We start from the raw sequence: 488,312 nt of genomic DNA on the forward strand, positions 1-488,312 counted from the left end.
TGGTCATGAGCTTTAATACTTTCACTAGTTTGATCAAGAAGAGGGGAAATTAATACTAAAAAAGACAAGTGTAACACATATCCACTCATTTTGCTATCTTTGCACTCTTTCAGCAGAGTGATTGTTGTACATTTTATCCATAGAAAGGGAATCGAGCCCTTGTTTAATTCCTGTAGTGTTCCAAATATTGCTACTGCAACGATGTCTTACCAAATGTCAGTGGAACAGCTTTGGAGTTGATGTGAACTGTCAGGGGTTTTGGTTTTTACTGTATTGGTGACCAAGTTGTTAAAGCCTAAAGCTAAAGGGAACTTCTGCATGTAGCCACAGAGCCATAGTCAAAATATTTATAGCCAAGAATAATGCAAAAAGAGAGAGAATGAATATACAAGTGGAGTCTTAAATGCTTTTTTTGCTTTGGTTTCTCCCTTTCAGCAGCTGGTACAGCTGTTAGAGTCCTTTTACATTGAAAAGAAGGGAAAGAAAGAAGAGAAGAGCTGGATATTTGGGGGGAAAAATAATAAAATAGAAAACAGAATTGTAGCTCTTGGGACAGTAATTATTCTTTCCAAGCACAGCAATTCAAATGGGTCATAAGTGGGTCAAATAAAGATGAGTGTAAAGAAGTCCAGCATGTGCCTGTTCTGTAATTGTATGCTCTAATCCCACTGCCTGTTCGGGGGAAGTGCCCCAGATGCCGTGGTTACTGCGAGTGACAGCTGTCCTTGGGTGCTGCTTCCCGGAATGGCCGCAGGGGATCAGATGACCAAGCCTGCTGGCCTGCTATTCCCAGTTCCTCCTTGTTCCCTGCTGCCTTTTCCTTCAGCTCAGAGCTTTCCTCTCTGACCAGCAGAGCCCTGTGGCATATAAGGAACACCAGGTATCTTTATCTACCCCGTCTGCCTCCAGTAGAAGGAAAAATGGTAATTCTTCGTGTTTCTTTCATGGCCCATCATAAATCTGTCACTTTGAAAAATAAAAAGACAGACTTAAATTAATTACTGTCATACTGATTCCACTTGGCCAGATTCATTAGGCAATCCTATCCCTGCATAAACCCCCAAATACCGCTCTGGGTAAAACCTAGCAGAGAAATGCATCAGACTCATTTATATTTCATTGTTTTAAGTGGTTTCCTCTGTAAATATTGCAGCGATGATGTATATATTGAGGTGAATAACGAAGCAGAAAACTTAAAAAAACCTTGACTGGAAACTTTCAGGGTTCCTGTTAGGGTAACCTTTCTTAATCAAAAAAGAGCTAACAGCTCTCTCCTAGCACAGGCTGATTGGATTTTTACAAATGGTGAGTAATTACCTAAATACCAACACTTATACAAATATTTGCCATTAACAAACTGCATTAGTTAGTAAATGGTTGCACATGAGACTGTGCTAGGGGCTTACGTGTGCACAAGTCTTATTATTCACATAAGCATCTATTATTTGAAGCAAAATTGAACTCCTATGCCAGGATGTAGAACAGGAGAGGTGGCCATTAATTTCTTCCATGCTTCTAATACTTGACAGCAAAAGCACTAACTTACTATTTATTTATTATTATTACTGTTCCTTTACACTTCAGCTGGTTCAGAGAGACCATTGTGCTCCAAATGTGTAAATTATAGAGAGAATGGAGATGGCTCGATGTAAGTAAAGCCATGGTAGCTCACGGAGTAGTGACCCAGGAAGAGTCTCGTGTGGTAAATGATAGCAAAACTAAACATTAGACTTGTAATCATGCAGGGGCCATAAAAATTAATTGTATTTGAGTTCAAACTGTTGAAAAGCTTAATCTCTTCAGGGGAGGATTTGTGGAAGTGCAGTGTCCTTCAGGGAACCATGCAAATCTGCCATTGCAGTGGCCTTTTTCCTGGGGTTTCCTCAGGGATCACAAAGAATTTATAGGGAGGCTATATTTTTTTTGTAGTCACACTGCCTTTACCAGCTGCACAAATTCTTCCTTGGATGACTGCATTCCACAAAAGCTATTACATAAAATGTTGGGATTCTTATTTTCATTGCCTTTAGTTTTTCTGCAAAGACAACTTCTCTCTGAGAAGTACCCAGAGCATGTAGGTTCCAGCAGGGAGAAGAGCCTGCATGTTTATCCTGTCCACTGAGGGTATTTGGAAAATACTGTTACATCTGCATGCACATTGTATGCAACTGAATGGGAACAGTGTTTGTGATTGCAAAAGAAATATTAAAAAGAGCCTTGATTTGTTGTGCCTGTGTTGTGTGGGACTGGATACCCAAGGCCACATAGACCAGAGATTTAATTCCTGCTCTTATCTCCTCTCATGTTGCTGCCTGGGAATTCATTACCTTTATCAATACAGAAGAATAAGCTCTTTTAAAGCAACAGCACAGTAAAAGAAAGCAAATTGTGATCTCATTTGTTGGTAGCAGTGGTGAGATGAACTGCAGCTCTGACCTATTTCTCCAGAGTTTCAATTATCTGCAGTAATGGTACCATTTTGCTTCTTAAATCCTGGATTATTGTAATTTGAGATTTAGAGAAGTTACTCTCTCTGTTTACAGACCTTGGTCCTTCAAGAGATAGGAGCAAGCCAGCCTCATGAATACACATGAGGGAGCAAAGACAAGGCAGGTGATCGAGCCGGAAGGAATTGGTAATTTTAATTTTAATATTTTATATAGATAATTTAAGAAGATGTCTATGTAATAAATACAATTTTATTTATTTCCATGTACATATAATACATTATTTTAATATTTTTATACATATATACATGAAAATATGTACTTCCCTATCCATATGTGTCCCCACACGGAATGATCTAAACCAGGGTCACGTGGTGAGGGATCTGGGTTTTGTTCACTTGTCTGTAAAACTCCACTTTGCTGAGACATGATCAGGATGTGCACCATGGGAGTGATAAATATAAAAGACTCGAAGAAATCAAGTTCTTAGATATTCAGAACCAAACCCCTTGGCAATAGAAGTTGACACAGCTGCCTTTAAATCAATTTAATACTTGCTTAAATCAGTGGAAGGAAAGTGAATTTCCCTGTCTGAGGATCTCGTATTTATAATCTGATTTCATTTTTTATTTATTAGCAGCGTATACAGCCTTAAGAACAACTTTTTTTCCCCCCGAGTTTTATATTTATCTGTTTCATCAAAATGAACAGAAAATATGTTCATATGTTTTCCTCAAGTCAAATTTCCATGGTAAATTTTCAGCCCTCAGAATATACCATAGATTTAGTGGGCTCTTGGTCATGGTTGTGCTTGGTCAAAGCTGGACTCAATGGTCTTGAAGGTCTTTTCCAGCCCCAGTCATTCCATGATTCCATGGGTTTTGTTGTTTCACCACTCAGGGTGCTGTGAGCAGCATTTACAGCAGCATTGGGTTGGTAACAAACACAGAAATCGTGAGTCAGGTTCTTACCCAGCACAGGACCAGCTCTAAAACCTGAGTTTTCAGAAAAAAAGCCCCAGCAAACCAAACCAACTCGTGTCTCTTTTTCTTTACCCACTGCTTTCTGCCACATCTTCACTTTGCCCCAGCCCATAAACACTGACAAAACACTTAACACCAGGACTCTTCCACAGTTAAATGCCAAATTCTTGAAACTGAATTCCCCATTGTCACCAAGACCATTCAGACCATTGATTTCACAGCAGTTCCACTTACTTTGTTCAATCCTGGTGGTTTTGCCTGCCTTCAGTCGAACAGGAAACCATTCCCTTTTTGGTCACGGATCTACTCTGTAGAAGATGATCACACAAAATGGCTGTTCCAGGCTGGCTTGTCCTCCAGAGCCTTTTGTCTGTGTCAGGGAGATGCCACAAGCACCACCCATGGACTATGTGGATTTTAAAGAGCTCTGTCATGCCTGCAGGAGGCTGAGGTTGAGCAAGGATGAGTAAACTACAACTGCACCTGCTCTTTGTAAGGAGCCTCATTCGTGTTTGGATTCCTGTGCAAAGTCAGAAAGTTCTCCTGATGGGGAATGGTGCTGGCTGAGGTTTTGAGGAAGACATTCATGGCTGACACGTGGGCTCAGCCTCTGCTGCTCTTGGACAGGGTTGCAGGGAGAGCACAAAGGTTTGGTGGAAATCAGGAGATGTTTGGGGTGAGGCAGCTGACAAAGCTGAAAAATTGGTGCTGTTGTTTAAATTACTGTAACAAATTTTAAATCTTTCCCATCCAGGTAGCAAAGAAGGGATTGACACTGACACTGATGGGAAGGAGATACTGCCATGATTTGCCCAAAAATGAGACAGAACATTTTCTTTCCTCCCGAGGGATATGCACTGGAAACAGGCAAAAGGTGGGTGCCTCAAAGTTACAAGAGAGGTTTGCTGTAAAAATGAGAACACACGCTAAAATCTCAAGCACTAACTCTAAGTGTAAATCAAACATTTTCCTCATTCCCTAAACACAACAACTCAGCAAATACATCGGAAAAGGCAGATGAGTAATCAAGCCAGTCTCGCTTCACAGCTGTCCAGGGAATTTCAGGTACTCTTGGAATCTTGTGGCTCCTAACTTAATGTGCATTTCCTAGATAGGTCTTCTTTAGAATTTTCTTGTTTTTGTCTACCTACAATTTTTTTTTTTGTGATAGAAAGGTATGTACATTAAGACACCTTCCACTATATGATCATATTGTTATAGGTATTATCATAATTAATTACTTTAATTCTCCTTAAAATATATAGATAGTTTCAAGGTCAAGAAAATTAATAAATGGCCAATAACTAACAATTACCCAGTATATATTGAAATAAAATTCCTAAGAATATCAAAAGAGATCTTATTAAAGACTGAAAAAGTTGGTTATAAAGATTTCACAATGGATAAGAATCACCAGCCATGCAATAACCTAAAACATAAAGACAAAAACATGTGTCCTTTAGTATAGCTGTAATATAAGTACTAGTTACCTTTTATATGATTCAATGTTTAATATTAAAGTTTCTAGACTTTACATCAAATCCTGGATTACGAAGAGTATCCCATAGACATTTTCAGCTGTTTATCTCCACTTTGCTACAATTGTAATAACAGTAATTTGTTGCTAAGAAAAACAAATACATTTGGTACAATGTAGCTTGTTTAGGTTTTTTATTGTTACTAAAACTTAGAGATTTGCTGTGACATCGCTACATCTTAAAAACAAAAACAGATGAACTTTATAGAGTAGTAAATAGTTGATCAATTTTGAGCCAGATTTAAGAGTAAGGCATTTTGGCCAAGATAGGAGAACTTTTTAAATGCTGATTAAAACCAAATATGTTTAGAATCTGTGTCCAGCTCTGCCCTTTCCTCCCTTTTTCCATGCTACCTCAAATGTTAGTCTAGGAAGAACTGGAAATAAAATTTGTCTTCACCATCTGGTATCTGACATTTGGAAGAAGTCCTTATTTGACTAGTAATGAGAGAATTAGGACCAGTTGGGCTATAAATCATTATCCTCAAATTTACAAATCTGGTACATTTTTAATGGCAAAACAGATAATGCCCTATGTGGAAAGGGCCACATCCCCCAAGAAACAGATGCTCATCCAGGCATTCAAATACCAAACTGATGGAGGAACCTTTCAAGGAAATATACATAAGGGGAAAAAAATGATGAGGAGTACAGGAGGGCCACAGAAATTGTTAATGACCCAGGGATTATCTGTTCCAAAACTACATGGAAGACACAACTAGGAAAAAAAATGTTTATCCTAACACAGACACCCAGTGAGGAAATAGTATACAGCAACATGGGATTATCCCTCAAAAGATGAAATTGGAAAGGATTTCCCATCCTAATTACATCAACTTTATAAAGATCAAGTTTAGACAAAATATCCCAAAGCTGACTTGACAACTTCACAGAGGAAGGAGAAAATCAAAACCAGACCCAGATGTTGCATGTTACGGGCGAATTCATATGAATGAGTCATGCACATTATGTAAGCAAGGGATGGGGAAGGACCATGGGAAGGTCACCCAGGAGCTCCCTGTTGTGCTGGGCACTGGGAAAACATGGAGCACGAGAAGAGCTCAAGCTCTGAGTCAAATCTGGAGAACTGCTGAATGCTGGCTTCAGGAGAAGGGGTTTTGCCATGCAATGGGAGAGCACTGAGAAAGGAAGAGAAGGCTGGGACCATTGCAGAGCTCTGATGAGGAAGGGCTGTGAGAATGGTGAAGCAAGGCAGAAGGGAACAGATGGGGGACAGTGTGCTCATAGGCTTCCCCTGGGGATGTGTGATGATGAGGAAGGAAAGTACTGGCTACCTGGTGGGAATGTTGTGTTAATCCAGTGCTGGTTTTAGGGATTTGTGGTGCTGTGCTATGTCACAAGGTGATGGATAGGCAGATGAAAAGATACGTACTTTTTTTTGGGGCAGAAATAGAGGAGGTAGATCTCGCTGACTGCAGCAGATTGTGCTTTCAACAAACAGGAACAGCCTTCGGGTAAGAAAGCTGTGAATAATTTCTGTGTCTGTTTCTGCATGCTGTGTCAGTTGCTCATAGGAGTTGATTAACATGCCTCAACACTGTCACATCTGAAGGTTATGCTGGGAAGGTCCCCTCCAAATCCCCACTTCCCACACACCTAGGGCACAGGAATTTCTGTGTATGTAGGAGTGCAGCAGGCAGCCTGGCCGTAAGAGGTGTCTGTGTCTGTTACTGTACATGAGATACACTCTGTACCCCATGGAAGTGAAAATGGAAGGTGGTTCTTCTCCAGATATCCAAAGGGAACATTCTGTCTCAGCCATGGCTCTCCTCTTTCCATCCTTCCTATGGATTTTATTTGCTTGCCCACTGGAAAAAAGGATTAGGTAAGAAAAACCTAATTGAGGCAAGATTAATACAGTTCCACTGAGAATAAGGGGAAGATTTATTCTCTCCCTCCCTTCTACACATGTCTTGCTGTGGACTTTGCCTTGCCTAACATGTGTACCTTTATTCATTTACTTCCTGCTGGTCACCTGGGAGAAGCCTTTCTCCTGGAATTTATTGCCTTGGCTGCCTTGTTTCTGTCCATACTCATAGTAAGATGTAGTGAATGCTCATGTATTTGTCTTATTCTCAGATGTGAGTGAAAGGGATTTATCTATGCTGAAAAATATGTACTTTTGGCTTGGTGCAGCCAGGAGTTACCGTAAAGAAAACGTTGAAACTGGAGCCTCTGAGCTGGCAAGAAATGTAAAGCCTTGAAAGTGTAGGACTCAGAGGAGCTGCTGAAATAAAACATCAGGTTCTGTAGGAATGGGCAGCCTTGGGATCCCACTCCATGGTTTTCTTCCTCTGAACCCGCTCTCACCTTGGGCTGACAGCGTTAGCAAGTGATGGAGGAAGGAAATGCTTATTTTAAATACCTGTTTGATGAAAGGCTGTGAGAGGAGAACGTGGGAGCACACTTTAATTAATGTGTTATTGACTCGGCCAAGGGGAAGGACAATGGGCCAAGTCCTTCATGCTGTGTGTTCTTGCTAAACTTGTCCTTGAAACTGGCAGACCAGAAGGTCCTTCACAGCTCTTTCTGGAAAGGACATATTTGAAGGTCACCCTGTGGCATCGCTGTTATATTTTACCCAGAAAAAAAGTATCTTTACCCAATTGTCAGACTCTCAAACCTATCATTGGCATTAATAAGCTCAAAATAGGCCCTGGGCCTTTTCCCCCAACAGCTGCATTTACTGAAATTGTCTATACTTTCCTATATTCAAAATGTCATTTTCATTTTTTTCTTTTCAGTAGAGGAAGGCAGCTGTCCTTTGCTTCTTCATATACAACCCGCCCTTGACATTTTACAACTTCTTGCCCAACACAAAAGTCCTGAAACAAAGTGCCTTTGAGTTGATGTGAGTGATGCTCCTGGTCCTGTTTCCCAAGCTGCTCCAAAGCTGCCACGGGCAGCATGGGGACCAAAGGTATATTTGAAAAGCTGTCAGTGTTTCAGCTCTGTTTGCCAAATAAATCTTTTCATGCCTTTTGTTTCCTGTTCTTTCAAGTGCAAGTTTTCACCTATAGTCACTGCTATCACTTTTTCCTTCTTTTCTTATCCCATGCCTGGGAATGAAGGGAATGCTGTTGAACAGAGCAAGGAAATGAAAACAGCAGTATTTATCTTGCTGCACTGTGGCTTTCATTTCCTTCGAAGCCAGGCTGCTTTTTAACCTGCAGTTCTCTTTTTTTTAGCCCAAGCTTGTGGTTTTGGGGGCATCTACTCAAAGTGTTTTTATTAAGTTCTCAATTGTCACTTCCTGCAGTTTAATTTTATTTCCTCTCACACCTTATGTTCTTTAAAATTGGTTTTGGCTTGTGGAACTGTCTCTTAAACACTAGCTAAAGTATACTGTTATTTAGTGCTGGAAATGGCTTCTTGTGTTTGAGAACTCTTCTGTAATTTATATAAATCCTGAGGCTGTTTCAGCAGTAGAGCTCTGAGGCTACCATCAAACTACAGGTAGTTACTTGTTCCTCCACTTAGTGGTCAAGGATTTCTTGTTGAGGAAACTGAGGGTCAGTTTCTCTTTGTGCTCCAGTTTGTAGGGCTGTGTTAGAGACAGTGAGTGTCCAGTTTGTCATCATCATGATTCCCCCACATTTTTTATACTTACTGATATTGCTTCCCTTTTACCCATTTGCTTCTGGCTCCAAGCAGTGATTTAACATTTAATTTATAAAGAACAAAACCAATCAAACCAACCCCCAGACACCACCAGATGCACGTGCTGGTAGCTCAGATGGACACAGGCTAACCAATATAAAATTCCAGTGATTTTATTTATCTGCTGCAATAGACCTAAATGACATCTTTCCTTTTGTTAATCAGCTCCTTGATGTTTCTCTTGCCATCTTTAGTCCTAAGTTGTTTTTGCCTTCTCTTTCCTGTTTTTACTTTTCCATTCTGTGTTAGTTCAAGGGTCTCCTTACCAGTGTAACCTTGTCTCACCATGGCATGAGAACTATCCCAGATGTCTTAAAACTTTTTACACAGTCAGTGGGGCACTTATGGATTTCCTATTTTCCTGTAGGACAGGGAGGATTTCTATTAGGATCCTGAAGCCAAGCCAGGGAAGCAAATTTGGCTTATGCATCTCTTCACTGCCTTCAGAACTCCCATTAGTCAGTTGATATGTGCAGTGAACAAATTTTCTACCATTTATTTGTTTCCCTCTATGAGCACACTGATCACATTTAATACCTTTTTGGGGAAGGGAAATGAGATGGTAATTTGGGAGTTATTTCTGAATGATGATGTTCATTTTAAATAAGAACACTCTGTTGCTGCAAGGAACTAACAACTGTTTTCATTTCAGGAATATTCAGTAGTATTTGCAAATTATTTCCACTGATCCATCTCCAAATGAAGAAGTGGCATTTCTCCTCTCAATCTGAGATAAATGCAGAGAATTTATCTTAATCTTCCCTGAACCATCCAACCTCCCAGACTAATAGTTGCAATCAAGCAGTGGGCAGGTCACAGATACCAGCCCTGGGGGGTTGTGGTGACTGTGAGTGAGCAATTTCACAGCAATTTTCCTGCAAGACAGGTCACCGAGAGACATTTTAACCTCAGCAATTATTTTTCACAATGCCAGTGACATCATGAAAGGAGCCAGAAACAAATTCCTTTAGACAATTATAAGCAGAGATTGCTCTTGACCCTGATATTTATGGGGTGCCAGCCATCAGGAGAGGTTATATGGGTCTCCAGAGCAACCCTGCCAAAACTTTGGAGAAGTTCTGAAATAGCAGTAATTCATGATTTCATTGTGCATGGCTAATTGTTTTTCCTGAAAGAAAAGCTCATGGTTGGCAGGTTCCTTTACAACAAGAAGATAGCAAAGGTTGTAAATCCCTGGACAGCTATTACTGCACAGTCAGACGTGGTAACTCATGTCTATCTCTCCTGGAAACACAGTAATGCACTGCTAAAGTCAGGGAAAAAATGGGATTTGGGGCCTTTATGAGCTGCGCAGAGAATCCTTAGATTATTCTTAAGAAATGATTTGCTAGGAAATAGAGCAGTGGGATATTGATCACTATGTCACTATGTCAGTGATTGATATATTGATCACATATCAGTGTATGTATGTGCAATATGTATATAGTGGAGTGGTCTGCAAGTTGACAAATGTAAAATACACTATGTAGAATGCTTTTTTTTTTTAACACAATAGGGACAGAAACACAACTGTTTCCCACAGAAACAAATTATTTTTATCACTGTATACAAATGAGCACAGGTAAGAGGAAAAATGTTGATTAATCAAAAATCTGGTATACTCTACACAACTGATGTCCCAGCCCAAACTTTCTTTTCTCTCATGGACAGGGAGGGAGTCTCCTCTTTTGGATAAAACCCCAGTTAAATCTTGGCTGTCTCTGGTTGGATGTCTGAGCATCTAGTTTCCTTATCACTTGGAAACAACTATTTAGAGATGGGCTTGATTTTGTCTTACTCAGATGATGGTTAAATGGGACTTGTGGTGCCAGAATTTGTCACAGTAGATATAGTATTTTTTTTTTATATTTTAAGCAGACATAGAGAAGGTGATGTCCCCCAAATAATAATTATAATCTGATTTAGACATGTAATTTTAAGTAATGCATTGAATTTGGCTTTACCATATTTTAAAAAGCGAAAATCCAATTTGAAAAGCTGCCAGGGGGATGGAACAGCCTGATCTGAACAGCCATTCAAGGATGACAGGGAAAAGAAAAACCTGTCTTCTGATCAGAGCCCGAAACCAACGACTGAGAGAGGATGCAGCTGCACTCTGAACACAGAAATGGTATTAACAGCATTTGGGGACAAGCTTAATGGAAATTAAAGGATAACAGTGGAGCTGAACAAATGGCTCCAAGCTGAAAATGGGCATGTGTGGGCTGGCTACGAAGCAAAGTTTTCTAACTGATAATGTTGTATTGGCTTGGAGTAGAATTTTAATCTGATTAACAGAGGAAGGCGAGAGGGGAAGTTGCCCATATTATAGATGGCTGATGTTGCCCAGAAACATCCTTCAGCTCCTCTATGTTTAATTCCTGTGTGTCTACAACAAAGACAAGGCCTGTGGGCAGGCTGACCTGCAAAGGAATCAAGTGAAAAAATGGAAAAGAAAACCAAGTAGCTCATCTATTCCTTGCTGAGATTTTCTGTTGCCTCAAATGTTGTCATTCACATTGCAGTTTCATAGATTCAACCCTTTCTGTTCCTATCAATCTGTTTAAAAAGAAGTGAACTTGCAAATGCTCAGTTAGGGCACATGTATTTGTAAATTAATTAAAGATGGGACAGCGAGCAAAGACATTTTCTCTGATCCAGGATCTCCTGTGGGAGCCCTTTCATTGCCTATTGCTATTTTCCTGAATAACCTCTTCAGTTTTTATGATATCCAGGTAGCTGCCAAGCTCTCAGGTAACCTGTCCAGAAGGCCTGGGCTGGAAAGCCAGCAATTCATGCCAGGCAGCACTGAGCCCAGGCTCCCCTAAAGCAGCAGCTTCTTGGGGTGAACTCACGAGCTGCTGGCAGCACTGAAATGCTGTCAGGGCTGTCAGAGGCAGAGATTCAGTAGGTGTCTGTGCCTGTTTCCCTGCAAACAGCAGCCCAGCACTCTGCCTGCAGGCACCTCTGAGCTGGGCCAGCACCTGGGGCACGCTGAAAGCACCTCGAGAAGATCAGCTGCTGTGTCTCAGCATTCATTTCCTGAGCAGCTGGCCTCCCGTTCCATCATTATGCAAATGGGGAGATACTTCTACCTTGAATCTCCCCAGTTCCTTGTTATTCCATTCATTTAGCTTAGTGTAAACTAAATTTTCAACTTGAGAAAGATTTCAACTGACAGGCATTATTTATAATGCTCATAACTTCAACTGTGCCATTTGCTTATAAATAATTTGTATAAAAGCATATGTTTTCCTTTTATAGAGACACAGGAGATGATTCCATTACCAGTAGTTCAGTTATTAAGCATACTCATCCACCTTAAAAAAAAAAATTAATCTGAAAGGCAGGGCAAATGTGCCCTACTGAGGAAAAATGTTTGGGACTGATACACAACCCTGCTTGTTAAGAAAAACACACCAGAAACTTTTAATGTTTCTAGGGGTTCCCCAAAATGGGCATAATTGGCAAAACCCCAGTGCATTACTGGTACTTGATGATTTTAATTTTTTTTTTTTTTTTTTTTTTTTTTTTTTTTTTTTTTTTTGAAGAGAAATGAGTAAACCTTGACTGCAGGCAGAACAGAGAACTGCGTAGAACTACTTCACTTTAATCATCTAGAACATACCTTTTCCTCATATCAGAGGCTTCAAGGTCAAGTAGATGTCTTCTTATTTTTCAGCTGAGATTGGGAAGGTGATGAAAGAAACAATACAACCAGAATCCTATCTCCACAAGCTGAAGTAAAGAAGAAATCTTACATCACGGATAAACTCATTTTTTTGCCGATGATGGATGAAGGGTGAGTTTATGCATGAGCTGTTGTTGTTCATACTTCCAGTGATGCTAAATTACAAATGCAGATGAGGGCTATATTTTAACACTTGGGAAACAGCTTTCTGAACCCTTTGGCAGGGCTGTTGAACTAAACACAAAGCTTTTATCTCTCTGAATCTCTCAGGGCATATTAATCCTTCACTTAGAGGTTCGTCAGATGAAAAGCTGCTTGAATGATTTGATATTTTATTAATTGTGTCTGAATTGTATTGGTGCTGGGTACAGATGACATAAAGCCAGATTCAGGAGTCCCAGCAAGCTGCTGTGATGCCTCTGGGATGGGCAGGATAGAGCTGCCCTGCTGCTGCTGGGAGCCAAGGGAGCAGCCCAGCAGCGGGGTCTGGCACACAGAGGAGTTTCCCTGGGGAGGGCAAGCCAGGCCTTCCTGTGCACATGGAGTCACGGGCTGCCTGGGGCTGGAGGGACTGCTCAGCCCGTTCCCACCCCTTGCCACGAGCAGAGACACCTTCCGTGGACCAGGCTGCTCCGAGCCCCATCCAGCCTGCCCTTGGACACTGCCAGGGATCCAGGGGCAGCCACAGCTTCTCTGGGCAGCCTGTGCCATTGCCTCACTGCCCTCACAGGGAACAGTTTCTCCCTCCTTGGCATTTCCTTCTGCTGGAGGGGCCCGTGATTTGACACAGCCCCGTGTTTCTTATGCTCTTAGGCTCGTTGGATCCTACAAATCCTTACTTACCAAGCAATCTTCTCCCATGTAAGTAGCTTTGAGCACTCAGGAAATACAGGAATCTTTATCTGAGCATCAGAGCCACGTTTGCTATGAAACAAAATAGGTCACAGTCATTTTTCTGTAAGGCTTTCACTCAGCAGAGCCACAGCAAGGGTGAGCTGGCTTGTGGGGTTGGAGGGGAAGCCTGCTTTTCTATGCCAAGTCCTTTGCCAGCCATTCTTAAAGCTTATCCTACCCAGTTATTCTACACAGAAAGGACACTCATTTTTTCAGCAAAGTGGGAGAAGAGCAGCCTAATTTAATGCAGTCCCTGCAATGTCTCTTTTGAAGCTCAGACACAATTCAGAGATGTTCAGCCTGTTCCAGTTCTGAATGTCTTACTGGGTTTTGAAAAACTGTTACTCAAATCTTCCTTTGGTTTTAACTTAGTTTTTTCCCCCATTTTTCTATTAGATTTGTCAAAACCAAGGCAATATCTTTGAAAGTGTTTTCAGAGAGAAAACTTGATTGCTGTTTTCTACCTAGTTCTGAAATCAAGCACTCAGAAATACAGTGGGCAGGAATTCAGGCCCTGGAGCAGCATTTAGTTCTGTTCTGGAGGAAGGCAGAAAAGTAATTTTGTGTCACAAGTAAGCTTGGTCTCCTGTACAAACCAAAATGTAGCATTCCCTTAATGGCAATACCATTTTTCCAGCTTGCCACTTGTACCCTTGCACATTCTCACACACTGCAGTATTAAAGAACATACTTCCTTTCAGTGTGAAAGAACAAAAAGTGCTGGAATCTCAAGTCCAATCATTTCTCCTCCACTTTCCCACCAGCAGCCCAAGACTTTCTTCGTGCTGAATCAGCCATAAATGGAAAAGGTGGTGAGACCACCTGGGTTGTGAATAGCACCATCATTTTACATGAGCAGCGTGGGGCTCTTTGTGTATCTTGCAGGTATAAAAATGTGTAAGAAGGGACAAAATACATAATTAGTTTAACTAAAATACTAGTACATTGTCACAATGTGCTAATAAAGAAAAGAAAAATATATATGATTATACTTATACAGAACACTAGAGATTATCTAGGTAAAATCACAGGAAAAAAAGTGTTTACTCTTCATGTTTTTGCATTCCAGTGTTACATTGCTGATAGAATAGTTTGTGGTAGGAGAGAAAAGTGAGAAAATGGATAAGAGGAAGAAATGAAATGACACACCAAAGGAAAACCATGGTTGGGGATTTGGGATTCAATAAGCCCATGAAAAAATGTGCCTGTTCTTTTTCTACTTTAGGTAACCCATGCAGGTGACTCTGGAAATCTCTCTCCTCTTGTTTTTTTTTTTCCCCAGGGAGGAATACAACTGTAGGACAAGTACAGAGGGCTGAAGGACAGCTATGTCAACAAGGAAGCAATGCAGGAACAGAAACCTGAATCAATGTTCAGTCAGACCCTTTAAGTATGCAGCTCATTTTGTAAGTAAATCCTTAATTCTGAAGCAGCTTGTGCCTAGGGGAAAGGAGTGCAAGAGCCTCTGGTATCCCCATAGACAGCCCCTGATGAGAAGCATGATACAGTGAAGAGAGGTAAAACCTTAACCAGTCTAGAAATCAGGAACAGTGGAGGCACCCAAGGAGAAGAGAATATGGACCTCAGGAGAAATTATTTTAGAAACATGTGTAGATATATATAGAGAGATTTGACCCATGTTTTTATCAGATGAGAGGTCCAATATAAAAGGAAGTCACTGTGGTAGAGAATGTAAGGTTGTCATCAGGCCACGGAAAAATCTCTTCACAAATTCTTTATTTCCACATAGGAGTTCAGGAACAGAGGAATGAAAGATCAAACCAGCTCACATGCTGCAACAGATAAAGTAGCCTATTTTAAAAATAGAAATCAGATCTGATCTCTCTTTGGAAGTAAAAAAAAGTATTGTGCAGAAAGTTACAAGAAGTTCTGGATCAGATTATGTGGTCAGCAGCTCAAGTGGCTTAAAATGATCAAAACTCCAGGAAAAAAAATGTCTTTCAAAAGACTGTTAAGATTGCTCTGGGTATTTGTGTTGGAGTGGTCACAGCATGACCAACACCCAGCGCAGAGCAGCTGAAGTGGAGGACCAGGGCAGCCAACCGTGGGGTGAAACATCACTATCACTGGAGAATTAATTACAGCACGTCAGTCAATGAAAGGTAACTCCAAATTACAGACACTGTGCCAAAGAAAAAGACTCCAAGGGGTTCCTGGTTTTGAGCCCACCTTGGTGGGAGCTGTGTCGCTGTCTGGGATGCACACAGGATGTCCACACAGGCTTGAAGGGATGGTTCTTGGGGCTGAACATCCCCTGGGAGTCAGGAAAAGCAGAGAGCAGTGGAAGAGGCAGCAGCCTGGCAGCTAATAAACAGCACGTTACTCTGCATCTCATAAATCTCCACCAAGTTCATTTATTCTCTGAGAATGAATAACTAATGAGAAGCCTCCTCTTGCCAGTTTTTGTAGCATTACACAGAGCGGGTTGGATGTGGAGCTGCTATTAATAGCACTGAACGAGCTGCTAATTGGGCAGTTACGTAATGGCTTTGTTATGAAACCTAGTTTGGGTTTGACACCTTCTGTTTGCTAAAAACAACAGTAAAACCCCCAAACAAATCCAGGGTTAGGAGTGCCGTGACATGAAATAAAGGCTGAATAATTACCAATGTTTCAAAGCACAAATAGAATTAAAAAGGGGGGGAAATCAATTTATTTGTCTGAATTCCAGCAGAAGTGAGCTGGAAGGGAATCATCCCACGAATCTGCTGTTCAAAGGGATACTTCAAAGTAACTTTCTCTAATACCTGCCCTACAAATACTGACAAAGTCCTCCAAGCGACCTGTTTCTGCAACTTGTGAAGCCTCAGAAACTATTTCTTTAATTTAAAAAAGTTGTGCTTTGAGTGAGCACAGACAGAACATATTTTAAGGAGAAAGAAGTACCAGAAAATACCTGTGTGACACACTGTAGTACAAATCATGCACTAGGATGAGGCACGAATCTCTACTCTTTTAAATGACAATAGATAACCTATACAGTTTGACATTTTTAAAGTAACTTATATAAAAAAAGAGAGAGAAACAGGTGGGGATGACATTTTGTTCACTGCTATAAAGAAGGGGAGAAGATTGCAGTGCATTAGGAGGGAAGCTTTTATCCAGGGTGGCCCTTTGGAGTGGCTCTTGTTTCTAGTTACTCTGAAGGCTGGACATTGCTGCTGTAATTTACAGCCCTGGGAGCTGCTGCTCCTGCTGAAACCCAGCTACTGTCCCCTGCTTGTGAGGTGCTTCTCCTCTGGATATACCAAACACAGCAGCATTCAGAGCCTGCAAGAAGGATCTTTACAGAGGTTTGGAGTTTTATATGTGTCATAGTATACATAGGAATGAAAATTCCTGTGAAGTGAAAATCAACACTGTGCCAGCAGTTGTTGTTTGATCAGTGTTATCCATAATCCTTTGGTGCTGGGGGAGATCAAGGCTGTCACTCCAGAAGGAGCCCACAAACGATGCAAAGAACACTTAATTTGTCTGTTTAAAAACATACATCCTCACCTTTGTGCAGAGAAGCACATGGAATTTGCCTCCAGCTGAGTCACCTTACATTTCAGGAAACTGGGCACAGATACTACACTTAGCTCTGCAGAGTTATTTTCCACTGCTTGTCACTTTACATTGTCTAGGTGATGATAAAACCCCTGATTTATCCAGCATGGTGGATTAGGAAGGTTTTATTCCAATAGTTCCTTCATTACTGAAGTGCCCAGAGGAGGCAGCCACAGGGCTCACAGAGGCTGGATGCACAATGTCCCTGCACCACAGTAATTACAGCCAGCATGCCTAAAAAGTTGTGATAATTTAGGGTTCAGCAAGTGTTGAAAGGAATAAGACTGGAAAATGGGTCGTCCAGATGGCTCCCACATGTATCCAGTTAATTATCAAGATCTAGAATCTCTTACCCATTTTATGTGTGTGTGTGTATAAATATCAGCATGCAGAAATACATATAGACACTATTTAGTTCATTAGGATATTTTGGAATTACCATGTGGCAAATAATAGAAGGATCTTCTCCTACAATAACATCAGCAAGCTTGCCTACTCCTACACAAGAGTTGAAAGGAGTTTTCTCCTCAGTGCATGTTTTCACTGGTAGTACAGCTTGTTTGTGTTGTTACTGCTCTTCTGTAGCCTCATGTGTGGGAGCAGGAGGAGGCACTGAGCAGCTCCCCGGAGTGGTAACAGCTCCATACTTCTGTTGTGGTGGTGCTGAAGGGATACCATGGAATACAAACTTGGTCACCCATCTCACTGGAGGACAGAGTTCAAAATTAATCCACAGTCTTATGATTGCTTAATTTTCAGTTATTCTGAATTTATACTGGTATAAATGTGTGCCTTTGCAACACTTCAAAACTTCTAAAACACTTTAAACCCCATATAAATCTTTTAACTGTTGTTTACATTTTAAAACTCCTAAAATACTTTGAAATGTCCTTTAAATTATAATTCAATAAGGGAATAATATTTTCCTATGTCTGATACAATTTTTTTCCTCTGTTGATAGTGTTTTTTGCACCCTTTGCATTACCTGCCTGCAGTGATGGTACATCTACTGCAATTCCCTGTGTATCCTGCTGATCCTTGTTCTTCCCAAGACAAGGCAAGCCAAGCCTTCTTGTTGGTGAGTGCACGTAACTAAGGTGTGTCTGTTGTCTACTAATATCTGTTACCATTTCCAGCTGGATTGATAGTTCATTTCGTGTCCCAACCATGCTTTAATTGATCTCTGGCAAATGGTTCTCTAATGGAGAAACAGAGAAGCTACTTCTCTACAGGAATATTATCCAGGAAATACCATCTTTTTCTTTCCTCTGATTCTACCAGGTGTCTTTTTCTTTTTAATAAATGGAAAGACCTACCTGTAATTCAGAATCAAGAAAATTTCTAGATAGAAATCAGGATGGAAAAGGAGCTTTTGTCAGCTGGAGGAGATGCTGTTTATTTCATTCAGCTGACCCATATATAAACCAGAAGCAAACACTTGGCACTTTCATGGATGTCCAGGGAGGACATAGGCAGAGAACTGATGGGACCCTCTTGAATTTGCTTGATAAACTGAGAATGGTAGAGTTCATTACAGCAGCTCTTGGCACCATGAAAGCAGGGGGGACCAGAGATAGGACAAGAAACAGCTTCAAGTTGCACCAGAGGAGGTTTAGGTTGAATATTAGGAAAATTTTTTCATGGAAAAGGCTGTCCATCCCTGACACATGTTACCCAGGGAAGTGTTGGAGTCACTATCCCTGTAGAAATTTAAAAGACAAGTAGGTGTGGTGATTAGGGACATTGTTTGGAAGTGCATATCCTTATTCTTATGTCTGTTTTATTCTTACCATGAGCACTCCCTGCTGTCTGGGTCATGAAACCAGCTGCTGCACTTCTCTTCTACTTAGGTTTAAAATCTCCACAGTCCAACAACTGTGTTTTTCTTAAAATTCAGCTTCTTTCCAGTCAAAAGTATCTCATATACACTGAGTTCTTTAAGATCTTCCCCTTTTCTGAGCAAATCTTTTGTCTTCAATTCAGTCTGTCCAAACTTTTGTCATTAAAATATTCCCCTTTTCTCACCCCCCGACCATGTTCCCCTACTTCTAAAACCTCAACACTGACTTATTTCCCTTATAAAATTCCAGCCTGCCTCTTTATCAGTTCTGGTTAACTCTGTTACTGCTCCTTCCCCTTGGAAAGCCTTTCCATCTCCTGTGCTAGGAATGCCTGTGGATGGGAAGCAGGGGGTGTTATTATTAATTTCCTTCTTCAACTTCCTTCATTGAAAGGATGCTCCAAATCTAAAACGTGTGGTAGATCAAATTGCTTGGAGTCACCTCTCCCCTTTTTTTTTTTTTAAGGAAATGCCTGGAAATGTTTACAAAGCACTCACCAAAAGCATTCAGAAGGAAGACTCGGCACAATTTCAGTGCTGGCATGCCAATGTGGGCTCCTCTGTTTCCTGCTTCCCTTGCAGCCCTGGCAGCCTCTGTGGAGTTTGTCAGCCAAGATCACACTTAGTTCCTCACCTTGATGATACTGAGGCTGTCACAGCCAGCTTTTCCACATGCATATCTTTCTCTTGGGTTTAGGTGGCAAGGTAATATTAAAACAAGGCCAGAGAAATGCACATATTTACCAGTCTATCACCACTGAACCAGAAGTAACAAACCCCTGGGAACCCTGGAAGGGGAGCCATTCATCCTTTCTGAGTCAGCCAGTCACACAGGGTTCAAGACCAGTACTCAAACTTCCAGAAATCATAGAATCATGGAATCACAGAATGGTTTGGGTTGGAAGGGATCTCAAAACTCATCTCATTCCAAACCCCTGCCATGGGCAGGGACACCTTCCATAGACCAGGTTGCTCCAAGCCCCAGGAAACATTTAATTCACAGCTTGAAATATCTTTTTAGTAATGTTTATATTTCAGATCCATGTCATGAAAGCCAGTGGCAAAAGGTCTTATTCATGGAGTGTTACTGACTCTAATTGCTTGTAAAAAGAACTATGTAAACAATGGGATATTTTGTTTGCTAAGAATTCATTAAAAATTACTCAGCTCAAAATAACCAGAACAAGTGCATTAAAAAGAAATCACTCTCTTCAAAAGCTTTATTTTAAAGGCATATTCTTAATCAAGAATACTTCAAATAAAAAAAAAGAGAAGAAAAATATATTCTTTAAAATTCTGAGACAAAGCTTAAATCCTATCAGAGCATTCCTTGTTTCTTTCCAGTGCCAACAAATGAAAACATCTGTTTTGCTCAAGCCTGTATTTTTGTCCTTGCCCCGCACAGGAAGATAAAAAATAAGGCATTAATTTTTCATTTCTTTCTCCCTGTGGTGCTTCCAGAGGCAGGAGTTAAGTGGCCAGCAATGCCTCCCAGCCTGTCAGGAGTGATGCTTTTTTAGGCCAGAGAGAACCTTTGGTCTCCTGCATAGCAAGAGCGTGACAGAATCACTGAGCTATCAAATCAGTTATTCTGCCAACATCTTTCTGGTTCACTGAGGAGTAAATGAATCCCACCTAAGAGTGCTCCAGCAGCAGAGGCAGAGTGAGCACACACACTGCCCTGCTCGGGCAGCAAGGTGCTTGCCAGGAGTGTCAGTCATGGATAAATAATTCCTTTCCTTTGGGGAACCTTCAAGGATTTACTTCTGCCAGCGCTGATGCACACGTGGTGGGACAGCAGCAGCGAGAGAGCTTCTCCAGGGGGAAGGAACAAGCCCTGGGGCAGGTGCAGCAGCTCCACCGTGGATCTCCACAATCCACCAGAGGCCACGCAAGTCTGGGGCTGGCACCAGCTTCTGCAGCCAGCACTGGTCAGGAGCTGTGGTGAGGGAGCTGCTCCAGCAGCAGGTGTTGGGACAGGCTTTAGGCCACCCTCATCACTTGGAAAAGAGGGAGTGAGTCTCTGGCACGATGTCACCGGTCCTTCTGCCCTCCAGAAGCTTTATTTATCAAAGTCCAGCAGCCCCAGTGAGAAAATAAGAGAGGTGCAACGTGTGGTGCAGCAGGGAATTCCACACTGACCTAAATCTGTGCCTCCAGTTCCAGCTGCTGCAATGAAGTGCCAACCCATGTATTTTCTATGTGATTTCTCCCAGTTGATCCTCTTTTTTTAACCTGTCCTTACATCTTTCCTGGTTTCCACATACATTGTTGATCTTTTCATTGCTTTGCTGCAGTGATGTACCTCTGACTGCTCCAGTGTTGTCCATTGGTTTCCCCAAGTGCTTTGCCCCAGGAATATGTGCAGCCCTGGGGAGGACCAAGATTTCTGTTAAAGACCATCTGCTCATAAACTGAGTATTTATCTAAGGCCCAGATTAGTCAGGTGTTCTGGGCACTTCCTGCCTAGGCCTCTTAAGTGGCTGTTGCACTTGTTCACAAATGAAACATGCATTATTCCTAGCAGCCCTCATGATGAGCAGTACACACAAATGACCTCTTGGAAGCTCTCTTGACTCATGCAAAACATAAGAAAATTGAAAATCTGTATTTGCAAGGTCAGAAATAAAACATCACTTTGGCTGTCTAAAAGTAAAGCCATACAAAGCAAATACCTCACTGAATAGCAAACTCTTAAAATAAATACAATTTCCTTTGCCACAATAAAGGTATCAGTATAAAGTTGAATATGTATTTCATTCGACTTAGCTGTAACATTTAGTTAAACTTCAGGAATTTTAAGTGAACAGCTTCAGTTTCTTACAGGCTTGAACTGCTCTCTTGAAAACCTTCTGGAGAAGAAAAATGTGCCCTGGGATGGCTTTGAAGCATTTTGTTTGGTTCAGTGTTGAGATCTGATGTCCTTCAACAACAGATAAATTGTTTCTGTGGCCTTAATGGAAATCTGAAGCTCTACCCAGCATTTAGAATTTCACCTCATGGACCAGATCTTTGGCTGCCATCCTGCCTGCTTTGGTCTGTTCAGGAGGAATTTGGGGAATGTACCAAATGTTTAAACGGCAGCTACAAATTAAGGTTTTCTTCAGCTCAAGAGGAAACTACAATTAAGACATGATTGTTGTAGGGAGAAAAAACCCTCTCAGCTGAAGTGTTTCCAAGCTACTCATCACTTCCCTAGTGTTTCTCTTAGAGAAATTCATCTAGTCCTGTGATATCAGTCTTGTAAACAAATACTCCTTACTTACCTCCTGTGATAAAATTCATGCTTGATAGTTCTCCAGGAATTCCTTGGCCCCTTCTAGTCTTTTTCAGATAGGGAAATGTGAAACAAAAAAAAAAAGTTAAAAAAAATTCTCAGTTTGGATCACTCATCCTTATAATGACTTCTAAAAAACCACAAAAACATCAACAATAAAGTGAATTGTAATTTAATTTAATGTTTTCCTCTGAATATTTTTTAAATTAAAGAATAACTGTGTGGCATAGCAATAGCAGATACTTGGTCCAAATGCTTCTTCCCAGAATATATCATTAGGGAAAATGTAGTGCCAGGGGAATATGTTTCATTTTCTTATGTCTTTGTACATCTGGATAAGGAACCTGGCAGAAAACTCCCCTTAACTGCAACCATCAGCCCACCCTAGGGGTTCAGCGCTGCTGATTGTGTTCCTTATGCAGATATTATACCAAAGGATGCACAACTTCCATGTTACTTTTTTGTTTGAAGGGATTTGGAAATATGCTGGTGTTCGGAGTGCTTGTAAAGTGCATTCCCTTGGCGGAGGTGGGAACAGATCCGTTCTTGCTGGTCTAAATGGAAACATCCTGCAGTCTCTACTGCCACTGCTGCACAGAGTGTTTCCCTGGAGAGGAACTGATGGAGTAAATGCTTTGTACTTGCTCCCGAGTTCCAAAGTCCCTCTGCTTCCGTCGTTATGTCACGAATTCAGTGTGTTTGTACAAGGCACAGCTGCCTCACCTGGAGGAAAACTACCTTTGTGTAGGTACATTCATGTTCCTTTTGGGAAGGGTTGGCAGGTTTTAACTCTTCTTACGAGACCACAGCTCTGGATGCTGATTCTGGAAGCTCCAGGGGTTTAGTGCAAAGCTTTTTGTGGATGTGTTTTGTGCTTCTTGTCTTCTCACTTAGCAAAATGAGGATGGAGATGCTCAAGGCTGCCTTTTGTAGTGGATCTCTGCTTGTAACCAAGCTGCTGCCTGTGCTCTGTGCAGGTGTGGATTGAGCTCTTCACGTGGCTCACCACCACTTGGTTGATCAGAAAGGAGCAAAAGCAATTCAGGTTTATCAAAAAGGATCAGATGCCTTTTGGGTGGCCCCATTCCATGTTCAAGTGGCCACGGTCCCAAAGCTGCCAGGGCTCAACGAGCATTTGGCATTTGGACAACGCTCTCGGGCACAGGGTGGGATTTTGGAGGGGGTTCTGTGCAGGACTTTTGATAATTCTTGTGGGTCCCTTCCAACTCAAGATATTCTGTAGTTCTGTGGAAGAGAGCGAGGCAGCTGCTTGCTGTGACATTTCCCAGCGCTGTGTTATTCCAGGTCCTGGCGGTCCCGTGCTGCGGGATGAATCCCGGGCTGAGGTCCTTCCCTTCCCTTCCCTTCCCTTCCCTTCCCTTCCCTTCCCTTCCCTTCCCTTCCCTTCCCTTCCCTTCCCTTCCCTTCCCGTCCCTTCCCTTCCCGGGTGGCCGCAGCTGCCCCGCGGCCCCGGTGACGGTCGCGACCCGGCGCACGCGCGGTGCGCCTGTGCCCCCCCCCCGCACGCGGCCGGGGCGGCCGTGACGTCACGAGGTGCCCGGGTTGTGTGTCCCCCCCGCCCTGCCCCGCGCGCGGCCGGAGCCGCTGTGACGTCACGAGGCGCCCGGTGCGGTGCGCCCCTTTCTCTTCCCGCTCCCCTCCCTCCCCGCGCGCGGCGGGGGCCCCCCGCGACGTCACGGCCCCTTGCCCCGCGAGCGCGCCCGCACGCGCTTCCCGCCGCGCGCCCTCCCTCGCGCTCGGGCGAAGCGTGACGTCACAGGCGGCCGCTGAGGAGGGGGGCGCGCGCAGGTGCATCCGCTCCTCTCAGGGCGCCTCCCGCCGCCGTCGCGGGGCAGCGCCCGGGGAGAGCGCGGTGTTCGCTCTCGGCAGCGCGGGGCGCAGGTTCTTCCCGTGCTCCGACCGCCCCTGTGAGTCTCCCGCGGGTGCCGCGCCGTCCCCGACGGCAGGGAGTCGCGGGTCGGGGTCGCTAGGGGGAGGCACGGCACCGGCGGACGGGCTGAGGCGCCGGGGAGCAGGAGGGGAGGGAGCGCCGCGCCCCCCGCCCCGGTTTTGCTTTCCCTTTTGCCGCTCGTTTCCCGTGGCGAGCGCGAGGGAGCGAGCAGGATACGTATTTATTTATTTATTTACTTACTTACTTATTTATTTAAATATTTGTTTGTTTGCTTCCCTAAAGGGTGAGGGGAGGGGAGAGGGAAGACCGGAGGAGGGCGCGGAGGCAACGCCGTCACCAGAGGAGGCGGTGGCGGGGAAGAGGAGGGGAAGGAGCCGGCGCGGAGCCTCGCCTCACCTCGCCTCGCCTCACAGCCCCTCCGCCGTCCTCGCCTCGCCGGCCGCCGGACTCACCGGCGGCCGCCCGTCCTCATGATGGCCTCGACCACCTGCACACGCTTCACCGACGAGTACCAGCTCTTCGAGGAGCTCGGAAAGTAAGGACCGAGCGGAGGGTGAAGGCGCCGAGGGCTGCGGGGGTCGGCGTGTGAGCCTTGGGAGGAGCCGCGCCCGGGGCCCCCTTATTGCCGCGGGAGCGCCCGCGCTCCAGCCATACGACCCCGGGGCGGCCAAGGGGCTGTGTGCGGGTGGCGGGGAGCTGCCCCCAACCCCCCGTGCCGCTATTTGTTGTAATGTATTTTTAATAGTTATTTTTAGCTCTTGGGTAGCCGCGGGGTGGGGGTCTCGGTTCGTGAGGGGTGTCGGAGCGCGGCGGGCGCCCCCCAGCGGCGGGGCGGGGGGCGCAGCCCTGAGCGCCATGTTGGGTGTCGCCCCCAGCCCGTGTCCCGCTGAGGGGGACACGGCCACCGCCGCCCCCTGTCCCCCCGTGTGTGCCGGCATGGACACAGCGGGAACCCGCCCGCCCTCCGCCCCAGCTAGCGGGATTGGTCACACGGCTTCTACCCCGCGGAGTTCGCTGCTCAGATGAATAAAATCAATGCTGACCGTCCCTGTCAAAAATCAGAAAATCCTTTTTTTTTATTTTTTAATTTTGCCGACATCACAGCCCTCCGTGCTGCCCGTTAGCTGGTAATGGCAGTGGAGCGTTTCAGTTGGACTGACACTTTGCCCGGTTTTGGTTTCCAGAGGGGCGTTCTCCGTCGTGAGGAGGTGTATGAAAATCACCACAGGACAAGAGTACGCTGCCAAAATTATCAACACCAAAAAGCTTTCAGCTAGGGGTGGGTATATTTCAATCTGGTGTTTATGGTGCCTCCTCCCTGTTTCTTGTGTTAATGTGCTAAGCATTGGGAAATGATAAAAGTAGCTCAGTATTTTAAAAGATTTTTTAATACTATTTTAATTATTATTTCCTGGGTTGGGATTTTTTCCTTTGATGCCTGATTTTTTTTCTATGTTATACGTCTCATGGATTGACTGCATGGAAGTCAGAGATTGCTGTATGATTTCAAAACAAGATGTTCACAAACTAAAATCTAATATAATGCAGTCTCTTCATTTTTTAATGTAAATAATTTGAGTCAGAAGCATTTTGCAAACTTTTTTTCTGGGAAGATAGTCAATAATAAGTTTCCATTACAGATTTTATTTTAAACATTTACAGCTGCACTGAATTCTGTGTTCCCATTGCATTTCAACATGAACATTAGGGCCTATCTGACTGTGAGTGAATGAGGAAAAATGTACTTTTAACTCAGATTAAACTTTTTTTGTGAGAAGAAAATTATGATGAGGAAGAAAAAAACCGTGGGTTTTGATCTATTGTGGAGCAAGTCTCTGTGATGAAGTGAGGAGTGTTACTGTTGCAAGGCTGTGCACAGCTTGTTTCTGCCTTGCCTCTGATGCGCGTTTCCAGCAGCCTGTCAGCAGCAGCGGTCGGGTTGTTATGATACATTGTGGGTAAATATACACATGGTGTGGGCTGTTGTTGTGGCAAGGGAGTCTTAGCGGTGCCCTGTCAATTGCTCGTTAATTCCCAGCTGGAGTGCCTGTGTCCGGAGTCAGGGATTAGGGATCACTCACCCCTAAGGTTATCTGTGTTTTTATGGGAATTTGTAAAGAACACGGCAGTGAAGAAGTAAACAATGTCAGAGCCTAAAAGTGTTTGTGGCTGGTCTGCTTCTGGCCCAAAGGAATCACGGCAGGTAAACGCAGCTGAAGTCATTAAGTTTAAACATAAGACATTGCACAGGACAATATGGCAATTTCTGATAACATGCTGCTCTCTAATAAAGATCTTTCCATGAGTGTTACTCATGGCTGTTGAAAGTTGTGTGAAAATTTACTTTTCGCTGAATTTAACTCTTTTCACTTTTACTGTGAGATTATTTTTCCTTTATTTTTCAAAGGTTACTTTAATTTTTTTTGTACAGTTACAGGCTTGAAGGTAGGTTAACCAATTTATAATAGTTGAGGTCAATATTTTCACAAGTTTGCTTTAAACAGATTTTTTTATTATTATTTAGCACACTACTGTAATCTGTTCAATTTTGATGGTTAAAATAAAACACCACACTCAATGTGGTTTCATAGATCTGGGTAATTTTCAATGTGAGAAGCCATGACAAGATCATCAGGTTACTGGTAACTGGCGGGAACCCTGTACCAGTAGCCAGGTTACCAATGTGCCATGGGTTGTGTGTGTGATGGGGTAAATCCTGGAATGCTAGGCTAAATGAGGAAAACCTGGGTCTTTCTAACTACTCAACATTTGGATTGTACTGTATTTCAAGCTGTAATTTTTGTACTTTGTTCATGCCAGGACCAAGTTGATCTTTGATGTGCTCTGTTAAGGAGTAGAAGCACATTTGGGAGAATTTTGCTCATAAAATGGAATGAGGCAAATTTCATATAGTTTTTTCTCCATAAGGGAAGGGGTTATGCTTCAAAGCTGAGATGTGGCATATCCTTGCAAATTGGGACATGCATGGTGCCTGTCCATGAATGCAGGGAATGCCTTTCCATCTCTGTTTTCAGACATCCCAAAAATAATTGCAGTTTTTTACTTGCTGGGCTGTTTTTTGTGGAGGTTCTTTTGGGTTTTAGCACTTAGAAATCTACAAAGTAGTTTCTGAAGAGCAAGCTTCTTGGAGAAATCTTTAGATTCTTCTGAGGCAATTTTTCAATTGTGGAGAGGTGCACTTGAATGTCACTTGTGGTGCAAAAAGGCTGAACCTGAAAAAGCCTCAAACTGTGATGCTCTCTCCTGGCTGCTGTTGGGGATGGAGTTTATAATTCAAGTGCTGCTTTTAGATCTAAGTTTTGTTCTATTCCATCTGAACTGCTGTATGTGGAGGTAGGAGTGCACTTATCTCCTGTGTGTCAGACCTACTGAAATAGCCATTCCAGTGTAAATCATTGGGTCAGCTTCATCTCTGAGCAGAGTTAAGAGGAAATGAGTTCCTTGTCTAGGGCTTGCTTCCCTTCGAGTCCTTTAAACAAAATGTCAAATTTGGGCCTTTTGCTTCTCATACAGTGAGAGCAGTTTCAATGTATGATATGGAGGAGTCAAGACTTCCAAGACTAAATCAAACTTCCTAAAAAGTAGTTTTGAAATCAGAAATTATTTAAGTGGCTTCAGTACAGTCAGAGCAGTAGTTGTCTTTCTTCCCCTCTTCATCTCAGCCATAAATGTTATTGGAGATGTATCCAAATTCTTACTTTAGTAGTCTTTGTAATTCTGATTTGGTCACCACCTAGTGCCAGCGAAGGTGTGTTCCCATCAATTTTTTTGTATAGTTACAGGGAAATTTCAGGCAAATTGCCTGTGTTCAAAGGCAAGGGCTTTGGCTGGAATTTGGAGGGGAAAAGGAAGCTGTGCCCCCTGTTCTAGCAGGGGGAACTTTGTTGCTTTTAAGTTGGTGGTCTGTTCCTTACAGAATTCCAATTCCATTATTTTCTGATTTTAGTAGTAGAAGTAATAAGCATTTGTGGCTTGAATCTATTTCAGCGCAGCAAAAATGCTTTTGCTTGTCAGAATTTCATATATTCTCTTTTCCTACTATTCTTAAGGTGTTCTTCATAGTTTTGATCTTAGTGTTTTTTAAGTCAGCTGGAGTCTAAACTACTGGAATATCCACAGCTGGTTTTGTATCAATAGATGATGTTCTTGCTGAGGTGATTATACTGCTGATGGTAGAAAAGGAAAAGCATAAAAAGGTGTGTTACTCTGTAGGTGCACAGTCTGTGGGAACTGGGAGTGGGGCTGGAGCCTCATCCCCAACGGGCTGCAGCTGTGCCAAGCAGGTGAGCAGCATTGAAGGGAACGAGGCAGGGAGTGCCCAGGTGTGACTGACCAGGCACAAAGGGAACAGAGGGCACACAGGTGCCATGTATGAACCATGAGGGTATAAAAAGTTGGGCTGAGGAACAAGAGGAGCAGACACTTGCAGCCTTGTGAAGTAGTCTGGTGTAACTCTGTATGAGCACATGTCTGAAGCCTTCTGATGAAGTATGGTGTTACTGTGTATGGGTTGAAGCCTTCTGATGTTCTGTGGTGATGCTCTGTGTATCGTGGCCCTCTCAACTGCGGCATGTGCATTTACAACATTGCCCTTCTAAAATTAAGTGCAGTGATGAACAGGTATACAGGAAACCACGAATAAAGCGAAGAATGTGTGTTTGCTGGTTCTGGGTTCTGTATGGTTTCATCTGATTAAGCTTTTGGGATTTCCGTACTATTCAGGAAGGGCCTAGGCTTGTCTGTGTTATTTTTCACGTGCAGGAAGTCATACAGATAGAAGTGAACTTCTGTGACTTTACTTTTCCCGTCTCTTCAAAATACCAAATAATGAGCAGATTGTCTGTTTTATTTTGTCATTATCTGTACACGTTCTTCCTTCTCTTTTGGGAATTTTCTAGCTTTGATCCAAATTGATTTCACATAAACAGACCCATTTTCATAGTAGGTTTAGCTCTCATTTTCTGTCTTCCAAAAAAAAAAAAAAATAGGGAAGAGCTTGCATCTCTGATCATACTTGAAAAGGTTAATCACTGATAGGTTCTCATTGGGTGTACGTATTGCCAGTAACTTCCACTGACAGTTTTCGGTGGCCAGAGGCCCCGTGCCTTTGGTGCAACGTGATGGTGTCCGGAGGAGGAGGAGGAGGATGTCCCAGTCCCTTTTCTTTTCTGGGGAGCTTGTGTTAAAAGCTGGGCACGTCTCTGCCAGCCCTTGGGCTGCTGCAGCAGGACTACCAGTGCTTTCTTTATGAGCATATGTGCTACAAGGAATAACCTGAGAGTGTGCTGGAGGTTATTGCTGCTCCCTCTCATGAGCTTTCAGGGACCAGCCGTTCCATTAGCTTCAAGCCTTGGAGGTGCTGCTGGTTGTTTATCTTCCTTCTTAGCAGGAAATGTCCCAAATGTTTTTCAGTATTTCTCCTGTTCTTTCCTGGGAGCTCGTGCCTGCAGGTGCATGGCACAGCTGGAGGGACTGGAGCAGTGGCACTCACCTGAAGCTAGCTCCGATGGGTGCGGAGGCTGCAAACCCCACCCCGTGGGAACAGCATTTTATGCAGTGTTGAGTAATTGGGCTGTGGGAAGAGTGTTTCAGCGACTAAAGCTCTCCAAGTAGGGCACCTCATGATCCCTGAAGTGATTTAAAGTACATTAGGGAGATGAATGAAGTGGGAAGCGTATATAAGGTGGTATTTTTCAGCACAGCTTTTCATGACATAGAGATAAACGTTTTTGATGTGTCACTAGGCTAACATTTCCTTTAGTCAGGTAGCTTGTGTCAGTCCATGCCAGATGTTGTACAGGAAGGCAAGCTCTAATAAGGCTTCCAGTGCTCCATAGGAGGAGAAAATAATTCTTTCAAATTTAGCTCAAGATGTTAATCTCTGAAGCACATATTTACCTGTGCCAGTTTATTACAACACTTGCATTTTAAAAGCTAAATTCTGTTCTTAGGCACACATGACGTTACTCCCACACAGACAGGGCAGTCCTTCAGGGCATTTAGGTGTCAGTGAGGCAGATTGTCTTTGTAAGGACAAGACTTAATATTGGGATTTTAGTGGTTTTCTTCCATGTCTTGCTGTAGTCTTGTTTCTCACATTAATTAATTTGAGTGTTTAAAACTGTTTTTCTCTAGTATGTAAGAAGGCTCACCTGCTAACACGCAGTCACCCTTTTTGATGTTTGTGGTCGATGTTTGTGCTCAGCTTGACATTCTTTTCAGTTTGACATCAGTTGTAACACAGCACATTTATTTGAATGTTTATCTGCAAGTATTTGTTTAATTGCAAATTACTGTAATTGAGCAGGCTACTGGTTCTGTTGAAATTGACTCCATTCAGACAGCTCAGGCTAATAGGGAGAGAAGAGCATTATCAAAAAAAACCAAAAAAAAACCAAAAGGGATTTTTGGTTAGGTGAAGGTTTGGAGCTTCTAATTCTATTTTGGTGTTAGTGGAGACCTGAAGAGCTTTCAAATACCACTGAGAATGAGGACTTTGAAACTCTGTGATGTGTGTTGGTTGGTAGTAATTGATTCTAACAGATAAACTAGATTTGAAATTAAATGTCCTGGCAGTTCATAGTGAAGTTATGCATAACAAATGCTGTGTTGATTTCAAGAATGTCACTTCTGGAGTTTTTTCAAGAGTTATTTACTCTCTCCATTGTGACTACAATTTCTCTTAGAAAAGCATGGAGAGTAAAAAGGTGCTTGCATCATCTGTCAGCTCAGTTTCAGCAAGCTCATTAGGGGGAGAGAGGGAAATGCATCGAAAGGGGATTACTGGGAACTTATTTGGCTAGTGGTCTCCAGCCATTTTCTGTCAGAAGCTACACATTATGGCACTAATTCATGTTCTTGTACTGTGTGTTCTCTTCCTGCAAAGCAGCAACTTAACTGCACACTTGAACAGCTCTGCTTGGGGAATTGCTTCTGTTGGGAGAGAAGGGAGAATTAAGGTGCAGGGGAGAATACAAACAGAATACCTTTCCTGAGCTCCCATATCCTGATACTGAAATAGGGATGTGTGCTGTTCCTCCTGGTCTGAGAGGATGTTTTGCTATGTTCAGACAGTACTTCTGAATGAAAGGTTTGGGTCAAATACAAAAATAAGGAATTTAACACAAGGGTCAACACTTTGCATTTACTGCAGATTGGTTCTGTTTGTTTTCACATAATACCACACCTAGGAAACATTTTTTTTGTGGGAAACCACAGGCCAGCTCAGGTGTTTGTGACTTGGATCTGACCTCACTGACAGCCAATTAGAAATACACTTGTTCCTGGAAGGGCTGAGACACAGACCAACCCCCCAGAAATCCAGTTTCAAAACCTAACTAAACAGTGGAATTGAAATGTGAAAATCCTGCCATAGGCAGGCGTGCATTGATCCAAATGCCAAACATTAATGCACCTTCTCAAGTGGTGATTAGGGGTATGTGAAGTCATCTCTGCTTTGTTTATTCACACGGCTGTTGATTTCACAGTCTGGTTTGGGGGTTGAATCTATTTTTCTTTTTTCATGTTATTGAAGAATGTCTGATCTAAGAGTCTGGAATAAAAGTCAGTGAAATATTTTAATTTGCAAATGTCTTTACTGCCAAAATAGTGCTTTTCATGTCTGTCCTTCATTTGACCTCCTAGGAAATGTAAGCCAGGGTGTTTGATATGTCCAGCCTCCTCCTTCAAGCACATATATTGCACATTTGTCAAATGCTTTGTGAGGATTGTGTGGGGGGTTTGGGAGTTTATGTGAGAAACATAACTACCTCTGTGCTTTGAAAAAGGTTACTAGAGAACAAAACATTAACTTAATGATGTCAGTGCCTCTGTTTAATTTCTTATTAAAAATAATTGTGCTTTGAATTTGAAGAAACATCTGCTGTGTTGTGGAAAGGCATGGGAGTCCAGTCTGTCCAATCCTTGCATGTATTGGGCTTGTGTACATCTTGCCGTGTGTGTTTTTGCAAACTCTCATCCGTTTAATCCTTGTATTATAAGAAATGTCCTGTGCGTGGTATCAGGGAGGGTGGAGAGTTTGTGTGACGTGGAATTGGTGTTTTCTTCCAGGGAGACAGTTGTGCTGTCATCCAGTGTCTTTTTCTAGGTTGTTATCAGCTTGTTCTGAAATTCATTGGAGTTGTTTGAATCACAACTCGCTTTTAAGCTTTGCAGCCCTGATAATTTCTGAGGCATCTGATCAGAAGCTGCTAGGTGTATTCTGCTGTACTGAGGGGTTACTTAATTCTTCTTGACTGTCGTTCTAGATGCCACTGGACAGAAGCTGAAGCTGTCAGAAAAGCCAGGGAGTGGCAACTTTTGCAAATTCGCTTCTTTTCTGATCTGGAGCTTCTTTAGTGGGAATTGAGAAGTGTACATGGTGCTACAGCATATATTTGTTTTTTCTAATTAGGTTTTTAGTCTAGAAAATGATAAGTAATGTGCTGAGCAAACTGTTACAGAGATGTTTGTGCAGTTATTGGTTTAAATGGGTTGTATTTGGTAGAAAATAACTTTGCCTACCTGGTGGTTTGAGGGAGCTTCTGTTACATGAATGCCTGACCTTTTGTCAATTCTTTCTAAGTAATTCACATCAAAACTGGAGAGTAAAACATGCAGGCTTAACTAAATAAAAAAAGAACCAACCCAAACCTCTTAAAAGTAACAAAGTAGACTTTAAAAATTAGAAATGTCATGCTGTGGATATTTACTGGTTGAGATGACACATTTTATCCTGTGAAGAGAGGCTTTTAAAAAAACTTTGACCTGTAACCAATAATTTATCACTGCTAAATGTATAGTTAAAATCCTGGTGATGCTTTCCAAGAGAGCTGTCTGGCATCCATAAAGCCAGAATTAATTTAGATTTGGCAGTCACTTTCAACTTGAAGGTAGAATGTGCTTGTATATGTTCACAACCGGTTGTGGGCCTTCTCTTGCTCAGTTACAGCCAAATCAGTCATTTTGGGCAGTCTCTCCCACAGTCCTACAGTGCTCTGTAGGGAGTTGGGTTTTTTCACTGTGCAGCAGTTCTGACTGTGCCATTGGCACTGCTGTGGAAAGCACAGTTGTGGTCACCTTCCACTGGATGGAGAACTTGACTGAAACCCGTCTTCAGCCAGAGGTTATGATGTACAGAATTAAAAAATTCAGAACCTATATTATAATAATAATTTCTAAAAAGGTCTGAACTGAGTGTTGCTGGCTGGAGCAAGCAGCTGCAGTATTTTGGGCAGATGTGTGTTTGTTGAGGAATGTGCAGCACTGGGGCAGTTAACTGTGGGGTGTGTGTTCTGCAGGCAGGTTTAGCCCTGCTGAACAAGGGGTGAGCCCCGCGGCCTCCAGCTGGCAGTGCCCTCACCTGGGCAGCGGGTACTGGACTGGCCCAGCAGTGCTGGCACTCGCCAGCTCACCTGGCTGCGCCCTGCACTCCAGGGAGCATTAACCAGCCTCGGGGCAGGTGCAAAGGGTAGCACACCTGTGCTGCAAAGTTTGAGCATCTCAGCACGTGAGGGGGAGAGAAAAGGAAACTTGGAGCCTCAGAGCTGATATTTGTGGGCGGCAGTTTATTGCCTGTGTTTTCAGAACTTTGTTCCTGATTTAATTGTAGTTGGGAACTGCTTACTTGTAAGTTTTCTGCAATGTGAATGCAAGTGTTGCAGCAACAGTCACGTTGCATATTCATGTAGCTGTACAAACAGATGGGGTTCCTACATAAAATCCATATTTGACAATCTGATGGGATTTGCCAAGGCTTAGCTTTCATTTAAATGATAACCTCTTGGAGAGATAGGTTCGTGATTTAGTGAGTCAAGAGAGGCCTTCAGGCTATTTGTAGTGCATAGCAGTCTTCAAGCCATTGCTTAGGTGTGATTTTTTGGTTTGGGAGACTTCTGGTAGGAGTGGTTTTAATGGGCTACTGCTCATTAAAATAAGTACTTGCCAAATTCGAGATTTCTCTTGAAACCTTATTCATTTGGGTGATGTTACTCATATCCTGCAGAAAGTGAAGATCTCTATGCAGTTATAACATGGACAGACTGCTGCTGCCTTGCAGGGAGGATTTTGTTCTGTAGGGCAGATGACCTTGCGTTTCCCTCAGGGCAGCTCCAGGTGTTGCTGAACTTTTGTTATTAAAACACACTTGGAGACCTGCTTTACACCTTTTTTTAACAGAAAGATGTCACTAACATCAAATGTCTCCAACATGCAAGTACGGATCCGAGCAGAAACCTTCAAAAACTACTTTTTCCCATTATTTATTGAATGCTGTAGTTATAAAAGTGAAGAGCTCATCTTGGTGCTTTTTATACTCAGTCTGCTGCTTCTAAAATAAGTCCCCCTTGGGTGTAAGGTAGCTTCCTACTCCTTGCATTGCACAGCATGGATAGCTAGGAATTTGTGATTAGGATTGCACTAATAAATGCTAATGGGACTAAATGCCTTGCTGGTCATGGCATAAACCCCTTATTTTTCAGGAATTTTTAGTATCACTGCTCCAAACGGGGGAGGGAAAAGAACAGATTTCCTGTCACGTTTTTGTATCTTTTCATGGTGCTTTAATGATATTCATCATTGATCCTCAGTAAATTTTGGCATGTTGAAAACCTTTGGAGGCTCTCCCTCTTTAAGTCAGAGCCTCCCGGTAGTCTGTTAATGTGGGGGAAGTGTAAGATTTATAGGGAGGTGTGTACTGGTGTGGGATGGAAGAACTCCCAAAGCCCAGTGATGTTTCTTTTTATACCTGTAGCACTCCATGGTCTTTCATGGCTGTTGCATTTTTGGAAGAGGAAAAAGAGGTCACTGGTTCAGTGCTCTGTGTGTGTACATGTGCACGCGTGAGATGCAGAAGATCTGGTGGAGCCTGTGTGTGCCCAGCCAGCTTGTTTGCTGTAGGAAAGTGATTCATGCTAAGCAATCTGTTAACTTAGAGTTGCTTTACTTGTAATGAGGGCAGGAACTGGTGTCTTTGAGTTTTTATTTATTTGAGTTAAACATGATTTATCTCTCTAAATGAAGTAATAAATTGCTTTCATTGCCATGTTAATCAAAACATGTAATGAGATTAATTTTCTCAGAGCAGAAGTTGATTATGTGTGGTCCGTCCCCTGTGCTTGGAGCTGTGTTTGGTGTTACAGCTGTTTCAGAGACCAGATTGGTGACCAGCCCAGACTTGCAGACTCGTGGTGGGGAGCTCAGTATTTCAGGAGATGCTTTGAGAAAACCCAAAAGAAGAGGACAAGGACTCACAAATTGTTTATTTCAAATCTTTAATAGGTGCAGACTTTTTTAAGTTTGAAAGTAATGGAATTTAATGTACTGTCTACAGAATTACATTATTTTTTTCAAAACAGGTATTGTTTGGTCATAGTGTGTTCTTGTAGCTGTGTAAATCTCACAGCTGTTACATCCCAACATTGAGACTCCTGAAAGTGCAAAATGTTTGGACAAAAGTGCTTTTTGTCCTTTGAATAGTACTGATTCACCTCCATCAACTTGATATAGGGTTGACTCCTCTGTTGCAAACTGTCTTCTTGCTTAGATGGTTTTCAGGGATAAGGATTGGTCCTCTACCAAAACTCAAAGGAAAGTCAGGTTCAGAGTCATGTTTTGGTTGTCAGTGGTCTCCTTGTTGTTACATGAAACAGGAAAACCAGGTCTAGTGAAACTCAACCTTTCCACTTCCAAATCACGTTTATCTGCTGTCGGACTTCTCCAGGGTACAAGGACATCTGAGCATTTAGCGCCTGGAGCTGGCCTTCAGTGAAAATTAGGAAATGAAATTCAAGTGTATTCAAGGTAAAGTCAAGTCCTTCAATAGAATAAATAATCTGCTTCAGTAATCAAGCTCTGTCTTAAAAATTAACTGGGCAGGTGAGTGGGTTGGTTATTTTTGGTTTATTGAAGACAGAATTTAGTGCTGCCCTCTTTTATTTCGAAGACTTTTCAGATTTACAGCCCAAATTTAGTCGTGGACAGTGTTTGTTGTCTGTGCCTGGACTGTCCTTCAGAAAAGGCCTCATCTTTCATCAGTGTATTTATCAAGGACAATCTTATTCTCAGCATTTTATGTAAAGCCATATTCCCTTAGCTTCCTGCTGTATGACAGACTTGCCATTATTATGGCCATCCTAATGCATCCTACAAGCTAATTTACATGTTTATATGTGGATATTTGGAATAGGGAATTGGAATTGACCTCTAGGGAAGGTTGTCTGAGCATCTTTAGTATCACTGTTGTCTTTATGGGAGTGTCTTTTCTGGTGAATTCCAGTGTTTATTTAAGATTGATTTGGCTGGTTCTGAGGCTGATACTGAAGGAACACATTTAGTAATTTTGCTTCAGCTTTGCCATTCATCACTATGTTTCCTGTCACCTCTTTTACCAATTGTTGTCTGCCAGTTTCAAAGCTAGTTGGGTAATCTCCATTTTTACTTATCCCCAGATACCCAGTTTCTTTTGTTTCTGCACCCTAAACATTGGAGCCTTGCAGGAGGCTTTGATCCCTGTCTAGAGAAATTCCCTGGCGTGCTGTTTTAGAGGACTCGCTGTACCCAAGCAGTAACTGATATGCAAAGATGTAGGTAGCTGTAGGGTTTTTTTGTGGAGTTTCTCAGATGATGCATATTGAGACCTAAGTCCAAACCCATTTCTTTCCATCACACCGATGTGCACTTCATGACACAGGAGCTTTCTATAGCCTGCTGTTACTGTCGCCTCTGTGCAAGGTCAAGTGGAAACTGCTGTGAAAATAGCTCCATGAAACAAAGCTAAATTAGGAATAGTTTCTCTTGAGTGTTGACTTGTCTCTGCAACCACAGATGCTCATCTAGTCAACAAAATGGCTAAAGAAACAGAAAATTGTACAAGTGCACTAAGAGCAGCCTAGTTCATTGTTCAGAGTTCTATTGATTCACGCCCTGAATAAACTGAAACACTTTCAAAAGGTTACTAATTGTTGTTGACTGGTTCAGTCAATAAGATACAGTGTGGAAAAGTGCCTAACCAGCTTAATGGAGATTTTGAGGGCTTTCCCCACTGCTTTGCATGGCCACTTTTTTTTTTTTTAATTTTTTTTTTTAATCATAGAGGTCCTTTTCCTTCATATTTCTCAGACTGCAGCTTATAGGCAGCTAATATTCCGTAAAGCTGTCATAGTGGACAGCAGAAACTTCCTGAATAGGGAAAATGCAGAGCTTCCAGTGCCCTGAGCTGTGGTGTGTGTTGGTACATTTTTGTGAGGGAACTGTGGCAGGTACCAGTAACTGTGTTGGTTGCGTAAGAGAACTCGAATGCTGCCTGGGCCAGGTTTAAAGTCTTGAATGTGAGGAATGTGTTTTGAGTTTTTTTCAACAAAAGGTTCACTCTCATGATATCAAGTCTACAATCTGACCTTGAAAATGAGGTGATTTTACATAAACCAGTAGTGCTTGGGTATTGAGCAATAACATTAATGTGACAAGTAACATCCTGAGCTATGCCAACAGGTATGAGTACTCATGAGATCAGCATCTGGGTTTGCATCTGTCAGGTTTTTTCCTATGCAGAGAATGGACATTTTTATTAAAAATTACATTAAATAGGTTTTGAATTAAAAGTCTTAATTAATAGTAAACAGAAAAGTTATGCATAAAGGTACATGCTTTGCCTGTTTCGCATAAAATTTTTTTAAAGATTGAGTAGTGTTTTTATAAATATGGAAGATATGTATTTAAATCAGAGGAGGATTAAATTCCTTACTTTTGTAAATATGGAGGTTGATTGATTAATTTAAACTTTTTAAAGGGCAAGCATGTCCCTTGATGTTGATGTTACTGAATCGTAATAATGAGTAATGAAAAACTAATGCTACAGAGACTATAAACCGGAACAACAAAAAAACTCCAGTAAAAAAAAAAAACTTTAGTAAAGTGTTTTGGTTGAGATTCTCCCTGCACCCTGTCTGATTTGGATCATCCTCAGGGAAGAAAGGAAGATGTCCACAAGGAGAGCAGTGTTCCCTTGTAGGACATGTTACAAGAGTTAGTTTTTCAGGAAGGCAAAAAAAAAAAGGTAGCGGCTTATTTGCAGTATTGAAATCCAAACTGGAGGTGTGAAACACGTGTGCTAACTCAGAATTAGCACTGCCTCAGTCAGTAACAGAATTCTGCAATCATACACAGTTAATACTTATATTGTCAGGTTTAAACAGCAAACGTCAGTGGGACCAGATGGATGTTCTTGACATCTCTTTAGTGTTCCTCAGACCATGCAGGTTCTAGATAAAAAATGAGACTATGGGAATGAGAACAGAGCCATATCCTAATGCTGCAATGGCATTCCTCTCAAATCTTAGTAACGTGGTAAATCTCAGATACCTGAGGTTCACCCGCCTGCATCTGTATTTCATAGCACAGAGTTAATGAATAATCTCAAATGTGATTGGAAAAGCATTTTTTAAATTTCCCCTAAATTATATTATGTAAATTTAGTGTCAGAATAACATATAACACTTAGCTGAATTACTTGTAGTGGCTCCAAAATAAGAGGTCAAAACCCAAATAATTGTCTTACTAAGCAGAGATTTTCAGCTCCTTTGGCAATGTTACTACTAATGGTAGCCAGAATTTTTTTATGATACCATAGTATGTAGCTGTATAAAATTATCACTGCGAGTTTTGGGTACTCACAGACTAAATCTGCTTCCGGACTCAGATGAACAGATGACAGGAGTTGGCATTTGATGTTTGTTTTTGAAGGATTTCCCTGCCCCTTCCATGTTTTTAAAAAATGGATTTTTTCTTTGCCCAGAAAAGAGGGTGTGAAGGAGCCATCCAAGAGCTGTGCATATAGACTTGGTTTGAGAGCCTCTGTAGAAGGTGTTTAAGCTCATGTGCTTTGTTTTGCAACACTGAGGAAATGCCACTCATGGGCAGTAATTTTGTTCCACTGCTGTAACCTGATCATGTTTAGTCTGGTATCTGTATCCTTAGCAGCTCCAGGTGGGATAATAGAGATGATGTCCATGTCTGTGCCATTCATGTATCCTTCTCATGTGCACTTAGTCCACCAATTTTGCTGAGCTGTTAAAGCGCTCCTGCTTTGAGAACTGTTGTTCTCAGTCTGATGCTTGAGAAGGTTTATAAAATAGACACCTGAGTGGTGTGTGTAGCTTTGTTTGGTTTGGTTTGGTGGATTTTGTCTGTTTCTCTTTTGCAATTGCTACATCCTGTCTCTGAGATGGGGTCTTCATAACCTCATTACAAGGTAATCTATTTTAAACTCTGTCTCTTTCATGTTGACCTTTTCACTTAAAGCATGCTTGTTTTTCTTTTCTGTGTTACGTGAATACTCAGTGTAGAAAAAGTTCTTGTGGTTAGTTAAAATATTAGAAAATCCTCTTTTAAAATGCATAGTGTTTGGAATTGGTTGTGATTAGGTTTTGGATGTATTCAATTGCAGCATATTTTTTGACCGAAGTATTTTAAGCATTTAAGCAATTTTTGGAGGTCACTAATTTTCATGGTAACATTTATCCACTCCTACCAGAAATCCATGCTGCTTCAGTTTTAGTTCAGCTTTCTGAAATTCAGTTATAACCTATCTATAATAATGTAAAAATAGAATGTGGGATGTCAGCTGGGGTCTCTGGATGTAACAGGGGCTCCTTGTCTGAGCATGGACTCCCTGTCAGGTAGAGAAGAGGAGAAAAAGAAGCATTGAGATGGCAGAGAGAATTTCATGGGTACCAGGAGAGGAAATGACATGATTATTTTAAAGAATGAAAAACTGGAAGGTCAAAAAACCTGATTATCTTATGGGAAAAGTGTGATGGCTTTTTAACCTGGTTTTTGTTGGTAGTTTTGCCTTATCAAGGAATGAAAATATTATCTTGGCATCCTGTTATCCTGTCCCTCTAGCATAAGAGCTGAATAAAAACTGTTTGCTGCTAAGAGAATATTCAGTAGTAAGCTGTGAAGGTGTAGCTTGGTCTTGCATCAAGATATCAAGCAGAATAAGACTTTGCAGTAGTTACCTTCTAATTGCCTATTTACAAGGATACATTCACCTTATGAGTGTGGGAAGATTCTCCATATTTTCATAGGACTTTCTATGAAACAGCTCAATAAAATGCTCTGCCCCTGCTGCAGCCTGCTTCTCATTAAATACATTGATATTCTGTGGGGGATTGTTGAATGACAAGCACCGCAAATGTGCCTGAAGTTTTCCTTAATGACTAAGCTTTATTGCCTAATGTAAAAATGAGCTGCGCAGGAGTGAGCAATGTTGTCAAACCTGTCATCAAGTTCTCAGAGCTGGTTTGAGTGCTTGTAATGTTCTTCCTTTAATTGACTTGGAAATTGGCAAAGGTTGCTTATAAAAGGGGAAAAGCAATTTTTAAAGACGGTGGGAAAGTTTAGCTTTATAGTTAACTGTGCACAGGCCTCAATAATTAGCTGTGGTTGTATTGCCTGCTTTCATCAGCTTGGGTTTTTTATCTTTTATTTTGAGTAGGATGAAATAACTTATTGAAGAATCTGCAGCCTTTTGACAGTGTTGGTAGGTTGAACCAAAAAAAAAAAAAAAAGTTAAAAATAGTCTTTTCATTTGTTGGGTGTGCATCTGTTGTCATTACCTGAATGTCACTGGTTTTCCTATTGTCAAGAAAAGGTAAAAAAACCTACCCTTACTGCTAAAGAGGTCTAAAAATGAAAGTTTTCAGTGTTTTCAGAAATGACATGTCATGGTAACAGTTTGGTGATAACAGATTGAAAATGACAAATCAGAAGCTGTAGTTAGATCTTCCTGTGCTGCAGAGGTGGTCGTTGAAAAGCTGACGAGTGCACAGCTTGGTAAGAACTGCTTTTAATGCCCTCATAATCATCCATAGAAAAACCCTGTGAAGCTTTGGGAGCATGGCAAGATGGGGGTCTGAGAAAAATCCACCATGAACTCTACTTTATCTGATGTTGATATTTTAAGCCTCAGTCTAATCCCCTGTGTCTGTTGGAGCCAAAGGTAGGGCAGTATTTGTGTCCTGTGGTGACAGGTTTCTGCTGCATTTGTCACCAGTGTCATGACCAACGCTTGATACTGCCTTTGTCTTGTACCCTTTTGTGATCAGAATGGGATGTAATTCCTCCTCTGAACTGTGTTTTTCTCATTCATCATCTCAACAGCATTAATTTTAAAAAATAGCTTGGGAAACTGTTGTGTTTGTACAACTGTAGTGCCAAGGACAGATGGGGAGGCAGTGCCATTGGAATGGCAGGTGCCTCTTGTGCCCTCTGCCAGAGAAGTTGCAATAAAAGACCAAGAGTGTCCTTCAGCTTTACATTTCTGTTTTGTTGGGTTTTTTTTTTTTTTTTTAGGAAATAGTATAGGATATTTTTTACTCTTGCACACTTCCGCCATGACTCCCCTTGAAAAACAGGAGTTAAATCAGGAGCCAAAAAATTCCCCTGGGAAAGTAATAAGAATTTATGGTATGGAGGGATGAATTGAGTTGTCTTTTGTCTTTGAAAAAAGGAGCAAATGACTGAAGTGGTGTCAGTAATTTTGTGTAGGTGTTCGTAATGCTGTGGCCTGTGTTAAATCGAGCATAGGATTCTCAGGGTGATCCCTTGACCAGCGTGGCTGAATCCAAGGAGAGTTTAAATTGGTCAGAACACGAGGGTGAGACCTGCACTGTAATTCTGACAGGTGACAGTCTGTAAAATGGCAATTTCCATCCCAGTCGAAAAGCTTGGATGTAGCTGTGAAAATTACCTCTGTGTTTTCTGATGTGGAGAGATTCTACCCAGCAAGTGACCCTGGAAGTAGTGTCAGGGCTTAAGCCCATCAACACCAGAGCCGATAGGAAAATTGCAGGGCATGTCAAACATTTGCTGTCTGTACAGCAATGCTGCCATTCAGCCAGGCAGTGTCAAGCCTGATGGAGGGAGCTGTAACTGTCCTGAGCCTTTGTGCTGATTCTAGCAAGGGCTGTGGGGAGAATTTTCAAACGTTTTTGCCTGGCTGCCGGGGTCGTCCTCGTGCGCTGTGTGAGAGCAGCTGTACGAGTGCTCTTGGCAGAAAGTCGCGTGATTAGCACATCACCTGTGTGACAGCTTTAAAGGAGCACGTACAGTACACTTCCATGATTCAGTAGTTGCCGTGGAGGTTTTGCTTGGACCTTGTATCCACTTCAGTACACATATTTATAAGTCAGTTGGCTTTTACTTGGAGAGAACTTTTTGTCATTGTAAGTTTTCTTTGTGTCAGGGATGTTCTTTGATTAAATCTCAGATGTCTGCTTTTTTAGTATGAATCATGCTGCTCTCTTAGGTGTATGGTTAGTGTTTTGGTTTGGGTTTATGTTTTTATTGTTGAGGTCATGTTGGTAGATTTGAAATGAAAGATCTGATTTATTTTATCTACTAATGCAATTTAAAATAATTTTCCTGAGTGACAGTTCTCCACAAAAATCTGGTTTATATCCAACCAGAAATTACTATACACTTTCTGCTTCTTGAACTACACCGGGGTTTAGTTTTTTGAAGTATGTGCTACCAGGCTATTTGATTAATGAGTTGTGTAGAGCATTCCAATGAGGAATTGTAATTTTGAAGTAAAGAACCAGAGCTAATTTATTCACATCTCTAGAATACTCCTAAGAGGGACATCTGTATCAAATGGGATGCTTGATAGTGGCTTGGGGAGAAGGGTTACTTAAACAAAAGATACACTGTCATTTTACTCCTCCCTTCAGTGGTAGTACTTTTACTGTTAGTGAAATCTGATATTGCATAATGTTAAAAATGAAGTTGAAAGGTGGTGAAACGGCATCATTTAGAAAGCTTTATATCCTGATTCAGCATGGTAATTATGTGACTTGTAGCCTGTGAATAGTCCATGGCACTGGATGTACCTTAAGTCAGCTCATGTTTACATAGTCTGCTAAATGATCATTCCAAATCCATTTCTAACTCAGAACAGGGATCATGCTCCTTTGCTCCGTGATTGCGTGGTTCCACTCAAACCCTTGTGTGCTGGTAGCACAGGTGATTAGCGTATGTCATGGATTCGGCAGATAAAGCCACTTGGTGGCTTGGCTAATCTGAAATGTGACATTTTATGCATCTCTCACTGTCTATAGCACAAGGATCAATTGTTGGGATAGTTTCAAACATCATGGGTGCTATTTTTGTTTACCATAGACATCCAGAAGCACAGAAAGCTAATGTGCAGTTTATTAGATGTAGAACTGAACAGCTGCTATTTTCTACAATAGTATGAAATATAATAGGCCAATGTGGCCCTTAATTGAAAAGCCATGTGAAATGAGGTTTCTGTCCCTGGATTTTAAAAAAGGGCAATTGTCCTTTCTACCTGCTGCAATGTTAACTGTGCAAGCTGCAGACTGGTTACTGGCTTGATTTAATAATTTTCCTTTTAAGCTCCTGTCTCACTTTTTGCCTTGCTGGGATTTAGAGGCAGGGAATTCTTTGCAGGTTACTCTGGGAAGTAGTCTGAGAGATTTGAAACAGTTGTGTAGTGCTTAATGGAATACCAAGCAAGATGTGGATGCTTGGCAGCTTGCTTGTATTCTGCCTGCCTCTTACAGCTTCTGCAGCTTCAGGTATAATCATGTTAAGGGCCTTCTACAGTAATGGAATGAGCAATATTTCTCTTGCTGCTGATATGGCACAAGCAAGACAGTCCCTATAAACTTCACTTCTAAACATTCTAATGTAAAATGCTTCAAAAATTTTAAGGGCTGAGGTCAGAATGTCTTGTTTTGGATTAGCATCGCTGAGTTTGAATGACAGGCAGAAGGGAAATGTAGGCTTCTGCTTTCCTCTAAGGTGCTTCAACCCCAACTGGTTTTAAAGTATTTATATCTTCATAAAATAACTTCTCCTGGTGTCAAATACTGTGGAACCTGCATTACGTATTGGTCTTTATTTTCATATGCCACAATAAAACATTATATAAGCAGAATAATTTTTATGCTGGTAGTTGACTGAAAATAGCTGAGAGCAATATTTGACATCTTAAGACTCAAGATGAAATGCTTTGATCATTATTGAAAACTCTGTGGAAAAGCCTGGAGAAATTGATGCTGGCAATATTAAGGATTTTTTTTTACAGGTGGGAAGGGTGATGAAAGGTGAAAGAATAAAAACCTTAAGAGCCTCATTTGTTTCAGGCATAGTGTATTTAAAATGGCTGTTGGATCCTGTGACTGTAAAGCCTCTCCAGTGTTCTTGAAGCAATATAATTTCTGACAGTTTTTCTTGAGTGGTGGGGAATAATGTACAGCCTAACTGCTGCAAAATACTTGTTGGAGCAAGGAGCTGTCCATGTGCCTGGGATGCTGGCTGCTGTGTGCAGGGGGATGTAGTGAAGGGAGTGTCTTCCAGAGAGGGCCAAATTGAGCTCCTGTTTGTGACTGACACACAGTGCTGCCGTGGCTCCAGTGCTCACAGCTTCTGCTGCATGTGCCTCATGTTCCCTGGGAAACATGGGCCTTGTACTGCCTCTTCGCCTCTTCACCTTTCCTGGTCTCTGTGCGTGTTCCTGAGAGGGATTATCTCTGTCTCATAAGCTCCTTAGCTGCTCTGCACAGGCCTTCTCCTTCACAGCTCTTCCTCTGAGATATTTATAGGTGAGGCATTAACAACACAGACCTTCTTACCGGGCTGAGGTGGACTTCTGTATAGCCCTCTGCAGGCTTGTTTGCTGAGGAAATACATTCAGCTGTTGAGTCTTTATATTGTGAAAGGTGTTAATTTAGAATTCAATTCATAAAGAATATTTGTTTATTGTGAGGAGTGGCCCTCAGGGCTTTTTTTCACCCCTCTTCCTACATTTCTACAGTCTACATGGAACAGAGGTGGCTTGTGAACATGCAGCAGAAGAAAAGAGCAAATGGAGGAGGCGAGGTTGGAAAGAGAGTGTGGTTTTTTTTTACTTAACATGTTGGAAAGCTGTGAAGCCATAATAGCTGTTTCTCTTGCCTTATGATACTTTGCTGTGACACTGTGGAATCAACCTTCAAGAGATGGGAGATGGCCTTGTGCTGCACAGAATTGCTCACAGGAACCCATTCATTCTAGGATGCAGAGTGTAATGTGGAAAGGATGTTTTTCTGCTATAATTACCTGGCATATGTTTATGTGTATCATCTCTTCACAAGAAGCTCTTTGAAAAGAAGACTGTGCCTTCAAATGAAGTTTGGCTTTTCCAGTGGTCAGTAAAAAGCACATGGAAAAGATAACAAGGCTCTCTGAAAAGGGTCCCTAACTGAAAAGCAGAAGTTATCACTTTTCATGGAAAAGTCTCTCTAGCATAGTTTATAGTCATTTCCACATGAAATATTTAGGCTGCTTTTCTTTCCATACTTAAGTGTGCCTGTAAGCTATCATTAGTTACTGCACACTTATGTAAATCTGTGAAGAACATTCTTCAGTTGTTATTTCTGTGCTTAAACTCTTCTTTAAGAACTAGCTAAGTCATTAATATTAGGCTGTGTGAAATAAGTGCTTCCTAACTGCTCTTACCTTTCTGGCAAAACTAGGAAACATGCCTTGTCTTTTTGCCCAAAGCAAAAACATTATTGCTGCTGAAATTGGTTTAAAAGCATTAAAGAAAGAAAGGCTTCAGTGGTGCCACCCAGTAAATCACTTCACGTGCTTTTACACTTGACAGTGTGCAGGTTGTTTATGAAGCTTTTGGCTGTCCAAGAAGCAGCTTTTGTCTCAGTTATTTCTCTTAGAATGACCAAACATCATTGGGTAATAGCATCATTTCTAAGAATGACTCATGAGTTTGGATAAAAAAATTCTGTGTGGTTTATACTTGTAAATTAATGTCTCTGGACAAGTACCTTGCTAACTTCCTAAATTTTGACTTGGTTCAGACAGAAAAGCTTATTTGGGAATAATTAGGTTAAATAGAATCTTTTTCTGAACATGTCAAGATCTGAAGAGATTTGAAGAGTTTTGAAAATTGCAAAGTGCAGTGAAATGTGTTGAGCAAGCTCTTCTCTTGTGGAAGGGGAAGAAAGGGTTTCCCCTTTGCTGGAGGGGAAAAAACCAAACCCAAAATTGCAACCCAAAAATTAAGAGTTCATCTAGAGAAAAAGTGACAGTTGAGGAACTTGCTCAAGGCACTGCAAATGTCTTTTGCCCACATTATGAATCAAAACCTTGGTGAAGTGCTCACAGAGGAAGGTGAGTGGGAAGCACTGTGGTTCTCATGTACCATGGAGGAACTGAAGATACTTCTGAGGAGGAACATTCTTTTCTGTCTGGACAGAATGAGGTCTTGACCCCTTTTAAACTTGCTGCTGTATTTTTGGATTAATACTCTGCTAGATATTAAAGAAGAAATTTTACCTAGCCTGAAGGAACTGCGTAATATTTCTGCCAAGGCTGTCCTTCATTCCAAGCTGGAGATTATCTTCCCTTCCTTCCCCTTGGACAGGTTATGTTTATGGGTCATAAAGAAGTACCAGCTAAATATAAAACAAACTTATTAAGCAAAGCACAGGAGTAATACATTATTCAACATTTATTTTGAAAGGAATGTAAATGCTTCTAATTTTTCAGTGTAAGTATTTAACTGTGTGGTTCTGATATCCAGTTAAGGAGCATTGCCACTTTATTCACTATAGCTGAATGATTGATGTGGCTTTATTTGTAGGCTTTTCCTTTTTTACAGGTTGTCTACCAGAATTTATTTTTTAATTTGAATAAATTAAATTTACAGTTCTGAGGCATTTTTATCCTACTGCTACCACATGCATTCAGTGCTAGCAACTGTTCAACAGCTAGCAACCGGACTGGTGAGATCATAGGATTATTAGAAAATAAGTGAATAACAAAAATCCTTCCAGCTTAGAGGTGGGTTGGGGTTTGGTGGATTTTTTATTTCCTTTTGTGTGTATGTTCATGATGTGCTTTTCTGAGCTAAGCTGTCTTAGCGAGTCCTTCTGGTCTTAATGAGAATGCTTCTCAGCATGTTCCCTCGACTGGCTGCTTACTGATGTGCTAATCTCTGGAGTCATCTGAAGAGCCAAAGAATTTTAACAGGGAGAGAACCTGAGTTAGACACAGCTTTGCTGATCAAAGGTTAACTTGTTCTCTAGGACACTTTTGGTTGGCAACTCTTGGAATGCTTTTTCACTGTGGAAGTCCTTCATGTTTCAACCTGGTCTGAATCCTTGGGTGACATCCAAGATCCAATCCAGTACTTTTATTACTTCAGTTGTCTTCAGTTGAGTCCAGACTTGAAGTATGTGCTTTTGATATTATTCTTCTCCTCTCTCATATCCCTCCCTTGCTCCTTCCCTTTGTGCTTCATCTCCTATTTGGAGAGAGGATGACACTTGTCAACTTTAATGGGCTATCAGAAGGGTTTGTAAAGCCCATGGAGTATAATTTCCAAAAACAGGTCTAGCGGATAGAACATTTGTACAAGGAACTGTCGGGGGGCTTTTGGGCTGCCAAGGCCCAAGTTAGACTTGCCCAGTGCACTGAAAGCCAGATGTGGCCATTCTGTGATCATCCTTTGGAGCCCTCTGATGTGCTGAAGTTCACAAATAACCTGATACTACATGGGCATTTTTATACTACCTGGATGTGTAGTGGTTAATTGCCATCAGAATACAGATTTTATTTTTATCTAATGGAATTCAGATTTTTATTTCATATTTTGGGAATCATTAGAAAAGAGTTAAAGGAGCCCAATTTCATTGTTATTGATCAGTGGACAATTTTGTTCAGTCTGGAATCACTTCTGCATCCCATTAAACCTTTTGAACTGTCTAATTTGATCTATAAGCAGAAATATTGACACATGACCCTTAACTGCAGATATGTTAAAATGAGATATGAGTGGACAATTAAAAATGTATCTTGAAATAGAAGTGTAATCTATATGGTATCCAGCCCCATTAAGCAAACTGTCAGACTGTAGTTTGGAATTCTCTTTGCTGGGAGAAGTTAGAGTTTAAAGTTCCTGAGGTAGTTCAGTAGTGATGAAAATAAAAATGGGGCTTGGGAGGTAGAAGATGGGATTTAAAAAAGATGAGCATTCTTCTATTACACATGTTAATTGCAATAATTTATAAGTGAAGGACTAAACTTAAAATCTTCTGTGGGAAATGGTTGATAAGCTCACATTATTACCCTCTAAACAAATACTTCAAGGGGGAAGAAGAATTGGTTTTGATTTTACACTTGAACCATGAAAGCGTGAATTCACATCACTGAAGTGCTGCACCTGACCGGTGGCTTGGCAGTCCGTCTGCATGCTGAGCTCTGTAGCTCATGCAGGATGTTTCAAAGCTTTGGATAGCCCCCTGACCCTTTTGGGTCCCTTCCAACTCAAGATATCCTTTGAATTCATTGCAGTCTTTTATGAAAATCAAGAGAAAATGTGATGATGAGCTCTGTGGACTGCTGTGTGTTTACTGTTAAGTTGGTGCAATGGATTCCTGTTAAAGCAAACAAGCCCTGCTTCCTGCTTTGCTGCCCTGAGCTCTCCTGGTGTGTTATATATAGAGATGGGGGCTGGGAAGGGATTTCTCCTGTGTGTGCTCTGAGCTTGAGCAATTCACATGGACTCCTGAGGCTTCCCTTTGCACCTGCTGATGGATTCCTGCACTGTAAGAGCTTAGGTTGGTCTGGGGAACCATGTTTCTTCTCTGCTGAAAAACCTGGAGTACAAATGCAGAGGGGAATCTCTTCTAACTGTAGGGTTTTCTTGTTTTCTTAAATTTTGTTTTCCCTATGGGAGTTACCAGAGCTGTCTTTAGTAGAGGCAACAAAGCCTGACATGCCGAGCTTTAAACTATTTAAGGATTTGACCCATTGATCTTGCGTGCTGCTAAGTTAGAATGAACAATTAATTGGTGGTAGAAACCTGATAAACTTCCTGTTGCTTAACAACGTCAAAGCAAACAATACTACCATGTGTTTTCTCTGAGCTTGTTTATATTTAAAATAGCAGTGAACATGTCAAGTAGGAACGTGAATAAAGTGCTGTCAGGATAAATTACTTGCAGAGTTAAATTGATGTGAATTTTAAATGCTCATTTGTTTAATTTGGTGATGTTGCATTGTGCAGAGCTATTAAATTGGGAGTTTTGCAGCTGTTTCACTTAGGCTGGGATCTAAAGGGCAGCTTGTGTTGCTTTGTGGTAGTCTCCTGGTTTTGTGCAGCAAATATGGGGTCCAATGTTGAAAACACTTGCACAGTTCCAGAGGTGCCCAAATTTGTCCGCTTTTGGGACTGTCCTTATAGGTTGGGAATGGTGAAGAGAAGGAATGTTTAACAATGTCTAGTTACATACCTACTTCACAGTCAATTGGCATTGTGTAATCAAACCATGGATCATTTGGCTTCATCAATTAGGAGTATTAATGCTGTAAAAAAGCAAAGATTGATTGGTGCAGTGGGTTTAGTGGGTTACGGACAATGGTTTGGCATGAGGGTTGCCAAATTAACTAAAACCTTGGCATTACTTATTTAAACAAAGGAAAACGTGTCATCATAAAAATAAGTGTAGAGGCTGCATGGCTGAAAGCTTGCATAAGAATATGAATTTCTGTACTGGAGTTGATTCCCTCCCTTATCTCTGAACTGCTGCATGCAAAGATAATGCAGTTCCTGTATTGCAGCTGGATGCTGGCAGGAGCTAGCAGCTTGAACCCAGTTGTGCACAGGAATGAGCTGCAGGCATGTTTTGACATGCAGGCTGCTCCTTAGTGTCCAGTTGTCCTTTTCACTTCCAATAACACTGGTTAGCTGGTTAGCCCTAAAAATGCCTGAAGTTACTACCCCATAAAATAATTGAGGAAAATAATTTTGTGGTCTTGGAAGTCATGTGTTTCAACTCTGCTGTTTAGATGGAGTAATTGAGCCCAGAGGATCAAATGCTGACAAAGAGTATTTAAGACTTTATTTTTAGTGGTGTGTGCACACAAGAGCATTTAAGTGAATAACAGCGTGAGCAAAGATGGGTCAGTTCTGTGGAACTTGGACAGGTTGTAGATGGAAGTTCAGAACTACCTAGAAATGTCCACATGAGCTAAATGGGCTTGAACAGCAGGAGAACTTCAGCTTGAGACCAGTTTATTCTTGGATTCACTACTCTGGACAGAGAAAAGAATAGGAAATTACTCCATTTACCAAGTTCTATACCATTTCTTTCCTTTTGGATCAAGGATTCATTACCTGAAAGCAGACCAGAATATTATTCTGCTAGTGGCCAAATTAGATTTAATCCAAATAACAAATAATTGTTTTTATTTCTCCCATTAGTTCGTGTTAGTGATTGCAATGATTAACTTATCACGTAGCCTGAAAATATCCTGAACAATAATGCCAACAATGCCAAGAGGATTGGTAGTGTTATTTTTTTTTCCTGTAGGAGTTGAAGAAGGCTTTCCAAAGGGAAGGCAGCTCTTGGGCCCTTGGCAGTTAACCCAGCAGCAGCTACATACTTGTCTTCTGTTTAGTGTCCCTTATGCAGATGTTGTTGCTGGATGTCAAACAAAGTTTGCTGGATGTTCTCCTAAGGAATAAAATGAATGCAGATCAGTCAGATTGTGGCTGCTTCAGGCCAAGGATTGAACTGTGCAGTCAGAACAGCAGGTCTTTTATGCAGTGAGAAATGAGAGCTTTTTATGACTCTCTGTGGCTTTTGTGTGGAAAATGTCAGTGTGTTGGACGCTACTTGGCCTAACTCTGGTCAAAATTCCATGTTTCCACTTAGTGCTTTCCATAGGCCTGGTCTGTAGAGGAGGTCAGTGCCAGCATTGCAAAGCACTTGGATCTATCACACTTATTAGCAGAGAAGTTCATTTTTTAACCTGTAGTTGCTTCTCTTTGCAGCTCCTAGGAGTGGTTCTCCCTTGTCCCTGTTTAGCAGTTCATTTTTTTTAGGTTTTTTTGATATAACATTGGATGGCATCAAAGAAAACAGTCTCGTCTTCTGTACCAGTGCTTCCAGGTATAAATAGCAGAGTTGCTGTTGATAATTTTATAGCTGGTAGCTGTGGCAGTTTGCTCTTTTAATCTCTTTATCACACCTCTGATAGATAACTTGTGTCACACTGCCTCTTGTAAGGGAACTTTTTAATAGATGCTATGAATTAACAGTTTTTAGTAGTAGAATTGCTGATGTTTCAAGATGTATCATTCCCAAGGCAATACAGAACAGTTATTTTTCCCTCTCTTTCCTAAGTGAAGTTAATAAATGACTGAAAAAGGTGGTGTTACTTCAGTGAAATGACAGCATACAAGGTGTGCTCAGCAATTCACATGCTGAATTGTCTTGTTTTACATTTCAACTTGAGACCTTCAGGTCACACCTGGCTGTAAATTTGCTGTTGGTGTTAATTTTTTTATCTGAGTAAAAGCTTTGGCGTTGAAAATGTGACACAGGAAGTTTCTGCTTGATGCTAATCTTCTACTGTGCAAGGCAGCTGACAGCTGAGGTGTTCTATACCCCTGGAAGATGTGATGCTGCTGACAGCAGTCTGTCAAGTTAGCTGTTCTGACGCTTGGTGCCGTGGTATTATGAGTCAGTTGTGGAGGATCTGAAGAATGGGTCCTTCCTCTTCCTTGCTGGCAAACAGCTGGGATCATCTTGGTTGTAAATGCTGCAAACCACCTTCTCTTGCTTAGGATGAGGTATGGGAAGAAAGGAAGAGGAGCTGTGCAAAGGCAATGACACCTAGAAGAGTAACATGAGTAAAGAAATCTTTCAGAAGCACTAGCATGATAACTCAGGTGTGACAGCGCCTTTGGAGAGTGTGGTACTTGAAGAATGAATATACTTGAGAATTTAACTGGGTTTCATACCACAGCGTTACAAATTTAATTTACTGTACATTTACTGAAAGGATTCAGGCACCTGATATTGAGCTAATTAAACATCCTGGTGGAGGAATGCTGTCAGGCATTTGGATTAGTCTATAAATAATTGTTGCATTTGATTGCTTAGAGCTGATCATTAATCTCTTAGGAGAACTGTGGGACTTTTTTTGTCAACTGTCTTCTGATCTCACCAGTCATATGAAACTAGGAATGTATTTAGTTGCTAGTTTGTTTTATTAGAAGCAATGTTTTCAGATCAAGTAGAATATGAAGTGTTAAGTGGTTTTCATTTAAGGCCTGACTTCTCAAAATCTTCTCAGTTGCCTCTCCCCTAATATTGAAAGACATTCCTAAATATCTATATGGGTGCTTTTTGAACTCAGTTTTGCAGAATTCTCAGTACCAGAAGTGAGGATCTGTGGGGGTCTCTGCACCTTTGGTTAATATCTGGAAAGCATCGCTGATGTGAGGGAGCCCTGAGATGGTTTTGCTCTGTAGTCTAACACGGAATTTTGGAAATCTGTCTGGTTTTAGAAGTGTTACATAGCCATATGTACCAGCAGGAAAAGGGAGATGTTCAGGAGAGCAGGAAAACCTCTCCCTTGCTTTAGCTATGCAGGACCAGTGGAGCTGCTGGGGTCTGGGCCTTGCATCAGAACTACTGCTCTTGCTTCTTGGAGTTGGGGGGGCAAGCTGGTCTTCCTGCAGTTTTTTGGCCAGACATGCTTTGTCTTACAAGTCTGTGCATTCTTTCACCTTTCTCTGCTTTTTTTCTCATCTGCTTGCCCGTGTTTGTGAAGTAAAGCACCTCCAGGAGAGGAACCACCTCTGCTCCCCTCTGTCTTTGCCACTAGGGTGGGGCCAGAGGAGGTGTGTGAGTCCTGGGGCAGTGCAGGAAGTTTACCCTGCACATGTGTGGAGCAGAGTTCTTGGGAAGGGAAGAGTGGCTGGCTCCGGCAGCTGTGAGGCACACAAGTGGAATGAGGCACAGCCATGTGATGTGTCTGGGTTCCTGGTAATGTTTGATCAGCACTTGTGACCATGCTTGGGACATGGAGCCAGCCAGCCGTGCACTGCTTTGTCTGGGAGGTGCTGCAGGTCCCTGTGCTGACTTAACGTGGTTAGCTGGGTGAGAAGCATTATTTGGTAATTGCAGATAGCTATGAGTGGGTCTGTTTCAAGTGGAGTATTCAGAAGGGGAACTGAAAGAGGTTGCATTTAGAATCATATCTGTGTGGAGCTCATCTCACCTTTCAGTATTTAAAACATGAAAGGATAGCTGTTCTTAGTGGTTCACCACTTAAATTGCTCCAGGGGAAACTAGGGGTTCATAACTCACTCTGAGCACGTCTGAAGTTGGTGAGGGTAATTTTATTAATACTAGTCAGATTTGAATATGGCATGTTAATCAAGAATGCTATTTCAAGGGGCAGTAATGTGTCTCTGATGCTTTTCAGTCCTGCTTTTACTGCAGGGAATTATGTTCAGAATTTCTACTCTGTGATTTCTTATGTGCATCAGCACTGGCCTGATTCCTTCCTTTGTAAGGAGGCAGTTGCACAGAGAGTGTTCTTGGCAGACAGAAATTAAAATTAAGACCCAATTTTGTTTACAGAAGTTTTGTTGTTGGTAGTAATGCAATTTGATTTTTGAGTTCCAGGACAAGATTGCTTTTTGAAAAAATGTTGATTTTGTAATAAAGTCCATGTGGATATAAGGGAATGCAAGTTATTTTGTCCCATTTAAAAAAAAAAAAAACAGTTGCAGAAGCAGGATCAAAATTACAAAATGTGCCTCATCTATGTTAGCATGCTGCCAATTGAATGCTATCCTGGTTATACTCAACACAGATAATTACTGGCTTGAATGCCTCATTTCTGGCATTAAACATTGAATTTCTTTCAGAAGTAGTGGGTGTTAAGTTTCAGAGATGGCTTGCAAAATATCTAAATGGCTTAAAATACTGTGTTCTGGAGTAAAATGGTCAACTTCTAAAACCCAGGAAGGTGTGACAGCTCAGTTACTTCTGAAAGGAGGTTGCAGTGTCACGGGTGCTTTGCCTCCCTGGCCATCACTGGCACTGGTCTCTGCCTGGCCACTGAAAGGCAGCAGTGTTTGCAGCTCAGCAAGGACTGACCATCCATCTCCCCTGAGTCTCTTTCAGTGGCATTCACTTGATTCTTCAAGCTGTGAGTCCTTACAAGTCCTGCTGAAGTATTTCAGTGATTCTATTTCAGCCTTCCAGTGTATTAAAATGTCCCTGTGGGTATATAGTGCAAACACAAGCCTCATTATCACATTTTTGTTTTGCTTTTTGACAAAGTGATTACACATTGAAGAAGTTTGTTACTCACTCCAAGCTGCTAATTTTCATAATCTATCGAAGATACTGAGTTGATAAAAATAAACATGTCTCTTAAATCATAAGCGGGTTGCCAAAACTGCACATGGTGAGTGGCAGCTTCTTAAAACACTTCTTTCTTACACCTGAAGCTGTAAAATAGCACTTTGCAAGAGCTCAGCTTTGGAATTCAGGCTGGTAAATCTCTGGAGTTGGGAAATCTATTTTGTTGCAGAATTGATACATTCCTGAGTACTGCAGTCAGATGCTTTAAGTATGGGAACTCAAGTGTTAAGAGTGGTGTGGTCTAATTTAAAATACATTCTAAAAGTTGCTGCTTAGGGAAAGGCATTTGTTTTATAGTAGAACAATGAAAACTAGGAAAGAGATGACACAGTACTACCAAAACTACATTTACGTCAGCATTGCTAAAAATGCAACATGAATTAATGTATTTTTTAAATAATCACTTAGTGCGATCTTAGTAGTGTATGTTTTAACTTTGCAACTGTTCCTTCTAATTTTAAGTTTGTACTTGAGTTTTTATAGGTTAATTTCCCTGATGGTAAGGTCTTGCTTGTTTAATTTCCTAATGGCAAGACCTTTCCTCAGGTAGGATTGTGTGTTATTATGTGTATTTACTGTGCTGTGAGAAGAGGTGAGTGTGGGGGTACTTACACGTGCATCATGTTAACACTGAAGCCTGACTCCTGAATGGAGTTCAGCACCTTTAGCTGGGACAAGAAGAAACCCCATTTTACTGAAGCTGGAAAACTTGCTGTACCAGATGGTTAAAACAGACTCAGGTTGTTCTTTATTCCAGCTAACTGGATTTGTGGCGTTTGCTATCAGTGAACTCTTTAAGTTGTGGGATGGTTTTAGTAGCAAGTTGTCAGACTGGTGCTAGATCCTGGAGAGTGTCTCACTGCAGGCACTTCGTGTATTTCAGCTGACACGGTGAAAAATCAGTTTCAGTGCATGCAGAGTCTGCAATGCCTGGAAATCCCTGCTTTTTAAGGCTGCTCCAGCCTGAGGTCCACAGATCAAGTGGAAGCTGTTCAGTGGGTGCTGCCTCAGCACTGCAGTCAAGTACTTTTTAGATCTGGTCATATTCCCTGTGCTCTTAACGTGTCTGTGGTTTGCTTTCATCTTTTTGCTTCTGACATTCAAGTTGGTGCTTCACCCTTGCTCAGTCATTTCATATTTGCAAATTCCACATCTCCAGATGCTTCGTACCTGTATCCATGGGATGCACTAAAGCACACTTAAGCAAGAGAGTACTTCCAATGGTAACTTTTTTTTTCAACTTGTATGCGGGACTGCTTACAAATGTAGAGCAAGGACTTCTAAAAATGTGCACAAAAGTGAATGCAGATGGCCAAAGCCTGTAGCTGGGAAAGGAAATTTCTAGGAATGAGATATGTAACTGTAAATCTCTTTCAGCTTGAGAATTAAGAGGAAAATGCAAATCTTATATCTGAAATGTGTCTAGCTTTCCTTTTGGCTATCTATCTCACTGCTGTTAATATGTTAATATTTCTACTTTTTATCTTGAGAACCTGACATCTGATGTCCTTTAGACAGATGTTTTCCTGAACTTTATTTGTAAAGAAGTTATAAATTCTGTGACTCCTTCCTGGTATAGGACATCAGGTTCACACAAGAGCAGAAGGCAAAGCATTTGGTGCAAGTAGCTCATACAGCAAAGTGTTTTGTGGTGAACATACAGGGGAGCTTTCTGGTTTCTGAAACCCCACAGCCTGAAGCTTGAGTTCTGTATACTAAACCTCACTTGCTCTGAAGCTGCACGGGAAATTTTAGTCATCTTTTCAGTAGACTTTGTGCTCTTACTCCCTCAGGACTGCAATTCTCTTGGCCTCTGAAAGCCTGACAGTAGTATTTTTGTTGTTGTTCCATGGCCCTTGCAAAGGTGAAGTCTTAATGTTTTTATTAGCAGTGTCAATACCTAAATATTTCCTCATGCTGGCAGAGTTTCAATACAGCTCACACTGAGGCCATTGAGGCCAGCTTGACTGGGAGCACCAAGGCTTGGGAGTGAGAGCAACTGTGCTCAAAACCTTGAAGGAGATGCAGCAGTGGTTAATGATTTAGAAAAAACTGAAAACATTATTTGGACATGGCAAATGATGAGAAAAGTCTATGTTCCACATGAAAGACTTGCTAGTAATAGAAGAGTTGATTTCCTGCCTCTGTATTTTTAAACATCTAAAGAATAGCAGTTACAATGTAGTAAAATTGAGGTTTTAAGGTGGAGGTTTTTCTTCTTTTAAGTCTTCTGTACTTTGATTACAATATTAGTAAAAGTATTGGTTTAGTTTTTTTATTCTTAATAGGAATATTGGTTTAACTTTTTGTGTATTTCAGTTGATGTTGGATTTTTTTTTTTCCCCAAAGGCCAAGACAATAATAATAAGTACTTTCTTCTTCTTTTTTCATAATTTCTTTGTGGTTAGTGCATGCTTAAGAAACTTCAAGTGTAACTTCCTTTTAGCGGCCGCTTGGTAAAGGCTTTGGTTGTAGTTTGATCCACAAGGTCACATCAAGAGACAAACCCAAGAGATCTTTTTTGCAAGAGAAAAGTGTTCATGTAATACTTCATCTTATTGTTGTGTGATAGTTGCACAGGTCACCAGATCTTCACTGGTATCTTTGGACTATTTTTATAAAGAGAAGTAGCAATAGAGGAAATTCTCCAGAGAGTTACATTAGAAATAAAACTAATAAAGATAAATGAGCTAAACATGGCTTCAGAACATCCAATTGAAAATAAAAGGCAACAGAAGAGTTTGTACAAACCCCATGGGAGGAAAAACTGAAGCAAGCCGTGTCAAATAAATCTTTTCGGCTAGCCTAAATATATAGCAACAGTTACTTTGTTCATATTTGTTTATTTTATACAGTAGCACTGCTTACTTCCGTGGGTTCTTAAAAAAAAATCCAACCAGGCAGCAGCTTAATTTCTGGCTGCCTGTGATTGGGGCCTTTGTGGAGAGAGGCAACAAAATAGATAATTTTCAGTATCTTTTTCATTATTTGGTGTATTTGCTACCTCTTCAGCCAGTTTGTGGTGCTGAATAGTCTTCTGGCTGCAGACAGATACCGATACTGTTATGGTAAAAGCTGGGTTGTGGGATGTTTGAGTGAATTTTAATTAGATGGGAAACAACTCCAGGAGCCAAGTTTTTGCAGCATGAGTCATGATGTGCGTGCTGTGAAGCAGTTCCATCAGTGAGAGTTCTTCCAGAGTAATGACTACAGTGCCTGGCCCTCTGCCAAGGAAGGGTGTGAGTTTCTGGCTTTGTTTACTGAGGTGATTATTAGCTCTTCTCTGAATAAGAGCTCCTCTAAACTCCTAATTGAAAAAAAAAAATCTACTTTTTGACAAGTGTTAAACTCAATGAGCAGGTAACAGTGAACTTTGTGACAGAGGTAATTGTGCTGCTGGTATTTGCAGTGATAACCAAGATCCTGGTGTTCTGTGGTACCTTTGAGAGCTGGTGGGTGCTGTGTGAGGTTGTGCTCACCTTGCAGACCAGGGCCTTATTGGCAGCGTCACACGTGTGGGAGCTGGGTGGGTGAAGCCTTGGAGGTGCCTGTGTTCACACCTGGTGCACAATAACCCTGCACACAGCTCATCAGAAACACAGCTCATGAGTCAGGCTGGAGGAACGTGGAAGTTGGGCCCTTCAGAGCCGTGTTTTGCACAGCAGCGTCACTCCGTTTGGCATAGCATAAGGGAGCATGTGTCGTCATCATGGAGGAGTTTGAGTTGCCTGAGGAGCAAAAAGGGGGCAGATCCCAGAGAAAAATCTGCTCAGCTGTCTTTGTGGTAGGTATCATTACATGCTGTGCTCAGGCAGTGCAGGACTAAGTGCCAGGAACCAACCTCTCTACACCTAGTCTGGGGAATTCAGGGTGTTTCTTCTAGCAGGCTGATCCTGGTGTTTTTGCCAGCAAGTGTCTGTCATGATGGACACCTTCTGTAAGCTAACAGATGGCTTCCTTTCTCTTCCTTCCACCTGGGCAATCACAAACTGGTCTGGTGTGCAAAGGAGCAGAGTGGATGCAGTAAATTGGGATGATTTAATTGGGTTGAGTGGGATAGCTCAGAGTGACAAGTTCATGGCAGATTAGTCAGGGTGCTGCTAATAAAAAAAACATTACCAAAGCAGCAAACTTCGAGTTCTTAACATGGGAAACATCTACTCAGTTGCACAAGTGCAGTCTTGATGTACCAGGAGGTGAGGGCTTTAGGAATGTGTGTGCTCTTTTGAGTTCATGTGGTGGCATGAAACAGGTAATCCTGCTTTGAAAAGGGTATTGGAGAGATTGGTTTAACACCAGTCTAGGCTTTGGAACCCTCTCTGGAAAATGCCTACGACTGCTCAAGGAATGAGGACTGTGCCAATCATTTGAAACACTCGTCCGTGAGTGTTTCAACACACTGAGGCCAAATGTCCGTGACAGTCGGCTGGTGTGGCATATGCAGCATCTGGGATTCCTTCAGGCTGACGGCTCCCCAGAGTCACTCGTGGCTGAGGCTGGAAGGCACCTCTGGAGGCTGCCTGCTCCAGTCCCCCTGCTGCAGCTTGAGGAGCCCAGGAGCATGTCCAGCTGGCTTTGGTACAGCTCCGAGGATGGACACTGCACAGCCTACCTCGCTGGGCAGCCTGTGCCAGTGCTCAGTCGCTCTCAGGGGAAACTGATGAGCTGTACTGGAAAGAAGCTGAGAGTTGCTGCTTTGCAACATTTTTAATCAGTGCTTTCTGTGTCGATTCCTGGATGCTGTAGAAGAGAAGGTGCTGTGGTCCTTTTTTTGTGCTGAACTACAAAGCCTTTCCATCTCCAAGAGCTGTTCCATGCTGGCTCTGAGCTCTTGGAATTAGCTGAAAGGACTGTGGGCAAATGCAGCATATGAGTAATGAAACTTCTGTTTTATAAATCTGGTATAGCAGTGGGACTACTTCCCCAGTGCTTTGCCGGTAATTCAATCAGAAGTGGCAGTTTTAATTAAATAACACAACTGGGGGCTGGTTCTCTCCTCCAGTTCCTTCTCGGTTTTAAAAGAGAAAGGTTGGGGGTTTATCTACAATAGTTTCATTTTCTACAATAGTTTTCAGTTATTCTATATGCTAAGTGAAACGTTGAGCTGTACCAGGGAAACCACATTGAATGTGGTGGTTGAATAATAGTGGTACATAACAGCCATAATTTAAAAGTTATTTATTTCCATTAAATAATTTTTTCAGTTATTCAGAAGATTCCAGGAAAAAAACAACAGTACCAAAGGCTGATTCTTAGAGGGAAGAGGAATTGCACAGAACATTATTTTTAATTTTTTTGTTTTTATATAACCTCTATCTGGTGGAGAGGTTTTTTACTGAGTAAATTGAAATTCTTTCCTCTTACTCTGAATTACATCTAGTTCTTGTGGTTTAGTTGTGGTTTGGGCTCAAGTTTTTTTTTTTTTTTGGAGGGGGGATGGGTTATCATGGGTGTCTGCTGTATTTTGTCAGTGCCCCATGCTGTGATTTTCTCACTTGCATCAGTGATTGGGGTTTGGCAATAGAACATCTCAACCACACAATCTCTAATCAGAATAATAAAATTCCGGCGTGAAAGTGCCTGTGTGGGTACTTAAAAAAATGGTGTTGTTGGAAATATGTTCTTATATACTTATTTCTCTAAATCATCCAGCTAATCAGATTGAATGATTTCCCAATTAATATTGATTACTTTCTTGTTTTCTTTTATAACATCAGTAAAATACTGTGCAATGCTAATATCAATGATACTCCAGTATTTCCCTCTTAGACAGCTAGTATCTGTCACTGTGCCAGAATCTGGAGTCTCTGGAATATTAAAACATCTTCTCAGAGTTCTTTTTTTACGGAAACAAGGGATAAACATTCATTATCTGGAATGGGCTATTGGCTGGGTTTGTCATATCCCTGAGAGTGTGTGGTTTTAAAAGATTGATCCAATCTTCAATGCTCTTTAGCTGGTAGCGGGCATGAACCTGACACCGTGGGAAACTGGAATCCGCCGACTGTTCTTTGACATAGTGGGGTTTTTGGGTGGTTCTTCTATTTTCCTGAGGTACAGAATGATTTGCTTGCCCTGTTTGTTTTGCCAACAGAGAGATAACCCAGTTTCCTACTGTTTCCCAAGAAGCTCAGTGGCTTGGGAAAAGGCCAGCAGCTTGGGAACTAACACTACACATGCAAATAAACAAGTGTTAATTCTCTTAATGTGGGAAAAAGCTTAAATCCCTTTAGACAGGTTTTGTCCATTAAGGAGAATGGCTTTCCTCCTGGGACACCCTGCCTGCAGCACTAGATGATGGCTTAATCCTCTACAGGAATTCTGTATACCTACACTTCCCTTGGTTATCTTCTATATCCTTTTGATTGTCTTACATACACTGATTATATTCTTTATCTTCTGAGCATAAAACATGGCACACAGTGCAGAATGCAAGGCAAACACACATTTAAAGGAGTTTGTTTATGCAATAAATCCCCCAAATTTGTCAAAAGCTGAAGTTTCACCACCTGTTAATGCTTGCTTGAACTTTTATTTGTGGCTGTTTATAAAAATCCTGTTTATTTTCTCCTCGCATTAATTAAAAGAAGAAAAAAAGCCCTCAGACTTTCTTGTTTGGGAGCATCTTTATTCACTGTTTGTAGAACAAGTGGAGTAATGCAGCTGTTGATTAAGCCAAGTTATTTAGGCATGTCTTACTGAAATAAGACAAATTAGGAATTTCATAGAATCCTAGAATGATTAGGGTTGGAAGGTGCCTTGAAAATCATCTCATCTCATTCCCCACCCCCCCCGCCACAGACACCTTTCACTCTCCCAGGCTGCTCCAAGCCCTGTCCAACCTGGCCCTGAACACTTTTAGGGATTCAGGGGCAGCCTCAGCTTCTCTGGGCAGCCTGTGCCAGGGCCTCCCCAGCCTCACAGGAAGGATTTCGTCCTTGGATCTAGTCTTAGCTTTTGTTAGTTTGAAGCGCTTCCCCCTTGTCCTGTCACTCAAGGCTCTTGTCCCAAGTCCTTCTCCAGCTCTCCTGTGGCCTTCAGGCACGGGGGGAGCTCTCAGGTCTCCCCAAAGCCTCCTCTTCTCCACACTGAACACCCCGAGCTCTCCCAGCCTGGCTCCAGAGCAGAGGCACCCCATCCGTCTGAGCATCTTCATGACCTCCTCAACTCACTCCAGCATGGCCCCATCTTATCTTGGGGCCCCCAGGCCTGGACACAGCACTGCCAGTGGAAGAGTTGCCTCACATAACCTGCTGGCCACACTTCTTTGGATGCACAATATGGTTGTCTCTCTGGGCTACATGTGCACCTTGCCAGGTCATGTTCAGCGTGCATTTGGCCTTGTTGAGCCTTGCTGAGGCTCCCACTGGGCCACCTCCCCAGCCTGCCACGGTCCCCCTAGGTGCCATCCTTTCTATCCAGCTTGTCTAACGCAGCGCTTGGCTCCCTGCTGCCGGCAAACCTGCTGGGCGTGCGCCCACTGCCATTGTCCACCTCACTGACAAAGATGTTCAAGAGCACCGATTCCAACGCTTGCCCCAAGGAATGCCACTTGTCTTTGGCTTCCACTTGCACATTGGCTCTCCTCTGTGATTTGTTTTTTAATGAAAACGGCCCTTTTGGGGACTCTATTTTACAAGAATGTGTTTGCAAGGCTAGTATTTATTTTTTTAATGATTGGCTTTACAAACCAAGTGAATCGCAATTCTCTCTTTCTCTGCAAGAAAATTATTCTAAAAATAATGTCAAGATAATCCTCTTGCAAAAGACCATACTCATGTAGCTTGGAGGTTATGGCATCAGTGTCCTGGTATCAAAGGTTGCTGTAATGTAAAGCTTCAGATGGTTAACTGCTATTCATGCACATGGTATTTGAGGAGGAGATTTGTTTTTATTATGAGCAAAGGCTTAGCAACTTAGCAGAAAAAAATTAATACAGTGGGTTAGTCATAATCCACTTATTTGTTTTAAAGCAACTTAACGGATGGAAGACAATCAGGTTACAACTTAAGGTGGAATTCCTTTTTGAGTTTATTATTTCTGTTGTTATAGCTTTTTATGGGCCATGTAGAAATAGTGACTTTACCTGTGGCTACTGTTTACTAGAGACTGAGCTTTAGGCATCAGGATATTGTTATTAATGCAATCATCTCTTTAGTCCTATAATACTAGTGCAGCCTACTGTTATTTTTGATGAAATAGTCCTGTAGGCATGTGCTTATGTATTCCTGGTGTTTCTTCTTGTTATGAAAAGCTTTGGCTTTGATGTGCTGCTTAAATTTCCTCTGAGTCATAATGGTAGCTGCCAAACCATTGTTTTTGTTCAATTTGGACTTGATTCTAGTTCTACAGTTGTTTCCTCCTAGGGAGTTAAAGTCCATGAGCTTTTATTAAGATAAATGTCAGTGATTCTGAGTGTATTTGCATAAAAGAAGCCCTTAGTCTCTGGTAGGATAAGTCATGTGTAATGTTCAGTTTTAAAGTAACAGTGACTACAGGAAATATCGTAAATAAAAGTTGTTGATCTTTTCTGCACAATGGAATTTCCCTTTCTATTGAATATGGAGCACTCTCTCATCCATAAGCTGTCAGTGAACTGAACATCCTCACTGGTCATCCTCTGTTTAAAGAAAATTGAAGTTTCTCCCTCACAAACAATTAATGCAATGTCTTGTAGAAATTACATCTACAAGGCAAAAGATGCTGACCATTGGTAGGATTTCTAAAAATAAGGGTTGCCAAAGTGAAAACCTAAAATCAGAGTTCAGAATTTGCTCTTTGCAGCAGCTTCAAAATGAGTAACTTGTGCATGTCCGAGCCAAATAGCTGACCCAGACATGTCATGCTACAGTGTCATGACTTGACACCAGTCTTACATGTAACAACTACTCATTTATATTAACAAAGCTGGCGTCAGTCAGAAGCTCACATTTATTTCAAATTGACAGTCTGCTGCTTACATGTTGCAGTAGTATGACAGTGTGTTTGCAGTATGACTGCTGCTTACATATTGCAGTAGCTGACAGTGTGTTTTGACTATATAGTAAACTGCATTTTTTTTTTTATTAGACAATATTGTTTGAATAACATTAAGGAAAATGAGTATTTCTCGTGCATGTCTTGCTGCATCACTTGAGAATTTGAGGATGCCTTCAAAAATGTAGTCATCAGAAGTCTGCTCAGAGTTTACAGCGTTGTTAATGGATTTAATGTGTTTAAGATGGGCTCTGTAGGACTTGAGTTTAGCAAGGCAGTCAAGTATATCCTGCAGCCCATCCCTCTCCAGTGAGCTATTTGAGTGCAAACAGATGCTTTAGTGTTCATTAGACTGATAAGTCAACACCTCAAGTTCCATGCATCACTTACATGTTTATTTTTTTGAACTTAATTTCGATTCCGAAAAAAGAAACATCTTTTTTCCAAATATTGTTTCCTGAAAATTGCAACTTTCTGCAGGAAAGGAGCCAAGAGAACTGAGAAGCCTAAAAAAGTTTAAACAGCTCAGGAGAAAATAGAAGCTAAAAAAATTAGGAATACTGAATGCACTCACATATTTATCAGCAGAATTTAAACAAGAAGAGGGCAGGCAGTTGTAAGTTGAGAACCAAAAATGGAAGGGCAGTGAAATAAGGGAAGAGCTCCCAGCATGCAAAATGAAGGACATGCAGTTATGGAGAAATGGAAGGGGAATGGCTGAGGAGGACTTGGCTGATCATCAGCTCTAGGAATTGGCAGGTTTGAGTCACAAAGGAGAATACACTGCTGTAGGGACCAGGAGGAGGCAGCAAGGGCAAGATTGAGGATGTAAGGTGCATTCAGGTTTTCCTGTTGTGGCAAATGTAAGCCTTGCATGAAGATGGATCAGGGAGGTGCTACAAGGCTCAGCACTGGATGGAGCAGATCAAAAGAAGTGACAGGTATAAGATGGAACACAGGGTGCAGAGAGTTAAGTGTCAGGGGCAGATTGGTGGCAAACAGATGGAGGTGACCAGGTGATCACACTCACACTTCTGGCTCTCAGGCCCTTTCTGTTTACTTTGGCACTGAAAAGTTTACAGTTCTTCATTCTGCTTCAGTAGATGTGCTGTTTATATAACAAAATAATAGATATAGAACTACTATATGTAATTGTGCATGTACCTTTTATAGAAAACAATAATTAATGTATGTATCTATCAGCAGTTCTAGACTGCCACAAATATTTTTTTTGTTTTTCTGAGTCAGAAGAGTGAAGTGAGTGAATTGACAGCTGGCTGTTTCAGCCATAGCAAATGAGGGTTATAAAAAGGTGAAAAAAAATAGGATTTCTTAGCTTCAGCTCAGTAGTGTGTGAATGTGTGCTCTTAGGAACTGTTTAAAGGTTCCCAACAGTTGGGATAAGCCCAGTTTGCATTCATACCATTCTGTTGATCTCTTCTCTGTTCATTATGAGCATGGTTAAACACAAATGATGGAAATAAGTGAAATCATGTGGGCTCAGTGTTTTGCTATTAATGTCACATGTTGTCTTCACTCCTTTTGCCAGCTCACTTGAAGTCAGGTATTCTTCAGTTTTAGCAGCAGTGCTAGAAACAGCACAAATGCAGGAATACTCTGTACCTTTTGGTCGTAGCAGGTGTCATAGAAATCAGGGATAAAGTGTCTGTTAAAGTGCCCTAAAGACACTTGCAATGCCTCTGCCTTTGTAATGTGCTTTGTAGATGGGAATCAGGTCTCTGTGTCCATTTATCAATTTCTCGCACACTGTGAAGGGTAAAATATTAACACAGAAAGCGGGTGGGAAGGGGAAGAAAGCCTTGCAGGAACATCAGTCAGCTGAGAACTGTTATTGTTGGAGGCCTTTGCAGCTGAGTACAAATGTGCCTTTTGTTTTCGTAATGCTGTGGGGCAGAATTTGAAGCTCTACAGGTGTGGGGTTTGTTCATTATTTTACAAAGCATCTTGAATTAATATCTTTCGCTTTTCCTTGATATTCAGCAGCTTGGTGAAGAGAAGCCTGTCTGGGAACACAGCCACAGAAATAACTGGAGGCACACTCAGTGCCCTGATTTCTGCTCTGTTGATGCTTTTGACCAATGGCCTAATAGAAGAATTGGCTGTGCTATTGTTGTTGCATGTTCCTACCCATTACGGAGCGGGGTATCCATGGAGAAGATGCCTTTATAACAATGAACACCTGGCGCGTGATTCTGCTTGGGAAACATTAGGAGGGTGGGTCAGATGAGCACTCACAGTGTCTGGAATTGTTTATTCGAAGAATGTCCCACTTTCCGAGCTATAAATACTAGGAAGAGAGGAATAAGTAAAGACTGTTCAAATATCTCCCCAGGAGCAGGTACTGAATGCTGGAGCATTCATTGTGAGAAAGTGCATTTGGGAATTGAAGGACTCCATTGCTTAGCACTTACTTCTTTAAGAATAGCAGGGGAGGTAACTGAGGTTTATCTGTGAGCACTGCTGTAGCACAAACTCAGTAATGGGAAATTCAAAGAGCTGTGTGATGGACTGTTACATGAATAAATGTGGTTCTTGTTTTATCTTACCAGCTGAAAATGAATGCTTGCAAACTGCTAAAGGTCTGTAAATTGCCTTTCATAAGAACCTGCTCAGGCAGGGGCTTAATAATGCTATTGGTCCCTACTGTCATGGTTTGACCCAACAGGCAGCTAAACAGCACACAGCCTCACTCCCTCCCTGCTTGCACACCCTGCAGGAGGACTGGGGAGACAGAAGAAATCAAATTAAGATTTGTGGGTTGAGTTAAAGGTAGTTCACTAAGACAGAAAAGGGAGAATAATAATAAGTAATAGGCAGAGGATGATGACAGAGAATTAAAACATACAAAACAAGTGATGCATGATGCAAATGCTCATGGGCCTGTGCCTACTCGGTTCCCGAGCAGCAGCCCCCAGCCAGCTTCCCCTCAATTTTATCAGAGTGTTTGGGGTTGGAAAGGACCTCTGGAAATCCTCTAATCCAGTCCCCTGCTAAGGTGGGTTCAGCTGGAGCAGGTTGCACAGGATGATGTCCAGGTGAATGTTGAGGATTTCCAGAGAAGGAAACTCTACAGCCTCTCGGAGCAGCCTGTTTGCAGTACTCAGTCACCCGTACAATAAAGATATTTTGGCTCTTCCCGTGTTCTAGTTTGTGCCTGTTGCCCCTTTTCCTGTCACTGGGCACCACAGGAAAAAGTCTGGCCTCATCCTCCTGGCAGCCACTCTTAGGGAATTTGCCTGTGTTGGTCATATTCCTCTCAGTCATTTATTTCTCTGGCTAAAGAGGCCCAGTTCCCAGCCTTTGCTCATGAGAGACGTGCTCCAGTCCCCTCATCATCTTTGTAGCCTCTGCTGAACCCTCCCCAGCCCTTCCTTGTCTGTCTTGAGCTGGAGAGCTCAGATCTGGAGGCAGTAGTGCACATTTAGCCCCAAGGGGGAGAGCAGAGGGGGAGGATCACCTCTCATCCTGCTGGCCACACTCCTCTCATTCACCCTGGGATTCCATTGGCATCCTTGGCCCCCAGGGCACTGCTGCCTCTTGGACTCCGTGTTGTCCACGCAGACCCACAGGTCTGTCTCTGCAGAGCTGCTCTCCAGCAGGTCAGCCCCAACCTGTGGGTGCTGTGAGAAGCTGCCTTAGTGCAAGCACTGCTAAAACATTGCTGTGGGATCACCATGATTCTCATCCTAAATGCACAACTTAGCACTGTACCAGCCTCTAGGAAGGGAATTATCCTAGCAGAAACCAGGACACCCACTAGTGGATTCAACTTACAGAAGTGGTCAGCTCTAAGAAATAGAACTGGGCTGTTTCCAGAGCCTTAAGGCTTCATCAGAGGGCTTTTAGAAACTGCATTTGATGCAGTTATATTGTGTATAAACCACAGTCCTGGGCTTAAAGCAAGTGTCTTTTACAGCACTATTCCTATGCATACCATGCCCTTAAATCACAAATATTTAGTTGTCAACCAAGTTGAGAAAGTGAGGGTAGTGGGAGGGGAGGTTGTTGCTCTGTTAACCTGTGCATTCTGTTGTCAGAATTTCTGCAGTTATTTTCTGGTTTCCATGGCAGAATTTAACAGCATCAGGCTGCTGTGGGTTGCAGCGCAGTCTGAAGAACCCCTTCCATGTTAGTGCTCTTTGTTTTCTCTTCATTTAGCTGTGTAAAGAAAAACATGGGAAATACAGGTGTTTAGCTGTATTGCACAGAGTAGGAGGCAGGTTCAAGAGACCATCCTCAAAAAGATAAGCAAGACATGTGCCAAAACATGCATCACTTCATACTGGATCATAATCTATCCAGTCAGTCCTGGGGGAAAAATAAGAAATGGACAAGACAATGCAAGGGACATGGGGAAAATGCTTTTATATTGTTCGCTGTGGACTGCAAGCTCTGATAATAAAATAACAAAAAGCAACTACAGAAGTTACTTCAGGTTCTTGTTAGGAAGATTCTTTGCTTTGGAGACATTTGCATTTTAGATACCTGTGTTGATAGGTGGCCCTGGTGCTAAGCTCCGTTTGGGTGGTCATGCAAGATCAGCACTTTGGGTGAAAATTCATGGTACTTTAGTAGAAGAGATAAATGCTGAAGACATTAATTGTATATTTTCATATATTAAGACATACAATACATAATTAAATGTATAGAGTATATATCTTTAATTATGATGTTATGATGCAATCCCAGAAATGTGTGTAGTCTACATATAGGTAAGCTTTGTAAGAAAGCAAACATTGTTACTACTGAAACAATTAGTTATTTTATTTGCCTACGTAGTAGAAACTCAGTGCAGGCAGTCTAATTTTTTGAAGCAGGTGTCATAAATTATAATATTAGCTTTGGGTCTATTAGAACATCATCATGTGAATGAGGACTAGTTCCAGATTTTAAGCTTAAACAGTCTATAAGTACCCCCAATTTTACAGCTATATTCTGTCTGTTTCATGTTTCACAGAATTTCATTAGTTATTGTAAAGGCTGAGATTTTCATGGTTCAGTGCATTAAATCTTGTTGTTTTCTTTTTTCTTGACTCCATGTCTGATTATACTTATTTGTAGGTGGCTGCAAGGTTTTTTTCATTAATAAACTGGCATTATTCTCATTGCTGCTTTCTTTCCAATGGTATCAATGGTTGACAGGCAGTGATCTTTTTCCAGTCTTGGCAATGGGCTATTGCTGTGGTAGAGGCCATTTTTCACTAATGGAGACTTGCTTTCATAAAATAATCTAGAATTTGTAGAGCATTCCTTCTTTTGCATTTGCTTTGCTGCTTTTTGAGTTTGTATTTTTCAATTAATTACAGTTTCTTAAGCAGACAATGTAGGAGACCTGTTTGTAACTGAGTCTAGGTAATCAAAATAAAGTAAAGGAAACAAGTATATAAACGTACTTGTGTGTTCCCTTTTTATTATCTGTGCAGCTTTCAAGTTTGGCTTCCTGCTCCTGATAATAATTTTTCCTGTTTCATGTTTACCTGGCAGGTAAATGCAGTTTTATCTGGTGAATTATAGGCTGTCAAAATTGAGAGGCATTAACTCTTTGATTTCAATAAGTGACCTCTTATTGCATTTATTTTTTATGCAACGTTTCTTGTGCTGTTACTGTTGTAGCATAAACATTTGACACCAGATGCTATCCCAAACTTTCCCAGGGTTTGGGGGAGTTTGTGCCTGCTAGGTAGTTTCTCTGGCTGTGTGGCAGGACTCTTGTTTCCCAGTGGACTCTGCAGTGGCACACCTTACCCTTCAGATGTTTGGGAGCTGAGTGCTCAAAGTATTTCGGTGTGCCCTGCCCTCTGACATTCACCTTTAGCTCCCTGGCACTTGAGCCCTGGCAAGAGGCAGGGTAACACAAATAGCTATGAGTGGCACAGCAGTTGCAAGTACTTGTAAATAAACCCAGTGGACAGAGGAAGGAACAGGATTTCCTAAAACTCATAAAACAAGCATGCAGATTTTAGAGGAGAGTAGTTTTCTTGGATATGGCATGAAGGTGAATTTGTGTTTGGATCCATCCCCAAACACTTAGATATTGCAGATTTACTCCTCTGACAACACCAAGGAATACTTTCTTTGGAAATGCTGCTGTCATCTTCTGGGCCTTAATGTCCACTTTAATCCCTGGCTAAGGAAGTATTTAATGCTCTTTCTGCTGCCTCAGTGCAGTGTGCAGGCTGTGAGGTACTTCCAGTCACCCAGCAGGTGTGATAGCAAATCCTGTGACACAAACAACTGAAGGAGTTAAATGAAGAGAGCTCATTGTTCTAATTACATGACAGCAGAAAACACCTGGTTGGTGTCCATCAATATACTGGTTCAATTTGGAGTAAATTCCTGGGAATATATAATGCAGTCGATAATAATGACGTTTATGATAGTGTAGATATTACCTTTGTATGTTGCGGTGCATTCAGCAGCATCTCTAAGACATTTTTACTGTGATTTGGACAATATCAGGTATGCTTCTTTTAATCATTAGAGTTATAATCAATAAATTATATTAATCACATCTAGTGTCAGTTCAGGAGTTGTGATAGAGTGGTTGATAGCAAAGAAACTTCAAATGTTTGTACTTCATACTCAACTTCGGAGATGAAGTTCTTTATTATAGCTGTGTTATTCCTGAAGAGTCGACACAGGATGTTTTTAGCACTTGATAGAAGACTGTCAGACACCTTCCAGGTTTCTGGCTGTGCTGGCTGATCTGTAAATATAGCTGGAGGTGGTACAGAACAGCCTTTGAAACTAGAGCTGGAAGTGCACCAGAGACACAGCTCCTACACAAAATGTCCGATAGCCCCTGGATTGTTTCTTCGCTTTTGAGGCAGTGTTCACATTTTCATCTCTGTTCTCACCCCAGCTTAGTTCAGTTTGCCTTGCAGATCATCTCTCTGCTTGCTCTGGGTCATGTGCCAAAGTGCTCAGCCCAGGATTAAGTTACAGCCAGAGCTGCTGGACACGAAGGTACTGTAACTGTAGATGTCTGTGCTTATGTTTCAGCCTTGCTGCAGCTGAACTCAAAAATCTTAATGGGAAACCTCAGTGGTGGAGTTTAACTTAAAAAAAAAAAAAAAGAGCTTTAACCTTATGTTGCAGATTTATAATTCTTTTTAATACTTTTAACTTCTGGGGTTTTTTTTGTAAACATTAAGGTAAAGAGGGTTAAGCTGACAAATTTTCTCATTCAGGTGGTGGAGGTTCTTAGGCCTCAGAAAGTATGATGGGTCAGTTGATGAGTAGTTACTAGCTCAAGAACTATCCCAGTTCTTAAAAGCATATGAAAATAATCTGAACTGTTAACATATGTAAAATTGTTTCAGTTGTTACAGTTGGCTGCGAATATTAAGAAGTACAAACTGCAGAAAAATTAAACAAGTTTTCCTTCTTGTTCTTTCCTCCAGATTTAAAACATGCTGTCAGAAACTTGAAGTGCTAAATATTTTAAAGGTGGTGTTTGCTTTCTCTATTTTATTTGAAATTTATTGTTATAATTCCTTTGACGTACATATAGTTTTTTGGCCTAACTGGACACTTTGCAGTAAGGATTGAACTTCTTAATTCTAACATCTCATGCTAAATTTTTGAATCTTCAGAGTTACCATCCAAAGTAACTTGTTCTAAACTTGTTCACTTCTTAATATTTTCAAGGTTCAAAGCATATTTTTTACACTTCAAGCAGTTCAATTTTCCAGAGTTGGTATTTTGGAATATTTGTGTTGTCTATTGCAGAAAGTAGAACTTGACACAAGCAGTAGTATTTTATCTCCAGAAAAAATTGTTAGGGCTCAGTGATGTACAAGTCCAAAGCTCCAGCCTCCTGCTCTTCCCAAAGGTTAAAAAAAAATAAATATTACAGTTCGGGTGAAAATCTTAGTGAATCTAAATAAAGGAGATGTTTTTTAAAGATCCCATCAGATTATGATCATGTGATGGTTGTGTAAAGCAGATACACTAAACTGTGTTAATATTCATGCTAACAGCAACTGTTTTGCTTTCTTTTGATGCAGATCACCAGAAACTGGAGAGAGAAGCTAGAATCTGTCGCCTCCTGAAGCATCCTAATATTGGTAGGAACATTTCATTGCTTCATACAGTATTTATCAGTTTAGAAAATTTAGGGGAAACGGAAATTAACAAAGAGCAGCTCAGAAATCAAGTGCAAATATCTTCAGGTAAGACTTTCTTTATGACATGGTGCTCCTTACAGATTCTGCTGTGGGATGCAATAATCTGATGGATCACCTGCAGCAGTGTGCAGTGTTCTCACCTTTGAGCCATTGCTCTGCCATCAGTGAGCTTTCTGTGCCAGGTGTTGAGGGGGTGTTAAACAGTGTGCAGGAGGGGCTGTTTCCAGGATTGTTCATGATTCTGCAGGGCATCTGCAGAAGAATTTCAGCTGACAGTGTTTGTTGCACAATGAGACTGACCAATGTCAATAATTAGTGCTGGTTTTAGTGAGATGCTTATTTTATACTGTATTTTGTGTTTGAGAGTCCATCCTTCCAAGTTGAAGAAAGCTCTGCTCTTTTTATTTTCAGAGTTTGTGTGTTCTAACCGTGTAAAGCAAAAAATAAAGTTATTTTGGAGGGTGGGGTGTGTCTGTCTCCTTGCTTTAGAAACAGTGTAGAGAGGTAAGTACCTTGATCTTAAGGGAACTGTAGCTGTGTTTTTCCATTTGTTATACACTGAATTATATGCCAAGGGTATCTCTCACAAGAATATTTGCTGTACCCGAGACTTCTCCAGAATTCTCCAGAAGGGTGGGAATTTGCTGTTTCTTACAGCATTTTTAGACTAATAAAATTGTTTGGTGCCTGTGATGCCTGAAGTTTTAGCTTTCATATTTTTCAGATTCTGTAGCGCTTTGGTGTTTAAGTCTGAACTTCATATAAAGTGTTAGCAAGTTCTCCTCACGGTTCAGTCACACAAAACAATCTTTTTCCAGCCCAAGAGCGAAGGAGACTATTGTAGCTTCAGGCCCAAAGAAGTGTATACAACAGCAAATCAAGGAGAGCAGTCTGGGAGGATGGGCATTCATAACCTGAAACTGTAATTGGACACTTGACCCCAATATGGAAATGGGCCAAAACTTAGAAAAGTCTGAAAACTCGTGACCCATCGTCCATCTTGTGTCCATTTTGGGGTCATCTTGGGCAGAGCCACAGCCAGGCTCTTGTATTGCCAAGGTGTTGTATTGCCTTTGAAGGCCTTTGAATAAATACCTAATTTTCATTTAACTCTGTCCAGTCTCTTCCAGGTAGCCTCTTTAGGCATCACTTTGGGATTAAATCAGCTCCTTTTTAATTTTAAAGTGTACCATGGCTCAAAATTACATGTCAAATTTCTGCAACATCTCTCTTAAGCTTACAGGTTTGACCTAGAAATTTTATTAAGGAGGAAGAGGAGTGTTTTCTGTGCTATTTTAGCTCACCAAAGGTTTTGATTTGTAAAATAGTGAGAGATAAGCAAATGTACAAGTCCTTTTAGGGCAAAGGTACAACCCTTCTGCAGCTGTGGTTACACTTACGGTTTAGTCAGATTCCAGAGCCATTCACCTGGGCCTTACTGGAATCAGAACATAATGGTAAGTTTCCACAAGTTGGGAAAAATGAACACAAGACAAGAGTGAACTGATGCAGGGGAAGGGCTGAAATGCACAGAACTCAGTTGAAACAAAAGTCTAAATTGGTTCCATGTGGTCATAAGTCTTCAGCTTGTTGAGCAGTGTAGGATGGAGTTCAGCTCCTTTATGGTAGGCTAGCTGTTCTGCATGCACTGTTTGGATCTGTGAGGTTTGGCTTGGAGTGCAAACAGCTTTGGTGACTGGCAGACAGGGCTCTACAAGTCTGCACAAACTGTGCATAATCACCTGCACCAAGGTGTGCAGTTCAAGGGGGTATGGACCAGTTGTTCTGCTCCTGTTTCAGAAAAACTGCTGTGTTCTAGATCTGTCTGAGAGAAGATTTTTCATGACCTGGAATTACCATGCCAGGGTTTGGCAGCAGGCATCGTGTTCTGTCATATTCCTTCTCCTGCAGCAATGCCTTCAGCCACCTAAATTATGACCCTAAAATCATTCCAAGTGCTGCCAGCACCCCACCGGAGCTCTTATGCTTGTGTCACTATGACATCTCCTTTTAACTTGTCATCTCTGATGAGTAATGGAGCTGCATCACATGAGGAAGCACTAAGAGTGAAAAAGGAAATGTGCCGGAGGAAGGGAGCTCAGCTCTAACAATAAGTGTGTGTAAGTTAAGAATAATAAGAATAAAAGGGTAACTATTTTTTTCAGGGTCATTTCTGTAGAAAAGCAGAGGTCTGGTTTAATTGATGGGTGATTTCTCAAAGATGACTGTGTACAGGCAGTTATTTTTGGAAAGCTAAATAGGCTGAATAATAAATGATTCTGTTTCTGTGCAGTCCTTACTGTCCATGTTCATAGCCAAGAAATGTCACGGAAATCTGCCTTGAAGAAGTTGGTTCACTTCTACAAGCAGGGCTCCAGTGCATCTCTGAAATCTGAGCTTTTTTGTGCAGACACTGCTTTGCACATAACTAATTCAGTTCATTTTTCAGCATTTTCTTTTTTTCATCCTTTTAATAAATCTATGATTTCTTCTCTGTCCAGCCTTGTATTTATGATGCCTAATGAATGGTGTAGGAAAAATAAGGAAAGTGAACTACAAATAGTAGTTCACTTAAGTAATGTATATGTGAAAGTTGGTTTAGAACTCACAGAATTTCCTCATCCTTTCCACTTACAGCTACTCCTCACCAATACTCACTGTTGTGATTTCTACCTGGGCTGCAGGAGTTTGTGCATTGGTGAGATTTTCAGTATTGCTTTGTTTCTCAGGTTCTTACTGTGACGTGGCTGTACTTAGTGTGTAGGGGGATCCTTTTTCCAGAGTTTAAAATGGATGGAAATGTAGGTTGAGCTTTGCTGTTCAGAGAACCTAATGATTTTTCTTTGTGGGATTGCACATCAAGTTACATTAAAAGCTTACTTCATTTGCTGAGCATGTACCTGCACAGGATTTGTTATCTTGGGTAACTATTACTTTTCCAGCAGTTCCATGTGTACTAATGCTCCCTTTTTTTAAATTTAGAAGTTTGAAAAGAAAACTGATGAGTAACCATCTCTTCATCCATTGTAATTTTCCTGATTTTTCTTCTTTATCTTCTTCTGGTAAACTTTGATTTCATGGTCCTCTTTTAACTTGAGGTGAACTTAGTTTTTAACACTCTGATTTCTCGTCTTGCAATTGACATTTTTTGTGGTGTAACACTGTTGCACCATCCTGTTATGACATTTGGCATTTACAGCTGCTTTGCTAATTTTGGTTTATGAGATCCCAAATAATGATAAAATCTGCATTAGTCTGATGCAAGCTCCAACCCATTCTGGAAAATCGCTGATTCAAGCTTGGTAAAGCCATGGAGTTTTTTCCCCAAGTGGAGTTTGCTCTTGCAGGATTTGTGCTGTGTTTGGGTAATATTTTCCTAATGGGAGTTACACAGTCAAGGTCTCTCCGTAAGGACTGGAGGGGCTTCTGCTGGTTTTTCATTCCCATTTCCTTACAGCCCATAATTCCTGCCTCTGCCACCTCCTCCCAGACCTTACAGACAGTGTACAAGCTATGGCAGTCAGGCAGGGTCCATTAGCCAGCAACATCAGGCTCGAGTCTGACTCTGATCAATCTTCATCCCTTCCCCAAAGGCAGCAGCAGATTTTACTGACATGTGGCAGCCCTTCAGGTGATAAATGAAGTCCTTTTGGCACAAGTCCAGGCTGTCCCTGAATACTCTGTAAGTCAGGCTACTTGCAGGCAAGTAGGACTGCCAGGCTGGGACTTGGCTCTGCTAGGCCTGAGCCTGTTCCTGTGGATCTGCTGGTCTGGCCTCAGCCAGGCTGGGCTGAGGCACCGCCACAAGCACGCTATGGCAGCAGGAGGCCTCTGCTCCATCAACAGCTGGAGCTGCACCAGCACGTGGGAACATGGGCTAGGCTGGCCTTGCAGCAGGCCAAGAGGTGGCCTAGATGCAGAACAGACTCGGGACACAGGGAAAAAGACAAATCCCTTATCTGGTTTCAGGAGTGTGTTGGTGTCCGTTTGGAGTCTGCTCATTTCCATGCTTTGAGCTGGGAACTTCTCATCAATGGCTGAGGCAATTGATAGCACCCAAACTTGGCACTGCTCCTCACCACACTCTGTGCTGGTGTATAGCTTACTGAGTCCTTTTGCCACACAAAAAGGAGGAAAAGCCTGCATTTTGGAGTTACTTCCTCTCCCCACCATAGCACAAAACATGAGCGCTGAAGTTGTCAAGTTCCTCATGTGGGGAAAAATAATAAACTGTGTATTGCCTTGTCCTTTTTGAACAGAGAGTAATTAAAGCTATGTGGGGAGGTTGTGTCCTTTATGCCCAACAATATGTCCTTTATATTTATATTCAACAAGTATGTGCATGACACTTCATGAAGTCCCAAGATATCAAGAGAAACACTATTAATGTGTAGAAAATGTGGATGCAGTAACTCTGAATTTTGTCTGTCTTACTGTGGCACAGTTGTAAATAGCTCAGCTGGTGTTAGTTAAGTTACTCTATAACCCAAACACAAGGTAAAAATCAGGCCTGTTCAGGTTGAGAGGATGTAGTTCTCCAGCACAATTTTTTTCCTGAACTTAATTTAAGGTTTTAATGTATGTCAAAAATATGTCGTTCTTTCCTGATGCAGTGGAAATCAAACCAATCCCCAGCTATATAAATTTATGCTCAATAAATATGGTCCTCAGGGATGTATTGTCTGTGGCTATGCAAATAAATAAATAAAACTTTTTATATAAATATAAAGCTCAAGTTTGCATGGGACTGATGCATTAGAGAATCTCACTTCCTTTAATTATTTTTATTGCTTAGATGAGCTGATCACTTCAACAATTTTAAATCTCATCCATTCCATTGAATTAATTAAATTTGCAATTGCTATGATTAATAAGGTAAACCATAGTCCTTGAGAGAATTAAAATAAAATATCAAGAAACTAAATAAACCAGTGATATTATATTATTTCACATTTAATGTAAGAGCCAATTTAGTAGTGAGTATTATAACACAACAGATTGAATGTTTAAAGTCAGCTGTGGCTACAGCAAGTAACTGACGAGTGAAGTGCAACAACAAAATACAGAAGCTGGTTTTGCAGTTGCTCTTTGTGAAATTAAATGTACTGGAACAAGACTGCACCAGGCAAGAGCACACAGGGGGGCATAGTGGGGCTTGTTGCAGCTTTTCTGCAGCTTTCTCCTTCTCAGCAGTTTCTGTTACTGCTTGTGCATCTGATTCCTTTTAGTTGGTGAAGTCCTTGTGAATGTATGTTGATGTTTAAGAGGAAAAGCCCGAAAGTTTTGACTTCTGTTGTAAGGGCTTGGTGTGGAAGGGCTTTCTGTAGAGCTGTTGGTGGCCCTGAAGTGAGTGGAGTATCAGAACCCCCCAGCAGTTAAAAGACTAAAGTTATGTAGTGCTAATCAATGTGTCAGTGATTTTCAGTATGAGCCATATGAAGCATCAGATAATGTGGTTTGAGTGTGTCGGCAATGGAGGGGGAAGGCAGCTTTATTTGGTGTTACAGCTTTTGTCTCTTTTGTTTGCAGCAGAATCCTTTTATTCTGCTAAGTGGCATTGCATCTTTAAGTTTCTCTCTTCTGGGTTACTGTGGAGCATAAAAATGTCTTTGATTGCAGACAATGACACCACTCTTTGCCATGCTACATTAATTCTCTTTCCTTTTAATGGAGCACAAGGTTATTTTAGCTCAAGTGAAGCATTGCTGGCTGTAATATCCCTGATAACTGTAGCAGTATCCATAACAGACTGAGGAAATGTTTCACTAAGGTTTGCCACGATTTTGTAATTTTTTGCCTCAGAAAGTACATGCCTAATTTGCACCAAAATAGGTAATGATTCAGTATAAATCAAGTGTGAACCAGATCTTGAAGCATTTTCTATCCCTGCTTAAGCCTCTCGTATGTTTCCTTAAATGCATCAGTTCTTTTCCTACTGTGTCCAGATTCTCCTAAATATTTTTTCTTTCCCTGAAGTCCACTCCACTTTTGCAGCCAGTTATTTAAAATGTAAAATAGAGAAATCCACAGAAAAGGGAAGTGGAATTTGACCACCTCTCTTGAGGATCCTGCTGTGGGAGGTGAGGGCTGGGGTAGCTGCCACACTTTGCACTTGTGTTTTCATCTATACTTTCTATATGTGTTTCCTGGAATGAAGAGTTTCATAATTGGCTGCATTGCTGACTTCAAGAGCTGTGGGAATAAGCTCGACTGAAATGAATTGCTCGCTCTCTCTGCACACAAAATGGATCTTTCAGAACTTACATTTTTTTTGTTGTTTGAAAGCTTTGTTTGTTATGAATCTGCGACCACGTGCTATGCATACGGATAGACATCATGACTCCCAGCTAAACCACAAATATGTAATTTTCCTCTGGATTCTTTCCTCCAAAAACAGAGATCTCTCTACTGCTTCAGCTAAACTAAGCTTTTTCTTTCAGTAAAGCTAGAAGAGACATTTTTAGAGCATTTTTAGGGGGTATTCAAAGTTCTGTTCCCTTTGCTGTTACAGACAACCTTGCTGATGGTCTAATAGGTGAATTCTGCACTGATATTTGGATTGATACCCAAATATTGGGAACCTTTACTTGATCTGAGGGTGAGGAAAAACCAACCCCCAACCAAGAACAGGTTGCAGTATATTAGGTGATGTGGATGGGCTTCACTGGATGGCATTAGAGCAGCTTCTGCAGATATGGTAAAACTTGTCATGTGTTTTCTGTGATAATCCTGCCAGTCTTGGCATTTGTGGCTCTGAGCTGAACCCACTCTGTGGGACACTTTTGTCTTGGCCCTTTCCATAGAGAAAATAAGGAATTCATTCAGGCTGCATTTCTTTCCCAGGCACCCTAAATCTGCCCATTTAGAGTGTTTAACATTCTAACCCATGGTGGCTTACTGTCACCCTGCTTCTGGAAAAAGTACCTCCAAGGAGAAAGTGTTGGACGGTCTGTGCCACCTGAGAGGGCAATTTGGAATTGCATTTTATAGGCTGAACTTGTCTGTGCCATGTCACATGCATAAGCCAAATCTGCTTGTGATTTCTATTTTATATTCATCTTCTGCATCTTTATTAATGGAATGCACACTCAGGAAGAGATTTTATATCATCTTAGATACATATTGGAAACAGCACATGGAAAATTAGGGCTCGGCCTGCCTGCTTAGCCCAGCGTGTCGGTAGCTCTGCAGGGATGTCACTCTTGCCTGTCCTTGTGCATAGTAGGGGTGTGAGAGTCTGGTGCCAGCCTGACTCATCTTCCCCTGGGGCCAGGGGACAGCACCGATGAGTTCCAGGCAGACAGACATACCCCTGATCACCCCTGGCTTGTTGCAAGTGTTTCGAACATCCTTTAGATTTTTCCTCACTCCTTCAAACTTGAGCTTTTAAAAAGTTATTTTTCATCCTGATTTAGTTGCACTGCTGTTGGGAGTATCTGTCAAATGGCATTCCAAAGGATGCAAGCTGGTCTGCTCCCCGGCTTTCTGCTGCATCCTGGCACAGAGTGCATGCTCTGACCCTGCAAATAACACCAACCTCCATTGCTGGCAGTGGATGAATAGGTCCTAATTGCTCAGTTCAGGCTGGGCTTTTTCAGATTTCGACACTGGAGACTTTCCTACTCCTACAAGACTGCTGATCCAGGCATTTTTTTCAGTTGATAGGGGTTTAATGATACCTCTCTCCTCCTAGTCACCTTCCAAATTTGGAAGTTCTTTTTATAGTGGTTTCACCAGAGTGTTAGTATTCTCATGGACTGCCCATGGGAATGTGCTTCTAATTTTAGTTTGTCCTCTACATGTCTGTCTCCTTTAAATGCATCCAGCTTCTCATTCCAGCCACAGTGGGCCAGGCATGACACTCCTGATACTTGTGCATTGAAGATGTTCTGGTGTTGCATTGTAATAAAATCCATAGCTCCTGCCCTTGTGCTGCACAGCAGTGAGTAGCACTGGTGTCTCAGTGATTGTACCACCCAAGTGGTGCTGTTTAATTAATAGATTTATTTACTAGGTGACCTTGAGAGTTATTTAATTGTGTTTCAGCGATTTATACTTGGTCTGATGTTGATGGTGTTAGTGCTGGGTTGTGTTGAATTTGACTGTGTGGTCTTGCCAGGAAGGACTTGATGGATGATCTAAAACCATAATTGCAACTGACTGGCTTGCAGCTATCTTTTGTAGCATATATGTATTTTGGGAGTTACTGGATGTGCTAAATGAGAGGAATATTTAGAAAGAGATTTCAACTGCAGCTAGTAGTCTGGGTTTGTGAATACAGACTGACTTCTGCTATCCCCTGCAGCATTTCCATCCAAGTTTATGTGGGTTGTCACTGAGCTAATTACAATCTTACAAATGGTCCCACAGGACAGGACAAGCTCTCTGATTTTCATTTATTGTGAGACTGTGATTAAAAGACAATGGCAGTTTCTCATTATAAGCCTCAAGTTTGTCATCTGTTAAGTCAATATGCATTCCCTGCTTTTTGTAAAACAAACACTTGGAATCATTTGGGATAAGCATTCACTGGTGAAGCTGCACGTTAGGGAAATGACAGTAATTTATAGTTGTCTCCAGCTGTGGTAGCATCACTCACTGTGATAGTTAATTGACAGAGGGGGAAGGCACGTTCACTCAGAAAACAATACAGATGGTTTTGAGCCCAGCCCAGTGGATAGAGATGGAGTGGGATTATTATGGAAACGCTCTGTCTGGGCATCGTACTTGGAGTCGCTCAGTTGTACGCTCTGTTAACTTCCTGAGAGCTCCTGCAGCTTCAGTGTTGTCCTGGCTGGTTGTAGAGGTTTTTGCTTCTCCAAGTTACAGCAAGGTTTTGTTCACCGCCTTTGATGGATGCATGTCTGCAGCACCACACAGATGGAAACAGGAGACAGTTACCTACCTGACTTTTTTCTGCTTTGGCACTTTTCACACTGGGCTTTTTCACATTTGCTGTGAGTGTAAGAAACAGTCTCAGTCCCTGCATTTCCCCTCTTGCTACCATAAAGAAATGAAGAGGGATAAACTGCAGTGGTATGGATGGAGCTGGTCTCTGGGATGCTCCTGTTGCTCTCATTCAGAATGTTCAGGATTCATGGTTATGAAATAGGGCACCAAGGACAGAGATGTCATTATAATCATGCTTTAGGCCTGTTGTATTCATTTTAGATCTTTTTCCTCAAAGCTGGTTACACAGAATTTTGGGACCTGGTCCTATGGAATTGGTTTTAGCCTTCTCTGCTTGCACAGATATTAAAAACCCCATCAGATAAAGGCAGGGAGAAGGTGGATTTACAGTGATTACTGTGTAACATGGGAAAGTAATAGTTAATTCCATAAAATACAGAATTTTCAGTGAAGTCGACTTTATTGTCCTGGAACTAATTTTTTTGCTGGAGCAGGTCCATGGTGTGCCAAATGCTGCCATCACTTCAGAATAAACTGTTTTCTGCTCTCCAAGGGCTGCTGTGCATTGGAATAATATAAAGCATAATTAAGAAGTGATTTAGAGAAAATGTAGGTTTGGTCTGGTTCAAGAGAAGAGCTGGTATCTTAGCACTTCTTTTGGTTTTAAATAAAATTTTGGAAATTTGGAAAACTACTCAGCATTCAAATGGTACATTGTGATACTTAGTATTGCCATCACAGGTGCCTGGAATTTGTCTTTTAGTCCTTGGAGTAGAGGATAAATTATTTGGTTGTCCTGTTACCAAACCAAATAAACCGTCATTAAAAGGTGGTACCTACTGTGATTTAAGTGAATTGCTGGTTATGCTTCAGTGAGTTTTGCATGGGTCCTCAGAAAATGAGCTCAGATCTGTCTTATGTTTATAACCACATCACTGAGGGGTGTGGCTACATTTGTACTGTAGTTTATGCAGTTTTGACCTCTTATAGAAAAGGTGATGCAATATGTGATCCTCACTGCAAATCTGGAATATTCAAAGAGCACACCAATTCTCTTTGCTGTAACGCTTCCAGCACAGTGGTAATTAATGTTACACTTAGCACACAGAAAGTAGAATTTTAGGTCTGTCTGCATTTAAAAGCTCCCTGAACTTAATCAAAAGCTAATTTATTTTTAAACTGACGTGGCTATTTCTTTGTGGCCACCTACTGCTCTATAAACTGGGAAATTGTTTCTGTTTAAATTAGCTGATGCTTTGTTTTAAGCTGAATTAAGAGAGCGTAAACTTTGATTTCATGCCAACATAATAACATAAACTAGAGCATTTTCCTCATGTTTACAGAGGTCTTAACGAGTAGTATTTGTAATTCTCACGCCACAGTCTACAAGAAACAAGAGCAAATAAAGTTACTTTGTATATTCTTTTGTCATGTACCCATAGGGAGGGTTGGCAAGAATTCTTAGAGACAACTTTATTTGAAAATGAACTTTAAATGTTAACATTTTAAATGTTATTTACTCAAGGTTGAGGTAGAATGAACTTTGACTTGAAAGTTATGTATTGTAACACAGAGTTTTTATGAAAAACAAAAGCACAGTAGCAGCTTTCTCTGAACATCTGTATTTCCAGGTGACCAGCAGGACAGTAATGACAATTTTGACATGTAGATATGTATATGCTGAAAAACTACATTCACCGTATTTTATGCTGTGCCTAACATATACTTAAGGGCAGAGCCTACAAGAGAGGGGTTTGCTTCTGGTTCACATTCCACAGTTGGCAGTGGGCATTGGATGAGGCAATTCCAGTGCCACTGGTGTTTTCTGTCCCCCACCACAGCAATGTCTTAGCAGTGAAATCTGCTGGTCAGGTTTTCTCTCCAGATGCATGTTCTTATTTGGAAACTATTGTAGGAAATGGAAAGTTCAGCCTCATGGAAATACGGTGTGGGTTCTTCATTACAGTCAGGATTCCTTGACCATGAGTGTCAGGGATTTGTTTCTGCAGGCATAATTAGTCTCCCTTATTTACTTTGCAATGCTGCTTTGCAGAGCAGTTCTGTGTCTAGGATGAATAATGTGATAAAAGCACATGTCTGTGTGCATGATTATCACTTACCTGGGAAGCTGCTGTGGCAGATTCTTTACAGGCTCATTGACCTACAGGTCCTTGTGAGCTGTCTGAGCAGAAATCAGAGCAGAGACACTTCCATGGAGACACTGGGTCACACTGGAGTTCCATGTGTGTTCTTCCCAACAGATGCAGTCCATATGGAAAGGACTTCCGCAAATGTTTACAAGTGTTTATTTGTAGGAGTGTATTTGTTGCAGCTTTTTGTTCCTGTCAGGTTCTTAGAGTGGTTAAGTGCCTCAGAACAGCCAAGTGGAATTTTGTCTGTGGTCATTTGCATCACAGCTGGGGCAAAGGAAATCCTTAATAATTAAGGATTGTATTCCATTAAATATCAAATGGCCAGCTTGCTCAGCGGTGCTCATGTTCACTTACTAAATTCCTCATTAAGGTAGTTTGTTAAAAACATCTTCTTTACCATAATTTATTTATATAATTTGTCTTCTTTACCATATTCCATCAAAGTGACCAGGACACTCTTCCAAATAGGTTCTATAAGCATCTTCTCTTTCAATTATTTTCTCCCTAATATATCTATTTACAGCAGAAAATTCCTGTTTAGTCACAGATTTGAAAGTACTTCCTTTAACAAAATGAATGTTTGTGGTTTAAGTTAGTACTTGGTTTGGGTTTAGATTTATATTATTATTTTTTTAGCTTGAATTTTTTATTTTAGTGCTATTAGTAAAATGAAAAATTCTGTGCATTTTGTGGGGAAGAAGCGGGCAGGAATGTCCTATTTCTTTCAGCCTTCGAAAAGAGATGGGGCAATGTTTGGTGGTTCAACGATTGAATGAGGATAAATTCCATGCAATTTCTGTCAGGAAGAGGGGAATTTACAGGGCATTTAATGCAGAGATCAGACTTGAGAGCTGGTTCTTCAGCCCTGCTGCATTTCCATCATGCTACAAAGCAGGTGTAATATAATCTTCTGAAGGAGAATTGGGGGAGAAGGGCAGAATGCTTCCAGGTACCAGAAGGACCAGTTTAAGACCTAAAGCAGTTGACCTAAAGCAGTGAGAGACCAAAAAGGTATGACTCTGTATACAAGTACTACGTTTTCAGTATTCCCTTGGTCAAAGTTGGCATTAATTACAAATATTTTTTGTTAGGATGTTTATATAGCGGTGGTCACTAGATTCAAATAGTATACAAGAATTGGATTATTGCTCAGGTATTGAATTGGTATCTGACATAAACACCAATAAAGCTATTTTGTCATTTTTTAAATTTCTTTATGCAGTTCTAATCAACTTTCAAATTAATTTTATTAGGTTCCCTTGAATCCACAAGGATTATGGTTTTACTTGATGGTCTTTACTCTGATAAAGTAATGCTTTTAAAACTAAAAACCAAAAGGGCCAAGACTGAAAAGTTTTAGGAAATTTAGATGTAGTTATTGCTCCTACTGACTTAAAGATTTAGATTAGGTTTTCTGAAGGTAATTGTTACAGTGGTAATTGCTTTGCAAAATATTGTCTCAGGCTGCTTGGGGCATACCTGGCTCCTGTGTGAGAGGTTTCTTTTTTGTGCTTCCTCTTGAGTCATGCCACAGGATTGCAATTTTGTGCTTTCTGTTTTGTTTAAAATATTTAAAGTAGACTGACTTTGTTTTCATAAGCTGATGCTTTTAAATACCTTGGAACTTGGTCCTCGTGAAAGGGGAGCATTTAAAAAATAAACTTAACATTCGTCTCTGAGTGGTCATTATGTAAATTGTTTATCTATGTCTGTCTTTAATGTATTTTAAGAGAGGAGAGCCAAGAAGGGAGGCTGTGTCCTACCCAATGGTTATAGCTCCCCAGTAGCTAATTTTGTTGATGTGTAGGCCCTACATATTATTTATATAAATCTGTTCCTAGGTTTTTTAGCACTGTAAATATTAAAAATGGATAAAGTCTAATTTTAATAATTGGGCAATTGTATTGGCTCTGTACACTGTGGGGCTTCCTGAGCCTGTTAATTCTTAATTTTAATTGATGTAACATCTCTGTGTCGCAGCTTGTCCTTTTATTAGTTAACACTCCATGAAATTCTTGTGTCTTTATTCCTCTTCTTACATGTTCTGATAAATGCAAAAATAGCTTAAAAATTGTTACTGCTTAAAGCATCAACACTGGCAGCTGAGACATCAGTTTGCTCATAGCAAAAATTTGTGTCAGACTTACTTTTAATCCATGCAGTTATTCTCATAAGGCTTAATGTGATGACATTTGTAATCTTCTTGTTGCTTTGTAAAAAATCTTGTTAACTTACAAAAGCAGTCCTTCAGCTGCAAAGAGGAACTGGCTCACCCTGAAACATAAGATATCCAGTATGTGACACAGTTGTATATCAAATGAAGACATGAAAGTGCAGGTGTACATTTTAGTTCCCTGTTCTTTTGTGCAACAACTCCATACAGTTGTGCTGTTTTTATACATTAATAATTAAAGGTGTGTAGCTCCAGCTGTTTTTTTTTAACTTCATGGATCCAGGATATAATTCCACAGAACTGCTCTGGGCATGTATGCACACAGAAATGGACACACACCTGTGTTTTGGTCCACTGAAAAGCAACTAGAGCCTGTGGAATAAAGAGATAAGCATAAGTTACCTCAACTACTCCACATGGGGCCTATCAACACAGAATTAGATGTTTTGGAATACCTCTTGTGGTTTTGTTCTTTTTTAAATTAGTTTGTTTTATCTGGGAAATTTTATTTTTAAAGACTGTCAGTCTTCACCTATCAGGAATGAAGCAAGTGTGTCTCCATAACAAAAGAGCTGGTAATTTGTGGCCATCTGCTTTGACATCAGTACCTGGAGTCTCTGTGTAAAATGTTATTTTTTTATCAGCTTTGACAAGTAATTTTTCATTTTCTCTGTAGCAAGAATCTTTTGCCAATGTTAACACTTTGGCAAAGTGCCTTCTCCTCATGCATGCAGTAGAATGGCATTTAATCAGAATGCAGTTGTTTATTGTGAGGGCCTTGATGGGGGTGGGTTTTGCTGACAAATGAATATTTTTGGACTATATGGCATTTTGTTCATAGTACTCAACACTTGCTGTTGCAATGCCTTGGAAAAGGCAGTATTTCCAAATATTATATTCTCTAGTTATTTTTTGTCACAGTTGAGACGGTCATAATACAAAGCAACACACTCAATTTTCAGCAGGCTTCACACTGTTTTATTCTAGCATGCATGCATTTTCCATGTTCTTACAAAACTTCTAAGTTTCATTGGTCACGAAAGACAAACAAAGTGCTCATTGGAATAGACAGTTGAAGGTTTCTCTTATTTATCCTTCTTTCTTTCTTGGTTTCTTTGTCAATGACCTTGGTACAAAATTCTTTCAGGGGTAAGCTTGGATCCTCTGATCAGAATTCTCTCTGGCTCACAGAATTTGCTGTAAAACCTCTTCCACTATTTTTCCCATCATTTCTTATTATACCAGTTTTTGAGATGCAGATGAATAGAATATTTTTTCAAATTTTTGGCCCTAATTAATTGTGAATTTGCACTGTAATAAAAAAAAAATTACCTTTTGAAGGTATTTAGGAGTAACATAGTTTTGTTTCACTGTTGCTGAATACAGGGCACCTGTTAAATGTGTACACAGCACTGCTGATTTGCATAAAGTCATTTAATGACTGTAAGGATTTGCATTGTACTGTTTGTGTGTTTTACAACATTGGGGGAGGATTATTTTCTTAAATATGCAAAGCATTACACTGTATTTATTGTTGTTCAGAAAGCAGATGCCCTAGAGCATTGCTACTGTATTAATCTCACCAGATTAGCCTCTAACTATTTCAGACTCTTAGGTAACAGTTCTTATTAGTATTTGCCAAGTTCTCTTTACTGTACCTGATGAGCTTTATTATAGAGGGCCCCAGGTTTCCATGGTCTCAGCAGAACAGTGTTGTGTGAGAGGAAATGTGAATGTAAGGAGCAGTAATGACAGCCCAGACTCCATTTTCGTGCTAAGTTCCCTGCCTGGGAGCTATAGCTGTGACTCTCATGCACCACTGATTTAAGAGGTTTGGTGGCTCAGCAGAGGTTATTTATACCATTTACACCAGACATTCAAAAGAGGATGTGGGGACACGATGGAGCACTGAGGTGCTGAGAATGAGGCTGCAGGGAAGCTGTTTTGTTTGATGGGAGCAGATCAGTGCCAACAGTAGCACTCCTAAGCAGTGGGTCAGAAACTTTTGCATGCTCAGTTCTGCTTCCTCATGCAGGGTTATTGTGTTTACCTTGGGATCCCAGTGTATTTCCCTTGGGATCCAGATTAAAAGCTGTAGGATGAATGCTGACTTTGGTCTCAGTTCTTGGTACTGCTGTAAAGGCTCCTGCACTGGTGTCCAGCAGAGTTTCAGATAAAGTTCACCTGGTAACTTTGTTTTCCATCCCTCATCACTTTGCTTTATGCAGTAGGACAGGAAAGGTGGCAAAGGATGATTTTGCAGGAAGATGTGAGTTCTGACAGTGCTAAGCCACAGCACATCTGCCACTTCTCAGCCAACAATTCTGCTGAGCACAAGGCTTGCTTTGTGCAGAGAGACAGGACAGCAGAAAATGCTTTTAGACAGGTGTTTGAAATAGTAAGTTGAGTGGTTCAAATATGAGTAAAAACATCACTGTTTTATGGCTTTTCAGTGACTGAGGGTTTTTTCATTTTTTATTTTGCCTTTTTATTTTCAAATGCAACAATTTATCCCATATCTACTGGCATACAGGTATGAGTTCATAGGACACCTAAAGTTGACTTAAGCCATTCCATGAAGTTCCTTCCATTAAGTAATGAAGTTCATTTTTCAAAGGGTATGGGAGTTTTGGTTTGGGGTGTTTGTTTGTTTCAGTAAGTCGTGTATGTAAGGTGTGCATAAATACTGAAATACACTTTTGGAAGTGAACATGGAGGGAAAGCATCCTTTTCCCCTTTTCATCATTGCAGGAAAGCAGAAACAAAGTAATTTGCATATTTCAGCAGATATGATGTAAGCTTTTGTGATTTTCAAACTAATTTTAAACCTCTACTAGTGATGAATGTGCCCCATAACTTCCTAGTGGTGCACTAGTTTGAGACATCACATTTCAGAGAGTTACAGGATCGGTGTCTCTGGGGGTCCACAGATCTCAATCTCTACTACAAAAGGGAAAATCAATGTCTTTTCCATTGACTGCGTTAATCCCTTCCCATGCTCTGTTCATAGACACAATGAATGGGGTTGCAGAGAGAGTTTTCCCCAAGGAGCATCTCTCTGGCAGTTTGACACCTCGGTGCACATCCGTGCAGCTGCTGTGCTGACCATGCAACATAACTTTGGTGTGAAGTTTAGTCTCCTCCAGTAGTTTGTGTCATGAACTAATTCAGATACCAAATTTAGCAAAATTATCACAAGCAGTTTCACACAAATATTTTAGGCAATAGGTTTAGATGTGGTTAAATATCTCTGACTGTCAACTGTTTGACTTGACTACTTGCCTGGAAAAGTTTGATTTTCAGTGGAAGTATGTGGAATACTATTGTTTTGATTTTTTTTTTCCTTTTAAGGCAGAAATTCAAAAGGGAAATCATAAAGTTGTTTGGCCATTATATCAAGCTGTTTTCTGTGGGATAGGCACAAAATAGTGCAGTTCAGCAGAAAAAGTCACATAAAGGATATCATTTTACTTTTTGGTCAGATTGGAGCTGGCCCACACTAATGGCTAAATGGAAGCTAATCAAGCTAATAGGAGCTCTCCCTAAAATTATTGTTAGGGTATTTCCAGTGTGATGGTTGGGGAAGTATTTCAGGTGCAAATCAGTGCTGAAGCCAAAGTGGGAGTATTCCTGTCTTTAGTGAGCTTGCAGTATTTCTCCAAAAAGAAGGGCTGTAAGCTGCCTGGGTTCCTGTCAGGTGTTCCCATTTGTTAGGACCAAGGACTTTGTCTGAGGTTGTTATGCACCTTCTCTGGAACCCAGTAGAGGAGAGTGACCACAGGGCTACAGCAGGCAGGAGGAAAAGAAGCTACCTCCATTTCCTTGCTGCCTTCTCACGTGTTTGTTAATAACAGCATTGATAAAGTATCTGTAGTTAATAATGATTTAGTCTAACTGAAATGTTTTCAGAAAAGATAAATGCAACTACTGTTGAATGTTACTACTGATGAATGCTTTGTGACTCTGGAGAAATAGGAATGGCAGTGTGAGCTTCTGGTGAAAGTTATTATATTGGATGAATAATTTCTGTAATTGCTGCCTTTTGGTTTGTCATGCCTGAATCCTGCCTGATAGGGGTGTGTGAAGAACTGTATCTGTCTGCAGTGACTGCACAAATACTTCTTGTAGCGCATCTCCTCTTAGACTTAGTGAGTATCTTCTCAAATTGTCATCCCAGCATCCCTTGTCCTTCCTATGGCATGCTGAATGCAGGCAGAAGGTCTGGGCCACGCTGGATTAGCCTTGGTGCCATCGTGCACCCTTTGCTCTGCACCAGGGATTGCTCTCCTCTGCTCTCGCTTATTCGGCATTTGCATTTCACAGACGTAACCATGTGCCTGGATTGACCAAAGATGCCAACATAAGCACTTGCCAAAAGGCAGCTCTCATCTTCCCCAGCTGCCTCAGCCTGTCTTCCTTTTCAGAAACAATCAGAGGCTTATGATCTTGATTCAGAGAAGGATTTGTTCCATCTCACATCTGCGATTCAGGCATTTTGGAGGAAAAGAAAGGAAAAGAAGGAATGTGATCCTTGAAGAAGATACCCTTGATGAGGTGTCAGAGTTGAGTTTGGCTAGCAAGGAGTTAGGCTCCCCAGGCTGAGCAAAACATCATCCATCATCTCAAGCAACAGCCTCTTTCTAGTCCAAAGGGACAGATCTGTGGTTCTGCAGGCACTTGGAACCAAATCCTGTTCTAGAGAAGGAAAGGACAAAACGGGAGCACTTCCTGCTTCGGGCTGACACCAAAGCTCAAGAAGCCCCTTTCCAGGGTGCCATCCTGGCTTTCTTGGTAACAGGGATATGACAGAGGAGAACATTGCTCTGAATTGAAAAAGCCATGCTTGGAGTTCTTATTAATCTATTTAATGAACAGGATTTTTCTATCTAAAAGTATCATCTGCTATGAATAAAGCTTAAAGAGTTGTTAACTTTTTCAAAGATGCATATGCATAGCAAACCAACTGCACTCCAGACTTCACAGATTTTGGGCTGTATAGCATCTGTGACAGACCCAAGGGCTTGTACTAAATCCCATTGCATGAGCAGTATCTTTGATGCTGCTGTACAAGCAACTTGCCCAACATCCAGATGTTTAGGGGTCTCAGTCCTCAGCCACAAATGTGAAGATGCTCTTCTAAGCTGGTATATGGCGTCTCATCCCACATTTGGTTTGCTTTAAAGATGAAACATTTGGGGGTATTGAAAGCTCAGCTCAATGCAAGCAGACAGAAAGCTGATTTGGAGATGTTTGGGGGTTTTTGGGAAGGGCGGAGAGTAGTGTTGGCTGGCCCCTTGATAAAAACAGGGAGTAATCTGAAATACAGAACAAGCCAAAACCACAAACTCTGATTTAGACCTACTTGGCTCTTCTGAATCATCATGAGCTCTGCACACTGAGTCAGCCAAGAGCTGGTTTTCTCTTCAGTGTTGTGTAAACACAAGATGTTTCTCTGGGCTAAATATTATTAAGTTAAAAAGTCATGTTTATTTGTCCTGTATAAAAAATGATTAATACAGAAAGTTACCATCTGGGGAGATATGAAAATGCTTTTCTTTTAGAGTTTCTTGCTCAGCTCATCTTTGAACACAGATCACTTTTAGGGTATCCTGATTTTTTAAATTTGATTCTATAAGTGATAATTATTTGGATCAAACTACTGACAAGGCTTCCTGTATTACCTTTGGAAATTATAATTTCATTTAAAGTAATTAAGGAAAACCACAGGACTTAATTCATAGTTGTACCACGGTGTGGTGTGAATTCTTAAAATTCGGAGGGAAGGTTGTGCAGCTGACGAGCACATTTTCAGGGAAAGCTTTAGATCTGGGCACAGAGAGGAGCATGTAATGAGGATGCTCTACACTGGCCAGGAGATTTCTCTCTTTGCAACTCTTCACAGTAAATGTGAGAAATGTTAACAAGCCCTGGAAGGTTTTTACTCTGCTGAAATCTGTGACTAATTGTGAGGGGATTTGCCTCATCTTTCTTTATTTACAACTTCTAAGATGTAATACTGCTGAGAAAAAGGTTGTATGACATTAGGAAAGTAAGAGTTGCGGAAAAGGCAGTTCTGAGGGTAGGGGATTTAAAACAAAGCCCCACACCCCACAGCTTGAGAGCATATAGAAATGCAATACCAGCTCTGCAGTAGAATTATAACCCCCTCCTTGTCCCCCAAACCAACAAGAGCCATTAAAGACATGGAAAAGGTGACTGGTGTTTATCTTTTCTTCCCCCTTTCCATAGTGCGGCTCCATGACAGCATATCAGAAGAAGGATTCCATTACTTAGTCTTTGACTTGTAAGTATTTGTTTTGCATTTGTTTACCATGTTGGGGATGGGCTGTTCAAACCTGGAGTTACAAGTGCAAGCTCATGAGATAAATGCCTGCTTCTGGTGCAATGAGCTGGACAAATAGGTGGAAACAGCTGGAAGGACAGGAACATATTTTGTCATTTGCATGTGCAGGAGCTCAGTTGTAAGTGTCATTGTAAGGATTCCGTTTACTCCATAAAAACTAGTAAAACTCCACTGGTGAAATGAATTTTAATGTAAAGTGTAGGTATGTAAGTAAAGGTTGCATGATGCCTGCCAAAATGAAGGAAAGACTCAGAAAAAAGTATTTGCTGCAAGACAGTTGTCTAAAGGAAAGATAAAAAAGGCATGTGGAACACTTATTTCTCTACACAAAATCTCTACTGCTGGATTAAAAAGATAAGCCTGAGTTCAGAGAGCGAAAGATTCTTCTAGTATTTCATTCCTGAATATCTTACTGATTTATGTTTCATTTTGACACCACTCAGGATGTAAAGTGCCCAACACATAGAAAGGAAGTTTCCTACTGATAGTATATTTTACTTCAGGAATTTAGGTCCCATGAGTTGTTCATGTAGCAACTGGGCCTGTATGGAGCTTTTTTTTTTCCAGATAAGGCTGTTTAGGGGAAGCAGGGATGGTGGCAGCATGAATATTTTGTCTCAAGCTCATAACTCAAAGAGAGAAACTAATTTCCTCATTCCTCCCTGGGATGGGCAAACTTTTCCACTCACTTGAAAAGTTACTGCTTATGGTTTTGGATATGGACAAACCTGAATGATAGGGATTGTATTGCAAAACATACTTACTTAAGTAAAATTGTCTCTTTAAACTCCAAATTTTTCCAGGGCAGTTTATGGTTTAACAGACAACACATCCACCCACCTACCCAAAGAGCTTTCTTAGCACCCTCCCATGGTTTTGCTGGTTAGAATGAGAATACATTATTTCCCCAGAAATGAGAAATAGCTCATTTCTAAGCATACAAGCAGAAGTATTTACATTCAGCATGGCTGTTAGAATCTGAATCTTCCATGTTCAAGTTACATTCTGTTTTACTTTCTGACTTAACTTTTTAAAAATAAATCTGTAAAGACTTATTCAGCACTAGATTTCAGACTAGAAATACACAAATATTAAAATAGTCACTCTGCAGTGGAGGCATTCAGGACTCAAATCCTAACTGGTCTCCACAGAAGCTTGTATGTGATTTGTGTCTATCCCAGGTAAGTGCTGTGACTGTTGGCTTGGAAATGGCTCCAGGGCACAACACACATATTTGTTCTCTGACATGCACTGGGATTTGTTTTGGTTTTGGGTTTGTTTTTTTTTTTTTTTTTCCCCTGAAGGGCTACAAAGGAAATCTTTCTATGTGGAAGTGGAAAAAGCTTCTTAATTCAGAACATTTCTAAGAAGTGCATGCAAAATTCTTAGTTCTAGGGACAATATACCTTTTAAAAAATAGTGGCTATTTTTTTGTTGTTGTTGTTGTACTGCTGTACTGTGAGAAACTCTGCCATACTGTAATTGTAGTTAGTCCACGTCTGCCTTAAATTTAATATATGCCAGACTTATCTCAGGGGGGTATGATTGTGATGTGAACTAGAACATTTGAACAATTTCAGAATTGTAGATAACGGTATCTAGATCTCAATAGTAAGGGAGCAAATAGAAGCCTATGTTCTGCAATAAAATGTTAATGCCTAACTCAAAGATACTGCCTTGGCAGAAGACTAGATTCCACAGGAAATGTTCTGCCTTGGCTGGAACTTCCTCTGTTCCCTGTCAGTCCCATTCAGGACAAACAGAGGAACAGCCTCAAACATATATATATATATATATATAAAGCTTTTATGTTTTGGCTATGTGGTTTGAGGGTTTTGTAAAAATGTCTTATTTTGCAAAAAAGAAAATGTCTAAATGGCAGAGGCAGTGACTTTGCTGACTGATCATTGTTTCTGGAAAAGCAGCAGGTTGCATTTTTGAGAAATTTTTGCCAAATTACTGAGAGTGCCTGTTAACAGTTGATTTCTCACATTCATTGCTTTAATGCTTACTAGTATTATTTATTAGTGAAACTTCACCTTTTACAAACATGGTTACTGCTGTGTTGACAAGTACATAAGAGCTGCCATGGTGAAAAGGTACTGTATGCACTTCTTGAACACACAGGACAAGAACCTGCTTTTCTTTATTTAGTTTTGATTCAGCAGGAGCCTGACTGTGGTGTAACACTGTCACTCCACCCACACATGCCATCCTGTCATTTTCTTAATGATTTCTTCCAGACTGTGTGGGATTTGGTACGGCTGTTTCCTCAGAAATTTCTTTCAGACTTCATCCCACGTAAGAAAGTGAAGGGGAAGACTGCCCTTTCTGTGGATAGGAAAAAACAATCATTGTTACTTGCAATTTTTAATTTCTAATAATCTCTTTGGATTAAATGCCACAGAGATGTCTGCTGCCTGTTGCTTCACTTGTATACCTGAGGCTGTCCTTTCTTCTGCCTAAAGAAACAGTGTTCAATGTACTCGCTTACAAACACGCTTTTGGGTGAACAGTTCTGCTGTCAAATGGGAAGGTGGGAGTCTCTATGGAAAATGGGTATTGAACAATGAACTTCATGAATTTAATAATGGACTTCATGAAGTTTTTGCTCCTCTTCCCTATTGGTTAAGGCAGCTGCTGTCAGGATTTGCGTCTGTTGGACCATTTCAGTTGCTAAGCACGAATGAGACTGTCTTCAGTGTTAATGATGTTAGATGAGTTCAAATCCAATCAATTCTGTCAGTATTAATTGCTGTATCTGAATGGAAACAGCTGTAGCACTTGAAGACTCTCTTGTGCAAGTCAATGAGATTCTCTATTTTCAGTGTCTCCAGTTCTAATGCACTTGATGAGATGCAACAATTGGTATGTTAAGAATCCTGGCTTTGCTTTTGGATTCTAAGTGCAGGGACCATACTATGTCAAATAAACAGAAAACCAAAAATATAGCCTAATTTGCAAAGCAGTGTTTGTCTCAGGTAAATGCCTGGGCCTCTGTTTCAGAAGTAGAAAGGCCACAGATTAATTTAATAATTCTATGGCCACCGTGAGATGCTTCCTCCCAGCTCCATTATGAAGGCAGTTGAAGAAGTAAATGTAAACTAGGAGGAAACCACACCAGTGTGATCATCATCAGAGGATGGTTTAGCTGTCTGTGCTAATTTGTGTGTTCCTTTTAATTATTCTCTTATAATTTGCAAACAGAAATCAGCAGTTTTGCTCAAAGTGGTGTGGTGTGCCTTGGTGTTGCTTCATGCTGCTTGTACCTCTTCTGTGTAAACAAATTTATGTGCTTTATTCGTTGCCACTTTAGTATTCTCTTCTCAAAAATCACAAAAGGACCATAGCAATTTGTACAAAGCAGTAGCTTTTAGGTTGTATCCTGCAAGTTACTAGAGCTTATATAATGAATGGCCTGTCATGAAACGCAACTTCCCAGGATCCAGATACATATCTGTGTCAGAAAGGCATCGAGATTCGTTCCCATTTGCATCCTGCGGCGGGAAAATACCTTGGTACCTGCTCATGTGGCCTTATGATCAAGGACCATTGGGAGTCATTTGGGAGTGGCTTCCTGGAACCTGCAGGCTGTCCTGTGCTGTGATCCCTGTGACCTTTCCTGCTGCAGGGGCACCTTGCTCAGGGACACTCGGTGAGCCAAGGCCACGAGTCCAGCTCTGGTTTGCCCAGAGGCTCAGAACATGCAGCTGGGTTCTGTCCTCTCCTCATGCCCTGCACTGTGCTGCCTTCATTCATTGTGGCCATTTAGCTCTTTTGGGAGAGCTGTTCCTAAGGTATCCTTCAGAGTGACAGAGCATGGGAATTGCTGACTGCTTGTTTGGTTGTCACTGAAATTCACCTGCTCTGTTGCTGCTTTAATCTTTTCATCATTTAACAATGGTTGTGAATACCAAGCAAATGTTTAGTGTCAGTAAGTAAGATTTCGTATCCCCTTCCGCCCTCCATGCTGGAGAAGAACAAGCATCAATTTGGTATTTTCTTCCACTGAAAGGCACTTTGATGACTTAAGCTTCTTGTTTTCTTTCTTTAGCTTGGATCAAAAATAAGTGCTTTAGCAAAGAGTAAGATCAAAGGATATTTTGTTTTTTCATTCATCACAAAGTGACAATTATTCCTCTTTACCAGAACTGTGGCAGACAAATATATATGCAAAAAGGACTGTCAAAATATGCATCAATCAAACATTTTGTGGTACAGCAACCAAAGCCAGTCTCTGGAAGGTAGAAGACAAAAAGAGAAAACAAATTAGGCAACAAGCTACTTTACCTCCTCTAGATTTTGCTCCAGACTTTTGTACAAAATAGCTTTCTGTTACCTGAAAGTCTCTATGTTGAGAATCAGTAAGGCTTAAACTCAGAAAAAGGATGGTGTAACCCAAATATAAATGAAATAATGAAAATCAGATTCTTGAACTGGCCTTCTGCAAGAAAGGTGCTGGGCTGCTGGTTGAGCAGAGCATTCCTGTCATCATTTAATGTGGCTGAAAACTGGGTTCTTCAGCAAAGTGTTAGTACAGCAGTTTGCAAATGAGTGTTACAGTTCTAAGCAGAGTATTCTCACCTTGAATTTTTTAATCCTAATAAAGTTAATTGTATTCAATATTCATTTTGTTCACTGTAGTATAGATTTTTAAGCATCTCAATCTTTTAAGTATCTTGTTGCACACTCAAGCTTTTATGTTTGGGAGTTTATTGGAAATGTAATGTGCTAATACTCACATTCGTAAGCAGTAATGAAATACAAACATTGATCTTTCATCCAGGAATTATTTACGTAAGCACCTGTATATGTGACGAATTGCATTTAGATGTGCCAGTCTGTCAGCCTATACCATAAGAGAGAAATGTTACAGGAAAGGTCTTCTATGCTGTAATTCCCCTCTTGTGACACAGGCAGACAAGTGTTACGAAATTACTGAAAAGCTCATTAATCTTCATCGTACAAGGATTGCTAGAAAACTTCTCCTGATTTTGGCCCTATATTTACTCATAGGTATTGTATGCTCACGTATTAGTGTACCAATAATATCCCTTACAACTCCCCTCTAGGGAGATCCAGGCTAATGCTCATCCTCAGTATTTATTTTGATCCCTCTTAACCTTTATTTTGCCCAGCTAAACTGGGTTTGCTTCTCTGAGGAGATCTGATAAGCGAGTGACTGGGTAGCATGGTAGTAATTTTTCTGTTCATACTGCACTTCCAGTTCCCTTTTCTGGGTTTGAGTGACCAGAACTGGTACAATATGAGGAGGGATTTTACATTGCTGTCACCCTATTCCAGATGCAATCCAAGATTGTGGCATCATCCTGCTCTGAGCTCATTCTGGACTGTGATTGTTGGGATACAAAAAACAGTTTTATTGCTTTTTAGCCCCTTTCTAACCATTAAACCACTGGTTGTACCATGAGTTCCTGAGTATGAAATGTTACACAGCCACTTCTGTTACTGGCTCCGTGATCAGACAGTTCTTCCCCTTGTACTTAACTTATTTTCAGTGATGCTTTATCTAAGCTATTCCTACTTTCTCCACAAAGATAAATGAAAATTTTCTAGGAAAGATCTGCTGTTAAATGGATTAATGTACCCTGATTCTACAGATAGTTCCCTCTTTCTAGCCACAGCACAAAAAGGCAGCCCCTCTGGCACCTGGGTACACACACCTCTTTTGTGATTTGCTCTACACTGCAATACTCTTTTCCTTTTTTAGCATTGTCATATTTCAACATTTCTTACCTTTGCATTATATTGCAATTTTCAAATGATCCTGAGCTGTACTGAACTTCAGACACAATTTTTCTGGCTGGTCAGTTCCCTTTATCTTTGTAGTTTTACTGCTTCCTTTTGACATCCATAACTGATGTCTGGCATCTTGCCCAATACGCTGCTGCCCTTGGCTTTTGTTTTCTATTTATGATTGCACTTTCACCACATCCATTTTATTAATGTAATGATTTGGATGGACAAACCTTCCACTTTAGTTCCTGCACCTTGCTGCAAAATCTCTTGCATTTCTGTACAAATACTTCACTTTTTCCTCTCTGACTTCTCCCTGTCAAGTTAATTTAAGGTGCACATTTTCACTTCTGAAATCTCCTTTTCCCCATCTTGCTTCTTGTAACAGAGTCACTGGAGGTGAATTGTTTGAAGATATAGTTGCAAGAGAGTATTATAGTGAAGCAGATGCCAGGTAAGTAATTTTTTTTTCTAATAACACCTTTGATAATTAGAGGATAGTTACTTAAATATATCCTGGTGTTTGGCATCAGTTTCCCAGCACAGTCTTTGAGACTCTAGGATTTCTCCAGGAGTTCTCTTAGACCTGGAAGGGCAGAGTTTGGCAGTTTGAGCTCACGACTGTGTGGTGGAGAATTCATGGGACGTCTTGGTGTCTGCTGATCTGAAAAAGCAGAAATTGAATCTCAATTAATTAAAATTTTACTCATTGGTTTCTCTGCGAACTGGACATAACAGTTCAAGTATCTCATCCATGGATTCTTAGATTTGCTGATCAAAGTTTGAAGCATAAGTTGGTTTTAAAAGAATTTTGCTTTAAATATGAATTTTTGTTCTTGGGCCTGAAGTGCTAATTTCCTTTTACAATTAGAAAATTTTAATTGTGTTTCATCAATAAGCAATTATACTGTGCGTCTCATAGTCTGAGCTCAAATATGAAATCTCTGGCAATTTTCTGCAAGTGCTTGTTGAAAAACTTGAATAATAAGTTGACAATTATCATCATTTGCATGTATAAAGTATTAGGGCCACTCATGTCATGTTTGTCTTCATATAATAATAAATCTTAAATTTTGTCATAAATTTAAGAATCCTAAACATTGTGGTCAATTACTCTATAGAAAATATGTTCTACCACCACACTCTTCACATAATTGATCTCAAACTAGATTTAAAGAATCCTGATGTTTCTGTGTGTTTACAAACACACCCCCCTAATAATACATATTTAGTACATGCAATTTTAAATAATGCCTTTACATTTGGAGATCTTTGGGAGGTGACAGAAAGAATTTAATATTCCTAACAACAGTAGCATAATAATAACGACCAGATGAGAAGTTACTCTGAATATTAGGAAGCTTCCACTTCCAGATCTTACTGCATCTGTAGAAATGGTAGGAAGATTAATATTTTGGCCTTTAAATAAAGAACAACGCACAGCAAAACACCCCGTAGAAGAGAAAACAGCAATAGGATTTAGGTGGGGTGGAAGAAGAGGAGCTATGTTGAAAAAATTTTCAAATCATTTTTTCCTGCTGTGATTGAAACAAATTTCCAATATTGATGCCAAAGGCCAGTATACATTGTCTTTGTGTGTTTTTAAGGTAGCTGGATTTTAAAAGGGAAAATTGCAATGATGATTCCTTCTGTTCTAGAATTATAATATTTTGGAAGGGGCTGTGCCTATACATGTGTATATATATATTATATATATATACATTTTATTTTTTCAGTAAAAATTTGACCAAATTAGTGAAATATCTAGTTATGATGCATCTCTGTATTTTGTATATTTATATATACAAACATATATGTTTGTATATATAAATAGCTATATCTTGTGTGTGTATGTGTGTATCCCTCTAGCAATAGTTGCTGTTCTCTGTGGATGCCTCTCCCAGGACTGTCACACTGGTCTGCTCCTGCAAGCCCTTGCTCACGCCAGTAGTCTGTACTCAGACAAACAGTGCAGTGAGTTATGAACTACTTGCCTAAGAAAGGGTTTTCAGGCTTGGGCTCCAGTTACTGATTATGACCATTCCTTCTGAATTCCATGGTCAAAAGGTTTTGGATGAGCAGCATCTTGACTACAGTGTATTACTTAGCATCACTCACTTGTGCCACAACAGTGTCTTAAAAAAAAATGCTAAGCTCTTGTGGTGCCAAAAAAACATCTGAAGAAGTTCCAGTGCTCTAAAATATTAATATTTTAGTTGTACCTTTTGGCATCATAGACTGGCCAAAACTTGCAAATCTGGGTATGGGAAAATAGGTGCTAGTTCAGTTTCTGCAAGCACCAAACTAAAACATTTGTCTTAATTTTTAATGTGAATTTTCACTCCCCAAGTGACTCCTAACTAAACTAGAGCTGGACACTATTTTAAATGAAAATGCATGCCACCTTTTTGAATGACTTGGCTTTACTACTAACTGTTTCACAGAAACCATTCAATTCAAAATGAAAAATGTTTTGCTTTTCCTTAGCTTTTGACTTCTTTTGTTTCATTTGTTTTCTGTATATCATCTCATTTCTGACCATTTTCTTGTTTCAGCCCTTGTTGTAATGTTAACTTCACCACCAAAAATTAAGAAAACCAAAACATGCCACTAATTGTTTTACTGCCTCCACTTTATTTTTCCTCTGGCCATTTCTGGAAACTGGAAAAAGCTTCCATACTGCTGAATGAAAATACAGTCTGATGATTTTGTCTCACAGGTGTCATATGTTCCATGTTAAATGTCTTTTTTTGTTTGGTTTTGGTTTTTTGTTTTTTCGATGTATTGGAGCTGGAAATATCTCAGCAATGTTGTTGTTCCAGTTCAAACAGCAATCAAGATTTGTCCAGAGGTGTAAAATTGTTTTTGTTCTTTAACTTTTTCTTTTAAGTTTTATTTTTATTTTGTATTTAATGTGATTATGTGCCTTTAAAATGTTCTCCCTTCCATTCTGCCCTTGTATCTTTGCAGTCATTGTATACAGCAGATTCTAGAAAGTGTTAATCATTGTCATCTAAATGGCATAGTTCACAGAGACCTGAAGGTCAGTATCTGGTGCCCATCAATTGGATATAAGAATTTTGGGGTTTTCTTTCCGCTGGGTAGGGGCAGAGGGTGGGATGTCTGCCATGTTCCCTTGCCTATCCTATTCACCCTCCGAACGACCGGTCCACCCAATAATGCATGACGCTTCTTTCCAGTTTGCGAGTCTACAGGCCTAATATACATCATGGCAAAAGGGGGAGCGGTAGCCCAAAACCCGTCTCTCGCCGGGGCGCTGGATGTTGCCCGCGCTGTGCCAGGCGCCGGGGCTGTCCCTGTGTGGCTGTGCGGGCACAGGAGGTGACCCCTGGCTGTGATGTATGTCAGCTTGTAGGTGTGACCGCCACGGCTGTGCCGGGGCCCCGGGGGCAGTGGCCGCACGCTGCTGCGCTCGGGTGTGACGAGCCCTCAGGTCGGTGCCGCTAATTGCCGGCTAATTTAAGCGGCTAGGAGCTAATTATTGACCTGGAGTACCTGCCTTGGAGTGGCCAGGGGACTACCTCCACTGTCGCTGCGATTTCTAACCGTTTCTACAATTCTTCAATGCCTCTGGGAAGGCTCTGAGTAAGCGAGGAGGAACAAGCACAGAGGACGCCAAATGTTTAATACGACCTTGAATCAGTGGCAAAATGTCTTCCTTTTACAAATTACCATTAAAAAAGACCTCGGTGTTAATTCCCGAGCAAAGCCAAGGCACCGCCCCGCCGCCTGTCTCTGCGGGCAGCCCCGCGGAGCCTGAGGCCGTCGAGCTCCGAGCGGGGCGGCGCGGGGCAGGGCGGGCCGGGCCGGAGCGCAGCCACGCCCGGCCTCGCCCGCGGCCGCCGCCCCGCCGCCGGGAGCCGGCACTAACGGGCGCCCATGGTGTTTGCATGCAGTCATTGCATTCAGCAGATCCTGGAGGCCGTGCTGCACTGCCATCAGATGGGCGTGGTCCATCGCGACCTCAAGGTGAGTGCTGCTGCCCCGCCGCCCTCCCGGAGCAGCATCCCTGCCCCACAGGGCCGCCAGCAGCCAAAATGTAAATGCTCCCCTCTTGTTGTTTTTCCCCTTGGTTCATTTGGTTTTAATTGAGTTCACCTACATGCAAGAAAAAGCTCGTGCACACCAGAGGGAATCTGCTCGAGGCTGGCCAGTACCTGGCTGTCTAGCGCCGGGCAGTACAGGGGAAACAGAAGTTGCTTTTCAAGCACCGTGTGTATTTGTTGAATACATGGTCTTTCTCAGTTAGCCAGAGCTTTGGGAGCTTTTTCTCTCATCAGCAGAATTCTTAGTACTTCTGGGAAGCACAGTGGCTTTTGCATGCCATGCATCTTACAGTGACAGAAGGCCAACTGCTCTGGGATCACTGGCACACAGACTTCTTTCCTGCAAATGATGGCTGGGCTACCAAACATCTTTAAAAACCAGGAATTTCTACAGTGCTCTCACCACACCCACCTGAGGAGTCCAGTTCCTTCCAGATGAGCTTTAACAGTGGGATAGAAACTTTTCTAAAGAAAACCCTGTGCTGAAAGAGCATTCCCTCTTTCTTGACTGTGTACATCTCCAAATCTAGAAGCATCTGCTGCAGGAATGCTCTCTGCCTTCAAAATATGTTGGCAAGGAAAGAAACAAGTATAGATAATTTTCTTTTACTGTGAGGCTCCAAGAGAGAAGGCTGTCCCAGAACTCATAGTAAGCTTGCCTTTTGGGCACTTGAGCTTCACAATCCACAAGGAAAAGAAGATGATTTGTTTTGAAATCAGATGGAAGTCTGAGCTATCAGATCCTTTGTGAGGCAGAGAAAAAACGGTGTGTGTGCTAAGGCAGCAAAACACGCTAATCCCTTGTGGCACAGATTCTTGGGCTTTAGGGTTTTTTTCTGAATGAGTTCTGAGGAGCAGAAATTTCCTCCTAGGATAAGTGTTTCTAGTGGTTATCATGAATAATAATGTTGGAATCAGAATGCTGTCGACTTTCTTGGCAACTTTCACTCCCAAACATACTAGTTTGTCTGACTTGACAAGGTTATGTTGTTGTCATAAAGGAACACAAAGAGGTTTGCTCCAAAAGCTCAGAGAGCAGGATGAGTTTCAAAGATGGAGACACCAAATTTTTTACTCGTTTTGCACTTCTGGATTTTCCTTTGTCACATTTGTACAACAGGAGACTGACAAATCCCTGTGCAATCTGTAAATCTTGCATGGCAGCTAGGTAATGTGGAATGAGTTTTAAGGGAATGATGTCAAATTTGTCCAGCTGCTCCAGTGGTTCCTGTCCACGCTGTACATGCAGTCCTGTGCTTCTAGCATCAAAAAGAATTTAAAAAGCCAGGATTGTAGCTATGCAAGCTGATGGAATAAGGGATGCTTTCTATTACTCTTCATATGTTCACGCAAAACAACTTTTTCTTTGGCAACACATTAAATCCAGCTGTTGCCTGCTCCAGACGATGTGTGGATTTCTTATTCTGGCAAATCCAGGATGAATTGAAAAAACAGTGTGAGAAAAAGAGTCTCTGCCAAGCTGTGGTGCCCAGTTTCATTTGGGAAAGTGAAAACTTCAGGAAGCAGAAAGCCGTCCTTCTTCAGTTACAGCTTTGTGGCAAAAGCCAAAAAACCATAAGAATTAAGTGAAGGATTGTGGTGAAATCCGAGCAGTACACCATGTGCTGAAAAGAAGATGCCAGGAGCAGAACAGCAAGCTGTGGAAGGTGGTTATGGGCTGGCATGGATCCTTAAATTGCAAAACTTGATGATGGATTTTTTTCCAATAACTCAGTCCACAACATGATGGCATGCTTGGGGGTGGGGAGATTTTGGATTATCCCGTTTTATTTAACTTTCCTTCTAGGGTGATCTAGTAGCAAACAGACAGGAGCTTTTGCAGCCTCTTATGACCTGCAGAAGTGCTTGTTGCTGCTGTGTTTGTAAATACTGGCTTAAGTCAGAAAGGTGATGGATCGTAAACCCAGGAAAAAATTAACTTATCAGTGGCAACCTGGCTTTACCAGCTAGTAAAAGTGCACTTCCAGGTAGGAATTCCAGTTCTTGTCAGGCTGTAGCCTTCCTACTTCTGTGAAGCTTCTGTGATTTTGTGGTTAAGACCCTCTTACCTTCTACCAAAGAATGGCTGTTTTAGGTACATTCAAGGAAAAATACACAGAGCCTTAAATATTTGATATCTTAAGGATTAAAGACCTTTGGAAAAGCATGGCATAAATCACGTTAATTTATTTGTAAGTAATTTTAGCAGTTAACAGTGCCATTGTGCATGCTTGGCTGCTGCCCATCACTGGGGAGCGCAAGGTGACACCACCGAATCCAGGGAACAAGTCCTGCACGGTGCTGTTAATGTTTCCCAAGTAATTGCACTCATTCCCAGCTAATGCATGATAATTACCCACGTGCCTCTGGCCAGCCTCAAACGGCTGCTGCATGTTGGTTAAGCACACAGTCCCACTTGGCATGGCCCAAAAGGCTGTTGTCTTTGGCATGGGAGCATGTCAGGAATTCTGGTGGAACACACTCATCTGTTAAAGTGGTACTTCTGAAGAGAAGAGACATGCAATGGAATAAAAAAAACAATCCCAAGAGGAAAACAAACCGAAAAAGCCAAACCAGCATCAGAAAACAAAACCAGTGTTTTGAACAAAACAATTTTTTTGGGAAAGCGTTATGTGCTTGGTGTGGTAGTGCTTTTATTTCATCCAGAAGGATGAGGCTTTTCACTGCTTTTGGCTTGCCTGAAGGTCACAACCAAATAGGATCATCTGTTGCTTTAAGAGGTTTGTACAAGAACAGCATTCCAGGAATTAATTACTGTGAACTTGTTTCATTCTGAGAGGAAACCTTGCAGAACTATGTCACTGTGTTTTGAAATTAGTGTTATTAAATGGCAAGGAGTGTGACATTGCTTAAATCAGTGTTGATGAAACTAGAGAAGAGTCCTCAGCTGTGCACTTAGTGTTTCATATATGTAATTTAAATTAATATTAAGATTGTATTTTGTTTTGAGGGCCCTTCATCTTAATTTTTGAAACTGTGAAAATAGAAGATTCATCAAGTAGCTATTGATGAAAGTTTTTTAGTATTATCTAATCTATGACATAGCGACAAAGGGATGAGTGAGAGAACAGCGCTGGTAAATTGCTGAAAAGATGTTCCTTTGTTGAGAGAGGAAGAAAATCCCTTCAGACTAAAGAATTTGTCAGGGCCCGTTGTATTGTTAATTAATAGAAGTATCACCGTGGCTGAGGTCTTACTTAGGCTCAAGCATATTTTGCTGGATACCTGACATGTATTAAAGATAGGCTTTGCTGAAAGAGGCTTATGATCTTAATTGTTTCCAACCTCAGTACGTGCATGGGATTAACTGCAATCACATAAATAGTTCCTTGGAAGTGATACGATTGCTGCTGGGTCGAACCTGGAATATGCCTTGAAGAGTTTGCAGGATTGAGGCCCTAGCACCAGCCTGACTATAACGAAGTCCCTTACCACAGACCACTGCAGAAATTGCTTCTGAGGAGTCACAGCAATACCCATGAAAGTGAAGTTTTGTTATTATGTAAATGTAGAACAAAACCTTTTTTAAAAACCATGGGGATTGGAAAGACAGGTGTGGCAAGAAAATGCTTTGAGGATCACAGTTCTCTGAAATAATCTGTTGCTTTCTACAGTACTTATTTTAGTTGTATTTTTAAAGCAAACATTCATACAATAAAGTTGTCTTCGGGCAATTTACATTTGATGTATTTGCTAACTGCAGTTAAAAGGATTCATTATGAGCAGTAGAATGAACATAATTATGTTCAAATCCTTTACCTTTAATTGTGTGAGTGTACTATAGCCTTTCATTTCAGATGTGACCAACATAACCCTACAAAACAAAAGCAAGGTGGGAACGTTCACTATTATTTTATTTGTAAAGGCTCTCTGCAGGCACAAGTGTGGGTGTGCTGAGAGATTTGCAATGTAAATACACCTGCTCTCTAAATACAATCACAAGGCTGTTACTGTTGGGATGTCATACAAAACATTTCTGTTTGGCAGTTGCAGATGCCTGATCCTGCAAACTCCATGGGCTAGACTAGTCATCAGTGAGTCCCTGTCCTTTGGGAGTCTGCTGCCCCATTTTTCCAGTAATGAGTTCTTGGGAATCTCTGACCTGCCTTGTCACACCAGCAGGTGTCACAGCTCCACATGCCCATTCTGGCTCTTCTTCGCACTGTCCTTAATCTTGCTGGCATGAGCTCATGAAGGCTGGTTACAGGCCTGGTGATTCTTTCCAGATAGGAATGGGAAGTGCAAGTTTTGCAATTTCATGGAAAAAACCACGGGTTTCTTCTAATTTTCACTCCTCTAAGTATTTGTTCTTTTCCAGAGTACTGTCTAAAATGTATTTACTTATCTTTTCATCTCAATTGTTTTCTCTCTCTGAATAAAGCCTGAGAACTTACTTCTAGCTAGCAAATCCAAGGGAGCAGCAGTCAAACTGGCAGACTTTGGATTGGCTATAGAAGTCCAGGGAGAACAACAAGCTTGGTTTGGTAAGTAAATACCATTTTTTCCTCACCATTTATTCAGCGTAGTGGTTAAGCCTCCCCAACTGCCCCACTCTCAACCCAGAGTGAAATGTGCAGCTATGTGACTCTTTGACCCTGGAAAACCTGAGTTTCCTGATTCCTAGCTTGTGCCACCTTCCATCTGTAAATTTGACTGAGATGCACACAACCCCTTTTCTCCCACTCTCCTGAGTAACTAGAGGCAGAAAATACAGGTGCAGAACCTGGGAGGGAGACCGGTGGTTCCCCTCAGGTGCCTGAAGAATGAGACAGTAGGGAAATACTGCTGAGTGTACATGCCCAGTCATCAGAACATTTTGTCTGTCTCAGTCAGCTGGAAACACCTGAAAAATTGATTCTGAAGCATTTTAGAATGTGACTTCAATGAATGGGAAAATAGGAGGGATTGAGCACCTTAGCCAGACACTAATTACAGATTGCTCATTACGGTTAATAGATGCCCGAAGGAGAATGGTGGAAAATATTTAATACTGGTAATTTTAAACAATAGTGCATGTACAGTTATGATACACGTGTCTCACGTACCACCCTCTTTGAACAGATGTGAAGCATGGGGAAAACTGTATTATAAATCCCAGGTGGAAAAACATACAGAATAAAATATTTATAGCAGCTGTCTATTCTCCTTTAGAGTAGCTAGAAAGTGCAGTTGGAAATGGAACAAAGCGGTTGTAGGCTTGGAACAGAAGCAGAAAGGTGTTTCTGGGCAGTGAGTTGGGAGGTTGAGTGTTCATGGCTATAAGTACATGTAGACGCACAGGCAGTGCCACTGGACATATGTTGGCAGCTTTATGAGCCAGCCTGTTGTTTTAAATCCAGTCTTTTTATAAATGGATTTCAGTAATCCACAAAAGACAGGAGAGATTGCTCTTGCACATCAATGAACAGACCAGTACAAAAAGAGTGGAATAGAAACAAGGCAAAACACAAGTGGATTGTTACAATGGAAGTGTCAGGTAAACAGAAAGCATCTCAAGAAAAAATCAGAAGATTCAAGTTGACTTCAGGAATATTTTCTGTACATAGTGCACCTGCAGGTGATGCAGAGGAGGTTGCAATGGCCTAGAAAATCTTGTACTTTGTTTTTTTGTCATTTGGTTCTTGTGAAATGCTTGGTTTAGACTTTAGCATCATGAGGACTTAGGAGAAGGGAGCAGAATGTCTTTAAAATATATATGTAAGGAGGAGTTAACAAGGTAATGAAAAGCAAGTAGCCTAAAGGGGGTCTTTCTTTTAAAAAAAGCTGTGGCACTCAATAAGATAAGTGGGTTCTGTACCGTTTTTGCAACTTGCTCTGCAGAATGTGTCCAGAGTGGTCCAAGTGCCTGCCTTCAGCTTCAGGACTGCATTAGCAGGGCAGAACATGAACTCCAGTGGACTGAGCATTTTGAACTTTTTCTCTCTTTTCTTTCATAATATTTTTCTGCTTTCTACTGGATTCTGCAGCACTTAGTGACTCATGGTGTGCTCCGATTCTAATTATAGCACTGCATCAGTATGCTTTCCTTTCTTTATTCTTTTTTTCTTTTTTTTTTTTCCCCTTTATTCTGGTGTAGTCCTCTGGTGTGGTGGTCTGTTTTCTGCTTGAACCATGGCTGTGCCTCAGCAGGAAACTGACTTGAACTCTGTGTTTGAATACAACGGAATACTTTCCTGTTTTGCATGTTTGCAAAACAAACTTATTCCTCGCCTATTTGTAGAAAGCCTTACAGGGTTTAGTAGAAACCTGCCACCCTCTTAGCAGATGCTTAATGTACTGGGAAGGTGTCAGGCAGGTTGAGTCAACAAAGCATGGATTTTATCTTGGTCCTCTGGATGCCTGGAGAAATCATAGAAGTTTAGGAGTATAAAGTGTTGCAGTCTCTTCTAGGCACTGCACAGTCACAGTTTTCAGCTTTGCAAATTGCTTTACCTAACGGAGTTACTACAAGCAGCAACACTTTTCTGAAAAGTACACGCTTGTTTTGGGGGTCCCTCTGAGCAGTTACAAAATAACCTGATAAATGGCAGTTAACTAATTCCTTGTGTTCTTTTTTTTCTAACTGAAATCAGGGCTGTGTACCCTTCTGTGTGTGCTGCTTTAAACCACTCAAAATACTGGGGAGAGACTTATTTTATTAGAGCATGTAGTGACAGGGTAAGTAGGAATTACTTCAAACTGAAAGAGAGTAGATTTAGCTCAGATAATAGGATAAAATTGTTCCCTGTGAGGCTGGTGAGGCCCTGGCATCAGTTGCCCAGAAAAGCTGTTGCTCTCCCATCCTTGGAAGTGTCCAACACCAGGGACAGCGTTCGGAGCAACCTGATCTAGTGGAAGGTGTCCCTGCCCATGGCAGGGGTTTGGAACAAGATGATTTTCAAGGACCTTTCAATCCAAACCGTTCTGTGGTCCTGTGTACTAAAACTGTACCAATTATTTCAGTTTATATCTGTTTTTTTTCTTCATTGAGAGCTAAGGTTAGCTAAGTACTATACTTATTTTTGCTTTAGAGTTTATTTTCAAATCTTGCATAGTAATGTTCATTGAGCTGTGCTAAGTTTTAAACTCAAGACAACTTTGCTTCCCCTTTAAAACGAGCACTACACCCAAGAAGAGATATGAAACAGCAGTCTATTTAAAGCCACTTAGAACATCTATTTTTCAGCTCCTCTAAGGAGTTGAAGATGTGTTTCCTGTGTGATAGTGCTCCTTAACAATTCATAGCTTCCATATCAGGAACCTGCAAAAAACAAGCTTATTTTTCATGACCATATTTTAGCTCTTTTCTCATTAGAATATACAGAATGTGTTCATTTCTTCCTCCCACTCCAAAGTAATTGGCGACTGTGGGGCAAAGGCTTCTTTTTTCTGTATCTGTGCACTTTATATGTTACCACCATCTCTCATGAGTTTTGTGGAATCCAGGGTGGTATTGCACAAATGGCTTGTGGTCCTTCATGAAAGCCACCAAATTCTCACCTCTCAGGAATTCCGAGGTATTTATTTTAGGCTAAGATGCCTGAAAGAACAGACATCCACACTGAAATGGGGCAGACTCTTAGTGATCATTAAGCTTTTATCCATTACAGTGTCCTAAGAAAAGTAATATTTATACCTACATTTTACATTTCTGCTCAGAGAAGCAGCACTGTTGGTAATGAATAAAGGATGAAGAACATATAAATTTTAAAGGCCAGATTGCTTCAGAGATGCCTCCTGTAAACTTTGGTAAAGAGGTTTCCAGAAGTGGAATGACTTGGCAGAAATGAGTTCTGCAGTGGAAAGACCGTATTAGATGTAGCTCTAATTTTGTGCAACAATATAGCTCCTTACATATAGGAGTACAGTAGCTGCCCCTCTGCTTTGTTAGTTGGTCCCCCATAATGTCAGCATCACCTCTAGGTCATGTGCCATAAAAAACAAATGGGCAAATGCAGCAGTTCATGTCCATGGCTCAGGAAATGTTGTCCTGGGTCTTGTGGGCCTAGATGAGAATCATATGCTTTTTGCAGAGCACATACAGGTTTTGACCACAGTTGCCTTCCTTTGACAGGCTTTGCTGGTACTCCAGGGTACCTTTCTCCAGAAGTGTTACGAAAAGATCCCTATGGAAAACCTGTGGACATGTGGGCATGTGGTAAGAAGTTATTCTGAAAGTCATATTCAGTCCACTCTAAAGTGTCTTAAGGGGAGAAATGATATCCAGGGTGCATTATATTGTGCATCAGAAAAGATGCACAACATAATAAAATTCAGTATTATAATAAAATGCAGTACTTATTATAATAAAATTCAGTATTAATTTCTAGTAGAGGTCATTGGATTTTTTTTGTTGCCTTATGTGCTTCTTTTTTTAAAATTTTTTTACAAAGTTCTGTTATCATGGCATTCTTGGCCATGTCTACACAATGCACTTTCAAAGAGTATTCAAAGAATGGCTGCAGGTGTATGGTGCCTCATTAGTTAGTAAACACGCCAGTTCATACTGTGAGCTGGATGTTTAGTTTTGATTCACAAGGAGCCTAAAATTCATCTGACCAATATATTCTGTCTGCAGGTATAAACCACAAAATTAAATGTTTTCTGAACTGGAGGATGGAGTAGTTTCTTTATCACCCAGTTCTCAAAACTGTCTTCTGAGGCACTGGCAAGTGGCAGCTCCCCAGCTGAGAACAGGGGCTGGTTTCCTTATTTCACTTCTACCCACACTTAGTATGTTGTTATATTTATGAAAGCACTTGATTCACAGGGAATCATCTCTGTCAGACTAGAAGGTGGTCTTTTCAATTTCCTATTGACCAAATACAGAAAAACTTGCATTTCCCAAATTTGCTTTGCATGAGAATAATTATAACAAAATCTTTCAGACACCAGTATAAGCCATAAAAAACCATAAGTGAAAAATGCATTTTCCTAGAACATCGAGAATCATGGAATATTATTTCTCCATCTAGATAAATATTTCCAGTGTTCCTGATCTGATGTTGTCAAATGCCCACTTCCACTGTTTTCCCCTGTCTGAAGGGGCAGTATTCCTCCCATCCCAGTGGCTGGGATGATACACATGAGCCTTTCATTTTACGTAGTTGTTAGGTGCAAAATTCATTTCTGCAGTTCCTTCCTTGCAAGCCCTTAACACTGGTGTGAATTTTCTGCAGGAGTCATTCTGTACATCCTCCTGGTGGGATACCCTCCCTTCTGGGATGAAGACCAGCACAGGCTTTACCAGCAGATCAAGGCTGGTGCTTATGATGTATGTACCATACTCTGTCTTTTCAGTTATTTATAATTGTGCTTCTAAACAGGAGTTTCCTAAAGGGAGAATTTAAGAACTGGTGAGATGGTGGCATATGAATTCTGCAACATCATCTGATCATATTATGTTAAACAGGCAAGAGGCTGTTGGTCCTCAGATGTAGGTAGTTTGTAAATGATGAGGTAAAGGCAGAGCCTTACAATTTTTAAGCTCTTATTTGAATCCAGTAGTGGATCCTTTGGTGAAATTATGTAAAGATTGTACAAGACTATGTACATATGTGTATTTTTTTCTGAAGTTCCCCTCACCAGAATGGGACACGGTGACTCCTGAAGCAAAAGACCTTATCAATAAAATGCTCACCATCAACCCAGCAAAACGTATCACAGCATCAGAAGCACTAAAGCATCCATGGATCTGTGTAAGTAATGTCCACAGGTTCAACATGATCACTTGACAAATCAGTTTATGGTTTGCTTCAGCATGTAGTGAATGTGATTAGAGGATAACTTCTGTTCTTGTTCATTCAGCTGTGTAACTATAAATTGTAAAATTATAATTACACAGATATGATCAATAGTGGTCTATATAGAGATCTCAGCTTGGGGTAAGATTTTTGCAAATTCATCTCCTTTGCCTTGACTGTGTTATGTAGACTGTTCTCTGTGAAAATTAGAGTGTTATTTTAAATCCTCAGTGAGAAGAAAGTGCAGGAAAGTAACTTTTGAATTAGATAATGCTTTGCATCTTCATTTCCCTGAAATCTTTCAGATAAGCATGAAACGTGCAGGCAGGGAACTAAGGGACTTCTGAAAAGTCAATTTGTAGGTAGCAGAGGCTGCCTGGCTGTTCCTGGATTCAGGACTTTTCTCCTGCTCTCAGTATATGCCACACAATGACTTTTCAAGTTGACTTTACACATGGAAAGGAGCACAATGGGGTAGTCAGGCAAAGTAGAAATTGAAGGCCCTAGTTTGGGGCTATGGGTTGTAACATGTGTGTTGTAGAGTAAACAAATTGCTAAAACAGCTGGCTGGGTGCCTTAAAATAATTGTTTTCTTCTTCTCTCAGCAACGTTCTACTGTTGCCTCTATGATGCACAGACAAGAGACTGTAGATTGCTTGAAGAAATTCAATGCAAGAAGAAAACTAAAGGTAAGAAAGAAAACTTGTGCTTGTGTTTGGTGTGCAAAACAAATTATCTCTGTGCAGAGTTTTTTATAAATATTGTTCTTAAATGACCTATTGTTCTTAAATTACCCTAAAAGAAGATCAGCTTTTGCTTGAAGATCTTAAAACTTTTAATCAAAGTAAATGGAACCTGGCTTTTCTTCTTTAATTCAAAACTATAGTAATCCTCTGTATTTAGACACACTAAGAGTAGGCTCTTGAGGGACAATCCTTAAGGTTATTTTTCTGAATTATGCTTTGTTTTTTCCTGTCTAGACATGATAGCTTTGCAGATGTGAACTTGTCTAATGTGTACATTACAAATAAGCTCATATTCCTCCCTGAGAAAAATAATCTAAGGACAATAGTCAAGTCTCTTTCATATTCATCTATGAATTTTGAATAATTGCTGTGCCTCTGAATACTCCTGGTTTGTGCATTAAATACTGACAGTTGGAAAATATTTGAGATAGCAGGATTGCTGATAGGTGTGTAATTAAGATTAAATTACAATTTATGCAGTCATGACATGGCATATGAGAGGTAGTGCAAAGATAATCCATTCTCTCAGAGTTAATTCAGTAATTGGTGCCATTTGCTCATGTATTTTCCGTTTTGTTGTGTTGTGTTGGCATTTGGAGTTTTACACAACTATGATGCTAATTTGGGAAAATGTGTGTGTACACAGGGGGCCATTTTGACAACAATGCTGGCTACCAGAAATTTCTCAGGTATGTTCATTGAACGCCAGATTAATGCAGTCTTTATATTTTAATGTCTGTGAAGGCTCAGGTCTAATTAAGACGCATTCAGGAGCATCTAAGTATGATATATATCATGTTGTTTACTGTGATGAAGCAAACAAGAATTTAATCTCTTTGGGCCAGAGAAATTCTCTTGCAAGTGACAGTCCGATTTTTCTGTAGAATTTGAGCTCCTTCTCTGCTTTTTGATTGTTACCTGTCAAAGACAGGCAGCTCTTTCATGCCTACTTTAGTGCAGGCAAATTGAAAGTTATGCATATATCTCCATATGCACAAGTATCACCAAACAACATTTAGAACTTAAATATTTTTATATATGTGAAAAGTCATTCCATTATTCTGTTGCATCCTGTATTAAAAATATCATCAGTACATTCATTTCTTTATTGCTTTGCTAAGGAGTAAGGAATGTAGTAACATGAGTCCCTGTTTTCTTCCTAATGCCCAGCAGTGCCTAACTGGATGTAAGAACAGTTGTTTTCTCTTCATGAAACAGTTTTGTCCTGATGACTCTGGAGATTTAGGTCTTACACTAAACAAGCTCTAATAGCAAAAGCTAAAATTGCTCTTGGCAGAGTTAGAATTGTCCAAAGTAGTAGAATTGCCAGAATATTGATGCTGTGTTGAATTTTTCATTTTGCTATTTGAGATTTCCAGTGAATGGTAAAATAGAACACCAGATTTAAAAACCAGTAATTTTACATATCCTCCCACTCTGTGATGTAACTATTGGAGTGTAACATAAATTACTGTACAGACAAAAACATGATAGTGCTCTGGGCATGTTTTGAATAATAATAAGCACTGACTCATCCAAAAAAATTACATAATCACGAATGCAAGAACAACTTGTTCAATTTGCATAGTACTTAAAATACAATTTCTTTCTTAGTTAAGTTCCCTTCTTTAATAAACACCTAAACACAGAGGACCACATTTATCTAAATTACCTTGAGTTAATGCTTAATGAATTCTGTTTTCTGCCAATTCATTTAAAAGGTGGGAAGGCTGTAGGTTGCTCTTCTTGTAAAAATGAATTACTGTTAAATATCAAACAAACAAATCATTCCTTATCCCTTTTCATAACTGTCACTGTCTATTTGTGTAAGAATCAAATTCAGCTTCCACGAACCAAAAAAGCTGAAGTAGTTTTTAGACAGTATTTCACCATGAAAAGCAAACAGGGTTTTTGGCTTTTTTTTTTGTTTTTTCACATGACATCTTTTGTTTTACACCATAGCCACCCGGCTTTTTTCTTGATGACGTTTTATTTTTTCAGTTTCTTTATTCATTGTATTTCATTGCAAAGCATGCTTATGAAGGTCATTTGTCCATAATGATGTGGTTATAAAAGTGTTTTACTTTCCTTTTTTTTCTTCCTTTTATGTGGAATGTGTATTTCTTGTGAGGTAAGACCCTCAGCACGTGAAAGGAACATCTTTTTTCTCTTCTCAATCCAGACTGCTGTTTGTCCTCAATCACTTTAATTTCTCCATCCTGTCACAAACCATTTGTTTCCAGTCTGCTTTCTGGCCTAGTAGCGCTGCCTTAGGTTTTATTTTTAGCTCTTGCTTGTAGTTGCAAGAAATCTCTCATTGTGGGCTTAATTTAGGATATGCTGATTGCTTTGCTCCTGCAAATTCTTTAAATATTTGATTTGTATGCAGTGTCTGTGATTAAAGAAAGATGAATCCAAATACTGTTAAAAATCCATTGCAGACCAAACCCAGCAGAGTGGCAGGATACGTCCTGCAACATGCCATAGTGCACAGTAATCCATGCCGGGCACGTTGGGAAGGACGCGCCGGCAGTGCCGGACACGCGATAAATACTCGGTGTTATTGCTTGTGGTGCCCTCATTTTACTGCCTCTCATTTAATTGTTTACATAGAACATGTAGTCTTTGTCAAGCAGCAAAAGAACTCAGAAGTTTCATGTACAAATTTAGCAAAAGGACCTACAGAGGTCTATAAGAATTAATTTATGTTTTCTCATATTTTTATTAGGGCTAAGGGTATAAAGCAGGCTTTGAAGGCTATTAACTTCTGGGTTTTTTTGTCCTTAGGTTTCAGAAATATCTCCTTCCCTTTGCTTTCCCTAAATAAATTCCTGAAGGTAATGGAGTGCCCACATATTTGTGGTAATGTAAAATCTAAGGCCCTCTTGCCTCAGGTCCTGAAAGCATACATTGCCACAGGGAGTGTCCAATCTCCAAAGTATGTGGAGAACAATTTGGTTTCAATATTTATGTACATATTTCTTTAAATAAAAGCATCCAGTGGTACTGCTGCACAATACAGGCAAACTTATTTTGGTTCACTTTAACTGTAAGATGTGGCCATGTGGGAGGTCTAATGGTAGTGTTGGCTGGCATCCATAGTTATTAAACTGCATTTTGAGGGCTGATATATTAGTGAAGTTAGAAACATCAACCTGACTTCACTTTCCCGGGTTTATTTCATGTAAACAACACAATCATGGACATTAGTCATTTCTGTACAGTTGCTGAAGTGAGCCTACATTTTTGGTGCTGTAAAATGAGCACTTTATGCAGAGGTAGCTCAAAAATAAACCACAATTACAAGAATTATCTTTAAAGGTAAAACACATACTCAGTAACTCCCGTATCCTCAGCCAGTCTGAACAGCCTTGGGTGTGCGAGGTTCAATTGATTTGACATTTTGAGGTTATTTTTAAGATAAGGATGCCACTAATGATGGGAGCTCCATGTTGGGACTGTCTCCCCTGTATATAGAACAGCAATTTCTTACAACCTGAGCTGTGGAACATTTTCTGATGGGAAGATTGGGTCATAACCAACAATAAAACCCCAATAACGGCAGGCTTGTTGTGTAATTTATTATTCTTCAAGTCTTTGGCAGTGATTCATGGAGCATTTACGCTTTAGTGAATAGTTTATATGGATTTGGTAGGTCAGCCAGCATATACTTCTGCTGTGAATGTTTTCAGGTTCAGAGCTGTGCTGTGCTTGTTTGCACGTTAGCCTTCCAAATTTAGTAAATTGGAATTATTTGATGCCAGTTTTAAGTGGTGGAATTTAAGATCTGGCAATAATAATAATGTTATGAAAAACGAAATTTCACAAAAATTTTATCAGTGTGCAACACAATTCAGAAAATAGCATGTTTTCTTTGTTAGGAGCTGAAGCAAAGCCTAGAATTTGTTACTATTGCCTCACAGGCAGCAACCCTCCAAAACAACCCTTCGCTAGCAAATTGTCCTTCCTTTCTTCCTTGCAACTGTGCTGCCCTTTCACTCAAGGAGGCTGATGCTGTCGTGGTGGGAAGTCCCCAGAGGGGCATTATGTACATTGAGATATCATCTGAGATACCAGTGGGCTCTGCAGACACCTGCTTCAAGTCCCTGCCATCAAAACAATACCTTTTCACAGTCATACCAAACTATCCCTATCATCCAGTAGAAATATATTGCAGTTGAGGAAATGGATATAGCCAAAGCTGCTGCTTTTACACTCACCCTGCTTCCTTTTCCTCTCTGCCACCCAAGGAGCTCCCTCCTTGTAGAACTGCAGTCAACCTACAGTTTTGGGCAATAGAAAAAGAGATGTTTGATAGTCCTAAAGACTGATGGTTTCCTAAGGATTTCATGCCCCATGCTCAGAGAAACAAAAGGAGGAAATAAAAACTGAACATACCTGGAGCTGGGAGGCACTGGGGGTTTGCTGCACAGCTGGGTGACTGCAGGGGAACCACCTGACACTGAAATTATTTGTCTCATTTTACAGCAGCCAAGAGTTTACTGAAAAAGCCGGATGGAGTTAAGGTAGGTGAAACACCTGCTTTCCATTTCAAAGATATATTCTTAGTCTCCACCTGTCTAACTTCTGCCAGGTTTTAGAATTGATTATTGCTATTTCTTTCCTTCATAGATTCTGTTAGTAAGTGCTTCTCACTAGCTATTTGGAGTGGTTAAAGTTAGTAGAAGAGGCTTTGAAATGAATTAAAACAAATACTTGAAAAGCCAGCATTTAGTAAGCAGAAGATAGAAAACTACTGGAGAAAATGCTTTTTCTTGCTTTTTAAATAAAGAATGATAATGTAATTAATGATTCAGTGTTATCAGTTAACTTGTAACTAATGGTTTGGTGGTGGGCTTTTTAGGCATTAGTGTTTATGTGCAGCTCTGTTGCCTCTTTGTTTCCCCTTGACTTTCCACTAGATTTCATGGAAGACTAAAAGTGTACGGGTAGGCTTGGCTCCACATGAGGTGTGTTCTGCCAGATGTACTTGCTATATTTGGCAGAACTTGAGGGGTTTACTGTCTCAGATAAGCTCATCCTGACTAAGAGACCTTGTTAAGAAGGGAACATTTTGGCAGCTTTCGTACATGGTTTAGAGCTCCTGGTCTCACGTCACTAGACCCTGCAGGAGGAGAGATGCTTCACAAATGAATATTCTGAAAAAATACTTTGGGAAAAAAAAAAAAGAAAAATAAAACCCAAAACCACTCAGCAGAAAATGTATTTTGGTATTTTTTCTGAGAGGACTCAAAGACTAGTATAATGCTTCAAGCTTTCATTATAAGACTCAAAAGATATTCTTCTGTGCTCTGTGTGTTTATTCAGAAGGGTGTCTTTGACCTGAATTTTAATCTTCTATTTAAACTTACTGTCTTACTTTAACAAAACATTATAAATACTTGCTTAAATACCAGATTCACAGTATATTTGTGCCTGCTGTCTGACATATGCACACTTTGCTAATCAAAAAATCCCGAGCCTGACTTGCAGAGAAATGAGTACAGTACCATTGCATTGCTTCTCACTGCCAAGCAGTGGAGATCCCAGTCACATGGAGAAGCACACATTTGGAACAGTTCTATCACTGCTGGAAAACTCTGACCATGTTTCATTGTGGAATAAAGAAAATTTATGCACTGTCTCTGACCAGTTTTCCTTTTTAAATATCATTCCTCCTACAGGTCTACAATGCTATTTGTTCTATCTCAGTTATAATATGGGAAACAATTGTTGCCAAAATTTTGCCGAATTTTCACCTGTTGGGATTCAGTTCTTTGGTTTTCAGCATGTGTTATGTGTTGCTGTTAGCCTGCATGGTCATGTGGAGCAAAGGGAGTAAATGTACATCTGGGGAAGTCTTTTGTCGTTGCTGTTATTGAGATGCTGTTATTGAGATGCTCTGTAGCATTTTTCCACCCCTTCCAACAGCTGTAGCTGTCTTATTTAAAGAAAAAAAAAAGCCAAAAGAGAAATATACTGTACTCCATGCATTGATACTGCAAATCCAACCAGTCACGTTTTCTTCTTTTCCTTTCTCTCTGACTGGTCAATTCAGAAAAGGAAGTCCAGTTCGAGTGTTCAGATGATGGTGAGGATCTTTATCGACAGATTTTTTTTCCTCCTGTGAAACGTTCACACTTAGAAATCAAGCAGTTGCATTTAGCTTTGTTAACTTACTGTGAGAACTGCAAGACTTTAAAGTACAACCTTGTGAATTTTAAGCCTGCAGTTGCTATATACCATCCACAGTGAATCATTCAGCCTTTCTTTCAAGCAAGTCTTTACTTTTTTTTAACCTGGGGACATAAAAAGCAAAAAAAGTAGATGTAACATCAGCCAATGCAGCTGTAAATAAGAATAGTAACAAAACAGTAATCTTGTAACAGCCTTCTTTGTTTTTAAAATCTCCTTATTTTAAAAGCTAATATTATTAATATCATAAAATGTAACAAAATACAAGTTGCAAAGTGATACAGTACTGCATTAATTGAGTCACTGTAGCCCAAGATGCCATGCTAAATGCCCAGGAGTAAAAAAGCCAATTTCCCAGCCTTCCCACACTAGTTTCCCAGCTAGCTTGCTCTGCAGCTGAGGGCTGTGTCCCGAGATGTCCCAGATGACAGTCTTAATAACTTGCCCTCCTCCTCAACCTGCTCTCCAGTCTGGTGTTCATTTGGCCTCCGTGACCCCACACAGTAACTTCCTCTATTGCTGTTCATGGTGGTTTTGAATGTGACCTTTGAGGCGTTTGTGAGGATGGGCTCTGCCTGCTGCTTCTGCCAGCAGAGAGAAGGCAAAGGGCCCTTATGCACACCTTTCACTGGGAAGCCAGCTCTCTTTGGAAAGCAAAAACTGCTGGTCAGGTGCAAACAGCCATGCAGTTATGTAGGTAAATCCTCTGTTCCTTGGGTGAATGCAGAATTCCAGTGACAGGAGCCACGGCATCCAAAGGAGGGGCACTGGGCAGGTGCACTGTAGTTATTGCCAGGATCCCAAACCTGAAGTGTGTGTTAACTTTTTGTTACAGAAGTAACATGTGAAAGGTAAAGCCCCAAGATACGGACTTTATTTGTTAAAATATGTTCATATTCTATGGAAAAAGGGCCAATAATGATGCTAGAGCTGTGCCCAGCTGTTTGGAGTGCTTGTGTGTCTGTCGGCACTACTGTCACACTTCAGAGAGTGACTTTCAGCAAGTGATGCAGCAGTAAAACCTTCTCCTTCACAACAAACAGAAGGTCATTGGTTAATCACAAATCAGCTTTGAAGTAACTGTTTCACATGACAATATTGTAATCCTTTTGGAGTGGTTTCCCTTTGCTGTTAAAAATACATGCAAGATTCACCATGTGTTCCATAGATTAATGGCTCTGTTCTAGGAGAGAAAACATGTACAGCTTATTGCTGTTTTCTCACAAAGTTTCAAAGGGTTTTACCAAGTTCTGTTTACATGGAAGAAATAACATATTTGTTATGAATGTTAGAATGAATCACGTTCTCTCTCTTCCTGGTGTATGCTGGATTCTCAATATGTCACTGAAGAAGTTTTGAATAGATTTCCTGCAGTTTTCAGCAGTAGCTGTAATGAATATTGTTTATTTTCCTAGGGCTTTCATCAAGGGAGTGTAGACCAAAGCCTGCTCTCCTTACTCAGGCAAAATTGGAATTGAGCTTTGAGTAACCTGTTTTCCTTATGTAATCAACCAAGAGCACTCATTTGGGATACCACTTGAGCTGCTACTGAATAGGACTGTATGAAATCTGGTGAAATCTTCATTTCTTTCCTTAGCTAGGGTCTGTTTAATCTAGTCTCTCAATGACTACACTGGCACAAAAGTATGAATCTGTAGTTATGCAACTCGATATACAATTTTTGTCTTGCTTGGAAGGTTTAGTCTGCTTTCAAGCAGCCATGTTTGTGTTCCCACTCTTCTACAGATCTCCAGTAGAACTTTCTTTTACTGAAATGGATGGGATTTTCTTTAAAGTTTTTTCCTGAGTAAGGCGTTCAGGGTTCTGTCCGTCTCAGAATCCCATAAATATTAAAGTAGGTAAAATACTTTCCAATACTTAGATCTCCCCCTGAAAGACTTTACGCACAAAGGTGTTTGTTCTCTCCCTGTCCTGACTTCAGACAATCCTACAGCTTACACCTGTAATTGTGTCTTGAGAAATGAAATTTATTTGACAATAAGTAAGCCTAGTCAGAGTGTAATCACTTGCAACTCAATAATGACTCATATGTTCTCTTAATAATTTCTGTAGAAAGACCATTGTTTAAAAAAATAAATGCTCTTCATCCTTCTGCTGTAGAGCATTGGCAACTTTGCTTTTAAATCAAAGAAAATTATTTTTATTCTAATGGTAAAATTATATCTATCACCAGTATTATTAAATAATATTAAGTGTCGGCATAATGTTCCCTGATTAATTAACAAAACTACTATATTCTTCAAAGCCAGTTAAATGCTGATTAAAAATTATAAAAATTGCAGTCTGTAATTCATTACTGCAAATCCTGTGGATGTTCCCATAATTTAAACGTATCCTAAGTAAGATTCACTTCAGCTGCAGGCTCAGTTCCTGAAATCTACAAGTCAGCTGCCACACCTGGCCCAAAGTAAAATAATCATCATAAAGTGCTGAGGACATGGAGTCTGTGAATTTAATTCTTTCTATTCCATAAAGTTAATTACATTTTTACAAAAATCCATTAACAAAACAATTCCAGGCATTTCTGGTTTTGCTTTGGACAGTTATTACTAAGTGCTATGACTAGAAGGTTCAGTAGAACTTGGTTTTTTGGATCAAAGTCTTTTCAGATTATCTGCATCTATATACCTAAGTCTGCATGATGCTTTGTACCACCCTTACTAAAATTAGACATGACCAAAATGTCCATAATATTTTTTCCTCATAATTGTTAGAGAGGAAAAAATACATCTTTCCAACCAGTTTTACAATATTTGAATCTTGCTTCTTAGTGCATGTAAAAAGGGGCTCGCTACATTATTTTTAGAATTTCTGTTCTTCCCATACCCCATGGTATTAATGAAAGGTAAATCCTAAAAAATTTAAAGGCTCAGATACCTTGAAACTTCTGCTGAGCAGTTTGAATTAATATTTTGTTCAGATAAAAGCCAGGAAGTATAGCACTGTGCTGAGCTTAAGGAGTATCATGAGGACCTATATGTAAAGTTAAACAGAGAGGTGCTGATGTCTGGAGTAAGACTACAGGTACCATAGTGGGAAACCTCGCGCTTCTGAGTCACAATACCAGCACTGAGAAGCTGCCAGTGATTTTCTGCTAAAAATAGCACCAAAACAGCTCAAGGGGCACAAGTCTCTTTCTAGTGACCATCAAAATTATTTTGAAGTGGAATTAGAAGCCAGTAGAACAAATTACAGATTTTTGAAGCACTACAAATACTCAAATGTTATTAATGGTAGGCATAATTCATTAGAAATAAAGAACTGTTGGGTGCAATGACCGAACACCATTGCATGTCACAAAATGGCAGTGGCTATTTAGGACTTTGTTGGAACCCGTATTAATTCTTTATTCTTCTTAGATGTACTTAGCTGCTACTGAAGGTATCTCTATTAAGTGTCTCAATTCATCTGTCCCTTAGCTAGACCATGGTGCAGGGCTCTGGCAGTGCGTGGGGAGGCACTGCCAGCCAGCTCCCAGAGTTAGTGTCAGTGTTTCTGCGCGTTCCTAAGTTCATCTTTCTGTATTCTTTATTTCCATATCTATATCTATCTATAGATACTGATACCTGTCTATAGATGTTGTGTGCAGAGATATAGATACGGTACCTACCACGAGTTCTAAGGCCTGTCTGTTTCTGTTTTCTGCATACCTACAGATAAACAACAAAACCAACGTGGTAACCAGCCCCAAGGAAAATATTCCTACCCCGGCGCTGGTATACCTGGAATTTTCCTTCTCATGCTATCTGGAAGTTTTTGACTGTCTTCTGTTTGTTCTTTTTTTTTTTTTCCCTCTTTTTTGCTTTTTCATGCATTTACTCTGTTTGCTTTCTAAAAACAGGTTTTGGAAAACCTTTTTGTTTGAATTATGCTGAATTTTTTTTGTGAGGAAATCCATTAGAGCGTGTTTATTGACAGAAAATGTTAAATGGAAGCTGGATGCGGTAGAGTCATAGCATTTGTAACCGTAGCTGAATTTTTTGCATGCTGTGCCAGCAAGTGAGTAGAATGCGCTTGGTGTTGCTCTTAGCTCTATGCCTGATGACTGTTTCCACTTTCTAATGCTAACCTTTTGCACCCACAAAATTTTTTAAAACCAGCTCTATTATTTTCTCAGCTTTGTCTTAGTTAAAGTATTGACATCCAGGAGAGCTAACAGGATTATTACTAGGCTGCCATAAAACAGACCTTATTCAGATTTTCATTCCATATTTCCTGAAACTCAGCAGGACTTTGCAAGACTACTCTGGGATCAAGAGGCATCTAGAGCTAAACATTTTGCTTCTTTCTCTTCCATTTAAATCAGCAGGAGACATTATTCATTAAAAAGCTCTGCTAAGGACATATTAAAAATCAAAATTATGTTCCTGGATGTTTACTGCAGTCTCACTTCTATTAAAAGCCCTATTTCTAAGGCACCTGTGTATCACAGGGCTCACCAATATAAATGCCAGTGCCAAAGTACCTCGTGCTGTGACTTGTTGTTTCCCATGCACATATAAAACTTTGAAAATGGGGTTGTTCACACACATTTGGAAGCATTTTTCCTCTGGAATTTTTTTGAGCATCTGGCACTGAGGCACGCAGTAAGTTCTTCCTAAGGCTGAGTCAGCAGGTTTCATACAGGAGTTTCTGGCAGTCTGTTCCTGCATGGAACCATTCCCGATAGCCCATGCTGAAAGCATGCTGGCTAACTGCCATTTCAAAGATTATTGAACCTTTTTTTTTAAGGTTCAAGGATCTTGGGAAATTACACTTTTAAATGATACAAAGATCTCTCTTGCTTGGTTTTACACAGCTCTGCCAAGGCAGGAGTTGAGGGCAATCCATGCATTCCAAACCAAGGTAGTGTCTAGGGGTAGTCATCCTTAATCCTTATCAATTCCTCCGTATTTTGATTTGATCACTTCATGCTAATACGAGTAAACATGATTAAAAAGAACAAGTTATTAAAGCTTAAAGATTTGTGGCCACCCTGCCTGTCCAGGTTCAGACAGGAAAGCCCACGGAGCATTTGGCCTGTCCTCATCCAGAAGAGCCTCTGCAGGTCCCCAGAGCTTCAAAGCCCTGTGCACCCCGCTCCTGAATAAGGTCTCTGCATGCTGCTGCATTAGGTGAGATGGCCTTTTTTGCTGGCTTGCTGATGAGGAAATCTGTGTTAGAGAAATCCAGTTTCACCCCCTGGTGACAGTTAACATTTGTTTTAACTCTTGTCAGTGTTCAGCATTTGTGAGCTGGCTCTTCTTGCACCTCACACCAATGAAAATGTATTTACCAATGGGAACTCTTTCTCTCTTTATTTTGTTCTCGCTCAGGAGCCCCAAACTACAGTAATCCACAACCCTGATGGAAATAAGGTATTCAGAAAGAATCAACTCCATCTTGCTTTTCCACACCACACATTCCATCCACTATTCCACAGCACAATAGGGCCGTTTCAAGAATTTGTGAAGGAAAATCTCATTCCTGCATTTGTTACACCAGGTGTCTCTCGAGCCTGTTTCCATCCATGTCCATCTCCTGCGTGCGTCCTGCTGCTTCTGAGCTCCTGAAGCACTTGGGGGAGTTGGTAGCAGTGGGCAGAGCTCAGTGCCCTGTCCAGCCCAGCTCAGGGAGCAGGGGCTCTCTCTCATTTCAGCCAGAAATGCTGCAGTCTAAGGGAAACCTAACAGTGCTGTTCTCAGATTGTGGTGAGGTGATCCAGCGAGTTTTACATGCAGTCGTCACCTCAAACAAAGATGTCATTTCCGTTTATTCCATCTGCTGTTTCTCAGCATGCTTATACATTGTGTTGTGACGTGTCTTTTGCACAGGACTTTGGTTTTCTTCCATAACATCACTGGGCAGTTTCCAAAAATATGTCACATTTCAAGTGACAAAGAGGTCTTTTGATTTTTACATGTTTTCTTCATGCTCTTTTCTTTTTCTCATGTATTGTAATGTTTGCGTCTGGCAGCTGATTCCTAAAACGTGTTTTGTTTTGTTTTTTTCATGCATGGACTTGAAAAGGGCCAAGAAATACCATCATTTACATTAACACATGTTCCTAGGTTTCCTGAAGAGAACTTATGCTTCAACAAGAATTTCACTGTTTGCAGTGCTGACTTAATTCACATCCCACTTACCTAGTCTTAACTCCCTGTGGTTATTTCATAAGAGAAGGAATGGATCTGAGTGACGAAATAACGCATGCAGACATTCCTCAAGCATGGAAGTACTGGTGGTGTGTGTTGTGCTTTTGTGTCCCAATCCTTTATTGTCCCCTACATCTGTCCAACACAGAACTTGTGTTTTCCTGTTAATACTCTTTCAGCTCCCCAAGTTTAAACCCATAGGCCATGTGCAGCCTGTGTTTGAACAGCAGGCTAATTTTTATCACTGAAGTCCACTAAAACCCAGAAAACCCAGATAAAATATTGGCATGACTACATCTACTTGATTTTATTACATAATCTCAGCAACTAAGATTCTCAATGTCCCAAAAGGTCACAGGAACAAATTAACCCCTTAATGAGGAGAGTTCCTCCTAAATTTATCTGAAAGACTGATCCTTGTAGTATGGCAACTGGAGTGGATGCTTCAGTGTTAGAGGCTACATCTGCCCCGTGAGCTTTGCATGGTGTTTACAACTCATATTTGTGTGAGGTTTTTGTTCACTTGTAAGTACTTTATCTAATATTTGAAGTGCTAGAGCATGATGTGTCCATGTAGAGTGGAATGTCTAACACAGCCAGGGCAGGGACAGCATGGTGGCTCGTTCAGTTTTGTTTGTGTGTGACTTAATTCCTCTAGCGTGACTTGTCAATGCTTATTTGGGTTTTGAAGGTCTGGGTAATGCATAAGCCCTCTTGAACGTTCCTTTGGCTCAGCCTTGTGAGGACACAGTAAATGAAGGGCACTGGCAAATTTACCTTTCATTATGTAATGGTAAAGTCCTTTAAAGAATTAAATACAATACTAGTTCTGTCTTCTCTCTCAGATAAAACAAGATCAGTTAATCTTTCTTCTTATTGAGCTGCAAATAAAAAAAAATAGTTTTACATTTCAAGAAAGTATAGAGGTAAAAAAAACATCTAGCTTAAAACTTTTCAGCTCTCTGCAGCTGTTAGATTTGACAGTGCCCTGTTGCATTTGCCCATTATATTTCATGTTTCTGGTAATTAAGGAAAGACTGAGATGCAATATCCTTGCCTTTTTAAGTGCAATGGCTTAAGAATAAACTGTCTGATCAATGAGTCATTCCTCTGCATGACTGGTTGGTTGAAGAATACTGCTATGAAGATGCCTTAGTTTGTCAAAGTTCTTACCGTACGTTCATCAATTCTCCATCTCCTTAAAAAAATCACAAAAACCAGTATAAAAATGAGGTCATCTGATTCAATATGCTTCAGATCACTGTGAGACTTCATTTGAATATACATTGCTGAAGTCACACGAGCAGGAAATGGGTTGTAAATTGTAGAAGCCTGCATATTTAGAAGGTGGAATTGGAATGGAATGACTTATTTTGCACAGTTGGTTTAATCACTAAGCTTAAAATGGCAAGCACTCCTACTTGGCTGAAGTAATTCATACATTTCAGAATGGACTTTGTAGAGCTGGATGTTAAAGGAAAAAAAGTTCCCTGTACATTCCTGTGAATTAAAAGCATCAGACTGCAGGAATTGTATTTGTGTTCCCTCCTGTGGAGAATGGCAATGTTTGACATCCATTTCAGGTGGAAATGTCGGAATCAGTGTGTGACCATTTGTTTGTGAATGACATCCCACCCTGCTTCAAGGCTTTGCATGATTCCTGTAACTAATCCTGTCATTTTCCTAGGCACGCAAATAAGGCTTGGCTTGTTTTATACATTCAACTCATATTTACTTCTCAACAGGAATCAACAGAAAGTTCCAACACGACTATCGAAGATGAGGATGTGAAAGGTATGATTTTGCACTGGAAATGTTTGGAGCAGCAGTAACATGAGTTTTGTGTTATATTTCAGTAGGCCATTAAACACAGAAACCCCTAATGAATCTTAGGAGAGAATAGTGTTTTTCCTGTTTTAGAAGCAATTACTTTTGATGTATTTCAGACTTAACTGTAACTTTTCCGTTCCCAAGACACCATTTCCCATGGTGCTTTGGGATTAATATAAAGTTACTGGTTTTTGACTAAGATATTAATTCCTGTAATAATAGAAGTAGATTTTAAATGTCTAAGTTAGTGCTTTGTAACTTTTACTTAATTTATGTTTAACATGCATTTGTGCATTTGGTTTGGTTTTGTTTTTTTTTTTCATGTCACCATTTTTATTTTTATTCTGTTCAGATGCCAGTGTATTTTTTTTGTTTCATTTTGTTCTGTCGATACACTTATTTTAATCTTCTTTTATTCTTTAAAAAAGTGACATAAAAACTTTTTTATAAACCTGATTTTGTAGCTTCACAGATAATATTTTTTCCACTTTTTCCCTTCTCTAAACATTATGCTGTGGTGTTACACATACCTATTTTGACAGCATTATGTTTTAAAGTGCAAAGGGTTTGAAAAAGGGATTAGTTGGTTTGTGTGTCTTTGATTCACAAAATAGATTGGCTTTTGGCCTCCAAGAATTATGGTATATGTACAGGTGAAATGTGGGCCAGTGGTGACAGTAAAATAAAACAGGGAGAATGGATGTAACAAAGTGGTGGTGGTTTGAGTTACTGTGAAAGGAAAGAAGAATTAGAGGGATCTGCAGCTGATTAATTGGAAGATAGTTTAATTTACCTTTAATCATAATGCTTTGTATTTATTTTTTCAAACTATTTGATGCAGTTTAACAACTAATCTTATTAAATTAATATTTTAATTATAGGGCCTCTGTGTGATGATGTAATGTGGTGTTATTACAGTAGGGATTTTAGAAAATTCTGTCTGAAGCTTACCACATCTTACCTCAGGGAGACACAATTATATGAAAAAAGAACAATGAAAATAATTTGCCTAATACTTTTATATGGTTCTGCAGTATCATACTTAAGGGCAAGTTGGATGGCCACAATACATGGTATTCCCAAACCAGAAAAGGGGATCTTGCAGTAAGCACAGGTCAGAGGAACAAGATCCTGTTTGTGTCTTTCCCTGCAGTGTACAGGGATTTGATTTTCTGTTTATTTAAAAGACAAATATAATCTCCCGCTTATTAATTGTTCATGAACTTGTTTGTTTTTTACTTTTTAGTATTCCTCTCACACTTCCCATCTTTCCTCTGGAGGCTGTTGTTCATATTGTTTTATTATAAATTAAAGCTAACAGTGTCCCTACGGTCTAATTGGTAGAACGATTTAGGGAATAGGCAGTCCTGCAACCCTGACACCTGCTATAAGCTCAAGCTTCCTGCTCTGGCAAGGCACTTAGGAAAGATTATTTTCCCCACACACCAAGCTTTATTCCTGGATGTATATTTTGTAGAACAGTGAAAAAGCTGTTCTCTTGTCAGCAACAGCACTGCAGATAAAATACTGATAGGAACAAATGGATTTCAGAGGAAAGAGAGAGAATTCTCCAGGTCCTTCTTTAAACGTAGGCTCAAGATGACTCAAGATATTTGTCACCACGTTTGAGACCTAGAAGGAATGTTTTGCACCTTAGATGTTTATGAGCTTTTTGCTTTTCTTTGCAGCCTGGAGTGCAGCATGGGAAGAGGCTCTGTCCTTCCCAGGAAGGAGCAGGGGGCTGTGGCTGTAGCTGAGCAGTAGTATTAGTGGGTGTTTTATGGCATTGCAGTGTGATGCACACCTCCCAGGGAATGGCTCTGCACAGACAGGGCCAGGGCCCCTTCCTTTGTGCAGCCCACAGGGGCTGGGGCTTTGTTCTTTGGTGTTGATTTGCCTCTTTGCAGAGGTGTTGCTCCCACACCTCTGTTGGCCTGTTTTGGGGTACAGCATCCCCAGCACGCTCGTGTCTCTGTGCGCTGTGGGAGCCAGTGCACACACGTGTCTGTGCCAAGTGTTATGAACGTTAGGATTCATTAAGACAGGCAGCAATTAAAAGTGTCTTACATCACCTATCATTAATGTATCCTCAGGATCAAATTCTCCTCCTGTCTGTCAGGGATGAACGGAGCATTCTCCCCTTGTGTCAGGATCTCGCCTTGTTTTCACTTTTGAAGGCAGGTATTTAACTTGAAGACAGTAAATTCAGGCTTGCTTTCATTTTTTATTTACTGGAAATCTTAGTATCTGTAACATTGCCTTATTTATGTATACACTTACCTCTTTCAGGACTGGAACATATTTCTTTTAGTAGAAAAGCTTTAATAACTCAAGCAATAAGCTAATTATTTCATTTGAGTCTGAAATGAGTTGAAACTGTAGTTCAGGTTTGTTGCTAAAATAAATTTCTGACATTAACCATCGATCATGGGCTTATCTACATGACAGTGATCCCTCCTAAATATGATAGGAGCAGACAGGAAGAACATGCTGAGAACTGGACTATAGGCAATGCCTTCTTCTGGAATTGCTTGTAGGATTTCTTCTTCCTGTAGTAATGAGACTGGAACTACTGGGCAGCATCTCTGAGATACGGGTTTGATTTTTCAAGTAATGCTATGCAATAGCACCGTTATTTTTGTCTGCAGATTTTCAGAAAGGTGAGTTGTTAAGTTTCTCATGGTGTCTTTTTGCCCCCAGAGACAAATTAGCAAAAGCATCAGTAAGAATGATGCTTGGCAGTAGGGAATTGCTGAGCTGTAAGGCACTTACAGATTTGACAAATTGTGATTTGCCTGTGCTGCTTAATACATCTGGAAGGTACATTGCTTTGAAATATTTAATGTATTTGTAATTAATTTTCTACCTGTTGGCCTAATTTTATGTAACAGTAGAAGGAAAGCAGTTTAAACTATTTCTTTTGGAGTATACATTCCTCAAAAATCATTTGAATTTCTAAGAGCTTTTGCAAAGCTCTTTCAAAGCCCTTTGTATCTGAGTACTGGATACAGGGGTAAATCTGCGCTGGCATCTGAACAGAGTCACTCACACCCATGACCTTTACAACTGTTCTTTGGCACCCACATTGCCCCTGAAAGTACATCATTAACAATGATTGTGTGCTCAAAGATTTTCTAAGTTCTTGCTGCTTCTAATTAAATTATCATTATTTTTCTTTTGGCCTTCTTTTTTTCTTCCTTCACATGTACTTGACCCTCACACAGCTTTCACAAAGGAGGAGGACATGGAGAGGTTGAGTTCCACCCACCACTCCTCCTCTTCCATTGCTTCTTCATTCCACTGGTCACCACCCTTGCCGTGCCCCAGAGGCCGCTCCTGCTGCCAGTGCCTGCTGAGGAGTCTGATCACACTCTACCTCTTCATCTTTGTTTGTTCATATGTTGTGTTTCTTTCCATCAATTCAGCGGGCAAGTCCATGAGAAATGCAAACTCAGAGAGTCAATCGCTTGAGTCTGAGCTCTCCCACTCCACTCCTTCCTCTGTACTATGTAAGTTGAGAGACTCATCTGTCAGATGATCTCCTTTGTCTCTCCTCTTCCCTCCCCACCATCTGACAGAAGCTCACAAAAGGTCAATTGCTGTGATCTTCCTGATCTAGGAATGACCTGTGCTTAGCCATTACAAAAGTAAAATTTCTTAGGTATTTTTTTCTTGTTATTAATTGTAAAAATATTTTCATCAGCTGTAACAGCCGAATAAATATAAATATGTCTATTTCAGAAAGCTATATCTTGCAGCAGTCATCTTTGCAGTGGTTTTCAACTTAGGGAGAGAAATTTGCTTCACCTCTTGCTTGGATCCTGGATAGGGCCTCAGCATTAATTACCTGTTACGTTTATTATATCAAGTTCCTTTCTTGAGCATCCCTATTGATAAATCAGCCTTGAAGTTGCTGTGACAGATGTTAACTTGCAGTGTTGATAGGACAACTGGGAAATATCCTCCTCTGCTCAGGGGATCTCTGATGATCAGTGACCAGCTGACCATAAAGGAAATCTCCAGTGTTAAAATATGAGAGGGGAAAGGCACTGTGTTGGTAGAATGTAAAATACCTGGGTAGAGCATTTCTTGTTTGTAAATGAACTCGGAAATTCTTCAAAAATTCCTTGGAGGGGGTGAGACCTTGTGAGTTGAAATAGGGAATGACTTCGTGGGAATGAGGGTTCTGCTTCCAGGGAAGGAGGGTCCTGTAGCATGTATTAAATAAGAAATACAAATACTGCCAGCACAAACTGCTCAGAGCCAGGGAAAAGAGAGGCATTAACAGGAGAGATCTGGGCTGTGTAACAGGGAGGGTTGGCACGTTACTGACGTGCCATAAGGCTTTATTCCATCCTTGGTGCATATCCACACAATATCCTTTACATGCCCAGCATTTTCAGATCTGAATGCTGGCTGCCTCACACGTCCTGTTTCTCTGAACTAGTTGAGTGATTAGACAGGAGCACAGTTTAAGTAAAAATATACACAGCAGCAAAGCTTATTAATGTCCCACTCATCAAGACTTCAGACACCATTTCTGGAGACAGCGGCCAGTTCCATACAGTTGTTGGGAAACCATAGTGTAGTGTCTTGTAAGTGCAGTGACCATGATGCAGCTTTGATCTGAGACTGTAGGTGATTTCTCATTAAAAAAATAAACATTTGCTATGCTGTATAAATATTAGTGTAATTTTTTAGTACAATCACATAAAGAGAGAACATCTTTAGACATAATTGATTCTATATACTATATAAATAAAAATATACTATGTATGGCATGTGACAAGTTGCTTAACATTAATTGAAATAGACACATTAGTTTTGTTGGGCCTGTTTTGTCAGTACATGAGTGGAAAAGCTCTGGGATAATTTTTCAGATATTTGCCTACATGGCTGAAGAATTCAAATCTTTTTAAGGCAGTAGCAGGCTTACCAGTTTTCAGATAGGTGAGAGATACCAAATAACGCTGATAAAGTTCTGCAGATCATCCATCCATTTCATAATTGGATGAATCACAGCAAGCCTTTGGAATCAGCAGGCTCTAGGAAAAAGATGTACATGCGAGATGACAACTCAGATGTTTTACTCCCTATCAAAGTTTAAGATTAAGTGTGGGCTAAGAGAGAAGTGCTGCTGTTCTGTACACTCAATCTTCATAAACTTTTTAAATGAGAAGTCCCCTGGAGCATGCCTTGTCATCTGATGGTCTAGGTGGGTTTTATAAAGATCTGAGACCCAGTCAGTCATTTATTCATGCAGCCTTTTCTTTTATTTTGTTTTCAGAAATTATTTAGTTGGAATATCTGTGGCAGAAATTGTAAGAAAAATTATTAGCATAGAATTTTCGAATATTGGTGTCATGAGAATAATTTGTAAGAACATTGTGTAATGTTCAGCAGTCCATGATGTAAAGCTGAATGAAATCTGGTACATCCACACAGACAGAACTTGTTATACAACACAGGCTAAAATTTCTAGTATCTTTCTCTTTCTTTTCAGACTGGTTATTTCCAGAGCATAAAAATAATGACTGGCTGTGTGCTGTGCATCAAACTGGTGTTTGTTGGGACAGTGTTCATATGGGAAGTGAAGCCAGGTTCTCCCTGCTGTGCCATTCCATTTTAGCAGACCGTTGTCACCTCAATACCAACTGTCCAGTTTCAAAACAACAGCACAACGGGGAGGATTTGTCCCCCTGGATTTAACCCTCCTCTACAGTGTAGAGCTGTGTTTGAGCTGGTTGTCTAGACTCTAGCCAATGCAAATAGGTCAGATGAGTCACACTTGTCTTAAAAATCTATTTTAGGATATGATGAATTGTGCCCTGAAAGTGCTGATTTCTCTCCCTTGACTGTAAGGGAGGGGAGTTGAGAGAACAAACTCACTTGTCTGTACTTATATATGCCCAAAATGTTGTGAGATTAATCCAATCTGAGGTGCACAGAGATATGTAGTTAAGAGTACCCAGTTGAAAAGTTTTTTAAGGGTTTTTGCCTTGAGAAACAACATGTGAGCAAGTCAGATGCAAAATCATTTTAATCATCTCAAAGTGCATGTGCAAATCTGGAACAAGGTTACCTTGTTCTTCTGGACAGGTGCTTCTCTGCTTAGGCATTGCTGTAAAGTGGTGACATAGGCATCTGAAGGGTTGATGGCAGGAGAAGGATGTTCCAATATCTGCGTCAAGCATAAAGTTGTTTAAACTACTGTTTTCCCTGGTGTCAGTTTTGAAAAAAAGATGGGTAATATAGTGGTCAGTGAGTTACAAGGGCTCTTTTTTTGTGTGTCAAAAAACATGAAGTTTCAGGTACAGGTATTTCTGAAGGCTTCACTTTCACGTATCTGCAGCACATTTTTATACTACACATTCCCTATGCAATCAAAATACTAAAATATCTGTTGTTTCTGTCTGATTCTTGTAGATTGAGTTTATAAACATTTCTTGGGGCTTCAGGAGGGGAAGAAAAGCCACAGAGTTCCCTGCAGGAAAAACAGTTTTTGCTGCTATTTTGTACTTTTGTTTTCCTGTGATATTTGATTTCACTACCTGGGGAACTGCTCCTTGTAGGTTGAAAGTATTGATAGTGTTAGATGCTTTTTGCTTAAATGGTGTTTCTCCTAATTTTATGTTGTTTAAATCTTAGTGTTAATGGTGGTCTTTAATTTAGAAAGATTATCCCTCAACTTGTAGCTGAGCAAGGAAAAGAGGTAGTGCAATATAGCTAGAGATTAATGACTCATTTAAAGTTAACATATGTACTGCAGCAGTGCTGAAGAAAACATTTTAGCCTGTGATTGGAAATGTTCTTCTTGTTTGTTTTTTTCTTATTATTTGGTCTTTTTATAGCTCTTCTTCATAATATTTTTGTTTCAACTGCCTTTGTCTTAGTCATATACCTACTCACTTGCCAAAGCAGGGGGGTTATATATTTCTAACTGCTGCACCCCTATTAATTACCTTAACTCCTTCACCCTACAGGGGAAAAGGTGTTGTTTAAGGAACAGGTCCATAATCTTTTTTGCAATATATTTACTTCACCCATACTCTGAGCAAAATGTGTCCAAGCCACCATCTTCTCCACACAAACTTGCTATGTCTGCAGTCTGTTTCCTTCTTGGTTTTCAGGAAAATGGCTCAGCACCTTTGATTTGTCAACAATGTTCTTCCCTCACACCTCAGTTGTTTCAAAGACACCAGGTGTATTTTTGTTCAGTTATCCTTTGTGTACAAAGTATGTATGTTATGCTCTGGAAAGCCATTGTAATTTCCAAAAAACTAGATGGGTCAGGCTTTACTTTTTGAACTGACTTTTACCACACTCTGTGGAAAAAGTAGCTGAACCAGTTTTACCAGACTCTTATTACAGTTGTCAGTTTTGTTTAGAAGTTTAGTTTCTGTAGTTTTATTTAGGGAGTCCTGACTGCACATCAAATGAAAAGTATAATAGCATGAAATTGCCACTGTACATCAAACAGCATAATTGTCCTAGAATTCAATACAAGCCAAGTCTACTATTGGATAAAAAAATAAATAATAAAAAAGTCAAATGCAAATGGTGATTGTAAGTGACAGTTGTTTGGCAGATGGGAACTGGGCAGATGCCTCTTCCCTAATGCCTTGTGTTGTCCTTGTATAGTTTGGAGTGTGTATTTAGATGGAAAAAAATTGGAGTGATCGAAGAGCACGTTATGTGGAGTCGATCAAACTCAGAATGAAAATTTGATCATTTTCTTACCACTCTAAGAACTGCCAATTATTTGTGTGACATGCTGTCTACAGTAGCAGGACACTGTTCCTACCAATACCATTTCACCTTAGTTTATGTCCAGTGCCCTCCATATTTCATCCTTTGTCCTAAGGGTAAGTGCAAGGATTTGACTGGATGCACATGGGCCACCAAGGCACAGCTGCATTTTCCTTCTGCTGCTTTCCAGTCGCCTTCCAAGTCTCTACTTCTTTTATTTCAATTTTCCCATCATTTTTCTCTTCCTTACTTCCTTTCAGGTTAAACCTCTGCTTCAATGACAATGAAACAGTAACACTTTTGGTCTCTGTTTGTAGTCTGGCTTCCTGCACCCCCACAAATACCCACACAAGAAGGTGTAAAAGCTAAAAACAATGAGGAGGAGGTTTGTGTAAAATCACAGTGGCTCCTGAGTACTTGAATTAGTCTTTGATGTCTGCTGTTACTTCACACTGCCTTGTTCTTGTTTTGAGGAAGGGCTTGGAACAAGGCAGAGGATTTTACATGATAGGATAAGTCAGTTCTGGAGCTCCACTCTCTGAATTGCATTCCACCTCTCCCTTTGGCTCATGGCCAGAGAAACTGCATGTCAGATCACTAAATAGGAAAAAGTGTCGTTTTCTAATATGTGTGTAATTGTGTTGTTGAAAGGTAAGAATAGCCACAGTGGCTTTCACAGTTTCATGTAGTGCTTGTAATTTTGTAGAAAAATCTCAATTTTTCAAAATTTTTCTCAAATCTCAAGCACTACATTTACACTACTGAGTTGAAAGGCAGATGAATTGGCAACATCTTCCTGTTCCTGACAGTCTGCATTGGGAACTGTGAAGTCTTTGCACAAGTGCTGACACCAGTGCTGGAGTTGGATGGTGATAGTTTGGAGCCAGTGATAGATGCTGTAATATCCTTTGCTGGCTGGCTCTGCTGGCTTCTGGAGCTTCCTGATGGATGCATCTGCAGACACAGCTCTCCTGAATGTTAGTACAGCCCAGACAAACTTTGCTGGAACCCCATTATGTAATTTAAGGTGGCTTCTCTCAGAAAGCTTCATGAAAACATACATTCCACTGCAATTTCATTTTGGAGCTAAACCAGGAAACCCAGCAATTTGGCAACACAGTTCAATTTCTTCCTTCTGGGGTTGATGTGGAATTATATCTTGTGTATCTCAACATCAAAGGTACTGTGGTAAAACTCGACAAAGGCGTAACTGATGTTAGTGAGAAAGGGAATATCCCCAGTTGTCTTGAGCCAAGTGATGATAAATTATGTCCATGTGGTTTTGTGCCTCTCATGTGTGGAGACTACAGTACCATTGTAGATATATTAATTGCTTATATCATTATCCACTAACATGAGCTCATGATTATGTAGCAACTGATCAGAGATTTTTACCTCATTTCCCACTGTCTGATTTAATGGTCTGTAATTTCCTCATCTCTGATTGAGATGTGTTACTGTGTTATTTAATCCAATCCTTTAGCTCAGCTATATGTATATGAGATGTTGCGTGCAGAACTGGTGATTTCCTCACTGCATGAGGTCTGCTTGTTCTGGATCTCTTTTTGCCAGCCTTCTGTAAGACTTGCACCATTTCTGACTCAGGCATCCCACCACTTGGCTGGTGCTGGCAATGCCACACAGTGTCCACACAGTCTGGCCCATGTTATTTAAACCGATGATAATGGAGGCATTGCTTCATTTAAGAGTCTTTTTTATTTCTACAATCCTTGTGAAAAATAAGGCAATTCATACTCGAAATGCTCTTAGCCACAGTGCTAACAATCAAGAGCTGTTCATAAAAAGCCTTGGTAGACTTTTATATCCTTTTTTTTCACCATCACATTTTTTCTTGCTCATTTATTTTTGGTCCTTTTCATCTGAATGCTTAGGTGTGCTACTAAGGAGAAGGCTACCACAGTGTCAGTTTTGAGCAGAGCATTGGAAAGTTAGTTTGTCTGTGTGCTCCCCCAGCATTTTCTTTTAAAGAAGAATGTGATCTCTCTCTGCACTTTGTTTTAACATTCCAGGCATGTTTTTGTTAATGGTCAAATCCATGTGTGGGAGTGTGCTATACAACTGTTGCTTGCACAACAGAGCTAATACAGCCAGACTGGCTGTAAAACAGTAATCAGCTTCCTTGAGTTTAAAGTCTAGAGTTGGGGCTTGGTTTGTTTTGCTTTTTAAACAGCAGATCCTCCAGTGAAGGAAAGATAATTAGAAGTCTGATAGGGAAGTGGATTGATCTTGACGTGCATTTAATTTCCGTGTGGATACAGGAGTGCACTGAAGGCAAATCGGTGTAAAGCTGCAATGTAACATCATTTCCTTTGGTCGTAGAAAGGAAGATAGATGACTGTTGTGCCAGCTGGGGAGTGACAGAATACCTGTCAGCTGTCACATTCCACTTTGCCTTCCTCTATAAGATTGGGTTTGTGTCTCTCCCCAGCTCGTAAGCAGGAGATTATCAAGGTGACCGAGCAGTTGATTGAAGCCATCAACAACGGGGACTTCGAAGCTTACACGTAAGCTCCTCCTTTGGAGGGAGTGAGGACAGCTGGGGTGTTTGACACTGTCTGTGTAAATATGCATGTTTATATGTGAGTGCCTGTGCTTGGAGTTACATACGGTTGAAATGCCTTCCCAGATGCCCCCAGAAAACACAAGATATGTGCATGGCTGCTTTGCCCTGGCTTCACACATCACCAGTTTCAGAAGAGCTGCTAGTATAACTCCAGTGTAGCTAGAAGAAAATAATTAAATCTTGCCTTATATAATGATGTGAGGCCTAAAAAATATCCCTTGCATTGCACAGTCACGGTTTTCATCATCACAAGTAAAAATTCTTACTTGTAATAACACTGACTTGTGGGTCTTTTTTTGGTCAAAACACTATTTATATGAAATTATGTGGTCTGCCTAAAGTAAGCTGCCAAATTTACTAATTCAGCTGAAACCAGAACTCCGTGCCTGCTCCTCATGTTAAGTTCTGTTCTTTTCCAGTGTGATGGCATGAGTAGGTGAAATGTTTAGTAAGAATAAAAGAAACAATTAAAACTAATCTCTCCAAAGCGGTCATCCCTAATCACATGTGCTCATTGCAGCATTTCCTCTATTCCATAGAAAAATCTGTGATCCAGGCCTTACGTCTTTTGAACCTGAAGCTTTGGGTAATCTGGTAGAAGGGATGGACTTCCACCGGTTTTACTTCGAAAATGGTAAATATTCCATTTTCATCTCCAGGTCTTCATCTGTTCCTTGTGACTGTGTGTCTCTGATCTAATGAGCTTTTTGGTTTAAGAATTAGTTAATTACTTGTGCAGGGGAAGGGAGTATTATTTTTTTTCAGAGTTCTGCTATAGGTGTGTTTCCATCTGCTTCTGCTCTGCTCATTCACACATCACAGAGCACCTCAGAGGGCAGAGGAGAGTTTCAGGTATTTGGAACTAAAACATCAAATAAAGAATGAGTTCAGAGCAGAATTATTTTAACTGAAAATACTGGGTACAAATGTCATTAGATATAACAGCGAAACTGAAATGTTGGGAAACTCAAGGTGGTGCCATCCACTTTATTTAATCCATACATGTACATGGATTAAACATATTTACTTATTAAGTAGTCTGTAATAAGTGACTGTGCTCATTCTACAAAGTATTTTAGTTGTAGGTGTGATTATCATAAAACTCTGCTTATGAATTTGTATCTGCTAAGCCTGAGATTTTTATGTGTAAAACCAGTTGGCATGAGTTCTTTTGGTTTATCCAGAGCAAATGTGATTTCTCCTGTGTGTACCCCTGTGTGTGTGTGTCTCGTAGCTCTGTCCAAAAGCAACAAGCCGATCCACACGATCATCCTGAACCCGCACGTGCACCTGGTGGGCGAGGACGCGGCGTGCATCGCGTACATCCGCCTGACGCAGTACATGGACGGCAGCGGCATGCCAAAGACTATGCAGTCCGAGGAGACGCGCGTGTGGCACCGGCGCGACGGCAAGTGGCAGAACGTGCACTTCCACCGCTCGGGCTCGCCCACCGTACCCATCAAGTAAGGAGCAGCCCCTCCACCAGCTCACACCTCCTAGGCACACCACATAGTCCAATAGCTGCTTTGGGCCTTAAAAACTGCGAGCCGTCCTCTGGTAGTGTCATTTTTTGTGGTTGTTCACTATGTGTTATACCCACTGCTGCGCGTAGTGTCGGTGCGAAGATTTCTAAAATAATGAGCTTTTTTGGTTGCTGTTTTCTACTGTGATGCCCACCGGTCCAACTTGGTCCCTGAACTGACAGCTTGAAGAACAGGAAAGTATTTTAATGTAGAGAAAGCTTGCTAAAAGTCACACAAAACAGGATTAGAAAACCTGGACTACAGTTGCTGGAAAACCTGGGAAAATAAAAAGCAGTAGGATACATGGAGCTGTGACAGCTAACCAGAAAGTTTCAAGTAAAATGTGTCACTATTTGGAAAAACTGACGTTTGACAAATACTTAGTGTGATTTCCAGCCACCTCTACTTTCCCAGGCCTAGGTATGTTCACTGCAAGTTGGCTTTGAGCCAGTTTACACATTTACCTTGTAAATGGAGCCATCCCAGTCCATCTCATGTTCTTATCTCCTTCCCCACACTCTCTGTGCATAACTGCTGAGTATTCCTTGTTGGGCAGTTCCAGCATCCCCATGGAACAGCCTCGCATCTCTCCCATCAGCATTTTTCTCTGCTGTTCATCCAGGCCCTGCCACGCCCTCAGAGTCAGGCAGTGACTGCGTTGCTTGAGCCACATTGTCACCAGGGTTAATGACAGCACACTCAGGATTGCAGTAACAAAATAAAATGTCACTGCTTGCTCAGGAGGTTCTGCTCAGGCCATTGGCTTCTCTTCTTCTTCATCAGCCTCTGCGAATGAGCCCAAACATCAGCGACTTGCGGTTCCCCAAATAGGCAGCACTGGTCCAGGCCTGGCTTTGCTCAGTTGTGAGCTCTCTGTATAGGATACAATTCCATTTGTGTCAGGTGTCTTAATGTGGAGAGTGGCTGAATTTCCTGGCATGGATGGTAAGGGCTAAGATTTCATCTTTTGAACTGTCGTGTCTCATATTTTACTCCTTGCAACACTGTTCTATATGAAATAATATTTGATGAAGTAAGAAATACGGTAGAATGAAGTGTTAATCTTCCATGGTGATGATTTTTTATTATTTTCTTATTTAGGATTAAATAAATTTATTATTTAGTGATAACCGTTTTATTTCAAAATGTGAAACCAATGGGAAAAGGAGCCACATGTCCTTTGTTTCTCACATTCCAGCTGCACTGCCAGTGTTTCAACAGATAGTATTCAAAGAGCAGTTACTCTTCCTTGAAATGCAGTGTTAGGTAAATCTTTGAGGTTCTCATAAAGGAGTTTTTGTCAAGGGATCTGAGCTGGGTTTGTGTAGAGCCAGAAAGCCCAAGTGAAGCAGGTTCACCTGACCCACTGCACCCTGAATAGTCAGTGTTTACAGCACTAATGCCATGAAATGGACTAAGGGAATCATTTAACCTTTTCCTCTGATTTTTTTTTCCTATCTTTGTCTTTTTGGGAAGGTACTGCAGGAGGTTCTTTGCAGCTGCTTTTGCTCTCTAATAAAGATAAGGATTTCTGGGACTGTCAAGGGTGGAAAGAGAAGAAAAATCACCATGGAGTAATTTTTTTGAGGTTGCCGGGTAGTTTTTGAGGTTGCAGGGCACTATTGGTGAATCTTTTGAGCCAATGGGGTCAGACAGAGGAGATTCCAGGATTGCGAGGGGTCTCCTAGCTTAAGGGGTCACCGAGGAGCCTTAGAGCCAGACTGATGCTTAAAGAGAGATTCCCTGAGTTAGCAACATAGGCCTACATTTGTGGCATTGGCAGCACTATCACATGAATCCCATACTCTCATCTCGAATTCAGGGGAGGGCTTTGGACTTCCTCCTAGCACTGTTCCAAAATACCATCTGTCTGGTGGTTAGGAGCCTTACTTTCTCGTGTAAAATTTGGTCATCTTCAGTGTATCCTTGATTCTCTACATCTTCATTGTTCTGCACTAGTTAGGTGTGCAGACATACACTGGTTTGTAGGCAGGCTGAGCAGATCATTCCCACCTTCTACTTCCGTAGGGTAAACAGCCAGCGCTACCTCAGGTGGCTTTGTTTGATAGGATCTCCATTTTCCTATTACCTTATCTCCTTACTGTGTTTTTTTTTTTTTTTGAGGTTTGCCTTTCCATTAGCTTGGCTGCTTTTGAAATGCTCTGTCCAATTGTGGTCAGGTCTTTATTTCATTCCCCAATGTCTTTCTTCTCCCTTCTCTGTTCTTGCACAATTTTTGCACTTTTGTCATCTGCAGTGCATCTGAGATGTCCACCTATTTATCCTCAACTCTCATTTCCAGCCAGTGAGTACATAAACTTTTACAGAGCTTTGCACATTCTGTTATTCCATGTAATATTTTTTTGATTACCCAGCCCTCAGTGTTACTTGGTTCTCCTTGCACAATGCTCCTGTTTCGTTTTCTTTTTATAGTGCCTTCCACCTAAGTGTCAGTATGCTACATGAGATCAGTCCTACTGCTTTTGCTCAGCACTAGTGAGTCTCCTCTAGGTTGATAACTCCCCTTTGAGCACAAACACTGTCATTCTTTCTTTATTCCCCGTCTTCTGAAAACTGACTGGGAGATTCCCATGTAGCACCAAGCTAGACCCATCTTCTATAACCGATCCTGAACATTTTTATACTGTCTCAAATTTCACCTTTGCTTTTCCTAGTGAGAGCAGCAATAACTCCATTTTGGAGTTCCTTTATCTGAAATGTGTACAGACTACAGCTACTTATTTAATGATTACCAATGCACAGTAGTTAATAATGGCATTTCCATAATAAAAAAGTATTTTACACATCATGTCTGAAGATGAATTTCAAATGTAATAAAGTTGCAAAAATTATTATAGCTGTGATCTGCTAGACACAGTATCCTAGATATATTAAACCAGTTGTTGCAAGCACAGTAGCTTCCTTGTTTTCAGGAAGGAGACTGCATAAATCTAAGGATAGATCTGAGCTCTTTGGTAGGTGTAGGGAAATGTTTCCTTGTGGCAGAGAACTTATTTGAAAAAGGATGTGAGCACAAATATGTATTTAGTTTATAAATAAATTTTATTCATGGTTCTGCTGTGAGTGGGATGAGGCAAACTTGGGTTTCTGTCTCGTCCATGGTTTCTCTCTGAGTGACAGGAGTTATGGTAGGAAGTTGTTCTCTCTATCCATGTTTTTAGGGACCTGTGCTAATGTGTTTCTGCAGAGCTGTCTGCTTTATCCTCGAAGACTGCACCTGCCCAATATAGGCAGTCAAAGGGCTGCTGGGCCTGAAAGTGACTCCCTAACCTAACTCCAGCCTCAGTGAGGCTTATGTTCCCTCCCTGCTCACTGCTCACACCTTCTTATACTTCAGTAAGCGCAGCGCCAGAGAGCAGGAATGCAGAGTAAAGAGTTTGTTCTGTGTTTGTGCAGTGCCTAGCGCAGAGGGATCCCACCACGGCTCCAGCCCCTAGATGCTACGGTAATACAAATGATGCTACAACCTCAGATAGCTACATACTTGCTTCCAGCTCCTTTCCCTTCCTTCTCTCTCTGCATTTAGCTCTGGCATGTCCTGCATGTGAATGACACCTGATTCTTCCTTGTCACTTGGTCTAGTCTTTGTACAAGAACCTCAGTCCATGGCAGTGCCTGTGATGTCCATGCTGAGGAAGTTAAGTTACACCCAGAGATTCATGGCTGAATTCTACCCTCCCTCCCTTAAGGCATCCCTTAAGACACTTTGGCTTCCTGCCTGAGGTTTCTTTTTTATTTTCACAGCCTCTCTGGCATCTTGTAAAGATGGAAAATGTCTGTAAAGTGGTTTGAAAAATAAAAGAATGCTTTGCCTGAGTGGAGGTTTTTTCCCTTGTTTTTTCCCCAGTATCATGTTTAGTGATCTCGACAAGATGGGTTTTTTTTCAATAGCATTGGCTAACACTTGAGCATGTGTTGTTATCTGGTGGTGATGTTACCTCAGTAATGGAAATCTGTTTGTTTTTTTTCTCCTTCCTCCTAGCTAAAAATATCAGCGGTGCCGCTCTTGCATTTTCTGTACCCAACGCACCTGGTTGATTACCATCTTGGCCATCCTGTTCTCTTCATGCATGTTTCTGAGTGCATGAAGTTGTGAAGGTTCTTCATGTAACACATTTGTGATGCACCACATTGCTGTATATTCCATCTGTACACTGTTAACATTTCAATGAAGGTGATGTTCCATGCAATTAGAGAATAACAAGGTGTAAAAGACAAAAAAGAGATATTGGATGGACAGCAGTAGACACATAATACATTTGTCACTTGCTCCATTTATGACAAGTTTTGACAGACAACTTTAAAATCTAACGCGTTTATTAAAAAAAAGGAAAAAAAAGAAAAAGTATATTTTACCTTCTTTTTTTAAGAACTGTTTTTTGACTCCTCCTTTTCTCCCAAGTCCCAGGATTTTGCTTTGGTTCTGGTAGGAATGGTTAGGATTTCCGCTGGCAGCTCCTTTACTGTAAAACAGATTTTTATCCTAGATGGACAAAATCACTGATAAATGCAGAAGGGTTAATATCTTGGCTTTGGACCAGCTACAGCCTTCTTAGTTAAATAGTCTATGTAAACTGGAAAAATCTTGTTTGTTGGCCTGGCCACTCCAGAATTAACTGTCAGTGTTCTGGGGAGTCAGCAGCTTCCATTTTCCTTTTGAGTCCTTTTCTTATTTTGCTTAACTGAACGGTTCTGTTGGATGATTAAGCAAAATTAAAAATTGTAAGGAACTAAGTGATAATTGAGAGACAGTTTTTGAGGATTAAAATGGAAGGAAAGAGAAAGATTTTTATCACTTTTAGGATGTACTGTAAATTTTTAAGGAGGCTTTAAAAATACAATATGTGGGTTAATGTATAGACCAGTTGTGTGGATAATATACTCAAGAAATATTAGGCCTTAAAGCTAAGTATGAAGAGTTTACTTACATTACACTGCTGCTTTTGCTTCTCTGGAAATGAATTACGGAGACACCGGTTTTCCGTGGGACCCTAGCACTTTACCACAGTCTCCCCCTCTTGCCCTCAATCCACTCATGGTTTCTCAAGCTCCCCTGGCAGTGTTCGGTGTTGAGGCCGACGATCCCAACGGGTTTGTCCCAGCTCTGGGCCGAGGGTGGAACGCTGTGCTGGCAGTGCGGAACGCCAACTTTGCAACAGGGACTAGCTCTCCTTCCCTCACGTTGCTGTAAGAATACACCCTCGCAAGAATTTCACCTTCTTCCCTTCCACTGTTGCAGGGAAGCCCAGGCTGGGCTGCTCGTGTTCTCCCTGTGGTTCTGCTCCCCGCAGCGCTGTACAGTGCATGGTATCTCAGTCAGTGTCCTTTTTAGCCGTCCAAAATTTACAACTCGGCAGCCGGGACTTTTTAAAATGGGAAAGCTTCCTAATTTGTATCATTTCACCTTTCTGTGTTGATTACTAATCAGAAGCAGTTCTTAAACATGTTGATGTTGTTACTAGTGGATGTATGGTAGATGGACTTAAGCTTCTCTGATAATTACTACATGATTTTAAACAATATATATTTAAAGTAAGCATCTACAATAAATGTGTTGAGCCATATTAACCTGCCAATGGGATCTGTGAAAAAAGTAATGGCCTCATTTTTTTTTCTCATTAATTTCTTTTTCCTTTTTTCTTTTTTTTTTCCTTTTTTTTTCTTTTTTTTTTTTTTTTTTTTTTTTGTGAAGCGGCTATAAGTGGCATAACTATATTTAAAATTAACAAATTAGGTGTAGGGTGGTTTTTTTATACTTATAACATAGCATGTGGTGTTGATGTATTACTGTAGACCAAGTTTGTCTTCCACACCAAGACATAAGGAAATTGTGATTTGTTCTCTCCACCACAACTGAATTACATACTTCTGTCATTTTGGAACACTGCAGTTTACCATGGGACACAGTGTACATATTTCTTGCCATAATGGTAAATGATTGATATATTTAAGGATTAATAAATTTGTGATTTCTGCTGACATTGCGCTTGTGTTTTAATTTCCCAATTACTTGTGATCTTTGCAGTGGAAAATATGTAGTGTCTGTTTGAATTAAGATGCCAGAGGTACTTTCTTAGGAGCTGAATTTTCAGTTTGAAAACGCAAGTGTTTGCTGTTGTGGTTGTTCCTTTGCTTGGTTCCTAAGTGCCTTTCCTGGGGCTGATTGCACACTGCTCGTGCTCTGCTTTTTGGTGGACTGTGCACATATCTTGTGCTTGTAAGGCCATATTTAGAAATGTTTTAGGTAGTTTCAACATTTCTCTTGCTGCCTTGCTGTATTTCATATATATGCTCACACATTGCTCTGTAAGAGCAGTTATTGTATGATATGCCATAAAATATCTGTAGGCATATAGAAACATACATATAGAAATATAAAATTCATTTACATCTATAAATAATAAGGATTTAAAATAACATACCAGTTTAAAAGCTTACATATATATCTGTAGTGAATTCAGGCTGTCTTAAACCATGCTGAGCCACAACTGAGGACAGTCTTTTATACCAGCAGAAAAGAAGGACGAAGGAGAGGAAACAACTTGCAGCTTTCCTGGGTCAGGGAATGCAGAGCTGGACCGGGGCCAAGGCAGCGTAGCTGGAGCAGCGGTGTTGGTGTGGCAGGTAGCCAGAGCCTGTCCTGGGTTGGTCACAATTCCAGTGCTGCTTCTTGGGTGGCATTTTGTAAACAAAAAAAGGTAGTCAGGAGAACACTCAGGGGGTTGGAATTTTTCAGTAAACCCCAGAAGGAACAAAAGCGGTTTAGTCTGTTGGGAGGTCTTATATTTTGTCATATCACTTTATCTACTTTTTTTGCTCATTTTTTTCCAGTGAATGCTATTCCAGAAATCAGTTTGATTTCCATTTTAACCATGCTCCTGCATAAAGCTGTTTGACAGCAGTGGAATTGCTACTTATTTCAGGTATGCAGAGAAGAGAGATCAGTGGATAATGCAAAATGTTCAGCAGGGGGCTGGGAGAACACATTTCCTCCATATCAGGCTGAATATTTGGGAGAGGAGCAGGGTTTTAGGGCTGGTTTGGGGTTTTTTAATGGTGGTTCTTTTATAGCACAAGTATTTTAATCTGCTGCCTCCTGGTGGCTTTGTAGTACTGTTTTCTATTTAGGAGTGTACAAGAAGAGGCTGTTTGTTCTGAGCAGAAGGGAGCCCAGTGCTTTCATTTATTCAATTTTTAATGTAAGTAAGGAACACAGTATTTCAGGGCCTGAAAATTACCATTTCTGAGGTCTTGAATATACCCTATACATACACCTGAAGTAATCAGATTGATTTTGTTTTCTGTAAATGGCCTCCCAGGACACACTGAAGAAAAGTAACATCTCCTAGGGCTGTATATTAAATCTAGAGTTCATTGTGTATAGGATTAACTTTACTTTAACTTTACTGTTTCTTCAGTGAGTTATTAATCATTGGTAATTTATCATCTCCTTGGGCTACTCTCTCAGAAAACAGAATTGCTTTGTGCTTCTCAGGGCTTTTCTTTCTTCTTAAATTTGTGCAGCCATACTTCATACATAACCTATCGTAAGAAAACACCATTAGTCAAAAAATTAACTGTAGTCATTGAGGAATTGATCCAAATTGCTTCAGGAGTCTCAGCTTCTGTATTCCTTACAGATTATTGGAAGAAGACAGAAGTGGGTGGACTGGAGGTCAGTGTTGTAAGGTCCAACTGCTAAAGCCGTTGTTCTTGCAGGGAGAGCCATGGGCTGACACCCCTGTACAGGAGTATGTGAAGGTTTGGATCCTCACAAAAGGGGAGACTTAGTAATTCTGCAGCCTATCCAGGCCTCACAGGAAGGGAAAGCTACACAGAGTAGATCAGAAGCCTTCTCTCCCTTCCACTCCCTGTCAGGCAGAGATCCCTGTGGCTGAGCAGGACAAGGTTGCAGGATCTGCTTCCAAGGCAGTGTGCATGTGGAAGGAGGCAGGAATTCTGTGTGCTCACATGCTGCAGAACAGCAGTGCCAGGGCTGCCTGTTCTAGCATGTTCTTGTCCAGACCCAGCCCAGGCCAAAGGCACTGCAGACAGTACATCTGGGGAAGAGGAGAACATTTAATCAGAGAATGGGGCAAAGAAAACCAGTGCAAAAAAAAAAAAAAGACAAGCTGACAGAGAAGAGGATTTCCAAGGCAAAGAGATAGAAGAGCATTATTTCTGTGTTACAGAAATTTCATGTTCCTTCTTCAAAGCTGTTTCCAGAACCCAGCTGCGGGGCTGGACCATCTTAGGAACTAATTGGGACTTAGGCCCATAGTAACCTTTTTCATCACAGTGAAAAGTAGCTAACTCTAAGTAGTTAACAAAGTTAAATGGCTAAATGTGGCAAGTGGTTGAGACAGGGTTGCTTCCTTAAAATAGCAAGGGCTGAGTGTGCGTGGCCACCTCTGAGAAGTTGTGTTAAATTGCAGCACAGCATTTATCAGGAATCTGACACACCTTACTACAGCTATCCTCTTAAGTCAGCCCATAATGGAAAGGTGCTGTTTCATGTCAGGGCAGGACTGGCAGCAGTGCCTGTCACCAAGTCCCCTGCTCGTTGTCCAGTAATTGCCAGGAGCCAGCAAGCTGGTGCAGGGGAGAGGGGAGTATTAATTCATTAATACAGAGCCACTGCATTGGGAGAGAGCTCATGGCAAACAAAACGGCCCTGGGGGAGAAGACACTGTTCAGCTCTCTTGCCACTCCTGTTCCCACCCTGCTGAGGCATCCAGGGCTGGCTCTCAGAGAGGACAGCTGCCCGGGGTGGTGACACTCATAGGACCTTGAGTAACACCAAATTACCCTGCTAGCAACAGCCAGCCTGAGAGCAGATCCCAAAGCAGATCCTGCCTTTGGGAGCCACACAGCTCATTTCATAAAGGTATTGCTGAACATTGGTACCTAAACACAAGTCAGACCCTTAGTAGGAATGTAGAAGAGAGTACTCCTAAGAACCCACCTCTGTCATGTTAGAGCAAGACATGAACTGAAGAAAACTCTGAATTAAACATCACACAGAGCTGTTGTCATGTCCTGTGCACCAAGGAGAGGTAAGTACCCGAGTCAGAAGCAAGAGTTCAGTTTAAAGTACTTGGGTAAGTTGCTCAGACAAAACAGGCACCTGAACATCTACTCCCTATGTAAAAGTGGTGATTTCTGGTTTTTTTCCCAGAACAAAACTTTTTAGAGAGTAAAGCACAAAAGCAGGGCCATGCCAAAATTTGCCTGCCTTGTTCATTGTAGCAAATAGAGTTATGGAAAACTTTCATGAATGAATGAAGTTTCTCAAGTGGATACCTCAATTCCAATCAAGTCCAATAAAGAGAAAAATCACAAACACAATGATTAAGTATGTTTGAAAAGTATTGTTTATATCCTAATATGTTATCAATATTCTAAATCATCAAGCCACTGGATCAACCAATCAAGACAGAGACAATCAGAACTTGTAAAGGTGCACATTTCTTTTTGCAGTGGTCCAAATCAATCCTTCACCAGCACAGGAAGGCTTATGGAATTTAACCTTATGGACATTTGCATTGTCATATGGGTATTCTTTGGGCTTTGATCAAAAGTAGATACTTTTAAGTAATATCATTTTGTAAATGAGAAAGATGGTTTATTAATTTAATTTAGAAATTGGTTGGGAAGGAGATTAGTGACAGATAATATATGTTGTAGGTGAGTAATTGACAGCTTTGCATTCTTCTCTCTGTGGCAGCCTCCATGTGAAACCCCCAAAGACAGCAGTCCATAAATTACAAAAGTAACAGTTTTGTAAACAAAAAACTGGGGTTTTTTGGGGTTTGGAAGGGACTCCTGGGGATCCTCTAATCCAACCCCCTGCTAAAAACAGGTTCACCCTGAGCAGGTTTCACAGGCTGATGTCCAGACAGGGTTGAACATCTCCAGAGGAAACTCAACAGACTCTCTGGACAGCTCCTGTCAGTGCTCTGTCGTCCAGAGAGCCCCTTCCCAGCAGGTCAGGCCCTCACCTGCATGGGTGCATGGGGTTGTTCTTCCTGAGCTGCAGGACCCCACGCTTGCTTTTGTTGAGCTTCCCTGAGTTCCTCTCCAGCCTGTCCAGGTCTGGCTGAGCAGCAGCACAGCCTGCTGGCCTGTCCTGCCCTTTTGGAAGATTGGGATGACACTGGCTTGCCTCCATTCCTCCTCTTCTCCATCTTCAAAGACACACCTAATCAAAGATAAATCTAATCTTACTGAAAAGTTATTCTAAAAAGAATATTGGATACAGTAGAGCACCTTTACACTGAATAAGAGGGATTGGTAGCATGGCCAGTCTTCTGTTTGCAGGCTTTGTTTCTGATCCTCTGAGTGGCCTTGAGCTGCCTGGAGGATATGGTGCAGATCTGTGCACTTGTTACTGATGTGGCACTTCCCATTTCCAGCCCTTCATTGCTATTCTTTGTGTGGGTAATGTTCACATCATCCCTCTGAACCCTGGAGAAACAGTGGTTCCCAGGGTTCTGACAATGAACAAAATTACCTTCTCTTAAACACTTAGATATGCTCCATGTAAGTATTTTGAAGAACCTGGGGATATTAACTACTTTCCAGCATCTGGGGGGGTGTTGCCACATCGTTGTGGGCTTTGGTTTTGGAGGCACCATTTCAGTCTTCTGTTGAGACCAAAGCACTGTGTATTGATAGTTAAATTCTCTGTGATGGAGCCAGATAAGCACAGAAGCAGCAGGCTGATTTCTGTGCCTGCATTTAGATCCACTGACGGGGATCTGGGAGATGTGAGTAGGAGGTTTTGGTCTTTTGCATTCAGGCCAGCAATCTGAACATGTGCTCTTTGTGCAAGGTCAGTGCCATAATACTGAACGAATATCTGAGACAGTTTTTATCCATTTTTTCACTGGAAAATAAGCAGGGAACGATCTGTTTTTTGTTTGGATGTAGTTTTTTTTAAATGGTCACAATCTGCCTGACAACAGCAGGAAGGATACCTTTACCTCCTTATATGTCAAGTGGAGGTGCCCCAAAGGCTAAAAAATGCCAAGGACTAATTAACACAAAGCTGAGAGCAAGAAGCATTACAAGTCTCTTTTCTTAAACAAATGGATGTGTTTGAGGGTTTCAATATGTTAACAGATAGAAAAACTGAGGCTTAAAAGGCCCCTGGGCTTTGCTGATCCCTCTTTTGTGGTGAGTTTACAGTGTTGGGACCCTGAGGTGCATGAGAGTGTTTATTCTCTCCTCTGTAGTTGAATAGGGATCTCAGTACTTGTGTCTCACCACATTCACACCTCTATAAACAGTTGCCCAGTTAACACCAGCTTTTCACACATGACAAGGCAGAGCTACTTTACATCCCACTAGTCTTACACTGCCTGCCAAAAGGATGTAAGGGGGATATTTGGGAGAGTGGAAGAGCTGGGGGATGAGTACAGTTTTCATTAAGAGGTCTCAGCAGCTCACCTACTCTTCTCTGAGGAGGAGTAGCTGGCACAAAGATCCAAACATTTTGGTGGCAAGAGGAGACAGGTGGAGGCTTCTCCTCTGTAAGATCCTTTCACTGCTCTGCCAACATGCCCCTCTGCTGCTCCAGGCCTCTCCATTTGGCTGCTTGTCTCTTGCCTTTTGTGCTGCTCCTGTCCTACCTTCCTTCTCTTCCCAACCTTCTCATCTTCATCCCACATGAAACCCTGAGGTTCTTACGACCTGGCATTTATCTCATTGACAGCAACGCGTGCCACTCCTTGGAATGAATCATTTACTTGTATGTTTGAAACTCTACTCCCCCATCTTCCTTATTCTTTTTTTCCCACTTCTCTTTTGTGTCTCCCTTTTATGTGAGACCCGTTCCCAGGATGCAGGCAGCAGCTGGAACAATAGGCAGTGTTCCTGGGAGCAGTGTTGGCCGTGCCCTGGTGTTCGACTGGAAGCCTTTTAAAAGCATTAGCTAATTACTCCTCACGGTGTCACTGCAGCACCTTGCTGCTTTCGGCCTAAGATCCTGGCAGTGTGTCATCTGCCCGAGGCCACGAAGTTATTGGATGGCAGGGGTTTCTAGGTCCAAGGGTGAGTTTCCTTCCCTGAGTGACAGTAATTGTTGGCTACCTTTGAAGGATTTATGGCCAGAATTATAAGGAGAGCTGAGAGAGTCTCATTTTTGCTCACTGCCCAGCATTAGCCCCAGGTGAGCTCCCTCTGAAAAGCCAGGTTCACATCCATCCTGGCAGCTGGAACTCTGCAGCACTTCTGAAATCTGATAAAAGGCACATCACACTGTTCTGAGGGCAATACTCAAATTGAGGGCATCAGCCACACACTGCTGTCCTCGCAGAGCAGGAATATCCTGGGAGTTCTGAATGTCACAGTAGTTAATTATATTAGCTAAACCTAGCTTCCTGCATCTGGCAGCAGTTCAAAGGTAAGACAGCAGTAAAATATTAGCACTATATTGTCTTTGTACCTCCAGAAAAAAGGCAAAGAGGAAAAAAAGAAAAACCACCAAAAATCCTTCCCAGGAAAAAACCCAACCCCAGAGTAATTGCATTTCTTTTTTATTTTTGCCACTGATATTGACCTAGAAATGGAGAAAGAACCTGATCTGATGTTTAGATGCTAGAGGAATCTTTCTGAGCTGACAGTTAAATAAAGGGAGATTTGAGATGGTGATGAATGATGGAGAAGGTGTAACTACACGGTTTTGGTTTTGCAGTGACTGGGATTGAATGTGATGCTACAGAGCATACACACACAGCCTGGAGTATAACTAAAGGTCCTGTTATAGATTTTTGCAGAGCTACCTTTTTGGAACCTACAGGCTGACAAAGGGGTAAGAGAAGTTTAATGGCCAGCCCAAGATAGTTCTACTACCTGCACTAGGAGATTATACCAAAATTTCTGGGAGCCACTCCAGGTCCATGAGCACAAAAAAATCTGTTTTGTTCATAGAATAATAGAATCCCAGAAAAGTTTGGGTTGGAAGGGACCTAAAAGTTCCAACCCCATACCATGGATAGGGATACCTTCTACTAGACCAGTTTGCTCAGGGCCCCATCCAGCTTGGCCTTGAACACTTCCAGGGATGGGGTAGCCACAGCTTTTCTGGACAACCTGTTCCCAGGTCATTGCTGTGAGATCCTGTCCTTTGGCCCCAGTTACAAAGAGATCCTGCTCTTTTCCAAGGGCTAAAAACAGTCAGTGCTGATACAAGAGAGGTGACCAGTCAGGTAAGTGGTGTCCTCACCTTGTAATTAACTGCGATGGAAAAGGAGAGTTCAGGATTGTAAAAACTTCTTCATCCTTCATTAGCATCCGCTCTCAGATCTCAGTGCTGGGGGTTTATTATCTTTCAGAACAGTGGGCTGGAAAACAGAATTTAGGTCTATTCTTACTTTTCGGAGTCAGTACCCTCCACTTAGGTTCTTCTTCCAGGAGGCAGAATTTACCTACACACGACATGAAATCAATCTCTCCAGCTTAGGCTTTCCAACACATTTCAGGGAACAAGTGCTCCTGTGGGAGCTATGGAAGAAAGTCAAGGCTTGCTTTATTCCTGTTGCCTCCTCAAAGCAAATTTAAAGATGCAAATGGGAAATAAGCTAAACCAGGTTTGGATTTACAATGTAGGTATTATTAGGGTCTAAGTCCCTTTGAGATGATTGACATTTGTACATGTCACAGCTTGTACATCTGCAGTGAGGTCATTTGGCTATGCACAAATGGCTTTGACCAGAATTGCTCATTTGCATAAAATAATGCAGACTTTGTTACACTGAGGCGAGAGTCTGATGTGATCAGGTGTCCCACCATCACACAGAAATAACCCCAGAGGAGTCGTTTGTCATTTCTGTGATGATTTATTGGAGCACCCACTTGTTATTGTCAGCAGTGACAATGATGATGATGGAGAATCTGAGCACAACCTAGAAAATGCATATTTGTATTTATGAGAAACATTGCTTTTGCTTCGCTGCTGCCAGCCAGTCTGTCTCCCCTCAGGAGTCAGTGTAGGTCAGTGAGGAATGAGATGCTTTTGATTCATAACTCAGGATAACATTTGAGAAGTTTCTGGAATATTTTTTACACATGAGCTGCAACTTCTCATGAGAGTTTGGTTTCAGGGAATGAAACAGCAGTTACAGAGAGAGAAAATGGGAGCGTGAGGGAGAGAAATACTGTGTACATGTCTTACATTTCTCTTTACCCTGTAATTTTCCCCTTCTTTCTCCTTTGCAGTCAAATAATAAAATGTGAATTTAGTGGCAGGTGAGGGTATAGAGATGTAAGAGATACAGCATAAGCTTAATCATACTTTTCTGCTACACAAATCTTCTTTGAACTGCACTTATCCATGTGAAGGATTTACATCCAGATGAGCAGAGGAAAGTTCCAGAATAACACAACAGTTTATAGCCATTGTAAATAAAATAACCCTAGCTTCCATTTGGCAGAAGAAGGTCATTTTCAGACACATATACTGATACTAGAAGCATCTCAAGTGAAAGTACATTCTTAGTGTTAAAGTCTGACCATTTTTCTCACTCACATATCCTAAAAATACCACCTGGTTGTTTTTCATGGTTGTTTTCATCTCTATTCCCAATTTAAGGGTCAGGATTTTTTGGTGACTTGGGCAATCCTTCAGGGTGTGCGTGGAATATATCATGTACAGGTATGTAGCTACCTATAGAGGAAAAATTCTCCTAATGACAGATATAAGTTCAGGCAGCATCAGAAATCTTAACAAGTAGATAAGATACTTCCTTAACCTCCCCATTCCACTGCTGTAATCAGTGGAATGGGAAGGTTAAAGAAGTGCTGAGCATGAGTGGTGTGAAGGCTTGGCACAGGCTTAGTACATTAAGGGACTTGGACTCTGATGCAGTCCTTGGTATAAATTTGGAGCTGTACTTTGTGATTTTCTTTGTTGAATATTCAAGTCTGATAGCAAAATAATGCTGAAGATGGTTGCATATATAGGTTAGACCTTAGAAGCTGTCAGGGATATAGAGGTACTGTCACTGTCAAAGTGGGTCTGAATTCCCATATGCAGTTTTACCCATCTCCTCCCACAGAAGTATTTCCACATCCTACGGGATGAGGCATTTTGCTGGTTCTGCAACATATTTATTTGTAAGTTTTGTCCCTGCCCAGGACTTTCTCTTCAGCACTGAAATACTGTCTGTCCAGGCACCAGCCAGAAACCAGCCAGGACCATTCAATATTCCAGTGACTTAATGTCCAAAATCTGCAATGGTTTTTCTGGTACCTTTCAATTGTCAGGCAAGGCCATAAATGCCACCCTCTAAAAAGTGTAATTCAGAGTCTCTGTTGCAAAGACCTCAGAGAAATGGCAATTTCTTTTTAAGCATGTTGGAAGTAAATGCACAAAACCTGCTGTACACTATTCAGTCGTGATACTCAGATAATAAAGTAAGCAAGCTAGGAAAATTTAGTGCAGAAGCAAAGACCTCTAGGCAACAATGTAATATAATACAGAAAAGATATAACTCAATTGGAAATAGCCAGCTGGCACTAATGGCTCATTGGTTTAGACTCATATTTCTGGGCTGTCTGGCTTTTGGTGAGATGGGAGCAAGGAAAATCACGCCTGCCTGCCAACAGCTATCAATAAAAGTGCTATTAAGCAGAGCCCTGCAGCTCAGGGGCTACCTTGATAATTGGGAGCAGCTTGAGGAGACAGTCAAGAAACCAAGCTTTGTCTTCTCATCATTTTCCTGTGGTACTGAGGTCTGTGTAGTGTGCCACTGCTGGTGGTGGGAATACACCACACCTAACTACACAGGGCCACAACAGAGTGCTCTGCTCTGTGCACAGCAGAGGCCTCGTCTGTGGCAAGCCTAAACCAGCTAAACTGCTTTTTAGGCCCCTTTCTGGGTCTGACAACACAGCTTGGAATGACAAGCCCAAATCTAGAGCCTTTAGATGTACTGGAGGAAGGGTGAGAGCAGTGGGAAGCGGTGGGCACTTACCATCTGGCTAGGAATGGGCTCTAGCACAGGATAACGTGTGACCCATCTGTCTGGGCATTGCCATTTTGGGATGGAATGCGTTCTGCCTGCCTTCCTTTCTCCCCTCTGGGCCTCCTAGACACAGAAGCTGGTTTCAGGAACACAGGTTTTGTTTCCTTGTCCTACTCCACCTACTGTGATCATATGCCTATTTATACACCCATTCATATGCCTATATTATCCTTTCTTCCATTGTTTGACACTCTGTTTTGTCATCCTTCTACCTCATTTGCTTTGCCTCAGTACCCTCCTGAACTGATAACCTGATGACTTTTCCCTGGATGATCCTAGTTGTAGTACATACCTAGCCATACTTGGTACTTCTGGTACTGTTACCTAGAGGAAATAATAATAATAGCAACAGCAGTAACAAGGCTATTATTATGGAGTGCCTGGGACTGTTTTTGCTGGCAGTATCTGTGGCACAGTGGTTGCAGCTGTACACAGGGAGCAGCAGGGCCAGAGGAATTAAGTCGCTGAATGTCTGAGTGAATGACCCAAAGCTCTTGGAGGAAAACACAGAGAATGAACATGTCCTGTGGCACCAGTTAGAAATTACTCATAAAGAACCATACATGACACATGAATTTTGAGTTGGACAGGACCTTCAAGTTTATCTAATCTAACCCCTCTGCCATGTATAGGGACTCCTCCCGCTATCTCAGGTTGCTCCCAGCTTTGTCTAATTTTGGCTAACTGTGGCTACTCCATCCTCGGTCACTTCTAGGGATGGAGTAGCCACAGCTTCTCTGGGCAACCTGTGCCAGGACCTTCCCACTGTCACAAGGAGAAGTTTCTTCCTAATATCCAATCTAAATTTGCTCTCTGTCCATTTGAAACCATTCCCCCATATCCTGTCACTCCATGCCCCTGCCAAAAGCCCTTCTCCAGCTTTCTTGTAGCTGCTTAGCTGCAGTGACTTCACATGTATATGCATCTGGTGGATTTTTTTCATTATTTTTTATTATCCTCCTTTACCTTTCCAAAGAGTAAAGATAACCACACCTGGAGCTGAGTTATGATAGAAGGGTTTGGTTGGTTCTCTAAAGGTGGTTTAGTCCTTGCCCTCATTTAGAAGATTGGCTTCACCTGGAGGTGGGAACGTTGGGTAAGGTGCCAGGTGTTCCTCGTTTCCCATCAGGAGAGAGCACAGCTCCCCAATTTCTCTGAGGGTGGTTGGAATGAGATGATCGCCCATTCCATGGGATTTGCTTCGTATTCCCGTGAGGGGAAACTTTCAGGAATTTGCTGCGGAATTCGGGATGCTTGAGCCGTGCCGATTTTCCTTTGAGCGCTCTACAAACAGTGAGACTTGGCCTCAGGGGCCTCGCTGTACCTTGTGTGGGGATTCGGTGTGGCAAAGAGCCCGTTTGGGGCACTGGGATGGGGGAAAAGGCTGCTAGAAGCTGATGAAGCTCTATGGATGCTTTTTTAAAAGTTCATCTTCTGCTGATCTGAGCTCCTGGTAGGAAAGCAGGGCTTGGGGTCCTCGTGCGTGTGGGGGCTGAGGGAGCTCTCGTGTGTGAGGAGTTTGGGGGGCCCTTGTGTGTGAGGGTGGCTTGGGTCCTCATGCATGAGGCTGGGGCCTTGTGTGTTGTTTTGGGGCCTTGTGTCTTACACAGCAAAGCAAAGAACCTGGAGGTGATCTGCCAGTGAATGTGGCTTGGTTTTTTGCTTCTTGCGCTGTGAGGAAGAGGCTTTAATTTAAAAAAATGTGTTTTATGCATGAAAAATGGGGAATCAGTTTGCCAGGGGAGCTTCCACCTGTGTTGGCACACAGCTGCTCGCGATATTCAACTGGAGCACATGGGCCTTTGTTTAAATGATGTTTCATATTTTGGGAACTTTGAAGTATGTACAAGTCACAGTGTGAGAGCAGCTTTGTTAAATGTGCTGGTTTATTTTCATGGACTTGAAGTGTCCTTTTGTGACAAAGTTGCTGCTGCTCACGTTCTTTTTTATGAAAATATAGTTTATGAGGATAATGCGTTTTTGTGTTGCTGAAAATTTTACTGGCTGTGTGCCAGGACTTTAATGTTGATGAGTTTTTTGTATGTTCAGAACTGTCCACACCTTGATAAAAGTAACAGAGCTGTTGGAGATTTTTTAAAAGGTGATGATTAGACTAAGTGTTTATAGAGCTTAAAGGAATTATGTAACTGCTCTGGTTGCTGTTGATTATTTCCATGTCTTCTTGTTCATCCTGGCCATGCTAGAAGGAAACAAGAGTGTGAAAATCTTTCTTTGTTATCAGGTTACTAGTAGTGGCTTACTCTTTATGGAAAATAGCTTTTTACATTAACTTTTGTTTTCTCACAATTTTTTTAATGGATTGATAGATGCTGAAATACTTAGTTGTATTGGAATGATAATAAGAGTGTGCTGCTTTATGTGAGGTTCACTTAAAACATCTCTCTACCAGCAATGGCATGTCAGTCACTGTTATTCTGGCACCACTGTGGAGAGATTGAACCACAATTCAGCTCTGACTGATGTTTTTAACTCATTTTCTCAGATGTGCATGTGACTGAGATTTGTTTATGTGGGTTTCATTGTTTGAACAAATAATTGTTTTGCCAATAAACTTGAAGTGCTGGACTATGGCCTGTTAAATCCTCATGCAAGAAGCAGATGAACCATGCTGCAGTTTCCACCACTGAAGTGCAGTGGGAGTTGTGTTTCTCCCTCTATCTGATAAGTAAGTAAAAATATGTTGTGGTTTGAATTATGTCAGCCTTGTAACTGAGAAGAATCTGACATCATTAAATGATTCCTAGACTGCAAGAAAAATGATGATAAGTTATTTGTTAAATGTGGGTGTCAAACTGTAATCATGGAGTTTTCACGTGTTGGGATGAATAGGGGAGAGGAGAGTGGTGTTTGGGATTGTATCCCTTCCCTTTTCTGATTCAATTTCAAATAGTTTGTTTGATAAGAGTCTTGAAATACCAACTGAAAAAAAATATGGTACTGGTTTTTTAGTTGTATTGATTAGTTAACTGTTCTGATCATGTTCTAACCAACTCAGAGGAACTAAAAATGTTATTAGAATAGTTGTGATGTCCTTGTACTGGAGATGTAATTATCATGTACTGCAGAAGTGTATGAGGAAAAAGGGGCATTTGAGTATCAGTTGAAGTTGTACCCGCAAAGGATGTAGTTATGTAATGCTTAATTTTCTGGGCTTTTTAATGACTCTGTCTATTTCCATGATAGATAGTTTTGTGGAAAATGAAACTAATATTCTTAATTAAGTGTTATTAATCTCCACTGACAATTAGCCTGTTGATTTGTATTGCAAAGGGAGAAGCATCAAATCTGTGGAATTCTAACCTGATCTCCCAAACTTTAACTGCGTACTTCTCAGTTTATGTAATTCTAGATAAATGCTGTTACTGTTGGAGAAAGCCACAGAAAAAGTCTTTGGAATGTATTTGAACTTTACAGTCAAGAAGGATTTTCAATACAGAGATGGTGCTTTCAATACAGCATCTCTAAGTCCAGGGTGGTTGGTGAAACAGTTTAACTGCAGCAGTTTTGCTTTGGTATAAAACTTTCTGAAGGACCAGGTTGGGCTGAGCCCCCAGGTGATCTAACCTGTGCCTTACCTTTACAACCTTCTCTGGGTTTGGTCAGCTACAGTAGAAATAGGAGGGCAGAAACTGTTCACCTTTTCCCCTTTTTTATTTCTTTTAAATGTTCTTTGTTGACCAGAGAACATATCTGTGTGACAACAAATGGATTTAAAAAGGGGAAAACTTTTTGGGAGCTTTACAGACTTAGGAAGAAAATACTAGGGGAAAAAAAACCCCACCAACCCAAAACTATTACACAAAAACCCAAACCCCAGAGGGTTTGCAGCAGTGGTTCTAGACAGATCAGAGCACAAAGTCCTCCTGTTCTGGGGCTGCAAACCTTAGATTCAGGTGAAGAGTGGGAACATGGGAGCACTCTGAGTATATATAAATACATAAGTTATTTAAATTCAAAAACTTGGAATGAAGGATGGGAAATTCTATCCCAAAAGAGGAGTATTTGACTGCAAAAAAGAAAAACTTGTGGGTGTATTAGTGTTTTTTTTTTTCCTTTGAAATATTGATGGTTTGCTGCACTCTAGTGGTGCTCAATAGGAGTCTTGTGCAAGTCTCTGAGTTGTGCTCAGAGAAAGCTTGGAGGTTATTTCTGTCTGACCTCACAAATGTTCAACCTGCTCTTTTAAGCTGTATTTTAGTGTTTTCCTTGTAGCATTAGAGATAGTAATAGAAATAGGCACTTTCAGATGCTCCTTGTGTTATTTTCTGCATTTTTAGGGTGACTGGGTGAGGAAGAACTGGGGATTTTGTCCTTACTGCTAGTCCTGACTTAGATTAATACTCATTATTATCAGCTCAGTCCTTCTGATTAGTACCAGTGGCTTTTCATTGTACAGCTTAGAATGTTGGTGCAGGATAAAAAGGCTGGGACTGACTCACTGCTTTGCATAATTTCAAGGAATGGTCCTTTAGATGTGTGCAATTCATATTTCTTTAGATGTCTTTCCCTTCAGTTTAATATTGTGTGACTTGGAGCTAAGGCAGCATCACATGGAGGAGGAAGGACTGGGTGCAGCCTGTGTCGTTACCTGCAATGAGTGGTGGAAAGACTCTACCAGCAACTCACCAATTGAAGCCACAGGGCTTCTGCAGACACAGCAGTTATTTCTGTGTACCTTGAAAAAGAACAGGCTGTCTCCAAGGTAGCTTTCCCCATGTTGTCTCCAGAACTTAGGTTAACATTGGAGCAAATTTAATTGACATCTTCTTTTGGGGTTCGTAGAGTAGGACCTGCAGGCTGAGGTTAGTGGAGAAGGGTCCAGAACTTCTAGACCCTTCTAGAAAGCCCCCAGGCTTTCTAAAGTTTTCCTCAGAGAAGGGTCTGGGTGCAGGCACATCTAGGCTTTGTCCATGGCTTGTGTCCAAGGGCTTATGCAGGTGTAATTGAAGCTTTACCCTGCAGGATTAAGGACGGTGAGCCACATTTACATATATATATATATACACACACATAAAACAGAAAATTATTTATTATGATAATAAATAGACTAAAAGACCTTAATCAAAATGCTTCCGTGCACAGTGAGGGTAGCTAGAACTGCTAGTATAGCACACTGTTTCTGAAGGGATTCTGATTTTAAAGCTAGTAAGTAGAGATGAGTATTGCTCACCCATTCCAACAGCTGTGGGCCTATCTTATTTCTCAGCCTTGAGGAATAACCTTGAGAGGAGATCCCACTCAAGGGGAGGCATGTCCACAAGCTCTGGGAAGGGGTATGTTAGGAGACCCCACCATTTTACTCATGATGTAATTCTGATATTTCCTTCTGGGTTTCATGAAGCAAGAGGGTGTTGTGGGCACCACTGGAGTTTCAGACAGGTTTGTAGCACTTTTGCAGGCTTTCATGTGCACTTTTTTTTTTTTTTACTTTAATCCTGTTATTCTGACAGCTCCTTAGAGTCCTGTGGACATAACAACACAGATCTGAAATTATATTACAAAGGGGAAAAGATAATCCTCATGGTCAGCCAGCTGCTCGAACAATAGAAGCAGAGGAAGTACCAGTTAATTAATTTGGTTGAGATATTTATTTGTGTTTATTTGCTCTTTTGAATTTATATTAAATTTAATTATAGGTGAGCAAGGTGACAGGTGAGCTCAGCTTTAGCCTTGAGCTCAGCAACAGCTATGGTGGACCTCACATGATGATCGCTTGGGCATTGATTTAGTCAATAGACAAAGGAGATGTTGGATTTATTTAAAACACCCAAAACAACAAAACCACCACAACTTAATTGATCAAAAAGGATGTTGATTTGGTGGAGCAGATCCAGAAAGCAGGAGAGAAAAGGGAGTAATTTGGTTTTGTAAGTAAATGGGTGCTCTCACTAGACATTGAGTGCTCTGAAAATGAATGTCCTGTTGGCTCAGTGGGATAAATGGGTTCAGGTCTGTGGTGGGGTGTGAGCGAGTTTCCTGTCTGGGGGTGGTTGTGTGGCTGTAACAGCTGAAGCAATGAGTTGTGAGTTCAGTGTTGTGCACAGAATGAGGGTTATCCTTCACACCCTTCCAGTACATCAGAAATGCGTTTTATTATAGGTCACCTTACTCCCCGTACCTGCAGAGACCCAAGTTAACTCCCCCCATGCTCAATAGGCTCCTAGATGTATAATCAGTCTTCTCCTGATGGCAGAGGTGGGAAGCAGAGCAGGACTGTGCCTACAGCTGCTGCCACAGCTGAGGACAGGGTTAGCCCTGGCGAGACAAGCCAGCTCTGTGTAGGGGACTGGAAAACATGGTAAAGGCTGAGGATACAGCTGCTCTTTTTGGCACTGACTGCACTGACAAGAATCGCAGCCAGTGACCTCTTTACCAGATATTTTGAGATCTGACAACTGTTGTAGCTTCGGGCTGTTCCCAAATGCTGCTTCCCATGCCAAGCGCTTGCAGCAATTGCACAGTCAGACCTGGGGTATGGTGAATGTTTTAAGGTACAGGTGAAGCCATTTGGGTTTATTCCTTTAGGGAAATGTCCTGGATTTGGAAGTTGCCCACTATCAAAGGCCTGAAGTTATAGGCTGTACTGTGCAGAGTATATGGCTTATAGCTACAAAATCCACTGATTATCCATGGTATGACCTGTCAGCAGTGAATTCAGTCTGTGTTTTCCAGATCAATGAATTCTGCATTGTGAATCCATGTGTTCTAGGAAGTGCCCACAGGATGCTCCAGCACTTGTAGTGTAGTTTTATGGAATATTAAGTAAAAATATAAAGTCATCTATGGAAGGAGACAGCTACCACTCTTTGGTGGTGCCTACCACTAAGATTGTCAGGGATGGTGAAATTTAATAAATAGCTCTCTGCTGGTCATAGAGCCCACTGGCATCTTCAAGAGTTTGCTGGGAAGAGAGGTGGGACGTAACAGGCTGTGCTAATAAAACTCATTGCTGACCTGTGTTACATTCAGACTAGAGAAAACTTGGTTGGCTCTGGTTCATATAATTTGTAGTTCAGAAATTAAAAAATACATCCTTTTGCTTCTCAAGGTGGAAAGCAAGAGTAACTTAGTACTTGAATTATTGCTGCTACTTGTGAGGGCATATCAAGTGTGAAGTCAGTCCCTTAATTTAATTACTTGTTTGTTAAATAAAATAAATGAATGTGACTTGAGGAAGAGAGGAAAGAGAAGCTTCTGGCTTAGGTCGTGCCCTTGACAAGGCGTCGCTGTGTCTGTGACAAGCGAGCAAGCTGGACACAGAGGAACTGTGGCTCTGATGGCACCGCTGAGGTCCCCACACAGGCGCTGTCCCTCGTCCCGCCGCACCAGCAGTAAAAGTGAGCGAGCCACCATTGCTACATTTAACACTTGTACATTTTTATTTAGTTAAATCAGCCATTGTACACATTGCAGCTATGTATTGTTAGTGTTGTATCTTTTTAATTTTTAACTAATACATGCCCTCATAGATATATTCAATTAGTGTTATCACCATGGGAACAAGATGCTGATTCGTCAACTTAAAATTCACTTCTTCTCACAGTATTCAAGTTCTCTGATAACACAGCAAAAACTCAAAATAAGAGGTGAATAACCATTATGCTGTTACACAGAACATCATCTGCACCGCAAATAACACAACAGAAATGCATTTCTTGAGAGCCCCATCCTTGAAGACCCTCCTGTTCTGTCTCGGACAGTCAGGAAGCCAAGATGCACTGTGAGGTGTTTCATCAGGGGTCTCATTCGATTTGGCTGCCAAAACACTTTTTCCTTTAAGTTTCTTTTCTTGCCTGCCCAAAAAGTGTCAGCACGGCACCTCGTGGTTCTGCCCACAGGAAGCCAGAACTCCAGAGGTGTTTCTATGCTTTTGGCATCATTACCTTAATGAGGAAGTGCCCTTGTTCTGAGCACTGAGTGAGTCATTAAAAAAAAACAAAAACAAAGAACCCTACAATTGTAGAAGGCCAGATAAGCTCGGACAAAGGATTGCTCCTAGAGGAGACGGTTGGTTTTACTCTGGTGGTGAGTCTATTCATTAAAAAATGAAATAGCTATTTAAAAGCATTAAGTTGGTGTGTTTGTGTGTATGCGTGTTATGTTAAAACCCTACAGAGCTCCCTCCATTAAATATTAAGGTATAGAACACCCAAAACATCAGATCCCTATGTTCCCCTTGTGGAAAATAAAAGTGCAGACATGCTAATGTGGTTTTCAGAGGGACGATTTAGAAATATATATATATAATATATAGTTACATAACAAAATATGAACAGAAACCGGCTACTGAGGATTGTGAGCACTTGTTCTTTAAAAAACACTTGATCAGAAGATAAAAACTGCTCGCTCAGTGCTAAGAGGGCCAAGAAGCTGACATGATTCTAGGAGGGTTTGGTTTTGACCTTCAAATGCCACATGCGTGTATCAGCTAAGAGGCAATCTCGATAAAACATGGTGAATTAATTATTCTCCTTGTATAGTGGGTAAGTCTTTGTCCCGTAGTTATCTACAGTGCAGTGGCCAACTGGAAGCACCCCCAGTCTGTTGGTGAGGTCGGCTAAGTAGTGATGGAAACAGGAAACTACTGGAGTTAAGATTGTTTAATACGCCCCGTCACAGGTTCAGATCTATAGGCTTGAATACCATATGCGAACATGCCGCAGGTAGAGCTGCTAGCAACTTGGGTACCTAGTGGGGAAGTTTTTCTTTCTTTTTCTTTTGGAAATGTTTCAGTGGCTATGCGAAGGTGTCTGCACAATTAATGGCCACAGTCAGCTGTGATTCATGTGAACAGCTGCCTTTTACCTGACTCACGCAGCCTTTGCCAAGAGCGGATCTCTAAACAGGAACTCTTAGTACTTGGTAGCTCTGCAGTGCTTCCTCCTGGGTCAGTCAGCGTTTGTGGTCCGGTGGTGCCATGCCGTGATCTGTCACCATTCCGCAGGGTCACTGCACCTCGTAACCCACAATGCCAACAGGCAGTGAGTGTTCTGCGGTCTCGTGAGTTCAAATACTCTGCTATTTACAGTTTATACGTCAACTCCTTTGTACGGTGCATGTACACAGTCAGTGGAAGAGGCCTGTCGATGAAGTCTGCTTGGCAAGGGCCATGTCGGTAAGCGAGCGCCAGAGCAAAGGGACAGGGACAAGTGGCGATGCTGACAGGGTGCCAGCATGGCGGATAAATCATCCTGCCTGAAGGATGCTATCTTTGGTCACAAATTAGCTTACGGGGTGAAAAATCTTAACAGCACAAAATGCAGCTTGGGATGGGGAGAAATGATTTCACTGCAGCTGCACAGGTAGGAGCAGCAGTGATGACTGCTACCCAGGGACAGTGACAACTGCGTATGGGAGGGGTCACGTGGCGCTGTGCAGGGGCAGCAGCTTCTCACTTGGTCTCCTGTGTCCAGTCCTCCTGGCAGAAGTGCCTAAGAAGCTGCTGGAGGTCATGCTGGAGGTCATCCCTGGGGAGCGCTTCTGGGGTGTCTTCCAGCTCTTCTATGTGAACATGTTTTCCATAGCGGTCCTTCATCACAGTCCTCTTCTGTGTGCTGGCTTTACTTAGTATTGTCCTGGAACCAAAAAAAATGAGAGACCTGACTTAGAAATGCCACGGTTCTGGAGGTGTGAGAGAATTGTGGTTTTCAGGCTTTTCCAAGGCAGAGTTAGACATGCTGGAGAAGAAGGCACAGCAAGGTGTAAGTATGATGCAATAGTCAACGCCTATGGATTTTTACCCTTTTTACTTTACATATTCTCTGTATTCTTTACACATGTTTGTAGCCTATTATTATAACCTAGCTTCGGTATTTTCTTAGGCAGAAAGACAAAACAAATTCCAGGACCCCTCTGCTATCTTGGTGTTCCTTAGAAACCAAGGTTGAATTCAGATCTTTGAGACATATTTTTATCAACAGGGCTGAGTCTTCATCCAAGGAGAGGTGGGTTTACAAGGTATCAGAACTGGGGGCATTACTTTACTGGGTGTGCTTTTAGTTGGGGACTCTTGTCAGTATGGTAATTTGCAAAATCAAGAAAAAATTTACATGCATCATGGAGGGTGTGCAGCCTCTGTGTTTGCCTCTTATTTCTAGAACCAGAGAGAAAGGCATCAAAGTGCATGGAGATTGGATAATGGATGGAGAGTGAAGGATGGATGCATGGAGAAGGAAGGGTGGATGGATGGAGCAAGGATGACAATTGGAGAAAGGGTAATGAATGAAAGGAGACTGTAGAATGATGACTGGAGATAAGTGGATGGAGTACGGATGAGCACTGAATGTATAGATGGATGAATGCTTATTGATTTGCTAATTTTAATTAAGACTGTACATGTGTCATTCTAGGTGTGCATCCTCAGCATTTTCTGAGGGAAAGTGCACCTAAGGATCCTTACATAAAGGTATTCCTGTTTACCACCCTGTGTTTGCCTCTTATTTCTAGAACCAGAGAGAAAGGAATCAAAGTGCACAGAGAATGGATGGAGAGCTGGGTGATCATAGGAGAGTGGCTGATGATTGGATGCATGTATGGAGACTGGATAATGAATGAATGAGAAATGGATGAATGGAGAGAGCTGGCTGGTGATTGGATGAATGTATGGAGAGGTGTATGATGATTGAAAGGATGTATGGAGAGTTGGATGATTGGATGGATGCATGGAGAGGTGGATGATGTTACATAGGATGTATGGGGAATGGATGATGAATGAGGAATGGAGGATGGATGTAGGGAGAGTGGCTGCTGATTGGAGCTTGGATGATAGGAGGGATGTATGGAGAACAGATGAGGATTGACTGGATAGAGGGAGAGTGGCTGATGAAGGATGGACGAATGGACGGATGGATGGAGAGTGGCTGATTGGAGAGCTGGGTGATGAATGAATGAGGAATGGAGGATGGATGTAGGCAGAGCAGCTGATGATTGGAGGTTGGATGATAGGGTTGTATGGAGAATGGATGAGGATTGAATGGATATAGGGAGAGTGTATGACGAACTCGTTAGCACATACCCCTAATGAATACTGCTAAAGTGAGCGCAAATACCGTGAGGGGGAATGCGCTAAATGTTCATGATCCTGCCATTGATCTATTCTCTATCATTGAGCCATTGTTCATTCATCAAGCCCTTCCTTTATTTTCTATCATTCATCCATCGATTCATTGTCCTTTCATTCAGTCATTCCTCATCTGTGTCTTCATTCTCCATCTTTCACTCATTTGTTATCATCCACCCCTTTAATAATTCTTCATCATTCATCCATTCTCCAGCCATTGATCTATCATCCCTCCATTTATTCATCATCTCTTTTTTCCCTGTCATCCACACAGCCATTCACCATCCAGCCATTAATTCTTCATTATACATTCAATCATCCCTACATTCATCACCTGCATCCCATCATTCATTTGTTCATCATTCTGTCATTCATTCATCCTATCCAGTCATTCATGCCTTCAGTCATCCACAATCCACTCATTCCCTGTCTTCATTCCTTCTCCATCATCCACTCCTTCATCCCTTCCTCCACTCTTCATCATCCAGTCATTCATTCATCCCATCCATTGCTTCATGCCTTTGTTCAACATTCATCCAACCCTTCATAAATTCATCATGTTCCAATGGTTCCTCAATCCCATCCATCATCCATCCATTTATTCATTCTCCACCTATCACATATTTATCCATCATCCCTCAATTTATTCATCCTCTTTTCATTCCTGGTCATCCAGTCATTCACCAACCAGCCATTAATTCTCCATCACCTATCTGTCCCAATCACCATCATTCATCCATTGTCCATTATCCATTCTCCATCTATAACCTATTTAGTAATCAACCCTTCATCATCCATTCCACATCCTCCACTCATTCATCATCCATCCATTAATTCTCCATTATTCATCATCCCTACATTCATTCCCCATCATCCATCCATTCTACACTCATCTAATAATTCTCCATTAATACTTCATTTATTGATCTCTATCCATTCTCCAGCCATCCATTCATTCTCCATTCAATTAGAACTATGCTAAACTTATAAAATTGTAGAAAATAAATGCCCGCCTTTGTATTAACTCCTGTACCAAGGTTGTGTGGAAAGTGTTTTATTTCAGTGTTCTGTAAGCCGTCACCGCTGCCAGGTTAGTCATTACTTTAGTACCACTGCAACTAAAGTTTAGCAGGCACTGACTGCAATCCATTCCTGTGACTGTGTTAATTCATTTGCAGTAACACTTCATCAGCTTGCCAAGCCAAACCTTTTAATTACTGATCCATCGTCTTTCTTGATTTCTTTCTCTACCAAAGCAGGGACTTGCACTGTCATGTGGTGACCTGTATAGCTCAAAGCCTCCAATGAAAACATAAACTTCAAATTACAACACACCCAAAACACCTGGGGCTCTTCTTACTTTAATCTTTCCTATCCTATTCACACAACCCAATGCTGTGAAAATGCTGAACAGGCATCTGTAAGAAGCAGCTGCATCCCTCCTTCCTGCAGACACATGACATGCAGTGTCTCGAGAGGGCAGTTTCATCAGCAATGATTGTACCAAAGCATGTCACAGTAGCAGCTGCAGACTTGTGGATTTACTGAGACACTACCTGGGTGCTAAGTGCTCCTTCCCAAGCTGTGTCTTTGAACTTTTACCAGACAGTTCTTGCCCCTTGTTTGGCCTCTGTGAGAAAAAGGGGACTTTTTCTTTGGACTTCTGGTCACAAAACCCAAACTGCATACCCATGTCACCTATTGCTGCACAGCTTTTATCCATTTATCTGTTTTTAAGTATTTCTTTCAACCTCTAAGAAATGCTAATAACGGGGACAAGAGACTGGATTCAGAGGAGGAAACCATCCATTTACCCAGGGTGGGGGCTTAACTGTAGCCACTTCTACAATTACCTCCACAGTTTAACACAGGAATGAACTTTAACTGCACTCGCACCCGAGATTTCTAAGAATTTCACATAAAGCCTCCATGATGTTTTCTTTTAGTCTCAGCAAGTGCCTTAACTAATTCTGCAATGACAACTTTCATTCCACTTTGTTTAAAATTGCTGAGTATAAGAACAGAGTTAGCCTCAGTTTAGGACTTGCCAGTTGAGTCTTCTAGGCCACTGGTTTTGGTCCTTTCAGGAGAACAGACTTTGTCCCTGGGGTTGTGGCCCCACTTGCTGTACTGCTGTAATATATAAAAGTAATTTTTACCTCTTCAAAGTCCTCTTTGGCTGACGGAAGATCAGAAGCCAGGCTGGCATCCCCCAGGTGTTTCTCCGTCCTCTCTCCATGCACTACAGTGGTCTTTATGACCTTGCTGACTTTCCGGCCCTCCACTGGTTCGGACTGGAATTTGGAGGCACTAGAGAGAATGGCAGGTTCAGACAGGGTCACCTGCAAGGTTAGAAAGTACAAGTGAGATGAAGATGAATTTCACATTTCATGATGTTCCACTGGCCAAATTAACTGCTGTGTCTATGGGCTCCACAGGGTAGAATGTAGATCTATTGGCATCAGCTTACTGGAAAGTAAAAGAAAAAAAAAACAGGGGGAAAAGGGGGGAAAAAGGAAAATAGAAAACAGAGAAAAAGAAAAAAGGAAAAAAGATAATATAAGGAAAAAAGAAAAAATTAAAAAGAGGAAAAAATAAAAAATAAAAAACAAAAAGGAAGAAAAGTAAAAAGAAAAATAGGAAAATAGAAAAAAGGGAAACAAAAATAAGTAAAAAAGAAAAACAGGTAAAGGAAATTAAGGAAAAAAGGAAACAGAAAAGGGGGAAAAGGAAAAGGAGGAAAAAAGGGGAAAGAGGAGAATAGAAAAAAGGAAAATAAAAAAAGAAAAAGGAGGCAAAAGAAAAAGAAAAAATAGGGGAAAAAAAGAAAAATAGAAAAAGGAAAAATGGGGAAAATGGGGAAAAAAAGAAAATAGAAAAAAATAGGAAGAAAAAAGGCCAATAGAAAAAGGGGGTGGGGGGGGAAAATCAGGATTCTTCTTTCTTGTTACTTGACTCCTAAATAATTACTTCTGATGAGTAATTCCTGCAAGCAAAAGTATCAGTGATGTTTTTTACAATTCCAATAACTGCTTGCTGCACCTTGCTTTTGACCCATCACTGCTGAAAGCACACCCCCATTGCCAGCTTCTGGGCCCTTCCTCACAACTTAGTTGTGCTGATCCAATTGCCCGTAGGGCCAGATAGTAAAGTACGGGAGGAAGGCACTTACCTTTAATTACCTGGCTCTGAAACAATTTTTGTTTAAGTCACAGATGTTTTTAGCCTCTTCAAAGCAACAATATACCAGCAAGGTAAACTTACTGTAGCTATGGGGTACTAGGACTGAGTGGCAGAATGAGCACGCTAAGCTGCAGTGGCTAAGAACCCTGCTGGGGTGCTGCTGCTCTGTGCCACAGTAGGCAAAGCACACCCTACCTCTGAGTGCTCACTGTCACTCTTCAGCACAACTCGCTTCACCACTTTGGAATAACCATCTCCCTCTTCCACAGTGACGGGGGCTTGCGGTGTTCCCTGCATTAGCACCTCCTCTTTTTCCATGCCATCTGGAGCAACGTAGCGCCGGATGATCTTCCGAGTGACCTGAAGGAATGGAGTTTAGTCCCCAAAGCCATAGCAGTAAAATATTCCCCTTTGTTCTCTATCTAGCATTTGCTATTCAAAGGGCATTTTGTCCTGCATGAAAGAACCCGCATAGATGGCACTGTGCTCTATTCCTCAAAACCTACTCAAGAGACTCATCTGGTGCTAAAGCTCTCAAGGCACTGATTGGCCAAAGCAAGAAGAGAATTACAGGGTTCAAGATGTAAAACTGCTCAAAAGGATGGGTGTGCATCCTTCCAAACCTCTGCATGGCACAGTTCAAGGCACAGACCTATCTGTAAGAATATTCATGCTTGCCTCTGTGCAACGAGAGCAAGGAATCTTTGGCTGGGGTGGTTTATTCTACCAGGAATTCAAACAGGCTCCAGAGGCAGCCTATCCAGCTGATGGATCATGATGTCTTCTCAGAAGACAGAAGATGGGGTTTGCCACCCTCTCAGCTCAGCCAAGTCCTGAGCACCAAATTGTCAGATAAAGAAAAGAGCACAGAAGTTCCCCTTTCACTTACATGCTGTGCAGAATTTGTTTTTCTAAGCATGATCTGATTTTGAAGATCTAGACTCTGGGATTGTCTGACTCTTAAAGATCCAGTCTTCTGTTGCTTTCATTAGGACAAACAAACAAACATCTCAGATAAGATTGCAGTGGAGTGGGCTTTTTGGTGGGTTTTTTAAAAAAGAATTAAACAACTTTTTTCTAAAATATGTGGATCTGTACAGAATTTTCCTTGGCTTTAAATTAAAGTTAACAAAATACATCCTGTTAGGTTGTACACTGTAACAGAACCATTTTGAAAATCTAAATTATTGTTCAAACTTTGGTATCTCTCATGAGCTGAAATTCTCATTCCTTCCACTCTCTACTCTTTAAATCATGCCCCTTCATAGCAGAAAGTCTGGCATTTCTGTGGATGATTTTTCCTTCCTTTTACAGGAGAGGAAGAAGGTAGCAAGAGGCAGAATTGACAATACCTTCTTTACCACCGTGTGGCCATGTTCATCTGTGTACTGCTCTTCTGTGACTGTTTCTGGTAGCATTTCAGGCATACTATCTGCCTGTATGACAAAGAACAAAGCTGTGTGAAGCGAGGTCTTCATGTGGGTCTTGAAATAAGCCACTTCAACATGAGTTAATTGGTTACGGATTGGAAAAAAAATCAGCAATGTTAGGGAAAAAAACTATTCTGCAAATAAATCCTTAGAAAGGCATGCACAGAAAAGTGATGCCACAGCACACAGGCAAAGATAAGTTAGTTAACCTTGTTGTAGATGGGGCTGACAAGCCTTCATCCTCCTCCTACCAAGGCATCTATGGAGTTTAGAGGGGGGTTAGCAATGTTACTGTAATCCTAAGGTTTATCCAATGGAGATGCATTATTTGGGAGCATCCCAGCTTGAGGTGCAACACAAACTCAGGCCTAAGGCAGCACAAGCTCGTGCAATCTTTCAACACTCGGTACCTGAATGATCACCCGGCGCTGAATGACCCTGGTAGTGACCATCTCATCCTCGTCTGAGCTGAGCTCCAGTCCACCTAACTCCTCTGCTAACTCCTAGGGGAAGCATGGAAGCAGGTCTGTATGTGCTACTAGCAATAGCTACAGCTTCTGTCTTCCTGCACCAGAGCTCTGCAATTCCTACATTTTGCATATGCTTTCTGGGTTAATTACACAGAAAAATATACAAAAGCCTTTTAATCCTCCACAGGGGTAGTACAGAGTGCAGAACTCTTCAGTAGGGCTGAACAGTTTTGACAAGAGGACAGTGTAGCAGTGGCTGATCAGAAAGATCAGTAAAAAATAGTAACAACTGTTGAATTGTCTGTCCTGCATAAGGAAGAATTAGAAGTTTAAATAAAAACCTCAGAAGGCAAAGAGAGGCTGAAAATAATCCGTTGGGAAATAGCTGTAGTACAAAAACATAAAAGAGGAAAAAAAATAAGGGGGGGGGGGGGGTGGTACCAGCTGCTATTGTTTCACTTCAGTAAAAGAATGAGGAGGGAAAAGCTGTATATTATTTCAAGGGCAGCTGTCCTCCAGCAGCACCTGTACTGAACCCTGCTGTAGATACCCTTTCAATCATCTGATACATTTTAAATTCCACCTTTCCCTGAGATCCCAAAGGCAGAGCTCTGAAACCATGCATTCTACAGGTGATACCTGTGGCCACACAGTAGCAAAGAGAAGGCCTTGTTTCTAGTGAACACAAAGGTGAAACTATTTCTGCTTCACTACAACTGCACCTCCTCTGCTTTAACTTGACTTACAAAACTAATTTCCTGCCCAAGGATGCCTTCTCCTTTTCTTCCACTTGATACAGGCAAATCAAGCTGTTTATTCTTAAACTTTCATCTGTCAGGAAACTTTAATTCTCTACTAAAAGCCATATGGTTGCTCTCTTTCCTTGCTGGTGGATGCCTTCCCCTCTCTGCTGACATGAAGTCCCTTGTCTCATACAACCCAAGACCTACCCTGTACAGCTTTTGAGGTCCTCTTCACTCTCTTGCCACTGTATCTCTTTACTGCCTGTATGCTATTCTATCAGTACATCCTTGGTACTCTGAAATGCACAGCTGCTGTCTCTTTTCCATCTCACTGACTTTAGAGACCTTTCACACCATTTCTCATGCTGCTCTGGGCTAGCCTTGCCTTTCTTTATGAGTTTTACTGTTATTACTTTGTCCATATTACATCTGTTTCAGTTTGTTTCTGCCCCTGTTACTGACACACTCTCTCTCAGGCAGAGATGTAACTGTCACAGGCCAAAGGACAAAGAAGGGTAGAGCAGAACCAGAATTACCAGCCTAGACTTTGGGATCTGGGGTTTGACTTTGAAAACCTCAAGAGAAAATCCTTTATCTGACCTTTTAAACCACAGAGGGAAGTAGGAAAAACTCAGTGCCAGATGCAAATTAATTACAAATATTCTTATCTTAAGGAATGAGAGAGTCATAAAAATTGGTTTATTGTGTCAATTACATTGAGGCAAAGTTGTTGATTTACCTTTTCTAAAGATTCCTCTTCAAAGCCCCTTCCAGACTTCTCCACCTGCTCCTCAGTGGATTCCACTATCACAAGACTAGATCTCCTTGGAGAGAGGCTTTCCTGGTGGAGCTGGGGGTCCTCAGGCTCTTGGATGATGGGGGAGTCCCCCCTCTGCACAGGGGATGGAGGCTGCGGGTGCGCTGTCTGCGCCTCTCCCTTTGCCCTGCTGGAGTGCGCAGATTTTCCGCTCGCTGCTTTTCCAGCTCCCACATTCTGCTCTGTTCCTGGAGTCGTGACGCTGTGAATTACAGGTCCAAGTGAGTTACCACCGTGCAGTGCTTCCCAATTTCCAGCAATGGAACATTAGGTACTGACTTCATATTGTCCTGTTGTTTGGCAAAGTCTAGAAATAACTGAGACCCCTTGTCAGGAACTACAGAGCAGTCTGTCTGGAAATGCCACCCATCTTCCCAAGCAAATCTCCAAATGGATATCCAACCCTTCCATGGAAGACTGCAAAACCTGGTATTTGTAAAGTATTTCAGAGAGCTTTGCTTTCACTTGTGCCCTCACATCCCTACATACTGACATTTATTTTTTTAGTGGCAGAGCCTGGATTGCTAGAGAAGGATGTGAGGCACCTACAACACTGAGCACAAGCTGTGCAGCTGCAAAGTGGTAAAAGCAACTTTCATGTAGAATTCTGGAGCTTTAGCAAACAGAAATTTAGTAGAGGTCCAGGTTTTGTTTGTAATGGTATCTTTATGGTTGAACCCTGATCCATGATTAATTGCTGATTAATCCCCAAGTTAGTTAAACCTATTATTATATATGTTACTATGTAACACATATATAAGGGAAATGCATCTAATTCCAGCAAATTTACATTCAATATGGTTGTATATTTCCTCTTGGAGCATGTTCCTTACATATTCCTATTTAAATCTTGCCTGATTGTCCACCTAGTTCAAATTAGACCTGCAGAGTAGTGAAAGTCACTTGTCACCTTTACTCTCATATAGTGTTGGCACTATTGTCTCACAAGTATTCTCTGTTCCTCAAAGAAATTAATTTCCTGATGCAAATCCTTAGGGCACATTGGTATTTTTGCCTAACACTGCAACAGAAGCTTTCCTAGATGGTATTTTCTGTCTCCCACACTCTCTCCTGGCAAAAGAATCCCCTTAAGTCCATTTACTCGGCTCAGCTGCCCTTTGAGTGCTAGTAGCTGCATCTCCACATCAAAGCTAATCACCTCCAGGAAAATCACTTCCTTGGATAAGGATTCTTGGTATTTTGCTGGCTTATTAATACCTGACTCTACCCTGCGGAGAGGTCTCAGCATGGGTACATAATCAGGAAAGCTGTGGAGAAATAAACATGATCTATTTCAAATTCCATTCCAAATGACACTCACCCCACTGACAGTCCCACCTCAGAATTCAAGTTTTTGCTGCACAGGTCCTCTATGTGTACTCTATCATGTGTTATTCCTGTAAGTACCTGTGCCTTGCCTCTGTAACACCTCATTTCTGTTCCTTTGGACATCTGAAATGCACTTTTAAAAGCCCAGTTCTTAATAGGTAGTTATGAGTTTTGTAAGTAATGATTAAATTGAAAAAAATTTGCCTCCATTGAAAAAGCCATCCTAAATCTGAAGAAGAGGTCCTTTTGGATTACTTTCATTAATATGTCATCACTTGTCATCCACGACATGAGAATTGAACATATATATAAAACCCCCTTCACTTCTCTATTAACTCTTTGTTCTTTCCTATGTACTAGACACAGTTATTGCTTTGTCCTCACAGTGACAGACTGACTTTCCCTCCTCAGCCTTAAGGCTTCCTCCACATGGATTAAAAAGGGAAAACCACAACTGGAGGAAAATTCTAGTGCGTTCATAAGTTTCAAAGGCAACTGTAAAATACTCTTAGTACACAGAGAAAAGAGAACCCTCTCCCTGCGGCTTCATCTTGGTCTTGTGGCACTTACAAATATTCCTGTTGTGAAGCAGATGGTTTCCCTGGCACATCTTGGGGTTTCCCTGAGAATTCAGCTTCTACTTGTTCCTTGTGTGCTTGCCTCAGAAGCTCAGCCATGGACACTTCTGCCTCGCTCCTGGGAGTACTGTCCTGGAACGGGGAATAACTGGCAGACACGTCTTCCTCGGAGACCAGAGGGGGGTGCTCGGTTGGCTCGCCATCCTTAGACAGTCTCTGCTGTTCTTGCTTGTGTCTCAAGCTGTACACTTCCTCTTGCAGTGCTGAAAACCCTTGCCAAGACAGAGAGATGAGAAATATCCTTACAAGTCTGACCAGAACGCGGAAGTCCTTCCCCTGCTCAGTGTGCATTGAAAATCTCTGGGCACAACGTGTGACTGGAAGTTCTTGAACACCTTGAGTGGGAGGGCACCTGGTCTACAGGAGTAGCCCAAGGCATGCCAGACTGCCACTATTATGGCCAGATTTGGATGGTAACAGGCAAAATAGTATTTACTTAGAAATTTACCTCAAGTAATTATGTTTGAAACCCTCCAAGTATAGAAGAAGATTCACAGATTTTTTTTTTTTTCCAGCTGATTAGGATAGATTTTAGTGACTCATCCCCCCCTACATTCATTACTTATCTGCTTCTGGAAAAATTAACTGTACAAAAAAAAGATGAAAACCCTTCATATAGGGCTAGGTGCAAGAAGTAGCTTGTTTTATGTGCCATAGTTACTGGAAACCTAGTGAATTCTGAAGAATAAATTGGGGGGAAACAGAAAAGCTTATACTGAATTTGAGCTGGACAAAAGTTAACATTCTAAAACTACTCGGTTGTGATATGAGAATGCTAATTGTAACAAACATCCTTTTATTCCTACATCCTCTTCAAGACTGGGACCTTCACAGCTGTCTAATATGTTTCAATATTGAGTTAGGCACCCAAAAGTGTCACTTCTGGAAAAGAGGATTTTATGCCAAATAATGTGGAGGTGTTTCTTCAGTTTGCATCCACTGGATCTAATCCATTGAATTTTCAAACTTAAGAAATGCAATAGCATCCAAACAAAATTACAATATCCTGGATACTCAAATCCAAAGGGGTTTTCTGTCAAAGCATGGAGTAGTTTCCCTTTTTTATATCTTGGTCAAATTCTAATACAACCTTGTGAACTTTCATGAAAGCACTTGAATAAGCAAAAAAACCAAACCCCAAGGTAAACTGGGCAAACATTGCTGGCCACAGTGTTTGCTTCTGAAGAACCAGCTAAAGCTCAGATCTTCTACTTGGTGAAAAGTGACCCTTGCGATGCCATGCTTGCATCCATCCACATTGTCAGTGCTTTCAAAATGGCATTCCAGTGCTCCGTCACGAGAGCTGACAGATGAGCCTGGGCCAACACTTCAGAGCAGAGTGATGCTTGGAGAGGCAGCCTAGGCAGTTTGGGTCAGGAAACCCTTACCTTCACTGTGGTCCAATGCCAAGGACTGCTCCGTGTCCGCGTACGTGCGCGTGCCGTGGCCCTGCATGGGGTCTATGCCGCTGGTCTCCATCAGGTGAACGATGTCCATGCGGTTGATTTTCGTGAGACATTGGGTCAGATTGGTATCTGTGCCATTGGAAGGACACCGTGCAGCTCAGTTAAGAATCAAGCACATTCCCTCCCTTCTCCATAGGAAGGGCATATATAGGAGACTGAATGATGTCATAAATAAATGATAGATACATTTAGAAGCAGTGCTATGTAAAATATAAAAGAACCAAACAGCTGCCTATAAAAACTAGCACTCTGGGGTTTTTTTCCTTTTAACAAATTTGTTGAGTTGTGGTGTTGTACAGACAAGACTAGAAACAACATTGAGTAAAATCCATGTTCATCCTTTCTGTAGACTAAATTTTCCCCAAATTCTCTTTGTGATTACAACAGACTTGTCACCTCAGCTAGCAGACTGGGGACAGTTACACACAATAACTGGAGACAAACCTGTTGCATGTTTCCCATCCCTTTCAAGCCAGTATTTGAGGAGCGCGTGGCTCTGGTCTTGAAGAGAATTAGGGTTTTCAATTCGGATCTGGTGAATTTGCTCCTCTGTGAAGTCCAGTTCTCTTGCTAGCTCTGAAAAAGAAATACATCTCTGTAAAGAGGTCTGCTAATACTACTACTACTCCCCTGATCTAATTTCAGTCAAAGAAAAGTAAATGTCTGTGAATTACGGTTTAACCCCAAAACCTGAGAAAATATTTCCATCTTGTTCCATGTTACTTTCACTTGTGCCCACTACCGTTTGCTGCTTCAAGTCTATTAAATCCACCATATTAAAGCGATTGTTTAGAGCAGGTTCCTTTGTTAACCCATTTAGGACTCCTGGTGTCCCAAACAAAATAAGCTTCTGAAGTATTTTTCTAAAGCATTTTAGATAATCAGAAAATCATCCAAAATAAACATGAGAGGAGTGTGGACCATTCCCCTCCTTTCTCACTGGAGCAGAAAATGTGCACTTTACCTGTCCAACTGAATCCAAGATGATCCGCGATGTGGGCCAGTCTTTCCTCTGTCCTTTCCTGATCATCCTGTTGATCTAAAGGTCAAAGAGAGCTGAAGTTGCCTTTTGTGGGTTAAAAACTATTTCTGTAGGGGAGAGAGCCCAGGAAGGGAAAGCACTGTTTTTTCCTAGCTGCTGTATCTAAACGTGGACAGGCTGCGCAACTCAAGTGGGGCCTGTAAATCCCTAGGTTCAAAATGAAACCAAAAATCTTGGTTTTTCAAAAACACAGATCTAGTTTTATTTGGAAATCAGGCGTTCATGTGGAAACCTAATCTAGGACTGAAGCACCTACTATGTCTATTTTGGCCAGGCATTTTACTCTAAAACTTCATTGTAAAGTTCAGTTGAACACTTTGACTAAGTCAAGAGCCATAGTTTTCCATGCCTCCTTAGTAAATGCCAGGGTTGAAGAATTCATTGGGACCAGTGCTTCTGATCATGTTCTTTGTGCTGTAAGGGAAGTTTTGTTCAAACAGTCCATACAGCATGTCAGATTACGGTCTGTATTTGAAATACTGTTAATTTTAGTGTCCCCTATGGACAGGGAGTGAGACAAAATACCAACAACGAAGGCAAGGAAAAATCAGATGGTCATTTGTCAGTCCTTGTTCACATCGCTCATGGTGAGACTGACAGCTCCTCCCATCCCCAGAGCTAATTTGAGGATGGTAGAATTTGAGTTTTGATTTTCCCTGAATGCACATGTGAATTGCACATCAGGAAATTGCTTAGGGTTCGTGATATGCACGTGTCATTCCAGCTCCTGATTTCCATTAGGGCTACTAGTACTAACACACAAGTAGGCAAGAGGAAAACCAAGCACCAGAAAATGTGTACTAAAAGAGTTACTGGTGGCTCAGAGATTTCTTCAGACAGAGACTGTCAAAAAAAAAAGGAACATAAAAGGTTCATTATTTAAAACTGCAGATCTCATATGTACCAACTTAAAAGTCTGTAAATTTGCCTGTCTCGCTTTTAATTGACACCCAATCATTTCATTATTAGTAGACATTAATAGCTAGTAACAGGGCCAGGGAAAGTCAAAAGCCAAAACGTGCATGACCTAAGCAATCAGTTTAATGACAAAACCATACATATTTCTTGAAGTGTTTTTGCTTATTAAGGTAACACTTCCCATAAGTATTTATGGTTTGCAATCTTGAGATCGTTTCACAGACAAGAACACAGACACAAGACAAAAAAACCAAATTCAGCTCACAAGGGGAAAAAAAAACCACAGCTAACCACTAAAAGCTGAAAAGAAAATGCCACACACATTACACCTGTGCACAAACGCACACACACACATCCCAAAGAAAACAAAGAACAAAAGAGTTTAATTTATGACATGCGTCGCACAGGGAATCCCAGTCGTTGGCAAATACCTTCAGTACGGTCATGGACATTTTCATCAGGGATACGTTCAATCTGAGTCTCTACAGACTCATCCCAAATGGGTCTGATGTCAAAGATGTCTTCAGGAACTGACTGCTGAGTATCACTGGATGGCACATTTTCAATAACTGAAACTTCTAGGGCACTACTACTTTCGTCATCTGAAACTAATTCTTGTTCTCTCTCTGACTGTGTGAGTCTTTCCACTAATTTAGAAGCTTCGTCACTAATTTCTTCAAAAAACTCTATGGAGTTTTTGTAAAGATCAAAAAAATGGTCCTTACTTTCTTTTGTGGGACTAAAAGCACCGCGGGAGCCTGTAGCACTTCTGCTTTTAACTGGCAACCGTGAAGAAAATACCTTCGATCTTGCTGTTGTTGCCTCATCTGAGTCTAGCTCAAACTTCATCTCACTCTCCCTCTCCCTAGCCTCTGCCTCTGCCTCAGCATAACTCCTAGCTTTGATGGAACGTTTGGTCTTTGGGTCCACGGGACTACTGGCGTCAGATTCCGATTTACTGCGGCTGTCTGGTTTCACGGGGACGGCGCTTGTCACGTCGAGCGCTTTGGGCGACTCTGGCTTGTGGACGGATGTGTCCGCATATGAGTGTTGTGGTTCGGCTTTTTGGAAAGCGGTTTTTACAGGAATTTTAGACTTTGGTTTTGCTTGGTCATCTTTTCCTTCACACTGCAAACTGTCCGGGAAGTCATCTGGGGAAAGGCTCTCGTTTTCCGATTGTTGCAAGGATTGCGAAGCAGCAGCAGCTGTTCTCACAGGGATTTTGGATTTGCTTTCACAAGAAGGCACAGTCTCCATTACAGCAGTGGGGATTTCAATCACAGATCTCTGTTCCTCTGGGGAAGAGTCTGGGGACTCCTCACCCTGTTCAGAAGTAACCAATCTAGTGACTTGGGAAAAATCTAATTCATCTTCTACCACACACTGCTCGGGAGAGATGGGGCAAGGCACCTGACTGCTATCAACTGTGTCAGTCTCCATTCTGGAGAGGGGCTCAGCTTCAGAGGCAGCAATTTCTTTCTTTGGTGATTTTGAAGAAGCTGAAATACCCATTTTAATTGGAATTCTGGATTTAAGATCTGCTTTTTCAGTGCCTGCACTGGCACCTTCACCCATCATTTCTTCAGATCTATCACTAGACTCAGGTGATGGGGGCGAATATTTCAATGCATCTTGTTCTTGTATATCTGACTCCTCTGACTCTGAAGGTGCAAATGGATCCACTGACCCCTTCAGCTTTGAAGATTCTGCCTCTGCTACTTCTTTCACTTCTTCACATAAAGAAACTTCTTCCTGAGGCTCCTGCCCCACCTGGAAGAAGTGAAAGCTTTCATCTGGGTAGTTCCTTTTGGTCATGTCAATGGCTCCACTTCTAGTCATCTCAAACAACTTGCCTTCCTGAAAAAGAAAAGGATTTTGTTCACTGAGTGGCGTCCCTTCTTCGGTGGGTGTCCTGGCCGGTGTCGTGTCAGGGGTTGTGCCTTGGGATCGCCTGTCTACCATCAACCCAAATATCTTTTGTTCCTCTTCTTTCACCCGAGCTTCAAAAGCTTCATCATCTTCACGTATTTCACTCCACATGTCAGAATCCACATCGGTTCTGGTGATGACAACCTGACTCACCAATTTCTCTGTTTTATCTCCTATATCCTCAAGGGCAGATTCAGATAATTTTGTTGAATCTGAGGTCGGTGACCCTTGTGATATTGTCTGAAATCCATCCTCTGGTTTTGGCTCCATTTCCATGTACACTTCCTCTGAAGAGCAATATTCACTGCCCATGTCTCTGCTAAGTAGATCTTCAGCAGTCTGATCTTTCCCTTCTGCAATAGAACAGGTTTCCCTAGATAACAGACTTCTACCAGATCCTACCTCGCTTTCAGAGTCAGTGAAGAAATGTCCAGAAGACACATTTTCGTAAGGGCTCACTATATACGGAGCACTACCATCATCAGCATCTGCTGCACAGCTGTTGAGTTCCCCGGTGTCAGTGGTTAGGGATGAATACTCTGGTAAGGGCTCCTCAGCATGAGCAGCCCTGTGGGATGTCTCACAGCCTGTATCTGCTTTTCCCAAATCCCTTGCCGAAGCAGAATGGGCAGTGGTGTCACCTTCAGCCAGTTTGCTGTCGCGTGGGACAGAGTACTTGGTGGTACTGTGTCCATGAGAAAGACCATCTGCCTCTTCTGACACAGCTCCTGTAGAAATGAGATCGCTGCATGGTAACAGGGCCGCGGGTTTGACACCTTTATCGGTAGCATCGCACTGCCCCATTGTTAGGGAAGACTCAGTGTGAACCTCTTTTTGAGAACTGTCACCAACAGAGTGACAGGGAGTACACCCAGATCGTGTGACCGAGGCGTCGGGACTGACCATCTCACAGTCACCTGTACCATCACAACACTTTGATTCCGCACTTTCTGCTGACTCACAACCATCGGAAGGACAAGTGCCCATGGAAGGCTTACAGCTGTGCCCAAGAATAGGCAGCTCCTCTTTGTCACCTTTGCCTTGTGCTTTAACCTCACCTATCCTGACAGAGCACGGTTGGGAATCAATGGGTTGGAAACCTGCTTCATCAGGGCTAGAGCTGGAGTCCATACTAGATGGTAATGGTGAGGGTGGCTGCACTCGGATCACAGGCTCCATTAAGAGGCCTGAGTCAGCTTCTTTTTTGAGCCGAGTCAATTCTGGCTCACTTTCGGAAGAGGAAGAACTCTTTCTAGACTCAGCAGCAGGTGTCATCAGCGTGGGTATGCCTTTTTCTACTACAGCAGTCAGCTCTGATGCTTCAGCCTCCCTTAAGGCTTCTGAATTGGCAACCATAGAAGATTCATCTTGTTTACAACTCCTTTTATAATCTCTCTTCTGTTTTGCTTCTTGTTCCAATTCATCAAACATTTTGATTTTGGTCACCATTTTAAACATCTCTTCTTCAGGAGTGAATCTCTTCTTTGGTTCACTTTCTGAATCGTCCTCTGGTTCTTCGTTGACTTCGGGGATGGTGGCCGACTTCGGTATGTCTGCCATTTTAGGTGTGATTTCATAGCTAATTTCTTCCGAACTAGGAGTTTCGGGGGAAACGGGGCTTTTCCCTGAACTCTCCATGAGGGATGTTTGCTCTAGACTGTCATCATCGGCACTTCCCTCAGGGTCACGGAGAATCCTGGAACGCACCGATGCCAGCTCTGGGCAGGCTTCTGCTTTGCTATGAACAGATGGAAGAGCACCCTGCCCCAAAATACAAGCCTTCACTGTTGGTTCTACGGGGCTGCTTTCAAGGGAATCGCGGCAGGGGGACTCTTTCATAGGACTGGGCTCCAAAGAGTCGGGCGTTTTGTGTGATGAGTTATCTTCTAGCACTGGACTTGCTTCGAGGGAGTCTTTATGACTTATAGTCAAAGAGTCATCTGCAACTGGGCTAAAGCCTTCACTATCATGGCTAGCAAGTGAAAGTTCCAATTTCTGGGGACTTCTAACTGTAAAACGGCGTTCACAGGCTACATCTTTTTCTTTCTCTAAAGCAGTGTCATGTGTTTCAGAAGACTTAGTGAAATGTGCAGTGGTTCTGGATTCTTTATCCCTGCTAATATCTTTCACAATGGAAGCTGAGCTACTTTCTTTAAGTTTATCAGCCTCTTCTTCAGAGGCTGGAGGTACGTGCTCTTCTGATAAATGGTCAGAATGAGACTCACTAGTCTCAGTAACAGCATCTAGCTGCCTCTCAGTAATACCTTTTTCATCTTCCTTTGAGGAGAGTTCCTTCGTAGAACGTGTTTCTGCTGTTGTGTGTACTTGAGGCGCTCCTTTAGCGTCTTCAATTTGCCCATCAGTTTTCTTTGGTGAGAATGAAAGGCTTTCTGGGCTTGTTTCGGGAGTCTCTGCCAGACCCTCATGCTTGTAACTTTCCTCTGAGCTGATCTGAGGGGTTCCATCAAGCAGGCTGCCTGGAGAGTCAGCCACACCTTCGTGTTTAAGACTCTCTGAGCTTCCATCAAGAGCAGCACTTTGCAGAGAAAGAGCAGGAAGGAATTCGTCTTTCCCATACTCTGTGGGAAAAGCAGCACCAAAAGGACTGGTCAGTACTTGCTCCAAGTTAACCTGTCCCTCCTCTGTCACTGAGAGGTGTCGGAATTGTTTGTACTCGTCATTTTCCTCCAGTTCTTCTTTAATGACATCAGAAAAGTCTGTTGAGGTTTTCCTGTCAGGGCTGATCTGGAAATCAAGATCTCCCTGATCATCAGAAGTCCTGCCCTTCCCAGCTGCCATTTCTTTGGCACTTTCAGCAATCATTACCGGAGGGAGAGGTTGGGTTGGCTTTTTGCTGCTCTGCTCTTTTACTTGGTCTTTGCCACTAGCTTTTTTGGCAGTTTCGATGGTGGAAATCTGAGTTTTTCCTTTCTTTGATTGTGGCTCTTTCTCTGCTTTTGAGACCACGCTTGGTTTGTCCTTCTGTTTGTCCGTCTTGAGGTTTGACGTTCGCTTTGCTTCACTCTGCAAAGGAATTGTTTTTTTGCGGGGAGTTTCCTTCTCAGGGGCCTGTTGCTTCTGCTTGACAGATTTGTGTTCAAAGAGTCCAGAAATATTCTTGGACGGGTCTTGTCCTGACTGGAAGGCTTTCATTAGTTCCCGAACGGACATGGTCTCTTCGAGTCTCTCTGTCTTAGAAGAAGGTGAGACGGGGGGCTGGGCTTTATGTGCTACTGGCTTTTTGGCTTGCACTGGTTTTTTAGGCGCCTTCTCGGCAGGACCTTCTTTTGCCTGGACTCTGACAGGCAGTTTTGACCGTACTTTTTGCTCATCTTCTACTCGTTTCTGAAGAGCTTTCACTTTATCTTTTATTGAGCCAATGGGAGTTTCCTCGATAACAGGGGACACAGCTTTAGGCTCTGGAGCACCTGTCACCTTTAGGCCAGGCTCCCCAGCCGGTGCCTCGTCTGCAGTGAGCTTAGGCAGTCTCAGTTTCTCCCCGCTGCTGTGCACCTTGCCTTCCTTTGGCTTTGGTTTTTCTCGTAGTTTTGCCCTAAGGGGCTTTTTAACTTCTGAGGCTGCCTTCTGTTGTTCTTGTGAACTTGGTTTCCCAGTTTTTGGAGATTCTTTTCCTTTTTTTTCAGAATCCCTGCTTACTACTACAGGTTTGACTTTCTCTTCTACTACCTCCTCTTGTAAGGCCTGTGGCTTTCCCTCATGAAGAGAAACATGTGTTTCTAAATCCTCTGCGAGGTAATCCATTCCTGTCATGTCTGGCTCCCCTTTTTTTGTTGTCCCTTTGTCCACCCTGACTTCTACGTGGCTCGGCTCTGTGACTTCTGATGGAGCATTTCTCCTGGCCTCTTCAATTTCTTCATCGCTGACAATGATCCATTCTTCTTCTAAGGGTTCTTGTCTGGAAAGGGACTTCTGCAAACCATGTTCTTCTCTGGTGTAGGATCCGCCTCTCAGAATTTCATTTACTTTTTCTAAGTCCTCTTTCACTCTTTCAACTATTTCAAAAGGTTCTCCTGGCTCTTCTTCAGCAGACTTTTCAAGATCTTTCACCTTAATGGAGCCTGATTTATCAGAAGGGTCACTTGTCAGGATGGCAGTCATTTTGATCAGATCTTGTTTCATCTCAGAAACTTCAGACAACAGGTCTGGACTGGCTAGTACAGGGACTTCATTAACCAGATGGCTTTTCAGGACAGATGTTTCTGTAGATTCTGTCTCGTCATCTTTGATGCGAATGAAAAACATTGAAAGTAAAATGGAAATCAAAAATAGAGATTGGAAAATGTAATCAGGACTGAAAATGACAGTCTTTGGCTGTAGTGGTAGGAAGGTCAACAAAATGGGCCAGGAATGGTGGATCCACAAGATCTGAGGGTACAAGAGCAAAGCAAAGCTAACGGGGGACGGGGAAAAAAAAACAACTGAAAAGGAAAATGGCAGGAAATAACTTGCTTCACTTTATCTCTAGAGCACAATCACACATACAGTATCAAAGCTGGAACAAACCAAACCAGGACACCACTAAAAAAAAAACCAAAACAACAACAACAAAATTTCAAATCAAAACCAGAAGAAACACAGTGAAGTTACACAAAGAGAGGCATCTCAAGATTGTTCAGATGTTACAGATCAATGTTCAAATAAAAAGAAAAACAAGAAAAAAGGGGGAAAGCATTAGAACTGATTGAAAGTCGATTTCCTCTAAGAGAAAGCCAGTGTTAGCAAACTGTCAGAATAACATCGGGTTAACAGTTTTGTTTTTCTTAATGACCAAAATAAAAAGCAAAAAGTAATTCTGCATTAATCTAAAATATGATCAAATATGTAGAGATCTGAATCAGCTGCAAACCGGCATTTCATCTAAGGGGATTTCACACCTACACAATGAAACAAACAGGCTTTTGTTTTAAGAGGCATGGTCCTTTTCCTTGGAACATCCTCATTGACAACTAATGAACTGACTGAGGAAAGAGAAGACAGAGAAGAAAAGGAGAGATAATAAGAAAAAACTGTGAATCAACTTAGAAGTGATTTCAGAGTTTTAAAAAATGTAATGTATGGCAACCCAAGGTCACAGACAGTCACACTAGACACATACGTACAATTCATGTAAGGCAAGTTATTTCCATGCAAAGCAAAGGTGTTGCAAATGCTGCTGGGTATGTAGCTTTGGTTAAAAACAAGAGCTCTAAAAATTATTCATCTAAATTAAAGGTACATGAAGATACTGTAAACATACTGTGGTGAAATATTTGTCTAATCTGGCAATCAATATACAGGAAGGTGGCTGCAGATAATTCCCATTATGCCATAACTGCCTGCTGGTAATATTTCAGCAAGGACTAGCAGAAAATGGATATTGAACAGAACAAAACACTGGAGAACTGAAGCAAGTTACAAACAGAACATAATGCTTAGGAATCACAGATGGACATTTTCCCTTTAAAGGTAGCATGTCACATGGGACTGCACATTTCAGCACCCCAGGGAAAGTCAAAGAACTAATGCAAATAAAGACACCTTAAGGAATATATAATTAGCTGTCTTTATTTGTAAAAATGATCCATTTTGCTATGCTGTTCTCCTGAGTGTAACGAATGCTAAATATTTGTGCTGTACATTAATTAGAGCCAGATTGCTGCAGGGTATTATGGTGCTGAAAATGTGGTCTTTTGGTGCTGCTGCTTTACAATGAACTGTCTGATGCATGCTGAAATGCCAGCCAGTAATTTTGTACATTTGTAATATGTACTTTCATAAATATCAAATGTATGACTCCTTCACTAGCCAATAATCGAATTAATCAGCCTGAAGCAAAGCAACTTTTAGTGGGAAATAAATCGGAAGTGCTATGCAGAGAGTGTGTGGCTGGAGCAGGAACACTCACTGGGGTTCTCTGGGGCCCTGGCAGAGGAGGCAGTGAGGAAGCAGCAGGAGGACAATGCATTTTAACAGCAGACAAGGCAAGGTGTTGCACTCCAAACTGGAAACAAGGCAGATGTCATGCTTTTCCTGAACAGATCCAAGAAATGGATGCATTTGGCAGCAGCTCTCATTAGAGACACTTCAATGTGCTCAGAGATTCACTTGATTTGCCTCTCCCATAAGGGAAATGTTTGCGATCCCCCCACCCATGGTCTGTCATGGTCTTAGCCTGATTGTGCATGTACAGAGGGTGTTTGTGCTGTGCTAAACTGTCAGCTCAGATTTCCAGCCATATTTCACCACAGTAAAGGGTGGGGAAAGGGATGGAGGGTTAAACAGGCTGATTTCCTTGGACAGTATCACTTTTTGGCATGGTTGTATTCCATGAGATTAACGAAATAGACTGGAGTCCTCATTAGGTTTTCATTAAAAGTGATACTGTCATCTGTCTCAAATATGAGCAAGAATGTGCATCAACAAATGGAGAAAACAAAAGAAATGGAGGGATAAGCATTCATACAAGCAAAATAGCAATAGCAGGTTCACTAGGGATGTCAAAGGAAAGTAAAGGCTTAGATGAACGGTTTTTTAACTGTATTACTTGTTAATTTACATGTTAATTGTATTGAATTGGATAGCTGCTGAGATATTAAATGGGTTTTTATTATGTTTTTAAAGTATTGATGTTATTAGCAATAGCAGTTAAAACTTAGCTCTCTTTCATGCTTATCTTTACTCTTAACATCTCTCATACAAATTGCATCATAACATTCTCAAGAAAAAAAAACTTACTTTTTTCTGAAGTCATATCAACCTGGAAGAGGAAAAAGCAGAAGATTTAAAACTTCAAATATAATTGTTATACAGACACTACAGGTGAAATGCTAGTTGTATGGAGATGCATGGACTTAAATGGAACCAAGAATGCATTTAAAAGAATAGTAAAACATGGCTTAATTTATTTAGGGTCTAACACCAGGAAAATGGTTACTTCACTATAGTTATGGTCAACAGTAGATGCAAAATGTTGCAGTGCATTTTGCTTAAATGCTCTTAGCAAGTGTAGAGGACTTAAACTTTTGCATTACCAGGTGTTTGGTTGCATTTCTTATAATTTATTTCTTCCTGGCTAAAGCAAAATAGTCCAATATGGTTACTTGAAGGTATATGGTCCGTCTGGAAGGCAACCAGGATGTTTCATGCATTGTGTTTCCTTGGCCACATTCATTCTGAGAGCATGAACCACATTTTTGCCTCTGTGCTCAGTGATGATGAAATGCAGGTGCACCAATGACGGCAGAACTGCCCAAGGCATGACATGGGGCTGGATTCCACTAATAGCTATTGATACCTCTAAATGGAAGCTGTGATGACACTCACAGGCCTCCTTTTTGATTTTTCAGAGTTATTTGGGTACAGATCAAAAAAACCATACAATTTTATTGTTATTCAAAAGAAAATACAGTCCTTGTCAAAAAAGAATTGAACAAATCACAATATCAGACCATGAAAATTCAAGAAACAAATTTTTGAGGTAACTTTGTAATTTCAGTTTATTTCAGTTCTGCTAGCATTTGTCCACACCAGCACATGTTGTTTAAATTTGGCTATGGAAAAATATGCAAAGTTAGAAGTAGCATTAAAGCTTTAATTTCCTATACAAACTTGTGGTAGGGGTAGACAACTGTGAAGAATGCAAATCAGCTGTGCTTTACTGCTGGTACAAGATACTGTATATGGTAAAGCCCCCAGGGTTTTAGTGAGTGCTGAAAAGGTTTACATGGTTCAAACTATTCTTTATAAAGATAAATGCAATACGCTGTCTCAGTCAAGATGTTAGGAAATCCTTGTGTTCCATGAGCTGACACTGAACAGAAGGAAATCCCTGGCCATACGTACATGTTCGTACACGCCTGGCAATCCTTTATGCTCAAATAATTACATCTCACAGTCAGCAGTGTGTGTAACAGATCCATAGTAGCCTGAATTCCTCTGATTCACACATTGCCTTACATTGCCTACCCTGCATCCCTAGCATGTTCTATCTTCCCTTACTTTCAGTTCTTCCAGATCAGTCCAGATTTATGTCAGCATACTAATTAATATTATCAACATAAAAATTAATGAAGTCAGCAAAAAATAGTTTAAAAAGCTTACAGCCACCAATGAGCTTTTCTTTTTGTGCTTTAGTTTCCTATACAAAAATAGAAGCCAGATTTACCATAGGAGTGGTAAATATTTTTGTAATGATAATAGAAAACTGCAAGCCATGCCACAGACCTGCTGAATCTGTTGTGCAGTGCATGGGAAGGATGACCATCATCTTTGGGGAGCTGGCTATTCTCACAGTGTTTCCAACAGCTGAACATCATCAAAATGTGAGAAGGCTTTTCTAATGTGACTCACTCGTGTAGGGGTCAGAGTTTAAGTAACATCTGTAAGTGCCAGACCGGGGCTGGGAGCTCAAGAGGGAGATGATACAATTTATTTAGTGCTAAAGATGAAAATTCTAAACCTTTTACTTGTTACTTCTGGGTTAACACTGATTCTGTACTGGATGTCAGTCATCCTGCTCAGTACACTGTAACATCCAGTCTACTGGATGTTATAAATGGGGAAAACTGGCCATTTTAACATAGGGAAAGTTCAACTCTATCTATTCCCAAAGTGAGTCTGTGCAAAGCCCTCTTCACCGTGTCTGTAGCACTGAGCTAAGGATCAGTTTTGAGTCGTGTCTGTTTGTAGTGTTTGAGCAACTTGTGTAAGTAAGAACATGCTGATTTAGCGACATTACCTCTTCTGGTTCTGGATCTGAATCTGATTCCTTTTGGTCCCAAAGTGCCATGCAAAAAGAGAAGGGGGAAACAGAGCAGGCAAAAGGCAATTTTTTTTTTTAGAAAAGAGTAGAAAAAAGTAACTTCCCACAACACTTAACAGAAAAGAAGAAAACACATCACACTTCTGCAGTTGATTTCTTATGACAAAAAGCAGCAAAACAGAACTGTCAATTTAAACACAAAAGGCTACAGAACCAAGCGAAATACAAACTGAAAAGTTAGACGTCTAGTGATCCTTATTTGTACCAAAACTTTAAATATATACATGCTTTTTCACCCATAAATTAGCATATAAAACCACCACTTAAAATCTTCAAGAACTATTACCATTTAAAGTCACAAGAGCGTTGAGATGCTTTGTTTAAAAATTATACTAAAATGCTATAATAAATATTCACTATATTCTAAAAATGCTGAGAAGAAAATGATCATCATTTTGGGCAAATACATCTCTAAAAGGCATGCACCTAATCCAACCAGGAAAGGAAAAGAAACTTTTGTGTTTTCAGAGAATAAACATAAACTGACACTTTCTCAGGAAACAAGTCTTTACTATCTGAGGGCACTGCCACTCATCTCTTCTGAGTCGTCAGGAAATACCTGATGATGTTTTCAAACACTGGCATTAGGAGTACCAAACTCAAGACATCGCAAGTCCTTGTGTGGAATTTTTTCCTCTTTCAAACCCCTGCTCACAAAGCTTTAACCCTGTTTTGCCCTCCTCCTCATTTCTTGTTTTTTTTGATAATGCTGATGCCTACAGCTGGGTATAATTTTACAGTACCTTTGTGTAAATGGGTAAAGTGATGTTTAAATTACATATGGCTTGATGAACGAGGCCTCTGGTAGATTTTGGCTCCTTCATGAATGATAATCGGCCGCAGGGCTCTTGAGTGCTATCTCGGACCTGGCACAGTAAAAATACACACATTTAACCTCCTGCTCTGCTGTGTGAGCTACTTGTGTCTCTCAAGAGCTATTCAGCAGGAGGGACCAGATGGGGAGAAAAGACCAAACCAATGTGTTTTCACTTCTTCCCCTGTTGTTTGGAAATGTACGTATGGATGTATTTGTGTATTCAATATATGGTGAATGTTTTTGATGGAAATTTCAGGAGAGGGGAAAATCTGCAAAGCCAAAGGAAGGCAGTTGCACAGATAAATTTGTAAATTAAAACTAGCTTACAAAATATTGCTTGTAAGGAGAGAGAAAGTTGAACATTTGTCTAGCAGCACACAGCAAATATAACACAATGACAGAGTGCATTGATTTTCTCCACTTACTGGAAGTTTCCATTCATAAATCATTTCTTTAAGAGTGTTATTTATATAATGGTAATAATTTCCTCCTTTGCGGTGGGAATTTCTGGGTGGAAGAAAAAGTTTGTAGAAGAGGTTTCCAGTGCTCTCTAATCTCCCTCTCAGAAGAGGTGGTGATGGTGGCTCAGTGACAGTAGCCCTTCTAACCACAATGGGTTAACACATTATTTAATTTGAGAGGAATAAAAGGTTTTTAGTTTGGCTTTTACTTTACAAATCTTCCTATTCATAAAAAAAGTTTTTAAAATTGAATAGTACAGGGATAAAATTAGGTTCCAGTTGGGAATTGATATAAATTAAGTAGTTTGGTTTCCCTTTGTTCACAAAAAATATGATGAAGTGATAACTTGAAATATCCAAAAAGGAGCCAGCAACATTACCTTAACAAACAGAGGAAGTCTGTTTTCTTTGAAGGCAAAGAAACTGAATATATGGTGCTGCCCACTCTTTGTGAGTGGCACCAGATTGCCAAAGCAGTCAACATAGATGGGTTTTCCTTCCAACACCTGTTGGAAAGGAAAAAAAGCAAACCGTCAATTAATCCTTGTGAGGTGATTAAGATTGCTTCTTAAATAATACTCTACAACAGTTCAAATAAGTTTCTGGGATTGTTAGGACTTGTCAGCATTTGCAAGATTTGTTATGTACAGTGACCTAAAATGTGTGGAAACACTTCAGATTATTAAATTCCAAAGAGACTAGATTGCTAATTTAGTAACAATAGTGCAATACTTTAAATAACAAAAATCTGGGGAAAACTTTTAAACCTAGATTTTCATTTGGATTTTTGACTGACTCCAATTTTAGCATACTTTGTTAACCTGGCCTCATCACCACAGTCAAAGAAATATTCTCTTCAGCCATCAGAACTTGGAGTGTGTGGCTACTGAGTCTATTTATTTCAGGTGGACCTGTAGAGGCCTGAGAGCTTTTGAAAGGCAGGCCTCAGGTAAATATCCCTCTGAAATCTCTCTGTAATGGCCCAGCTTGTATCTTCAGATTGCTGCTGTTATAGCCCCTCCACATGTTTGAATATAAGATCAGCAGTTTGGGAAATGTTCCTTTCAAAGTGCAAATCCATTCGTGGGTCATCCTTACTTTCCAGAAATTCAACCTTGCCATTCAGTTTGATAAGCCCATATTTTATCTTGCTGCTCTGCACAAGAGATGCCTGTCAGAGCTTCAGGAATAGTGAGGACAATTCTTTTAAAGGTGGGATTCTCATGGAGAAGAGCCTGAACTAAGCAGAATGTGCCATGTAAGTTAAAGCACCTTCAATTTGTCATCCCTTCTGAGGAAGCTGACAGAGCCAGAAAAACTGCATTTAGCAGGCAGTTTGCTGAATTCCACATAGGAAAGCTTTTGCCTTCTCAGCAACATATTTAATGCAATTTTATTTTTGTAAAGTAGAATATTAATCAAACCTGCTACTTTGACTTCTTGGTATGTGAATGTGCTGACAAACTGTGACTCCTGTCAGCTGCCTTTCTGTAGATGCACAGTGCTGTGCATTTATGGGGCTGCTGGAAGTCAGGATTTAGGCATCATTTTTGGCTCCGACCCTCTCCCTTTTGCCCTGTGGGCTGAGTTTGTCCATTGCCCTCTGGGAACAGGGTTTCCTCACTACTTTTTCCTTACACCTGACCGAAGTCCAAGTTTCCATCTTATCATGGCTGCTGATACTGCATTGTGACAGTACTTGTTGAGAGATTATTTTTCAGTCCTTGTAGGTAGAAGGCAGAAAATACTAGTTTAAAAACAGATGCTAGAAAATGAAGAAAACCTAAAGTCTTGTACAGTACCTCTACGTCCCTGCTTCTGGCAACTTCAGCAAAGTTTTCTTGTTGTTCTAGAGTTTTATCCACCTTGTCATCCGTCATGCAGAAACATCTTAACCGTGCTTCAATGGGATCATGAGATTTGGCAAACACCACAAATTTGGCCATGTAGGGAACACAGATAATTTCTCTGTACACTTGGGAAGCAAAAGTAACAGATTCTTGTGTCTGACGACAGTCTATCAACCAAAATCTGTAAAAGAAAATGAAGAGTTGTGCCATCAGCAGAGAAGGATTTAAGAAAGGAAGTTCTGTGTTTCTCCATCCTGGCAGCATTAGCATTAGCAGAGCAATGGGAGGTAACAAGTCAGAGGAGTAGAAATGGAATAGTCACTTTTGGTTTTTGTCTCTCACTCAACTTAAAGGAAACAGCAGTCAATTCCTTACAACAGCAACACCTGAGGTCTTTAGGTGAACGTAAACGACTTTGTCCACTGTGCAAAGCTGCATGCAAAATCAGGAATTATTCCTATGTGAATTTAGTCACCAAGCATTTTCCAAGGAATAACACATCCTGCCTTCTTTCCCAGTTACCACTTGAGTTTCTCTGGAGGTGATGCCATTTCTTTTCAATAAAATCCACTGTGTGGGTGGAAAGCTCAAGTTTCCCAGCTGGCGGATGAAGGCAGAAGTCAGGAGAGGTCAGAGGCAGCTCAAAAGCTGCTCTGATCTATAGGGGTGTTATTCCTCACGGTGGATTACATGGCATTATAACCCCAAAGCACACTTTTGGAGTGCGACTGCTCTGCACTTACTCATTTGCAGCTGAATAACAGCAAATTCCATGCTGCTCTCATCTTTAGAATGCTTAGCAGACGTTCTAAATGCTCAAAACCCCAGGCTGCTGACATTTGCAAGAGTGAAAACATGTGTGCTACAGAAAGGGTCTGCACGCTGCTCCTTTCCTTTTCCTGCGTGGGAGAATTGTGCTGTGCTGGACTACAACTGGAGAGGCCACATCCTCTGAGAAGCCAACAGATGCCTCAGTGATTTGCTGTCAAATACCAGGGGCTAAAAAGCCCCAACAGATATTAAGTATTTTAAAAGCTGCAGCTCAGGAAATGGAAAACAAACACTGTGCCTCCAAGTCTGCAGTGCAACTCACATGGCAAGTATATCTCTTTCCCAAGCTCATTTTGGACAGAATTCGTTTTATGAATGGTAAAATTGTTGTCCATCATTAATGCTTAACTAGACATAAAAAAATTACTGTGAATAGCAAAGAGCCAGAAATTAGAAGAAAAATCCCCTTTTTAAACTGTACCAGCATTTCCAATCATGTTTGGAGCAAAGTAGATCGCTGAACATTCATTTAGATTAAAAGGAAGAGGCAGAACCCATTAAAATCTCTACATGGGAGCCTGTGTGTATCACAGAACATTTACACTAGTAACCAATTTTCATGGAGTTATCAGGACTAAGAAAGATCTACTACAAATACGAATTGTAGGACCATAAAGTGTCACACTCATTCTGGCTATCATGTGTAGTCCCCTGGTGCTGGGGACTTGACAGTTTTAGGGATTTGGACCTCTCAAACTCTGTGTCTAGTGTGCACATGTGGTTCTTGAATTAGCTTTAATTCCTGCCTTTGCACAGACCTCTGCAGCAGCAGCACTGAGCTGAATGCACTGTAAGATCCCCCTCTCGTGGCCACTGCTGCTACAGTGGAGTGTTCAATTACACCAAACAGAAACGTGCATCAGCAAAGCAGCAGCAGGAAAACAGCCCTTTCTGAACTGAGAAAGGATCAAAAACTAATACTGTATTTCACCTAATGTTAAACTGGAGGTTGTCTGCAAGACCTGATCTCTTTTTAACACAAAATAAGCTATTTCAATAAATAACAAACCTAATAAACAGCAATAACTGCCCCAGACAATGAATATTTGCACTGAATTTCATGGGCAAGTTATCCATCATTTTTTTAACTGTTTGCCGAAGTACACAGCCTAGATGAAATACTTTACAGGTCACAGATTGCATCTCCTGTTACAGAGGAGGAGATTTTGGGGCATTTCTGTCATATGCCTCATGGACACAAATTAAAATACATACATACATTCATATGTATTACTCTTTTTTAAAAATGAAAATCTGTTTTCAGTAGGAGAGCAGTTAAATCTCATCACAAGAACAGATGTATAGAAGAGATGCTTCTAGACCCCAGCTTGGCACACCTTTCTGCCTGACATATCAGTTTTGGATATTCCAGATGTAATATCTCTTACAAGACATATAGTGAGGTACCCAAATAAGGGATTTCTGTTTCCATGGAAATTTAAATAATAATTAATATCTCTCTTCATTCTACTCTCCAAACTAAAATAATTTAACAGAAATGTTGGTTAAACAAAGGCACGTATTTGAGAGCATTCCTGTACAAGTCCTGTTTGGTTGTGTATGTACCTGGCAGACACATTTGTCGTGAAGGAAACACATTCATTAACAAATGTCAGTGGTGTTGTCCCAGTGATATCTTCCCATTGGGCAGGGGTGGTTCCTCCTGAAATGGCAGAGGTTTAAAAATAAAATCAAAACCAAGCAAGTCTTCAACTTTTTTGCTTCTAAAAAGTCTTTGCAGTTTTTAATTGCTGTGAAACAAGTAATAATCTGAGATATACCTTCTCCTTGGGTCCACATTATTCTACTAATGCTAGTAGGACTGGATGGGCTTACCCTGAAAATACCAAGTAGCCAAATGATTTTTAAGTGATAAGCCCTCTAGCACAGGATTAAATAATTAATTAAATGAAACACTTGCAGCTCATTTCTCTCTCTTAAGGGAGACTGAAGGAGATGCCACTCACTTTGGAGCCATGGCAAGTCAAGTGTTTAACGCCAGTATTTTTCTCCTAAGTATACTGCAACAGTACATCTGTACTACATTTACTCTGCCAGGCAGAAGTATGCTGGTTCTCAAGAAACAAACTGTAAGGAAAATGCAAAAAAAACACCAAACCCCAAATCTGTGATTATATTACACATCTCTTGTTAGTGCAAACAACAACTATTATTTCTGGTATAAAGGAATTGTTTGGAAAGCAGCTTATTCTCACAGCTTCTTGTCCCAGAACCATCCAGCTTCCCCTGAGTGTAATCAGTTCAGCCCTTCCATCCCCTGGGGACTGACAGTTTCAGGAAGCACACGGAGAGCTCCAAGATTGGCACTTTACCTGTTATGCTGCATAGTAACCTTAGAGTGGGCGTGTCACCTCCATATCCATTCATGAGCCCATCGCTGGAGGCCTTGGGCACCGGAATCGTCATCGTGATGGGCTTATGGAATTTCCTTCTCCTGGGCTCCAGTGTGACTATGGGACTGAAGGTAGCCTTGTTGCCTAAAATCTTCTTTGTAAGTTCAGTGTGCATAGGTTGAGCCTTTCCAAAAAAACAGGAAATAACAGAGCAGTTACTTGAAAACAGTTTAATGATGTGTAAAGAACTGGGTCAGTATATTGTCCACAGACCCCTTCACTTTTCAAATAGCACCATTTTCCATAAAAATCCCATGACTGCTGGTGAGAAGGGGAGACCTCATTCTTTTAACTTTCCCATGCCTGCCTCTTCTTCCTATTCCCTTGCTTGTTGCTTATTAGATTTTGACAGCATTAACCTAAATTCACTTAACCAGTAGCAAATGATAACCTGGTTGCTTTTTTCTCCTGAGAACAAACTCTGGCTGTTTTATGGTGCTATTCAGCAAATCTCAGTAGATTTAAACAAGCAATTCCCTGGACAAGGTAAATCATGGATGCATTCAGCAGCAGGACAGGATGGAGACAGAGGAAAGACTTCCCTCTCTGTGGGAAGTGAATTGTTACACTGGTTCATTCCCACTGAAAATATATACATTTAATAACAGTAGCACGTTTAATTATTGCAGGACTTTGTAATTCTCTGATGCCTTTCATAAGTAGTATTTAGGAAATTCTATGACCTACGCTAATATCAGCATCATCACCAAAATTTCTTCCCAAAGTTCTACAGTTAATAGACAAGACTCTGAACTAACTGGAAAACCCAAAGCTTTACCACTTGCTTTGACTTTTGCATGAATTCTTTTCTTTCATTACTTTTACTAGAAGTGCTGCAGACAACATACAACACGACAAGCTGAATATGCTGGTTCTCCATTCAAAAAAAGTGAATTGTCACCAAAAGTAAACCAAAACTCTGTGAATGCTTCACTGTACCTGGAGGCCAACACGAATTCTCTTGGTGAGTGCCCCTTCTGGGAAGACTGCCTGCACCTGTGGGACCACAGTGCTGCTCAGCACCCCTCCCTCGGGCCCGATGAGGTTACTGTCCTGTTTGATCCGGGACACCACGGCGAAGTACTGAGGGAAATCCCGGGTGATGATGCGGCAGATCCGCTTCTTCTCAAGCTCCTCTGGAGTGTCAAGTACTGAGGGCAGAAGAGGGGATGGTCAGAAGACCAGAGTTTTATAGAAACAGTACAGCCACCTTCAAAATGCTCTCAAGCTTTTCACAGTTTTGCTCAACTTACACAAAGCCCTTTGTCTAGAAATAATGGGAAAAGGAAACACACCCATGTTAAGTTAAACCAGAGTAATCAAGAAAGAACAAATAGATTAAGCTGTGGACTGAAGGCAGCAAACAGAACACTCTGACAACACTTCCAAAATCAGCAGCCAAACAAGCAAAGGGATTGGTTCCAGCCCTTTCTCTCTCACCTATTTACAATGTCCTGAACGAGCATCAAGAAAACAAAACTTCAAAACACTATCAAAATATGGATTCCATTTTAATGCTGTGAGTTGTCTTGTTTACTTTGGGATTTGTGAGGTTTTTTGAAAAAAAAAACCACCAAAACAAATTAATAACAACTTCTGCAGCTCCTAGACAGCCCAAGGCCATTCTGTTCTCTCTGAAAGCAAGAGTACCGATGACTGACATTTCCTCCCACACACGGAGCTGCTCCAAAAGGATCAGTATGATAATTGTCTTGTTTTGGAAAGATGTTTGCTATGGAAGCTTTTTGTTTAACACCATGAAAAGGAACAGGAGAAAACACAAGTCTAAGAGTCAGCTTCATGAAGGGAGACATCCTGTCCCACTGCTTGAAGAGCCCATGCAAAGGAAGTGAGCACCATGGTAAAAGCTGCTACGCTCATGGTACAGAAGGAACACAGGAGCAGGATAAGAAACCAAGTGCCACTAGATACCTTCATCCATCCCATTCAGGATTTCATTCAGTTCATCCTCAGTGTATTCACAGAAATGCTCCTTCCAGCTGTCCCCATTCTCGCTGCGCAGAATCACCAGCTCTCTCTCCTTCCCACGCAGGGCAGCAAAATGGGGAATCTCCACAATCACGGGCCTGGCACAGCAACACAGCGCATTAAATGCACACGGGAGAGAGGAAGAAACAGGATTAACAGCAACTCTATTCAGTCTGCTACAAAGTGACCTGGAATTCTACCTATTTGGCTGGAATGCTTTGGCACAATCCTAAACTAGTAGGTCACTAACACAGACTAGAGTGTTACAGGGACCCAGTAAGTGCTGAAGGACAGATGAAAAAGTGCATTCACCTCTTTCCACAGTGTGAATGAGATTTGGTAAGATAATAGTGCTTATCTGGAAATTTGGTGATTGTTTTTGCAAATCCATCAAAAGCTCATGCTCATTTTATTTGTCACTACTGTCTGGGTTAACCTGTGCAACTTCATTTCAAAGAGAATCTACTGTAATGTATAGGAATAGTGGGACAAATTCTCATCTCACTTATACTAGTGCAAATCAGAATAATTTCATTGCAATCTGGAGGCGATTGTGTCCTGTGTCGATTTCACTTCGTAATTCTATATATTCCAATGAATTTATTTCTGATTTACACCCTGGGAGAGATACAGGAAGTCTGGGGAGATTGTCTGGGTCACTACTGGAGTATAAGAGATAAGAATTTGCCTTGTTGCCTTGCAAGTCAACGTCTGCACCAGCATATGCACTCATATATATATACACACACATATACAACACATATGTGTACATATAATATATCTGTATTGAGATATACATATACATACATACTCTTAGAAATAAGAGAGAAGATATAAAGGTATTTGCAGATACACTTCTCTAATTAGAGGACTCACACAGATTACCAGGTATGTAGTAAATGCCACGTGTTCTATCACACTGGTGGTATCCAACATATATCTTATTGATTGATCAGTCCTTGATACAAAAAAAACAGTTTAAAATTTACAGTAGATTCTTTTTATTTTTTTGTGGTCCCAATCCAGGTTGCTTTGCTACAGACATCAAGCACAGAACTAGGAAGATTTCATGCCAAAACAAAAATGAAGGCCACAGTACTTGAAGAAAAAGATACAAACATACCACCAAAACAAAACCACAAACCACAAAGGTTGAAAAATGGTCCACTAAGGGTTAAGTGTACAAAATTTCAAATGATAGAAAGGGACAATATCATGGGCATAATGACATAAAAAAATCATATTGCAGAAGGAGGAGAAGAATGGGGAGGTCAGCATCCATCAATTTGTTTCAAGTCTCTCCTACCCAAGGAATTTGGTCCCAGGAGGCCCCAGCTGAAGGATTCGGCTGACCAAGCTTTCTCCCTCATTAAGTGGGGGAGGAGCCGTAGGCAGATGAAGTTTACTGAGTACATCCAAAGCAGCAGTGAAAAAAAGAACATAAATAAACTTTATGTATTTTTTGTGCCAGAACGCTAGTGCCACTGTCTGGTCCACAGAGTGGAATTAGGCTGTACACTGAATAAGGTTCCGTCCTAGCCATGACAATTTGGTGACCCAAATCAGAAAATCAGATTTGTTAATTTAGGATCTTTTCTTTCTCATGGGGGTTTTGGCCATGTACTCAATGGGAGCAGAATCTGGACTTTAGAATGCACCCCTGCAAACAGTACAGCAATTTTCTGATCTCACTGCCAGCACAATACCTTGGAAAACACATCCAGGAAGGGCACAAAGATCTGAGAATGAATAAACTACACTGTATGCCTGTCTTGCAGGGGAGACACTCATCAGATAGGAAAACCATTTTAAAAATGGGAGACATACTTAAAATCCATTTGTGTGTGACAAAGATAATGGGAAGACTGAATGTGACAGCACAGTATTTCTTCTGCTCTTTAGATTTTTCTCCTTCTTTTTAGAAATGACCAAGATGTGAAAAGAATAAGTGGTAGCAATAACAAAGATGGTGACTCTGATGACTGCCTGTAATAAATGGATTTTAAAGCAACTGAGTTGTTTCCAAATAGATTTAAACTATTGGTGTTTCCAGCCACTTTTTTGACAGTTTCTGGATGAAGTTTCTTTACTGCATTAGAAGGAGTTCCTTCAGTCATCCACTTCTGGATGTCACAGTTGATAGGGAGAATAGCTGGTAAAACAAAATTTCAGTGGAATATTGCTAAAATGTGCTCAGAGCAGACACAAATCCAATCTTTCTACGGGCTTTGCAGGATAGGAAAAAAGAAATGGCCAAGAAAATCCAGAGTTGTCCTACTATTTAATTTAGCAATTTCAACCCCAGAAAAATTAACAGCACTGTGCTTCCCTGATAGTCCAAATTACCAATACCATGACACAAGACTCTAAAATAAGCTCCTGTACCTTGCGTTGTGTAGGTAGTAGGCTTCACATTTGTAGGTTACATCAGCACAGTTCTATTAATTTTTTAAAATATAGCACGAGCTGCCTTTTTTGGCCGTAAAAGTCTTTTCCCATTGTAATATCACAACACTGAGCAACAATTATATCCAAGGAAAGCACATGAACCATAGTGCCGATGTTTGAAACAGCCGTGTTGAACACAAAGGTGTAAAAGCTTTGCACATCTCTCCCTAACAGCTGCTCCGCGTTTCACAGGACCGCTCTGTTTGTTGCCACGCGCCACAGAGATCCTTTCCAATCCAAGTTTGCCAAAGGAACCATTTCAGTGCAACGCAAACACAGAAAGAGGCTGAAGGTTTCCCTTCGGGCCACGCGGCCCCCCTTACCCAAGGAACTGAGCCCCAGAGGGTCCCACTTCGATGAGGCGGCTGGCCAGCCCTTCTCCCTCCACCATGGGCGGCATGGTGGCCAGCCTGTGGCGCTTCACCAGGCGGCACGTCACGCGCGTCGGCGCCGTGCACTTGCGCGGCGGGATGATGATGCGCAGCCCGTTGTGCCGGCAGCCCCGCATGGCACCGCCGCGAGCGTCCACCATGAAACTCACCAGGAAGCTGCAAAATCAGGGCAGACAGTGAGATCCAGAGCACACCACCGAGTCCCTCGCTTACGTTCCACATACGTACATACGACGTATGTAAATAGAGCTCTTGACCAAGAGGTACAATGAGAAAAAGCCTTTCTCCCACGTGAAGCACCAAATCATGCTGAGTTCACTATTAATTAAACTGGCAACTACTACCCGACAGTTCTTCACAGAAAATCTTATGTCATAGGGCTGCTATTGGTAAAATACCAGCAGACACCAGTAAATGTGAACACGTGTACCTACTGCAAAGTGCAAATAGCACTGGTCTGTACCTGCAAGCAGCTTTATTTAAAGTTGGCACTCTTTAAATACTTCACGAGCAAATACGGGTTATTGAAAATTTATGATTCAAAAATATAAAGCCAATTCTGATTGGATGGCCAAGGTTTTTTAGGGTTTTTTAGGGCTTTTTTTTAGATTCTCAATATAATTTTCTAGTTATTTGATAAACTATAATTTTTTAGAAAAATGGGTTTGGATATTTTAAAAAAATCAAGATTAATTCTGGAATACATTAATAAAATTCATACTCCATCAGCGGGGTTATCACCTATTTATATAAAAAACCCCAGAATGCTGTTATGGTTTGAAGGCAAATTTGGGGTTTGGTCAGATGAGAAGAGCTAGAATCACTATATAAAAGGTTTATTTATGAATTTCAGGTTTTCTGTGTTACCTTGCACAGCAATACAGTGGGAAAACTTAAGAGATACAGAAAGCCATCTACAGGAAGCTTACTTCTAGCGCAAGGTTAAATAATTTATTCCTCTTTATTTAAAAGGGAGAAAAACATTTCATTTTGTTTGGAATTTCTTTTGTGCTGAATTTTTTGTAGTTCCACATTTACCAACAGGTAGATTTTGATAGACTGGGGACATTCTTGGGAAAGGTGTAGAGCTACTCCCAATTTTTTTTTTTTCACTGTTTGATTACAGGATCATGCCTGATGTGGGATGGTAATGTCAGGTTGCTGGAAGTGGAAATAAGAGTAGATGAGACAGAACAGTGTCAGGCCTACTTCTAGCCACTAATATAGAACCAGCACAATGGGGAGTCGCAGAAATGCTACTGAAGGACCTGCAATAGAGAAAAGCCCTTATAACAGGAGTAACAAATACAGGGATTTTTTCCACTGCCCCCTTGACCGTTCTGTGCAACAAACATTGCATCCATTCATTGTCCACACAGCGACAAGAATTCCACATGCTGTAAAAACACAACACTCGACACACCGTGCAGGTCAGAGATGGACGATGGGAAGGAGCCACAAGCGCCAGTCGGAAGCACACCATGCACCACGGATGCCAGTCTGTCTCACACATGCAGGCTCCTAGTCTACTGCCATTCAGATACCTCTAGGCTTTGCTTAGGGTAAAACTCTGGGTTGTACAACCATTAGCTCATTCCTTAGAGGTTGGTGTTTCTGTGGTTTTAACAAGGGGGAAAAAAAGAAAATGAAAACATTTTACAGCTTCCATTGTCTGGGGATTTTTTGAGAAAAATGGGAGCTTCCTTCACAAAATACATTATTTGTACATATTAGAGCACAGATGAAAGAAGAGCTTGAGAGACATTAAATGCTTGATTGTTGCACTAATGCTCTTGGCTTGCGCTGCAATTGCCCCTGAAGTACATGAAGCAGTGTTATCAAAACAGTTCTGCATGATGTTTCAGAGCATGTGTCCAAGTCACCAGCACAACAAATGTGTTTCAGGCAGTCAATGGCACTGCTGGAAGAAGAGTTTCTCATTTTAAAGCCACTGCTAAGAGCAACACAAACACTCCCCCAGAACTCCCAGAAGCTAATGAGAGCGCTGACTGAATTAAAGCATTCACATTTCTCATTGAGCGAGCTGTCATGAACACAGTATTAGGATTCAGTTATTTTCATTATTGACATAATACTCTGGATTGCATGCTTTAACACCTTTTTTTGGCTGTCCATCATGAAAATATTAGTGCTGGGTCACCTGCTGTCCCAAGATCTCCTTAGCTTATCTCCCTATTTGCCTCAGCAATGCCAAACCTGCTGTTCACTGCTAGAACACAGACACACCAAAGGTGAGGATCCAAACCAAGTAATCTCCCTTCTGACCCCTGTGGGTTCTTTTTTTGGTATGGTTGCAACTTCTTTCAGTTTGAGTTTACTAAATGTGCCTAGTGGGTCAGCAGATCTATCACAAAGTCTATCTCACTTCAGCCCTCTCTCACTGGAACAACCAGTAAGGAGTGGAAAAATAGGCAGAGGTAAGTCTCAGTGGGACATGGATATTATTATTATCTGTAAAAACAGCTGTTTCTGTCATAAAGAAGCTCTAAGGTTGTTATTCAGACAGCACAGAAAGATTAGTGCCAATTATCACGTTAACTATGGAGGAGCCAGTTCCCTAACCCAGCTATAGAATACTATGGAATTGCTGGAAAAGAGATTCTGTAGAACTAGCATGAATATAAGCACAAAGGAAAGTAACTCAAGGGGAAAATTTCTGAGCTTTAGGTCTGTACCATAATCCTGGGAAGACAGAACACCAACACAGGGTTTGCAAACAGAATGTAAAAATACATCCTTTTCTACTATCACTTTGCTTCTTTCCCACCTTTTTGCTACATTTATTTTTTCATCCACTCATTTAATCCAATTTCTTTTAATCCATTTTTTTCTTAATCAGCACATTTCACTTAATTTTGGCTATGCAAGAGAGTGAAGCAAATAATTCATAGGAAAGCCTTTTCTGAATCACAGCAGTCTCTTATTCTGCCTATTTGCTACATAATAGGGCATCTGGATGGGGCCATTACTGGTCCAGGACTGGAAAAGCTTTCCCTTTTTGGAGGAGTGTGTCTATCAATATACAAATAATTCATACAAAACTAATGCATGACATAAAACATGCTTCTGAAGTGTGCATTTAGGAAAGTGAAAAATTTGTATGACTAATGTAGAGCAAATTTAAAATTCAAACTAATTATTTTGTTGCCCACGCACACCCATATTATTTTTTCTCTTCCACCTCTGTTACCAAGTGTTGTTAAGTGACGAGATTGAGAGAGGAAGAGACTGCACTCAACAAAAAAACACTAGCAGGGATAAAAGGCAGATGAAGCCATCACTCTGAGAAGTGATACCTTATCATGCTAAATTCCCATGGCCAAAAAGAAACTAATGCATAACACTAGCACATGAATAATCCTAACATTCCATATATTCCCTGAAGCTAAGCAGCAAACTCAGACCTTACTCCATGTTCCAGCTGAATGGAGCACTACTACAGCACTATCAGCCACCTACGTACAGAGAACGAAGGGGAGAGGGATCATTAAAGAGAAACACAGATGGTGGGGAAGAGTTCAAGAGAGGGGAAAAAAGAAAGAAAAACCCAGTTAATAAATGGGATTAAATGAACTTTAACTTAAAATTCAATTAAGTGATGACTCAAAGTCAAAGCAGATTGCAGGTTAAGGCTGCGTCTTTCTCGGTACTAAGACAGCCTTTGAGTAATCTTCATTTTCAGTTTTAAAGGCTCTGTTAGAAATGAAGCATGACACAAACACGTGACCCTGGCAGTCCTGAAAATTGGGTCAATACTGAGATTTCCTGAGCTTTGGCAAGGTGGTAGTACAATATAAAAGCCAGACTGGGGAAACAAATCAGGGTTGGGGAAATCATTGCCTTCTCTCTTTTAAAGAGAATGAAGAGGAAATCAAAATTATTTTTCTGAAGAAAATATGAAGTACAAAAGCAATTATCTTATAGATTCCTCTTATAGGAATCAGTTACAGACCACAGGGGAGTCTATACATGCTTTAGTTAAAAACACAGCAGTCAGCTGAAGCATCATCCATTCTTTCTCAATTTAGCAATCTTAATAAATTAGAGAGGCCATTTCATCCCCTACAATTTTAGAGCAATTAAGAACTATATGCTTGCCATATGAAAGACATATTGAGTAACACTGGCTGTAGTGGCCTTGTGGTCAAGTACACAAACAAAAGGCCCTTTACTCCTTCAGGCTGTTTCCACACCTCCTACAGAAAGCAGAGCAAGCAGGTCTCAGGATTTCTACTTGATCAAAACACAGACTAAATATATGCATTGGATAGAAGGGGCAAAAAATATTTATATTTTAGTTCTGAGCCTGAGTTATTCCCTTTGCTGATATTAATAATATAGAATTAGCTTGGGTTTATTCTGTATCTATCCTCATGTGAAAGATAACAGCAGGATGAACAAAGACACTGGAAACTGGATGTGTCAGTGCTGGGGAGAGTGAAGGAAGCCACCTGTGTGCTTTGTGAGGAGTCCCTGTTTTGTCAAGAGCTTCGCAGAGTTCCAGGCGGCCACGACCGCACGCGTGGGGGCACTCATTCTGCAGAGCCATGCAAACCCAGCAGGTGAGGGGCCTTTCTAGGACAGGCAACAGTTCTTGGAACACACAGAACCAAACTAGACAAAGTCTCCACCACCACTTCCATACGCTGGGCTCGGGTACAGTTGCTCTCCCCAAGCAGCTGGGCAGGCACACATGCGCTCAGCAGATAGCAGGGAACAAAGCTCCAACCAGAGCACACCGGGTGTAGACACAGTCAAAAACTTCTCAGCACACATTATGTCAATTTATAAAAGAAACTGGGAAACAAGGAGATAGCAGCATTCAGTGTTAGTCGCAGTGTGAAGAAGCAGAAACAAACAATCAGGGTGCTTCAGCCATCAGAAAGTTGTTCAGTGGGAGAAGGAAACTGGAGAGAGGCTAAACTCAGAAAAAAGGCCTTGATCCAGCTCCCACTGAAGTCAACAGCAAAGTCATTCAACTACCTTAGAGTGCTTTCCAGCAGGCCGTAACTATGCCATCCAAAAACAAGGCAAAATTCACATTCCAGGAGGACAAAAAACATGATCCTAACACAGGAAACTGCTACAATATTAACTTCCGACAACATTCTCTTCACTGCATTAGTCAACTGCTGAGAAATTCTGGCCTACAAAGATGAGTCTGTAGTTTGGGTGTTTAATTAGCCACTTTATAATTTTGCAGAGCTTGATATTTAATTTTCACCTTTCTAGGGTTAGGCTGAAGGAGGTGAACAGGTACTGTGCCAACAAACACTTATTTTGCCAAGGGAAGATAATCTTTGGGATGGTTCAGCTTCAGGTGTTCTGTGCAGAATGTAATGTACCAGTGCTTCAAGCACTGATTGACCATCACACAAAAGCAGGCATGGCATGAAAACTAAGATATTCTAAGGCTGAGCTGTTATTCTGCTAGTTCAAGTACAGTGACACAATCTGGAAAATGTAGCTTAGAGAGTGGCTCTGCAATATTCTTTATACAGACAAGTGAGATAAAAGACCCACTTACTAATACAATAATTACAGCAGTTTGTGTTGAAATAGCTGTGGGGGGGACTACTTCTTTAAATATTAATATTAAACTATGCCAGCAACAAAGAAAAGGTATGGTTAAATACATCAATGGTTAAAACAAGCTAGGATGGTATAAGGATCTTTGTTAAGACTTTTTGCAGTGGGCTTATTAACAGTTCCAGAATTCTTTTGTTATAGATGCTAAAGCAGATGGGAGAAAGTGGACACTTACTGTATAAGAGAAGTTGTGCCATATGTAACTATTACTGTGGGTTAGATTTTTTTTTTTCTCTTGGCTAATGGGCACTATCAAAACACTACAGCATCCTGAAGTGAGGTAAGAGGGGAGGATAAATAGGGTGGGTGAGAAGTGCAATGTATTAAAGAAAGAAATTATGCAGAAGTTCACCTGCTGTTGTCAAGATCAAGACATGGAGAAGAGCATCTGCAATAGAATAGATGGTTTAACATCAAAAAGGAACAGAAAGGGGAAAAAAAGAATGAGTTAAATGAAATACTGGGAAAATGAAACAGATTTCTAAAGCAAACACACAAACATATACATACATATGCATATTCCTCACATGTGGGAAGGTTGAAGTGAGTATGGAAAATAAGCCTATGTAAACAGCCTCAGTTCCAAGTGGCCACTACCAGTAGAGCAGTGAAACTGGAGGGATCTGGTTTCTCTATGGACATTCTCACACTGGAAGCCAGACACCTAAAATGCACAGCTGGATTCCAAGTAAAACTCTCAAAAGTAGATAAGGGGAAATGCTGCTTGGCTTAGGTGTCCACATCTAAAATGTGGGCTGTGTGATACCAAAGGCTAAGGTACCTAAGGTAATTCCAGCCAGCATTCCTGATAGCACAATAATCATGTTTTTCTTTTCTTAAAATCCTCTATCAATACATTGTCCTCCACTTCCTTCCATTTCAACATGTTTCTTGTCCTCCTTTTGTTCTACAAAATTACAAATTTCAAACTCTCATTTTGACCGGTTTAGGCTCTCAGCAATCACTTAGTGTCACACGGACAATTAGTTTTCCAGCTTCCCTTTTTATTTCATGGATCTCCATTGCCATTTTCTTCCATCAACATGCTTTGCTATTAATGAAACACACTCACTCTTTTTCCTCATTGTAGCTTTCTGAACAAAGGCCATAAAGCTGCAGAATAATTTGAAATCATTTAGACTTTCAGATTTAAGAAATGACTATCAGCTGGTGGCTGCCAGGTCCTGTTTCCATAACGATTTCCAGGAAATCAATCTCACATTGGGAAAAATGTATTATGGAGTCAAAGTACAACACTTGAAATATATTTTGTTTACCTTGTTAGCAAGGATCCAGCCTCCTTTTTTGCAGACATGCAGCTAAGAATGATAATTCATATTATTTGTCACAGTACGAGCTGCTCAATCCCTCATCTTTTCATTGATGGAAACAATGACTTTCAGCAAGGTAAACTCACTAATAGTATCCCAACCATGTAATTTATTTCAAGATATAAGTAATGACACACTCTGACCATCCGTTAGTCAAACAGGGATTTTTTTCAGCAAATTATATAAAAGAAATCAGGATCTTTCATCAAACAGGATCTTTACTGTGAGTCAGAGTTGGAAAATCTGCAGAGCTGCTGCATATTTGCTCTAGAACACAATACCAAGTTAATATCAAAGCATGCACCCAAAGCTCCTTCCTCACAGTGCCATGATCCTGACAACACGTCAGATTTGCTCTCTGATCTACTGTGACTTTACACAGCTGTCAGGAAAATTCTTAGAAATATAATCTACATACAACTAATTTCACCACATCACCAGAACACAGCTAAGAGAACAACTTAGCTTTGCACACCATTAATACTTTTAAAATCTTACAGTCACTCTTATCTTCACCATTCATGAATATTCTTACGGGAGATAAAAATATGGTACTGCCAAGCAGTGTCTAAATGCTGCAAATTTTTCAGTTCAGTGATTTTTTTGCCTTCAAGCTTAATAAAAATACACTTATTCTTCCACAATAGGTGTGGTATGAGACTAAAACCGTGAAACATATTTGCATTTATGTAGGCACTAATTCTGTCTCTTACATTACAACAGGAAATTATAAATATATCCCCTAACATCAGCAGTAAAGTCATACAACTCTATCTTATTGGATGTTCAGCACACAAACTTTTTGGCATACTCGGAGATCCTTAACTTTGCTCAACATGTAAGATCAAGTAGTTTCATGAGAAGAAAAAATCTGATTTGCTTGAAGGGGAGTTTAAGTTCAGGAATTCATACTTTTTTCTTCAGCCAAAGTAGGAAACTATCTGGAAACTCTCAGCTGTGTAAAATGACCAGGAGACCTTTATGTTGAGATTTTGAGCCCCACAAGAACACTAGCTCTTAGGAGAGAAATATTTTTGTGGTTTCAAAATGGTTGCCAAAGACTCAGACCAAAGGACTAAATTTTATTTCCTTCCTGATGAAATTATCAACATATTGAAGGAACAGTTATATTCAAAATGTAAATGGATGGTTAAATACTTTTCCCTTCTGAAATTTCAAATGTGAAAGAAGATTTGGTTAGTTAGGCAAAGGCTGAAATACGTGCCTGTGGAACGCCACATGGAGAGAACTCTATGAGCTCTCTATGAATTTATCCCTTTGCCTGGGGGTGTTACACTGTGATCCACAGGAGCACTTCCCTACAATGGGAGATCAGTAAGAACCCTGCAGCAGTTTGAGGTTCACCACTGGAGTGGTACAGGTCTCTCCTCAGATTGTACAGAATTCAAACTTATTACATCTGTGACAAAAAAAATTACCATCCAATACTTTGCTGGTGTGTTATTTCTCAAAAATGCCATCTGAATTCAACACATTTTCAGAGTCTTGGGCAGAACCAAGGCCACACCCTGACATAGGACCACTGACAGTGTTTATCTAGGATTTCTTTCAAAATTCTATGAGTTTCCTTTCACGGTAAGTAACTACTACTTCACTGCATGCCCTAAATGTCAGCCCTGCTGCTGCTTCAGAAGAACCCACTAACAGTGTGTGTCTGTACGTGGAGGGGAGTGTGGCTGACAAAAGGGCTATGAATCACAAATACATTTGTTGTTCCAGCAGAGTGAGTGCAATAATCATGAACTTCTACAAATGTTTCACTTTTAAAATAAGGTCTTAGAAGCAAAACTCTAGTAGTCAATGAACTTTTCTAACAGATGCACCCCAATAGTTTATGACTCAGACCAATCTAAACAAGATAAAAATGAAGTATTTTTCAAATGATGAGAAAATGTTATTAAAGGTTTCCTTATTACAATATTTAGTGTCAGGTTAGTGTGTATATATAGGAAGAAAACAATTTGTGTTGTGTTAAAATTCACTATTACATGTAAGGCTGCAGAGAGTGTTGCTCCTGTTAAAAACACATATTTCATCCTACCACTAACACCCTGGTCATCTCAAAAGGTGGGAATACCACTCTTTTTTTAAAAAGAAGACAATAAAATAATTGCACATTCAAGAAATACATGCCACTCTTCCAGAAAGTATTTAGTTAATCCTCTGCAATCACAAGAAAGACCTACCTTTCAGAAAGGGAAAATTAATACATCCTTTGGAAAAACCTGTAAACTCTCTAGGGTTAGAATAAAGCACCAAAGCCATTTTAAAGCTTTCATACCAGAATATATATAAACAGACACACACTTCACATATTAAGTATTTTCATTTCATTTGTTAGTTTTGGAGCTCATGAGAAGTAAATCCAAACAGTGCTGGTCACAATCAACTATCCTACAATCAGCTAACAAACAATATTCTCATCTATGTCATGTGAGTCAATCTGGCAATATTGTGCCTCCTCTAGATCAGGACTGGCTGTCATTCCACATGGGACTCCAGTGCTGGTTTTTAAAAACACAGACTGTAAGATAGTAGCAAACTCATTCAAGACTGACAAAAATAACCTTTCCCCTGTGCTGCCCAATCATGCTGTGTTCACAGCCCACAGAGAGGAAATGCTTTTTAATTACTACAGTTTCTTCTGAATTCATTGGCACATTCCCCATCCAATCTGACGGCAGGACACAAATGTAGAATTCAGTGTGAAGACTGAAATGCCTTAAAATGCAGTCACAGATTTTAAGGCCAGCCAGGATAACGTTTGTAAATATGATTTTGGCTGGGCCTGCATTTTGACCTGCCTTATGCCATGACATTGAGTCTGCCTAAATGTAAATGCTTACAAAGAGTCAGTTGTACATGAAGACAGTGGTCAAATATGTGCAAAGCTCATGATGTTTAGGTTGCTTGTCTATTCATATAATTTAGAAGGCAAAACTGGAGCTGGTGCTCGCCTCAACTACTCCACCAGCACAGTAAGTGTTGACCATCTGGAGTGATTAAGTACTTGATGTCAATTATTATTAACTCTGAAAGGCATTATTTCTCCATTAAATGCACACAAATGTCTGTGTGTATGTGTCATTTATCACATTCATTCCCCTTGAACTTGACTGAAGGCCCACTGACTTGCAGTGATTTCAGTGAATAGTCTTGGTACTCAGACTTGCGTGGTTGTCAGAGCTTAAAAGATCATAACAATTTATTGGCAGCTCCAGGAGGCAATGAATTAACATACAGCTCCTAGTTAAGCATTAGTTGAAGCTCGTGTCACTGCAGGTACTCTGCTTCTCATTTTGCAGTGTAATGCGAATTGATGTACTCACCCTGAATGAATAGGACTGGAAGAAAGAGCCACATTGTCCAAGATTTCAGGGCCCAAGCTTAAGCGATATGAATTCCTTTCAGCTTCTTTGGCCAGAGTTGTTACCTTGGGAAGCAAAATAACCCCATTTTACTACAATGAAATCCATTAATGAACAAAAAAAAAATGCATTTTGCATAGTAGTGCCTAAAGCATTTAAACATTTTCTTTTAAAACAAAGGTGTACTAATAGCATTAAGATACTAGAAACCCTTATTGTAGCACTTAGTATTTCCCTAAAGTAATCCTATGTTAGTGGTCTCAGTGAAAGAATGCTGTGATTTCACCAAGAAGGCATTTCCTAAATCTCTTTTTTTTTTTTTAACTACAAGCATGTTTCAAGACAGTATCTTAGGACAATGCCTGTGAGTTCATTACATCCCCTGAATGTGTAGCACGATGTCTATTAGCAACATTCACATATCAGTTGAAACGGAGAACATTAAGAACACAATCCTTGTGCTACATTCACACAGCTTATCCATTTATTTTGGAATAGACTTCAATACTGCACAGCACAGTATGCCATTAAATATGCCTAGAAAATAGATTTGTACTCAAACGAACCAAGCAGCGTGCACCACACCATCTCACCAGAACAACTTGCAGTGCAGCCTTTGCCTGTTTCCTGATCTCTGTAGCCAAGAAGGGGCTTTGAGAGGTTTGCTCACCTGCTGGCTGGGGATGACCACGGTGTCGTCGATCATGGCGCTGTCGCGCAGGTAGGACGCGTGGCTCAGCGTGTGGGACCTGTCGGAACTGAAGGACCGCAGGCTGGGAGGTTGGTAGGATGCCAGAGCAATGCATCAGCAGCACACAGGATGTTGCAAAGGTGTCATGACAGATCGAGTGGGAGAATGAGAAAAGCGTGCTATTAGCAACACCATGCAGCTTCCAGGGGCAGCAGAGCTCAGTCAGGGGAAACACAGCTTTAAACACCTCTGTTGTGCCACCTGTCTGACCATGGGCCGCAAAGCCTTTGCACTAACCTATTTGATTCCAAATGCAGAACCTAGAGATTAATCTAGATGACAGTTTATTTTATACTCACAGATACTTTAGATTTGGCTTTGTGGCATGATGGTTTCCTCATAACAAAAAGCATTAATTTCTGTTAAGGCTCTTTGGAGAACTTCTCTGCTCCATCACACAAGCAAACAACTACAGAAAACCAGGATGCTACCATCCTGAAAAAAAGCTGGAATGACGTTTTCTGAAGCTTTGTTGGGACCTACTCTCTCCCCTTAAACTGTAAAAGCAGTAAGCCTGGCATTGTCCCCTGGAAGGTACACACAGCAAGGTGAAGTGTGGCCAGCCACAAGCTCCTGTGTAAAACAGAACCTTCCTCTGAATCCCAGCAGCATCTGCAGGGAGACAGCCCCCGTGTCAGCACCGATCTCGCTGTAAGTACACACAGCTCTACAGAGCACTGGTTGCTGTAGCAATGAGAGGTGCAAGGCAGTAAATAAGCTGCTTCCAAGCACTGGCTCAGAATGTAGCCATAGTATACACCAGCAAAAAACAAAACCAAAAAAAAATAGACAAATACAACACCACAGAAGGACATACTGAGGTAAATGGGGTTTCTGCTACCAAATAGCATGAGTTTTGTCCTTTTTATGTTCGCTAGATGCAGTATGACAACAGTGATTTTTAAAACCAGATCATCCACCTTCAGATGTTGTGCGTGTGATGTTGATGTAGACCTTGAGAAATATCGCACCTCTAACCGAAGGAAGCGGTTTTGTGTTCCTGGCTTACACATCCATGAGTAGTGCTCATAATGACTAACATGCTGGATCAGAACAATAGGCCATTTATCCAGATGCATAGAGTTTCAAGGACTAATTCATTTTCAGCAGTTAGCAATAAAAGTCACGGGTTCATTACAGATATGAGTTTCAAATGCTTATAGTGCATATCATCTGATTCAGACCCCAGCCTTTTTTAACAATAGTTAAAAAAGCACTCAGTAATTTTTGATCCATTTATAGAAGCAAATGGTTATCTTATTTTTATTAGAAATATATGACATTGAAGAATAATCACAGCTGTTGATCATTAGCTTATACTAGTGGCCTGTTCAGCATCCCAGGTAGATTGTACAAAACTGGAAGACAGCCTTCATAAAGCCTTGAGAAAAGGCAAAGCAAAATTGAACATTTTTGCTTTGGTTGAGAAACCAGCCTCAGCAGCAGACCCCATTTGCCACCATTATCCTGTGTTCATTTCCATATTTGATGCTTCCAGAACCACTCTGCTGAGCCATGCAATGCTCGTGAGTCACCATCCAAGTTGCAGGTTCTGCTATTCAGCTAACACCACATCCTGGGTAGATACTGAATAAAGAGAAGCCTGAACGGCATTTTCTGCTTATCCCTGTGGTGATCCTATCCATCCTCACTGCTACTACCACCACTATGAGTAGCCCCCCAGTGCTATTCACCTGTACATAAGCTCTAATAAATACAAGAGAGAGCTGGGCTTTATCTGCGGGCAGGATGGGCACATTCATGACTGAGGTCTGTAGGTAGCTTTAATATAATTGCATATTCTGGTATAATATATTATATATAAATTCTCTGCTACACTCAATTTCAAAAGTAGAGCTCAGATGGCACTGCCCCATCTGTGCCTTGGACTAGCCCAATGAAGAACAAACCAGGAGTTAAAAGGTTTGTGCTGCTCAGACTTAGGAGTAAAGGTACTGATTGAAATTACAGTCCCTTTACAGGCTGAGCACAGGAATTACTGTTTATTATTGCCATAAGTACTCAAGAATTCTAGGAAACATAAAAAAGCCTACCTAAATCAGACACAAAACCAACACCTAAATGCAGATTCTTCTTAAATGCGGTTGATATATCTGAAGTCTGAAGGGCTGTGGAGCCAACAGCACTGTGGAACCAGGAATGCTGCAACACTCCTGAGCCTAAGAGTGTGTCTTGCCTGTGTGCACAGGCACATACCACCCACCTCTAAGCCCCCAGTAGGGCCCTGGTGGTGTCCACAAAGTAGGACCAGCATCCCCATGCCAAGTTTCTACTCTGCTTGACTCAGGGACTTGCAGTGCACTCACTTCCCAGCTTAGACAGAGACCCAACGAGCTCTAGCCTGGTTGAGCATATCTCTTTTTTACATGTAAGTGTATATTTACATATGTTCTTTCATATGAGAAAAAACCCTGTGGTCACTGAACACTGTAAAAATGGACCTCAAAGATGTTTCTCAACAGCAGCATCATTCCTTTGGTTCTCCAACTCAACTTCCTACATACAGCAGGCCTCCAAAGTGGATGAACAGAGACAGGTGCCATAGGAGGAGATAGAGACAACAGGCGTTCATGCTATGTAATACCTACCTGGGCATGATGCTAATGAAAGCATATGGAAAAGAAAAATGAAGGGGAGAGAGAAATAAAATAAATAGGGAAGATGGTTACAAATGAAAAATACATGTTTTTAAATCAAATTGTTTAATGCCTAAGATTATATGAGTCTAGACTGCTAATAATATCATGCTTTACTGAATTTCCTGAGAAATCAAAGTCATTATAATGCAATGAAAATCACATTAAGAGGAAATGCGAAACAACTGAAGTAGTCTCTGTGAAAATTCTTAAAATCAATAACCTGAAGGTGACAGAAAATGAGACCATGGAGTTAGTTTCTTTCATTATTTCTCCCTTTAGAATTTTGCTGCATTTCAGTATAATTTTACTTGATACAGGATTTGAAATAATTTTCATACAATACAAATGAAACCATATCAGTGATGTTTCAGTGAGAATCTACTAAAATCCACTGACAAGACCTAAAAACTAAAATATTCTAAATGGGAGCTTAACTTAAACCGGCTTAACACTTGCCTGTACAATAATTTCTATACAACATTTTAAAACTTAAAAATGCCCAAACTTTGCTACCATTGAGAGAACAAAAGGTTTTAATTTTAGGCATTCTGAGGTAGTTCATAAACTTCCTCTGAGAGTTAAAAAGCCACACGGTCACTTTGTTTTCAGTGGACTCACTGTCTAAAAACCAAGAGACTCCAGGCTTGCAAGACCTGAATGATGGGATTTACACATGCTGTGAGGCAAACCAAACTGTTTCCTGACATCTTTTGTTCCAGAAGCAATTCCCAGCCTACTCAAGTAAACAGAACGGATCCTACCGATTCCACTGAACTTCAGAAATGCTGCCAGGATAACGACCAAGACTGGAAAACAAAGTAGCTTCAAAATTCTCTTGCCAAGATTTCAACTTTTTTTCTTTTATTCCCTTTAGTGTACCCCAGTTCTAAAGGCAGTGAGTTTGAAGACAGTGCTGATTACATCCAGGAGTGCTTGGGTGGCTATTCTGAACTAGAACTGTGGGGGCTTAATCTGCCAGTCTGAGCCTACACTTATGCTCACTAAAGAAGTCTTTCCTTTTGGGAAGGGAGCTCCGTATTTTTGGTAGAATATAATGACACTTAAAAAAATTAAATCAAAGCTGCATGCATTATTATTCCACAAAGAGATCTACGCTTAAGGTGAACTTTTTAGATATAAGCAAATCAGTACGCTGTCTGGACTGAACAAACTACTGTTTCTGTTTTATTATTATTGTTACAGTTGTGTCAGTAGAAGGACAAGTATTCTCTTTCCTGCTAATTCAACCATGAGGAACCAGAAAGAGTGAGGTGCTTGCAGATAAAACACTCACTGCCAGTCCAGTGCAGAATGACCAAGTCCATTGCTCCTCTCCTGATATCTTGAGCCAGCAAACCACTCCAATAAGTCAGCTCACCTGATGCCCAAAGCCCCTCTCCACCCATCCCCTGACTCATGGCAACAGGAGATGAGGTGACCACACCTTCCTCCTGCAAAGTGGTGAGTGCCATGCTGCCACACCGAGCAAACAAACGCTGAGCAGCGCACCCCAAGCAGAGACCCACAAAGGGATTTCACACTTACAGCACAGCGAGGACACACGTGTCATGAGAAAAGCTGTGTATCCAGGCAAGTACCTGTCTGAGCGTCCTCCTTCCAAGCTGTACCTCAGGTAGTTCATGCCATCTAAGAACTGGCTGCTTGGCAAAGAGTCATCTCCCAGCTCCCGGAGGTCTTCTGGCCTGAGGTACTCCCCTCCATCTCCTGTCATGGTGTCATCACCTGCAAATCAATCACACAGGGGATAAGCACACATGTGAGTTTGATTCCACTGGCACCTCAGGATCTAACAGCTGGATGGCACAATGAACAGGAAGGCATTTTCCACTCAGGAAACACTGCAAACCACAGCAAATAATGCATTTAATCAAACTGGCACATCAAACAAGATATTTTGAAAAATAAAATTAAAAATCAAGGTGATTAAGCAATTAGATTTCATACATTTTTTGCTCTTGCACACACTGGCAAGGAGCACATTTCTTTGCTATGCTCTCAAGCGTGGTCTTTCTGTTCTTTAATCCATTTCAGCTTTCTGGACACAGTTATACTGCATCCCAGCCTGACAGTTTATGGTTAAATATACTACTTACTTGACTGTAATCTACATCTCTACTATCCAAACTGTATTGTATGATGATACAAGTCTCTGTCATCCACATTCCAAGATCTTTCTGTGATCAGCAACAAAATTCATGTTTCTAGAACATGGCAGCATACAGAAACTGGAAATAAGCTCACTTGCATAGATGGGAATGATCATAATTTGTAATGAATCCCAGCCTAAATGATCATTTGTTATCTGACACAGTAACCTTTATCCATATTCTCTGAATAATGAAATTTGATCTTTTTTAGCTCCAGTATTCTTTTCCCCAGGAAATTCTGTCTATATGAAGTCACAGTTTGCTTTTCCCCAGCAGACTAACAAAACAGATTCCATTGCCAAGCAACACGTAGATGTTTCTTTTCATTCCCATTTGCAAGACGCTTCCTCTCCCCAGTTTCTGCCCGAGTATTTCAGTCATTTTCCCGCTGGTAAATCACTGCAGTGTGAGCCTGCCAGAGGCTTGGTGTGACCCACAGAGCCACACAACAAGACCTCAGGCCACCAAGAGCTTTAAGCCTTCTCATTTGCTAGGCTGTGTGGGCAAACTGAAGCTCATCTTGATACTTGTTTTCACAAAGCAAATAAAGCTATTTTTTCTAGATGACATTTCAGCTAAGAAATAAATAATTTTTTATTTGTCATCTAAAACTAAGTAAACTTTAGGGATGGTTAAGATTTTTATGCATACACAAATTATATGTAAAAAAGAGTCTTTAATCTCTTCAGTATAACAAAAAAAAACTCTTGAAAATTCCATCTGCCCACATTAAGAAGGAGAAACTGGGCACGGTTTCACAGAAAACAATAAAATGCATTTAATCACTCCATGTTTCCTGTCTTCTGACAGATGATGCCTCCTGTTTCCTGGGAATGTCACTTTAAAAAGCACAGGGCTTAGTGAAAACTTGGAAGATATTATGGCAATGCTGTTAATCAAACAGTAAAAGGAATTTCAAGTTATATTTCAAATAAGCTAGATAATGATAATCATGCCAGACATTCCACTTATAATAGAAACAAAGGCAAAAATCTTTACCACTTTCATCACACCCACAACCTTTAAAAAAAAACAAACAAACAAATCTGAAGTCTGCTCTGATTTGAGCTTTGGCCTCTCATCTGAGAGATGCCAATAGCAGGGCTAAGTCGCGGTGTTTGATGTGATGGGACATCTGCAAACAGATCTAGCAGATCTGTAACCACACCATGCACAGATAGCTCAGAATAGCAGGGGAGGACTGAAGGAACTCCCCACCACTGCCTGTGCATTCCCATCTTCCCTTGGAGAGAAAATATAGGAATTTAACTCTAAATGACTGACCAAAATTCAGCTGACCAAGGGCTTCCTGACACAGCAGATCTCACCAGATGGTTGCATTGTGGTAATACAGGAACTGCCCTTTTCTGTCATGCCAATCACTATCCATCTGCCATCTCATTCCCCATCAAATCAGGAACATTTCCACCAATTACTAACCACTTTGTAACAAATGTAACCCTTGACATTGTTAGTTTGTATGCTCCATGGTTTGCAGTGGCCATCTATGAATTTGAAAAATTGCAAAGTACAACTGCTGCATGAGAATTGCTCTGGAATTTTTCTCACAAAATATAGATAAAATTTTAAAATAAAATAATAAAAGAAAAGGGGGCTGTGTCAGACTGCCAGAAATTGCTTTTAATAGATGTTTTTAAAGACAGATACAGTTATATAAGTTTGCCAAAATTATTGTTTTCTCTGCAGCATGCAGATAAGTCTAAATCTCATCACAGAAGCACTGCAGATGGAGAAAGGACAACTATGGCAATAACAGATTTCATACAGTGTATATTCCATAACTGCAGAGTTTGTCTGACACTTTGGACACTTTCAATTCCCTAAATCAACCCCCTGTTTAGCATACCATACTAGAAGCTTCCCAGGATTACAGCTTGGCTAATGCTTTAACTTTGTTTCTTTCTAGCCAGCCAGGAAAGTGGGGTTTCACCTGTGGTTTCAGATATTGATACATGACTTAAAATTTATCATCGTATCAGCTATTGGGAGCTCAGGGCAGCGCTCACAGAATGGCAGAAGGTGAAGCAAATCTCAAGAAGTGCACTTCTATTCTCAAGGACCTCTGGGGAGGGAGAGACATCTTGATTTTGTTTTCTTGCATATAAACTCATTGCAAAAAGAATTCCAGTACTTGACAGGTGGTTACTGTGGTATTTAGGAAGTTGCTATGTTAGATCTAGGTAAGAAACAATAAAATAACAAATTACCCCTACATCCCTAAGCCACCAAGGCTTTACTTCGGCATGGAATGGATATAGACGTGCATATTAATATATGGGGAAATAAGAAAGAAACCAGGCTCCTGCCTTTTCTATATTTTCCTGTGTGTTTACACAGACACAGCCCTAACACAGAATACTTGCTTGTGCATAACTTCACTAATTCTGTAGACATCATTAAAATACATTTCACAAGATCCTTTGCAGTAATTTCCCTTTATTGGTTTAAGGATTTCTCAGGTGCAAAATGTTTCTTGTTTTGGTGACAGGTTTGAAGCAACTGAACTGCGCAGCAATACAGCCAAGGCTGATATAATGATTAAAATGTACAGGGTTTTTAGTGCAACTTTGTCCACACTGAGTATTTCTGCTGGTAGGGGTATGTGTTGCATAAACCACATCACTTAACAGCTTTGCCTATGGGTGTCTGTAGTGCAATCCCTATGAACAGGGATTAAAGGCCATTTTAAATAAAAAATATAATGTGATTCTGTTCAAAAGGAAGATTTGGTTTTGCAGGTAACATAAAAAGTAAAAAATTCTGAATAACAATTCAGTGGATAAACACAAAAAATGTCACAAGAAAATTGAAGAAGAATAAGTGGGAATCTCAGTCCATTCAAAGTATTTTAAAACAGGCTACCCAGAGAAGGACCTTCCACATCAAGGTGAGCTATCTGATCAATAATTGTGTTTTATTTTATATTACTCAGACTGTATGTTAACTTTGCTTTAGGAATACTAATACTATATTAACAACATGACAGCATACAATTATGCAATAGAACGATCGTCCAAGCAAAATGCAAAATACTTTTCATCAGTGATGAACATGCTACACAGTGGGACCTGAAATACCTTGTTTGAGTACTCTTGTGTTCAACTTGATAACTATATGAATTCAGCTGGCAGGTTTGCAGCAGCACACTGATTTATTTCAGAACATATCGTGTCACTTCAAAGAACACAGCATCACAGAAGCCTTACTGCTATCTCTTATAAAGCCACACCACCCCTAAATGGTTCATCCTCTCTATTAAACAAGTTCTGCAGCCTTCCCCAGGTTGCAGAACCCTGTCCCCAGCTATTTTAAGTTATTGTGGCAAGCACCATCCACGTTAGGAATTCTTGCAGTAAATGTTAATTCAAAACACAGGAGAGCATTAGTCATGCAGGACAGCCCCTTCAAGTTCTGCCAACACACTCAAGATATAGGTAATAAATCTGAGATTTTCTGGCTTCCCTTCTTCCTCCCACCTTTCAGAAAACACACACTCAACCACACTTCAAAAGTAACAGAGAGGAGCAATGTTAGGTACCCAAATTATGCAAACATATGTTGTTTCTTCACCAAAAATAAACCAGTCTGAGTTAAACAAAAAGAGAAAGTCTGTAGGTCTTACTCCATGAACTCCTGCTAAGAGCACCCGTGCCATTATATGCTTCCCCATCACTGAAGGGTTCCTCATCAGAGTGTTTAAAGGCTGTACAACACACAAATTGGTTTGAGAAAAAGGAACACCCTGGATTAATCCTGTAGAAGCAGGAGGACATACTAGGCTTTGTGGATTTAAAAATGATTCAGTGGTAGATCAAAAGACTGGGAGGAAACTAAACAAGGTGAACATAAGGCAATAAGCTATTTAAAGGTGATTAAACATAATAATTATACAAGCAGTTGAATGCTTCTTAATCAGAGACAAAGTGGCAAAATAATTTCACTGGTCATGATGCAGCAGAAAATAATTGATTTTGAATCACACTTGTTTGCTTTTGCATTTTAAAACAAAAAGTTGCATCTGGAACCTAAGCATCATATTTTCTCAAGCATGTAACTCATTTATCAGCATAAATCCCATTTCTAAAAGCAATACAAGCACTTATAATTAATGAATGCCATTAACTTTGTGCACCATTTAGAACCATAAGTGCATCTGTTTTCTTTGTAGAAGAAAAACAGCAACCCTGTAAGCTGAGTTTTCAAATTCCCAGGACTTTCTGGAAACTACTCGCTGTGCAAATTATTTGTGTGGAATAATAACCACTACCATAAAATGGCACACATAGGATACTGTAATATTGACACTGCCAAGTATAAAAAGGAACATAGAAAATCCTTCCAACTGTGTTTATATTTATTAATACTGCTGTAACTAAAATTTCTAAGAAGTCACCTGCCAGCTCTTAGAAAAGGGTGGGTTTAGGCCATTTCTGCAGTTCTGAGCTGTATAAAAGTGTGATACTTTATCACTTCTCCCAGAAGGTAGGAGAAATATCCTTGGGACGTAGCTAAGTGGTGGGACACATCTCCTATCTGTATGTGCAAAGGCCACTGAAACCCAAATGTAGAATTTTAATCAGCATGTTGTTACTTTGTATCACACCACCTGTATCCTTGAACCCCCCTGTGCCAAAAGCTCCCTCCAGGGAATGCTCTCCTCACCCTCCACCTTATGCATCTTCTTACACAAATGTTTCCAATGAGGCAGAACTCCTGGAATATTTGTATCTCAAACAAGTGGCACAGATCCAAAAAATTTGCTGCTCAGATTATTCTTTATGGGAGGGTCAAAGCCAACTTTGGGACAGTCCTACAGTGGAAATGTAAAGCCTGGAGTTGGGAAATGGTCTCATTTGCTAATCTGTTTCAGATAAGCTTTTTCTGGAAAAGATATAGGGTTCCAGGATATTGCTTTATTTCAAATTTTGGCATCTTTATAAAAATGCCATAATGATTACATCATTTAAAAAATAACTTCATTACAAGCACAGCAAAATGAAGACGTCAGGCTACTCAAGCAGCTTCTTGAGCCTATATATCAGGTGACATAGGTGATATGGAAGAGGAATTTACCAAAGTCACTCACCTTCTTCATCTGACACATCCAGGACCTCAGTCATTGTCTCAGGGACATTTAGCTTGTGCTTCTCTGTTACAGTCTGCAAAGACAGAATCATCAGTCAGAGGAGCAAAGTTTACAGCAAGGCATTTTCAACAGATAGCAGTGGGACATGTTGAGGCATTTCATAACATGTTTTCCCTTCTCCTAACTTGCTTTTTCATCTTTATTCCAGAAGCTCCTATTTTCAGTTCTGCATAAGGTAACATTTCTTCTGGCACAAAAGTACAAAAACATAAGATAATGAGCTGGTCAAAGAAATAAAATTTATTTATAAATGGTGCATGTAGAACAATTCAGCTCAATGTTTCCAAGATGATTTTAAAAGGAATTAGGTAATGTCTACAGAAGAGCTTGAGAAAGTTGTATGGGGCATATGGAAATTATTAAATTGTAAAACATTTGGAAATGAAGTTATGAATGATGTGAAATTCCTGGACTAAAAAAAGATGTGAAGGATTTCTACAGATCACTTGAAACACTTCTCCTCCTTCTCCAGAAAAAGGTGACTACAGTGCATATTAATTATATCCTTTTCATAAATCATATATATTCTCCCTGAGCACATACACATCAGAGGAAAAAAAAAATTGTTTGAAGATTATGAAACATCTTGTGCACCTAGATGCTCAATATATTGTGAATCAAGGCAAGTATGGACTGAGGAATAGTGGGAGGATTCTGGTTAGACATAAAAGCAGGAAAACATGGAAGTTTGTTGAGGTTTTTAAAATATAATTTTATTTTTATAATTACTTCCAGGAACAAACAGAAGATCCCCAGGGGTGCTGAATCAAGAATGGGGACATCTTTTTAGCATCCAGCTTCACATTGAAGAAGGAGATGAAGAACATAACAAGCGAAACTGTAGAGAAGTGCAAGATGTGAAAAAGTTGTCTGCAGGGAAGTCTTCGGTGTGCTAGGATACAGGGGACAAAATGCCAAGGGCTTCAAAATGAGCAGTGATCAGAAATGCCTTGGTCACCACCAATTTCCCTCCTCCTTGCAGCGAGCTGGGGAGCTATGGAGGGCAGAGGCACACGGCCCTTAAGGAAGTGTGGGAGCACAGGTGCCCCTCTGGCATGGAGAGCAGCACTGGGAGGACACGTGTCTCCCCAGGAAACCCCCTCTGAGGCAGTGCTCACTCCCTGCTGCAGATACATTAACATCACATGCAAAGGAGCCAAAGCGTTTCATGGGAGGAATAATTAAATCAGCCAAACCCTAAGTCCCTTATGCAATATTCTTTTGGGAAAATGCCTGCTGATATCAAGCAGTGAAGTCAATAGCAACTTTTGTTGCACAAAACTTACTAGTTATTTCCTGGTCCTGTTACGTACTTCTCTGTTTTTAACAAACTGACAAAGCCAGCTTTCTTGCTTATTGTAAAATACTGCACTTTAATAAATAACTAAGTTACCAACTGTGTAATTACTTTGGAAATTTGTTTTAAAAGTCTGCTTTACATTTCTGAAATCTATTTAACTCTGACAGCAGTTCCAGTTTACCCTCCTGAGGTACAGGGAAAGAACAATGCCCTTTGCCTCAACTGGCAATCCTAATTAGGCTCCTAAATTCACTCTTCCCCATGAGTATAAATAACTCATTATTTCTCTTGCAGCAGAACACATGTTCAGGGTTGCAAATTAGTTTATATTCACTGAATGGCCCCACCACCAGGACTGACTTTTCTTCCCCATATTCCCATGTCTTTCCTGGGATAGAAATGTCAGGCAGCAGTGGGGTGACAAGGCCAGCCATGACAGATGGGGACGTGCTATCTTTCAGGTGACACTGACTTTGTCTCTTCAACACCACAGTTAACAAGTAAGTTGAACAATCAGCTAAGTAAAAGCATAAGCTGCAGGTAGAGAGGATCACTGCCCATTTTTCTATCTCCCAGGCAACCAAGGTTTATGGACCACTACATCCATCTACTCATTACTTAGGTTTTTACAGCCCTCCATATAAAAATCTGGTCTCTAAGGCTTGCAGACAGTATCTATTTACAGGGAAGCAAGGATACCTTATTGACTTCCTGGCCTTTCCATCACTAAGAAAAAACTGCTTCATAATTTAACAATTGAAACAAAGCTTGGAAAAGAGATTCAAAGGAGTGTGTGTGCACATGCACATTACAAAACAAAAAGTCTTCAATGCCATTTTTGGAACACCGAACTCAGCATTAATTCTACATTAATTATAATTCCAACAACTTTTGTTGGGAATGAATGTTTTTAAACCAACTTCTAGTGTGATATTAATTTTTTTTTAATTGATAGGCATATAAAATACTCTCAAAATGTAAAATCTGTATTTAGTCCCACAAATGGCCCACATGGAAAATGGCTCAGTATGTATTTCTCAAACTCTCTATGCTTAGTGATGATTCCATGATGGAGTTTACTTAAGGCTTCTGTATTTGAGCCTTTCATTGTAAGGCCAGATTTTCATTGTGCGGCATAGAATAATTCTAATATGTAATTCAGGTATGTAAACACATATATGCTTTCAGCAATGACTTATTCACAGCAGCATACTGCAAACAACCTGAAAGCTCCTCATATATTCATCCCTCCACAGGAAGGATATGCTTGTTTGCATAAATGACCTCAAACTTAATTGCATAGCAAACCTCTGAAAATCCAGTTTATTCTCATTTCCTATTGCCCTCTAATCTTTCAGTTAAAAAAGTGCACTTTATTCTCCCTGTTGCTAAATATTCATGTGGCTCCACTAATAACAGCACTAATGCAAGTAAGGGAAGATTTGTTCCAAGTTAGAGCAAAGAAAGGCTTTGGCACTGAAGATTTTTTCCTCATCTCAAGTGGCAGTGACTTGCATATCAATCACGCATCAGGCTGTGCAACACCCTCGTGCAGGGCTCAGCCCAGCCTCAGAGAATGAGGTAGCTATGGTGACAGCACCTTCTCTCAGGCTCAGCGCTGTGCTCAGGTCTGGCAACACCAGCCTCACCATCTGGAGAACCTGACTGCAGGGAGCACCTGCTACTAAGCCCTCCTTTGCAGGACTTCTTCCAAATTATGTTCAATCAACATCCCCCCGCCCCGGCCAAACATCACCATTCCATACATCCCCCTAAGGTACAAGGGTTAGATGCATTCATAGCTGGGGAATCTGAGTTTATCGAGGGCTCACCTGACTTTCAAAGTATGCAGACACAGATCAAGATTTCAGATTTCTCTTTTGTGCAAGCACTAAAGGTCAACCCTGCAACTAAGTTTCAGTACTTGATTCAGTCCTAAACCCCAGGCATCAGGTATCTGGTAGAAAATACCATTAATCCTCAATGCTTAAAGAAATATTTATCTAAAGTAAATAGCTCACATGTGTCTCTCTGTAGTGCAATTCCTATTATTTCAAAGATCGAAGAGACAAGGTCCAAGGCTGCACAATGAAACACAGTGGAAATGAGAAAGGAAGTTACTGCTTTTATCAAATAATAAATTAAAAACCTGTGCCAGGACACAGCATGAAATATGTGACAAAGGTGTTCTCTGAAGCTTAAAAATATAAGAACTAAAGTGTCTCAAAAATATTTGCCCAAGGTTTTATTCTCCTAAACTTCTGATTAGATACATACGTGTTTACACACATACATGTGTGACATGCTGTATGATTAAACAATAACATGGAGTAATATCAACAGAGACACACAGCCTTTATTAAGAGACTACTGGAATTACATTGGAATTCCTCCTCCAAACCTGACTCAGCCTGATCTTTGCAGGTCATTAATAAATTATGACTCATTCTATTTGTAACCTTACGCCATGTTATCTTTAGTGCATCTTCCTTGGTTCATATCAAGTGAGATTACCTGTCAGCATGCAACAAAATCAGAATTATTTCCCCATTTCTTTACAAGTAATTTTGGACTTCTCTTTTTCTAACCCTCTCCACAACTAAGCAGTGGCATCTACAGATTTTTACACGTCTGAGCTCCTAAATGTCATCGAGAGCTGATGGGGTTTCTAGCTTGCTAATCTTGCATTAAAAAAAAAATCAAACTGAAAAAGCATGACCTTACAGCAGCATTTCAAGATAAATGCAGTAACCAACATTTAAATTAAAGATAATTTCTTAAATTATGCACTTTTTCTAATGTTCTCCCTTCCTACCTACTATGACATTTGTAGATATGAGGTAAAAGTGCAAGAAGGGAAAACCTCCTCTCAAGGTGTCCACATAGATCAGCTTTTCCTGACTTAAAGTTCCAGTACCACCCTGCTGATGTTCAGCACACACCATTCATGAGCCCTGATGTCAAAATACAGACTCCAAGAGTGTGAAGCACTGAGAGGACTGAGATCATAAGGAAAGATTCCCATGCATTTTGGAAAAACAGGATCTGTTTGAACTGGAAGTGACTTGAGTAAGGAGATGATGGATGTGATCCACAGCCATCCAGTGAGCATCATTTGGCTTGGCTCCAGGCCATGGCTGGTGCAATCCAAATGTAGAGATGCTGCAAGGATTGAGCCTCAGGAGGTGTCAAAAGTGTGGAGATGTAAGGCCAGATGGGAAAGGAGAGGTGAAAAAGACAAACAGAGTAACGGCGGGATCTAAACAATGCACAAACTTCAGGAAAGTTTGACCCAGGTCCAGAAACAAGTTTTACTCTGAATTGCTATTTTCCATTGGTGTGCACACAGATTTTGCTCCCTAGCTCAGGGGAGCCTGTTGCCTTGCACACACTTCCACATGCTTATAAGATACACTCAAAGCACTGCAGCAAAAATGCAACAGAAAGGGGAAGGGAAGAGGAGGGAGCTAAAACTCCCCAAACAAGAAAGGAAAGAGATGCACGGAGAGCCTGAGGGAAGAAAGACAACACTCTGAGTAAAGAAGAGCCATATCTGAATGCATGTGCAACTCACAGTTGTGGTGGTGGTGATCTCCTCTGTTACAACCTTCAGCGTATCGACCACAGAGATGTATCCCAGGCGCCTGGCGATGGCTAAGGCTGTGTTACCATTCTGAAGGGAAGAGAGAGGGGGAGAGCGCGCTGAGAGAGAGGGAGGACTGTGATGTGAACCAATGAGATCACTCTCCACACTGCATGAGCCAGCATTTCCATCCAAAACAAGGCACAGCCTAGGAAAATCACGGCTTTTTTACCGTTACATCTGACTCTGTAACTTCTTTAAGACGATAGCCCCAGTTGCCATGGTAACACAACACACATCTGCCAGCGATTCCAAATACTACAGCGCTGTATGGTTTAACCCTTCAGGGCTCACATTTCACTATGCAGCCTGGCTTGCCTGCAGAAGTTTGGGGTTTATTTTGCAGAAATACTCTTCTAGAAAGTAAAAAGTATTTTAACTTTTTACAGTTTCACTCCCAGTTGAAACTGTTATACCTTTACCAGGTACAATTTCTTACCTGAGTAAGACAAAATTACAGCTGTGTTGTCCACATATACTCCTATTCCTTCACACAACAAAAATGTACTTCCATTAGTTCACAAAAGCTAATGATTTAACAAATAGAAGCCACAAAAGGCTTGGGGTGAGGAATACAGTTCCATTTAAGCACATTTATTTGCAGTTTGAATGTTCATAACATGTAGAGAACACATCATTCATCAAAGGGATACTAAAATTATTTAACATGAGTTTAGGCCTATTTATCCCCATTTCATCTCCTGGAACACTGGCAGTCCACAGTCTCCACGTCACTGAGCTTGGGGAGGGGAGGAAGGAATGTGTCCCATGGTTCTCTGTAAAGGGTTCTACACAGAATTGCTCCATGCTATTTTGCAGTGAACCAAGGGACAACATGCTGTTCTCCTGAGGAATCATGGACTGTCACTGTACCACTCTTTGCACAGGAATAATTTCTCTTGTGACCCCACAGCACTATGTGCAGGGTTTATCAGCCTGAGGACTCTCTCTTCTTTACCAACAACTTTAGTTATCTATGATTTAAACTCTTCTGTATTAGTCTAGCTCGGCCACCCTGAGGCAACATGGTTTGTAGATTAGCACACAAAATGAACAGATTAGCATCTTCACAGCACAAATAATTTGACTGTTACTTCACTTGCACATTAGCTGCTCATCCACCACTCCCGTATCTCCCTGCCAGATGTCTCAGGTTGAAATTCTCTCTTATCTCAAGCCAGAGGTTGCCCTCTGTGGAAAGGACAGGTTGAGTACCTGAGGGAGCAGCCAAATGTGCAGCAAAGACACATCCCTAAGCCTGCTTGGACTTGGGTTAGACCTGGGCATGACAGCCCCAGTGTGAGGACTGAAATCAAGTCAAGAGACCCCAGTAAAACACCCACAACAGTACCTACAACCCCAGAAGCTGACTATAGTGGCCTCTCAGTTGATGATCCAGTACACAAACTGGTATTTTGGATATTTTGGATAACAAGATTATTCCATGTGATTATTCCAGGACCAAACATGGTGCCAGTCCTGATTTAAGTATGCACAATAAAGGCATATGGAAAACTGATCCACTCTAGGGAATGACAGGAGTTTTGGACACTCTGGCAGTGTTCTAATGATTACCCAATTAGAGGTGACTAATAACAACATCAACGTGAAATAGGACAGCCGCATTCCTGGCTGGCTGACTGCAGAGAATGAACAGTGCCAGGAGCTATTGACTGTCTTTGAGGAGGTATTAACTTCACTGAATTCACTGAGAAGAACTCATTAAGAACATTAAACCAATTCAGTGGATAGAGGGACAGAAATCTGGGTCTAAATTAAAAACAAAACAAAAGCAACAACAACACAAAAAAAACCACACCACCAGGATCTGAACTGCCCTTGATTTTTAAGGGAAACTCCTTCTGGAGATATTAATTTCCAGGGAGGAGTGTTGAGGCTGAGGGAAATTGAAAGAGTCTGGAACAGAGAGCTGTGGCCTGATCCTGCAGCTCCGGAATCTGCTTCTCCACCTCACGTTTGGCTTACTGCAAAGTTAGGTCGGATGTGAACTACCTTAAGAGGATAAGGAAGAGCAGAGGAAATTACATTTCCACATATGACAACCAGCTGTATGAGGAATACTTTCACCAAAATAACAGCTTGCTCTTGAGCCCTAAGGAAGGAGAGAAAAGAACTGTCCAGGGAGACAAATTGCTAGTGGCATGTCAGACTTACCGTGGTGATGGCATTGGGCTTGGCCCCATGCTGCAGCAGAACGTTGATGATGTGAGTGTGGCCTTGCTGAGCAGCCTGGTGAAGAGGGGTGTACCCATTCTGTTATCCACGGTGGTGACAGCAAAAGGAAACAAAGAACAAGAAGCAATCATTAGATCAGACATTTCCCATTGCTTCCTTGTGCTCCTTTTGAGACATTTTGAATATAACTTATGACACCAATTGACCCAAAAATAATAAACCTTAAGTAATAATAACTGTCCTTCCCCAGATTGATGAAAATATAAAGAAAGGTAATATTCTTATTCAAAAATAATTTCTCTGACAATAAATCTATGAAAAGCCATTTCTCCCATATTTTCTAAACCAGAGGAAGGAACAATGAGGAGCAACAAAGTTAAAGGGGTGCGTTTAGGGCACAGAATTGTAGTTGAGGCACAGAACATTCCTCTTCCTCTCACATCCTAGTTTTCAACAGGAGGACCAAGATTTACCTTTAAAATATCTGAGTCTATTAAAAAAACCACATAATTTTTAACAGCAGTGATTAAAGCCTGTTTGCATTTTAAAAGGCTAACAACATATACCTATTACAAATGTCAACCAAGTTTAGTTTCACTTTGCCTCCAAAAGGCTGGACCAAGCCTAGAAATTTGCACACAGTGTCTACCTTAATAAACATGCTTAGTTCAAGATACTAATCCACTCCAGTGGTTTGTTCTCATGTCACACAACACAGAAACATTACCAAAGTGTGCTTAAGCTGGCTGATCTGAGATGGTATTGTGTAAGTCCAGTCAGGCAATTGATTCACAAAATTATTCACAACTGGCTTTGAAAGCAGGCAGAGAATAAACTGGAAGAAAACCTTGGGTTGATCTCACCATACACTTACATAAAGCCTGGGGCAGGCTCTGAAACGTGCTCTGAGAGTTATCTCTGCTGCAAACACATAGATGCCAGTAATGTTTTGCACTGCTATTTAGATGGATAGTTCAGAACAGTTACAGTTCTTAGAATGAGTGCATGGGCTGCTAAGAACTGCTGCTTACTGTAGGTTCTAGTGGAAAGTAGATTCACCACCTTTACTTGAATAGTTCAGTCCTTCAAAAATACAATTCATGTGTCCCCTGCACAAAACATCGTGCAGGCTTTCTCTAGAGAAAGCCCAAACTGCAACAGGGGTTATTCATTCTTTTACATGCCTAGCCTGAATCCAGGATTAATTCTTTAAACCAAGTCCACAACACCAGTTGACAGATTGCCAGTATTTTTAGTAGTCCCTAGGTGTGAGATCATGGAGAACTGCTTCCTGATACAAACTTGCTGACTACAATGAAACTATGCTAAGTAAAATACCTGGGTGAATGGAATCATAATCTGTCCCAGTGACCCTTTAAACAAAAACAGAGACCTAATCCTAAAGACACAGTGTTGTCTGTCCCTTGAGTTAGCCTCCAAATACCTCAGCTGAATGTCTTGGCATTTATAGTTTGGATCCCACTAGTGTCTGCTTTATTAACTCTCATCAGCTGTTTTTCTAGTAGTATTGCCTGTCTTTTTGGAATCCCTTGGTTTTACCCATTGATTTTGGGTGATCCCATGAGGCATGGGCCAGAATCTTTTATTTGTTTACTTGGCTGTTTGTTCCCACATTGAGCTGTGACAACAGTAACAAAGTAATGCTACTTTGAGAAATGAATCATCCCATAGGTTCCAGCCGGGGACAAGGGTGCTGACCAGACGGACCAGCAGAATTCAAGCCAGTGATTTTGATGACATTTTAAAAACACAATCAGTGGGCTGCTTCCTGTTGGTCCCAAGACATCCAGCTTTAATCCAGGGAGCCAGCAATTACCTGAAGTCAACTTTAACCAAGCTGGAGCCCTACACTTCCTGAGTTAGCCTTCTTTTTCTCATCGTGGTGTTGTGATGATTTCTGGGATGCAGCACACCACTGAACCTCTCTTTGCATTCTCAGCAGATACACAGCTTTTGCTGCAAAATGCATCCCCCATTCAGCTGGTGTTCCCACCAGCCTGTCCCTGGAGAAACTGTTGAAGTCAGTGGGCTTTGTTTAGACTTTGGCTATAGGCAGTCTGACCCTTTTCAGTGTATCTGGTCAGGTTTCAGCATAGTCAGATTCCCCTCAGAAAACGCCAAACTCTCTTTGAGCAAACCACATTCGCTTACCACAGCTGCTTCCTCTCCCAGAGTCATCCCACCCACACATTGAACAGCAGTAAATCTTCCCACTCTTCTCCCAGCATATTGGAGAGAGCCTGGCATCACCCTGAAAGTGTCTGAATTGTTACTTGCTAGTTTGGCAGCACAGTGGTATTACAGTCATGTAAACCATGTGGAAATAAGATCAGGAACAACTTTCATTTGTTAGTTTGCAAGTACTAAGAAAAAGAAAAACCAATTAAATTGATTGTGTTGTTTTTTCATACACACAGTTATCTGTTTTTTCTTTCTCAAATACCACACCATGAGATGGAGCAGACAGAGGGCATTCCATTACAGCTACCACATGTTGACACCTCCCATGCCATGGTTAGAGTTCCCAAGGGAAAAGCACATGTGTCATGTAGGAGTGCTGGGTTACCATGTTCAGAATAAAGAGCAAAAGCAAAGCAATGGAAAATTCTTTACCTTTGTTTTAGCATTGACATTTGCTCCGTGCTTGAGGAGAAAATTCACCATTTTGATGTTTCCATAGTGACAGGCCACAATTAAAGGTGTATAACCAAGCTACAGGAGGAGAACAAAGAAGTAAAACTGCAAGCTCAGTGGAACATTCCTTGGACAAGGGTAGCACCCTTTGGCACGCTGGAGACAGCGGCCACTGCGTGATTTACCTTTGTCTGAGCATCCTGGTTTGCACCGTGTTTGGCGAGTATCTCGGCTACATTCACTTTATCCTCTTGAGCTGCAAGGTGTAAGGATGTCAGTCCAGCCTGGAGTTGGAATATAACAGGAAAGCAAACAAACAAACAGGAGTAAGAATGAAATCCTCCTGTGCATAAGGAAAAAAAAAAAAATCTAGTCTTTTCCACTTCTCCATCTTTAAAACAGGATCAGACCCTAACTACAACTTCTGAGTATGTGTGGTGTTTTAAAACAAAGCAGAGTCAATGTCACTCCTGTGACAATGTACCAGCTGACAAACAGCTCCAAAACAATTGCATCACCATAACCACAGAGGAAAACTTTAAGACATGAATGCTCAAGATTTTCTACAATAATGTAATTTGGGAAGCTGAGAAGCCCATTAATAAAATGTGCTTCCCACTCCTCAGACAGAAAGAGGAACCTGACAACTGCAGGCATGAGCCAGATGAAGACACTAACTCCAGAAATAGATCCCACTCAAATGCCAGGGAAAAGGATGCAGCCTTTTAACTGATAGCTCATTGTGAACATGTGCAGAGCTTTGCCATGAATGAAGCACTGAACAAATTTTGTAGAAGAAATGAAATTCTCCTTGTTCCTATTAGCAGAACATAGTTACTCCATGCAAGGAGATACCAGAGTCTTCTATTCTAACTTGTATGTGCAGAAGCTACAGGCTTTTCACCTGCATAAATGAGATTTGCATACATCCCTGGATAAACCCAGTGACCCATGAAAATTTACAGTAATGGTTTGGGGTTTTTTTTTTTATGACCTTGTTTTCTGTTAAAAAGCTGTTACATACAATCATTAAAAAAATTTGGAAAGGTCTTCGATAGAATTTTTCTTGGTCTGCTCCAGTAATACAGTTGTTTTCTTATTTGCCAGAGAATGTAAATTTCTTCACTTACCATTGAAGGATAAAGGCATGCAGAAAAGAGCCTTTGCTGGTGAGAGCACTGAATTATTTCAGACTGGAGCTCTCAGGTTTCTGGTGCAGGTTTTTAAGCCCGCCCTCAGACACAAAGTTGAATCTTACTGGATACTCCCACCCACAATACTTTGCTTCCGATTGTGAGTTACCTTTGTTGCCACATGGATGTTAGATCCTTTCTCCAAGAGCAAAGTCACCATGTCAGTGTGACCTTCTTGGGCAGCCAAATGAAGTGGAGTGACTCCTTGCTTGGTCAAAATGTTGGTCTCAGCCCCATAGTTCAACAGAGTGGTAGCTATCTGCATCTGATTTTTCTTGGCAGCGATATGAAGAGGGGTGTATCCATTCTGACACCAGGCAGGAAAATAACAGAAAATGAAGTTACCACAACAGCCATGTAAGCCTAACAAGTCAGGCACCATAGAACAGAACTATTTGATGTTATGCCTGGTATTAAAGAAGGGAGTTCACTAAATTTTCAAGGCTAGACATGTCCCACATGGCCCTGCTGTTGTGTTGCTTTGTCTGTCTGTTATTATTACCACCTAAATCAGAACAAAGCCAGCCCTCACCAGGGTGGGCAGGACTGCTCCACCAATGCCTTCAAATTATGCTGAGTTTGACAACTACATTTTGTACAACCTATGTTGCAAATAATCCCTTTTGACTGGTGAGTGACATTCCCCATGATGAGTGATGGGTGCACACCCTTCATCACATTATGCTTTATTCAGAGCATGTGAGCAGAGATGTGTTTGCATATGGAATTTTGATACGTGTGTCAGTCACAAGCTGGAAACAGCAATGGGGTGGAATGACTTTTTTAATCAAATTAATCATTTAAGCACAGAAGAATGGCATTTTCTGGCAATAACACAACTTCCTAGTTGTTTTATAACACATTGTGAGGGAAAAATCCCCAGTGCCAGCACACAGGTCCTGTGAGGGCTGCTTGGTTGGGTTGGTCTGTGGTTGTTTTGCTGGTTTTTTTTAAGTGGGAGTTTCCCAAACTATCCTGCTTTCCATGTATTGCCATGGGAACCACATTCCCAATACAATCCCTGAGCATTTCCTGAAAGCCTGTAGATCAGCAGCCTTGCACAGGGCAGGACACTCTCTGCTATTGCACCCATCTGGTCCCCATTTTCCCTTTTTAGCAGCTTTTGCATTACACAGCAATAGCACAACACCACTCCTAACCCTGGAATGATTTGCGTGCACGGTCAGAATGCACATTTCAAAAGTCATTGCTAATATTATGCAATAGTGAGGTGACTTCCAACTGCAACCAAAGCTCTGACAGAGCTGTGTCCCCTCAGAGCTCCCCTCACCCCCACAGTGGTGCCACAACACCGCTCCCAACCCCGGAATAAAGTTTCTCATGTCACTGCAAACCTGCACAATAGTGAAGTGCCTTCCAGCTGTGCCTAAAACCCTGGTGGGACTGAGTCCCCTCAGCGTCAGGGTTCCCCTCGGGGCTGCCCTCAGCGGCGCAGAGCTAGCACGACGCCACCGATAAACCCGGAATTAAGTCCCCTAGCGCTCGTTCCCCGCCTGCGTGGGCAGAACATCCCTTCCTTACGCCGCCGCACAGCAATGGCCCGCCCGGCGGCCGTGCCGGGGCGGGCGGGCTCACCTTGGCGGTCGCGTGGGGCGAGGCGCCCTTCTCCAGCAGCAGCAGCGCCACCTTCTGGTTGTCGTAGTGCGCCGCCACGTGCAGCGGGGTGAGGCCGTTCTGAAAGGGCGGCGCGGCGTTAGCGCGTTACGGGACACCGGGCGGGGAGCGGCGCAGCGCGGGGAAACGGGCGGAGGGGCGCCGCTGCCGGGGCATGGGAGGGGCCAGGGGGCTGCAAGGGACAGAGGGGACGGGGGGAGGCAATGGGGAGGGGTAGCAAGGCCGCGGCAGGCAGCTGGCTGTTAGTGGGGAGAAGCAGCGTAGCAGGCGAACCACGCTGGCAGCCGCTGGCTTTCATAACGCCACACCAGGGGATGGTGTGGCTTTGCCCCTATGTTTATCCATTGGGAATTTAGGCAGCTTGATGGAGCCTGTGCTTTCTGAGCCAAAACCAGACACCTGCCCTCAGAGCAGCCATGCACCCTTCCTGCCATGGACCCAAATTCGGCATGCTGGGTAGCAGAAGTCAGCCACCACCCAGGGGAGACACGACCCCAACATAGCCACAGCCACCATGCAAAAGAAGCTGCAGCTTTCTTAGGGTGCATGTTTCACACAGTTCTTCCTTAAGGAAAGACTTCAGACTTTTTCTTCCCCAGCAGTACCTTGCCAGCAGAATCAGGACAGGCACGGCGCTGCAGCAGGAGCTTTGCCACTTCCAGGCTCCCATATTTGGCTGCCACATGCAGCGGTGTGAATCCCTTCTGAAAAATTGCAGGAGATAAAACACAGCTGTTTGTGTTAAAGGTCATGCTGACAACTCTTGTTTAAAAACTATGTGTTAAGCGCTTACTCTTTAACCACAGAATGGATAACTGAACCTAGACAAAGCAGCTTCTCTTGAAAACACTTTGAGAAGCACAAAATACAAGAAAATACATTCCCTTTTATTATTCTTTCCTACTTATGTGCTCTCAGGCTGGCAGACATTTTATCTGATACAGATTGTACTAGCAACACACACTGCGTGGGGGCAATGAAGGCACTTCTTCAAATTTATACCCCAAACCAGCTGCACCTTTTTTTGTTCCATGATGACAGCTTTACAAGTATTTCCTGCATCAGACATTGCCAGTAACACAGACGCAGCAAATACATTAATCGGATAAAACCTTCAAACTCCAATTCCCTTCCTCTGGTAGGGTTTGGCGAAAAATTATTTGTATCTGAATTTGTGTATTCATACAGTCAAAAAGTTCTACTGAAGCTAAAAAGAGCCCTTCTCTTCACCTATTCTAATTTAAAAATTGGTAAGGAAAGCTCATGGATCTGTGACAGTAGGTGGCAGCCTGCACCGCTGCCTGATGGTAATTTTGGGAAGCTGCAATGACCTATTTGCCTGGCACATAAGGGATGTTTAATGTTTATTATCATTATCATTTAGTTCCATTAATCCCACCTCAGAAAGAGATTGTATTGGGTAATCTCAAATGTTGTCAGTTCACAAATCACAAGCCTATAAAGATATTATCTAGTGGGCTCCATCTTCTACTATAGAATGTTCCTGCAATACTAATTGCCATCAAGCAATATGGGAAATTAGGAAAGTATTTAGTGTATTTTTAGCCCTTTTAATGTGATTTAACAGCTGGATAAAAGGAGAACAGCAAGCCCTCCCAGTAATCCATGGATCATAATTTGAAAATTGCTGGTTTAGTCTTTTAAACCCTAGAAGATACGCCATTGTTCATAAACATGTTCTAAGCCCCAGCTGTAAAACCAAGAGTGCTTTCATAAATAGCGAAAATTACATGATTCTCACTTATCAAATGCTTTAAATTTGGAAAAGATACGTTGATATATCGTTCTCTTCACACCTATCTACTATCTTACCTATTCACCTCTTTGTCAGGAATCTATTGGTACCATTTTTTGGCTAGAAAAACCCGCTATTGATTCTGGTGAACATTTCTTTTATAATCCCAGACAAAATGGCCTGTTGTAGCACATGACATCTCATTTTAGAACCACTGAAAATAGATCCAGCATTCGATGTGACTGGGCAGATGCTGACTTCTATGTTTTAGTAACATTCCTTTCAGCTAGCACAGGGCAGAATTATTTTGCTTTTTAAGTAAATAAGGTATTGAAGAATAAAAGGAGACCTGTTCATAAAAAATATGTCATTGCCATGCCCTTTTCTTTTTTGGAAATACTGTGCAAAAAAACCTGTGCCTATAAGGGAAAGGGAGAAATAAGGACATCTTAAACCTGTTGGGACCTGTATTTATCAAGATCTGCATTTGGCTTCAGTGGCAACCAAACCCAATTTTAGATGACAGCGAAGTTGAAATTTGATTAACTTGTGCTACATTACTCCAGCCTACTGGATTGCTGCTGATTAAATAAGAACACAACAAAAGGCCCAAACTACTCCAATTTTTCAGTGTGAAAGCACACTCATCACAGGACAGACCTGCTTGCTCCCGTGCCACTGCCACACAGACGTGAAGTGTTTAGCCTTACCTTGGTGGACATGGAGTGTGATGCGCCGGCCTCGAGGAGCACGGAGGCGACGTCGAGCTGTCCCTCACGGGCAGAGATGTGCAGCGGGGTGTAGCCATTGGTGGTGGCGGCGTCGGGGTGCGCCATGTGCTGCAGCAGCAGCTGCACGATCTCCGTCTTGCCCAGGCGAGAGGCGATGTGCAGTGGGGTCTGTTCTTCCTACAACTCAAATCGAGTGGGTCATTAGCACTATGGAGCCATGCTGAGCACAGCATCCTCCTTGGTCCTCACACACCTTCCTATGCATTTGTCTTGTAGAGTCATAGGAAGTGGAGTAATGGAGGAGAGGAAGTTGGTAAGTGATTCCTTCTGCCATGGTTTTAAGAGAAACAAAAGCCATTGTAAGCAGAACACCTACCCTGGCTCGGGCATCAACCAGGGCGCCGTTCCTCAGGAGGCAGCGAACCACTTCCACCTGCCCGGCACGTGCTGCCATGTGCAATGCAGTTTCTCCACGCTGCAGGAAAGCAAAAGCATTTCAGTGTCCTAAACTCCCATGAAGAAAGATCTTTGCCTGTGTCAGTCCCTACGTCAGATGCATGACAACTGGCCCTGAGAACCCATCCTTCTGCCACGTGAGACTCTGGCTTCAGCCCCAGGACAGGGTGCAAATACGTGTGGCTGTACCTGGAATGTCTTGGTTTGCCAGCTGGCCAATCCCAGACAAACATAGCCTCAACCTCTGAGACAGAATGAAAATCCCAGGTGAGGAAAATTCTGTCAGATAGACTTGCCCTGGTCACATATGTCCCTCAGCTTTCTACATAACAGGGTGTCTGCTCATGTGCTGTACACTGAGCTGTCTCTCTCTAAGGATTGCACAGCACAGGAGCCTCAAGATGGAAGGGGATAACTTTCCAGATGGTCTCTTCCTGCACACACTGTGTGGAGCTGGCAGCATTAAGAGGCCTTGCAATGGCTGAGCACAACTCAGCCAGCACAGAATGTGTAAAATCTGTACTCAGCAGTATGGATCTGTCTCCAGGCTGTGGAATCAATCTTGTTTCAAGCCTTTTGTAACTCACAAAATTTGAAGGATATGAAATTTTGGAAAGCCAACTGAAGTGATATGGAATTTCAGACTAGGAATATCCAAAGCATTTACTTTTTGCAAAGGTTTAAAAAAAAACAAAAACAAAAAATAAAACAAAACAAAACAAAACCCAAAAAACCCAAAACAAAAAATCAAAACAAAAAAACCCAACTAACCAAACAAACAAACAAAAAAAACGCTGAAATAAGGATTCCTTGAGGACAGGATTCCTAGTTTAACTGGGCTCTGTTCTTTGAGTGCAGTGTCCCAAAAGTGGACTGAAATGGTCCCGGGGCAGCTCACCAGCATCTGGTACATCATGTGCTGGCACAGCTCCACAAGCAGGAGCTCTATTCATCTGTTATATCATGAGACCCATCATTTACTTGTGTTAATTGTTCATACTTCTTACACCAGAGCTGGAGAATATTCTGTTGTAAGGCCTTTCTCCCCTCGACTACCACTTAACTGCAACTGCCAAAATGAATACTCTAGTCAAGACCTTTTACATTAGAATGGGGAATCATGTCTTGTCCTCATCTAGATATAAGGAAAGAAGTAGTTTTAGCTTGCCTGCTAATAGGGATTTTTATTTACAGCAAACCCTCTTCACCAGAACTTGACTTATCTTGTCATTCTTAAATTAACATTGTATTACCAGCTGTGATTATGCAACAACAGGTATGCATAACAAAATCCCTCAGCCCTAGCTACAAATCTTAATTCCATCTATATATAAAAGTTTATTACCTGAATAATAAGCTGTTTAATATGTGAAAAACACTCTAAAGATCAAATTTCTGCAATGAGCCTTTTGTGCTTGAATTAGCAAAGCAATTTAGATTTTGGAAACAGTAATTCAACAGGGAAACTCAGCTTACCAAGTGAAAGCCAAGACACCTGCGTAGCAGAAATTGTAAAGTGTTAAACTTTGCACACAAATGCCTGGTAACACAATATTTTTAACTGCTTCCACAAGATACTTGTGTTAGTTTTTTATTATCAATAAAGTTCTTACATAAAGATTTCTTCCATAGCAAAGTATGCAAACTCTATTTTAATGATTCATGTAAACAATTCTTCATGCTAGTAATTTCACTGGGTTCTAGGTAATATTTTTCTAGCTGAAAAAAACTTATGAATACCAGGATTACTAAATTTTGTTGTTTTTGTTGCTGGGAACACTCGCCTATAACCTTATGTACTGAAAAAAGCTGCTTTTCAAGTACAGGTGGTCCCAAGTTGAATATTTGTTTATGCTGACAAATTCAAACAGTAAAATATCTTACAAAATACATCTCAGAAAACTATAATGTTGTTTTTGTTGGTTTTAATTTTTTTGCCCCCCCCCTTTTTTTTTTGTAACTAGGCTGTTGGTATACAAACACTGATTCACTGATTTCTATGGTAAGTCAGGTTCTGCATTTCATGTTACTTCCCAAAGGTCACATTTTTCCAGATTTAATCACCAGCTCCTGGAATTTCCTGTCTAAGAGGAACATCTTGAGTTTCCCAGTTTTGCTTTTTGTTTAATTGTTGAGGTTTTATGGACTTTATACTCTTTCACTGACAGGAATGACACCATTTCATGGCAGCCAGCAAAGTTATGCAGGCAGAAATCAGAGCCATTTGGACTTGAATTTCATCCTTCAGAACAAAAACACAGGCTTTGTGGGATTTGGCCTATAATCCATTTTGGATCGTTTTGGTGAGCTTTGTCTATTTCTAAAGAAAGCTTTACCAACTTGAGCATTGTTGCAGAACACATGAAAGCAGAGATGGCTTATGACACATGAAGCCACCACTTTCCCCTCTTCAGTAAAAGTGCTACAATAATTTGCCCTAAAATGCAGCAAAGTATGATTAAAATGTGACCTTGGGCTGAGCTACATGGCAACCAGAGACTTTCTGTGGGTGCTGAGCAGATGGTTCTAGTGACAGCCATACTCACAATGTTAGTGACATCAGGAGAGGCTCCGTTCTGCAGCAAAAGGAGGACTATGTTCAAGTGGCCCATAAATGCAGCCACGTGTATTGGTGTGAGGCCCGACTGCGAAACAAAGCAAGAGCAGTTTTACTCCTCTGCACGGCTGGAGGGACGGGCTTCTTCGTTCAAATAAAACATATGGGAAAGTGAGGCAGGACAGGAGAGACAGAAAGAGGGAAGCAAAAGAGGAGAGAGAGAGAGAGAGAAGGAATGTTTCTGCAGGACATGAAACATTTTGCTACCTCTGTTATAGCCTGGATTGAAGCCCCATATTTCACCAGGAGTTCCATGACTTTGATGCGATTTTTCTTGCAGGCAATGTGCAGTGGAGTAAAACCATTCTGTGCAAAAGACAGTGATGTTAGTCAGAAACATGCAGCTACACTTCCCACACTGCTCCATGCTGGCACACTGGGAGCACAAGGGTTAGGCTACCACAAGCAACACTTCTTTAAGCACAACAGGTTATGAATTACAGACATCTCCCACTATCTGAGGCACAACAAAGCAGTGCTGCTGCTTTCCTCCCAGGCTTGGGAGAGAAGGGAAACCTCCACCTCCACATTTCACACACAGATACACCCGTCCTGCCTGTTACTGTGTGTGTGCGTGTGCTTCCTGAGGCTGCACACAGGTCTGTAAGGAGCACTCCCAGTGCTTCCCAAAACTGCCTAACACAAGGGAAAGTGAAGAAATTACATTGAACACTTCAGAATCAGTGCCTTTATAAAGCATTTCCTGTACCTCAACAGGAGAATCACAGAAGGTTTGGGTTGGAAAAGCCCATCTTGTTTCACCTCCTACCATGTGCAGGGATACCTTCCACTATCCCACATTGCTCCAAGCCCCATCCAACCTGTCCTTGGACATTTCCACAGATGGGGCAGCCACAGCTTCTCTGAGCAAGCTGTGCCAGGGCCTCCCTATCCTCAGAGGGAAGAATTTCTCCCTAATGTCTAACCTAAATATACTTGCTTTCAGTTTGAAGCCACTTAAACTGAGAAAGAGAGAGAAAGAGTACTTACTCCAGACTCCACCTTAATCTGTCTTTTTACTTGAAATCTAAGGATCTGTATATATTTATTTCTATATTTATATAAAAATATATAACATAAGGTATGACATCTGTGTGTGTGTACATTCTGAGGTACCTTAAATAAAGAACCACCACTTCAGCTGTAGTATCATGACAGTCTGATGACAGTTAATGCAGGTTAAGTGTGTGTTTGAAGCTGAACAAACACATTATTTACCATGTGTGAACATTTTAGTGAAAAGCACAAGTAACACTTTTTAGATAATGTTGAAAAATTGGTACATTTTCTAATGAAGAGCATCAGTATTGCCAAGCAATCAACCAGCAGTAACCAGAACCTAGCAGTGAAAACTTAGTTTATGGGAAGAGATAATCACGTGACAATTATTCTACAGGCTGCTTGTGTTAAAGGAAATGTTAATTACTAGTTCATTTGAAGGTGCTTTAAAGCATATACACATTAAAAATGGTAAGAACTCATATAGTGCTTGTATCCCCAAAGCATTTTGCGAACATTAATTTTTTTTTAAGTAGCTTAAAATGAATTCTTTGTAATATCTATTCCATCACTAAACTCTGCTGAATGTGATTACTGTTTCTCCAATTTCTAAAGAAACAATCAAAACCATTTGATATTTTACGTCCCACACATCTCTCAATATATTTCATAGGGAGTTTTACTGTTTCAGAAGTTTCCATATTTTTCACTGAATTCACTGCCTCAGTTGATTTAATTTTTCTACTTCTATTTAAGTGAGGAGCAGTTTGATGGGGGAGAGGAGAAGGCAGAAAAAAAATGCACCACTAGCAGAAATTATGAGCTTCATTTAATATATTAAATATTATCAACAAGCCAAAGGCTCTCTGATGGGAGAGAGAGAAAATGAGGGGAGATGTGGGGGGGAGAGAAAATGAGTTTGGTTGGAAGAGAGCAGAGAGGTAGCAGCTTGAGGGTGTTCTCCTTTTGTTTCAGATGTTTCACAGGGAGGGAGGGAGGGGAACAGAAGATATATTTCTGGTCATGGAAGGAAAGAAGAAAGATGTAGGGGGTATTTGTGAGTAGCTGAGGAAAGTGCAGCTAATCAGAAGACTGGCAAGAAAAACAAGCCAGGATAAAAACAGTGTCAAAAAAAAATCAGCCAAGTGAGCACGGCGCTGAGAAAAACAAAGCAAAAGTGTAAGAGGAGGCTATGGAAAAAAGGGGCTATGGAATTTGTGGGTATGAAAAGGCCAAGAAAACTGAGAGGGCAGAAGAAAATTGTGCCATTCCAAGGAAGTAAAGGCCAGGGAGAGCCTAGACAGAAAACCAGTGGGTCCTAAGTGTGGGCAGGAAGCTGGGGAAGGCATCCAAGTGCCCTGCAGTGGGGGTTCTGTGGAGGTCCCCAGTGCAGCTGGCCAAGGCAGAACTCCAGCCTTCCACAAGCATCTCAGGTGTTCACCTTCTCTTCCTGACAGAGTGCAATACGTTAGTACATGAACTCCCAGCCAGCTAACAGTTCCTAGTAGAGAAAATTGTAATCCTGTCTGGCATGGATACATTAAAGACTCTCAAAATATTTCCGGAGTCAAATGTGATGGTTTTCTCCTTGTTAGGGGCCATGGTTTGATTAGTGAGTAAAAGGAATCATACCTGGTGTCCTGTAAGCATAAAAACTGTTTTTTGAAAAGAAAAATGGCACCTAATAGAGGAAAACGTCATCATTTGATAAATGCAGAAATATTAGCTTTTTAATATGTTTTGCCTGTGCCAATTAACTTACTAATTCAGTTGAAAGCCCAAAAATTGTGTATTGTATCAGTCGGTATGGAAAAATGACCCATTAATTCATTAAAACACCAATGCATACATCAACATTAGCCAGAACCAGCTCTGATTTTAGGGACTCAGCACAGCTTCCACACCTGACACTACAGCCACATTCCAGGGGGTGTATTCTATGTCCAGGTGTGACACCCCTGTGGCTACTGCACCTACTTAAGGCTGTGGAGTTTGCTGACAGCTCTCACTCAGCCTTCCTGGCAAGAGCTACCAGCCAGTTTTGTTACACGACCCAGGTGGGCCAGGTTTACCAGGGCACGGGCGTTGGGGTTGGCTCTCTTGTCCAGCAGGAGTTTGGTGACGCGGTAGTGGCCGCAGTGAGCGGCCACGTGCAGGGCAGTCAGGTAGTCCAGTGTCACGTCGTCCACGGGAGCCTTATGCTGGAGTAGGTGCTTGACACATTCCACATGGTCCCCCTGGGCTGCCATGTGGAGTGGGGAGAGTCCATTCTGTGACAGAAGAGAACAGAACAGCAGCTTCTAGTAATCCCCACTTCGACTGCGGCATATATAAGGAGGATATTTGTTGTTGTGAGGCACTGCTCAGTGGGCTCTGCTATTACACAAGTATCTTCCCCTCATTAGTTTCACCAAAGAGATAGAATTTGTAGGAAATGCACTCATTTTAGATGTATGTTTTCCAGATGTGAGGAAGAACACACTGAAATAATTTTCCAATTCTGAAATAGTCTGTGAAAATAATTAGGAGAAACAGTCCTCGTTATCCTATGTGAAGGGTCAGAAAATAAATAGCAGGAATCACCTCTCAGGAGTGATTGACCCAGCCTTCACACCTCTGTGTACTACAGTCTCAGGAGGCAACACAAGGGAGGTGCTGGCAGTAGCACTCCACATCATGTGTTTAGTCTGATACTAGAGACACAGGCAAACAAGTGTACTCTTTTCACATATTTGGAGAGGATTATGTAAGAAAACCTTATTTTGGATCATGCTTCCCATTAATTCACTTCCTTTGGGAGGACAGTCTTCCTCCTTGGCCTTTCAGCGACGCAGGAAGCTCTGTGGAAGCTTACAGAGGTGTTCCACACTAACAGGGCACACACAAACCTTGGTCCGTGCGAGCAGTGGGGCACCCCGCTCCAGGAGCAGCTCCACAACCTGGTCATGGCCACTTCGTGCCGCACAGTGCAATGGGGTGAGCCCATCCTTCAAGTAAAAGAAGAGAGAACAAATGAGCACATCCCCAGCTGTTTGTCCTGGCACTCTGGGGAACAACCTGTCAGGAATGCAGCCCCACATGCATGAAAAAGCTCCTTTTTTGACTCCTAACTGAAGCTGGCTCCTCAGTGTGAAGTTTCATCCCTGCTCTTCCTTGCACCAGTAAAGGATACTCTAAGGTTACTGTTTGAGAGAGGAAGCCTACTGTGTGCTGAAATCTCTTCTCCAAGGATAATATGAGGGTGCACTGCCTCCTCCCCTCCCTGCCCTCTGCATGGCTGTGATACAGCATTGCCTCTCCCTGGGTAATGCCTGCTGGGCCGAGGATGCTCCATAAGCCAACCAACCTTTGGATTGCTGGTGATGCAAGGATGAAGAAAACAATGTTCATACCAGAAAATGTGCTCTAGGATTTTCTTTTGCTTTTAAACAGGCATCAAGATAAAGAAGATTTTAAAACAAGGAAGAAGAGAGAAACAAATAGAACCAAATCTTTCACTTCTGAGACTGAGGGGTGAACATAGAGCTAACAATTCTTTTCTAAAATTGCTGTCAGACCACCAACACTACAATAGCTTTTTCCATTGCAGAACACAATTCTGTACCAAAAGACTTGCTCAGGCTACTGTTAATGATCACAGCAGTGGTAGCAAAAGATGTGCTGATGAGCTATTTGGATGAGAGAATGAATTCTAAGCTGCTTTTGTATAGTTTGGATTTTATGCAGAAAAATAAGTATGAGGCTAGAAAAATGGTTGTGAAAGAATATTAGTGCTGAATGACTGAAAAAAGGTAACACACAGGATATGAAAAGCCAAGTTTTCATCTCATTAGCCCTCAGTATTGTTCAAGCATACACTCAGATGTCATCAACACTTGCTCAACAGAGGTGGCTTTACAAAGGTGGTGAAATGAGAATAGTTTTTAATCACAAGAAAAGCCTTCTCCCTTTGAGTGAAGCTGCTAATCTTGTGTGATATCTGTGCTGTTATTCTAAGGACCCTGTTGAAGAATCCAGTAACAGCTTGATTAAAAGGAGAATATACTGGTCTGAATTACTCAGAGGCTAAAAAAGTAGCAAAACTGCAAAAACATGGCACTAAAGATGAGGTGGTGACCCTGCTGTTTACCTTGCTGAGGTCTGGAGAAAACCTGCATCACGATGTCTTTAATTTTAAAGTAGCTCTAGACTACACAGTGCCATTGCAACTGCAACCTCATTCCAGCAAACACTGCCTTGTAACACCCTACAAAAGGCAGTTCCAAGAAGCAGAGACTCTCTTGTGCCTGGTTTCCAAAGCACAGAGCCCTTTCCAAGTGAGCAGCACCACAAAGCTCCACAGCTGCAAGGAGCTGAAATCTGCAGGAGCAAATTTTCTCCCTTACTTATCTACTTTTTCCAGAGGCTTTTGAGACACACTGACAGGGTTAGGTGTGCATTGGTGCTCACTGTCTCAGAGGCATTCCTAAATCCCACAGAAGATTTGCACTGAAATTCCACAGATGGAAAATCAAACCCAAAACCAGAACTCGCAGCCTTCAACACTGGCAGATGGGGGGGTCCAGTGTGAAGAATTAGGTGGAACTACTTTACTTTTTTCTATGCACTGAAACTTCAGAGTCCTCTAAACCTAGTCTTTTTATGACCAACTGAGGTATATTATCATCTCATTGCCTGAGGGATTCCTACAGATAAATCCCACTACCATTACAAAAGTAAGAATATATCCCAAATGCATTTCTAGGGAAGGTATTTCTTTCCAGTTTTTGGCCTCTTGTGCCCTACATTTTTAATCAATGTGGGAGGTTCACTTTCCTTATCTGTGTGGTGGCTTTGATGTTACTCTATTTAATAAAATCATTTAAAAAAAAAAAAAAGGGGGGAAAATAGTGTGAATCCTTGAACAAAAGCAGGACAAATCCCGAGAGGGAGAAAAAGAAGGAAAACACAAGCTAAGAAGCACATCAACTTCACAAGAAAGTCTGGCTAGAACAAAAAAAGCAAACCCTCTAAATAATATAAAACAATTATTTCTTTCTTGTTCTTATCTCCAATTCCCTTTTAAAGCAGAGATAGAAATTGGCTACCTATCCTACTCTTCCCTGCCATAGCTGTTTTGAGGACCTCCCACAGAACCCTCTTCCCCTTTCCTCTTTCTGCTCTGAGGAAAACACCATGTATATTTAACAATTATTCTATAGTTAATCTTTAAACTCTTCTGCTTATATCTTTTATTCAAAGATGAGGGAGAATGCAAAGAGAGCTGTAGAAGAATCAGTAGAGAAAACAATGCAGAGAAGCTGACATGAACTAACGTGAAGAGACATGCCTGTGTACCAAAATAATAATTTTTTGCAGCATTATCTATTTGCCATGATCCTCAGTACTCTCAAATTGACTTCAGGAGCTGGCCAAAGTACTTTGTCAGTCATTTCTTTGAACTGAAGAACATACAGTGACCAATACATCAGGCACATCACGAGACAGGACATCCAACCCTGGGTCAGGGGGACACAGACTTTGAAGCACAGATAACGAATGTCCCATAAACACAAAGACTGCCATGCCAGGAGACAACAAATTCAGAAAATTTATGTTTAGAGAAATTCAAAGATTATTTCCTTGCCCTGGATTGCATGGAACGGAGAGTTCAATGTTTCTATCTACCCAGTGACATCCCACACTTGGTGTTCTACTGTTCCCTAATGTGGTACTCTCCTAACTCACACTCTGTGATGTAACCAACAGCTGGGTCACCCTAAGAAATTACAATGCAATCCCCTCTGTGTGTATGGGAGCCAGGAAATTCCATCAATGCTAGTTGTCTCTTAAATGATTCTCAAAATATGAGGAAATCTTGTACCTTCTCTTCCGTTGAAAATCAGTCACTGGCCATTTTTTAAACTGCAAAATGAATTCTGAATTCCCTGCATGACTCCTAACTGTAGGGCTTCAAAAGATAAATTATTTGGTCATTTCACAAATGCTTTCTTTCAGCTTAGCAGAGACACTGAAACGAAAAGAAGCTGTGCTTATGAGGGATTTTTAATGGGAAATGATGTGGGCAGCACATTCACAGGACAGTTGCTCACATTCAGTGCTCATTCAACCAAAAACTGATGAGAGAAGTGAATGCCAAAGGCCAAATTATCAATGAATTAGTCTAAACTGCAGCCGCATGTTCTTGTTTTCATAAGGGTAAAGTAAAATTTTGCTATTTCATGTGTCAAACATGCACAATTGTCTAAATTTTCTTGACAAATAAAGGGCTTTTAATTTGTTCATTTTTCATTATGATGAAACCTCATCACTTTAAAAATGAGCAAGGCGAGTCTCCCTCTTGCTTTAAGCTCTTGGCATAATTAAACACACTGTAAAGTATTCCTCTAGGTCTGCCATTCACAGCACAAATTGGAAAAATACAGCAAAAAATATACCATGTGCTTGCTTGAGTATTAAGATAGTAACATAAGTAACTCCAAATAACAGTCATTTTCTAGATAACTTGCTTAGACAATTCATACAACGCCCCTTCCCACTCCCTTATAAACATTATATGGAGCTACTGGATTTTTTAGAGGAAATATCTGCATCGTGATTAGATATTTATAATCTGACATGGCTTCAGGAACAGCAAAAGCTGCCTATGAATTATTAGTGCTCTGTGCATGTAAGAAGATGAGGAGAAAATGTCACAGCAGAATTACTGCAGGAACAAACACTATACACAGCACAGTACCAAGGCAGGGCCAGGATCCTGCTACAATGGCTACCACTGCTATGTGGAAATAGCAGAGCCAAACCTATTTAGTCAGGATGCAGATGTACAGAAGGAAATATTATTCCTATTAAATCTCAGTAGGTTTCCAAAATGAGTGTTAAGGGGTGTCTTAAGCACATTCTCCACAAAAAAACATCCCAGACCAAACCAACCACATCTGAGTTGTGGTGCCCACAGTTTCCTTCCTTTAGTTTTCTCATTGGTACTGTTCATCTCCATGAGTGACCTGCCACTCCAGTCAGCTCCAGCTGGGCCCCCTCCTTACTGTGGCCCTTCTCCAAGCCAAATGGTGCACCAGACCTTGTGCCACCACTCCCACACCTCTCCCCGCTCCAGCTGCCACGCTCCAGGCACACAACACGCTTACTATCCCACACAATAAGCTTTCCCTTCCAAGACTGGATGCTCTCTTTCATTCCAGGGATTTTATTCAACTGTAAATATTCAGGATGAAAACCTGCAGGAGGAGACTTAAGAGAAGCCCCAGAGCAACAAAAATCTAATTTCAGTGTTGGCAAGATTGGATAGGAAGACGACAAAACGTGTGACAGCTTCAGTGGCTGAGGCAGGTGAGTGTGTCCCTCCCCCTTGGAAGGGTGTTTGCTTACTCCCACAAAAATGGAAATTCCAGCAAGGTGATAAAAGCCTGTGAATAAAACTGTATTTTAGAAGAAAAAAAGCATGCAGAACCAAAAACGTCTTATATTCTTGGGTTTTTTTCCCCATACAATCTATAGAGAGAGATGATAAAAATAGAGATAATGCAAAAAATGCATTCAGAAAGAATATTCCTAAAACCTTGTAATAACCAGAAACATTTCCACATTCTGAAGGTGCACACTGTTATGATTCCATTATATGAAGACTTCTTTTCATAGAAATACATGCATTTTGGCCATGCTAAAATTGCTTTTAAATGCTGACAATAATTCTCTGTAAGAATCCTTAGTGTGTTCCCAGAAGGCTGTAAATGCTTTCCTTCCCTCAAAGTGAGAGCTGGTAATTGCCACACTACCCTTGATCACTTGACAGTGGATTAATCATAAATTAAGCTTTCCACCATCTTTCAGAGAACAAATTTCTGCACAATTTCTCTGACCCCTTAACTAATCATGAGAATCTGCATGGGTTAGAATTTTGGCCAAATATTAAAATTTTAATTAAAATTATGCCATTGAAATTGTTACTAATGTAAGAAAATCTATAGAGAATATAGCTTTCAGTCAAATTTTGAATATGAAATACTTTAGTATAGGTAATTTTACCCATTAATTATTTAGTGAACAGAAGTCCAGGGAAGGCCTGTATGTAAATGAAGTTGCAAAACATATACCAGATATTATATAATAACATATGTTTAAATAATATTTTATTATACTATAATAATTATCTACTGTTAAAGATGATATTTTGTTACTATATTGAATTATAATACTATTTCTAACAGATAGTAGTAATGAAAGTATATTATTATTGTATTTGAGAATGGAGTTTCCATTTCTGCTTTGGATACAATCTAAAAGAGAAATTAAATTTCACATTTTAAAAATTTAGGACTTGATTGAGGAAAAAAATGGTAGAACTTGCAAAAAAAAGGTAAAATATTATTTTAAAATATGTAATTGTGTCAAGAGATTTACCAGTATTTCTACGTTTTTATGGCTTTGTGAGAAATGCCATAAAATTACAGCAAACACATTCTGAAATGTAGAGAAAATAAAAATACTAATTCCTGCAGAAAGCAGAGCTTTCCTTTGATATGCTACATTAACTATGGAACAGCAGGACACATGCATCATTTACTCCCTTTGAGGAACAGACATTTTAATTTATATTTTTAGACAACACAGAGGCTCCTAAAGAATCATTCCAATGGAACATTTTCAAACATAGAAAGCTTTCACAGATTAACTTTGCAAACCTGAAGTACTGAAGCTCATCTGCAATCCGCTAAAATAGGTTTTTGCATCTTAATTTATGCAGCATCGGATGTCATGTAACAAAGCAAGCTAAAAATAGACGGAAGGAAAGCAGCGATGACTGTTTTTACTGAAGGGTGTGTTTTGGTGTGGTGTGGAGCTCAAGAACTCGGCAGTGAGACATGCTAGTGTTTGAATTCCGCTGCTTTGCAGCGTCTGACTGGCTGGAAGAAGGCAGGGGTTCCTGGGAAGAAGGCAGGGGGGAAGGCAAGGTGTGTTAGTACTGCAGCGGGGCAGGCGGGCTCTGCGCTGCCACGGACAGAGCACATCCCTGCCTCCTCCACACCGCACGGACACAGCCGGAGCAGACAGACGCAGGGAGGAGAGACACACACCCAGATAACAAACAGCTGACACAAAGCACGGACAGCAAAACCGAAGCTCTGGAATCTTCCCCATCGGGAGGCGCACGCTGCTGCGAGCCCTGGAGCAGGGAAGAGGCAGGAGGTGGAGGTGACAGGAAGCTGGGGAGCCTGTGCAAGCTGGGATGCGTGTGCCTCAGGATACCGGTACGGGTTTTCAGGGACATCTTTGTACTGATATTTTGAGCCCGTGTAGCAGCTGACACAGGGAAGGGAGCAGAGACAATGAGAAGACTCTAAAATTGGTCCCTACCTCCTACATTTGGCAAATCCTGTTCTCTCAGATTCATTCATAACTGCTCTCAACCTTTGCAGGTGAGCAGGGATGGGAAAACACTTTGACCTCTTATAACGCAAAATATCCCCCACAATCATCTGTGCCAGCTTGTCTAGAACAATATCCAACTACTGAACAGGAAACAGGTGAATTCAATACTGTCATTCTAAAGGTCAAATGAACTATTTCTGGATGACATGCTGAGGGGCATGTGGAATATCCTGACTGAAGTATATTATTAGCATTTCATCCCTCTTCTCCATGAGATTTTACATGTTTATTGTGAGCAGGGGTGATTTGCTGCACACCTGCTTGAGAGACAGCTTTTTCCATCAGCAGTAGTTTTTTAAAAATAAGAAAAAAATAGTGAGATACCATTTCATAATCAGAAAGCAAATCACAATCACATTTACAATAATCATGGTTGTCTTCAGAGCTTATAAAGCAACAAATGGTTGATGTAATTAATATCCAAGTAACTGCAGAGGTTGAATCAACCCCAAGGGTAGCTGACTGCAATCAGGTAGCTGACTTCCTATCAGGTTAAACAAAAATTCTCATGTCTAGCTCTAAACTGTGTATTCTAAAACACTCTTGGACATAAAATTTTGCAGACCAGCTGCCTAAATACCAGCAGCTCCTGAGATGGAGCCCTGTGCAGCTCAGTCTGAATAAATGACAATGTTTTCCCAGGTGATTCCAAAATCCCATTTAAAATAATTAACCCTGCCAATATAAAATGATGGAGGGTTTTGCCCTGAATGACTGTGAAATCACCCATAAATAAAGGACAGAGAGATGATGCGAATTTCAATAGGATAGCTGGGAGGAGGAAACCAGTCAGAGCCACCTAATTAATACCCCATGCTTTGTCTGGGGAAGAGACACATGGCTGCTGGCACTGAGGAGTTTACTTGCTCCTGTATCAGCTCTCCAATAAAAATGGACTGAGCTCACTAGAGCTTCCACAGGGCATACTGCAACTAGCATGGACATTTAGGTGTTAGGGGACTGAAAGGCTTAGCTGAGTCCAGATCTTCCATTTCCTTTTGCTGTGCATCACATCTGTTGTGCATCATCTTGTGTCATGTCAAGTTGGACCAACTAACAGGCTTATTCCCTGAAAGGCACAAGATTCATCAGCTTTTTCTTGTATGATGTTGGCAGGTTATACAGAAGACTAAAGAAAATAGTATTTCTGCATCCTACTATCACTAATACCAGCTGTTCTTTAGTCTGATACAATTGAAAGCAGTCCACATGAAACAAACACACACAAAAATCCCCAAAAGCAAGCAAGGAGAAAAATCCCAGTCCATTCCCCAGAAGGGATAATATCATATTCAGGGAATAGAAAGACTCACCCTGGTTTTGGCATCGATCTGCCCTCCGCGATCCAACAAGAGCTTCACCATGTTTGTGTTTCCCCTTTTGGAAGCCACATGCAGTGGGGTGATTCCATTCTACACCATGGAAAGAACAAACAATGAGCTGGATGGATCTGAAGGTGTGCAATGGGGGTGAATTTGGGTTTGGATCACAAAAAATGAGACCATCACATTGTAGAGAATAAACAAGAATGTACTAGAGCATCAGCACACACCATATAAGCTAGGGTTAGTAATTCCTTCCTAAGCAAAGTTCCTTCTCCATTGTTTCGGGGTCCTTGAATGAAGGAAGCAGCGCATCTGCCCAAGCAGCAAACATCGCAGCCCCAGGGCCAGACAAATACACAAACATGTATCAGAGTCCCAATGAGCCAATAGTCACAAAACACTGAAGCATTTCAATCACTGCAACGTACACAGAGGACACAAATGCGTCACTCCTACACAAAGAAACCTTCTTGTGTAGTGCCAAGAGCATAAAGGGGTGGTAGGCTGTGTAGGCTGTGTAGGCTGAAAGTCCTTGAAAACACTTTGGGTGAGGCAAGAGGTAATATTAGCAGCTAGTCCAGATTGGAAACAGGAGGGAGTCAGTCTGGAAGGCAGAACCCTGAAGTAATTCAAAGTGTGTCTGGCAAAATCAAACAGCAAACTTGTGACCTGGAAGCTGGGTTGAGATTACCAAAGTTTTCACTTCAAACTACGTAACGTGCAACAGCAAAGAGGCTGTACCATGTAACTCTGCAGTTGTTTACCATGAAAGAGTAATCATGATTAATTAGTTCTTTTATTGTGAATTTGTATAACAGCAACATACTTTCTGGTTTTGAAATGTAGTTACATGTGAAAACATCGAATTAAAGTGGTGTAGCAAATACTGAATACCAAAAAAGCCAATCAAACCTACATCTATTTCCGGAGTATATCTAACAAACAGAAAAGCCGAAGGGAGTTGACACATTATAAGAGCATCAGCTTTCTGGAGCTGCCAAAGGATCCTACTTCCTCCAGCTGGGAATACTGGCTGTTACACAACTCCCAAGGCCTCCAGGGCATTGCACAGAAACAGCCTTTCAGAATTACTGCAAAAAAGACATCTTTGGTCCCAACAGAACTTCAGCATTACTTTGCTCCTTTCTTCACTCATCTCTTGCCTTAGAGTAACCCAAAGACCCCCTCCCATTTCTGTAGGCCACCAGAAGCAGGAAGATGAAGGGATGAGTCCATACCCTGGCTGTGAAGTCGACTGCAGCTCCACGGTTCAGCAGCAGCGTGGCCACGTTGACGTTGCCGTAGTGCGCGGCGATGTGCAGAGGGGTAAAGCCGCTCTACAAAGGGAAACAGCCCTCGTTACGGAAATCTTCTCATGCAAGGTCACCAGCTGAACTAGAGCTTGAGTTTACAATGCTGCCCCACTAATGCATCGTGTCAATTTTATCCAGACCATGTCTACACTTCTTCTAGAGCACAGCCTGTCAGGCAGAGAGGCCAGTTCTCAGGTGGGACATTATCAAAAGTGCTTCATTCTTTTGTTCCCCAACTCAACCCCCTGCATCAGTGGCCAATAAGAGCAGTTTTCATCACAGAAAATATTAATGTATTAGCCATTCTTAAAGAAAATAAAGCAAGTTCCTTATTACCATTTGGAAGCAACATGGGTCTTTTAGGCTGCATCTATTTATTGGGGTTGGAAAAGAAACCACAAAAGTTGTTGGACTCCTATTTTACTCCTCTTAGAAATAGAAATATGAACAACATATTTCCTTATTGGTTTTTTTCCTTTGTTTTTCAAAAGCAGTATTATTCAAAATTAAATTAAAGAGTTTGGTTTATATGAGAAATTACTTAGTAGTATACTAAAATAATCATAATTATTTATATTTATATACAAATTGGATTGCAAAGGATCTGAAGAAAGTTTGCAATCTATAAATAAAAAAAACACATTTTATTTATTGTGTTTTAAATACTAGGAGGTGAAACCTGCTCCAGCTATGAGATGTAGAATCGCTTGACAACATAAAAAAGGATTAAATTTTCAGAAACTGGGACAGAGAGCAAGCTTTTATTCTCATAAGTAATTCAACTAGAAAAGGCCTTGCTTTTGAGGTTTCCCTGAAGAGCTTTACACTGATTTGATTGGATCTTGCTGATAGTTATAGAAAGTGAGGAGTACTTCCAGCTTCTATACTACAGTGTGCTCACAGCTAGGTTTCCTTCCTCTCAGTATCCAAACCACCATTTTAAGCTATTCCTGGAACAAAGGAATGTGGGCATGTGCTGCTCTCCTTCAGCAGGCATTGCAGCGCCCCTTGCCCTTTCCCTCAGGGAAGAACATGCCCCATGGAGCAGGTGCCCAGGGAAGCTGTCACCCTTCAGTTCACATCACTGCTGCCTCCTGGCAGCCTGCTCACGTGTGCACACACCAAGAGGGAAGCACCTTCCCATGGGCACGTGCATCCATAATTCATTCCCTCCTCCAGCAGAGAAACTCTATTATTCAAAAGCAGGTATTGAAACAACAGTTTCATTCTTGGAACTTATTCTTCCTCCTAAAAGGGGGAATGATCTTTGGGGAAAATCCCAGTCTAAGCCAATCAACCCCATGATTTTTAGTGGAAGTAAAATCCATATAAGAAATGTGTTATTTACTGCAGGTAAATTCTGAATATGTACTGTCCCTGAAGGCTTTGCAAAAACTTTATGGAAAAGATTGTAAGAAGAAGAATGGTAAAAATAAGCAGGTGCCCTGAACAGGTTTTTACCTTGGGGAATTTGATTATGCTTATTATTGTAAAAGACAGAAAATTAATTTTACCATTATTCTGGCTCAGCCAGACACACAGATTTAGTTATGCCAAGTGAGTGCATTTTCATAATTAATGAAATTGAGCTAAAAAAGCATCTTTATCCTCTTAGCTCTGTAACTTGATTCAGACTCCTTTGGATTGATGTGAATTCTCAAAAATGTCCTTCAGTACTGACACAAATAAAAAGAAATTCTAAGACAAAGGATGGATAAAAATAGGGGGGTTTGAACCAGAAATTCCTATGTATTAAAAAAATAGTAATATCTTCACTTTTATTGCTAACTAATAAAGAAATACTGGTAAAGAGCAGTGAAAATAATCATAAGTAACAGAAAGAGTAATTAAAAATTGTTGATGTCGGTACCTCAGTCGTCCTATTCACCATCATCTGATGCAGCATGGTTTGGGAAAAAGAGGAACAATATTAAAGACTGGCCGCAAAATGAAGAACTATGTTGCTTTTTCTGAAATGAGTTATGCTGTTAATTATGGGAAAAGCCATTCAAACATGCATTAACTTTAAACACAACCTATGCTCCTGTGGGCAATAAACAAATACCCTATTTAATAGGGAAGCAGCGATTCTGCTTCCATTCCAGGGGCTTCTGGTTTGCAAATAATGAGAAAAAGCTGGTTACCAAAGAAATGAGAGGCATAACTAAAACATGAAATAATGAGCACTTGGTAATTACTGTGTAGCTTAAGACTGCACACTTCAAGGTATTACTGGTGATACTGGTGGAGCAAGTTGTCCTTCCCCACTGGAGCAGTTCCATTTGCCCACTAGGATGCAGGGATTCCAGGTGCTGCTGCTGGGCCCAGAGCCCGCCCCGTTACCTTGGACTGCACGTCGGCGTTGTGGTCATTCTGCAGCAGCAGCGCCGCCGACTTGGTGTCGTCCTTCCTGGCGGCGATGTGCAGCGCCGGCAGCCGCACCTTGCCCTTGGTGTCGTTCTCCAGCAGGATGGCCACGGCCTGGTTGTGTCCCTGCTGCAGCGCCACAGCCAGAGGGGTGAAACCGTCCTGGGGGCAGGAAACAAGGGGTGCTCAGCACGGCCGGAGCCTCGGGGAGCTGCACTGCGCCCTTTGCGCACACCAACTCGGGAAGCACATTCCCAGCTGTTTTCCACCTCCGCGCTCCATCTCTAGGGATGTGAGATTGGAGGCACAACATTTTAACTTTTTCAAACACCTTCAAAAGGCTTTCAGGTATCTGAAATGCTTTGAAAGATCTTTTACACTTCAAAGTAAGATTTTTTTAAGTCAAGTGGAAGCAAAGGATCATTCTACAGCATCTCCCTTAATTACTTCTTGTCTAAAAATGGGCCACAAAGCATATTTTGAGCAATTTTTTGGCAAATTCACTGAGCACTGAACAGTGTCGATGTGAAAAATATACAAAGAATGTTTCTGAATAGCTCACATCTCTTCAAAAAGGAAGGGTATCAAATGTATTTGCTGCTGTTCGCATGCAAAGTTACACATGAACCATGAGTCAAGAAATCCAGATCATGTGTAGCAACATGATTTGAGGAAGGAAAACATCACATTATCTATGTTTTTTGGAAAATCAGGAAATCAATCTTTGCTTGTCATTCATAGTTTTAGGTTTGTTTCTAAATTAGTTTAAAATGGTCTAGCTCCTCCACACGTGCCTGGGATGGGCAGTGATTTAAAGTCCATGGTAACATGATAGCAGCTTGCTCTCCTGGCTGAAGTAGTACAGGCTACCAGATATTTCATTCTGATTTCAAACTGAACCCTTGCTCTGGTCATGCATCTTCCCCAAGCACTGGTGTGCTGCAACTACACGAGAGATGGGACAGCATTGCTTCAGAGTAGGAATATGGAAAGATGAGAGAAGAATAAAGGCCAAGTTAGGAAGGAGTGAGAGCTAACATATGTTGAAAGAAACATCTGAAGAATTGCCAAGCCAATTTTTCCCCTCAGTAATCAAATAACTTTCTTTCCCTTTTGCGCTGAGCTGTGGGTAGGTGCATTGTAACAGCGATACTGCTGTGGATTCTGCCTGTGATAGAGATTAAATTCTGTACACTGAATTAAAAAGGGGGGAACAGCTGACAAAACAGCTGAACTGTAAAGATTATTCTGAGATTGGGGCTACATAAGGCGCTGAAATGGCTTAATGCATTTGCCTTTTGCCTCTGGGAACATGAGAACAAATCCTGGATTAGAGACTCTGAAACCGAGCTCATCCTTACGCTCCTTTTTTATCTGCACGTATATAAGTGCGAGAGGAAATGAAATGCATCCAAAGGCAGTGCAAGTTTCAAGGCTTCAAAGACAAGTTCACCCATTTGATTTGCACCATTTCATCATGCACCCTTCTCTAGAAAGACTGAACTTTTTCTGCATTCCCCCTCCTATTGCCTCTAGGAAGCATGGCTGAGCAAAGCCTGGAGACTGATTTTCATGTCCTCACCTCCCACCAGGAGGGCCAGTCTTTGATGCTAAACAGAAGGACCTTCTTCCTGTATTTCAGTGACATCCACAGTTCAGGCTATCATCCCATCTTACTGAATGTACCATTTCTTCATCGTATTCATGAGATGAACTCTGGGCACATGTGAAAGCGATGTTGGCTCAGGCCTTCCTTCAGGAACACTCACACAATCATGGAAGCCATCACCTCAGCAGGACCTGAGCCTGAAACTCACCTAGCTAAGCAGCAAAGAGGTCAAGAGCCTTTACTTTACAAGCTACAGAATGCAAACTGATCTTTCTGACAGCAGAAGACAAATTTGGAGTCAGGGTCAGAGTAGGAATCTATTTTGTGTTTTCTCCTCTCTGCCTTTTCTAGAAAACCAGACTACAGTGTGCATTCTGTGGATGTCTGCATTCAAACAGAGGCCACATGAATTACAGCCATCTCACCCTCACAATTCCTGTAAACTGAATTAATTCCCAGCCAGCAGAAGTTGCTGAGAGCTGGCTGCCAGCAGGTGACTGTGGGCTGCAGCAGGGCTGGGTTCATGGAGAGCCCCAGTTCCACCTGGCTCCTGCACAAGGAGTGTGTTTCTGCCACGTTGCCTGGCAATCATATGGGATTTTGTGTTTCAGAAAGCTGACATGTAATGTGATCGCCACATCTATGAGGGGATTATTTTATGAGCTGTCATCAAATAGTACAGTATCCACTGAGAGAAGGGACAGTAAGACAGCTGTTAACACTGACAGGTTTGAAGGGAAAGGGAGGGAGCATAAATGCACCAGCATTGCAAATTCATCCACTTGTGAAGGCAATCCAGAAAGGGAATGTTTCTGGACAGACCAGAGAAAACTACAAACAGGAACAAAAGCTCTGGCCAGAGAGGAATTCTGCTATAGCTACTTCTCATGGCACATCCGCATCCATAGAGCAAACAGGAAGATGACACATGTTGCAGCACAGAGCCCATTCATTCACTCCCTTAGCTGGAATAAAGAACATTTGGCAGAAAGGGGAAACAGTTTTCTCCATTGCTCTTAAATCCTCTGATATGTGGAAGGAAGCTTGTGGGATTCTGTTCCTCTGTCTCCTCTCTCTCCAACTTGGGTGTCTCTCCTGCTTGCACAAGAGTTAGTACAGGTTTACAGTCCTCATCCCCAGTTAATACCATATTTCTGCCTATTTACACCCACATGGTCCAGCAGTAAAAATAAAGTGTCAGTGGAGAAAATAGCCTCACTGCATCAAGCTCACTGATGCAATCCTTGTTAGCCATTTGATTTCCAATTTACACCAGTCACAGCCAATAATGAACTCACAAGTTACACCACGCCACAGGAGAGCCTCAGAATCAGTGTAACTCAAGGGAACAGAAGCAAGAAGCAGGAGCAGGTGGCCTCCCAAATGGTTTTATGAACCCAGCACCATAGAGAGCCTCACCAATTTGGGAATTCAACTAAAATCCCAAGACCCTGGTGCTGCCTTAATGGTTGGACTCGATCTGAGAGGTCTTTTCCAACCTAAACAACTCTGTGATTCTAAAACAAAGTTTGCTAACAACTACCTGTTGATGCCAATGGACACAGACAAGCCCTCTAGAGACAGCCCACACAGTTCTGACTTCAAGTGATCTGAACACACAAGCAAAGAAAAATATGAAAAAACCCCCTCACCTCGGTAGCTGTGCTTTGGTTGGCTCCATTCTCCAGGAGATATTTCACCACCTCAATGTGGTTCTCTTGAGCTGCCATGTACAAAGGAGTAAAGCCATTCTAGGAAGGACACAGGAGAAAAGAGTGTCACATTGAAATTATATGTCCCAACAATAATGAACCACAAGTGGATACACAGCTAAAAATACATTTGTGTTATTCTAACAATGTAAGAACAGGCTTTTATTTTTCCCTTAATACTGTCATGTTCAATGACATTTAAACCCGCAGTACTCTCCATGCTTTCACACTCATTTTTTTCTGACATTTTAAGGAAGCAATGGACACACTAATTATTAATACAGCTATTCCTTGCTGATAATGCTCAGGGATGTAAAGCTGGCAATAAAGTTTTATGGAAGCTGACAGGAAAGCAAGAGTTTCCTCCATTTATTACATTTACTTAACCAAAGACGTCATCCCCTGGAGACCATGAAGTCCATATCTTCTGACAAGCTTAGTAGAGATAGCAAAGGCTTAACATAAAACATTATACATAAAACATTGCAAAGCATCCAACATAAAGGAACTCAGCCTTGCAAAGAAACAACTGCATTTCTGCCCACATAACAGGTTCGGTTATCATTTAATTGAAAACTTAAATTAAAATTACCCAAATTTGTTAAAATAATTTGCTCTGGATAAAACATAACTTTAAAAAATTATTCTAAGTCAATCAACCTACAGTAGAAATGTGAGTTCTTTCTTTGCAATAAAGTATTTTAATGCAAACAATTGTAATTAATTACCTATAAAATCTTGATGAAAAAGAGGAATGGAATTGAGCTGTCTGCCTGATCAATAATTTATTTCTAAAAGTTTTTAGGATTTCTAAGAAGCTCTTAGAAAATTCTTCAGTATTCTGTAGACTACAATATAACATAAGAGGACAAAATCTTCTGGCTTGAAATGTCACTTTTAACTAGAAAATAAACCATACACCAGATTTCAAACATGCGATTTAGTTGATTTTTCATTATCTTGTGTGCTGTTACAGTGAATGACAGGGTTGCGCATTCACACAAGCAGTCAGAATACAGACACGATGATAAGCTAAAACCTTGTTTCAGAGAAGCCAATATTATTCTTTCTAGGAAACCTGCTGTGGAAACATTCCAATAATTTCCTAACAAAATGAAATCTCATTTTTCAGTCACTACATAACACAGAAATTGGAGAACTGATGTCTTTACAACCCCCCTCTGTGTTTACAAATGTAGAGGGCTGTTCAGGCAATTAACACTATTTATGTTGTGGATGCCCTATGATATCTGCCATAAAAGTTGTAGCAAATCTTTTAATGCTGTTTTGCATAATATCCTGGCATTTCCATCAACAATCTTAGGACACAGAATTAAAAAATGGCACCCAGAGAACACTTAACAGCAGTTCAGTGCCAAAATGGAGGGGGTTTGAGTGGCTTTGCACAAGAGTCAATTATCCAATATTCTCAGAAATTATTCAAACTATGGACATTATTATAGTCACAGATAGTATGGCCAACATAGTCTGCAAGTCCATCATATCACAGGATCATCATTTGAAACTGTGGCCAAAAGACCTGGAAAGTTAAGTTAGTAGGGGCCAAAACAACCTTCTGCACTACTGCAAGAAAAATAAACTATGCACACAGGGAGTAACAAGTAAGAGAAGAATTCTGTAGAAAAGGCCCTGGAGCTCACAGAAGTTTTCCAGAGACAGATCACTGGTCAAGGAGCTCATTCTGCTGTAATAATGAAAACCCTTGCACTGGCATAAAAATCTATCTCCTTAGGGAAGCTTTCTTTGAGAAAAGGCTAATAAATGTTGGCGCTCTGGATGGAAAGGGCAAAGTGAAGGAAAACAGTCTTTAAAGGGGAGGGCTCTGTTCTTCGTGATCATGATGTCTAAACCAAAAAAAAGCAGAGCTTACAAGGCTGTTGGAGGGAAAATTCAGGTAAGACATCAAGAAAAGCTTCTTAACAATAAGGTCAGGCTGATGGGAAGCTTCCTCATCCCAAATCACTGCTAAAACCAGGCAGCAAACTGGAAGCACACAGAGCCAGCCTCTCCCATATTCCCTCTGGGGCAGGAGCTGAGGTGTCAGGGATCTCTGGTCTCCTGGCTGCTCCTCAGCTGTCTGAGCTCTTAACAGGGAGGGGGATATAAGAGATCCCATCAACATAAAATGAAGGAAGGCTCTTCACTGAGTAACTGGGAAGGTGCAGGGGATTGCCAAGCAGAGGCATGAGCTGGCAGAGGGAATTAGGAACAGATTGGGTTCTTTTCTGTTGCAGTTGTAAATAACAGCACAGAAGAGCCTGCAGGTAAATGAGCTGGCTCACTGTTCCAGCTCTCCTTCCCACTCCGCAAAGAACCAACGTGGCAAACTACGAGGGATAACTCATAGTAATTTTCCACTCAACTCATCAGCATTTTCATGGTAAAATCTCATCTTTCAAATGTAATACATGCCATTTGTAAAATCCTTCTAGCTTGGAACATTATAAGGATCACACTGACTGAATTGGGTGAATATGACTATTTTCAAGCCACACTAAATCAATTTGCTTAAAAGCTTTGAAGAATCTAATTTTTTTAATCAACTCAAGTCCCTGGTTCTGGAACAGAACTAGGACAATAAATCCTGGATTAGAAGACTATAAACAACGTGTACACGACTTCATGACCTTTTAATACCGAGAAATACTTAATGTTTTTCTACACAGAGATCCAGAAGAGTGTACACGTTTTATCATACCTGTGTTGTAATCACACCTGAAACTACAGAAATTAGGAGGAAGAAAATTCTTGTAGAGAAAGTCATAGTATCTTTGTTTTCCTTCAGGCTTTATTTATAGTCTGAAACTACTGTGTATATTTTATTGAAATCTGGCTCATTTTGGGAATTACAATATGCTAAGAGCTATGAGCAAAACTGCCTTTACCAGACATGCTGGAAAACATTCCTCTGAATTTCTCCCCCTGGCAAGGTCAAGCCTGACTTGGTCTGCTGGCAGGAAGAAGTCTGCTTTCTCAGTCTGCTTTCAGTGAAGCTCTGGTTTCACAGCTTCTAATTGCAGTGTCCCCAACTGCAACAATCCTGGCCCATGGCCAGGAAACTCCTATTTTAGGATTCCCAATATGCCTGCTCTCCTTGGCAGAGTTGCAGTGAGATTACATGCTAGCCCTGCTGGCGCTCTTTCTTCTCCCCTGGCCACTGGATCCCAGGTGTTCCATCTCCCTCCCACCCCACACGGTTTCTCTGATCTGTCTCCTCCCCAACAAGTTTCTCTCTCTCAGCCAGTCCTGCACTTTTCTGAGTGAAAATGCCCAAAAAAACCAGACCCTTCCTTTCCTTTCATTCCCTTTTCTCAATCTAAAGTCCTATTCCTTGTTTCTCGTCTTTAAGTTGCTAAGAGCTGTACACCTGCAGCTCTCTATTCTGCTTCTAGAGATATGTCAAAGCTCAAAATCCCATAGCTCCCCAAACGAAAGAAAATATTTTCCCTTTTGTTTCACTACCCCCAAGTGTATCCTGCTGTATCCATGGGAAATGCTTCTCCATGGCCATACTGCAAGGGAGACTGACCTCGCCCCTTAGCATGTGGAATGGTACTCATCAGGTTTATTGAGCCAGTGGTGAGCACTGTGTATTTCAATAAATTTCCACTAGGTTTATGATCCCATAGCATCCAGAATTAAAGGAAGAATAGTGACTGTGACCTGGAAAAGGAGAAATGCACTACAATTTTCTTTCCCTTAAAGCCCAGCTGTGCAATCATGTTCTGTCTGTATGCTTAGATTTGGTACATCATCTGAAAAATCAAAATTAATTGTGTAATGATATATAACATTCATTTCCAAACAATAGTTTCATCAGAGTATTCATGGTGAGCACAGAATACTCCAATTTCATTACCCCCACAAATGTGTACTGCAAGATGTTTACTGCTATAATATAAAGTCAGAATGAGAAATTATAACTAAATATAAAATATTTCATATTCCATTCTTTCTACTATATTCACTGATTTACTGGCTAATTGGAGAAAATTAGTAGCTCTCAAATGATTTTTCAAGCTATTAATGTAAATTGGCAAGTCTGTATATGACTCAGAATTTGTATCATTAAATTGTCCCCAAGCCCTAATGAAGAACACGGGCTGAAGAAGCAGAGGGATTATTAGAGTATTAAGAAAATCATGCAGTTCTGTAGCTTGGTGGAGGTTTATTTCATGGCAGGCCTTCAAGGAACTAAGGTTCTTCTTTGCAGGCAGTACTGAACTGTTAGCTGCGGGCTTTAGTGTCCATATACCTATTGTATCTATATACCTTGAATCCATATATGAATATATATCATTTTTTTCATACTGATAAAGAAAAGAGAGAAATAGAGGTATATAATCTCTACATTTTACCTATTTGAAGAGGATTCATGAGTGTTAGCAACATATCCTTTGACTAAATAGTTACCATAAACCCAGATGAACTTAACCATTTTGTATTATTTTATGGGCCTCCAGGAACTGTTTAAGACTGTACTGGATGACAGAGATTACCAGGAAAGAGAAGAAAACTGGCACCTATGCAATGGTTTGCAAACAAATGCTCATATCTGCTTAGTTTTACTCAAAAAAAGAAAAAAACCCCAAAAACTAACAAACAAAAAAACCCAAAAACAAACAAACAAAAAAAAAACAACAACAAAAGAAAAAAACAACAGATATTGACACGAAGAATGAGACAAGAGTGAGACAAGCTTCAACTATTCATCAAACAACTCACACACATTATAAAATCTGTGTGCCATGGTCCTGTGCTAAAATACTGTTTTATTCAGTAAGATCATGATCATTTGGGGACCTTCAAGTTCAAGACCTGTGTGAGGGTCTTTTCTGTTCTTAAGAATAATGCTCAACTTCAACAAGAACAGAAAGTTCCTAATCTAAATCTTTGTTCAGCAACAGACAATTAAGCTTCCTGTTTTCCCCATTTTCCACCAGTCTAAACCAGTGACATCTATGCCTCACCTAACAGTTCTACTTGCAGGCACTGCTTCCCTCATCCCAGCTGCCAGGAATCTCTACAGGAGAGGAAATAGCTCCAGCAGGTTGTTCTGTCTCAAAGGGGAGAATGTTATGCAGGGAAGGAAAAGAACAGAAGCAGTGGGCACAAACTGAGTATCATTTTTTCACTATGAGGGGACCAAGCACTGGCACAGGTCACCCAGAGAGGCTCTGGAGTGTCCATCTTTGGAAACACTCAAAAACCAGGACATGTTCCTGGGCAGCCAGCTGTGGGTGGTCTTGTTCAAGGAGAAGAGGGGACAAGATGAGCCCCAAAGGTGTCTTCCATCCTCAGCCCTTCTGTGACTCAGTGAAAAATCCTCCAACAATCCAAGCAATAAACTAATTATAATCAATGAAATATGAGGGTGACAAATAAATGCAATCTGCAAACTAAATTCAAAGTACACATCTTGATAGAACCATCAATATGACAATTTTGGGAACTTTGCTCAGTGCATTATGCTCGGAGCATTATTTTCAGCCAGTCTATAAATACACTCTTCATGAGAGGATTATATTTGAGCAGGAAAGGCTCTCTGTATAAAAGGGTGAATTAAGGATAAATTAAGGTACCCATGTTAATTTTTTGAAGTCTTTTTTTATTACTCTTAGTTTACATCAAAATCCAGGATTTTAACATAGTGGAGAAAAGAATTTTTTTTTTAAATTAAAATCTCATAAATAATTGAAATATGACATCATATTTACATTCACTCTAACAGCAACCATGAAATTTGTGAAGAAAAGGGTATAAGATAAATGGCTAAAAAAATTTCATTTTAAGGTGCCTAAGGAATATCACTTTGCCACACAGACAAGAGAAAGTGGACTACTCTGAAAAAAGATTGGGCATATTCAAATCAAGAGTTCCTATATCCACCTTATGAGAGAGATTCAGTAAAAACACCTTTTAGATACATCCACAACCAAATGAAATGCTGTGGATTTCTGATGAAAGCACCACATGCTTTCAGAGCAGAAATTTTCCTCCATGCTTCCAAGTACAGTATATATCCACTTGCCTGGGCTATCATTTCCTTTTATAAGGAAGCTAGTAAGGATGACACAGAGATTAGATGTAAGTATCTGTGCATGTAGAAATGGTGGATGTAGAGTGGCACATCCCTAGGGGGAAAGCAAGCTACTCTACTCTGACCTGCTGTAAAATGTCCCAGGAAGAATCAGCCAATTGTTCAGGTGACAACACTGGCATCCATCACACATGGCAGATGCTGAGGCCCACAGAGCCCCAAAGATTCAGGATGAGAAAAGTAGGCAGAAACAAGATAAGAATTACTGGATTTAGGGACCCTAAACTAGTCCGAAAAAAGGTATTCACTTGTTTAAGACAACAGACTATAAAGTAACTTGTAACAAATATTGTTTTTTAAAATGTAGCGACACAGAAGCCTCCACTGAAAATAGCACCACCCCTTCAGCTGTCCCACTAATTCCCTAGTAATATAAATAGTGTTTGCCACTCTATACTTACACCGTGGCAATAATGACAAAGCCTATGGATAAATGATGCTGCCTGGGCTGTGATGAACTTGCCAAGTTCATTCATGAGGAATCACCCAGGACTCCAAGAGCAGCACTATGTACATGACACCTGCTGCCTCCTCACTGCAAGGCCCCTCTCTTGGGAAGTGTGAGTCCAAGCCACTTCTGAGCCTAGATACTGAATGTAAAGAACACAGGTATTTTATTTCAATAGCTTGAAATATCACAGTTTTTTCCTCGGGAGCAGCCAAGTAATAACAGGGCCTGAAACACAGCCAGTCAGAAATCAAGATGTTCTATGCTTGGGAAATAACATTTTTACACCAAGGGAGCCTGCAATAGAAATGGAGCTGATGGAGAATAATGGGATGAGAAAAGATTGGTCATGCACAAGAAAACACCACCTTGATGCTGGGCATAGGTGAGGGCTCAAAGGCTTAGTCACGGAAGAGTCTCAGATTTTAATCTGGGCAATCATCCAAAACTGCATTTGGGGTTTGCCTTCTGAAACACTGTAAAGGAAAAGCAGTCCTGAAAGCATCCATTTATTTTGCATGGCTGAGGGCTGGAAGGAGTACAATATTGCCCTAAAACCAAAAATAAGATGCTTCTATTTATTTGATTGTGGCTCAGTCATCCCCACACTCATAAATATACATAGGCAACATTTGCACTGCCTGGTTCTCACAGTCACCACTGCGTCATCCCAGCAGGGGAGAAATATGGTGTGTAGGTCTGCTGAGCCCTTACCCATCCGATTGGCATGTTGAGTTCCTGCAGCCTTCTACAGCTAATATGTTCTCTGAATAAGTATAATTGACTGAAAAAAACACTTCTTGCTTCAATCAGAATATTTCCATCTGGACTATTTATCCTTTCATAGCAGTAAATTCAAAGAATTGGCTAAGAAGTATACTGTAAATATTTTCAGTCTCTTTTCAGTCTTTGTTGAAATAGTTGGTTTTTTCATTCTTCTTAATGTATTACTTTTGTTTACATCTCTCAAAATCCACATAATCCTCCAGAAGGTATTTCTTCCCTTTTTTCCCCCTCCAGTGAAAAAATAATGAGCCTGCCCCTTTATTAAATTTGCCATGACCAACTGTTGCTAAATGACTCCTCTTGATACACACCAGCTAAAAATCTGCCTCTCTAAATATATTAATATAAAAGCAGAAAGCTCAGTTGGTGGAACTAAAACCTTTTGTCATAATGGAGTAGCAAATACTCTGCAAAATGTGCTCCATTCCAAAGGTTAGATTATCCTTACCGCCCAAGGGGGGAGCAATCCCTGGTAAAGCAAATCCTAGGGCATCCTGACAGAGACAAGCTGATCACTTCTCTGAGAATCACCTAAATCCCCCCTTTGCTTTTGTAGTAACACAGAACATGGATGCTCACAGAGCTCTTATAGTTCCTTTTGGGAGCTATGAGGCTGGAAATATGCTGCTCTAAGGATTGCTTCCACTTGCTAAGTCTGGATAAGAGCTCAAGCAGTCACAACAGTCTCTCCTGTACATAGACCTAGGAAGTGGTGACCATAACAGGGACAAACTTAAGCAACAATATTTCTTGGCTAATGTGTTGCCAATGCGCTTAGAGCAGGATGTCGAGGAAAGGAAAGCGGAGGGCTTTTAAATAACAAAATCAGCTTGGGGGAGGGCTGATTTATCTAATCCTTGCTCTCTCTATCTGGGTCACTTTAAATAATCTGATGATTAAAAGGTTGTTCCTCCTTTCCTGAGGGCCCCTATACAAAGCAGTGGTCAAAACCTGTGCTAATGGGGAACACGTTCCATTGTAAACTCAGTGGCAGGAATTTTAACACTGAAGGGAATCCCCTCTTTCTCAGGTGGCTCCAGAGTGTGATAGTTCCCTTACCATTCCCAAACAGGAGCAGATTGTATTTCCCCATTTTGCCTTCTACTTTTCAGCTTTGTACCTCAATCACTTGGCATTTGTTAAAGCGCCTCATCCTGGGAGGTGCGAGTCTCTCCAGGAGGCTTTTCTTGGCCTAGTCTGGAATGGAAGAATGTCAGGATGGACACATTCCCTAAGGAAGCCATGGTCAGGACAGCTCAGCATCACTGCTGCAGGGGCAGTCTACAGGTATGTTCAGTTAGGAGGATTGCTGCAGTCAGGCTGTCAGCACATTTGGAAGCCTGATTTCCAGTGACTGGACATCTCTGATGCCTGTACATTAGTCACATGGTCCAGGATGACTTATAGAGAAATCATCAGGAACACAGAGTAATTTATCAAAGGAAAAGGTTGGACTAACTAAATCTGGTGATATTTCTTCCACCCGGAAAAAATTCAAGAACTCATGTAAAAATTCCTAGTATGTCAAAAAGGTACATCTCATTGAGAGGAAGAGCACAAAAAAAAAAAGTTATTTTCAAATGCACAAGCAAAAACTACGACTAGGTTTGGGGTGAAGAGATGATGCAGCTGTGGAAGAAGGGTAATGCTGGGCTCAGTGAAGGTGTGTGATGGGGGCATGGGTGTGAGTGGATGTGACAGAAGTGAGTGGCCAATTTCACTTCCATGGGTCTGCCTGATGGAACATTCCAAGGCTCCTTGAAGACTTTGCGTGATTTCCCACCAAAATTCATAAATATCTGGAGGATCACCCACCCAGGTGAATACATAGTTCAGCACATATGGCTTCATCAATCCATGGGATGGACCCTGTTCTGTTCCACAAGGAAATACAAAGCTCAAAGGAACAGCCTGGAACATCCCAGTGGATCTGTTACCCACGGTTCATTCTTGATCATACCATCTCTGTATTACCAACAATCAGCCTGAGCAGATCTACACAGGACCAAAATAATGGTCAAATCTAGGAGAGAAATTGCAGAAATCGAGTTTTCACCTGATGGTACCTGTCTAGATCTGCTCAATGAACCATGCCTGGAGTCAACCAAGCAAAGGGCTTATAGATACTCATTATATAAATATATTTACTACTTAATTTTTCTAGCAAAAGGCACTTTAACTGAGCCAAAAAAATCCACACTTGTCTAGTTCTAGGTGGAAGTACATCAGCAAAGAGCAGCATCTTGTAGATCTTTGGCCATTCTGGGTGTGCCCTTGTCCCTGCCTTTGCCTGAAACATGCTCCAGGAAGATGTGAGCTCTCAAATGGCACACACGCAACTGGAAGTGGAGTCACTCAATTAGTAATCACTGTGCAATTAGGCTTTGTATCAAAATAGAAATTACTTCTCTAAAAATAGCAGTGATGACATGTTAGCTTAAAAGGAACAGAGTTTTTAAAAGAGAAAGATGAACAACATAATGTCTCTGAAGGCCAACATAAAACTGAAGGGCAAAGCAAAGTAATTTAATAGAAACTCAAAATCTATAAGATCAGAGCCTAGAATGCTTAACAGCCTCAGATAGCACAGATGGGGTTTGTAAACCCAGTGGTTTCAGTGGGTTTAATAGCATTTCCTGAGATAATTCTGTTATTTTGCTGTTGCAAGGAACTGGAAAATTAATGTGGTGTTTCAGATGTCATTGCTTGTAAGTTTTGATGAAGGCCAGTGTTTCTGTGCTATTTAATTGAGAAAATTAAAGGAAAAACAACAAAATGAACAAGCTCAATTTACAACTACTCCTTTATCTAGCAGTTCACTGTCAGAGAAGAAATTTTATCACTATGGGAAATTGTCATCACTGAAAATGAGAGAGACTTTGACAGATACTGAATTCTTTAAGGAGAAAGTGATGCTGCAACCAGAGTAACTCTGCTGGCACTAAATCACTACCAGCATATACCAAAGGGCATTTCACAGGGGCCTAGAAAATACAAAGTGTGAAATAACCAAGATATCACAAGGAGAAGATGCAGTATACCCTCAACAGCAACAACTGCAGTTAAAGATTTAATGGTTACAACATTGCACCTCTTTATAAAAATGGAATTGAGGGAAAACATAAAAATTAGAAGTTGAGCATTTCAGTTATAATTTCTCACTTTCATATTCCATTTTACCTTTAATTTGTATTTTTGTTCATTTTTCACTTTCCTGATTAAGCCCTTTCCCAATCTATTTTTTCTTCTCCATTTTTTCATCAGTGACATGTTTTTAGACAAGAAAACCTGAATTTTTGAGAACTCAAGCACATTCTATTCAGTCATTCTTTTTCCTTTTTTCCTAACTTCATATTTTTCTTTTTTGACCAGCTGTAGTTAGGTATGCTTCAACCTTGCTTTATCTGTTATCAGAAAACACGTCTATTCTTTACTCATTTTGGAGTTTCTTGTTTTTTTCTCTGTAACATTTCTATGACACGTGATTCTTGGTACAGCAAAGCAACCTTGAGCAGAAATGCAGCATTCATCAGCTTCATTCCATTCATGGAGCATAAAAAAGTTACTTTATAATTAAGGGACACCTTCCGCTGGAATGTCTCCTTTGGCAGTGGCAGCAAGAGCCTCTGAACATCTTCTGGAAAAGCACAGCAGGCCAGAAAGACACAACCCAAAGGCCCCAAAGCTGGATGACACCACATTAAGGACTTCTGCTCCCAGTCAAGTCAACAGGACATGTTTAATTAAGACAATGAGGTACAAGGGCAGGGCATCTGTATCCCAGCAGTTTCAATCCATCCTGCCTGGAGGAAACCAGCCAGCAGTAATGGGGAAAATTTCCTCCATCAGATTAACTCAATTAAGTCAAGTAGCAAATGCCTGATAACAGCTCTGAGTTCATTACACAAAGCATCCAGTGCTAACAATAAATGACTTCAAAACTAGAATACTACAAAAAGTAATACCTGTGAACACATTTTCCAATTCTAACTGGATTTTCTTTTTTTAATTCAGAAAGTTTTTAATTTTTCAGCATAAGAACAAGCTTTTTAGGAAGACTTTTTGAAGAGTAGTGTTTCATGAAAATACTATTTTTAACAATTAGTTCTCTTACCATACTCAAAACGCTAAAGACTTTTTTATCTTCTAATACACATTAAAAGATTGATAAATATATCAAGAAATCGTCCAGCTTGTTCATTATGAAAGGGATTTGCTACATTTTTGAACAAAGGAAGTACATTTCTTATCTTTTATGGGAATAGAGCATGGGGAGCAACTGACCATCAGCTGTCCTGCGAGAGCTGTTCCATTATTTTGGAGCAAAAAAGCATAATAAAGAATGTATTTTTAAAATTCTGTAGTCAGGCAACTTAAAGTTTTTTTCTGTTTCTTCCTCTTGTCCTAAAATGTGCTAATGGAACAGACAAACATTTATTCTGTTAAGCTGTTTATTCATCTCCTGCTCTGTACTTACCTTACCCTGTCCATGGTGAATTTTTAACACCAAAACACAGGGAACCCTCCAGGTCCCAGTTTCCCAGGTCTGGGCAAGCAAGATGTGGAGCTAATGCTAGCTATTTTTTTTTGCTTTTTTGAGGACGTCATCAGCCAAGTGCTTCAGAAAGATGTGGGGTTTTTATACCATCTGTTCAGCCCCTTATAGCTACAGACACTTGCTATAACTAAGGCAGCATTTACAACCATTAATCAAATTCTTTATTTGATAAATGGTTCTTAATCCTAATCAAAGGCAATCACAGGTAAGGGACACCACCCTGTCCTCTGGTGCGTTTTGGAAGACCAGACAAGTTTCATGTCAGTGGAAATAAGAGCAGTTTTTACAGTTGGTTTTCCTGCCAGGACAAGGTGATTTTCCCTTGTTCAAATGTACATCACAAACTTTTGATTGAAATTCTTTCTGATCACATATGGAAGGAGTTTAGAAGCCTGGAGGAAGTTATCTGCAAACTTTCAGCCAAATAATAACCACAAAAAGCAAGCCCTTGAGAAATTATCTTCTTTGTTACTGCTCACCAAATTCCACTCAAATACAATATTTATACACTTTGGAATCTTTTAGTAATTCCTAGCCTTCTTCCAGAGATTGTTTCAGCAAATTTTCTATAAACAACAATGAGCATATAATGACTTCAATTCAGTATTTATTTTTATTCAACTTATGATAGAATGCCTCAAGTTGCTTGATTTGTCAGGCTTGGATGTTTAGAAGCAGTGTCTAGTATCTCAGATCTTATAAGAGCTCACCAAACAACTTTTAGAAGTGAGAAGGGAAAAGAGCATCATACCTGAGATTGTGCATTGATGTTGGCTCCCTCCTTCACCAGAACTTTGACAACTTCAGCTTGTCCTGCTAAGGATGCAATGTGCAGGGCTGTATTCCCTTTCTGTTAGAAAGAGGGGGAAAATGCAAGTTATTATTACCCCTTTTCAGGAATCAGCAGTTTTGTTTTTTTTTTTTAAATAGCATTCATGTGCATGTGCCTGGCTGTGGAAAGGCTAAAGGGAAAACAATTTATCCCACAGGAGTCTCTTCCATTGTGCCCATGGGTGAAAAGACTCTGGATATTATAAAGTCAATTACTGATTTTCACAGATTTGAAAAACTCAAGTACTTGGAGCTATACTAATTCTCCTTAAAATAAGGAGAACTTGTCAGCGGAAATAATTAAAATCTGGTATTGCTAAAAACTTCTAATGCTTCCCCCATATGATACTAGAAATAATATTTTCCTCTTCATTTACTACCAATAAGCTTCAGCAAGGCAACTCCCAGGCCATAACAGAAATAATAGTTTAAATATCAGTGTGGTATTTACATTAGTCTCTTATTTTGTACTTTTTTGGGGGTTGTTTGTATTTCTCATATATATTGGATAAACTTAGAGACATGCATCAATTACCTTAGTGGCAGAATCCACAGCTGAGCCTCTTTCCAACAATTCCTGTACCAGTCCCACGTGGCCTTCTTTGGCTGCCAGGTGCAGAGCATTGAGCCCATTCTGTAAGCACAAGGGCCAGATCCATTACAAATATCAGATACACATTCCTACCTCACCCTGGGATGAGGAGAAGATTAAGAGCTGGAATACTATTACATCTCTGAGCTGACTGTCTGCATAAGTCAGATACTTTGGACGTGGCTATTTAAGCTGAGGCACTGTGGGACAAACTTCTCCGATAACATTTTTCTCATAGTAACAAATATATCAAATCAAACTGAGTTTTGTGAATATCCAGAAAAGATTCCTTGTATTCTAACTTCCCATTACCACAGACTACTACCTTTGCCATCTCCATGGAGCCCAGTATTTCAAAACTTGAGTGTTTTTCTACCTCACTTTGCTGTAACCTTATCCAGCCCTGCCGAGGTTTTATGAATACTGAGAAATCACAGAACTTAGCCAAATTTACACAGGATGTGTCTACTCAATCAGGGTTATTCCATGCTGAAGTAACCACCCTGAACCCTGGTCTCTGCTCAGGGAGAACTGGTATCAAAGCACAAACAGGCCAAAATGGCTTGTTAGTCACTTTGACTTGCAAACTGGTCCTTGATCTGTCACTTCTGCTAGTGTCTGATGAGCAAGTCTTCACTAAACTTGGAGATTTTGCAATCTCAGTCAAAAAGGAAAAGAAAATTATTAAATAAATGTGAGGATTATTGAATAGGTAATCTAAGAAAGTCAGCATCAAAATCCTCTCCACATTCAACAGGAACAGGGTACTTTATATCATACAAATTCCTGCCATGGAAAGTTGATCTCCCTCTTCCTAGTATCCCCCTTCCACCCAAGGAAAAAAATTTAATTACAGTCTGTTGTAGCTGAATTGCCAATCTGTTTTTCACAATCCTAAGGTATTTTTCATGCTACATCAGGCAGGTGACAGCAATAAATACTGCCATTCCCTCCAGCATTCTCCTGGTTTCCATATTGCAGGCATCAGGAGCAATATTCAGGTGGCTTGAGTAACCAGCAGCAAATTCAGCACTGGGGAATTTTTATCACTTTGGTTCTCTCTGAAAAGTTCAGAGTAATTTCAGTTGTGAAATAAACAGGCAACTTTCTGGCTTTTATTTGTCCATTCACAGAGGCAGCTGGAGCCTGTAATTTCCAGTGGGATTTTAAAGCACTTAGCACTTCACAGGAGGTATTTGATGGGAGTGGGTCCAATGGCCTCAGACACAGAAATGCAAAAACATTTCAGCACTAACTCCTTTTGATTCCACATCCATGTAAGCAGCACAGGCATATTTTGTGGTCAAATTCAGAAGTGGAACTGTGAGAGAAACAAAGGTATTAAAGGAAGGCCATGGTCACAGGCTGCCAAAAGCAGAGAAACACCCTTTTGCAGCCTGGTAGATAGGAAATGTTAATGAGAAATGTGGTTTCAAACCCCATTATGTGGGAAAGGCTAGAGCAACCAGAACATCCTTGTTCCAGAGGAAACACTCTTACTACAGAGCTGCAGAACCCAGGAGTAGCAGTAATACCATGCCCTGGTCAAGCCAAAAATATGTGGTGAGGTTGACCATAATTAGCAGGATAAGGAATACTGCCCATGTCAAGGAGTAATTTTCAGGCCAAACATGTTTCAGAAAATTCCAATCTTTCTAGTTTTTCATTTCAGCTGAGTATCAACTAACCCTAATTACTACCTACAGTGGCTGCAAGATCTGATCTAGTGTTTTGTGGGGAAACACACCATATTCTCCTCACTGTTTGAGAACAAAGACCTGTTCTCGTCTCTGATCTCACAGATTCCATCATCAACACTTGCCATGGGAATCTGAAGGGCAGCTTGTCCTCACAGTGTACACAGCTGATGTATTTCTGGGACATGTAATTAACCTTCTTCATTCTTTCGGAACAAACAGCAGAGAAACTGCAAAATTCATGGATCATAAATGTCTCTGAATGCAAAAGGATGAGGATAAGCCTCTGTTTTAGTTTACCATGTGCCAAAATATGGAGAGAGCAGTGCTTAATCTCTGAAAGTATTTGTACTTCTATCTCTGAGCCACATATCTGTTGATGTCACATTAAGCACCTGAAAAGTTGATATTGCTGCATCAACTGAGTTTCTTCACAACACAGGACTTTTTAATGCATTAAGACATGAGTAAAAAGAATAATTGAGGTCCAGTAAAAAGCTTACAGGAACAAACTCTAGCTTAAAAATAGGACTATAGACATTCAAATTCCACAATTCCTTAAATAAAGCAAGCTGGGGTAAGCAGTAGCAAACCCTGCACTTTAAATGCTGAGGGCCAGCACAACTGAAGCCTTAAAGCAACTTTTGTTCTCTTTCTCCCTAATCAGAACCAACGCTGCAATTATTTGCCAGCCCACGTGGCTGATCCCTGCTACTTCTGATGATGGAATCTCAGATTTAATCAATGCAACTCCTCCGTTCCTGTCAACTGGATTTTTGTAGTTCAGAACAACAAAGGTTTCTGACACGTCCCTTTTTCTCTCCCCTGCCCACCAAAAAGTTGGGGAGGGTGAAATTAGCTGTCTGCTAAGCAAAACTGTGCCGCATAAGGACAAAGCCTGCATATGCCATAACTGCCATTCTTTCCTTGGAGACTACTTGGCAATACTAACTCCCATAAAATAACATAATACTAAGCCTTCCAAGCTGGTTCTTGTTTGCAAGTGTTTCCCTGCAGTGCCCAAGTCCCTCAATTCTCTTTCTCCTCTACCAGCAAGGCAGAGATGTCAATGCTTTCTGTCCCATGGAGTGTTACAAACGTGCATGTACCACTGACTGTGCACAGCACTTCCTGTAGTGCCACCCTAGGTATTTCACTGCACTGGAAAACTCCAGGGATTTCTTGGACATCCTAAAAATCACCAGTCTATTTTAAGCTAGTCCAAAGTCAATCACTTATTCCCATAAGACAGGCACTGACTGTCTGGAAATCACCCAAAAAATTCCCTGCTACGTTGGCCTTTGTATTCAGTTGTCTCATGGAGAAATCCTCAAGCAATGGAAGCTCTTTCATCACTGCCTGGTTCAGCATCAATCCTGCTGTGCCATTTATTCCTCTGGGACACCACCCAGATCCAATAGCTTCTCCCTTTCCCACCTAACCCTATTGTGCCAAAGCAAACTGACACCATGGAAAAGCTATATCTTGGCAGAGCATCAGATCAACCCGTAGTTCAAAGGACATTTTAAATCAGCCAAATCAGTGCTCTGTGGGCTTTTACACCTTCCCTGTAAGCTCAGCTCTAAGAGACAGGTATAAACAACAACTTGGCAGTCCTAGAAAGCTCAACTCACCTTCTGCTGGTGAGAATTAGTGAGGATGATAAAGAACTTAAAATGTAGAAATGGGTCAAAGAAAGTGTTTGAAGGAAATAAGGAAAAGGTTCTATGATAACAGCTCAAAAGCAAAGCATAACTTCAAAACACAATGAAAATTAAAAAGCTTTTGTGGCTAACACTGTATGGCGCTGACTCCTTATGCCAGCAGAGGCAGAAAATAGAAGTACCACAGTCTTTGTTAAACTCAAATACTTTTCTCTCTTTAATAGATGGCTCTGCAAAGTCTCCCCTCTGAATAAATCTTTCAAGGAAATAAAATGTGCATGTGGCAACCTCTTTTCAAGAGAGATTTGGGAAAGGGTACATTAGAGAGCTGGGCATGGCTTTCTGAAGTCCAAAAGTTTGTGGAAGTTTTTCCTAAAAATATCAGAAAGAAATTAAGTGGACAGCAGGGAAAAAAAAAAAAAAAAGAAAAACATTACCAGGTTATGAAAATTCTTCCTTTATGTTGCTTTATAGTCTAGGAAGTCAATAAACTGAATTAACCTATAGAGTGACATCAAATGTGGTACTGCTGACCTCATTATGCTACAGTGCTCTTTCAGACTATAGTTGGCACTGCTGGGAAAGGCAGAGTCTTTCCATAGGGAGGGACGGAGGGAGCAATTAACAGCTGTGCTTTGTCTCACTGTCACCGAAGGAACAGAGACCAAATGAATTAAAAGGAACCAAGAAAACGACAGCAAAAGCCAAAGTGACAGGAATTCAAAAAGCCTTGGTGCTGGAGGCCCCCAGAACTACCTCATACTTGAACCCCGATCTATTCAAGGCATTAGACTTCACAGAGGAACACAGAAGACTCTTTCAAAGCAAACACCAATGCCCATCACACATTTCCTTCCAAGACATCACCCTGAAAACTGACAGGTCTCCCAAGACAAGATGGAGAAATATTACTTTATCTTGTCTTTGGATCCCCAATTCAGTTTCAAAAATCAGCAGGCAGTTGCTGAGCTCTCAGAACAGGCAGAGTTCAGGGTCTAACTCCTGCCGGAACCTCAGGCCACACAAATGCACAGTGTAACGTTTGTTTTGCTAAGCAACATGTTGAACATGATGCAGGAGCAAGTTGTTTTCTCTTGCTACACTGATTAGAAACAGTAACCCATCCTAAAAAACTACATTTGTAGCATAGGAAAACAGCTTTAAATGAAACAGATATGGCCAATGGCTATTGGTTATCCATCCTATAAAATACCAGGAATTAGATTTTTTTAAGGGATTCCTCATAAAACTGGGAAATTTTGTCCCCTGACACTTCTAACTCTCTCCAGAAATTAACAGAGTTGATTGAATTGAATTCAGATTAAAGTAAGCATTTCCATAATAAATGAACTTGTTATGATGGTAGCATTCAACAAAGCATGTTTAAGTAATGTCTAATTGTTAACTATATAATTGTTTTATTAACTACTTTGTGTTCAGTATATGCAGAAACATTAAGCTCCATCATATTTTGGCAACAGCTACACTGGGAAAATACTTTGATTGTCTACAAAGATATGCCTTTCTGAAAACTCAGCATTTGAGAAAAAACATTGAAACTGAAGAAAGCATTTCCTGGTCTTCTCTCCATTCAGGAAAGCTTATATTTAACATTATGTACGGTTTTCTCATATGAGATCTGATCTAAAAATAGCATTTCACTGAGGAAAAATACCCTGCACATACAAAGCTCCATTTTTAAAAGAGCACTGAGATACCTCACTGTTAAAAATAAAATACACCCCTGCATTTTACACAGACTGTGTTTGCTTCTCCCCTTAGACAGCTGGAACACAATGACGTGGGCACTCCTGTCAAACCCTGAGGAGGAGACAAAGGAGGAGGAATAACTTGAAGGCTGCCAGGGCTTATTCAAGCAGAGAGCCCTGACCTCTGGCAAGGGGAGTCTGCTTCCACTCCCAATAAAATTTACAATGCACCAGTGATGCTTCACCAGTGGAAGCACTGAGGGTCTTAGTTAGGAAAATATCTGTAAGCAATTTTACATGGCACCAGAATTGGGGTCTGCCAGGAGCTGAAGTGCTTGGTTTTGCTCAGTGGATGGTGAAAGTTTTGATCTCACCCACATGGTACAAGTGGAACTTTGTCACCAGCTGCAGGTGGGAAGTACTTTCCATAGAAGATAAATCTGCAGCAACTTTTGCCATATTCCTCCCATAACTAGCAGGAGAACATGAACACTGGGGAAAAGCCTTGTAATGTTCCTAAGTAATTATCATATTAACTATGCTCTGTCCTGGGGGTGAATCTCTTTGTTAATATTGGTGCTTGTAATAAAGATGAAAACTTGCTGGATCTATTTGAAGATAAGAACTTGGATCTAGCTTTACTCTCTCTTAACTGAGCAACTTGAAGTTTGCCAGGTCACGTCCCATATAACTCAGGAAGTTTTTCCTTGACAGTAAGTCTTTCAAAGGAAACTTTCTCCCAGACAGTAAGACAAGAACACTTCTGTATGTTTTCAATGAGCAGAACATGAAAAGCCCCAGCTCTTATCCTCCTCATCATTAAATTCCTTGGCACAGCTAACAGATCTGTTCTCACTCCTGTAACCCAGCTTCCATTTGGCACATACCTTCTTTAATCATTTACAGCTTTCTTTCAGCAGGGAAGGTGATAGGACCAAATATTTCAGATTATTTCATTTCTGATTCTCCCAGTTACTTTCCCCCCTGCTCCCCAAAAGAAATAATGGTCACAATTCTGGGGTTTTACTTCCAAATGGCATAGCCACTGTCTAGTTGGTGGTCACTCTGATCAAATCTGGCAAAGAATTAGGGGAAAGCTGGGCACCGTAAAACCTGAGCTGTCAAATTCCCCACCAAAGAAACCACAGTGGTTTCACTAGAAAGCCAAGACACTTCCCAGAACTGATGCAGACATTTACTTGCATATTTAAGTCACAGTTAGAGTCTTATTAAACTTGATGGTTCTAGTCACTTAAACACTGGAAATGTAGGTCCCTAAGCTATGAAGCCAAAGTAATTGGATTTATATGACAGACCTACAAAAGAGCCAAGCCAAAACATTGTGTCACATTACAGTCACATCAATGGTGAAACTTTAACAGTGTACTTTTACAGCAGTTATAACTTTCTTGAAAGGGGAAACAGTATGATAAGTGCAACATTTAAGTACATTTTATGTTATCTTGTAGTTATTATTGATCAGTAGTAAAAACACATTTAGTTTTGCAAAACAAAGTGAAAGCCCATGGTTATCCCTTTAGCCATCTGAGAGTAATCAGAGCTGCATTGCCAGTGCAGGTGAGTGCCAAGATTTTAATCTACTTGGACATTAATTATCTGAGTAGCTATAACTACATCCACTCAAGTGCTTACCTACCCCCTGAGATCTCATAAAAATAACAGGGGAAGCATCAGACTCCCACACTTGAGCTCTCAGGGGATCAGGCGCTTCATGTGGGATGGCCAAGGAAAATCCATGGCTCAGCACGTCACATTCAGTAGGATCAAGAGATAAATCACATCTCTACAGTGCCCAGGTTTCTGGCAATTCACTCTTGCAAGCTTGTGTCCATCAAATATCTTACCTGATTACAGGTGTTAATGTCTATTCCACTTTTCAGGTATTCCACTACTTTGTCTAAATTGCCAGCTCTGGCAGCGCGGAGAAAGCTTGCATTGCTGTCAGACTGTAAAAAGAGAAGAAAAAATATTCTCCAGTTAGCCCCTGCTTAAACCAGAGCAGAACTTCATCAGCGGTGAAAGGTTTCCATATTTCATGCTGCTAGAGAATAAAGCTGTGAAACAACTGAGTTTGAATTCTATCTGCATTAATTAGCATATTGAAATTAGGCAATAATGGCACAAAAGAACTGCAGACCTGTCAGAGCGAGCAAAATAGAGCAATAATTGCTGACATTCAAAATTTAGCAAGAACTAAAAAACCATAAATCATAGTAACTGATATTGTCAACAAGAGAAAAAGAAATGCATCAATTTGCTAACTACAGTTTTCTGGAGAATTATATACAAATATATGCTCTCTTAATATTATAAATATATTATCTCTTTTTATATATAACTTAATGTATTCTTTATGTATTTATCTATATTGTTTATAGATTTGTATAGATGTTATTTACAGATTTAGATCTATTTACTTTTAGATCTATCACTTTTGCCTACGCTCAAAGTGAGCAGCACTCCACATGTAGCTAACCTTAGAACAAAGCGGATGAAGTACTCAAGGTTGAGTATCCAAATCCAGGATCATGCTGTAAACATCCCTACCCCTAAACTTCCTGCTCTCATAAAAAAAAGGTTTAAAGACCCTATAAAAATATGCTTTCATTTTTCAGCCAGGTTGTGGGATGTACTGTTGAGCAACAGAGCGCGGAACGCCTCAGCCTTTGTCCGTGACACAGAACTCCACTGGCTGCTTGAAACCAGCCCAGATTTGGATGTTCCCCCACACAGGCAAGTTGGCTTCTAAGACACCTGAGACCAGGAGGAAAACCCAAGCCATGCCACAGAAGCCATGAGTACCCAGATTAAGCATTTGGGAAGGTGTACCGGGACAGCAACAGTTGTCCCAGCTCAATCAACCGAGTGGGAGTGAGTGCAAGGAGCAGGTAAATAAGCAGGAGAGCCTGTTTGTGGGGATGTGAGGCCAGGGGACAGCCCGCACTGCTTCTGACTGGGACTCGCTCCTTTTCGTCAGGAGAATATCCCAAACCCCTCCCACTTCCAGCCACTTAGTTCAGTTGCCCAATCCACTCCAATGCATTTTTTTTGGTCACCCTGCTTATCACGCTGCACTAACTTGCTTGACAATCCCCAATTCCAACCTATTTTAGTCTGCAACAGATGGATGTCATCAAAATGAGCCTCCTTACAACTGTGCTACATGCCAAGACAAAAATATGTCTTTGCGAGCACATCCTTTCCTGGGATGAGGATAGGCTCATAACATACCAAATGATGTTTTAATATTTAAATATCTTTGAAAAAAAAAAAATCACATGTTTTGGTAAAAGCATTAACCAAGAACAAATATCTGAGCACATGAGGGGTCAATCCGGACACTGGTTGGGAAAAGCAGTTTTGCACTCAATAATACACGTTGGTTTTTTCTCCCTATTTTTTTTCATGCTTTACTTTACAACAATAATTTACCATAGCAAAACAACAACCATCAGCTTTATACTTTTACAAGGTTAAGAAAGAATGAAGCAACACATTACCACCTACAACTTAGGGTTGTTAGGGATGAACAAATCATTGCTTGTTTTTCTTTCACACAGAATAACATAAAAAGCTAAAAATGCTGACATTTCCATTAGTGCTGGAAGCTCAGATTGTAGCTAAACCCACACAACTCTATGTCATTTGTTTCTGGCTAAGAAGACACAAACAGGTTTCCAAGCAGACTCTCATTTCCCTTGATTCATAATTCTATTACCTTGTAATCAAATTACTGCGGTGTACATCCCTTCAAGTCACTTCAAAACACTTTCCAGACACCAGAATAATAATCATAATGCAGAATAGTAGCTTTTCTTTATAAAGAGCAATAGGACAATCCATATGCTTCATATATAAATTCCCATACAAATACCAGAGACTGGCCACAAAATATTGAAAATATATTACTATATTACAAGGATTGTAACATGGTGCTGAAAGATTGACTTAGAGGTTGTGAGTACACAGATCCATTTTCTTTCCCAGTTGGCCAAATTTCATTTTTCTGTAGATCATCACTAGTTTGTCCTTTGCCCCATTCTTTTAATGCTTTTTAAAAGCATTTTTGTCAGCACTACTGTCTCAAGCATTTCTTTACTTTAGCACACTTCAAATTCAAATGCTTTTTGACAAAATCCCCTCAGTAAACAACAGCAGCAGTTTCCTGTAGTCTTACCACATCAGAGAAGACAATGATCTGGATCTGTCAGCTTTTCCAATGGATTCTGTAATCTCTTGAAATATTTTGTTAGACAGTCCCCAGCAGTCTTCAGAGCTCATCACAGCCCCCCAAGGACCCTCACAGCCTCCAGAGCCCCTCACAGACACCCAGAGACCCTCAGGGCCCCTCACGGCCCCTCAGAGCCATTTAAAGCCTCTCAAAGTCCCTCAGAGATCCTCACAGCCCTCAGACTCCCTTTAGGGCCCCTCAGAAACTTTCACAGCACTTTAGACCCCTCACAGCCCATCAGAACCCTTCATGGCCCCTCACAGTCCATCAGAGCCCCTCACGGCCGCTCAGAGCCATTTGGAGCCTCTCAAAGTCCCTCAGAGATCCTCACGGCCCTTCCGAGTCTCTTTAGGGCCCCTCAGAAACCTTTGCAGCACTTTAGACCCCTCACAGCCCATCAGAATCCCTCATGGCCCCTTAGAGAACCTCATGGGCCCTCAGAGCCCCTCACAGTCCATCACGGCCCTTTAGAGCCTCTCAAAGTCCCTCAGAGACCCTCACAGTCCCTTGAGAGCCCCTCATGGCCCCTCACAATGCTTTAGAGCCCCTTGCAGTCCATCCACAAAGCCCCTCACGGCCCCTCAAAATCCCTCACGGCCCCTCAGAGCCATTTAGAGCCTCTCAAAGTCCCTCAGAGATCCTCACGGCCCTTCCGAGTCCCTTTAGGGTCCCTCAGAAACCCTCACAGCACTTTAGACCCCTCACAGCCCATCACAGCCCCCTTAGAACCCCTCACAGCCCCTTTCATAGTCCATCACAGCCCTTTAGAGCCTCTCAAAGTCCCTCAGAGACCCTCATGGCCCCTCACAGACCTTCAGAGCCCCTCACAGTCTGCTTAAAGCCTTTCAAAATCCATCAGAGCCCCTCACAGTGCTTTAGAGCCCCTCACAGTCTGCTTAAAGCCTTTCGAAATCCATCAGAGCCCCTCACAGTGCTTTCGAGCTCCTCGTGGCCCCTCACTGCCCCATAGCCCCGTCATGGTCCCTGGTAGTGTTTCTCAGTGAGAGAAATTGCCATATCCATCTTTCTGGTTTGGTGACTGGTGAAGAACAGCTGCCAACAAACTGTCATTTGGAGGCACCTCCTTTTCAAGGAAGAAGACAAAAACACAGACCCAGAGTCCCGTGTACCATATGGTATTTCTCACATCTCCTCTTCCTAAGCACACACCCCTGAGGGGTTTTCTTGGGAGTTTTACAGAGTTTTACAAACAGAATGATCTGCTTGTAAAGCAAAAACGCTACCAGTGAGGAAAGGAAAGGTTTACAGGAGAAGAGCTCACCTTAAGCTGCAGCATGGGAGCATGAGAACATGAGAGCCGTGTAATTTGGGAAGCCCCAAAGCCGACATGTTAATGTGCAAAGTCCCAGCTGGCAGCGCTGCCCACCACCCTCAGCTCAGTCAGGCAGAAAAAAGGATCACATTGTGTACATGCAGGCACTAGGGTCAGGCAGTTAGATCAATATTTTATTAACATGATAGAAGAAAATGGTATGAGGGATTAGAAAATACTGAGACAGTATTTTATAGTATGGGTTGAATTCACCAGCTCTGCATTGAACCACCTTTTTCTAATGGACTGCTCTTAATACATACACAGTGACAGAGCATGACAAGTCCTCACTGAATACTTTTTAAAAAAGAAATTATGTTTGCAACGCCATTCTGGTACATGATAAAGATACAAAGGTAAATTTATATTAGATAATAGAATAAATTGTTCCCTTCTAGGGTGGTGAGGCCTTGGCACAGGTTGCCCAGAGAAGATGTGACTGCCTCATTCCCTGGAAATGTGCAAAGCCAGGTTGGACAGGGCTTGGAGCAACCTGGTCTATTGAAGGTATCCCTGCCTGTGGCAGGGGGTGGAACTGGATGAGGGTTCATTCCTAAGCCTATGACTTTTGAGGAGCATTTAGTTTTATTGGACCTTGTAGAGATCTCCTATCTTTAAGCATTTCCTATCAGCTTTTGACTGAGAATAGGTAATTCCAGCCATAAATAAGAATTTTCAGACCACTAGAAACAAATAAACTACAATATGAAAAACATCAATATAAGTACACTTACAGCATGAACACAAATGTTACTTTATAACTAACTACCTAGCTGTCAGAAATTGCATAAGGAAATAGAAGAAATGATCAAGTGACTCTATGAATATATGACTGTGGATCCTCCTTCTTTCTTGCTAACTACATGGCTGCAGTTTAACCTGAATTTGAAACATCTATTTCAGCAAATAAAACATATATGGAAATTAGTATTTTAAACAAATAGTCAGACCTTCCCTTCTGGTTCCTCTGCCCCCACTCTAGTTGCCCTTCCTACTGCATGATGTAACACATCACTTACTGCACACAGCGCACGCCTGTTTCTCGAAGACATTTTATAGAGAAGTGCAGAAATAAATCTTAAAGTCATATGCTGTACCAAATCCATAAAATTCTCTCCAAATATTCAAATTTGCTGGTGAAAACCAGCTTCATGCATAAGAAGGAAAGACTGGGGGGATTTCAATTTTCAAAAGATAGCTTTCATCATAACATTATCCATCAAATATTTGTTTTAAATTGTGTCTGTAGAAAAACTATTCCTGCAGGTTGGATTTGGGTTTTGTCCACTCCATGTAAGTTGAATGACCCCAGTCTGTCCAAAATCAGAAATACTTCTTTGAGAGAACACAGTCCAGCACCATGGACCCCTGCACATTTCTCACCTACTAAATACAGTTTGTTAATGGAATGCTGTCAAAAAGAATTCAAAACTCATGCTAATATCCAAATAGTATATTTACATCTTAATTTCACCTATTTGTTTTGTTTGTGTATCTGAGAGGTACTAACCCTTTCAGACTTACTTTTTAAGCATGAACCTGGGGATGTACTGCTTTGATTTTACAGAGAAAAATTTATTTAGCTTAGTAACTTTTGAAGATATTGCCCCTGATCAGGACATGAGAAAAACCTGCTTTACATAAAACAAAAAACTCAAATCATTATTGGCTGAAAAACCTTTGATGTTCAAGTGAATCCTGTGCTATCACTACAGGCAAAGGCAGCATTAAGCCACAATTAATCAATATGGCAAGGGCAGGTGACAGTGGTAATGCCATTTAAAAACTCCAGAGTTGTGAGGCACTGTTTGTACAACAGCTGTTTCCATAATTAGCAAAATGCTGATAGCTTGTGAACTCTTCTTCATTAAGAATCTCCTAACTGACTGGTGACTGATTATGTTAATATATCCAGGGAATGTCTGGAGTTGAGAATTCAGCTCACGGCAGAAGGAAAGTTGCACCTTCTAAGTCAAATTTTTGTGGCTTCTTGATGTTATTCAGTACTTAAAGATGCAAAGGGAAAGACTAACAGGTATGCAAACACATACTTCTTTTTTTCTATTCCTTACTTTCTAAAGTGTCAGTTTAAGCTCCTACTCTTGAGACAATCACTAAATTTTGTCCCAGTTGGCTTGGCTATTCTCTGATTTCAGGAACCATCTGTTCCAACCAGCCATCGTTTAATTGGGTGCAACTCTAAAAGTGGCACAGACCAGGTGTTACCATTACCCAACTCACTCATCACATACAGATTTTTGCCCATTAAGGAATCTTCTTCCACACCAGCATTCAGATGTAAAAGTTGGGAATTCAAATATAATGCTTTTCCTCATGGAAATTATATAATGCTTTTCCTCCTTTCTGTAAAACTTGCCAGCAAGTTTATCCGTGGCTCACATTTTACCTACTGCACACATTTTTTAATTTATTTTTTTTATTGAGATGAAAGTGCAGCTGATTTCCAAAGGGTATCACTCTAGAAGATGGAGCACTGACGGCAAAGAGGCAAAGTGTTTTATATATGTTCTGCTTTTAATTAAACCCCCAGAGTAGAGGCTGAGCCTGCAGTTCTGATACACATACCATAATGAGAGCTAAATATTCCACTTGCAATGGCACAGGCTCAGTAATCTAACACTGATAAATTACATAAATGAGATAATAACAGCTATAATGGACACATATTTTCCCAGCCCTTAATGAAATGACATTCATCTTCTGAAAGAAAAGAAATACAACAGTGCTTTGCTTTCAAAGCCACTTCCTTTGCCCATAAAAATGTATGTTTCCACCCCATTCATTTACTGGGAGCAATGAAAGAAGTCAGATTAAATCACAGAACCTGAAGAAATTTCAGTATCTAAATTCCTGGATGAACAATGGGCCAAATTTTCTTATTTCAATATCAAAACAAGAATTTCTATCACTCAGCTTTTCCCATTCAATCATGTACAGGCATTTCAGATCAGATTCATCCTGCTGTGTACCTTTGGTTGTATGGAATTTGTTCAGGAATAGTTGAACTGAAAATCCCACAATTCTAAAATAGCAGCTTTCACTAAAGAAACATCATGTTCTCACAATCTAGAGCAAGTTCTTATCCAGGAAAAATACACAACTGACCATACAAGAAACTAATATTTGTTAAGGCAAGAAGAACCCCAGGATTTGTGAGATGTGAAGAGGAAGATAAGCTTTCAGAGTTAAGAGATCGCTAGCAAGTTAAATATTCTCTGCCAAGATGGAGCTAATAGTATCTAGTAATTAAATATTTTAAATGTCAAAGGTATGCCTCCCTACATTAATATTGATGGTTATAAATCAGAAAAAAAATATTCTTTAAGTATGTATTATGAACCTGAATAATTTAAGGTGCTTTGAGTACTTAGGCCAATAAATCCTAGAACATCATGAAGCCACTTTTTCTGTCACTGAGCTGGAGCAGTGGCTGGAGTTGCCCTAATTATGCTGTTGCAGACATTGTGGACATGGCCCCACACTTTGCCATGAAGACTATGGATATTTTCATCAAAAAATATTTTGTAATACCAAGCTGGTGAAATAGGTACAAGAAGAGAGAAATCCTTTGTGCTATACACTGCGTATGACAAAGGATTCAAACAATCCTTGATTTCAAATCAAAACATTTTAAAACACAGAAAATTATTCCCTGACCCAGAAACCTGGGATAGCATTGACCAGATTCCTTCCAGTATGTGCTGCGTTCCACAGAATGAATATTCTCATTAGCTCTGCTAAGGGATGTGTGGGAGCCCAAATCACACACTGCCAGAGCAGGTAGGAAGGGTAATGCTGTTTCCATTTATTATACATCTTGGTAAAAGCTTTCTTGTGTCAGACAAAGAGGCTGCAACCCAAAGGAGATACTGCGTGCAGCAAGATTCAAGATTTAGAGAGTCCTCAAGAAATTACTTCCATTGGTATGCCTAGAGATGGAAAGAACCATGGCAAAAAAAAAGAAGCTGAGAAAATAAACTAGGTTAAGTGATTTATGATTTATGCACATTATAAATAAAAGAAATGTATTACAAGTCCAACATATATTCATCAACTTCCAGTGATTTCAAGATTTGCATAAAACAGTTTTTTGATGGTTTCATATCTTTTTATGAGACAGTCCTCAGAAAGCTGCATTTGAAATTTAGGAAGTTTTTTATTGCTGCTACATGATCCCATCAAACATATTTTTGAGCAACATAAGAGGGAGGAAACTGTCCAGGTCATGGCCTTACCTGAACACCAGATTCTGCCCCAAGATCACTCCAAACAGACACAACTGAACAATTAATAATGCTGATGGACACTTCTAATTTTTACTAGTGGAAAAGCCAGGCTTCAGCTATTCCACTTCTTGTTATTGATAGGAAAAATCTCAATCATTCATAGGGAATTACTTTAATTTTAGGCTGCTTGTTACATTTTGACACCTTTGGCTCTTTTGCCAGCTCTGTGAACTTCCAGACCTTGCAGGGTACCATCCAGGCACTCTTTTCTCTCTGCTGGAATGCACAAATGACTGATCAGTTTGGCTTTGTTTTTAACCAGGAGAAGAATAAAGGGATATTTTGGCAAACCACTTTAAACTATGGTTAATTTTTACCACATCTTTGAGTCTAATTGATCTCAAACTAAACAGATTTAAGTTATTTGCTGAAGGGAGGGTTTAAATACACACTAAACCTTGTTCCTGAATTTGGGCCAATATTGGCAAATACAGTAGCAGCAGAAGAGGAAGAGAAAACTAATGTAAAATCACCCCTTCCTCAAGCCAAGAAGCAAATGCCCTCTATAAACCTTTTATGATCCTTAGCTGCCTCAGACATCTGTAGGAGTCCTCCCACTCCAATCATTAACTTACCATACTGGCCTGGCTGCTGATTGTACTGTGTCAATGAAGGATTTGTGAGAACTGAGGCAAAACTGCATAGCTTTCTATGGAAAAGAATGGAATAAAAGTCTTTTCCCCAGCTGCATGTCCCTTCCAAAGGCAGTACTTGAAATGACAGATGTTATTTTAATCCATGCTGATTTTACAATATCAAGCAACATCAGTTATCAGAGTTCTAATAAGGGACAGTGCATCAGTAGCTGAACTTCAGGCATGTGTAATCCTTGTCCTTCCCCTGGGCTATTCATCATCTCCAAAACAAACTTTCTGGTATAAATCCCAGCTTGGAAACAATATGTGGGTGTCTGAATTATCATCGGCATGAGTCTAAAAAACAAGACTATCAAATGTACCTGGGAAATGTAATCTTTGTATTTAAAAAGAATAAAGAGGAAAAAAAAAAACCAAACCACCCTGAAAAACAACAAACCAAGCACCCCAAAGGATTTGGGTTTTGAGAATCAAAGATTTTATAGTTTGATTAATCCTAAAAACTAGAAATATATTCATTACTCTAAAGTAGAAATGTATAATCCTGTTGTTTAATAGGAACATTTCTTGTGCTGAAATTTGAGACAAAATAATTTAGTCATGATCCTGAAACTATAAGGATTTGGGATACATTCAGAAGAGCCACATGATTAGTCTTGCTTCTCCTAGTTGACACATGCATTTACTGAAGTCTCTTAAATACTGATATGGAACCAAGATTTCCTCTAGGGGAACTGAATAATATTAAAGGAAGGAAAAATATTTAGGATCCTCTGGATGCCGTATATTGAGATATTGAGGTGTGGTAACAACTGTAGAATTTGGCAGGCATCTAAATGGTTTCCATAGCAAGTTTCCGTTACTGATAATGTTCCTAAATAGAGGTAATAATGCCAGAACAGCTCTAGAAAGAACTAGGATGCCACACCAAACATTATCTAGCTTACCAAAAATCCAGGCTGTAAGTGAAGTTTATGACAGACTGTTGACAGATAATCCCATCACTCCCAATTTTTCATTCCCTATGGCCAAGTGACATTTCCCAATAAAAGAAATGGGTGAATACCACCCATGCTGAAGGGTCAAACTGCTCTACCCACCCAAACACCATTAACCGATCGCCCATTGATTCAAATGTACTGGTTCCATAAAACAGAAAAAATTATTTCATGTTGCTTTGAGATGGGCTAAAATAGATGTAAACAAAGGTTGTTACCACAGGTCCTAATTCAGCAAGACTCATTGCACAGATCTTACTTGTACAGAGAGGTAAAAGGAACACTCAAGTAGTAAATGAAGAACCTTGTAATCCGAGGCCTAGACCTTAAAGAATTCAGCTCTGGCCAGCAGAAAGAGGAACAAGTTTCACCTAACTTCACCTGCAGAAAAGCAACAGTGATGTTAAAGTCCACCTTGCCAAATCTGCTGAGTTGAACAGGGAGGAAAAACTCCTATGGATGCTGCAGTAGGAAAACCTGTGCTACAACTCAGAGAGCCATCTGTCCCAGGCAGTCTGAAATACCTGGTTCTGAAGCAGCAGATTGCATTTGATTCTTACGTTAGAAAATATTAGATTAGCAAAGCAATTTTGCCATCTGAGTTGGCTGAATATCAGCTGAATTATTCTGAACCTCATATCTGCTACAAGGCTCCCAGAGTTATCATATTCACCTTGATGTGGCAACTCTTTTTAATGAGCCAAGACAAGGAGCATGGCTACAGTTACATAAAGGCAGAGGAAATATATAATAGCTAACAGGGTACTGTGCTGGATACCGTATTCCTGTTCAGGGGGGGAAAAGACAATACAATTTCTCCCTGCAGAACAAAGCTTTGCTGGCATTTCTAATTTACAGACACCTCTTTTTCTTTTAACTTTTTCTGTATGGAATCATAAGAATGATGAGAGACTGCAAACATTCTTAGGGAAATACAGGAAGTTTCCTTTGTAATCCCCCAAGCACTGTAAACCTGAATCAAGACAGACATAACTAAAGAAACTTGGCCAGTCCCTACCAGGGCCACATAAAGCCAAGATCTTATGATTGAACACATCAAAAACATTATCAGAGTGCCTGATCTCTGCCTGCTATGAAAAGCTGCGTAGGCTGAATGAAAAGTATCCAGAAAAATAAAAAGGAAAAGAAGCCCCAAAGATCACATGCTGCTCTCTCCTGTGTCCTCTGAGGGCTGACCTTATGCCAAAGGGCAGCTCAGAGGCTGGACGTGCCAGGAGAGCTGTTTCAGTTTGCTTATTTGTGTCACAGGGGCTTCCATACCTTTGCTAACAGCTTCAGGGAGACCCTCTAATGCCCATTGAAATAATTCTCAGCAATGGAAGCAGGCCCATCCTCCCCCACAGCCCAAGGAATCTCACTGTCCCTCCCCCTGACTGCATCTTTCACAAACACTGGAGATTATTTGTTAATTTAACCAAAAACTACTTGGTAGGAGGAAAAAAAACCTCTCTGTATCCTTAAAGAAGTAGGTTAATTTCATGTTTTAGCTAGAATAAAGTTTTACTTCAGAGGATTTGGAACTAGATGATCTTTAAGGTTTCTTCCAACCCAAACCATTTTGTGATTCTATAAAGAATGGGTAGAGCTGTGTTGTCAGTGAAATACAACATAAAACTGGTCAGAAAAATCAAGCAAAAAAAAAAAAAAAAAAAAAAAAAGTGCTACCAGAAAGCCAAGACAGCCTCTAAAGTGTCTTCTAGGACAATGCAGAGCTCTCCTTGTGAGCTGCTGCTGGGAGCACCTTGGGTCTCCTCTTCCCCTACAAACACTGGAAATTAGCTCACCTATTCTCCTATGCTGCACTGCAGTAATAGAGGCACATGCAAAGCACCAGCTCAGATTGAGACCAATTCCAGTATACATCAGTTGTAGAGAATATAAGATTTGGATATACTGCTGCTGAAGGTTCTCTTCTGCCAGAAGTTTTGACACAACATACTTCCGTTGCCACATTGAATGAAATAACTATTTTATGAAATTCTCAAACAGAATGAGAAATAAAGGAAAAGACAGACAAGAGACGTTTCATTTGCCATAGATACTAAGCAAGTATTCACATCTTAATGATCTTCTGGTTTGCTGCACAAATGGTGACATTACCACCATAAGCATGATCCCCTTGCCTGCTCGTGGTCCCACTCACTGTAACCCTCATCTCCATTAGGATCTGTGCAGCTCTGTCTCAATTGCACACAGAAAACAATATCATATACTGGGCAGGCAGCAGCTTAAAAGTAAACAACTGAGTTCAAGTTTGGAGCATGATCAATAAAGGATTATTCCTGGCAGTTGTGCAAACCAGGATAACTGGAAACATCCATTCATTGCAGGGCTTGTTTCACCCACGGGGTTCTCTCTTCACATACCTCAACCTTCTGGTAGCTGACAATGCTTTGAAGCCACTGCACAGCTCAGCGACAGCTGCTTTTTAATTGCAATCAGTGCAGCAAAACAAAGCTTCTGCATGGACAAGTTCAGCAGACCCCTCAGTACTGCAAGCTATCAGTAAGGTTCTGAGCAAAGAGATCCTTTGCAAATGCAACATGCACAACCCTCATCTGAATTTTTGCCTGTGATTCCTGTTTTCTTCAGCCAAACTTACCAGGGCTTCAGGCTCTTTGCTTTCTTCACTGTTGTATCCATAATAATCAGGAGTTTTATCCAAGTCCTGTATGTTCCCTTGTGTCCTTAAGCCCTTCTGTGAATGGCAAGCCTGGCAAATGGGTGCATTGCCCATATCAGTTCTTCTGCTCCCTCCGAGCAGGGGGACGGCCCTCGCAGCGCCGCGGGCACCCGGCGCTCCCGAAGGACAGGGGACCGGGCCGGGAGGAGGGTCCCGCTGTGCTCCGCTCCTCGGCCACTGCTCCCGTGTCCCGGAGAACCCGAAACCCCAGCAACTGCGGGCAGCGCTCGGTGACCATTTCCAATTCAGGCGCTGCCCGGCTATTTTTACACCTACCAGGCCAGCTATGCATGTCAATGGCGTGGGGTGGGCCGGGGGACGGCTCTCCAGCACGGAGCCGGCCGGCCCAGCTCGCAAAGTTAAAGTCCCACTGGGTGCAATGCCCTGCACACACGGGTTATTGAGTTACCCAGCTGCGTGCCTTTCAACGTTTTGATTTTTTTTCCCTGCCCTGCTCGGTCTCACTGTGCTTACATAAAGCACTGAATTGCAGAATGTTGCTGATGCCTTGTGAGTTTCCAACTCAAAAATATGATATATTCAAGTCTATTATTCAACATCTACATCTACTTGATATTTACAAACCAATACATAGTGCATGAGCACAGATTTGATGATCATTTAATTTAAGTGATTCACACAGTATTTCATGTTTATGTAGCCAATAACTGTGATGAGCTTGCTTCAGATTGATATGTCCCCTGGGTATGATTTCGAATGAGCTCAAATGTATCCAAAAAGGACAATATCTGTTGCTAGATCACTTTTGCTCTTGTCTATATCATGTTTGGTCTTGGTTGGTATTTTTATTGTCAACTTGGTTTAAGGTTGGTGTTAATCTTTTACTTAGAATAGTTATGAATAAAAACAAAGGAAAATAAGAACAATCCCACCAAAACTGATAATGAGAGCATTCACCCTAGGCTGGAGTTACTTAGCATGATTGCACTCATTAGGCTAAAAACAGTGTTTAGGATTGCATGTTGGAATCTACCTCTTATCCAGAAGAGGCTCAGAGCAGAATTAAAATACACTGACACCAAACCAAACCACACTACCAAAACACAAACAAAACAAAAAGGAAAAGGTAGTTGAGAATTATTGGCAGTTTTCAAACATGACCAGCTGAGGGTAGCAGAGGCAGCAGGGACAAAGTGTCTGCAGATACCAAAGCTCTACAGAATATACCACCATGCACATTCATGCCTAGCAGAGTGGGGCATGTCTTTGAAAATTTAAGCCCCAAATTCCTCAGAAACAGAGAGATCCTCAAAGAGTTGCAACAACCAGCCAACTCTTTTCCCTTTGGGGTTTCATTGCCAGTATGGCAGCATGCATCAGCAGGCAGCTCTTGGCAGCCAGTTGATTCCCACCCAGTTCCCCTCCACAGCAGCACCAGTTATGATCCAAGAGACCCAGCTCTCCCCAGCCTCCCACTCAGAGCTATTGATGGGCAGGGGCTTCTCTTTTTTGTTAATTATCCTGAGGAGATTTTAAGGAGTTCTGTAATTTTTTCCTTGCTGATGAATGCTCCCAGATGGATCACCTCAGGTGCAGTGATGGATAAATGCTGGACAGACACATGCACAGAATAGTTCAATTGTTGCTTTTGTCGTTTTGACATTTTTGCCAGCACTTGGCAACAGTTCCAAGAATGTTTGTGCAAGGCTCACTTGCCCATAATGACAGGGTAAGAAGTTCCTTTAGCTCTTCCAAAGCATTACCCTGTGGCAATAACAATGCGTGTACATACTGCCAGAACTTCGTTAGTTATCAAAATAAAAGGATGGCAGAAAGAGTTCCACCAAATGCTTGACTCAACCAAAGTTCATCTAACCAATATTCCAACATAAACTGGAACTACAAATCCCTGGATAGAACAAGCTATTTAATATGCAAATAACTTACTAGAAAACACAAAGCACCACTCCAGGGTAAAGGGTGGAAAATTTGAGTAATAGGCATTCCAGGGAAATGCTCCTTGTGGAAAGCAACAATCTGTGTAGCCATCAGAGGGAGAGCAATGGAGAAGCTTTCTGCCAGAGCCCTTCAACAATATTACTGTTGTTTATCCAAGTGGCCCCAAGACTTTAGGGTAAATTACCCAGAAAGGGAATGCATTAATGTCCTGCCAGACTCAGGGCATCGTCTTCTGACAAAGTGCATGTTGGAGGGTTCAAAACCTTTGTGGGGGAACACGTTGCTGTATCTCTGCATTCCCATGCTCTTTGCTGTCTTGTTAGGCTGCAAACCCACCCCAGCGAGCAGCAGTGAAGAAACCAAACACAGAGTTTGCAGGCACAGAGCTCATGTCAAAGCACATCAGCCTTCTTCAGCAGCTCACAAGACCTTTTCACAGCAGTACCTCCAAATCTCAATTACTTCCTTACCTAGAAAACCTTCAGAAACTGAATTTAAAGTGCCTGTAAGAAGGAGAGCAGAGTATCCCATGAAGAACTGATGCTAAGGTTCTTTTAAGGAACTGATATCCTTCTTTTCCCCCCAAATGGGGGAAACATTCTGGTTTCTTCCTTGAGAGTTTCTAAGCCTGCAGCACTTATGATTGTCAGCCTTAGGGCAACACAAACTAATAAAGCCCTCAGCAAGCTTTTGGGAATTGCAAATTTCCTGAAGATTCTCACAGTCAATAGTGCAGTGGCTAGATACTCTCAGTTTGTTCCTATTGGCCATCAAAAAAAGAAGTATGGTACACACCCACTGATTTGCACTGACTTGCAAACTCCAAAGACCTCAAAGACTAACAAGTGAGAAGCAGTGAAATCCAAGCAGTAAGCTCATCTCCAGAGGGAGATTTCATTTGATGGGACCATTCCATGGTCCAGGAATGGCAAAGCTTGAATATTGTAACATGAAACAGGACTGAGGACAGTCACACACACACAGGTAGGCAGCAACAGAAGCAAAACTGCTCTGCTGCCAGGAAAAATGTTTCTTTATGCCTTTTTTTTTTTTTTTTTTTTGCCATTACTAGTAAAAAAAAAAAAAGAAAATAAAATGGCAAAAATGTAGAGAAAGAGTTCCAAGTATCAAGACAAATAACAACAGTTAGCAACATAAATCCTCACTTTTATTATTGCTAAATCTCTCCCCAAAGAGCCATCCCCCGTGACACTTTTATGGTTAAACATAGTAATTAAAAAAACAGAGAGAGAAAAGAGACTGCACTGGGACCTATATACTTCTAGGAGATCACCTGAACTTTGAAATAATTCCTAAATGCAAAGTCTTTCACTCCTGAGGATTTTTCTATGGGAAGGTCAAGTACAACACAGCTCACTCACTTCTAGCAATTATTTTGGGTCAGATATTGAGCTCATGTAGACAATAAACGCTGATGAGTCATGACTTTGTATCATTTATGTCCTCCTTTATGCTTTACAACTGACGAGATCACTATTTCCCAAAAATTCAGCCTTTTCTTCCTCTGGTCACAGAGACCACAATAAGCAATTCCCAAAGCCTAAGCAGCCTTTACAAAGGGGCCATTGTCTGCTCCAGAGAACACAGCACAAAAAATCCTCTTTGGCTTAAATATTTTCAGTCCAATCAATTGCAAAAATCTATTTTGAGCCATTTTAAAGAGGACTTGCTCTGCTTTTGATGGTGAATCATTTGACACATTAAGCCTAATGATCCTCTCTGGACAGCCCTTAATCCAAGTGGCACCATATATATTTTAGCCACTACGCAAAAAGAAAAGGGATAACCTGAGGTTTAATCACTGCAGCTACAGATCCTGCTGGCACTGGATCCTACAGATCCTGAAAAAAATTATTTCATGGATAGGAAAGCATAAAACACATACAAAAAAGCACCCGAGCCTCAAGTCTTCCACAGATAAAATACATCCTTACTTTGCAGATATTGGACGACAGGTGTGGCACAAGAAGGCAAAAACAACCCCAGATTTCATAGAGATGCCCTCACAGGCACATCAGTTTATGTATCACCTATTTTTCCTCATAAAAATTGCAGTTGATATTTCTTTTCTCTCTAAGCCTTGCTTCCACCTCATGGTCAATGAAAGGTACATGTTAACACAAAGCACTGAGTAACACAAGGGAGATCTTAGAGGGATTGTTGACTAATCACAAAACTATAAACCAATGCAAGGAGAAATATTTTATAATAGCCAGAGGGTAAAGGGTTAAGATGCAGTTCTGGCCCACCCATGCCAATACAGCTATAGAGTAAATTATCACTTCTCATGTCCAAAACAGCATTTTTTTTCATTTCAACAGAACCAAGGCATTCTTTGAGTACTTCATGGTTTTTAGTGCCTATTTGTATCAGTCTAAATCTAAACCAAATCTCTGGCCTTTTATTAGCTCTGATTTTTCTTCCTTAACACAGACTGGATACTAGTTCTAAGCCTTAAACCATCTTGTAGTATATTGTGAAGCTATCACAATCTGAATTTGGAGTTTCAAGTATGCCTCAATTCTCTGAGAAAATTATCCAATTTTCCCTTCTGAATACATCAGCAAGAGCTCACTGCTGATTCTGAAAACCCTAAGTCTCCTAAGGTATTGTTGCTGAAATGCAGAGACTTCTGCAGCTGTAACTTTTGTTGGATTTCTCATGAATTTGTCACAATTTTCAAAACCAAATATTGCCTATTTTGATATAAAATCAGTTTGTGGGGAGGACTACATATTCCACATATAACACATAATAGACAGTTTGCCTCATATACATAGGAATACAATGTATAAAGTTCACCATGTGTTGCATCTTTTGCTTTGCTGCAGTTTAACAGAATCAATTAATTCAATTTCTCTATGGGAAGGTCAAGTACAACACAGCCCACTCACTTCTAACAATTATTTTGGGTCAGATATTGAGCTCATGTAGACAATAAACGCTGATGAGTCATGACTTTAACATTTATGTCCACCTTTATGCTTTACAACTGACGAGATCACTATTTCCCAAAAATTCAGCCTTTTCTTCCTCTGGTCACAGAGACCACAATAAGCAATTCCCATATTGAAGAATGAAATAATGTTAAATACATAATTCTTCCTTGGCTAAAGAGCATATTTTCAGGAATCCTCAAAGAATTACTTACTTTTGGTTAGTATTGTGCCCCTGACTTTAGCTTTTCCTCACCCATTGTACTAATGGCTGCTGTCATGGTGCAACATTGATGGTCAGTGATACAAAGTGGTTCATCACAGGTCCTTAAGTACAAAGCCAGAGCTCATTTACTTGGTTTCTATTTTATTTTGCACCTTGTGCCTGTCTGCTATCTCGGGGCCCATTAAACACATCTGTTAGAAACAACAATTACTATTACCCCGCATTAGAAAATCCTTCTATCTTGAATATTAAGCTATTTGTTTTAATGATTTGCTCTTGATGGTTAAACTAGAAACATAAAGAGAATATTAGTGCCACTGAAAATAAACTAAAGCCCCAATTCCCATACCAATATGAGTTGATGGCCACTGATCTAGGTACAGGTGTATACACACTGAATATACTTGTATCAATGCTTACAACAACAGGCCATGCCAAGTGCCCCCCCATTTTGTAGAACTACACACATAAAACTGCAATTTTATTCTCTAATATTATATTTGTGTTTTCTGTGCTCAGCTAATGGCACCAACAGCTACTTGGAAAAACAAAACAGAATCCAGTGTTACTGAATCCCAGTCTCTGCCTCTAACAAAGCTCTGGTGCAGATGAACACACATCCACTTTGGAGCAAGCTCCAAAGGGCTTATCTTCCCAATTTTTGAGGAAAGAGTGAGTCATGAAAGGAAAAAATTATATGCTCTATTCATCACATGTCAACAAACAGTACTTGAAAGCTTGGGTTTGTATCACTCCTGTCTAATATTTTGCCTTTCCCTGCACTGACAAGAGTTGCATTAGATGATAAAAGATTCCAATCTTCCAAAAGCAATTCCCTATGATCAAAAGGGTTCTAACAGAGTACAATCAAGAATTTTTTGTTTCTGTAAGCAAGCAATTTGTGCCTTATAGTGACATACATCATCCAAAAGAGGGCCAGAATAGCATGAAAAACAAATAAGTCTGCTGAGTAAGTGACTAAACTTCATTATCCCAGCCATACACACAATTCTAAACAGGCAATTTGAGATCTTGTGATTGAAAACACACCTTCACATCATTCATCAGCTACTTAAGGCCTGCCACCCTGGGAAAAAAAACAAATCAAGTTAATAGAAGCACCAAAGGTCATTGGGAAGAGCATATCTGTAAACAAGTCTGCATCAAATTCTGCTGTAATTCTGAATCATGTATAAATTAGAAATAGGCAGATTATGATCAACTGACAAAGCAAGGGCTTGGGCACTGTAGTCTCTCAGGATTGTTAAAACCAGCAGTACCTATAAATTAGAGAGAGACGAGGAAGGCACAGTGACAAAACTGAGCAGTTTCTTTGCAGAGAAATCCTAAGAATGCTGTAAAACTTTCTGCAGCTGCCATTCCTAACTCACAATATTGTGATATGGACAATAAAGGTGAATATCCTGTGGCTGTTAAAACATGAGGCAAAGTAACCAAGGTTTTAAGAACTTCCCATTTTTATGAGAAATAAAGACAAGAGATAATCAAATGAAAATTAGCTTTGTAGGTAAGATATTAGAAAAATCAGGGAAGCATGGAACAGAACACCACCTTTCACAAAAAAAAACCCCACAAACTTCCAAAGGCAAAGAGAAGGAGCTCACAGGTTCTCTGCACTTCTCAGCAGCACCCAGCAGATGGGATTCACACAAAAACTGCTCTCAGAGACACAAGCCCAAATTTAAACTGCACTGCAAACAGGAGTTACCCCTTCTCGGTCTGGTATTTCTGACAACACTGATAACTTATGAACAATACTCATCTGGCTTGCCTGGAAGCATTAAACTGTAGAAAGGGGCATGCAGCATGAACAGATCTGCACAAAAACCCAGTTTCTCATCAAAATCCAATAATGCAATTTTAAGAAAAGACTAATTACATAAGAACCAAAATTAGGTGATAGTAAGGTCCATTAAAGGAGCTCAGTTAAAAGAGACAAATCAGCAAAATCCCAAACATACATAAACCCACAGACTAACTGCCAGCAAGAAACACAAAAACTTACTAAATAATCTTGCATAAAGCCTGTGGTTGACTTTCAAAACTTTTTATGGCAAGAAAATGGCTGTATCATTTCTTTGAAATTTTATACTACATTTATACCATTTTATCATTACCAAATACATTATGCTCCTGAATCCTCCCTACAGTGTCCCAAGAACTGAGAGAGAACCCTTAGCCATGACCATTCCCCTATCCACACTTCACAATGTCCCAAGACTTGCATGGACAAAGCCCAGGCAGGCACAGGAACTCAAATAAGCAGCAGAGAATTACATCCCTCACAGCACCCAGCCTCTTCCAGCTGGGAGCACCTTTTCCCATCTGCATTACTTCTTGCCAGCCCTGCTCTGTCATTGTTACAGCTCATTTATTTGGCCTTCATGGCCCCATATCAAAATCTGGCCCCAAGACAATGACAAGATGGAAAATAGGTCACAACTTCCACAAACCACTCACTTCTCTGACACCTTCTCTCAATACTGGATTTCCATCTTTCCTCTCTAACAGCATTTTCCCAACACCAACTGGGACAGAAATATATAACATTTCCATTACATTGAATGTAAAATTCATGTATTTCCAATTAGGCAATAGGCAAGGTCAGAAATAGATTGCAATTTATCCCAACTTACCTCCTGTTACCCTTCCTTTCTGAGAGTAGTACTTCCTCCTACAACTAGCCTGAGCTGGGAAGTTCCATGGACTTCTTTATTTAAGTGCTCATCCACAGAAAAAAAATTGCTCAAAGTAATAAGTACTGCTCCTTAGTCAGTACTACAGTAAATAATTTTTTTAAAAACAGGGAAGAGGAACCAAGATTCCCATCTCATTGGAAGCAACCCCCTATTTTGTGGAATGCAGCACTAAAGTTTTTTCCTACAAGACTTGTAGCTTCAGAACTCAATCCAGATCATCTTTCAGAACAACAGCAAACTATGTTCTGTATTTGAGATATAAATGCCTATAAAGCACTCATATGACAATGCAATCTAACACAGATGAAGTGAAAGAGTACATGCAAATATTTCAGCCTGAGGCAGCCACTGACAAAGCCCCAGGACTTCATCAGGTTAACTACAATTCCCATCTGAATTTGCAATTTACATTCAGAATGAATATAAATAATGGGGGGGGGGGGGGGAAGGAATTTCTAAGCTAAACAATAGCCAAACCCCCAAGAAAAGTAAAAGCATATCTATTAAGCAATGATACCTTAAAATAAAGGAATTTTGTATAATAAAATACTTGAAGAGACTATCATTTCTCAGGCCAAATGAATATTAAGTGAAAGACCTCAGGTCCTATGTGAGAGTTCCAAAAGTCCTGCTGCATTCACAGTGACAAATGAAATTTTTCATTACTGCAGAGATGACTCATTTGTGGGGAGAAATCAACACCACAGGGGAAGCAGCTGTCTGATTAAATGAATATTTGTCTATTCTTATCCATTCTCCATGAGCCTGCTCTAGCACCCACTGAAGCGAGACTGGTCTTGGCCTTTGGATCGCAGTAGGATCAGTTTACCCCAGACCAGGAGGTTCTCCCTCACTCACTGCTCCAACTCCCTCCAGCACTAAAGGACTGTCAAGGACGAAAATCAAAGAATATAAACCCCGTGGCAGTTCTGTCAGCCAGATTCTCTACAACCCACAGCCTCATTGATCAGCCACAGAATCACAGAGTCATTTAGGATGGACAAGATCCAAGTGTTCCCCCAGCACTGCCAAGCCACCACTAACCCATGTTCCCAAGCACCACATCCACACATCTTTCAGATGCCTCCAGGGATGGTGACTCCACCACTGCCCTGGCAGTCTGTTCCAGTGTCTGACAACTCCTATGTGGCAAAACTTGGACTCTTTCTTGCCTGATCAGCAACTACCACCTGATGCTGCACTGTCTTTGAAGAGCAGGAAAACACCTATTTTTAAATTTCAATACTTTCACAAATATACAAGAGAAAGGCACTGATGCCCTGAAGCAGCAATTGGGAAGACCTTTTTGTTCTTTCTCTGACCCCATTTTCACTGGCAACAGGGGTCTCCCACCTCCACAACCTCTGAGGGGATTAAAGTTCCACCAGGCTTCTGTATTCATAATCTCAAGGCATTACTCTTAGTTCCACTTATTAAGAAGTAATGGGAGATTACAGGATTAAATAGGTGCCAAAACATATTGCGGACAGTCCTTACAGAAGTGAAAGGATCATTGATGGGAACCATCTCAACTGCTACAAATCACTGTCAAAAGTAAAACCAGAGAAGAGTATTTAGAACTTAGGTTCAGCAGGTTCTTAGGGCTAGAGGTGCACGATATGCTTTGCAAGGATGCATGCTTGCTCTGCAAAAGGCACATGGGCATATTGAGTGCCAAAAAAACCACCTTCATTTTACCCCTCTGCCTTTTCTGATTTCTCTTCAAATCCATTCGTGATTTTCCAGTACTTTCTGCTTCTCTATTTATTTTAATCATTATTTTTAGATGGGTATTAGGTTAATAAATAGTGCCAGAACACCAAGGTACTCCTCGTGCCAGCAACAGAGTGATTTGAACAGCAGGGGTCACAAGAACATAAGAACTACGTGAAGAACATTTTGGACCTCAAGGTACATTTGTGTGACATTATTTCCCACCATAAATAATCTGCCCTTCAATCACAGAGCTGTATTACAGAAAGTGCACACATGTTTAAAAATTACATTGGAAAATATAAATCACTAAGATGGTTATGTAATAGGAGGTGAATTATCTCCTGGTTGAAATCATCTGGAAAAAATTAAATCGCCTGAAATCATGGGCAAATCTTTCAGGGTTATGTTACTATATTAAGAATTAAGATTATAATAGATAGCATTATAAAACCAAATGTTCCCTTATAACCTTTAATTACAGTTCCCTATGTCTAAATTATCCTCTCCATCTCAAACACCTCTTCCAGAAGGAGGCTACTTCCTCTCAAGCCTTCTGCTTTTGTATCATTAAGCTTGCATATTGAAGTTGGTTTAAAAATAATAAAATACTCCTTCCCATGTTTCACGCTTCTGGGCCAATGATCATTATTACAACTATGCAGAGACTACAAGATAATGGAATGTGTGCTGCTAAATCCAGCTAGATGATGTACAAAATGGCTAAACTGCAATAAAGAGCAAAGTGGTGTTAATTAACCTTTTCAACCACCTGCATATTCATTAGCTGTAGCAAGACTTTGGTTCCTCCTAAGCTGCCCTCAGACAATTTCCTTCACTGCTCTGTTTTAATGAATTCCCAAGCACTGCTCAGAGCAAACACACCAAGGTTGGTGTCAGAGCTCTGTTCCACAGCTGCAGGACAAACTCCATGGAACCGGGAGGGCCACAGGAGCCCCGTGCTGGCTCCGCAAGGAATTTTATTCCACCTGCCCTACCACCGGCACTGCATTGCCACCCCGCAGGCACCGGGAGCCTCAGCAAACCCTAAACCAAGCAGGTTAAGTGCTAGGCTTCCTTAGAAATCCGGGGAAGACAGCCAAGCACGTACTTCCTTAAGCTTGGGAGAACTCATGCTGCAATGCAGAGCTGGCTCTGGGCACAGCTATTAATTATTTCTGATTTCACTTCTTTGGGAAACCTTTTCCAGGGCCCCATCGTTCACCAGGCTAATAGCCTGCACCACCTGAGGGTGCACGGAGCTCTGTTGAAGTACCTAGTGCTGACACCGGCATGCCAGGAAAGGAGAGGTTAGTAAAGCAATTAGTACCAAAGGAGTGCCGAGTGGTTTGTCTAGCCTTCAGACAGCACTGCAGGCTTCGTGCTGTCCTCGCCAAGAAAAGAAAAGGGAAAAAAAATACAACTTGGGGGATTTTTCATGATCCTAAGAGTACCCCTGGATGCAGTCAGCAACCAGTGGCTGCAGCTGCCTTTTGCCAAGCCCAGATAGGCTGCACAGCACAGACGCTGTGGCTGTGGGGGCTGGCTGGATTCTCCCAAGAAAACACAGCAGCAGTATGGAGATTATAGCACAGATCTCATCTAGTTGCTATGGAGTCTCTGTGCATTTCCTCAGGAAAATTTAACTGAGATATAGCAGTTGCACTGACCAGTCAAAATATTTTTTTTTCATCTGTATCACTTTGTGTCCCGCAAATGTCAAATTTTGCAAAACAAATCCATGCTCACTCTGCACACAGCAGCTTGAGACTCATACCAGCATTTTAGATTTTATTCAATTCATCTGCTAAGTCATATCACTATACCAAAACACTTTCAAGAGGTATCTATTTATAAGTGTTTCCATGAACAAGATAAAGAAAAATAGGTGTCATTTAGAAAATTACTGATTTTCCTTTTGCTGTTATATAAAGTTTTGAGGGTTTAACATATATGATGCAAGAGTGTTATTTCAATAATAAGGGGCAACAGCTTCACACTGAATGAAGGCAGGCGCAGATAGAATATCTAGGAGAAATTCTTTCCTGTGAGGGTGGGGAAGTCCTGGCACAGGTCACCCAGAGAAGCTGTGGAAGTGTCCACGGCCAGGTTGGATGGGGCCCTGAGCACCCTGGTCCAGTGGTCCCCCTCATGGCAGGGGTTGGAATGAGATGGGCTTTAAGGACCCTTCTGACCCAAACTGTTATGTGATTCCATGACTTCCAATAGTAACTAAACAGAGCTGATATTAAATCCACAGACACCCTGTGGAGAGGCTAAAACAGAGATAACTTGCACTGTTACCTGACTTAAATAATTGGAACTGAGTCTCCCTGGCCTAGGAATGTGGATGGCAGCCACAATTAATTTCCTTTGGGCAGCTCTGATGTCGAGCACCATATTCATCAGAAAAAATAGAAAATATTTCCTGACCTTAACTATTCTTCACTCACATATGGGGGCCTTTTGGGAACTCTTGCTCCAGCAGTGAGATTATAATCAACACAATGCATGTGATTTCTTTGCTCCCTGCTGCACTGGTGCCTTTAAAAAGAAATGAGGCAGGGGAAGAAGGCGGCTCCAGCGGGTCCAGGCAGTCCCCAGTAAATCATGGCCTCAGCAGCAAGGCACGACGTGGCTTTTGTCTGCTCAAGTCTCCTGTTGCACTGTCAGCCTCACTGGTTTTGAGCAGTGACATGTCTCTGTTAGACATCCTGGCATAGCACAGGCCAGAAAGAGTAAATTATTTAAAATGAGCTTAAATTATTCAACCTAAAACAGCTTAGAAAGGCTTGTAATTATGGTTCTATTGGCTGAAATAATTTTCTACCAGCCTGGGGAAATAAGAGCTATGCTCATTTTGGGTGAACACCACTTGTCAACACTGCCTTATTTTACATACAGGAATAAAAAGAAGGCAGATCTAAACTATCAGGGCCAGAAGAAATCCACACCCCTCCTCAGGTCACATACAAGTACAGCATCCCATTAATATTTGCTAAATATGAAACACTGCAAGTTTTTCCTGACCCATACAATCAGTCTCACTGGGCTGTTTCAGAGCACAGGCAAACAGGGTAACTTCTTAAATCTTGTGTTACTTCCCCCTTCCCTTTCTCATTCTCTTCATTCTTATCCTACCTTCATCAGAAAAGGATTCTGCTGGAGGACAAAAAGCTGACCTTAAACAGAAATGTGTACTCTGAAACCTACTTAGGCCCACTTCCCTAAAATGTCTCTTTTCCAAAACCCTGAGGAACCTGCTAGATTCTGGGGAGGTTGACATGCTAAATCCTTCATTAGCATCAACAAATAGAAAGTAATTACAGACATTTTTTCAGTTGCAGCCTTTGTTTTCAGTCACTTCTAAAAGGGCAGCTAGCAATTAATCTGTGTGGAAGGCCATGGCACAGAAATAAGTGCTAACATGGTTTTGAAGCAAACTCTGAAAAACTGTAAGCAACATTTGCAATATTATATACAACAATATAAGCAACTGTTTACAATATATGGAACTTCTATAAATAATTAGCAAGTGAAAATCCTTGAACAGCACCATCTCTGTGAACCATCTGAAATTCACTTGATTACATTCTTCAGATTTCAGTAATTCATATTATATGCTCCAATACTATATATAACTGTAAAACAGTGGGAAATATCTAATCCTACCTGGACAACCCCATGGGCTGAACAGGGGAAAAAAATTTTATTTTAGCTGTCTAGGGCCAAAAGGACAGATGGCTAACAGGCACATTCATCAAGATGTAGTTAAGCATGGAAGAGCTCATCAGACCTTCAAACAAAACTACCAGTACCATGAGTGCACAAAGGAGCTGCTTGAGACTGGCCCATAGAACAGGAATTATTTCTTACAAAACCTGAAGTAGCACCTACATTGCCAAACTGTAACCCAGAAGATGTTCTGCAAGCAGCGTCAAGTCAATAAAGCATGCCACTCCATCTGACTGCCAGCTGTAGTGTATGGCAACATCTCAGAGAATGAGGTGGTGCCTGAATGGCAGCACTCGTGCTACCCTGCTCAGGGCCAGGTCTCACGGTCTGGGTGTTGGGATGACCCCAAGATTGCAAAAGTCCTCAGCCCAGCCTGTGCAGCAAAGAAGGAGTCTGAAATGTGTAGGATCAGCTTCTCAAGGTTGTTTGTTTTCCTTATCTGTAACATCCTTTCTCTGACCTGCTGAGGGGTCTGTCTAGCACAGGAGGTCATGGCATTCTGTGTGCCACCTCAGGCAGCATTTACATTTTATACTCAAAACTATGTGCACTATATTTACAATAACCTATAATTTATGCCAATACCTATTATTTACGTTGGACAGCATGTCTCTACCTTAAACCAATAGAAAAGTGTCACCATCACACCAAGACATGAAGGACAAGAAGAAGGAGAAGGCTAGGACATGCCCAAATCCTTCCACCTTGTACCCCCAAATCCTAGTCTAAAAATCCCAAAATTCTACTTTTTCACCCTGTGTTAACTCAACAATCACACTACCCAAACCCTTGTGGCTTGTAATTCCTCGTACAAACTTGGCAGCTTTTTCCACGGGCTAAAATCGAAGCCACAGATGTTTTTGTCTTAGTGCCAAGGTCTCTGAGCCCCCTGCCAGGGTCTGGAGACAGCCAGGACAGCCAGAGGGATGTCCTGGACTCCGACAGCCAGCCTCCCTGCTCCCACCCCCTGGATGCACTATAGATTGGCAAATGCATCCAGCAGGGCATAGCTCCAGCTTTCACCATTAAACTATCAGCTCAGGGCTCATATGCCACTCTCACTTCAGGTGCCAAACTTTCCCCAGGAGTTCAGTGGTAAAGCCTGAGGGACTAAATTACAGAAGCTAGATTTCAAAAAGCTTGACACTTCACAGTTTAACATCTGACATCCTCATTAAACATTTTTTTCATTGCTTAACACAAAGCTGCCCGAACATCACAAAATAATTCTTCGGGGTGCAGGAAAAGTCACAAATTTAAAAAACACAAGGTATTTGACAAGGAGGTAAACAAATCAATCCCCAAAGCCAGAAAAGTTTATCGGGGATGATTTGTGCATGTTCAAATGCTCTCTCAACTTTCTGTAATCACTCATGCCAAGTTAAATTTGCAGAGACAGGATAGGTGGACAGTCACCATAGGCAGGGGGTGACATTTCTCCTCTCTCTAGGTTGCTCTACTAAAAGCTCAGCAGAAGTTCTTTTTATTAAGACAAAGTGAGAGATGGAAACTTGGGCATTTTGGACACTTTTGTAACTTCATAGAAAAAATGACATAATGAATTAATGCAGCCATAAAATCCAAAGTGTCTGCCATGACACTGGATTGCACCCAGAAGCTTTACAATGCAAAGGGATTTAGCATTTCAGGAACATATTTTCCTCCTCCCGCATCCATTGGCTCACACAATAGAACCAACAGATCCAGTTAATCTTTCCCCCAGCATTCCAGTTTCAACTTAAATTTCTGAAGAGGTACAGTCACCCACAATACCAAAACCACATTGACACTAATCATCTGTATTTTGAAATACTGTCTACATGTGATTTATTAAGATTGAATAAATCTCGTGTTTCAAAAATCACCAAGGAAATTAACTGAAATACAATATATAAATCAAGTAATGATTAGACAGCAATAAAAAGGTGAGCAAAATAAAACTTGAAAATTGCTTCCTTTCCCATCAGAAGTGAGGGAATTTGAGATCATCGATCTTTCTTCATTTGAGAACACCATGTATTTGTGCCCATGCACATCACACCCCTCAAACAGGACATGGAGAAAATGAAGCAGCAAGTCCCAATCTATTCTGAAGTGCAACATCATCTAAAGAAGCTCCATTTCACAAGGAAGCAAACCAGCGAGGTATTATTTTCACACCCAGAAATAGCTTCATAAGCAAAATATTAGCTTGAGATACAGAAAGAAAACGCTCAAAGGGCATCAGGAATAGGCGCCTCCTACGCAAACACTCCATTACAAAACACCAGAAAGGTTTTTTTTCATGGCTGGAGAGGCATTTGAAACATCTAGAAATTCTAGTGAATCACAGAGACTTTTGCCAAGGCAACAAACACAACACTGAACAGACAAGACATATTCCCTGCTAAGGAAAGAACAGTAGGTTAAAGCTGCAGTGAACCTTGAAAGCTTCAGTATACAGAGGTCAAGCAGTGAGACTCTTTCCCTTCCTTATCCTGATATGAACTCCACAGGGATCCCACAGCAGGTTCACACCAGGTGAGATAGTGGTTGGCATCCATGAACCAACAGAGGAGTGACCAAGAGCAAAGAACTGGATCTCTGTGTGGCTTCCTCCTCCTCAGGATGCCTTTTTCTAGCACACCAAGCACTCCTTATTTCCTCCATGTTCTCCTTCCACACTGAACTCTGGCCTTTCCCAAAGGGATGAATTTTGGGGCTGCTGGCCTCAGTGCAGAGCCAATGTACCCAATGAGAAACATTCACCTTCCCTGCCAAAGATGTGCTTGAGATTCAAGTGGGCCTGGATTTAAGATGAATCTGACAACATTTGAGAATGTGAGAAGTCTTTAATTTTCTTCTTTCATTAAAAAGGAGATGATAACATGACACAATGTCTGCTGTTGAAGTAAAACAAAGCAAACTCATTTCCTGTCTGCTGCAGCTCCATAATGGAAGCTATTTAGTGCATGTTGACTCTTCCACACACAGGCTGGAATTCTGTTGACAGCAGAATCCCTCCATCCTTGTGTTTCTGCAGATATTTTCTAGCAGTAGCTCTGTGTGAGCATCAGCTGGCTTGGGGTGTCAAGAGAAGGACAAAATTCACCTGATGCCATTGTTTTCAATCTCTTTTAGCAAACAGTTATGAATATTCCAGATGCTGCAGAACATTTTATGCTAAGAATGCTGAACTCATGAATCTGGCCTTAAAAAAAGTATAAAAGTTTTAAAAACTTTTAAAAATACTAAATACAGACCCAACTACAGCTAATAGAGACCAGATATCAAACTCTGTCCTCATAACTGATGGTAAATGGTAACAGCCATCAGCTTATCACATCTGCAACATTTAAAAATCAGTTTCATTCAGCAGCAGAATACATTTTTATAGCAGGTTATTTCTTTGGGATTTTATGTGGGTTTTCAAAAATCTTTTCAACACTTGTCACATGCAGAGACAGGAAGCTGTGTCTGTTTTGAGAAATACTTTAGACAGGGAGAAGTAAGCATGTGTTACATAGAGCCAGGGGCTAGGCAGCTGGATTCCCAGGCTGTAATTCCAGCTTGGCTGCTGACTCAGTGAGTGACCGTCATGGAATCACCCCAGTTCCCTCACCTCACTCTGCAAAGGGTGAGCCACAGGCAGCTCTCTCCAAAGACATTGAGAGGCCAGTAGAGCTGGGCCTTATATATCCTGAATTTAGGTAAAACAGAATTAAATTGCAATAAAAATCTATATATTTGAAGCTGCTCACCTCCTGTGTTAGTACCAGGTTTTTAATGCTCTTAATACCTTTGGGTACCCACACAACCATTCAGAAGGGGGTGGAGGGGTGCTCTTTACAAACACAAACGCTTTACAAACACTTTGCACCAGTACCATTTTTTCCACATTGCAAGAAAAGTTTAGACCTGCATAAAAGGGAAAATTTCCAACTTGGATGCAAGACAAGCAGAGCTGCCTCTTGTCAACTAGTTTTTAAAATCAAATGAGTCAATCTCAAAAAAGAATGCAAGAGAAAGCCTTCAGTATGCAAACTCCTTTCCCCAGTTTTTGAGCATGGTATAGTTCTGTTCATCCTTAAAGAACCACTAAGGATGGCCAAGAGATGATGTGAGCAGCTGACTGCTCCTGCTGGCTCTACTTACAGCTCTGCTGCTGGCCAGGGGCCTGTTAGGGCCCAGGGCTACATCAGGCAGCAGCTGTGACAACATCTCAGAACCTTCTGGTCCCAGCCCAGCAGCACAGAGGCTGCAGCCAGTTTGCAGCGCTGCTGCCCAGACAGGTGACGGTCACAAGGCAAAGTGTTCAAGAGGCAGAGGCACAACGAGCCCACGCCCTACAGCATCCCCAGGAGCTTGGAGAAGGGTGGGATGGTACTAACAGATGCCCAGCACCCTGCCAGAGTGGAAGAGCTAAGGCCATGGCCCTTCATTTATCCTCTTTTGCATAATCAGGATGTTCCAGGGACACAGGAAAAGTTTCTATCACGAGGCCAAACGAGCGCTTCGTGCGCTCGGCACGTACTGCTGCATGGCACATATCCAGATGAGGGTTGGGAAAGACAGCCCACAGCACCTGACACATTCCCCCACTCCAGTGATTCTTCCACAAACAAAATGCATCTCCATTGTAGGGAAAATCCACTCACTGCAGTGTAAGGCTTTTCAAACAAATCACAAAATTGGAACCAGATTCCTCCTATGCAGAAACACTGTAAATGCTGAGAGCAATCAAAAATACATTCATTTGCATTTTGCCTCTCATGGACCTGCACACAATTTGTTCCTAGCCTCCATTTTCCAAGAAAGTCAACAAAAACTGGGAGGGTCCCTACTAGGAAATAATCCCGTTTCACAGTAAAACCATTTATTGCTCTTCAGGAATTAAAGTGACAGATACATAAATATCTCACAGATGCATATCTCACTTAAATTGATGACTAAATAAAAAGACTATACATAGCATATATTCTCTGGGTTGTTCTGTGTGTATGTGATGGGTGTGCATACAAACCCACATCTCTGATCTGCTCTACACCCTGCATTCTGCACAGGCATGTACAGATACAGACATAAACAACTCATTCCTGTGCTGCTGTGTGCCTCCTGCAGCAGCAGCAGGAGGGAAAAGCCCAGCCTGACCCAGCCCCCGACCATCTGACTGAAGGCAAGTTTAGGGTGCAGCCAGGCTCTTGTTTATGTAACAGCAAGGTGCAGCCGCAGTAGAGGGGAGCCAGGAGCAGGGGCGGAATATTAAAAAGGGGGAGACACACACAACGCTGAAGTGTTCCCCGTATTTTCTAAGCAAAGTGATCCCTGGATCCAAAAATCTGCTTAGGAGCTTGCATCATCACACAGTTACTAACAGGGATGCAGCCTGAGCCTGCCTGCTCGCAGCCAGGGATATGCCGCACTCTGAGAAAAGAGACAGCAGAAGGGGCAGTACTAATTCTATCCAGCTTTAATTAAAGTAGTCCAACAGGCATTTGAATCAAACACGTCAAGGAAATAGGACTTGTGACAATCGGGGAAAAATAACACATGCTGTAATTAAGTAGCTGAGATGGGTGCTGGGCAGACAGGAAAAAAAAAAGCCCTTCCAGCAAGGACATCCACACATTAAGTACATTTTTTTAAAAGGTTGTTTTGCAGAGGATTCCACAATCAAAAATGTAATCACAAAAACTATCTTATGCTGCAGTGCCCCATTTAAGGGATTAGGAGAGTAATCACAATCTGCTCCAAGCAGCCCTGCCCAGCATCCAGACACTGCATACATTAGAAATGACATTCCTGTTTTTGAAAAAGACAATTTGGATGTGATTTAATGAGCTGTGCAAAGTGAGCATTTGAAAAGTCACAGAGATCACACCCAGAGGTCCCAAAGGCATCAAATAGCCTCTGTCATTTTATTTAAGCAGTTCAAATCATAAAAAGCCTTAAGACTGAAGGCAAAACAAATTCAAAACTGCCCAGGTATGCCAAGGGAGCAGATGGCTTCTGAATTCTAGTGATCTGCCAAGAGGATCTGTAAATTCGAATATTACATGGCTGAATTCTAGGCTTTTCTTTTCACTGTTATCTGTGTTTACATGCAATGTAGCAGAAATTGGGGGGGAGGGGGGTGGGGGAAGAGGGAACTGCCTCTTGATATTTTCTCTTCCAGAAGAATTAATAAAGAATGGATAAAAACATGGTGTCATGGAACAAGTTAATGCATTATCACAACCTAGAGAATCCAGACATGGGAGGAAAGAAACAGCAATGAGAAGGCATTAACACAGGCACTCCTGATGTATTACAGTCCTAGAGCTAGGATGAACAGAACCTTCATTTTAATATTTTCTCCACTATTGTATTTTTTGTGTCCTTGGAAATTACAGAGTGATCTGGCAAACAAATCAACATCACTGATTTTTTTTATTATTCTCCATTTTTTTATCTCAAGACAATGAGGAGTTGCCATTCCCTCCAAAATAGAAGGAAAACAACAATTAATTATAAATCATGAGAAACCTCTCCAAAATCAGAACCATCTCAAGAGATACAGCTTAAGAGAACTAGCAAGTGTCATCAGTAACAGAGGCAAACCCAACAGATTGCAGACTTGTGTGCCAGGCCCTACCTAGACAAATATACCTGCAGTGTGCAGTGTAAATACACTGAATCACAGCGGCAAGCCCAGAATCCCTTTTGTGACACCCAAAAACTGCAACACAGCTCAGCTGATGCTCCCAGCACCCTAAGGCAGGTCCTACACACAGCACTGAGCACTGCTGGGGAGGTGGGAAGTGGAACTAAAAATGGGAAAGGGGGGAGAAATGCTGTTGTGAAGTAGAGAAATGCACCTTGATGCTGCAAAGCACAAGCACAGCCACCTCCCTGCTTTGACAACTTCTTCAGATCAGCCAGAAGCTTGGAACACCTGGCTGAGAACGATGGCAGGGAGCTCCAGGCCTTCTGGGATGAAGGGAAAAGTGGAGATACCAGCATGCCATCTTTATGTGCATGTTCTCTGCGTGGCTGTGGGCTGCCATGGCTCGCAGCACTTTAATCTCACTGCAGATGGGCTAAGACCACAGCAGGGCTCAGAAGGGACGGGAAGGGATGCAAAAGGGAAACGTGATGGGAAAGGTCTGGAAAATGAAGGGGAGAGTATTGCACATGGCAGCAAACACCTGTGAGGTGCTGCACAGAGGAAGGGTGGGGGGAAAGGGAGAAGGGGGCTGGTTTCCCCCTCATACCTTGCGTTTCCGATCAGCCCTAGAGATTTTCCGCTGTCTTTTCCTTTCCTTCTCAAGGTTTCTCTCCCTCTCTTCGATTTCGGACTCTCGAACTTTTTTAATGGAAGCGGCCGCGTGAGCCATTTTGGCGAGGAAAACACCAGCTCCGAGGAAGCTGTTCCCAGCACACGCGGATATCCAGGTGATTTATTTTTTCCGCAAGGGCACTGGCTGTGAGCCAGAAGTTCACGGCGTAATCCACTCTTCCTCCTCCGGCACCCCAGGAAAGGTCACGGCTCTGCCCCAGCCCCTGCAGCACCCATAGCTCGGGAGCAGCAGAGCCGTGTCCGCGCCCGCGGCGTGCCCAAGTGCCCGCAGCCACGCACACGCGAGCAGGGAGCAGCCACAAAATCCCTCCTAGCAGGCTGCAAGCCCTTCAGCCCGGCGGTGGCTGCAAGAGAAGGCGGGCTTCAGACTCAGCTGGGAAGGAGGGGAAAGAAAATAACACAGGGAGGGGAAAAAAAAAAAAAGGGAAAGAAAAATCGGCCTTTAAACACACATCACCAAACTGGGAAGGTCTTTTGGGATTCCTCCGGAGAGGCTGCGTCTTCTGGCTGGGAGGAGGGCTCCACTTCAGCATCCCCAGCGAGAGGGGGAGGGGGCAGCTCCCGTCAGCTTCTCACATCGCCTTTACACAGGGTGAGAAGAAAATGGTGCAGTCTGACTTAGTGACTTGCTGCTGCTGCGACCGGCTATGCCGGAGCCCGGCACACGCCTTGCTGCTCCTCTCCTCCTCCTCACGATCTTCCTTCACTGCCGAGGTGGTCCGTAGGAAGCCGGGAGCAAAATGTGCGGAGCTGGGTAAGCCCAGGCTAAGCCTGCTCACCTGCAGGCAGCATGAGAGACGCCTGGAAAGGGCTGGCAATGCTCAAGTCCTCATTGTGCCTCTCTGCAGCCACGTGAGGCTGCATCAGGAGAGCTGCATTCAGCAGCGAACCGAACGCAGCGAGGAGGGACAGCGCAGAGCACGCAGCATAATCTGGGTTTAGCCTGCCTCGCTCGGCTCAACCCCACCAAAGTAAAAATAATATCGCCAGGGGTGTTGCTTGTTATTTTTCAACCCCAGAAGCTGCTCTCAAGCACTTCCTAAAACAACTTCTCAATGCCTGCCTTGAAGATGGACAGGGCTTTTACCTGCAGACCTACAGCAACCAAAAGAGACAGTGGCAATATGTCCCTACTTAGTCACTCCCACTCCCCAGATATCATTCGATTCGGAACACTCATTACTGGCACTAATATCCAAGACAGATGGGTATGTCAATTCATCATTGCTTAACCCCCTGCTAAACCAGCACATCAAAGTTCTACTCCCACCTCCTTGGGTAACTCTTATCACTATCAGCATCAAGCTTTTATTCATCAAAACAGGACACGGGTAGATCAAAAGAGACTTTGCACTGGTTGCTAGCAGACAACTGATCCCATTTCAGCTCCCACCAACAGCACTGCTCCAGCCTCTTCAGGCAGGTGCTGAGGGACAGGCAGGATGTCACTCCCCAGTGCAGCAGAGCTGTCTGCATCCCTGGCTTAGTCACCACCCCAGAGTCACAGGGACACGGCAGCTCACCGAACCAGCACTAAACCCCACCAAACCAAAGAAACTGTTCCCTGAGCCAAATTTTCCCCTACAATATATTCCCTGACTTCAAGGAATTGTAGTGAACAGTCACCAGAGCCGAGCACCATGAATTTGTCTGTAACACAGCCCCACCACATGAGTGACAGACGTGCTGAGAGCTCTTCATGTGACAGCAGCTCATAAAGCAGCCTGAACTCCCCCAACCTTGCCATGCTACCCACAGAACTTGGTGGTCTCCAGCTCACATGAAGCAAGACCATTTATTGCCACCATGCAACTAATCCTCACTGATTACTTCTGTTGCTACCAATAAGGCTTCGCTTTGAGAATATCCCAGACCAAATTTTTACAAGGGATTACATATGAAAACTACAAAGCACTATAAAAGCATCTTTAAAACAGGGATCTATTTTGTATTTGAGCCAATGATCTGTGCATTCAATCCAAAACACATTTCCCTAGTGGATGGAGGCATGGGAAGCAGCAGGGCAGGAAGTGTCAGCCAAGCTTTTTCTGGCTCCTCTTTTCTTACAGGCTGACTTTCTCCCAGTTGTTCCCATTTGTGGAAAACTAGGCTACACAAAGCTAATGGCTAAAGCACAAGTGGCTGCAGCAACAGCAAACAGAACAATAAGACAGGTGAAAGCAGCCATGGGAATAAAATGAAAGGGAAAATTGCACTCCCTGGTAGAACTTTGGCATGCCTTGTCTTCTTTACATTTTACGAACCTCACATGTAGGTACCATCATTTGTAAACCGGAAATTAACAGCTGGTAGTCAAGAACTGACCTTTCCTGATACCTTTCCAACCTTTCCATGGGATCTTAAAGAACAAGTTTGAAAATAAGACCAAATCACAAGCCACCACACTTAAAAATGCCAGTCTTAGGATTCCCCTAGATCATGGCTCAACGTGTCTAAGCCATTAAATGCTTAAATCCTGCAACATGGTCCACACAGTAGGGTTTGATACACAGGAGGGTTTATGGCAGTCATGATAAGCAAACAATTTGTCATCTCTTGATGATTGATACATGCAGGCTCGTCACCTCAATATCAAATGATTATTCTTTCAGAAAATTCACTTACAAGCTAACCAAGGACTTGATGTACTTTCTAACCCAGGCCACACAAGAGAAAAACATCAGACACTGGAACTGAACAACTGGTACCAAGTAACATGAAATTAAACAGCAAGTATTCTTTATAGGATTACTGGTGAAGAAGAACTTCAGGTCAGCTCTATGAGTTCACTACTATGTTCCACAAACATTTTCTCCCTAACCTTAAAGAGACATAAAAATATGGAAGGAAAAAAAAAAGTTACTTTTAATAGATTATTTTGGAAAGAACATATCTGGTTTGGGGAGAAGACAGATTTTCCTTAAAAAAAAAAAAAAAGTAGAAACAGGCTTGTCATTGTATTGTGTATAGAAATCCTAACAAAAACAAATTCTTCTGCAGACATCAGTCTGAAGATTGCATTTTCAAGTAAAAATGGAGACTGAGCAATTTCTCTCTAAAGATAGAAAACGTATTGTGGAGGTGCTACATCAGAAAAGCAGAACATACAGCGATGCTGTCACAAACCATGTGTGGGAGGGGAGTGGGAGAGTGGGCAGATGCACAATAACAGAAGAACACAGTTCCAGAAAAAGGGTGGGTTTTCTCTGAAATGCATGTGTCATCCTCAGCTCAGAATGTGGAAATACAGGACTCCTGAGATTCAACAAGGGATAACAAAGCTTATAAGGCTTCAACCTGTCCAGAGCCCTGTGTGATCTGTGAGCAGACGCCAAGTGATGAACCTCACTGTGAGATACCAAGATGGGGATGCTTCACTGGGGTTCCAGTTCCTGTCTGACTGTTCCCAAGCTGGCATTAAGCATCAGCTTCCTGATCTGATGTGCTGATTTAACAGTCTTCAGGTTCTGTTCTCTCTGGCCTGCCCCACCTGCTGAAGCACTCAGCACCAGCACTGCAGTACTGCAATGGCCACAGCTATGACCAGCACCAGGCTTTATCTGTCAGCTTTCAAGCAGAGAGACTTGATTTTCACTGAGCAAATCAGCATTTGCAGTCTACAAAAAACCTTGTAGGTGAAACCCAGCAGTAATTGAGTACAAAGAGAGAGGATGTACACAAGTGATTCTCCTCCCTGAAGCATATCCACTATCAGGTGTCCAGCTCACAAAAACAGGCTTCTCTCCACATGAATCATGTGGGCAGTGTAAAAACAAAGTTAAAACCAAGCCTAGAAACCATGCTGAGGAAGTGTGACTCAAATTTGTTCCCAAAGGTACAGACAAAAAGGGAGACATTGATGGAGTTGGAAAAGCCTGTCCTGCTTCATAGCCAGAATGGAGACTGTTGCAGAAACTGCCTGTAAATTAAACCCAGTTTAAAACAGCTAAAAATGGGAAAAGGCTGTTCTAGGCAATAGTTGGCCAGGACGAAAACTGGGCAACTCAGTATTTTGTCTACTGTCATGGAAAACCCTTCTGGAGAAGGCAGATTACAATTACAATCCCATAAGGGAATTAGGCTCCCTCCAAAGCGATGCCCTGAGTAACTCATACATGATAACACACAGGTGCAAGCATGAGGTATTTTGCAAAATCTGAAACAACCATCATCCCTGCCCTTATGAATTGTGCACTGATTTAAACTTCTGCTCCTTGCTGAGAGGCAGGACAGCTCAGGGCAGGCTTGGAGGTGTGCACACAGCTATGAGTGGCCCGGAAACCAGAGAGCCCTGGCTCACAGGATTAGTTCACCTCCACCCACAAGCATGGGTGAAGACCTCCCCTCTGCTGCTATTCCAGCCAGGCTAAATGGCAGGAGTGGGCAGCCTTCCCCCTCTGCTCAGGAAGCTCTTCTCTCAACATCGCCTCTTGAGGGATGCGGATGGAGGTGATGGCATTGTTTTAATAGGCACAAAAATACTTGGAAATTCCAGGGCAGATTAACAATGTATTTAATTCAACTATTCAAGAGTATTTGGAGGGATTGTGTGTATTAGCATACCCAGCCATTTAAGTACCTACAGGACTATGTATGCTCAGAAAAGCAGCAAAGAAATCCTTGCAGAAAGTAAAAGCACAAAACTAACTATGGAAGCACAGCCTACAGTTATAAACTGCCTCCTGTATCACTCATTCTTTAACCCACAACCTTAGTTACTAATCACATACTAGTTATCCTATAGGTATGTAATTCTAAAGGTACAAAACTCTGGAAATACATTCAAAATCACATATCCATGTTGTATAAGTTTCATTTTATATTTCCTAAGAGAAAATATATTAAAGTTAGAAAAAAAAAAAAAAAAAAAAAAAAAAACAAGCTCTACATTCTCTCATTCTCATTTTACTGAATATGCAAAGACAATGAGGTGTCCTCAAAGTTCTGTACTGGAAATTAGTGTCATTCAACTTGAACAGAGAAGATGATATATAAAACTATGTCATGCTTATTTCTGTACCTTGAGTATATCTCTTTTATTAATTGAAAAGCAAACAATACCAATCAAACGAAAAGAGGCAAGCTGAGGTAGGAATGGACCTAGATCAGACCAGTTTTAACATCTTTCTGTTAGACCACCAGAATATAAATCACAGCACAGCCACTTTTAGTGGTCACCACCAAGAACATATCACAGATGATAGAGTAACATTTCAAATACCACCACCCCACCCCCCCGCCTCCATCCCCCCCCCACCTCCCAGAGCAAGTTTCTGTTTTGAAGGTGTTCAGTTCAACAATCACAAACATTAACTGCAATTATGAATTAACCCAGGGGGGAAATAGAGATACTGCTTGGCTACCTTCATCTTGGGAGAGTTACTGAAAATAATAATCTGGTCTTATAAAATTATTTTTCCTATATTATGGACTAAGAAAATGAGATAATATGCTCCTCGTAAAATAAGGGCAGTCACTGTGGAATGAGATCAAAGACTTCTGGCTCCAAGAGTGGTGAAAATTTTGGTACCTAACAAAGGGTAGAAAAGGACAAACACAGATGATAATTTCAAGTATTCCAGCAGCTTCTGATTGTTTCAGACTGCTGGACAGCTGTGTCAGGCATTTCCAGTTACACAGCCATCCTTACCAGCTGCTTTCCAGGATCTTGTGCAGCCTCTTTCTGAATTTCCAGCACCCACAACACACGAAGGCCAAGTTCTGCTGCTCAACTACATATCCAGAGTCACTGTCACAGGTGAGCACTTACAGACCAGCAAAGAGCCAAGATAACTGTCATTATAGAATCAAGAAAATCCTTGCAGTCAGCCTTTGTTGCTGCCCCAGTTGTGCCATGGCAAAGAAAGGCTTTGCACACACCCAGAATTTCCCAAACACCAAGAAAAGAATGTAGAAAGACTGATGTTTCTGGTTTAAAGAAATACCCCAATTATGAGGTAGAGGTATCCTAGCTGCATCCAAGTTGGCAACTCAAGAAGCACATTTGTTTCCTCAGAACCCTAAATAAACTACAGATAGGTATTTCTAGCAAGTGTGCCCATCCTGTGGTTTTCCAATGATCCCTAAGTTGCATTAACTCCAAATATTGCTCCACTTGTATTTGTTTTCATATTGATTGAAAATATCGATGTCACATTCTATTTTAACTAAGTCAAACAGGGCCTCCTGCAATGGCTCACTAAGGGCAACAGCAGACATTTTATTGACTTCAATGGGTTTGGGAACAGGACCTTGACAATTTAATCCAACATTGCCATGAGCTGTCTTATCTTCCTTCCTGCCCTACCTGCTTTCACCTTTGTTTACTGTGTTTGGTTCTGGTCTTGTGAAGGCAGAAGCTGCTGTTAACACAAAGAAGGATCCAAGGGACTAGCATGAAGGTGCTTCACACCTGCCATATCTGGTTCCCAAAGGGCACACCGTGCTCCCCAGGCTCACTTCTCGCATTCCCTCATCCCTGCAATTACATTGCTGGATCTGCTGCAAAGGGCAGATGTGCTGCAGGGCCTCACCTGCTGCAGGTGCAGCTTCCCAGCCTGGTGCCTGCTGCACTCACAACGCCCGGAATGCCACCGCAGCCAAGAGCAGGGGAGCTCCCTGGGCTCTGCTTCCATCCTGCTGCTCCCCCACTGCCACCTGGTGCCACAGACAAGTGTTCCAACAACCTGAGAGAATGCTCCTTCTCTAATCCTGCATCCTGATACAGGACATATTGCAAACGTAAGGGTAATGATCTTGGAAACAGTCACAAAAAAGCAAGTTTCACATTGGAAGATACCTGCATATATTTCATTTGTATCCCTGACAGACAGTCCTTCCACTTGTAATGTAGAAGTTCTATTACTTTGTTTTCCCAAAGACAAGGGGAACATTGCCAGTGAGCAGCCTGAGAAGTGAAAAGGAGGGCTCTCCATTCTAACCTCACTGACCTACCTGATGTAGTAGCTTAGTTCATTCAGAAATTAACCTGTTGCAATGATGTGGCTGAATTACAGTGCTGTATATAGTATAAACAGGTTAACAGAAACATCTGTGGATCTGGAAACAGAATTCTGTTCTCTCGAAGCCAAGAGGGTGATGTAAATAAAAATAGTTTTACCAACTATGATATGAAAAATAATTACACCAGAGCATCAAGAGCTTATAACAGGAAAATTGACTTGTTTGCCACTGGAAGCCTTAAGCCAATGTGACCCACATCTCATCCATTTTAAATCCTTTCAGTTGCAACCTCACTGCTGCACATAATCAGCTCTGCTTAAGCAACCATGCTGTTATGTGTAGAAGTGTGTCTGCATTTCAGTGTTGGACTAGGTAACACGGGTTTCATGTTTTAATGTGTTCTACCTCCACCAAATTCAAAGGTTACCTGCCCATAGTGAGCAAATCAAAAGCTTGACTGATTGTTACTTACACAATTATTATTTAATATGTGCACATACAGATTTTCCCACTATTTCTAACAAGAGAAGACCTGTCTGCTACTTGTTTATAAAACCAGAGGATAAAGTTTTGCACTAAGGATTCTCAAAAGCTCCCAGACACTATCTAAAATACAACCCAAATTAACAACCATAGTAAACACAGTAACATTTTTTTCTCAGCTAGATGTTTTCAACCCTTGCCTCACCAAGGAAAGAGAGTTGCCTTTACTTTTGGAATCTCTTCCTCCACAAAATAACTTCCGTGGTCCCAATGTGTCCTCAAACCAATACAGACACAGCATTATTGCCTATGGAATACTGAATTCCATATACACAGCCAAAAGGTGCCTTTAGCAGGCATTTCTTTGGAAAGGACAGTAAGAGAACGTGCGGAATTTGCTACGGAGTGAATCCCAAGGCCGAGCGCTTTGTGCTCCCCTCGGGCCTTTGGCGCAGCACCCTGGAGAGAGCCCAGCACCCTGGAGAGAGCCCAGCACCCTGGAGAGAGCCCAGCACCCTGGAGAGAGCCCAGCACCCTGGAGAGAGCCCAGCACCCTGGAGAGAGCCCAGCACCCTGGAGAGCGCCTGGGGCGGGGATGCAGCGAGGAGCGGAGGGAAACGCCACGAACGCAAACCCGAGGGACCGGGAGAGCTGGGGACACGTCCCGGTCCCCCTCTGCGACCACTGAAAAGTCAAGTTTGAAAATCTAAGGAGGGCAGATGTGTTTCCTGTGGCTGGTTTCTGCTGGAAACATGGAGGCCAGGGAAGTACAGTCAGTGTTGTGCTTCCCACCAGGAGTGCCTGGAGAACGGACGGCAAGCGATCCCCCTCTCCTGGCCAAGCAACGCTAAAGCAGCCTTGGACTCTCATACAGTCACAGAACCATTTGTGTCGGAGGCAACTTAAAGCTCATCCAGTCCCACCCCTGCCATGGGCAGGAACACCTTCCACTAGGCCCAGTCCCTTCCACAAGCCCTGTCCAACCCGGTCTTGGAAACTTCCAGGGATGGGGCAGCCACAGCTTCTCTGGGCAACCTGTGCCAGGGCTTCACCAGCCTCAGAGGGAAGAACTCCTGGATATCTACTCAAAAAACATACTTTTCTCAGTTATTCTAGCCCTACATGCCCCTCTCCAGCTCTCCTGCAGCCCCTTTGGGCTGAACACCCCCAGCTCTCCCAGCCTGGCTCCAGAGCAGCACTGCTCCATCACTGAGCATCTTCACAGCTTCCTCTGAGCCTGCTCCAACAGGTCCGTGTCTCTCCTGTGCCGGGCCCCCCAGGGCTGGAGGCTCCAGCAGGGGTCTCACAAGACGGGAGCAGAGGGGAACAATACCTGCCTTGACCTGCTGGCCACACTTCTGACACGGCCTGTGACAGCTATTTCAGCATCAAAGAAGCCCAAGCACAAAGTTTTGGGATGGCTGAAACACAGCCCTGGTTTAGGATGAGACAGAACAAGACACTCCCTGTAGCACAACCACTGTGAAATCCTTGGTATCCCTGTGAAGTCCAATCTACAGAGGAATTTGAAGTACCTGAGACAATCCAAACACCCAAAGCAGCAGAAATGAAGACATTTTCCCCTGAATGACAAAGCCAGAAAGCCAGATCTCAACACCAACCCCAGCAAGACACCATGGGCCTCTGACCAGTGTACAGGGCACTGCTGTAGGAAGGGCCCTACCTCCCTCCTGAGCTTCTACTGGTCTGTGAGCCATCATTTACATTCTTCAGCAAGCACCTGCCAGGTGACCTTTTAGAAGCATTTCATAACCTATTACAAATAACTTTCCTAAGTAGTACAAATTTTAAATGTAATTTTTGGGTCAGCTAAATACACAGATTCCTCAGAAACCACACAGGATATAGTTTCTATGTTGTCCTTCTATGACTTAAAAGCATAATGCAAATCTCACTTTCAAATACTAGCCTTGTCCTTGTCCTTCCTAAAAGTAATACTGTATGTAATACAAGTAATATATTTTGTCTTCCAGGCCTGTGTTTATGGCACCATATACTGAAAAACTCCTCAAAGACACACAGACAAAAAATATATATTTGATGCACAGCATTTTTTTTCATTGTGAACTCATCAGGTTAAAGAGCTTATCCATGCCAATACACCTTCAGTTGTGTGAAACAAAGAACTACCCAGAATAAGGAGATACATCTGACACAAAGTACATATTATCATGAACCTATTCCCAAAGTGCCTTCCATTTCCATTAATTCCTGGGCAAGATGAGCATGAAAAACACATCTTTTCAAACAACTACCAGGAATGGCTCCCAGTTCACAGAACAGAGGCAATGCTCTGTCAAGATTAATCAACTTCACTTTTGAAAAGTAATATCTTTTTAACAATAATAATTTCTGAAAAACACTTAGTGACTTCTCAGGAGCCTTGGGAGTAAGGACCTTACAGAAAGGGAGCTGTCTGAACCACTTTCCCAAACAACCTCTCACTATTATCAAGACATGAAAATGCACTGCTGAGAACATTACCAAAACAACCTCCTTGCAAAAGCACACTGTAATCTGACAGGCCAGATGTAACTGGGAGCCTTGCTTGTGTTCATCACTTCACTATCCCTACAACACTTCACCAAGCCAACAGCACCAAAAATTATGAATAAAGACTATGGGAATGCACCCATTTCCTTGTTCTTACTCTGCAAGTCACAAAGGGGGTGTTCTCACTTGGAAATCAGACATCTGGCTGACCAGGGTTAAATTGATTGTGAACTGAGGTGGGCATGGACTGGAAATACTTCTGCACAAATCTAAGCAAAGCTGGCCCCCAGCTGCCAGAGGTTCAGATCTGAGCTGGATATATCATTTGTACATGTGGGGCAAAAGGGCAGATGATTCATGCACATGGGTTGAGGCTGAGCTCTGCATTGGAAAGGGATAAAGGCAGCAAGTAGAGACTTAATATGACAAACACAGACAAAAAAACTTTAACATCTTGGTCTAGACCAAATACATACTTCATCCCAGGCTTTCCTTCAGTTTATCATCCTCAAGCTCTTGCAAAGAGCCAAATAAGCTTCTACCTCCACAACAGCCAGCAATGGATTACAGCAGCATTTTAATTCCACTCTACCCTCTTCATGGATCTGTGGGCAGAGTGTGTAACACAGGTGATTCTCCCTCCTGGTTCACAGAGCTGCCAGACTGAGAACTCCTTTCAAGACAGAGGATTTTTTTTTTCAAGACAAGCTGATGGTACAATTGCACAAGATGTGTTTCACCATAGGAGTTAGCTGGCCTCTATGGAAAAGGCAGAAGCTGGACTTTGCAGTGAGAGAACAAACACTAGCTAACATTTAACACATTGCCAGGGATGTGAGAAACCTAGATTTAAAATCCCAGGTGTCACATCACCTCAATGAATTAATGGCCCAATTAAAACACTTATTTATGTAAAGTAGAACAGCTCCCAGAAAAGAAGGAACAGACTAGTCAAGCACTAATATGTTCATTTGGGACTTCAGAAACCTCTCTGAATCCAAAATCTCTAAGTAACGTCACAACCACCAGTCTTTTGACAGAGATTTGACACCATGCAATGGAGCAGGCTCTCAGTACTGAGTCAGCCAACACATCCACATAGCAGAGCACACAGGTCAGCTGTAAAAGCAACAAAGGCACCTCAGCACTTTGTGCCCCATCTTTCAGCTGGGTTCATTTGTAGCCTTGTACTCTCATGCTGATCTAGTCTTTGTTGGTACTAGCTTGAAGGTCACTGCATTGTCCACCATTCCACAATGCAGAGATATCCTGAGACATATTTTCCACACTGAAGGGAAACATTTGCAAACCTTTCAAAATCCTAAATAGAATAACACAATCCCTAGGATTCACCCCTCTGTAACTGCAACCAGGCACCAGATAGGATTTACAAGTCCCTTCCCCTCCTTTAGGCATCCTCTCTCTTCCTTGAGGACACAAGGATACAGAGCAGAGGGCTTTCTTGACAAAAATCAGTCTTTCATTCAGCATCTGAGGAGAGTGAAGGCGTGGCAGAGAGGAACCACTACACACTGTAACAGCACAGCATCCCCTGCACTGCTGCAGGAGTGCTGAGGAGCCAAGCCAAACCTGGGGAAGGGAAAGAAAGGTCTCCTTAACACTTGGGGTTTTTTCCCCACTAGTAAATAATGTTTTCTCCGAGTGTTTTGGCAACCCTGGTGCTGAGCACCACACGGTGGCACTCCAGCCCTGTCTATCCGAGCTGCATCGGCTCTGCCCGGCGTAAGGAAAAGCAGGCACCCGATCTCCGGGTGCCACACTTCACTCTGCCTTTAACTGTGTTCTCAGGCTTTGACACAGTTAATACTGTTTAATACTTCAATGCAGCTGAGAGGAATAAAAATATGTCCACTGAGCAACTGGTTTTTACTGCTTGAAATAAAGAATAAACTACTTTCCCACTAATTTTAAGCTTCACTTGGGAAAGATGCCCTCCACATTGTCTGTTCCAGAGCAGTGAAATGGCAATTCTGTTGTCTTGAATCACTGATCCCATTCTCATTTTACCATAACCCTGGCAGACAGGTGCTGCCAGTTGATGTTCTGCCACTTTGGAGCAAGCAGGGAGAGGAAAACAGAACAGCAAACCATCCTGCGTGCCTCCTTACAGAAAGCTTACTGTAAAACTAAGGAGAAGACTTGATGAACCTGATGTAGTTGACAATGTCCCTGCTTGTGTCAGGTGGTTTGAACTAAGAGGCTTTTAAAAGTCCCTTCCAAACCAAAACTATTCCATGATTCTTTGATGATACCCAGGGTATTTTAATACAATAATCTTAAGGAAAATCTGAAGGCAATGCCCTGGCCCTCTGGAAGTGGGGTAGTGCTGTTTTAATGCCTACTGCCTGGAGCTCTCTCTGCTTGGCAGCAGCCACCCAGGGCTCCCCAGGTGCTTTTCCTTCCTAAACACTTCCCCCACTGCAAGAACCAGAAACAGCAGCACAATTCAGCAGTGCTGCTGGGCACAGCCATTCTCTACACTGACCCTCAAGTGTTAATTGTAGTGCAAGAGGTGCTCACAGACATGAGCAGACCATATGACCCTGACTTACATGATCGCATCCAAGATGAACCACTCTGCTTCCACCTCTCTCTGCAATCCCCAGGACAGAGCACAGTGCCTCCTGATTTTTGCACCACAATACCTTTCTAATTTCTCCAAACTTGCTGCTCTGACGTTCATCTAGGAGGTTACATCATATAATCTATGGTGTAAGTGCAAACAGTACCTAGAGTTTCCCCATGGGAGAGAACAACACAGGATTTCTCACCATCAGCAGAAATGCCTTTGGGATTAATGATCCCTTTTAACACACCGAAGGACAAATCTTTCAAATGCAAAACAAGTTGGTTTTTGCCATAAAAACACAGGTGCCTTGGAGAACACGGTTTTCCATGACCTCATCATCCCCCAGAGACAGAGAGAAAATTGTACCCAGCCAGGACAAAGAAGTAACCTTTGCAAAGTCTCCTGCTGGCTTTTGCTCTGTATGATCTCAGATTCACTGCTGCTGTGCAGTCGTGTGTAAGGGGACTACTGCTGAATTAATCATGCATCAAACTGCATGTATGTGCAGGAATGGTCCCTCCTGTACAGGAGGGTACAAGAAATCAGATTATTGCCATGTTGTCCTTTCATTTCTTCTCCCAGATTCATTTACTCTTGCTGTTTTAGCTTGTTCCTATGCTGGGAAAAGGAATTTCTGCAACAAAAATATGGTTGGCAGGATTCTACGTGTGGCCTCACCTCCCACATCTTTAAACTGCGACATGCGAACTTAACCTTGCACCACATAGAAATGCACTCAAGGTGAGACGTGTGGGGGAAGATGCAGCTGGCAGCTTAGGAGAAGAGTGAGGGAGCTGCACAAGGAAATGGTATCAGATGGGAAACAACATGAAATCCTTGTCCTTTTGAGGAGCACAATGAAGCATGCCCACCACCATTTCTCTTCTCTGATCTCCTCATCAGTGCAGGCTCAAATAGGAAATTAACCCCTGCGGTCTGGGAGATGAACACTCGGTGCTCACTGTGCAAAATGATGCCGTGAGGAGCCACGAGGCTCCTTGATGAGACACCTCAATTTGCTCTTTGCAGCTCTTTCTTGGGGGCTTTTCAGCAAGTGCAGGGAGTCAACTGCACCACAAAAAATTCTGGTGAATATCAGACCCAAAGTCCACATGCACTTCTTCACTGTAAAAGGGCATTGCTACAACGACTTCTTATGGACTAATACTGGCACTAAGTGAAAACTCACGCTTTCAGCATCACATCATGCAACATGCATAAAGCAGCACACAGTGTAAGAACATTTAGGTTGCCAAGACAAGCACTCAAAACCTAAAAAATTCCTAATTAAGAGCATAATCTTTATTCATACACACATGTCCTGTGAGATAGTCTGTAATTAAGGATCACTCACTATATATTTGTAAGACCTCTGCCCCCTTCAATGAGCAGGCCCAGGCAGCACACACTTAAAAAGCAGCTTTGAGCACTTATTTTCTCCCTGATGCTCAATGGGTGGCAGAATGGCTTTCATTCTGCAAGATAAACCTGATTTCTGAAGATTACATTATTAATTCCCTTACAGGTCTTTCTGTAGTTCTCCTTGGTTTATATATATATATGTATATCTGTAATAACTACTAATGCATTTATTTTCAAGAACAGCTTTTGGACACGAAAGGTACTTCAATTTACAAGGCAAAACATACCCTCTGATTGTGTCTGCACCAACCAGACACACTTTGAACCTTATTTTTCAGGATATATTCCTTACATGCAGCATTTGTACTGCAAAAGTGACATTTCTATGGGCTTCATTTGCCATAATGGGTGCTCAGAATTTGTCCAGGTCGACCATGAATCACAAGCCAAGCTATGATTGAAGGGAACACATAACTGCTGGTTATCCTTGAGAAGCCAAGTTTTTGATGTGAGCAGCATCACAGGACATATGAAGAGAATAAAGTCAGAATCCACAACTCCAGGGCAGTGCTCAGCTGCCTAAATGTCCAGTTCTGCTCTGTTCCTCATGATTCCACATTTTGGACATCCCATTTCCAAGCCAGCCCAACAAGAACAGCGCCCTTCCCTGAAGATTAAACTCACATGTAACTCAGGTCTAGTTGTGCCCTGTAAAATTCATATTCATAATGGAAATACAGAGCACAGCATCACCACCAGAGGTCTGCACTGGAGAACACACCCCTTATTCCTGGCACCACTTCATCTTTATGCACAACTGTCTTCAGACTTTCTCCTGGGAATGTCTGGATGCTCAGAAATGCTGACACACCAAGTGTTAGGCTACTGTGTCACCAGCCAGCATCAGCAGTGTCACCATGTGTACCTGCACCAGGCTGCACCCAGGAACTGGTGAAATACAGAACATGCCTCAGATAAGACAGTTTAAAAAATATACAAAATAGGAATAACCTCCCAAAAGCAAGAACTGTACATAATACCAGCTTGGCACCTGCCTTCCAAATCAGCTCCTGGATTCAAGGGTGACCTATTGACATCTCCTTAGGCCTTTTGGCAATAGTCTCAGCATCCCTCTTCCTCAATGCTTTACCCTCGCCACACAGCAGTATTTCCCCGTCGCCCTTCTCCCAGCCCTATTCCACCCAGAGTTTCCCTGCTGGGTTTTTGACAGATGTCTCCAGACAGCACTCGGCGTTTTGCAGACGATCAAAAAGCTCTGCTGCGAGCCTGCTTAAGCTCATCCTTCCCGAATTCTAACACCTTCCCTCGTTCCCGGTGCCGGTGAGGGCACCTGGGGACCCGCAGCGCAGCTGCCGACTGAAAGCAGGAGCCTGCGAGCCGAGGGCACGGCCAGGCCCGCCGGGAGCGGTGGCGGGGCTCGTTCCGAGCGCGGCATCGTCAGGGCGGATCGTCACTGCGGAGAGCCCCGGTCCCCATGGCAACAGAGCCCGCGGTGCTGCGGGAGCCGGGCGGAAAGCGGCCCCGCACAGCCCGCGGGACGGACACGGCATGGCCAGGGAGGCTCCCAGGATTCCCCAACTCCAAGCGCCTGCACAACGAACCCCTTCCCACATCAGCGCGCCACGCTCACACGAATTTTGCAAATCTGCCTCTCGCAACGAACACTGGTGTAGGATAAGGAATTAACACAGCAGGGAGGGACCGCGGTCCAGAAGCTGGAGAGGGAACAGACTCTTGCAGGGTATTTCTGGCTCATCTGCTGATTTTCTATTTTACTTCAGGCGAAACATATTGAAATTCCGAAAGAATGTGTAGAGTGCTATATTCTCTGTGGTTTGGCCAAGCACTGTGATAACTTGAGCAGATAAATATGGCTACAAAAATAAGAAACCTCTGACACCAGATATGTTACTGTATTAATGCAAACAGCTAAAAATAGAAAACCCAAGTTCCACACACCATCATGCAGATGAATTTTTTAGCAGTAACCTCCATTTTCCACCACCCTTTCCCCCCCCTCCCCCCCCCACTCTCCAAAGGGGGAAGAAATTGAGTTTCTCTTCCATCCACACATTCCAAGGCATTACAGTACCGACTGTAACAGCTACACAGTATAAAAACGTGGCTACATTTCATTTCTCCCTTTGCTTTGCTCACTTTCTCATCAACAGCCTGAGTTACCATGAAACTGCACTATTGAAACACCATAAAACAAATTGCTACATTGATACTGAGTAACAACACAAGTTTCTCCCTCCCCCCCCCCCCATCCCCCCCAAAAAAGGCATATAATTCTTGGAAACCCTCCTGGATAACAAATACTGATTTAGACTCTTGTTGCAGTCTGGATTTTCTTGCCTTAAATATTAGGTAAATTGTTTTGTTTCTTTACTCATAGAAGCCACTTTCTGTCATATTGACTTAAAACCTCTGCTAAATTAATCACACTGATCAAAGTAAAAAACCACAGTGGAGAGATGCAGAAATTTCTGAAGGATGTTGCCTCCCCTGCTCTTACCAGGGAGCTTGCTTGTCCTGTCATGGACCCAGCTCAAGACTGAAATACCCAATACTACAAATGCTGGGATGGATAAAGATGCATCAAAGAGTGGCATCTTGAAACAGTCTCAAGAACAAGACAAGGTTGGGACAAGACAGGGCTGTTGTAAAGTACAATAGATAAGTAGGCTTATTTCTAATTGACCCAGGGCTCAATGCAGAAGAAAATGAGTTCTTGCAGCCTTACCGGCCTTATTAAACTCTATTTCTACAGAAGCCTTCAGTAACAAGAGTCTTAAAATGCATTAATAAATTATAATTAGGCATTTCTTATCTCTTTCACAGGCTTACAAATTAAAATCCAACTAAGTCAAATAAAGGCTTCCATTGACCTAGAAGTCTTTGGAGAATCTCCCTATAATTTTCACTGATGGTAGCAGAAGTTGTGTTTGTAAAGGAAAAATAAGAAGCTAATATTTTGCCAAGTGAAAATCACAAAGTGGTTTTTCCCCACAAGTGGAGAGTTCTTGGTGAGCACCATTATAAACCAGCAGAGCTTGTGGAAGACAGACAGTTGTGTCTCGCAGCAAAAAGCGAGGAGAAAACTCTATTTCACAGTAATTAGTGACACGGGAGCTCAGAGAGCTCAATTAAAGCCAGTCCCAAAGCAGGCAGGTCAAGCACTGGCTGTGCACAGCCATATCACTCACGTGGAATAAACGATCTGCCCAGAATAGTTGGCTTATGGTAAATGTTTCCTAATACACATATTACCTAAGCCTATTTACCTTAACCACGAGTGGCAGGACACCTACGCACACTGCGGTGACCTCAGCATTAGTGTATCGTGGCTTAGTTCTTCAGGAGAGAAAGAGCAAGCCTTACATGTTGCAAATCAAATGAAATTCACCATTTTTACCATGATAATCATTTTTTCTAAGTGTGATATACTGCATGACCCAGCAGTGGAACTGCTGACCAGGCCCTACCAACAGTGTCAGGGCTCAGTCTCTGCAGAATTTCTGTGCATTTCTGTGGTGTGACTGGACACAAGCCAATTCAGTTTTGCTTTCAGGCCAATAATATTTTTTTAATTCTCAGAAACACATATATAATATTGAAAAGTAAAATTAAAAACTAAATGCATGTATCTTCTGGCTCTTCTTCCACTTTTTGAAGGAACCACCCAGAGATGTTTTTGAAACTTAGAAATCTCTTTTACTCTCTTTAAATAATAGTATTCCATATTGATTTTGTATTCTATCTCTAGCAGTAAGTGTGGTATCACTTTGATTAATTTATCTGGTTAAATAAAACCCATTAATTTACAGGAATGTTTTGTAGTAGCCAGCATCAGGATACTGAGATATCAATCCCATGGAGGTGGAGAAGAGACTACGTGATGCTCAAAATACATGTCCCTATCTAGGGACACAGCTCACTGCTGGGTCCTGTGTTCTTCCTGTGGCAGACAACAGCTCTAGGAACTCCTACAATAAACATAGAATCATAGGACAGTTTGGGTTGGAAGGGACTTTAAAGGTCACTTGGTCCAATTCCCCTGCAATGAACATAATTGAGAGGAAAGTCAAATACCTTAAGACCTTGCCTGCTTTTAGTCTGAACAATGTTCTAATAATTTATTCCATCTAGCAAAAATTAAACATACTGATTCCCTAATATCAAGGGTAAATATTTATAAAAACAGCAAGCAATTCATTACAGTAAACAAGCTCTTGCTGCCTGTCCAAGACTCCAGCAGCACAACAAGCTGACAGCTCTTCCAAACACAGAGAGAAACAGGCACTTCTCAGAAGAGAACCCAAAGTAATTGGTTTCCTACCCCTGCCTCCAGTCTGACACTCCCAGTTAAGCCAGAACACCAACCTGAGCATGAGGCTCTTGGTGCCTGAGGAGAAGCAAGTTGTGGGTGCTTGGGATGGGGATTTGCACCCTGTGTAGAATCAGAACAAATGAACTCCCATAGAAACTCAGCAGAATTTTGAGAAACTTGCAGTGAAAACATCTGTCTGTGGTTACAAAAAGTTTCTAAGTGAAACTTTTTCAGGTGCATAATGGCTTGTCAGTACAACACTCTTAATGAGGCATCTTAGCAGATCATAAGAATATCTAGTTTCCACTGCAAAAGTTGCCTTTGCTTATTATAGATGGGGAGGAAAGGAAAAAGAGAGAGAAAAGCATAAGAAATAACTTCCACCCTACCGAAACATTTCTGCAGAGGAAATTCATTTTTAACAACAACAATCACTGTCACTCAGGACTCAAAATTAATGAGGAACCTGGGGATGGGGAAAAAAATTCCCAAGCTGAACCTATTTTTGGATGCTAAGCACCACACAGCACTCAGGAGAGCAGTCTGCACTGGGGTGTAAACAGCCACGCAACCTGGGAGCCAGTTTACCTGCAGGCTGATTAACCTGCTCTAGATTACCTGTTTTGATGTTTTCCCTTGACTTGCCTCAGGACAGCTCTATAAATAAGTCTTACAATTGGTTCCACACTTTTCCACTGAACTACCATGCCAGAAACTCACATCATGGATGATGATACCTCTGGCTCCAGTAAACATGCTGAGACATCACATGATGTAAGGTGCAAAATCCAGCCATTTTCTGTATTTAGCACACAATTAACATATTCACAAATACATATATATGGTTTATATATATATACATGACCTTCCAAATTAAATTCCAAAGTGACGATACATCTCTAGGTAGCTACAGAGCAGGAACTTATTTGTAAATGTTACAGCCCAAGCAGCTGTCGCTGCTGTGACGTATTTTTGCTTTACTTCAAAAACACACTACACCAAAGGTCAGCCCTCTTGTATCACCTGATGTCTATCTGGTGGACAAGCCAAAGGAATCATGCTGATTAGAGCTTGGTGAGGACCTGTCCTTGGAAATGGTCCTACAAAGAAGAAATGTGGTAATTAGGACAGTTTCTTTCCATATCATTTCCATCCTCTGTCAGACTCATGTGATCACTTACAAAACAGCACCTTATAAATTTTCTTCTACCCCAGGGTGATAACATCACTGATCCAAAAGCTGGCCACACTGTTCCAGGATGCTCAATAGATTTCTCTGAAAGACTGGGCTAATTACTATAATCCCCTGCAGTGTTATGGAGGTGGCAAAATCTCAAGAGCCTGGAACTGGTGATGATGGAGTAACAATAGGCATAGTGACAAAATTTCTATATTGAAAAAACTGACTGTGCTCAGCACCAGCAGCTGTAACTAATATTGATTGCCTTTCTTTTTCTTGTATTCAGAAGGTATGAGTAACAGTAGCAGTCAAATAGGGTACTAACCAAGCTGTGGAAAACAGTTCCAATTCAAAAGCAACAAAACACTTCAACAGTTGCAAGTTGTGATTTCTACCAAAGTTCTGGAACAAAGGAAAAGGAGCGGGGGGAAAAAAAAGGAAAAGCTGAGCTCTGGAACAGGTTGCTCAGGGAAGTGGTGGAGAGTTCTTGGAAAGACTTGAAAGATGTACAGACATGCCACCTGGGGACATGGTCTAATGGTGGGCTTGACAGTGCTGGGGGAACAGATGGACTCGGAGAGTTTTCACTCTAAATGATTCCATGCTTCTATGCAGAAGACAGCAGAGGAGTTCCTGGCTGATCCACCAAAATTTTGATACCCAGAAAAAAGACTTAAAAGAAATATCTATTAAACCAGTGAAATGGTAAGGATTTTGGGCAAGGCCCTGCTGTCCTAGGCAGGACTATTTCTGCCCTTTGAGATCCCAAGTACATGGTGACTGTCACGCTCCCTCAGACCCTGCTCCGGCTGCGTGGCCACAGGGCCCCCCAGGCAGCTGCAGAGCTGCCCCGGTGACACCTGAGTGGCTCAGGGGAACAGGGACTGCCAACAGCTCCTGCTGGCTGGATCGCAGGGAAAATTGGATAACCTTCACAAAACCACACCAAGGACTTCCAGAACAATGAAGCAGCCCTGACATAAAGGGAATAATGATCAGAAGGAGCAGACAAAGACAATTTGTTAAGAACCTAATCATGTCAAATAGAATACCATTTCCAGGGTGGTTTTATTTTAATAAGGTCTTTGAAATGGACCTGCCTAAGCAAACTGGTATGGAATAGATGAAGATAAAATTACAAAAATAAGGCTATTTCCTATTCTTTGCTATGCATCTCTGAACTGTAAGTGCTGGAGGTGAGATAGTGGATTTGTAGAAATTTCAGCAGCTTGGAAGGTAAAACACACGTGGGAAGCACCTTCAATGAGAAGAGGAGCAGACAGACTCCAATTTTCCCTACTCATCACACTGCCCAAAACCTGGTTTAAACTTGAAAAATGAGAGCTGGGCAAAATTAGACAAAAAAGTTTAAACCATATCAGTCAACAACTCTACCCATCTGAGTGAAGTTTTTCTGGTTTTCTTCCAGTGCAGAGGACACAGAAATACAGCTCTGCACTCGCACATTTCATACATTCTTCAGCTCTAATTGCTAGTGTTCATGCAGTTATCTGCTAATTGCATTACTTGTTATTTCCAACACAAATACAGAACAGAGATATCTCCTTACTCCATTTGTCTCTTCAAAAGCATTGCCTGGTTGTGCAAAAAAAAACCTTCAGAGGAAAATAATCAGAGGAAAAAATTCCAAGCCTGCTGCAGATAACACTAATTCCAATGTACATCTTAGTCGTGAAGATTTGCCTTTGATTTGGACACTTGTTTCAAGAAAATTAACATACAAACCAGAAATTGTCAAAGATAAGACAAAGGATAAAATTAATTTTAAAATTTCTGGTGTTTTTTTTTCCTACTTTATTTCAGTAAAAATGGGGGCTGGTGCCTTTCATACACCAACTATGGATTTGTAAAGTGAATTTTGGTACCATCTGAAGTGGTCTTGGTCATCCAGCATAGAAATAGAACATCCCTTTGTTAACATACTCCCACTCTTTGTTATACCCTCTGTAGGATTATAGAATGGATTGGCTGGGAAGGGACCTTAAAGATCAAAGTCAGCAGCAGAGGTTCATTAATTTGCAACTAGTTATGCTTTTAAAAGCCTAGTGAGAAAGTAGGCCTTCCTAGTCTGAAACGTAAGGGTAAAATAATGCTTGGATCAAATTATAAGAAATTATTTCCTGCTAATTCTGCTCATGTTATTAAAATTACTAAATTTTATCTCAGTAAACCATGGAGCTGATAGTCTTAATGTCATTAAAGAACTGCAGAGAGAGAAATGCTTATTTAAAGCTGAAATGCCCCAGTGTGAGATGCACACGTGCACCTAAAGCAGACACACCCCATCCCCACATGAAACACTTTTTTAGAAAAGCTGTTGATTATGTCTCAACATTTCTCAGCCTTCCTCACTTGTAACTTCCATTACAGCTATCTAAAGTCAACCTCTCCACTTCTTGTCTGCAAACAACCACCAAAATGGGTGCGTTCATCCTTCACTCTGAAATTCATTAACGAAGAACAGGGTTTATCTCCAAGATCCACTTTAAAAGCAGCACTACTCATGCTAAAATGGCACAGAAAAAGCACTGAAATGTATTTTACTAAAGGGAATTAAAAGATTGCAGCCTGGGATTTAACGAAGTCTCAGTGACATAATATCCTTTCAAACTAGCTGTGATTAGCAGGTTACCCTGAACATTCTCAGCACCTGCAACAAAACATTTCTGAGGTGACACACACAGGCTCATACTGACCTAGGAATGTTTAAATAAATGCAGCCGAACTGATACAAACTCTTCTGAAAACACTCTTGCAGGCTTTTAAATATTAATTACTTTTTTAAAATGTAAACTACAAGAAATAAATATGTATAGAGTTGCAAATTAATATACAAATGCAAATACAGACTCAATGACATGAAGCTGAAGTGTAATGACCAGGTTACTCTGAACAATAACACCTTGAGAGCTCTAACACAGAAATACAAAAACTAGTGAACCTGAGAGAAAATCGGATATATTTCAAAGTATCTACTCATTAAACACCATAAGAACTAAAATACTGTGCTGCTTTATAGCCTTCCACTTTTTTAAAGCAGCAGTCTAAATTAATTCCAATGCTATTTGCCCTCTTTGGCATACCCTCAAATAAAACAACACCCAGCTTAATTAAGCACGATTGAACACATATCGCTAATTGTGGAGGAGCTGAAACTCTTTTCACCAGCGCCAGGAAGACACAAGAGTCTGGAGCTCTTAGACTGAAAATTTTCTGAAAATGTACTGTACAAATTATTGAGGGTTCATTGCTTTACATTCTAAACCAAAATGAGATCTTTCTTCAAGAAGACACGGTGTGGGAATGCACTCCTTCTGCTAAAGACTGGGAAGGTGGTGGGGAAGCTGCTCTCATTCATCTTGGCCATGCCCAGGCTGCTGCTGCCTGCTGTCACACCCCTCTCAGAGAGCCCAGCAGCTGCACAGGGGTGACAAAGCCAGTGGCATAAGGACAGGCACTTGAATAAACTCTGAACAAAATGCTTGGCTGGCAGCCGAGGCCAGTGAGACAGAGGTTTTCAGCATATTCTGTAAAAATACCAAAAGAAGAAATGAAGGAAAGGGGTGATAAACAACATTTTCAAAATTCTATCTGTACAATAGAGTGATGCTAATAAAACCCCTGTATTTTTTAGAATCAAAACACAATTCTTCTTTTTTGGCTTTCCAATTACTTTCCCTGAAACCTTTCCATAATTTTCTGAGAGTATCCATTTTATTTCACTGCAACTATATTATGTGCCAGCAATCCAGTTGTGAAACCCCTGCTGTTAATAAGTTCCCAAAGGCTACAGAACCATTTCTTCATTTAGAGCAGCTGAAGAAATAGTTCTTTATTTGAGCAGACAGATACACGGAAGGCATTTAACGACCTAAGAAAAAAATCCACTGAGCACTGCATGAAATGACAGTGGCTGGAGTGGACAAAGGGCTTCAGCAACCACTTGAACCTTTAAGGTCAAACCTAAAGATTCAGATCAACTTTAATAGAGGTTGAATGAGATCAATGTAAAGAGTATGTTCCTTTCACATCTCTCCTGAAATATTTTGTAATACAAAAAATAATTAAAACAGAATAAACCCCTGATAATCCCTGCTGTTATTTGTAAGGGTTTTCCACACCCGGAATTTTGTTTGTAGTTCTCCTGTATCAGCAGCTCACTGTGCAGCTCTGGAGTTCATCCTCTCCACACTCATTTAATGCTAACAACTGCCTCCTGCATTGCTCTCCCCACTGGTCTCAACCAAAACCAAAATGAGATTGAAATTCTGGACATGAAAAACATGTGACAGTAAGTAAATCTTAACTATATTCCCTGTCAGCACATGCATCCAATGACATCATCCTTACCCCTCGAGATCACTCCTGCACTGTGAGAAATCTGTCACAAATGCCACTGTTCCCAACAATCTCACATTTAATCTACCCTCCCTGCTGTCCTTGGAGCACTAGGTGGATGTGCCACATCTGAGATCATCCTCAAGGCTGCACTGCCTGCACAGCACAACTCTGAGGCAGGCTCCCAGCAATGCAGAACAGTGCAACAGCCTGGGTGAAGTCACCTTCCAACCGAGTGACAGGAGCCCCTCCAACCAGCCACACCAACCCCACCACAGCCTGGGGGCTTTGTCTGATCTAACAGGGCACTGCCAGAGTGCTCAGATTCAAGCACAATAAAGAGGAACTTCACTTGGTATTTTGGAAACAACGATACAAACTGATTTGCCAAAAACTCATCCTGATTTCCAACAGTACTGGGAGATAGGAAACCAGAGAAACAAAACTCTGAAGGTTGGAAAAAAATTTTAAAAATCAGTGGAAGTAACTCTCTCCAGAAGAAACTCCTGTAATGCCACCTGGAATAATCCACCTATACATTTCACCACCTCAAGGCAGTATGTGATAGACTTAGCCAACCCTTAGTGCTGACATACACCAGGTCAGAGCTGAGAACTGCCTTTAGAATTTAAAGGTGAATTGAAATATTTCAGGAAGAGAAGAAGCTGCATGCTTCCACATATATCTGCTGGATTTTATGGCACCTCCCTGGACACAGACTGATAGCATAATACATTTTCCACAAACACCAATATAGATTAATGGCTGTCATTACTACAACAATAAAACCAACCACTAATTCTATTATGTAAAGAGGACAAATTTTCCAGAGAAGGATTAAACACCTGGACCAAGAATTTATCAATCTAAGCTCTAAGTATATTGAAAACCAGTCCTAATTCAGCTATTCATGTAGCCATAAATGTCAAAGTAAACAAGAAAATATTCAACTTGTTCCTGATGGTATGACTTTCAAAGCCATTAAAAATCAGTCAAAATTACTGAAGTTAATAGAATCCTTCCATGAAGCTCAGCAAGCTTTGACTCGGGCCCAAAAAATGAGCTGTGGGTTTTATTTGAACACAGCTAAGGTAAGGGTCCATTTTCTATTGCATACCTAACCTGAATGAGTTCCTGAATACTTGGAGTAATCCCTGAGAATAGACTTTGGGCTCAGGAGGTCTTTGGGTGAAAAGTAAAGGGCAGGAAGAGCACAGAGAAGAATCAGGGTTTAAAAAATAAGGGATCTGAGGAATAAAGACCCCTGGAGATGGTCCCCAAAAGTAGGAGAGATGCTGAAGAGCTGAGGATCACTGGATCCTCAGCCTTGTTTTGGCACTTGCACCTGAGGCTGCCCCAGGCAAACCACTGCAGAGTAACTGCCTGCAGTGATACCAATTTTCTCCCATAAAGCACATCAGCTGAAATAATCAAAAATGCTGTTTGAGAAAATGAGTTCATATTGACATCACCACCATCAGAATGGCAGCCCGATCTCATTTGGTCGAACCAAGCACTACAGCAATGTAAATCACACTCTCATTTCATGTTTCTGCAAATTACATTTTAGACATTTTCAGGAAAAAAAAAAAACAAACCACTAAATTACCTGCTTTTCAAGCTGTATCAATAAAGGGGTTTTATAAGTACATAATAGCGAAAAAACATCTCCCTTCATGATCTAGTCAAGCTCTGAAGCCCTCACAAAAAAAATCAGCCTCACCTTCTCTATGCTCCCAGCTGCTCATTTCCATCCCTTCCCAACCTGTGTCCTGTACAGGGCAGAAGAGGGGAGCTCAAGCCCAGATGAATTTCTTACTCTGCTTCCCAGGAAGAACACTCACCTGGTGGCAGCATTGCCTCACACCATTTGTTAACTGTGGCCTCAGGCTTGGAACACTGAGACCCAAACCCATCACCCTCAAAACTTATTTCTAAAGACAGTTATAGATGCCACAGCTGCATTACGCCTTTGGAGGCTTTTAAGAATGGAATCTGAGGCATTCTGTCTCCTTTGTATTAACTAGAGCTTTTCTTTTGGGGAGATCAGCTACATCCATTTTCTCAGAAAGTTTTGGTAAAAGCTTAACTGTTTGTTCTCTCCTTTGAGAAAAATGAAATAAAATTCATCATCACATTAATCCTCCCAAGATGACAGATAGAAAAGAAGGTCTCAGTTCAAATGTGGCTTCCCATGTGAATCATCCCTTAACAATGGGCTCCAGCATCAACATCCAACACATGAAGCTTCCCTTACTCCAACTCACACTAAACCAATCTGTAACTGTATCTTCATCACTTTATGTCAAAAAGGTGAATTTCTTTAACTGCATTTACCATTTTCCTTCAGTAATTGCTTGGTTTGGGGTTTTTTTAAATGCATCTGGTTCCATTTAGATGAAACTACAATGTGCAAAAGAGATTTCCAGCTGGATTTTTTTCCTCGATAAAAGAAATTAGAATACCATATACAGAACTGCTAATTGCAATCCAGACCATATTATTTCTGTTCAGAGGTATTACCTGGTCTTTACAATGATTTCTAGGAAAGGCATGTTGTACATCACTATCCTAATTGCTGTCAGCCACATTTAGAATGGGCCACACTCGTAAGCTCCTTCTGCAAAGGAGCAATCTTGAAACTTAAAGTGAACATTAGGGCATAATGAGTTCCTGGCAGCTGTTTTCCAAATGAAAGCAATCGCCTGCTGCTTCTGTTGGGGATGTGGCTGAGAAAAAAGCAGTTCTGCTGACGAGCAGGGGGCAGAGATGCGTTGGTGAACACACAGCATCACGTATAATTAACCACAAGCTACAATCTCCAAGCACAACTGCAGTGGCTGCAAGCTCTGCAAGGGCCGTGGTTTCCTTGGGAAACACCTCCTGCACTATTACAGGAGATTGTTAGAAATGAATACAACAACAAAAGCCTGACTTGTCTTTCAGGTAGGGAACACAAAGTACCAGAAAGAATATTCACAACTTTCTCCCCCACCTCTGAAGGCACCCGTTACCTGTCACAGCAAAAGTCGCAGTTGAGATGGCCACAACACATGGAATATCACCAGACAATTTCAGAAGGCTTCAGGCATCTGCCCATACAGAGCAACATCATGCCCCTTCAGAAGGCTGCAAGTGTCTGCTTGTTCTTGTTCCTCAGCCCAACCTTTTATAGCCTCCTGTTCATGCACAGCACCTGTGCCCTCTGTTCCCTTTGGTGACTGATCAGTCACACCTGGGCACTCCCTGTCTCGTTACCTTCAATGCTACTCACCTGTTTTTCACAGCTGTAGCCAATTGAGAATGAGGCTCCAGCCCCACTCCCAATTACCACAAACTGCACCTACAGTTACCAAACAAAATTACCCTACACTTGACCCATTTCATTTGTATTTCACACCAAATAAGAGACTAACAGCAGATCCAAGGGCTGAGTGGGGGGCTGTGATCTCTAACCAGGGCAGTGACCTTTAAACAAGGCACAGAACACATTTCCATCATTCTCTTCCCCTTGTTTTCATGATTGTTGCAGTCATCATTCTGCCTTCAGCCTGGGCAAAGCAGTTAAAGCACAAATGGAAATGCCAGCTCATAAAGCGCCTTTCTTCAGTGTTTCAAAGCTAATGAGCATGAATCACAGATTGATTGGAAAATCTGTGCCCATTCCAGAGCTTCTGTTTCTGATCTTCACCCCTCTTTGCTCTGTCAGAGGTGTACAGCAACAAAAGCTCGGCCCCTCGGCTGAGGCAGCTGGCAGGGCCCCACTGGCTGTACCAAACCCACGCTGGCCTCCAGCACAGACTGGAGCCCACTGTGCTCCGTTGCCATGCTCTGGAAAAAAACACAAACAGGCTGGGACACAGCACCACACCACTCCCCCAAGTGTGCACACACATCCCAGGGCCTCCTTCTCCTGGTGTTTATGCCCATTCATTTTCTGATTAGATCATACCCATGTCCCCACCAGCACAGGCAGATGAGGTTTCTAATGGCTCAGGGCATGAATAAGTGCCACTGTTTCTTGACATTTGTACACTGACATCTGCTCTCCGATACTGAAAGCTGCCAGATGTATTAGATGTCTAAAATGTTTTAAAAAGAAGGACTAGAAGAGCCTTCTGATCACAGGAAAGCGGCACAATTTTTAATACGGGAAGAGATAGACAAGGTTTAGAATTGTTATCCTATAGAAGGTTGTAAATAGTTTATAAACACCAGTTCCCACTTCCATCTACATACTTCAAAATTCAAACCCTGCCTTATCAAGGAACCCTAGGAGTGGAGCAACCAGCAGATTTAATTGATCCTGGAGCTGTACTGCTGCAGGAATCTGTGCATCCCTGGTGCCAATTGAAATCCATAAGCTCTGCTTGTTGAGATCCAGTACTACAGTGTAATATAAATGCATGGCAGCCGAGCCTGAATGAAATAAATAAAAGCAACCAACCCCTTCTGAACCACTCAGCTTGTAGCAGAAACCTATACACTGTTTAACCTAGAAAATTATTTCCAACTGCAATTACTGCCATTTACTCTATCCTTCAGAGCTGATCCTACTCCCCAGAGAGCATTTCATTCATGGGCTAAATTGGTGTGTGTGTGTGAGCTAAACCCACAGAAAACAGAAGTAGGTTACAAATTGTGTACCTGCTTGTAAACCAAGTGCAGCCAGCTGGAAGGAGAACAGAAGAGGTGAGATAATATGGGTTGGTGGCTACCTTTTTTCTCCCTAAACTGCTGCATGCCCAAGGAACATTTTTATTTCAAGAAGGCTTGAAGAAGAAAAATCAATCTAATGACTTGCAATGCCCAAAAGATACCTGCCTTTTTTGTGTCAGAGGTAGGGATGTAATACTACATTTTCCATCCTCCAAATTCCTATTTAAAATAGAGAAAGACTAATTTGACAATCAGTTACATGTCCTTGCAATTATGATTTTTTTTCAAAACTGACCTGAAGTAATTCACTCTCTCATGCAATTTTAGCAACTGCTCTGAGGGAGCCTTAAACATTTGTCCATCTCCATCTACTTTTTAAATATTTTTCCTCTCCTATATTTGGTGCCAGAGAACAATGAAATGAAGTGGAAATAAATGAGAGAATGAAAAGCTGCTAGGATCCCACTGAATGAATAACAGTCCTGTAAATTTCTACTGAAAACAGAAATACTGGATTATTCCTACACAGTGGAGGCATAATGACAGGAAGTTCAAATCTTCAGCTCAGCAATTTCTGTCACCAAGACAAAAGAAGCCTACTTAATCAGCTAGAAAAGATTCTGAAATAATTAATTCCTGAAAATAAATGAGAATGGAAAAGCCTCTGGCCATCTTAGTGTTTTTTTGGCCTCCCTCTGTTCCTTGCATTTCAGAGCTCCAGGGCTCCCAGTGTCTAACCTAAATATCTACGTGCTGCATATGTCAGTCTCAATTTGTAGCATGAAAAAAGGTCCCTAGCCAGAGATGTCATCCAAAGCATCAACACAGCATGGCCAGTGCAGACAGGGACACAGCACCACAAAAACACGGCAGCTCTGACAGGGACAGGCACGTAAGAGAAGTGGATGATGTGAGGACAGGGAGGCAGAGGGAACCCATGGCTGCCTCCAGCACATCCCAAATGTCCCCAGAGAGGCAGGGCAGGGGGCTTTAAGCCCAGCTCAGCCCCTGTCACCACAGGAATGCGTGACAAGGTGGTGAGATGCGCGAGCAGGACACAATATGTGCAATACTTGACGGCCCCAGGCACCCCGCAGGGAGAAAAGGAAGCTGGCTGGGGAAAAAGGGACTTGGCTTCTCTGACTCACTTGATGTTTGCCAAACATTGGTGAAAATGAGCAAGAACTGAGAATGATAAATTGGGAGCCCAGAATGTGCAGCAGGCGGATGCAGGCTCAACCAGCCACACCATTCCCTGTAACATTCACCACGGATCCAGATAATTTCCTCCTTGTTATCTTCACAGATTTAATCTGTGAAACATAGCACTGGCACAAATCTGCTAATACACTACAATAACTCCATCCCTTTGCAGAGTCCCATTACTCTGTTATAAAAACAAGAACATTTTAAAAACCATATATATTACCTTTAAAGGCCACAATTAACAACTTTAACCTTCCAAGTAGTTGAGTTAGACCTAAGACTTGTTCATTGCTCACTGCATCAATATTACAGAGCACAGTAATGGCTGAAATGACCCTGTGGCACTGGAACACAGAGACCTAGAAAAGCCAGGCTCAGTCATGGGGCTCAGGCCATGTGCACTCTCTGTCTTACACACTTAATGATGCTAAAAAAACAACCACAAAGCCACAAAATGCTCTAGTTCAGATGTTCAGCTCCAGCTCACAGCATTATTTTCCCTGTCTTGTTGCTCTAAGTAAATAGGAATTATTTCTCCAGAGTGTCACTCACCATGGAGCTGTTGTGATGAGAGCACAGAGTGTTTGCTGATGCAACCTAGGACACAGAGATGGGACAATCTTTCCCACAGTGGGAGAAATACACATCATTTTTGGGTTGTTACCATCACACATAGCAACTAGAGCTAAATACAGCAAAGCATTTGCAGCTACAATATTAGTTTTACACCTGGCACAAAATGTGCTGGAAGACTCGTGATAGGAATAAAAGGCAAAGGGAACAAGCAAATCCTGATTTCAATAACGCAAGAGTAGCAGAGGAGTTGCATCAGATTCACGATAGTGCAAACCATGTTAAAGCACAGGGCAGCCATTTAGGAATACAACCGGTTTGACCCTTAAGACTTTTAACACACCTGTCCATGACTTAAAAACAAGTTTATCTTTTTCTCTACATATTCTCTTCTTTACAAAGCAAATTCTAACACTATATATCTGCCTGTTTACTTTAATGTAAATTGGATTATAGCTCTTTTGAAAGCAAAGCAGTTCCAGTTCTCTCCCCCAGATGACAGAAGAATAAGACCTTCCATCCTTACAGCAGCTGTGTTACCAGTAAAATTAGCAATATTGAACAGCAGTGAGTTGAGTTGACTTGAAACTACAGCTTTTCCTTTGTGGTAGTCTTTTAGATATTTACTGCTGAAAGAAAGACAAGCCTATGTTTTTTCTCATTAGCTTTTTTCTGCCTGTTCAATTTACTGCTTATTGACTGCAGGAAAACCTTCTTTCTTCTAAAGCTAGAGGATGTGATATCTCTCAGATGTCACACTCTGGTTTCATTCTGGTTGGATCACCAAACAGCACAGCCAAGAGCAGCTGCCACATCTCTTTTTCTGTCACCAGTAATCACAGCAGAGTGGGGCAAAGAGCAGTAACTAGAGAAGGCATGGTGGAACCTGGCAAGCATGGAATGAGGGCAATACAAGCAGACACCACCCAGAGGACTGGAACTGCTCTCCTACCAGTTCCCACACCAATTTCAGAAGAGAGGTCGCTGGTTCAAACCCTTCTTTTGATGGAGTTCAACTGTCCACTAAATTTGGTAGTTGCAAGAGTGAAATATCTAGGTAAACAAGCATTTTAAATAGTCAAGTAGCCACATTTACCACCAATTAAACTGCTGTGTAATATTATTATGACACTGTAAATGACACAGAGGAAAACACAGAAACATGGAGTTGAATCCAGTCCAGTGATACGCGAGAGAAATCATATTTCATACATAATTAAGTTTCTCTTGGCTTTTTATCTGATCAAAACTATTAGAAGGCTGCAGAGCAGCTTCATTTCCTTTTCCCCTCAGGTTGCCTTTGCTTGAGCACACTAAAGCAAGATCCTCTGGATTCACTGTAGGACAGGCTCACTCTTGTGGCAATCCCTCTCTGCCTGTTTTTTGTACATTGGATTCTTGTTCTTGAACCAAGTGAGCAACATGACACTCATATGCCAAAATGAGTCTCAATTACCTTATGCATAGAATAAAAAGTCTTAAGTAACTGAAATTAATTAGAAGGATTAGCTTGTACACTGTAATGACTCCATTAGCAAGCATACAGCTTTCAATGGAAGAACTCCAAATAATGCAACCAATTCTATTTAAAAATAGAAGATTATGCTTAGGTTAGAAAAGGAAATCTCTTTTTTTTTCCTTTAAATCAACATTACAACTTCCTCCAAGTCTTTTTGATTATGGGTCTAATTCCAAGATTTTTGCTTTTCTTAAATTATGAGAAATACAAGTAACAAGACTGGAATTCTGCAAGAAGCCAAAATGGATTATTTCTGCAGTGATCCATCAACAGTGTGGTTTATGAAGAACCTGTACATTTAGGAAGAACTTCTGGTCCCCTTTGCCATCAGTGCTTTCAGTACTAGATATAGGAACATGCTTCCTCTTTCACATGATGACCAACAGCAGTTGGTTTTATCTGAAACACTATAGAATGGGAAAAAAAAAATCCTTGAAAGGAATTCTGGGACTTTAGTACTTGATCCCTTTGCAACAGACTTGGCAAAAGACAGAAGGAAAGCACTCATATATCACAAATTCCAGATCACTCGCTGCATTACCCCTTCAACACGAATCTCCATGAAGTTACACCAACCACAGAACGAGTCCACAACTGCGTCCTGTGCTCTCCAACACTAGAGCTGAGTGAACACAGACTTTTTGTCCAGGAGCACAAATTTGATCATACCCCAGTTATCACGGAAGTAAAATACCACAGGAAAACTGGACATAACCCTACCATTGGACTAACCAACCTTTTAAGGTAGCCCACTTACTCACAAGAACACACAAAGCCACAACCATCACCACGAGGATTAAATTTGGCTCTGCACAGGTAGCAATTTTCCCCATTCTATAAAAATTTTGATTTTTCCCATCCTGTATGAGGACAAAACTGGAGCCTTCTTATTTTAAAGTGTACACACATTAAAAAAAATTTTTAAAAAGTGGGGGGGGGCACAGCTGAAAATTAGAGAAAGTCATACTTGGCTTCCTGGCTAGAACACTCTCCTGGAACACAGAAGATCCAGCCAAAGATGTATCTAAGAAGAGCTGCTCTGTCTCTCCCCATACATAGATCAAGCTCATCTAGCTCAATTAATATTTAATTATCCACACAAAAGGGATCATCTTCCGCAGAACAGATAGAGGGCATATTGCCTGGTGCAATGCAGCTTTGTTCAGCAAAAGTAGTTCAGGACCTGAAAACAGGCTACATTACTTGGGATTTTGGAGCTCTTGTACATGGCACTTTTGTCTCTTTTCCCAAAATAAATTATGCCTACCCTGTCAAAACACAGAGGAATTCAACCTGGAATTCTTGTACTCTTGGCTATTCCAGGGTCTATCTCCCTTATCAAGAAAGTTAACAATTTCGAGGTTTTCAGAAAATAATTTGTAGAATTTCAAAAGAAATACCAAAGGCAGCTGTATTTCCTCATGAAATCACTAAGGGTGAAGATTGTTGAGAGCTTATCTAAAACCAGACCTGAACCACCAACACCTACTGCATCCAAACTTGGGTATTAACAATATTTTTCCTTAACATTTGTCAACTTAAAATGTCCTATTAATATTTTATAGCTGTAAAAGACTGGTAGTTGTAAAAGAAGATACCCAAACATTTATTATGCTTTTGAAAAATGAAGATGAATCAGCTGTTGGAAGACTGAATATGGAAACTCATTCTAAGAGATGCTTTCCAAGCATTCACTTGGCAGTTGTTGCAACCTTGAAAGGCTGTAGGCTACTTTACTTGGAAAACAATGGGAAAAAAAGGAATCACGAAAACAGATATTAAAAAAGAAGCAATTCAAACACCCATTTTGGCTCCTTAGACCTTCAAAACCTCTCTCCTAATATGATATTGTTTCCAGATAACCAAACAGTCCAATTAAAACATTGGCTATACACTTCATATCTTTTGATTCTTGCTTCCTTATATGAATTTCCATATCCCCACAAATACACCTTTCAAATTCAGAGGTGAGTCGAAGTAGATATCCTCTATCCTACTAGATTCTGCTTAAATATAAGGCCAAGATGCTATATAAAATCTCCTACTGTGTGGGGATCTGGGTGGAGTGAGGGTGTTTTTGCTCAAATTCTCGTTTAGACTGGATTCCCTCATTCCTTTGTGGTTATAGGTACAGAATCTTCCCTCTGTAATAAAAAGGGGCCTAATAGTGTCACCTATTGCAAAACAGCTTTCCCCTCACCAGGTCCAAGCCCATGCAGAAGTCCCCAAACTCATGTCTGTGTGTTATTACAATCTGTAACAATTTGTCTTGCTCATGAACAGTGTTGGTTAAAATGCAAATTCTATGCAAAATGAGGGACAGAAGAATTCATCAGTGTATGCTGTGTATGGATTAATAATTCTTCATCCTGCAAGCAGTCCCCCACATTTCAGTGTGGTAACTCAGGTTATAGCAATTGACATAAAAGAAGGGGAGGGGAGAATAAGGGTAAACCCGTTTATGTCATAATTATGCAGCATCAGACATCTCTCCTCCTAAAGGGGAGAGAAAGCCCAAACAGAAATAAATAGCTGCCTGCAATTAAAGCCATAAAGCCATTAAAAAGAGATTACCTCAAGCCTGGGGTTGAAGCAGCAGGCATGGCAGGCTATACCTTGAAAATCAACCGTTTGTGACAAGAGAGACTAGACACACATAGGAAGTACCCTGGGAACTGGGTGTGGCTGGACGAATTCACATTTTTACCCAGGTATTTGTCACTAGCATCACCAAATTACCGCAGATGGTACAATAGCCAGCAATGGAACTCTCTGTGACTGTTTATAATACGACCATAAGAAACATCCCCAGAAAAATGAACCAAAGGTTTATAAACCGCCACCTCTCTAGCTCGAAGGAAAAGGGATGTGTGGCAGCACAGGAGCCAATACCACCTTCTGTCAAAACAAGCCACCCGCTCTCTTTAAGGGCAGCCGAGGGAAACCTGCGCTGAACAGCATCCACCGCCGAACGACACCAACTTCAACAGAACAAAAAATACAGAAAACCGCCGCGGCTCAGCCATCCGCCTCAGTTATCGCAACGCTATCGATTCCGCATGGAAACAGATGGGGAAGAGACAGACCCCTGCTCGCGGAGGCAGGGCGGGAGCATCCCCCCGGGCTCCACGACCGCAAGCACCGCTCCCGGTCCCGCTCCCACCTTCTTGGGTCTCTTCCTCCGCTGGCTGCCGCCGTTGCACTTCTCGCCGCCGTCGCTCTTCTGGGCCGCCTCCTCGTTCATCCTAGCGAGCGGCACTGCCGGCGCCGTGCCGTGCCATGCAGGCTCCGCGCCCAGCCCCAGCCGAGGGTGGCACCGCCGGGGCAGGGCCGGGGGCGGGCGCAGCGACAGCGGCAGCGTTGCCGTGGTGGCGGCTGCGGGGCGGGGACGGGCGGGGACGGCGCGCCCGGGCAGGGGGTGATGCTCCGGGGGAGAAATCACCGAGTGGCTGGGGTTGGAAAAGACTCTCAAAGCTCATCTCCTGGCTCCAGCCCCCTGCCATGGGCAGGGACACCCTTCACTAGATTAGGACCACCTGCCCCGTCTGGCCTTGGACACTTCCAGGGATCTCGTGCCGCTCACACACCTTCCTTGACCCCAAACCCATTCACGTGAGCGAGGTATTCGACCACAACTGTAACATCCAAGAGATGATTCACTCTTACTACCAAAGCAGACAATGGCAGCATGATAAGCACAGCACACAAGGCGTTAGTTTGTACTACTAAAATAAATCACCTCCTCCTTGGGCTGGAAGAACCACAGCAACATTTACATTCACATGTAAATGCATTCTTCCATGTCTTCTGATGAATGCTTCAAAAAGAAAATAAAAATTGCACTATCCCACTTCCAACTGAAAAAAAACCAGCCAAGTAACTCGCCCTCTTTCTCAAACAGCAGCTAAGGCTGGGGAACAAAAGAAAAAACTCTGCTTACTCAGCAGAGGAGAGGCTGGAGAAAGTGGAAAGGACCCAGTCAGGCATGAATTCACTCTCCCACAATCGCGCTGTCTGCAAACACAACGAACATCTGCAGCACAACAACCATGTGAGCAGTGTAACAACCTCAAAATCTTCTTTTCTTTTCCTTACTTTGAGACCGACTTCTTTGTTACTGCAAGCAGTAGTAAATTCTAAACTAAAATGAGAAAACTCATGTAGAAGTAAGGGGAGCTACAGATCTTGAAGAAGGCGGGTGCTATACAACACTGCATCTGTTATGCCATAATTAGAGCTGTAATCACAGTCACAGCAAGGATTTTGGGGAAGACATACAACAGTCATTTGTTATCAGTGTCAGACATCCACGGAATTCATCTGGGGAACCTGTGGAGATGCAGCTATTCTTTTAACTTAAAAACACAGATGCTGGTATTTAAGAGAGAGGTCATCTCCCATTTCTCATTTTAGTTACATTTTGCACAAATTCATCCCCCTGTCCAGCCCTTTCTCATACCAAACAATGCCATTTACACTCTTTGCCTGACATTTGTTTATTCCCAATATGTGATTCTTGGGTTAAGCACCTTGCTGAGGAACGTAGTGATTATGTATTGTGTGTTTTCGTCTTACAATGTTTCTTGCACTATTTAAAAAAAAAATTAAACCACTGATATTTCTGAGTGTAAAGATGAAGCAAACTTCAATCATGCATGATGGTTCTCATCACTAAGCATCATGCATGATGGTTCTGAAAACCCAGAGATCACATGATATCGCAGTGATGTAAAAGGGATGAAAAACAATCTCACTGCCAAATCCATCACTTGTTCCTCTGTCCCTAGAGATGATCCTTTTTATTATATTTTTGTATCTATATTTACTTTCAGTCTTCAAGCTGAAAAAAACAAGGAAACAGGATTGCCGGAGACTTCCATGATAGCCAGGAAATGAGCAGATTTTCCCGAGAGACTTAAATGATGGAAGGCTTGATGACTGGTGAAGGAAGAATTCTCTGGGAGTCACTGTGAGGAGCAAAAGGGCAGCACTCTGGGGAGGCAGCCAGTGCTAAATGCAGGCTGGAAGCTGTGAGGAAGGAGTGAGACAGAAAGACACAGTTTGAGGATTACCAATTTCCATCCACCTTTCTCATCTGACCTTTCCATTTTTTCTATCAGTGCATGGGAGCTGCTGTCACACAACTCCCTGGCGAATCATGGGTACAAGTGTGACAGTGTCCACAAACAAAATACTGGAAAAGCCTGTGGTGACAAGTATTCTAGCTACAAACCCACCCCAAATTCACAGGTACAAGTTTGCTCAAGGATGACAACCTCATTAACCTGAACTGCCCTTAGCTCCTCTCTCCAAATCATGGGCATTCACCTTTGGCAGTGCAGCTTTAGGTGTACTCAAAGAAAACAAATGCTCTTGCTCAGTAACAACACATCAGTACTCTTCATTTCTCACAATCCCAAAAACCCAGCATGAAACCAAACCAACCTAACCAGCCAGGGAGTCACAGCTGGTGTCAACTGACAACAGGCCTAATAACAGCACAAAATCAGCCCTAAGAACCACACAAACTGCTTCTGAAATGCCCACACAGCCAAGCAAGTCTTAAGTAGTTAGAAATGCTGAAGGCATTCATACTCATTTAAAGAAGTTAGGAAAAAAAAAATATATAGCATGAGTATTCCATTTCCTGCACAAAATCTATTAGCTGGGAGAAAAAAATGTAGACAAACTTCCAACACAGGGAATGACACAAAGTATTTTTTAACTCAGTTGACACAGGGCTGCAATCACATACCTGATCAGCCCTCAACAGTTTATAAAGGGGATATCAGATCTCCAAACCGTATCCAGGAACCCACAGAACCAGGAGCAAGGGCTGGTGTTTTATGATGGGACAGTCCCCATGAATGAGTGTTTAGGTAAGCAGGTGGATTCGTGTGTGGAGACTTCCCACGGATATGCTGTTTCTAGCCATATTCATTACACCTAAGTCCAGCTGCTTAGCTCACCTTAATCCACCCTCCATCTGCAACCCAGTCTCATGTAGCAGTCCATCAGGTTAACAACACACAATTACCTCCCTTCAGACAGCTTCTATCAAGGGGATTTCACCCTGCCTTAAATTTACCTTAGGAAGCTGGAAAGAAATGATGCAGAGGTGTGAAGCAGCTCCCTCAAAATCCTTGAGCAGCTTGCTGGCCATTGTCTCTGAAGCACTGCCAGAAACTTCCTGCAGTACACCAGCATTCAGAGCAGCAGTACCACAGGAATCCCTTGAACTTGCTAGGTGCAGTCAGAGCAGCTTCTTTGCCCAGTTTTGCTTGGGTATTTTCCAGACCCTTGCTCCCAAACTCATTCCTATTGTCATGTAAACCCAAGGCAAAGGAGAGTGTTAGAGCTGCTGGCAGATGGCTCCAGCCTGCACCAAGCAGTGTGATGGTGCAGCTGGGTCACTGCTGCTATGCTTATCACTACCTCAGGCATGTCTACACCAGGCTGACACAGGATTTCCTACTCATTTCCTATATCAGCATTCCAGGTGGCCTCTGCAATTAAAAATGTAATCCTACAAGACCAGCTCCATTCCTGCTGAATTTAACAGCAGCAGATCCATTAAGAAGTTTGTTAGACAGAATTTACACAATGAAAATTAGAACTTTGTATTCTAGCTGAACCACATGCTCATTCTACATCCAGACTTTACTTCATGTTCTGCACCTGTACTACCCATATTTAAAAAAAAAAAAAAAAAAAATTGAAACAATGTTGTCAGCAAGTCAGAACACTCCCACATTCACATTTTCCTTACTGAAGACCAGGGATACCTTATCAGTGTGTCAAATACAAATAAGAGAGAGTAAAGACCAAGACAAATTTTTCTCAGCGGTACCCAGCAACAGCCACAAATTGAAATGCAACTATAGAAACACTTTAAAAATAAAGAAACCTATTACCTAGCAAGACTAGAAATTCTTAATCCTTAGAGATACTCAACCCTTTACGTGGCATGGTCTTGAGCAACATGCCCTGTCTGACCATGATCCAAGACCAGGATTGGACTGTGATCTCCAGAGACCCATCTCCACTTGGCCTATCCTGAAAGCAACCCCTCTACACTTGTCACATAACAGTAGCTGTTAAAAGCATTAAAATACTCAGCTATTCCAGCTGAGTAATTGCAGATACTGTCAGTGTTAAGATGCTGACACCTATATTCTCTCAGTCACTTCAATGCTTATAATAAAACCCCCTCTAAATACCACATGTGGTAAGTGCTCTGTGTCTACTCAGCAGTACACCACAGATAATCATGTGGGATTTTATCGACCCACCACTGCAGGAGTTTCTGCTGGTTACCTTGAGCTGAACCTCAGCTGCCATCTGGCCCACCCTGATAAGAAAGCAACAACAGAGCAAAGCACAGGAGGGTGAAAAATCTGCCTATGGTTTACCACTGAGTCATTAAACTGAGCTGCAACAGCAAAGATCAACTATGCATATATTTAAAATATTTTAAAATCTGAACAATTATTTTTCTGATGATGTAGTGAAATAACATTCATTACCCAAATAAGCATTTTTACACACTGTTATGTAAGTGCTCCCTATTTATTTCCTCTTTGATATATAAAGGACACAAACACAAATTACTAATAAGCAGATTTCTCCAACCACATCATAGCTTTCCGTGAAAAAATCACAGAATTCTTACAGACCATCTTGTTCCAACCCCCCTGTCTTGGGCAGAGACCCCTTCCACTAGATCAGGTTGCTCCAAGCTCCATCCAACCTGGCCTTGGACATTTCCAGGGATGGTGCAACCACAGCTTCTCCAGGCAACCTCCTGAGCCAGAGTCCCACCACCCTCAGAGGGAACAATTTCTTACTAACACCCAATGCAACCCTGCACTCTGTCAGCTGGAAACCATCCCCCCTCATCCTTGTCCTTGAAGAAAAAGTGTTTACTGGAATGCTACGGAGTTTGCATCTAAAACACAAAACAAGGTGACGTTTCTTTAATCTGGGTTTCTGTTACACAGCCACGAATGACTTGGTATTTAATCATCTCAGGACAGAAGATCCAAAAAATAGGCAGCCAAATTCCAAGAAACACGTCTGATATGTCCTTCCATTGTTTTAAGAAATCATGTTTGAAAAGGAAAACCAGTAACAAAACAATAAATGAGGAATCCCAGCTCAATTTTACTCCTTATTTCTGAGGAAAATAGCTCCTCAGAACTCTTCAGTTCAGCACCTGTGCCCTGGACAGCAGGAGGAGCTGAGCCTCTCTTCCTGTGCCAGGCTGGAGAGGGTCTCTGGGGATGGACCCCTGACACCTGCACAGCACAAACACCTGACGTCACTGGTTCCCACACAGCACAAGGAGAGCAAATATTTCTGTGGCACATACACTTGGTGACTCATTTCCTTAGAGGAATATCTGTTGCTGGTAGCAACCTCAAAACAAAGAGGATGTCTCTGCATCCTTGTGTAAAGAACAATAGGTAGTAGTACCCTGTCATCATCAGTCACATCTGACACAGTTGACAATATACAGTCATACTGAAAGTGTGGATTACAGAAAAGGTTCTTCTTTCAAAGGTAAATATTTCCAAATCATGAAAATTTTACATCTGGGTTTGATACTGTTAACTACTTGTATATGTGTTTAATATATATATATTTAATCACTTGGCTCTATTCCTTGTTGCTTCTGTCCTCTAGAAAAGCATCATTCCATGAAAGCAGCAAGGAACTATCAATATTTAATATGTTTTAGTGAGGTCCTCAACATCCTTTAAACACTGATGTAAGTCAAGTCAGTGCTGGAAAAAATCAAGAGGCTACCTATCCAAATAGCCAACAAAAAACTTAAGTAATGCCAAATGCAAATTTGACATTCTTTTCTCTCCAGAAAGAGAAAGTCCTCTATTTTTTCCTCATTATTGAAGCCAAGCCACTATACTCACTAGACACAAGGAGCAAATGCGAAAAGAAAAAAATAGCTTTAAAACAACAAGTTATTTTAATGAAACACTACATTACTCCTCAATAGGAACACCTCTGGGTTGCTGGGATTCTACTGTACTTCTGCATTAAAATCATCAGCCAAGTTCTGCAGAGGTAGGGTTACCTGCCTAGCTCAGAGTGCTCCACAGAACACATACACAGCAATCATCACTATACAAACCAATAGTCAAAACATAGATTTAAAACGCGCTGGACCAGGCAGAAGAAAATCCTGCCTTCGGTTGTGGTGTGCTGTAGATCAAACAAATTAAAACCCATGAACTGAACGCACCATTTTCTGCCCAGTGGGAGCTGCAAATTGATCATTTGCGTTATCCATCCATCTGGGAGCCAGGACTGTGGGGATGTGACCTCACGTAACACCTCTGGTGAGAAGACATCAAACTTGGGCAAGAGAAAAGGCTCTTGCTCTTAAGTCCCCAGCAATTATCATGCTGGTCACGTGCTCCGTGGCGATTGCTATAGTAACCAGACACTTGCCAGGGAGACTTTCTAGCGCAAAGCATTCTTCTCTTATGCCTTCAATTATTTTTCTTCTGATAACTGTTAATTTATATTTTATTTTGGAGTAAAGGAATTGACATTTTTTTGTGTGTTCATCTGGCAAAGACTACCAGAAATGAAATCTGAAATCAGTTATAATAGAAAGGAAATTTAGAATAGAGTTTTGTGTCACCGGTTGATAAAATACAGCACTTGTATTATTTAGCATAGACAAACTGCAATAGAAAGGTATCACATTTTCAGCAGAATGTAACAAAATAAATTTTTTTTGCCAAGTATTTAAAAGAGCCTATAAGGTTGCTGTTACTATATGTGTGGCTTTTAGTTATGATTGCTATATAGAACCTTCCCTTGCTAGGACACGTTTTCCTTTTCCTGTTAAATATTCCGATCAAATTTCTATCTTTTTAATTTAAGGTTTTTGATACTGTCTCAAGATGAATTTGAAATGCTCATTGGAAAGACTTGAGCTATTAAAGGCTTTATATCCACATGTTTTGGATCAAAAAAACACAGAGGCTAAAACAGGATTGCCAAGACTGTTGGCAAGAAGAACCAGGACTGAATCTGGAATGGTACTGGTGCCACAGGAACAGCAGAGAAATTACCCTGGAGGTTGGAAAAGGGGAGATGGACAGAAGAGTCAATGCTTCCTAAAGCTAACATTTTCTAAAAGCAGGGAGGAAAAGCTCAACAGATGATTGTCTACTACTCCAGAAGCAAGGAAAACTAACTAGCAAAGGGTTACCCATGTAATTTTTATTCTACCTATATTGATGCTTTATATACTCTAATCCTATAATTTTGTATCTGTTACCTCACCAGAGCCACCTGGCTCTCAGGGCCAAGATGGTCACACCAAGGGATCCACAGAAGATTCAGAGCAAGGGCATCTGTTGCTTGATTTGCAGATAGATGCAGATAAATTGGCATACATTTCTCTACATACATAGGACAAGGAATGGGACATTGTCTTCACAGCCAGAGCAACCCATCAGCACAGCAGATAACAGCACCCATGCTGCTCCATCTGTTCCCTCCTCATGTTTCATACAAGACAGGTGCTTAAAAACAAGCTGTTCACACAAAGTTTCTCATTTTGTGGATGCTCCTCATCCACCTTGTGATCTTTTCCTCCAAGGGTTAAAAAGGCCCAGGGATAATCACAGTCAAAAGGACAGTTTTGAGCTGGGATAAGTGAGATGATAAAATACACCAACTCGAAAAAAACAAAACAAAACAAAACTATTTTCTTCAATTAAGGGTCCAAATACTCAAAACTTCTGATTATTTATCTCCCTATCTTTCAGCATTCCATCACTGAACAGGAATAATTGTCTCTCTTCACCTTACAGAAACATAATGAAAATGAATTAATTATTTTCCACACACTGGATAGGACTTTGATGAGCATGGTAGATGAGCCCCAAGGGACTAATAATTCTGTCTTCAAAGGGATGTTTAAACAACATGTTCTAAATAAGGCCTAGGGCCACAAATTGAGCAATGAGTGGGAAACAAGCTGTGGAGTAGCTGTTCATTAAATGTGTATCATTAGTTTGTTCATCGAATGCAGCAGGACCTGTGGAAAAAGCATTAGGGGCATGTGCAATTGAAGCCTGCATGGTGATGTTGGGACATGACTGGGTCAAACAGAGGTTGCAAAAGCCTCTCCTAACTCTGCACTCTCCATTAATTCCTTCCAGTGTAGGTCTGAAATGTGAGTGTACAGGTATATATATACAATGAGTAAGGACTCGAATATGAGACAGGATCAGAGAATGAGATTTCCTCATTTGACAGCCCCTGCCATTTCAGGGATCTCATTTCTTAGGTAGCAAATGTCAAACCCATCATTAGGGCATTGTTCAAAACAGGAAAGGGCTTGCAAGAATTATTTCAGAAGCAAAAGGAAAGGTTAATTAGCTGAAAAAATATATTCCACATGCAAGACGAAACACAAGCTCTTCTACCTTAATCCACCACTGACATCAGCTCCTTTGGCTGTTAGCAAGCACCACCAGAGCCAATCCCTGACACTCCAGGAGTGGCTCTGAAGCTATCCTGTCCAACTGCCCCATACACCAACCCCATGGGGACATAACCAAGTGCATCTCACCACAAACTGATTTTGTGAAGGCCAGAGAGGAGGATGAGCACAGAACACAGCAGCAGTTTGAGTCCACCCACAAGACAAGGACATTATTCACTCAGTGGCCACTTAGAGCACAGAGCTCTGCGCAGCGGTGGGGATCTTCTGCTAAGTCATGATGATCTCTTAGAAGATTTTACTGCTCTTCACAAGGTTTTATTTTCAATTATTATTATTACTATTGTTACATGACAGATTCCTTCAAGCTGTTCCATAGTCCTGTTTCTCCAGGCCCAAGGAGGAATTACAAAGTACTGCGACCTTGAACGATACTTGCCCCCTCAAAAGCTTCAAATTCTATGCTTCACTATACTGGCATCTCCCTGCACCCCATTTTTTTCCTGCCACAATGTTCCATTTTCAAGTGCCATAGTTAAATATCTGGGACAGTTTCTTGCCTTGAGTGAAAAAAATGCTTCCTCCATCTTCCAGAGAAAAACTGCATGTCTATATATTTAGCAACAAAAACTGGAGTAATGTTTAACAAAGAATTTGTTCTTCCCTTACTGTAAAATAACACTTTGGCTCATCAAGCTGACATTCTTCTACTGAAAACCCATCTTGTTAGAAAATATTCTCTTTGGAACAGTATCAATACGTACTTAATTAAATACACATTTAAAAAATAGGAGGCACTTCCTTTTTATTTTCACCCACAGGTATTGTAGTTTGTAAAAAATATTTTTAAAATAACCACATTCACAATATCAGGGAAAAAAAGGAGTTTTAAGATGCTCTCTTTGTGTTCAAATAAGTCACTCAGTGCATAGAGATGTTTAGGTCCTTGGTGCTGGACTGAAGACAAGCTCAAGTCCAGGATGTGCTGGGATTTTCTGTTGATGTGCCTTGGCCATCCAAGGTCAACAATAGATCCCTCCCACTCCTGAGGCTGCTCTGAGCTACTCTGGTAAATGACACAGGAGAAATGGTGTTTCAGATGACCCTTTTGCCCTGTCCTCAGTCAAGCACCAAGCTCAGTGATCTTTTCATTCAGTGAAGCATTTAATCACATTTAAGTGCTTTTATGTATCATCATGATCTTAAAATGCATGCTGGAGGGGATAATTATAAAATAACCTCCCACAGCAGCCTGTAAGTTTATCTGTCCTGCAAATTCCAGTGTAAAACAACGGCATGTCATTCCTCTGTAGTTTTTTACCTCGATTGAATCATCTTTAAACCATAAATGCTTTTAGGTCAGAATTCTTAAACACCATGAAACAAATGCTGTTCCTGCTTTCCAAGTTGCACTGGACAGGCAGAACTTACTCAAGATATATAACAATTTACAAGTAAATTATACTTAATACTCAAACCAACGAGTCCTAAACAAAACATCAGCTTAACATCAGAACATGCTGCTCAATAGTAAGCTCCATTTTGGAAACACACTGGAAAAGACCATATTTTATAGCTGACACTTCCTCCAACAAAAATTACTGCATGTGCCAGCCTGACTCTCAGATTCACCTTAAGAAGGTGACACTACTCCTGCTACGGGGCAATTAGCACTCCCACAGTGAGTAACAGGACGAATCATTCTAACAAAAGCAAAAATCACCCAATTTTTCAAGGGAAATGGTTACACTGCCAATTCTGCTTTCAAGCAGGTCCTTCCTTCACACACCGTACTGCAAACAGCCCTGGCACATCTGATCTTAGAATCACTTGGCTCTTTATAGTACACCCTAAGCCCAAGCATCTAAAGCAAGGAACACCTTAATTTTCAACTCCCTGTCTCAATAGGAAACTCTGACAGTGAAGAGCAAGGACAGTCTCTGGACCAGTGTTTATTCCAGAGCCAAGCCTGGGGGTGGTATGGGACCCCTGGCTTTGGGAGACAGTGGTGTCCGGAGCCACCACCTACAGCAACCAGGGATGATTTTCACATCATCTTCCTCAAGAAATGCTCTCCCCAAAAGCTGTGCTGGTGTCAGTGCTGCCCCAACAGGTACTTGAGATGACCTAATTCACTCTGTCTGATCATTTCAGCTACTGGAGAAATCTTCACCTTGTTGTGTAAAATAGGAAGGGGGAATCCGAGGGAAGAGCGACACCTGTGCTGTGCACCAGGAGCTCACTTCAGTTTAAAAAATAGTAATAATTTAATAAAGAACACAAACACAGTGCTGGAGAAATGTTCATCTGCCAAGCTCTGGAAGATGAAGGTCCTCTAGAAGATGTGTACATGATGCAAGATAAATTTGCCCATAAAAAAAAGTTCACAATAGCCGTGGTTTGAGACACCTGCTCTGGGAAATGGAGGAACAGAGCACAAACATGAGTTGGTTCTCAGACAGTAGGATTGAAAAATTTTCCAGAAGTTATTGGTTATGTGATGAAAACTCCACAGTGGCAACAACAAAACAGACTTGGAGAAAAAAATGCTATCCAAATATTTTTCCAAACACACTTTTGGTTTGCTGAGCCCACCTTTCATCCAAACAGAGTTCATTTTCTCACAAAAGCATTTTTCTGCTGACACCTACATTAGCTCAAGAGCAGGGAAGGTGACCTCCCCTCTCCTATTTTTGTTCATAATTTTTCAAATTTTTTGTTTCCAAACCATTTGCTAAACTTACTGCATTATAAATAGCTTTCAAATAAAGAAAAAAAATCCACATTTTTGGGTAACATATACTATTTATTACCAAAAATATTTCAGTAAATAACCCATGTCTTTGTCAATTATACTAAAAACCTCTAGAACATCTTCATCTTGTGAAGTATTGTCAACTTTTCTTTAAACACAACTTTGAGATAGCAACTATCTTGCTGCATTTCTGATGGTATTAGAGTGGAGTGAAAAGTCCAACTCGGAAAGTCACTAGAAATTAAATCTGGAAAGGAACAAGGCCACCTGAGGAGCCTCATGGCACAGGGACAGATCTGCTGCAGCCACAAGAACCTCTGCTACACTTGACCTTGAGACACAAGAGAGGAAGATTCTGGGGTCAGTCCAATCACAACAGGAATTTTTCTACTGGTGCAAAGAAACAAAGAAAATAGAGAGGAAAGCAAATAAACCCAAAGACAGCTCTACCCTCATCCATAATTGATAAGACACCATGAAGGTGGTGAAATAAATGAACTGAACCCAACTTCAGAGTGGATCCAGAAAACTCTGTACAAAGATGTTTTATCTATAAACTGTAGGTTACAAATGCACTGTTTCCAGACCAGCAAATAACATATGCATTTATCTGGGGAAAAGCCTGAGTCCAACAAAAGGAGGACACAACAGGTAGAAAATAAATTTGGATTATAATATTACAGAGTAGGTCTCACTGAAAAAGGCACTATACATTTAGTATATGTTTTGCTGCATTTTTATAACAGACATGTATTAATAATGGCTTCTTTCCTTTCTGCAATAAAGTCAGGATTCTTAATGAGCACAAATGGACTACAGAGTGGCTTGAGCATTTCTGTCCTGGAAAACCAGCTACAATAGCACAGAATTTTGAAACCCAGTCCGATTTAAAACATCACAGCTAATAGAACACTTAGGAAACTGGCTATTTTTAACTCTTTGTAACTGCAATAATATGAATTTTCATTCTGGAAACACGAGCAAGATTTCCACATGCAGAATAATAAGAAAAGATAAACAAAATATTTTATGTAAAATAAATGGATACCTTATCCTGCAAAAACTTGAAAATATTTCCTGTTGCCAGCAAAAATACTCATAAAATTTGGAATGTGAAACAACAGCTGGGAACAGTTAGCTACAGGAGAACTAGGCTGGATTGCAGTCCTTTCAGGAGTCAATGCACAGAGTGGCAACCATAGGTTTTCATTTCCTTTTTGATAAGCCTTTCATAGGGAGAAAATTCAGCAGTATTTTTGCCTGCCATACTTTGAAACCTACTATGAATTTCATAAGCTCATATTTGAAGGGTCTAAAGCAGACTTGAAAGCACAATAGTCAAAACAACCTGGAAACCACCGTGCAAGGGATGAAAAGGACCCCCAGTCATCAGGGAGCATAGAAACAACCAGGGAATGCCAGGCTTGGCCCACAGCCACAGCGCTCACTCCAGGCAGCTTTTTACTGACTGGTTTCCTGATTCCCAAAAAGAGTCAGAACCAGCTTGTTCATCCATTGGATAAATTTCTTCATGCAGTGGATGTACATCTTGTCTCACACAACTTTATCACAAACACATCCTTGCTTTTTACTGCACAGGATGGGAATCAAAATCTGGTACAAGAAAAGGACTTTAAATTCCACAAGAACAAGTAGACAGCAGATAAACAGCATTGGTTGTCAAAAGACATGTTTTCTTCCTACCAGAGAAGACAAACATTATTCAGATGTGTATGCCCACAACTGTTTTCAGATTCTCAACACAGAGGTAGAGAATTGTATTTGAAATATGAAGAAATTAAAAAGGCTAATGTCAAATATGCAGACTTTGTTCCAGCAGAAAAGCTTTCATTAATTTCTCACTTGATAATGAGTTTTTGTTCTTTCCCTGAAGTATTTGTAATGTTAGAAAAACACATTGTGTTTTGTTAACATTTGAGAAACACCAAAAGTCAATTTTGTAACTCTTTCTCATTTTCAGTTTTGATGGAAATATTTGCACTGCTGACATTGGCACAAAACCTAGGTAACATGTCTGAATGGAATAAAGGCTATGGTGAAAATTGGTGAAAAGCAACTGGTAAACACCATTTCTCAGTACAGAATTTGGCTTATTTTACTTTTAAAACATAAACCCAGCTTGGGTTTTAACACATATGGCTGCATTACTCCAGCTGCACATTACCATCAAGAAAAACCCAATAATCTCACATAGCTTCTAATACAGAAGTAAAAGTGTTCACTTTAGGAAATGTATCTCAAGTTCAACAAACTTAAACAATGCCTTGGCTTTTATTTCCTCTTTTTCAGCAATCCTTACAGCTCAGTGTAGTCTGTTGAATCAACCATAGGTGAAGGCAAACTCTTCATTTTTTTATATTGTTGACTAATTTCATAAGTTATATGACTTAAAGTGAAGGACTGATGTACAACACAAGAGGAAAATTTAACTTCAAGTCCTTTCATTAAGGAGAAGGATTCTAAATACAGATAAAATTATTACCATTACATATTTTTATCTCATGTTAATACAGAGTTTAACTACATCAAAGACTGAGATATAAATTTCTGTTATTAGAGGCCTGGAATGAATTCACACAAAAAACAGTTCTCCCATATCCAGCTCTGTATTCTAACAGGATCTCCTCCCTCCAGAGCTGCTTTCTGTTGTTGCTCTCTCCAATCAATAGTGCTTCAGAACATAAGCCAGATCTCTGTCCCTGCCCACAGCTGCAAAGGTCAAGCTGAAACATAAGATCGGTGTTTTAAGGAAGAACAGATCCTGGGATTTTGATATTTGGGAAAAGGAGGAACTCCTGAAAGAATACCCACTTGCAGCAGGCCTAGTTCCACTGAAGGCAGAGGAAAGCCTGTGGTCTGCTGAGGCTCTGGACAGCCATGGTTCACACTGACATGCAGAGACTCAAAAGGGCCAGCCTAGAACAGGTGGTGTTCTCCAGCACATTTCCATGAGCATCATACATTTTGAAAATATGGACTCCAGAAAAGTGTGAGAAGATCAAGTCAAACAAAATCTTGCAGAGAAAGGGCCATAGAGGCCAGGATTTCTTCAGGGACAAACAACAAAGTTTAGTTCTCTCAAGAAGATGGAAAACTGCCTTGATATTTCCTTGCCACCATATAGTATCCTGTTTCTATACATATATAGTTGTCTGCTGCAATTCCTCCCTTGGTTTGTAATTTCAAGTGTTTTGACTTTTATCTAGCTCCTCCTGGCCTACATATAATTTTTTCTGTCCTATTTTTCCCCTACAAATTCTTCCTTTCTTTCCCTCATTCTATTCTCTTGTGATTTCTGTTCACAATAACCCCCTTTTAGCTAAACTGCACCCAAATATATACATACATATACATATATATATGCACGTGTGTGTTTATGTTTATTAATAATAATGAACTGTGAGTGTTTACCAAGCCTCCTGCAATTTGTTTGTTCTAGGCCTTCTGTTGCCTTGTGCATGAATCACCCATTTAGGCAGGAAATTCTTCAGGAAAAGGAGTGCTTACTGTTCTAAATCCATACAGTGCCTAGTACATACAGCCCCATTCTTATTTATTATAATAACTGCACCAGTGCTTTTGGTTTCCTCACTTCTAGAATGCTGATGCTTGCTTTGTGTGCCTTCAGTTCCCTAACAAACCCTTAAGAGAAAAACTACAGCACGAATAGCACATGTGCCACAGCAAAGCTTTGTGTTTGACATGGAAACTCCAAGAGGAGCACGGCAGTGGCCAGAATAGGTCGTGCCCATCCTCCCTGCACAGAGCATCATCCACAGCTCCCAGCAGAGCCTCTTTTCCCAGATGAAATGTAGAGTTCCTGTGAACATCCACACCAATTTCACACACACTTTGTGAAGGAAACTGAGCCCTTTGCACACAGTCATGACACGCTGCCCTGGCAGAGGGGCAGCAGTAGAAGAAAGGAATGGCATGTTCCTGCTCCCAGACACTGTAGGACACACAGAGCACTGCCTTCCCTAACAAAAGCTTCTTTTCATTAAAGGGTGGAAAAAATCCCCTTTTATTCTCTAGCCTTTGAAGGGCTTACATCATCGCTTCTTCAATTTCAGGATTTTAGTGAAAACAAGCTTTTTGCAGGGCTGGTCAAATGACAGTTAACTAAGAATTCCTGGGAGTGTTTAATCTACAATCTCTATTAATTTATCATTAGGGTACCTTCTAATAATGACTCATCTAATGAAGAAACAAAACCACAGCAGAAACCCTCCCTGCTCCTACAGTATTAGTTACAATGAACCTGGGCATCTCTCCACAAAAAGCAGCCACCATACCTCTTTTTTTTTATTTCCATCCCTCAATTAGCCCCAAGGTTTACAAGCACAAAACACCACGAGCTTTACATATTGCAAAGAAAATAGTTCAACACTGGCCTTTCATCACACACACAGAAAGAAAATTTCACCATCAAGGCTGTGTCCAACAGCTGCTTTGAATGTGTTGACAGGAATTAATTGTGAATAGGAATAAAATTACTAAGGGGAAAGGCAGTTGCACCAAAGGGGAAAACTTGTATGGTTTTTCCCCTCACATTTAAATAAAAAATACCTTTTTTTCCCAAAGATCTTTCCATACATGGACCTGTGATTCATTCCTTTTTGAGAAGCTCCCATGTAACCCAAAGTAATATAGCTTTGAGAACATGAGCACTCATGTACCTTTCAACAGGGAAATCCTGTACTGAAGACCAAGGGAAGTTCCAAATTAAGGAAAATGTGTTTTATTAGGAACAAATAAGTTGTGCTAGTGATTTTCAACAGAAGGCTCTAAATGTGATTCCTTCCACGAGCTCTTCCATCTCTGTTTTACTATTTCCACAGCACAGGTTCCTTGAAAGAGCTAAGTGTACCCAACAGCACCAAGTCAAGGCAAAGTCATCACTTCACCTACTTTCCCTGTCCCCAGATGAAGAAAATCTACTTGGATTTAAAAGCTATTTTTTATACCTCCAACAACACAGGGCCTTTAGAGAACTAATAGCTAGAGTTTTAAATTTCAGGCTAGATGCCATGCTTTTAGCTATGGTCATCCTGAAACCTGAGAGGGGAATTACACCAATCTCTCCCCAAGCCTGGGCAGCAGTTTCCATCTGTCACCTGTAAATAAGCTAACTTCATGAAAGGCTCTGCTTCCATGAGCTGTTGGCCTGCAGTCAGTCTTTGTCTTGACCTGTGCATTCATCAAAACCACCTGCAAGCCATTCCTGACCAAAGGCAGCAGTGCACTCAAATGTAATTTGCTATAGAGCTTTCAACAGGACACACCATAAATCTTGGGCCACTTCTTTAAACTAAACAAGTGTCAGTTCTTGTGGGTGACACAAGAGCCTGGTGCAGAGCAAAGCCAGAGAGCTGGCACAGAAAGGGCCCACCACAAGGCACTGGGTTGTTCACAGCTGTTCTCTTCTGTTCAGCTCAGAGCTCCAGCACCACCCAGACTCGACCAAGCAGATCTTCACAGATCTAACAGATGTGTCTTCAAAATGTGGCCATGCCCAACAGGCAGAAACAGCTACGGAAAGAAAAACTGTGTCTCAAAAGGAAAAGTCAGAGATCTCTGCATCCTCTGTTTTGAGAGCATGTACCAGTAAACAATGAAAGAATGTCACTGGCATAACATAGCATAATGCATCAATCACAAGATGTGAAATACACGACCAGTTATGGAATTGCTTAATCTACAGAACACTCACTACTTTGTATCAGCTATAATTAACTTTAGCCTACAGAGTCAGATAACATTTTAAAAAAAACACTTTCACAGACACAGATTTAGATATTCTTCATGTATTTTGTCTGCGAAAATCAATTGCAGTAAGAATCCGAGGTGAAGCAACACAATTTCTTACAGTTTTGTGTGTTGCTTATTGTCACACACCACCAGTGCTCACAACCCAAATCTCTCAGTGCTAAACTAGTAAAGAAGACTGAAAATAAAATGGACCTGATAGAATCTGCAGCTGGAAACAAGCTCTGGCCCAAAACCAAGAGGGACTTAGTCTTATCACCTGGAATGAAAAACTTAAACATCCAGCCAAGGAGTAACACAAATGCAACCTGATTATTCACATGCTTGTCTCTGCACGTGTCTCTGACCTGGCCCCTCAAGCACTCCCTGACTTCACACAGATGCTTTCTTTCCCCACTGTACCATACTATTTAGCACATAGAGAATAAGAATCCTTAAGGATTTAATAAAAGACACCCTTTAGATCAGAAAATTGAGGTTGACTTCCCAGCACGTCACAGGTAGACCCTGGTACTTATGAATTCAGACTGGTTGCAGGGAAAGTTTTTCATCCTTGCAACACTGTTGCCATAGCAACCCCAGCTGATCCGATATTCTTAGCAACCACTCCTAACTCTCCATCCCCAGCACTCCCTGCTTTCCTCCAAGGCTGAGCTGCATAACCTCATTTCCAAAACCCCACTGACCATCACCAGAACTACTAGAGCACAAACTGGAGTGCCTTCTCCATAGGTACCCGTGATGTGCACCTGATACACCAGCACAACATGCTTTGCACATGAGAGAATATGGGAAGCACACTTAGCCTCAGGACACTGAGCAGGGCAGAGAGTCATGCTGGACCATTCTGCTAACATTTTCAGATTCTGGGGACACAAACAGGAGAGCAGTGAGGGTCTGTGATGTTCCAAGACCACAAAAATCCACCTTATTATTTCACACACGTACCTACCTCACCATCATTCCTCTGGGCTGAAATAGTATTTGATAAAGTCAATCTGAACTTGTGTGATTGAAACCACAAGAAGATGCATGGAAGACATCACCTGGGGTTTTACACCACACAGTAATGGAGCAGTTAGTTATTACACTATTACCAACTGCCTCTCTTGCTCATAAACCAGGCACACTGTACTCCAACAGGCTTCTGAGCCAGGTGAAGATAAATTAGGAGCTGGCAAACAACAACACCTGTGTTACTCCAACTACACACGCTGTGTTTGGCAACCGCCCTCACTTCCTGTTGGAGGCTGTGTGCTGCCACTGCTGCCTGTGGCTGGGCTTCCCTCCTCCAGACCCAAAATAAAGCCTGAGCTCTCACACTGATTCCACGTAGGACCCAGTGACTTACAGCTCCTCATGCGAGTAAAGCTTTATGAACTTCACCTAGGAGTACGAAAAGGAATAGTAGAAGCTACTACTCTAGTGGAGGGGGAAGCAGAATGGATAGAGCAGCTGCTAATTAAGTACTGCCAGCCAGTACCAAGCCCAGATGTGCTACCAACAGAAGCACTCAGTAGTGCCAAGAGCAATGAATTTGACATGACTGGCAGCTGCATCACAAAGTCTGATGAACCAACTTGCTCTGTTCTGGACTGCTACTCACTAAACATATCACTCCTAAGATCTGCAACAAAAAAAATAAAAAACCTGCTCAAAACAAATAACCCTTTACAAAACATTAACCACGTGCCCAAGATACAAGAGAAAAGATTTTGCAAGTTTTAATACATGTGTTAATGTTTGTCTTTTCCAACCTAAGTGATTCTATGGAAGCAAAGTTCCAGGGAGGTCTCTTCAAAGGGAAGTTTTAAAAGCAGCAGGCAAACAAACAGAAAATACTAGGTAATGGCACATTCTGAAGTAAGAGCAGCAAACTACAAAGAAACGACATTTAGAAGGTATTTTTTTTACTCTATTTCCAAAAGCCAGAGAATGGCAATTTTCAGACATGTTCTCAGTGTCAGATTACATTTTTTTCTGTCACTATGGATTCTATATATTACAAGTTTCAACAAAGATTAAGGCCTCAAACACATTCACACCACAAATGTGGAATACAAGATTGTCACTAAATTAGGTTATTCAGCGTTCCTAGACTGGAAAGCTCCTGATCAATTTTTGGCTCCCTTCCTGAACAGAATTCTCTGAGTGTTCCCTGCTGTAATAATGAAGCATCCCTAGTTTGACACATGCAATTTATGATTTGTGAGAACTGTTGCAGGACAACAGCTGCTTGGCAAACCTGATCTTGACCCCATAACAACATGTATCAAGGACAATTTTCCAGAACCACAGTGGCTTGCCCTCAATATACCTGTACAAAATGGAGATTAGCCTGGACATTTTGGTTGTGTTACTTCTTATCAAGTGCAAGATAAACAGAATTCTCCCAGATGCTTAGCTAACACACAATTTTATAAATATCAGTTTATGTTTAACTTCTCCATTTCCTGAATATTTCTTCTCAGAGGGATCCTGGGAAGAGGCAAGACACAGCACTGCAAAGTGCCCAACAATATTGTATTTACTTGGACAGATTTTGCAGTCTCTTTCAAGTGTGCTATATATAGCTGATAATTTTGCTTTCTAGTCTAGAAAAGGAAAATCACAGCTGACACAGATTTCTTCTCAGCAGTCTCCTGCCAGCCCTGGCTGCAAATCTCCTCCCACAGCACAGAACAAGCAGCAGAGTCCTGCAGTTGCAGGTGCTCTGAGCATACCCTGGACATCTACTTGTGTTGTTTTCTGTCCCAGAATTAAGCACAGATAACAAAAGGGAAATGTTAGAAGTATCAGTGCTTCAGGTCAGTTACCTATTAATTGTATTTGCAATTTAATCCAGCCATCAAACATATTCCACAGAGAATATCATATTAGCCATTGGGCTTAATGTATTCTGGAATCAAAGCTACGGCTGCATATATTGAAGTATCCAATTTACACACACAAGCTTTTTTCCCCCTTTATGTTCTTCCTTAAGACCAAAGAAATGCCAATTGACAGCTTCTCACAGTTATGCACTTTGATGGTGCTGAGCCAGAACCCCCATGTGAGGAACCCTTACATAATTTATTCTGGTCATTTTCATTTTGAATAGGTGAAAAGAAATGCTTTAAAGATTCTACCTTGAAGACAGCAAATTTCCCTTTTTTAACTTTTTTAAAGTGCTTTTAGTAAATAAAAAGAAGGCTGATGATACCACAATCAACCCAATACAATTTATCCTCTTAATTTACAATAATCTCCTTATAAAGCTTTTTTTTCAAGGTGAGAAAATGTTAGGAGCTCTCCATCAGTAGCATATGGTGCATTAAGAAAATTTGCTCATGTCACACTGAAAGAAATGGTGCTAAAAAAACATCATGACTGCAATTCCATAAACTCATGCAGTAGGAAAGCCAGAATTACACAGTTTAAATCTGCCCTTTTGTATATATAGATGCTGTTTATCACAATACTATAGAACAGTCTTTTTTCCGTAAGATGCAATAGTAATTAGGGGATGCCTCATCCAATTGCCTTTCTTTCTATTTTTTGCCCTGTTCTTTTTAGCTGTTGTTTTTTTCCTAACAAAGTGCCTTTGTCCATTGTCAGAGCTGTTATTGCTTCTCACCCAGCCCATGTGCCTGCTGTCTCCTTACCCACTGCTGGCCCAGAACACCCAGGTCACTGTCCCTCTCCCAGCTCCACCCATCAAAGGATGGCAGAATCAGGCCTATCACTCACCGTGGGGTTTTTTAACAATTTTTATTCATGCAAAATAGAAGAACTAGGAAGGGAAGAATTTCAAACCTCCAGCAATTCATGTGTGACACAGTGAGGCAATGCTGTTCCTATCAAAGGTTATTTGGGATTTTTTTGAATATGAACCCAGTAACCCCAGTTCCCTCTGTAACTTGACATTGAACACATGCACCACAAATACAAACACATCAGAAGAAAAAATCTGGTAGGAAATATGCTAACAGCAAAGGTCACCAGGAACTGAAGCAATATGGCAAAAGAGACAGCCAGCTACTGCACCCACCTCTGTGCTGGAGTGAGGAGGAGACACATCACACAACCAGCACAGACTCCACAGTGGAGCACCTATGCAATATCACCAAATCCCATAAGGTTTGGGGTTGGAATGGACCTTAAGGATCATCTCAGTCTGTCCCCCTGCACCTCATTTCACACAACAAAATCAGTGCCTGATTCTAGGACCATGTTCAGAGTGTGATCCTGCAAACTTGCACAGCTTCATGCTTTTGCCTTGGAAGACACACACTTGCAAACATAGCTCCATCTGTTATTAGTTAGTAAAGAAACAGACCTAGATTGTTAAGTCTTATCCCCACCATCATCAACCTTAAGCTGTAATAAAATAAGAGGTATAGCGTTCATAAGAATTGCTCCATAGACTTATAACTTGCAATAAATATTTAAGAACTGGACAAAAGCCAGAGATTTATTCCCTTAACATTCCATATTTGCAGAAAGACAGTAAATGACCTACTTACTGGATTTTGTGGAGGCAACTGGGGATGGCAATGTTAGTCTAGAGTGCTTGAATTTAAAAAAAGGAAAATAAAAGAAAACCTTGTCCTGTAGCACCTGTTTAACACTTACATTCAGACTATACTTTCCAGACAACTAAAGGGAGAAGATAGGGTTACCCCCAGGCTTTTATGTGTTTTTTTTCCCTGTGTATTTTAATTATCAAGATGTCAATTTTTCAGGAGCTGTTAAGCCTTGAGCTCTAACCCAAAGTCAATAAATAAATATATAAATACAGGCAGGTTTTTATGAAAACCCTTTTGGGATATGCCCTACATAGCTGAGAGAGGCCAAGATTTTACACATATGTAGCCGAGTTACTCTAAAATCTCCTTGATAACAGAGGTGCAGTGCTGGCCTGGGCACTGGGGAGGCTCATGGTCATGGCACAGGAGTGAGAATGCAGCAGGCAGGTTCCAAAGAGCAACCAAACATCAAGGCCATGATGGGAGGAGGGGGGAAGCAAAGAGGTAAGAAATGGAAACACTAGCTAGAAGGACAAAGAAAAACAGACAATAGCAATAATTGTGTGGAACAACTAGATGCTCACAAAGCAAAACACGTTGAAAGACTAACCCTGAATAGAAAAGTTATGAAATTAATTTTCAGGACACCATCTATATCTTTATTAAACCATGTATAAACATTTGAATGACAACTCAACACTTCTGCAATCTTTTTAAATCTTCCAACTATTAAGAAAATAAATAAAAGGGAACAAAAGTGGATTGCCTTTCCTTTTCTTTATATGGAAAATCTCACCAGGCAAGCAAAAGCCATATAACTGCTATTCCATAAAATACCTGGTAATGAGAATATTCACTAGTTCTATTATTAACGTCAACAAGCTATAACTCAGATGGCCTAAAAATCTAACAGCAATTCAATCCTCATGATGGATTTGTTGTTTCCTCATACCAGGCCACTGTTTCTGATTATTTTAATTGGTTACTACTGGCAATACTGTACTTAGGAAAATTAGGTAATAAATTACATAGCTAATCATGCGGTCACAGGAATCATATAAACATCATATTACTGTGTCTAGGAAGCTGCCTGCTGCTCTGCTTGGAACTTAAGTAGAAAATGAATAAAATCTGTCACCAGGCCAACAAATGTTGGTGTTATTTTACCACTGATGCCTCGTTTAGCTGGATACCCTGCAGGCACGACCTGCTGAGACTGCAGCTCGTGGCAGGGGTAGTTCAGACACAGAGACAGCAGAGCCCTCACTGCAATCCAGGTCCGAAAAGACCCCACTGCTGCACCCTGTGACAGTGAGGAAGGAGGGAGGATCTGGGACCTCCTATCCCAGCTCTTCCAGCCTCTTTCCCTCCTAGACCCATACTAAACAGGCAAGCCAGAGTCTCCATCTGGTTACCAGTTGACTTTCCAGGGCTCATTGACTCTAATAACTCAATGCAATAAGTCAGTAAAGTGACAACATTTTATTTATGGCTATTAATTGTGGTTACCAGGATCACATCTCTGTCACAGGGCAGAACTCCCTTCCCACTCTGCCCTAAGATGGAGCTCTTTTAAGGAATTGCTGCAGAACAAAAAAAAAAAAAAAAAAAAAAAAAAAAAAAAAAGAAATTCTTCAAGTGTGTTAGGCCCTGTTCTCCCTTCCCCCAGCTTCCTCTTCCCGCTCTAATTTCTCTCAAGACATTGAAAAGGTTCGTTGAAAATACAGCTGAGTGGGTGATATAGTATACTCAAGTTTGGTTCACATGAGATTTGACTGGGTCAAAAGATTTCTCCAGTAAATTTTCATTTCCCTTGGAGTGAGATGTACATACTAATGGGGAACTCCTGGTGTTTTAAGATGAGAGAGATTCACATTAATGTTATTCCTTTTATTTTTTATGTACTCTTTCCACTGAGCTGCAGCAGGGAACTCAGGGAAGAAAACGCTGTTTAAAAACAGGGTAAAATTTTGCTATCACAGAAATACACAGTAACTCCTGAGAAAAATGCAGGAATTTTCCAGTACTGCCCTCACTGCACACTGAACTGGTCCTGAGCCATGTCAGTTGTCAGAGAATGGTTCCTTTAGTCGTACATGAATAACCTGAAGGCTGGTCAGGCTGTACTTTAATGATTTCCAGCTAAAAGTTAAACAGCAAAGTTTGCCACCGTGTTCTGTTATGTGTAACTTAAAGTTGCATTGCTCCACAGAAATAGGTTGAGGATCTAATTTACTTGTTTCTAATTAGTCCATTAAGTTGATAAACAATCTTCCCACAAAACCTTTTACTTGAAATATGTCTATGAGGCAACATTATTTTAGCCATTCTAGTCTCCTGTGAGCTCAAGTTAACTGGATTTTGGAATTTCTGTCCAAATCCAAAGTCAAGATGCTTGGAAAACAGAAACCTGAGTTGAGATCATGAGGACAACTGCCAGAATGATCCCTTCTGTAAACAGAGAGGACCTCCAATTCTTGGGTTTTCTATCCACCACGGGCACATGCCATAATCAATAACTATTGATTTACCTTCTGGTGATATAATCCTACAATCGTTTAGGATGGACAAGAACCTTTAATAACAAACTTGCACTGAGCACTGCCAAGGCCACTGCTAAATCATGTTCCCAAGTGCCACATCCACAAGCCTTTTGAACAGTTCATTAATTCCGCCAAAAGGAATAACCAGCTAAAATTAATTCCACTTCTAAATATTAAAGCACTGTGCAAAGTGGCTACACTGTGGAATGCTCCAAGCACTTCCCTCCCGAAGGGGAGAGCTGTGTGCAAGCTAATTTTTATTCATGCTGAACCAGCATTAAGATATGGCATAAATACACATAAATTCCAACCATTTATTCCTCAAACTCAATCTCATTCTGCTGTTTCTTCGGCCACTGACAGGACAGTGAGAGATACAGACCATTTTCTGTATTAATTAATAGGAATTCATTCATTATTAATTAAATAAATATATTAACAAACCACATTTACAATTTTTGCAGTTCTTAAATTATTGGAAATTTATGAACTTATGAGTATTAATTTCAGACTTATATATAAAGTATATCTATTTGAAAACAATAATGTAACTATTCTGCAAGCATGAAGAGACGCTTTTCTCTTCTACTATCCTTACTTCAAGAAGTTCACAACCCTGAACACTCTCACAAGGAAAAAAATTGAAGGGATGAATGTCATTATAAAGCATCAAAGGTCATGTTTAAAAAAAAAAATCCAGAACAATAAAAGCCTAGGAGGTATTAATAATGCACAACTAATACCAAAATTCAAAAGCTTGTCAGAAGCCAGGCAAGTCCATGTTAATTTTGCAGAAATAAAAAGAGAACAACAGCAGGCTTGTTTGTTGTGACAGTAAACCCATAAAATAGTAACATACAAAATAAAAAGATACAGCATAGGAAAATGTAAGCAGATTAACAACATTTCAAATTGCAAAAAAAAATGAGGCGTTTTTGTACAATGCCACTGCATACTATCTAATACTGCTGAGTGGGAGTGTCAATGAAGCAGAGAAAAGGATTCAGGGCAGAGAAAAGGTTGTAGTGGGTAAATCATCCAAATCCTCCTGACAGCTGCACCTCTGTGCTCTCCACAGGCTGAAGGTGTTAGAGAGAGCCAAAGAGATGAATTCAATCCCCTCCTCTGCAGCTCTGGTAAAATCTAAGGAGCAAAGCATTGTTCACCCACACAGAAACAAGATGTACTATGTGTAACAAGATGGTTATTCAACCAGGTTAAGGCTGGAAGCCTGGACTCCCATCTCCCAACTCCATGTCAAAAAAACTTAGCAGGTTAACATTTCTCAAACCCCACTGGAATGATCTTACACTGAACTAGAGCTGTATTACTTTTCTTCCTCTTGTTTCTATGTTTTACATTGCTGGGTTGAGGCAGCCAGTACACACAGCCTTGCAGAGTTAATACACAGATATGTGCCCTCAGAATATGCTTTTACTTAACTTCTTAATTAATACTAACAATACTGAATCATGTGAACCAAACAATATGCCACAATGGAAATTCAAGGATACCTGTATTACTCATAGGTAGTCTTAATAGTGGGTCTACTCTGCCTTTCAGACCTAATCTTTAGGTGAAGCATTGTTATAAATCCCTCAGGGTAGCTGCTCTCAGCTCCAAAATCATTAGAAACTGCTGGGCTGTAATTCAATGCCTTGTCTCTCTACTCACTGGGTATGTGCCAGTGCACACACTGTATTGACAGGTGAAATGAATGGCAGTCAGGGGCTTAAATAAACTCAAAAGCCCAACTCAAGCAGCACAGCAAGATGCTTTATCATACACTGAGATTGGGAGCTCTAATAGAAAGGCACATTTATTAAATTGTCTTCTCAAATTTTTCATTTATCTAATGGAAGTGTAAAGAACAAATAGCAAAAAGCAATTTTACATCTATATTATACACTCGTATTGGAGCATGTGCTACAACATTATGTCATCATGAACACAAATAATGTTCAGAACAGCATGTTGTGGTGTACTCACAGTTGATATTCTTCAATCTAGTTATTCCATGTTGCTTTTGACATTTCTGTTTCTCTCAGCTGTCAAACTTGGTCACAATTTCCACATATTGGCCTGTGCTACTGTTCCAACTTAAAATTCCCTGACCTGGTATTTGCTTTTCTCCAGTCAGCTCATGGCACAGGTCAGTGTAGAGTGGAAGCTGTGCAGATTAAAATCCAGTGAAATAGAGCAAAGCTAAGTGAGCTATGCTAAATGAATTTTTCCCAGGGTGGACAGACTGTTTAACATATCAGATTTTTTTCTACTGACATTTAAAAGTATCATATTGCTTTGTTCTTCAGGTACCTGAAAAGCTTACAAGATGGGCAGGAAGAAGTAAGTCAGTGTTCTAAGTAGACTCTCCCAAATACACAATTGTTTGGTCTGTATTTCCATTTCAATACATACTTACTGGATACACCAGGGTTTTTTTTTTAAATCCACAACTCTGCTAAAGTGATAACACAGAATTCAATCCCATGCCATCTTTAATTAACTTGTGTTTTAAGTCACTCCTTGTTAATTCAGGACAATTCTACACCACATTTGAAGATTACTTAAGTCTGCTAACGAAACTGTTGGAAAATGGTGATTCACAATAAATTAGTCACTCAAAGTTATTTCTGCTCCTTTCTTTTCTACACAAACAAAACCTAGAAAGGTCTTTCATGGCTCCTCCATGCCCTTACAACTGCCCTGGTGGCCGGCTGCTGCTATGGGATTAAAAGAAGGGTCTGCTTCATACTCTAAAGGGTTTCCCACTGCTATTTTGACAATAGAAATGGTCTAGAAAAATTTTTTGCAAAAAGGACATCAAAGAAACCGAGCAACACAAACGTCATAATCATCAATTTCCTTAAGTTCCTTTATAATCTATAAATAGTTGTAGTTTCTGTAACATGGGAGTCTGATGTAGCACAACATACTAACACAGAATACTGTTTGTAAAAAAAAAAGTTTCAGTATAATTACTTGCTTGTGCAAGAGCTGTTGATAAAACCACATAAGCCTTTAAGGTCAGTGGCTTCACACTGGTGAACCCTTCTGCTAATTATATTACCCCAGGCAGTTACTTGACTTATACACCTTACCAACAATCTTCACTTACATGTAGTTTAAAGAACATCTCTAATAATTTCTATGAGTGGAAGCATGCTACTGAATATAATACAGGGTTTTTTATTCTACTTTTAAGTTTGAAGTAAATGCTACTTCCTCAAAATATCAAAGAACTAAAAATAGTTTAGAACTCCTCCTACTGAGTACCTTCTCTTCCACAGTAATCTGCAGCGTGATCATGAAATGAGACAAAAACACAAGGGGAAACCCGTATCATAAAATACCAAAGCAAACAGTAGTTAAAAGGTCATAAAGTGACAGCATTGTCTCACACAGAGAACAAAGATGAAAACAGAATTAGACCGAACTGAAATATAAATACTTTCAATTCTTCAAACATTCAAGTGATAAAATGCTCAGGGTAGGTCTCTAAAATGGATTTTAGTTGCTTGCTTATTTTATTCTTCCTCTAATGGTATAATTATTCTCCACATGATGAGTGAAAAAGCAGAGCCCTGTCACTGCCCTGTTCAAAAGCAATCTTGCAGGACTAGATATGAACATAAAAGAGCCCTGGAACACAGCAAGTGTCAAGAGGACACAAGCTGCGGGGCTGATTAGCTGTTTTGATTCTCTATCGAGAGGATCAGATCCATTAGCACGAAGAGATTAGAAATCATTCTGCTACAGCTGTGGTTCTATTCCCTCTGTTTTAAAAATTCTTCTTTTTAAACTTCAGGTTAAGTTCTAGCTGATCCCCGAGTCATCAGCTGCAAGTGAAAGGTAAAGCAATGAAAAGAGAATTGCTCTAATAACACAGGGACACATGGAGGAGCCACTGGAGTTAACAGACCCCTTAGTCCACTTCCAAATTAAGGAAACCAACAAAGCCAATCCAAATAACAATGCTCAGGAGTTACTGCATTTAGGTTTCAGCATCAGGAGAAATATTATTTATGCTAAAATAATAAGAAACTTGGGCTCTGTGAAATGCTACAAGGGAAATTCTTTTGTGCTGCTGATGTAATGGAATATTTATGAGCACTGGGAATCGGGGCAGTCAGAATTATGACAAAGAGAGGTCACAGAGGGTAGGATTGCAAGGTTACATCAGTTGGGTTTTTCTTTATGTTTGTTTTTTTACTGAATTGGTGCAACATGCTTCTTCACAGATATTTTTGTTTTCCTGAACAAAAAAAAAAGGGATTGTTGTGAATTTGTCTGGATGTGACGTGGATATATATACACTGCAATAGCCATTTTAATTTATTTTTAATAACTATCTCCATTGGCACCAGTTTCTCAACACACACGTAAAGACCCCACTGCTCCAACACATCTTGGTCTTGCCCACGAAACTGCTTGAAACTGAAAATCAAAACCAAAGAACAACAAAGGGATCATACTGAGCTAGGCACATTGGAAATGTAGAAAAGGTGGATGGACACAACAGCAGTCACTACAGGAGGAAGATTTTAATGCTCTATTTGATTCTATAAACGATTACCAAAAACTTTAAAACATCAACCATAGCAAGAAATTTCCTCTCAGATCAAATTTGCAGAGCACTAAATCACATACTTGCGTAGAACACAAAAATTCCTTGACCTTGAGTAATGTTTCAATGTTTTGTTCACAAACTGGAGCAGAATCCTTTTACTGGTGAGAAGATACAGAGTTTACAGTACTACTGGAACATAGACCCATCTTCTGTTGTTTCCCTTTGTGTCCATACAAACAACCCAATTTAGCAGGGCACTGAGGGAATCTCTCCAGATGGGTAAAGTTCATGAAAATATTCATAGGAAGAAAGGTATGCCATTATCCCCAGGCTCTGCCGACTGGATTCTAATTATAAAGATCCCTCTTTTTTAGCAGATGGGTTTCCTGGCCTCTTTCCAGTCTACACTTCATGTTGTCTATTGTGGCAAACCAAACTGTGAAGGAAAAAACTAAAATAAAGCATTTCCTAGTCTACCTTTGGACAGAACCAACTCTCATATGTTAATAGGATTTTTTAATCTGTTTTAAAGAAGAGGCACAAAGGCTCAGTAAATTGCTAGCTGGCTATAGGATTACCCAAACAAAAAGAGCTGGATCAGAGCTCGTTGAGCACTGCAGGGACAGGGTTGTTATTCCATGACAAGCCAGTGATCTCCTTCTAATTCCTCCAAGACAAGGAGCTGTCATAAGAAATACATGTACAAACACAGCCTTTGTCAGCAGCCCTAGCAGTCAGATCAGATGAGAGCTGAAGGGCCTGGTCACTTCTGTAACAGCTTTGCCAAGTCAAAGCCAGCCTGGAAGCTTATACCAGAGCTATCTGCTGTCCCAGTAAACAGACACCTTCCAGGCTATTCAGTTGACCCTAATCACAGGCATTTTCTCCCAGCCCCACCAAACAAACCGAACAGAAACAGAAAAGACACTGGTTCCATTCTGGCTGGAAAGTAGCTAAGTAGTGAAATAGAATCACAGTGCCTGTGAAGAAATGGCTACGAAGAAATGACACCATACCAATATCTAAGAAGCACCAAACATTTTTAGGAACATAACAGCAAACACAGTAAAAGTGGTATCATAAAACCTTGCGTGCTGCTTGAGCAGCATTTCCCCAGTGAGCTCTTACAAGAGCCAAGCCCTGCATGAAAACACGGCTCAGAGTCCAGAGCTGTGTGCTGCAGGGTCTGTGTAGCAGGCAGGGCTCATCAATACTGTGAGCTATGGAGGTGATCCGAGATCTGGGTGCCACAGCTCCCTGCAGCCCATCAGGCTTGTTTTACTCTGCCTATTAGGACAGCTATTAGATGGTGTAGATTTTCCCTCACTGTTACAGCTGAACAAATAATGAGAAAAATTACCTGCAAACATCCCCATGACTTCTGTATGATTCTGCTCCAACTGTGTTCCCACATTTGTTGTTTGATTATCATGGACTCTTGACATTTTAAGGGAGGAGTTTGCTCTCAGCATCCTCTCAGGACCACAAAGTAAATCTCACTATTGACAGCAATTTTCATGGGAAGAGGGGGGATTATTATGCACAAAATTATGATAAATAAGAAACAAGTTTCTTAAAATTGCAATCTGTTTGCAGACAATCTGCAATCAGGAAAGGAGGCTTATTCATCAAGCAAATTGTTACTGGAAATTGTCTTCCTCAGCTATAATCACTCACATTCCCAGGGCACTTGCAAACAGAGGTATGAGAGTCTTAGCACCGACTCCTGCTTTTATCTGCTTGTCCCAAAACTCACATTTAATTTAGGAACTTTGTACATGAAATGAGTACCACAAACATGCCATCTCAAGTAATGAACCACAGCGCTGACACAGCACACACCCACTAAATGCTCAGGCCTGCCATACTTATTTGGATTCTGCCAGAGCTTCCACTAACACGGTTACTACCTATGAGACTCCTACTCCCCCTTGGAAGCTGGAAAAAGGCTTCTGGAATGATTTTGGAGAGAGATCAGTCATTTTGGCAGAATCGCTTCTGTCTGGCATATAATTAGTTTACTTGGGGAAAATCATTTGCTCCCTATTCGCCCACAAGCTCTTCTGTGTGCACGGAGCATCCTGAGAGGAAAGATAGCTGGAGGTTAAAATTAGCAAGGAACGCAGATGCCATTGTCTCCTCTCATTACCTCCTCCCACAAAGCATGTCTCGCATCCAAACCAAGCAGGGCTGGAAAGCACAAATCTAAAGCAAAAAGAAAAAAAGAAGAACGCAACAAAAATAACCCCTCTTCAAAACAACAGATACATCAGACTTCTCTGGTCAGAGACAACTCTGCAGATAATTTTCCAAGCAGTAATGACAGTATGTGGCTTCATTAGCATCTTAGGGTTGTACTTGCCATTGCCTCATGTCAGGATTAGATTCCATTATCTCAAGACAAGAAAATCAGGAGTACACGACAATTAACACTTCAAATTACTTGAAAGAAAACAAGGAATCTTCTGAATAGTCTGTTTCTAGGATGACATGCTGTAAACAAGAACATCAGCAATGACTTCAGCTCGGTTGCCACAGAAAAAAAAGCATGTTTTTCTTCTTGGCCAATATTGATCACCACTGAAATGTTCTCATAAATTTGAGATAAACTTACACCTTTCAAAAATATAATTAAGGCAAAAAAGTCATTCCTATGGCCACATATTCAAATAATTTTCAGTGATTTATGTTCAGCCTGACAAAACAGTGAATATGACCAATGAATTCCAGCACCTTGAAAAATATTTCTCCTCAAAGGGCCCCCTCTGTACATCCAGAAAAGAAATAATATCTGGCTTTAGGACATTGCTCTTGGCTGTGTGCATATCTCACCTACGTAAAACCAGTGGAACACTTCAAAATGATGCACTGATCCATAATTTGCAGTCATGTCAGGTTGTATGCTATTGAGAAAATAGGAAAAAATACACACACTCAGATTTTAGATTTGTGTGAGCGTATAGAGAGAAAAAGACTGGCACTACTGCTGTGGTGAAACCAATTCTAACACATTAAATTTCTTGTATTTTTACCCAATATGCTAATTCTACACAGACCTGCTAACTGGACTAGCTGGCAGGCAGCTTTCAACAACACCAAGATAGTTTCTAAAATGTGTCAGGAGCCTTAATAGTGCAAAATATTATGATTAAATTAATCCTTCTATCAAATGGCTGGCAGCAACATAAAGGGTCAGGGTTTATACACACAAAAGGACTCCTCTTGAAAAATGACTCAGCCATCTCCTGCTCCCAACCAGAAACCAAGACAAATGAGGTCTATATTGCCCTCAAATAACCCAAGGACTTGAGACGCTAGCAAAGGGGGGGAGAAGACAAATACTTATTAGAGGAAAATTAATAAAGATATGAAAGAAACCAAGCAAGCAAGCTCCTGATAGCAAGGTTTACCCAGGAATTCATAAACCTCCAATAACATAATCTCTATTAAAAAACTAACAAGATGTGGTTTGTTAATATAAGTATTTCATTAATAATTAATTAATTACAAATTAACATATATAAAATATTCTGCATTTCCATAAGCCTCTGGTATGTTCAATTAAATAAATTTATGGAGATTTCCTTTCAAATTCAACAGTACTGCCTATTCCCAATTTAAAAAGCAAGGGAAATATGCCATTCTTGGATGGCATCGCTTCATACCACAAACTTGTTTAACACTGTGTCACTGGTCATATACATACAGGGAACTTCATTAGCTCTTGTGTTATCACAGATTTACTACTATCTTAAATAGAGTGGGACCAACCCCATATTTTTTGTGGAAAAGGCTTCACAGGACAAGGAAAACCATCAACTCACCAGATTCCTTACAACTGTTTGAGTGATGGTGCAGAGAGAAAGGAATGGGAAGCCAACAACATTTTTCCCAGAAAACAATATTCCTGGCTAACACAACTGAAGTTATCATGTAAGGAACAACTACAAAATCATTAAAAATTCAGTTACCGGAATGAAGTCTAGTATTTTTCAATTCCAAAAGCTGACACTTAAGAAAGAACAGCAGTGGGTTTGGACAGGAAAGAAAGAGCAAGAATACAATTAAGGATAAAATATTTCCTTTTCAATTAAAGACTAGAACTGAACAGAAGTTGAAAAGCAGAGATATGTTGGGATCATAACCCCTGAAACTATGTGTAGCTTAATGCCAGGCTCTGAACTGAGCTACTGCAGCCTCAAAGGGGCATTCCTCAACTGGCTGGGGTTTAATGCAGCAAAAGGATCCCACAGGCATTAGTATTGATGAGATAAGGTTATAATGCATGTGCTCTCTGAGTAAAAAGGGTAATGAAATTACACAGCTCCTTTCTTCCCCTGTCCTCAGCAGATCCTGCAGACTCATTATCAGTGCTTTTGACAGCTGGGAATCCATCTAGGGCCTGGAGTGCTGTGCCAGAACATGCCACCCCTGTGGCTGAAGAGACACACTGGATCTACACAATAGCAAACACTGACTTATTTCTAATAGAGGCTAATACTGGCCATTAGCTGAGGTACCTGAACCTCTGGAAAGTATGCCAAACTCACAGCTATGGACATGGAATGACCACTGGGACACGATAAAAAGATGAGCACTTGTACACAGTCCCATTACGCACAGGGTCTCCTAATGGATTTCTCTACCTACCCAGAAGAGCATGCAACATGATTTTCCACCCTGCCAATCAACCCAGGAGTCACATCTGTGAAACTCAGAAGCCATTTCCTTGACCTTCCCTCACACAGAATGAAAAGAGCACTTGTACTAAAACATTAGGGAATAGGTTTGTGCTCTAACAGCTGATGGCAGCTGAGTTGCCATGGTCACTTTCCTGCTGACCTTCTTTCATTCATTATCCATAGAGCACATTTCCCAAAGACACAGATTAGCTTGGAAGTTTACTGTTTATCACTACAACAAAGACATGTACTTAACCTTGATGCAGTGACCCTCGCTTGAGGGAACATTATAAAGTTTGGGAAAAGCTTGCAATACCTAGATACTACAGCAAATCTTAAATTATTCTGAAGTATAAATTACACCCTTTGCCTTTTATGTAAGGATATGGTACATAGTTATCCCAGGAACCTTCAGGTCCCACCATAATGCACTGGCAGGACAAACCTTGGTCAACCTTACCATACTCATTCTTCCTTTCTTTGTTTGCTCCTGTCTTGCCTCACTCTCCCTCACCCCATTCCTATACCTTTTCCCTCCTCCATTTCTGGTGTTACTGCCTTTTCCTTGATTAATTCAATTCCCAGCTCTATGCTTCTAAGTCAAACACAGCTCTAATGCATCTATCCACTTGCCACAACTTGTTTTGCCAAGAGATGACAGAAGGGAGCCTGTTCTTTCCTGAACTTGCAAAAAGCTCCAGATAAGCCAAGCACAAGAGGAGATTCAATGATACAGCCTGGGCAGTAATGGCCATTTATCTCCTGGCACAGCCATAACTTGATGAGGAACCCAGTGCACACGTGAGAGGACATGAGGTGCAGTTCAAACCCCTCCACTGCCAAAGCTTCCCACATCAGACACAAGCAGTCCTTTAAAGATTCCTGGCAGTGTTTCTTATCAGTAGCAGGAGGCATTCCACCATTTCCACTGAAGGGAAATGTTACCTCAATGTTCACTGAAATAAAACCTGGACAAACTGTGATAATTTGCTCTATTTCAGCACTGGCTTGTCCAAAATCTCCAAGCAGATGTTTCATGCTGCAGCTGATACACAAGAGCTCGGTCCCTCACTCCACAAGGACCTCGATTCAACCTAATAGGATGCTATCCCTGACCAGTATCCTGAGGACATTTCTATACCATTGGGCAGACTAGAAGTTAACATTATTAGCCAAACCAAGAATAAAACCAGCTTTTTCAAGCCACAGTGCAAGAGCATCAGCCAGCGTAAACCAAGAAGCACAGGAAGCAACACATGTGACTGCTGCTGCCACAGTGCTCAGGGTAGAGAGTGCCCTGAAGGAAACCAGAGGGAAGGCAGAGTTACACACAGAGCTCCAGGCAGGCTTCCCATGCAGTTAAAATCTATCTGAACATCAGTGATTAATTTAATCTTAGCACGCAGTTTGAACATCCTTCTTCAAGTTTAACCCTGGGAATCTGAAAAACAACTGGATTAAGACACTCAGTCTCAAGTTCCAGGGAAGTTCAGCCCCTGAACTTGCTAAAGCCTCTACTTGTCTGCTTTTTCCTTCATTGCCTTCCCAAAGAGGCTCAGCAGCTGTCCCCCAACCACAGGCCTGTTTCTTTTAGATCCTAACTCCTCAGGGTTAAACACCAGCACACTGAGCAGCCAGCTCCTCACTCCAGTTCCCACTATAAGCAACCATCTTGTTCTGCAGATCACACACTTCTTTGGCAAAAACAGACCATGCCCTTGTCTGACCTTTGATTTTTCTATACACAGAAGTGCAGCTGGGATCCAACCTTTATGAGATAAAGAGGGAAAAAATCATTCCCAACAGCAGAATACAGTTCTGTGCATCTGTACAGCAAATTCAATACAAAAGAACGTCTCACACATTGAGACAGACAAGTTACATGGAAATTTCCTACACATTTTCCTACTTCTCCTACCTCTCTACTTCCTAGACCAAAACTTTTTCCCAAAGTAGTTTGTAGAATTTCATTTTATATAGGTTTGGCTTTTTTCATATGATGCAAAAAGTTTCTGCAGCTTGAAATCCCCATTTGTTCTGCCTAGATAATCACAAGGAAGTTTTCCAGAACCACTCAGAAATGCCTTGTGGAAGTGCCCAAGCAGACAATCAAAAACAGGAGGCCGCAATCCAGTTTTCTGACAACTTGGATGAAACAATTTGACATCAATGTGCCCACAGAAATCACCACAACACATCAAGCAGACAATGATTAACAAGCTCTTCTGTTTCTGGTGACTTGCACTGCCTCCATTAGGGCCTAGTGTAACACTAAAACTAAAAACTACGAGGGCATTTGGGAGTTCTAGTCCATGGAAGCATTTGACATGTCCTGTAGCTTCAGACAGAGCCCAGGTTCAATCCTGCTATTCTCTTGCCTAAGAGGCAGACGTTACATCAGAAGTAAAGGTGACCCTCTGACTGTCATGCTCTGGTCTATTGAAATGCACCTTCACAAAGGAAGGTTCAATATGCTCTAACAGAAAATGTCAAAGCTTGACTAAATGTCAAGATTATCATTACACACTGAAACGACCACTTACTGAAAAATAGTTACAAGCCAGATCAAGTTTTTAAAAACATTTATTGATACTACACTGAAAAACAACATAAATATTTTTAAATGGTACTAAAATAAAGATTTCAACAAAAATTGAAATGACACTTTTTGATCCCCCAGTTATTTTACACTAGCCTCAATCTAATTGGCAATTCTTAAGCCTTAAGAAGATAATTTCAAATTAAAGACCAGATGCTGATGAGGTTGTCATCCAGTGAACTATAAATTAAAATAAAGCATTAGAAGCTGATATCCAAGAAATGCCAAACTTAAAATTTCCCAAGCAGGAAAGCAATGAAAACTAAAATAGGAACTCCTGAAAAAAAATCATCCTGTCATAGCTTGAAAGCTAATCCAGTAACACCAACAACTGCATGTGTAATCACATAATTTGTGCAAAACAAACATTATTTTGCACTATTTATGAACACAGGTAAAATACAATGCATACAATGCATTTGGGGACCTGCCATTCTCCTCTATATCACATTTCTCCCACAACTCTGACTTCAAATTCTTTATCCTTACAAACTGCAGGTGTTGAGCAGACAAAAGGAACCTGCTATTTCCAGCTCCTAAGTAAGAGGGGAAGAAGAAGAAACAAGTGTATAATGATACACCTCCTTCTCCTGAGGATCTCAATCTGTCAAGTTTCAAGTCTGATTCTCTGATTCTCTTCCTATCCATTCTCCTGGTTAAAATTACCTGTTAGGAACATCATCTAAGTGTCCTCTGCTCCCCTTCTATCCTGAATTTTACTAGAGAATGAATATGCCTTTCAGCTATCATTTAAACAGCACATTATTTACAGCATTTTAAAAAGGACAGAGTTTAACCGGTAGCATCGCAAGGGAGTTGATATTTTGTATTTCTCTCTTCCTGAGTTTCTAATGGAACAGCAGGATGTAAAAGTCAGTATTTAGGCCATAGACTTAAGTCATAAATGCCAAAAGGGTAAACATTCAGGGGAACACTTCCCAGAGACCGCCAAGTAGAAATCTTCAGAACAAATCAATGCACTTTAAGTAATCAATTCTACAATTGCTTCTATTCCCTATTAAAGCATCCAAACGCTAAAATTACTCTCAGATTCTGCAATTCACAATGCAATAAGCAAATATTGATGCTTCAGTTTGTGATCTGTGAGCTTTTAAGGTAATGGAAATCAGACTGAGTTGCCTTGTGCCAGAGAAAAGGCTTACGTCTTAGTCTTCAAATTGATGAAAACTATTGTTCATTTTGCTACAGAAGATATTTTCCTTGCCTTATCGAAACAGGGCTTTGCATTCAGAAATCTAGAAGAAGAACTGACATTTCCTTTTGGTACAGCTTTCCTCAAACTCTGTAAAATCAAATGTCATCCCCTAATGCAAGCTCCCGGGTGCAACACGTAACTGCATCACAAGTGCGGTGGGAAGATGGATGAGCAGAAGGTGGCAATAGAGCACCAGATCTAAATCCATATACATTTTTTTCCCTTTATTATTTTTATTCCCTCTAAATCCATATACACTTTATTCCCAATTAGATGCTCACTCTCACCACAGCACACACCCTGCGTGTGAGCTGTGTTACGTCCACTGAAAACCCAATGATATAGGTGTGATTTCTTACGGCTCCATCACCCCTGGGTAAAAGCAAATGTAAAAAGGCTAAACTTCTCTCAGGTAGGTGACATAATTACGAGACTTCCATAAGCATTTCAGTGTGCTGCCTGCATGGCTCCCTGCATCTATCAGAAAATCACAGGAAACAGGGGAGTGATGTAGTTTGTCCATAAAGAAGTTACTATAAACCTATGTACCTCCTCCGGCTGAAAATCTAAATTATAAACACTTATCTTAAAGCTAGAGTGGAAAAATGTTATTAAATTTTATACAATAATATTCCCATTCATTTCTAAAAAAAAGTCATCTTCTGAGCACTGGTGGAAAGTGTATGAAAAACTTCCTCCTACTATTTCCAAGATTAAGAATACTTCAGTGTAACACTTCACTGTTAACCAGGTAACTACAGAGAAATCTGTCTCATCTCAAGTTGCTCGTTAAGCCTTTACGTTTCAGTCAGAAAGTGCCATTCCATACAAGTTTGTAGAGACTTCCCAAATGCACAAGGATTATCTGAAATGCTCTTTTCCATTATAAGCATGTAGGAGGAATTGAGGAAGGCAAAGACCTCCCTCTTTCGGCCAAAGGGAGGTGAAGCAGGTGCACAGTGCCTTCACAAGAGGCAAATAGGATCGGACTTATTCCCCACATTTCTGATGGAGTCAAATAAAACAGGATAAAAGGAGGAGGAGGAACGGAATTTAACTGGTGTCACCTGTGCAACATTCCCAAGTTGCCACATTTAACATGACAAGCAAAGACTAATCTTCATGCATGACAGAAAGCAATTTTTCTCTAGTTTGACTTGGTATTATTATTATTTTCAAGCTCTGCATAGATTTTTCTGGTTTCAAATCTCTTGAAATAAAGACATTTCTGAACATGATCACAACATATCTGCCCAAGATGCTGCCCACAGCTGGACACCAGCCCCAGCCCTTCAGGGTTTGGAATGGCCCCCGTCCACCCCAGCAAACCACACAAAATGAACACCCACAGAACCATACTGATTAGCAATTATTTGGTTATGTTTGTAAGACCTATCATTATTCCTGGCCAGGCTAAGTAACCATTCCTGGCCACAGCTGCGATGGGCTGGGGCTGTACCTCACCCAGTACTGCCAGCTGGGGAGCTGGGCAAATACCGAGCTATAAATACAGCCACGGATTTGGTCGCTGCTCACCCACCACTAAAAGGATCCTGTGAGCAAACCCCTTGCTAGACACATCATTTTCTCCAGCACTGCAAAAGATCAGGTTTTAAAACACCAACAGAATGAAGTAAATTGAAATAATCAAGCTATCTGACATCCTAAAAAGCTCTCCAGACTTAAATAAGTCATCAGAAGCTATCCAAGCAGCAAAGAGAACAAAATTGGGGTTTCAAATGATTTAACGTGCCAGTCCATCATGTGCAGCTGCCTCATGTACCTGAGAGTAATCTTTAAAGAAAGATTTTAGCAACTGACCATTTAAATGCCATGGTAAGACACACAGAACAAGCAACAGAGGGAAAATGAATATACGGAAGTGCCGTAGTAAGGTATTCACTGCCAAAATACTAAAGAAATTGCTCTCAGCAGCTATAATTTCAGAGGTTTTTAGCACAGAACTTGTCTGATAAATGTCCTTCCTTCACTGAGATTAAGGAATTAAAAACAAAAATCATGGCACAATGATCCCTTCAGCAGCAATTAAAAAAATTATTAGTAGACACTTTCTGAATGAAAGAGTCTGCTTAGCTTAAATACTAATCACTTTTTATTGCTGAGCAAAAAGAAGCAACTCGGCTGCAACACAGGAAACAAACTGTTAACTACATATTGGATATCTGTTTAAAACAATGTTAAAGGGTAAGCTACACAGCTGAGCAACCAACATTTCAAATGTCTTAATTATCAGTGTTTTTAAATAACTTGGCTTCACTCTGGTCCCAGCTACAGCTTCCTGACGGGTTCACAGATAAAGAAAATTATTTCAATGCTATTTCTTGCACTGGCTTGTTCTCTGGCTCAGTGACAACAGTACATGGTCCCCACTCTCCAGAAGGCTGGCAGGAGACCATCATTCCCATTGAACCTTCATTCCAGAACACTGGCCTTTGTCAGAGAAATGCTGCCCTTCAGTCCCATATAAATAACCCTGCTTCCCCTGAAAAATGGAATTTGGGCATGCTTTGGGCTTTAACTGCTTCTTACACACTATAACTACATTAATATGGGACTTTAGCTGAGGGGAAATTATAAATAAGATAGAGTTTGTTCTTTGGTTGTTGGCAAGTATAAAGTACATTAAACAGCACAAACTAATTAAGCTTTTTCATTTTGTTTAAAGAAAGGTACAAAGGACACTCGTTTAATAAAAAATAAAAATTACTGACTCCTAAATATTGTTTTTCTTAATTTGTTGTGTCCACACCTCTTAATATAAGTGACTGACAGGTCATGAAAACAGTCACACACTCAAAAACAAGCTTAACAATCATCAACTACACACCCTCCAAATCTTGGAAAAACAATTGTCAAGCTGATTCTATCTCAGTCATGGAATAAAAAAACCCCATAACCGATATATATGTTTGGACAGAGCATCTCAGATTTGAGAGAATATCTCTAAGATGGATAGCATGAGTTTTAAAGGAATAGTAAGTGATGGAAGAATCACTGTGGTACTTAAATAAATATCTGGACTTGTATTTTACATAAAAGTACTGTCACTTATGACTAAAATTCAGTCCCTGCTATTACACAGATGGCTTTTAGCATATTTATTTTATATTTATTTTAATAGTAATATAATACTATGATTTGCCAAACTATTCAAATATCAATTCAGCTCTCTGCATTTTCATAATTCCACCCACTGGCAATTAAAGTAGAAATTGTTTAAAGAATAGCAAAGCATTTTCCTAAAAGTCCCTGAACTAAGGACTGGACAAACCAGAATAAATTCTTACACCAACAGCTGGTACTGCTGTGGTACAGAGAGCAACACTTGCAGACTGTCCAGTGATTTACAGTATCAGGCACAGTGCTTCTTATTATATGAAATTTGAAACCCTCTCAGTGCTTGGCATGTATCTCTGGCTGACAGTCTAGGCCTATAAAAAAACTGTATGTGAAGAACAGCTTATTTTAAGCAAATTCTCAGCACCCTTTCGCTGAAAACATGTAGAATATTCATGCTTTGGAGCACAGCCTTAAAAATCTGGCTGCCATATCAGGGATAAAAAGGCTTTGTGCTACTCCCAAGTGAAGTCATCCAAAACTGAACAAGTCACAGGCCTCTATAACCACAGCTTACATTGAATGTTAGAGCACCTTAAACCCAGATGTGTCCTGCTGCTCCCAGGTGGACTGTGAGGAGGGAAATAACGTGGAATATTCTGCTGAGCAGACCTACCTCACCAGGGACCTACACAAAGGGAACTGACTCCATGGAATAAGGCCCAATCCCCCATTTTTTATTAATTTTCTAAGTTTCTATACTTTTACAAAGTTACTTTAAAATCGGGAAGGTACCAAAAAAATAGAAAAATAATCATTAGCAATGTTCTAAATGAAAGACAGGAACTACACATAATGCCAAAAAATTAAAATCAAGTACATTAATTTCTCGTGTTATAACATCAATAACAGCTTTTTCACAAAACTCCTGCATCACCCAGCACACAAAATGGATGGAGCTTCCTATTTTATCCTCCCTTTTTAAACCCAGCTGTGACTACAGTTATTTATTTCCTGATGGCTTCCTTTGGAAAGCTAATATTTTATAAATAAAGCCATATTTTGGAGAGCAAGAGAACTGACAAGACAAACAGTCAAGCACTGCCAAGACTCAAATGCCTCGTCATTTGGATAAGGACTCCTGTCTTTGGAGTCCTTTGGTATTCTCTTTTTAAAATGTTTTGGGTTTGCTCTTGACCATATGCCTCTATTCAAAATAATACTTCAGCTGTAGCAGTAACTATTCATATTCAGCAATATGATTACTTTCCTCTTTAAGCCTTGTATTTCTTCTCCCTGAACCTAAGAACATGTCCTATATTCTAGGAGAGCAGACGCTGTGTGTCCCAGCCCAGTGGCCAGAGCAGAGATGGTGGCAGGAATTTCCCTGGGGTAAGGGGTTACCTCAGCTCAAGAAGGGACAAGTTTGTCAAAGAAAAAAATCATTGAGGGCTATTAAATCACAGAGACAATACCCAGCTCAGGAAATCCTGGACCAAAAACAGCTGGAGACAAGGAGATTATTTAGGGGAAATATCAGATATGCTTTCCCTGTTCTTCCCTAAGAACCAGGCTGTGGATATTGTTAAGCAGAAAACACTGAGAAACAGGCCCTGATCTTGAAATGCAGATTTTATGGATGATGAATGTGGTTTGGATCTGAACGTACAGACAAAGTTTATTTAATTGCAGGTTTTCATCCTGTCTCAGGAACAAGGCAGGCAACAGGTCACTAATTAATGGTATCTTTATGGTTTCAATATTATCACCAAAATAATCTTTAAAACAGCATTTGGCAAAATAGAAAGAGGATTGAGAATGAAGTGTTACATAATTTTTGGCCAGCATAGTGCTCAATCTTCAGCCAGAAAAACTGGTGTAGGGTTACGAGCGAATGGCAGCTCCCAGCTAACCTTCCTAGCAGGGGGATATAACCAAACCTTATTAACTTTTTTCTCAACAGGAGGATCCTTTCTTCTTCTCCCTCCCCTGCAAACACCCCTTGTGTTCTGCTGGACAGTAGAGGCCTTCCTTAGGAAGTCTCTGTTCTGTTTCTGATACATTTTAGAACACGCGTCCAGCCTTGAACATTAATTATAGAGGATCTCACATCAGTCTTTTGCTACAGTATTTTTCAAATTCTTAAGCAAAACTCAGGTTTTCCAGCTGCCACTCCATTTTAAATTTTGGAAGACTAGTGGATCAGTCCAGAAACCATTAACTGCTTTCCTTGAACAGTTACTATATGTGGACCCCAGCAGCTCCTTCTACTGTATGTTGCCTCATATTCACCCCCAAGCAATTCCTCCAGTCAGAAGGTGCAGCTGAAAACTCTCTGCAACTCCATAACCACCAGCCTCAGCTTCCTAGCATTCCAAAGGCCCTGCTTAGCAGTTTTGATTTCAATCCACTATTTGCATTTGCTTAAAAATCTCTTCTACAACCAACTGCAAAACAGACTCTTTAGAGTCTCTGTACCAAATCCCCCATCTTAAAGATGGCTGTTCATGTCTAAGGAAAAAAGCTAAATGTAGCAGAAAGTGTCTGTTACCTACCCTGGCAGGGTTTTATCCAAGGGCCTTGAGTTTTTTACTCAACTACATCAGCTGACTCCCCTCAGAGAATTTTTAAGTTCATTAACATTCACTAATCTCAAATCATGAATATGGACTTTGCTTTATTTAACATACACTTACACACTCTACACCCATTCACATGCATATATACTTACACATACATGCACACACTCTGATATTTCATTAGAAATGTTTGGGGAGAACACTGATAACACAGCTTTGAATCTTGCAGCTTCCTCCCTGTCATTTTATGACCATTTTAGTTAATATCATTACCAGTACAGCAGATCATAATTTGTTCTCATGGCTACAAATTCACGAGACAAACTGCTGTGATGCTACAGTCTGATCAAAACAAGAGCAGGCAGCAAAGCAGCCCAACTTTCACCAGCTTCTTCAGCTGAAAATCTCAAGTACAGAAAGGAATCCAAAATCACTTCCTCTACCTTTAGGTATCTTCCCCTGCAGCCATGCAGCCTTCTCACTAGAGATGTTACAGACATGGGTAGCTGTGAAAACTACAGAGCAGGTTTACAGTGTTTTTTAAATATATACAATACACACCAGCCCTTCTCCTCCTCCTCCCCAGATAAATCTAGACAATGGATTTTGTGGGGGAGTACACAGATGGCTTACCCTGGACAGTTCATTAAAAGCTTTGCAATCCTAACCTAAGGTATATGTGAAGGCAAGATTTTGGTACCTCAGCTTGTTCACTTTTAATAGATGAAAAATTTGGGGCATTATCATGTTTTAATTCTTATTTCATGCCACTGTAGAATAGCTTATGGAAGCAAATAATTCATGAGAACAGATGTATTAACTACATGCCACAGATACTTCAGGAAGGCAAAAAACCCAGGCCTACCCATTACAGCAAAAAGTGATGAGACTGGCCTAGTTTGCCCTCAACGGTGTCTGTGGAAAACTTTATACCATTAACACTCATATTCAACACAAATCTCACCTCCAATGGATTTCCCATTGACTCTTGAAACAGAGCCAATGAATCTAATTTTCAGAGAGAGCGGAGCATGCATGAAACACTCAAGACTGCCACAAGATTAGATGTCCATTTTTAAGAGGCACTTAAAGACTTAAGAGTGAAAATTCTGCCGTACACAAACACACTTAGAAGCAGGCACAAGCTCAAAAGGATGACATTTGACACTCCCAAATCTTTGGTGCTGTTTGAAACCCTGGCAAGGATGTGTACCTTGGCCCATCTTCAACTTCTACCTGTGCCAGAAATAGCACTGGAACACAGATGAAGAAAAGCAAAAGCAACAATATTCTGCACTTACGTCTTATCTGAGATAGTCTGAAACATTAAAACCAGGAGATTATCTTTAAAAGCAGCTCTGCAAAGTGGCCAGGCCTACATTTTCGTCTCTTCTAGCACAATAAAGAAACTGCAAAAGCTGCATCAGAATGAAGTGTTTTCTGAACAAATGTTTATGAACAGAATGTAAGAAATTTGTCTGGCTGATAAAAACTATCAATTGTCTCACTGGAAAAACAGTGTTCTTTTGTCTGCCATGCTTGCGGTAAAAGAAAACAAATAAGATTTTGGCAGAAAGGCCAATACAGACTAAAAAAATTTGGCAGCCAACCTGTTGTTCCTTGCAGTCTATGCTTCACATGTCAGGTTTTACTTTTTGTCTGGAAAATAAACTGTGGAAATGCTCATGACCATGTGAGACACTTCCTCAGGATTTAGACTCTGGGCTACTTTTTAAGCAAAGCAAAATCACCTTGGGAGATTTTAGCCTATTTAAAGTGGCTTCTTCCTTCTATATTTACGCCCAGAGAAAAAGAAATGGAAAAAAACCTAATCAGAAGAAAACAAGCCATCAAAGAGCCACATACAATCTGCTTCTTAAACTGTGACTGCTTCAAGCAAGAGTTGCTTTCCACACTCATTTCCTTCCCGGGCACTAAAGTGGAAGCAGTTTTCAAGCATGGCTACACAATCCTGTAGAGCAGCAAGCAGCATTCAGCCCTTGGCCAGCGCATCCCGCCTCCCACTCCTTCTGGTGGCAGTCTAGTTACAGACTAGGGCTGGACACTGGAATTAACCTCCCTGCCTTTACGGCCCATTAGGTTCAATTTCTGCTGGAGCAGAGGCTATCCTCAGCTGGATCTAGCTCAGCTGCTAATTGTCCTAGCATCTGAACTCATTCCATGTGAAAATCAATAGCAAACCTGAAATACTTTTAGGTTTTCATAGAGACTCTGGAATTTCTCCCATTTTGTACTCACAGACCTCAAGAAGACAAAATGAAAATAATCCTGACTTCTCCGTGTTCATTTTTGTTACCATAAAAATAAAGCTTTTCCTTGCTTTTTGGTAATACAGGGGCAATCATGACAGATTAAATTCATCATGGAGAAAATGAGCCCCTTAGAAAGAAATACACAGAAACAAAAAGCAGTGCAAATGTACCACACACCATTCCACTCTTGTTTTGAAGGAGCAGTCTAAAGTCAAAGGGTAATTCATTCATTATGCCCATTTAAATTTTCATATCCCCTTAGGCTGCCAACAAAAACACCAGTTAATGTGAAATGCAATCCTGCTTTTTTTCCCCAGATGTAGATATCTGTTCCTTAGAAAATCCAAACAGGCAGACAAGAGCCACAACTTAAAATGATTATACATCTAGACAGAATTTAAAAATGTTTGCGCATTCAAGCATTTCTGACATTTATCTGAAAGATGCAGTTTCATTTGCAATGTACACAAAGAAAATAAACCCTGAAGTGCTACATCCATTTTTTAGACCATGATAATATTATAAAGGTGAAGACAAAAAGAGCCTTCTAACACTTCTAAAATTTCCATTGCTCACTGGAAAAAAAATCTGAATACAAGCACACACATCCTCCGCTTACAGCCTTTTTCATTACTATGACAAAGAAGTTATCTAAAGAAAAATGCCACTACTATAGTGTGGGACACAATCAAAAAGCCAATAACACAGAATCAGCTGGGGTAAAAACAATTACTTGGGCTCAAAAATACTTGGTAAGCAGATCAACTGCTCAAGGTCTGGAAAAACAAGTTTCCTTTCTTTGGACAACTATTCTACCTACATGTCCCCACTACCTGATGATGATGAATACCAGTCCTTATAAAAATAAAATTACTTTTTAAATGCTTACTGGTATCAATATGAGTAGCACATTGGCAAGCTGCAGATTTTGTCATATGCTTCAAAAATGAAAAAGACACAGCAAACACACAAGCTATATCACAAGACACAATAAATATCTCCCAGTTAGCAGATCGATCAGATCTTGCCAGTCAGTTACTATTCACAGAGTTTTTGTGGTTCTCCAGTACTAAAAAGACATGGGAATGATATTAAGGCAAGTTATCTGGTGAAGTTTGATGCTAAACCCTCCCCCCACAACAGTCATCTCAGTTTTCCCAGGAAAAACTACTGCTTCTTTTATGAGGTGCTGTGCTCCAGTTCAGGATCACCACAAAAAAAAAAAAAAAGTGGCTGTTTACAGCCAAGCCAGAGAAAAAAAAGGAAAGAATGGATGATGCCTGTCCTGCTGCCCAGCTCCATAGAAAGCTGGGGAAACCAGCTGCCAAAAATGCACAAGTGTCTTTTATCAACATCTTGAAGAATAAAAGACGTGGCAGCATTTCTCTGCTGCGTAGCATAGCACTGGCCACCTTGTTACTCACCAAAGGCAAATAAACACATTTCATCTGAGATATAAAACCAGATATACACACACAGAGGTTTGATTACCAAATCCTTAGTGTACTGGAGAAAAAGAGAACGCCTACCTCTTGAGAAATCCGTGTGAACGCAGTCCATGCTTCCACTGGTACCTCCATGATCATGCAGGCTAGAAACTGGCGATGTTAAAAGGCTAGGCACAATTCCTAGGGAACCTGAAAGCTTAGAGGATTTTGACCTACCTTTGCAAATCCCTGACCTTAGCATGTCGTTTGGGGTTTATCTGAATTAACTGACAACATGACACCAGGATGGTAAAGTCCTTTATTGACAGCTCAGACTCACACATATGGCTCAACAGAAAAAAACGTACCAACTAAAAACAGAGAAACAAAAAAATGAATCTATACTTCAAGAATCAATACTGCTCGAGATGGTGATGATGTAGCTCACAGAGCAATGCCTGGTTTAGTGAGATGACCTCTGAAAACTTAGCAAGGCATAATATTATTATTCCCATAAAAAATAAAGGAATTTTGTTTTACTCAGCAGCAGAGTCTCTGCTGGCTTCTGATAGAAGGTACATAATTACACCAACTACTGATGGTCATTAAGACAGACAGGATACTACATGTTTCCAAGAGAAAGCTTCCAGTTATGTTTCAGAGACCTGATAAGATGTCAAATGTAATAAACTAAATTGCCTGAAACAAATCGCTCTAATTTCATCTTTTGATACCATTATATCTGTTTCCCCACAATGTATCCTAGTGTAGCCCATGGGACATAAATGTATCCAGGACCAACCTGAATTCATTTTACACTTAGCAGATACATGAGGCATTCAGTAGGCATTGCACCAGATCTAATATTGTTGTTTGCTATATAAAACTAGTGCACAAGTAGTTACTGCTGATTTTATATGAAATTTATCAGTTCCAAGTAACCAGAGGTTCTTGGTGTTCAGAACTCCATGTGCAGAAAGCAATGCCTGTACTGCACTGTGGGTTTCTCCTTCATTCCCAAATTTCTGCGCGTTTTGCCTTCCCTTCATAACTGAAGGTTTTTTAAAATGTCTGGCTCCTCAAATTGAAAAAAAAAAAATATAGAGTGGCCACAAGCAGCAGCATTTTGTTTTAATGTTAGCCAAGAACATTCTCATTTCAAAGGCTAAAATGATGTTGCGGAACTCTCTGGAGACTAGAAAAGACCTTTCAGTTCCCACAAAGACACTTATTCACTGATAAAAAGCAGAACTTGAACACATTGATATGTCTGTGCTTCTGTTCATGAAAACCTGTGAGACAGTAAGACTGCAGCAAGCTTCAGGAAAGAAAAACTAATTTGTTTTCTTGTTTGGCTGCAACATATTTATACCCCATCTTTCAAAATACTTCTTATTTAAAACAAAATTCTGAATAATTAAGTGGAAACAAAGTTTCAGTTCAACATATTTGTTCTTAAACCAAAATTGTCCTGAACTCAGGTCACTAAATCAGGTTCAGGTAAGCCCTTGATTCTCCATGACATTTCTCTGTCAACAAAATCCCCAAGCAGACAAAGGAAAACCAGGAAAAACAGCAGAGAAAGATAAAGTAGTTACATGCAGCCAATAGTGGAAAGTCTACAAAAGGCAAACCCAGAATTTTTCAGCCAAAAATATTGTCAGAGAATACTTAATTTTTGTGTCCAATATAGTCTGGGGTTTGTAACTCAAAATTGATGGTAGGAGAAGAGATAACAATCCATTAGACTCCATAATCTTTTCAGAAGCAGGAACTTCAGGGATAAATCTCTGTTCTGCCTCAGTAAAATCAGAACTTGCCTCTGTCCCCAGACATTTCCTAATCAATAGGTCTATCTTCCTCTTGGCACCCTTTTGTCAAAAAGATTAAGTATAACTTTCACTTTAATGGAAATAATTAGGAAACACTGGCATTTTTGTAAGCCAGAATCCACTTCCTTGAACCAGCCTTCGCAAGGATTCTTCCAAACAGCTTTGCATTACCGTCCCTAATTGGAATTAACAGGAATTGCTCTCTGTAACCATGGCTCTCCCATCAACCTACACCCTCCTGAGGGATTTCACAGACAGCAACATGACAACAAATATTCCACGGAGTTATAATCGATTATCAGTGATGTGAAAAAATCATCAGTAGGAGAGCTATTGCAAATTAAATATAGCTGGGTCTTCTGCGATGCTTCTGCGTGGGTGCCACCAGCAGAAGCTCCAGCATTTGCTCACAGCATATTTACAGACATTATTTCCTAATGCAAGGTAAGGCCACACATACCTCCATATCCATCTGGCTGCAAGGAAGGAGCTGTTTAGGGATCAAATCTGGGTTTAACTTCCTCACAGTTACTTAGTAGTATCATGTCTTAGAAATCAGATGCAATGAATCTTATCACTTTAGAATCAGCATGTAAAGCAGACTTTCCAGCAATCACAAGTGCAAAAAGAGATTTCAAGAATGACACTTAAGTATTTCCTTATTCATCACCATCATATTATTATTACTACTACTTTTATAGCATGTAAAATAATTTCAGTCAATTAGCTGGATCCAGGTTCATTAATTTCTCTGCTAACACAGTTTCAAAAGAGCAAAAGGAAAAAAAAATAAGGATGAAAACATTCATAAAATATATACTCAAATTAATCATTTGCACATTTCTTATTGAATCTAAATTGAAGTACCTTTTGCAACATGCTGGCCATTTAAAAGTCAATTCTTCATGTCCCCTTCAGTTACTTACCTAAAAAAACAAGCAACAGGAAAAATATATTAATTTTCCATATTCTCAGATGTATCATGAACACATACCTTACTCTCCACTGCTCCCCAGTAAATTTTCAGTGGTTTTAACTTCAGTAAGACAATTAGGACAATGGGTTTTGTTTGTTTTATTAGTTTAGATGGCATGTTCCCTCTTGGCCTCAGCAAATTCAGTAATTGAATTTCAGATCTTTTTCCTCCATCATACATGACTTATAAATAAAAGCTACTCAATGCCCTCTCTAACTTCATTTTCATATTCTGTGTATTTACTCTGGAAAAATTCATAATTGCAGACACGGTAATGGAAATATAAAACATTCAGCAAAAGAACGCAAATGTGGTCTTCAGTACAGAGGTTTGTGCAACTTCCTGCAGCTACTGGCAAAACATCTTTTGGGCAGATGGAGCACAGGACAGCACACCCTGGACAATGCTATACCCCAAATCACAACAGAAGTGCATCTTCCAGTTGGGAACAGCAAGGGCACAGCAGGCTCACCATTCACTTCCACAGAAACATGGGGTTTACATCACTATACACTGCATCTCCTTTCTGTAAAATCTTTCCAAACCTGAAAAACAGGCAGGTGTGAGTTCAGAACTTGCTAGAGGACCTGTCCCCTCCTTTTCACTCCCAAGCTATTGCCTAGGAGCTGGAAACACCTATGGCTCAGTCTGGCAGCAGCCCACAGGTGCCCAGCAGGAGCGCACAGGCTCCTCAAGCACCCACACCCAAATCTAGGTGATGGCACTGCCCTTCCCCATAACCCACGCAGGAGGCTGGGCTGCAAGCACACGTGCCAGGATCTGCCAATCTCAAGTGAATCTCAGCTCCTGTTTCTCCCACCCACACATCATCCAGCACTCTTCTGTAATTGAACTGCATTTAGCATTACTGCCTTTCTACACTCCAGATGATTTCAAAAGTTTACAATATATCCTATAAATGGTATGACAGACTTAAGTGGTCCTTAATTACCAAAATTAGATCCTAAAAGAAAACCATTTCACATTTCATCCATACCACCAGTTTTGCCATATGCCAGTTTTTTAGATGTTTTCTTAACCAACGCAAGTTGAAAATTATAAAAAGCGCAGGTGAAACTTTTAACAACCAAATACCTTTCATATTCAGTAGAGAACTCGTCTGAATTTCTTTAAACTCCATATTTTCCAGCATTAAGCTCGCCCAAGCTTTCTGACAAACTTCAGATGGAAATATCACTTATTCCCCTAATGTGCTCACACTGAACAGAGTGTACAGGCTCAACATTCACTTTGCCTGCATGCAACTAACTTTATTTTAGACTGAATTTTAAATCCCTGCCAAATTCAGACATCTCCTGCACAAGTTCTGCTGCTTCCACCTCCTGTCAGCCTACTCTGTGATGCCTCTGAATGAACCCTTTTTTTCTTTTTCCAACCTGGCAGATCTCTTATTATCCTCCTCCTTCAAACCAGCACATTTTGGTCCTCTAGTCCCCATGTACGTGCATATTTAGCCTTTTTCAAGGGCAGTCTAAGTGCCAGCTACAGTTCAGACCTCTCCAGGATATGAGCCCATTTTAGAATGCATAACACTATTGTGCTTTAGCTACAGGAGTTACTAAGATGTGTTTAACAAGTGCTACTATAGATTTTTGTCCTTAAAATGACAACTCAAGATATAATTGCCATCTGACTAGAATTATCTGATGAATCATGCTAGTTGTCAGGTTTAGTTCATTTCCCCCCCTTTCCCTTGTAAGGGGAAGCATAATTTTCAGAGAAAAGAGAAAACAAACTGATTCTGTTGATCAGAGGCACTCCCATGGCTAGTTTTCCTACAGTACTTTATAATGATTACATACCCATTTCACAGGGAATTGTGAGTTATAATCAAAACTTGAATGACTTTTTTTCAGTACCAGCTTTGGAATTAAAATTTGGAAGGGTCCTCCACAACAAGTACACGTTAAACTTCAAGTACTACAGTTGTAGCTTATTTCTGAGGAAAAATACATTTGTGTTTTGCCATTTGGCAAGAGTTACACTGAGCCATTTGCCCAGGGCTTATACAAGAAAAGCCAAAATGAAGACAAGTGCCCCTTGGTGTTCCTTAAGATCAACCAGCAGGAACACCTCTCCTTCTCCTGTCCTTTGCCAGTCTAGATGGGACCACAGCCTTCCACTCCACTGATGTGTACATGACCAGACAGAATTCAAATAAGGTGACTCATTGGCAGATAATGAATCCCATTCTACTTCTTCCACAAGAGCCTTCATTTTGCACCATTGCAACCCAAGGCATCTCAGGCTGTACAGTCAGGAACCATGAAGTAAAAGATATTCAGACTTCATATGGCATCCCAAACAATTCCTCCAGAAATACTCAGTAGCATGCGCTATACCAACACCTTTATCCATGTTTATCCTCCAGTTTCAGAGGGAAACAAAGATGCAATAGTTACTGCCAATCAGGGAGCAAGTCTAACATTTAAACATCGAGCTTCCCATGAAATAGGATTAGCCCTAATGGATGAAGCTGTCTCCTGTCTGCCTAACAAAAGAAATGATCCTGCAAACTCTAACCAGAATTGTACTAACTACCAATTACAGACATAAATATAGCTATGAGACTGAAATCATATTTTTTTCCTGCTGCTGCAGAGGACTTGAAATTAAAAGAGCTCCATCCAAATCAATATATAGCCATCTGCTCTGCAAAATGCTGACAAATCTCCTTCCTTCAGGATCTGCATCCCCCAAATTAGATGAAGTTGCCTTGCCTTCGCAAGCAAGCTTCACCTTCGCCTGCTCATTCCAAGAGTCAGCAGGGGCTGGTCGAGTCCTACTGTCTTCCACTGATGCCTGATAAGTGCTTTGGCTCACCCCACATCCACCAAATAAGTGCATTCTTTGATTTCCATGCCAGGTTCTTGTATCTGCTTAGAGCATCTCATGCAAGTAGCCAACACTGTGGTTTGCTTTTTAAAAGTCACTTCAAAAAGCCATTAACACAGAGCAAGCTGAAAGCCAAAACAGCAACCTAGCAGAAGACAGAGTCATTTTATTTAGAGACTGAATGGATGGTCCTTGGTGGAACTGTATGGGGGACTTTTCTTATTGGCAAAAGAGTAGGGGTGCATTAGCTTACAGAACCTTTGCTTCATATTTCCAAACAAAGCCATAGCCAGGGAGATTTAACAGAGTGCAGCTCAGTTTTTAGAGCATTTGCAGTGGTTCAAATCCACACCTGGCTACCACTTCTAACATAAAAAGTAAAATATTAAACCCTGCAGAGCAGTAAACACTGAACATAAATCTCAATTTGTATACTGAGACCACTACACATTGCCTAAAATGTTAAACAAAATTGATGTATATTTCTGCTCAAGCACTTTCAAACCACCTGCCCCTGCATCATCCTCTTCATGAGCTCCACAGTGAGCTTCTGATCTTTTGCAGCAAATGGTCTGGGCACGCTGGCCGTGGACCAATCCCCTGGGGTCAAGAAGGGAACAGAGCTGCCTTTGTGCACATTCCTTGGACAGCAGCAAGAGCTCGGTCACAGATGCAATACCAGCAGGGACAGAGCAAATCCCAGTGTGCCCAACCATTAAAGCACTGACAGCACTGACCCCTTCACTGTGGCAGGCTTTCTACATCCAAAGTACACCTCAAGATTATCAGTTTAAAGCAGTCCCAAAAATTGCTCATGTCTAACTGGAGCCTTAACATTTCAGAGCCCACTTCTGCAATCTCTTTGAAGCCATCAGTGCTATTTGTAAGACTAGCAACTCTGTCAAAACAGTAATTTATTCTCTCTTCCTCCTAAGCCTGAAGACCACTAAAGGGATTTTACTAGGTTTTGAACAACTTAAATCCACTGTGCTCTTGCAGCTGTTCTATGTTAACAGCAAATTCATGGTCTTGCAAATTCCTGTTAAATCTTAAGGGTGGGGCAGCAATTCAATATACCTTTTTCTACATATACACGCTACCTACATAAAGGTATAATGCAGTATTTTCCATTTGGCTCCATTTACTGCCATTACAGCAATCTTCTTAAAAGCACTAAAGCGCAAGATTAATATCTGGATCCAAGCTACCTCTGAAGTCAATCTAGGCATTAGCAGCAAAGTAATCTATTTAATCCTTTAGGTAAAGGGAGATAGCTAATAAGCAATGGAAATAGAACCAAAGCAAGATCTCCACAAAGCTACCCAGTCTCAGAGATGGGGAAGTAAAAACATGTAGTACCAAAAATCTGCATTGCCCTTCCTACACTGCTGCAGTCCTGATCCCATGTGCTGGCTTCCAGGCTGAGGTGGAAGCAGCAGCTGGCATGAGGCCAGCTGCAGCACCCAAGCTGTGGGATCAGAACGCAAATCCCACACAGAGGATTCAGCAACAAGTACTTCAACACCTTTTTTTATTGCCCATAATGCAGAGTGCAGAGTTTGGCCTGCAATGTTGAACAAGAGAGAAAGGAGAGAAAAACCCGAGAGAACAATCAATCAGTCTGACATCCCTCACTTCCCTGAGTAGGTTTAGAGACTACAGATACTCATTAATGGCCAGTAATTAGATAATGTCTCCCATAAATATACACACTGAGAGCATGTGAAACAATTCCTAACAGGAATGACTGCTAACTCAACTCCCAGTTATTGATAGAGTAGTTTATAGCACTTATGAATTTTGACACATTTTCTGAGGCACCTCAGCGCTTCCTTGCTCCGTGACCCAAGAAGATCTTGTTACTGTCTCTCTCTCTCTCGGGACAAGCGACCTCTGCTGACCGTGCTCTCAGTATCACAAGGGACTCTGAGCCCCAGGTGACAGCACGGCTAACCGTGACATTCACCGGGTGCCAAGCTGCTTCCGACGTCAATAGATGGGTTGGAAACCAAGCTGAAGGACGAACGGCTGGAACCCCAACTTGCAAGATGAAATTATCTCAGCAGCCATAACTCCTTGGCATCCTTCCTATTTTTCATGCTACGTGTTCAAGAGGCTTTAGCTAACAGTCTTTTACTTAATTAAAATTAAGATACTCATCTCATTTTTTTAAAAGAAAGTAGATTATAAATGTGGCTCCAGGGAAAGAAATTTGTCTTCATTACCGAGTCTTGCTTGACTTGCAAGTTCCTTCCTGCCCTGTGACAAGGGATTTTGGGGGAGCAGGGAAAGATGGCACCTCATAATGTGAAGGGTGTGATAGCAGAAACAACTATTTTATTTCAGTTACGTGATTCCCCCAAAACTGGTAGTTCTAACAATTGCTGAACAGCTGTAACACAAAATAAACTGAATGGAAAGTCACAAAGCTGAGAAGGAATGCCAGCCATTAAGATGTCCTTACTATATTAAGGACCAAAGAGGACTTGCAGTGCCCTTTAGCTGACAGGCCTAAGCATTTCATTCCTCTCACCAGTTACTCAGCCATTAGCCTGTTATAAAAATATATCCCTGATGATGGCTCCACACAACAGTTTGAGGATTAAGCCACTTACAACCTTTAGATGAACATTTCCCTGTGCAGTATGAAAAGCCTAAGAAGGAGAGCTCCCTTACAGTCTTGGGGGGTGTAAAGGGCAAGTGCCGTAGTGCAGAAGCACCCATGGCAGTTACTATTGCTTTGGCCTTGCAGGAGAAGCAGAGGTCACTCCCCATCAGCCAGGCTGTGATATTCCAAGGTACAGTGCTCTGCCTCTCCCCCAGGCTCTGACAGGCAGGAGCGAGCTCTGTGCTCTGCAAACCCCGCTGGTGTCAATAGGTTCCCCCGTGCTTTCAGCAGCACTTGCTGCATCAGTGTGCACCTTGTGCCTGTGGGCCAGCACTGGCTCACAGCCAGCCTGCACCAGGGAGGCAGCGGGCAGGCCTGCCTGGAAATGGCAAGGCAGATGTGCCTGCAGTGATCAGCACTGCAGACCCAGGCCTGGACTTGGAAGCCAACTTGAGACTGATGGCCACGATTCAAAGAGGGTGCTGCTCCCCCTTCACCTTCCAGACATGAAACGTCTGAATTGGGAATGCAATGGAAAACACACAGAGAAAGTATTTTCTGCTTGACTTGGTTTTAAAACAGAGGCTTGTATTAGCAGTTAGACTTTACTTGTACTTAATTAAAAACTGATTCAGTGACTAAGAGAAGAACAGCCCCAAAAGGAAATGCCAGAATGCACTGCACCAGGCATGGTATTTGCTGCATGAAATGTAAGATGCCTGTTGGGTTTGAGATTAAGCATAAATTGGGCATAGTTTTGAGGCCAATTTATAATATTTCAGATTTAAGAGTCCCAAACAAGCTCCAGTTCAAAAGCCACATATTCCTACACAGTCATTTAAGAAAAACAAAGAGCTAGTATATTACATTCCTTTTTTTCATATATTCAAAGAAAACAAAAAATAAAATTTTAGAAACGTACACTCAGAACTATCCCAATTTCTCAGTGGTAAAATAAAACTCAGATAGGATAAGAAACTCAATAGTCAGGACCATGCCAATCACCTAGGTGTCATTTTCAACCTCAGTTCACTCATATCTTAATTTCTGAAGCAGTCACCAAACAGCTTTTTTTCTTGATACTTGAATTATTTTGCAAATTAAGTCAAAAGCTACATTTGTAAGCAAAACATTAAAATTCTAAATATCCCATCCTCCAAATGATACAGTATCCTGTAATTTTTCAGTGTCTAGGCTGTCTTGAGAGCAAAAGAGAGCATTTTCCCATATTACCAATTGCTAACAGATGTTCTCCCCTGTGTTGTTAAACAAGTCTTGATAAAAACACACTCATGTCTTAATAGAACTGGATGTACCCTGAGTGGGTTTCCCATTTGATCTGCTGTACGGCTCAGAGGCTTTTTTGTCTGCTTGTTGTAGCACAAAGTGTGTTCGGTCCCACAACAGTGACAGCTGACAACTGTTTTTCCTGTTTGCAAAAGCTTTACCGTTCAACTTGAACCAAAAGCATTTGTCATGTTGCATGGCAGTGAAGTAGATTTAATCAGATGAGGCCACTAGCATCGTCAGTGCCAGGCTGAAAGAATTCCGCAGGACAAAAGCTGGATTTATCTCTCTGGGAGTCTGTGTGGGGAGCAGCAGTGCATCTTTGTCAATGCACAAGGGGCAATCTCAAGAGGAGAAGAAAACGAACCCAAGAGAATATTTTCAGTGCACTTAAGCCAAAAAATAACTGTCCTTAAATGACCAGCAGGATGCTCCTGCCAGCCAAGAGCACTGTTGTGAGAATTTTGACAGCATAAAGTGAATCTCCATTTAACTCTTTCAAATGTCACTAACACAGAAGATGGTGCCTTCTGTGCTCTATCCCTACATAATTGTATTTCCAGAATAATAAGCATCACTTAATATCTGTTCATATTCAGCAATCAATCTGCGAAATATTATTTACAACAGATGACTGTTCCCAAACAGTAGTGACAATCCTCCAAAATAGTCTTGGGGATTAAACAAGTTCTAACAAAGTGCGTACCACTCTTAGATAATATCACATTAAAAAAAAAAAAAAAATAATTAAAAGAAAGAAAGTCTTCTCATTTTACATAGCCACCAAGATAATACTTTATACTCCTTGTATATTTTTGGATGATCAAGCCTTTCCAGATGAATTACACAGGTAAATTAAGCTCAGAAGAAAACTAATGTATCCATATATGCAAAAATCAACTCAGAGACATGCAGCATTTCCAACCCCCAGCAGTGAGTGAAAAAACAGCAGCCCCACCTTAAGGGCTTTGCCAATTGGCATAACCCCTAGTATGGGCCCATCACAAGACCTTGCAAATATGATGATGGTCCTTTCCCTCTGCACCAGAGAGAGAGCAGGAAACAAAATACTCCGAGTTACCAAGAGAGCAAACGCAGATCATGTTGCCTTGATATTCCCTTGCATTATTTTCAAGGGGCAGGTTTAATCTGCCCAAAGTCTGATTAAGCAGCTGCCAAAGGTCAGAGAAGAGGCGCCTGCATTTCATGCAGAGAGTGCTGGTATAGCCGGCTCTCCAGCATGGCACAGCCTGGGGTTTGGCATTCCTATATTGAGAGCTGCCTGCAGTACATTCATCAGTTGGAGCTCAGCCTTGCATGAAGTGTTCCAACATTCACTCCAACTGCGCTAAAGGAATTTCCCGCTTGCTTTTTTCCGCTAATTAGAGAGCCACTGGGACACAACAGGGCCTTTTGAGAGTGCAGCAGGCCCTCAAGTTCTGCTGAGTCAGGAGAGGGGAGAGGGACGGGATATTTTGATCCATTTGGAAGACAACATTCAACTACCCAAATGAGGCTGCAAGCAGGACAGCATCTATAAATGTTAGCTAAGATTTACAACCTACAGGCACCAATATCCATCTAGACTTATTCAGTCCTTAATCCAGGAAATAATGCAGGAGCTGGTCAGTGTACAGATTTTTAGACTTAAATCATTTCAATAGATATCTGCCTTGCCTAGCACACTTTTTTTATGGACACATCTTCAAGGCAGAGCACAACACCTGAAGCAACTCCTCAGAAGTGACTTGCAGAAAATATGTATGTTAAAAATCTGTTATAAAGCCTTGATACAACATTCAGATGTCTGCAATCTCACTGCACCTGCAGACTGCCCAGCTTCTGAACCCTGGGCCCATCAAAACAGTTCTCACATTTATAATGCAACAGGCTCAGCAACTCTCACATGTTTATTCTTGAATTCCAACTGGAGATACTGAATTTTAAGAGATATCAGAACTGCCTCAGAAATGCCTTGTCATCTACTGTATCCTGGATAGACAGAAAATCACTGAAGAGCTGATAATTTCAAACTAACCTCAAAAATGTTGAAAACAGATGCCATTCCCATGTGACACTACATCCATGCTTTACTTGCATCCAAGGAAAACACCTGCTGTACTTCAGGCTATGCAGTGGCACATCTCTCTGATTTCAGCTGTGCAGCAGGTGAGTCAGAAGAACAGCAGCACAGGCCTGAGGGTGTGATCCTGCTGCCACTGGAATATCTCCTGCCGAGGAAGGTGAAACCTCTCACCACTACTCAGCAAACACTGTTCTGTCAGCAGAGGCAGCCGCCCCTCCTGCCCCACTGCTCCTGGCTGTGCAGTTTGCACTGAGCAGCATTCTACAGTAATGAGCAGAGCATATCAACCACAACATGCATTTAGGATACTCACCAAAGTATGATAATCATAATACTGATTTATTTCAGTGCTTTCAGACTGAAAACCAGCCAACTTTCCCATTCATTTTTATCCTTGTAACAACAATAATAATATACATTATAACAAAGATTTAAACATAGTTTCTGTGTTGGCTTGCACTGCTGTTTCTCCGACTTAAATTATGTTTTATCTGAATATTAAGACCTAGAACTAATAACTAGTCAATAAAATCAGCACTGCAAATTTTTACATAACATGCAGCAGAATATTAACATAAACCATTTTAACCGAGATTAGTTTTCATTACTTCGTTGCCTGAACTGGTATTTGAACAGTAGACTTCACTTCTGCTACAGTACTAAACAATACTAAGTTGTAAGCTTCTTTCAACTTGATAAAATTTTATAAAGATCTTACATTATTAATCACTTTCAAAGTTTCTGAAAGTGTGGGTTTTTTTCCTAGAAGACAATAGCAGCCAGCTTAGTAGAGAGAAGAACTGAAGCTGAAAGCTGAATTTCCTCCAGATGTTACCAGCAAATTGGCATCAATACCCAAAAATGCAGTCGGCTCCCCCTCTCAACACCTTCCAGGCAAGATATGGACTGGGATATGGGATAGGAGAGTCCATAGGAGCAGGACTATCCTCAGTAAGGCACTTACAACTGCAACCACATCTCTCCTTTGCATACAGGAAGCATTTTATTTTCCTCCTGTCCCTAGTATAAATATTTGCAATCAGGTCAAATTTTGTAGAATTTCAGAAGCCTCTTCAGAGTGGAAACCAAAATCCCAGGGTGAGACCCTGGGAAATCTCAGCAGAAACCGATGTGAATGGAGCTGGAAAGCAAAGATGGCAAGCAAGGAGCAAAGGAGGCCAGGTAGTATGAACAGCACCATGCCAAATAAACCCAAGAAGGAATAAAGCTGCTGCGATACTTTGTTTCCCTTGAAAAACATAAAGCAGGAGCAGCTCCACCCAAGTCACCAGCTGCACCAAACAACCTGACTGAGGCATGCACACCTCCAAACTTGCATTAAATGTTTTATTTTCCACTCCTCTCTCTCCCAAAAATACATCATTTACTTCACACTTTCAAAATCTTTCAAGTACCCATGCAGGATAAATCTAAAAGCATCTCCTCTTAAACATTAGCACTGCAGACAAAAAAACAACTGAGACTGCATAATTGCAGAGCAGCTTTAAACAAGTGAGAATGGAGGATATTCCTCTACAACACATTCCCCATTTTCCCAATATTTTTTCTTCAGTTCTCTTTATGTATTCTTTTTCAGTACTGTGGGAACAACTGGGACTTTAAAGTACAGCTGCTTTCCAAAGTGTTTCAGAAATTTAATTCCTGATCTGTATTAGCGCAAAATCCCACCCAAATAATCAATTCTCATTTTTCTCCAATCTAGAAAACCCCCAAGAGTAACTGTATGTCTCTCTTATCAGACATCTCTTTCTTTAAATTCCTTGTTTTCTTAAACACAATATTAGTTTTTATTTAAAATTAACAATTGCTCTTTGTTTAATAACTCCTGATACTCAGAAATCTTACAGGAGTTTCATTCCAAAGTCCTGAGCACCTCCCTCATCCTGAGCCCCAAAATGTGATTGATTGCAGCAAGCAATAAAAGCACACAATATACAGAATAATCGTAATACATGCAAAGATCACAAGTATTTGTCCTTCTGAGGACACAAGGTACCAAAATAGACCTTAATTCGAGAAGAGAGTCCTGACAGAATGACCAAGAAAAGTTTCCATTCTATCCCAGGAGATCAGTAATTCTGGGCCTTCCACATCTTAAATCAATGCCCCAATCCCAGGTTAGAGAAATCAAAGGGTGAGTAAGATGTTCCCCTGTTTTCCTGCTTTTTTCATTAAATTAAACCAAGTGCCTGATCTGAAATTAACAGATGTTAACACAGCTCTTCTATTCACTACAGTCTTAGTCCTTACAATGTTTTAATTAATTTTACTCTTTAAAATGCATGAAATTTTCACATCACCTTTAAATATTTATTGACAGTTTAGATGAATATTTCATGCTGATTTTAAAGAAGAGAGAACATTTTCATAACATTTCTGTTAATATAAAATGGCAATTCTACCCTCTCAGATATGCTCTCAGTACAATGAAAAAGAATTTTTTATCTTGTTCAAAGCAGACTATAAACACTGGCTACAGCAGAGAAATAAAAACATCAAGGACTAGTTTTTTCAAAGCTACTTAAGTGATTACAGAGCCCACACAGCTTCCATTTACATGAGTAGTAACTGCATATCTGAATCTTTTGAGTAATTTTGAATATTTCATTGGTCTATGAAAGATTCTCCCAGTTAAGAGTAGTAGGTTGAGAGTAATTAATTGAAAACACATTACCTATGATGTACAATGAAGAAAACTCTCATAGCACGAGTATTTTAAGATGCTAAAATCAACCACAAAAGCTCCATAAAAATAGGACCACCAACCTATTTAAAACTAGCTGCCTCACTTCTGCATAATACCTGTCTTCCCATTCAACTTAGCATTTTTCTGTATTTTTGGGTTTTTGAGAGGCCTTTTAAAGCTGCTGGAGATGAAGAATAAGAGCTCTGTGGTGGGTCAGAGTGACTTAAGGAAGCTGGGGCCATCAACAGCTGGGGCAGTAAAGGCAAGGCAGGTGCAAGTGCTTTCCCTGATGTTGAAACAATCACTGCAGTCAGTGTTGGTTGTTTACACACAAACAGCCCTGCATATTGAAAAAATCCACCTGTTCTTATACTTAAGTCAAAACAACTTTTCCTATTGCCACAGAAATTTGTACATATTTATAATTTTAGTAGCCAGGTGTACAGAGGGCCAGAGAACAGGCACTTGAAAACAAGTTTTCAAAACATAAAAAAATATCCTCACAAAAAAACCCAAAACAGCTAAAGCTGTAACTTTTTAAAGCTGTAACAGTTAAAACTGTAACAGTTAAAGCAGCTTAGCATATATAGAAACCACGGTATTAATTTACAAAATGCCTTGCAAATATATTGCCCCTTCAAAAAACTTTGTCAGTGAGAAGCAAAAGCTTTGCATCAGGTGGGAGGGATTCCAGATTTCAGTGGTTCCTACGCTGATTCTGCCTGAAGAAATATGAAAACAGGAGCTAAAATCTTTTAGCTAATGCAGAACACTGATGGGTTGCTTTTTTTGCTCTCAGGAAAGGCTAAAATTTTTTCTGTATTTAAGGATATTCTTGTATTTTGTCATCATAAAATGGGTAAAAAGGCAAATGACAAGCATCCAAAGAGAAGGGTGGAAGTAAGCACAGAAAGCTATGATTCTAACTGAACACTGTGGTTAGAATAAAGCACTTGAATATGCTGTGCCACAGCCATCATTACCAACACGCTAATTAGCATTAAATTAACATGGACATGAAATATCAGTATGTAAATTAACAGCAGATGATGCTGGGAAAATGTAAGAAATTACTGTTATTTGCCAGTAATTCAACTAACAAAAGCAAATTCTGTTTATCACATGTAAACTCCAATACTGTGTTACAGTGTTTTGGTTTTTAACTATGATCAACTAACAAAAACAAAGAAACAAAAAATGCTACAGTCTCCCACTCACCTTCTATTTGGTACTGCTTGTTTTGGACAATAATTACATCAATGATCAAATCCAGGCAGCAATTGAATCACAATACTAGACTCAGTTTTACAGAAGTAATTCTAATTTTTAGCAGCAACATTTTTTAATTACTTTCAATTAGATCTTTGCTCTTTTCCCTGAGGACCTGAACCATAATCTTTTGCAGGTTCTTTAAAGTTTCATTTTAGCATTCTCTGCCAAAGTGACCACAGTATTATGATCTAAACCACATTTTCAATAATTATGCCCTAAATAATTTGCAGCACATCCATATATTGACTTACACTGCAGAGCTCAGATATTCCATAGTAACTTAGAATTCTGCATATCCTTCTCATCCATGGCAGGGTATTTCATGACATGAAGCCTTGCACAGCCTTCAGGAGCCATCCCAACACCCACACCAAATGCTCTGTCAGAGCAGGCAGGTGGCAATAATTAGAATGAAGATAAGCTGAGGTGACAAAGCAACGAGAGCACATCAATTACTGCCTGTCACTCAGACCAGGGACAATCTCAGAAGATGGACTGATACCACTGTATCATTCCCTATTCTGTTCAGCTTTTCTCTCCTTCATTTCCTCAAAAGGGAAGATCACCACAACACCATTACATTTTTTAATACAAGTGAATTTTTTATAAATATTCACTATATGCACAATACAAAATAATGTTTGCCTATATCTCACAGGCTGCACACAGAATAATGCTGTGATTTCCAAAAAGTAGGTCACGTGAGAGTAGTGGACATGAACACTTCTGTTTGAGTGAGAGAGGTGATTCCAGAATCATTTGATAAGGTTTGTTTTCCCATATAATTTTTTGTATTGCTATGTCTTTTATATTCATATACACACAAATATATCTAAATCTCTCTCTCCATCTTGATAAATAAGTAGAGACACTGTATTTATATTCCTTAAGAGGTAAGAGCAAATACACTCCCAAGCACACACCTCCGTGCTGAGTTACCAGCAAGAAGTTAAAACAAAATAAACCCAAATTCTGAAACCTTCAGAAGTCTTTCAGAACAGGTTTTCTATCCCTTCTCTCTCCCTGCTGACCAGCCTACAAGTAGTCAAAAAACTCATGTCATCTATGATCCAGCTGCTTTACAATTCAGTAATTCTTGAAGCCAGTCTTAAAATGTTTCTACACCATCTTTTTTTCCATAGGACTTTATAATCAAACTGTCCAAATGTATTTTCACCTCTGAATAAAAACAAAGCAAAATTATACTCTGGCTTTAGACAACCAGTCAAACTACCTAACTACATGATTATGAAAAAACCAAAGCAAAATTAAATTCTGGCTTTAGACAATCAGTCAAACTACCTAACTACATGATTATGAAAAAACCAACCCAATCTGATGGATACATTTAATGTAAAAACTTGCAGCCATCCTTCCTCCTAGTGATGCTGCAGCAACCAAGGCTCAAGGTACAGAGCAGCAAGAGGAGAGGCTTCAAGCCTCAGGACAACAAACAGGGGACTGGCCAGACACTACAACCCTTTAGACAGCAACTGTGCACAGACATAATGAAGTTTCTCTTCCATAAAATAGATGAAGGTCAAGGGAATCATGGCTAAGATGTTTTTCCTCACCTTTCATCCTGGACTTCAAAAGCTTCCATTTAAATCCAGGCAGCTATTGAAAATGGCCAATTTTCAACCACCTGCATTCAGTGGTCAGTGCTGTGACCACCATTAGAGCAGATGGTTGGTGCAGTCACTAATCTGACACAGGAAGATTGACCACCCTTTTTTGCACATCTTCCTCTTCCATCAGACAGAGGGGCCCCAAGTGCACATCACCTCTTCACTGCTTTATCCTCCAATAACACTTTCCCAACCAATATAATTGCTTCTGTTAACTAGCAGTGCAAAACCTCCCCAAAAATAACATATAAGGTCTGTGAAATTCAGTGGGTTAAATAATATTTTTATTTGCTACTCCATTCAATGACCATTTTCTTGGGATAGCAAGAAGAAGCAAGGTGCAGCAAGAAGGCCCTGAAAGCCATTCCTGGCTTGCACGCACTTCTCTGGTGGACACCCCTCAGCCCCCCATACTCAATATTCTTTGTGCTGGGCTGACCACAGGAGGGTTGAAGGTAATTTAAGAGGGGATCACTTAGGATACTCTCCCTCACAGTTGCAGCACTGTATAGAAATCACAGCAGAAAAGAATGGGTGTTTTCATAACCCTTGGGACAAACGGAGCCATCTCCTGCAGTGGCATATACTGTGTTATAGGAATTCCAGTACCTGCAGCTCTGCACTGTTAGTGAGTCACTTCTAAAATCAGAAATAGAAACCTTGTAAGTGCTTGTACACAATTACCCAATATTATTAGTGAGCACTGACAGCTAAACACTGCTCATCTTCCAGGAAAAAAAAATCCTCTTTTTTCAAAATTAAACCAATAATTTCTTCTATAATACATACTATTTTTTTTCATCTGTGTGTGCACTCCACCTATTGCCTTTCAACTAATCAAAACATATTTTATGTAAGAAAAGACAGACCTGAAATGTTTTATCTTCCTAAATAATATATAGTCAAGAACCCAATGTGCCAACCATAAGAAGCCAATGAGTGTGTGACACCAGGGAGTGGTGAGCAGGGAAAGAGGCAAGGAGGGAGCCAGTGAAGTTGCCTCACTGAAACAAATCTCACCGAGAAGTACGTGGATTAATGGCTGTAATCATATTTATAAAGATTTCTGCTGTCACTCTGAATAAAAGCAGCACGGTGATGAAATCTGAGGAGCACCCTGGAACACATCCTAAGCATCACCTTCCTTTCCAGGTATGCATCCTACCCGGTCCCTGCAGCGCAGCCTCAGCAGGTTCACCCCGCGCGCTTCACTCCCACAGGCGACAGTGAGGAAGCACATGGAGCACCCAGCACGGCTGGAGAATTCCACACAGGCAGGCAAGAGGCTGGCTGTATGCTTTTGCCTTTCTGAACACCAGATCCACCAAGTAAAATGTGGCCATGAAATGAGCCCAGATGCTCTGCTAGTCAGGGCTCTCTCCAAGTGCCCACAATTAAGATTTTAAGTCACTGTCGCTATTTAAAATTACTGAGAAATAAAGAGCCCATAATGACATGTTTGCTTCAGCTCAAAGCATAACATTGATTTCTCTGCTTACAAATAACTCCTGAATCAATTAATCTTCTTAAAAATTGATACTCATTTACTCATTTCTAGTAGTCATCAACTTTCTGTTCAAGAAATAAATATAAATTGAAGCTCGTATAAATAGGTTCTTCATGTTTAACATCAAAACCATGCTAATAACTGCACTTTCTGTACAAGGTGCAATATGTAAAATTCCTTTGCAGATAATTTTGTCATTTCCCTCTAGGTACATTATAACTATAAAGGCACAACTGATTTAAGTCATCTGCACGTACTAAAATCTCACCACTGCCCTACATCTTTGCCCAGAGAAAACAAAGAAACAACATTAGGTTTTCTCTCCACAGCTTCAATAGCAGATAGGAAAAGAGCTAGTTTTTTTACACAAGTGAAAAACATATGCTGCCATCTGTGAGCTCAGGAACTGGAACACAGCTATAGGACTGCTACCACCTCAAAACTGTTCTGAGCCACAAAAAAAAAAAATCCCAATAGAGTTCAATGATTGTTAACAGTGAGTGGTGAATCAGTGCACAGAAAGTCAAAATAAACCCTAAGGGTCATTATCTTTTGCTTAGCACGTGAAAAAAAGGCTTTACATTCAGAATAGTCATCTTGATAAACAGTTTTCAAGAATCTGGAACATTGTAGGAAACATTTTAGATTAACTACTTTTTTTTTAAATAATGATTAATGTTTCTTGTTTTAAAAAGTCTTCCCTCCCTTACTTTCCAAAAGGAATTTTTGGAGTGAGCTAAGAGGTGGTGAGTCAAATTTTCTATTTTACTGATGTTGTATATGTGTATGCATAAATTTCTTAAATATAAATTGCCGTTTTTATAACTTATTTGCTTCTTCTCTTCAAACCTTGTTACAAAGATGGGTAAAAATGTAAAATGAAAGCCTCTGTCACAAAAAACCAAGAGTGGGGGAAGATGAGATTCTAAAAGAAGCTGAAATTAAGTTTTAGTAGCAACTTGGAAATAATTTTCAGGCCAATTGTTTAATAACAAGAGACTTCCTCAGCCTAAATCAAAGCAAATGATAAAAGTGGAATTTAACCCGTGGGCCCAGATGAAAGTCAATGAAGCAGCACAGGAAGGTGGTCAAGTGACAAGTTTCAGCATCCACTTTCACTGCAAAGGTTGAAGAGGGGATGCAGAAGAGGTGCTGGAAGGGTGGGAAGGTAAAAGGATGTGTCTGGAGGTGGAACAGGTGTTCTGCTGAAAGCTTAACTAGCTAAGCAAAAACACGGAGCACCAAATATGCATTTCTGACACTCTTTCAAATAGGACCTATGAAAAAATGAACTAATTCTGGACAATGGTGACACCAGACTCATCTCAAGGGAGACATAGCTCATGCCTGTCACAAGGGGAAGTCACCAAAGAGTTGGTGCTGCTGAGGAAGCTGGGGGAGCCTCAACACTGCACACCCCCTGTGCCAGGATTGCCCTTTTGGGGGCCTGGCAGTCAGACCCACATCCATCCCACCTCCTGCTCAAAATGCCCACTCCAAGTGGGAGGTTTCCTTCTGCAGCAGCCCACAGTTGCCATACATCATCCATTTAGGAAGCCTAATGCAATTAAAGCTGCTGCACCAGTTTAAGAGCTTTCTGTTCTGTGTAGTTAACCAGCCGTGGTGAAGTTGTTCATGGAACACAAATATTTGGCTTCCAAAAAGACAAGTGTCCCAAAGATCCCCACAATCTTGTTGGTTTATTCTAAAGAACAACTGAGGTTGAAAAGCTTAAATTCTAACTTTGTATATATGTGTTAATTTCAAGTATCAGAATTTACATAATTTAAGATACCCAGACTTTACACTTGGCCAAGCATTCCCAATGAATGGGACTGAACCACTTTCAGGAATTAAATCTTCTAAAGCTAAATACACAAATAATTTTGGATTACAATCAGCAGCAGTTGTCAGAGGTGAGGTTTCCATGCCATTATCCCCATCACATGGGAATTACATATTTAAGTCCTCATCAGAGCCTGCATTATCTTGTCATTGTTAGTACACAGCGAACTTCAATGTTGCATTTAACAACTGGAACAGTCTCAGAACACTAGGTCAGAATTAACAAGGAACAAAGGCTTTTCTCATAGCTGCCCCACATCAATGGTCAGGATTTATTGCCAAAATTAAAACATAGGTGTGTAAGCATATTATAGTATGAAGCACATACACAGGCTGGCTTACAGATCCAGGTATTGTCTAGTTATGTACGAGGCACGTGCTGTTCAGATGCACTGTTTGATATTGCATTTAGATTTATATCATCTCCTCACAAATGAATCTAACCCAATAACCCTCACACACCCTGTGAAAAAGAAGGAGGTACCACCGACCCTACCCTACCAAAACATTTAATGACTTGCCCCAGGTCACACAGGAAATCTGTGAAGGCAAAGCAGGGAATGGCTCTCGTGGGATCTCTGAAATCCCATCTCAATATTCCGGCCACAATGCCACCCGTCCTCAGCCGTACTTAATACGACTAAATTACTGATGGCAACAAACAGCAGAATCTGACTTTCAGATGAGCTGATTTGTACAATGAGTCAATCCATAACTTTTGTCTTCTCCAGACACTTAGATCGATGGGCTGTATGCCCAGCACGTTATAATAACCCTGAAAAGCTTTTGGCTCAGCCTGCAAACACATTAGCATTAACTTAAATTTGCTGCTTTGTTTACTATACGAGATATCTGCTCGTGCTCTATGCCCAAGAGATACCAATTAAAGAGACCCAAATACAGATCTCACAGAGAAGTACAAGACTAGAGCTAGCCATGAACACAAAATTTACTAAACTTTAAATTGTATTTATTCCTCCAAAGCACTATGGTCTGACAGCCACACTTTTCTTTTCCAGTCATGGACTTGTCATGATTTACATTCAGAACCTTCCCCAAAAAGCGATTCAGAAAGCGTTGGGAACTGGCTCCCCTCCCACTGCTTCCGAAATGGATTAACATGACTCCAGCCTTGGATCCGCAAGACTACAAATTACAGCGAAGCCACCCTTGATTTAAGCTGTCAGAGAAAACAACAGGAAAATCACCAAAAATTCTGGTCTTTCAGCTCTTCAAACCCATTCATTACAGAGTCCACAGGGCCACATAGGTACCAGAGTAAATCACTCAGTGGGAGAGGACATCACCCAGTAACAAGAGGCTTTTCTTATTTCCTCAGAGGTATAAATGTAGCAGGGCCAGGAGGGGTCTAATTACTCTCAGAACACCCAAGAAGCATTCAAAGTGATAATTTATTGACCATATCAGTGTAGCTTAGTGCACAGTATGAAAAGACAAGTCAAGGATTGTATCAAGACCACTGAAATGCCCACAGTTTGGCAGGGCAGGCAGACTGATACAAGCCAACCAAGTAATCTGGCAAAACCCTAAGCCAGATTTTTAATAGAACCATGCTTGGCTTTTTACTGGGTTTTAGCAAAATAAGAGAAAGGTAAGACTTGATTTTTAAACATTTAGGAACAAGTTTGGGAATGGGTAGCTACACAACCTGCTGAAATCCAGAGTCCCTAATTATCCAGATGGGCAGTAAGGGACTTGATCCAAAAAATCTATCCAGGTCGGCAGAGTGCTTTATATCCATCACAGTGGCCACCAGGTGAAGCCCTGGAATACCAATGCTAACCTGACTAGTACTAGTAATAGCTTAGCCTTTAACTCAAGCAATAACCACCATCCAGTGCCAACCTCTGCACGGCTCTGCCCATTTGTAAGCACAGATCCTGGAAATAACAACGATACACAAGGCACCAGAGTCAAACAGAATGGCAAAAGAACTCATTAAAAGTGTTTCCTTGCTCTTCCACACCAGCCCACTCTTCCATCTTGTGCTACCAGAAAAAAAGGAAAAGTTTCGGAGTGAAAAGTGCAACAGATTCACAAACACATTTTCCAGCAGCTACAACATCCTACTCTCCAGTAACACCTCCACAAAGCTCAAGCCCGCTTTGCAGAAAAAATGAGTGAAGCAAACAGCAACAGGGCAATTTTACAGACACGACCCCATCCATGTACAGTGACTCATGGCTGCTGAAGCATGTTCTTAGAATGGATTTTCCCTCCTCAACACCATAACAGAAACAAAAATAGAATAAAATAACTAAGACTAAAATGGGAAAAATTAATTAGCATCTCTGGTATTGCCTTTGTTCCTCACCTGTACAAAAAGATAGGAAGCTGGGCACAAGCAAAGATCAATCTGTCTTTTAAAGAGGTGACACACCCAAGGGCCTTAGTCAAGGCTCCATCCTTGGCTCCTGCACAGTCACAATCTGTGCACTGCTGCCAATGGAGCCTGGAAATCATTTGGTGGAGCAGCAGACATGAACAGTCTCTACATTCAGCTGTTTAGTATCAGAAATGCTAACTAGTGTTGTTTGATTATATCATGAGGGAAAATTAAATAGGAAACAAGGATTTAATATACACGCCTGATAGTCAGGCTTCTAGAGGAGAAAGAAAGGGAAGGGAGAAAATCCCAGGAACTGAAGCCATTTTCCTTCCCCTGAGCCCTCATTCATTCAAAGACAAAAATCAGAAAACCTGACAATCTCTTCTAGCAACACCCTTCCATAACATCAAAGGCAAATTTTCTGGACAGCTCTTTACAGAGGATAAAGAAGAAATTGACCAGTCTCCCTCTGCTGTTTCTCACCTGAGGACTGCAGAAAGGCAGAGTTTGCACAGCTGAGGCAAACCCCCCTTCCATGCAGCTCTTCCACAGATGCAGCAAGAGCACCTGTGCCTACCAGCGCTATACGGCTGTGGGATGGCACAGAAAATTCTCTCTGCATCCAGCAATACGAATGGGGGCTTCCCACCGATCCCCTTGTCTGCCTGACACGTTATTTTGGCAGAAGGCAGACTTCCTGCTTCTGCTGGAAAAAAGAAATTTCAATTATCCCTGTCTGATATTTACATTTTAGTAGTTGCATACACAGGACGAGCCCTGCGGTTGCCATTGACAAAAACCGGTGGGAGAGAGAAAAACCACAAAACCCCACCACCCAAACCACAGCCACGAAACACGACGCCCTTTGCAGGGGTTCCTGGATGGGCAGGGACCCCGTGTAACTTACGGGTGTATTCCTTCCTCAGCGCCGCGTTCCTGCGAGCCGCCCGCCACAGCGCCGGTGCTGCCGCAAGCCGCGGGCGCTGCCAGCCGCCCCCGGGCTGTGACAGCGCCGAGCGGGGAGCCCTGCCTCTCCCCTCCCTCCTCTCCCGCTACGTCCAAGCTCGCTCACGCCAGATCTGGCACACGAGCACGCAGGACGGCACGGAGCCCGCTGCTGCCCCCGCCGGGCGGCGGCCACAGGCGGGACCACCCGCCCACTCGCGGACAGCGGCGGGGCGGAGGCTCCCGGCCCGCCGTGACTCCCGTGGAGGCGGCCCCGGCCCCGCGCCGCCCCTCCGCCGCTTTCCCGCTGTAACCCGCGCCCGCGGCGCGGGAGGAACCTGCGTGGGCACCCTCCGGGCTCGGCTCACCAGGGGCGGACTGCGGAGCCACAGCCTCTGACAGACTACGCACTCGCACCACTTTGCTCGTTCCCCCGCTCCCCTCTTCCCCCAGGAATGGACAGAGGGTACATCTGGGACAGGGGCTGGCAAGTTATGGATAAGCCAAGCACAGCAGCTGTGCCGGGAGCAGAGAAAAGGGGAAACTAAGCAAAGCAGCTGCTTCCAGACAAGCTTTGCTAAAACACAATGAGGTCAGCAAACAGTGCTAATTTTGCTTTACTGCTCCATTATCATAAACTTCTGGGACTACAAGTATACTAAAATAATCATGGAATCACCAAATGACTTGGTTTGGAAGTGATCTTATAGATCATCTCCTTCCAGCACCCCCGCCATGGGCAAGGACACCTGCCACTAGACCACGTTTCCCCAAGCCCTGACCAGACCAACCTTGCCTTGGACACTTCCAGGGATGGGGCAGCCACAGCTTCTCTGGGCAACCTGGTCCTGCCTCTGGCCCCAGCCAGGGCCTCACCACCCTCACAGCCAAGAATTTCTTCCTAATATCCAATATAACTCTGGCCTATCTCTGGTCACTACATGACCTTGTGACAAGTCTCTCTCCAGCTCCCTTGGAGCTCCTTTAGGTACTGGAAAGTCTCTGCAGAGCATTCTCTTCTCCAGGCTGAACAACCTGTTTAAGGTACAAAGCTGGAGTGAGAAATTAAGTCTAAGCCAGGAACATCCAAAGGCAAAACCCTGGAAAAGAAGAGGCTGAGAGAAGTAGGGACAGAAGGAAAGGCATGTCATGGCATAGGGCTGGCAGAGAGCAAGCAGCATGTCAGCACCTCCAGCGAGATGCAGCACAACACAGACCCCGGCTCCACATGCTGACTCATGTGGTCTGACACACTCAACTGCACGGGCTGAGCAAAGCACAGGACACAGTGGGACTCAGAAAACACCATCTGGTTCAAAGATCACAGGTAACACCTCATTCTCCTTCTGTCATCACTTGGCATAGAATGGACAAAGTTTGACACTTTTACAATATTAGGGCTTCCTCAGTGCAATAAGGGGAATTTACAATGAAGGGCACCAGGTATTTTCCATAGCTGTGCACTATGCCAAAAAAAAGTTCAACAATTAAGCATACAAAAATCTTGTAGTGCAAACACATGGATATTGAGGCCTGAATTGTTTCAGTCACATTAGGTTTGATAATTTCAGTAAGAAAATATTAACCCACACATCAAGAAGAAACACAAGATAGTCTTTGATGTGCTGCAAAAATCAGCAGATCAGGATTAAAGGGAACAAACAGGAAATACGGAGAAATGCAGAAACAGAAAGAAGCTATTCTGTGAAGCTGTACACATTAGCTCTTGTCAGTGCTGTCTGGAACCAACACTGAGAAAGATTCAACAGTTCTCAATACGCCCATTAAAACTGCAAATGAAATTTAAAAAAATAAAATCCAGCATAACTACCTTAACAGATCTTTCTGTACATTCCCTCCTGCCTTCAAATTAATTACGTTATGCTTTCACATCACTGACATAAAATGACTCATGTGACCTACAGCATCATTCTGAGACCAAAGCAAGCAGTGGTACTGTATGCGCAGCCTGATGGGGCTGGGCTTTCTGAATCCTGCAGCACAAAACACACACCAAGTGCAACACGGAAGAACTCCAGAATGATGAAAGCTGGGAAATTTCTGCATTGAAATATGTGGCATGAAACATTCATTTGTTGTTCCCCATTCCTCGTTCTCTCATTTTCCAGATACATCTAAGTTGTTTCATTCATAGCAAATGCAATCGATAATGCTTTTAGCTCCAACTGCATAAAGAGTTCAGCATAATACCGCACCCACTTCAAATCTTCCGGAATTACATGGGAGCAAATCCCAAGTGCAAAAGAAACTCTGGAGCAGGCCCAGCACAGTCATAGAGGAGGGTTTTTTAATAAGTAAATACCCATATACACACATGCATTGGAGCTTTGGGAAGGATGAGGAAAACAGCAATATTTCAATACTGCTTAGTGAATTGGGTGTCAAAGCAGCTCTTAGGGGGAGCAGGTCATTTCACTAATTAAAGCTGTTCTTCCATGTTTCATTTTCTGACATTTGAGCAGTCCAGTTGCCTTGCCACAGGCAGAATGGAACTGAGCTCAAGCCAGAGCCTGATCACTTGTGACTCAGCTCAAATTAAAAATACACAAATAAAAAGCTGAAGCGACATGTTACAACCCAAAGATGCATCCATATCCACCGAGCTTCAGAATGCCTTGTCCAATATGGAGTTTAACTATCTTTCTTACATAGCTAACAAAAAGGAGTTGCCAAAACAACCTGTCATCAACCAGCAGAACAAGGAGTTTTCTCCTGCTAGGCATGTTTCAAGAGTTTCATCATTAAGTTCACTGCACAGCAACAGACTACTGAAGAAAAATATTCTGTCCAGCATCAATCCCTTCAGAACTAAGCTCACAAAGGCCAGCTGTGAGAAAAGCCCTACATGGGCTGTCTCCTAAAGCCCTGCAGGACAATTGTCACCTTCCAGGCAGAGCAAGCCACTGAGCAGCAGCTGCCAAAGGCAATTAGCCCAGGGCTACAGAACAGCTTTGGAGTACCCAAGACCAGAGCCTTGTGTGCTTCAAAAGCAATATAGCTAATCTGGGGATTTTTGAGTAGTATTCTCCATGACAGTTACTTCACAAAGGTAATGGCAGCAGTGAGCCTCAAAATGCTTCCCAAAAGGAACTGCTCCTGAAGGGATGGACCAGAAAATTCATACAAGTAGATCCATATTCCTCCCAGGGAATGCTCCACCTGCAGAGAGGGCTAGACAATATCTACCCACAGATTTGTCTCCACCTCAGCTATCGCCACTAACCCCAGATCAAATCCCACAGAACCACTTAGACCAAGGAATGGGAAAAGCAAAGAAAAATTAAGGTGCTTATGTCCTTGACTTCTGCTTCCAAAACCTAGGAGTTTTGAATGGAAACCCACCAGGAAATCTCACATGGCCAAATTAGCAAGTGAAGGATGCTGGGGAGTCATTTTTTGCTTCAAAGGATGACTTCAAACAATTGTTCTACACTCTATCAATTTTTTTTTTTTCACTGTTTGCTTTCCCTTTCCTTCCCCTCAAATCCTTACTGGTAAAGGAATCTAACTTCATTTAGAGAGCAGGCAAAATGAAGCTGTCTGGTATTAATTCATTTCCAGCATTACGTCTTCCTAATTAAATTTCTGTGCATCTCTGTTCAGTGTTAGGGCCACAAGTGAAGAAGATGTCTCCTGCAGTTCAGCCACCAGCATGAGTCAACCTAAGGCTTTTTCCCAAAACTCAAGACAGGAGCAAGGAGCTTTCCAAAAAACCTAACAATTCCCTGGGTAGCTGGAACCACAACAGTCAGCTCCATCAGCATTGCCAGAGATGACCACACTGCAATCCTTACACAAGCACAGATCCACAGACTGGATCTACTCTACAGTATCCAGCAAAACTTAGATTCTGATTTTTCCCCAAGAGAAACTGTCATCTTATCACATCAATTCATCTTACACCCTGTGGAAATCAGAGCTACAGTGTTCACTCACTGAGATAACAAAATTTGCTGTTAAGAACAAACTTAGAATTTTTCTTAATTGAGGACAACTTTTCCTCAGGCTTTCACCTCCCCCAAAGGGATGCTTACTATCTTCTGGGATTAAGCTCACTGCAGAAGCCTCTGGAGCGTGCAAGAATTTCTTACTCTTGCACATATGCCATTCTCAAGGCAAATTCATTGAAAATACTTTTCCCACTGCACCTGAGAGGTAGCTGGGAGACAGTGTGTGGAGGAAAATGAGCAGAGCCTGAAGTCAAAGAGTACAGTGCTGGCAGGAGGCAGTGTGAACAAGGAGGATTTTTTGTAGTGTCTCCTTCTTCCACTTGAAAATCAAGAGTTCTGGGTATTGAGATACGCTTCCTCTGCCTACAGATGAATCTGGACTTCTAAACAAAAGCTTCTTGTTAAACAGCAACAATCGAAAACAACCTTGCACACTATATATTTTAATGGAACCGTCCTTGACGTGCAATATGAAGACGAATTCGTTTCCTGACAGCCTGATTCAGTCTAATGGACTTGGAGGCTGCAGTTTTTCCACTCCTCCTAATGACTTGTTGCAATGGAGATGAGTGCTCTGCGTACAGCAATGCCATCTTCTGGCACAGTTCCTGTGAGAAAGGCCACTTGCTGAATACCACTAGAAGAAAGCTCCTGTTTCGGGAAGACAGAAACTCAGACTCCACAATAAATCTCAAGTATTTCCCCTCTCCAGTGCACTGGCTATTGGGCTCTAATTGTTCAAGGGCGCAGAGCGAGGCAGAGGGAGCACACACAATGTGTGGCTCAAGTGGTTGCTAAAGGCAAGTGCCAAGTACAGCACTGAGAACGAGCATTTACAGGCTGAAAACAGGGATGAGTTCAAAGCCCATGGATGGAGGAGTCTGGCAGGAGGGCCAGCAGTCACCCAGAGCCAACTTTGCATGTCCCTGGGAAAATCAGCAAACACTTCACACATCTGACTTTTTAACTTCTGTATTCCCAGACAGAGAATCTATATTGGGCAACAGCAAAGATGGAAAACTCGTGCTATTTACAGTGAGGAAATAAACGGGCTGGCAATGCGTGACTTCCTCACCGTTCCCACTTGCTCCTGAACAATCTCCATTTGGCCTACAGAGGTGTAGTAGGACAGTCCTAGGACAAGATTTCCCACTAAAATCAATACCTATGTTTCTTTTCCCTGCCCCAAAGTTTGCAAGGTTCATGCTGTAAGTATGTATTGAGAGTACAGGTTTTAGACTGAGACAATCAGATCTTAAGTAGTTCCAGTCTGAAATAATACCCAAGAAGAAACAAGACTGCGGAATTCCTAATCTGCTGTGTCATTTGAAACCAAAAGCCCTCCCTGGGAATCAGATACACTGCAGAGGTGCTACTCTGGCAATCTCAGCCCAAACAGCCCATGCTCTGCTGCTTCTAAAATACCCACAGCAGTGAGGTGATCACCAGCCAATTGCAGCCAATTCCTTTTTCTCTCTGACATTTTCATTCTGCAGCTCATCCCAAAATCTCAAAAAAACCAGCTTGCAACACCCATAAAAGCCCAATTTCATTTTCACTCAACCAACAAAAATAATTAAAGAAATTGGGTTTTGTGACTGAAATCAGCCACATTGGTTCTCAGATATGTGCTCATTTAAAAAAGTACCTCCTTCACATAGTTATTTAATAAAAGAAGAGCATATTTTAAATGTTTGCACTTTCATCATATGAGGAAGATATTTTGGGCTGTAATTTGCTGACAGTCGGACAATGCTGAAATTGTTCTGCTTTCATTTCCAGTTGCTTTGATGTCTTCCATTGTTTTTCCTTTGCATCTTTCCCACTGTCGGTTTTGTTTACCTCTTCTCTCTCCCATGTATCTTTCAATTCCCATAAAAAGGGGCCTTCCCCAATTTCCCTGTACAAAAATTATCCCCTTTCGCTATTGCTGTAAGTTAAATGCAGTTTTTACAGAGGGCCCCCTCTGTGAAGAGAATTGCCTTCCTCAATGCTTGTAATTTATCTCAAAAGGCAACCAGAAAACATTTATTTTAGAGAAAAGTTAACCAGTTACTTTTCAAAAAAAGAATTTCAAAGGTTTTGGACTTGAAAGAAGATACACAACAAATGCCACTAAAAGAGTTTTCTGAGCCCTTCAAGTCCCAGATTTCTGCCTTACGCTGGTGAACAAGTTAACTGGCTGTCACATCAGAGATGTCATTTTTTTTAAACCTTAACCTTTCAATCTGAGTTTCCAGTGCTAATGCTCACAAAAGCCAGGTTTGTTTTAGTACCAGTTTTAAAGAACAGCCACTTTGGCAAAGCAGACTGTCAGAATCTGTCAGCATCTTGGCCTACCATGACTCAAGGCTGTCCCCTGACAAAAATACCTCCCAAACCACACTGCTAAAGCATTGGAAGGAAATAAGAGGAAGAAATGCAGTTTTGGAGCCATCAGAATTGCTCTAGGAGATGCCTGAATTATTTGAACATTAAAGATGCAACATGAGTTGCATCTCAGGAAAATGTGTATGGGAGATGTCTGTCTGAAATGAATTCTTAGGTGACTAAGAAAGAGAAAGCTCCGAGTAAACTGCTTCCCATAACAAGTAGTGTCTAGATGCTCTTATTCCCATAGATTCCCCTTAGACAGAGGTCAACAGTTCCAAATACGCTCCATTCTCTCAACACTTCTTGCTAGTTGAAAATAATTCACTATCAGAAATTTTATGTCTCATCTTTCACAATTTTGAACGTGTCCAGAGGAAAATGCTTTGATCAGGATCCCCGCTGACATTTTGGCTGAAAGAAGGAACACATGTATGGAGGCCTGGCCTACAGCTCAAGTCCATTTTTTAAAAACTATTTTGATTTATCTGGTAGATAATTCTAGAAAAAAACAGCCAGGCAGGCATTTCCAAGAAAACAACACCATTACTGGAAATATCTTTGGTTAAACAGAACTTACCCTCTGGACACATTTACATAACCACTAACACTGGCCCAACATATGTAGGAAATAGAAAAAACAGGCAACTAAAGCCACCCAAAACAGGAGGCTGAAGAGCTGACATAGTCAGATTTGGGTTTAAGGCCCTCTCAGCCAAGCATCCTGTTTATTTCTCCCTCTGTGGGGGAGACCAGTCATTCAAAATAATATTGCTGGGGACTTACTGCCCAAATTTTCAATCATTGTCTGATTTAGCTTTTTACAGTATTTGAATGCTGAGGTTGTGCAATAATCAAGCAAATAGCACAGTTATGTCTGGAAAACACACAAAAGCAGTAGAATCAGCAATACCCCATTAGGGCGATCAGTATGAAAATGGCGCTACTAACATTTTGGAAGCTGTATATTTATTTTTCTTAAAAAGCTATAAATAGCTAGCTTAAAGCTGCTCCAGTGTCTCAGTTATTTATGCATTAATACACATGAAACCAGGATGAAAAGCTTTTTTAATCTTACGACTCCATCTCACCAGCAGCACCTTGAAGTTCACCACACTTCCAATACAACTGTGCCTGCAAGCAGCTGATAATCCAGCAGGGCAGTTCCAGAGATGAGGATACAAACTGTCACGCCTGGGTGCAGGTGCTTGAAAACAGTATTTTATCCTTACCTCACTCTGGCAACTTTCCTCCATGTGGGCAAACAGCAGGCTGCCTGATAAGCTTTTGCAGAGACCTGTGCAATCAAGATCTGGTCTCCAATAGGTACAAATTCATCCTCGCAAGATGAAAAAATTACTAACAGTGAAGAACATGTTGCTAATTTCACTATCTCATTATCTGAGAGTTCTTGCCATACAGATTTATTAACAGGTCCAACCTTTGCTGGCTCTGGCAAACCTACAGTAAACAAAGACTTCCAATAGCCAACATATGAAAAAGCTTAGGAAATACAAACTAAATTGAATTAGAAAGCACTTAGAGCCAAATACAATAATTCTGCAGCTCAGCGGCTGAACACAGGTTTTTCCTACTGGGTTGTCTCTTCAGAGACTGTCCAGCTACACAAACCAGGCAATCTTGCACAGGGCTCTTCACCCAGTGCAGATGTTTAACTACAGTCCTTCCTTTGCAAGGGAACTTAAAAACCTGAGGAAGGCACAGAGGACAGCATGATAGACAAACATTTGTACACAGGATATCTGAAATGCGTATGCTGTTCAAATATTTGGCTTGTTATATGACTTTTCTTCTAAAGTTCATGCATCTGGGTAAACACAAGCATTTCCCATGTCTACTAGTGTCCAAATTGCTCATAAGCAATCCCAACAATGTAAATTTGGAGTCAGAAGTGAAATCTTTGTCGTGTCTACTAGCACACACCGGCAATAGTGTTTGTGTCTAGCAACATAGCTGAACAGTGGGCTCTGATGGCAACACCAGGGCTGGCGGTCCACTTGTTTGTTTTAATAGTTGTAGGGGTTTTTCCCCTCATATTCAGGGTAACACCAACTGGTCCTTAATCCCTGCACTCTGAAACTCAAGTAAACCCAAACAAGGCACTCTGTGGAGATTACCTTTGGGGTCACAGATGGTGTAGCTGTGGGTCCAGACCTCCTTTCAGACCTGGTTTGAGGCTATTTTCTTCGGAACAGGAGCTCGATGCCAGCTAGGAAGAGCACTTGTCAGGTAGAACAGGATTACTGGATGCTCCTTCCTCAAGGAGGCGAGACCTGAGTGCTCATGGCAGGGAATCATGATTGATGAAAACTCATCTCAAAAACCTGAGACAGGCCTTTTAATATTTTTTCATTTTATTTTAAACTGACATAGATGCTGATCTGCCCTTTAATAACTGACTTTTATTGTATCTCCTGTGAGTGACACAGGCAAATAAAAATCTGCCTAAATCAAGACACAAGTAACTTGACCTGCAGCTTGTCATTTAGACTTGGAGAAAAGGAGATACCCATCTTTCCTGATACCTTGGTGCCAACTGTTGTGGCCACCAGTGTAAAATTTTCATGAGTTTTCCAGCTTCACAGCAGAATAACTTACCAGTCTAATGACTAGTGTAATGTCACCAATACATCTAGGTGCAACAGTGCGTTCACTTTTGCCAGAATCCTTAACAGAGATACTTAGTGACAAGCAAGAGATACAATTACACTTGCACAGGTTTTCCGTCCACAGGAGGGATAGAAAACCAACACAAAATGCCAAGTGTAAATCCTTGTCCAGTATGTTCATGTTAGAAGAGAAGGATTTCTCCAAATGGGTACTAATTTCTATACGCAGGTTTATGTTCATCTAAATTTGATACTTATAGTGCATAAATTATACATGAAATGGGCTCTGAGTGAAATACATCATCATTAACATAATTAAAATGCAAGAGAAGTGTTACCTTTTATAGTTTTTCCGTGGCTTCCGCTGGATCTTAAGTATAAAAAAGTCAATGGCTCAGCTGTCATAATCTATGTTACCATGGTAAGTGATCTGCCATACATAATTCCATCTGCCTACAAACAGGGACCAAAAATACATATTTGTGTCATCTCTAAAGGAGAAGATTTTATTTTTCACTCCTATATCACAGAAAACACATTTATATTGGTAACTGCATTTAGGTCAGGGTTATTTTATGACAACTACAGTCAATATGCCAATTATAGATATCAAGAGTTTAAGAAACATTCTAGAAACCACCCATTTCTAGTAAGGAAATTTTACTGCCTTGGATTTCTCAATACTTACTTTTCCTGCTCTAACCCTTTCAGCTTCCTACAATATGAAAATGTTTCTTTTGAATGTACCTTAAGCCAGTATTTTTCTATTTTTTGCTTCCAGGTAAGTGTGTCATAATGTGCTGTTCTAGCTATCTCACTGGAAAAATAAGTCAGGAGGGGTGACTGCAATTTCTTTAAAAAGTCTATGATAGAGATGCTGCCTAGTAGATCTTTAAACACATATTGCCACAGCAAAAGGACATCCTAGAAACCTTCGATTATCTTACAACAAAAAGCAGTGCTCTCTTTGGAATAAAACTTGAGATAGCCTTTTTTTACAACACTGGACATTCTACAGGTGAGCAGCTGTGTCAAGTACAAAATAATTTCTCTTGGGAATCATTTAACAAAGATAGTATATATTCTGCAACAATGAGCTACTGGGCACTTAGAGATTAATCGTCAGGTTGCATGTACAAGCCTTAGAAACCCCATTTAAAATCATCTGAACTAAAAATCAAGACAAAATGGGTATTGATACAGTATTATCTCTCCAACCCCTTATACACATTCAGTTTACATCAAGATGTGTATTGCAACATCAGCTCACTTTTTCTAAATAATCGTTTGCAGTGCATTCCAGAAGTGAAGCTTATGTAAAAAGCATTAAAAACCTGTTCTTTACGCAGACCTGAAGTTGGGTGCCCTTAAGTGAAGATGGATTTTGTTACTTCTGCAGGAGCAGCAAAGTCTAAATAAGCAATTTCAAGCTGTAGCTGAAGCTAAGGTGACCAGCTCCCTCAAACCTTTGTTGAATAGCAGCAGGACTGGGCAGAAAATTGCTTTATGCTCTGGGGTTGGTTTGTCATAGCAACAGTACTGGAGGAAGCTGGAGGGTTCACTAGGAGCTTGTTTTTACAAAACATGGCATCTTCAGGATTTCAGATTGATAGATAGTAATTAGGATCACGGTCATCATGACATTCTATTACTCATTAAAAAAAAAAAAAACCTACGCTACGATGTTACTCAGCAATTTTCTCTGAAATTAATCTCTAACCTGCAAAACCTTGATGAAAAGGAAAACAGAAATCATAGATGGGATACAGCCAAACTCTGAGGGGAAACTGTTGCAGGGAAGAGAGAAGCACACTGCACATGTACACCCCATAAAGCTCAGTGCCAAGACCCCCACAGACACCACTCAAATTAAAGCCCCATGGGACAGCAGCAGTAGAGACTGGCTTTGTTTAGCTTCCCAAAGCCCCAAAGGACAGATCCTCTGAGAGGTTTAAATAACTTCCCTTTGCAGAACATGAAGAGGTGAGTAAATGCCCTTCAGACCTGTGGGAGACAGCTCCAGGTAAAGGTCTAGGTCTGTGTGCACCCCTCCAAAACCAGCACAGCAAGAAGCAGGCTGACAGCTGCACAAAATACCAAACTATGTTTAGTTGCAGCAAAGGCTGTGTCAGGTCACATCACGGATAACCAGAGCTTTCTTCCACCCCCAGCACCACTCTTGGAGATGCCAAGGTTTGCCCCTCACCTCTGCACTGAATCATCAGCAGTCAGGTGGTTTTAAAAATACCATTGTAAAGGACACCCCAGGTTTGTCAAGCGACGAAGAGTTGCATCAAGGGAGCAGCAACAGCTTACTTCAAACATGAGTGCCAAGAGCAGAAGCAACTAATCTACCTGGCAGGAGCAGTGTTAGTCTGGGGGATAAGAGGTCATCACTCATTAGCCCATGCTGAGTATGTAATTGATTAAGTCATTCCATGTTACAAAAATAGAGCACCAATTGATTTTCTGCAATGCCTGCACCTTGTACCAAATCTCACAACCACCACCTCCAAAACCTGTCACACAAAATGCTTTGATATAGATTTCATACACATTTGCTTTACTAAATATAGACTCCCTTCTTCGAGCTGAACAAACAGAAGGGGAACTGGCATCAACTGGAGCCAAAAGGAGTTATGCAGAGGTAATTTAACTTCTAAATATTTATACCCAACTCTTCTGGATCCCTATTTGCTCTGACTTAGCCACCTGTCATTCTGACAATCATAAGACTTGCCCCTTTGTCATTTTAGTGTCACAGAAACTTAAGATGACCTGTTCTTCTCATCCTCTTTCCAAAAAAAAAAAATCATTTTATCCAATTGTGTCCTTACAATAAAAAACTTAAAAATCAAGTTTCTTGTTTGGGCCTTTTGCTTCCTTCAGCAAGTGATCAATTGGGATGATTAATATAAAGCAAAGGTTTGCTGAATATGAAATTCCCCCTCTAATAGTGAAGTGACACACATAACAGCTTGCTATTCCTGTAACAGGAATTATAGGAGTGCCCAAATAGCAGGAATCTGGGCTCCTGCTCCAAAGACCTTCCTAAGCTATGCTGACTGTTTGCAAATACACAAGAAATCTGTCAACTCAAAACAGGCCATTGTGAAACTTTCAGCCTCAAATTTGCACATTGCTTATGCAAGGCTTGCACCCAGCAGGTAGAAAGTCTATTATCCACTGCTTTCAGCACTCCGTGACCCTTGGGAACAGCCTGTTCTTGCTCTCAGTGAAGTCTGAAGAAGGTTGTGCTGACACTCGGCATGGGGGGTAAAAATAGGACTGCAATGGCATCTTTTCATCAATTATTGTCATCTGACAAACCATGTGTGTTCTTGGTCACTGATAAAGAGCCACAGCTAGAATAATTCAAACTAGATTCAGAAGTGTCAGCACCGCATTCTGGTTTTCAGGTGTATCCCAACAGTGTCCACACCAAAAAAAGCTTAAAATTGTTTGGAACATCCTCCTTGTCAAATACCAGCCAGGAGAGAGCAGAAAATGCACACACCAAGACAACAAAGAACCCAGCAGGGATGCCAGGTAGAGCATTTCCAGTGCAAGCCTCCAACTGTGACAGAAATAGCCTCATTAAAGGGCAGGTTCAGATACAAGGAGCTATTCATAGGCAATCTAAGACTAAATTATTAGTGACACGCTCTGGATCTAAAAATTCCCAGAGTTTAGAGTGTTACAGGAGCCGTACATGCAGCATGTGACGTCCCCGAGTGCTACGCTGGGTGAACCCACAGGCTTTGGCTCCTGTGCACCGACCAGCTGCTGCTCCCGGCAGGAACTAAAACTGTCCTGAACCGAGGCCAGGCTATTCACATCCAGCCCCAGCAAGCTGGAGTTTTCCAGTTCCCAGAAAGCTCCTGTGCCGCCACAAGAGTTCTACTCCTACCCAAGCCCTGCCAGCTCCCGCCACCCACGCCGGGCACACATCAGAGGGAAGGGCAGCCTCCATCACCCAGTGCCGCTGGAGCCCGGCGCGCATTCCTGGGCCCAGCAGCAGCTGGGGGCCACGGGTCACTGACTACTGGCAGCCATCCCGCACTCAGAGGAGGGGGAAAGCCAGATTTTAGGAAGATAAAACTACAAACAAAACTGTCTCTGAGTACACTCGCAGAGCCTACAAAGGATACTTCAGAAGGGTTCTGCTCGTGGGATCTGAGAGCCGGTTACTGGCTCAGATCACATACCAAGCACTCCACAATTAATCGCAAAGTTTATTTTTTCCCCTTGGAGTTGCATGTGTGGGAGTGCATTCGGGGAGAGGGGGTGGTTGTGCTGTTTTTAACCCGAAGATTTTAGGTACAAGCTATTTGTGATGGTACGGAGGAGCTGCAAAACACTAACTGCCCTCAGTTTGCTATTTTCTGAATATACATATATAGATACATAAATAATCTAGAACTACTTTTTTTTTTTCCTTAAGAAAAACAGGAGCCACTATACTTAGAAACAGTTCAGAAGATGAATGAGGTCTGGACACCCTCCATCTTTTCAGAGGTAAGCTCATAAAACAACACTTCACCCTCTGACCTAACATAAATGACAATGGTATTTACAGCATCGTGTCACCTGCTTGAACCCAGCCAGTCTGAATGCTTGGAATACATTCCCATCCATCAGATGCCTGTAAGCATCCCATGAGCTTCAAGTTCTCTAGCAGGGACTATAACTAATGTCAAGACCTCCCACAAATTCTGGAAGACTGACAGGACTTCAGGTTGCACACCATTTCCTCACCTGAATCTGTGCCTCGCACACATCCCACATGCTGTTTGTGGCAAAGTCTATTTTCCACCCCAGAAACATCACCTTCAAACACCGAGATCATCTTAATACATAAAGCTCAAATGAAGCAAGGCATTCATTTCATAATGCTTCCCACCAGTTTTCAGCAAGCACAGCTTCAATGCTGAAGGTAACACATAAGTTGTGGGAACTCGCCATGGCTCTAAGTGGTCAAAGCAGCACTCAAAGAGAAGCCCTGGGAGAGACAGCTCAGCAGTTTCATCTCCCGCAGCTCTACCTTCGTTTGCACCAGCAGAACTAAACCCAAAGAGTTAACTTGGCAAGCACCCAAAATGCTGTGCAGGGGGATGCTGCTGAATGAATCCTTGTTGCAAAAACAAAGATTCCTTTAATATGGGAAGTCTGAACTGCCCCATGATATGCTGTTCTCCTCTTTACGATCACTCAAGTTCTGCAGATAAATCAAAATTCTTCCAGACCAGATGCCCAAAACAAACAAAAAAAGACAAAGTAAATAACCAAACTGCCTAAGCAGAGACAACAAATACCCCTGCAGTAACCCGCTTTCTGTCCAGAATTACTTCTGACACTTGTAGCGAGCAAGGTGCAGCTTTTGGCTCTGAAGCATTTAAGCAGAAATTTTATGAGACTGTTTTATCCAGATGCACACTAGCAAAGCCCTAGCTGAGCATCAACAATGGATGTGGGATACAACTTACATCTTCCCCCAAAGTTCGTAAGTGTCCAGTGGGTAATGAACAACCATTTCTAGCTCCACACTCCCTTTCCCTAAATACTTTTATTTTTGAATACAGTTACATCTTGAAGTCTGCATCCTGCTGGATACCACAATTGTTTCTGTGTTCCCAGCTGACTCACCATCCCAGTAAGGACAATCAGGCACTTCAGAAAGAAGGATAAAAGGGAAAGGATGGACCATCATCAGAACAGAACATATTGTGTTTTCCCCACTCTGTTAGTCAATTCTTTATTAACACTCAGCCAGGAGGATTCTACAACCCATTTCCCAGGCAGTGTTTACAGACAGAGAACAACCCCTTGTAGTTTCTGAGGGGCCTCACACAAACAGGTCACCCCAAAATAAAACCTGAAGTCCTCTGCAAAGACAACTTTGCAATAAATACTTCACAGTAAGACTTACATACAAACAGTACATGTTTATTGTACAGCAGGACTGCAAAAAACCCTACTGTAACTTCACAAAGGTCTCACCTCGACAGGCAACAAAGCTACAGACATGAGGAGCAGCAAGCTGTGTTCCCAGCATACATGTGCAGCGATGGAAAAGCTCACAAAGTATTTTGAGCGTTTTGGAGAGTGTGAGCATTTTTGTATGTTTTCAGGCTTTTTATTCACTCAGAAGAAGCACAATTCCCTCCATATTTAATAGCTTAATGAGCAAATCCTCTAGAGCAGGAGGTGGGCAAGTCACAGCTTTTTATCAAAGCAACCTGTGCTACTTGTTCCCTCTCCCACCCCAGTGCACCCCAATCAGAAGCAGCGGCTGCAGCCTCACTTCAGTTCCCACAACATGCAGACAGTTCCCTCCCACACCACAGGGTGAACACTTCTCACCTTATGTGACATAGTGGGCAGCCCCCTCCACCCCAACCTGAGGGCAGACAGCCCCGCCCCACACAAAAAATTACAATAAGCCCCCTCGCCATACAACAAATGGCGGACCGCCCCTCCGGCCCCCACACAAAATGGCGGACCGCCCCCTCCGGCCCCCACACAAAATGGCGGACCGCCCCCTCTGCCCCCACACAAAATGGCGGACCGCCCCTCCGGCCCCCACACAAAATGGCGGACCGCCCCCTCCGGCCCCCACACAAAATGGCGGACCGCCCCCTCTGCCCCCACACAAAATGGCGGACCGCCCCCTCTGCCCCCACACAAAATGGCGGACCGCCCCCTCCGGCCCCCACACAAAATGGCGGACCGCCCCCTCTGCCCCCACACAAAATGGCGGACCGCCCCCTCTGCCCCCACACAAAATGGCGGACCGCCCCCTCTGCCCCCACACAAAATGGCGGACCGCCCCCTCTGCCCCCACACAAAAAAAGGCGGGAAGGCTCTGAGGCAAGGGGCATCCTCAAATGTGATTATTTCTAAAAAAAACATAAAGTTTTGGTCTATAAAATACAAAATCTGAATATCAACAGGCAAAATTAAGGCTTCAATAACTTTATCAAGTATAAATCTTGTGAGAGAGGGGAAAAACACGGGGAAAAGAGGAAAAAGGAAAAATAAAGAGGGGGAAAAGGAATATGGGGGAAAAATAGAGGAACAACAAAATAAGAAAAAATTGAAAACAAAAACCCCCAAATAAGTTAAAAACACTCTGAAAATAAAAAAAACACACACACAAAATAATAAAAAGTAAAAAACCCAAACAACCCAAAAATCAAACCTTCCACGCTTCCCTGAGGGTACAATCCAAATAAAACAATTACCTGCCAACAAACTCCACATCCCTCAAGCAGAAATCAAGTAGAACTGACACACAAACCAGCCCCGAATTGCAATCCTCACTTTCAACCTGCTCCCCCAGCATTTCCAACAAAAGCAATTATTAGAAATAAAACGTGACAAGCCAGAGCAAGCCCCTACCTGTGTGCGGCAGGAGGAGCCCTGCCGCCCGGCCGAGGCGGCGCTGGCTCCCGGAACCTTCCCGAAGGTGCTGGGAGCCGGGCAGGCGCTGCGGAGCTGGGAACGAAGCCCTGCCCAGGAGCAGCAGGCGCTGCGAGGCACGGAAACCCTTCGGAGCTCACCAAGCCATCCCTGCTCCCCTTACACACTCCCCAGGAACGCTCGCCCACTCCAGGACCTCGGCTGGAAACCCTTTGGAGCTCACCGAGCCATCCCTGCTCCCCTTACACACTCCCCAGGGAGGCTCGCCCACCACGGGATCTCGGCTGGAAACCCTTCGGAGCTCACCGAGCCAACCCTGCTCCCCTTACACACTCCCCAGGGAGGCTCGCCCACTGCAGGACCTCAGCTGGAAACCCTTTGGAGCTCACCGAGCCATCCCTGATCCCCTTACACACTCCCGAGGGAGGCTCACCCACTGCAGGACCTCAGCTGGAAACCCTTTGGAGCTCACCGAGCCATCCACTGCTCCCCTTAAACACTCCCGAGGGAGGCTCACCCACTGCAGGACCTCAGCTGGAAACCCTTTGGAGCTCACCGAGCCATCCACTGCTCCCCTTAAACACTCCCGAGGGAGGCTCACCCACTGCAGGACCTCAGCTGGAAACCCTTTGGAGCTCACCGAGCCATCCACTGCTCCCCTTAAACACTCCCCAGGGAGGCTCGCCCACTGCGGGACCTCGGCTGTTTCCTTCCCTTCCCACCTGGGCTGACTCTGCACAGCTGAGGCTGTTTACTAAATTAACTCAGTCTGCAAACACACCTGGAAGCTGCTTTCCTTTCTCCACACTTTTTCAGAGAACCCACGGAAGACCTAATTGGAGTAGGAATTGAAATATCTTAAGTCTTCCTTTCCACTACTGGCAACTAACACAAATGGGGTTTTTGTGGAAGTGGTCAATCTTCACATGCCTTAGTTCTATTAGTTTACAACTACTTGGTACTACTTTTTACATGCTATCTCATATCTTTTTACAACTACTTTTTACATGCTATCTCAACACACGTGGTCATTTACACCCTAACTGTAATTACTTTTTCCTACATTAGGCCACATCTATTATGCAGCAGGTTCATTATGTTTTGTATTTCATCATTTCAGTTCAGAGGGAAGACATTTTCTAGCAGCCTTTTCCCTTGGATCTGGCAGGCAGGGATCAGTGGAATAGAAATGTTCAGTTTGATGGATGTTGGCATTACCCTGTGCCATGCCACCACCAAAGCGAGTGCTTCACTAGGCTGACTTTTCAAGCTGTTCTAGCTCCCAGCAAATATCTTCTAATTCTTTATGGTGGCAGAAGGTAAAATAAAAAAACAAGCTTAAATCAAATTGAAGTTCAAAGAAACCTTGAAATTGTGGATTTCAAACAAAGCACATTCTTGAAATTACAAAAGTAGAATCAGCACCAGCAAAGATGTGGAGGTGAACAACATGCTGTCCAAAGCAAAGAGGCTGGGAGAGGCATTGGCCTAAATCAACCATGAAAGAGAAGCTTAAAATATCCTCAAGTCTTGCCAAGTGTTAGTAGGGGACAAAGTACATCCCGCAGCAGGGAAAAAACTGGGCAGTGGATTAGAAAAGGCAGGGGCAAACCACAGCCGTAGCAGATGAACAGTCATTGTGGTATGAACAACTCCTAAGACTGCAGTAGGATACAGGCTTTCAGGGAAGAAAAAAGAATCCAAGACAGTATAAAATAAGCAAATTTCAGCAGAGTTACAGAGAAACTCCCTGAGGATAGAAAACAAAAATAAGAAAACTGGTTCCTGCAGTCCCACACCAATTGAGGAAGAGAATTTTGTCAAGCTCCAGGAACAGACTTCATACTGACAAACACACATCTGTTAAGAGTTCATATAAACTGACAGGCTGGAAAACTGTAGGATTTGAGATTAATTGGATGGATTTGCAATACAGGGCCCTTTAGCCACATGAACATCCCTGGAGAAGCAGAATGCTCTGCTCTGCATCTTCCCACGTCCGCTCCAGCACTCGTCATCTGGACACCATGATGACCATGATGTTCTCTCTCCAGTTTTAGTTCTCGGTCCATATCCCAGTTTTGGAATCCCCAAAATATCCACCTCCTTTTGGATTTAAAAGTACATCAAACCCTATTTCGGGGGGGGGGGGGGGAAGCACAAATAAAAAAAAAGCTGGAAGAGGAAAAATAAGTCCATCCAAGGCAGAGAGATGCCATACCAAAAGAAAATTAGACAGAACAAAGGGATTTAAGGGGGATCAATAAAGCATGACAGCAGGACAATTACCATGTGAGTGGTGTACATTGCTCGATGATAAGGAACTTTACCAGAGATCAGTTAAATGACTCTGAAAGACACTCCTGCACACTTTCTTTCCATATCAGATAATGGATTAGGATCATTGATTTATTCCTGCATGCTCAGAAGTCCAATGGGAGAGCAGTACCCAAGTGTTACCATGTTCCCATGCAAGACAGTATTTGGTTTGCAAATTTTATTCAAGTGAATGTATTTTTTATTGTGAGAAGTGTTTAAATTTCTTTTTGACAAGTGCAGCATTGAGAACTAAAAGGAAAAACAGTGGAAATAATTCACTTGACCACTTCTAAGAGAAACAACCTCCATCCTATTCCAAATACAAGGATCTCCATCGTGTAATTTATAGCAGCTTGGTCTTTTATATGGTACATTCTTGATCAAGCTTTATATAACAAATGTCACTGGTATCTTGACTGCAGTACCTTAAGCCAAATTTAAATGTAACAACACAGGTGTTTCAGGTAAAATGCAGTTTTTCCTAAAATAAGTTCTCAGAGGTAAACATTATCCCTGGTTCTGCATGTGCTCTCAATACATATTTCAAATAAAGGACACATTTGAAGATGTCTTAGATGAACTGAAAGACATGGTAAAAACTCCACAAATACCAATTTGTTTCAAACAGCTTCTTCAGCGAGTCTTGCTCCCAGGCTGCAAGCCAGGACTAACCTCAAGAATCTCCCAAAGGTATCCATATAACGGGAATTCAGCATGTTGCCAACATCAATTTCCATTCAGCATTATCACAACAAGTGCTATGTGATAGCAGAAGTCAGTACAACAGTATCAGACAGACACATTCACTTCCCTTTTGTTTGTACTCTTCTCCCCTCCTAAGGATGCAAGAAATGCTTGGTAAAGTGGGAGGCCGGTAGTGATTTATAGGATTGACTTCTGCCAGTGCTGTGTTCTTTACCTTGGTCTGAAGCAGCTTTGGGAACTTATTCACAGAGTTTCCCACTCCTGTGAAGGTCACCCAATAAGCCGTGTGTATGATGCCTTATTGAAGGGCAGCAAAAATTGAAACAAAGAAATAAATAAATAAACACCAGACTGTACCCCAGCTGTAGTTCAGAGAAACATGAGCGATGAGTCATTCCTTTTAAAATGCAATTAAAAGTAATTCTAAACATAGAGTGGACAAAATGCAGAGGAAGACAGTAAAACAACCACAGTAGCCAATTTTTTAATGAGTAATTTCTGCCTACTAGTTCAGGATACCAGTTTCTTCCTCATGCAAAATGAATAACCCCATGAGAGGCCAAATCAGAACGCTCTGGAGAACGCGGCAGCCTGGGTTTGCTGCTGGATTTGCAGCAATAAATAATGGGTAACCTTGAGGAGAAAACCAAAGGTCTGAAACAAGGAAAATCATAGAAAAGAAGCTGTCTCCAAAGGACTTGGTCACTGCTTGGAAGGATACTGCTTACCTGGTCTCAGTGAGCACACAGACTAAGTTAGAGGCAAAGAGAAGCCAGTTTCAATGAGGATCCCCAGTGCTTGGGGTTCTCATCCCCAACTCTTTCCTCCCCTACCTGGAGCTTCTTTTCCATCCTCAATGCTTCTCACCTATCCTGCTGATCACACCCACTACAGGTTGCAATAAAATGGAGAGATCCTCACTGGTTACTCACCCTCCTAAAACCAAATTCCAGGACTAAAATCACTTTTTCTTTTAGTTTGCAATGGGGAGCCGAACAGGAAGTGCCAAAATACTTGGGTCGAAGGGGCAGCTGTTCTTGTAGCATTTGCAACCAGAGTCATCAGCACACCCACACAAAGGCCTTTTTGCTGGAGCTGCCCAGCCCAAACTTCCGGCGTGTAAGGGGACTGACAAGTTTAAATATTCCCCAAACTCTGAGATGTCTGTCCCAACTCCAGACTCCTGAGATTTCCTCGTCAACGCTACCACCAGTGAAAATGGGAGGGAAAAAAAAAAAAAAAAAAAAAAAAAAAAAAAAAAAAAAAAAAAGAGTAGGATAGGATTTCTTTTTGGATTTATGTTTGAGTACATACATACTACACTAATCTGATTACACACTGGGAATCCGCCTTTAGAACAGCTTTTCCTTTATTAACCTTATTTTCTTTATTAATAACCACCGTAACATCGCAGCCTTAGCAGGAACACACAAACTGAACACGCCGGCACCACGTCCCTCCATTCCTGCCTCTCCCATTTTCAGGAGGCACCAAGGGCTCACGGAACGAACCCCGCAGACACCCAGCAGCAGCTCGGCCTCACCGACCCAGCCGGGTCAAGAACGTCAAACAACTCCTGCGACCAACTTCCCCATTCCAAATGTAAATTAATGCAGCAGCCGCCGCGAAGAACGGAGCTCCCGCCTTGCGCGGGGAGAGATGCGAGCGGAAAAGCGTTGCATGCAGCAGGAGCGGGAGCAGCCTCTCGGAAACTGCTGCATTACGTTAATTAAGATTTTATTCATGCCTTCGGACCCGCGCTGCCACGGCGGTGATGCAGCACGACACGCACCGCGCTGCACCACCGTGAAGTTACACACGCGTGCCTGCGCTCCCCTCTGCGTGTGACGGTGCGGGCACACCTGCGCAGGTGCTGCCTGCGATGGTTTCGGGATAGGGATGGGATTTGTTTTGTTATGGAAGTGGGTTTTTTATTGAATAGAACGGAAACCATCCCTGGCTCCACCATCCACCTGCCCACCTCTAAACTGCCGATGCACTTGCGGGCCGCTCGCACGCCTGCCTCCCGCGCCCCTCCGCATCCCGCGGGCTCCGTCCCCCCCTCCCCGCTCCGCTCGGGGTTGCCGCGGGCCGCCCCCCGCCCCTGCCCGCGCCGGGGAGCACCCACCTGGCGAAGGCGAGGCGGGCCGGCGGGGGGCGAGGGGCCGCCTCCCGGCGCGGGGGGCGCGGGCGAAGCCATCTTCGGCTCCTTCCCGCCGCCGCCCGCCTCCTCTCAGCCCCCCGCGGCCGCCACCATGCCGGGGACCCGCGGGTGACCTTCGCGGCCGCTGCAGCGCGGGCCGGTGGGTGGGAGGGGGTGCGGGGGGTGCGGGAGGCAGCGGCCGCGCTCCCGATGGATGAGCTCACGGACACATCGGCGGCTGCCGGCGGGCGGCGCGGGCGGAGGACCCGCCTCGTCCCGTCCCCCCCCCCCCCCGACATACACACACACCCCCGGTACACCCCACCCGCGATCACACCCCCGCGCACACACACACATACACACACGGCTCCTGCATGTCTGCCCGCCACCCCTCCACACACGCCCCACGCGTGCTGGACCCGCGGGGGCTTTTCTTTTAAATGACAGCGGAGTGTTGCACCTTCTCCCTTCGGCTCCAAGCGTCAAAAGCCAGGGATAAACCCGGTTGCAGGGAAACGCGGGTATCCTCAGTTGTGATTGTCCTCATATCCCACCCTCTGCTCGCAGGGTTTTAAATCCCCGAGTGCCCTTTGGACATTATCTGGGAGGATAGTGAATGAGGGGGAATTCTTCCCTGCTGCCTACATTCCGATCTTTTAAGGCCAGGGGAATCCTATAATCAGAGAACCTGATCTCCCACAGATGACAAGAATTTCTGGGAATACAATTTCCCTCGAAAACAAACCCCAAACAGCTGGTGAAGCTACAATATACATATCAGGACAGCAACAAAGTTAAGAAAAATTCATTCCATCCCTAGGCAAGTGGTTCTAATGATTAATGACAATAATTTATCCACAAATTTCAACCACAGGAGCTCACTACACCCCTGCTTCCCTTTCTGCCCAAGGAAACCTTCACTCACTCACATTTAAATGTGGCACCGTGTCACAATCCTCACCAAAATCCCTGTCTCCTTAACAGAGCAATTTGCTATTAAAACAAATGACCCCCTTATTCAGCAGAGAATGAATTTGCTGCTTCACTCAAGTTCCTTTCCAAAAATAGCTTGTTCTTTAGCACGAGGTGTTGGAAAGCTGCTAATCAACATTTATTCCTCTGCAAAAGTGGTACGGATGCTCTGTCCCAGCCTGTCACCCCAACAGCCTTCGCATATCCCAGTGCCATCAGCTCAAACCAGCCTTGGGAAGCACAGGTTCCAAAGTCACCATGACTTCCCGTGCATTAGGGAGATGCTAAATTTACTCCAACCTGCTAATTAATTTGACAACGACTTAGTCGTTGTTAGTCGCGTTTGCGTCAGGATTTAGCCAATACCTTTAAGTCCCACCTCCAGCTCTGTGTCCCTACATCCATTCCCTGCTGCCTTGGCAGCCTTTTGTAACACCTGGCATGTCTTTGGCTGAATGAGAGCCACCGGCTGTGTGAAGGGAAAGCACCGTTATTCCTCACTTGTGGAACACCGCAGGTGTAGAGGACATTCCTCCAAAATGCTTACCTTACTTCTGTTAGCACCCTGCATCTCCTGGGTGTCCAGGAGGAATGTCTGTGTGTCCAAGCAACCTCTGTCACACAAAGGGCACATCTCCTCCTCAGATCCTGCCACAATGCCTTGTGCACAAACAACAGGTTTATTCCTGGGAAGTACCAGCATATCTCCAGCATGTTTCAGGCCGGCAAGGTAGCTCAGGAGCTCCGGGCCACAGATAGACTGGATGGATCTGGATGACAAGGAAGGCTGGGAAGCCATAACAACTGCTAATAGGTGTTGAAGACTTGGTTATCAAGAAGGGTTGAACAGAGAGAGTTAGTGGAAAACCAAGTCCCTGGTGAGAGGAAAGCAATTTCTAGCCATGACTACATGTCCTGTATTTCAGGATTTTGTTGGAGGATGCCTCCCAGGGAAGCTTGGAATACTGTTCCTGCTCACACTCAGAACTGTGTTTCCCTTCTGATTTCTTCCAGATCAATTTTACCACTGAGTTCCAAAATAATCAGGCTTTTTTGCTCCTTTCTTATCTCCCAAACCTTTGCCAGGTGAAGGGCTTTCCTTATCTTTCCTTACAACCCATTCTAAGAATGGAGCTGCTGGAGAAGAAATCAAGGATGTAATAAAATTCCCAGGGGTTCCTGTGAAGTTAATCTAGTCAAGGGAGGCTCCCTGCGGTTCCCACCCTTCCCAATGAAAATCCCTTTCTGATCTGACTTAGTGTTCTCACATCAGAGGTACAAAAATGGGCCAAAAGAGAGAGGAAGATACCTGGTAGGAAAAAAAACAGCTCCAGTTGTGAATGGCCTCAGCAGGGACAGAAGATCCCATCTCCTGTCACCACCAAGGCTGCTTGAATGCCATATTCCCAAGCCAGGCTCCATAGCTTTGGCTTCAGCCATGGCTCTGTGCCAGGAGGAGCTGTCAGTGGCACAGGGAGAGGAGTGCAAAGGGAAGCAGAAGGAAAAAATCTGTGCAGTGCAGAGTTGCTGTGATTTTCAGGACCGCCTAAGGGACTTGGATGACCAACTCCTACTTAAATGGGCATTATAATTTCCTAGGCATCTTTGAAAACCTCTGTCAAGACTTAGGAACCATTAATTTCCATGTTCAGCTTTGAGGAGCAGCCCATTCTATCTCAATACACAGTACAAGCTTCACCTTAATGAAGAAAACCACTTTTCTGCTCCAAGAATTTTTTGTGATGAGGGCGTCTCTTTCCAAGCCACCCTTGTGTCATTGAGGAGACTGTTTCTATATTTCGATATTAACTCTAATATTGTTCCAGTTCTCATTGATATCTGCAGGTCCTGGGTTAAATTTCATTCCTGTACACAGTCTGCTAACAGACCTCCAGCCTTGTTCCCACCACTTGAAGTATTCTATCCTGTGCCTGGAGTTAGAATCCCCCCTTGGGCACAGCTTTGCCCTTTCGCCTACTTTTCCACTAGGGCAGTGATTTTACACTCCACTTCATTTTGGATGAACAGCCTGTAAGATTCACGGAACTGCTTTTCTCGCTGAAATATTTCTAGTATCAGGCTCTAAGCACTCTACTGTGATCCTGTGAGCAGGCTCAAAGCTCGGGGTTTCCCGGGGGATACTATCCCTGGGCATAGATACCGGGGGCTAGGTTACTCAGCCTCCTGACTCTCTACCTGACTTAAGGACCAGGAGTTCCTCCCTGTTGATGCCGTTCAGGGCGGGTATCAGAACAATTAGCAGAGAATTAACAGCGAGATAACAGATACAGGAGCTCGACCTCGCCAATCGCTGTGTGAGGGGAAGGATGCTGTGTAGTTCATCTACAGATCACCGGCCCCTCGCCCGTGCCTGAAGAAGATAAAATTTGAATGCTGCAGCAAGCAGCATGGCTGCTCCTTCTTGTCATGCCTCTATTGCTTTTTCATTTTACAGCAACAACCCCTTTGGGTAAGGGCACTCCTCTGATTTTGTTAAACCTGACAGGCAAAAAGCCGAGCCGAATTCGCATCTATAATCACCCAATTCTGTTCAAGACCATCAATCCATGCTTCCCAAATGTTTGCCAGCGAGCCGGGCTGCAGGATGTCTGTGTGGCTGACGCCCGGCAGCTCTGCAGCACGGGCACGCAGTGCGATGCGCCGCCTCGGGAAATCAGCCGGCGCGGCGTGATGGAGAAGAGTGCAGCCTGCAGACAGGTCTGCACACAAAGCGGGGGCACCATGGAAACTGCCGGAGAACAAAGGAGCCACAGAGAGGGTCGGAGCGGCGAGCCGTGCCACGACCTGCGAGGAATGTCCGAAATACTGCTCTGTGTCGGGTGTGTTCACCTCCCAGAGCTGCAGCTCCTACCACGCAGCGCTGAACTGGGGCTGCCCAGGGATTGCAGCGGGCTCTGGGCTTCGCTTCCTCACCTCTGAAAGAAAATTAGGAATTCGTGACAAGCAGATTCCGCAGAGGACTGTGTTTTCCATCACCAAGGTGATGATGTAAAGTAGGGCAGCCTGCAGGGAATACACAGAAAAACCATTTACTCTTCAGTAAGAACTGGAATAGAGCCTACTAGAAGGAATAATAAGCAGGAGTTAAAAGACATACTTTGCCCTCCAGAGGCTCAGGGGCTATTTCAGGGAACTTTCAGTGTCTGTTTTTATCTTGGTTTTTTTTTGTTGCGGTGTTTTTTTGGTTGTTTTTTTTTTTTCACATCTTCAAGTGCCAACTGCTGCAGATGCGTGCTGAGTTCAAGGAAACCTCAGTCCCACTGGGTGTATGGCTGCTCTGATTTATTCTTCTTTTGAACATCTGCTGCTAGCCAAATCTTCATCTAATTTGCTTTAAGACAAGTGCATGGAGTGATACCAGCACATTGCAGCTAAGGGAATCCCCACTGTACATTTTTCCTCTCGTTGTTGTACTGTACAGCAGGATTCAGACTGTAGAAGGGGGAAGCTGATACATCAACATCCATCCATCTTCCTCAACCTCAGGAAGAGCTGAAACACGATGTAACTGCAGCTTTTAGTCTAGAAATCCTGATGGATAACAACCAGTGTTTACTCCTAGGATGGAGTGGTATTTGTAGATCTAGTGGGTTTCCCCTCACATAACATTCGCGTGCCCCTGACAAGCATCAGGAAACAACCCCTAGCAATTCCCACACTGCTTGTAATGATGTTGAAAAACCACAGCACAACATTGCCAGTTCTTTTTCCTCTCCAGTGGCTCCGAGTCTCAGTGACAGATGAATACAAAACAGATGGGATGGTGGCAGAACCTCATCAGATGGACCTGATGGGCTTCAAGCTGCCCATGCTATCGCATAGATTAGTGTCACATTATGCTGGGCTTTGTACTTTGATACCGAAAGCCACAGACTGGCTTTGGCCTTTTCTCTTGTCCTGTCCAAATGTCGAGATCCTCATTTTGATTTTGATATTATGCACAAGATAGACTTTAGAAGCTGCATCTATACTTCTGTGCATCGACTTTCTGTGCTAACCTTTGAAATAGCAGAAGAGGCTCTTGTGCTGCGTGAAAAGGCTTCTTGAATTGCTGCATTTTAAAAATCAGACTAAAAAACTCAAAGTAAGTATTTGATCTCACTAGATTTTTGTCCTGCATGCTTCTCAGATTGCTATTATTTCATGTAATTATTTTATAGCCATATTAGTTGGAAATATCTGTATTTGGCCACATCAACTAATCTGACATGTCCACACAGCCTGAGAGATCCTGCAAGCTGTTCTGTGAGCATCTACAGCAGAGCCGTGTCACTGAAAAATAACATCTCTTCTCTGTGACATAATTGCTCCTTGCCTTTTCCACAGCAGACATGGCATGCTCCCAAGAGACACTGCAGTCACACCATGGAGTCAGCTTGCTGAGACCAAGAATATCAGTCAGATTCTCAGTGATCCACAGCCACAATTGCAGCCCCCTGCAGAAGGGTGTGTCCTGCCTCTGCATAGAGCCACCATCATGTCCTTCTCAGCAAACACTGTGGCATGCTAGGAGAGGTGAAGGCCAAAAAACTGAGAAAGCCCATTTCATTTGGAATCAGGGTTGCTTGGTCAAGCTGGTGTTGTCGGAGGGGTCTGGCGGGTCAGCTCCTCTCGGGAGGTTTCGGTCAGGCTTTAGGCACAATGCAAATCCCAAGAGAACAGCTCCCCTGTGGCACCTTGTCACTTCTCATTCCCATCACAGCTAAAGCCAGACAGTGCTGAGACATGAGGGAAAAAAATTGTTTTAAAATTAACCCTTTGAACATGGGTCAGGACCTCTCTGGAAGAAGCAGCCGGGGAAATTTGGAAAAGCCAAAATCAGAATCACTGTGGTGAGACAGGTTGATCAACATCTGCCCACACAGCAGGATGCACTGTCTGCCATCCAGCAGCCTTCCCACTTGGAGAGTGGAGAGAGAATATTTTCTGGGCAAGCTGTCTCTTGCCAGTGCAGGACGGCAGCTCCCCTTGTCCCTGCCTCACCCACCACCAGCCTCAACAGGAATAGCTCCATTTCCCCATATAAAGTGCCACCTCACATCCAAAGGACAACTTATCCTCTCCATATACCATGTGACCACACTTAGCATTAGCCCTCACAGCCATACCTCCACATTGTCAAAGTTCCAGCCACCCCTTTCCAATAAGAACTCCTCAGGAAGCTCCCCAAGGAAGGGCTCTCTCTTCTGCACGCACCACTCGGCTACCTGCTGCTTTAATCCATTTCAATTTCCCTTAAAACTGTTGCTTTTGCACAACAAAAAGAATCATACATAATTATATACACATAATTTAGGACAAAATAGATGTGAAGTTCCCAACCAACAAAGCAAGAGAGTAGGTGTTTAAAAGAGTGGGACACACTGTCATGTCTCCCTAAAGGCAAGATTCCAACCCAGCAACAAGATACATACATGCCCATGGTAAAACACTTGGACAACAAACGGGCTATAAATAATTTTTAAATAATTGCTAAAATAATTCTAATAATTGCTAAAAATAATTTCAGATTCGGCCCCTGTGCTGGGTCACAAAGAGCAGAATCAAAAAATACAGCACAGGAGTGGTAAACAGGGCACCTGATAACAGGGGATGTGGTGCCAAATTCAGGCTTAAAAGCTGCGAAGTGGCTCTGCCTGTGTCTCCCTGCTGGAAGCTGTGGATGACCAGCTCTCCACTGCAGCTGTACATATATTTAGTCGTACTGAGGCAAAGAGGTAGCTATAGAAATACATCTGTAGCTGCAGCCTAAACCAAATTAGGCTACACAGCTGCATGTTTTGACAACCAAACAATTTTCAATATTTTGCCTTGATTACAATAATGTTGTTCTGGTTCTTCCATCAGTGTACAAGCATGGCTAAAGGACACGGATCAGAGCTGGAGAGTTTCAGACATGCTGGTGGGTAAGGAGGTGGTGAGAGGGGAACTGGGGGGAAAGAGGTTCACCTTTAATCCTGGCAGCCAGTGGCAAAGAGAGAAGGGATAGGCATAAAAGGAAGAAAGTAAAGGAAAAGGAAGACTGTGTGAACCAATAAGAAAAGTGAAATGAATTCAATCTTACTGTATTTATTCTATATACTGACTGTGTTTTTTCCACTGTTCTGCTTTATATCAAAAATTAGTTTGGTGCATACACAGACGTGAACCAACAGGTCAAGTGTATTTGTATTTTGTCTTTTCCACATGCACAAGTACTTTGTATTTGTATTTGTGGAAAAGGCTTTCTAGGCTAAACCTTGCAAGAATTTACCTATTGATGCACCAGATCGGGGAGAGAGTGGCTCCATCCCTGAAATACTCAGGGAACCGACACTACACCAAGCACCAGGTAACAAAAAGCTACTTTTTGTAACAGAATGTTTCAGCATGCAACAAGAAGGAGAAAGAGAAACACCAGCCAGGGTGGGGCAGAACAAACCAAAACAAAGAAAAAAATTGTGTAAGGCATGCAGGTAAAAAAGCATACAACCATATCTGCCCCGTACATCATTGAGGGGGTAGGAGAAATGGACCATTCTTCTCACCCAAAATAAAAGTACACAGCTTCATCTATGGGATAGTCCAGCTGTTCCCGGCACTGCTTGTGCCTCCAGCCCAGGACAGCTGGAGCAGCTTTGCCCTCTGCTGGTCCCGGGAGGGCCTCAGCCCAGCCCAGGCAGGAGCCTCCCTGTCCCATGGACACCTCCTGGGGCTGTCACCCTCGCCCCCAGCCTTCCCAGGCCGTCAGAGTCAGGATTAGATACAGCACAGGACTTGAGAAGTTGTCAGCTTAGTCAGGGTAGTAACACCACAGAGGGAATGAAAGTCTGGAAAAAAGAGTGAAAAAAAACCCCCAAAAAACTAAATATGATAGAGCTGAAGTCCCTGCTCCAGCACAGAATGGTAGTCAAGAGTCCTAATTAAATCACACCACACTAGAAGGCGTTTCCCATCAGAATCCTCAGTGCATTCCAGTGCTTTCTTTCACACAAATCACCGGGATTGCACACTGCAAGGAAACATTTGGAAACAGCATTCCTGGCAGCCAGCTGCCCCCAAGGGGTGCACAGGGCCAGGAGAGAGAGATCCCAGGTAGCCCCTCTGCCTACAGAGACACCACTCACTCCCAAGTGCCAGAGCTGGTTTGTCCCTTCCCTTCACCCCTCTCCCACTTGTTCTGCCTCTCGAGAAGTTTGGTTCCACTCAAAATGCCACAAGGCGAGAAAGCACAACAGTGTTTGTCCAGCACAAACCCAGTCACCTTGGCAACAGCCAGCAAAGCTTTCCCAGCTCCTCCTGCTCCGTTTTCTCCCGGTTTTTGCTGGCATTGGTGTGCCTTGGGTGACAGCTACGAGTGCCAAGTATGCCGTCAGCACCATCCCAGCAAAGGCAGGGATGAATACAAGAGCTGGCCTGGCTCTGCTGTAAACCAAGGGACACTTGTGTGCTGCCAAGCCCCCTGGGAACTGGCAGCTTCCTAACACCATGCACAGCAGAGCCATGCCTTGTAGGTAACTGCATTACTTACTGCCCCACTCAGGCAATCTCAAAGTCACCCAAGCATAGCTGATCTAATTATTTTTCCAGCACTGTGCAGCATTATTCCCATGATTTAATCCTGCCCAGGATCATTAGACACCGTGGTACCATTAAGAAAGCAATTATGACACTGACCCATGTTTTCAGGGACCTGGGCAGGCAAGTGCCTTTGTCATCTATCAGAAGGGAATTTTCTAATGTGATTTAGAGCCTCTCTAGAAGAAGATAATGTACTTACCTGCTGGCTTTCAAGGATGCCTTGAAGTCTGACTTAAACTAGGGTACAGTGAATATCTTAGGGGGAAAAACCCCCCCAAAATACAGGTATTAGCTGTGTAAAATAAACCAGGCAGAACAGGGTTGTTCCAGGTGATGGTAAGATGAGTACAGTCAAACAAACATTAACCAAAGGTGCACAACCAAGTGTAAAAAGGCTTTTCCACATTGCAGGGACAGGTAGAAGGGAAAGTGCAGTAGCAGCATCATGTGTGAGTAGGATACCGTGCTGATTGGGGGCCTCTGGCTACTGAAAAACAGCAGGTCCATAAACCTGGAGAAGCAGGCATGTGCTCCACTAAAACCAGTCCTGCTGCTGTCATGCACAGTCTGCAACTCGTGGAAGGAGAGGTAAAAATATGAGTACTAAAAATAATTTCAGATTCGGCCCCTGTGCTGGGTCACAAAGAGCAGAATCAATGCTGGGTTGTGCTCCAGGCAGATGGATGGCAATGTAATGATGTTATTTCAAAACACTCAGTCTGGGGAGACAGAAAAATCATAAACAACAAAGGAGCACTCCAAGGTTAACAATTCCTACAGTTTTACAGTTTCACCCTGAATTTCTAAATAAAATGTATTTTTTTGGGAAAAAGAAAGGAAAACTTCAGTGTGGGTAGCTCCTAGAGGTCAAACAGAAGTTGCTCTAGGGATGCAGTTTGTCATTTGTACTTAAAGGAAAAATACACAAACCATTCTGGCACACTTCAGAATCCAAGCTTCTTTTGTAAAAACATCTAGGCCATCCTCTCCATTCCTGACTTCTGAATTAAGTGGCAAAAATTCTGTTATTAACTCCTTGAGGAGGTATTAAACACCAACTGGCATTCTCTGCTGGAGCAGATTGTTGCACTAGTTTGGAAAAGGAGAAAAAGAAAATTGATGTTTAAATGTAAGGAATTAACCTGCATAAATATGGAAAGAAACAGAAGGATAACTTCTATGTGCTTAAGGTAGGAATTATTAATAACAAAACTCCCAACCTCACGCTTTTGCAGTTCTGTTCCACTCTCCACCAAACATAAAAAGTCTGAATCATTTATGACCTAAATTATTTATAACAGAAATATTTTTGACTTAAATTAATTTCAGCAGCAAAATCCCAAGCATTTTACCCAGGGCAGGCTGTGGGTTTATTTTTTCCCTTCACATCACAAAGGGAAAGAGAAAAAACCCCTCCTGTCTTTCAGGCTGGATGCCTACAAGATTTTAATTTATCAATTCTTTTCACAGCTGGGTATGAAAACTCCTCTCTGCTATGTCACCCGATCTCTCACCCACCTAGGAAAAGAGAGGAGTTAAAAGATTTGATAATAATAAATTTAAAATGCTGCAATTGGACTAAACAGGAATAGTGCAGGAGTGCCTGCCATACAGGTTAGTTCCTGCCTTTCCCCTGCAGCCCTCTGGGAGGAATCCTCCATACACCATTTCCAAGAACCATCAGCAAGTTCTTCCCCTCCAGCCCGGAAAGCTGGTCCCTTATCTTGCACTTTTCCCACTCTGTACTCTTGCTATCTTCAGTCTGATCACTGCTGTTCCCTCTCCCTTCAATCCTGCCCCACCAGCAGACTCAGTCAAACAGAATGTGAAACCTTGTGGAGAATTCCAGTTTCATGTTTAATTTTTCTTTTTTTCAGATCGCTCAGCCTCCATGAAACACCTTAAAGCCATTAAAATCACCATCCTAACTTGTGAATTATACAACTTGAACACTTATCTGCAAGTGAGTAAGGAGATGTACCAAACATACTCTTATTTCCTCTTCTGAAGATTCTTCTAAAAAATAAAAAAGTCTAAATTCAGTTTAGTGTGTATTTATACAAGATTTCCTTCCAAACTCCTCAATGGCAAATTTCTTGCCAGCCCTACCCACTTGAAAGTAACAGAGGATTATTTTCCTCTATTTTGAAACAGCTTGATGGACTAAAAAGAGGCCTAGAGAGGTTTATGTAGCATTTACCACTTTTATTATTTATAGTCTCATAAAAAGCAAATGGAAGAATTAGAGATACACAACTGAAATTCTCAAGCATTTTATTTTATAACCTACTGTATAAAACATACAAAAAAAAAAAAAAAAAAAAAAAAAACAAAAAAAAAAAAAAAAAAAAAACCACCCAAAAAAAACCCCTGAAAAAAAATCCCAACAAACTGGAAGTGAACTAAAGGAAGATCTCATACACATGTTCCAAAAAGCTTTACCTAAGGGCTCAGAAGCAGTAAACATTCAGCATATTAAGAATGGGATTCAGAACCAATCTTCACACTTGCAGTCTGCAGTTATGGATCCAAGGGCCCGGGTTTAGTTGCTGTAAGCAGCAGCGATTGTGAGGGCTGGTTTTAGTTGTTTTGTTTGGAATACCTACAGTTCACTTCCAAGCTCACCATCAACCATGCTTAGTTGTCATCAGTGAAGCGAATGTGTTTGCTTGTCTGTTGAGTCTTCTCCAGTCGCATCCTTTCAGCTTTGGCAATCAACTGCAAGCAGGAAAAGTGATGTGGAAAATCAGATTTTGTTAGGATTTGACCTTACAATCGTGGATATAGTCTATCCCTCCCTCCTCCCAACATGGTTGAAGACATGGAAACTTCAATTTCAAAATCCTAAAATACAGCCTCACATAGGAAGTTAAAAACTCTATCCTTTTATTAGATTAATTTTGCCAGTGATGTAGGAATAACAAGGTTAAACTACAAAAAGACCCAAAAAGAGTGCTTTATGAATATTGCTGGATTTTGAACAGGAAAAGCCCCCAGCACACCACAGAAACTCCACACAAACCCACTGAAGAAAAACCACAGAAGCACAAAAACTGCAATAAACCAACACTAAATAAAAAACCCTGATAAACCCCATACATTAACAAATACACAAACACACTGAAAATACACACAAAACCCATGTGCCTCAAAAAACCCCAAACCCAGGAAAACATTCACACTGAAACCACAAATTCACATAAGAACACGCACAGAAACCACAAAACCCCTAAAACCCACACGGGAACATGAAGTAACCACAAACTCCCTGTAACAGCACAAGAATACACACAAAAACACGTACAAAACCCACAAATCAACACAAGAATACACACACAAAGGCTTGTGGAGAAACACCACAAACCAACACAACACCACAACCTGAAGACACAAAAAACCCCCAAAGAATCCAACATATAAACACACTCCAAGGCACATACAGAACCCCCAACTCCCCACTGCCCCAAAACCCCACCAGCCTCCTTAAAAATAACAGAAAAAACCCAAACCCACTAAGAAGCACCAAAACCAACTCCTGAAAATATGTAATCTGCCACAAAAATACCCAAATGAAAAAAAAATACCAAAACTCAGCCAAGCCTCTCAAAACAGCTGCAAAGTCCCAATACATGAAGAGAACTAGAAGTACATATAAAATCCCCAAATCCCACAAAAACCAACAAAGGCACGTACAGAACCCACAAATCCCATCACAATATACACAAAACAACACATATACAGGAACCACAAACCAACACAAGAAACTACATGAAAATGCACTCACACAAAAACGCCATCAAAAATTAAACAAAAAATTAAAAAACCCCCACAACCCCCCCAAAAAAAAAAAAAATCACCACCCCCTCAAAAAAACAAAACAAAAGCAAAACAACAACAAAAAAACCAAAGAAAAGCCCATAGCAATTTCTCTGCTGGGGACTACGCAACCATAGTTGCTGGTGTTATGGGGTCACTTGCACCCAGGCAATTCAGTGTGCCAGATTTGGAAGAGTTCACATACAAATCAAATTATTTATTATTTCTGCATATGACTGAGTCCTGCACACAGCATGGAGGTTCACGTTGTGCTGCTGCACTCAGTGTAGCAAGCAAGATCTGAACCAAATTTCCAGCAATAAAAATTACCTCAAGATGGCTTTTAATTCTCTGATGCCTAAAAAAAAAAGCAGTCTGAAATAGTTCAGCCCTAAGAAGAAGCAGAGGACAGTGGTTTACTCCTTCAGCATATGGGATGGAGAATGACAAACATGGGAAGCTCTAAGATACGACCTGTCTAGTTCATATTGCTGTTTCCATTCCAGAATCTGCAAGAGGCCTCTAAGATTTCCATTTTTAGCTCATCAAACCAGTACCAGCACCTATGTGTAAGCACCCAGCTATTCCTGAATCCAAACAGGGATCCAGCCCTTCCACAGACACCAGGGAAAGGTGTTCTGGGGTGGCAGCTGTCCCACAGTCACACAGACAGGGAGCTGCCCAGTCTTGCAAGGACACAGCCCCCCAAGCCACAGGCATCATCATCAGGAAGTTGCTGTGCCCAGACATTCCCACCGTCTTCCTTTGCCACTGCAAATTATTCCGCCCTTCTCAAATACTCACTCCCAAATTCTCAGCCCCTCGCCAAATGCCTTTCACTTCTACCAGCCCTCCCACCCTCCTAAACTTCCTCCTTCCCCCGGTGGAAGGGGTCCAAGGTGCAAAGGAGGCTCAGCAGCACCTCCCCGCAGGACATGAGGATCCAAGAGGGAAGCTTGCAGGCACTCACGCCTTGGCTTTGGCAACGGGAGACTCCGACCAGTCTGGAGTTTAAGGCTACAGACTGATGAATTGCTTTAGGCCTGAATAAAGTGGCACTGCCCTAAAAAGCAGCTCTGGCTGGAAGTTTTCCATCTGTATCAGTAAATCATGGAGGTGGTTTCATCAGGCAGTTAAACAGACAAAAGGGAAGATGGATTGGGAAGGGGCAGCAGAGTTGGGAGCAGTGAGGTGACAATCTACCAGGCCTGGGAGAAAGACATTGGACACCTTTTTCATTCCAAGGGATGGCCCGGTCTTTTCTGAGGGACAGCCTAACTCTTTTGGACATCTGGTTTATTATAGGAACTATGCCAGAGAAAGTGAAATCTACCACTTGCTTTGGTTTTGGGCACTGCACCAGTTATCTGCTGCAGTGATCCTTTACCATTATCCTGAGGAAAGCCAAAGAGGCCTGGACTTTTTAAAAAACATGAAAAAGAAGAATCAGACTGCCTAAACTCAAACACTGTGTGCTGCCTGTGATGGGATGCAGTCCATGCATTTCAACACCAATTCCAAAAAAATATAACATGCCTTAATTCCAGTCATAATGCAGCTAAGAGGCAACAAGTTCCACTTGAAAATGTTGTAAGGGATTTCAAACGTCATTAAAAGAATAGACCTTGACAAGAAAGGCACACTAATGGCACATTTTACTGAATAGGTTAAATTATGCTTATTATATTACTTCTTTCTACCTCTGAGACCTTGAAAATAAATTACCTTGGAAGTACTTAAGAAAAATTTTCAAATGGGAAAATATTAACGAACAGAAAAATATTTTTTTACTGGCAGTCTGTATTTCAGGAATACAGCCTGTATACAAGCAAGGAAGGGGTTAAGACTTACTGACTGCAGGGAGGCATTCTTGTCCTGATGTTTTGCTTAACAGCGTTAGCATTTAAATAGAATTCCCTGGCTTTGAAGTTCACACCTCCCTGTGTGGCAAGGTGATGGGCAGGGGGAAGGAGCAGGAGTTTGCATCCTTGTGCTGCCAATTGTTAGGCAGAACCGAGACAGTTTGTATTTGCAAGCCTAGATGAGGTACATTACTGCCCAATTTACACCAGCTTGGTCAACAAATACCAATCTTCAAAAGATGAAGAAGAGAAACTTGATAGCAAGGGCTCCTACAGTCAAAATTCAAGTCAAAGGTCTCACTGGCATCTTTGGTTAAAAAAAGTAAAAGTACATTAAAAAAAAAAATCCTGGCAGCAATCAGAAAAATGTTCTAAACCTGTGGTTTTCAAATTCCAAATTCCATTTCTGTTTATATTAAAGAAAAATGGCTCGAATCAATGCCATTTTTAGGCCTACAAGAAAATTAAATTAGACTTTTGGGCAAATTCTTTATGCACATCTTTGTTTAAAAAAACTCATTTATCTGCAGGATCTCTGAAAGAACATTCACACAAACAGGATAAGACGCGAAAAATACACCTTGTACAAGATAAAGTTTTGACCCATGTGATTGCTGTTCCTTTAGGTCAATGAAATATTTATTTTCCATTTTGTATGGGACAATATTTTTTCCTTAGAGTCCAGGAAACAAAGAGTCTCCAAAGTCAACAACAAATAATTAAGATCAGGTGATTCCGAAGTTTTGCAAGCCACAGAAAAAAAAAAAAAAAAAATCAGGCTAAAGCCAACTCAGAAACCTTATCTGGAATGTGTGTGAAGCAAACCTGGCAATAAAACGTCTGTGAAATACTCTCTGGCTCCTCTCTGTCAAGTCAGGGATCTGACTGGCTTAATCAAGCAACCCTTCGTGCCTGGAAGGATCTGCTGGGGCTGGAGCAGAGGCTGCAGCCTGCAAGTTCATTGCAGCACTCCCTCAATGCTGCAGCCCCACAGGCATAGCGAGGAGGAGGCTGCAATGTCCCAGTTTGGAACTAGAAGCTGTACAGCCATGGATGCTGGCAGCAGCACCCAGATTTGGCTGGAACTCTGGGAACACACCAGCATTTGCCACAGCACAAATAAAACTGTGTTAATTGTGAGGGGAATGAGATTCACTCTCAAGAAAATTATTTTCTGGATCATAATAGAGATTTAAGAGTGTAGCACTAGACTTGATTTCACTAGAGCACATCAAGACTACTTAGCTTATTAATGAGCTCATCCAGACGGGGTTTCAAAAGAAATCCAGCTTACAAATTAAGTTCAGGCCTTTAGTCATCAACTTAACTTTCTCCAGTTGTCCCTGTAATAACAAGCCTTGCACTTGTCAACTGGAGCAGGACAGCCACACTCTCTACTTTGTGGCTGTAAAACCCTTGCTGCCAGGACAGTAGCAAGTGATTTAACACAATTAAATACACAGAATATCAAACCACGTGGAGCAATGCAGGAACATTATCCTGTTTTCAGCCGTGGCTGTAGAGGAAAAAGCTGAGATTTGTAGGTTACCTTCTCAGTGCCCCGCTTCTTTTCTCGAGGCTGGTTCAGCTTAGCTTGTCTGTCCACCAAAATCTTCTGCCAGTAACGCTGTTCATGGTCACCTTGGGGGAAAATTGACATTGAGGAGTGTCAATAAACGTAACCACAAGAAGTGGAAGAAATCTTTTATAAGGTAAGCATTAATGAAAATACTTGTTAGAGAAACTAAACAAGTATTTCCCCAGTAGTCTTAAATTTCCTATCCACAGAAGCCACATAGAGTTGCTCTCTACCTGTCATCAGCAAAAGGAGCCGAGTTTTAGCTGAAGTTTCACCACAGCACACACAGGCCCCTTTGATTTACTGATGTACTCAACCTCTGACACATTTTAAATAGCTACCAAACAAGAGAACAACAACAAAAAACAGTAATTACTGTTAGAACAATTGAGACTATTTTGTTTCATCAAAACCATGGCCTGGGGACTTCATGAGTTGTCAGGAATATTTGAACACGGGCAGCAATACAACAGCAAAAAATTCTGCAGCTTTTCTCAGCAGCTACTTTGCAGGGAAGAAGCAGTTTGCCACTGCTCCTTCTGGTTTGTGATGTAATTATCACAATGAGAATTTTGTGATATCATTTTGCACCATCTCAGGGCTCATCTTCAGCCACAGGGAAGTTTCTGAATGATCTCAGAAAAGATTCCTGCAAAAGTTAACATCTCAACGAGATCACAGATGCTCACCATCTTGCCAGATGCCAAGCTGAAGATACTTAAAGTCAAATCCTGAAGAGTAAAATACTACTGGGAAATCTTTAGTCCCTGCTGTAGAGAGCATTAAAGATTCTTTCCTTTTCATCTTTCACCTTCTGCCACCAAGAAAAACAAAAATCCTTACAGTGAGTCCTTTGTGCATTCCTGGAAAGCTTTTCCATTCTCATTTCAATGAGCCAGTTAGAAAAGAAATAAATCTTAAGACCATGAATGGAATGCTCCTACAATGTAGTATTTATTCCTAATCTCCTACTACACTCTGATGTAAGGATACAAAACCAGAGACAAACAACCAGACACAGAGCACACAGCTGTAGAACACAAAATTTGAAGTTATTTCTGGATCTCTGAAACACAGAGAGACAAATCTATCTCCAAATGACATTAGCAGCACTCACTGAGTCTCAAACTTCAATTAACTTTGATATGATCATGAAGGTTAATGCTTGCATCAAAGCTTCTCCTCCTGCAATCCTTAACTGGCATCTACATCCCTGCACCCAGGAGACTGGTTCCTAAATGAGGATTTAGGCAGGTGTGGGGAAAAATACTTAAATACAGATGAGGCAGTCTCATATTGACTGCTTAACCTGTTTAGGTTCTTTTTCCATATTTACAATTTTTGGTGCATCTCTCAAATACAAAAGCTTTATGAATACACTAAGTTTGACAGACTTCCTCTTTTTTCTATCCCTCAGTCCCACAAAGGCTACTCCACACTTGGCAAACTAATCCAGTCTAATACAAGCTACACATTTAGAAAAGCACAGTCATTTCAGAAAGAAACAGCACACATTAAAATGAAGTTGAAAAGTAAAGCCCTTCTTATTTTGGCCTAAATTATTCAACTTCCTGAAAACTGAAGATCAATTAGTGGGTAAGTGCTAACACCCACTTTAAGCTTATCCATTCTGTTAGATCCTTGCCATGTCATTTCACACATATGCTCAGTATTTTCAAGAAAGTCTTCCTTTAAAATTTTTTTGCATTATCAGAATGTTCTAGTCAAAAAGCTGCAAAATTAATTAGGTTCTACAGTCCTTTGCCATTGAAAGTGAAGCAAATCCATCTAAAGAAACCAGAATTAAGTTTGTAACAGCAAACAAAAATCATTATTTTGCTCTGAATGGTGACAGTAATTGCAAAATGAGAAGACTCCCAGAAAATAAAACAACTAAACACGCAATCTTTTTCTCATGAGATATCAAAATGTATCCATCAATTCACCAGGAATGATCCCTTTCATAGTCATTAAGGCTTCTCCTGTACTTCCATGAAAAAAAAGAAGTCTTACCAGTGAGAACTTCGAATTTCCAGTTGTTTTTGATCTGTATTTCTTTGTATGATTTCATGACAGTCTGTGCATCCTCAGGAGTCTTAAAACGGACGTGACATTCAGTGTCCCCCTCCAGCATGTCAACATAAGCCACCTCAGCCAGCACTGCCAGAGCATCCTGTCAGAGCATGCGACAACACACACCATAAATCAGCCTTCAAAAAGAGAACTAAAAAGAGTGACTTTTGACCATTCCATTTGGAGGTCGTTACCATTTTCAAAAAGGTCATGAAGTAGGAGGCAGTAACTGAACTTTGTCATTTAATCAATCAATCCCTTGTCAAAGAGTTTTGAATTAACATTTTTTTCCTAAGAAGGTCATAACTGAATTCTGATTTATGAGCCTGCAACATCTACCCATCTATCTCTCATCCTGCACTCCCATTAACAATTTAAAGCAGTAATTCCTGGAAATGTTATGGTATCATTTTACTAATGGATGGATCATCACCCATTTATTTCAACATTGTATCTGATTTTTTTCAAAAGTAAAAACTGTACATGATAACATCGATAGATCTCAGCCTAAGAGAAGAATATCAAACTTGATTCTACACATTAAATGTATAAAAGCAACCTCATGCATGGCGGACGATTTGAGAAAGGAGCAGTAGTAAAACAACTCTATCTTTATGAAGTGACCTCTGCCTGAAAATTTTCACTGACAGCTAAAGGGAGAAGAGTCACAAATGCTCTTGCAGATGAAGCACTTCACTTGTAATTCCTGCTGTTAGGGAAATTAAGTAGGACCACACATTCCTAGTCAATTTTGTTCACAGCAGGCCTCTCAAGTAAGATGCTTCTATTCAGGAATCACACACTGCTTTTAACCCTCCCCTACCAAAGGCAACCTTAAAACAAAACAAAAATTAATTGACAACACCATTAAGATCATTTGAGAGCCAACAAAAGCTACTTTCCAGCCTTATTTTGTTATCCCTAAGTGATCATTTCATGGAAAACTAAAACTAACCAAACAATTTGTTGGAGCTGGCAAAAGTTAATAGCTCTGAGGATGAGGAGCACCTTAACGGCAAAATAGGGAAGCAGAGAAGCGTAAACATCAAAATAATATTTAAACTACACTACAAAGACCTTTCCAAGTTGTGTGGAATGCATCACTGCTTCCATACAACGAAAAATGTAGCTCAGTTCTAGAAATCTGAGAAGAAAAAAGGCCTGAAGCACTGCTTAGTGGCAGTTTGCTCCAGCTGACAGCCCAGTAACACAGCAACACCGGGTCTGGTTGCACTTCTGCCTTCCACAAAGTTATGCAACTAGTGTGGCCAAAAAAAAAAAAAGTATCAAAATAATTTAAGTTTTCTGCTTTTTAAATAATAAGTGGTCGTGTTGCCCACAGCCTATCAGGGTGTGACACAACCCAGTGAGGTATATCTTACAGTCCAAGAGGCTGTCAAAGGCTACAGGAAAAATTTGCAGCACATTGTCTCTGTGTCCCCAGCACTCAGACAGCTGCCTACAAACACAGGGAGGAAGACCAGGCTGATTAAGCTAAAACCCCACCACAGTGAGATGAGGGTTTTCAGTGACACAGTCTCTCATGTGGCTTAGGTTCATGTACACACCAAGCCCCACACACTTGGCAAGCAGCCGGTGACTCGAAATGGCCTCCGTGGTTACAAATGTTTGATAAACAGTAGCAGAACTTGCATTTTAAATCCTGAGTGGGCTGGATATGTGTGTGCACCAGCCTGAGTAGAAGTTGTTCAAATTCTTTGTAGCTGCTACTCATCCTAAAGTGCAATTGCGGAAAGAAATGCCCTGAGTAACATTAACAGAAAATTCAGGATCTGGAAAAAACCTCTTCTTTCCTTTGGAAAACTCTTAATATTTCCATTTCAAAAGGATGCAGCTTAAAACTGCTATTTTCCTTAGAAAGAATTTATGTGTGAACTTGGTTTGTGTCATCACACAAACCTGAAGATATCTAACCACTTTTTAAATCGAGAAAAATAAGTACTTGCATTAGGAAAAGAGACTGAATCAACAAGTTCCACTGCTGTAACTCTCCCTGAAATAGAGTTTTTTGTCATTGTAAAATTGTTTCTGAAATAAAGAAAATTGGTTTCTCATGCAGAAAGCATTTTCCTGCCCCCAAATTCCTGCTAATGATAAAAACACCATAAACTTTTACAAGTCCCCACAGGTATACTTTCATAGGTCTCTCGTCACGATGACTGGCACAGTGACAAATGCAGAAGACTGAAGAACTCTCCAGTTCTTTTTTTTTAAACTGAAAAAAGCAACAGAGCATTGCTTATTCTCCTCAATGTTTTCACGATAAACTTGACATTGCTCCAAGCACACTAAAGGCTTGGTTTTACTTTGAAACATCCTCCTTCACACTATTTTGCCACTGAAAAATCTACCATTAACAGACACTAAAATTTTTTTACTCATCTACTGGCCAAATACATAAAACAAGAAAAAAAAATCAGTGAGACTGGGTGAAATGGTATTCCATATTCAAACATTTGGGGGGCAGGGTAAGAGGAAAGGCTAACAGCTACCCTGAGGTTACAAAGGCATTACCTTGATCTGCTTCCTGCCCGGCAGGGGCTCGGTGCTAATGATCTTCACAATTACTCCGCTGACAAACTGAGGCCCCATTGTGTTGGCCTTGGCGGGAGGGGCACAATCTTCACTGGCGGCTGGTCAAGTAAAAACGGGGTGGGGGGAAATAGAAAAAAGTTTTTACATTTATCCGGTTGAAAAAATTAAGACATTATGAAAGCACAGAAGTAACAATGTAAACAAGAATCAAATATGGTTACTGCAGTTTGAGGTTTATTAAAAGAAGGATCAAGATTCTCCACAGGTTCATGTCAATTTTACTAAAAAATGAAACAGCTTCAAGAAAAAGTCTTTGAGACATTTTTACAGACCATAGGGTCCTTCCTATAAAGACATTTTATATTGTACCAATAGTAACCCCGCAGTTATAGAGTGACTAAAAACATGCAGAGGGCCCACTGGAACATCAGTGTTGAGGTGAGTGAAGAGAAGCACAGAATATTCAGAAAAAATAAAAGAAAGAAGAATGCTAAACCAGAAATAAAAGTAGAAATTTAACTACAAAGATATAATTTCAAAGCTCTTCTTGTCCCTAGAGCTGATAAAGCCCAATTCCAAGCTGTTTTTTTAAGTACCTGTGGTACAATTAAATCCAAGCAGGTCTGGCTCAAGCTGCAGCACCAAGAAAACTCATTGTTCATTTACCACTCTGAGGCCTAATAATTACAATTACCTAAATATATCTGTAAGCCTGGCAAGTACTACTGAAATATGCTGAAATCACTTTAGTATTTACTTACATAACTCCCCTAGTACCAAATCCATCTAAATACAGGGAGGGAGTAACTTTTACTATATGACATTTTGAGAAAACAGCAGAATTTTACAAAATAAAACCTTGTGGCAGGGCCTCGCACCACTTGTGTTAGCATAGGAGAAACACTTAGGAAACAAGACAAAACCCAAGATTACTTTTGCCATTTTCAGATTTCTGCACACCAGATTCCGTCTCCATTTCCCCCACGGGCTCAGGTTTGATTTGAGACATCGTTTTCTTTAGGGAGGCCATACTGGCTTTCTGCAGAGCCAAATATTCCTGCTTCAAATCCATCCATTCAGTCCTAAAAGCAGCAACACAGACACAAGATTTCAGTTGCAAACAAGAAACTGATGTTTCAAGACTTAATGGTAATTTAACAGGTTACAAACAGCTGTAGGTGGACTTGGTGAACAGTGCAGACCATTCTGTTACTGGGAATCTCCCTGCACTTCAGTCAAAATGCAATTTTGTCCCTAACTCAATTTCCCAGGACTTTGCAAAAAGCAAAATCCAACACCACCAACCTATCATTCTAACAGAGTGGCTTTCTAATTTGCTTTAAATATGCAGACAGCATAGAGAAGAGTTTGGTGAACTGTGTTTTCCACTAGAACTACACAGAGCACAAGCACGGAATTCAGAGTTAATTCAGAGACAGTGAACTCTCAATTCACTGAATTAGTCCAGTGAACCCGCTCCTGTGTCACTATATTAAGAATCAGTCATTCATTTTCCAGAAAAAAAATCATTGATAGAAAATCGACTACTGGTTAAACTCACCAAAAATCTACCTAGATAAGGACATTCCTCCCTATTCAAATGGATTTTGGTTAAAAAATACCCCCCCATGGAAGCAATTTATATATTTACATACATTTAACATGGAGATGTTTCTGCAAACAGCGAGAGCTTTGCTCCACAGCAACACAATGCCTGCAGTGCCACTGTGAGAACGACTCATTGTTACCCTAATCTGTGCTATCAAACAAGCTGATAGAGGATTTTTAAAGAGGAGGATATCTTGTGGTAATGGTTTTAGCTGTTAACAGTGACAACTGTATACTTCAAAAAAGCATCCAGACTCGCCCAGGATCATACATTCTCAGCAGAGCAAAGGCATTAAAATAACAAAAGACCCACGTAATGATTCTTGGAGATAAAAAGGCAACACCATCCCATAGCAAGGTTTGGTATAAATACGAGCTCAAGGAGAAACTTTGTGACTTGCCAAAGGAAGAGATCATGCAGGTAAGTATTTGCAATGCTTATACTCTTTAAACATTTTATCCTTTTGCTAGAGTTGAATAACTTTTAACCAAAACTCTTGTGTTTGTTGCAGTTTGCTCAGAATGCCGATGGCAGAGGACAAGCTCCGCCGATAAACTTTTTTTTTTTTGTGGACCCCTTTTACTTTAACATGGAGGTGCTTTCTGTGACATAGAAAAAGTAAGTGCTTCCATGTTTTAGTAGAGGTGAATCCTGATCGCAATCCGGGATTATACATATATTTTTTTTTTTTTGGTCTGCACTTCAGTTGAAGATTTTTAGATCCTGGAGATTTTTAAATCCAGCAAAAAGAAGTTTAGCTGTGAGCAGATAAAGTGGCTAAAATTAAACTGAAGCGATTTTTAATTTTGAAGGTCTCCCTTTGCTTTAACATGGAGGTACCTGCTGCCTAAAAAAGTAAGTGCTTCCATGTTTCAGTGGCGGTGGATCCTAATGCTCGAAGACTTCCTACAGGAAACGTGCCTAGATGTTTTTTATTACTGCATTTTTCTATTTTTATGTTGTTTTTCCCCTGAAGGACCCCCACAACTTAAATGTGGACGTGCTTGCTTTGGCTCACAACAGTAAGTGCTTCCATGTTTTAGTGGTGGTGAATCCTTTTAACCTCAACACTTTCCTCTGGAAATGTATCAAATTATAAAAATGTGTTTCTACATAAAGCACAATTTTGCAGCACAAGGCGGCAAGGACCCCCTCTACTTTAACATGGAGGTACTTGCTGGATGCTTAAAAAGTAAGTGCTTCCATGTTTTAGTTGTGGTGACTCCTAAAAGCCCAACGCTTGGATTATATGGTTTGCAGAAATTTACACATGAAGCAATGAAGAGTCCTCAATCTTGCTACAGGCTAATACTGTTGCTAATATGCAACTCTGTTGTATAAAAATTGGAATTGCACTTTAGCAATGGTGATGGACTGTCAGACATATCAAGACTTCAGAAATAATTTCATTGGTATGAAATATGTGAAAATAAAGTTTTAAGCAATAAAACTTTAATAAAGAACTATACAAAACATGTGACTTACATTTTCCTACAAGTGACAAAAAACTGCATTCTGCAGGAAAACCTGAACATCCACACATTGTACAAACATTAAAAATGTGGTACCACAAAGCAACAAAATTTACAATATCCCCCAGGGTTTATACTTCATAATTACAGTAGGTGTGACAAATAGAAAAATTGGGGGATCTTGTTTTCATTTAGGAGGTCCCTTTACAAAGCCAGCCAACCACTTCCCTAGTACTACTATTAAAATAAATCTATGGTATCACAGAAAACAGGTAATTTATATCACCTACTTGGAGAGCACCCTGAGGGGGATGACTTCTTCACCCATTTTGTGTCTCTCCTTGTGTTTTTTCTTGTGTTTCCTTTTAGATTTGGAAAGGGATGTGTCTTTTTTGTCTTTGTCTTCTTCTGCAGAAACTTCTATATTAAAACAGATAAATAAAAACGTTTAATTCAAACATGGACAGTTTAACCATTATTGCAATAAAATCACATTCAATATCTACAGGTTCTTTGCATTAACTACTTCTGGTCTATGTTCATTGAGTTTACTTAGCTTCTTACACTAAATCTCATTTCAATGCAGCTTATCTCATGCAACAAACGGATCATTAGCGTCTCCCTTTTGTATTTTAATTTATTTATCTGTGTTCCCATGCTGTCTCCCTTTGCCCAGCCTGTCTGTTTAACCCTTACTTTACTTCACTCAAGTTCTATCAATAGGAACTTTTTTTGAACTATTTTGACTTCTGATTAAATTTCCCTACTTGCAAGTTTTTCATCATTCCCTGTGCAGGTCCTCTCCTTAGAGTGACTACAAGGTTTAATTTTAAGTGCAGGGAACATTAATATGCCAAAGCTGATCTAACACTCCCACTATATCCATCCCATCACTCCTCATCCATAAGGGATATCTACAATTCCATTTAATTCATGCAGAGAAATCAAATTAATAAAAAGAGGTAAGAATTCCTACCATTGGAATCTTTTGGAGCTTCTGTTGTTTCTTCTTTCACTGTTTCAACTTCATCTTTTTCAGCAGTTTTCCTAACTTTTGGAGCTGATGTCTCACCATCTCCTGAAGTGGTTATTTTTCTCTTTCCTGGCCTGCTTTCCCAGGTTACCTCTGAGCTCTCTGCTCTGTCCCATTTCCTCTTCTCCCTTTTGGAGGGTTGCTTGGGAGTCTCAGTTCCCTCCATCTCAGAACACTCTGATGGAGTCCTGTGTCTTTTAGACTTGGGCACTGGCTCTGTTGTAGCATGAGTGTTTGATTCCTTTGGCTCTGCTGCAGCTGCCTGTGCATTGCTCTCTTTCTTGATTTTAGATTTCTTCTTTTTTTTCTTTTTCTTCTCTTCTGGATTAAAACCACAACATTTAAAACTGCCCATGATTAAACATTGGATTAGATTATTTACTTAAACTGCAAAATGAAAGCAGCACATGATAAACTGGGTTGCCAATCTATGGAAGAGATGCAAGATATGAACACAAAGTTTCTCCTGGCTGTTTTGAGAAGATAAAAAAATGAGTCTAAAGCACGGTTTGGAAACCACTGGTTTGATTTCATTTTTTAGTTTCCACTTAACAGTTGCTGGTATAACAAATAACTGGTGATAATTGTGAGGAATATTAATGTGACTTATCATCAGTCTTACAAAAAAGAGAGAGGGTATCTGGGGAAATTGTATTACACCACCAGAAATTAGGGAAAATGTTTGAGTGATGAGGTTGTAACATAAATCTGGGATACTGGTTTGTAAATTACAGTAGATTTTTCATACCTCAGCCCACGCTGGCCAGCAAGGTGAATTGGTTTTCTGAAAAGCTTTTAAAACACATGAAATTAAACTGCAGTAACACAGAAGAGAAAATTTTCTCTTCAGAAGCTGAGGCACCAAACCGATCCAAGAAACTTAATAACACTTCCTTCATCCCAATAACTTTGTACTACTCACCTACTACAGTGTTGTCACTTGAATTCAGTGTAGGAACTGGTTTATTCTTTACTGTTTTGGGGAAAATTCCAGGTTTCCGTGGTGCTTCTTCTGGTGGATTATTCAAAAACTAAAACAAGGAAATTGAGAACCACATAACACCACAAAACCATACTTTCTTTAAAGAGTCTGGATCCAAGTTAATCCCAAGAATCTTTATCACACTTCAATATATAATACTTTCAAATCACATTTCAGTACAGAAAATTAGGTATGACTATGCTTGCTTGATGAAATTTAAACACCATTTTTTGTTACACAGAGACCTTTTTCTGTAAAAGATGCCAAGTGTGGCCAACTAGATTACTCACCAAAAAAAAAAAGCCATTATATTTCTAAGTCTTCAGGTTATTAATAAAATTAAATCTTTAAGGAACTGTGACATTGATTGTAGGTCTGGAAGCAGGAAAGAGGAGCTAACTCCTGCTAAGTGAAGCTTTTAAATGGTGATATTTTTGGAATTTCTCTAAGATTCAGTGGGTGACCTAGTAAAGAGCACACCATCCATATCACAATGTGACGCCAGGAACTATGCCAGCAACAGAGGCAGCAGCACTCACCTCAATGGCTTTCTCTGCTTGTTCTTTAGTTTCAAATTCAACAAAAGCAAAGCCCTTTGGATCCCCAGTACTTCTGTACCGGGGGATACTGACGTAAACTACATTGCCACACTTCCCAAACACCCGCTCAATCCAATTGTGATTGACGTTTTTGGGAAGCAGCTCCTGAAGGAGAAAAAAATGGAAGTTTGATATCAAAACGTTGAGAGGCAAAGTATCCAGGTCACAAAATGTGACCTGAGAACAGATCTCTAATTATTTCTATACGTATAATAAATATATTAAGTATTTAATTTAGATGCTTATCTTCTTCACATGACAAATACCAAAACCTCACCCGCAGCTGGATCTCTGCAATACAAAATCTCTTGGTAAATTTAAAACCTTGGAGCAAATACCAGACTGGCTTGTCCACAACTACCCTCTGCAAAGCACAAGCTATTTTTTTTTTTTAATTGGTGATAATGCAGGAAGCTATCACAGAAAGAATTCCTGCAGTCTGGTAGTCACTACTGATAAAATCTTTGCCAGTAGCCAGTATGAGCAGAACCTTTTAGGCAGTTTCTTGGATGACAAAGTTGTCTGAATTTTACTTCTATAAAGTCCTTAATATAGCAACAGGTTTTAGCAGCATGCAGAAACCCGTGTCTGAGTTCAGCATTTCCCCTCCCCAACCACACAGAAATCGTGTCACACCGATTTCTCACTAGACGCAACAGAACACTTTAAATTCCCACTCTCAAATTCATGCCTAAACAACAATAGTGTCTGCACTATTTCATTTTTTTTTCATGACAAGTTACTGCACTAAAAGGTTCTCCTTGCAAGGGAACACTTATCACATTCAGATTTTCTTTTTTCATAAACGTTGCCATCCTCAGAAAAACATTTTGTTATGTTTTGGCTTTAGATTGAGAAGCCCGTTACGTTAAGTTTTTTTCAAGTTTTAATAGTATAATAGTGAAGTGTATGGTAAAGCATCCAAAAAAGTCAGAAAATTTCAGAGAAATGTAACTCACCAATACCTGGACTACTTCTACTCTCCCATTGCCACATACCAGCTATTTACAAAACATTTAGCCACAGGCTTAAGATCTGTATGGACAATGTAGCTCATGACTTAGAATATCTTATCCAAAAATGATATAGACAAAGTATTTCACAGTTCTAAGCAGTCCCTGTAACCATGTTAGGAAAATATTCTGTCTGGGACATTGTATTTAAAAAAAACAAAAACCAACCACCTTTTTTCCCAGACTTTTGTTGAATAAGCAATCATCAGAGCAGATGAGTTCCTCCTCATCTGAATGGGCTGGCATTCCGGCCATGATTATTGTGTATCTTTATCACAGAAAACTCAGTGCTGTCTGGAAAACACTAACTTGGCAGCTAACAGCTACAGGTACACAGCAAAAATTGTACTTGTCATAAAAAGCAAAGAGAGACAAAGTACATTCCACAGTGGATTCAAATCTATTAAAAAAAATTGCCTAGGGTTTAAATAAGCAAAAGCTCAACCACAGATTTATTGATAATCTACCACTTAGTTGGCTCCACAATGCAACAGCTTTTTCACTCAGAAGGGGCTGAAATACCATAGTGAGACGCAGACTTATCCCATCAGCACAAACTATTTTCATTTAAATTAAGCAGTCATTCCAGTATCAAGGGAGTCAAGGGACAGTGCGCTATTAGGAGATTAGTTAAAATTTTTCAGGTATAGTTCTGCCTTGAAAGGAATGGTGTTTGTGTGTACAAAACCAGAGGCACTTACAGTAACAGATCTTATACACAGATAATGCTGTTTAAAGTACCCTGATAAACTTGGAAATGCAGCTAGATCCTGTTTGATGAAGCTAATTTAGTTGCTATTAGAAAGCTTTAAGTGCATTCATGTAATTAGTAAGTATTTCTTAATACCACTGGTGCTCCTCTAAAAAAGCCCAGTGAACACAGCAATAGCTCAGTGCAATGAAACTGCACCTTTTCAGCCTGGGAAGCAGCACGCTGCTCGGCATTTAAACCTATTTAAGCTGGCACAACAAATCCCTGCACCAAAGGAAGCCCTTTCTTGGCACAGCCACTCTCAGCTCTTGCTCACCTGCCTGTGCTTAATTAATTTCTTTTACCTTTGCTGCACAATCAGCAGCAGCCAAGCAAAATCCCGGTGCACAAATGGAGTTTCCTTAGTTAGGAACAAACAGGCAGGGACACACACAATGCAGCCTTACCACATAGACAGTCCGACTGTCCACGTCCTTTGGACACTCGCCCAGAGGCTGCCGTCTCCTGATCCTGGTTCCTTCCAAGTCCAACTGAAAGCAGGGAGAAATAGGCATTTTCCATGAGATTATTGCTTCTTTCAACACCCCATCAGAACTTTTCCAGCACCAGCAAATACAGAAGGGTGAGATGCACAATACCTCTACAACAGATGAACTTTTAACTGCCCGAGCGATCAGCTTCCCATCAGTAGTCAATTTTTTCATTTTGTTGAAAGAAACAAGAAGTGATATGTCAACATCTAGGGGAGAAAAAAGGGTAATTATGAAATCCGGTGATGTGTTCTACTCAATTTGTTTTCTTGTGAAACAACCTGCAAGTTCTAAGTGCAGTATTTAACCAAGGATTCACAGAAAATTTTTACCATCAAAATTTAATATGTACACCTAAATTTAATTTTCTTCTGTGCTAACCTTTATCAAAGGAATTTTGTTCTTTTACTTCTCCACTGATAACTTGTCTTTGAAAAGAAAGGAAGAAAAACTCCTTTTCTGGTGTAGTTTTACAGCACAAAAAACTATTTGCACTGAAAATATGCCTCCTTCAAATATTCATTGAGTATTCAACCCGGTGCTGCCAACACAGAGGCCCTGCTTGCACCTCAGTTTCAACCAGACACGCTGCTAAAACCTTGTAGAAAATTATGCAGCATTAATCTTAATAAAAATTTAGACAAGTCTAGTATCTCTAGAAAACGTAGGGTAATTTTTACTTCTTTCTTACTTCAGTAATTATTTAAGGGGGCCCTTAGAAAAGTTCAAACAACCACATAAAAAACTATCTGAGGAGACTCACAGTGACCCTACAAGCAAATACACAATTTCTTATCAAACCTGTAGAGAGAAAATTACCAAAATACCTATGTTTAACAGCATATTTGAGTGACGTTTTAACTTCTGCATCTATCAACCCTGGAAAACAAGTACAGTACCTCTGAGGACTAAATTGCTCTTGTTTCATGGCTTGTTCTTAAAATTATACAAAACTGAAAAAGCAAATCATGTCTCCCAGACAGTCATTTCTACCCTGGCAGATGTCTTTATCCTAGAGCTGACAGGACAGGAGAAGAGCAAGAGCAAATAAATTTTTTAAAATCTAATACTAGTTCTACCTCCTGAGCTGCTGATGCTGATTTCCAGCATGGAACTCCTGTCTTTTTCAGGAGAAGACACTCTCCTCAAAATGATCTGTCACTGGTGCCAGCAATACAGGCAAGAACAAAGTGAAACTTAAGTGTTTGCTGAAATATACTGAAAAGAAACTTACACCCATCTCTGGACTTCTCTATTTGTTCTCGAAGAAATCTGTCTTTGTGGAGATTAACATCACCAAACCAGAAATCCACTTGCTTGGCTATATCTGCCAGCACCTGTTTAACTCTTGACCTCTTCTTCTTCTCTCTTTCCTTTTTCTGCTCCGTGCTTTCTTCTTCCATAGCTTTGTCTCTTGCTGTTTCAGTCTCCATTCCTGTCATTCTATCAAATGACACATAAATATAATTTTAAAAACACAAAAGGAGTTATTTCAAGGAGTAAATGTTCTTGTGTAATCTTCTGCCTTGTTACCAGAAAAGCAAGTTACTTGCTAAAAGAAGTCTGCAACAACTAAAGCTGAAAAGCAGGTAACTTCCCTCCTCATAAACACATTTATCTAAGAATTGGAAACATGATTTTTTCTCCACTCCCCCAAACTCACTGTACAAACCATCATAAAGATCACACACAAAAACCATGAGCACTACACACTTCAGAAACTAACCCTGTATTAGCCTTGATCACGGCAGATCTGCTAACAGGAAGGTTTGTTTTTAAAAAAATTGTCTTTATTATGCCAAAAATGCAAACCACACACACCAGCAGCTACCAAGGCCCTGCTCAAGAGCAGCAAGTGAATGAAGTGTCTCTAATGGCAAACCTAGGTCTGTCAGAGCTCTAGAACAGGCCCATGGAAAATAAACGCTAACTAGAACCAAGTGACTCAGTACACAGATTCATCTTGAAAAGTATAAAACCGTTTTAGCACCAATTCAACTCTTTTGTTCACGTTTCAATTCGCTGTAGCTGAGACCTGCCAGTCACCACTTCAGTACCTCATTTCACGCAAACAAAACAAAGAATGCTGCCAGAAGCAGACAGCTTTTGGAAAATTAAATTAACACAAAAATTAAAGTAATTAATGTCGAAATCACCATATGAAAGACTTCTCAGCTCTCTGCCAAGGCAGCAGAGAGTGAAACGAGAGCACAGCCATCAGAGAGGAAGCCCACCTCGACAACAGGATGGCGAAATGGAAATCGTCCCCAGATTCTTGTGCAAATCAGGCTTCCTCAGCCGGAGATCAGCCTCTCCCCCGCTGTGAGCTGACGACTCGAGATAGTGAAAGGTCAGCAGTCACCTTGAAGAGATAAGCCAGGTAAAACTGCTCAGCAAGTTCAAGCTATGCTCAAGCTCTTCAGCAAGCTTTTTATATTAATAACCAGCAGGCAACGCGCTGCTCAGCTGAGGGCCGCACTGAGGAGCTTCATGAAGGTAAAATGTCATTATGGGCTATCTGTCGCGGCTGAGCAGCATGGAGGGACCACACCGACACATTAGTGTGGCCCAGGGGCAGCACAGCTTTGTTTAGAGAAGCATTTGCAGTCACTGAGCTCCGGGACTTCCTTCCCAGAAGAGAGGTTTTCATTCCAGCTAGAAAAAAAGCAGCTGCAAGCTGCACTCCAGCCTTTCCCCTCACTTTGTCCTTTAGAAATGAAGCTTTGAGGAAACTACTTCGTACTCCAAGCTCCTCCCGAGTCAGAGCAAATATCAACTATTAATATATCCATAAAAACCCAAGTAATGAATTCAGCAATCGCCAAGTGCCCGGATGTAAGGCAGACTGTATTCCTCACAGGCCAACTCTCACACTACCAGCACTACTCTGATAAACAAATTAAAATCAGAGCAAAGCAAAGGCAGAGTCAAAACTTACACTGATAAAGGAAAGGTCTCCTCAAAAAAAAAAAAATAAAATCACAGTGCCTCTGTGTGCCAGAATGAAACCAGAAAAGGAGGGACAATTAAACAGGGGGAAAGAACTTCAGGAAAGCAAAGATAATATATAATAAATAAATAAAAATAACACAGCTCCACACTCATCTATAGAAACTTCTCTAGGCTCGATAAAAATTAAAGATTTCAGTGCTAAGCTATATACAACCCCAGTTTCTATTATTATCAACATCTGGAAAACATAATAAAATTAAACTGTAATACAAGGCCTAGAGGAAACAGGGTGCAGATATAAAATATACTTTATTCTTTTAAGCACGGATGCAAATGTTTATTTGCTTGGGGTATTTTAAAAATTAAAATGGGGCAATAAGGGATGAGGGAGAAAAAAAGAAGAACTTAAAATACATTATGTACAGTGAAAATGTTTTTGTAGAGTTAGGGGCAGCCCTAGGTATGTACTGCAGAATAAATGTAAGTATTCAGCAAACCTGAAACTATTTAAAAAGACATATCCTGGAACAGTTTTACACCAATACAGACACAGGCAGAGCTGCAGGCTGAAGTTCCTGCCCTGCCCTGAAACATCTCTCCATGTAAAATGAGGTAACAAAGGACAGGAGATAATACACGGGGGCCAGCACAAATTTCTTAACCTAAAACCAGAAGAACTTCTGCTTTTCCTCTCCCATTTTATGCAATGAAACCAATGCATTATCTTAAACTGCAGTTTTGAGGCATTTTTTGGACTTCATGAAACCGGTGTGCCCAAAAACATAGAAGGCTTCGCTTCCACTGGACTGCGACGAGTGTTAAAGCTGTTCCCACACCTGTGTGTAAGTTGTGCCCTTCCCTCTGTCACCTCAGGAGGCGCAAATTGGATTTATTTGTGTTCAAGACCGGACGTGGGACATAGTGCCATGGTCTGGGTGCCAAGGTGGTGATCGGTCAGAAGGTTGGACTCCACCTTAGGTCGTTTCCAGCACAAGCAATTCTGTGGTTATAATTAAAATATATGCCAGCACCGGACTCCAATTAGATGGGTTCACCTGTATGACACCAAAAGGGCAGCACAACTCCTTCACCTCACAGTATCTCACCCTCAAGAAACACAACTGAATTTTAAGACCTGAGAACTTATTTCTGGCTCTTCCCTGTGGGGAAAACTAAGTGATTAAGGAACTGAACAAACAGCAGAGCTGCTGGAGGGAAACAAGATGTACTTGGAAGCAGAATGGATGGTTACAAAAACCAAGCATTCTCTGGCCTTAGTAGCTGCTGCACTAGACCAAAACCACTGAAAATCTATGGGAAAAACCTCACCTTCTTTACTCTTCAAATAAGGGGCAGACCACAATGTGAAACAGATTTTTCTAGCCCTGACTTACCCTGAGAAGCCTGAGCGCCACACACTTACCACTGCACAGATACTGATCACTGCAGGTGCTACTGCTGAAGCGATTCACAGATTTTACCGACAGAACACTTAAAAAAACAAGCCACACTAAGCCTGAGGGGTCCAAAGACCCCTCAGCACGAGTCCCTCGGGCCCAACAGCAGCCGCCAAGACGCACAAGAGTCACCTGCGCATCACTTGTGGGCAAAGCCACCACAGCGCCCCGGGGCAGCGACGAGCCCTCAGGAAAGCGCCACAGGCGTGGGGAGGAGCGGGCAGCGGGCGAGGAGGATGCCCAGGGGGCGGGCAAAGGACGGGCAAGGGTTACACAGCGATGCCCTGAGGGAACCGATGCCCTGAGGGAACCGATGCCCTGAGGGGACCGACGGGACCCCCCCGCCCCGGCCGTGAGGGGAGCGCGCGGGGGGGAACTCCGCGCGCGGGCGGCGGGAAAGCCGCTGAGGGGGCGACAGCGCCCCCTGTCTGCGCCGCCGCCACCGCTGCACCGGCAAACCCACACCCCCTCCCCGGCCGCTGACCTGCTGCGGCCGCCGCCGCCGCGCCGACACCGCTTCGGCTCCGCCCGGCCCGTCCGCGGCTCCGCCTCCGTCCCCGCCGGTCCCGGCGCGACGCGGTGCCCGCTCCCCGCCTTTCCAAGAAGAAGGAGAGAGAAGAGGGGGGGTGAAAAAAAATAAAATAAATAAAAAAAAAAAAAAGCCCCGCGGCGGCGCCCGCGCGTGCGCGGCGGCGTCGGGGGCGCGCCGGGCTCTGGGCGCACGTGACTTCCTCCTGGCGGGGCGTCGCGGGCGTCGTGACGTCAGGCGGGCGCTGCGGCGGGAAGTTCGGACGGGCGGCGGCGCCCCCGCCTCCAGCCCGGCGCCGGTGCCCGAGTCCTCGGTAGGAGCGGGGCGGCCGCCCGGCCCTCGGGAGTGCGGCGGGATCCGCTCGGGGCGGCCCCCTGGGAGGCGGCGCTGGCAAAGGGCTGTGTGGAGGCGGCGGGTCCCATTGCCCGCGGCGTTGGTTCGATCGGGAGCTCCCTAAGGGCTCGCACGGAGCCAGCTGCTCTAATAACCTGAGGAATATCGCTGTCCTCAAAAGCGTGTGCTAGGATTTTCACCTTATGAAGCACCCAAGCAGATGGCAGCTATAAGAAACAGCGCGAATCTTTCCCCTTTCCGTCATATAAGCTGTTTCTCACCAATCTAAAGCGTGATATATATATATAAATATTAAACATAATACATTTACGTGAAATATATTAAATTAAAATTATTCATACACGTGCAGTATATTTAATTATTAATTTTAAATGTTTATAGATTAAAAATAAATATAAAAATTTATTTTGAAGTATTTTGCAGTCTCACTTCAAATATGCAAAGGGGTTTGGCTTCACGGGGAGTCAGTTATTTTTTGCATGAGCTAAACATGCATGACCAACTCCACACCTGGGACAAAATCATTCTGGTAACAGCTTTTTTTTCCCTGCAAGTAAACTTTTGGCTTTTTAATTCAAGTAATTCTGAATAAGAGTATTCAGGGTTGCCAGCCATTAATTTAAATGAATTAATCCATCTAAAAGCTGGAAAATAGCTTGACATCTATTAAAAAGACAGATTTTTTTTTTTTTTTGCCAGCAGTGTGTTAGATTGTTTCTGAGGTTTCTTTCTAAAATGCCCACAGCAGCAGCTCTACCACACTGATTTGATACCACCTTGCATCTAATTTTTTTTTTTTTTTTGAGGGGGGAAAAAAATAAGTAATTTTTTGTCCACACTTTTCCTTCACAGCTCTTGTGCATCCTGACCCTTTCCCTGTCTCTCAGGCTGTGGGAAGATGTGGATATTTGTGAAATAAGCTTTTGGATGACTGTGTTGCCAAAGCGATGGCCTCAGAAGAATTTACGGTGAGTGATTTTTACCAATCACTTTTAAGTAGGTGTAAGTTTAGAGACTGTAGCTACTGAACTATTTGAACATTTTCTTACTTGTTGTTTTTTCAATATTTTACATATTTAAAACAGGTGTTATACACTCACCAAAAGATGAAAAAATCAAAAACATGGCAAGATGGAATTCTGAGGGTTAGAACTGGCAGAAATCAGGTGAACATTCAGATTTAAGACTTTACATCGACTGCTGCCAGTGGCAGTCTAGCTGATTGGTGAAATAAATGGTTATTTAAATTTTTTTTTTTTTTTTTGCAGGCTACCTTGTTTGATGATAAAGGACAATGTCTAGAGAGTATCTTTATAAGATCTCAGGTATCTTTTGTTCAGAGTTGTTATTTTTATATCTGATTGTACTTTGTCTTTCAGGCAGCATTTCAAACACGTTTGGTAGCTAAAGAGTCATTTTTCTTCTTGTTGATATGAAACTCTGCTACAATGCAAATAATGGAAGGGGAACTATTTATTAATAGATCTTACTGTTTGTCCAGAAGGCTTCATGGAATTTTTCTTCTTCTGTGGTAAAACAGTGTATTACAGTGATATATGAGATAATCATTGAATCTAAGTGCTAATGCTTTTTACAATATATGTATAAATAAAAATATTATATGGCATCTGTGGTATAATAGGTGTAAGTACCTGAATTATTTACATATAAGTACTTAAAATACTGTATTTTTTTTTTAATAAAGCTATACGATATTGTTTCTTATACAGTACTGTTATGTACACACTGCTTCTCTCTCTTTTCCAGGTGTCTCCTGGAGATGATTTCGAAAGTGATCGATATTTAATCACAGTTGAAGCAGTCAAAGGGAGTGAAAAGCCTTCTGAAGGGCAGCCAAAGCAAGCAGAAATTCCAGCAGTGGATAGAAATGGTGTAAAACCTGGTCTTCGACCGCCAAGACATCTCCCTGTTGGCTTGAAAAGGAAGTTTACGGTGTGTTTTTGTTCTAAATTTTTATGTCTCATGTTTACATGCAGTGTAAAACACAAGGAAAACATATTTTCATGAATGGTAAATATATAAATACATGCATCATTTCTTCCTGCCTTTTTTTTTTTTTTTTTTTCCTGTAATCCAGACTGTGTTTTTTCCACATTTAGGAAATTTGGTTTAGCAGGATTGGTGTTGCCTAGAGTAAAAATCACAAGGGCTCAAGGTTGTTTCTATGCACCTGTGAATTTGTTCAGAATATATTTTCAGGCCATTTGATCAGAATGTAGTCCATGAAGTGTGCCCCGTTTTCATCATGTGATTACAAAATGTGGATTAATTGAAAATTTCTCTCCCAGGGGTTCCAAGGACCACGCCAAGTTGAGAAGAAAATACCAGCTATGGAAGATGAAGGAAAACCAACAGTGTTGCCTTCAGCTAAGGAGTGCCAAGGGAATTTTCCATCCAAGTTTTATATCAGCTCTCCGTTGTTTTCTACGATTCGCAAGAAGGATGCAGAAACAAATCTCTCTGCAGGCAGTCAGGAAGAGGGATGTAGGGACAGTGGCAGAGAGCAAATATCTGTGTCCTCACTGCTTTCAGCTCCCTTTAGTGACAGCTGTGAGGGGACAGAGAAGCAAAACTCCCATCAGTTGGTTGTGCAGCCGGAATCGCCTCTCCTCACTGGGCACACAGGTCCTGGGGCAGTGTCCCACCACATCAGGAGCACAGCACAGATAATTGCTCTTCTGAAGTCTAAACCAGCACAAGGACACAGAGAGCAAACATCTGGAGTCACAGGCTGCCTTTCCAGGTTTCAGGCAGCAGAAAATGCAGGTTTATGTGACAAAAAATGCCCTGTCCTACCTGGTTTTTCAGGCGAACCTGCCAAAGGACTCGTTCCAGATACTCAGCACCTGCCTTTTGTGCAGGGAACTGTAAATTATACAAAGGACTGGAATGCTCAAACACTTCCAAATTCAGCTGAACAATCTCATGGTGAAGAAGTCACGGGACAGAGACAAGACAAAAAGGTAAATAATTTAAGTCAAGATTTACAAGATCACTGCAACACAAATACTTACTTTCTACCTGAGTCCACTGTAAGTAGAATGAGTGACAGTCAGTTTGGTCCATCCTTAGGTGACATTTCACCTTCAGCAAGTCCAACTACCTTTGAAAACAATCCTTTTGGATACAGAGAGCATTCAGGGACTGACAGTCTTAGGGAGGATTTCTCTGTGAAGATGCAGAGTGAGCTTCATCCAAGACAAAATTCAGAGGGAGTGTCTAGTGACCCAGAGCTCTCTTGGGATGTGACATTGACTGAAGCTGGAATTGTGAAGGAGGAGTTCAGTTTGCAGGGCACAGGATGTAGTCCTGATGGGGAACTGATGGAGGTTAACTTTAACCTAATGGAGACTTTTGATTTTAATGACATAGACAACGAAGAGGTGTGTGAGAGAGAAGGGAAGGAATTCTCTGAGGGAGACATGCCTTCATGGAGCCCAGGTAGCTTTCAGGGAGAAGATGTAGCACAAGGTGCTGCCTTGAGCCCTCATTTGAAGCCTCATTCTTGCTGTGAAGCAGAGACACACAGCAAAAATGAAGTGAAATGTTCAAAATCTGATGGAGAGGGGAGTACACCACCCCAGCTTTGTGACAGTGATGCCAGGAGAACTGCAGAAGATGCTGCAAACCAGACCAGAACCAAAGTGGAACTTGTAGGTGATGGACATAACATAAAAGAGATCAGTGAGAGTCAATCAAGTTTTGAAGGCACAAACAAAGAGGAGGATCAGGATGGCTGTGCAGCACTCACCATTAATGGCACATGCTGGGTAAAAAACCATCACTCTGATCTCTTGCCTGGTCACACCAGTGCTCATGAATGTCACCCTGAAACCAGGCTGTTTGAGGCCACTGGAAGTCTTTCAGCTGTTTCTCCCAGCAGAATAATTTCTGCCTCGGACAAAAAGACCAAGGAAGGAGTTACAAAGCTTGGATGCATGGAATCCCCAGATATTGGCCCAGAGCACTTCTGGGCTTCTAAGAGTGATGACATGAAGCCAGACAGCCCTCTGCTGGCTTTGTCACAGAAATCAGATCCTTTAGGAACAGGTTTTTCATCTCCAGAGGAAACAGCAGTAGGAGGAACTGTGTTGGAAAATGCAGAGAGCATAACTGCTTCTCCTGAAGCTTGCCAAGGAGAAACAATGGGGGTGGATTGCCTGAAATGCACAGCAGTGGCTGAGAATTCCTCAGGACTCCTTGCTTTGATGAATGATATTGCTCTTCTGAGAGCTTTGACTCAGCATAGCACAGCATTAGAGAGCTTACAAAAGATGGAGGAAAATACCAGCATGTTCTGTGAAACAGACACTGAGGAGACACTTGAACCCCTTGAAAAGGATGAAGGTTAGGTCAGCTTCTATTTCAAACTGGATTCTGTATGTCTGTACCTGTTTGATTTCTCTCATTTCTCCTCATTTAGAAATACTTTTAGAGTGATGTGTTCTGTAGACTCCCTCATGCAATTTTTACTGTTTAAAGCAACATTGTGAGCTCCAAGTCTGTCTTTGTTTGCTCTCATTCAGTTAAGCGTGCAATTTGTTGGATGGGTAAGGTTTGCAAGACCTGTAAATATTCAGATGTTTTAATGTAAAAAAAACCCAGACAATTGACTGTAACTCACTGTGCTTTTCCATCTCTTGTAGCTATAAAAGAGTTTACAGAAATGCCTTACTCAGAAAGTTTACAGGCATCTTCCTGTTCATACTTTGATTCTCCTGGCCTTATGGTAACCCATTTTTGACTACATATATTTATCTGTACAAGATAAATTCATTTTCCACCTGGCTCCTGGAATAAAATTCTTGGTTTATGGAACCACAGAGGTTGAGATACAAATGACTTAGAGGCATTGTTTATGAAGCTGGTAATAAATAGAGGATGCCATACTGACAATATTCAGGAGGCCTCATGTATGACAACAAACTTAATGAAAAGTGTAGTATTTAGTAATGTTTAATATCCCATTAATATGTGTGGTACTTCTCCTTCCCTACCCCATCTTCTGCCACCTTTTTTTTTTTAAGAAAATGTAGCTTCTTATCCTGTCATGGATGGTCCTGGCTCCCAAATAAAAAAGCTGTAACTGAAAAGGCTTTCATTTGTATAAATACAAGACATTTCTTAGCCTAAATTTTCACTTTAAATGTTTATTAAATTGTTAGACTAACTAGGTTTTGATACTTTCCTGTGCAGTCCAACTGTGTGGACAATTTATTCCAGAAGACAGAGGCATATACTGTACCAATAGCAGCAGCCCAAAGGGACCCTAGGACATCTGACTGGCAACCAAAGGTACCATTTCTGTGAAACTCAAGTATAATTAACAGTTTTTTCTAAATTTCAGTTAAATTGTTTGCTGATTGTAATATATTTCACTAAGTCCTAATCCAATTTTAAGCTGTTCTCGTAATTTTTCATACAGTTCACTGCAGGAAGTTTTCCAGGAGAGTTTTAAATTCAAATTACAAGGAAAAAAACCGTCACATTTTCTTTGTTTCTCTTCTGCAGAGTCAACAGGTTATTTTTGTTGTATGTGTAAAAACTACCTGCATTGACTGTAGATAGTTGCAGAGCAGTTTTTACTTGCTGGTAGTGATAATTCCAATGCATTGTGCAGCCTGTTGCCTTCCAAGGGTACCAAGTGAAAGGATCAGCAGCTAGTGAGGTCATGTTGAGAGCTCCATGCTCCCAGCTAGGATGGCAGCAGCTCCCAGAGAACATGGATTTTGCAGCTGAGACTTTTTTCTCACCCCTCTTTTCAAGGAATTATGACCCTTATGACTTCAGACAGGTAAAACGTTTTTTGTGTTCAGTTATCCATAGTAACCTTAGTGCAAGAAAGTGTCCTGTCAATTTAGGATAGGAAATAGTTCATTTTAAAACTGCTACAATCATATCAAAACCAATTCTTTTTACTTACCTTTGTCATAGAACTTCATAATGTGTGACTTGTTTTCTTCTGCTCCTTTGATCAATTGCACTTGAAAAAGAGAAGATCAACAGTTTAATTTCTAACAAGTTTTCACTTATGCTTTTGTTTTAAATAAAGTCGCCAAGTTCCAGGAGTCTTCATAAGGATGATGTTGATGTTATCAGAGAAGGGAATTTTCAAATGAAGCCTGATGTAATTGAAGAGCCAGGAATATATCAGTCCTGTAAGTGAAAGTAAAAGGAGAAGGGCAGTGGTAGGCCTCAAAATTTCTGCATGACTTCAGCACTTCATGTGTTTTTTCCTAGCACTGGCATTGGATGTGCCACTGAAGACAATGTCACATCCACCCTCTGACCTGAGACAAGCACAGTGGGCTGCCTGGGAACCTGGCAAGGTGGGGATTGACTGGCTCTTGCAGATACTTTTGGCTTTATTTCCTGTGTGTTTGTGGCAATTTCTTCTTTTTGAAGCTGTTTTATCTCAACTCTGAGAGACATTTAAATTGTTTAGAATGATGAGAGAGAGAACACTGAAAGAGCTGTAAGTAGGGTTTTTTTCCAGTCATTCACCTGCCATGTTAATTCTTCACCTGTAGATTTCATCAGTGCTGACTTCCCCACTTGATCCAGACTCTGCAATTTCTCTACCTTGGGGAAGTGAAGAGACTGTTGGAGACATCCAGGAGCCCCTGACACGTGGGATCTTACCAAGTGAACCAGAACTTCCAGATTTCTTGTTGAGTAAGAATTTACGGATTTATACTGGCACCTCATCTCTGAGGGTGCTCGAAGCACAATGAATTGGGATATCATAGACAGTTGCTCTGCCAGTTATATTCTCCTGAAACAGACTAGTTAATTCTCCTGAAACAGAGTAGAGGGATTTAAATAAAGAAAAATCAGCTTCTAGTTTGGGGGCAAAAAGGCTGTAAGCTAAACTTCTAAGCGATACCTATGTTTTTATTTACCTGCTTTAAGTTTTCTTCCATATTCAGCTGTCCTCTGACCCTCTCCCATTTGACATCTCTCTGTAACTGTTACTAATGATAATTAATTTAGCTAAAAGGATGCTTTTTGGTAGTAAGAGATTATTTATCTGCCTTTTTTAATATTAATTCATAGGTTTGTGGTTTATCTTTTGGAAAAAGAGCAGCAAATGTTAAACTGGGTGTTTTCTAGTTGGAAGCTGACAGTGACATCAGATTAATGACCTCCAAAATATAACCATGTTTAAATAATGGTCTTTTATACAAGCAGAGAGGCTTCATAATGTGTTCTGAATATGGAGAGTTCAAACAAATTTTTAAAATTTTAATTTCAAATCAATTTTTAAAAAATTAAAATAATCACACAAAATCCATGATTTAGTATAATACTGCACAGGAACATTCCAGAGAGCTTCCCAGTTAGAAAACAAGGTGTAAAAGGAAGAATTTAGAGTTTCTTCCTTTTGGCACATCTGAAGCGCCATCCCTAGGTGCTCCAGGTTGTCTGTAAGTTGTATTTGCCTCACAGCCCGGGAGAAATCCAGCTGTCCACGGGAATGCAGCCTTCCAGCGTTCACACCCACGATGAAAACACAGACTCCATTTGTCACTCGGACTCCCTTTGTCACTCTTCCTGCCACCCACGAGATTCCTGACACCTTTTACCCCACTGAGAGCCAGGAGGTGCAACAGTCTTTGGGCTCTTCTGGGGGAAATTTGTGGAGCGAGTCAGTGGCATTTCCTAGGAGTGCTCCCAGCCCCCAGGACAGGAATTATGAAACCTCCGTGTTTGGGGAGAACACGGAAGATGGACAAAGGGGATCTGTGCCACCAGCGCTCCCTAATGTGACTGCCCAACCCAGACAAAGCAAGTGGCTGAAGTATCAAAGCAGTGCTCAGAGTGATTTGATCCCTGAAAACAGCGCTGAAGGGGAAGAGAACGATGACATCTGTACCCGGAGTGTCCTTGGAATGCTGCCGGGTGACACAGGAGAGGGCAGCACCGTGAATGCAAGTGCTCCCAGCTCTGCACTGCTGCTGCCAGCCAGGAGCTCGCCTGGGGAACGCTCCGAGGCTGCAAAGAGCAGCCAGGCAGATCCAGTTTCAGAGGGGAAGGTGCTTTCCCTGCACTTAGGGCAGACACCTCTGGCTGCGGCCACACAAAAGGTGTTGAGTCACCTGAGCTGCCCCGCCGGAACAGGAGACTGCCAGGTGTGTGTGTAACTGTTCAGGCAAACACTGCCACTAACTCACAGTTCTGGCCAAAGGGGCTGCATTTATCTAATTTCCTGCAGATATTATCACTGTGATTGGATTAAATGTTTCTACCTACTAGTGACACCAAGAATGTATTTTTTCAAGTGCCATGACTAATCCTTTGTAAAGGTAATTCCTTGGCAAACACAGTGCTAGATTTAGATTTTTAATCTGAATGTTGATGGCAGGAAGATTAAAGAAAAGATGCTGGGCTGTTTTGACATCTGTAATTGGTAAGAAATTGTATGCACCAATTTTCTTAATTGTGGTATCAGCATCATTTTAATCAACATGCGTTTTTGCTTCAAGGCACAGTCTCTTGACTTCAAAATACTATAAATTGCTTCAGTTCTAGTTGTGTAAAAGGCAAGTTATGGCCCTGAATAAGCATCTAAAAATTTAGCACAGGTGTTTGTGATCACTAGGCCGATGGAGTAAATTGGGGGGAAGCACCAAACCAACCACAAGCTAGGTTTTTAAAGCTGTCAAATGGTTTTGAGAGTTGAAGGAAATGTTAACTCATTGGGGTTCTTTTTAAGTTTTTTGGTTCTTTAAAATGGTCAAGTACAGTATTTGTGTGAAACAGAGGTGAGGAAATAAGTAATATATATCATACATACTTTGATAAACATATTGTGTGCATTTTCATACAAATACATATTATATATATGTAAAATCCATGTATACAAGTCTTAAAAAGCTTATCAAGACAGTTATAATTAATTTATTTCTGTGCAAAAATGGTGTTTAAAATGGGGTTTGTGTACTCCTTCCCCACACCTGGTGAAAACATGATTTTGAACTATATAATTTACTCTAAAGCCTTTAGAAGTATGTTATTATAAACGCAGGCTGTTTGGCAAGGAGTTTAACCTCATGGTGCATCCTAACTGGCAGCCCAAGCTCTAGGGAAATGTATTTTCACACATCTGCAAAATTAGTCTCATTCAAAGTCCTACAGTTTTTAATGGTTGATTTTCCTGGGTCTTTTTAGGACATAACAATTTCTGAGTTGTCTTTTCCTCCTGTGGATAAAGTGAAACATGCCAATCTTCCTAAAAGAAAGATTTCCATCCCAGCTGTGTTTCAGTCTCATATTCACTACAAGCAGGTTTTTAAAGCTGCTCTGACAGGTAAATCTCTGCTCTGTGAAATGCTGTCAATTTAAACATTGCCTATTAAAACAACAGGGTGCATTTCATTTTTTTATATATCTACTGAAGAAATATATTTAGTCTATACCCAAAATTGCAAAGACAAACCAAAAAGACAGTACACTTCTGTTCAACTGTGTAACTGTTCAAGTCAGGGCTGTTTCCAGTCTTAAGATACCAAAGCCTTTTTTTTTTTCCCTGGAATAAGTGGATTTTTCAGGTCACATGGTTTCTTTTAGCACTCAGATTAAAGATTTTTATTTGGGATGGAAATCTTCCAATGGAAATAGATTTGTTTTCATGTTGTGTAGCTATGTAAGCATTTCAAGGGTGTGCTAATGATTCTGTTCTTCTCCTTTCCCCACCAAGAGCAATTGAACATAATGCTGTTTGAGTTGGCACAGAGACTGCACAATGCCCTCTCCAAAGTGGATATATCATTTTACACTGCAGTAAAAGATGGGCAAAGCCAGAGCCAGGGAAGCTGTGCTCCACTCTGCAATCACATGCACCCTGCTAAGCTGGTGATGGTTAAAAAAGAAGGTCAAAACAAGGTGCTCTTTATTCCTTGTGGTTTTACACTTTTGGGGTGAAAGCATCCATTGCTTTCTCTTTTTTTCTTGCTTGTTTTAGAGCTCATGCACTTCTTTTCCCCTCCTTTCCATTGCAGGGCCGTTTGTTCTATGCCTGTGATGCCCCAAAAGCTGAGCAGTGCTCCTTTTTTAAGTGGATTGAAGATGTGAACCCCACACAGACAAAATCCAGACCCAGTGCAGTGCTGCACGACACAAAAAGTATTGGGACTTACCTCAGGAGTCAAAAGATTGCTGTCTATGAGGAATGCCAGCTTTTGGTGAGGTATCCTGAAATGCTGTGTGAATTCAAGGTTTATAAATACTCCAGTCGCTCAGGCTTTCAGCAGGATTTAACACATTTTCTCTACATTTAAAGAGTAAATGTTTCTTTCTGTAAAGAAATGCAAGAGCTAAATTAGTGAAGGAAAAATAGTTATAGCTATGGTATTTCTTTTTAGCAAGAATCAAAACTGCTGACCAGCAACTTGATCAATTGCTTAATGTCAGAACTGTTGCATTTGAATTATTGTTCATTTAATCTTCAGTAGGAGAATTTGATTTATTCTCTTCAAGATTCTTATTTTAATGCCAGAAGTTATCTCAAGGCTATTCTGTGCTGTTTAACTGTACGGGAAACAACTGAGGCTGAATATGAGGGAATTTTGCAGTCAAGATAAATCAATTTAAAATTTGTTAATATCAGATGATGTACACCCACTTGGTTCAGTCTATGGAGGTTTCTTATTTTTGGTGCTGAATCCAAAATGTGCCAATGGTTTACATTTTTTTTTAATTATTATTTCCCAGGAAAGCCTTTGAAATTCCAGCACAGCGGTACAGTAAGTTCAAGAAATTTATGAATACACCTGCCAGCTTTGATGGTGACACCAAACCCAAACTGTACCTGAAACTAAGCAGAAAGGAGCATTCTTCTCTCTACAGCAAAGGTGAGCACATCTTACACATCAGATTTAGAAGGCGGCAGTGGGAGAAGCTTATGAGGACTCTTTTTTTTGGCAGATGACATCTGGGTTGTTTCCAAGACTCTGAACTTTGATCCCATCGATACTTTCATCGCAAGCAGTGCTTTCTTTGGACCATCCTCCAACAATGAAATAGAACTGCTACCACTGAAAGGCTACAGTCCCTCCAACTGGAGATCCAGCAGTGAGTTCCACAGCAGCATTCAGAACTGTGGGAAACAGCTAAGGAAAAATCCAGCCACCAATGAAGGATGAGTTTGGAATTTCTCAGACCTTGCACATGATTTAGTTCACAGTACTTTTTTTCCTTGTGTGTTGGAATATATAATTTGAATACGGTAATTAACGCAATTAAACCTGCAAAGTCACTGGCAAATTCCAAATGGGTGGGGAAGAAATGAGAATAATATGAAGAAAGTAGTAAATTATGTAATATGGTATACAATGCAAGTTGATTGTCAGAGTGTAAGAAAAGGAATATGTTTTTACTGTCCTTGAAAAACAAAATGCAGAAACCTCAAAGTCTGTGATTCCGCAAAAGTTTCTTGGTTTTGCTGTTGAATTAAGTTGAAGCTTTGCAGTTGTTTTGATTTGTAAATGAAGAAGATAAAATCAGTTAATTACTCTTTTGCCATTTTATATTGCATTTCTTTAGCTGATTTGAAATTTCTACTCTATTCATTTCTTTCTCCTTTTCTTTTTCTGTGGCCCTTCTAGTGTGTGTTCACGCCTTGCTGGTTTGTAATGCCAGTGGTGAGCTGGCATCCTTAAGGAACATGGAGGAGCACTTCAATCCATCCACATTACCACTGATCCCATATCTCCTGAAAATGTGAGTTACTGTCCTGTGATACCGTGGTCAGTCCAGTCAGGAATATCAGAACCAGGAGATACTCTATCATATCACAACTTTTGGCTATTTTTTGTTTCTTTAGGAATGTTAATTCTGAAAATACTACAAAAAGAGTCAACAAAAGGAAATTTACTCCACCTGCCATGAGCCTGAAATGCTCAATGATGTCTGGCCCTGTGAGCTCTGAAGTGGCAATGGGAGTGGCTGAAGAGATGATCCAAAGGTTCTCCCTGAACCCAGACCAAGCAGCATCACTGATTCACGTAGCTCAGATGATGGGCTGTGAAAACCCCAAACCAGGGGAGGAACATCAGAGCTGCCCCATCACAATCATACGTGGTACTCTGCCAAGAATTGTGACATTTGCTGCTATTCTGTCTTTGTACAAATGTTGGTTAATGGGATATGCCATTAATATGAAATGGCAGAATCAACCCCTCTGATAATGTCTGTGACATTAAAACATCCATTCTGTCAGCATAGAGCTTTTGCCCCTTTAAATTGAAATTAAATTTGAATTAAATTTTCATTCTGCCTTTTGCAGGATTTCACTGAAGCATAGGAGGTTTTGCCTAGAAATACCTATACACAAAGTTGGAGTTATTTAGTGTCTTACGCTTTTTTCTTTTCATATTAAAACCACTTTTTATCTTGTATTAGCTTTGTTTTTCTAAGTGTAAGCCAGCCCATGCAATTTTTTTTAGAGGAGTCACACAGTATAACTGAAGTTAAAGCAAGTGATTCAGACTTTCTAGGAAAGTCTCACTTATAACTTGGGCTTTTTCTTCCAAAATACCAGGTGTTTTTGGAGCTGGCAAGAGCTACTTGCTGTCTGTGGTGATCTTGTTCCTCGTGAAGCTCTTTGAAAGCAGTGAAGCTATGGAGGGTCCAAGGGCAACTCCGTGGAAACTCCTCATTGCTTCTTCCACCAACGTTGCTGTGGACAGGATACTGCTGGGGTGGGTTGCTGAGGCATTTATGGACTCTTCTTCCAAAACCAATAATGCACTTACATTGTGGTGGTAATTGTGTTGGTATTTCCTGTAAAACACGTCAAAAAGATTGATTTATTTTCCTAAAAAGTGCCACACCACAGGCTTTGATTTTACTTCAGGCCTTTTGCACAGTTAAAAGAGTGAAAGCTACATAAAACATTTGCAGAAGACTACTTTAGGCCCTGCTCTCATCAAATATACTATTAAAATCCATCATGACCAAGTAGTACTGCTCAGGAATCTTTGGAATGTAGCAGGAGGGGAAGGAGGAGCAGAGAGAATCAGATTTGTGAAAATTTAGCATGAAATAAATGCATGGTTTGGAAGGAAAAAGGAAGGAAAGATACATATGGAAGACTATGAGGGTAATCATCAAGGCATTAAGCATTTTTGAGGCAAATCATGATGAGGAAATTTATTTTGATTTTCTTGAATTACTGAGGTACTGCATCTTTTTAATCACACAAGTTTGTATTCCTCAGTGTTCTGCTGTGTCTTCTGAAACCACTTTTTAAGTTTTCAGTATTTCTTTTTTCCATTTCTGTATTGTTTATAATCTCTTTTTTTTTTTTTTCAAGTCTGCTTGATCTTGGATTTGAGGATTTTATAAGAGTGGGAAGTATAAGGAAAATCACGAAAGCAATTCTTCCCCATAGGTAAGAAACCTCTTTGAGGGATCTGAAGCAATTTGGGGTAGGTTAATACATTGTTGTAAATTACTGTTATTTATAAAGTATAGTTATTTTCCCAAGCACTGCTATTTTCAGTTACTGTAATGTATGTTACAAAATCTTCTTTGAAGTTTACATGCAGGCTCAGGAAATGAAAATGAGCAGCTGAAAGAGCTGCTTGCTCTCCTGAAAGAAGATTTGACTCCAGCTGAGAAACTGTATGTCAGGAAGAGCATTGAGCAGCATAAACTGGGGACCAATAAAACTATTCTGCAGCAGGTACAGTCAAAGAGATGGGATGGGAAAGCATGGATTTGCTGTGTCTTATCCACAGGGCCCAGCAAATGGGAAGTGGGAATCCCCTCTCACACCTGCCAAGCTCCTGGTTTTAAAATATAAAGTGAATCTTAGGTTTGATTGCACAGGTATAGCTTAGTGTCCTGTTTCTAAAAATAAATTTATGTGTATTCTCCTGCTATAGTTAGGTGTTGCACAGAGATGAACTATGAAATGACCTTAACTTTTTGCCTGCCCGTTTTCTCCTCGCTGCTGGAAGGTGAAAGTGGTCGGAGTGACGTGTGCTGCCTGCCCCTTCCCTTGCCTGAACGCGCTCAGGTTTCCTGTGGTGATGCTGGATGAGTGCAGCCAGATGACTGAACCTGCTTCTCTCCTGCCCATCGCCAGGTACAGCCTTCCTGAGGGGCCTCAGCAGGGACACCAGCTCCAGCAGTGCCACACTCCACACCTCTGTGAGCACATGAACCCCGAGGCCTTGCCTTAGTGAGCAAGAAGAGGGGTTTTAAATTGAGGCCTGTCCTAGGGTATTATTAAACTGGGATGGAGAAGGGAGGCTGATGGAAAGCAATGATACAGAAACACAGCTTCGGTTGTGAACACTTTAACATGCTTTTTAGAACACTGTTTTTTTCCACATTCTTTTTTAGGTTTCAGTGTGAAAAGCTTGTCCTTGTTGGAGACCCCAGGCAACTGCCACCAACTATTCAAGGGTCTGAGAGTGTTCATGGGCAGGGATTGGAGCAGACTCTCTTTGACCGGCTCTGCTTAATGGTAGGTGCTGCTGAACACACGTTTGGAAAAGGTGGAGAGTGGAATTGCAAGTCCCCTGAAGTCACTAGGGGAATTCTGGTTCAGGTGTGAGAGGATCAGGGTTTCAGCATTGCAAAAGACCATAAAATCACAGAATGGTTTGGGTTGGAAGGGGCCTCCAAGGTCACCTAATCCAACCCCCCACCACAGACATGGACACCTTCCCACTAGACCAGGTTGTTCTGAGCTCCCTCTTCGTGAGCTCTTCCCAGCCCTCATCTCTCTGTCCTCATTCTTTAGGGACATGTCCCCATTCTTCTCCGGACACAGTACCGCTGTCACCCTGCCCTCAGTGCCATCGCCAACGAGCTCTTCTACGATGGGAACCTCATTGATGGCATTTCTGAGGAGGACAGGGCTCCTTTATTGGAATGGCTCCCAACACTCTGCTTTTACAGTGTTCATGGCATGGAGCAAGTGAGTTCCTCAACACTTCTTATATAACAAGTCAATATTGTTGGTTTTCCTCCATTCCTTTTTGTGTTGCTGGTGAGAGGTAATTTGGGAATCTTTTTCCCTCTTCCCAGGTTGAAAGAGACAACAGCTTTTATAACATGGCAGAAGCTCATTTTATAGTCAAGCTCATCCAGTCTCTGATTGCAAGTGGAATAGAAGGAGCTGATATTGGCGTGATTACCCTTTATAAATCACAAATGTATAAGGTTTGTATCACAAATCAGTAACAAAAATCAATAAAGCCATTTTCTTAAATGTACGCTGAGTAGCCCAACTCACCCCCCTTCTCTATTTCTTTGCCCCCAGATCCAGAATTTGCTCAGTGGGGTTCACTCCGAGGCTTTTGAAGTCAAGCCTGTCCAGGTGTCCACGGTGGATGCGTTTCAAGGCGCTGAGAGGGAAATCATCGTGCTGTCCTGTGTCAGGACAAGGCACTTGGGGTTCATAGACTCGGAGAAGAGGATGAACGTGGCACTAACGAGGGCCAAGAGGCACCTGCTGATTGTGGGAAGTCTGCCCTGTCTGAGCAGGAACAGGCTGTGGGGAAGAGTAATTCACCACTGCAGAGGTAAGAGTTTCTTTGCTGGGGTTTTTGAAACCTTGCACCTCATTATCTTTTATTAGACTATATATAATACACCGTATAGTGTTTATATGCTGTATAATAACATATAAAATATATGGTATATATTCATATTATATTAATTACATATAAACTCCAATCTAATATATTGCAAGAATGTGCAAGTTGCACATTAGCAGTTTTACCTGCAAACTCTTTTTATGTTCAAAGGGGTTTTTTGAATCTAGTAATGGAACTTTACCTGCTTGGCCGACATCCAAAAAAGCATCTTGTTGGTGACAGAACTCCACAGAGCCATTTTCCAAGCAGAACTATCACAGCCAGTCAATACTCTTGGGGAAATAGTAGATGTTGACATTGCCAGGGGCTGGTTCCATGATGGGTGCTGTAGAGAGAGATGTAATTATCCTGTTTATTGCTGCTTTTAGGATGGGAAAATGGCTTTCAACATGCAAGCCAGTGTGAGCAGCAGCTGAATGATATTCTCAAGTCTTACTCGGAGAACTGGGAGGAAGAACAGCGTAAGAAAAAGGACAAGTAAAATATGTATTGATTTTGTGAACAGAATATTAACTGCTTGTGTATAGCAATAGCTCTGGTAATTTGTAATCTAGTATTTATTTAATGTGTGGGGTATTTTTGTTTGGCCCTCAGTGCACTGATACTTCTGTTTGACCTTGTGGTCCTAAGACTAAAAATTATTAAAGTGACTTTATTTGGTTGATAACTGTAAATAGAGTGACTTTTTCTGCTTGAGCAGTGATATCCTTTTATGCTTTCAGTGTAGGTAATGATACTGGTGGTATTTCATTGTTCTTCAGATTAAAACACCGTGGTATTTTAGAACAATCCTGTCACCTTCCATATTTACAGGAAGGTCACATGCAGGAAGGAGCTTGGCTGTAACAATTAAAAGGCCCCTTCCACAGCTTTTGAGAAAACCTTAAGCACCATCCAGGGTCTGTGAGGGCTCCAAGAGCGCTGGAGAGACACTTGTCACAAGGGCATGGAGTGACAGGACAAGGGGGAATGTCTTCAAATGCCAGAGGATGGGTTTAGCTGGGATATTAGGGAAAAATTCTTCCATCGTGGGAGTACCAGTGAGGCACTGGCACAGGTATGCGCCATGCCTGTACGTGTTCAAGGCTCGGCTGGACGGTGCTTGTGAGCAGTGCTGCAGTGCTATCCGTTCTGACGGGTGTCCGACCCGCCGGGAATTCCCGGTCTGCTTCCCGGTTTTCCCGGCCCCGGCTGCCTCAAGCCTGCCGCGGGCTCGGCCGCCGCCAGGGGGCGCCGCGGGCGCGGCGGAGGGAGCCGCCGGGGCGGTGACGCGCCCCTGCCGCCCTCCCGCCCGCCGCCGCGGCCGCAGCACCGCTCCGCCCTGAGGGGCAGCGCCGGCTCCTTCCGCCGGGGGAGGGCTGAATGGCGCTTTTAAATTACTGCTGACACCTCTGTCCCGGCTCCCTAAAATCTCAATCAACAAGCCATTAGAACTCAACGGGAGTAAAACTAAATCCTCGTTTAAGTGTATTTATCCGCTCTCTTTTCTCTCTTTCAAATGCTAAATCCATTTCAGCATATGCCCCTTCTTTCTCTCGCCTTTCTCTAAAGACTGGCAGCCCGCACTACTCTTGTAAATATGAAAGATGCTAATCATATGACATATCACGTCTCAGTCGGAGCCTGGAATAAAGCCTTGAGATTTGGGATCATTGCCTCCAGACAACAGCTTCATCAGCCGGAAAGTTGGGTTTTTTTCTCCTTTCCTTCAACTCTCAATCCCTTCTTTGTCTGAGGGAAAATGCAGCCAACTCGAGCCACCCCGGCCATATGGTTCACTCTGTGTTTTCTTAGTTGAATCCTGAATTGTTTGTGACTTGCGAAGGGGTTTTTTTTTTGGTTTTTTTTTTTTTTGGAAGTGTGTATAAAGACATAGAAGAGGCTGCCCGCACCAGGGCAGCTCTGCAGGATAATTCCATGTTCTTCACGTGTTCGTTTTCAGCCACCTCACCACACAGACAAAAAAACTATAAACCTGCAGATGTGCTTTATACCAATAACCTGTTACAGGTATCTGGTATTCTTCCCCTTCTGGGTAAAATATCCAGGTGTTTTCCCTTTTCTGGATGGAAATTCCTTCTTGAAGCACCATTTGTGTCTTTACTCAGCTCCATAAAATAGTTATTGCTCACTGGCAAATCCCTTCTAGAAATGCCTTGACTAAGAGAAGCCTCTGAGTGTTTTGAGTAAGAAAAAGTGGCTTTTTAGACCTGGATAAATTAGGAGCCGAGTGAGTTCGGCACACCCGAGTTTGGCTATGCCCCTGCCAAATTTTCTTTCTTTCCTTACACAAACCCCCTTGGCCCCCCCAAAAGGCCCTTTCACCAAACCATTAAATTCTACAGAGGTGGTCAAGCTAGTCCTGCTTTTCAGGCATTCGAGAAAGAAAAGGGTCCTTGAAGTTTAGAAGATGCCCAAGGAAAACTCATTGAATGACATCAAAAGAATGAGTTTCCATAGCTGTTGAAGCACGAGAGCCGTGTAGCTGCACAAAGGCGGGTTGGGGCAGTGGGACTGTCCCACTGCTCTATCCCAGCACAATTGGGTCACTGAAATAGGGAATTAATTACCATTGGAGAGTGGGCAGCCCATTCACCACTGGCTGAGTTTTATTAAACGCCAATATAAATAACAAAACAACTCTTGTGGCTGCACTATTCCTACACGCCAAAGGAAGGATTATGTTGGGGATTAACATCTTAAAGTCTATGAGACTTTCTGACTCAAGGCTCGGAGCTGGTAATCGT

At 41.4% G+C, this 488,312-nt stretch overlaps 4 protein-coding genes and 1 long non-coding RNA gene across 44 annotated transcripts; 2 read left to right on the forward strand and 3 right to left on the reverse strand.

The window, feature by feature from the left end:
• The first annotated feature begins 24,232 nt into the window (after positions 1-24,232).
• CAMK2D (calcium/calmodulin dependent protein kinase II delta) lies at positions 24,233-196,739 on the forward strand. 21 transcript variants are annotated; one of them, XM_085579405.1, is made up of 23 exons: positions 24,233-24,367; positions 25,017-25,111; positions 71,120-71,179; positions 90,725-90,779; positions 96,985-97,050; positions 99,567-99,639; positions 105,066-105,168; positions 108,738-108,821; positions 109,843-109,937; positions 110,239-110,361; positions 111,012-111,095; positions 111,799-111,841; positions 115,641-115,678; positions 117,211-117,243; positions 121,025-121,084; positions 122,684-122,725; positions 125,248-125,296; positions 128,758-128,841; positions 135,531-135,606; positions 136,205-136,299; positions 136,900-137,128; positions 140,606-140,654; positions 141,192-143,188. In XM_085579405.1, exons 1-22 carry the CDS (start codon positions 24,303-24,305, stop codon positions 140,610-140,612), a joined length of 1,659 nt encoding a protein of 552 aa, XP_085435531.1. In that variant the 5' UTR covers positions 24,233-24,302; the 3' UTR covers positions 140,613-140,654; positions 141,192-143,188. The 21 variants fall into 21 exon arrangements, 20 of the variants coding, with proteins under 20 accessions (XP_085435531.1, XP_085435525.1, XP_085435527.1 ...); XR_014955263.1 differs by having other exon boundaries at positions 136,900-140,654; XM_085579399.1 differs by lacking the exons at positions 140,606-140,654; positions 141,192-143,188 and adding an exon at positions 194,305-196,739.
• ANK2 (ankyrin 2) lies at positions 160,615-436,492 on the reverse strand. Of its 14 annotated transcripts, none has more exons than XM_085579389.1 (53): positions 436,235-436,253; positions 393,490-393,548; positions 276,610-276,711; positions 269,618-269,716; positions 269,003-269,101; positions 256,279-256,377; positions 252,994-253,179; positions 252,521-252,544; positions 250,576-250,674; positions 249,326-249,424; positions 241,451-241,549; positions 240,635-240,832; positions 237,771-237,869; positions 237,493-237,591; positions 234,867-234,965; positions 234,470-234,667; positions 232,609-232,707; positions 231,965-232,063; positions 230,478-230,675; positions 229,361-229,459; positions 229,155-229,253; positions 226,500-226,598; positions 224,256-224,354; positions 219,322-219,394; positions 217,858-217,938; positions 213,645-213,789; positions 209,306-209,408; positions 208,597-208,700; positions 205,193-205,234; positions 204,268-204,303; positions 198,237-198,461; positions 196,772-196,870; positions 195,409-195,563; positions 194,416-194,627; positions 193,396-193,600; positions 192,629-192,725; positions 190,184-190,412; positions 188,762-188,887; positions 187,847-187,969; positions 187,020-187,049; positions 185,018-185,039; positions 176,785-182,523; positions 175,358-175,432; positions 174,838-174,969; positions 174,316-174,462; positions 172,860-173,139; positions 170,883-171,162; positions 169,341-169,433; positions 168,853-168,936; positions 167,696-167,860; positions 166,477-166,659; positions 165,525-165,616; positions 160,615-162,833 (listed from the first exon to the last, which is right to left on the reverse strand). In XM_085579389.1, the coding sequence occupies exons 2-53, from the start codon at positions 393,508-393,510 to the stop codon at positions 162,650-162,652; spliced, it is 11,973 nt and encodes a 3,990-aa protein (XP_085435515.1). In that variant the 5' UTR covers positions 393,511-393,548; positions 436,235-436,253; the 3' UTR covers positions 160,615-162,649. The 14 variants fall into 14 exon arrangements, with proteins under 14 accessions (XP_085435515.1, XP_085435514.1, XP_085435509.1 ...); XM_085579388.1 differs by lacking the exon at positions 436,235-436,253 and adding an exon at positions 414,652-414,886; XM_085579383.1 differs by lacking the exon at positions 393,490-393,548 and having other exon boundaries at positions 436,235-436,492.
• Positions 436,493-446,986: 10,494 nt separating this feature from the next.
• Positions 446,987-469,747, reverse strand: LARP7 (La ribonucleoprotein 7, transcriptional regulator). 3 transcript variants are annotated; one of them, XM_021531561.4, is made up of 14 exons: positions 469,532-469,747; positions 466,873-467,000; positions 465,873-466,081; positions 464,747-464,847; positions 464,555-464,638; positions 462,324-462,488; positions 461,725-461,833; positions 460,746-461,120; positions 460,060-460,189; positions 457,622-457,770; positions 456,668-456,786; positions 454,073-454,232; positions 452,030-452,121; positions 446,987-447,520 (listed from the first exon to the last, which is right to left on the reverse strand). In XM_021531561.4, the coding sequence occupies exons 3-14, from the start codon at positions 466,078-466,080 to the stop codon at positions 447,440-447,442; spliced, it is 1,773 nt and encodes a 590-aa protein (XP_021387236.2). In that variant the 5' UTR covers position 466,081; positions 466,873-467,000; positions 469,532-469,747; the 3' UTR covers positions 446,987-447,439. The 3 variants fall into 3 exon arrangements, with proteins under 3 accessions (XP_021387236.2, XP_021387234.2, XP_021387235.2); XM_021531559.4 differs by having other exon boundaries at positions 460,746-461,123; XM_021531560.4 differs by lacking the exon at positions 466,873-467,000 and having other exon boundaries at positions 460,746-461,123; positions 469,532-469,739.
• Positions 469,748-469,770: 23 nt separating this feature from the next.
• On the forward strand, positions 469,771-486,239 carry ZGRF1 (zinc finger GRF-type containing 1). 5 transcript variants are annotated; one of them, XM_031504667.3, is made up of 29 exons: positions 469,771-469,889; positions 470,783-470,898; positions 471,016-471,096; positions 471,199-471,255; positions 471,698-471,883; positions 472,240-474,298; positions 474,598-474,680; positions 475,148-475,246; positions 475,572-475,745; positions 476,004-476,109; positions 476,192-476,280; positions 476,482-476,626; positions 477,401-478,083; positions 479,123-479,261; positions 479,652-479,836; positions 479,953-480,140; positions 480,665-480,804; positions 480,878-481,024; positions 481,558-481,672; positions 481,776-482,032; positions 482,493-482,652; positions 483,267-483,344; positions 483,491-483,638; positions 483,916-484,043; positions 484,304-484,427; positions 484,707-484,883; positions 484,994-485,128; positions 485,229-485,490; positions 485,934-486,239. In XM_031504667.3, exons 2-29 carry the CDS (start codon positions 470,878-470,880, stop codon positions 486,044-486,046), a joined length of 6,279 nt encoding a protein of 2,092 aa, XP_031360527.3. In that variant the 5' UTR covers positions 469,771-469,889; positions 470,783-470,877; the 3' UTR covers positions 486,047-486,239. The 5 variants fall into 5 exon arrangements, with proteins under 5 accessions (XP_031360527.3, XP_085434461.1, XP_085434463.1 ...); XM_085578335.1 differs by lacking the exon at positions 475,572-475,745; XM_085578337.1 differs by lacking the exon at positions 474,598-474,680 and having other exon boundaries at positions 472,240-472,914.
• Positions 472,364-476,586, reverse strand: LOC146767709 (uncharacterized). Its single transcript, XR_014954943.1, has 3 exons — positions 476,456-476,586; positions 475,875-475,934; positions 472,364-472,499 (listed from the first exon to the last, which is right to left on the reverse strand). It is a non-coding gene; the product is annotated as an uncharacterized LOC146767709 (long non-coding RNA).
• Positions 486,240-488,312: the final 2,073 nt, after the last annotated feature.

This window comes from Lonchura striata, chromosome 4 (assembly GCF_050655825.1).
Source record: "Lonchura striata isolate lonStrDom1 chromosome 4, ASM5065582v1, whole genome shotgun sequence".
Taxonomy (NCBI): Eukaryota; Metazoa; Chordata; class Aves; order Passeriformes; family Estrildidae; genus Lonchura; species Lonchura striata.

Excerpts from the sequence above, each read along its gene's own strand:
- LARP7 (XM_021531559.4), bottom strand. The coding sequence starts at position 466,080 with ATGACAGGAATGGAGACTGAAACAGCAAGAGACAAAGCTATGGAAGAA. Across the intron at positions 464,639-464,746 it reads AAAGTTCATCTGTTGTAGAG|TTGGACTTGGAAGGAACCAG; the intron begins GTATTGTGCATC and ends CCCTGCTTTCAG. Across the intron at positions 461,834-462,323 it reads AAGCAGAGAAAGCCATTGAG|TTTTTGAATAATCCACCAGA; the intron begins GTGAGTGCTGCT and ends TCCTTGTTTTAG.
- ANK2 (XM_077783069.2), bottom strand. The coding sequence starts at position 288,988 with ATGGGCAATGCACCCATTTGCCAGGCTTGCCATTCACAGAAGGGCTTA. Across the intron at positions 205,235-208,596 it reads TCCAGTCCTATTCATTCAGG|CTGCATGTCTGCAAAAAAGG; the intron begins GTGAGTACATCA and ends TATCATTCTTAG. Across the intron at positions 198,462-204,267 it reads CTTGATCTTGACAACAGCAG|CTTCCTGGTGAGTTTCATGG; the intron begins GTGAACTTCTGC and ends CTGATTTTGCAG.
- CAMK2D (XM_085579399.1), top strand. The coding sequence starts at position 24,303 with ATGATGGCCTCGACCACCTGCACACGCTTCACCGACGAGTACCAGCTC. Across the intron at positions 71,180-90,724 it reads CCTGAAGCATCCTAATATTG|TGCGGCTCCATGACAGCATA; the intron begins GTAGGAACATTT and ends CCCTTTCCATAG. Across the intron at positions 128,842-135,530 it reads CACTCCTTCCTCTGTACTAT|CTCGTAAGCAGGAGATTATC; the intron begins GTAAGTTGAGAG and ends GTCTCTCCCCAG.
- ZGRF1 (XM_031504667.3), top strand. The coding sequence starts at position 470,878 with ATGGCCTCAGAAGAATTTACG. Across the intron at positions 476,110-476,191 it reads GCCAGGAATATATCAGTCCT|CACTGGCATTGGATGTGCCA; the intron begins GTAAGTGAAAGT and ends GTTTTTTCCTAG. Across the intron at positions 479,262-479,651 it reads TTTTAAAGCTGCTCTGACAG|AGCAATTGAACATAATGCTG; the intron begins GTAAATCTCTGC and ends TTCCCCACCAAG.